The sequence below is a fragment of the Vulpes vulpes genome, chromosome 14 (genome assembly GCF_048418805.1).
Source record: "Vulpes vulpes isolate BD-2025 chromosome 14, VulVul3, whole genome shotgun sequence".
NCBI classification, from domain to species: domain Eukaryota; kingdom Metazoa; phylum Chordata; class Mammalia; order Carnivora; family Canidae; genus Vulpes; species Vulpes vulpes.
This window is the reverse complement of record NC_132793.1, coordinates 118,931,675-119,504,088: the sequence shown is the minus strand read 5'-3', so window position 1 is coordinate 119,504,088 and position 572,414 is coordinate 118,931,675. Positions and strand designations below refer to the sequence as shown.

Below are 572,414 nucleotides of genomic sequence, written 5' to 3'. Positions count from 1 at the left end.
GGCGGGGGGGGGCAGGGTTAAGCCGAGGAATGAGCTCACATGATTTCCATATAACTTCTGTAATCCTAACAAAGGTGGCAACCCCTCCTCTTTACCACGGGGTTGGGACTCGGAATCAAAATCATTTAATGGGAGTCAGCACCTTCGCCCATCACAGCGAGCATTTGCAGCTGGGTGGCTACCCTACTGCTGCAAGCCGGGCTCGGCCAGGCAGGAAGGGGTATATCTCCTTCATACAGTAACAGCAGAGGCTATATTGTTCCAAAACAGGCAGGACTGACATCTACCATTTGTCTGCCAGACTCACTGCTGCAAACTAGAGTACAGGGCCCTGTATTTATACCGAGATTTCCAGCACCAAGGATTATGCCTGGAGCTTAGAAGATATGCGAGAAATGGTTTTTTTTCTTAATTTTTGAAAAGGATTTTATTTATTTATTCATAGACACAGAGAGAGGCAGAGACATAGGCAGAGGGAGAAGCAGGCTTCCTGCGGGGAGCCCATGTGGGACTTGACCCCAGGATCCAGGATCATGCCCCGCTCAACCACTGAGCCACCCAGGTCAGGTGTACCTTGAAAAAAAATTTAAAGGGGAGGTGGAAAGGCCAGAGGCCTATTAATGGCAGAAACACAGATGAGAGTGCATCCTCTAGGTGAGAGGGTGTCACATGGCCTGTGTCATGGCGAGGTATGCTCACTTGTTAGGTGCCTGTGAGGAATCATCTATACCTCTCTCTGGTGGAAAGGCTGGATGGAATATCTGTATCCATCCTGGTGAGACTTGAAGCATCTGAGCCCCAACCCCAGCCAGACCTGATGCTGAGAATAAGACCCTCAGGATCCTCAGCATATAGTAGATGCTCAGTAAACATTTATTTGCTGACTGAGCAGAGTCCTAAGGAACATCTGGTTGAAGCCAAAGCATTGTTCAGGTTTGCAAAATGCAGGTAGAGACCAAGAGCCTGAAACTCCTTTTCCTGAGCAGAGGGATTGAGTTTTCTGACTGGGGCTACCAGGCTGAGGGGTTTGAGATATGGCTCAGGCAGTATAAAGCAGCTTTGGGAAAGGAGAAAGTATTCCTGGGAGACTTCTCCGGGGGGAAGAGGCAGTAAAAGGGAAGGAAAAAAAATTCCAACATTTTTCCTCTCACACTTGACTGACGTTCTGGGGCCCAAGAATCTGTTCATTGAAGGCCTTTGGCTGGGTAGAAGGCTGGTGCTGGTGTAATGGTGTTCATTTAGGAAGGTAGTCTGGGGGGAAGATGGGCCTCATTCTCCACCACTGTCTTGGGGAGTGTCTGCTGGGAAGGCACTGGAAGGGACAAGTGAGTGTCTTGTAACTGTGTTTTGGCTGAGCTGCCATGTGTGACAGTGGCCTCTTTGGGCTAGAGAGTTCCTAAAGCTCAAGAACTCTCAAGGACCATATTTCAAGACCTTATTGTAAAATGTGCTCTATTACTATTCTGAATGTACAGTGAGAGGCAGTGTAAGTCGGTAAGAACTTTGGGTTCAGGGGTGCCTGGGTGGCTCAGGGGTTGAGTGTCTGCCTTTGGCTCAGGTCGTGATCCTGGGAATTGAGTTCCACATCAGGATCCTCACAGGGAGCCTGCTTTTCCCTCTGCCTCTAAAATCTTAAAAAGAGGGGATCCTGGGTGGCTCAGCGGTTTAGCGCCTGCCTTCAGCCCAGGGCATGATACTGGAGACCCGGATGGAATTCCACATCGGGCTCCCTGCATGGGGCCTGCTTCTCTCTCTGCCTGTGTCTCTGCCTCTCTCTCTCTCTCTCTCTCTGTCTCTCTGCCTCTTATGAATAAATAAATAAAAATTTTTAAAAAATCTTAAAAAGAAAAGAACTTTTGGTTTAGAACACCAGGATTTGAATCTTGGTTTTCTTTTTTTTTTTTTTTTTTTTTATTTATGATAGGCACACAGTGAGAGAGAGAGAGAGAGAGGCAGAGACACAGGCAGAGGGAGAAGCAGGCTCCATGCACCGGGAGCCCGACGTGGGATTCGATCCCGGATCTCCAGGATCGCGCCCTGGGCCAAAGGCAGGCGCCAAACCGCTGCGCCACCCAGGGATCCCGAATCTTGGTTTTCTAATTAACTATTTATATCTCCTTGGGCAAGCTGCATAAATGTCTCATGATCATCATTAAAGTAGGAATAGAATACCTAGTAGTGCTGTCATAAGGATTGAAAGAAAGTGCTTGGGTTTTTTTTTTTTTTAAAGATTTTATTTATTCATTCATGAGAGACACAGAGAGAGAGCAGAGACATAGGCAGAGGGAGAAGAAGGCTCCCTGCAGGGATCCCAATGGGGGACTCAATCCCATGACCCCAGGATCATGACCTGAGCCAAAGGTAGATGCTCAACCACTGAGCCACCCAGGCATCCTGAGAGAATGCTGGTAATGCACTTTTAAAACTTGGAATGAATATACTTTATTGTTTAAATTGTTTTTATTATATAAGATGAACATATAGAGAAAGACCATATGGGATAATCATTCAACTTAATGAATTTTTGTAAGGCAAACACCCTTGGAGCCCCCACCCAGATGAAGAAATAGAACTTCACTAGCCATCCGAGTCCTCTGTGTACACCATCTCTGTCACAACTCCCTGCCTCCCCATCAAAAGTAACCTTCATCTCGACTTAAGATCATCATTTTATTGCTTGTCATCATTCAATGGTGTGTCCCTAGATGCTGTTCTTCACAAAATCTATCTTTTAAATCTCTTTCAATCTACAGAGCTTTTTAAAAAACCTGCTTTTTGAGAAATCGGCTTTAGTTTTTAGAGCAGTTCTAGGTTCATAGTAAAATCGAGGTGAGGGGAAGTACAGAGATTCCCCATTTACCCCTGCTTCCACTCATGCCTCCCACCAGAGTGGTTCAATGGTTGCAATTGATAAACCTACAATGTCACGTCGTCACCACCCAAAGACCAAAGTTTACATGAGGGTTCCCTTAGTGCTGTACACTCGATGGGTTTGGACAAACGGAGCATGACCCGTATCCATCGTGACGGGATCCTACAGAGTAGTTTCACTGCCCTAAACATCCCTGTGCTCCCACCTACTCATCCCCACACCCCTGTAATGCAGCTTTTCATACAGTGCCTCCAACTGCCTACTGACATATTCTGGGAATGAATTCTAACACAGATGGCTAATCAGGATCTCAAACGTAGCAAGTCCAAAAGAGTGCAGCCACATTGGCCTTTTTAATCTTTTTCCTGTTCTAAAACCTACTGAGACCACCCTTGCCTCGTGGCTTTTGTGTGTGAGGTTGCCTCTCTCTGAAATACTCTTCCTCCACATATTTGAAAGACAGGCTCCATCTCATTATTTAGGGAGCAACTCAGTTATCACCTTGTCAGAGGTGTCACCCTCCCCGGCACGTCACTCTCTTTGATTTCGCTCATACCTCTTTTGCTCACTGATACTGTCTTGGAAGTTGCCTGGACATCCCCCCGCCCCCCACCCCCGATTAAAATCTTCCTGAGGCCAGGGACTCTGCCCATCTTTCCTCCCCTTACCCCAATGCCTAAGACAGTGCTGGAAGGATTGCAGGACTTTTTTTTTTTTTTTTTTTTAAGATTGCAGGACTTAATAAACATTTGTTTTTGTTCAGAATTTCCTTTCTCAAGTTTCTTTTTGTGAGCTATTCCATAATTTTTCTTTTATTCAACTCTATGTACTCAACCACCTTCTAGGCATTTCAAAATTCATGGAAACTAAAAATCCTAATCAGTTTTCTTGGAGGATCTCCTATCAGAGCTTCTAAGGAATCCGTAAATTCTAGAATAAAGGATTCCTGGACGCAGGTTGGAAGATTTATGGCAGATCTTTACTGGCCTCCATTTTGTCATCTTTTGTAGGGTGTGGATAAAACTATGCGTCCTTTCTAGCTCACTTGCCTCCCAAGAGTGACACCTGGAGTCCCTCCCTCATCTCCATACCCGCTCTTTAATTACTTTCCTCCCAGATGTATTCAGAATTTATCTCTTCCCCTCTATCTCCACTGCCACTGCCACTGCCTAAATTCAAACTCAGCATTTCTTATGTGGATTACACCAACAACCTTTAAAAAATATCTAACCGTGGAAAGATATGTAACATACAAATTTACTATCTTAACCATTTTGAAGAGTTTGGCTCAGTGGCACTAAGTACATGTACACTGGTGGGCAATCATCACCACCACCCATCTTCACAACTCTTCATCTTGCAAAGCTGATGCTCTGTACCCATTAAATAATATCTTCCCATGTGCTCTTCCCCCAACTCCTGGAACCATTCTTTCTGTCTCTGTGGATTTGGATTCTAGGTACCTTTTAAAAATGGAATCATGCAGTATTTGTCCTTTTGTGACTTATTTTACTTAGCATAATGTCCTCAAGGTGTATCTGTATTGTAGCTCATTGTCAGAATTTCCTTCCTTTGAAAGGTTGAATGCTATTCCATTGTATGTATGTATATCTGCTCATCAGTGGATACTTGAATTGCCTCCATGTTTTGATTATAAATAATGCCGCTATGAACATGGGGGTACAAATATCTCTTCCAGACCCTGCTCTCAACTCTTTTGGGTATATACCCAGGAGTAGAATTTCTGTAGCATATGGTAATTTTATTTTTAGTTTTTTTTTTTTTTTGAGGAACTGCCATACTGTTTTCCATGTAGCTGCACCATTTCATATTCCAGCCAGCAGTGCCCAAGGGTTCCATCTTCTCCCCATTCTCAACAACCTTGTTATTTTCTGTTTTGTTTGTTTGTTGGTATGAGATGGTAGCTCAGAGTAGTTTTGATCTGCATTTCCCTAATTATTAGTGATGTTGAATATCTTAGATGTACTTACTCATCATTTGCATATCTTTTTTGGAGAGATGTCTACTCAAGTCCTTTGCCCATTTTAAAAGTCAGGTTGTTTGGACAGTCCAGGTGGCTCAGTGGTTTAGCACTGCCTTCAGTCCAGGGCATGATCCTGGAGACCTGGGATCGAGTCCCACATTGGGCTCCCTGTATGGAGCCTACTTCTCCAACTGTCTGTGTCTCTGCTTCTCTCTCTCTCTCTCTCTCTCTCTCTCTCTCTCTCCCTCCCTGCCTCTCTCTCTGTGTCTCTCATGAGTAAATAAATAAAATCTTAAAAAAAAATCAGGTTGTTTCTTTTTGTTGTTGAGTTGTAGGATGTCTTTATATAGTCTGGATATTAACCCTTCATCAAATATATGGTTTGCAAATACTTTCTTCCTTTGCATAGATGGCCTTTTTATCCTGTTGATTGTGATATTTTAATATAAAATTAATATTTGTGATGTTGCCCAATTTATGTTTTTTCTTTTGCTATCTGTGATTTTGGTGTCATATCTAAGAAATCATTGCCAAATCCAATGTCATGAAGTTTTTCCCCTATGTTTTCTTGTTTGGGTTTTTAAAAATATATATATTTGCTTATTTATTTATTTATTTTAGTGAGAGAAGAAGAGAGAGTGCCATGTGTCCACAAGCAGAGGGAGGGGCAGAGGGACAAAGAATCTCAGGCAGACTCCATATGGAGCCAGATACGAGGCTCAAACCTATGACCCTGAGATCATAACCTGATCCAAAATCATGAGTCAGATGCTTAACTGACTGAGCCCCCTGGGCACCCCTGCCCGATGTTTTCTTCTAAGAGTTTTAGCTCTTACTTTTAGGTTTCTGGTCCATTTTGAGTTAATTTTTATATATGGTGTTAGGTAAGGGTCCAACTTTATTCTTTTGCATGTGAATATCCAGTTTTCCTAACACACAACAACCTTTTAACAAATAGGCTTGCCTTACCTTGACCTACCCAATCCATCATTGTTCACTGGCCAGGGAAACTTTTCAAAAACGTTGAAAACCTTGTTTATTGCTTCAGTATACAATTTACACATAGCCCTAATGATCTGGCTCCTGCTTTCTCAAGGCTCATCCCTTCCCACTTCTTCACTAGACTCCCAGGCGCTTTAGCCATAATGAATTGAAAATCTAGCATGACATTCTCTCTCTACCCGGAATCTTTCACCTCCATCTTTGCTAATAAATTTCCAAGAGTGTTTTGACTCTTTTGGTATGATTTCCCTGAAAAACTGTCTTCCCTTTCCAGTATGTTTTAGAAAAGGAGATGGCATACATTAGCTCTCAAGACAAATGCAGTCCACCATTTTTTTATAGATCAAGTTTTATTGGGACATTGCCATCTCCATTTGTATATGGATTGTCTGTGGCTGGTTTGGTACCACAATGGCTGGGGCAGAGTTGAGTAAGTGTAACAGTTGCATATATCCCACACAGGCGAAGAAGACCTGCTCTCTGGTTCTTTACAAAAAGTTTGTGAAACTCGTTTGGATGCCTCTCTTTATGTATTCCCACTCTCATCCTGCTTTATATATGTCACCTTATAGGCTATCTTGTCGTATATTTATCTTCCTTCTTGATTCCCATAATCAGACTAGGGCCCATGCTAACACAATGCTTGGCACATAATTGGTGCTCCATCTATGTTTATTGAATTAGGTAAAACATTGCTTCCTAAAATATCATTATAAAGTTACTCTAAATAAACTCATTCAACTAAATGAGCACATTTGGGAGCATAACTATGACTACACTCATGGAAGATGTACAAAAGCCATAGGAAACTCAGTCACCATTTCTGAGAAGGGTGTAAGAATTTAAGGGTCCTTGAATCAAATTGAGCAGCACCTAAAAAAAAAAGGCAAAGAGCAAAGTGCTGGTGTACTTAGGGAATGTAGAGTAGCAGCATGAGAAACTCTGGTGGGATTCATTAACGAAGGCTTTCTGGAGCATAAGCATCCTGAGTCTTCTGAACTTACCTGCAGATAGGAATCACCTGGAATGCTTTAAAGAGTCGTGATGTGTGAATCCCACCCATGGGATTCTTGTTTATTTGGTTGGGGTAGAGACTAGGCATTTGGATACTTTAAAAATCCCCAGATAAATGCTGGAAATATTCTGGAGCTAGATAGTAGTGATTATTTCCCAACATCGTGAAGGTACTAAATGTCATAATATGACACTTATGTGTAAACTTTATGTTTGAATATTGTAACACAGAGTGAGAGAGTTCCCAGATAATTCTAATGAGAAGTCAAAGTTGAGAATAAATGAGCCTTTATTACCATTTCCCAGATAATAATAATCAAGTAGAGGTCTGTATTAAATCAACAGACTGCCAGATCTCTGAGCCAGAAATTGTGATTCTGTTGTTCTGGATGGGGGCAAAGGAATTTACTTTCCAACTAGAGGTGATTCTTATCACAAGAGAAGTTTGGGAAATCCAGCCTAGTTCAGTGCTTCCCAAGCTTGCTCAATCCTAAAACTCACTGAGGACTCTCTTAAACATTCAGAATCTGGGGCCCCACCCCAGACCTATTACATAAGGATCTCCAGAAGAGAGGGAGAGCTCAGTTGGTTTAACAAGCTATCCAGCTTATACTTCGTGTTTTCTTTTTAAATTTTATTTATTTATTCATAAGAGACACACACAGAGAGAGAGAGAGAGAGAGAGGCAGAGACACAGGCAGAGGGAGAGGCAGGCTCCATGCAGGGAGCCCGATGTGGGACTTGATCCCGGGTCTCCAGGATCAGGTCCTGGGCTGAAGGCGGCACTAAACCGCTGAGCCACCTTGGCCACCCTATAATCCATTTTAAAGTGTACAATGTAGTGATCCGATATGTGTATATAAGATATATGGATTATGAAAGGAGTCCCCCATTGGGTTAAATACATATATCGCCTTAGTCATTTTATTTTATTGTGTATGGAAACATTTAAGTTCTACTTTCTTACCAAATTTCAATTATACAACACAGTTATCAAATAAGTCACCATGTTATACATTAGATCCTTAGACCTTGTTTATCTTGCATCTGAAAATTTCTGCCATTTTTTTCTAACCTTTTTCCTATTTTCCTCACCCTTTAGCCCCTGATAACCACTTTTCTCTGTTTCTATGAGTTCGACTTTTTGATTTTATTCTACACATAAGGGATACCATGTGGTTTTTGTCTTTGGCTTATTTCACTTAGCATAACACCCTCCAGGTCTATCCACGTTGTCCCAAAGGACAGGATTTCCTTTTTTTTTTAAGGCTGAATAATATTTCATTGTATATAAATATATACCACATTTTCTCTATGTGTTCATCTATGGAGGCACACTTAGGTGGTTTCCATACCGAAGCTAGAGTGAATAATGCTGCTATAAACACAGGGTTACAGTTAACTCTTTGAGATACCAATTTTATTTCCTTTGGATCTATACCCAGAAGTCGAATTGCTGGATAGTTCTATGTTTAATTTCTTGAGAAATCTCCATACTGCTTTCCCAGCAATGGTGCACACATTTCCCTTCTCTCCACAGCCTCACCAGCATTTGTCAGCACTTGTCATTTTAATAATAGACATCTTGACATGTATAAGATGATATCTCATTGTGGTTTTGATTTGCATCTTTTTGACAATTAGTAATGTTGGGCACCTCTCTATGTACCTGTTTGTCATTTGTATTGTACGTATGTATGTCATTTGTATGTATTTTTGGGAAAATGTCCTTTACCCTTAGAAAAAAAATTTTTTTTCTGCTATTTAGATGTATTTTTTGCCCCTTTTATTTTTTTAATTTTTATTTATTTATGATAGTCACACACACACAGGCAGAGGGAGAAGCAGGCTCCAGGCACCGGGAGCCCGACGTGGGATTCGATCCCGGGTCTCCAGGATCATGCCCTGGGCCAAAGGCAGGCGCCAAACTGCTGCGCCACCCAGGGATCCCATTTTTGCCCCTTTTAAAATGGGGTTATTTGTTTTGTTGCTACTGAATTGTATGATGAGCTTCTTGAATATTTTGGATATTAACCCCCTATTGGATGTAGGAGCCATTTGTTACGAAAACAAATTTTCCTCATGCTCCATGGTTACACACTGAGTCATTGATCACACACAGTTCTACAGGGCACTACAACCAAAAGCTGGGAATTAACGAGGTAAGGGACCTGGACCTGCCTGCCTGAGAAACTGAGAAGACAATCACAGAAGGAGAGGGATTAAGATGTACCCAAACTGAAGAAATAGAACCCCCCTCCCCCACCATGATCACTTGGCGTTGGGGGTAGGGAGAGGAAGTAGAGATCCTAGGTGAGCTTTGACATCTCCATGGGGCATGGTTGGAAGAGTCTGGACAAAGCTGGATCTTAGCAAATGGCTCTGCAGGCTGCTATGTCCATCTTCTGGCCTGGTACCTCCTAATTAAGAAGTTAGATAGCTCAATGATTACTGCTGACCAGGACAAACTTCTATTTGGGGCAGAAAACCCACAAGAAGATGATTCTTTTCTAGTATCTTTTGGCTTGATAAGAATAACATGACTGTGATAGTCAATTAGAATGAACTGAAATTCATTTACTTCGGCAATCTTCTTTTTTAAGCAAGCTCTATGCCCAATGTGGGACTTGAACTCACCACCCTGAGATCAAGACTCACCTGCTTTGCTGCTTGAGCCAGCCAGGCACCCCATATTTCAGTAATCTTTCTATCTACACAAGGAAATCTATTTTACTCTCTGTCCAGGTTAGGAGTTTTAAATAGTCTTCCACAGTCATCATAAATCCTATCTCTGTCTTGCCAGCATCCAAATACTCTTTTCTTAGGCTGAGAGTATTGGGGGAAATAGACACAGGCAAGGCCTATTGTGCCACAGCACCTTGAACAGTCACCTGTTAGATCAAATGCATTACAAATCCAGAGGGAAGTCCAGCCAAAGCCATGACTCAGAAGGATGGTGCTTATGTAGCTTTGCCTGTTGTGGCACCTAGAAACTTGACAGTCATGGTCAGGAAGAGTTCAACAATCCAGTGCTTATTCCAGATGTGAAGGAGACACATTATAAGTATAATGCACACTCATTCTGAATTACTTATTTACATGTCTGTCTCCTGGCTGGATGGAGAACTTCTTGAGAAGAGGAGCCTGACTTTATTTATTGTATATCTCCAGCAACTATTTCAGGGCCTGGCACAGAATGGAGAGTTGTAATTATAGGTGAAATTAATGAATGAGATAGACTCTGTCTCTTTGGAAATAACAAAATGATGGCAAGTTTAAATTTAGGAGAGGAATATAAAGAGTTGCATAGATAATAAATCCACGCACTTTGATCCATACATACTTGTACTCTGCAGGTAACATCTCTGTGGTCAAGTATTCCTTAACCTTCTCCTTGGAGTTCTGTTGTTACTGACATCTGCTTCGCATGGCTTAATGTACCTTTTATTTTTTGTTCTACACTCAACTGTGCAATTTGAAGAAAATGTTCACGCTTTTGTCCTGTGCTTTGTCAGTTGCCATTTCCCCCCTACATTTTCAGGGGTCAACTTACATTCATTCATGGCTTGATTTCTTATCAGATCAACTCATTTGGAACTCCTCTCCTCGCTGGATTTTCCACCTTCGACAATAATGGAGCATGAAGGTGGAGCACACTGAAAAGTAAACATTAAATTTCAGCCTAAAAAAACAAAACAGAAAAACTCTAGAAATCTTCACCTGAATGATTGCCGTATACAAAGGAAAACTGCCACAATTATGGCGGCAAATGTTAGTGTCCAGTGGAATCAGCATCGGTGACCTAGCTTGGCAGGGGCATACCATTGTGTGACCACATCCCCCCCATAGCAGCTGAGTCAGCAGTTTGAGAAAAACCACTCATTTTCAAAATAAGCTCGAACTTGGACAACTTGTGTTTCATTTCCGCTTGTTTAACAGGAGTACAACAGTCTTTGCTACCGTTTAATCTTATTTCTGAAGAATCTATGTCCCTAGGCTTTCATCTAAACTAAAACTGACATGATTGTGCTTAAAATGCCAAACATTCAGAAATAAGAGCGTAAAAAGAATGGGCTGATTTTCATATACATCTAAAAGACAATAGAACCCTCAGAAGTGGGTGGGGGGATGGGGTAACTGGGTGATGGGCATTAAGGAGGGCACTTAAAGCAAGAGCACCGGGTGTTGTACGAGACTGATGAATCACTAAATTCTACCTCTGCAACTTATAATACAGTATAGGTCAACTAAATTGAATTTAAATTAAAAAAAAAAAAAGAATGGAGAGCATCGATTGTCAATTTATTTGTGACTCTGCCTCACATGCTAGAATTTTTCAACACAAAAAAACTCAGGCTTACCTTAGCCAAAGGCAGAAGAAATAGTTGATTCCTAACTTAGGGTCAACGTGAAGATAGAATAGAAAAATCTCCTGCAAAGATCTAGAAGAGCCACGATGATGTCCATGAGAACACCACCTGCTAGTGAGTTGGGTCTAATAGAGGTCTTCTGCCTTGCATCTCATAACCCCTCATTCGATGGTGCAGTTAGAGAAGTGCCAAGTTGTAACATCCTATTGGTAGTTTGAAGTACTTCTCAAGTATATCCCAAACTCCAGGCTGGTCATTCCTCTTGGCTGGAGGCTTCAGCTTCTTTCCAGTGACCTGTTGGCTTCACTGTTATTACATTGTTTAGTACAGAAGGTGTGGGAGGATATTTACTTTAGGGGGATCTAGCATTCTCAACCTTAGGTAGGTTTTCTTTCTTTCTTTCTTTTTTTTAAAGATTTTACTTATTTATTCATAAGAGAGAGATAGAGAGAGAGAGAAGCAGAGGGAGAAGCAGGCTCCATGCAGAGAGCCGGACATGGGACTTGATCCAGGGACTCCAGGATCATGTCCTGGGCTGAAGGCAGGTGCTAAACCGCTGAGCCACCCAGGGATCCCCCTTATGTAGGTTTTCACTGGTGTGAAACATCAGTGGCTGACATCTCTAATTTCCACTCCCATGAGATGCATGCCCTTCCTCAGCCATATGGCCACTGTGGGAGATGCCATTTTCTTATGTGACCCCATACCCCCTGTTTCGCTGGCTGAGTCTCTTCCTCGAATTTATTGTAATATGGAAACAGCCAGAGCACAGAGAGACAGATAATAGTGCCAAAATGGTGTGAGAGGCTGAGAAGAGTGATCCAAAGGGAAGCACTGGCTGGGTTTAGAAGCCTGGTTCCCGTCATTCCTAGCCACCACCCCGCTGGGTTTAGTTCTATTCTATTCCTTTTGGGTTCTGCAAACCAATAAATTCTGCTTTCTGTCTAGCTTCTCCAAAAAGAGTTTCTGTCATTTGAAACGAAACAAACACAATATTAAGAGCAGTAAACAGTCACCTCCTGGCTAAGTTCTTTTTAGGGAATTTACTTGAATGATTTGTATTTCTAGACTCTATTTGTTGCTCGATACAGTGTTACCTGAGTTGCTTTCTTCTTTTTTTTTTTTTTTTAATTTTTATTTATTTATGATAGTCACAGAGAGAGAGAGAGAGAGAGGCAGAGAGAGAAGCAGGCTCCATGCACTGGGAGCCTGATGTGGGATTCGATCCTGGGTCTCCAGGATCGTGCCCTGGGCCAAAGGCAGGGGCCAAACCGCTGCGCCACCCAGGGATCCCGAGTTGCTTTCTTCATTTGAATTTACTGGAGGAGATAAAATGAAGGAACTAAGCTCCATAATGTTTTGGTTTTTTCCTTAATACAAAAAAAATGTTATTGTGGGTATATGATAGAATGCCTTTTGGAGAACTTTTCATTTTTTTAAAATTTTTGTTAAGACTTTATTTATTCGTGAGAGACACACACACACACAGAGAGGCAGAGACACAGGCAGAGGGAGAAGCAGGCTCCATGCAATGAGCCCGATGCGGGACCCAATCCCCTGTCCCCAGGATCACACCCTGGGCTGCAGGCGGTGCCAAACCACTACACCACCGGGGCTGCCCCTGGAGAACTTTTTAACAGTGAGATTAACACTGATGCAGTTCAATTAAAAAAGCATACATTGAACACCCATGTATGGAGGCCCTGAGCCTACAGAGAAGAAAGGCCAGTTCCTTTTCTACAATAAAGTTTCTGGTCTAGGGCCTGATGCTTAAAGTGGTTTTTCAACTGGCAGCCTCAGCATCACCCGGGAACTTTGCTAGAAATGCAAATGAGTCCGAGAATTTGGAGGTGAGCCCAGTAATCTTGTTTCAAAAGCACCCCTTTCCCCCATGATTTAGGTGTAGCTAAAGTTTGAGAATTTAGTACATATGCCTGCTCACCCAGTCTTCCTTTTCACTAGTGGCACAATTTGTGACTCACCTGAACTATATCGCAAACCTGTGCCTCGCCCCTCCTCCTCATTTTAATAATTGAAAATGGAAATCATTTTGAGCTTCCTGAACAATAAAATCAAGCGTAAAAATGCTGGGAAAATCTCTCATCTCTTTGCCCCAGGGCCGACAAGAAAGGAAGGTGTATGCTCCAGGCCTTTCTGAAGTGCCTCCAGTTTATCTCAGCAGATAAGACAGCATATGGAAATGACTGGAAGGGTTAGTCCTTGCAGGCCTGGGCTCCATCTTGGCACCACGTCACCCGAACCCAATCTATGAGCAGAGAGCCTGTGCCAGGGCTTTTGTGGGAAGGTGTCTGAGAAAAGCTAGTGATATGAGCCCTCAAACCACATCAGAGCCCCCTTCTTCCTCTATTAAAACTTACCGCCTGTTGCAAAAAGAGAGGTAGAGGGCTAAATTGAGAACTAAGTGAAATCAAAGTGTTTAGCGAAGGTAGGGATTCTTCTGCCCTGAGGACTTCTAATTGGCATTGTCATTCTGAAGACTGTCTCCTGGCTACCTTCTCTCTACTTTTTCTGTCCTTTTGCTTCATTTCTTAACTTTCTATTTTGCATCACTTTGAATTTACCAATTCAATTAAATATTCAGTGAGTACCTATCACGTGTCAGCCTCCAAAACAAGTGCAATGGGATGAAAAAGATTTAGGGTTGCTCTCAAGAAGCATGTGGTTTGCAATACCTCAGTCAGCCATCACTTGATGGGTAAGTTATGTGTCAGGCATTGAGCTAGGTTCTGGGGCTTCAACAATGAACGTAACATGGCCCCTATACTTCAGGAGTTTGTTGTCTGTAGGATGAGACTGGCACAAGCTATATATTATAAGGGCTGTAATGGAGGTGAGAAGGTGGAAAGAGACCAGAGTGATTGACTCTGATTGACTCCACTTGTAGGGGCTGAGAAACGCTGGAAGGAGAATCTGCCCTTGGAGTTGGGTTGGCCATGTGAAGAGTGGTGTGAACAGGGGATGGCGTGTGACTATAAGGTGTGTCTAGGGAATGAGGAGAAGCTCATGGTGGCTAGAGTTCAGGTTTCATGGTTAAAGACTAGGTTGAAAAAGTAAGCTAGGGCTAGGTTGTGAAGGATGGCATATGCCAGATAAAGGAGTTGAGAGCTGATTTGGTAATGAGTAGAGGTCCATCAGAGTGTTCTTGAGCAGGGAGGAGATATGGCCGGATTCAGGCTTTTGAGAGAACTAGGAAGGAGTATGGAGGATGGATTTTTGGGGATAAAAGCAAGAAGTGAGTGTTTTAGTTTTCAATCACTGTGTACAAATGACCCCAAACTTGATGACTTAAAACAATAACAGGGTATTATTTCTCATAATTTTATGAATCTTTTGGGTGGCTCTTCTACTGGTCTCACCTGGGCTCATTGACACAGTAGCATTCAGAGGCCTCACCTGCACTCTTTATCCATATGGTCTCTCTCCATGGTTGCTCATCACTCAGGGTCTATCCAGGCCATGTTTTCTTACATCGTGATGGCAGCATTCCAGGAAGGCAAAAGCTGGTGCTTCAAGTCTTCTGAAGACCTCCTTTGAAGGTTGCAAGTTTATTTCTGCTGCAGCTTACTGGTCAAAGCCATGCAGGAGGGAAGACACAAAGATAGGAAGCCTGGTACACATTATGTGGGGGCACACAATTAGGAGGTTATTTCTAGAGGATAGGCAGTAGACAATGAGGGGCTGAACTATATTAGCAGTCATGTGTCAGTGAAGAGGAGCCGTTTTTTAGGAAATGCAAGAATTAGCAATACTATAGGACATTGTACTAGAGCTCAAGTGAAGTTACAAGCAAAGTACAAGTGAGTAACAGCTTGCAGGTATAGATGCTATTGGTACTCTCTCCCTCATCTCCTTTATCTGCCAATCCCCACCCACATGCTGCTGTGAGTGTTGGCTGATAACAACCCACAGCTTTCCCTTTCTCTGGAAAATTGCTGGAGAGGGGCTGTCTGCCCAGGGGAGGAGGGTGATGTATCCCATCCCAATGATTGACTGGAAATGCATGCAAAAGGCCGGCCCCCTGCCTCTGGGTGTGATTTCCTCTAGGATCAGTCTTCAGGTGGAATGGTGTTTTGCCTTGCTGCACCATTGCCCTAAGCTGCTCCCTTCACTCCTTGACACCTTTCCTCGGCTCTGCTGGTAGGGACCCCAACCTAAGAATGGAGGAGAGAAAATATTCAAATAGGTGCTGGAATTTCCGATGGCTTTGCTCCTCTGCTTTCTTAGTTATACCCTTTACTCCACCTATTTTTAGTTCATTTTTCTCTTTCTACCGTCTTCTTCACTATAACTTAGTTTCCTTTCTTAGCTATAGATTTTTTCTGCACCATTGGGCAGATTTACTTAAGATCACTTAGATGGGGGTGTCTGTGGCTCATTCGGGTAAGTGGCTACCTTCAGCTCAGGTCCTGATCTCAGGGTCTTGGGATCAAGCCTCGCATTGGGCTCCCTACTCTGCTGGGAGACTGCTTCTCCCTCTCCCTCTGCCTGCCGCTCCCTGCTTGTGCTCTCTGTCAAATAAATAAATAAAATTGTAAAAAAATGCTTAAATGATTCTTTCTGTGAGCCTGAATAGATTGGCAAAACATAAGGCCTTTACAGAAGTGAAGCCAACAAGATAGAGTTCAAAAAAAATCTTAATCTTATATAAAGTACTAGTGGTCCTTTGGACAAAGAACATGGTCTATGGGTTTGAAGTCCTGGCACAGTAGACATCTGCTGTTTTTGTTCTTGACATCTATTCACCCTCTGACATAGAGCCTGTTGCCTCCCCCAGGGGACCAATCCTCTCCTTAACCCTGAGCCCATGTTTTTCAGATGGGGCTGCATTTCCGATTCAGGGGAGAGCAGGTAACCCAGATTTAAAGCAATCAAAACATATTACCCTGGAGTTGACAGAGGTATACCTCAAGTCAGGTCAATTAGGGGCACTCAGATACAATTTGTGACTCTTCCTTGAGTTCTCAGAGGAGTTTCCTGCTTTTTTCCTGTGGTTGTGAACCAGGAAGTAACTCCAGGAGCGCCTGGCAGCCAATGTGTGTTGGTGAGGGGAGACTCTAAGCCGATGGAAGTCGACACAGAGGAAACAGAAGTAAGGCGTAGACAAGTTGGTCCTGATTAATTCTTAGGACCTTCTCTATGTTATCCTTGGACTCTGCAGCTACATGAGCCACTAAATGCTTTTCTGGGTTTGTTTTCGATTAAGCTGGTTTGATCTGGGTCCTGACACTTGCAACCAAAAAAGACCCAACTAAAACACATGGAATTTTTTCTTTAACGAAGCATTTGGTCCATCACACTCAGCCATCCACTTTCTGTTTGTCAAACATATGCAGTGGATTTGAAGGGTTTATAGGGATGTTCAAACAGGGCTGCCGCTTCTTAATTAGGAAGACCATAAATAAAAAAGAGACAAGTGTTGGCTGAAATGAAGGAAGATTGGCTAGGGGAGGAAAACATGGATTCTAATCCTGATCCTGCCACAAATCACCCTACGACTCCTGATTCAGCATCTGTTTTGTCACATGGCCACTCAGTTCTGAAGTGCCTCTCCGCTTCCGCTCCACTTTCTTTCTTATTTCTATTGAGTTTTTGGATATTTTTCTTTCCCTCCTTTCCTTTTAATCTCTATTGAGGGGATGGGGCTACAAAGTTGAGGGATCCCTGTGAACGATTAGAGCCCTTTGCAAATATAAAACCCTTGGCTCCTGTGTCCCTGGTCTTGTTTCAGCTACTTAAACTCAAAGTGCTCCCCAGACTTTACCAGAACACAGCCATGCACACAGACCACCTCACCATTAGTTTTGGAATGCTTACATAAGTGACCATTAATCCGCATACGTTAATTAATTATAATTAATAATGTTAATAGAAGCTTTCACTTCTCAGAGGAACCTTGCAGAGTAGGTATTCCTGTATCTGTCTTATAGGTGAGAATATTTAAGTTCAGAGTAAGGAATTTGCCCAGAAAAAAATAAAAACCTAAATGTTTATAGGTGAGAAGATGGAAAGAGTTCTGACTCTATATGCCATGTTCTCTCCACTCCCCTGCAGGAGAATACAAGGCTTCTACAATTCTATCAGGGAGACAGATACTTTTGCACACCCCTTCCCTGACCCTGAAACTACTTGGAAGGCTCTCTGTGGGATTAAAGCTGCGTATTCATTCATTTGGTAATTTAGGAGAAAATTACTGAGTGCCTATCAGGTGTCAGGCATGTTCCAAATGCCAAGAATACAACAGTGAACAAAGGAGAGAACGTTCCTGGTCCTCAGACAGCACAGCACTTATGTCCTAGTGGAAAGGGTAGATAATAAGCATACAAAACAGATGATATATATATAATTTCAGGTGGTAATAAGTTCCATGAAGAAATAATGAAGCAGGGTAAGGGTGTTAGTAATGATGTGCTGAGATGGAGTGGTTGGGGAAGACATCTTTGATGAAGGACATTTGAACAGACACCTAAATGGAGCTACAAAGTGAGGTATGCAGTTTTCTGGAAGAGGAGTGTTTTGTGCAGAAAGCTTTTCCCCATCGTAGAATATCATCAGCCATAATTTCTTCTCTGCCCCACCATCCCTGTGCTAGACAAACCCCCTGAATGTGGGGAAGCCCTTTCAGGAGAAGACCAGAAACTTCGCTGGTACTGGGAGTGACCAGAAGTGAAGCCACTCCCAACAAGCAGATGCTGACAGGAACTCACCTCTTAAAAATTGCTAGCCACCTATAAAGCTATTGGTAACCTGAATTAGATCCTGGAATAGAAAAAGAATATTAGTGGGATACCTGGTAGGAATCTGAGTATAGTCTATAGTTTAAGTTAAAAATATTCACCAATGTTAATTTTCTTAATTTTGAGAAATGGACCACGATGTTGACATTAGGCAAAAGTGAGTGCTGGATATTTGGGAGCTCTGTACTATAATTCTTTTGTAAATATAAAATTATATTTAAAATAAAAAGTAAAAAAAATACTGTAAGCTATAAAATATTACTAAAATGAATTAAACAAGACCAAAATAAATACAGAAATATACCATGTTCATGAATTGATGGACTTCATATCATCAGTTTTTCCCAGAATGACCTATGGATTTGGCATAACCCCCCCTAAAATTGCCGTAGTTTTTGTGTGTGTATGGAAATTGATGATTCTAATTTATATGAAAGTGCAAAGGACTAAGATAGCCAAGGCAATCTTGAAGAACATACTAGATATCAAGAATTACCATAAGTAAGACAATGATGATGCAAAGATAGACAAACTGGAAAAGAATAGGCAGTCTGGAAACAGACCACATATAGGAACTCGACTTATGACAAAGTTCAAGGGAAGGAACTGTTTTAAATAAATAACACTGAATCAATTGGATATCCACATAGGAAAAAATGAATTATGACCTCCGTCTCCCACAATTCACAAAAATCAATTTCTTATGTATTGTAGGAAAACAAAATCAAGCTTCTAAAAGAAAATAAGGAGAATATTGTCATGACCTTGGTGTAGGCAGTTATTTCTCAAGACACAAAAAAACATAACAAAGAAAATAATAAATTGGACTACCTAAAACTAAGAACTTTCTTCATTAAAAGATCTCATTAAGAAACTTAAAAAACCATAATGGGAGAGAAGATATTTGAAGTTGATGTATCTGAAAAAGGATTTGTGTCTAGAATATGTAACTAACTCTTACAGATCAATAAGAGAACTTGACAGATACTTTCAATACACAAACAATAAGGATGCCTCTCACCAACGTGGTGAGTTCAAAAAGCCAGACACAAAAGGATATATATTATATGAGTCCATTTATACAAGTTCAAAGGCAGACCATTCATATCAAGTCCTATGACTGTTGGTTGCCTTTAGGAAGAAGGTGGTTATGTAATTGTTAAGGAACATAAGGAGTCCCGGTAATATTTTGTTTCCTGGTCTGGGTGCTCTACAGAGCAATGTATTCTTTAGGAGTTTGTACACTTCTCTATATTTGTTATATTTCAATAAAATTTATTCAAATGCTTTATGACTTAGGAAAGTCTAGGTTAGGATTTATATAAATAATTTTTGGACGAGCTGGTAAACTTATTAACATGACTTAGAAAAGTCTAGGTTAGGATTTATATATATGATTTTTGATGAGCTGGTAAACTTGTTATTGTGTTATTTACTGCTGCATACCAGTTTTTCCAAATGTTAGTAGCTTGAAACAACAAATATTATCTCCCCTGGTTTCTGAGGGTCAGGAATCTGGGAGTGGAATAGCTGGGTAGTGTAGGCTCAGAGTTTCTCATGAGGCTGCAGTCGTCTGAAGCTTGAAGAGGATCCACTTCCCAGCCCACTCACCTGGTTGACAGGCCTCTATTCCTTGACAGCTGTTGCTGGGTCCTCAGCTCTTCATTCTATGGTCTTTTCCATAGGCTGCCTGAGTGTCCTATCAACATGACAGCTAGCTTCCCCTGGAGCGAGAGAGCCGAGGGAGAAGATATTCTCTGATGAAGACCACAGGGTTTCCTATAACCTAATTAATTATGGAAATGACATGCCATCACTGCTGCTGTATGCTATTGACCATACAGACCAATCCTAGGACAGTGAAAGGAGACTACCCAAGGGCATAAATATCAGGAAGTAGGCTTTGGGAGCCATCTTGTTGGCTGGTTCCCATACCCATCTTTCTCACCACGCTTTACTAGGATATTTGTAGAAATTCTAAGATTCCCAAACTTCCCCCCTCCCTTTTTTTTGGTACAGTTTCATCAATATTCACAAAGATTTCCAGCTGCTTATAAACTGGTGACTCTGCTTATAAACTGAAGAACTTGCTAGTAGGAAGGAGGAGAAACTTGGGAAGAAGAATAAATCCTCCCATTGCTGTCTCACAGGATATCTGTTCCATGGAGATGGCCATTTAGGCCTGTGATCACAGAAATTCCAACAGGCTTCCTGTTCCTATTACCTCAACCTAATTTCTTCTTTTGATCTCTGATGCCTGAAATACCACCAGTTGAAACCCTACCATTAGTAAAAGCTTTTTTTTTTCTGGTCACATGCAAGCACATTACTCAGAATACTACAACAGTGGATCTCCTCCCCGGGCTGCTCACTGGAAGCTCTTGGGGAGGCATTAAAAGTGCCAATTCCCTAACTCTGGGAAACGAACAAGGGGTAGTGGAAAGGGAGGTGGGCCAGGGGGTTGGGTGACTGGGGGATGGGCACTGAGGGGGGCATTTGGTGGGATGAACACTGGGTGTTATGCTAAATGTTGGCAAATTGAACTCCAATAAAAAAAAAAAGTGCCAATTCCCAAGTCCACCTAGAACTTCTGAGGTGGGCTTCCAGAATCCATATTTTGAGAAACCTCCCAACAGGTTCTGAGAGACTTGGCCAAACACCTCGCAGATGATCCTGCCGTGGTATTTGGAAACCACTGACATTTTACATATATATATATATATATATATATATATATATATATACACACACACATATATATATATAATGCATGTAGATTTAATATTTAATGTATGTAGCTTTCAGAACCTTTCTGGAGAGTGAGTTTGAACAAGGGCAAACCATTTGTTCACAAAGGGCTGATTTTCCTTTCCAACTCCATCTCCTCAATGTGCTGAGTGAGAAAATGCTTCCTGGCCTCTTCAACCACCCTATTATTCCTCTGCCACACTTTGGTTCCCATCACATCAGCCTTGAGGTAGAGAGGCCTGTCAGCACTGCGGGCTTCTGACTGGAGCCACAGAATCAACTTTCTCTTCTCAGCCGCTGTGTAAACCTGTGCCAGGAGGGGTCCAGGGACTTAGGGTTAAGAGAACGCATGGGGATCTCTCGACACAGCTGGAAGAGGTTTCCTTTTTGTCAGTAAAAGGAGGTGAGGCCTCCTGGAGTCACTACCTAACATACATGAGATTAGTTTGTGGACTGGCTGCAGCTATAGACTCTTTTCTCACCTATGGGAAAACAGATGGGTCATGTGAAAATCCTTTAAAGTGAATTTTAAAAAAAGGATTTATTTGTTTTTTTCATTCATTCCCTTGACAGATTTTTTTTTTCTTTTAAGAGAGTGAGAGGGCACACATGTGCTGAGGAGGGGGGCGGAGAGGGAGCATCAGAGGGAGAGGGAGAAGCAGGCTCTTTGAGCAGGGAGCCCAATGAGGGGCTCAATCTTAGGACCCCGGGATCATGACCTGAGCTGAAGGTAGACACTCAACTGACTGAGCCACTTGGGCGCCCCTCCCTAGACAAATACTGATTAAGCATTTCTGACCTATCTTCTGCTGTCTTGCTTACCCCACTCCAGGCACACTGACCCTGTTGCTCTTCCTTGAACAAACCACACTCTCCTGACTCAAAGAGTCTGTTCCAGTTGCTCCCTTAGCCCAGAACACTCTTACCAAGTATCTGGCTAATTTCCTTACCTTTTCCAAGTCTTTGTTCAAAACCTACCTTCTCGTCGAAGCTTAACCTGATCACCCTGTTTAACACTGAAACCAGCATCCTTTTCTAACCTGGCTCTACCTTTTCTCCCCACCCCCCCGCCCCACCCCACGGTAGTTTTCAACTTTCAACATGCCATATATTTTATTTGGTTGATTGCTTATTTTTTGAGTTCTTGCTCAGGGCAGGAATCTTATTTTTGTTCACTGTACATCCCAAGTACCTAACGCAATGCCCGGCACAAGGTAGACATTTGTTTTTTGTTTTTGTTTTTTTTTTGTTGTTGTTGTTGGCTTTAGATTTTATTTATTTATTCATGAGAGACAGAGAGAGAGAGAGAGACAGGCAGAGACACAGGCAGAGTTCTCCCTTTTCCCTGCGCAGGTTCCATGCGGGGAGCCCGATGTGGGACTCTATCCCGGGTCTCCAGGATCATGCCCTGGACTGAAGGCAGTGCTAAACCGCTGAGCCACCCGGGCTACCCAAGGTAGACATTTGTTAATGCAAGCATACCTCAGAGATACTATTTGGTTCCAGACCACTGCAATAAAGCAAATATCACAGTAAGTGAGTCAAAGAAATTTTTGGTTTCCTAGTGCAAATAAAAGTTATAGTTACGCTATACTGTAGTCTATTAAGTGTGCTGTTGCATTATGTCTAAAAAACCAAAGCACATATCTTAATTTAAAAAATACATTAGGGATCCCTGGGTGGTGCAGTGGTTTGGCGCCTGCCTTTGGCCCAGGGCGCGATCCTGGAGACCCGGGATCGAATCCCACGTCGGGCTCCCGGTGCATGGAGCCTGCTTCTCCCTCTGCCTGTGTCTCTGCCTCTCTCTCTCTCTCTCTCTCTGTGTGACTATCATAAATAAAAAAATAAAAAAATACATTATTACTAAATGATGCCAACCATCATTTGAACTTTCAGTGAATTGTAATCACTGATCAAAGATCACCAAACAAATATAATAATAATAATAATAATAATAATAATAATTACAATAAAATGGAAATATTGCAAGAGTTACCAAAATGTGATTCAGACACAAGTGAACAAATGTAAGAAAAACAGCACTGGCCAACTTGAGGCGGGATTGCCACAAACTTTCAATTTGTAAAAAAATGCAATCTCTGTGAAGTGCCATAAAATTAGTTTGTCTGCATTGGTTGAATCGATAAATTGGGGCTGGAGTAGTGGCAATAATACATGTTATGATCATTGTTGTCACGGAGCTTATGATTTATTGGAGGAGATCATTAACAGAAATAATGACAAAAATGGGTATTTAGTGATCACTGTCGTTGCTAGGATGGAAATATATGAAATTCTATTAGAGAGGGTATGAGGGACCCTACTGGTCAGGGTATTAAGGATGGTTTGCTGAGAGAGTATAATTTATCATGAAGCTGGGAGGTTGGGTGGAGTAGCCCAGCTAAAGGGAGAAAAGGCAGAAGAAATAATCTCCTACACTTTGAATAGTTTACACTAGTCCAGCCACTTATAGCAATTGAGTATGCATACAGCCTCATCGGGAGGCCTCTCTTTTCTCTCAAAGTATTATTAAAATTAAGTTTCTAAAACTCTGTAGACCATTTACTCCATTTCTTGTGAATATTAATATCTATCAATTTCAGAAATTTCTCTTGCTATAGGGATATTCTTTGATGATATTCCTTATCTTTTGGACTTCTTAATCAGATGGAAACACAATAAATAAATAAATAAATAAATAAATAAATAAATAAATAAATTTTCAAGCCTCATGGATCTGTCCATTGAATAAGTAAAGTTTAAATATGCTTGGCAAAGAATCAAAAGTTTTAGAGATGTTGTCTCAGAAACAAAACCAAATAAAGGCTGAGGTAAAAGTGCTTTATACTCAAATAAAAGCCTTCGTTGATGAGAAGAGTAATTCTCCAGGTAGTCTTCCAAGAATCTGACATAAAGTACTTTGCAAAAGGCAACTAAAGAATATGTCTGTGGGGATTTGAAGGTCGAAATTATAATAGTTAATCACCGGCTAGAGATCACCTGACTGCATTAGGCAGCTTCTTTCTTTTCATTTCTTAGATGAACAAACACATTTGTAAGAAAACACACAGGTATGGAATAATGAGCAAGTGCTCAATGCCGTGAAAAAGATTAGAAAAGCTCATAAGCACTAACAGAACTTAAAAATTCACTTGCTGGCCAGGATGCGAAGAAAAGAGAACACTAGTGCGACGTTGGTAGGAAATGTAAATCAGCACAGCCACTGTAGAAAACAGTATGGAGGTTCCTTAAAATATTAAAAATAGAGGGGCACCTGGGTGGCTCAGTTTGTTAAGCATCTGCCTTTGGTTCAGGTCTTGATCCTGGGATCCTGGGATTAAGCCCTGTATCAGGCTCCCTATTCAATGGGCGTCTGCCTCTCTCTTTCCCTGTGCCCCTCCCCACTGCTTGTGCTTTCTCTCTTTCTCTCAAATAAGTAAATAAAATCTTTTAAAAATATTAAAAATAGAACTATCATATGATCCAGCAATTCTACTTCTAGGTATTTATCTGAAGAAAATGAAAATATTAACTAAAAATTTATCTGCACCCTCATATTCATTGCAGCAGTATTTACAGTAATCAAGACATGGAAACAACTTATGTGTCTGTTGATGAAAGGATGAAGAAGATGTGACACCACACACACACACACACACACACACACACACACACACACGGAAACATTACTTAGCCATAAGAAAAAGAAGGAAAATTCTGCCATTTGCAACAAAATGGGTGGACCTTATTATGCTAAGTGAGATAAGTCAGAGAGAAAAAGATAAAATACAATTTGGTCTCACATGTGGAATCAAAGAAAACAAAACAAAAACAAAAATAACCAAACTCATAGATACAGAGAACAATTGGTGTCTTCTAGAAGCAAGGGATGGGAAGTGGGCACAATGGGTGAAGATGATCAAAAGATATAAACTTCTAGTTATAAAATCATAAGCAATAGGGATATAATATACAGCAAGGTGACTATAATCAACAATATTGTATTTTTGAAAGTTGCTAAGAGAGGACATCTTAAAATTTTTCATTGCAAGAAAAAAATGTAACTGTGTGTTAAAAGATGTTAACTAGACTTACATATATTATATATAATATTTCAGGTGTATAATATATATGTATTATATATAACTAGACTTATTATATATATTATTATATATTATGTATCATATATTATATATTATACACCTGAAACTAGTATGATGTTATAGGTCAATGATATCCCAATCAAAAATAAGAAATACTCACTGGTCAACTAACCTGTGGGAACCCATTCTTGGAACTAGAAGCAGGAGGAGAAACAGTATCCTTTCTTGAGCTTCATGTTCCCAGTTTCAGAGATACCCCTGAGGTTAAGCCACACATAGTACCTGAAAACTGACTCAATGCTTATAGAAGGAGCATGTGGGCTCCTTCATCAGGGGACTAGGGCTCTATTAATAAGGCCTTTGGGGACTGAATGTGCTTTTTGTTTTATTTTGTTTTGGTCAAGTTATGGAGAGGAATGGTGTAACTTCGTTTGTGGGTTGTGCTCACTTGAAGGGAATCAGTAGCTTTATCTCAGGATTTCCCTCTGTATCAGTCAGGAAAGGCTAAGCTATGCTGCTGTAACAAAGAAACCTACCATCTCAGTGGCTTAACACAGGGAGGTTTCTTTTTCACATAACACTGTATGTCCATTTTTGGTTGGGCAGGAGGGATTGGCTCATCATAACTAGGAACTCCTGCTGATGGAGCAGCTACCATCTCTAACTCTGTGGGTCACTAGACCAGAGGAGAAAGACTCTGGAAGTTTTCCCACTGGCAATTAATTGGTCATAAATCATCACCCAGAACTAGTTACATGGCTCCATCCAACCCCAAGATGAATAGGAAGTACAATCTTACCATATTCTTGGAAAGGAGGAAAATAAGAAATATTTGGTGAACAACTTTAATAACTGTCATGCCAATCCATGACTGGCCTTTATCAGTAGGTGCACAACTCTCTCTGAAAGAGATGGGAGTGCTTCTTTGCAAGGATCAAAAAGAAGCTAGAAATTGCTGTGCTTGTCTTCAATGAGAATGACAGAATAAGTCTCTGCTAAGTCATGGAGGGAGTAACTGAAAGCAAATCAACAATCCATACCCTGTTATTTACTTATTACTTTTTATTCTTTTTTTTTCTTTTAAAGATTTAAAAAAATTTATTCAAATGAGAGAGTGGGAGGAGGAGCAGAGGGAGAGGGACAAGCAGACTCCCTGCTGGGTGCAGATTCCAATATGGGGCTCTATCTCAGGACCCTGAGATCATGACCTGAGCTGAAATCAAGAGCCAGACACTTAATCAACTGAGCCACCCAGGTGCCCCTATTACTTTTATTCTTAATGAAAACTTGTTCTCACCCATCCTTTCCATTTACCACATGGATTTTAGACAACTTATCTGTCAGGCTGAACTTATTTTTGTTGTGGTTGCAAATAATCCCCAAATCTCAGTTACCACTTACTATAAGAAAAATTTGCTTCTCATTCATGCTACAAGTCCACTGTAGGTAGATTCTGCTCACCTTAGTTGCTTAGAGATCCAGGGTTTCTGAGGCTCCATCATTATACATTTCCACAATCACTCTAGAGTTGTGAAGGGATATGGAGACTCTCAAAATGCTCTTTAAGTTTCTTCTTGGAAATGACACATTTATCATTTGTGCTCTAAATTCATCAGACAGAGCAAATCATATAACCATATCTAATTTCAAAAAATAGGAAAATGCATTCCTACCGTGTGCCCAGAAAAGGAGAAAAAAACAAGAAAAATTGGGAAACAACCCCAAAGACTACTCTCCCACGCAAAAAGGGAATAGAGGGAAGACACTCTCTTGGATCGAATCACATTAATCTTTAGGCAGGCCCAAGATCAGTAACGGATACACAGAGTTGAGGAGTTGAGGAAGAACTTGACTTTCCCAAAGCATTTTAAAGTTTGAAACCATTTTAATACTCCTTCTATTTCTTTTTTTTTTGTCTTTACAAGAATGCTGTGAGAGAAACCATGCATGAGTTATCCCCATTTTAAAGAAAAGAGGGGCCCCAAGAAATGACGTTTTCCTAGATTCCTCACTGCACCAAGTGACAAAGTCAGCATAACCACCAGAGCTCTGATTCAGAATCATCTCCCATCTCTATGTGCCAGCCATCACCCTGGGGGCTTTCTTGGGCATTATTACAGAGTTCTGGACACTAAACTGTGTGCCAAGGTAAGGAGCAAGGTGAGAGTTTGGAGTGAATAGTTAGAAAGCAATAATTTTGGCAATTAGTTTGACGCTTTATGTGAAAACATGCTTAGTTCATCAAAACCAAAATGCTTTTAGAATAGGTTTCTGGATCATATAAACAATATGTGGTCATTATGAAGACTTTTAAAATACAAAAATATTCAGAAGAAAATAAAAATCACCCACCTGCACATAAACACTGTTTTTTTTTTTAAAGATTTTATTTATTTATTCATGAGGGACACAGAGAGAGAGAGAGAGAGAGAGGGAGAGAGAGAGAGAGAGAGAGAGAGAGAGAGGCAGAGACACAGGCAGAGGGAGAAGCAGGCTCCATGCAGGGAGCCCGACATGGGACTCGATCCTGGGTCTCCAGGATCACGCCCTGGGCTGAAGGTGGCGCTAAACCGCCAAGCCACCCGGGCTGCCCATAAACACTGTTTTTAAAACATTTCTTGTTCAAATGAAAAATTTAGCATGTGTGATAATGTGATTTGTAGTAAGAAATATGTATTTGGTTCTTATCCCTCTTTCTGGCACAGAGCTCCTAAACATTTGGAATTTCCTAAGTGATGAAAGTAATAAAGGTGTCTTAATTTTCATAACAAACCCCTTTCAACCACACCTGAGTTCACATTAATGAGGTTACTTTTGGAAAGGACCTAAAGATGAGGGCTAGTTTCCCTGTGATCAGAGGGTTAGAGTTCTCAGTTCCACCCCCACTAAACTCAGGGGGAGGTGGGAGGAGCTGGAGGTTGAATCAATTGCCAATGGCCAACAATGTAATCAATTATGTCCATGTAACGAGACCTCCATAAGACCCTAAAGGACAGGGTTTGGATAGCTTCCAGATGGGAGATTCTGGGAAAGCTATGTGTTGGAAAAGAGCACGGAAGCCCTACCTCTTTCTCCATATCTTGCCCTTATGTATCTCTTCCATCTGGCTATCTGAGTTATAATCTGGTAAGTAAAATGTTTTTCTGAGTTCTGTGAGCCACTCTAGCAAATTGGTTGGGTCAAAGGAGGAGTTTGTGGTAACCTCTGATTTATAGCTGATTGGTCAGAAGCACAGGTGACAACTTGGACTTGCAATTGGCATCTGAAGTACAGGGCAGTCTTGTGGGGTTGAGCCTTTAATTTATAGGACCTGATGCTGTCTCAGGGTGAATAGTATCAGAATTGAGCTGAATTGTAGGTCTCCTAGCTGTTATTAGCAAATTGCTTGGTGGTGAAAACATCCCCACTACTCTTGCTCCCTGGCCCATGTTAAAAAAGAAAAAAGAAACGGGCCTGAAATGGAGTCACTTGTGCTAAGCCCATGTCAGCAAACCAAGACTTAATACCTAACCTAAATGTAATTTCACTCTCTCCCAGGAATGTGATGTTCAACCAGTCAATCTGGAATCACCTGGTCAGCGCTAGTAAAGTAATCTGCCTGATAGACCCCTGCCTTCCCCTAAAGGAAGGTGACCTTGCCTGAAATAATCAACACTTTGCAAGAATATCTTCCTGGCCCCATATCCTTCTGCTTATAAAAGTCCTCCATCTGTACAGATCCTTTGAGCTTCTTTCTATCTGCTGAGATAGGACACTACCCAATTCATGAATCATTAAATAAAGCCAATTAGATCTTCAAATTTACTCTGTTGAATTTTATTTTTTAACACCCTTCCCCCTACGCACATCATAATTGGGTACCAGAATCATTAGCATGTAAAAATTAATGAAAGAAACACAAGTGTAATTGTCCTGCAGCTTCAGAAAAAATAATCATTATAATTGCAGTTGAAGCCTCTCTATAGCTTCCTAATCCTCTCCCTGTCTCTCCAAAGATAACTAGCATCCAGAAATTGGCATTTATACAATTCCCTAGGAAACAATAATATAAAATGGCAAGACCTTACCTGAAAGGGGGTACATGCAAAACATACGCTCAACAAAACATTAGAATCCTGAAAATATGAAGAATCCCTTGAAAAGCAGTAAGAAAAAGCCACCCCCCCCAAACAAAATAGGCAGGATACATGAAAAGGCATGATGTTCATGGGGAGAAAGTATGAAAAGCCCAAAACAGACAAAGAGCCTCTGCCGGTGAAATTCACAATTAAATTGTTCTGAGACACCAGTTCACTCTCCCTGGGTGGGAATAACTTACCATCCAGCTAAGGCTACAGGTTGGCAAAGATATTGAGGATCTGGATTTCTTACAGACTGTTGGTTGGACAATGCATTGACACAAATATTTTGGACAACTCTTTGGTAGTGTCTTGTAGCGTTGGAGACGTCCATGCCCCCATTCCCTCACACTTCCAGCCCTATGGTGTAAACTCTAGAACAGTGGTTCTTAACCAGGGGCAGTTTTGCCCTCTTGGGAGATATCTGGCACTATCTGGAGATGTTTTATTGCCACGTCTAGGAGGAGGGTGCTCATGACATCTATCAGGTGGAGACCGGGGATAGCCCCCTCTACAAAGAACAATCCTAGTTCTGCTGTTGAGAAGCCCAGATGGAGAAACTTCTCATCTATGTGCATCAGAAGATATGGATGTAAATGTCTGTGGCTGTGCTATTTAAATAAAAAAAAAATCGCCAGGATGTCTATTCACAGTTCAGCCATGTGTATCAAAATGGATGAATTTTTAAAAGTCAGTGTGAAGTAACAAGTAAATGTGGGGAATATATATATATATATAGGCTACCTTGCAGAGGAAATTAGGAAAACGATAACAAACAGCAAAATCTTGAAGTAATGAATCTGATGGCAATGCAAATTCCTATTTTAACAATTACTGATGGAATTCTGTCCTCTGTCTAGCCTCCTGACCCTGTTTTCAAAAAGGTGTGAGGGAGCTACAATCAGCTGGAGCTCTCTCAGATCCCTATGGGGCTTTTGTGCAGGTATAATTTCACTGTCTTTGTGTGTGTGTGTGTGTGTGTGTGTGTGTATGTCTTTTTCTTTTTCTTTTTCTTTTTCTTTTCTTTTTTTTTTTTTTTTTTGAGGCAGCATAGAAACGCAGCTGACATTTTTGGAAACCCCTTTTCCTGGGCTTTGGAAAATACATATGTTATATACATTACTTGGCATTCTTGAAATATTTTATACTAAAAATATTTTTCAATAATTGGAAATTTCTCTATTTAAACGTATTTTATAAGGTCACATTTGCTAGCCAGATCACATTCTTGTTTTTTGAACTGTGAATAAACATACATAACGGTTGTCCGAGTTTTCCTGTCCTTGTAGGAAAATTTAGGCTACATGTACTGTCTAGGTGCCATGGAGACCGTCTAACCAAGAAGGAAACTCAGAAGCTATATTAAAAAGAAAAAGAAAGTGACGGATCTATCTACATATTTGACTATTCAAGGAAGTTGCTATGTAGCCAAAGATGCCACGAGCAAAATCAAGAGGTGAATGCAAGATCTGGAAAAAGTGCTCGAACCCTGAGAACCAGCAGAGGAGTGTCTGCTTTGCTGAGAATACATAAAAATGGACAAAAGAGAGCGGCCTGGGTGGCTCAGTTGGTTAAGCACTTGCCTTCTGGACAGGTGGTGATCCCAGGATCTTGGGATCCAGCCTGGCCTTGGGCTCCCCGCTCCCACATAGGGCTCCCTGCCCAGCAGGGAGCCTGCTTCTCCCTCTCCTCCTTGCTCCTGCTCTCTCTCACTCTATCTGTCTCTCTCTCTCTCAAATAAAAAATAAAATCATAAAAATAGACAAAAGAAAGCAGACTCATAAATATGGAGAACAATCCTGACAATAAACAGGGTTTTATAAATACAGTTTGCAGAGGGGAGGGAGTGATGGAAGAAGCAGGTGAAGAGGACTAAGAGGTGCAAGCTTCCAGTTATAAAATAAATAAGTTGCAAGGATGGAAAGTACAGAGCACAGGGAACATAGTAATCCTGTGACAATGTTGCGGGGTGCCAGATGGAGACTACACTCATGGTGGGGAGCACTGACTAATGTATAGAATTGCCGGATTGCTAGGTTATACACCTGACACTTAGAGGACATTGTATGTCAACTATACTTCAATAAAAAAAAAACAAAAAAAAAAACAAACAACCTGGAACTCTTCCCAACAAATGGACAAAAGAAAAATCCCCAGCTAAAAATGGATGAGGGGTATGAAGACAATTCTTAAAAGAGCACATCAAAAAGCACCTATATATTCAAGTTCTCCTCAGTTCCCCAGAAGGCAGGGAAATGCATACTAAAATCACAAGGACATATCACTTCACACCCATCAGGGCGGCAACATCCCCAGTGCCGTGGCATCGGCTGATGATGGGAAATTTGTGCATTGAGGCAGAAGGGTGACGTGTCACAGAGTCCTGGGAAGGTAAGCTGTCAGCATTGATTAAAATAAAAGTTTATGCCTTCAAATCAGCAATTCCACACCCCCCCTCCACCCCCCGCCCCGAGAATCCATCTGCGGAAATAAAAATACTGCTACTGGCCAGGATATTTACTGCCCATTGTTCTCAGCTGGTGAGGGCAAAGAGGATGCCACATCGTGGGGTGTCATCAGCCCTTCAAAAGAATGAAGCTAGTTCCCTCTAAATGCTGGCAGATATTCTAGAAGGTGTTGGGGAGCGTGAAGAGTAAGAAGCAGATAAATGTGATTAGGATGGATTCCTTTTGTAAAACAATGGCCCCCAACCCCCTGTATGGGGTGTGTGTAGAGTACATACTTACATATGTCTGCAGAGGAAAATGTGAAACAAAACAAGCGAGCTTGTTATCATGGGCTACCTGATTGGGGTGGGGTGATATGGGAATGGGGAGGGGGAGGCATCCCTGGTGAAAACATCATGCTGTGATTGTGCCCATTCGTGTAGATGAAGAGAGCCTTGGAGGCCTGGTCACCCCAGTGCACGTGGGGGTCACCCTGGTGTGGCGAGATTCAAGGTCACCTTCTTTCTATCTGCCTGTCTGAATTCTTTACAATAAGCATGTATTATTCATAGAACCAGAAATAGCCCACAGAAAGCTGTTTTCATTGAAAGGTGGAGGGGAGAGGAAGGAACGTGTCCCGCATGGGGACCCTGTGTCCCAGGAGGCCAGACTCTCCTGCAGGGACAGTTCTCCTGGAGAACTTGGGCGCTCTGCCTGCCTCCTACCCCTCATGGCTGCTCCACCTTGCTTCTGGGGGAAAGTCTGTAGGCCCTCGGTGACCGCCCCCGCCAGTGCCCTGGGAAGAGCCCTGTCCAGTGCAGGAGCCTGGGGCAGCTAGCCACCTTCACGGTCACCACTGTCTTTAAAAACTTTTTGTACTGAGGTAATTGGACACTCACATGCAGTTGTAAGTAACAATAGACAGAGAGCCAGTGTACCCTTCACCTGGTTTCCCCCAAGGGTAACACCTTGCAAATCGATAGTCCAATGTCACAACCCGGGCAGCTAACACACATAAGATCCACCCACCTTTTTCAGGTTTTCGTGGCTTTACCTGAACTCATGGCATGTGTGTGCACATGTGTAGACCACTGTGTGCACCACCACAGGTAGGACACAGACTGGTTCCCCCCGAGGACCCCTCCTGCTATCCCTTTGCAGCCACAGCCGCCTCCCTCCTTCTCCCCCACTCCTGGTACCATGAATCAGTCCTCTCTTCCTATAATTCTGTCATTTTGATACAGCTCTATAAATGGAATCATACAGCTGTTTAACTCAGCACAATTCCCATCCTCCTCCTTTGGGATCTAAAAGTAAACTGTGGGGCAGCACAGGCATGGGGTTGGAGACCCGGCTGGAGTTTCCAGATCCTTTTGTCTGAGTCTCCGTTGTCTCATCCAGAACAGGAGACAGACAATGCTTGCAGGGGTGGAGGGAGGTAAGCTCTCCCTTACGAATGCCAGCAGTGTTCACCCGGGGCACGCACTAACAGCCCAGCTGCTTTAGGTGGGCCCCATCTCAACAGCCTAGCCAGCCTGTGAAGCAGGTTCCATTCTTCCCATCGCTCAGATGGTGACACTGGGAGCAAATGGTGGAACCAGGACTCACATCCCAGAGCATCCAGCAGGTGTGAGGTGTGGCACCATTTCTGTTTGGCAGGGAGGAGACCGGAGACCAAGGCTCAGAGTAGTGATGGGACTTGTCCCAGGGACACAACTAATTTGTGGCTGAGCCCGCTGCAGAGCCTGGTACTCCCCACCCCTTGCCCAGCACTTGGTTTGCCTGTCCCCCTGGGCCTCAGGGGGATGCCCAGAGCTTTCCCGTGCACCTCACCAGCAGCAGGCTGGTTTTCTGCTACTTAGGAGATGCCCAGTACCATAGTGGCATCTGCCACTGTGGGATCCCAGATGGCTGGTGTCAGTCCCAACTCAGCCACTGACCAGCAGGTGACCTTAGGTAAGTTGTTGAACTTCTACATTTCTCAGTTTCTAAGGAGAAGGAGGGATTGTTTTTTAAAAGATTTTATTTATTCATGAGAGACACAGAGAGAGGCAGAGACACTGGCAGAGACAGAAGCAAGCTCCACGCAGGGAGCCCGATGCAGGACTCGATCCTGGGACTCCAGGATCATGCCCTGAGCCAAAGGCAGATACTCAACCACTGAGCCACTCAGGTGTCCCTAGAAGGAGGGGTTTTAAATATGAAGCTCAGATAGTGCCAGGCTGCCAGGCTCTGCATTCTGGCTCTGTTGGCTGTGTGATCTTGGGCAAGGTGCCTAACCTCTCTCTACCGAGGCCGGCTGATGAAATAGGCTAACGCTCACAGAATGCCCGCATCAGTATCTGTTTAGAGCAAGCATGGCCAGCTCGTTATTATTACTACCCTCCCCCAGCACAGCACAGCACCCAGAAGGCAAGTCTTATAAGTTGGGTCAGTTTTAACCACCCAGTCGGGGGTGGAGGTGCTACTCAGACAGTCCTGACCTGTCCTCCTGGGACCATAGCACAAACTGCCTTGGTTCTGACCTTCAACCTCCCTCATCTCAACCAACTCAATAGTCTCTCTCCTCTACCTTCCTACTCAGCCTCCATGCAAATGCAAGAGTCTACCAGCCAACTCCAGCGGCATCATGGCCTGTCCCAAATACCTTAATGACCGGAAGTCCTTGTGATCGGGTCTTGCCAGCCTCTTAATCTCATGTGCTCCCCATATGGCAGCAGGCCTGAAATCCATGTCTCAGTTTTCAGGCATCCAGGGCTCCTCTGTATCTGCTGTTCCGGTTGCCTGGAAGGCCTGCTTCCTCCCTGCCTTCTCCAACCTCAGTAAACATGTCTCCTCCTCCAGGAAGCCTCTCCTGACTCCCTGAAGTGGCCCTAGGAGTTCCTTCCCCATTCTGCTATTACCTGGACTACCTCATCATAATGATCCACTCTGGTCTCTCCCACTGATCCATGAGCCACTAGGCAGAGACGAGTGGTTTCCTGGCCATGTCCCTGCTGCCTGGCAAAGCACCAGTGCACAATGGATGCCCATGTATGTCTGTGGAATCACTGATGGTGCTGGTGGGGCCAGCCTGCCCTTCTGCACGTGCCTCCTCAAATCTTGTCACTCATGCCCTTCCTCAAGAAGCCTTCATGGCTCCCTTCCCACTGGAAGGTTAAGCCCTAACTCAGTGTCTTCGTGCTACTGCTTGCTCTCTCTGAAATATTCTCTCTTCTTCATCTAGGTAGCTGATACTTAAGGTTGACTTCCTCAGGGAAAACTCTCAGGCCCTCAGACCAAGCCGAATTCCACATGATGTGATCTCCTAGTATCCTTTTACCCTCCTTAGGAACGCTCATGATTGTAGTTCTATAATTCTATAATTTACAATAACATCCTGGAACCTGAAAATGTGGTCTTATTTGGAAAAAGCGTCTTTGTGGATGTGATTAAGTTAAGGATCTTGAGGTGAGATAATCCTGGGTTAGCTCAATGGGTCCTATATCCAATGACCTGCCTCTTTATAAAAGAGGAGGTGTAGGAGAGCCTGGGTGGCTCAGTCGGTTTAGTGTCTGACTCGATTTCGGCTCAGGTCATGATTTCAGGGTTGTGAGATCGAGCCCCATGTCGGGCTCCATGCTGGGTGTGGAGGCTGCTTGGGATTCTCTTTCTCCCTCTCTGCCCCATCCTCCACTCACACTCTCTCTCAAAAATAATCAGGGACGCCTGCGTGGCTCAGTGGTTGAACATCTGCCTTTGGCTCAGGTTGTGATCCCCAGGTCCTGGGATCGAGTCCTGCACTGGGCTCTCCGCAGGGAGCCTGCTTCTCCCTCTGCCTCTCTCTGTGTGTCTCTCATGAATAAAAGAGAACCTTAAAAATAAACAAACAAACAAATAAATAAAAGAGGAGGCATAGACAGAGGAGAAGGCCATGTGAAGGCAGAGGCAGAGATTTAAGTGATGTGGTCATAAGCCCAGAAACACCTGGAGCCCCCTAGTGCTGAGAGAAACAGGAAGGAATTTCCCCTGAGAGCTTCTAGAGGGAATATGCCCCTGCTAATCGCTGGACTTGGGACTTTCACCCTACAATATCATGAGAGCACACATTTCTGTTGTTTTAAGCCTTCGGGTCTGTGGTAATTTATGATGGCGGCCTTCAGAAAGTAAACAGATCCTTACATATCAACTCATTTAATCCCCACCCAAACCCATGAGATCATTACTATTTTAAGGTCCATTTTACAGATAAGGACACTGATGCAAGCAAAAGTCAGTAATTTGCCTGAGGCCACCAGCTAGTAAGTGGCCAAACTGGGATCCCCCACTCCCTGCCCCAGAGAGCCTGGCCCCAGCAGAGGCAGGTTAGTGGGCAGTACCTGCTGCTCTGCTCCCCATCTGGAAAGCCACAGGAGCTCCTTCCCCAAGACCCTCACACGTGGACGGCTTGTCAAGGGGATGGGAGCTCACAACTTCTCAGGGAACAGCATTTCTCATAAGAATGCTTGTCCTCATGCTGGGCTGAAACATGCCTCCCGGGGACTTTGAGGCCTCGGGCTCACCATACCGCAAGTCCCAGGATACCTGAAAGCTGCTCCGGGGACAGCCAGACTCTTTGTTCCCACATTACTGCCTGCTGTGTGTCCTGGGCCCCGGGGCCTCCTCATCCCTAGCGGGGACAAAGTGGTGGTACCTGTGTCTTGGCTGGGTAGTGTCCACGCTGTGGCAAGTAGGGGTGCATTCACTGCAGAGCTGAGAGGCGGGGCAGCAGACCAGGACGTGTGTAATATGCAAATCTCACAGTGGTCCCACAGACCCCCCTCCCTGGTGAGACAGCCTCAGGGTCAATCCCAAAGTCTTTCCCACAGCCTACAGATCTTACGCCCTGGCCTCTGCCCACCTGCCCATCCTCATCCCACCATTCTCCTACTCACCTCTCTGTAGCCCAGAGGTGCCCCTCCTTCTTTAGATTCTCAAATATGTCGCATTTTCTTCCAAATCAAGCTGCTTAGCCATGCTTAATGCGAATGCTCTCCCCTTTTCTTTGCTGGAATCTAAGCTCCAGGAGGGCAGGGGCCTTCCTTCTGTTCACTGCCCTCTATCTAGATCTTAACGGCTCCCTGGTACGTAGTGGGTGTCCAAAAATATTTGCGGAACGGGACTGAATGGATGGACCTTTGCCTCGTTAAATCTTACCCTCCCGTCCAGCCTCGACCGACCATCTATCACATCCTTCCACTATTTTATGGTGATGGTGATTTTTTGCCTAGTGGTGAGGCTCTGGGCTCAGGCCTAAAGACTCCTGGCTCTGCCACTTGCTAGCTGTGTCACTTACAATATTGCCTTTCACCTGTGACCCTGAGATCTCCATCGGCACAAAGGGGGAAATCCGGGACGGTGGGCAGTGGGGTCTCCCCGCCCACCGATGGCCTAGGATGGCCTCAGTCCCAGGTGAAGGCGAGGATGAGCCTCCGGGGCCTTCAGCCCTTACCGGAGCCCGCAAGCAATCCCCAGGGCAGCTCCGACCCAGCGGGCGCCGCGCCCCCGCCGACCCGGGGCGCTCCGCCGCGAGACCCCAGCCTTCCCCCGCGCGGGCCGCGGGGCCAAGTGCGCACGCTCGGGCCTCCCCGCACCTCCTCTGGCGGCCGCCGAACCGCTCCCGGCCTCGGCCCGGGGCGGGGGCGGGGCGAGCGCAGCGCCTTCCCCCTGACTGGCAGGGGCACGGGCCAATCGGAGGGGCGGCCCGGGGAGGGGCGGGGCCGCGCCGGGAACCGGGCGCCGGGCGATCGCAGGAGCTGCAGCCGGGAGCGTGCGGCACGCGCCTGCCGGCTGCCCCGAGCGCGGTCCCCGGTGCCGCCGCACCTCGACCCCCGCCCCGCCGAGCCGCGCGCGCATCTGCCCATCTTCCTCGTTGGCTTCTTACGATTTTTTTTCTTTTTTTCTTTCTTTATTTTTTTGCACGCAACCTTTTTCTGTTCCGTTTTGTCCTTTTTAAGGCGGGGGCGGTGGCAGCGTAAGCTCGGGGCGGGGAGTGGGCGGCCGGAGGATGCGGCGCGGGGCTGCGCTCGCTACGTTCGCAGCTGCTGCCCGGCTCGGGCCCGAGCGCCGAGCAGGTGGGTACAGGTGCGCCGTGGGGGGAGGGGGGGCGCGCCCTGGCCGGAGGGGACCCGTGCACCGGCTGATGGGCGGACCCCGCGGCAGGGGACGCGGGGACCGGCGCCGTCCCGCCCCATCGCCCACCCACCCTCCCCAGCCTTCGCGCCCCTCCAGATGCCCTGCCACTCTCGGGTCTCACCTCCGTGGTCCTCCACCCTTCCGCTCCCATCCCCCATTCCCTCCAAATCCCCCCTCGGCGGCTCCCAGCAGGAGGACTCTGCGTCGCCTCCCTCCGTAGGCCCCTTCCCCGTTCCGCCCCCCAGCCCCCTCTCTCCCTCACGCCACCCCCATTTCCACTCCTCTCCCCATTCCGCCCCAGATCCGAGGAGGGGGAGGGGACCCACCGGCAGCCCCAGGGAGTGGCGCGGGGGGCGTGGCCGACCGGTGCCCTCCGAGTCCAGCCCACTGAGTAAGTCAGGGTCCCCCCAGGTCCCGGGCGAGGTGGCACAGAGGCGGGAGCCGCGGGCCGCTGCGGGGCGGCGGGGGGCCTGGAGGGCGAGGCCGCCCCGCCCGCACCCCCGCACCCCCGCCCCGCGCACCGCACCCGCCGCGGCGGCCCCTGCCCCGCACCCCCCCGCGCGGCTCCGCCCACGTGGGCGCGGGGAGGAGGCTGAAGCGCTGGGAAGAAAGGCTGGTACCCACCCTGCTGCCCCGCCGGCGCGCCCTGGGCGCACGCAGCCTCGGGGATGGCGCGCAGGGATTGGCTCCGCGGGCCGGGCACCTTGCGGGGCGCCCTGCGTTCAGGCCCGGGCTGTGGGCCTGCGTTAGCGCGCTGTGCCCTCATCCTCATCCCCAGCCGGCTGCCCCCTCACCCCCTCACCCCCTCACCCCCCCTCCCTGCTGCGGGCTCGTGAGGATCTGGCCTCACCCTCCCTATGGAGGCCAATTGCCGGGCTTGAGTCTTTCGCCATCGAAGCCGCCCCCGCCCCGACCCCCCCCCCCCACCCCGTCCCCACACACCCTAGTCTGCCTTTTACTGATGGCTTGGCCGGCCTGGGCTCTCTGCCAGCCTCTGCCCGGCTCTTCAGACGCCAGAGATACGGTATCTAACGGCTGGTCCTCCGCCGCCCCCACCCCTTTCGCGCACACGGGGAGGCGCACTGTCCTTGGCCTCTGCTGTGCTGTTCCCTCTCTGGGAACGCCCTTCCTTCAACTGGCCAGCTCCTTCTCCAGCAAGGTCAAGGAGAACCCCTGCCCCGCCGGAGCTTCCCTGGATGGTGGGGTGGGACACGCTGTCGTGTCTGATGCCTCAGCCTCCCAGGCCAGACTAGGAGATGTAGAAGGGCGAGTGGAGCCTCAGCCCCTCACACAGGGCTCTGCTCACAGTAAACATCCCACGTGAGGGGGGCCCTTCCCCACTGAGTGACCCCCTGGCCTAGGGTGAGTCTGTGGAGGAGCTGGTTTCTCCTCCAGACCTCGGGTGGGTGGGTGGCACTGCCATGAGCCCAGGTGGGCAAGGAGGTTTGGGATGGCATATGGGATGGTCAGGACCCCTGTCATTTGCTTGCCCAGCAGGGCAACTCCCAGATCCGCTGCTCTCAGAAAGGTCTTCTTGACCGTGGATGATGGCTGTTGGGACTCTTGCACGAGGTCTGTAATGCCGAGCATGTCTCCGGAGCTGGGGGTAACTCCCACCTTGAGGAGACTTTTCCCAGTGAGGAATCCCTCAAAGGGTCTGAGTGTGGCCCCAACAAATGTGAACGTTGCCGCTGTCCTTCAGAATCCATCCTTAGCTCCTGCTGCCTCTGTGACCTCCCATGTTCCCCACATCCTGGCTTCCCTGGCCCAACTCTGTCCCTGCCACATGTGCCACCTCTGTGTTCCCTGGACATGTCTTCACACGCAGGCTTCTCCCCACATACCGTGCTTCTGTTTGGTTTGGGTTTTGGGTTTTGGTTTCTTTGGGCAATGTCCTCCTCTCTCGTCTGCCTGGAGAACTCCTATTCATACATGAAGGCCCAGGTCTCCTGTTTCAGTTTGCTGGTGTTTCTTCACTTTGCTGTACAGATTGTGGGTTCTCTCACCTGTGCCCTTTTAGAACATATTTCCATATACAGTTGAAGATGTGTGACATTTTTCCTTAAGCAAACCTTGCGCACCAGAGAGTGGGGACACGATGAGGTCTGAGGGGCAGCCCTGCTTGGATGGGGGCTCCACCTTCCTGGAGAGCTAGTTACGCTGGCACCCATCATGTCAGCGCTGTGAGAGGGACGTGCATAGCGGGGGACAGAGCTTGATGGTCTCTCCGCAGGTCTGACTGGCAGGTTTCATGCTGAGGAAGCAGGATGGAGGTCCCCGCTCTCTTAGCGTAGACGGTAGGTTGGGGCCAGGAGAGGAGTGGCATAAGCAACCGTGGCTAAGCCAGACACATGCCAGCAGCCATTGCCACTTGTGCTGGAGCTGTTTGCTGAAGTCCCTGGGAATGGGACCTGCCTCCCTGCAGGCTCTGGAGCCAGACTGCCTGGTTTCCATTGGGGCCCTGCCCTTCACTCAGCTGTGACTTTGTAACTAACACGGGGTGCCTCCCTCAGAAAGACTGGGGACGACTGCACTGGGTTCTGGTTCTCCTCGCTTGGTCTCTTGGGGGGATTTGAGTCGCCTTGTAGGGCTTCTGAAATCGATTCACCTTTGTCCTGGTCCTTAAGGCTGTGTGATGTCAGACAACAGGATTAACTTTTCTGAGCCTCCATTTCCTGTACAAAATTGGGGCAGGGGTCCCTCTGGCTGGGCTGGTATGGGGACCAAAGTGTGGTCTCTGGGCACGGGCATCACTTCCTAAGTGGTGATGGTGAGGGAGCTTATGGTTAAAAAATTCATCCTTTGGTTTTGTCCCAGAGCACCCACCCCATTTAGAGGCCCTCCGAGCGCCTCCTTCCCTAGCTAACAACATCAGGCCAATAAGCTAAATATTCAATCAATGGGAGTGAAAGATGAAGGGAGTGGGTACCTGTTGGCTGATGGGAGTGAGTGCACACCCGTGTGAGGAGATGTCGAGGGCGCGGGCAGGAGTCCTGAGTTTATAGTATGCACAGTCAAGGCCACCCACTCGGCCTGAGCAGCTCCTTTGATGCTTCTGTCATCTGGGCTGCTTTCCTGCTCAGTGTTTACAGTGATTTCCGCTCAGTTCCTAGGAAGACTCTTACACCCCTAAAAGAACAAATCATCAGCACCAGCTAGGTGAGCAGAGCTGGGACAGGACAGGGCCAGGTCAGAGGAGGGGGTGCATCAAGGACCAGCTGGGACCCTCCTGGCTGTGCCACCCTGGGCAAATCTCTTAACCGTCTGTAGCCCGGTTCCTTTTCTTGTGATGCTCATGGGAGGAGTATAGCTATCGTTGCTTAAACTCCCCCTCCTGCTGTGAATTATCTCACGGAAGCTGCACAGCACCTCTCTAGGGAAAGATTATGTGAGCACCTGACAGGCAGGGGCTGAGCCTGGAGGTGGAGGTGGAGGCGGAACTCACCAGCGGGGGTCCCACGCTCCAGATCCTAGGGGTTGCTCCATGGAACACGCTGATCCCTGTAAAGCAGCGTCGACCTTCTTACAGGACCCATGTGAGGAATCAATCAGAGGAGGCTTCTCGGGGCTTTACATCGAAATAGGTTACCTTGAAGCCAGAAGCCATTAGTGTTGCTGTGATCTGAGGCTCAGGAAAGGACTCCAGGGCAGGCCAGCAGTGGGACCTTGCTTGTCATTGTCACTCTAGCCCAGAATACTGTCAGCAAATGTTTTCTTTGCTCTGGCCTTTCTAAGGCCAGGTGGGCAGCCCAGGGACTATGGGCCAGCTGCGGGGAGGGCACGAGCAAGGAGAGGGCCTGAGAGCCTGAGGCTGTGAGGCAGGGGCTAGAAGCCACTCCTGTGCGAGGTGGGAGGCTGGTCCAGAATGGCCCGAAAGTAGCAGAGTGAGGGTGAGGCCCCCTCCCCAGCAGGGACTGAGGCTCTCCTTTCGCCTTCGGTATTACTATTTATTTTTGGAACTGCGACAGGAAATATTTTACCTCTCATTCATCTTTAGAAATTAATTGAGATAAATGCCATTTTTTTTTTCTTAATTGTAACAGTTAATACTTGTTAAGCACCCACCAGGGGCTGGGGTGCATGCCGTCGTTGGCAAGCTGTGGCCCTATTAGCCCCGTCTGCTTCTGTAAATAAAGTTTTATTAGCACTGAGCCACGCCCATTTGTGCACCTGTTGTCTGTGTCTGCTTCCCTGCTCTGTTGACAGAGTTGCGCAGCTGTTGCCATCACCTGTAAAGCCAGAAGCACTACCTGGCCCTTTGCAGCTTGAGTTTGCTGTCTCCTGGTCTGTGCTGTCCCTGATTTGAGTTCATTCGGTTTTGGACACAAGCTCAGAGGGAGGTGCCTTGTGTTTCTCACTTTATAGATGGGTACAGACAGCCTCTGAAGCCTGCCACAGGGCCACAGAGCTGGTACGTGGGGGAGCAGGGTCTGCACCCAAGCAGGCTACATTATAATTTTTTGGGGGGGACATATTTTTTATTAGCTCCTAATTGAATTTTACCATGTTTAGAGAATATAGTCTGTATGTTATCTATTTTTAAAAACTTATTTACAATTTCTTTCTTTAAAGATTTATTTTATTTCATTTTTAAAAATATTTTATTTATTTATTTGTTCATGAGGGACACAGAGAGAGGCAGAGACATAGGCAGAGGGAGAAGCAGGCTCCCTGCAGTGAGCCCGATGTGGGACTCGATCCCAGGACCCTGGAATCACGCCCTGAGCCAAAGGCAGACACTCAACCACTGAGCCACCCTGGTGCTCCTATAGCTGTTTTTCTTTTTCAAAATTTATTTAAGTAATCTCTACACCCATCAAGGGGCTCCATCCCACGACTTTGAGATCATGACCTGAGCCAAAATCAAGAGTTGGATGCCTAACCAAACTAAGCCACCCAGGTGCCCCTATGGACAATTCCTTAATGACCTGATTCCTGATAATTTCTTAAAATATCTTTGTGTTAAATATATATGTACTATTTAATAATGATGATCACATTAATTATATTTAAGTGTACGAGTCAGTGGTGGTATGTTCATATTGTTGTGCAGCCGTCCCCATCAAGTCCAGAATGTTCCCATCATCCCAGACTGGCAGTCCATGATCTTACCATGACCCCATACTGCCTTGTATGAGTTTTGTAGGAAAAAAGCAAATGGTGGTGGCATCATCATTTGGCATGGGAGGCTTTGACGGCAGCTTTGGGTTTGAATGCTGGCTCTGCCATTTGCCAGCTGATGGTGGACGAGCCTGTGTACTTCTCTGAACCCCTTACAAGTCAGTGTCCTCATTTGTAAAACGGACAGCCCCAGTCCCTGTCCCTGCAGGTCACATGGGCATGGGGATAAACTAAACAGAGGTGAAGGCCCAGCCTCCTGTGGTGGGCAGTAGCTATGACTGTGTTCCCTCGAGCAGCCAGACCCTAATGGGGTGTTAGGTCTGTTTCTCTGTGAGGCCTATGGTGTCCCCTTGATCCTTTCCAGGCCCTGGAAGTATCCTCAGGACCTAGCACATGCCCTGAAGTCCCTGCCTGGACCTGAGAGGACCCAGATGCTGTGTGGATGCGGCCTCCTGCTGTCCTTTCTACCCAATGGCCCAGACTTGGCTGCAGGGCCATGCTAGGGAATGAAAGGAGGTCCTGTATGCCATCCTGAGACTGCCAAGGGCTGCCCATGTGGCAGTAATGCCCTTGTGTGTGCCAGGTCAGGGAACGCGCTGGCTCAGCCTGCTGGCCCCAGTGCCTCCACCTTGGCTGCATTCTGATTTGGGGGCCTTGGACTAGCCCCTGGTCCCTTCCTCAGTTCGAGGGGTGGGACATACCTCCGAGGGGTGCCAGCAGCCTGCGAGGCTCACAAACTATGGGAGTGGAGGCGAGGAGTGATCTGGTGAAGTGGCTTTCTACTTCTCCTAGCCTTGGGAGCCCCTGTCCCCCCACCCCCATTCCCATTGTATCCTGTTGCTTCTGGATGCGGGTCAGTCCTTTCTGCTTGCTGAGACATGGGGTTTTATTCAACGGGGTCACAGCCTAGATTCTCTGGTGAAACAGTTCCCTCCCTCTCTGCCCCTCTACCCTTGCTTTTTAAAAATTGAGGTGCAATTCACATAAGACAAACTATTTTCAAGTGTACCATTCAGTGGCATTTAGTACATTTGCAAAGTTATGTAACTGCTGTCTGTCTCTAGTTCCAAAACATTTTCATCTCTTGCAATGAAAGGCCTGTATCCATTAAGCACTTACTCCCCATCCTCCCCTCCATCAGCCCCTGGCAACCACTGGTCTGCATTGCATCTCTAAGGATTTGCCCATTCTGGACATTTCGTGTTGATAGAATCCTATTACGTGTGGCCTTTTGCGACAGCATAATGCCCTGAAGGTTCATCCAGGTTGTAATGGGTGTCAGTGCCTCGGTCCTTTTTTATGGGTGAGTAATATTTCGTCGTGTGGATAGATCGCTTTATATTATCTATTCATCTGTTGATGGATGTTTGGGTGGCTTCCACTTTTTGGCTAGTGTACCTAGGGTTTGAAGCAAGGCTTACGGAGTTAAAATGTTGTTCCTGGGATCTGTCCTGCCTAGGTTCTGTTCTGGCACTTCCACTCTTGTCTTCTCACTGCCAGTCCATCATTCAGCCACTCAGCCCATGCTCCTGGATTGCACTTCATGCCAGGCACTGTGCTGGGAGCCTCCAGCCTGGACTTGTTCTTGACATCTGGAGAATGATTTCTTGGCTTCTCGTTTTCCAAGCCGGGGCATGGGAGTGCCCTGAGGCAGGAGGAATGGCATGGGGGCCAACCTGGTTGCTCCAGAGAGGCTGCTGGCATGGGAGCCCGGCTGCCTTTCTGTTGGCTCCTGGAACACGCTGGACTCTTCCTGCACCAAGGTTTGTGTTTGCTGCTTGATGTCTGGCACACTCTTCCCTGTCCTCACCCGAACCATGGTCTTCTCATGCTTCACATCTCGGCTTGAATTTCCCGTCCCCCCAGAGGTCTTCCCTGTCCACTGTAGGTAGATACCTGTTATCTACCTTCTGCTGTTATTCTTTTCTACTGCATTCTTTTTTCTTCTGAAATCATCACCATCTGAAGGGGTTTTTCCCGTTTATCATCATTCCTCCATCCCCATAAGCCAGGGCAAAAGCACCAGGAGGGCAGGGACCTTGCCTGGCATGTTTGTGCTCATCTTTCAACACAGGGTATTGGCACACAGTAGGTGCTCAATAAATAATCGCTGCTGTTGCTTGGAGTCAGATGTAACTTAACTACCTGATTGCACCTTGTTAGCTCCGTGACCTAGAGCACATCTCCTAATCATTCTGAGCCTCACTCCCTTTTTCGGTCAATAGGAAGGCCATCCAGTGTCCCTAGCCCTGGTGCGCAGGTCAGAATAACCTGTGCAGACCGCCCAGAGCCGTGTTGGTGTGCAGTAGGTGTTTGTAACTGGTGCTGCTGCTGGTGGTAGTTGGAGATGTGGTCATAGCGATTGTGGATGAGTCTCCATGTGCTGGGTGATGTATATACTTGCTCGCCCGGAGGTGGGTAGGGACTCCTAAAGCTGAGCTCCTGGCACTCGCCATTGCTCAGTGCCTTTGAGCCCTGAAATGTGGCTCTTCTGAATTGACCTGGGGTGGTGAGTAAAAAAAATACACACTCGATTTCTAAGACTGTGTCATCAGGAGAGTGAAAAAGATCTCAGGAAAAATGTTAACATTGATTACACATTGAAATGCTATTTTGGATCTGTTGGGCCAAATGAAATGTATTATTAAAATTCATTTCACTTGTTTCTTTTTGTTTTTAATGTGGCAACTAGAGAATTAAACATTGCGGGTGGGGCTCACATTGTCTTTCTTTTGGGCAGTGCTGCTTTAGAGGTTCACGTCCTTGGGAGCAGGGGCCAGGTTCTGGGGGGCTGCAGCTCTGCCTTCTATGAAGTGCGTGGCCCTAGGCAGGTTAATTAAATTCCATTGTGCTTCCGTTTCCTCCTTTGTAAACAAGAAGCTCAGTCTGATGACAAGCAATGACAGTGCATATTTGAGGGCTTCCTGTGTGTCCCTGGAAGGAACGAGGGCCCCATGAAGAGGAGGTGTGGCAAGGTCTCAGCCCACATCAGCTTTCATTCTGGGGAAGGAGGGACCCACACAATCTAAATTAATCACAAACCCTGTCACTAAGACTGTGATGCTTTCCTGAAGAATCTAAGGAAGGAGGCGCCGTGGACATCATACCTGCCAGGAGAGCTGGTCTCGAGGTGGGAGCCAGCAGGGATGGCTCTCCATCCAGCCCGGTGCATAGCAGGTTCTCTGTAACTGGCAGCAGAGATGACTACTTGGGAATGGCTCAAGAGCGCTGGGTCACTCTACCCAGCAAACCTCCACATGATGGCTCTAGCCTTTTTAATCCCAGCACATGTAATAACCACATCAGGGTTTTGCTGCTGTCCTCTGAAGAATTTGCAACCTCATGTGCAGTGCATTTCCCGTGGCTACCGAATGCAGGAGTCTATCCTAGAAGCTTCCCTATGGCCAGCTCTGATTGGAGGAGGGCAGCTGATGGCCAGGTTTGATTTTTCAAAGGCAGCTTCTCCGGGTGTGGCACGACCTCCCTGGTATTGTGTGCATCTTCTCTACTCTGTACCCATCTCCACTGCTTCCTATCAGGCCTGGGAGGGAATCTGAATTTCATCCCCAATCCAGCCTGGAACCACTAGGGAGACAAGTCGCTTCACCCCTGGGAGCTCTGGCATCCTGGGAGGTACCCACCATGTCCCTATCACAAGCTGCTTGTGCTCCCTCCACATGGAGAGATGCCCGGGAAGGGCTTTGTTTCGGTTTTGCAGGGGTCACCTGGCATTGTCCCTGTTTTCCACATGCACGCCGGCCTTCAGGTGCCTGGCATGGTACTGCCTGCTGGGGTGGGAGGTGGAGAGTGGGACATGCTCATGAAGCAGCAGAAATGAGCCTCAGGTGGGTTATGGAGGGTGGGAGCATCTTCCTTTCCTGCCCTTCTCAGCCCGCACCACCTCAGTGTTGTGGAGTGAATGAGTTACCTGAGGTTGCACAGGTAGAAATGGCAGTGGTGGGGCTGCTCTGGCTACTTGTATGGTTACTAATTGCATATGAAAAGTGTGCAGACCTTAGCTGGGCATTCAAAGGTCCCATGGTGTGCTCCCAGCTCTGTTGCCATCATTTACTCCAGTGAGCTGTACCTCCCTGCTCAGCACTGCTCTTTCTTCCAGATCCTTGTATGCCATCTCCCTCTGCCTGTGACATCCTGCTTGCTCCATGGCCCAGCTTGGATGTCACTTCCTCCATTCTCGCTGGGCCCCCAGGAGAGACCTGTTTGCTTACCCTACAAGTTCGAATTGAGTGAATGAAGTCACTGGGATTGGATAAAGACAGGAATAGCCAGGAAGCAGAAGAATGCACCAAAGGAGCTGCTTCTGCTCATCTCAATTTTGCTAGCATGGCGTGGCCTGCTCCTGCCTCTCTCATCCCACGCCTTCAGTAGGGCATGTGTCCAGCTACACCATCTGTCCACTGTTTCTGACTGAGCCAGGCTTTTTGCACATGCTGTTCCCTCTGATAGATTTGCCTGTTCGCTTTTCCTGTCCTCATCCAGCCAGTGAACACCCTCCACTTGTGCTTAGAATCCATCACTAGCTTTATTTCCTCCAGAAAACCTTCCCTGTTGTCCCCCTTCTCGTTCCCCTTCCTCAGGCCAGGTCAGGCATGTCCCCAGGGCTCCTGCTGCCCTAAGAATCCCCCGCTTACTGTCCTGGACATGGTATTGCAGCTGTCTGTGACTTGTCTGACTCTCCCACTAGGCAGAAGGTTCCAGAAGGTTTTAGGAAGCTTGAGATGCCATCTGATTTGCAGTAGGATTCCCAGAGCCTGGCACAGGGTGGGTCAATAGATTTTTGGCCTTTGGTCTCACAGATCATGATAATGTCAGTGCTAAGAGGGGCCCCAGTGGGGGAGGTGGTCCGTTGTCTCTGTTGCTCATGTAGGATCCGCCCTGTCCTTAACTAGTGTCACCCCACTCTCTGCAGCAGCCACCTCATGACTACCCTGCAAACCTTAGATAACCCAGTACTTGGGGCAGAGACACCCTGGTGGCCGTGTTAGCCCAGAGGGACCATTGTGGAGCTTCTGTAGCTTCTTCATAAAGGATCCCCCGCACATGGATTTCACCATCTTGCATTGCAGTCTGCTTTCAGTTCAGGACTACAGATATGCTAAAGAGCTGTCTTCAGAATCCAAAACATCTCATGTTGACTGAAGGTTGTAGTTCTTTTTTTTTTTAAAGTTTATTTATTTATTTATTCATGAGAGACACAGAGAGAGACAGAGACACAGGCAGAGGGAGAAGCAGGCTCCCTGTAGGGGGAGCCCGATGTGGGACTTGATCCCAGGACCCTGGGATCATGTCCTGAGCTGAAGGCAGATGCTCATCCACTGAGCCACCCAGGCGTCCAGGTTGTAGTTCTTGTTAAATTGTCCTACTTTTTCCCTTTCCCCCATTGCACCTCCGAATGCAGCTTTGGAAGACGTGGCTTCTTTCGGGAAGTTGGCAGGATTGCTCCCTGGGCCAGAGCAACTGGACCAGTGAGCTCATTAAGCCAGGTAGTAATTGGATTCCTGCAGCAAGTCTGGGTCCTTCCAGACTGGGGAGTAGGTGATCTCTTTGCCAACCAGATACTTTATGGTGAACAAGGGCCAGGATGCCTACAGATTGTGCCTGTTCTGTTTTAACCTTCAGGCAGATGGGTTCTTCACTGACATGAATGTCTCCCTGGATTAGTCACCCAGGACGAACCCAGTTGATGACAGCCTGGGCATTTGAGATCCCGTGAGTCCTCTACAGGGGTGACTAAAAACAAATACAAGACAGTTCAGGCCAGGGACACAGGCAAGTCCTATTGCTGGGTAGGCTATTGGAAATTGGGGGTGCTCCAGCCAGAAGATGGGGGAGGGGTGCCAGGTGCCCCAACCCTCAGGTGTTGACAATATAGATTGTGAATTTGGGATGTCACAGTTCACAAACTCCTGGTTTGTAGCTTCCCTTCGTGTTTGTTGATGAGCAGAGGGCTTGGTAGGGAAACTAAGAGGTCAAGTAACTGGGATGTTGGAGGCATAAGTCACTCAGGCAGGGATGTGGGCTGATCGGTTTGGGATGGGGTTTTAACTGTCCATTGGGACAGGTACACAAGGGACCTCTGTTCACCAGAGCTTCATTAACATCTGTGCCAGGTCTGCAGGAGCAATGCCATGACATTTGAAAATACCCATACTGTGGACTTTGTTGTGAATTCCAACCATCCCTTCCTACTTTGGTTTAAAGCACTGAGCTGTTGCTCCACGTCATGAAGGAGATTCCCAAAACATGGCAAGTGGCCCCATCCCTCCTTGTGGGCATGTCAAGTTGTAGCTCCAAATCCTCTAGCCCAGTAAACTGGTAGTAGATATTTCTTTAGATGGTGTTCCATGGCTGTTGGACAAATAATTGAAGTGCTCCTGTTTGCTGGAACCAGAGAGAAAAAAAAAATCATGAAAGATTTGAAAACCACCTGGGAGCATCTAGCTGGCTCAGTCAGTTAAGTGTTCAACTCTTGACTTTAGCTCAGGTCATGATCTCAGGGTCATGAGATCAAGTCTTGCTTTGGGCTCCATGCTGGACATGGAGTCTGCTTAAGATTCTCTTTCTCCCTCCCTTTTCCCCCTCCTGCTCATCTTCTCTCACTCTCTTAAAAAAGGAAAAGAAAAGAAAAGCCATTTAAGAAACGGAAAAATTGTCAGAGAGGTAATTTTGCTATCTGGATTAAAAATAATTAGCCTTTTGAAGTTGTCACTCTACCTTTTATTCCAAACCCAGTGTCTTATTCACTTAGTGCAAAAGAATGCAGTCAAGGAGGAGCAGAGGAACCAAAAAGACACGAGACATGTAGAAAACAATCAGTAAAGTGGCAGAGTTGAACTCAGCTCTACAAATATTAACATTAAATGTGAATGGGTTAAACAATCCAATCAAAAGGCAAAGATTATCAGAACATAAAAATGATCTAACTATATGCTGTCTATAGGAGATACATATCTTTGGATTCAAATATAGATTGAAAGTAAAAGGATGGAAAAATATATATCATGCAAAGAGCAAAGCCACAAGAAAGCTAGAGTGGCTGTATTGGTATTCTATAAGATACACAAAATAAAAAACAGAGATGGGGTGCCTGGGTGGCTCAGTTGGTTAAGCATCTGCCTTTGGCTCAGGTCATGATTCTAGGGTCTTGATATCAAACCTTGCATTGGGCTCCCTGCTTGGAAGGGAGTCTGCTTCTCCCTCTCCTTCTGACCCTCTCTCCTGCTCATGGTCTCTCTCTCTCTCTCTCAAATAAATAAATAAAATAAAAAAAAAACATAAAGAGGGACATTTTATGATGATAAATGGGTCAATCTATCAGGAAGGTATAAACAACCATAAACACATATGCACCTAACAACAGAGTGTCAAATCCATGAAAACAAAACTGACTGAAATGAAGGGAGAGATAGATAATTCAGTCCATCGTTGGATACTTAAATACTCCATTTTAGGTAATGGATAGTACAACTGAATAGAGGCTCAAGAAGGAAATAGAAAACTTGAACTACACTGTAAACCAACTAGAGCTAACAGAAACATCAGAATATGTATTCTCAAATGTACATGGATTTTTCTTTAGGACAGACCATATGCTCAGCCATAAAACAAACTCAGTACATTTAAAAGAATAGAAATAATGCAAAATATGCTTTGTGACCACAAGGCAATGACATTCAGGAGGCAATACCAGCAAACAGTGCCTGGCCTGTAGCTGATGCTCAACTCTCATCTTGTCAGTCCTGCGTCTAAGACCTCCACTTGTCCTTCTGATTTCATCCTCCATCACTCTCACTCATACCTTACTTCCTGGCCTGACTGAGCTACTGACTTTCCCACCCACTGTTTCCAGCTTCCTTGCATTTGCTTATGCTGCCTCACTTCCTGAAATGTCTGTTCCTTTGCCTTCCCCACCCCCATCCTGTCTCCTAAGTTTGCATCCTGTCCTTCCTACCTTCCATGAACATCTGCCTTAGTGAGCTACAATGAGGAGAGTGTGTAAGCAACTGATCAGAGCAGTGGTTCTCCAAATGGGGTCCTGGACCAGCAGCACGAGCATCACTGGGGGCATTTTAGAAATGCACATTCTTAGGCTCCTCCCTGAGCTACTGGATCAGAAACTGGTTTGGGACCTGGCAGCCTGGCTTTTAACAAATTCTGTGGGAAATTCTGATACTCCCTCCAGTCTGAGAACCAGAGCAGGAAGTAGTTACACAGTCGGTCTATTTGGTCATCACTAAGTTGACAGCGTGATTGGTTCCCCCCAGTAGGCAGGAATCACCCATGCTGTCCTGCTATATCTACAACTGAGTACAGAGACCCTTGCTTCCTAACAGCAGTTCCTAGAAGGCAGTTCTCTGTCCAATAAGCACAAGCATGTTTCCACTGGTGCTTAGAGTGAAGGGAGCTCGGGTTCCAGTGGTTTCCTGTGGAAGAAGGAAGATGTCCTGGCCTTCTTGTGCTGTACTCCCTCCCTCTTTGTCATGGATGTGGGCTATAATCTCATTTCTAGGAAAGAGGGAAAGTGGCAGAGTGTGAAAACCACCCCTGAGCCTGGAGTCCCAAGGCTCAGGTTTGTATCCTGCCCACCTACTTCTGTAGCCTTGCAGTGGTCCTTTTTCTCCCAGGGTGTGTGTGGAGCACCTGCTGTGTGCTGGGCACTTGGTCCCTGCCCTCTTGAAGTGCAGTGAGCAAGGATGATGATCATAGACAATTGCAGAACAACACTATACCCTTACCTCTCTCTGGATTTGCTTCCCCCAACAGTAAGATGATCTTTATACCATAATCTACCCTAATATACAAAACAGGGAAATGATGGTTTATTCTTGGATATATTTTATGACCTTAAACTTATGACATTTATAATGTCAGTGCATGAGAATAGTGAGGTTGCTTTGATGATTAGAGCTTTTGAAATGAAAAATTTGGGGTGATAGTTGTGGTCTTAACAGCTGTGGTATCTTCAGTGTTGCCAGGCTTTTGTTGTGGTTGTGGGAATAGTTTGTGTTTTGAGAGTCCTTATGTACCACACTTGCTGTTGGTAAGGGTTACAGTTTGATCGGCAGCTTGGCTTGTGATCTCAGGATGCCCTGTACTGGAGGTGGTAGAGTTTGTGCAAACAGCCGCACAAAGCTGGGTGTTCACCTGGTACCTCAGGTCCATGCAATGGGATCTGCAAAGGGTTAACGTTTGATGTCCAGGTCATTTGAATTTGCATGCTGTCTGTTTTGTTTAAAATGATTATACCTGAGGGATGCCTGGGTGACTCAGTGGTTGAGTGTCTGCCTTTGGCTCAGGGTGTGATCCTGATTGAGTCCTGTATCAATCTCTGTGTGTCTCTCATGAATAAATAACATCTTTTAAAAAGTTGATTATGCCTGAAAAGATGGAATCAAACTTGTTGCTCTAGATCCCTGACCCCCAAGCATCTTCATGGAATGGAGTGTGCAATCCAGGCCCTCATCACCTCCCAGCCCTGCAAAGTGCTGATGGTTCTGCTCCGATTTAGACATTGGCCATTGTTCCTTTGCAGGCTGTCATCTGCCCTTTAGTACCATGTTTGGTCTCAAACTCCTAAGTGTCCCACGCTGCTCAGTCTGGGACCTGGGAAGGCAGAGTCTCCAGGGCCATCACTGATGGAGCTGAGCTGTGTGGGAGGAAGAGCTGTGTGAGGGCCAGCCCTTGCCTCATCTTATCTCTGTGAGCAGATCCTTAGGGTCCAGGGTCCTCCTAGGAGGGCTGCAGGTCCCGTCTGCCCGCTCCTTCTGCATAATGGCTCTAGAGTTATTGGGTGTTTGGAGAGAACAGCAGTCAGACTAGGAAGGGGGGATCTCTTCCTGAAATTACACCTGGCTATGCCACTCCTCTGCCTAATGGGTTCCCCGTTAGGTGGCCAGGGATGAAGCATACACTCTGTCATTATATCTATGACCTATCCTGATCCTCTGGCTTTTACTGTCTTAGTTCAGGCTGCCATAATAAAAATACCATAGACTGGGGGGCTGAAACATGCGAATTGTATTTCTCATTGTTCTGTAGGCTGGGAAGTCCAAGATCAGGCTGCTGGTCGATTTTGGCATGATCTGTCTTCCTGCATTCTTACTGTGTGCTCATGAGGAGGCAGGAGAGGGTGAAAGCAGGCTCTCATGTGTCTCTTCTTTTTAATTTTAAAGATTTTATTTATTTAATCATGAGAGACAGAAAAAGAGAGGCAGAGACACAGACAGAGGGAGAAGCAGGGTCCCTATGGGGAGCTCCGTGGGGGACTTGATCCTAGGACCCTGGGATCAGGACCTAAGCTGAAGGCAGACAACCATTGTGCCACCCAAGTGTCCATCTCTTGTGTCTCTACTTATAAGGGCACTAATCCCATCTTGAGGACCGTACACTCATGACCTCGTCTTAACCCTTATTACTCCCCAAAAGCCCCAACTCCAAATACCATCCCACTGGGGATTCGGGTTTCAACATAGGGATTTGGGTGACCCTGACCCCTCCCTGATGAGCCCCATGAGGGGTTCTTTGAACTTACTGGGCCCCCTTCCTTCCTCCTGACTCTGTACTTCTGTATCTTCTTGCTAGCACTGCCTTTCTGCTGCCTCTAGAGATGGCTCAGGCTCATCTTGGGTGCTTCCCTGCGCACCCTGGGTCCTTAACATCTTTTCGTCACAGCCCTCACCACACTCTGGGGCTGTCATCTTTCATAGTCCTTTTTGTGCACTGGCTGCAGCTGAGGACCCACGTGGGATGCATGTTTGTGGTTTCTGTGCCCAACCTGGGGCCAACAAGTGTCTATACCTGATGAAGTCATTGTTAACTATCTTCCCTACTCAGCTGGTAGTAACCTGGCAGGGAGCACATCTTGGTCCAGGCACCCCAGCTCTGTAATTAGTGTCTCTCTCTCTGAGGCCCTGGTCTCACCCTACCTATCTCAGCCCCACCCTGCCCTCGTCATTTCTAGAGTCACCTTCTTGGGAGAAGCTAGGACATAGGCTCTGTGTCCCCTCCCCTCCAGCTTTGTGCACACAGCAGGCACTTGGTAGGTGTCTGCTGAAGAGTGTGCCCTAGGCATAGCACGCCAGGTTGAGTGGCTGGTGTAGAAAGGATGTGGAAACCACAAACGAAGTTTGCTTGAAAGTCATTGGTTGCCCTGCTTGTTCTTGGCGGTGTGATTAATTCTCAGCCTGGTGACTCATTTCAGCAGAGGCGGGACAGAAATGGGCTGACAGCTGGGGCCTTTTCTGGGACTTCTTAAGGGGACTATGCACATCAATAAAGAGGATGTTCTAATATGGAGCAGGGAGTTTGCCAGGAGCCAGCAAGTAGCAGCTGAAAGAGCAAAGGTAGGGACTTGAGTGAATCTTTTACTCACTTTAAGCTAAAATTTTGTTCCTGTGAGATGAGAATAACACGTCTCTCTAGGACCTTATGAGCACTGGGATTGTGTGTGTAAAGCACCTGATGCCTGGCGGCTGCCCAGGAAGTAGCAACCTTCTCCCCCCAGGTGTGCACAATAGCTGAGGCTTAGCTAGGTGCTCAATAAATGTAGTTACTTTGGCCTTCCTTTGGATGAGGCAGTGTCCAGATTACCTTGTGGCTCTGTGCTCAGGTCCTGGTGTAACACCTGGAGCAGGTAAGAGCAGGTAAGAGCATGGATGCTGGAGCCAGACCACCTGTTCATCGTTGCACCCCTATTTGCTAGCTGGGTCGCCTTGGCCAAGTTACCTACCTCTTCCTGCTGGAACACTAAAATGGGATGCTAATAATACCCATGTTAGGGCTGTGGAGTAACAGATGATTGGGAAAGTTTGGAACAGTGTGTAGCACACAGGGATGGCAGTGTGAGCAGGGACTACTGTGATTATTATTACTTGGTGCATGTTGGTTGAGTTATATTGTATTGTGTCTGATGGGAGAGGATGTGGGTATTGCCAGGATGCTTTACTTTTCTTGCAGGCCAGGCCTCATTTCACATTGCTCATCCTCACCTCAGATTTTCCCTCCTGTCCAGCATCTGTAAGATTTTACAGTGAAAAGCTAAAGAAAAGAAAACCCCGCAGGCACTGAATGTTCTGGAGGAACTTTCCTCATGTTCTTGTGTCTGTTGATAACGACTTTCAATCCTCTGTTTGGGGGGGATTTTGTGATGTGGGTTTTGAATGGGAGTAGCAGTTTTATCAGAAATTGTTTATTTGTGGGAGTGTTTGGTGGGAAATTGAAGTAGGTGGCTTTTGTTGTTGTTGTCGTTGATATTGGAAGCTTTTCATGACCTGGAATATTTTGAAACTATAGCTTCATGTAAGTGTCGTGGCTAATTCAGTGGTATTTAATTTGCTATCAATATGCTTTGTTTTGGGAGGGTGATGGCACGGTGAGCCTGGCTGTTCCTCCCTAAAAATGTGCTTGGGCGCCTCCTGGGAGCATGTCTGGTCTGCTGCTAAGTCCTGAGGATAGGAAACAAACTGTTACCTTGTTTGCCCAGTTCCTTGGGCAAGCTGGGAAGTGGCCTTAGAGCCAGACAGACCTGCGTTCGAGTCCTGACTCTGCCGCTTACAAGCTGTGGACATCGGGCGAGTGACTTCAGCTCTTTCAAAGGTGTCAAGTGGGAAAGACACTGCTCTGTGTTTTAGAGGTTTTGGGGATGGGTGGAGATGGGTATGCCCCGCACATTGCCTGGCACAGAGTAGGCTCTTAGAAATGGCAGCTCTTGGTTTGGCTGCTGCTTTTGGGTCGAGGGAGGGTCTCTGGGAAGAAGGAGCAGGGGGTGGTGGATGGGGCAGGGCCCGCGTTGGCCTGGGCTTCCTGTCCGGTGCAGTCATCTCAGCTGTTGCGCATACCGGGTGCCCCCCCCCCCCGGGATGCTTCATGCTCCCCTTGCTCTCCAGCACCCCTGCGGGAGGGTGGGAGGGCACCGGGCCCTGGGAGGTGACGCCATTCAGCGGCCAGAGGGGGGGCGCCGTGGGCCTTCGGGCGAGCGCTTGCCCTCCCCAGGCACAGCACAGCGGGGCGGCGCAGGTGGGACGGGGAGGTGGGACCCGGGGGGTGGGACCGGGCAGGGCGGCTCGGACGCTAGGTCGGCAGCTCCGTGTGGGCCCCTCAGCAGGACTTCATTGCGCGAGAAACGCAAAACGTGTTTCAGAAGCACGGTCCGGCCTTCTTAAGTTCCCGCGCATTTTACCAGGGTCGCACTGTACCAACCTGGCCGCCGGGCCTGCTTTTTAACGACACCGAGTCGGTGCTGAAGCTTCCCCAGTCGCCCCCGTAGCGGGGAGGGGGCGGGGCCGGCGGCCGGAAGGGGCGGAGTCAGCGTGCCCGGCCCAGCGGGCAGCCGGAAGTGGGTGGGGCCGGAAGGGGCGGGGCCGGGCCTTGAGGGGTCAGTTCGGCACCCTGGGGTGCAGACTGGCCTCGGCTTGGGGGTGTGCTGGCAGGGGTGGGGCCGCTGGCGGGGGTTGGGGGAGGCCTGGCAGGGGCGTGGGGAAGGGGGGCCTGGCAGGGGGAGGGGGAGGGGGGCGTGGCAGGGGGAGGGGGAGGGGGGGCGTGGCAGGGGTGGGGAGGGGGGCCTGGCAGGGGTGGAGGGGGAGGAGGCCTGGCAGGGGTAGGGAAAGAGGCCTACAGAGGTGGAGGAGCCTGGCAGGGTTGGGGGTGGGGGTCTGGCATGGGCATGGGGGAGGAGGCCTGGCAGGGGTGGAGGGGGAGGAGGCCTGGCAGGGGTGGACGGGGAGGCCTGGTAGGAGTAGGGAAAGAGGCCTGCAGAAGTGGAGGAGCCTGGCAGGGGTGGGGGGTGGCCTGGTAGGGGAAGAGGCCTGCAGAGGTGGGGGAGGCTGTCAGGGGTGGGGAGGGGGATGCCTGGCAGAGGTGTGGGGGAGGAGGCCTGGCAGGAGTTGGGGAGAGGCCTGGCAGGGGGAGAGGGAGAGGAAGAGGCCTGCAGAGGTGGGGGAGCCTGGCAGGGGTGGGGAGGGGGGGCCTGGCAGGGTGGAGGGGAAGGCATGGCAGGGGGAGGGGAAGAGGCCTGCAGAGGTGGGGGAGCCTGGCAGGGGTGGGGAGGGGGCGCCTGGCAGGGGCATGGGGGAGGAGGCCTGGCAGGGGGAGGGGAAGAGGCCTGCAGAAGTGGGGGAGCCTGGCGGGGGGGGGGGGGGGGAGGCATGGCAGGGGGAGGGGAAGAGGCCTGCAGAGGTGGGGGAGCCTGGCAGGGGTGGAGGGGGAGGCATGGCAGGGGGAGGGGAAGAGGCCTGCAGAAGTGGGGGAAACTGGCGGGGGGGGGGGGGGCGGGGGAGGGGAGGGGAGAGGAGAGGAGAGGAGAGGAGAGGGCCGCCCCCCAGCACAAGAGGGTCAGAGGCACGGTGGAGTCAGGTGCTTCCCAGGGCGTCATGGGGATGGTGGCCCCAAGGCGGGTGGCAGTGCTGGTGTCAGAGGGATGCAGCCATTAGTTGTCTGGGTCGGTCGGCGGGCCAGGCCAGGGAAGGGGCTGCCTTAATTCACTTAATCTGTGCCACTGCCAGGAGGCAGGACAGCCTGGGCTCGGGTCGCAGGCAGGGAGGGATAGAGCTGGGGCTCCACTCTGGATCTGACTGACAGGCTTTCTGGGGAGGCCCGGGCCTTCGGGGGAGGGATCTTGGTGATCATGGAGGGCTTCCTGGAGCAGGTGGGTATGATGCCAGGGCCCAGTGCTGCCGCCCTATGCACATTTGGATTAGACACACCCCCCCTAGGCTCTCTGGCTCATCTGTGCACTGGGGAAATGGGACCAGGGGGCCCTCTAAAGTGTCCCTCCCAAGTCTGGAGCTCACTTCTTCTGTACATCAATGTTTGCTAAGTATTTTTCCCTTTAGGGAGCCTGAGGTCTGACTGCTGACACCTTCTCCCCCAAACTCCCTTTGTAGTTTCAGGATGCCAGTGGGTGTCCAGGTCACTTCATGTCTGCAAAGACTGTGCCCCGCCCACCGTTTTGAAAAGCTCTGACTCCTTCTGGCCACCCAGGCTGTGGATGCTGCTAGGAGGTCCACCCTGTAGGGGACACCACGAAACAAGCCCTGGGACCTGACAGATCTGTGTTCAAATCCCTGGTCTTGCTGCGGGTTCACTGGAAGTTTAGGCCTATCCATCCGCCTCTGAGAGCCTCCGTTTCCCCATTTGTAGATGTAGAGTGATTATCTCGCAGCCCTTCATCTCCTCGGCCCCACTGCCCCGTTCCGAGTGGGTCAGGGTGACGTGGTGCTTTTCCTTCCTGCAGTGAAACAGCTCAGCAGCCAGGACTGATAAGGAGCTTGGTAAATGTTTGGAGAGATTCGAAAATAGATAAAAATGTACAACACAGTGTAACTTGAGCTTTAGGCCTTCTTCCCTGTCCCCTGCACTGGGGCTGTAAGTCCTCTGTGGTTCTATCTCCTAAAATGTTCTTACTCATGGCTTGCTTCTGGCCTCTTCTCCCCTCAGCAGATGGGGACACGCTGTCTCCATCTCCAGGGAGCCCCCTCCAGGCAGCCTTCCGTGTGGAGCCTGAGCAACTAATCTGAAATGCATGTGTCCAACCTTGTAGAAACCTCTCTATGGCTCCCTGCTGGGCTCAAGGTCAAGTTCAAGCCCTTTAGGGATTTATATTCCTTCCGCTAGACCTCCATTCATCCCAGGGCAGAACTGCCTTGTTCTTCTCTGTATCTTTATTTTTTAAGATAATTTTTATTTTTTAAAGATTTTATTTATTTATTCATGAGAGACATGGAGAGAGGCAGAGACCGGGGAAGCCGGCTCCATGCAAGGGGCCTGATATGGCCCCGGGATCACCAAAAGCAGACGCTCAACCACTGAGTCACCCAGGCGTCCCTGCATCTTTAGTGCCTGGGAAAGTAACTGGGCCTTAATAGGTTCTCAAGAAATGGTAGTGGTGCCGTTTATTGTTTGTACAGCAGGGTACCTCATCCACTGGGAGGAATGTCAGTATTACCATCCCTTATGTGGATGAGGGAACAGGTTCAGAGAAGACCGGGGTCTTGGTGGGAGTCAGAATGATCATTGAGTAAATACATGCTTACCCTTTTAACCTCTTCATAGGGAGTTGTGAAGCATCTCTTACTTTATGGGAGAGAAAAAGGCTGAGCCCTGAATCCAAAGTCTTTTCCAGGTTCAGAGGCAGCGGAGGATTGGCCAGCATGGGGCAGGTGTGGGCAGGTGGTGGTCCAGGGCAGTGTCCGTCTGCCTGGGCAGAGCTGCGTGGGACATCCCACCTGGTGCCAGCCATGCTGGGTGAGTCCTCAGCCGAAATCGGGCCCCCAACTTTATCACCTGTACGGAGTGCATCCGTGATGCAGTGATAGCGAGTTGCATTTGGGACTCTTTATCACAGATATCTGCTAGTCATTAATAGTTTCCCACCGTGAACATAAAAACTATACGAAAGGGATGAAAGTCTTGCAAAAAGAACAAGAAAACAGTCTCCATTTGCATCCCCACCATCCTTTGAACCACTGTTTTCTCAGCCTTGTCCCAAGGCAGCGTGAATAGAGAAAGTTGCAAGTCCATGAAACGGTTTGCTTTTTTATGGAGAACGAGGGATCTCACTTATTTGTGACCTGGGTCTGTCACTCCTGAGCTGAGTGACGTCGGGCAAGTTCCTCAACCTCTCTGAACCCCCATGGCCTCAGAGGTCCCCTAGAGAATTCACCCACCTGCTGGGGTTGCTGCTGAGTTGGTTTGGTGGGTCCGGAGAGTTGGCGTGGATCTGTGGCAAGCCGAGGCAGGGGAACAGATGAGGAGGGGCCTCATTCGGGCCCAGGAGTGTGGTTTTCACCCCGGGGGCAGTGGAGAGCAGCCAGTCTGTGAATATATTTTACTGTTTTCTGATTCTTAGAGAAGTGGTAATGGCCAGGGTCAAGGGACCCTGATTCAGAACTCTGCGTGGCTCAGGGTGACCATGGGTAAGCGGGTGGGTGGGGCAGAGGGTGAGAGGGTGGCCAGTGGGGAACACATTGTGGAGGGGGGTCAGAAGAAACCAGTCCTCAGCCGGGATATGGGGGTCGTGGTTGAGCCGGGAATGCTGAGGGATCAGAATGGAGACAAAGGTTTGGGCCAGGAGGGGATGGGGCGTTGCGTTCCCAGGAGCCCGTGCTCAAGAGAGCCTGTGGGTAGGCTGGGCACCCATCGTAATTGCTCCAGGGGCCCTCGGGGATGGGAACTGAGGCCCAGGGCAGCTGTGTGACTTCTCCAAAGTGACTCAGCAGGTTGAGAGGTGGGAGGCCAGGTGTTTTTCTGCACCGTGGCCTGACTGGTCCAGGTGCCAGCTCCCAAGGACAGAGGGAACTCTGCAGTCAGGCTTGGGGGATGTGGCTTATGTTTTCTTAGACAAGGAGCCAAAGACCAGGGCTGGCATAAGCTGAAGACTTGTAATGCTCTCTCTCTCTCTGCCCAGAATCCCTTCCAGCTGCTGTGCCCTGTTGTCAAAGATTATCCTTTACCTGATGATGCTTGTTATTCATGATCATCAGGTTTTACTTTTCTACTTGACTAATTCGGGGAAGTTTGTGGTCTAGAATACTTCTGACAGAGACATGACTGCATCCTGCAGTTTCTCTGTCTTTTTAAAATTTATTTATTCATGAGAGAGAGACAGAGACATAGGCAGAGGGAGAAGGAGGCTCCCTCCAGGGAGCCCAATGTGGGACTTGATTCCAGGACCCTGGGATCACGACCTGAGCCCAAAGCAGATGCTCAACCACTCAGCCACCCAGGTGCCCCATAAACATTTTCTTTTAATGAGTGCTCTGAGGCTTGGGTCAAGACCAATCATCGTTTTGCTGCATCAGCATTATTGTGACAACTGCTGACAACTGAATATGAAACGTATCCATGATAAAACTTCCTGGGTTTGCTTACTGTGTTGAGATTTCATAATGTCCTTGGTCTGAAGAGATAAAAGCCACAGCATTTAAAAGGGTGAATTGCTCTGATGTCTGCAGTTTACTTTCATATTGTTCACAAAAACAGAAACGTATCCTTTATTGGTGGACAAAGTAGATGTGGAAAATTGAATAATCAGTGAGTCTAGATGAAGAAAGTATAAGGAGTTCATTCTACTATTCTTGGAACTTTCCTGTAGTTTTCCAGCTTTGTAGAAGAAAACCTTTGAAAAAGGGCTGCTAGGTATGCTAGGTAGGGAGGTGTCTTGAGGATCTTGGGGCCCACCTGTCGGCTCCGTGCTCACCTCTCCATCCTTGTCTTAGTTTGAGGCAGAGAGGACTCCTTTGCCCCAGGGCTCAATTCTGAGCAGACTCTTGGGTCCAGTTTTGAAATAGTGGCAGAGGGTTTTGAGAAAATGTATTCATTCCTCCCTCTATAGAGATATCATATTTTTAGAATCTTTGTTTTGGGACCAACTTTCCTTCAAATTTTCTATTCTCCCTTAAGTTTTTCTTAAATTTGTATTGCCTTCTAAAATGGCTGGGGTATATGAATACTATTTGTTGTGGTAATTATTCAGAGAATACGGAAGTTAAGAGATCCTCATTTTCTCCATCCCCTAAGGGGTAGCCAGTGGTAGGTTGGAACCTCCTAGACTTTTCCCTGTGCTTGTGGAAACACATAAGAACGTGTGTGGATATCCTGCAGGGCTTGATGTTTTATGGTTTTTATCCTTTGTTCACCTGGTGACCCAGCTTTCTACCTCTCCTCAAAGATGCAGTGTGGGGATCATCTCCTCTAGGAAGCCCCTGGGGCGGCTCTCTGTGCTGACCTCATCCTTTGCAATCCTCTGAATCCGCACCACCTCCCCTGCCAAGTCTTGGGTAACACGAGGGCAGCTATGACTGTTTCACAGTCTGCACTTGAGTGGGGAGCCCAGGAGATGCACAGTGTTTGTGGAGTGCACAGATGGGCACGGGAGGCATCCTGAGTGAGGAAGCCTCATGAGCATGAGCAGATCCTTGCAGGTAGGAGAAGCTTTCTCATTCAAAATGTGCCTCCTGGCCCCGGGGGAAGAGAATGCCAGGGTCCTGGCTGTCTGGTGACAGAAGGTCACTTTAGGGAATGTGGACACTGCCCGATGTGAGCTACCCGAGGGCTGGGCCAGGGCTGGGCCCTCCCTTGTCCCTAGGACTCAGTCAGGCCTGGTTTGCCAGGGGTCTTAGGGGTGACAGGAAGCAGCACAGGATTTAGATGTGAGGCTGGCCTAGGTCTCTTTATCTTTCATGATCCTGACTCCTTCCTCATTAGAGGCGGTTTTCCGCAGCTGGGATCTATTAATGTCATCTGCAGCTTGTATGATTGATGCCAAGGATGGGGTCCCTGCCAGCTTGAGGAAGTTGAAAGTTAAGTGGGGATGGAGAAATGAGTGGCGAGATCCTCAGGCATGTGCTCAGGCAGGTGTAGAGGAAAGCATCCCTTGCTCTGAGCAGCTCTCCCGAGCTCATCCCCCATCTCAGGTCAGAGGGGCCCACTGGTCTGAGGGTGGGATTGCAGACATTCGAGCATTGTCCGTTGTTTCAAAGGAGTTATATTACAGGAAGCGAGTAGAGCTGGGATTCCTGTATGGTGCTGTATGGGATGTGTTCTGGGAATGGTCAGTGTCATTTGGGGAAATTGTGGAGAAGTGAGAAATTCTGTGTTTCCATTAATTGTTGATATTAACATAAATATCAGTAATGCTTAGCTGTTGCATATCTACATAGCTTTGCAAAAATATCCACTTCACCAGTTTTGAATCCAGCACTTTCCCTGTTGAATGGAGGCATAAGCTGAGTGGGAAAGTGGCTTTGGAACATCAGGGCTTGTTGACTCCCCTGATTCTGTGCCAGACCCTGTGTAAGGAGGTGGAATTTGGAGATGAGAAGTACATGTCATGCCCTCAGAGCACACCTGCGCTAGGTAATTGTTGAGGTTGAACTATGGGTATCCAGGACACGCAAAGATTCCTCTTCCATCTTCCCACACCAGTCACTATTTTGCACTTATGCCTTTGGCATTAGGTCTTGAACAAATGCTGAAGCAAATGGAAGCAGTTTATATGACAGCCGGCTCTCTGTCCTTCTCTCTGTCAATTTCTTTCTGTCTTTCCATCTAAACCAGCATTCTTTGCTGTTGGGACTGTATTGTGAATATCTGGTGATGGTGGTGGTGATGATGATGATATGGTGGTAGTAGTGAAGGTGATAGTGGTAGAGATAGTGGTGGTGATGATGGTGGTGGTGATGGTGATATTGGTGGGGAGGGTGGAGATGGTGATCATGGTGATGGTGGTGGATATAGGGGTGATGGTGAGGGTGGTGATGATATGTTGGTAGTAATGAAGGTGATGGTGGTCAAAGTGGTAATAGTAGAAATTGTGGTGGTGAAGGTGGTGATGATGGTGGTGATGATGTTGGTGCACATGGTAGAGATGGTGATGGTGGTAAAGGTGGTAGTAGTAGAGATGGTGGTGATGATGGTGCTATTAGTGGGGAGGGTGGAGATGGTGATGGTAATGGTGGTGGTGGTGGAAGTGATGGTGGCAGTGACTATGGGCACAGGGGTAGGAGTGGCAGTGGCAGTAAAACTGGAAATTCCAGCATGTCACAGGCATTATTATAATCACCTTAGCTCTCCAAATCTGCTGCCTCACAACAACCTGTAATTCGTGACCACCACGGCCCATTTTCCAGGTGAGATGCCTGAGGCTCAGGGCCATACAGTGCCTGTTAGAAGAGGATTCAAAGCCTGGTAGACTTTTTAATATTAAACCAGGTGTCACCCTGGAACTTGGTGGAAATGCCCATTCAGGGCCCCCACGCCATTCGGTCCATGTTGCTGAGCAGGGGCCAATGAAGGGGAATTGAAGGTGCTCGGAGGGTGGTTGTCAGGCACATCTGGGTTGAGGACCACTGCCCTGAGCTGCCACCAGTCCTGTCCTCAGTGGCTGAGTCACCTGAGACCCAGGCTTATGTGACTCTGGTCTTGTTGCTGAGACATGCCTGTCAGCAGTGTGGCACTCCCTTTACCTGGAACATGGGCCTCACCCCTGCTGAGATGAGGGGTTCTAATTTAAGGGTGGAGGTGGAGAGAGGGGAGAAAGAGTGGGTGCTATTCACTCCCTGGTGTGTGCCTGAATCCCCTGGGGACCTTGTTTAACTTGCAAGTGCTGGTTCAGTGGGTTTGGGTGGGGCCTGAGACTGTAGGTTTCACAAAAGCCCGGGGGTGATGGGGGTGATGGTGGCTGGCCTGTGGCCCTACTTCCAGTAGCCAGGCCCTCCGAGAGAGGTTATCACGCTGGAGGTGGCATCAGCATCACGTGGAAGGCTGGCTAACGTAGACTGCTGTGTCCCGCCCCAGAGTGTTGGGGTCAGTAGGCCTAGGGTAGACCTCAAATCTTGCAATTCTAGCAAGTTTGCGGGGGATGCTGGCACTCCTGACCTGGGGACCTCACTGGAGCACGTAGAGCCCCCTGCCAGAGGTTTCTACTTTGGCTGCACACTGGAATCAATTTAAAAACCACTGAGGCCTGGACCCAACATTGGTGTCCTGAGTCGGTGGGACTGAGCAGAGCCCAGGCCTTGGGAATTGTTGGTTTCCAGAGATGCTCACTTGCAGCCCAGGTTGAGACCCACTGCTCCAGAGCTGGGCTTTGTACCCTGGTTGCCTAGGTGCCCAGAGAGGTAACAGGATGCTAAGTCAGGCCTGCCTGCAGAGGGTTCTGGTTCAGTGGTCAGGTGGAACCAGGCAGTGGTATGAAGAATAGATTCTCTTGGTGTTTCCAGTGGGCAGTGGGGCTGAGAGCAGCTCTCCCTTGAACCAGGGGTGGGCCCCCTCACTGTTCCCTGGGCTGCTGGACCCTGGGGAGTGGCCTCTTGTCCAGAGCCTCCCCTTCCTGCCTGTGGCGGGAGAGGTGCCTCGGAGTCAGAGACCTACAGGGAGACTCTGCTTCTGCTGCTCCCCTGCTGGGCCGTGGGACTTTGTTCTCCTCTCGCGAGCTCTTTCTTCTCTGTAAAGTGGGAGAAATAAACAGTGCCTGACATCCAGGAGTCCCTCTTAGGTTAGTAGGTGAGTCTGTCCTGCTAGTGTGGATTGTCATGTGCAGCAGCTCTTAAACACGGGCGGCGGTGGGAGAATGGCCTGGGCCTCCAAGAGGTGAGCCTCGTGAGCTCCCCTAGGGGGTTCTGATACATGCACTTGGAGAACCACTGATGTGATTCTCATAACCTGATGGCTGGGGAATCTGATACATGATGGTTATTATTAGCCAGTGGCTAAGAAGGACACCCAGATTTCGTATACACACACACGTATAAATTAGTGTTTTTGTTTTTCTTTGGGGAAATACCCAGTAGTGCAGTTGCTGGATCATATGGTAGCTCTATTTTTAATTTTTCAAGGAGCCTCCATGCTGTTTCCCAGAGTGGCTGCACCAGGTTGCATTCCCATCAATAGTGCACAAGGGTTCCCCCTCTCTCCGCAGCCTCACAAACACCTGTTGTTTCTTGTGTTTTTGATTTTAGCCATTTTGGCGGGTGTGAGGCGATACCTTATTGTGGTTTTGATTTGCATTTTCCTGATGAGTGATGTTGAGCATCTTTTCAAGTGTCTGTTGGCCATCTGGATGTCTTCCTTTGCCGATTTTTAAAATGAAATTGTCTTTTTATTGTTGAATTATGAGTTCTTTATGGTGGATATGGGCCTTTTATTGGACGCATTTCTCCCATCCTGTGGGTTGTATTTCCATCATCTTTACACTGTATTCATTTCCTACCCGCCATAACAACTATAAATTTGGGGACTGTTGCCCTTAGCCACCATCAGAGTCTTATCAGCTCTGATGAAATAGGATTTGGTGGAGGGTGAGAAGGTGGGTATGGGAGGTAAGTGAGGAGACAGGGCTGTTCCAGGAGTACAGCGGGGACAGAGAGACGAAGGAGCTAGTCCTGGCAGGACTTGGGGCCTGCAAGTTGTAAGAGGGAGGGAGGGGGGTCATGTAGGAGGACTCATAGGGCTCAGGTCTAGATAATTGACTGGAGGGTGGCTCTTTTTTTTTTTTTATTTTATTTATTTATCTATGAGAGAATGAGAATGAAGAGACCACAGAGGGAGAGGAAGAGAGAGAAGCAGACTCCTCACTGGGGAGCCTGATGCAGGGCTCAGTCCCAGGACCCTGAGATCATGACCCCAGTCAAAGGCAAATGCTTAACCACCTGAGCCACCCAGATGGCTCAAGGGTGGCTTTTTGCAGAACCAGGGAGGAGGAGCAGGTTTGGAGTAAGATGGATTTCGAGAATTCTAAAAACAGCAGCTGTCACTGAGTGCATCTGGTGTGCCAGGCACTGTCCAAAGTACTGGAGGTGGATTGTTGCATGCAATGCTTGCCAGACCCTGAGTGATAGAGACTACCAATATAGTTGAGGAAACTGAGGCACAGAGAGGTTAAGAAACTTGTCCGAGGCCCACAGTTAGAGCGGTGAGCCCAGAGCCTATGCTTTGTGCATCTAGGATATTGGACTGCAGCCTGCCTCTGTGGCTGCTAACAGACCTTGCCTGTTGGCTAGTTTCCGCATATGGTATCTGTTGTGGCTGAATGGTGGCCCCCCCAAAGAAATGTGCACGTCCTAATTCCTGGAACCTGTGAATGCTACCTTATATGCTAAGAGTGAATATTACCTTACATGGCAAAAGATGCCAATAAGAATTTTTGAAGGGAGGAACTTACCCTGAATTATGTAGGTGGGCCCTAAATCCAATGATACATGTCCTTATAAGGGTGAGACAGGCAATGTGACACACAGATGAGAAGGCAGCATGAAGTTGGGGTAGGGGCTCCACCAGCTGAGTCACGTGCAGCCACCGGAAGCTGGAAGAGGCAAGGAGGGGTTCTTCCCTAGAACCTCTCGAGCGTGAGGCCCTGCTGACACCATGACTTCTGCTCTGTGATCTGGATTTGGGCTTCTGGCCTCCAGAGCCATGGGAGATTACCTTGTATTGTTTTAAGCCACCACGTCTGTGCGTGTTTGTGATAGCAGCCCCAGGAAGTGAATGGCAGTCTGCATCCCAGGAACCCCAGCGTCTGAACCCTGCAGAGCACAGGCCACCAGCTCTCAGGAGCACAGCCGTTTCTTTCCATTGAAAGTCCTGCAGAGCCTGAGGCTGGATTTGAACAGGAGGCAGCAGAGCTGGATGTTCCAGCATCTCTCATGCCCCAGGCCGTGGCCTCACATGGTCACGGTGGGGGCCCTGGCTGGGACCGATATGTGTGCTTTGCTGGTGGTGGGAGAGCGCAGCAGTGAGCGGCTTTGCAGGTGCTAAGGCATGGGCTTGCATTTGCAAGGCTGTCCATCAGTCCTCCCAGCCGTCCCACAGTCTTTCCGCAGTCCCGGACCCCCTCCTTAAACTCATCCTGGACCGTGTCTGCTGGCCTGTTGGGTTGTGAGTAGTGCTGCTGGCTAAGGACACAGGCTTTGGAAGCAGACACCCTTGGCTCCTATACCCAGCTCCTGGCTGGGTGATCTTGGTCAAGTCGCTCAACCCCTCTGAGCCAGTTTCCTCCCCTTTAAGATGGGGATGCTGATGACACGGTAATGCTGCATCCTCTGCAGGTGGCCTTGACGGTGGGACAGCTGATGAATGGGATGGGATGGTCACCTCCCCGTTGCCATACTGCCTTGTGCAAGTCAGCCTGTTACATAAAGTACGATCACATCTGCATTTTGGGAATTAAAACAATGTAAAACCTTACCGAGATTGTGTAGAAGAGCAAAGACCTCTGTTTTTACCCACCCCTGCCACTCAGCTCCCCAGGGACCTCATCGGCAGAGGCCAGGGTCAGGCTCGCATGGGTGCAGGGTTTCCCAGGCCCCGGCTGACCTGACTGTGCGGGAGCTGGCTCAGCTGTGGTGCTGGGCTGTGTCCAGGCCCCTGGTGGCCTGAGCTGGCCACCACCTTGGCAGACTTTCCTACAGCTGAGTCACATCACTGGTTGGAGCAGCGGCCTGCACTGGTTTCCACTGTCCTCCAGTAAGACGAAGTTGGAGTTCAGTAGTGTGTCCCCCACAAGCCCCCTGCTGCCACCCCCCTTCGCCCCCTCCCCATCCTGCTGAGCTCTCAGCCACCCGTCTGGTCCCAGCCTGCTCCATCCCAGATATGGCTGAGCCAGCACTCACAATCTGCCCGTGCAAACCCTCCTCTTCCTGGCTGCTCCATTGTATCAGTGGGGTACATGTTGCAAACATGACACGAGGGGTGCTCCAGCATGACCCGTGTGGCCTGTGCATCCCCAGCTCCTCCCAATGATCCTTCCTGACCGTCTCCCCAACACCTGGGCTCCTTGCTTTCCCCTGGTGCACCAGCTCCCCTGCCTGGAATGTGCCATTCCTTTTCACTGCTCAGCTTTCCTGCCTCCTTCAGAAGCCTGCTTGGCATCACTGCTTGCTCGAAGTCTCTGGGAAGGGGCGCCTGGGTGGCTCTGTTGGTTGAGTGGCTTACTCTTGATTTCGGCTCAGGTCAGGATCTCATGGTCCTGGGACCAAGCCCCATGACGGGCTCTTTTCTTGGGGGCGGGGGGGGGGTGTCTGCTTGAGGATTCTCTTTCCTTCTCCCAACTCACATGCTCTGTCTCTAAAATAAATCTTAAGAAAAAGAAGTCTGGGGACCTCTCTGTCCAGGACCATTTGAGCCTCCCACTGGCCAGTTTCCTTTCAGAGCACCTGTCTGGGGCTAATCTGCTCAGTTTACGTGTGTTTGATGTGTGTCTGCTCCTCCCACTCGAGGGTGTCATGTGCACGTTCCTTCTGGACACTAGCTTCCCAGTACCTGGGCGCTGTGCATGGAGGAGGTGCTCAGTGGTCCCCACTGAATGGCTGGAGAAATCTGGAGGAAATCAGGTGGTTCTTCCAAAGAGCCCCCTTTTCTTTATCCTCTGGGCTTTAAACCTGTGCTCTGATCGAAGCCCCTCCTCTACCAGGGTCCAACCCCCATCCCGGCTGGCCCTTGCTGGTGCTGATGCTCAGGTGGCTCAGGGCCACTGTCTCCAGGACCTTCCCTGAATCTTGGGCCCCCACAGGATTGTGGGGTTCCCTGTCAGAGCTCTGACATCCTCTCTGTCCTAGTGATCTTCCTCACTGGACCGACAACTTCACAGAGGCAGGGAGGGACCCGCCACATGGGTGGCACTCAGAATAGATGCTCACTAGGCATGTGGGATGTGAATGAGTTGAACCCAGTAGGTGCTAATCATGACCCTGAGCATCCACTACATGCCATGAGCTGTGCTAGGCCCTGGGGTGTACAGTGGTGAGCACGACAGACTACGTCTCTGTCCTCCTAGAGCTCATCTGACAGCAGGGGAGATGGAGCACCCACACAGACAAATGTATGAGATTGGGGGTGTGCTGAGACCTAGAACTATGGAGAGGCCTGAGGGGAGTGAGGAAGTCATGCAAGTGTTTGGGGGAAAAATGGTCCAGGGAGAGAAGTAGGAAGTGCAAAGAGCCCATGGTTGGAGCACGCTTAGTGGGTTGAGTGGCAGCAGGAGACCAATATGGCTGGGAGCAGTGACCAAGGAAGTGAGGATGTGAGGTCTGAGGGCTGTTGGGGGGTATGTTGGAGGACCTCACCAGTGTTCTATGGCAATGATGCTGTCTAACCAGAGCCCACGCCTTTCCTTCCCAGGACCCTGCATCATCAGCTGGCCAGTCTGGGTGTGCGTCCTCTTGCCTGGATGGCAGGCCTCCGTGCTTCCACTCTTATGTCTCAAAATGAGTCCACCGGGTAGCCAGAGGGAGCTTTTTAATGGAAACTAGACTTTTATGTCTTGTTGCTGAAAGCCTTTGCCTTTGTGCATTCAACAGTAAAAGGCTATGTATAGTCACTGGAGAGAGTTCCACACCCAGGTGACTCCTAACCTTGGGGAGGCTGCATCTGCCTCCAGTAGGGGCTTCACTCGTCTGTGATGACTTCTGTTTCCATAGAGCCCTCCCACACCCCATGTGGTGGCATTGCATTGTGGAAAGAGAACAGGGCAGGATTGGACAACGGGCCTTAAACCCTCAGTGCCTTGGGGCTCCCTGTTTACAAAGTGACAGCGGTAGCAATCTCCCCTCAGAGGGTGGACTAAGATGATGGGGCTGTCATGCTCCAGCATGGTACCTGCATGTGGGGAGGATTCAGTGATCTTGAGCAATGAGGATCATCACGTCATGGACTAAATATGACAATGATCATCAGGGAAGAGCGTATCTGGGCAGGAAGGCTGGGGTCAGTGGGGTCAAAGCCCACGTAATGGTCAAATAAGATTACAAAATATGGGCTTGGTCTGGCAACAGGGAGGTCAAGGGAAGTGAGTAGAGGCCAGTGGACGTCCGAGTAGGTAAGTGGTGGTCAGGGGAGGTGAGTGGGGCTAGTGGAGATCTGAGTAGGGGAGGGGGAGGTCCGTGGAGGTGCGTGAATGTCTGAAGAGCGCAAGGATGGTAAGCGGAGGCCGGGGGAGGTAAGTGGAGGCTGATGGAGCTAGTGGAGGCCAGCAGAGCTGCAGAGACTGAAGCCATGCTGTGCAGACACCAGATGGAGACAGCCTTGAATGACTGGACAAGCAGAGAGAGGCAGAGGTTGGGGGGATTGGGCACAAGGCATGGTGGGGGGGGGCTCTGTTTTGTTTTAATGGGAGTGACCTGAGTGTGACAAGCTAATGGTGAGGCACTCCTGGAGAGAGGACAGGGTGGGGAGGTTTTGGGGAAAGGTGGGGAGGAAGGGGGTCCAGGGCCAGAGAGAAGAAGGGGATGTTGATTTGGGGGTTTGGGCTCAGTTCAGTTTTCCTTCTGTGTCCTTAATAAATATCATTTCCCCCTCTCTCCTGAATATTCTATGCTATGAATATTTTTCATAGCCTCTTTTGATTTGGTTATAAATGGAATCACCTTCCAGTTTTCTGCACAGATTGCTTATTGCTGGTATATAGGAAAGAGAGCAATTGTGTTTTGTTTTTGTTTTTAGCATCTAGCCACTGTTCATTGCTTCAGGGGACCCTGACAACCCCATCAGGGTATTTCAGAACAGATGTGTGCCTTACACTCTTCCCCGTCTTCATTTCTTCCCCTGTTTTCTTGGCCCAAAGCTACCCTCTTCCGTCTCCCTTGCCCTTGGTAGAAGCAGGCCACCTTCTCTTTCCAAGAATTCTCTTTGTTCACACAGCCTCCTCTGCCTGCCCCCAAATGGAAATAGCTTCCTTGGTTCACCCTGTTTGTTAGGGCTATGATGTCAGCAGGTGTCTGTCCGTGTGGGTTTTTCCCTGAGAAAGGAGATCTCCCTGCTTGTGACTGGCTTTTCACATGCAGCGGGTGTGCCCGAGATCTTCCCACAGCCTCCATGGTTTGGGCTCACTGTGCTTTATTTAACCAGTTCTGTGCATTCCCATTATGCCCTTGTCAGATCAGTCCCTCAGGGTAGATTCTAGAAGCAAAGCTAGTGAGCAAAAGCAATCCATATTTAAATTCTTCACAGAAATTGTCAAACAGCACTCCAGAAAAAGTCATGCCAATTTGTACCCACCGAGAGTGAGTGAGAATAGCAGTTTCCCAGAACCTTGCCAACAATGAATATTGAACATCTCTGCTAATGGGATAAGTGAGAATTCTCCTTCTGGTCCTCATTCCGTCGGTTAGCGACGAGGCCACACGCCTTGATGGCCACGTGCTTTCTCTTCCTTGGGGAATCACTTCTTCAGAATTCATCCTAATTTTTCTATTGTCATGTTGCTTAAGGCAATTCTGATTTGTAAAGCATCTTAGTTCATTAAGGATATTAGCCTGTGGTCTGTGATATGGGACAAATATCTTCTCCCAGCCTATGGTCTGATGTTCTTGTCTGCGATGCCTTCCGTCCGCAGAGCCTCAACATTGGTGCCTTCTGTGGCTGTTTAGACTTTTTACCTCCTTTACTATATCCTTTTTTTTTTGGGGGGGGGGGTCTTTGTTTTGTGGTTCCTTTGTGTTTATTTCAGGTTGTAATCCACCTGCAGGTTGTTTCGCTGTAGGGATCTAAGGGGATATCCGGTTTTATTTGCTCCCAAAGCAGCTAGTCCTTTACCCAGTGTGGTAGTTGTGCATTAGCTGGTGTCTGTCTCCACTTATGTGTGTTAAATTCCTGTCTGCCCTTGAATCTGGTTTTGGCCTTTCTCTTCTGTCCCATTGATCTGTTGAGCAGCCTAGTTTTCCTCCCTGTGGAGAGAGGCACAAACTTCCAGCTTGAAGTTTTCAAACCAGATTTCATTTCAAGCTAAAAAAGATGGACTTCCTGTCAGAGGAGGACAGCTATTGTCTAGAGTGGGGGTGGGCGGAGCCCAGAAGACCCTGTGGGGGGTGATCGCCTTCTGCTCCAGCTTTTCTAGGGTATCTTCATTCCTAGTTTCCATTTGGTCGTTGCAGAACCGTGGCCCCAAACCCGAGTCTTTATTTAACTTACAGGTATTGGCTCGCCACCTCCCCTGCTGAGCCTGCGCCAGGGTAGCCAGATGAGCAACCCCAGAGCTTCCGAAGGCACAGTCCCTGATGCTTTTTTTCCCCACACCATGAGCCTTCATAGCGCTGTGCTCATTGGCAGCATCTCCGAGATCCCCACCATCCCGGCTCGTTGCACTGCTCCCTGGGGCTGTAGCCTTGGGAGTACTGCCCAGAGAACTCTTCTCGAGTTGTACAGGCCTGGTTAGCTTTGTTGTTTGGGGAGAATGAAAGGATCCCTAGAAGGGAAGCCGAGGCAGCCCGCCACTGTTGATATAAACAAAAACTTCACTGGGAATACCTCCCTCTGCACCATGCAAGACTCTGGCCTGTGGCTTTGCAGGGACGCAGGTCTATGCACTGGGAGTGTGAAGAGATACTCAGTTAATTCCAGTTCACAGAGCTCGGGGGCCGTGTCCAAGGTAGCTTGGTGTGGGGAAGGGTGGGGGACACGGGTGGTGGCCGGGCCGGGATTCTGACTTGAGCTCTCCCCGCTTCACTGCTGTGATGGCCTGCGCCACAGGGGAAGCATGGAAACATTAAGACAGGAATGGGTTTTAGTCAAAAAGGGGAGCATTATGATGGAAAGTACATGCTACATGCTGAGGTTTTTATCAGAAAGTCTGAGGATTTCTGTATGTACATGTTGTAGCTTTCTAAATGTCACTAATTACCTCGTGTAGAACTTGCTGCTCATTATAGAGAATTTTCAAATGAATCTCCCTTGGTTCTCAGAACAGCCCTGGGTGGTGGGCCAGATTCCCATCTCCAAACCCCTTTTTCAGATAGATGCCTTTGCACTGGGCATTCGACTCTCTTACCAGCTGTAGGACCAGTTAGAAGACACGTGGGGCTGTTGAGCGTCAGCCCATAGGTGCAGGTCCTCAGGGTACCATGAAGTCAGCGCAGGACCCACAGCTGTCTTGGGCAGACCACACGCCCTGCTGGACATCCAGGGCTAGGGGATTTGGCTGCAACCCAGTTCCGACCCAACACTGGCCTCTGGTACATCCTATGCCTCGAAGGAAAATGTTGTAGGAAAAGCCTCCAGCTGATGCTATCAGGAGCATCCAGGTGAAGACCGATGAACCTGCCATTTGTGTAAGATCTTGAATTTATATCTCAGGAGCTAAGAGTTGGATGGCCAGGACTACTGAGGGCTGAAGCCAAAAGCTTACAACAGATGGCATTGGATTAATTTTTGCAAATTGTAAGAAAGGGAGTGCACAACAATCTGTTAGCTGTGTCGGCATCTGATTTTAATTTTTTAAATCAGCGTCACGGACTCTGTTAGTTACCGGATTCTATTAAATCTAAGATGCCATCAATTGAGTGATGCATCGTTATTTTTGTACCACTAGGGGAAGGGACAAAAAGCAACAGTGACAGCATTAGGCTGTAAGACACATTCTAATTTCAGAAATGTTCAAAAGAGCAAAAGCGGGTCCCACAGGACGGATACAGTGCAGCAGTGCCCCTTTGTTCAGTTGCTGGCAGACCACGTCCCAGGGCTGGCGTTGTGTGGGCACCGAGGGATGAAGAGATGCTCACAGTCCCTGCTCCCCAAAAGCTCAGAGACGTAGACCTGCTACACAGACTCGTTTCAGAAGTTTACTGATTGATGGGTTCATTCAGTCACACACTATTTCTCGAGCACCTGGTATGTGCCAGGCACTCTTGTGGGCACTGAGGGCCCCCACAGTGAACCAAATTTCTCATGGAGCCCAATCCTTTCCATGGCAACCGATATGCACCCCCAGCAGCCATACCACACACTGCTGTGCAGAAATATTCATGCGTAAAAAATTTATGTTCTGACTGCCAGGCCCTCCTTCCAGGCTTTGCCATTCATCAGGTCTGGGGTGAGACTCCGGAACCTACATTTTCACCAGCACGCCAGGAGGTCCCAGGACAGGAGGACTCCAAACCGGAATGTGACAAAGAGGGCTTCAGTGTTAATGACTTCGTAGTATTCCATTGTACAGATGTTCTAGAATACACTTAGTTGTTGGGTATTTAGCAAATATGTAGTTGGTTTTGTACTTTCCTATTGTAAACAGCACATCCACGAGTGTCCCTGCAGCTATATAGTTGCATACCTCCTCCGTGGCTTCTGTAAGGTGAGTTGGGCAGAGATCCTTGGGCTGAGTTTTTAAGGTATGGTAGGAGTTCATTGTGGTTCTCTGAACCACTACATCTGGCCCCAGAGCCTAACTGCCTGTCTTTCCTTCCCACTCATCAGCTGGGCATTTTTGAACAAGTTCCTTGCCTTGCTACACGGTCTTCCTCATCCCTGAATGGGACAATAATAGTATCTACCTTGTAGGACTATTGTAAGGAGGAAATGAGCAGAGCCAGTGGCAAGAGCTGTGCACGTATTGGCTGTGGTGGTGGGGTGAGTCCTGATGCTGCATTGCAGGTGGAGCGGGGACTGTTTGCTCTGTATGCCGCCTGCGTTCACAGCTTGGGCAGAGCAGCGGCTCTGTGGACGGAAGCTCTGGTTGTGCGTAGCCAAGCATATAATGACTTGATGCTGGAGGATGGACCTCATGTCACGAATCCAGTCTCAGCCTGACTGCCAAGCTGCCCCTGGAAACATCCACCCACCACGCTGGTCTGGATGTGTTTCTCTGTTTGTTTCTTTCCTCCCTGACATCCTGCTGCCCAAAGTGGGCACAAACTGTTAACTCCTTTACACACTGGACAAGGAGGGAAGGTCCTTTAGAACTTGGTTTTAACCTTGCCCCCACCCCTGTGGGCTCTGTGTTGTGTGTGACCAGAGGCTTCTTGTAGGAGGTGATGACCATCATCCCTCGGCCTTTAAGGGATGAATAGGAGTTTTCCAGATGGAGAAGGAAGGAAGGGCTGTTCCAGCTGATGAGCTGGTGTTGGTACAGGTGTGGCAGTGTGTTTGGGGTGATGTCAGTAGGTCATGGCTGGGTGTGGGGTGTTGGAGTAGGGCTGGATAATGAGTACATTGAAAGGAGGGTGGCCTGCCGAGGTGGGCCCTGGTTCCTGCACATGGTGAGCCTAGCATTGTAGGGCTCTTGACAGTCTTCCTAAATTTCCTCGTGTCTACCTCTTTGGTTGTGCCTCTTTCCAGGGCTGAAATGCGCTCACACTCATTTCCTATCTTTTTAAAGGACTATAGCCATCTGACAAATTCCTTGCCTAATTGCTAAGGGCACAGAAGGCTTCCCCTTCAATTATTTAGCTTGTCTTGAAACTGGGGCTTGGAAGGCGACCAGTCTTTCTTTACACGCTTTGTGGTAAATCCCTTCTGGGAAAGCAGATGCGACATCTCGGAAGGCTTTTCTTGCAAAAAGTTTGATGTGAAAGCGACCAAGTTATTAAAATAACTTAGTGGGCTAAGATGCGGCTCCCAGAATACGGGCTCGGTGCCTCCATCCCTCTGCTTCTCTTCTGCGTCCGCCTGGTGTCCTGTTCAGTCTGCCTCCTCCTCCTCGGCCCCCAGAGCTGATCCAAGTGCGGTATTTATCAGCCCTGCAGGCAATCAGCTAGCTGCCTCCGGCCAGGGGTGGTGGGTCTAGGGCGGTGAGAGATGGAAAACTGGGCCTTGAATCATCACTGTTTTTTAGCAGACAGTAAGCCCCTGCTGTATGCAGGCGTCCGGCTAGACTCTGAATCAGCCGTGGAATCCAGGCTTCCTAAGCTGGAGGGGGCCTCAGGGAGTGGTCATTTCTCCATGGAATGTGTGTCTCTGTTGGTACAGGAGAAGGTTTTAGGTGGCACATGGCCAGGCGTGTTTTATTTTAATAGTATTTAGCTCAGTGTGTGTTACAGAAAATATAACAAATGAAACATGTTTTTGTTTTGTTTTTGGTGGATGCTATATCACTTAGACCAAGGTTGAAAGTGTTTATACATTTTTAAAAGTCAGTAATTGTAAAGAAAAATATTAAGCGGGATCCCTGGGTGGCGCAGCGGTTTGGCGCCTGCCTTTGGCCCAGGGCGCGATCCTGGAGACCCGGGATCGAATCCCACGTCAGGCTCCCGGTGCATGAAGCCTGCTTCTCCCTCTGCCTATGTCTCTGCCTCTCTCTCTCTCTCTCTCTCTCTGTATGACTACATAAATAAATAATAAAAAAAAAAGAAAAATATTAAGCAAATCAAGGTAAGTTGCAAAGGGGTGTGCTGGAACTTTTTTTGGGTTCCCCCCAAAATATTCTTAATCACGGCTGCTAGAATTCTTTGACCTATAACTTCAAGTGTAGACAAAACTGCGGTAAAATTGATTTTTTTAAAAAAGTGAGCATACATTGTACGTATTTTATACAGAAGTCACAGCGGCCACACCCGGATGACTGACGTCTGGAGACCCAGCCTAGGCCCAACGCTACAGAGGGGCGGGTGCCGGCAGGTGCCACACAGGTGCTGTGCCAGAGGCAGGACATCGGGCGGGGCTTGGTGTGGAGGGACCGGCTGCCCTGGCCTGCTCACCTGTCAAGGAGGTGGCCGTGCATGGGTGTGGTCCTCAGCTGGGCAGGCAGGTGGCGAGGCTCTGTTGGAATTGCCAAGGAGCACCTGCTTCTATGAGGAGGCTCTGTAGGAGGGGACTTTGCTAAGTTTCAGGATCAGAGAACCAGAGTTTGCACTGGAGGGTCAAGGATTCGTCTCTGCACTCCCAGATACCGGCTCCAAATGCCCCATTTTCTCTTTTAGAGACGGCCAGTGTCTTTGAGGGCTAATGCCAGCTCTCCCTGGGCCAGGCCTTGTCTCCCTTCAGCAGCAGGTGGGCGGCTGTGCCTGTGGGGCACCCAGTTCAGGGGCTGTGGGCTCAGACAGGGCATCTGGACCCCAGGCAGCTTCCTCCAGGGGCCTGGATGGGTCGGGGCAGTTCACCAGCTCCGCCACCGTGGGGCGCTGTGGCCAGAAGTCAAAGAAGTCTGCTTTTTGGCTCCCATTTAGGGACTGTTGGGTAGGCTGTTGTATTCCTGGTAGATTCTGCGCCCTTTCCTCCGTCCCTCTCTCCCTGTCCCTCCCTCTCCCTCTCCCACTCCCTCCCTCCTTGTGGTTCCAGGGCATCAGGCCCAGTGGTGTGGACCACAGTGGTTACCAAGTGAAGTGATCCTATGGACCCGAGCTAATGTTTGGTGAGCGTGCATCCTGTGCCTAGCACTGGGCCAACTGTTTTTCCTTCTATCATCTTAGGACACTTACGAGGAGTTAAGGAATCTCAGGACAACACGAGGAGTTAGGAATCTCACGTTAAGAACCGACGACGTTGCCGCCACCTTCCCCTTCCAGCTCCCTAAAGGCTGACCTGCTCCAGCATGGAGCAGCATCTTTTGTCTGGAGAAACCATGAGTATCTTGCTGGGTAGGAGGCCCCTAGCGCCCAAGTGTGGATGAACATGTTCTCTGCTTCCCGTCCTGGTCTAGGCAGCTGATTTTAGAGGCCCGTACCCACAAAGGTGCTTTTTTTTTTAAAAAAAAAAAAAAAAAAAAAAAAGATTTTGCTTCCCTACTAGCAGAGCATCAAGGCAATTTTCTGGGGCCCAGATGGAGTCTGTTGGGTTTCACGGAGGAAGCCAGACAGACGCTGATGCAGCCGCTGCCAGCACTGTGGGCTATTCATCAAGATCGGGAGGCCGCGGAGGGCCGGCAATGCCACGTCAAAGCCGGGAGCATAAGCGGGTGTCTATTCCTGGATGCAGAAACCACTCTGTTCAGCAAGCAGGGCTGTGTCCCTGCTGCGTCAGGGCCCTGCGTAGGGCCCTGGGGACGCCGACGTGGATGAGCCGGAGACACTGACCTTGAAGTTCACAGCACAATAGGCAGGGTTCAGGTAGATAGGACTCTGAGGGGTGGGCGCCACTTCCAGGTTCACGATTTTGTGTGGGTCACTTAGTTTTGGGGGGTTCCCTTGTCCCCTTCTCTGAAATGGGAGTGGGATGGGAAGAATAAAGGCCATCTATTTCAAAGCCTTATGAAGGCCCCTGGGCTGAAACACACAGAGCTCAGAGCCTAGGGCCTAACCCAGGAGCTGCCCAGTCCTCTGTCTCTCTGACCTGGTAGGATGTTCTGTGCTGGAGGGAAGCCAGGGCGCAGGGGTACTACCTGTCTCCCTCCCCTTTCCTCCCATAGCTGGGCGTATAGCAGGTGCTCGCAAACTTTGTGTGTGTTTGTTGAATGAATGAACATGATATTGGCCTTGGACGACTTGGGCCTTAGGTGGGGTGGAGACTTAGGAAGAAGGGTGGTGCTGTGGGCAGACGGGGAGGGAAGGAGCAGGGGTGCAGAGGAGGGCAGGCTGGAGGCCCCAGGCAGGGAGTGAGGGGGATGGATTTCTATGGGAAGGGCTGGGCGCTGGCAGGGAGGCTCAGCTCGGCTGTGCTACACATCCTGACCGCCAGCTGGATGAGGTTGTGGAGGTCCTGAGGCCAGCTTTTGAGCCCAGGTAGGTTTTTATTTATTTATTCATGAGAGATACAAAGAGAGAGGCAGAAGGAGAAGCAGGCTCCTCGCAGGGAGCCCGATGTGGGACTTGATCCCAGGACCCCAGGATCACACGCTGAGCCAAAGGCAGACATTCAACCACTGAGCCACCCAGGCATCCTTTGCCCAGATAAGAAGGGTTCAGTCTCGTCTTCTCGAGCCTGGTGGCCGATAAGGACCTGCTCTATGTCTGTGGGGAGGCAAGTGTGGGCCGTGGCCTCATTCTTACAGAGCTTATAGCCCGGTTGGGAGAAAGACGCCACAGGTAAGATGAGGACTTGATATAACTTGGGCTTTGGGAGCAGATGTAAATATTGAATTTAAGTTAGACAATTTTTTTGGTCAATTTTATAATCCTTGGAAGGCCGATGAAATGGACCTCCCTTCATCTTGGGCACGTGTGGGACATTCTGTGATTTAGAGTCCGGCCTTAGCTTCAGGTCCTGGACTCAGTACTTCTTACCAGGGCGGCCCAGGGCCCCGACACCTGATTTCACTGAAACTCTGCATTCCCGTCTGTAAAGTGTGAGCATAATTCTTCATTGGTAAGACTTGAGGGTCGAGTGTGATGGTCTGCACAGAGCTGGCCGGGACCGAGTGCCCGCTCACTGCAGTCATTTCCTTCTGGGGAAAGAAGGCTGCCAGGATGTTGTGTGTATTCGGGGGGGGGGGGGGGGGGGGTGTTGTAAATTACTTTTGTCTTCTTTTTCGCACCCCTCACAGTTTTTCCTTGATAAGCTTTTTTTTTTTTTCCTTGAAGAACATAACTTATAAAGAATAGGCCTGACAAAGCAATCTGCTTGGTTGAGTCTGTGTTTCTGTAGATTGGCCCTGTGCCCACAGAGGCAAGACGTCACATGCTGTCTTAAAGACTTGAAATTCCTGGGCAGCCAGGAAGAAGGGAGACACTTGGGCACTGGTACTTTTGCAAAGCCCTTTGCTCCATAAACATGAGCCTCAGGCTCTCAGGCCCTCAGGCCTGACCAGCCCTCCAGCCCCAGGACCTTGGATGACATCAGGCCAGGGTGCAAACCACCAGTCTCCTGTTTCTTAGGTGCATGTTCTTGGCCTGCTCTGCAGCCTCTTGCAAGCTCCCCCTGCCTTCTGCAAACCTAAAAGCATCCCGTGACACCACTAGGTTACCCATACCAGAAACCTGGGTGTCTGTCTGCCATCTCCCCTTGTCTTCTTATCCAGGCCCTGGCCCTGGCTGGGAACTCCCCTGTCGTTTTCTGTGTCTGGGAATTCACTCACAAAAGAAGAGTGAGTGCTTATTATAAGCCAGGCCTGAGGATGGATGTTCCGAGGAATTTTCAAATAAGGTCCCAGTGTCCTGGACTTTATATTTGGTGTGTATTGTGGGGCCGTGTGGGTGGGTGTGGGAGAGAAGCAGTGAACAAGTGGAAAATAAATGAAAAATGCAAGTCCGCATTTGCTGCAGCTCCTGGAAGGACAACTACAAGCTCACTCTCTGTTCCAGTTTTCCCAGCACGTGGTTGGCCCCCAGGAAATGCTGGCGAACGGAGCTGGGTGGAAGAGGGGAAGAAATTGGCTCCGCCATCTTGAAAAGGTGGACCTGCCCTTCATGGAGCCAAGCCCATAGGAAGCATTCGGATTCTGGGTGGGGTCCAGCTGATTGCAAAGGGCTGTGGAGAAAAGGGATGTTTGCGTGCATTTCCTGGAGTACAGAAGCTGGGGCTTGAAATCCTTATTTGCTTAGCAAGAAACAAATGCAAAATGGCAGCACTCCTGCTTAGGGAAAATCTGCTGGGTGTGAGCCAGCATTTGGGAGTGCAAGTCAGTTGTCTGCATGGAGTCTGTCACCAGGAAAGACAGTTGCCCTACTCTTCATCTGAAATAGATGCACCATTGCCATCAAATCATTGCATGCTAGCTGGCATTCAACTTGGGATATCTTAGTGTTTACTTAGCAGCGTACGTGTCACCCAACCCACAGCTTTTCCAGAAAGCTGTCCTACAATGGAAATCATGCCTAATTTTCATTTGGTCACTCACTATTCTCTGGGTACCTACTCAGTACCGGGTTCTGAGGTAGATCGGGTCCAGGAGCACGAAGTTAACTAGCTCGGGTCCTTGCTTCTAAGGAATGAATGTTCAGAGAAGGTAAACTCTGGGTGGGCAGGAACTTGTATGATGTTCCCAGTGCTGAGAACAGTGTCCAGGAGAGCGGAGGTATGACGAATCCTTCAATGAATAAATGATTGGGTGAAATGAATGAGTGATTGGTGAGAACAAGTAGAAGGTGATGCCAGCGCAGGGTGGCTAGTTGAGGGGGGAGCGTGGGAGCCATGCGTGCCCTGACGCAGATTACAGATGCTTCTTGGGGAGGCTTGTTAGCTGAGGAGGAAGGTATCCACAGGGCGTCCAGGCCCTCTGGTAGAGGGAGGCATAGGGGCAGAACCCATGCCTAGGAGTAGGGGGAGTGAAGGTTCAGTGGGCTGAGTAAGGGTGGCATTGGGGGGCTTCAGAGGAAGCAGAGGCAGGTGGGTAGCATGCTGTAGGCCTGGCTGGCAGGCTTGGGCTGGACCCCAAGGTGGGGAGACCACCTGAAGCCATCTACGTGGAGGAGTGATATGATGGGGTGCCCTAAAAGACCCCATGGATGATGGGGCCATCAGGGCCTGGGATACAGGTGAGGCAGTCCTTCAGAGCCAGTTTTCGTAAGCTCTTAACTCACCTGGTGCTGCCGGAACATACTCTATGGATGGCCAGTTACTTACTGATACACATTTTTTGAAATAAGCATCTTTTTGTTAGCCTCCTTAAATGGCTTAAAGGTCCTTTAAGTGACTGAATTTTAAGAGTTGGTCCTTTCAAACTTCTCATGCCATTAATGTGAATGAGGCAGAGAAGTTTCTTGTGTCATTTCCTCACGTCATGTCAAGTGCATGTTGGGAAGAATCCAGACCCGTGTTCTAGGCCTGCTCCATTATATACTGGCTATGTGACCCAGGGGCAGTGGTAGTAGGGATGTGGAAGGTAAAGGAAATAATGCATGTGGCACACCCAGCATGATTTAATTCCCATCCTGTTGGAGATGGTGGCATCTGGCCCTAGAGTGACAGTGCCCAGTGTTGTCTTGATTGACTGAACTTGCTAATTAAAGTTGGGTCCATGAATGAAGCTCATTTCCTTCATGCTCATTGGGATTTAATGGGCACAGGAGGGCACTGATTTGTGGAGTGAGCTGTGTGACCTTGCTCAGCTCACTGTTAAGGCTCTCTGAGCCTCAGTTTCTAGTTTCTTAGCCTATGAGCTGAAGACCATAATCATTCCCATCTCATTGGGTGTTGGGACAGACATGAGAAGTCCAAAGCTAAGAACTGAACCAGAGTTTTCTGATTCCTGGTTTTGCAACCTCAACCTAATTTATCTGAAGTTGTGTTTTTGAGATAACACCTTATGTATCCTTTTAGGGACTCTATGTAGGGTAATCCTTAAAAACAAATGAGGAATAATGTGCACACCTTTCTTTGGCAAGTCTTGAAAACTTAAAATATGTCATAATTGGGGATGAGTTCAGCTTGGCTGGCTTCCCTACATGAGTTGCAGGGTTGTATCTGGAAGGAATCATAGCCTGGGGCAGCCTATGTCTTTCAGGCAGGGTAAAGCGGGAGAAGACGCTGGAGAAGCTTCCACTTCTGCTATTCAGAGCAGATGTTCTTGACCCTGGCACCCAGGCTGCATGTTGGAATCCCCTTGGCTGCTTTGGAAATCTATCAGTGTCTGTGGCCCACCCCAGATCAGTGTCATCTGGACTATATCTGGGCATTCTCTCAATTTTGTTTTTGATTATTGATTGCACTCTATAGAAACACACTTAATTTTTGTATACTAATCTTGTATCCTGCCACCTTGCCAACTTCATCTACTCTAATAATTTTGTGTTTTGGGTTTTTTCCTTCGTTTTTGTTTTGTTTTTGTAGATTCCTTAGGATTTTCTATACATAAGATCTTGTCATTTGCAAATAGAGATAGTTTTATTTTTTCCTTTCTAATCTGGGTGCTTTTTGTTATTTTTGTTATTTTTTTTTCCTCTGGATAAACCTGTAGTACAGTGTTGAATAGAAGTAGTGAGAATAGACATCCTCACCTAGTTCCTATTTCCACGGGGAAAGCTTTCAGGCTTTCACCATTGAGTAAGATGTCAGCTGTGAACATTCTGTAGATGCCCTTTACTGGGTTGAGGAAGTTTCCTTCTATTCTTAGTTTGTTGAGTGTTTTTATCACCCCCGGGTGATTTCATCACGTGCCTTTACACATCTATTGAGATGATCGTGAAGTTTTGTCTTTTATCCTATTATTATATTCATTCATTCCATGGATTAGGTTCGGGTGTTAAACCAGCTTTGCATCCTAGGATCAATCCCACCTAGTCGTGGTGTATGGTTCTCTAGTATTTTGTTGTGTTTTGGCTTATAGACACCCCAATCTCTGCCTCCATCTTGACGTGGTATTGTCCCTTGTGCTTGTCAGTCCCCAGATTTTTCGTCTTATAAGGACACTGGTCATTTTGGATTAGGGCTACCTTAATGACCTCACTTTAACTTGACTGTATTGCTAAAGGCCTTATCTCCAAATAAGGCCACATTGTGAGATATTGGGGTTAAGACTTCAATATATGAATTCCTGATATGCGTATATCAGGAACATTTTCCAGTATCCTTCTTCTGACATTAATTTTCAAATGTATTTTTAGCTGGGGTGGAACATTTTTAACGAATGAAATCTTATCCTGAAGCCCATATAGAACCCTCAAAAGCAAATTAAAGTTGGGGGGCAGCGTGCCCAGACTTCAGACAAGTCCAGAGCTGAGTAGAGTTGGCCATTGCTGTTGTTTTTGTGTGCGTGTGTGCATGGGTATATGTAGGTATGGGTTAATCAGTATTGCTAATTAGTAACATTAACTAATGAAGTGATTAATAGTTAATAGTCAGTTGTCCCAGATATTCCCAGTTTCCAGGAGTCTGAGCCCTTCTATAAATGTTGAAGGAACCATGCACTCACCGGAAATAAGTGATTTTTAATCTCATCTTTATCTTCTCCAAGCTTTTAACAATGAACACATAATACTTAATCATTATACTCACCAATATTATCAATAATCAAATTATTAATTAATGAGCCAGTGCAACTCATGCTGTACTCACAATAACTCAACCTCATGAGGTAGGTACTATTTTCCTCATTTTTTCCAGGTAAGGAAACAAGCTCAGAGAGGACAAGTAACCTGCCCAGGGGAACACAGCCAACAAGGGGTAGGGTCTTGATTCTAACTCAGTCTGATACTGAGCCAGCCCTTGAGAACACTCTACTCCACTGCCGTTTGGAGGTTCTAGAACATGAAGTTCCATCAGTGGAGCATAGGTGTGGATAGGGTCTATTTGTAGTGAGCATCAGCAAAGTATGAAGTTTTCTGCTGTGTTATTTAAAGTTGTTTAGTGTGTCCCTCTTTAATTTCTTTTAAGATACTTTTTTATTTTGAAAGAGCAGGGTGGGGAGGGGCAGAGGGAGAGGGAGAAGCAGACTCCCCACTGAGCAGGGAGCCCGACATGGGGCTCCATCCCAGGACCCCAGGATCATGATGCTAAAGGTGGATGCTTAACCCACTGAGCCACCCAAGTACCCCTCCTTCTTTAATTTTAACTCTGGTTTCTGGGGCACCCTGGCCTCCATCTGTGTTCATCTGTTGGGCTACTTTAAACAGAGGGGTGTAATACAGGGAAGCAGGAGTGGTTAGAAGGTGGAGGAGCAGGGGTCTCAGCTAAGTCTCAGGTTTGACCCCAGAGTCACACCCCAGAGTTGCCCTCTGGGGAGCTGGGGGGTCAGAAGCCATTGTGTCCAGGGTGACTCCAGCCACGGCTGTAACCAGGGATGATGACCAGACACCATATGCACCAAGGCACCCCCTGTCTGCCAGGCTTATACCAACAAATGGGCACCCTGCTGTGCCACTTGAGTCCCCATTTTTCCTAGAGTGAAATCTTGTGTGAATGAATGAATGAATGAATGAATGAATGAATGAAAGAAAGAAATGTATGATGGATCTAAAGTCACATGCAGAGCTATAGCTCCAAGGGAGTCTGGGAAATGTTTCTGGCTTTCTGGCCTCTTGCAGTTCAGGATGGCACATTTGGTCCCCCTTTGGGGTCATTTTGTCAGGGTGATGTGAGTGTGGATAGGCTGAGTAGTGCTGCCATCTCAAATCTTCAAGCTCCTCACAGTGAGTTCCCTGATTCCTGGGTTTCTCCTGGGCTTGCAGCAGTACTGTCTCCAGGGTATGAGGCGACTTCAGGAGCTGGGTTACATGGGATGCAGGCAGGAAACGCAGCCTGAATCTGATCCTGCTCCTAGTAGGACAACATGCCTTCTTCCAGTCTCATTGCTCAGTCAACCTGAGTGAGCCCTGACCTGGGTGAGCCCTGACCTGGGTGACCCTGGCTCAGAGGCCCTGGGAGCACAGGGCCTTTGCAAGCACATGTCCAGTGACGTGGAGGAGACAGCGCTGCACGTGGCTCTCTTCTGGGGCAGGAAGTAGGAAGTCCCTGAAGCAAAGCAGCAGGCAGCTTCTTAGCCTGAAAACGAGGGGGTGAGGGTGGGGAAGAAGTGGTGGTCCTATGCCAGGGGAAATCTGGTGGGGGCCACCCAGTGGGAGTTTGAGTCATGGAACAGAGGAGGACCACACCTGGCAGGCTGCAGAGTCAGGCCGGGTAGAATCTTAGCCCCTCATTTCACCTCCTTGAGCCTCAGTGTCTTCCCCTGTAAAATGGGGTTGTTGATTATATCCCATGAGCTTGTTGAGGTTCAGGACAAAACTCTGTTTAAATGGCTGGTGGAAGATGAGCTGCTGCATCTCCCATCACTTGTTCAATCCCCGAGTGCCCTCTGCCAGAGCTGTCTGAGTGCAGTCAGGACTCGCTGCCAGAGGTTATGGCCAGCTGGCCAGCGTGGAGGGGGATGAGGACCTGAGCAGTGGCTTGGCCTCTCTGCCTCTATTATTTCTTGTACAAGGTGTGGGAAATGAAATCTCTCTCTCAGGAGCTCGGTAGGGTTAGAGGGATGACTCTTGGCTGACACTTAGCATTTCAAATAGTTTCCTATGGTGCTTCCCTCATGCCTGCTCCAGAGGAAGGTATTATCACTGGGATGCTGAAATAGGATTTCCAAAAGTGCTTAAATATTCTTCTGGTTATTTGGGTTTCAACAAACCAAAATACAGGTTTTTAAATGTCTGTTGGGAGTCTGAGCTCTTCTGTAAATGTTGAAGGAGTTGTATACTCAGCGTGAAATTTTTCCCATATCCACCATTTCTCGATTCCCATGATACCAGTCTGCCATGATGTTGGGTGATAACTTGAAAATGTGTGTAAGAATGTCCATGAGAGCTGGAAGTGCTCTTGGGAAGTGGTTTGGGGGAGGAGCCGGTACATTGGGCTTTCAAAGGTTTGGGTTCAAATGCAGGCTGGCTGCGGCTCTCCACACCTGTTTTCTCCATTGTAAAATGGGCCTTAAGATGCCTCCTCAGGCGAGCTGTGGTGGGTGATGTGATGATATCTGGGGCCTAGATTACGTCACTCTGCAAAGTGCTATGTACATGATGGCATTTTTATTCAGGTGGGGCCAGGCTGGGCCAGGGAAGTGCCCATCCCTGGAGTGGGCTGGGTCAGCTCTGATGACATCCCATAGCTTGAGAATAGGAGAGAAGTGGTCCCCGAGGAGACGAAGCAGCCCTGCCCCAGCCCCCACCAGGCTCCAAACAGATGGACCATCTGTCTTTCTTCTGTGCCTCTCTGGGTTCTGATGGTCCTGCTGGGCCAGCTCATATGTTTCCTCTTTCATGGAAGGTGTCTCTCTTGCCTCTGGGCATCCACAGTGGGCTATCCCTCCTCTTCTGTTTCAGGTTGTGACCACTTGTGGGTACCTCACCCCTGCCTTGCTGGACTTGAAGACCTGATGGGAGAGGTTGGGGCATGATCTGGATCTGGTCACCTCTCTATCCCTGGGCCTGGGCAGTGTGTGCTAGTGTTTGCATATGCAAAGGAGGGCATCACAGTGTTTCTTGCTTGTGCATGTGGACCTCCATCTCCTGGGCAGAGAACACCCCCATTGGCCTGAGCGTGGGATGTGATATCAGGGCCAGCTGTCCAAGGATGTAATGCCCATGGTGAGGTTTGAAGAAGATGGATGGGTGGGAAAAGGGGGAAGGAAGGACATTCTAGGAAGAGAGCATCAGCTAGGTTTGGTGGGGCAGTGCTGCATAACAAAAGAGCCCTGAAAGATCAGTTCTAGGTCATGCATGCTCTGGTGCAGGTACCCTAGGCTCTCCTCTAGTGGGTGATTTCAGGGTCCAGCACTCCTGTCTGCTCACACCATCATCTCAACACATGGCTTCTAAGGTCCCTACAACCAGAGAGAGAGAAGAAGAGTCACTTGGGCTCTTCTGTGCCTCAGCCCTATAGTGACACAAGTCACTGCTGCTTGCACACCGCTGGCCAGGGCTGGTCATGTGACCCCGCCTACTGCAAAGGAATCTGGGAAGTGGAGGGAAACAGGTGGGGGATTTGCTGAGCACACAGGGAACCCACCTAACAGAGGTACCCGGGCCCCAGAGAATGGAGCATCGATGGGAATTACAGTCCTAGGACTCCAGCTCTGCCAGAACTCAATGAAACACTGACTCCCCCCCCAACCCCAACTATGGGGCATCAAAATAATGGCTGGAAAAGGGATTTTTTTTTTTTTTAGGATTTTATTTATTCATGAGAGACACAGAGTGTGAGAGAGAGAGGCAGCGACACAGGCAGAGGGAGAAGCAGGCTCTGTGCAGGGAACCTGGTGTGGGACTCGATCCCAGGACCCTGGGATCACAACCTGAGCTGAAGGCAGATTCTCAACTGCTGAGCCACCCAGGCGTCCCTGGAAAAGAGATTCTTGGAAGGATAAGAGCTCAGGGGGTAAAGGGAATCTGGTTATAATAGGTCGGGAAGGATTAGGTGACTTCTGTTTTTAAGGAATTGGGTGTAACATTGGTCCTATCTCCTTCATCTCCTTCCATCCCTCTCAGAGTATAAATAACGTGGAGTACGTATGGTAGGCTTTTTCATATGAAAGTGAACCCTTTCTGTTTATGAATCTTCTAAGCCTTTGAAAGAGGTTGTGCACAGAGGTACCTTCCCGTTACTTCAGGAGATGCTGGCAGCGGTGGGGAAGTGGGACGGAGGCCTGCTCATGAAAACATCCAGAGAATTCATGCTCAGCCAACCTCCCCATTCTTACCAGCAAGGGCTTTGCCTCTGCTTGTGATTTTAATTTAGATTCCTCATTACGATTTTTGGTGTTCTTTTGGGCCACATTACTTCCTAATGAGCTTCTTGAGCATCATTTGTATAATGCAGATTTATCTTACTGAATTTATTACAAAGATCTTTCTTCAATTCAAAAGAGGTGGGGTTTGCTGTCTTGGATTTTATAGGTTAGTAGATTGTCAGCACTGAGAGATGAACAGTGGTTGGGAGTTCATTTGAGCTTTGTTTCCTTTAGCTATGAACGTGCAGTGGTTGGCTGGCTCCTTGGCAGCCTCTTGGGTCTTGAAGTTCAGCGCTGTCTTGTAGACGACACCCACTCTGACAGTTCCCATCTTTTCATTGGTGCAGCTAGACCACCGATGGTAGAGTGATTATCGATATAGCTGGAGTCATATCTACCACATTTGTTACTTTTTTATTTGTCTACTTTTCTGCCTTCTGTGTTTTTTTTTTTAAGATTTTATTTATTCATGAGAGATGCAGAGAGAGGCAGAGACATAGGCAGAGGGAGAAGCAGGTTCCCTGTGGGGAGCCGATGGGGGACTCAATCCTAGGACCCCCGGGATCACAACCTGAGCCAGTGGCAGATGCTCAACCACTGAGCTTCTCAGGTGTTCCTCCTTTTGTGGTTTTATTTTTTTATTTTTATTTTTTTAAAAGATTTTATTTATTCATGAAAGACAGAGAGGCAGAGACACAGGCAGAGGGAGAAGCAGGCTTCATGCAGGGAGCCCGATGTGGGACTCGATCCTAGGTCTCCAGTATCACACCCTGGACTGAAGACCGCACTAAACCTCTGAGCCACCTGGGCTGCCCCTTTTGTGGATTTAACTGAGCATCTATGTGTTCCCATTTTCTCTGCTTCCGCAGCATATGGGTTGTGCAGGCACACCTCATTTTATTTAGCTGTGCTTTATCATGCTTTGCAGATACTGCATTTTTTTTTTCCAAATGGAAGGTTTGTGGCAATCCTAAATCAAGCAAGTCTATTGGCACCTTTTCCCAACAGCGTCTGTTGACTTTGTGTCTCTGTGTCACATGTTGGTAATTCTCAAAATATTTCAAACTCCTTCATTATTATTACATTTGTTAGGGTGATCGGTGATCTGTGATTATGACCTGCTGAAAGCTCTGATGATGGTTAGGATTTTTTAGTTATAACATATTTTAAAATTAAGGCACATACATTGTCCTTTTAGACATATGCTATTGCACACATAACAGACTAGAGTGTAGCGTGAACATAACTTTTATATGGATTGGGAAACCAAAGGGAGTCATTTGACTCCCTTTATTGAGATGCTGACTTTATTGCACTGGTTTGGAACCAGACCTGCGATATCTCCAAGGCATGCCTCTACTTCTTTTTTTTTTTTTTTAGCTTTTTTTTTTTTTTTTTAAGTGGTGGCCTTAGAATGTGCAACAGACATGTGTGGCCAGTCCAAGTCCCTTTTCACATAACACCATGTGACTCCACGTGTAGTGGAGGCACCTTTGACAAAGTCTTCCTGTGTCCTTTCTCCCATCCCACATCACGCCGCTGTCATTCATGTCACTCTTCTAGATGCTGTCAACACATAATACATTGTTGCTGTTATTATTTCGGACACTGTTATCTGTTAGATCAATTAAGAATAAGAAAAGTAAAAGTTTTTATTTTTCCTTCATTTATTCTTTGTCTAGCTCTCTTCTTTCTCCTCTGTAGATCTGTATTTCTTTAAAAAAAATAAATTTTTTTTTTTGTTTTAGATCTGTATTTCTGACCTACATCATCTTTCTTCTCTCAGAACTTCTTGTAACTTTTTCTTTTTGCAAGGAAGATCTACTGGTGACAGATCTCTTCAAATTTTGTCAGAGAAAGTCTTCACTTTGAAAGGTAATTTCACAAGGTATAGAATTTTAGGTTGGTGGGATTTTCTCTCAGCTGATTGCACTCCATTCTTTGCTCGTTTGCATGGTTTCTGAGAAGTCTGACATAATCTTTACTTTTGTTCCTCTGTAGGTAAGGTGTTTCCTGCCCCCTGGCATATTTCAAGATTTTTTATTTGTCTTTGATTTTCCTCAGTTTGAATATGATATGCGTAAGCGTCAGTTTCTTGGTATTGATCTTGTTTGGTGTTCTGTGAGCTTCTTGCATCTTTGGTTTGGTATCCAACATTAGTTTTTGGAAATTCTCTGACATTACTGGTGCAAATATTTATTCTCCTTTCTCTCTCTCTCTCCCCTTTCTGGTATTCCCATTACACATTTGTAATTATCCCACAGTTCTGGGGGTATTCTGTTCTGTTTCAGTCATTGTTTTCTTTGCCATTGGGTTTGGAATGGTTTTATGGACTTCAGACTCACTGAGTATTTTCCCCAGCTGGGTCCAATCTACAGTTCCTTGGAGATGTTCTTCATTTCTATTATAGTGGTTTTTTTTTTTTTTTAAATCTTTAAGAGCATTTCTTTTCAGTCCTTTCTTAGAACTTCCATGTCTGCTTACATTAGCCATCTATTCTTGCATATTGTCTACTTCTTCCGTTAGAGCCCTTAGCATGTTAATTATAGTTATTTTGAAGTCCTGGTCTGATAATTCCAGCATCACCACCATATCTTAGCCTGGTTCCGATGTTTGCTATGTTTCTTCAAACTGGGTTTTGAATGCTTTGTATATATGCCTTGTAATTTTGTTGTTGTTGTTGAGAGCTGGACAGGAGGTATTTAATAAAAGGAACCGGACTAATTCCCATGGAGGTTTCTGCTCTGGTAGGGTTGTTATTCTCAGTATCCATCTGTCTGCCTCTCCAAATTTTGCCGTGTGATCTCAGTTCTCAGATGGATATAAGAAAAGTTACTGATTTTCAGTTTGTTCAGTCTTCTTGTTGTGTGGATGGGAGTGATGACTTCCAAGCTCCTTATGTGCCAGACCAGAAACTGGAAGTTGGATTCAGTTATTTCTATGTTCTCCCTGCCTCCCTCCTTCCTTCCCTCCACCTCTTCCTCTCCTGTTCTTTCATTTCTTTTCCCCATCCTTCCTTCCTCCTGTGTATGCCCCTACCCCCTTCTCACTGGGCAGGACTTCGCCAAAGTGGCCGCAGATTAGGTGACTGCACAGTGTTGCCCTGATTGGAGGTTTCTCTGTTTTTTTTTTTTTTTTTGATGGCATCATGAGTTCAGACCTGAGCTCTGTGCAAGCTGCAGAGCCCTGGTGTTTTGAGAGGCCTCACTTCCCTGAACTTGGCTACACTTTACTCCCTTGAGACATATCAAGATGGACATGCTAGGGCCAGGTGACAGAGGTTATCCAAAGATTCCTGGGCCCTCTGGCCCTTGATGAAGGCTGTATCCTCACAGTGTCCAGCTGTTGCTGTGTCAGCTGCAGCCCTCCACCTGGCCCTGAGCTTCACAGGTGACCATGCTTGTTCTGTGACTGGGGTGAGGATGACAAACAACAGTGGCTGGTGATGCTACCACCAAAAGGAAGGTATGTCTGACTAGAGACAGGTGCAGTGGCCCATAGAAGAGTCCCATTTGTGCCCTTCTGTGGCTGTATTTAGGACACAGAGGTGGCTTCCTCCTGATTGATGTGTGGAGATATTGAAAGGAACAGACAGGCAAAGGTCTGTAATGAGGGGGCTTTGGACAGGAGAGGCTGTGAGCATCATAGGGCAGGGCAAGGTGTGGCTTGCTCATTATTGTGGCACCATTGTACCTGTGGGTAGGACCCAGGCAGTAATCTCATGCTGGACATACTCAACCGGCTGAGCTCCTCTGCTTACAGCTCTTTTTCCCCAAGAGCGAGACCCAAGATCCTTGATGCTCAGTGTCTGGTCTTTGAGCTATGGTCATGTTTAAATACCAAGGGAGCCTGGCTGGCAGGGGGAGGGGCCAACTTGCAAGTGAGCTGAGCTCACCATCGGGTGTCCCCGCCTCTACCCACATGCATGCCAGTGTTTTTTTTTTTTTTTAAGACTTTATTTATTTATTCATGAGAGACACACATAGAGAGGCAAAGACATAGAGGGAGAAGCGGGTTCCTCTCAGGGAACCCGATGCGGGACTCGATCCCCTGACCCGGGATCACACCCTGAGCCAAAGGCAGACACTCAACTGCTGAGCCACCCAGGGGTCCCTACATGCCAGTTCTTGTGTGATTATGCTTGGCTTTGTGGAATAGGGTGTGTTTTTACCAAGGACTCAGGAAACCTGTCTCTTGAAGGCTCTCTTGTGTCCTTCTGCCTAAACACTGTAACTGAACCATGGGGGTGGGTATGAAAGGAGTACATGACGCTGTCACATCCAGAGGACATCCAAGGAGGGGTCCTGATGTTTTGGGCGCCTGCTTAGAGCTGGCACTTTGCTTGGCACTGGAGACTGTAAATCAGGTGGTTTATAAACGGAGGAGCGGAGAATCCAGGGAGCAAGGTGGAGCAAACAAGTAGGCTAGGCAGTGGGGGGCCAGTAGCGGGTGCCTTGTCAGCCAGACTTCCCACTGCAAGATCCTGGTGGTGGCCTCCCCCAAGGCAATGAGGCCTGGGAAGTTTGGTGGTTATTACTGCCATTGTCACTGGTATTGTTAATTTTCTACCCTGGGGTGGGATGTGGGGATTTCCACTTCAGAAGGTAGCTGGGAGGTGAGGCAGAGAGACTGTTGAAGGCTTTTGAGGTCCAGAGGTCTGCAGGTGGCCAGACAAAGGGACCCTGGAGGGCTCTGAAAGGCATCTGGTGGGTAGCTCTGTGGGGCTTGGGTGACACCTGAGAGGGCATCAGAGGGACTCTGGTGGGTAGCACTGTGGGGCTTAGGTGGGGCCTGTGGGGGCGGCAGGTGGCTATTCTTTTGTCCCTACTAGAGACACACAGGCACCACCAGCCAGTCTCCTATGGTGGGATGAACTCCCAGGGCACCACACCTGGAACCTGGTGTCAGTGAAGGCTCCCCTCACTCCCACCTCCCAGCGTGTCCTGAGCTCTCTGCAGCGCACACTACCTGCGGTGCCCTGTCTCCACTGCAAGCACCTACCGCCTAGGCGGTAAAGATCTCCACTTCACAGATGAAGAAACTGAGCCCCAGAGAACTCAGGCGACTTACCCCACATCAGAGGGACCCGCTTGGGATTTAGATCCACATCTCCCAGGCTCTTTCCCAACCATGCGTAACTTACTGTGTTCAGGCCTCAGTTTCTCCATCCATGAGATGGGGGTAATAGTAGGACCTACGTCCCAGTCATTAGAGGTTTGCTTGAGCAGCCTTGTCCTGCACGAGCCTGGTTGTAGTGTCTGATGTAAGCGTGTGCTCCAAAAACACTTGTCATTCTTATGTTACCCAGAGAAGAGAAGGCTCTGGGAGTAGGGCTCGGTCTCCAGATTACTGATGGGTCGCTCTCTGGGGAAGGGAGAGGCAATCATTCTGGGTGGCTTCTGAGTCTTGTAAGGGGCCCGGGGAGAAGTCACAAGGGGCCCTTTTTTTGGTTTGTTTCTTTTAGGCTTGAAATCAGAGGTGATTTCCAGGGCCATAGGGGCTGCCCTAGGGCAGCAGGTGTCCCCACCGTGGGGAGTGGGCTTTCTGTCACTGGGAGAATGTGGAGGAGGGACCGAGGAGGGGATTTCCGTGGGGCCTAGAAGGCCACGAGGTGACAGGTGGGCCTTGGAGTCCCAACTTCTTGTGCTGAGAGTCCTGCATCTGGTGGCTGATCTGGTCTTTGTGTGTGTGATTTGTTCCTCACAGTGAAGAGCCCGTTTCGGGGATACTTTGTGGCTTCCAAGTACATGTGGTCCTTACCTACGTGCCAGTGAGGGCACCGCACTGACTCATGGCACCTGAGGCTGGCCACTGATGCTCCCGCCGGGCATGCTGCACACACACACTTGAGGTGCAGCCCGTGCCCTTTTACTCCTCCACTCACTCCCTTTCCTTCCAGAACAACCAACTTTTCAGCAAACCCAGCTATGTGGTTTCCTGGTGTGTGTGTCTCTAAGGCTCCATTGCCTCATCTCTAAATCGGGAGAACCTCTATGCTGCCTCCCCCTGGAGAGGCTCCGTGGCTCAGCTGAGGTGTGGTGGGCCAGGGTGGGCAGCTGGTGGGTGAGTCTGAGAGGTCACCTGCCCATGCTGGGCAAGCTGCAGAGCCCTCTGAGCCTGGTGCCCCCGGGGGAGAACAGGGCCGAGGGCCTGACAGTCCCCCTGCTCCCAGCCTGCCACTGTGTGCTTCCCGGTATTGGTGTGGCAATATCATGCAGCAGCCGGGCCTTCCAACACTGGAGACCCATGGTCTTCACAAGATGCCTGGGACCCCTCTGTGAGAATTCCCTACGCAGGCTGGGGAGACTGGTCTGCACATCCCAGAAACGCTTCTCCTGCACATCTGGGATTTTCCCATCCTGCGTGGAACTGCTGGGCTAGTGTGTGTGTGTGTGTGTGTGTGTGTGTGAAGTGTGTGGTGTGTGTGTGTGGGGTGTGTGTAGTATATGTATGTATGTGGTGTGTACTGTGTGGGTAGTGTGTGTGGTATGGGTGGTTGTGTGTGCATATGTGTGCTGTGTGGTGTATTTGCGTATGTAGTGTATGCACATATGTGTATATAGTATATGCACGTGCATATGGTGTGTGCAGTATGTGTAGTGTGCGTGTGTGGGAAGTAATGTGTGCATTTATGTATACTGTGTATGCTGTGTGCATGTATGTAAAGTGCATGTAGTATGTGCATAGTGTATATATGTCTGTAGTGTGGGTATAATGTATACATAGCATGTGTGTGTATAGTGGGTGTGGCATGTAGTGTATTTGTGTATGTGTATAGTGTGCATATTGTGTGTTGTGTGTGCATATATGTGCATATGTGTGGTGTGTGTAGCATGAGTATTTGTGTGCAGTGTGTCTGCATGTGTATGTAATGTGTGCATATATGTGCGTGTGTGTGGTGTGTAGTACATGTGTAGTGTGTGTGGTGTGTAGTGTGTGGGTGGTGTGCGTGTGGTGTATAGTACATGTGTAGTGTGTGCCATATGTGTAGTGTGTGTGGTGTGGAGTGTATATGTAGTGTGTGTGTGTGTGTATCCATGTGACTTAGACAACACGGCTGCTGTACCAGAATTCTGCATACTGCCCACCTAAAGTCATGGGTCCTGGGTCCCCGCGGGGCTGGAGGCTGGGAGCCCGGGTGCAGGCACGGGTCCAGGGTCCCTGCGGGGCTAGAGGCTGGGAGACGGGGTGTGGGCATGGGTCCTGGGTCCCCGCGGGGCTGGAGGCTGGGAGCCCGGGTGCAGGCACGGGTCCTGGGTCCCTGCGGGCCCTTAGGCTGGGAGCTGGGGTGCTGGCACGGGTTCTGGGTGACGACCCTGCAGGTCATCAGCAGGAAATGGCAGAAAGGTCACTCCTGCTGCCCCTGGAGCCTGGATGGAGCCGGATGCAGGCCCAGGAGAGCAGGGGAGGCCACTGCTCCAGGCAGGAAGGGGTGAGGGCTGGCTGGAGGCAGAAGGGAGTGCCTCTCAGAACTGGTGAGTGGGGACAGGCTTGGTGGCTGCATATTTAGGTTTGGGAGCCCTGAGGCCAATGTGAGGATTGAACTGGGCTCAGAACAGGGCCTGGGTAGCCAAGCACTCCCAAATGTGCTGGGACAGGTGGCTCTTCTGTCATTTCCAGGACCCACCAGCTCTGAGCCGCTGGGGTCTGTGACAGGACACGAGGGCCTCAGAACCCTGGCTGCGGGCAGCTTACTCTGGCCTTCCCTGAGCTTAGCAATGCTCAGCAGCCCTGCTTGCACACAGTGCCGTGTGCACAGCCCATTCCACTTCACAGACGGGAAGTGCTGGCTGAGGAAGACAGAGCTGGGGCCTGGCCACACACAGGTCGGTGGCAGGGCTGGGATGAGTGACTGAGCCTCCGCTCCTCACTCTGGGTTCTCTCTGCAGCACTTTACCCCTGAGCTAGAGTAGGTGTTGGAAAACCTAACTCATTTGACTTCATTTATAATTCTTTACGGAAGTTTTTTTTTTTTAAACCCCCACCGACTACTTTGCACTAATATAAAGAGAGTCTGGACAGCAAGGGCCTTATTAGTTTGTTGTACGTGGAGAATGACATCTCCTTGAAAAGTTCATGTGTAGGCCTCTCAGGCTTTTTCTTGTAAGTATTAAAAAAAAAGTTATTTTTTTTCTCTCTCTCTCTTTTTATTTATTTATTTTTTTGGTGTGGGTATGGTGGAAAATCTGTCTTTTTACTCCCTGTCTGTGTTTGTCTTTTGCAAAACACTGTCTTCCTGTTCCCCTTCTGCTCTGGGCCGGGAGAACAGACAGCTCAGCTTGCTAGCACTGTATGTAAAACACGAGATAATGGGCTCTGAGTGAGGGACTGGAGATTTGCCTACTGCGTGGTGTGCACTGGCTTTGGGAGGATGTTTGCTGAGCCTCTGTGGGGTTCCTTTGCTGGTACTGGGCTTTGCCATCTGCTCAGTGGGCCGTCATGGACTTGAAGTGGAAAGCCCCTGGCACAGAGTGGGTACCGACCGCATCTCAGGGGAGTGACCTGCTATTGCTTCCATGGGTGAGGCCCTCATGGAGGTCAGCAGCTGTGGGCTGATTGTAGGGATACTCAGTGGCACTCTGAGCCTCAGGCTGGACCAGCCATGGGTGCGTTCCTGGCACGGAGGCCAGCCGTGTGGGGCCCACCGAGAGCTCTGAGATGGACTTAGCCCATAACTTTGGGCACTGTCTCCTGTATCCCCTCATCTCAACATTTACTGAGGCCCTGGCCCGGCAAATGTTGAGAGTGAGCGTTGGTGTTTGCTCGCTGTAGGCTTGGTGTTTGCTCATTGGAATGTATTCCTCCTGGAAACACAGAGCTTGGACTTTGGGCTGAGCCCGGGGTGAGGCCTACAAAGATGGAATCAGGCTCAAGGGGCTGACAGATGGGCAAACACACAGGGCGGCCCTCGGCCACCCTGGGAGCTCAGAGGAGGCACCTGATGATGGGCTCCTTAGAGGAGGCTTCCTGGAGGAGGCGAGATGGGAGGTGGCCAAGAGAGGGGGCGGGGGCGTGCCTTTCTCCATCAGGGAACTGAACGCCCTGGGCCTACCAGGGAGCGTGCTGGGCATGGAGCGTGGGGCAGGTGGCAGGGCTGGAGCGCTGGTGTGAGTCAGACCCTGCAGGACCTGCACGCTTCACGGGCCAGGCTTTCTCTGAAGGTAGCCTGAGCCTCCCGTGGCTTCGAAGCAGCAGAGGCACAGCTCTGTGTCTGCAGACGTCGATCTGTTTTCTCATCTGTAAGGCGGGCAGTACGTGCCGACGCTCTGCTGAGTGATGGTGTCAACGCGCCTTTCCAGGGGCTGCTGCAGCTGGGGAAGCGCTGGGCTGTCCCCAGGCATGGGCCCCCCTTCCGGGTGTCTGGCTTGTCCTGCCACTGTCTGTCCCTGCCCTTTGGCCCTTCTGTTCTTGGGGCCTTGAGAGCTGGGCCGGGAGACTAGGAGGCCTTGGGGTCCAGCTGGCCAGGGGTTTGAGAAAAAGTGGAGACTGTGACTGGCCCTGAGGCTCCACCCGCACTGTTCTCATGGTCCCTCAGACATTCCTGGGGTGCTGTCTCCCCATGGCCTGGGTCTCCTCTCCCCCATCCCCTCCCGACTGCAGCCAGTTTGCTGTCGTAGGGCCTTGCTGAGGAGTGGACCAGGTTCACGGTCTGCAGCCAGTGTGCTGTGCTGCCTTGGGTGGGCACTTGACCTCCCTGAGGCCCGGAAGCCTCATCTGCTACCCCTTCCTCCCTGGCATCTTCAGTGACCCTTGGAGCGGCTGCTGGGGGAGGGAATGGACCTTCAGATTGTACTAGGGTTGCTGAGAAGCGGTGGCAGCAGGACCCCAGATGGGCCACAGTTCAATGTGGTGGCTTCCTGAGGTGCCTTGTCTTAGCACCTGTTATCTTGATCTTCGTGGAGGTTACTGGAAGGCTGGCACTGCTCCTCCTAATAAATTCAGCTTCGTTTTGTTTGGGGAGTGTCTTCACAGGGCTGAGCACCTCACTGAGCATGGCTATGGATCCTGGCAATCCCCACACATCCCTGTGAGGTCTGTGCCACGGATCCCATTAAACAGGTGGGAATACTGAGTTATAGAGAAGTTCTGTGACTTTCCCAGAACCACCCAGTCAGGCACGTGTGAGCCAAGAGGACATACTTACTGAGAAGGGTGCCTTTGGTGGGGGACGAGGCCACCCTACAGAATGGTCAGCTGTGCCCCGGGGAGTGTGGCCTGTGTCTTGTCTTGTCAGGTACACCTTTACCTTGCAGGTAGCCCCTAAGGACTCAGGCGGAGCTGGAGCTGCATCTGGCTGTGCCCGGAGAGTCAGTCAGCCTCCAGACCACGCTGTCACTGCACTGGGGACAGGGCCCACAGGCTTTTCCTTCAGCTTCTTTCTTACCTCTTTCCCAGCTCGATCCAGATGGTTTTCTGAAACTTGCTTTCCTTTGAAAAATGGCATCATTTTTTCTGTAAAGCAGGAACAGAAAGCGAAAATCTGACTTATCAGAAAGAGTATATAGAGGAAGGTAAATGTCACCTGTCGCTCAGGCAGTCACTGCTAACGTTTGGGAGCCCTGGCCATGTGGTCCTCACCGCTGTGTCCCTGGGGTGCAGGACCTGGTGCCCAGCAGGTGCGCAAAAACTATTTGTGACCAAATGGAAACAGCGAACAACTGTGTCTGAAAAACTGAGATCACAAACCTCATTTGTTCTTTGACCCTGTGACATTCACTTTTCTCTTTACGGTTCTGTGTCACAACTTTGCTGTCCTTTACTTAACCGTCCCTTTGGCTGAGCGCTGGGTTGCTGGGAAGAACAGCCGTGTGTATACAGAGGCCATCTCTCTGGTTAATCCTTACCCTAGGTGTTCCACAGGGTGGACTAGAAGGGAGGGAAGTCTCCCCCGCTCTGGGTGCCGGATCTGACGAGTGCTTCCCGCCCACTCTGCAGGGTCCGGGCCGCTTCTGGGTGCTGCCGTGCCGGTAGAGGCAGGCCGGCCAGAGCAGCGAGCAATGAATTATGGGTTGTGCTCTCATAAGTCACGGCAGAGCAAATGGAGTTCAGACTCACTGGAGACAGAATGTACCTTTCTGGAATCAATCAGTGGGGATGCTCATTACCCCTGAATAATCCCTCAAGGCGTGGTGTTGAGAAACGCCGCACCCTCCTGTTCAGCAGGGGTCAAACTGGCTTCTACCTCTGCCTTCCCAAATGGGACATCCTGGTGCCCCAGGGCATCCCAGGCATTGAGCCTCTGCCACTTTCCCGAAGTGCCGGCGTCCGTGAGACCCCACTCCAGCTCCCTGATGTCTGCCTGCCTCCCGACTCCCACCTCACAAAGAAGCTCCTGCTGAGGCCACTGGCTGCATATTCCTGAATTTGGTGGCCAATTTCCCATCCCCATCCTCATCCTCATCCTGACCACCTCCTAGAACTCCTTCTTCCCTTAGCCTCCCTGGTCCTCCTTGTTCCCCTCTATCTCCAGGCTTCTTGTTTACGGTATTCCTTGCTGATTTCATCCCTTCTGTTCCACCTGCAAATCCTGGCATTCCTCCGTGCTGGAAAGTTCTCTTTTCACTGTGCATTCTTTCCCAAGGCAGTTTAACCCCAGGGCCACCACTTAACAGCTTTGTGGCCTTAGGTAGCATACTAAACTCTCTGTGCCTGGATTTTTTTCTCATCTCTAAGATGGGCCTAATATCTGTACCTACCTCTCCAGGTGCTGCAAGGACAATACACTCCCAAGCTCCTGTCACAGGACCTGATACATAGTAGGTGCTTCACTCATTTGTTCGTTCATTCGTTCACTGATTCATTCATTCTCTCATTCAACAAATGCTGCTGGAGTGCCTCCTGCATGCTGAGCTCTGAGGCCAGGCACAGAGAATATAGACCCAGGCCCTGCTTGCTTGGAGTGCACATCCTGGTGTAGGAGAAACAGACGAGAAATAAGTACATACACGGTTTGTCATATGGAAAACAGCAAGAAGGCAGAGCAAGGGGCCTGGGGGACTCTAGGTGTGCTGTCAGAGACAGGGCAGCTTGGGGTCAGGCTAACACAGGGCTCAGGCCTCGGCATCTGGGTTTGGACTCACCCGTCCAGTCTGGCTGTGGAGCTTGACCGGTTTAATGTTGTTGCCTCATCGTGACTGTGTGACTGTTGCTAGCACTCAGCCTCTCTGGGCCTCAGTCCTTCATCTGCAACCCTGGGCAACATCACCCCCCTCGCAGGGCAGGTGCATGGATTGATAAGCTGTGATCTAGGTGTCACACCCAGGACACAGTGGTACCAGCTATCACTCCAGACCTTATTTTAAGGACTTGGGCTTTGCCACTGTATGGGCTGGGAGGGCAGCCCTCCCAAATGAAGGCCTAGGCCTCTCCAGGAGGAATGTGAGTGCTGGCAGGGCTGTTAGCTCATCATGACACCCCTGTCCACCAGAGAGCCAGCTCGGGCCTGGCCAGGCAGACATAGAGGCCTGGAGGGACCACAGGCACTGCCACTGGGTACAGAGCCAGTGGCTCAGGGTGACCGGTTCTGTGCTGGTCTGGGGGCCATGTAGGGGGAACCACCAAACTTTATGAATTCTAAAAGGACACTTTTCAGGGTGTAGTCCTCAGACCCTAGTCCAGACTCACCTGGGAGTGTCGATGGAGCATCTGGATTCCTCAGTCCCACCACGCACCTCATGCTCTGAGCTCTGGGCTACCCAGGGACCCGCCTTTTGAAGCAAGCATCCTTGGGAACCAGAGCTCACTGACAGCTGCAGCTGGCAGCCTACAGGTTGCTCGGGGGGTGTGGTCTCCTCTTGAGAAGGGCAGAGATACACCAGAACTACTCAAGCTCTGGCAGCTGGGGAGCATCACCTGGGTGCTTATGAGGGACGCAGATCAGCTTCTCTGGGGGGTGGGCCCAGACTGTCTACCTTGACGAGCTTCTGAGAGATTGTGTGGCAGCCAGTGTGAGTGAGAGGTGCTTGGTCGGTGTTGTGAATCGTGGGGCCTCCCTGGGACAAGCAGGTGCCAGGCCCAGGCAGGGAGGCCTCAGGCAGCGTTGGCTGCTGTTGTGTTTGAGTGCTCAGGCCATGAGGCCAGCCTCTCTCTCTCTCTCTCTCTCTCTCTCTCTCTCTCTCTCTCTCCTAACCTGGCCTCCCTCTTCTCCAGGGTCCCAAGTGATGGTGGTTGACGCAGAGGACGAACTAAGCCCTGCACGACTGGTTAGCGTGGCGGAGCCTGGAGCGGCACCTGCTGGCCAGTGGGCGTGAACCTCGGGATCTCAGTGTCTCAACCCCAGAGGAAGTATGTCTAAAAAGAGCCGGAACAAGGGCGAGAAGCCCGAGATGGAGGCTGACGCCGTACAAATGGCTAATGAGGAGCTTCGGGCCAAGTTGACGAGCATCCAGATCGAGTTCCAGCAAGAAAAGAGCAAGGTGGGAGGGGTGCAGGCGCTCTGGCTCCATAGAGGGGGTGCTGCAGGGTCCCTGGTGAGGGCCTTCCCAAGCTAGGGGTGCGGGTGGGCACTTGACCTCTGAGCCTCAGCTTGCCCCTTGGTAAAATGGCTATAACAGCAGTGGTGGGACCACCTGGGTCCTGATCCTGGCCCCATCCCATCTCACTGTGACCTCAGAGCAGCTATGCCACTATCCGGGCCATAACCTCCCTCACCTGCAACATGGGGTTGTGATGTGCCACCTGATGGGCCTGTGGGTGGGAGTTAGGAGGTAAGGCTGCTAAAGAGCTTCAGTAGAGTCTGGGTCTGGGATGGGGCAGGTGAGCTCTCTCGGGGGTGAGAATGAGCTTTGGGGCAGGTCAGTGCAGCGCCTGGTTGGGAGCCAGGCAGACTATAGCATCCAGTCAAAGTGCAGCTGCAATAGGCGGCCTGGCACAGTGGAGGAATCCTAACTGGTCAAAGTCCTAAAGATTCAATGTCACAGATACAACACAAAGACCCATTGGTGTTGTCACTTGGGTGGCTTGAAGGCCAAGCTGTGGGGGGCATCGTGGTGTCCATGGGAGAGGAGAAGGAGGTGGAGCTTGCTCCGGGGCAGCCTCAATGGCCAAGGGTCTAGCCTGTGCTGGGCGGGGTTGTGGAGGTTATCCCTGGGCCCTGAGCATCTGGAACCCTCCAGCATCTGGAACCTCAAGAGGGACTGCTGGGGAATTGCTATAGGTTCCCGTCTTGTTGAGTGCTGGGGCTTCACAGCAGTGAGGGGCCAGGCTGTGTTCAGCTCCCAGCCCCCTGCTCAGGTCAGCACCATGGAGAGCAGAGGCAGAGTCCAGGACCTGGGGGGCATGAAGGCCAGGCTCCTGGAGCTTGGGGACAGACATGCCCCCAACTTCCCCAGACACTCAGGACTCCAGACCTGGAGCAGTCACCCCCTGCCAGCACGGCTGTCCGAGGTGCCAGCCTGTCCATGCATTGTGTGGCTCAGGAGGGACTCCCCTGCTGGCATCCCTTGGGGCTAGAGATCCCATTCAGAAGTAGCAACAGCCCCATGGTTTTGGGGAAGCCATAAGGCCAGGGTCGTGCTGCTGGGGCTCCATCCCACCTCCACCACCTCACTCACTTTGAGGTCTCTGGGCAAGCCATGTAACCACCCCGTGCCTCAATTTTCCCGTTTGTTAAATGAGGTCCTCTGATGTGCCTGCCTCCCTGGGTTGTTTGAAGGAGACAGTCACACACACGCACTGCCTGTCACAGTCACTCGACAGTTAGCTGACATTTATTATGCGTCTAGTATGCAGGCCAAACCAGGTGCCTTAGAGAGCCTCCTGACCCTGGCAGTGACCCCTGTGAAGTCACGGGTGGCTTTCTCCAGTTTATGGGTGAGCAGTCTGAAGGTCAGAGAGGAGAGGTGACTTGCCCAGGTGTGCTAGCTCGCTGGGGCCACTATCACAAAGCACCACAGACTTGGTGGCTTAAACAACAAGAAATTTATTCTGGAGGTTGGAAGTGGTGGATAAAGATGTGGGCAGGTTGGTTTCTTCTGGGGCCTCCCTCCTGGGCGTGTAGATGCCCATCTTCTGCCTGTTGTCCTCACAGGGCCGTCTCCCTATGTGTCTGTGTCCTGATCTCTTAAGGACACCGGTCATCATGGATCAGGGCTCACACAGGTGACCTCATGTGACTTAATTACATCTTTTAAGATTTTATCTCCAAATACAGTCACATTCTTAGGTCCTGTGGGTTGGGACCTCCACATGGGGATTTTGGGGACACACCTCAGCCCCTAACGGTGGGTCAGCACAGGTGTAGGTGGTGGCACTGGGTTGGGAGCCAGGCCTGCGGGGACTGTGCTTCCCAGTCACCAGGCTGCCTCCCTACAGGGCACGCCCTGGCTGCTTGATGTCTCAGCCCAGCCACCCCTGTGGCCCCTCGGGAGGGCTTTCCGTGTGTCACTGCTGGGGGACCTTCTGTTCTCAGAGAATTCAGCAATATGCTTACGGCTGGCAGGAAAAACATAGATATAAACTTTATAGTTGCCTTTAAATGACATTTTTATATGATCGCATAACATTATTGCTGATGCCACAGTTAAAGTGCCATCGTTTTCCCAGAGGATCCCTGTTGAACTGTAGGTTGAAGGCAGGTGCTGAATGTATCTCTTGATTCATTTATTCAACAACCCATGTGCCATTGCTCCATGTTGTATGGGAAATGTTAGGACACGGTGCAGGGGCAAGAGGGCCTGGGAAGGCTTTGCAGAGGCTGTTTGGAGCCAACTCCTAAGGCTCTTGTTGGCTAGTGAGCAAGGGAATGGTTCTTACACCGTTCCAAGTGTCCAGAAACACCCATGAGGGTGCCATGGCCCATGGGGCACAGTCCCTGACTTGCCGAGACCTGGGTCTGGGGTAGGCAGGGGCAAAGCTAGGACATTATTGGTTGGGGGGTGGCTGCCACAGTCTGGTGGCAGGATCAGGATGGTGGCAGGGAGTGGGACAAGCGGCCAGGCCTGGACATGGGGAGCTAGTGCTGATAGATCAGATGAGGAGTGGGGTGGAAGGAGACAAGGGGAGGCCGATTTCCCCCATCCAGCTGGAGCTGCAGGTGGCGCTGGCTCAGATGTTCCCTGCGTTGGCTGCCCTCCCCACCTCTAGCTGGGCGCGGTCCCTCCCAGTCACTTTGCTCTTGCCTCATCTGGAGCCCAGTGCTGAGGAGCAGCTGGCATGGGCTCCTGTCTCCTGCCTCTGGACCTGGGGAGTAGCTCAGAGGCATCTGGCAGGTGAAGTGCGGGCAGCTTTTTAGACTTGCTTAGTTCAGTGGAGTAAGGAGCAGGTGCTCTGTCCACACCAGTCCAAGCCAGCCTTGCTCTGCTACACTTGGGTCGTGGCCCCTGGGCTCAGCCCTCAGCTCCTCAGGGCAGAGCTGGTGGGACCCAGGAAGGCTTTGTCCCTTCATCCCATCTTTTCTGTCAGCATCCCTGTCCTGTACACCGGTGTGGCCTGGCCTGTCTCAGCAGGCCCGACCTCTCCCAGGCTGCCCTGCACACACCTCCGCTCCCTTCCGCATTCTTTCCTCCTTGTCAACCTGTGAGAAAACTTCCCTTTACCCACTCATCCACTTTTGGTTTTCCTCCACCTGAGTCCTCATGGGCAGCTGTTCTGTTTCAGAGTGCATAGTCCAGGTTTTTTTCAGGGAAGCACAGAACCAGTAGGAAATGTGTGCGTGCGTGTGTATGTGGGTGGGGAGGGAGAGGGAGACATATTTTTTTAAGAAGTTGGCTCACATGATCACAGAGGCTGACAAATCTGAACTTCCAGAGCAGGCAGCTGGAAATTTCAGCAAGAGCTGATGTTGCTGCCTAGAATCTGAAGCAGTCTGGAGGCTGAATTCCTTTCTCATCCAGGAGCTCGGCTTTTTCTGGAGGCCATCAGCTGATTGGGTGAGGCCCACCCATATTATGAAGGGTCACCTCCTTTACTCAAGTTCTGCTAACTTAAATGTGAATCACATCTCCCCCTCCCCCCCCCCCCCCAAAAAAAAATGCCTTCACAGCAACATCTTACACTGGTGTTTGGCCAAATGGCCTGATACCCTGGCCCTGCCAAGTTGACACCTAACATTAACTGTCTCGAGGCTCAGTATCACCTGTCAGTGCAGGCTGGGGATGTGACCAGTCTCCTTCTTCTGACTCTGATCCCTGTCAGCAGTAGCCTGGGAAATCAGGACAGTGTAGCCTCCTAGAAAGGGCAATGCTAAAAGCATTTAGTCCCTTGCAAGGACACTCATGTTAAATATTTAAAATTCTAGCTCCTTGGCATTCAATCCATTAGGAAAAGACTCCCAGTTCCACCCCTGGGAGAGGGGTGGGTCTAGGACCAAAGGTTCCCCATTTTATTTCTGTGGTTGCAAGTATTTGATGCAAGGAGGTGCTGATCTTCTGTCTTTGCCTGGGCTGCTTTTGCTTCTTTATCCGCTGCTGTAAATAAGGGTTGATCAATACCCAGGGACGTTGTAAAATTCCTCACCTGAAATTAATTTTAGCGCATCAGTATACCGTCAACAGCACGGTCTGGGAAAACTGTTGCCACCTTCCACGGAAGCACTTATCTTCCCTGAGATACAATTGGTTTCCATTCTTTGGAGACTGGTATGATTTAGAGAGTTAATGGATTGCAAAGGGTTCCTGCTGTGTGTGTGTGTGTTTTGTGTGATACTTGCAAAGATCGAATAATGCATTTTGGAGTGTTTTAAGAAAATATCCCCTTGGCACATGTTATAAGTCATGTTTTAAATTTTGTTGATTAGAAAAATATGCTCAGGTGGGGTTGGCAGCCTGGCACCTGAGGAGCCAGGATCTGGGGCCAGGTGCCTGGGGGGGTGAGCCTGGTTCTGTCCCCTAGCAGGTCCTCCCCCCACCCCCAGGCAGGTCATGGATCCATCTCTAAGCTGTTGCTATCAACCTCAAAACCGTTATCTCGGTCTCAAGGCTCCTAGGAGTTAATGTGGGGGATCTGTTGGAGCCCCCAGCCTGTGAGGGGGCAGCTCAATGAGAGTGGTTGCCTCTCTCTCTATCTTTCCTAAGCCCACAATCCGACGCCTGGGCACTGGAAAGGTATTTCTGGCGTGAAATATGCTCATCTTTGGTGAGAGATGATTTCTGCCTGTGTGTCTTGTGTTTTATCACTGAGAAATTGTCCTCTCTTGTGAAGCTCCAAATTGGAAGAGATGTCAAAGGCTTGACTGCCCTCTCCAGCATCTTCAGATGTTTTTCCACCTCTAGAGAAATTCTCAAGAAAATAGTAGGAAATATAGTAGGAAGTAAAACAATAGGTGGGATGGATGAGAGTCATGACAGTGGGGGTGGCAGGATATTGGGGCATGGGGGCCTGGGGAGGGTCTTGGGCCTTCTAGCACCAAGGGGCATGGGGAGGTGGTGGCTGGGTCTGGCTGGCTCCCCCAGCTCTAACCCTGACCACCTCTCCCGTGGCTCGCGCCGCAGGTAGGCAAACTGCGGGAGCGGCTGCAGGAGGCCAAGCTGGAGCGCGAGCAGGAGCAGCGGCGGCACACGGCCTACATCTCGGAGCTCAGGGCCAAGCTGCACGAGGAGAAGACCAAGGAGCTGCAGGCGCTGCGCGAGGTGCTCATCCGGCAGCACGAGCAGGAGGCGGCGCGCACGGCCAAGATCAAGGAGGGCGAGCTGCAGCGGCTGCAGGCCACGCTCAATGTGCTGCGGGACGGCGCGGCCGACAAGGTCAAGACCGCGCTGCTGGCCGAGGCGCGAGAGGAGGCGCGCAGGACCTTTGACGGCGAGCGCCTGCGGCTGCAACAGGAAATCCTGGAGCTCAAGGCTGCGCGCAAACAAGCAGAGGAGGCGCTCAGCAACTGCATGCAGGCTGACAAGACCAAGGCGGCGGATCTTCGCGCTGCCTACCAGGCGCACCAGGACGAGGTGCACCGCATCAAGCGCGAGTGCGAGCGGGACATCCGCAGGCTGGTACGTGCTGCCTGCACCCCTTCCCAGCTGGCGTGCATGCACCTTTTTCTTCCCGCCCACGTGCATCCTGTCCTCCATGCATTCTTTCCTCCCCCGCTTGCATGTATCCTTTCCTTCCCATAGGTGTGCAGTAAACAGAGTTCTGAGGACCCACTGTGTAGTGAGCAAAGACGTGGTTCTAGACGCTGGGCTTCTACAAAGTCCCTGCCCATTCTCGTGGTGGCAAAGAGGCTTTGGGTGCTTAGAACTCTTCTTGCTAGGTGTGGGATCCTTGGTACTGCGTGGAACAGCTCAGATGCACAAGTTCCTCACCTGTAAGATAAGGTTAATAGATAAGGGGCAGGGGTATTGGAAGAAAGGACGGTGAAAGCTTAGTGAAGTGCTGGGCCTTTATTTATTCATTTAATTAATGAACCAGAGCACATTTATACCTCCAGGTAAGATGAGTTTATAGGGACAGGCCAGCCATTCTGTTGCAACAGCCGGGGAAAACCATAAATTGCAAACCTATGTTTAAGGACTGGAGAGCTATGGAGTTCTGAGGTCTAGAATAGTTAAAATTTCAAAGGGAGGAGAGAGAGCTGTTCAGATGAACTGACAGTTACTAGCCACTTTCTTCCCTTGGGGGCATTTGCTCATCCTGGGTGTGGGCTAGGGATTGGGCTTCCCCCAGCAAAGAGACTCAGGCAGGGCTGAGTGAGGTGATCAGGGCTTTTTTGCCATCTTTCAGGGTCAGCATGACAAATAGGAGACTAGAGGATCCCACACAATGGGTCAGTTTTTACCCTAAAATATTCATGGAGTTCTGGGGTGATGAGGGAGGCCAAGTAAGGCCGGGCAAAAAGGCAGAATGAACTCTCCCAGAGCCATACCATACTTAGGAAACAGCCGGCCAGACAGAGGGGCTGCAACAGGCACATCACCAGTCTGCCCCTTGGGACAACTGTCAGACTTCGAACCTGTACACTTCAGAAGGTTGAAAAGGCAAGTAAGCTAAGCTGCTCAGAGTAGCGTTGACAGCAACAATAGTGATATTTTACAAGAGGCACATCTTGATTATGAGGACATGATTAGACTGAAAATTATAAGGATAGAAATAATAGGTACAATGTCCACACACGAACCAAAGGAAAGCTGGTCTATCTGTATTCATGTCAAAGATCTTAAGGCCAGGAGTGAAACTAAAGAAAAGGAGGGATCATTCTTAATAATAAAGGGGTCAATTCTTTTTTTTTTTTAAAGGGGTCAATTCTTAATGGCACTTGATAACAAAACTTCAAATCATGCAAAAGAAAAACATCAAAACTGAAAGGAGAAACAAATCCACAGTTATATTTGGAGAGTAGCACTGTGTCTCAGCAAGTGATAGAGCACAGAGATAATAGATGAACGAAGATACGCAAAATTTAAACAGTACAGTGAACTGACTGGACCTAAACCAACAAAACAGTATTCTAGCAGCTGCAGATAACATTCTTTTCAAGGGGACATACACATTTTCTTGTATGTACTGTTTAGATTTAAAATGTAGTCTTTAGAGTAAAACAGATTTTAGACAAAAAGGAAGAAACAGTGAAAATAAAAAATCTGAGCTTCCATCCCAAGAAGAAAGAAAAAGAACAGCAAACCAGTCTCTGAGAAGTCCTTAAAGAGCAGGAATCACTGAAATAAATCAGTAAAGAAAATCAACACATCAAAAGTTCATTAAAGTAGGTAAACTGATAATTCCTGAGGAATACCAATGAAGGGACAAAGAGACAAGTCCTTAGTATACGGAATATAAAAGGGGCACTACCACAGGCCCTACAGAAGTTAAAGAGACAGTACAAGGACTTTATGAACCGCATATATCAGTGAACTTCAAACTTGGGTAAAGTGGGCAGATTCCTTGAACAAATATGACTTAACCAAACGGACACTATAAGAAATAGAAAATGTGAGTAGTCCTGTGGCTCTTCAAGAAATTAAATCTGTAATTAATAGTTTTCCCAGGATGAAAAGGTCAAGCCCAGAAGCTTCTCAGGTAAATTCTTCTAAGTATTTAAGGAAGAAATAAAACTAATGACAGACTCTTCCAGAAAAGAGAAATTGGGAACATATTCGAATTCATTTTATAAAGCCAGCATAACTGATCCCCGAACCAGTGATACTACAAGAAAAGGTTTAAAGTATCCTTTATAAACCTAGCCACCAGAGTACTAAATAAAATATTGACAAATACAATCCAACAATATTTAGAAGGGCTGATAAGCTATGGCCAAGTTGGGTTTATTCTAGGAATTACAAAGATTGGTTTAATATTCAGAAATCAGTGAGTGTAATTTAACTGGTAATAGAATAAAGGAGAAAAAAAACCCATATGATCATTTTAATACAGAATAAGCACTTCATAAAATTCAACTTCACAATATAAACTCTCAGTAAACTATGAATAGAGTAGAATTTCCTGAATCTGGTAAGGAGTTCTATTAAAAAAATATTAACATTGTGTATAGTGATAAAATATAGAACACTTCCTAATTCAAAGACAGAATAAGATATCTACTGTCATCACATCTGTTCAACATTGCGCTGGCTAGGACCTCAAATACAAAAGACAATAAAAAGAAAAGTTCTAAAGATTGAAAAAAAAGTATTCATAGTTGTTATGATTGTGTTGGAGAAAATCCAAGAGATTCTACAAACTATTAGAATCAGTAAGTGAATTTATCAAAATCTCTATGTGAAAAGAAAATATGAAAAATAAACTATGCTTCTATTTACTAGCAACGAATAATGGGAAAATAGAACTTTAAAAAAGACCATTTATAATAGAGCATCATGACCTAGGAATAAAGTTTAATGGAAGTTGTATAAGATTTCCATCCTGAAAACTAGAAGACATGACTGAGAAAAAAAATAAAGGAGTTCTAATGTATGGAGAAGCCATTTTCCTTGTATCAATATCATTTCTTTCATAATCTATAGATTCAGGACAATCCCTATCATAACCCCAGCAGACTTTTTTTGGTAGACATTGGCAAGTAGTTTCTAAATTTGATATAAAAAATTAAAAGACCTAAAGTCACAACCTTGAAGGCAAGCAAAAACTAGAAACCTCATACTCCCATATAACCAAGCTTACTATCAACACAGGCTGAAGGATATGTGGGTAAATCACTGGAACCAGACCTATGCACATGTGGCTACCTGGTTTAGGAAACAGATAACACCTCAGTCCAGTAAGGAAAGGATGGTCTTTCAATAAACAGTGTTGAAAGTAGTCAGACGTCTGTAAGAAAAACAACATAAAACAGGAATAGTGATCCTCATATCATGCTATCTGTAGATTAATTCAAGGCGGACCATAGACCTAGATGTTAGAAAGTGAACAGTGAAGCAGCTAGGACAACACAGAGCAATATTTTCATGATCTTGGGGTAGGTAAATATTTCTCAGACAAGAGACAAACACACTATTCATATAATTGCACTATTCAGAGAAGGTTGTACACCAAAGATTTAAAAAATAAATTTTGTTCATCCAAAGGCATCAATAAAAGACAAGATACAGCACAGATCAGAAGATATTTTCAACACATGTATCACTGACAACTTCTATTGGATTATAAAAACAACTTTGAAGCAATAAGAAAAATAATTAAAATGGGCAAAGATTCAAAAAGATATTTTGAAAAAGATGTACTTAAATGACAGATAAGTGTATGAAAAGATGCCCAACCCCACTGATCATCAGGGAAACACAAATCATAACTAGATACTGCTTCACACCCACTAGAATGGCTGTAATTAAACAAAACAAAAACAACAGACAATAACATACTCGGGAAGATGTGGGAATGCTCCGACGCTGCTGTTGGGATCATAAAATGCTCTGAGCACTTCGGAAAATGATTTGGCAGTTTCTTAAAATAGCAGTTTACCTGCTGCCCCAGCACTTCCACCCCCAGGTGGAGACCCAAGGGAAATGAAAACACATGTTTACGTAAAGTCGCAAATGTGATCACAGCAACACTTTGTAATGGTAAAAAAGTGGAAGCAACCTAAATGTCCATCAGTTGGGGAATGGATAAAATGTGGTATGTTCATATAATGGACAGCTGTTTGGCAGTAAGAAAGAGGGCAATATTGAGGGTGTAAACAGCACCCACCATGATGAAATACTCCATCAGGATGACCCTGGAGAAAGTAGAGTTGTCATTCCTTCCATTGAATATTTATTTGCCTGAGTTCCAGCACTAACCTAGGCACCAGAGCTGCAAAGAATAAGTTGTGAACCTAGACGGCAAAGAGCTGACAGTCACCCAGGTGATGAAGTATGAACAGATTATCACAGTGTGAGGAGATCAGTGGTAGGACCAGGCCAGCTCAGAAGGCAGCAATAAAGAGCAAGTGGTGACTATGATATGTGAACCCAGGAGTAATTTCACAGAGGAAGTGACATGGGTTTTGAAGGATGAATAGGAGTTTGTCAAATGACGAGAGACCATTGCATGCAGAGGGAAAGACACTGGAAGTAGGAGCACAGTGTGATCATTTTTATTGTAAATTTAAAATGGCCATAGTGATGTTTGTTACATGAATTCCCAATAAAATATTAAATGAAAATACAGTTGTACCTGCCATTGTTAAATGCTAGAGACTTTATTTTCTTCCCTTTAATAAAAGTTTTAAAATTATGAAAGGTTTCAGGCACCTGGGTGACTCAGTTAAGCATCCCCCTCTTGATTTCAGCTAAGGTCACGATCTCAGGGTCGTGAGATTGAGCCCCATGTGGGGCTCCATGCTGGGTGTGGAGCCTGCTGGAGGGTCTCTCTCTCCCTTTCCCTCTGGTTCTCTCTCTGTAAAAATAATTATGAAATGTTTCTGGCAAACAGTATAGGTGAGATAATAAACCCTTCCGTACCCATCACACAGAAGTATCCAGGCACGATTGAACCCCCCTGCCCGTGCCCAGGCCCCTGCCCCTGAATTTGGAGTGCATGATTGCACTTCCCATGCACATGCAGCTATAAAGGGCACGCTGCCTTCCGATGACTTGTAGTCAATGACACATTTCAGAAGGGGGTGTCTTGCCCTGGAGGATGTCCTCTGGCAGACCTCATCGTAGCACGCATGCATGCAGGGCTCGGGTGGCAGGATAATGATGGAAAGCATTTTGCTTGCATCCTGTCTTATATCCTGATGGACACTCACGGGTGGGCACAACACAAAATGCCCTCACTTTGGTTTTAAAACTGCACCGCAGGGCGTAGGGCCAGGGCTCTGGCTGTAGTGCTGGGGAGGATGGACGGCTGAGCAGCGGGTGATATTGCCCAGGAACGTGTCCCGTTCTCCCTGTCGGGTTTCTGTAGACAGACTCATTGCAGGAAGTGGTTCTTTACCTGCTGTCTCACTCTGTGGAACAGGAAGGCGGTCCAGGGAAGGGGACTTCAGAGGTCATATCCAGCTCCTTTTCTCTTCCTGTGTGTGTAGATAGTGGAGGAGGCATTATGTCAGGGGAAGGGAAGCCTTTGGAGAAAGTATGCTTTTTTTTTTCTCCCAGATTTTATTCATGAGAGAGACACAGGCAGAGGGAAAAGCAGGCTCCCTGTGGGGAGCCCATCGCAGGACTCGATCCCAGGACCCTGGGATCACGCCCTGAGCCGAAGGCAGATGCTCAACTGCTAAGCTATCCAGGAATCCCTGGAGAAAGTCTGCTCTGGGTGTGAATCCAGTCTTGCTCACTGGGTGAGCCCGATTGAGTCGCTTACTATTTCTGAGCCTGTGGCGCCTCACCTCCGAAATGGGAGTAATCCCATACCTGCCCCAGTTTATCATTTCCATAACAGGAGACCTGTGAACTCACATTCCTCTCTTGCAGGAGAAGTTTATATTTAAGGCAAATAAAATGAGGAAGGAACACGTATTTGCATCAGGGACTGCTCGAGCTTGATTCAAAATTCACCAAAGGATTTGGTGCCGGTTTCCGTTTCAGTGCTAAACAGGAGTATCCTCAATTCAGGTGTCCTCGGTGTGTGTGTGATTTTCTCTTAAAAGGGCCACTTGGAGAATTGAGTGACAAGATCAGGTGTCCATTTCTCCTGTTATCCGCCAGTTTGGAAAATGTAAATCCTCAGGCAAGCCTGTTGCTCATGGCAATGTGTTTGGAGGGTGGCCTGTGCTTCATTTCTTCGTCTGCTGGATCAGATTAGGAAAGCAGGAAGGCCTTTGGGCCCTGCTCACACATCAACATGCCCCTTAAGAGAGGCAAACCAGAAAAGGCGGTTATGGTCCACATGGGGCAGTAACACTAGTTTCTGGACTCATTTCCTAGACCAGTTAGGCTTTGGCCAGGTTGCACATAATAGACAACTCCTCCAGGACACTGGGGTTTAAAAACTGGACATTTCTCATGTACAGAGTCTGGAAAGGGCTGCCACAGGCCTCCACAGAATAGTGAGGGATACACGTACCTCCCAGGTTTGCCCTCAGAATGGGCTTTGGGTGTGGCTCTGGTCCTCATGGCCCCTCATCCCCGTGGAGTGCCAGCCCTCACATCATCATCCTGGGTTGACAGTAGGAGGGTAGAGGAAGAAGGACGTGGTCTTCCCTGAAGTTCCATACACTTCCCCTTCCAGCTCTTTGGCCAGCACTTACTCAGCCTCACCTAGTTGCAAGGGGCCTGGGAAATGTCCTTTTACTGAGTGCACAGCAGCTGCTAATAAATCCCAGCCCGGTCCTCTGTTAGTTTTCCAGGGCTTCCATAACAAATTACTGCAAGGTCAGTAGCTTAAAACCAGAATTTATTCTCTCACGGTTGTGGAGAATTTATTCCCTCACGGCTGGAAGTCTGAAATCAGGGGTCAGCGGGACCATGCTCCCTCTGCAGCTTTCAAGGAAGCGTCCCTTCTTACCTCTTCCAGCTTCTGGTGGTGGCCAAGAATCCTTGGTGTTCCCGGGCTGTGGCCGTGCCATCGTGGGCTCTGCTGCCAGTTGAAGGCCACTTCAACTCCCCTGTGCATCTGTGTCTGGTCCCCTTCTGGCAGGGACACCGGGAGTGGATCCAGGGCCCACCCTAATCTGCTCTGACCTCATCTTCACTTACATCATCCTCACATCTGTGGAGACACCCCCTGTTTCCAAATAAGATCTCATTCTGACTTTTAGGGTGGATGTGAAGTTTGGGTGAATGCCCCTACTAGTCACTGGCCACAGGCACCAAAGGAGGAGGGTGAGAACCGGTATGGGGGGAGAAGCTTCAGCTTCATTCCTTGTTCCCCAAATCCTGGGGTGAAGTGGAGCTAACAGAGTAACTCACACATTGGTGGGCATCTCGGGAGCGGGCCGCAGGAAGATTTTCACCAGGACGAATGTCCTGCTGGGTGTGGGGCACATGGGATGGCGCGGGCTCTGCAGAGGCTGACCGTTTGCATCATGGCTCTGCTGCTAACTGGAGCCTGGGTGCATCCGTCGCCCGGGGCCTCACCTGGCTGTAAGATGGGGTAAATGCCATCTGCTGTGAGGGTCTTGGGAAGACTTCAAGAGAGCATGGCCCGTCAGTTTGCATGTAGTACTGAGCTCACACTGGCACACGAGAAGGAAGGAACAGCCATCGCCCAGGTGGTGTGCTTCCCCTAACTCTGGGTCAGGCTCTTTTGGTTGCAAGTCGCAGAAATTCTGCCTCGAACCAGCTTGAACCGTCCTCTGTCAGCTGTTGTAGATGAAGAAGTGGGATCCTGGTTTGTCAGGCTCTGCCCTGCCTCCTGCTGCGTCATTCTCAGCCTGTGGCGGCTCACACTGGGCTGGTGAGATGCCACCGCGGTGCTAGGCCCCCATCCTCACAGGCACAGCCCAGAGAAGGCTCTATTTTGTCTCCTAATGAGGAGCAGAGCGGGGGTCCTAGCTGTGTTGCCTCCAGGCCGTTGGCTCTGACTGGCTCATGTATCCATCCAGGGCCAGTTACCACCAGAGGGCAGGACATGTGGCTGGTGTGAGCCAATCAGGGCCTTCCCTGGGAGCTGCAATGGCTTCGGCCCCACCCCTCTCCTAAAGCATACCCTGAGACCAGAAGCTGGGAGAAGGAATGGTTTCACACGCAGGTGTTGCAGGTTAGGGATTCTCAACATGAGGAATTCGTGGCCTCGTCAGGGTCCTGGGGGCAGGGGGCAGGATGGTGAAGAGCTCAGCCTGGGAGCCAGACACAAAGTCAGCAAATGGAGTGCCTGCCCTTGGCTGTGTGAGCTTGGCAAGACCTCAGGGGACCTCAGGGTGCCGGCTGGGGAACTAGAGCAACCTAGCCGAGGTCGACTCCAGAAGACATTCTGCATTGACCATTTGTTCCTGGATGTCATCTCTGCTGCTGGGGACTATTTCCTAGGAACCTTTGCCAGAGTGATGGGTGTAAGCCCTCTCTCTGCTCATTGCCTGGGCTAAGTGGGAGAATTGGCACTTATCTTGGTGCAGAATTTGGGATTCCAGAAGTGTCTGGCTTGCAATGCTGCTGCTTTGTGTGGGAGGAGCTGGTGTAATGCATGGTGGGGGCTCCAATTCTAGGCTCCAGTGCAAAGCAAGAAGCATGTGGCCTGGGTGCTATGGGGGACCCTACACATAAATGTGCAACATCGCTGCCGCCTCCACCCCCAGCACTATTGATTCCTGCACTTTATTTTTTTCTGCTGGCACTGAGCACTCTCTCTGATCTACTGCAGGTTGATTTGTTTATTATGTTTATTGGCTACCTCCCCCTCTAGAATGGAAGCTCTGAGGGCAGGGAACCAGGTCTGTTTTTCTCATAGAGGCTTCCCAGTACCCATTGATGGCACCGGGCTCAGTATTTGTTGCATTAATGAAAGCAGGTGAGTGGTTTAATTAATGAACTCCTTTCACATACTTCTTACTGCTTCTGGACTGGCATCGGGAGTGGCAACAAGTCTTTTGCATCCTCAAGGGTTCTTTTTTTGTTTTGTTTTTTGATTCTTCCCTACTTGGGGGAGGGAGACCTTCAGAGGGGGTTCTGCTGAGGTGGGGAGCTGCCGGTGGATCACCACCAGGGGGAGCCTCGGGCACATCGGCAGGTGCTTCAGGAGCCCCACCTGGCTGGCCCTGGGCTGGCCTGGGAGATGGTCACACAGGGCTGGGGATGTGGAGGTGGGCAGCACACGTTTTACTCTCAAAGGTGACTCAGAGAATTTTCCAGAACTGTAGGATTTTGCATGAAAACCTGGTATTTGGGGTGGATTGGTACCATTTCTCCTTTCTATAATCTCATTATTTGATTAGTTTTTAATGGTCTGCTGCTTAAACAAGATAGCCTTATGTTTACCAGGAGCTAACTCAGATGAGTGGTGGCAGCCAACGTTGGTCGCAGCTTGTCATATGCCAGGCTCTGCCCTGCAATCTAAATCTCCACAACTGGACCGAGTAGGTTCTAGAGAGGTCTCCGGGTCCCCACCTTACAGAAGGCTGAGGTTGGGTCTGACAGGCGGCCCCGCCTGTGTGCCGGGACATCACACAGTGTATGGGGGAGGGGAGGCTTTTGAGCCCACTTTGGTCTGCTGCCAGGGCAGGGCTCTGACCAGCATTGCTTGCCGTGGTGGTGTGTGGGTGGGCTCGAGGTGTCCGAGTCACAGGAAGAGGTACAGATCACAGTCGGCTTTAATTATTCACGCTGACTGTGCTGAGTGAGAAGGGCATTGGTCTTCTTCCCCTGTGGCTTTCTTAACAAATGGCCACAAGCTTAGTGGCTGAAAACAACAGAAGTGTGTTCCAGCACAGTCTGGAGGCCAGCAGTCAGATGTGTCGGTAGGGTTGTGCCCCTCTGGGGGTCCAGGGGAGGGTCCTTCCCGCCCTTCCCTGCTGCCGGGGCTCCTGGCCCTGCGTCCCTCTCTCCTCCATCTCCACGTGGCCTCCTCCCTGTGGCTTCTCCTTTATCTCCCTGTCCTCTCTTCTTACAAGGATGCTCATAATAATAATAATAATAATAATAATAATAATATAATTATAATAGGTATTAATATAATATAAATAATATATTAATAATATATTCATATAATTATATTATTTATTATTATTAGGGCCCACCCCAGTTAATCCAGGATGATCTCCTCATTTTACTATCTTTAACCTAACTACGTCTGCAAAGACCCCCTTCCCAAATGAGGTCATGGTCCCAGGAATCCAAAGTGAGGGCACGGGCATATCTTTTGAAGGACCACAATTCAAACATCTACTGTATTCATTTATTTCCGCAATATCCAAATACCCAAAGGAGACAGTCTAGGAAGGACAGGTACTACTGTTTGTGGAGACCTACTATGTGCCGCTGGACAACTTTCACTAGAGCTAGCGTCTGCTGAATGCCTGCTCCATGCCGGGTGCTTTCTGCATGTGAGCATGTTTCATTTGCAAAATATCCCTCCCTATTGGTCATGTGCTTTTTTTTTTTTTTTAACATTTTGTTTATTTATGAGAGACACACACAGAGAGAGGCAGAGACACAGGCAGAGGGAGAAGCAGGCTCCCCGCAGGGAGCCTGATGCAGGTCTTGGTCCCAGGACCCCAGGGTCACGTCCTGAGCTGAAGGCAGATGCTCAACCACTGAGTCCCCCAGGCAGCCCAGTCGTGTGCTGTTCTTATCCCATTTCACAGGTGAGAACACAGAGGTGCAGGAGGAAATCAGGGAACACGACCGAGGTGACGGAGCCGGGAAGCAGTAGGGTCAAGGCTCTAAGGCAGGCGGCCTGGGCCCGGTGGCCTGGTTCCCCACCAGCCTGCTTGTCTCTGCTCCCCTTTTGGGTGGCTATTCCTATGTCCCCTTTTCTATGTGAAGAGGCTGAGGTGTAGAGCAGTTATGTGGCTTGGCCAAGGTCACACAGCTTGCCTGTGGGAGCCGTGTGCCCATCCTAACGTCTTGCCCCAGACGCTGTGCTTTCTCCACTCCACAAAGTCGTTGATCTCAACTGGCTATCACTTTTCGGTTGGCTGATCAAGGCAGTATTGTGTTGCGCTGCTTCCACACCGGCCCGTGCGTGGGGGGCCCTCCCAGATACGTATTAAATAACACCGCAGATATTCCATCCTAAGGGCTTTATCCATAGGGGATTGTGTCGAAACCACCCTTAGTAAAGCACTGGTGTTCTTTTCAGAGCTGGCTGTGTGCCTTAGATCAGACCGCATTTATTTCTAAATCCCGAGATGATAGAGGAATCACTGTAGCCGAACCTCTTGTAGTCTTTGTCCATTAACAAAACCTCAGTGTTGGGGGGCATTCCCCTTTAAAAGCCTGCCTCAGTTTCCCAGGGCTGCTGTAATGAAGGACCACAGACTGGGTGGCTAAAGCAATCAGGAATTCATTGGCTTATATTTTTGGAGGTGGGAGGTCTGAGATCCAGGGGTCAGTCTGGAGGCGCATGGGGAGGAGTATAGGGAGGAGCCGTGCTTGCTCCTTCTGGGCCCTCATGGCTGTATACAGTCCACGACATTCCTGAGCTCCTGGGTTCTTCCCTGCAGCCTCTGCCCTCCATCGCCACCCAGCCTTCTCTCTGTGTGTCCATGCTACTCCTCCTCTCTTCTTCGTCGTCGTCGTCTTCTTCTTCTTCTTCTTCTCCTTCCCCTCCTCCTCCTCCTCCTCCTCCTCCTCCTCCTCCACCTTCCTTTTTTAAAAGATTTTATTTATTTATTCATGAGAGACACACACAGAGAGAGGCAGAGACACAGGCAGAGGGAGAAGCACACTCCTTGCAGGGAGCCCAATGCAGGACTTGATCCTGTGACCCCGGGATCACACCCTGAGCTGAAGGCAGAAGCCCAACCACTGAAACACCCAGGTGACCCTCTTCCTCTCTTCTAAGGATGCTGTCAGGAGGGCCACCCTGCTCCTGTGTGACCTCCTCCTACTGATTATATCAGCAACACTTTTCCAAATGACATTATATTCTCAGGTTCTAGGAAGGACATGGATTTGGTGGGGTGGGGGTGGGGGGGTGACACCCTAGGACAGCACCCTTACTGAGGCAGTTTCCCAGCTGTTGGCTTTGTGTCTGGAATCAGATGAAGCGTATGGCCTAGGGCCAAAGCTTGCTCTTCTGTAAGCTTCTTTGTGCTTGGTTTCCTCTGGGGAATGCTGGGCAAACTGGGGACGACTTTGAGGTTTGCATGTAGAGAGGCTAAGGTCCTGTAGAGACTCCAGCAGAGACATCAAGTAACCTGTTCTATGATTCTGGTGCTCCAAGATAAGTCAGGACCTGGGGAATAGGTTGGGGTGTCAGCTGTGTATGGGGAAGTTAATGTCATGGGTGAGGAGATGGCTGCCTGGGACAAGGGTACGACTGGGGAGAGGGCCAAGCCTTGGAAACTCCAGACTTTAATGGTGGCCAGAGCAAGGTGAGTCAGTAAGATAGAAACCAAGAAGTCACTGCAGAGGGTTGGAGGGGTGGGAGAGGCTCACGGGCCAGGGAATGGGTGGCAGGGTCAGATGCTGGTGAGGAGGATGGAGGACAGAAAAAAAGTTGTCCTGTGGGTTTGGGGTCCCAGGGAGCATTGAAAACCTTAGCAAGAGATATTTTGGTAGAGAAGTAGGGGCTGTGACCAGACAGGAGAGGCTTGGGGAGTGAGTAGGAGATGAGACCCACCAATTCTGTGAAGAAGCTCAGCTGTGGAGGTGAGGCGGCTGGGGGGGCCTGGAGGTCAGGGTTTTATTTCCTTTCATTCAGGTGAGAGAGACGTGAGCATAGATATATCTCACCAGTAAGTGTCTAGTTGGCCATATAAGTCACTGAACCCATAATTTTGCTGCTCCTCTGTGCTCAGGGCAGCAGGACCTGGGCTGTGCTCTGTGATCTCCCTCTGTCCCGAGTTTTCTGGGCTCCGCTGACCCAGGTCTGTGGTCCTGCTTCATCCTTTTCCTGGGCCTCAGGCCAACGAGGGAGAGATCTTCCTGGTCGCGAATCCCTAGATTGATTGCTTTTTCTTTCTCTTTTGCAGATGGACGAGATCAGAGGGAAAGACCGTGTGATTCTGGCCTTGGAGAAGGAACTTGGCGTACAGACTGGTCAGACCCAGAAGCTACTCCTTCAGAAGGAGGCTTTGGATGAGCAGTTGGTTCAGGTCAAGGAGGCAGAACGGTACCACAGCAGCCCAAAGAGAGAGCTCCCCCCCGGGATAGGGGACATGGCTGAGCTCATGGGCGTCCAGGTGAGGGGGATGGTGGCAGGTGCAAGCCACCGGAGCCTCATGGCTGACCACCACCTGTTCTTCTTTCTATCTGTTGGTCATCCTTCTGGTCACCTTGCCTGCCTGCCTCCTCTCACCCTCCCTGCCTTCCATCCGTCCATCTGTCCATCCCTCTCCAAACTGGCTGGCATTCACTATGTGCAAGGCCCAGTGTTAGGCCTGGGGATAAGAGGTGAGCATCTGGCTGCTTTTGCCTCCAGTGGTCTTGAGCTCAGTGGACAAGAAAAAAATGAAGACAGTGTCAGGTGTGCAGTAGGAGTGAGGAAAGGGGCCCAGTCTTGAAGTCAGAGTCCTGAAAAATGGATAGGGGCCTAGCCAGCCGGAAGGGGCTTTGGGGGCAACAGCTTGGTGCTTAACCTGCACAGTCGAGGCTGAAGCAGCATGTACTCATTCATTCATACATTCACTCATTCACCAAAGGGTTGAAAGTCTGTCGTGTATGCTCTGTTCAGACATCAGTATGAGGTGCTGGCATTTCAGTGACCAGCAAGATTGGGCCCAGTGGGTCTTGAAGAATGTCCTAGCACATCCATGATGTGCCTTTGTAAGAGAGGCACAGTGGACAAGGGTTCAGACATGAAGGTCCCCAGAGACTACATTTGGCTGTTGAGGAGCCATTGGAGGGTCTTGAAGTCTTGTCACTTTGAGGTGAAGTCTTCCCACAAGTCCCTGTCATGGCCTGGGGTGTCATCTATGTGGCTGAACTTCAGGGAGCCCCGTGTGGTGTCGGGCCTCCCGATGAGGAGCTCGCTGTCACGTCCTGTGGGTTCTCTGGGAGTGCTTGGAGTCATTTAAGCTTCTTCAAAGCACATTTGTATCTTGCCTTTTTTTTAGGATCAACATATGGACGAGCGAGATGTGCGGCGATTCCAGCTAAAAATTGCTGAGCTGAACTCGGTGATACGGAAGCTGGAGGACAGAAATACCCTCCTGGCAGATGAGAGGAATGAACTGGTAATCAGCAGCCAAGAGGCAGATGGTGCCTTATAGGGTGTGAGGAAGCTGCCCCAGGGCTGCAAAGCCCACCTTGAGCACATAGCTAGTGTGGAGGCCTTCTGGTTTTCTTCACTTTTTTTCTCATTAATTTCTGGTTAAAAATCTGATACACGCTCAGTGAAGAAAGCTGCTCCTGCCCTGTGTTTCTATAGGAATTTGCCCTGAGCAAACAGGCAGAGATGTGGGGTGTGTGGGGAGGATGTTCACTCCAGTGTTGTTTATGCGAGCGACCAAAACTGACCCAAAATGAAACAAAAGCCCAATTGTTCAACATTCAAGTATTGGGCAACATAGTTATGGGCCACTTATGCAGTACAATGTGTGCCACCATTAAGAATGACAAAAACGATCCTACTTACTTGCCATGGAAATTGGCTCGCAGTAAATTAATTGACAAGCAGTTTACAGAGCAAAGATACATTGTCATCGTGCTGGATATGGGACGTTGCTTTACGTAGTGTGATTACGGATCATTTTTATTCTTTGTATCTCTGATAACTTCCTTTTGCATAAAAGTTGATGTATTTCTAATTTTAAAGATAATGAACAGGTACTTTAGGTTAAAAAAGTAAACCTATAGTAAAAAGAGAGGTTTCTTGAATATGTGTAAATTTGCCAGATAAAGAGCTAAATGAATTTTTATGTAATGGGAGCCAGTACATAAACTTCTTGACAAACACCTCATCATATTCCTGTTGATTCTAAATTTTATTAGGAAAGTAAATGCCTCTCTCATATTTGAAAAACACAGGAGATGAACAGTGTTACTGAGTGTCACCTTTTCAGTTTTAATAGGATTAAATAAATCTATTTCCTTCAAGTATTTTTAGGGGCATATTTGTAAATGGCTTCAATCAGACTGTACATCTAATAGTAGATATACACTTTATATTTAAATATTCAGTAGCTAAAAAAAAGTCCCTCATGTGCTATATAATAGCTTACTAATAAGATTAGAAATACATGTAGCTTGCTGGAAACAATTCCAAGTACACTGAAGTATTTAAAGCAAAAATTGACCTGCTAGCCAGTGGGTCTTAAAATCTTGAATTAAGCAGGTCTTGAAATCTTGCTCTTAAAATCATGAAATAACCACTCTTAGCGGTTTGAGGTGGTTCTTACATGGTTTTAATGCTTGTACAAACATGTTCGGGTTCCTTTGCAGTTACAAACATGCCACCCAGAAGATACATTTCCATCTTTATCACCTGACCCTTTATTTTTGTGGGGTAGAGTTCCAGAAGTAGAATGTATGGGTCAAAGGTCCATTTTATATTTGAATGGATGCCACCCGATTATTTTATCTTAACTTTACAGCCTGGTCACCAAAATCCGGGATCTGTGGTCAGTCCCTATGTTTGAGTCATAGCACCAGCACTTTCTGCATGCCCCCCCCCCCTACCCCCAGCACAGCGCTCCACCTCTTTGTGGTCAGTTTCTTTGTCTATGAAATGGGGATGGGGCTCCCTCCTTGGGTTGTGCTGAGGGTTGAACAAGCCTGGCGGGGCTTCCAGCAGTTTGTTCTAGAAGGCAAACGGGACCACAGAGTGCTCCTGCTTTGAAGCTCTCGAGGACCAGGGGTAGAAATTAAATGATAGACCTCTCCAGCTCCCTAGACCAGGCCCCACCATGCCCCCCCTTCCTCTGCCCATCACCCCACATTCTCTGTTCCCTCTGAGAATACTGAACAAGCTGTGTTCTTGTCTGCTCTGAACCTCTGAGCATGTGGTTTCCCTGCCTGCAATGTCTGCCTGCACTTGTCTCACTGTGTTCGTACCTCTTTTACTGCCTCTGCCCTGTTCTTCCGTCTGTTGGAAGGGAACCCTGTTGTGCCATCCCTTTGACTCAGCTCCAGTCCCAAGAGGGGCTCCCTGGACACCCCACCAGTTGTCAGGACTCAGGGAGCACCTCCAGGGCTAATGCCTACCCTACTTATCTTTGTACCCCCAGCACTGAGTCTGGCACAGAGTGGGGGCCAGTGCCCACTTGTCGTCCGAAGAAGACAGTTTTCTGCTAGGTCTGCACTTGGAGAGGAATGGTGGCCAGGAGCAGCTGGGTCAGGGGACTGAGTTTCATGCCTGTGACTCCTGACCTCTGGGGGTTATGCCCAGAGGTGAAGGGAGTGCACCCTACAGGACAGGGTGCCCTGAGGCAGGTCTGCGGGCCTCCCCGGTTGGACTGTAGCCTCCTCCTCTTGCCTTCCCCAGGGCCCTCTGAGCCTCAGGTAGGACACTGTGTTTGGGAGCCAGGTGTCTGTGGGATCTTTTGGGGGTTTGTACCATCCAGGAAATGTGGTCCCAATGATGGCAGCTCCAGTCCCAAGGAAGGCCCAGAATGGATGTGTGACATCAGCAGTTCACTGGGTCTGAAAACCACCGGCCTCCTGTATCTTTTTGATCACAGCTGAAACGCTCCCGTGAGACCGAGGTCCAGCTGAAGCCCCTTGTGGAGAAGAACAAGCGAATGAACAAGAAGAATGAGGATTTGCTGCAGAGTATCCAGAGGATGGAGGAGAAAATTAAGAACCTCACGAGGGAAAATGTGGAAATGGTGAGTCACAGGCCACCTGGGACCAGACTTGTGTTCTTATGTCTGGCTGGGGTTCTCCAGCCCCTGACCCTCACGGTCCACATTCTGCCCCCAGCCCCTGCCTCCCCTGGGAAGCTCGTGAGGGGTCTCAGCCCATCCCCACTGCTCCTGCTTCTCTGAGACCCACAGTGCTCTGGGCTCTGTGCCTGGAGGGAGGACTCCAGGCAGCACCCCGCCGCTGGGGCTGCACCTCCACCCTGCTGACTGCCACACCCCTGTCCTTAGACACGCCCCTCATTCCCTCTGCATCTCAGTGCCCTCATCCAGAAAGTGGGCATGGAAATATCAGCATTGCGGGGTTGTCTGGAGGATGGAGTGGTGCCAGAGAAAGGCCTCGCAGAATACCTGGCTCTTGTGCAAGCTCAGGAGGTGAAAGCAATGGCCATCTTTGCATAAGGCATTTGCATTTGCTCCAACAGAGTGGTTCACCTTTGTGGTCAGGGTGGTGTCTTGTATTTGATGGTCTGTGGAAGAGGCCGAGGTTGATTGTGCAAGGCAGCGTTGGTCACCCCACTTACGATGACAAGCCTGAGGCTCTATGGGGTGTGGTGTCCTCCTCCCAGGACCCCCTCGCAGGCCCTGGTGAGAAGGCATGTGATTGCTGGTGGCCTGCTTGCCTGTCCAGCTTCCCTGCCCAGCCGTGTGCCCGCCCAGCCCTTTCTGTCAGCAGTGGGCACTGCTGGCCCTGCCCCGGGCTTGCTTCTGGTCCGTATCTGTCGCTTCCTCCAGCCTGGGGACAGGGTGGCCATCATCCCTCCTTCCATCCCATATCCCTGAGCTCATAGCCGTGCCCTGTGGTGAAGCTGCCGGCCAGGCATCCCTGCGATGCTCTCTCCCTCTGGCTGTAGAAAGAAAAGCTGTCGGCCCAGGCATCTCTGAAGCGGCACACTTCCTTGAATGACCTCAGCCTGACCAGGGACGAGCAGGAGATTGAGTTCCTGCGGCTGCAGGTGCTGGAGCAGCAGCACGTCATTGATGACCTCTCGCTGGTACGTTCATGCTTGGCGACACCCCTGGATGTGGCGCCAAGTGACAGCGTGTCGGGAATGCGTTGAGGCTCCAGGGTGTGGCTGTTGCAGCGAGCAGGGTCTCATGGAGCTGGTCCTGGGCACCTTCTGCTTTGTTCCTCCAGAAAGCAGCCTCGACTTCATGTAAAGGACACCACGGGTGCCTGGAAGCAGTTGCCATGACTACTCTTTTTCTTGAAACTTCTCCCTGATTTGCTGTCATTAAAAGGCAGCATCAGTTTTGAGAATGAGTCTTCTGGCCTCTGCAGAGTGGGCACAATTTGTCCCTGAGAAGTCTGGTTTTTTTTTTTTGTTTTTGTTTTTGTTTTTAGCTCCGTTGTTGCAGACCATGGACTTGAAAGCCCGAACCTTATAATCAGATGAGAATTTGAAGAGCTGGCTAAGCCTGTGTGTGTGTGTAAGATTAAGGGGAGATGACTATGTCCTAGTAGGTGGAGTATTCTATCCAGAGAGTTCTCCAGGCGTCAGTGAAAGGAGCTTAGGCACCATAAGGGAGCATTTGTAGTAAGCTGCAGTTGGATCTCAGAAGCAAACTGTGATCTGATTGCCCAAGAGGGAATGTGGTGGTTCCATTCATGGGTCTTCCAAGAATAGAAAAGCCAGTGATTAAATTCTAGAAAAAGCTTTGGCCGTAATTATCAAGGTCACTCTGCTGGCCTATCTTCCTCTCTCTTTAACTCCTTCCCTCCTTACTTCTACTCACTAATCCTTTCTCCCTCCTATCCTTTCATCCATCTTCTTATCCACCCATACTCCCGTGTTCCCATCCTCCTTCATCCCTTCTTCCTTTCTTGCATCTATCCATCCATCTATCCATCCGTCCATCCATTCATCCATCCCCTCATCTTTCTTCATTACACAAAGACTTGATACAGCATAAGATGAAAACACACCTTCGATAAAGATACAGTTCAAAGAGGAGTAATAAACCAATGAGACTAGAGGAAATAAAGATAGCCACATCCATTGAGATGAGGAGGGACAAATGGGTGGACCATATGGGCTATAACCAAGCACCAGATTTGTCTCTGGGTTTCCTGGCAGCCAAGGGGAAGAGCAGGGCTTGGTTAGAAGGGAGCTTTTGCCTGCTTTTGCCTAGGGCAGAAGGTTGCCACTCCTTCTACTGCTCTGCAGACACCATTCCTACAGACAGCAGCCACCATGTGGCCACAGGCTCCTGTTTCTTTCTTAGGGCCACACTGCATAGTAGGTTCTATCCCCATAGAGCAAAGGAGGAACCTGAAGTCAGAGAAATTAAGTGTGTCACCTGGTCTGGAGGAGGCCCATTGGGATCTGGTCTCAGCTCAGGCTGAGCTAAAAGCCACAAGCTATTTCATTCTGGGCTCTGTCATTGACAGTGCGATTATCACTAGTCGACACTGCCTAGTGCTGTACAGCTTCCAGCCCTCAAAGCAGACAGGCTGGGGCTTTCAGGATTGGCAAATTTTTTTTTTTTCAAGATAGTCCCAGTCTTGTTAAGGGCTTGAATAGACAGGGTGGCTCTGTAGCTTGCAGTTTGGGGAAATGGCTGTCACTCAAGTGCTCAGAACTTGGACTGACCCGATGTGCCAGGTAGTGTTGGTTGGTATGACATGAGGCTGGCAGCAAACGTCAATGGTTGTGTCTCCTTCTAGGAGAGGGAACGGCTATTGCGCTCCAAAAGACATCGCGGGAAAAGTCTGAAGCCCCCCAAGGTAAGCCCACAATGGTACAGCTGCCTCGCTCTATGGCCCTGCCAGGGTCTACAGGGCAGATGGCCCAGGAGTGGGGAACCATGAGCAATCTGTAGGAGCCCTCAAGGCAGAGACACTCACATCTCTGCATGTCTGATGGTGAGAAAGCTGTCATAGCGTCTCTCCAAGTGACATCAGTCATGGCCATGGACAGTGCTTGTAGTTTACTCATGGAAACCCTACTGGTGAATTCAGTATATAGGCCTCAGGGGCACTCACCAAAATTAAAAGCATAAATACTTAGACCTTTTGAAGGATTTAAAGGACACTCAGGCTTGGTTTGTAACATCATAGATCCTGTTCTGAAAAAGTCAGGAGCTCTGGGCTTTCTTGGAATAACACAGAACTGTGTTCTCTTTGGAAAATATGGTTCTGTAGAGACAGTGCCCAAATGTCCTGGTAGAGAGAGCACAGCTGGACTGGGAAAATTCAGGTGCTGTGACTGGAATAAAAAGAGCAAATTGGAACAGGTGTAAAAAAAAATTAAAGAAGAAAAAAAAACCAGTTTGCTTTTAAACCTGTGAACATTTTTTCACTGCCACAAAGATATGGGCCTTCTCTTCTTTCTGTTGGACTGGAAGCTCCTCCAAGTTTATCTTTTGATAGAGATATGGTTGTGGAGAAAGCTTTCTCTAAAGAAAATAGCAGTGCAGATGTGCAACCACATAGCCACAGATGCAAGGCTTTCGTGGCAGTGTGGCAGTAGGGAGTGCCGGGCCTGTGGCAACTTGAGCCCCCAGCAGCAGGAGTTGTCACATGTTCCAGTTGTTTGAGAGAAGTGGGGACCCTTCTGCCTTAGTTTCCTGGGGCAGCTGTAACAAAGAACCCCGATCTAGGTGGCCTAGAACAATACAAACATATCATCTCATAGTTTTGGAATCTGGAGATCCAAAGTCAAGGTGGTGGTGGGGCTGTGCCCCCTCTGAGACCCGGAGGGGAATCCTTCCTAGGCTCTTTTAGCTTCTGGTGATTTCCCAGCACTCTTTAGCATTCCTTGTCTTGCAGCTGCATGACTCCAGCCTCTGCTCCTGTTGTCAGAGGCTGTTTTCCCTGTCTGTCCCATGGCTGTCATCTTATAAGGACACCAGTCATATCGGATCAGGGGCCTACGCTGCTCCACTATGACCTCCTGTTAACTGAGTGCTGGGGGTAGGGCTTCAACATGTCTTTCTTGGGGGACCCAATTCGCCCCCAAGACACCTTATTTTATATAAAATCAAGGATTTTATTTATTTATTTATGATTTTATTTATTTACTAGAGAGAGAGGGAGGATGAGCAGGAGTAGGGACAGAAGGAGAGGGAGAGCAGACTCCCCACTAAGCAGGGAACCCCACACGGGGCTCCATCCCAGGACCCTGAAATCATGACCTGAGCCGAAGACAGACGCTTAACTGACTGAGCCACCCAGGTGCCCCAAAATACAAGAATTTTAAATGTTGGCACGATGGTTTATAGTTCACTCTGTGGCCCAAATAAAATGTCTGTGGCCGAACTTGGACACTTGATAAGTGGTTATGTCTACCGCCTCATCTCATCCTCATGGCAACCCCAGAGGGTGGTATTGTTTGTCCCATTTGATGGCTATAGGAAGCACGTGGGCATAAAATATAGAAATAGCTCCAAGAGACAAAGTAAACTGACAAGGTGGAGGTTCAAAGTCAAGTCTTCACGGCCACATCAAGTTGGACGAGCTGTGTGTCTCTATGCACTGACATCAGAAACTCAGAAACGAGGGGTGCTTAGGTGGCTTGGTTGGTTAAGCATCTGGCTCTTGATTTTGACTTGGGTCGTGATCTCAGGGTTGTGGGATCCAGCCTCGCGCTCAGCAAGGAGCCTGCTGGAGATTCTCTCTCTCCCTCTGTGCCTCCCCGTTTGCTCTCTCTTTCTAAAATAAATAAATATTTAATAGTTTTCCTTTTTTTAAGATTTTATTTATTTATTCATGAGAGACACACACACACAGAGAGAGAGAGAGAGAGAGAGGGAGAGAGAGAGAGGCAGAGACACAGGCAGAGGGAGAAGCAGGGTCCAAGCAGGGAATCCGACATGGGACTCGATCCTGGGACTCCAGGATCAAGCCCAGGGCTGAAGGTGGCACTAAACCGCTGAGCCACCCGGGCTGCCCATAAAATAAATAAATATGTTTTTAAAAAAGAAATTCAGAAATGGGAAGTTGCAGGGCAGAACTTGTGTATTTTAAAATATTCACTTTTATTACGGAAGCAACATGACAGCACCAGGGCCTACCTGACAATTACAAGTGGAGCATCACCCACGGTGCCTCCCCATGGTGATCTGTGCCAACATTTTAATGCAACACCCCCAGTCCTTGTTCTGTCCCGTTTTTTTCTTAACAATGTAACTGTAACTGTAGATTATACTTTGCTTTCTGTTTTTCCCCCCTAACGTTGTACTACAAAGCATTTATCCATGTTAGGACCCTGACATCATAAATACAAAATTTTATGGCTACCTAATCCGTTGAGTGGATGGGTCATAAATTTGTTTACCGTTGCGTGTATGGCATGTTTGCTTTCAGCTCCTGCGGCTCTAAATACTGCTGCAGTAAGTAAGTGTGTTGATGCCTATGTAGACGGCTCTTTCTGGGCCAGGTCTACGGTAATCCCTGAGTGTCGAGCGTTCTATGAAGGGACTGGACTTTCTGCTTCTGCAAATGCCACCACAGTGCCCTGCCTTTGTCTAGGAAGCTGCGTCCAGGGTCTGGATTATTCCCATGGGTAGAGACCCCCAAGTTGGAATACGGATCACAGTGTGTGAAAGCTTTGGTGGGGACTGTGGGACACCCCCGTGCTGCCCGGCTGCCAGTAATGTGCATGGAAGCCCTTGTCCCCACTGGGCATGTTGATAAAGCAACAGTCTAGAAGAGCGGCTGATCGCATTCGGGAGGTGAGGCCAACTCTGAGGTGGCACATTATGGCTCACATGCAAAACCTGGTGGAAAGATTGGAGAAGGTGGTGGGCTGCCTGGAGGCCGTGTCCAATGCCTCTGACATGCACTGTGGGTATGGAGACAGCGCCCCAAAAGCAGGAGCAGCTCCATACGTGCAAGCGTTTGACTCACTCCTTGCTGGTTCTGCAGCAGAGTACCTGGCTCAGTAAAGAGACTGGGGGAGATGGGCAGGAACGTGCGGAGATGGCCCACACAGGTCTGAAGTTGGAGCAGGCTCTCTCGGTTACAGCCTCTCAGTGTCAGCAGCCGGCAGGCAATACGCTTTCTGACTTGTTGGCACCCGTCTCAGAGCAGATCCGAGAAGTGATAGCCTTCCAGGAGAAGTGCCGAGGCAGCAAGTTGTTCAATCACTTGTCAGCTGTCAGCCAAAGTATCCAGGCCCTGGGTTGGGGCGCTATGGCTCCCAAGCCTGGTCCGTATGTGAAAGAAATGAATGATGCTGCCATGTTTCACACAAACCGAGTCCTCAAGGAGTACAAAGATGTCAATAAGAAGCATGTGGATTGGGTCAAAGCTCACTTGAGTATATGGACAGAGCTACAGGCTTACACTAAGGAGTTCCATACCACCGGACTGGCCTGGAGCAAAACGGGGCCTTGGCACAAGAACTGAGTGGATTGCCATCCGGACCCTCTGCTAGACCAGGTCCTTCTCCTCCCTCACCAGGCCCACCTCCCCCACAAGTCCCCCCCAGTTCAGGCTCAGATGAGTCTGCTTCCTGGTCAGCACTGTTTGCTCAGATGAATCAGGGGGAGAGCATCACACATGCCCTGAAACATGTATCTGATGACATGAAGACTCACAAGAACCCCGCCATGAAGGCCCAGATTGGTCCAGTACGAAGTGGCCCCAAACCAGGAGTCAGCCCATCCCCCAAGCCAACCACAAAGAAGGAGCCAGCTGTACTTGAACTGGAGGGGAAGAAGTGGAGGGTGGAAAATGAGGAAAATGTTTCCAACCTGGTGATTGATGACACAGAGCTGAAACAGGTGGCTTACATATACTAATGTGTCAACACAACATTGCGAATCGAGGGCAAAATAAACTCCATTACAGTAGATAACTGTAAGAAACTCGGTCTGGTGTTTGATGACGTGGTGGGCATTGTGGAGACAATCAATAGTAGGGATGTCAAAGTTCAGGTAATGGGTAAAGTGCCAAGCATTTCCATCAACAAAACAGATGGCTGCCGTGTTTGCCTGAGCGAGAATCCCCTGGATTGCGAGATAGTCGGTGCCAAATCGTCTGAGATGAGTGTCCTCATTCCTACCGAAGGCGGTGGCTATAATGAATCCCCAGTCCCTGAGCAGTTCAAGACCCTGTGGAATGGGGAGGAGTTGGTCACCACAGTGACAGAAATTGCTGGATAAGCCAAGTGCCTCTGCCTCACACCATGGGGTAAATCTGTATCAGGACGGTTCTTTTCTAGATTTCCTTTACCTTTCTGCTCTTAAACTGCTGCTCTGCTCCGAGAAGCACAGCTGCCTGCCCTCCCTGAAATATACCTCAGGCTGAGATTTGGGGCCGGAGAGCAGGTCAGCTGAGCTTCTGTAGGAAGGTATGGCTTTTCCCTATCGCCCCAACCACACCGCCAGGCCGTTCTTAGGGAACGCACACCAGGACTGTGTGGTTTAGCTTTCAGCCTTTGAGGGTTATTTGACCAACAGTCTTTTCCAGAAGAATAAAGCAGTCCCTAAGGATGAACAGATCAGAATGTTCACACAAGTTCATCTTTTTCTAACAATGAGCGTGAAGGTAGCAGAGGCTGGTGTGATTCTAGCTGGTTCTTCTAACCAAACTAATTTCTCACTGCTGACCAGTGAGGCAGGGGTTGCCCTAGACCAAAGGCTGAATGAAGCTTGGCCATCTAGCAGCGTTCCAAGCAACGTTGTTTCCTATAAGCTTTCCTTTTATTCTGCATTCCATCCTGGGTGGGCCTGAACCTGGGTGCAGGTTCTCCTGCATCAGCTGCTGGCAGTGCCCTGCACCCAGGCCAGTTAAAGGAGCCTTGGCCCCTTCCTTTCACTGGGGTCCCTGACCAGCACCTTCCTATAGAGACAACTTAGACAAAGAAAGAAAAAAAAAAAAAAAAGAGGAAAACACACCATTCCAAGGAATCTGGAATTCCTTCCTCCTTCTGTGCTAGGTGCCTGTCCGCCTTCATTGCCTCTTTGCCCTGTCATGCTCACCTTCTTTTGGTTTCTGTCCGGCCACCTGATCAAAGGACTAAAGTCTCCACTGCAGCCTGGTTTTAGGTTTTATGTAAGAATCTTGCACAGTACTGCTAATGTAAAATACAGTTTTTCTCTCTGGGACACTTACCAAAATATGTAACTTTTAGACATTGTCCTGTTGACTTCTACCCATTTCCTGAGGCCTGTGGAAATGAACCTTTATGTACTTAAAGTTATACAGAAAATAGAATAAAATTAATACCAAAAAAAAAAAAAAAAAAAGAAGAAGAAGAAGGAAAAAGCAAGTCTGAAAGCGTTCAGCTTGACTGAAGAGCTGGGTGTACCTGGCGTTATACACCCCATGAAGCTTCTAAGTAGGGTTTTCGGGAAACCCACTGCTGAGCTGTGATTCTGTTTTTCAAACCTGTATCAGAATTCAGGGAGTAAGGAAGGATTCTGTGTTTCCTTTTCCTGACTTCTGAATGTGTTTGTGGGAAGAGAACGTTACAAAGGCCTACTATGGATTTGTGGTTCGCTAGGCTTGCGTGGACAGCCGGTGAGGAGGGCAGGAGCTGGTCCTGCTCTCTGTTCGCACCCCGTTCACTGCCTCGGCACAGAGTAGGTGTCTCTGAATAAGCAAATTGCTTTTGCTGGCAAAGTGCATTTGCATGATGCAGGATCGTCTCAAAAGATGGGGATGTTCGGTCACTAATTGAAATTGTTCAATACCCCTAGAAGGCAGAGTTCAGGGGTCTCCGTGGGAATATTTCTGAGCTGGTTCAGGGTCTTTTCCACTTGCTGTTTCTATGATCCACAAGCCTATTTTCTTTTTCTCAAGATTCAAGGTAGAGCGGCTTCCCACACATGCACCTACTTAGTCCTGGCATTGTCCGGGGCCAGATGGGGAGCTGAGCAGGTTTTTAATCTCCCAGCGCTGTCTCAGGCCTGAGCAGCTTCCCTGTCTTCCCCCCACAGGCTGCTGGGATTCAGTAGTTCATTGCTCCCCTTAAATACCTCCATCATGCTCTGTCCGTTGGATATCTGTGTACTTTACTGCTTTGCCCGGGGCCTTTGTTTGGCACAATTTTTTGTGCCAGAATTTTCTGGAAGTCTGACAGCCCATCCTTGCTCTCCAGCTATTGCAAGCTTCCCTGGACTCTTCATTTCCCCTAGGAGGGGCTTCTCCAGTTCCACACACACACCCCAGATGCTGTGATGGCAGAGTGGTGGTGGGAGCCCTCATCCCAGGGCGGCCTGCACACCCTGAGAGCTGCCAATTCTGTCTCACTGTGCTCCTGGGGCCCGGACTGCTGTGGGAGTCTCTGCCCTAGGGCCCTGCTGGTTCAGCTCCCCTTCCCTGCCAACGGGAGGTTGCAGGAGAACCCCGAGCAGTTCTTCAGGCCCTCTCTGGGGAGGGCAGGCTTGCTCTGCAGAAGGTCCGGCATCATGGGTGAGCCCTAAATGCAGCCCGTGCTTTGGGGTGGGCAGCAGATTTGCTGTCTGCAAACTTGCTCTCTAGCAACAAGAGCTGTGTCTCCGTAGAGAGCCGAGCGTGGGAAGATGGCTAACATCAGCAGTTTGCTCCCGAGCCTTGGTGAAAGTGGGGTTGGGACCTGGGGAGAGGCAGAGACACTAGCCTGGCAGCCACGTGAGAGTCAGCTCTGGCTCCTGGCCTTGTGACATTGACCTCGGCAGCCTGTTTCCTGGTTCTTACCATGACCGTCACATCGAGGAGATTCAACAGAGCATCTGCCTCTGTGCCTGGCATGTAGTCAAGGCTCCATAAATTATGATTTCTCCTTCTCCCTTCCCCTTCAATCAGTAGCTTTCCTTTGGAGGGCCTGTTGAGTGCAGATTCCCAGGCCCTGCTCTCTTTCCCTAGGGCTAATTCATGTCCCCCTTTTCAAAAGAGAGACCATCTCAGGTAACAGTGAGGTGAGCTTCTGATGCCCTTTAGACAGTGGCCATCCTTTGTGAGACGCTGGGAAGATTGCTGAGAAGCATCAGAACACCCCGGGAAGGATGGTTCTTCCTTGGGCCCCAGTGTCCCCTCCTCTCCGAATGGCCCCTGGGGCTGCTGTCACCAGGAAGCAGCTGACACCTGAGGGACTTCTGGGGTGTCACCCATGGTCAGTGTCTGCTGCACCCATTCTCATCAGACACTTGGGTCCTGTCTAAACTTGACCTTGTGCCCCCTAAGGCCAAGCCTGCTGCTTCATGGTGGGAAGGACAGGTCACTAGCAGCTGCCCTGGAAGAGAAGCCAGTACATGCTACCTTCCCTGGCTGGGCCTCCCACCCCGGGGCATTTGTCGTCATGTGCCATTCTTTCCACTGCGAAGTAGCCAAAGGAGTCTTGTTTGCCCTGTAGGGTTGTTTCCACTCAACTTTGTTCCTGGGCCATCCTTTGTCACAGCTCTGTCACCAGCCAGCCTCTGAGCGAGGTGTGCTGGATGGCGCATGTCTCATTTACAGGGCTGCATGTGGCACCCAGCATGGCTCCCCACACCCCACCCCTGCAGCAGACCCAGTAACATGAATTGAATGAAATGTTAGTCATTTCAGGTCCCCTGCCTGCCTGCCTGCCTGGCTCCCCACGCTTGGCTGGCGTGCAGCTGAGGTTGCGTGCAGCGTGTGCTATTCCCTGCAGGGGACGAGGGCTTGTTCCCTCCAGGATGGGCAGTGACCCTGTCACCTCATTCCCTCCTCCACGGCCTGGCCAGGCCTCACATCAGAAGCCCTGGGCGCTGCTCCCATGTGTGCTGCCTGCTGGGAGTGTGGGCCCTTTAGTGCAGGACTCAGAAAGACTTGAGTCCTGTGGGTAGAACATGGGGACAGTTGTACAGACACAGAGCCTGTGTCCTGGGCCACACGAGGGCAGCTGAGCACCACAGCCATGTACGCTGTCCGTGTGTCCCAACCTGGGGCAGCATCACAGGTTTCCAGGCAGCAGGAGGAGGATAGAGAGCAGAGCGGGGTGGGGGGGGTGGGGGAGGACAGGTAGGGCAGGGAGGACTGCCCGGGCCACCTCATCTGGCCCAGCAGTGACCACAGCCATTGAGGCCACACCTGAAGACTTTGGAAGAGACAGAAAGTTAGGGTGGTTCCAGGTATTCTAATGGGCTGGAGACCCGAACCCTGGGCATGAGTGTGAGGGTGAGTCTCAGCCCTCAGGAGAAAAGCTGGCTGGGGGCAGGTGTATGCCCCCAGGCCCCCTGCCTGGTGTCAGGAGGGGACCCCAGAGCTGGGGGATGATGAGGGGGTTCGAGGCTGAGGCTCTGTGGTTCCAGGCTCTGATTTGCTTGTCCTGGGGTCATGGCAACACTTTCCTGGTTGCCCCCTCTGCTTCCAGCATCTTCCTCCCTCCAGAGCTATCAGAACTATCTTATGAAGACACAAGTCTGGCCTTGCCACCTCCCTCCTACAAACCCTGTGCTGGCTTCCTATTTCCTGGGGGGATGAAGTTGGGGCTCCTTGGCTGACCCGCTGGGCCTTGGGGATCTGCCCCTGCTCACCTCCTGCTATACCCTTGTCTACACAGCCTGGCTCCTCTCCCCTGGATTTGCTGTGCTGACTCATCTCCAGACCCCTAGCTCGGGCCAGTGCCCCTCACCTCCTCTGTTCACTGCCTCCTGCCCCCTCAAGATCTGACCTAACTGTCCCCATTTCCTACAAGCCTGCACCCTCCATGGGCAGGCCATTCCTCTGGGCTTCCTCGGCCCTCTCTTCCTCCTGCCCTGGCACATGGCTTAGTGTCTGTTTTTTCAGTCTCTGCATCTGTTTCTCCTGAGGCTCGGTGCCCAGAGGCCTCAGAGGATGCTGGTGGTTGAATGGGGTTGGTGGCAGCGTGGAAAGCAGGCAGCAGTGCTGCTCACCCCCTCCCATCACACATCCCTCTGGCCATCATCATCGGCACTGAAGAAGGTCAGGTGACAGGGCGCAGGGGAGTGTCTCCACTCTTAGTAGGTCCAGGAGCCAACAGGATGGGCAGGACACGTTTCTTGGTTGCTAGAGCCAGGAATACATTTGCCAGGCAAAGGTGGTCTCTGTTTTCTCTTGAGAGTCCAGGTGCAGAGCAGCTTGGAGAGAAAGTACCCCAGGCTTCTCCTAGAGCGCCACAGCTCACAGATAGCATGGTTTCTAGGATCATCTCCCCCTCGCCCATTAGCCAAGGTTCTTTCTATTGTGAATATCAAAAACTGAAAGTCATTTAAGAAGAGAAGGGAATTTACATAACTGAGAAGTCTAAGGGGGCTGGTTTCAGGCACAGCTGGATCCAGATCCTTACACAATATGGCCTGGAACCTGTCTCTCTTCACCTTCCTACTCTGCTTTCCTCATGGGCTGGCCTCTTTCTCAGGCGGGCTCTCCCCATGGGGTGGCCCAGTGGGCTTCAGCAGCTATAAGCTGGTGTGACACCTGCCTAGCGACTTCTGTGGCAGGAGGGCATCTCTCCTCAGTGGTTCCAGCAAAAGCCCCAGGGTGGGTGCTGCTTGGCTCAGTGTGGTCACAGGCTTATCCTTGAACCAGTCCCCACTCTGCCTGGGGAGCAGCTCATTTGGAAACATGAGTGAAAGGCTTAGTGGGGTACTATGATGTGGTTACATAGCACACATCGTGGATACTTTGGAAGGAGCATTATTGAAATTGAAATCTATACATGAACTTGATTGTGTATATTTTTCTTTTTGTGATTGTCCTTTGCCTTTTCATCTTGCTCGAATACTTTTCAAAGTATAACCCATTTTCCTTTTTAATGGTATTACCTATCCATTTTTTCCAACGTGGGATTTTAAATTTTGATGTTATGCCGAGAGAAGCTTCTCCAAGAAACGCAGGCTCCTGTGGCCTGCCCCGCTGCAGTCTTCATGTGGATCGTGTTTGGTCAGTCTGCTTAAATGGCCAAACCAATGCTGAAGGAAAGATTGCTGAGAAACTCATGAGTTTAGCTAGTCTGGGGCACACGTAGGGTGGCTGTGGGATGGACAGAGAAATAGCCCAAGCACGCGAGGCAGGAGGCGCCTCCTCGGTGTTGGCTCTGGTCCTAAAGAAAGCTCCCTCCGTGTCACGGTTGCTAGTGCGGCTCCCAGGGGCCTGGTGATCACCTGGGGACCCAGGGCCTGTGGCAGAGCATTGACGCAGGGCAACCCCCAGAGAATGAGCCAGCACAGCAGCGGTCCTGTGTGGCTACTGTGCCAGCCCGGCCCTTGGAAACCAGCTGCTCTCAGCCCTTGGGTCCGCCCGGGAGCCTGAGCTCAGAGCTCCGTGGCACAGGAGTCTGCAGGAAGCCTTGGACACTGCAGGCCAGGTGTAGTGGAGGGCAGGAGAATGTTCTGGGGGAGAAGTGGTGCTTCCCCCTAGGACTGGAGAGAGGCCTGGAAGCAGGTGCCAGTGAGGCTGCCTGGCCCCCCCCCCCCCCCCCCCCCCCGGCACACACGGGCCAGCGGCCGGGCTCTGCCTCCATGCCCGGCGATGGAGTACATCCTCTTCGTGCTGTACTTCTCCTTCTTTCTCTGCCTCTGTGCCCTGGTGTGCCTGTACTTTTCCGGCTGCCAGGAGATGACCTACAAGCATGAAGGTAAGCGGCTGGCTCTGGGCGACTGTTGGTGGTCCTGAGAAAGGATGCACCGTCCCAGACTGGAAAGCCTCTTCTTGCACCAGCAGCTGTCAGGAGGGACACGACACGAGGGGGACAGGAAGCGAGGGGCCTTGGAGGCTGGAGTCCATGGGGGGCGGCTTATTTTGGAGGCACCTCTTTTCCTCTCAGCTGAGAAGGAGCACCTCTGCATATTCAAGGTGTAAACGAAGCAGACACATTTGTTTTTCATTTTTGCTCAAATTGCATCTTGAAAATTTGGGTTGGTTCATAAAAAGGAGTGGGCAAGGCAAGACCCTGGGGGTGAGCAACATGAAAGTCAGGAGGAACGAGCCTCCAGAAGGTGTGCTGCGCTGAGCCGAGTCTTTTCCTGGGGAAAAAATGCCCAGGGAATCTGAGAGAGGTGGACGGAAAACCTGACAGCTGCCCCAGCCCTTGACTCTTTCTTAAAGAGCCAAGCGTTAGAGGAAACTGTTTTCTGGGTGATTCCATCATTCTTCCGAGGCTGGTGCTGTTTCACATAGAGTTTGAAAAGGCGGCGTAGGGCAGCCGTCGCCATGTCGTCAAAGAAGCCATCCCCAGATCTTCACTTGAGGCATGAAAATGGCTTTTTGTGTCTTGTTTTTATTAACAAAGGCATAAATATATGTGGTGCATCTTGGCTTCCCATATAATACAATCACTTAAAAAAAAAACAAAAACAAAACAAGACTAACCCAACCCATATTGTAGACAAGGTTGGGGACTTCTTAGGCCACTCGCTGCTGCCGCTTGGGGATGTTGTGTCTGCTGGGGGGGGAGAGGTCCTTGGGATTCGCCTCCTGCTGTGAGAGGGACATAATGGGAATGCCCTTTTGGGTTTGACGCCCTGTCAGAGCCACATCCTGCCTCCCTCACCGCAACATGCTTCCCTGGAGTCTAGGTCTCCAGGGCCACATTGGACTTCAGAGGGCCCCACTTGGGCCGGGGCGCTAGGCTGTCGACAAAGGCATCGCTACCTTAAATGCACATCTGCAGCATCTGTAGTGAATGCCCTGTTTGGGGCCCGGTGAGTGAGGACCTAAGTCGCCATCCCGCAAGGTTTCAAGAAGCCCATCATCCTGGGTAACGAACACTGAGTTGTGAGCCCCCAGAATGGTCTGTGATGCTGACCATCCTGCTCATGTCCTGATGGTTTGGGGAGAGTGTGGCGGGATGGTTCCTGGCGCTTTGTCAGTGTGCGTCCCTGCTGGCTGCCAGTGACACGGTGGCTGATGCAGTCCTGTCCCCAGAGGCCTCGCATTTAGCAGTGTTTACAAGAAATAAGGTTGGGTGAATGGCTGCCCAGAAAAATGTGGAGCCTGGAGCTCGGGGAGGTAAGCCGCGTGTGTGCACAGAGGAGCTTTGAGTGTCACATACCTGTCACTCCTACAGGTGCCATTGTCACCATTGGGATGTCATGGTCACTCACTGCTCCCTGGAAATCATCTAGAGCGTTTTTGATGCCTGAATTCAAGCGAAGTGTCTCCCCTGGAGAGGGGACTGGAGCATAGGACTGTCTCCAACCTCTACTTAGGATAAGAAGTCATTTGAAATCGATGGAGCCTAATAGGTCCCCATAGTTCTACCTGCTAAACTCACCTGGGCTGTGGGACCAGGTGGTTGCCCTAACTGGTGCTGGCTAAGAGAATGAAGGGAAGGGCTGTCATGTGCCAGCCTAAATCTGTGGGCAAACACGTTAGTTTAGCTTTGAGCTCATTAATGAAGACATGTTCGTGAATACGCATTTAGCAACCAGCATTTATTGAGTGCGCTGGGCTCTGGCCCACAGCGGAGAATAAAAAAGCCCATGGAGCCCACCGCTCATGGAGCAAAATCCCCATCCTCATGGATGCCTCCAGCAAAACCTCTCAAGAAACTCTACTTCTACCAGAGGACAGAACGAGCCACTCTGTCTCCTTTTCCCTTCCTGTTGGCGGAATTATTCCTTAATGATGTTACTAATCATGTTACCAGCCACATTTTTCTTACATGTGGGCGCCTGAGGTTGTAGACACATGCCGGCTTAAACAAGCAGAGCGGGGGGTGCCCTCACTGTGCACTGTGCCGTCCTGATCCCTTGTGGGATGAGGCTTGGGGAGGGGGCTCTGGGAGAAGCCGGGTTCTGGATGAATCAGCGGGAGCCTGGGGCTTGGCTCCGGATTGGGTTATGGTTCTTTCCTTGTGGTCGTGAAAGGTATTCATCGGTTGTGAAAACAAATAAAAATCCTTCCTAGGGGCTATTTTGGAGGGAAAAAAAGCCGATGTCCCTAAAACATAGGGAGTTGATCTGGTGATTGTGGGTTGCTGTTTGCAGCCCCCAGGGGCCTGCAGCTCCTTGTGGAGGGGAGCATGCCTGGTTTTAATCCTGTCGTGTTTTCCCCGGGCCCCACCCAGTGTCTGACCCATAGAAGGTGCTCCGTCGAGTGTTTGTTGAACAAATATATGTGTAAATGCTTGAACGAGGCCCCATATATCATGGTATTTGGGGTGGGAGAAGTGCTGGGTGGGGTGACCAGGAAGCCGGCACACAGAGTGCTAAAATTGCCTCTGACTGAGTGGGGCACGAGGGTCCCTTACACTCTTCCTTCTAATTTTTTAAGTATTCCAAGCTTTCTGTAATAAAAAGTTAAACAAAAGTTGCCTCTTAGTGCAGGTCCGGTGAGGACCTGGAGCACAGGCTCACCCAGCCAATCAGAGCCAGGGTCCACCTGGGGACTCTCTGTCCCTTGTCCCTTTTCCCATGTCTGGCACGTGGAATGAGACATTTCACATGGCCCTGCTGCCCCTCTGTGGTGGGACACACACGCTGCTGGTTGAGGATCAGAGCCCCGGGCACAGGACACGTGTGATGCTGCTCTCGGGTGAGGTGGGGGTTCCACGTCCGTCTGATAGGGAAGGAGGCTGGCGCTCAGAGGGGCTAGGTGACCGCAGAAGGAACCGGGGTCAGGCCAGCATGCTCTGCTCAGTCAGGCATGGTGGACTCATACCCGTCCACCGTCCTCGGCCACCTCTTCTCCCACCCAGTCCATCACGAGCCCCACCACCTGCCGCTTGGGATGCCCGTGGGGCCCAGGTGTGTGTAGTTGTCCCTGTGCCTGGAGTGATGGGTAGGAGGGTGGGGGGGCACTCAGCAATTCTGAATCCTATCCTGATGTCATGTGCATTGTCTCAAATTTATAGAAGCATGTTGTGGAGACATTTTTTGGATTTGATGAGGAGTCCGTGGACTCGGAAACATTGTCAGAAACATCCTGCAACACAGATAGGACGGACAGGGCTCCAGCCACGCCCGAGGAAGATTTGGAAGATGTAAGCACCCCCACATCAGAGGTGACTCGGGGGCGCTTTCCGGCCTCTGACGGCCACCACGGTTACTCCCTCACCTAAAGATCTAAGCCTGGAGGGCCTGTGTCATCACAGCCTGTAGCCTCGAGGGCAGGTGGCCCCCACTGGGCTGGGCTCTGAGAATGGCAAGGGGAGTGCTGGCGGCATGTGGCGGTCCCTTCCTTTTCCCAGTGCTGCTCTCACAAAGGAAATCTGTGGCCACCTTGCTGTTATCTTTGCAATTAAACTTGCTGCGTGGTGGCCCGTCCCTGGTCCCCCCTTGTGCATGCACGCACACACACGGACACACACAGGCACACACACATGCACACGCACGCACAAATTCACACACAGGCACATACACGTGCACAAATGCACACACATGCACATACACGTGCACACACCCAGGCACACCACCTAGTGGAAAGAGCATGAACTGCTTTTTCATTACGAAGATGGCAGGGCACGCAGGAGAGAAAGCCAGGATGCTGGCAAGCGCGGAGGGCGGTGAACACCGCCAGAAGCCCTCCCACGCAGAGTCACCTCCCCGACATTTCCCAATCATCACGCACATCCAGGTTCACGACGGTGGCACCCAGTGAGCTGGACTCACAAAGGTGCGAAGGGAGGCGTGGCCTTTGCCCACCTGCCCACCTGCCCAGCTAAATTCTCTTAGGAAACCCAAGTAAAATATGGTCGTACCAGACACATGTCACCAACAGTATGTAGCAGGCAGCTTTCAGCATGTTCCACGTCCCCATCTCTCACGAGCTGCGGGACTTCTCACGTGCATTTAATGTGACAGGTCCCCCACGACGGCTGGTGCCCGTCCAGTACTTGTAGCCCTGCATTCCTAGGGGGTTGTCACCTTTGGGGAAACTCCCAGAGTGGGGCGCCCTGGTGGGAGGGGCCGGCTCGGGGGCACTCTTGCCCTCTCTCCCTCGCATGGGGCTCAAGGCTTCCCGGGAAGGGTGCTGTCGAGCAGGACGGCGGCTCCTCCCGCAGCCTGTCACTCCAGGGTCCCAGTGACCATCCTGGCAGTGACTGGTTCCCTAAGGAGTCGTTGGCAGCAGCCGTGAGGGCTGGACGTGTCTCAGTGGACCCCAGCATTAGAAGGCACACCGAGTCACGTGCTTTGTTATGTCTTTCTTCTCCATGATGCTAAGACGACAACCAGGGAGGAGGCCGACCTGAGGTTCTGTCAACTGACCAGGGAGTACCAGGCCCTGCAGCGGGCCTATGCCCTGCTTCAGGAGCAGGTCGGGGGGACGCTGGATGCCGAGAGGGAGGCCCGGGTAAGTGCAACGGGCCCCAAGGGGCTGCGCAGACCGCTGGCCCTGCCTGTGACACATGGGGAGGGGATTCTGGGGCATTGGGGGGCACCTAACAAGGCCTTGGCGACCCCCACAGGTGCTATCCCTCCATCCTCAGTGTGACGGCAGGAGTTGCCAAGAGAAATGATAAAGTCGTCTGGCACACAGGAATGCATTCAGACGTTAAGACTCAGCGATGAAATCCCAGATGTGGAGGCCTTGTAGACTTTACCCACCTCCCCCTCCTAGGCTGAGAAAGCCCTGTGAACACCCCCACAGAGCCCATGCAGGGACTGTCGAGGGGTGTGCCCTCAAGGCACTCCGGTCCCTGCTGGCCACCCAGGTCGGGGCCATGCCTGCCATTTTCCTGGGCTGAGCTCTGCCTTCCAGTAACTTCCACTCACTGGCCCTGATCTGGCCTGCGGGAGTCACATGGATCAGCAGCTCCCTTCCCCTTCCTCTGAAAGCGAGGGGACTCCCAGAGAGCACCCCACTGGTGCCAGTGCTTTACCTCGACACATTCCCCATTTCATTCCAATAGCAGCCCCATGAGGTAGGAGGTGGTGGATGAGGCTGGTGGGGAGGGAAGCTGCTAGTGCCACAGTGAAGGGTTTGGCCTATAACCTACAGGTCAGAGGAGGTAGAGGTCCAGGCTCGGTTTGGGCTGAATTATATGGTTTTCATGGAAAGTTACATTCAGTTGCCAACATTTAAAAGTTAAGAGATTTCACATAGAAATCCAGGTTCCTAACCTCTCTCGGCAGCTCAAAACATGCTCAGTCTGGCAACCACAGGCTTCCTGTTTCATGTGGGAGCAGCTTTGGCTGCAGCCAGGTGGTGATTTCCCCTGAGATGGAATATGTGCCACAGTCCTCACCGCCCTCTATTACCCTGCACGCAGATGGCTTCCCTTAATCACAAACCGGCCTGGTTCTTGAGGGATTTTGGCTTTTCAGCCCTTACTGTAGGTGATAAAAGGTCCACAAAACATGCCTGGTAGTGTTGGTAAAGGCAGCCACTGAACTTGACCAGAAAGCCATGGCGGGGAGCCCTGACATGTCTGGCTTCTGGTTCACTCACTCCCTTAAAGACGCTAACCCCTACTCTAGGCTTCCATGTCATTATCTAGAAAACTAGGGGGGTTAGAGCCAACGACATCTCAAGACCTTTCCATTCTTAAAAATCATATATGTGTAGGCAACAGTACCTACATGCAGCTGGGGAGGCCGCCTTCAGACCTCTTCTCCTATACACAGACGCACTTCCAAGGCCCAGACTGTAGCACTGTCCTTGCCGCTCCCATCGCCCATCACGGTGACCTGCTCACTTTCTGATCCTTTTTGTTTCAGACTCGGGAACAGCTACAAGCTGACTTGCTGAGGTGTCAGGCCAAAATTGAAGACTTGGAGAAGCTACTGGTTGAAAAGGGACAGGTGAGCAGAAATGAGTGTATGGTAATTGCATGTTTGTCCCCTCGTGCCGTCCCTGTGGCCTTGGTGCCAAGGGGGGCCCTCAATGGATCTATGTGGTTTGCTCCAGAGTCGTTAGAGAAAAAATAGTAGCAGAACCCAGGTGAGAATATCCTACCTGAGGTACCTATTTGCAGGGTTTTTAAAAAACCAAAATGTGCTATGAAATTCTCACTTGACTTGCTCTTTGTTGGCCAAATGTGCAAAAGTGGGAGACCCTTCCAAAAGCAAAATGGTGACCAACATCATTTTTGACATGAATCTGAAAAGCTGCCATCATTTATCAAAGATTTTTTAAAATAAATTTATTTTTTATTGGTGTTCAATTTACCAACATACAGAATAACATCCAGTGCTCATCCCGTCAAGTGCCCCCCTCAGTGCCCGTCACCCATTCACCCCCAACCCCCGCCCTCCTCCCCTTCCATCACCCCTAGTTCATTTCCCAGAGTTAGGAGTCTTTATGTTCTGTCTTCCTTTCTGATATTTCCCACACATTTCTTCTCCCTTCCCTTATATTCCCTTTCACTATTATTTATATTCCCCAAATGAATGAGAACATATAACGTTTGTCCTTCTCCGATTTGACTTACTTCACTCAGCATAATACCCTCCAGTTCCATCCACATTGAAGCAAATGGTGGGTATTTGTCGTTTCTAATGGCTGAGTAATATTCCATTGTATACATAGACCACATCTTCTTTATCCATTCATCTTTCGATGGACACCGAGGCTCCTTCCACAGTTTGGCTATTGTGGACATCGCTGCTAGAAACATCGGGGTGCAGGTGTCCCGATGTTTCATTGCATCTGCATCTTTGGGGTAAATCCCCAACAGTGCAATTGCTGGGTCGTAGGGCAGGTCTATTTTTAACTCTTTGAGGAACCTCCACACAGTTTTCCAGAGTGGCTGCACCAGTTCACATTCCCAGCAACAGTGTAAGAGGGTTCCCTTTTCTCCGCATCCTCTCCAACATTTGTGGTTTCCTGCCTTGTTAATTTTCCCCATCCTCACTGGTGTGAGGTGGTATCTCATTGTGGTTTTGATTTGTATTTCCCTGATGGCAAGTGATGCAGAGCATTTTCTCATGTGCATGTTGGCCATGTCCATGTCTTCCTCTGTGAGATTTCTCTTCATGTCTTTTGCCCATTTCATGATTGGATTGTTTGTTTCTTTGGTGTTGAGGTTTTTTTTTTAAATTTTTTAAAATTTATTTATGATAGTCACAGAGAGAGAGAGAGAGAGGCAGAGACACAGGCAGAGGGAGAAGCGGGCTCCATGCACCGGGAGCCCGACATGGGATTCGATCCCGGGTCTCCAGGATCGTGCCCTGGGCTAAAGGCAGGCGCTAAACCGCTGCGCCACCCAGGGATCCCTTTGGTGTTGAGTTTAATAAGTTCTTTATAGATCTTGGAAACTAGCCCTTTATCTGATACGTCATTTGCAAATATCTTCTCCCATTCTGTAGGTTGTCTTTGAGTTTTGTTGACTGTATCCTTTGCTGTGCAAAAGCCTCTTATCTTGATGAAGTCCCAATAGTTCATTTTTGCTTTTGTTTCTTTTGCCTTCGTGGATGTATCTTGCAAGAAGTTACTGTGGCTGAGTTCAAAAAGGGTGTTGCCTGTGTTCTCCTCTAGGATTTTGATGGAATCTTGTCTTACATTTAGATCTTTCATCCATTTTGAGTTTATCTTTGTGTATGGTGCAGGAGAGTGGTCCAGTTTCATTCTTCTGCATGTGGATGTCCAATTTTCCCAACACCATTTATTGAAGAGACTGTCTTTCTTCCAGTGGATAGTCTTTCCTCCTTTATCAAATATTAGTTGACCATAAAGTTCAGGGTCCACTTCTGGGTTCTCTATTCTGTTCCATTGATCTATGTGTCTGTTTTTGTGCCAGTACCACACTGTCTTGATGACCACAGCTTTGTAGTACAACCTGAAATCTGGCATTGTGATGCCCCCAGATACGGTTTTCTTTTTTAAAATTCCCCTGGCTATTCTGGGTCTTTTCTGATTCCACACAAATCTTAAAATAATTTGTTCTAACTCTCTGAAGAAAGTCCATGGTATTTTGCATTTATCAAAGATTTAAATGGGAAACTGAGCTGGCCCTTGCAGCTCATGCTTAGGGATTCCATGCTGTGACTCCCGGCCCTTGGGTTTCTCCGTGTGTCCATTCTCTGAGTGTGACAGGACCTGGTGGACAGCAGGGCATAGTTGGGAGGCACAGCCCAGACCCAGACCTGTGCCCTCGGTTGGGGGACAACCATGGAGGGAGGACTCTGGGTGGAGGGCCACCCTCTCAGAAGATCACACTAAGGTCAGCCATTCTTTCCGGGGTAAGAGATAACCAGAATTTGTAAATGGCACACCACAGTGAGTTTCCTGCTCAGTAGGCAGGGGATCGCCCACTCCATGCGGTTACTTAGGGATCCTGCATGGGAGGAGGAGGGCAGAAGGCGGTTTGCTGCCTCCACACGTTTCACCAGAACGGTCACGTGGCCCCACCTAACTGGGAGGGTGGCAAGTGCTGTGTGGGGCTGGGTGGAGTGTCTCGTGGCACCACTGCCCCAGCACACAGGCAGGCCGTGGGGACTGAGGATGTCTGGTGAGGGCTCCCCGAGGTCCTGGGCTGGCACCTGGGGGCTTGGAGGGGTGTTCAGGGAAGGGGCTCTATGAGATTCTCAACAGGTGCCTTAGAACTCACTCTGCCTGGGGTCTGGTTAGTGGGACGAGGGCTCTGGTGGTGACCAGGATTCAAATTAAGGCAGGCTGCCAGTAAGCAGACCTCAAGAGGCCCAGGAAGCCACTCGCTGCAGCATGGCTGTGTGCACAAGCGGTTAGGCGAGCGGCCAGCCCTTGGGTGCTGCTTCCGTCACTGTGGCCTAGAATGCTCCACCAAGGCAGGGGAGTGGCAAACAGCACACACCCTACGACAGGCTTGCCTGCGTGTCACATGACCTGTGCAGCTGACATTGTGTCTTTTCCTCATCTTTGAAACGGGGTGATCATAGTACTCTACACACTGAGGAAGCAGAAATGGGGAGAAGTAGCAGCCAGGGAAGAGCCCAGGTGGGAGACCAGGCTGTTCTCAAACTCCTATTTTACCTGCCACTGACCTCGGCACTGCTTCGAGGCTGAGCTCATGTGTCACCTGACCACTGTCTTCAACTCAGTTTCGCTCCTACCCAAGGATGCCGGCCCTGTGTTTGTGGGGCTGTTTGGCCCTCAGCACCTGCTGCATGGAAGGGCCAGTTTGGGTCAAAACAAGTGGGAGTTTGTTCAAGGAGCACCCACTAGAGCCCTTGCTCCACCCCAGGTTTTGTGCTAGGTGTGCAGGGAAAATGTGTCAGTTAGCCATCACTGTGTAACAAACCTCCCCAAACCTTATTTAAAATGATAAACTTTTTATTTGCTCCCAACCCCATGGGTCAGCAGCTTGGACTAGGCTCAGCTGTGTGGTTCTTCTGCTGGTCTCACCGGAAGTCATTCTAGAGGCTGCTTTGCCAACACATCAGCTGGGGCTAGGTGGCCTGCAATGGTCTCTCTGTCCTGTCTGGGCATTGGTGCCAGTGGACAGGACAGATCACAGTCGTGGTCTCTTATTCTCAAGGAAGCTAACCTGGCTTCTTTGCCTAGTGGTCTGGGGACAGGAAGAAACGGCAGGGCTCACTGCATGTGCACATTTCAAGACTCTGTTTGAGTCCCATTTGCTAACATCCGAGAAGCCAAAGCACACCACAGCCAAGTGCAGCTTCAGGGTCAGAGAAACAGCTGTCATTGCTCACTGGGTGGAGCTCCAAAGTCACGTTGCGAAGGGCTGTGTGCATGCAGATGGAAGGGACAGCTGCTCCAGATAAAAATATGAGTGGAATAAGGCTCTGTCCTCACAGGGACTCACAGCCTCGTGGGTCCTACATGTCAACCCAGTGACAACACAGGGTGATACATATTGGGTGGAAGGAAGCACAGGAGGCCATCAGAGCTGAGAAAAGGGAGGAAGGAAGTTCTTTGACCTATTCATTGATCCATTTATCCATCCTCCAGTATTTATTGAGTGCCAGCTGTGTGCCAGGCCCTGTGCTAGGTGCTGGGGATGCCACAGTGGAAACAGACCTAGTGCCCTGTGCTCACAGGACTTCCCAGGATAGGGCCTGACCAGGCAAAGAAATGTGCTTAGGGCATCATGGACAGAGGGACCAGAATGCACAAAAGCATGTCCTTGTGATGATGCCAAGTCCGTGGTTGTGGGGCAGACCCTCAGGGTGTGCCCTGGGTGCCAGTCCAGGGGCCGTGGTGAGCAAGCCAGCATGGGTCTGCAGGGCCGATTCGGCCCCTCTGTGGTGGCTCCTGTCAAGGATGCTCATGGCATGAACTCTGTGCGCTCTTGGGGAGCATGAGCCATGGGGAAGGGATGCCCCACAAACCTGCCAGCTCTTGTTTTGGGGTGTAAAGGTTTAGAGGGACGATGGAGTCTTTCTAGCCACATCCCTTTCTCTGACCTTTGCACTGAGAGCTCTGCATTGCTTTTTGGTCGCTGACACTGCCTGTGCTCTTTGGCTGTCTGTTTGCTTCAAGGACTGTGAACATACTTAGTGCTTTCTCTTAGGATTCCAAGTGGGTGGAAGAGAAGCAGCTGCTCATCAGAACAAACCAGGACTTGCTGGAAAAGGTATGTGGGCAGAGATCCAGTCACCGCCCCTCAGAGCATCACCGAGCCCAGACTGTCGGGGACCTCTGAGGTCCACAGAGCTGTGCAGGGTCTGCCGCAGTGCCTCTGGGGCAGCCCTCCAGGTCCTGAACAACTCTCAGAGGAGAGACCTGTCCCTCACCTTGAGTCAGAGCCCGATTCCTCAGGCTTCCCAGCCATTGGTCCCAATGCTGTCCTCTGGGGGGAGGCCTCAGAGCTGGTGTAGACCAAAAAGCTGGGCAGGCCCTCCGGCTGTCAGAGTCTCGTTTGTGGACCGGAGGCCATGGCGATGGCAAAGCTGAGCCTGTCTTCCTTCTGTGGTCATGGAACTTTCCAGACTCTTCTTGAGAGAGAGCATGGGGAGGAGATTAAATGCTTTGGAACCAGACCGTAGCTTTATTTTTTTCTTATTTGTGTACAATTCGGACTTGTTTTGTTTTACTAAATTTACTGAGTTGAGCAGCCATTACTACAGCACAATTTTTTAGAACATTTTCAGGCTCCCGTTAAAGGTCCCTTCTGTCCCTCCCTGTCTCCCACCCCTCAGCCCCTGGCAATTGCTGTTGTGCATTTTGTCCATATAGGTTTGCTTTTTCTGGAACCTTCCATACTAGTGGAACCAGACAGACCTAGGTTGGGCTTTAGTCTTTGAGCATCCTAGAATGCCTGCCCTGGATGAACCAGGCCTTGCACTCTTGGGAGGGGGTCTTAGTCCAGCCCCAGCCCTATCACTGGCCAGCTGTGTGGCCGCTCACTGCCCTGTGTCTCCCTATAGCATTTGGAGCACTGAGACAGGACCTGACACTGCCCCACAGGCTGGGCTTGTGCCTTGGGAGGCACTTCATACCCTTGGTCTGGCTCACTAAATTCCAAGAGCCCTGGGGAAAACAGGCTGTTTCTAAATGTCCCCTGGGGTGCAGCCCCCATCAGTGGAGAACCCCCTGTGGTTCTCCAGGCAGGAGGAGGGAGAGGCAAAGGCAGCTGTGCCGCCTGGAAGCCCTCGATAAGGTGGCATGCCTTCTCTTGGACCCGGCTGCAGCCAGGGGAGTGGGGGCAGCTTTATGCTCCTTGGACAGAAACTGAGGCACAGAGCCATTAGGGTGCTTTTCCAGGGTCTCGTGGCGGGTGCCGGATTGGGCAGCCCACCTTCCCAGATGGACTTGTACCTTCAGGAGAGCTGCTTCCACTCAGCCTTCTCCTGAGCCCTCCGGCAGCATGACAGCAGCGTGTGCCTTCCTGCCATGGTTTGTCCCACTCTGTCTGGGAGGGCTCGCCCTGGGGGCCTGGAGAGCATGCAATGCAAAAAGAACCCCGCAGGCTTTGGAATCAGAAGCTCTCATGATGCACCCCTGCCTCCCTCACACTTGACCTTAGGAAGGGACTCCATGGCTCTGTGCCTCAGTTTCCCCATCAGACATTTATTCAGCAAGTCTCTGAGGCGCCCCTCTTCCAGGCCAGGCTCTGGGGCTGCAGGGACAGAATGGGCACCGCCCCCCCCACCCCCGCCTCCACCCCAGCCCGGGCCCCGGTGCACTGAGTAGGCCGCGTCTCCCACGGTGCCCATGGAGACGGTGGTCCTCCCGCCTGCTAACCCCCAGGTGCATCTGCTCTAGATTTACAGACTGGAAATGGAAGAGAGCCAGCTGAAGAATGAAATGCAAGATGCGAAGGACCAGAACGAGCTGCTAGAGTTCCGAGTGCTGGAGCTCGAAGTAAGAGACTCTATCTGTTGTGCGCTCTCAAACGGAGCAGACCTTCTCTTTGAACCCAAACTGAAATTCATGTAAAGCTCCCAGATGTCCTCCAGCATGTGTAAAGGGACGTGGTAGAGTTGTTTTTTCTTTTTTTTCTTTCCTTTCCCCCTCCCTCCGCCCTCCTTTTTTTTTTTTTTTTAAATCTGTATGTTCAGAATAATTTCACTGCCTTAATATGTTCTGGAGAGAATGCTCACCGAAGTCTTTGGACATGTACCAGAGCTAATCTATTTATTGCCTACGGCTTGTTTTGCACTTAATAAAATAATTTGTTTTTGCAATATTTTGCCTTTTTTATTTGTGTTTCATTTCCATAACTACTTCTTTCCTGCATGCATAGTCACCTGGTATGCATTCTGCAAACCCGGACAGAAGCACTGTTGCAATTAATAACACACCTTTTTAAGTGACCTTGCATGCAAGGAATCTCTCCTTTTGAAAGAGCAGGGTCCCACCTGGCCCACAGCCGACTCTGTAGTGTGTTTACTGCTAGGTGGGCCCATTTTCTGTTTGCCCAGATAAACACAGGTAAGTAAGGAAGCAGGGGGACGGGAGCTATTTGCATAGGTGTCTGAGAAAACCCGTACGGTCGCTCCAGCTCCCTGTCCAGCGAATGCAGGCCTGGGTGTCACAGCAGGGTTGCGCTGAAAACTTGCTATTTGTAACTCGACCTGCAACTCAAAACCGCTCTTTAGCCCAGAGGGAGACCGAACGGTGTTCGCGGGTAGCAATCACGTTCCACACCTTTGGTGACATTCCCAGTACAGAGCTGGATCCAGCGTTACGAGTAGTGGTGGTTTTCCTGCTTCCCACTGAGACCTTGCCTCGGGTGTGTTACTGCCTTGCGTTGCTACCACGTTACTTCATACTCTTTTTGTTTGTTTGTTGCCATTTAAAAACCATCCACATTTGAAACATCAGCTACGTTTGTGACCCGTTTCTCTGAGCACCTGTCACGGCCCCGCTGTCCCTCTGCTGAAGCCTTTGCATGCACGGATCCCGCAGGAAAAAGCAAGCACCCTTGCAACACCAGTGTCCCTCTGGGTCTGTTTCCTCCTCCTGGCTTCCGTTATTCTTATTTACACTAGAACTTACCATCCTGTCCTTTGTTGTGTTGGCATGGCCTATGGCCTGAATGTCTCCAAACCAAGTATTACCCTGCTACTCAACTCTTGCTTGGGCGCGAACGGGCTCTTCCGTTCACGCAGCAGGAGTCGGAAGCCAAGCGAGGTCACTGTGCCCACCTGGGCCAGCGAGGAAGCCTTTCACAGGACTTTGTCACGTGTCTTTCTCATGAGATTTCCATGAGTATTGCTCAGTGTGCTAGAGTTTTCTTTGTCTCCACCATCTTTCAGAGCCATGAGAAACCAATTTTCTGACTTTTGTTCGTACCAAATATGAGCTTTCCATTGTCACCTTTTCTATGAAGACTCCATCTAAGGATTGTAGGTAGAAAGGCATCCACGGAAGGAAGCCACGGTGAATTTTGGTCTTTTTGGCTAATAAGAGGAATAAACTATTCCCCCTGAGTAGCTTCAAACCAGGTTAGCCAGGTGGGGCTTTGGGGGAGTTAACTGAGTGACTGGCTCCCCTTCCTCTCTCTGTTAGCCTTATCAAGAGCTAGGTCCCACCATCCAAGCTAGTGCTCATTTGGTTACATTTCTTAGTGGAGTGACTAAAGAGACCCATGGAAGCTGTCACTAGGTTTTGCAGGAATGGTCCAAAGCATGCTTACTTGTCTTACTGTCATTTTGAGAAAATAAAAGCAATTTGATCTGAAGGTATAATGTGGAAAGCTCTTCTCTGCTGGCCTTGCCATAAAGCTAGCCTGTCTGTCGCTCAAGTTTTAAAGGCAGATCTATGTAATATATCCCTATAATTCACTGGGCTTCTCCTGTCCTTTTTTTTCCTTTTTTTAAACGTGTCGCTTTATGTATGATTAATAAGCACCTCTTCTGGGAAAATTCTTGCTTTTTCCTTCCTCAGGAGTGGAAATCTGACTATCAGCCTCAGGAAGGGATAGAATGATCACTGATGTATTCGTACGTTTCAAAAAAAAATTGTTAACAAAGTCAGCAGATTCTATTGAAAAAAAAAAAGACAAAGTGGATCCAGGGTTTGTGTCCTGGTCCTGCCGCCCAGTAGTGAGGGACCAGGACGGACCCCCCTCGAGCCTCCCTGTCTACGAAATGAAAGCGATAATGCCTATGTCGGATTGTGTAAGGATTCAATGAGAGAGTGATGTGCCACACGGGACACATGGTAGCTGGTACCTGTGTTGTCTGTTGAGATTTCACGCGCTTGTTCTAATGGAGAACTGAATGATGATCTGTGGTTCCGTGGGCTTCCATCTCGCAGCAGGTGAACACCAGACACCTTTTTAACCATTTCTTCCTAGCTGAGTAGGTAAGAAGTAGACACATTTCTACAGGAGATCCAGTGTGTGGCAGAGGCCGGGACCACGGCGTGGGCCTTCGCAGACCAGGAGATGGGAGTCTGAATTGTGCGCCTTTTAGTAACAACTTTGCCAACTGGAATGCCTTGGTTTTTGCTGCGTAACGTGGGAAAAAATGGCAAGTGGTAAATAATCCAATAAAGTTCTGTTTTTAAACCAAATCTTTTCTCCAGGAGAGAGAGCGGAGGTCGCCAGCATTTAACCTCCAAATCACCACCTTCCCCGAGAACAACAGCAGCGCTCTCCAACTGTTCTGTCACCAGGAAGGAGTGAAGGTAGCGTGCTTGGGGGGTGCTTCCACTTAACCCACCGCCAGGGGCCCACTCCAATGCCAGGCTCGGCCTTTAGTAAAGGGGGATTGTGCCTTTGTGCCAGACATAGAACCGATGGTCAGGAGACAGCCCAACCCACCCACCCCCACCATATTTTGAAAGCCAGAGTTCATTTTTCAGAGGGTCACCAAATGTCACTCCATTTGTGCCCGTGCTAAAAGGGCAGAGCCGTGGGACGCAGCTCTGAGGGCGCACCCCAGCTCAGCCACTTCCCAGCTCCGGGCTGTGAGCTCTCGGAGCCGCGGTCTCACGCGTGTGAGGTCTGAATGGCAGCACCCACCCCGAGACGTGACCTGGCGTGACATGGGGGTGACATCAGAACCGCAATGAGCACAGCAGCCTGGCGCAGTGAGTGAGGGGGTGGGAGACGCGGCTGTGGGCTGGGGTCCTCCTGACCCCGCAAGTCCTCGGGCCTTTCTGGAAAGCTCGGCGGATGAGTGGCAGTCACTGCCTTCTCTCCCTCGACCCCCGAAGGAGCTGCCAGGAGTGCTTGGCCCCCGCGGTGCGGGGCGAGAGGGACGGACGAGGCCGCGGCGCTTAGAGACCGGTCTGCACGGGCTTGGCAGCTCCCGCAAAATGAACGTTGGCAATCTTTTCCAGGATGTGAATGTTTCTGAACTTATGAAGAAGCTAGATATCCTTGGCGATAACGGGGTAACTATGCCGGCCGGCTTCTGCTCGCGCTCTTGTCTCCACCTGGGTGTGCTGTGTGTGCCTTTCCTTCCCTTTTGGTTTGGTTTCTTCCTAACTGAAGAGATCTGACATATGCAGTGTAAGGCTTCTGTGTGGCCGTGCCCCCTGCGGGGCTGGGCGGGCCACGCTGTCACGGGGTGGTGGTGGGGGGTTCGCGCTGCCATGTGTGGATCACACAGTCACGAGTGGCTCGCGCTGTCACGGGTGGATCACGCTGTCACTGGTGGATGGTGCTGTCACAGGCGGGTGGCGCTGTCAGGGGCAGGGGTGGGTCACGCTGGCACAGGGGGGTCGCGGTGTCTCGGGGCGGGATGGGAGGGGGGGTCTTCCAGACTTAGCTTCTGGATTTAGCTCCTCCCTTGCTCCTGCAAGGGCGCACAAACAAGCACCCAGAGAGAGACCGGGATCCCTCAAGATTCCCGACATCAGATCGTGGTCTTTTTGCCCTCATTTAAAGATTGGCTCAGACTGGCCCTTCTCTCCAAAAGGCCTGGCCCCAGGTAGGACACGGCTGCGTTTCAAGGCCAGCGCCTTCAGAGAGTGGAGGCCGGGCCCGGGGTCGCCTCCCCGCCGGGCATCAGAGCCGGTCAGCGCAGCCTGCGCGTGGATGTGGGGTCCAGTGTAAAACGCCCTTCCCCCATTTTTGTGTTGTAGAATTTGAGAAACGAAGAACAGGTTGCAATAATCCAGGCTGGAACTGTGCTTGCCCTGTGTGAAAAGGTAGAGAGCCCCGCGGCACTGCTGTCCGTGCACCGTGTGCGAGCTTCCCGGCGCCCCGCAGGAACCTGCACGCGGGTGTCTCTCTTGGCTCCGGGGCCTGGCCCCTCATCCGTGTCTGCATGTGCACGCGCATGCTCTTCCTTTCCCGCCCGGAGCGCACCTGCTTACCCTGGAGAGCTTAGCTCCCGAGCAAAGGAAAGCCCCGTCCAGGAAAGCATCTGCCTCGCTGGGGTGCATTTCCTACCAGGTTTTCTATTTTTTAGACTTAGTTGAAATGGTACCTGGCTTCCAATTTTTCACCCTGCCTCCTAGGCTCCCCCCCCCCCCCCCATCCTTCTACCCTGCGGTTAAACCGTAAGCTAATTAGTCCTCAGCTATTAGATATTTAGGTCCTTTCCATCCCCACCCCCACCCCCATTTATCCTTACGCAGAGGTGAATGTCTTTACCGTAGATTCCTGCTTGTCTTTGAAAACAGTTCTTCAGGATAAATTCTAGGTGTGGAATCACTGGGCCAACTGGTAGGGAGGCTTCTCAGAGATTGAATGTTGTCAAAATTCGAGAAAAGCGGTACCAGTTCCTCTGGTACCAATACCACCTGAGTGTGACCACATTGCTGGTTCCACGTTCACCCCGGCATGTCACCACTAAAGACCCCTGCCAGTTCCATAGGCTAAAATTACATGATGGTCATGTTTCCTTTTGCATTGATTTGAGTGCTAGTGATATTGGGGTCTTATTGTGTATTATCTGTTTTCTTCCTTCTTTGTGAATTGTAATTACATTTCTTTTGACGATTTCCATTTGGTTTGTTTGTTCTTCGTCCGTTCATTAATTCATTAATTCATTCGTATATTCATACATTTATTCAATACGTGTTTGTCATGAGTACGGTGTTTCTTCCTGACTTCTCTGTGTGCTTTACATATAAAAAGCTTAATAGCTTTTTGTTGTGCTTGTTAAAAATACATTCCTGGTTTGTTTACCTTTTCCTTTTGTTTAGGATATTTTAGGTACACATAAATTTTATGCGGTCCCATCTGGAGAGCTTTTCCTTTCAAAGCACAGGAGTTAAACTTTAAAATACTAGTTTAGTTCCAATGAAGTCTTTAGTGATCATAATCAAGATTCTTTCCAGAATTTTTGGAAGGATGTTGAAAATAGAAAGAGTTTTCTTCCCTGGACTACTGTCCTTCCTCCCTAGTCATGCGAAGGATACTAGGTTTTGGGAACAGACTTAGGCAAAGCCTTGCCCGAGGTCACACAGGAGGTAAGTTACTTCCCAAGTCACTTCACCTGGCTGAGCCTACGTCCCCAGGTGGACAGGGGGTGATGCTGACTCACACTGGCTGGCTGCTGGCCCATTAGCGGCAGGTGACTGCACAGCATTAGGCACATGGTTCACATTCAGTAAACCTCCCTCTCACCAACGTATCCAAACGTGACGGCCTAGCCTCCGCTAGCAGTGCTCTGGGGAGTGTTACATCAAGTCCCTAGTAAACACTCATGACTCAGTTTAGCACTGAGCATTCCCTGGAGGATATGGTGATGTCAGGCCCAGCAATTCCTTCTTCATCCCCTGGGAGGCCCCTCCTGGGTGGACTCCTGGCCCACCACTTGCCAACTGCAGGGGCCTTCGCAGATTGGTCTCTGGATCACTCAGAGCCACGAAACTGAGTCTACAGACCTTGCAGGGCTAGAGTTGGGACTCCAGGACATGGCATTTTTAAGCAGAACCAAATATTGCTACTAAGTATCCAGGGCAAAGGGGTTTAGCCAACAATGGAAGATGGTGAATCAAGAGCAGGAATCATCTGTGACTTGAGTGGCTGGTTTGGGGTGGGGTTGGGCAGCAGGCCTGGGGGCCTCCCTCTCTTCAACCCCCAATGTATGGGAGTTTGTTCTTCGGGAGGCCATACACTGTAGGGAGTTCACAGCCTTGCTGAGAGTAGCCCCCACTTCCTTCTCCCACCCAGACCCTCCCTGATACATTCTGCTCCACAGCCTGGCAAATAGTGGGTGTCCAGACCTGCAGCCTCAGGTCCCCCACCTCAGATCTGTTCCTTTTCCTCTCAGCAACTGTGCGAGATTAGCGATGCAACCCCTTTGAGTCCCTGTGTGGCCCACAGCAACTGTCTTCTTTGACCCATCACCCCACCCCCAGCTTCACCAGCCAACTGGGTGCAGATGAGAGGGGCCCACTCCCCAGCTGGGACAGTCCTTGAGCACTGGCTCACACCAGAATTTTCCCATTTTCTCAAATTGGGTCTAGGAGATGCCAGCCCTGCCACAGGTTTGTGTCTAAAGATCTTGTAGGTTTGGGAGTGCTAGATGTCCCCCTACAGGGAATGTTGGTGCTGAGAGTGGCCCCAAGAGGAAAGGTGGGACCAGCTGCAGGGCCAGCTGAGAGCCCTGACAGGACCCCCTCCCCAGCCAAAATAGACTGCCCAGTTTGCCTGGTCCTAGGGTTCCTGGGATGTGGAGATATCAGCGCTGGAATGGGGACAGTCTTGAGCAAGCATGCATGAGTTGGAGCTCTTGAGCTGACGGTGGGATTGGAGCCCCACCCCCCACGCACACACCAAATGCATGATTTTTTTTTAAAGATTTTATTTATTTATTCATGAGAGACACAGAAAGAGAGGCAGAGACACAGGCAGAGGGAGAAGCGGGCTCCCTCTGGGGACCCTGATGCAGGACTCAATCCAGGACTCCAAGATTACAACTTGTGCCGAAGGCAGGCGCCCAATCACTGAGCCACCCAGGCATCCACCAAATGCATGTTGTTTTAAAAATTGTCACTCAGTGTCAGTATCTGACTAAACTGAGGTATTATTTGGAGGCACAGTGCTGTTTTTGTAGCATATACGTGAGGTGCAACTCTAATTAGGAGTGTCACACAGTGCTCCTGGATGACTTTGCCAGGGCACCTTACTCTGGGGGCTTATCTTGCTCCTATCCTTGCCTGGGGAGCCCCATTCCCTCTTGATGGTTAGCAGAGTCCAAGGTCAGAGCCACATCTGTCCTTACCCTATGTCCTCTGCCCACAGCACATGCCCAGCAAAGGAACTTGAACCTAGGACATCTGAGGGTTTACAGGTGGTCATGAATCACACTGCTTTTTTTTTTTTAATTTTATTTATTTATTTTTAGAGATGTAGAGAGAGAAGTGATGGGAGGGGCAGAGGGATAGGGAGAGAGAGGATCCCAAGAATCCCAAGGTTCCACCCCTAGTGCAGATCCCAACATGGGGCCCAATCCCACAACCCTGAGATCATGACCTGAGCTGAAATCAAGAGTCCGATGCCTAACCAACTGAGCCAGCCAGGAGCCCGAGTCACACTTCTTTATGAAGCTCCTTCAAGTTCAAAACTAGTTGAGAAATAGTAAAAACCAATCAGACAGATGGAAGATTTTTTTTTTTTAAATTGTGTTCTCACTGGTTGCAATGGGTGAGTGAATTCAGCGTAGGCCTGTGGCCACAGTCAAGCTTTCCAATAGTTGGCCTGGGATTAAGGTCTCAGGACTGTCTCCAAGGGAGAGTTGGGTCTTAGAGGAGAGAGCCCTCAGCTCTGGGGCCCTGCACCTGTGGGCAAAGAGTTGGCTTCCTACAGAATGTCCTCTCTGTACCCCTGTAGGCTGTCTCACTTCTCCCCAGAGGGCTTGGGGGGACAGGTGTCCCCACACCTCTCCCTCCTGGAGGATGGTGCAAACCATTTGTATTTGGGTGCTTACTCTCTGGGCGTGGCCCGGGGTCTACCTGGTGGACTCTCCTCCATACAAAATTCATGACGTCACAAGCGCAGGATGCTCATGGCCAGTGTTTTCTGCCCTCATTTTACTCTTTCAATTGCCAAGAAGCACTTGTCAATTTTTTTCTTTCTATGCATAAGATGCATGTCAATCTTTTTTTTTTTAACAGTAAGAAGAAAATGGACACCATATTCTAAACCTATTCTAAGAGCAGCTTGTTGTAATGATTCAAAACTGAGTTTTGATTTCTTTTCCACTTAAGTTTTAATCATTTTAGGACTGCTTGTCTTAGGATATTAAAAATGAAACATTTTTCATTTCCCGCCAAAAATATGCTTATCTATTTGTAAGGCATTGTGCATCCTCAACAACATCTAGCAAAATGCTCTATTTTGGGCACATGCTTCTGCTGCTGGCTCAGGGGGTCCACTCTTGGAGCCAAGCTCACTCTGATGTTGGGGGAAGCCGTGTGATCACAGCTTTATCTAGTCTCGTTCCCTCCATGGAACCAGCATCCACCCCGTCCCTCCCGCCAGACCTCCACACTCTTATGTTCTGCCCTCATTCAGCAAACGTTTGCTGGGCACATGCTTCATTCCAGGCCCGTGCTGGGTAAGGAGGTGTAACAACATGTCAGATATGGTCCCTGCCTTCGGGCTTCTGTGGGAGGGAAACAGACAACAGTAATTGGTCAGGTGAGTGCTTGTGAGAGCCATTGGTAGGATGCTGGAGGGATGCTGAGGGCACCTGACCCCACGGACACTCAGGAAGCAGGGCGGGCTTCTTGGAGGAGGCGACAGCCAACTCAGGCCTGAAGGCTGAATAGCTGTTAGCTCAGAGAAGGCCTGGGGCCGAGGCCAGCGGTGGGAGAGGTAGTGGCATTCCAGGTAGGGACAGTAGCATGTGCAGAGGCCCTGAGGCGAAGCTGGCTTGGCTGGGGTCCAGCAGTGTCAGGAGTGATGGGGTGTCCCTGAGGGCTTTCAGCACAATTGGGGTTTTGAGAGGACCTGTGCTTGAAAGCAGAGAGGGCTTTTGTCCAGACAGCAGTGTGGAGGGGTGGTGGCCGTGGTGTGCAGCAGGTGGGTGTTTGAAGCAGGAGCAGGTGGGACCAACGTGTGGAAGGGAGAAGGGAAAGGGGAGGGGATGGAGAAATCAAGGCTGCTCCCTGCGTCCTGGTTTGGGTGAAAGTGGCCTCTTCCCCATCAGAGGGACCAGGGAGGCTCGGGAGGCATCAAGGGAGACGTGGGGGCTGTCTGGGCTGCAGGGAGATACTGCAGAGAGCTGAGGGAGCACAGAGGCACGCAGAACCCATGGGGCGGGGGAGGAGCGAGGGGGGAAGCCAAGGGCAGGGCTGCAAGGGGAGGGGGAGCCTCAGGCAGGGGAGGAGAAGAAAAGCCAGGAGGATCATGGGGCTGCTAAGCGGGGCTGGGAGGCTAGGAAAGGGGGGCGCAGTCCCCAGGCTGGAGGCAAGGAGGCTGTGTACTGTGCTGAATGCACACATTCACACACACTGTCAAGCATGGACACACCCCTGCCCTCGGACACCCCCTCCAACCCCCTCACAGGTCCACCCACCAGCCCATCTCTTGGGTGGGCTCCTCATAAAGACACACCTACATACCTCCGTCCTGAGAAACAGCTGCCCGCCTCCTGCTCACCACCAGCCCAGACCCAGGAAGAGGCAGACTGTCCCTGTCACCTGCCCTTGGCGGATGCTCGCTGGCCTACTTCAGCACCCTCGTGCCCTGGGACTCAGCACACCCCTCACTCCACAGTGCACCTGGCCGATCGGGGGTGCCACTGCAGGGGTTGCAGTTTTGCAGGCTGGGTTAGAAATCCCCATGGCCCACCTGTGTGACCTTGGACAAGTGATTTAACTAGGCATCCATGTCTTCACCTATAAAACGGGTGATGCTGCTTATGCCATGGGGCGGGAGTGAAGGGCTGGATGAGGTCCCCAGCATGAAGCCACCATCACAGCACTCAGCAGTAGACCTCAGTGACACTCAGCCACCCAGCCGCAGAGCCCCCAGATGCACCCAGGGGCCCACTGTGTGCTGAGTCAGGCTCCCACGGCATGCACACCAACTCCCTCCTGGACACTCAGATGCAATGGGACACACATACTGACACTCATGCACAGGTACACGCACGCACACACGCACACATGCATGTATATCCAAGACCTGATTGATCCCTGAGCAAACATCTGTCAAAGCTGAACACGTGTACAGACAATGGCCCTGTTTCATGGCCCTGAAGGCCATGCTGAGATGGGCCGGGGAGGCCAGGAGCCTCGTTGAGGAGGAGGCCCCTGTGCACTCAGCTTTGGTGGGAGGCCCCCGGCCGGCATGGGTTCTCATGCCCTGGCCCTCTGTCCCTGCTGTTTTCCAGTGGCTGAAGCAAATAGAGGGAACTGAGGCGGCCCTGACTCAGAAGATGCTGGACCTGGAGAGGGAAAAGGTAAAAGACAGCCCTCTGGGAGGCAGGAGGGTGGAAAGGGTGCACTTTCCTTCCCAGGGGGGTCTTGCATGTATTATTTTTTTTAAGATTTTATTTTTTTATTTATTTGAGAGAGAGAGAGAGAGAGAGAGAGAGAGAATGAGCAGGGGGAGGGGCAGAGGGAGAGGGAGAGAGAGAGAATCTCAAGCAGACTCCACGCCCAGCACACTTGATCTCCCGACTCTGAGATCATGACCTGAGCCAAAATCAAGGGTCGGATGCTCAGCCAACTGAGCCACCCAGGTGCCTTCTTGCGTGTACTGTTGTATGCATTTATTTGCTTGCATTTTGAAATTTTGCTTTTTCTGTAATGACTGTTCCAGGTAATTGTCATCCATTCACTTACTCTAACACTCACTCACTCATTCACTTAATATGTATTTTTGGAACCTCTGTTATCCCAGTGCCATGCCAGGGTTACTGGTCTGGTGATGAATATGCAGGCTCCCTGCCTTGAGGAGCTATACCTGCCCACAAGGCTGTGGGAATGTGTGCTCATGAGCCAACAGCCCCATGTAGCCTGAGGACGTTAGAGTAACATGTGGGCAATGCTGAGGCACTTGGCCCAGTGGCTCCAGAGACACCCAGATGGTCCTCCCAGCTTTGCTGGCCTCCTTAATGGCCATGAGAGTTTGGGAAGATACATTGGCCCTTCATTTCCTCATTGCTAAGTGGGGGATTCCAAGTTCCACCTGCTGGGCTGTAGGGATGAGTGAGTGAATGAGTAAGTGAGTAAGTGAGTAAGCAAATGGATGAGAGATGTGAGATGCACAATTTTGCACAGTGCTTGGTGCGTCCAGGTACCTGATAAATGGCGGCGGTGGTGGTTATTCACCAGGGGGCTATGGCATAGAGGGGGTCTCTTTCACCCAGCCTGAGGATGTCAGAGAGGGTTTCCCAGAAGAAATCGTTCTTGAGTCTTCAAAGACCAATTCAAGTTTTGCAAATAGAAGTGGGAGGTGAAAACAGAAGGGAGAAGGAATCGCTTACAGCCTGGAAGCATGAGGGTGTGAGAGAGCCCTGGCTTGGAATCTAGTCCCTCCTCTGCCACCAGGACACTGTGGCATCTAGGGCAAGGCACTGATCTTCTCCGGTCCTGTTTCCTCATCTGTGAAGCCAAGGGCCTGCAGTAGATGAGCTCCTGCCTTGGGATCCTTCCAATCAGTAATAGAGATTTGTATTCTGGATGGACCATGCTTGCAGGGACTGGAGGAGTGACCGGGCGTGGGAAGGAGGCACACAGCAGTGAGACTAGTCAAGAGGTGGGGGATGCCGTCCATGTGAGGAGGAAGAGCCACATCTGAGAACTCTTGAGATGGGTCTTCAGGGCCCATCAGGATGAGACAAGAGGAACTGAAAAGGATTCCTGCTTGGGCACTGGGTTGGAGGGGTGTCGCTTTGGTGCAGTCAGGCACCCAGGAGGAAGGGAAGCCAAGAGGAGGTGGGACAGGCTTGATCATGTCTCCCTGGGTCTGCAAGTCTCCTGCAGGAAGACTCATGCGAGGGGCGGGGAGGACAGACCATCACTTCCTTCCCACTTGAGCACCTGGTGGGTCCTCAGCTTGGTGGGACTGTCACTCTCTGGCAGAGGTGAGTAGGTGGGCTCTGAAGAGCCTCGCTGGGACAGCTTCTCATGCTGATCTTGGTCTTGGGGGGGGGCTCCTCTTTTTCAGGACCTGTTCAGCAGGCAGAAGGGCTACCTGGAGGAGGAGCTGGACTACAGGAAGGAAGCCCTCGACCAGGCTTACCTGGTAGGACCAGAAGTGGGTTGGTCACTTTGGCTTGTTAGACTCGACCTCAGAGGCTATGTTTCCCTTTGGGGCTCATGCCATGTTTATGGGCCCCACTGGTGCCATGTGGGTGCCATCAAAATGCCCTGTCTCTGTTCTGCCCGGAATGACTGTACTTCATTTCAAGGGAAATTGTCACTTTTGTCCAAATCAATCATGATTTTCCAAAAAATCACTTAGCTGTATGGTTTCTTTAGGCATGCTTATTCAACTCTAGTAATTGTTTGAGACAAGTGAGAAGAAGCTGTCTTTCTTAGGTGTTTGTTATACATAAATGCTTGTTTGTGCATAAAACTCCAAAGCAAGTTTTCCTGTGAACAAGAACGAGGGTAAGTCGCCAAGGAACAGGGAGGCAAAACATTGAAAGCAGGGGCCGGTGGTCATCAGAATAAAACTGACTTGTTGTGAGGTCCTATGCCATACTGTGTTTGGGTCAGAAATTTGTCCCGGGCTTCCTGGTGATGAGCTAAAACTGAGATCCCATCCTAGTTCACATGTCATATGACTTTGAGGACTCTCTGGCCACCGAGTGAGACAGGGAGATAATACAGGCCCCACCAGGTGTCCCCCAGCACAGAGAATGGAGAGTTCAGCGTCCCTTCTTGCAGGAAGAAGCAGCACAGTCCACAAAGTCTCTAGCAATTCTTTGTCCTGGTCATCTGTAGTTAAAAATCATTTTATGGAATAGTTTGTACCTAAATCATGCAGAGTCAACAACTGAAAAAAAAGATCGCAAACCCTCGTTTTCCGTGAGCATGTCTGGGAAGACGGAGAGCCAGTAGCCTGGGCACGGGGGCTGGCCCACCTCCCCAAGACCATCGGCATCTGGGTTCTGAGCCCTGGGCCAGAGAAGTAACAGGTCCCGGGAACCGAGCCTCACCGGGACCACACATTTAACCTCCTAGCGCTTCCTTTTGGGCACAAGATGTTCTAATGGTGCAGAGGGCAATTTAAAGATAGAAATGTCTCCTCCTTCTCTGGGAGGATTGCTCACACTCAACTGTTCCCTCACTGGTTTTGCCTTGACTCTATCCTTTTGTGAACACCTTTCTCACACTACGCCTCATCTGTCTCCCTAGCATTTCCCAGAAAGTTATGAGGAACGTGATTTAAGGAGATCCATAGGCATCGAAGGCAATGGGCCAAGTTTGGAAAACTCTGAAGGGTTTCTTGGGCCCTTAATCTGATGAAGGTTGAAGGATGGGCCGGGGCTCTGAGAGGGATGTAAGCAAGTACTTGGCCAAGCTCACTGGGTCGTGGGCTGTCTTTTCAAGGGACATTTGGCAGGACTGGTGATTTTCAACACATTTTGGAAAAGCTTGGTGTCCACCCTTTGCTGTTGGAGTACAGTCTGCAGGAAGGCCCTGGTGGGGAGGGGCCCTCCGAGTCCTGGTTCTGCAGAGGAGGCCCCTGGGAGAGCTGATCGTGCCACCATGTAGAAACTGCATTCCTTCCAAAGCCTCAGGGGGGTTGGAGGCCCGAGGTGTGATTGCATTCTGATGCCGTGCTGGATGGGCATGAACGGTCAGGGAATAACACGGTGATGGTGCCCTGTGCCCGGGCAGGAGTGAGGATGGCAGGTGCCGCATGCAAGCTGGCGTTCCTTCATCATTGCACTGAGTGAGATGGGGCAGGTCCACAGTGGGTCTTCTGGAATTGAGTGGCAGGGTCCTTGCTGGAAGCTGGTGGCCTGAGGTGTCCTGGAAGCTCAGCCGCTGAATGGGGAGGGGGTGAGCCAGTGGGTGCTGGCAGGCTCTGGCTCTGTGTGGAGCCCACATGGGGACCCCTGGGCTGTGCCAGGGGACAGAATTCCACCCTCTCATTTCCCAAGGGGGTCCTTTGGGGTCAGGAGAGGTGCGGTGATGATGCCTGTAGGTCAAGACTGGCTCTGGCCTGATGGGTCTAGAGGCAGGGCAGGGTGGGGGTGGTGCCAGATGGCAGCAGAAGCTTGCCAGAGTAACATCCCCCTCACCCCCCACTCCTGCCTCAAGCCACCTCTCACCTCTTCTTGGCAGTTTCCATCCAAACTGAACATTGGTCAAATGGTCTTAGGAAGACAGGGATCCATTCCCTAGTTCCTAGATCTTTCAGCTGGAAGCCCTGTAGTGCGGAGGTTGCTGGTGTAGGACTGGCTGCGGAGGGTGGAGACCAAGAATTTGCAGTGACAACGACCAGAGGGACAGTTAGCCTGGCCCAGGATGGGGTTTGTGTTTGAGGACGATGTGGGTGGGGACTTAGGGAAGCAGAAAAGGAGATAATTTTCTCTTTTGTCCCTAGATATTCCCATGAGGTAACTATATTTAAGTGTCTTGGGGGTGAAGTAGAAAAGAAATAACTTCCTCTAACGATTAAAACTCTCGCCTTTCACAAGGAGCCTTCGGTTGGCCACTAATCTCTCATCTGCTTTGCTAACAAAGGGAGGGCACGGTTAGAACATTGTCACCACTCGCTCTAGATTACAGTGGCATTCCGAACCAGCTGGCTGAAAACCACGTGTGTGTGCGATTTGAGACATATTTTCCCACTGATGCCCACGATAAAAGGGGAGATCTGTTCCCAAGGTGGGGGTGGGTGGAATAAATGGGGACTGAAAACTGGCGGAGCCAAACCTCTCTTTGAATCGCACGTTTCAAGGGGCAGTTCTGATGATTTCTTCTTATAGCCCTTGTCCTGTCCTGCACAGAGTAGGGCATCTTGATTGAATAGAGTTAGACATGTTCTCAAAAGAGCGTGCACGGGGCTGCAAGGGCTCCCCCGCTCCCCCCACCCTCCCCCGCCCGTGCCTGCTGGCTGCTCTGCTAGGCCCCTGCACGCTCCCCTCCCTGCCTGAGATGGCCAGCTCTGCCCCCCGCAGCTGCAGTGTCCTGGCCGCTACCGTCCACCCATTTGTGATCTTCCACTGTCTGTGATTTGGGCCACTCAGAAAATCCAGGAGCTGGAGGCCACGCTGTACAACGCGCTGCAGCAAGAGCCAGGGCGGAGGGCCAGCGAGGCGCTGAGCGAGGGCCAGCGGGAGGACCTGCAGGCCGCCGTGGAGAAGGTGCGCAGGCAGATCCTGAGGCAGAGCCGGGAGTTCGACAGCCAGGTCCTGCGGGAGCGCATGGAGCTGCTGCAGCAGGCCCAGCAGGTGAGGGGCGGGTGGCGGGCACAAGGTGCCTCTTGCCCTCTCCCCAGCCTCTGACCCCTCTGACGGGCACCTGGGTGTTCCAGGCATGTTTGATGGCCAGCTGGCAGCAGAGCGCGGTTCCCGTGAAGCAGGGCATGTCCTCTCGTGGGTGTCCTCACAACGCAGCAGGTGCATTCTCGGCAGAGGGGCGCGGCATATGCAAACCAGTTTTCTGGTACACATTTCAGCGATAGGGCCCACCCCCTGCTGAGTGGTTGCTCAAGCCAGGGCCCGTGTCCCCTGGCCCTCTCCTTCCAGCATCTGTGTTCTATTTGAACATCAGGTTCATCAAACCAGGAGGTGTAGCTGAACAGGTTTGCTTTCTTTTGCTGTATTTTGTGATGACGGCCAATGCGAAGACTGGACCTGGTAGCCGTGTTAGTTGTTAACTCTGAAAACCTAAACATATTCCAAGGTTTGGGGCCCCGTGTGAGTGTCACGTGCTGCCCGGCACGCAGGGAACCAGGCTGCCAGGACTCCAGGGTGATAATGGGCATGACGAGGCAGCAGCAGATGCTCCAACACTTGCTGGGTGCTCACCATCAGAGACCTTGCGGCCGTGGGAGGTGTCCCCCTGCAGGGTGGGGATCGTGATGTCTGTTCTGATGAGAACACTGGAGCTCAAGAAGGTTAAGGCACGTGCCTGAAGGTCACACAGCTGGTAGGGAGTCCCACTGGTGAGGAAGGACCGGGGTGAGCAGCGGGGAGGCGACATCAGGAAGGGGCAGGGGAGAGTCTTGTCTGAAGACAGCACAGCCCCCCCCCCCCCCCCCCCCCCCCCCCCCCGTGGATTGGAGGAAAGCACGCAGGGGGGTGGGGCACAGCCAGACGTCATGCGGTGCTGGAGTGAAAAGAGATGGTGAAGGGGAGGGGGCACCATCAGACTGGGAGGGCTCCTCATTCAAGGCTTGGTTTGGTTGACAAGACAGGCAGGCAGCCCCCGTGACCCCAGCCTGGCTGTCCCCTCCGTCCCCGCGCTGCCCTCTCTGTGCTGGTGGCATCTGCTCATCTGCTCCCCAGCACCCGGGCTCTGAAGCAATGTGTGCACAGCCAGAGGGCACAGGTGTGCGCACACACACCCCGTGTAGAGGGAGGGAGAGCTTCCATTACTGGGGAGATTCCTGAGCAGATTGGAACAGCGAGGGTGAAGGGGGGTGAGAGGTTAGAGAGAGGTGAAGGGACAGGCATCAATCCATTGATTGAGGAGGTCTGATGTGCAGAAGGGATGAGTGAGGCCAGTGGGGAGGTGAGGCTGAGGCTCAGGCTTCTGAGCAGAGGGGGAGGAGGTGGGGATGGGAGAGGGGAAGGAGGTGACAGTGGTGAAGCTGCAGCTTTGTGCCCACTCCCAGGGCCACCTCGAGATCTGAGGGAGCTCAGGCCACACTGTTCATGAGGAGGCACAGCAGGGGGCCGGGGGTGATAAAAGGGAGAGGGGAGGTCTTGGAATCCTTGTGGCAGGTGGGTGGGCAAGTTGCTGGCTCAGGGCAAGCCACTGAGGATGCAGCCCAAGAATCTGCAGTGACAGTGACCAGAGTCATGGTCAGCCTTGACGGGAGGGGCATTGCAGGATGGAGCAGGGAGGGAAGGGGGGAAGAGGGGCTTCTGACGGGTACCATCAAGATCTTGGCACAGGGATATAGGCGTGGGCATTTGCCTTCAAGGACACTGCCTCTCAGCCACCTCTGTGACGGTCACATGGTACCGTGAAGAGCGGCCTGGGGACACCCCCAGCCTGGTGGGGAGCCCAAACACAGCACAGATCTGGACCAACCCATGTGGCTGAGGCTCTCGTGCTAGAATGTGCTAGAATGCACCTGCAAAGACATGCAGGGGAGGGTCTCCTTCCCGGAGGCTGGGAAGGTGCCCAGTGGAGGGCCCAGCTGAACCAGGTTTTGAAGATAAATAGGAAGATGCCAGGTGGCCGCCAAAGGGGACTAGCATTTCAGACAGCAGTGCAGCGTGGTGTGGCCAGTTTGGGGTGGCAGAGGGGTTGCAAAACACAAACACTGAGATCAGATGGTGTGGCTTTGAACCCTATTCTCCTGGTTGTTAGCTGTGTGGACTTGGCCAAGTGATTTGGCCAAGGCCTAACCGCTCTGGGCCTCGGTTTCCTTGTGAGGATGGAAATAATGCCTACTTACTCGGATGTTGTAGGTTTACATGAACTCTTACATGTGAAGTGCTCCCAGCAAGTGTAGACAGCTATTTGTATTGCCGAGTGTAGACCATGACTAGGTAGGTGTAGCAGCAGTAAGACCAGACAGGGAAGCTGGGTGCTGACCTGTATCTGATGGCCAGCACTGTGCCTCCTTTGTGGGGTTTGCTGGCTGAATGTGCAGGGGATGGAGGGATTGTTCAGAAAATCCAGCTCCAAGTAGAACGAAATTTGTGTGTTTAAAACCAAAAAGCCATTACCCGACTCAAGAGTTCAAATCTCATGCACGAAGGTGCTTCTTATGGTCTAAGTCTGGAATATATGATAAGGCAGGGAGCACACCTCAAAGACACAGGGCAATGCGGCTTTCGGCCGTGACTCCTAGGAAAGCACCGTGTTCCAAGTGCTAAGAAAGGAAGGGAGTGGAGTGATTTAAAAAAGAAGAAAGAGAGAAAGAAAGAAAATGGAAAGAAAGAGAGACAAAAAAAAGCTGCAAGCCAAGCTGCCTGTGTGGGGAGATTGGGGACAAGGACCTCTTAAAGAGAGAAAAATCACTTAAAATACGAAGGTTTTGGAGTGTTAGTGAAGATCACGTGGACCAGTCACTTCCTTTTACATTTGCTCACGTACCTAAGCGTGGGAAGAGTTAATGGCTTGACCCAAGGCTGGAAATCGCTTCTCCTGTATCTCTGGATCATTTTCAAATTAGTTGAAAGTTCTGCTGAAGGTCCACGGTGGGCACCCTTCCCCTCCGAATGTGAAAACTGTCCTCACGTCTGTTAAAATAGAGGGAGATGCGCGCATGAGCCAACGCTGACGAGTCACTGAATGACGTGCCCTCCGAGGCTTTGCTGAGACAAGACATACAAGTTGATTAGCTTGTGCCCGGAGCACGGTGGGCGGTCAATGAAAGGAGGACTCTCCTTATATGACAAGCCCGATGGATGTCCGCTCCTGCTGCTCCAAGTGTGGCAGCGGCATCACCTGGGACCTGCTGGAAACGCGGACTCTCGGGCCCCACCCCAGACCTACAGAATCGGATTCTGCACGTAACAGGGTCCAGTTTACAGTTGCTCCGTTTTGGGGAGTTGTAAATGGAGATCCGTGGCTGTGGGTTCCGGAGGGCAGGAAGGGCCTGTCTCCATCTGCTCAGGCACCGTAACAAAATGCCACATTTGGGGGTTTCAACAACAGACATCTGTGGGTCACGGCTCTAGTGGCTGGAAGCCCAAGAGCAAGGGACTGGCCGATCTGGGATCTGGTTGCTGGGGAGGGCTCTTCCTGGCTTGCAGACGGTCTCCTGTCTGTGCCCTCAAATGGCCAGGGGGGTGCGGGGGGAGAAGGGAAAGGGAAGGATGGGGGGAGAGGGCGGGTGGAGATTGTTCTCCACAGCAGGGTCTCCTTGCCTTTTTGGTTCTGGAAGGGAATGAGCTCTCATTCCTCCTTGCCCTCCTTCCCTCACCCCGTTGCCCTGACTCAGACCAGATGAGCCTCTCCTCTGTCGCACCGTGCCAAAGAATTCTGAGGACGGGCCCCCCCCCCCATGCCTCCTTGCTCTGGACTCGGTGCTTCTTCATCTGTACTCTGGGCGGTGTGGAGCAGCTCCACCTCCGGGCTGTGCCTCGAGGGTCCCATGCCCCCTGCAGGTGGAAGTGCTTGGCCAGACTCTCCCAACGTGGCACAGGGTTATCTGGACACCACGGCGCTCGCTGCTGGCTGCTCCCGGTCCCTGCCGAGCGCCACACGTGTGACAGCAGCAGGCGTGGGAGCCCCAGTTGGCATCTCGGGGCTCCGAGATTTACAAAAATGTAGAGGACACTCAGACTTCAGAGCACATCTGTTCCCTGTAACAGGATTTTCTGGAGTTGGTCATTTGGGTTTGATGCCCAGGCAGAGGGGAGAGTTTCCTGCCCGCAAGCCCAGAAACAACCATGTGTTGGCAAAAGCGAGGTTTTGTGGCTTCCTGCTTTCCTTCGATGGTTATTTACCAGTCGAGTACCTCTCATGTGCCAGGCACCGGTCTGGCCCCTGGAACTGGGGCAGTGAGCCAAGTCCCTGCTTTCCTGGAGAGCAGGGTCTTAGAAGCCAGTGAGGAGACTCACAACACATATAAGCACCTCGGATGTCAGAAAGGGTAAGAGGGCGTGAAATGATGTGAGGGGGTAAATCGTTGGGGTCTGCGCAAAAAGCAGCAAGTACAAAGGCCCTATGGCAGTAATGGGTTGACTGCGCTTGTCTGTAAGCTGTAATTTTCAAAAGTAGTAGCCGCTGAATATAGGATTTTTTTTAAGATTTATTTTTTATTTATTTGTGATAGACACAGAGAGAGAGGCAGAGACACAGGAGGAAGGAGAAGCAGGCTCCATGCCAGGAGCCTGATGTGGGACTCGATCCTGGGACTCCAGGATTGCGCCCTGGGCCAAAGGCAGGCGCCAAACCGCTGAGCCACCTAGGGATCCCCCTGAATATAGGATTTTTAAGAACCTGACACAGTAGTTGTCACGGGCATCATTCAAACACCAGCTAGTAGATTATGCCACGGTTTGTAAAGCCCTCAACTATTTAATTAAGTCTTTGACCTGGTTTAGGAGATGGGGAGACAGAGGCACAGAGGCCACAAGAGCTGAGGAACAGCCAGCCAGCCGCCCAGGAAGCAGTGGCTCTTCCCATCGTGGCCAGCTGAGTTCACAGCCAGTGTCCCGGCCTCCACATTGGATTAATTCCCTGAGGTTTCCTCTTTGCCCTTTGCAATCATCTCTTCTGTTCGCATTCGATAGAATCCTCAGAAATTTGGCATTTAAAAAAGGGATATTGAAAAAAAAAACACATTTCCCCCCTTCAACGGGAATAGAAGCTCAAGGACCCAAGAATGTCAAACACACATCACAGTGATTTTTTTTTTCCCTTCCGGGACCATAAAAAGCAGCATTTTGGTTATAGACGGAAAGCTATGGGGTGGCATTAGGGACACAGGTTTTTGGGTCAGGTAAGTTTGGATTCGAATCTCGCCCTGACTTATAGTGTATCCCGAGCCTCAGTTTCCTGACCTGTAGAATGGGGTCAGTCATAGCCGCATCTCCATCTGGGGTTGGTGGAGAATTTATATAAAATGCTGGGAGGGCACCTGCCACAAAGTAAGCCCTGAACACACGTGAGTTAATATTTGCCCCCTTGACTTTCCCACCAGGCACGACCTTTACTCTGTATTCTGTCACTTTGTCACAATAATCCCTGCCAGGCACTCATGCACACGTGCTGACCGGGCAGGTGTCAGGTGCCAGGCCCTGTTCAAGAATGTGGAGAGGAGAGAACCTTGTGGAGTCACACCTGGCCATGATCAACAGGGAGACGTGACAGTGGGCAGCCGGGGACCTGGGCGAGCTCTGCTGGGGAGGGGACGCTGCCCCCCCGCCCCTTGAAAAGCAGAAAGGAGCCATTCCCTACTTGAAACCCTCCAGTCATCCCTTCACCCTTGGAATAGAATCCAAGGCTGTGTGTGGTCTGGCCCTGGTTACCGTGTCCCCTCCCTGCCCTGACCCAACCTGCCTGGGACTGGCTCCTCTGTCCTACAGCTTCCATGTAGATGCAGCCTGGAGAGCCGCCTGCCCCCCAGCCCTATGGAACTGGGCTCCCCCCCTTCCCCCAGGTAGAAGCTCTGTCTTGTTCCTGGGGAATTCTCACAAGTCCTCTGAAGGCTGTAAAGCATCACCCTCCCCTCCACGTGACCCTGTAGTGTACAAGAGCCTCCCCCCTGCATCCCCAGGGCCCCCATTTCACCTCGGAGCATGGGGTCCCTGTGCAGATGTTACAGAAGAGGGGTTCAGGTATAAGCGATTATGTGACTCCCCAGCACTCACCAGCTGGAAACCCAGCCCAGGGTCCAGCCGAGTTCTGTGCTCATTCTCGGGTGCTCTCTGCCTCCTCACCTTACAAGGGGGGCCTTGGGGGATGATCACAGCCTCACTGAGGTACGCACAGCTTCCCTCAAGTGGAAGAGAATTAGAGAGGTAGGGGCTCCTGATCCTTTATAGGGTGCGCGCTCTATGCCGACTCTGCTCTGAGCCCTTCGTGCAGACTCACCTGTTAGATCCTCAGATGTGGGCAACACGATTACCCACAATCCACAGACAAGGAAACCAGGGCCCGGATGGGCTGAATCACTTGCCCAACACCTCACATCTGAGGATAAGTATTTTCCTTGTGTCCTCCGTGCCAATCTGTTCTGTTTCTGCCAGTGTGATCTTTCCAAAACCAAACTCCTCATCATTTCCCTGCTTAAAACCCTTCACAGGCTCCCCATGACACCCCCAAATCTGCGAGCTCCTCATCAGGACATTCCAGGCCCTCTGAGCTCTGCCCCCGTTCCCCCCATCCCTGCGTCTCCGCATACTCTGTTCCCCTGCTTGGAATTCCCTTCCCCATCCTGAGTCTGGCAAAGCACTGTGGGTGCTGGGCTGGGCTCTGACTCCTCTGGCTCCCCAGCCCTTGGCTCGATGCCCCACCTTTTTCCCCTCTGGGGTCCAGCGCCACCTGCCCGGAGCACCCACGTAAAACAGCATCCCGCCCCCATCCCTACTCCTGCTTGATTTTCTCTGTGTTTGTATTCACCCAGGGCACCATCTGGGTTCCCGTGTAAATGCTTTTGTCTGAAACTTGGCTGGACCACAAAACCCTTAGGGTCCCAGGCATATTGACCCACATTTGTTAAACGGGTGAGGGTGTCCATAGAGGTGGTTCTCAAAGTCCCAAGACAAGCAGCCACTGCGTCACTCAGGAACTTGCTGGAAGTGCAACTGCTCAGGCCCAAGCCCCCAAAACCAAGTCAAAAACTCTAGTGGGGGGCCCAGTGATCTGCAAGCCCAAGTGACACTGACCCGGATACGAGAACACTGTCCTACAGAATGCACAAAAGGCTTCTCCAGCCTAAGGGTCCACGTGCTAATGCGGCCTGCCCTGGATCACCGCCCTGCAGCCTGAGCACCCTCGCCAAGAGTGAGCTCTCCCTCTACATTCAGGCCTGGCAAGGCTGCAGCCGGCTGAGCAGCGGTCAGCACTCTGAGGGGTGACCCTTGGGCATGTGACAATCTGTGAAAGTGTCCCCCTGGGTGAGACACTGCGTGGAGCTGGAAGGAATGGGCTGGTAAACCACGGAGGGAGGGTGAGCACCCCAGGAGGCATCAGGCAGGGTGACCAGCTGTTCCTGGTTCCCAGGACTCGGCAGGGGCAGGCGGGGGTTGGGGGGCAGTCTCCTGGGATCTCTGACTTTCAGTTGCAAAACCAGAAATGTCATGAGCAAACCGGGACGCTTGGCCATCCTAGCACCTGTGCTCATTGGGCTTCTAAGGGGCTGGGGTGCATGTGGCAGCGGAGGCACTGCCCAGACTCGCTTCCTCTGCCCCAGCTCCCCGGGTCCAGCTAGGTGGGTCTTGCACAAGTGCATCTCCTGGTGCCACTTCAAACCCATGATCTTCACTAGCCTGCACCGGGCGCCTCTGTATCTTGGTCCAGGCGCGATGCTTCTGTTTTAAAGAGATCCTGTCTCAAGAGTCCACACCGTGATTCCATGTCCATGCACCGCAAGAACAGGCAAAACCGGCCTTCAGTGGCAGCGGTCGGGGGCCCAAGGAGCCTCCCGGTGCTGGTCCTCTATCTGGATTCGGGCGGTGGGGGTACAGCCCTGCACACGCACAAAGCCAGGCACGCTGCCCGCTCGTACTCGCATGCTTCCCTGCTTGTATGCTACACCACGATAAAGCGTAAAGAAGTTTTGAACCTGGAGGTTTTACCTTTTCTGATGCAAGAGGTCATGTGTTTCAGAGAATCCGAGAATTGGAGGCTAAGCTGGAGATCCAGAAGAGACATCTGAAGGAGCTTGAAGAAAAGGTAGGTGGGGTGCCCCGCCCCTGGGGCTTCTTTCTGTGACGGGTCATCACGGGGCTGTTCCCTTCTGCACTGCCATTTCTGTAGTGCAAGAACAGGCTCTGCCTCCTGCCGCCCTTCTCTGCCCCGTCCCCCCAAGGTGGGCACATCTATGCAATAAGTAGCTCCTTCCAATGCTTTTCCAGGGAAGAAAAGTTCAGTTTGGGGCCCACTTTGTGTGTGTGTGGAATGGGGGTGGGGTGCCTTTATTTTTTTCCACCGAAGACCTTCCTCTAAACCTGACCTAGGAAGGACAAGGTGACCCTCTCTGGAATGATAAGTGAGGTTGGGCCTACTAGGTTGGTGATGTCACCAGCAAGGACCTTGGTTGGTCCCCCGGACCTCTTCATCTTAGATGACTCCTCTGCGCTCTGTGCCAAAACCAGTTACGTGTTCTTGGGCGTCTTTCTCCTCTCCCAGTGGGAAGCAAGGTTGGCCTGCCACATGCTGACACCTGGCCCGTTTGTCTCTTTGTGTTAGTATCACTTTATGGGTGGAGAGGCTGGGCCTGAGATAGATTCAGACACTGGACCCTGATCCTGTAGCTGGGAAGGGGTAGCTGGTCTCCTGGGTGCCGCAGCCACCCACTCAGCCCCTCCGGAACGTCTCCTTGGTCCAGGCAGACAAACGAGTGCCACTCAGAACCACGCGTGTGGCATCTCTGTCGGGCCCTGCCCCCCTGCTGCGCATTCACCCTGTGACCATGGAGTCCTTGAGCTCAGGGACCAGCATCAATGTATCCAAGACAGTTCCCACCATGGAATAGGGCACTTCACGTGTTTGCCAAACGAGTATAGACGAGTAGAGCAAAACCTGTAATTGCACATTCTGTGTCACAGGGGTAAGCTCACAGTGGGAGCCACACGAAGGCTCCAGCCCTGGCCGGGGGTCGGCGGGGACAGTGTGACCCAGGAGGGGATCCCTGCCTGAACCTTGGTCACCCCAGGAGGAGGAAGAGGAAGAGGAAGAAAGGGCATCTGTGGGTTTCAGTTGCCTGAGACGGGTCTTGGGAGAGAGGAAGCCAACTCCTCCCCTCCCCCCACCTCCACAAAGTCGGGCCAGAGTCACAGAAGTCCCCAGAGGGCAGATCTCAGGGCAGATATCTAAAAATGGGGAAACAGCCCCTCCCCGGCCTGGAGGGGATCAGACACAGTGGCCCAAAGAGACAGGCAGCTCTTCAGATGATGCCAATTTAGAAGCTTCTTCTGCTTTGTCTCCCAAGAGGATGAGAGGAAGCAGGAGTCACCCTCCCGCATCATCCCTTCTCCATGTAGAGTCTCCTTGCCTCTGGCCGCACAACCGGCATGTCCCCCCAGGGGCAGCAGAGGGTCACGGCCATAGGCTTCGCCCAGACATTGGGGCCGGTTCTCATGCCAGAGAACCTGGGAACCCCTGGGGGATTCTGGTTTAAGCAGATTTCTAGTGTCTCTGTCTGCCAGATGCCCACCCTGCAACCTTATGGGGTTATTTTGAGGTCCCGAAGGAATCCCAAGTATAATTCCATCCAAGAGTCTCCAGGGATAACCTGACTTTGCAGGCAGGTGTGTCTGGGCTTTGCTCCAGGGGGGCCCTGGGACCCTGGGGGATTTACCCCTCTGCCTGGGCCTGGGGGCTCGCATCTCTCCCCTCTTCTGGGATGGTTGTGAGGATTCCATGAGCGTCGGGGTGTGACGTTCTGAACCCCTGGCCCAGAAGAGGTCCATGGACCACCAGGCTGGTTCTGCTTCTTAGACCCCCAACTGGGTTTTAGGGCCTGAGTTGGCACAGTGGGTCTCAGAGCAAGAAAGGGCAGCAAAGAGACTCAAAACACGCCATAGTGGTCTTGCTGATTTAAGGTTTTTAAAGGTGGGAAGGCACCCACAGGAAATAAGGCCGGCGGCATTTTAGTGAGGAAGCATACTGGGCTACGTGTGAAGCCCCTCTCTCCCTCTGTTTGACTCTTTCCTCAAAGCAAGCATGTGTGGGTTGGCCTGGCTCCTTTTGTCCCAAAGGAGTGGCCGAGGCTGGCAAACAGCAGGTGGACTCCTGGTCGGGCCAGTAGGACAAGAAACGACAGATGCACTCGAATCAGCATCGTTTTCCTGCGGCCACTAGTGGGAAGGGGCTGCAGCCACATTACCTGTGGCTCATGTCAGTGGCCAGGACCCCTTCCTTGCTACTCCCCACCGGGTGCTCTTGGCAAGTCCCCACCCCCCACCTGGGCCTCAGTTTCTCCCTGTGAGAAATGAGAGCTCTAGATGACTCCACATAGGCGCCGTCTGGCTCCAACCTCCAGTGATTTTAAAACTTGTATAAAAGTTGGTGGCTGTCTGTTTGGATTTTAATTTTTCAATGAATACATTAGGGGAGTTATTATCTCATTTTGGAGGTAAAGGGGGGAAAGAATGACTTTCAAAAGCCCCAGATGATGCTCCGAGAGGTTCTACTGATGAGCAATAATTCTTGTGGAGCAAAGCAAGTTGTGAATTCAGTTCAGAAAGAGAAGTCTACTTTCAAACTAAGCTGTATAAGTTTTCCTTCCTTTTAAGGCCTTTTTTTTCCTCCCTATTTTTTTTTTCTTTTTAAAGCAGACTAATTGAATGACACCAAAGATTTTAAATAATGGTCTCTTGGGAGAGAGGGCCCTGGCAGGGATGGTGCTGGGGGAGGGCTTCTGCTCCTGGGCAGGTGGTTCTGGGGCATCTGTGGACTGGGGGGACCCCACCTGGTCCCTGTCCACACACCATGCCCAGGCTTTGGTGGGAGCCCCAGGTTGCAACCATCGGAGGGTCCCTGCTCCTGGGCAGGTGGCTCTGGGGCATCTGTGTCCTGGGGGGACCCCACCTGGTCCCTGTCCACACACCATGCCCAGGCTTTGGTGGGAGCCCCAGGTTGCAACCATCGGAGGGTCCTTCCTCTGTAATGTGTCCTACCAAGGTCTACAGGAAAGCCACACCTCAGCAGCGAAAACATCCTGGTTTGTCTGAATCAAGCCAGGGGTTTGGGGAGAGCAGTTGGGGGGTACAGAGGAATTCCTGAGGGTGGGCTCCCCGTGAGGTCCGCTGCCCAGGTCTGCTCACTTTCCGGCCCTCCTTCTGACCCTGAACCGGGTACAGTAGTTCTTGTGAAATGTGTCACTGAATCCCATACTACATATCTTACATCTTCTTTTCTTTTTTTTCTTTTCTTTTCTTTTCTTTTCTCCCCCCCCCCCCCCCCATTTTCTTTTGGTCTTATTTTATAGTTTTTGTTCCTTTTTTTGTTTTTCTCACTAGCATTCATTCTGTGGCCTTGATGACTTCAGTGAGCAAAGAACTCGGGTTGGTATCCTTTTGATTTCACAGATAAAAATGATGGTTGTCTGAAAAGGACAATTTCTCCCATTTCTGGCCATAACATTCCTTGCGTGAGGAGGCTCCGTAGAAGGTGGCCTGTGGCAGGTCACTCAGCCTCGCGGCTCCCTGGGTCGAGGGTGGGGATGGGGACCACCAGGGGTCGCTGGCCAGTCCCACCCCAGGGAGGTAGGTTGGGGGAGCTCTTTGGGAAGAAGAAGGGGCAGTGGGGACCTGGTTGCCACCCTGCTGTAGTTCTTCTTCAAAAGTGGGTGTGTGTGTAGTTTTTTCCAAAGTTTCTTTCAATTTTGGCATTAGTTTCTGGTGCTTTCTACTGCCTGTGGACCAGATCAGAGCAGTTTCTGGGGTCAGGGGTCTTCAGAAGCAGGAGGCTGACATGCAAGCCCATGACCTGCATATAAGATACCCAGAAAGCCTGAGTGAAGAGCCGCCAGCACCCTGCACCCCACCCGCCCCCAGCCCTGAACCTGTGCCTGATTCTGATGCCTGTGCTGTGTTCAGGGACCTTGGACAGAAGCCACCCGGGACAGCTGGTCCTGCTCGGCCCTTTGCACCTCTAGGACCCAGATCTCACCGAGTTCCTGCTTGGGCATCCTGTCCTTCCCCACTCTCTTTGCTCCGAGCACCCACCTTGAGTCTGGGTTGGGAGGGGGACGGTCTGCCAGGGCCCCTAGGAGCTACAGTTCTGCCCCTGAATCCAGCACTGGCTGAGAGCCCTGTGAGCTCAGGGGGTGCCTAGCTGTCCTGACCCCCAGGCCGAGCTCTGCTGATGGTTCTTTCCCTCCCTCGTGTCCTCATGGTAGCCCTGAGCCTGGCCCCTGAATGCAAGGGCTTTGCTTGTATTTTCTGTGTCTTAAGGCTGGGGGCAGTGCCTGGCACGTGGTCCAAATGAGTATTAGTGGAGCAGAGCAGTGTTTGTGTAGTGAGTAAAGGAATGATCCCAGGTCTGATCAGATGGGGAGTGGGGGTAGCCACGGGGGGTCGGGGTAGGTACTGGAGGACAGGCCATCTGAGTCCTGTTTTCTCTTACCCTACATTGTCGGGGAAGGTCCCTCAGTGGGCTCAGTTGGAGAGTTTGGGACAGCCGTGGGGGGTAGGTGGGGCAGGTAAGCCAGGGGCCTCTCCGACCACTTTAACCCTTAATTCTTACAGCATTTCACATTATTTTATAATCTCACAGGATAGAAAAAGAGCTTACGGAATAAATTGAATCCCTACGACAACCCCAACCCCACTCAAACCAAAACCCAACAGCAAAACAAGCTACTTCAAGCCAGAGATTGAAAACGGAATTCACATGTCCTTGATAAGGAGGACTTTTGGGTCTCTGGCTGGGTCCTGGCTGGGCCGAGCTGCAGGAGCCCCAGAGATGGTGGGGGACCTGTCAAGCTCGGGGCCCATCGGAGTCCCCACTCTGGCCTCACAGCCCCAGGGGCAGAGACCTGAACACCAGGAAACTAAGTGCAATTACTAGAAACTGAGTCACTGGAGAGCCACTGTGCTGCCAGGGGCCAGGCCAGAATCCTCGTCCCTGCACTGCATGCCTCCCCTGGCCACGGTGGTGTGTCCGGCTGGGCAGACCTCTGTACATATGTCTCCATGAACTGTGCTCCGTGTATCCCAGAATCTGTCAGCCGGAGTGACTCGCAAATGTCCCTGTGATCTGAACCCAAATCAAGCCCCGATCAACAAAACCCTTCAGATCCCTGTGCAGCTGATTCGGCAGGTGGCGACCAGGGGGAAAGAGTGAGAGAGCAGAACTCTGATGAGGAGCTGACGACTCACCCACTGTGGAGGGCAGATCCAAGGACCTCAGATTTCCGTGAAAGAAGCCACATCTCCATCACTCTGGTGGGTGTGACACAGTGGAAGTCCCAGAGCATGACTGTCCCTGGGTCATGTGGAATGAGGACTGAGAAGGTGGACACGGTCCCCAATTACACCATTCCTGGGCTGTCTTGCATCTTGGCTGTAATTTGCAAGGCACTACCAAGGGAAAATGCTGGAAGGTGGAGGGTTCTGTGGAGCATCCGTGGGGAGTGAGCCTCCCTCTGCAACGCTCTGACACCAGGGCCGCTCTCTCACAGTTGCAGAGGAGGGAGCCCTTCCTGACATCCGGGAGACTGGCCCCTGAATGGGACCTCCTAGAAGACAGAGTAGGGCAGTCAAGGAGGGGGCAGGCAGGAGCTGGTGAGAGTCCACCCTGAAGGAGCCCTTAAGAAGGAAGTGACTTTGGGATGTAGCTGCTGTTCTTATTCTAGGGTGAGTGGGGTCGGCGGGTGAGCGTCTCCAGAAGAAGCCCCTGCCCACGTGACCTTTCTCCACTAAACTTCTAGAAGAAGACATGTGGAATTAGGATGGATAAAGTGAAACCAAAGGTGGTGGATGTGAAGGAGAGGACTACCACCCTAGAAGAGGGACAGGCTGATGCCATGGACGGGAAGGCCTGCTGCTCTGCGTTTGCTGGACGGGGAGAACAATCCTGGGATTTCTAGTAAGAAGAACCTTTGGAGAAAACAAGTGACTGAGACTCAGGCTGCTGAGGGACCCGTGGAGGAGGAGCCCAGCAGAGGAGCTGAATGTTCTCAGAAGGGCAAAGCCAAGGATGGAGAAGGAGGTTGCGGTGGGTGCAGAGAGGAGCCCCAGCCAGCTGGAGAGGGGCACCCAAGCCAAACCGAAGAACTGGGTGGGGGTCTACGCAAACGCACACCAAGACAGCTGGGAAGTGACCATTCTGTTTTGAAATATAAACCCAAAGCACCTGCCACACCAGCCCTTCCGACTTGCCATCATTTGGTATCCAAATGTGAAGGAATTGATGTCTTTGTTTGAAGACAGGCATCTGGGCATCCGGGTGGGGATGAGAGTGTGCAACCACGCAGGGAGTGCACGTGAACGCCCGTCGGCTTTCCCCGGGGCCCAAGCAGGCGCAGAGCCATTGCTTTGCTAACCCAAGAGACAGAAGTCTGGCGGGTACACACGGGTCTCTGGGAAGCATTTCTGTGACACCGAGTGTCTATTGTCTCCCCGTTGCAGGAGCATCCAGGAGTGTGGCCCTCAGGCCCTCCTGGGCCTGTCCTTCTGTTTGCTCAGCTCTCCCACTCAGACAAAAGGACAGGAATAGTGTTGGCTCTGAAGTCAGGCCCATGTGGGTCTGCTCCCAGCCTGGCCCCTCTCCTGCAACGGACACTGGCCAAGGACTTGCTGCTCTGAATCTTGATTTCTTCTCAGTGGGATGGGGGTGATGTTTCCCATGCAACACCTCACTTCGCGTCTCCTTGGGCATAACTAGGCAGTTAGACCTGCAGGACTCCCGGGTACTGGCAGGAGATGGAGCGGACAGCAGCCACGGCTCCCTCGGTGGGACTCGTCGGCAAAGGAGACCATCCAACCCATGGGGGACCAGGAGCCCATTCTCTGAGACAGCTCAGGTGCAAGGGAATGAGACCCACACGGCACGTATGGGAGTGGCCCTGGCTCAGAAACCCAAAGTCTCCAGTATCTGTGAAAGTCCTGGGCATTGCTCCCAAAGTCCCTTCCAGGGACAGGCCGGTTCCAAGAGCCATTGTACTCAGAGGACCACACAACCCTGGTGGCCTACTGGACGCATCCCTGGACTTCATCCACAGCCCTCCGCTCCCAGGAGAGGGTGTATACCCCTCACGGTTGTTGTGGGTGTTGTGGCCTAGTAGCACAGCCGAGGTTCCACGTGGTGCGGTTCCCAAGGCAGCAGAGCTACAAGAACAGCTGAACCTCAGGTCAGTGTCTCAGGCAGGAAGGAGAAGGGTTGGGTCCACCCTTTACCACCACCCTCCTCACAGATCTGCTGGGAGGATGAAGGGAGAGCCCTGTCAAGTTCCTGGCACGTGACACAAGCCCTCACCCTAATTCCTGGCTCCTCTGTGGCCAGTGACAACCCCTGAGGAGCTGGGCAGAGAAGTCCAGGGGTCACGCCTGTGTCCTGTCGCTGCTATTCCGGTGGCGTTGTGGGCCAGGAGGCCAGCCATGCCGGGTGACAAACCATCCTCATTTGTCTGGGATGTGGGATTTCCAGTTTTAAGATGGGACAAGTCCCAGGCAAGTCAGGATGAGTGAGTCTGTCTGCAGCGTGAGGACTTGACTGCCAGCCCTACTTCACTTTGTCTCCCTCTGCTATGTGTCCTGAGATGGACTACTACTTCTTCTTCTTTTTAAGATTATTTATTTATTCATGAGAGACACACAGAGAGAGGCAGAGACACAGGCAGAGGGAGAAGCAGGCTCCATTGCAGGGAGCCCGATGCAGGACTCGATCCCAGGACCCTGGGATCATGACCAGAGCCGAAGGCAGATGCTCAACCACTGAGCCATCCAGGCATCCCCAACCTGGACTTCTGTGAAATGCAAAAGCTGTGAAATGCACAGCTTGTGCTGTGCTGATGCTGCTGGCGTTAGCTCATCAGAAAGGCCCGAGGTTTACTGATGCACCCAGCACTGTTTGAGACCCTGTGCAAGGAGCTAGCTGCAGGTGCAGGTGCCCTGGGCGTGTACACCTGCCCCATGTCAGGGTTACCTTGGAGAGATGCACGCTGTGCTTTAGCATGAGCTCAACACCTATCTGAGCAAACTGATTATCTTTCCTCCCACTGGCCACTCCTCCCCCCTTTTCTTCCCCATCCTTCTGTCCTGTGGCTGAGAGTCTCAAGGTCTCTGGCTCCTGCTTTTCCCTCACCTTCCATAGCCAGTTGGTGACCCGTGGAATCCTGCTTGATGGTCCCAGTACAAACAATGACATGTTTGTTTTTGCCTGTTTTCTCACATTTAACCAGAACCTGCTAGAGGCCTGCCAATTTGGGGTGCTCCTCCCTGAGGTTGTCTGAGAGCTCTGCAGGGCTTCTGCAGACCCCAAACGATGCCCTACCTCACCCTACCCCCCAAGACTACACCCAGCAGTTAAGTAATAGGCCCAGAATTCTATCTGAGAATAGAGATGAGATTCAACCCCGGGCAGTGTGGCCCTGGAGCCTGAGGTCCAGGTTGCCCCACTATATCCCCTTTCAGCCAACACCCCACCCCGCTGCCTCTGGCCACTCTGAGTCTGTTGCAAGCCCTGTGGGTCACCCCAGCATGCTGGCCACTGCTAGAGCAATATAATTAAAAACAAAATCTTGTCCCAACCTGGAAAACCCCTCCATAGAGGTAAACAAGAAAGAAAGCGTGTTAATTCTTGAATGAGCATCAAACCAGAACGTGATGTGCATCACAGGTGCTCTGCTCAGAGATTTGCCGAGACAGAAAGAAATCTCACTCCTTTTCAGCCAAGCAGATACAATCCACTCTGTACATGTCCTCAGGATAATAGTAATCAGTTCTCCAATAAGAGGACTCGACAGCACCAGCTGTTACACGTAGGTCACCCTAAATTCACCTCGCCATTGGGTGACCCTCTGTGTTCATTAATTTGGGGTTTTGTTTTTATTAGTTTCAGAGGTAGAATTTAGTGATTCATCAGTTGCATATAACATCCAGTGCTCATCCCATCATCTGCCCTCCTTCATGCCCATCACCCGGTTACCCCATCCCCTCACCCACCTCCCCTCCGACGACCCTCAGTTTGTTTCCTAGAGTTAAGAGTCTTTTATGGATTGTCTCCCTCTGAATTTTTATCTTATTTATTTATTTTTTCAAGATTTTATTTATTTATTCATGAGAAACACACACACACACACACACACACACAGAGGCAGAGATGTACGTAGAGGGGGAAGCAGGCTCCATGCAGGGAGCCTAATGCTGGACTCGATCCCAGGTCTCCAGGATCACACCCTGGGCCGAAGTCAGATGTTCTACCACTGAGCCACCCAGGCGTCCCTTATTTTATTTTTTTATACAAAGGAGAATGAAACTCTTCTCATCTTTTATGACAGGGTGGCTTTGGGGTGTGGATCCAGACTCCCCTGAAGCTAGGCCCCTCGTGTCCCCCAGGGTCTGGGAGACAGGATTCTGTTTTCCTTGGATGTTTCCATTCCAAAAGATGGTTCCCAGATGGCCCTTCGGAAAGACATCCCTGGGTCAGAGAGCTGGCAAAAGGTTTACCTAGCTTTGAAAAAGTGTTACGTGTGTTTCAAAGAGATGACAAGGAACTTACAAGTTTTCTAAAGTTCTTGCTTTAACAGGGGCCGGTAAGCCTGGTATTTTTAACTTCTACTAACCTTGTGCGGCTCTGCAGCAGACTGAGCACAGTGGCTCCTCCTCCATGGCCAGCGGCCTCCTCGTCACCTCTGTCCTCAAAGCAATGCCTGGCCGGGCCCTCCCTGCCCCCCAAACTCCCAGCACACCCCACCGGCCACAGAGAGATGCCAAAGCCTTTGCCCTGGAGCTCAGGGCCCCAAGCACCTTCTGTTCTCCTTCCTCCTTCCCCCTCTGAGCACCCACAGGCCTGGCCACTCCCTCCATGTGTCCCGACACTTCTGCAGGCCGGGGACTCCAAGGCTGCCCCAGCCTGGGAGCCTCCTGTGCCCGCCTCTGCCAGCTGAAGTCCACCATTCTGCGTCCCTGCAGGCCCTGGCTCCCCCCGCCCGCCCACCCCCAGCAGGACATGTTTTCTCCTGTCGGGGTCCTGGTACATCCATTTGTCACTTCTCTGAGTTTTGGATTTAGACCTGGGTTTGAATCCTGACTCTGGCCCTTCCTATATGTGAGGCCTGGACAAGCTCCTCCACCTTCTGGAACCTCTGTCTCACCAACTACAAAATAGGTACGATAACGTCCATGTCCTAGGGTTACGGCACAGTTGGACGAGCTAGGGTGACGTGGCCGAGATCTCAGGCGATCCGCCCAGGGCAGCACTAGCACGCGTCCCCTCCACCGGGTGAGCTCTCAGTCCCTAATTGTTTGCTGTCCCCAGAGAGGAGGCACAGAGTTTCACTCCTTCATAGAGGAGGTGGAAAGGAGCAGCACCACCAAGAATTTATATTTCTGATGGCTCTGCCTGGAAATCTCATTTTACCTTTCTGTGTGCATCATTATGCATTTAATCCCAGGTGACTTTCCCGCGGCGGCTTCTTGCTCTGGGTGAGTTCTGACGTGCCAGCTTGTAAACCGAGAGGCGTTGGTTCGTATCGTATGACGCGTGTGAACGAAACCCAAGGCCCGCTCACGAATAATTCACCTGTTCTTGCCCTCCTCCAAGGGTATTCGGCACAATCTGAAGGCCCTGCAGCCATCTCGAAATCTCCAGAAAGTCAGTGTTGCAAATCCACTTAATGTTATTAAGGCCTGACCCGTGACCTCCGTACAGGATGGAGCCCACAGCTAAAGGACGGACCGAGAAAAATTTCAGCTACGTTGTCAGAGCTCCCAGCAGTGATGGGTTTGATGTCATGAACGTTGATGTGAAGATCGACACGTCCTGGGTGTTCCAGGACGTAGAAGACAGCGGTGGGGAGCAGGAAGCCCGAAGCCCAGGCGTGGACCCAGGCACGCTCAGGAAGCAGCTGGAATCCTCGGAGCAGAAGCTGCTGGCCGCCGTGGACAAGTACGTGATGTCCGAGTCTGGGCTGAGGAGCAGGTAAGTAGGGCGTGGGGACCTCTTCTTGTGTGTTTAACAAATCCTGGGTCCCGATCGTGCTAGATCGGTGTGTCGGGTGGCTCCTGGGGCTGAGGACTCGGACGCCAGGGGAGGCCCCAGCTCTGGTTCCTCCCCGTCCCACCCTGTGTTCCGAGTGTCAGGGGGCTGAGCCCACACGGCTCCCCAGGCTCCTGCGCTCGGGCTTTCCTAGGGGCCCAGCCACCCAATGGGGGAGACTGGAGGGAGTGGGAAGGGAGAGGCCAGGGTACTTCCCCCTCTCCTACTTTGGGTGACATCCCACAGCGACCCAGCCATGCTTTTGGGTCCCTCCTCTATCCTCCTGACTCCTGGGCCCAGTATCACCACCTCCTCCTCCCCGCGTGTCCCTCCATCCGCAGGGGCAGGAGTGGCTCCTGGCAGTTGCTCATCTCTGGGTTGCCTCTCCTCTCTGCCTGGCCTTTTAGCTCTTCCGTCATCTTCATAGCAGACTCTCTGCACTTGTTTCTCACTGCTGACCTTCCCAGCCGGGGCTCTGTTTTCCTGGTGGAGCCAACGTGGTCCAGAGGTTGGGATGTGAACCCGGGTCCTTCTCAAAGCCCGTGATCTTTCCTGACCGTTATCTAATACCGAGGCCAGCAGAGTGAGGTGGGGCCCTGCGTGCGTATCAGGGGAGAAACCCAGCACGGAAATGCAGGACGGTAGTGGCTGGGGTCCATCCCAACAGGTTTACCACCATCTCAGTAGCCCAGCGTCTTGGATTTATCTGAGACCTCACCATCTTCTTGTATGTTCCTTCATTTTAATAAAGGCAAGTCATTAAATATGTATTTACATGTGCTTTTATCTTCTTTCCTCTTTGTAAAACTTTTTACATGAAGAAATTCACATATCAGAAAAATTGTTTTGTTACTTCTGTGATCATTCATTCATTCACTCATTCATGGCTCTCTCATCCTACACCCTGCACTGGCCCACCCAGAGTCACGGGCTAAGTTGTGTTGGTTTGCTCAGGCTGCTCTAGCAAAGTACCACAGCCTGGGGACTTAATAGAAAGGTACCATCTCATGGTCCTGGAGGCTCACAGTCCAGGATGGTCAAGGACGGGCAGGATTGGTTCCTCCCGAGGCTGCTCTCAGTGGCATGTGGATGGCGTCTTCTCCCGGTGTCCTCACACGGTCTTCCCTCTTTGTGTGTCTGCATCCTGATCCCCTCCTCTTATAAGGACCCCACGCAGATTGGATCCGAGGCAGCCAGATGACCTCACTTTAACTCAACTACCTTTGTAAAGGCCCCGCCTCCAAATAATAGTCACATTCTGAGGTGCTAGAGGTTAGGATTTCAACATAATGAGTTTGAGGGGACACAAATCAGCCCATAACGTAAATCCTGGGGGAGGGAGGGGGTGGTTGAGAACCAGCAAAGATAGGGCCCCAGCACTGGAGAGAGCTTCAGTGTAACCCACACATGGTTGTGGATTCCAGTCTTTCTCCGGAGAGGTTGGCAGTGAAAACCAGAAAGTCCTTGGGGCCCGGGGGAAATGCTGGGAAACCTCTACCAAAGGAGACCCCTCCATGCAAGGAGAGCCCTGGGGATACCGTGAGTGATGGAGGGGAGGGGGCCTCTGTGGCTGGGGCCCCGGGGTGAGGCCACTCTGGAGGGGGCATCCTGGACCCCCCGTGGGGAAATGTGGGCTGTGACCTCTGTTATTGGGAGGTGGGTCACCCCACCTGTGTGAGGTGAAGCTGAGGTGGAGAAGATGAATGATGTGACCCAGGGTCACTAGTAGCTGAACAGGGTTTGGATGCGTGATGGGTTAATTTCACCATGGGTGTCATCTCCCTAGGGTATGGTAAAGGTTGGTAGTGTACAATGGCCTTTGCTTTGATGAAAAAAATTAAAATTTAAAAGTATTTATTACAGGAGTGCCTGGGTGGCTCAGGCGGTTAAATGTCTGACTCTTGGTTTCAGCTCAGGTTGTGATCTCAGGGGTGTGAGATCGAGCCCCACGTGGGGCTCTATGCTCTGCATAGAGTCTGCTTGAGTTTCTCTGTCCCTCTGCTCCTCCTCGCCCCTGCTTTCTCTCTCTGCAAGAAATAAATTAAAATCTTTTTAAAAAGTATTATAAAAATAATAAACAGTGTTGTTAGAAATTTGAGAAAGAAAACCCACTTCCATCCTCATTACCTTATCAATAATGCATATTCACCTGCAACCCGAATGCCACAAAATTATCAGTAGCTATATACTCGATGAGTATTTATTCTGTTCCAGGCACTGCTTACATGTTTGTTTAAATTTTCAGATGTATGATCCTTAAAACAATACCAAAAATCAGGTGGTAGCGTTATCCTCAGTTTACAGATGGGGAAATGAAGGCACAGTACAGTTAAGTGATGTCTCCACAGTCAGCCACACATCCAGCCGTATTGCGGGGGGCTGGAACTTGAACCCAGGTGGCCCACATAGGGGGGTAATGGCAGCCGCCCATATCTCCTGCTGCCCTGGACGGGGGTCTCCAGGTTTCCTAGTACTCTGCAGCACTGCATAGTAGTATTTGTTTAACTGGTCGTTAATCCGTGAACAACGGCACCTCATCGTCTGTTTCCTATTTGTGAGCGTGCTAGTGCTAGCTCCTGAGGGCTGCTAGGACAAAATACTGCAGACTTGGAGCCTTACAGCAACGCATGTACATCGTCTGACGGTGCTGGAGGCCGAAGCCCTAAAGCAACATCCCGGGGCTAAAGCCAAGGCTGTCGGGAGGGCTGTGCCCTCTCCAGAGGCTGTAGGGGAATCTGTTTCCTTGTCTTTTCCAGCAGGGACAGTTGCATTCCTTGGTTCCCCGCCCCTGCCTCCACCTGCAGAGCCAGCAGGGTCACATCTTGCTCCAGGGCTCCCTTGGCCTCCACCTGCTGTCAAATCTCCCTCTGCCTCCCCATCCTAAGGACACCTGTGACAGCAGGCAGGGCCCACCCAGGCGGTCCTGGGCATCTCCCCATCTTCAGGTCTTTAACTAAGCCACATCCACAATCTCTTGCATTTTATGCAACATTCGTGGGTGCCAGGGATTAGAGCCTGGATATATTTGGGGGCCAACATTTGATCTGCCACGACGATTAGTCATTTCTGCTTCAAGTATAAAGATACTGTCAGAATTAAATGTTGTTTCATATTTAGCGCTTGCAGGTTGATCTCAAAAACTGAAAAGAGAGGCTTTCCTTGTCCCTTTCAGATGTCACCATATTTTATAAGCAAGCAGGTGCTCAGCCTGACTCTGACTGATTAACCTGGGGCCCCTCCTCTGTTCAGCTTGAAAGGAACTTGATCATAAGGGGCATACTCCCTCTGTCACCTGCACAAGCCTTCCCCAGGGCCTCAGAAGCAGAGCAGGAGAGGGGACTCTTGATTTAATTATTGGTCCTAATGCAACGTTTCATCCAGTCTCCACATTAACACTTGGAGCAGAGGCACAACTGCATCTGTTTTACAGATAAGGAGACTATGGATCGGGGTGGGGAGCCAATGCAGTTAAGCCTCATGGTGGGTCAGTAGCAGAGTCGGGAAGCAGAGCTGGGTCCTCTCCCAGGGAGGCAGAGGGTGCCTTGAAGGATCAGGACACCCTAGTGGGCTTGGGCAGGGGAGTGAAGGTGTGCAGAGCTTGCCCCTGTAGGCTGTGAATGCATTTTCCATGTGTTTCCTGGTTTTTCATTATAGAGGTAAGACTGGCACATGGAGGGGACTTGGAACCAGGCACAAACAGGAGACAGGCAAGTCTTTGGGGTGGCACCTGTCCCAGTGGGACCAGACTGTTCCTTCAGGCTTCCCTACATTCTTGGGCGAGTCTCCTTTCAATGTAGCTGTGGTCAGGGCTCACTTTGAGCCTCCGTGTTGCTTGCCATGTGATACAAGCTCCTCCACCTTTCCCCAGGATAATAATAAAAGGCTTCACGTGGCTTAGCCGTCCCTAACTAGTAGGCCGTTTCCACCTTTTCTCTTCTGTAAGTAATACAAAGATTAATGATTTCAGTTCCAGAAACATGTTTTCTGAATTTCATTTTCTTAGAAGGGATTGGAAGGAGTGTAGTTCAAATGGGAGGCAATGGACATAGGGTTAAAAGTCTGAGTTTGGGAGTAAGACCACCTGGGCTCTACAATGCTGTGTGACCTTGGACAAGTTGCCTGGCCTCTCTGATCATCAGTTTTCCGGCGTGTGGAGTAGGCATAAGGGAACTCACCTGCAGGCTGGTAATATGAGGATTGATTGAAACGAGACAGATAAAGCTCTTAGGCCACGTGGCTCTGGCTCAGCCCTTCTTTGGTGAATTTGGGATTACTGGCTTAGGGATGAAAACACTCTGAAGATTCCTGATGCATGGTGCATTATTACTGGATAGACATTTCTGAAGTATTCTAAATCATCTTAAATATGTATGAATGTTTCACAAAATGTGATTTGGTCAGAATGTCAATTTGGCCAAATGACCAAAAACAGAAAAGGTTGGTGTTGGTGAAAATCTTAGGCCATGTTTACTACATCCTGAGTAAGCATCTTCCTGCTTCAATGCTGCAGAATCCAGGAGCTGGAGCTGTCGGAGAGACAACTGCTGCACAAGGTGGACCAGCTGAGCGCCCGTGTGAAGCAGGAACAGAGCGCTGCTGTCCGGGCCCAGGAGAAGCTGCAAGCCCTGCAGGGGGAGCTTGCCAGCCAGGTACAACTTTCCCTCTTCTTTCCAGTACTTGTTTCTTGACCTAGCAGGATGGCCCCCTGTGCTGGGAGGAGGCAGCAGGTGCATTGAGCAAAGACAGTGATGGGTGGTGGGGATGCTGGGAGAGCCCAGCCAGGGGACTTAGAGGGGTCTTGATTCCAACGGCGCAGGCAGGGGCTGTGAGGTCCAGGGCAAGGTCACATGGTTTCTCTGGGCCTCAGCTGCCCTGTCCATAAAATGTGATTCCCATTCCGCCCTGCCCTCCTCACCAGGGTTCTGGCTGGGATCTGCTGGAGGGAATGGGGAGCTGGTGAAGCACTGGGTGATCTGCAGGAACCATGTAATCACTGGGAGCTTTGGTCAGAGGTTCATTTCTGTGGCTCTTGGACAAGCTGAGGACTGACGTAGGGTCTCTGCTCTTAGGAGCTGGCATGCAGGTGGAAACACGGATAGGAGACATGTAACTTCCAAATTCGATGCCAGCTGCCAGGGGGAAGGTGCAGGCACAGTGTGTGTCCTTGGAGTCGGTGGGGGGAGGGGGCGCTCCAGACAGCTGAGCCAACTGAGTTGGTCCTTGGAAGAAAAGCACACGAGGTGTGCATAACAGCCTATGTATAGGCACAGGAGTGTGGGGGGACATGTTGGGGCCAGAGCAGAAGGTCTGGGCGCAGAGAGGGCATTAGCGAGGGAGGAAGGCTCCAGAGAGGCCAGGTTGCCAGGACCACAGTGTGGTCCAAATATTGACTGCAATGAGGAGCAAGCTTTAGGGAGCTTTAGCAGGAGAGGCTCAAGATAGGGTTCTGGAGAAATTATTCTAATTGCAGGGGTGGCGGGGGAGACAGAGAGAAAGAGAGAGAGAAAGAGATGGTAGAGGCAGGAGGACAAGTTAGTGCTCTGGACAAGCAGTGGGTGGTTAGGGAGGTGGACTTGGGAGGCAGATACCTGGTGCCAAACCTGGCTCTGCCGCTCTCTGGCTGTGTGACCTGGGGCAAGTGATGTAACCTCTCTGGGTCTCGGTTTCCTCATCTGTGAACTGGGAATGATAACAGTACCAACCGTCTTGGGTTGTTATGTGGGCCAAGCGAGTGAGTGTGTGTAAAACACTCACAGCGGTAACCGTAAACGACACCAGCTGCTTTTGTAAATATTAGCCTTTATTGCAGTATTCCAGGGGCGATGATGAAGGCTGCAGGTAGGGCACACTTCGGGAATACTGCAGAGGCAGAAGTGACAGGCTTCCAGGACAACCGCGTGTGGCTCTCGGAGCCCCCCGCCATGCACCGTACAGCCCAGCAGCGACTGTCAAACTGCAGGTGGACTCCCGCTTGTGGTCCGTGTTGCAACCAGCATGTTTTAAAAACCGGAATGAACTAGGAAATAAGAAAGGGCATTATGTGTACAAGGAGTGCTGTTTGGTGAAGCTTCTGTTTCAGCGGTACCCGGTGCATGCGAGGGGGCACGGGGTGGAAGTGTGTTTCTCAGTGTGGGGAGCAGTCAAAACGGCTCGAAAGCCCTGACTGAGGCATGAACTGAGACAGACACGGAAAGATAAGGAGCTCGTTTAAATTGAAATTCATCTTTGAGGCGCCAGGGAGACATGCAAGTGGCATTTCCCCCTCTGCATGGAACGGCAGGGGCGGGAAGTCCAGTTCCGGTCCTCTGCTCCGCTAGCACGTCCTCGTCAGTGTCCCCGGGGGAGCTGTCACGTGAAATGCAGTGTGGTGTGTGCGATCCCGCCACAAACAATGTGATCTCTCCATGGAAACTACTTCACTCAAGATGTTTTGGGCCATTCCCTGTATCCATGCAGGATTTCCAAAGGGAATTAGCCACAGCCCTACAGTCACCTGTTCCCAGTGCACTGGGGAGACAGAGGATGAGGGTGCGAGCAGGGACAGTGCTGTCAGGGGGCTCAGAGGCACTGCGGGGCCAGCGGTCCTATGGGATACTATGGCCTCTTCTAGACACACGTCCTTATTAGCTTGTCATGTGATCTGTATGCCCTTGGGAAGATCTGTCAGGAAACCCCACTTCCAGATGGGGGGGCAGGAGTTCAGAGCGGTGGGGGTACTTGCTCAGGGTCCCTCCGTGACCACTTGACCCAGCTACAACCCCGAACCTCCCCCCAGTGATGACCGCATTTGGGAGCAAGTTTTGTAGGAGCGCACAGATGAGTTTCACACAGATGAGCGCTTTGTACCTGATATTTGCCGAAGGGCGGTTTTGCCCTGTCGTTGTCACCGTTCCCAGTTAAGCATTTGCATGCAAAATCACCTCATTTCTGTAGTGACCTGTGGTCATTCTGAGGGTTGATAGAGGCTGTCCAACCCAGGGGATGGAGCATTGCTGATTACGGGATGATTGGGAGCAGTTTTCTTCCCAGGGAATCAGAGTCCAGCTTCATCTGTTCCACGTCCCCCCAAAACAAGCTGTCAGCCAAAGCCTGCAGCGCCGCCCCCAGCTTCCCTTGTCCACACGTGCTCTGTGCTGTCTTCGGCAAGCTCTCCTGGCCGACAGCAGTGGCCGGCTGCCAGCAGTCACTGGTGGCTGCCAGAGAGCTTAACACGGAGGCAGTGCCACCCGTGTGCTTCAATTTATCCTGGAAATTGGGCCAGGACTCCCGTTTTCGCAGTGGCCCCGGTCTAGCTCGCAGCTCCAGGGCCGGTGCAGGGAGGGCTAGGCCCAAGAGCAGAGAGTTGTTTCTCCACACCTTGAGTCAGATACACAGAAGTTCGAGTCCTGGCCATGGTGACAAGTAGCACCATGATATTGTGTTAGAGGCTTCTGAGCGTCCCAAGGGGATAGTGACAGTACCTAGTGCTTGGAGGTATTCACAATAAGGAACAGCTGCCGAGCTGTGTCTCACGAGCCAGGAGCCAGGGCAGGCCGACTTCTGCAGGGCCAGGCCTTACCCCTTTAGCATTAGGGACATGGACAGATCGGGGAGGTCCTGGGTGGAAATGGGGAAGCTCAAGTGGGTCCGGGCGGCAGCCCTGTACACACTGGTGTGGAGGTACTCAGTATTGGAACCACTGGCGCCGCCCTCTCTGCCTGCAGCAGCTGATGCCCGAGCCTACCAGCGCAGTTTCCATCCAGGGCCCCAGGGAGCTCCTGGTGTGCGGGGCTCCTACTGGGGTGCAGCGAGGGAGGCACTCCTCCTCTGCAAAAGCTGCAGGGACACCAAAAAACCCTCAGTGATGAAATCAGTAATACTCGATGCAATAGTTTAATTTCTAAAACTAATGCACGAGAAAAGCAAACAACAAAACCCTGATGCCCCCAATGTGGAAGTTTAAAATAAAGACCTGAGAGCGACGGTGGTTGCCCGCGCGCCGCGTCCTGACGCCCTGCTCCACCGCCAACCCGCAGGTCCTGGAGAAGGAGCGCGCGGCCCGGCGGCAGCGGTGGCGGCTGCGGCGGCTGCGGGAGCGGCTGCGGCGCCGGGACGAGGCGCTGGGGCGGCAGGCGGAGGCCCTGGAGCGCTGCCGGCGGACGCAGCGGCGCCAGCTGGGCCTGGCGCGCGAGCAGGAGCGCGGCCTGCGGGAGCAGGTGCGGCGGCTGGAGCGGGACGTGCGGCGCCTGTGCCGGGCGGCTGGCCTCCTGCTGGCCGAGCTGGACGCCCCGGCCCCGGGCAGCCCCTGCCCTCCCGGCCCGGCCGGAGCCCGGGGCGTCTCCGGGGAGGCGGCGGAGCTGCGCGCCCTGCAGGCCGAGCGGGAGCGGGAGCGGGAGCGGGAGCGGGAGCGGGAGCGGGCCGAGGCGGCGCGCAGGCTGCGGGAGCAGCGCGACACCGAGCGCCGGCTCCGCGGGCAGCTGGAGGACCTGCGCTGCTGCATCTACGAGCTCAAGCTGTCGGAGATCGGCCTGCAGGGCCAGGTGGAGGACCTCGCCCAGCAAAACCAGAGCCTTCGCCAGGCGCTGGGGGCCCGGGCCCCGGGGGAGAGCGCGCGCAGCCCCGCCGCTGCTGGTCACTGCAGCCCGGTAAGTGGCCTCAAGCCAGGGCGCCAATGATGTTGCAATTCTCCTCTAACTTTATCCTGCAGCCATGTGTATGAGTCACCAGCTCCCTCATTCCCTAGTCTTCCTCTTCATCTACTCACCAACCCCACCAGCCCCATCCACCCATCCTGGTTCCAACAGTCACCCACCCTCCAAAATGCACAGCCAGTCGTACACCTTCACCCACCCGTCCTTCAGCACGGCCACCCCACTACCCATCGGTCCACCTTCTCATCCACCCATCCGCCTGTCCACCCATGTACCACCCACTTGATTGCGCATCCATCCGTCAACGTGTCTACCTACACTCCATCGTCTCATTCATCCTACCACCTGCTTGTCCATCCTTCCATCCAGCGACTCCACAGGGAGCCAACCAGCTACCCTTTATCCCCCATCATCTGTTCCCCCCTGTCCATCCATCTATCCAGCAGTTCATGAATCTGTGTGCCAGATGAGCCCCTTTGGGTGTGCACTATTATGTAACTGCCGTGTGCCCGTGAAGTCTTCCCAATCCATCCCTTCCTTCCAAAGGTGATGATGCTCTCCCACCTCCTGCACACCTCCTGCACAGCCTCTCCCACCTCCTGCACAGCTCCTGCACCACCTGCTAGTGGTATGAGGTGTGCATCTTCATTTCTCCTCCATTAGACTGTGAGCTCCTTGAGGGCAGGGTCTGGGTCTGATGTAGCCTCAGTCCCGCAGCAGCACACAGAAGGTCCCCGGGACTAGCAGTGGAAAACACAGGATTGGGTCCCTTTCTGGTTCTCTTATTTAGTAGCTGTGTGATCCTGGGCAAGTTTCTTAAGAACTGCAAACAAGGGCAGATTGCACATTTATTTATTCATTTGACTGACAGAAGAGTAAAAACTTAGTTTAGTATATTCCTGTCCTGTGCTCAGCACCCTCCTGAGAGTTTCCAAAGGCATGGTTTCATTTAATGCTCAGGAAGGCTGTGGGGTGGGTACGATTGGTATCCCCACCCCATGTATAGGGAAACTGAGGCTCAGAGAGGTAATGCATTGATCGATGGTCACACAGCTAGTAGGGAGCAGAACTGGAACTTGATCCAGATTTGATGGGAGTCCAAAGGGCTCTGTGTCTCCTGCACCAGCCCTGCCTCCCTGGAAAGAGTTAACTCAGCTCTTTTCAAAAGATGGAGATCCTGCTTCTCTCCACCAGGTCAATTTACATTTAAGGAAAAATCAGTGAGCCTCCTTACTCGAAGAAGACTACTTGTTAAACTAACAACAACAACAAACCCAAAGTTTTCTTTGGATAAATCTACTTCAAATTAACTAAAACTTTAAATGCTCTATATTTTCTCTCTGCTTAGATCATTTTAATAATGAGTTTCCCTGTGGCCATTTAAAACAAATTACTACTTTATGCTCTCGTCTCTTTTCTACATGTTCTGTTCATCCTTCCTCTGTTATATCCATCAGATAAAAGGAAACCAGTGTACATTTAATATTGGCACCTTATTGTAATTCTGAAAAATAAATCATCTATAGATGGAAATTGTCATTTATTGGGGCTGCCATAACGAAGGACCGTGAGCCGAGTGGTTTAAACAGGAGTTCTGGAACTTGGAAGTCCCAGGTCGAGGTGTGGGCAGGGTTGGTTCCCTCTGAGGCTGTGGGGAGGGTCTGTTGCAGCCCGTCTCCTGGGCCTTCTCGCTGTGTCTTCCCAGCACCTTCCCTGTCTGCATGTCTATCTCGGCACCCAAACATCCCCTTTTTATAAGGTCACGGATCACCCTAATGGACCTCATCGTAACTAAGTGCTTCCCGATTTCCAAATCAGGTCACATTCTGAGATACTGGAGATTAAGGCTTTAACTTACAAATTCGGGGGGACACCGTTCAGCCCATGACATGCGTTCCCCCTGGAGGAACAGTGGTGAAGACCTGTGAGGTGTGAGACTGCTGGTTCCTCTTCCTCGATGGCAGGAAGCTTTGCCAGCTTTGTGCGGGTGGATGTCGATGATCCCCAGCACCTACTAGAGCATCTTCGTGCTGGGCTCTGTTTCCCGTGCTCTCTATCACTCGTGTCGTGCACACACGATCTTCGGAGGGAGGCACTATTTTATCCTCATTTCACAGATGAGGAAGTGGAGGCACAGAGGGGCTCATGACCTGCCCCGGGTTGCATAGGTACTCAGTGGTGGGACAGGAGTTGTGCCCCCACGAGCTCCTGCATGCCATGCTCCGCTCCTCAGCACGGACTGCTCGGTGGCCTCGTAATCAGTATCTAACGGGCACCCAGTTGGTGCGGACGCTTGGCTTGGGCCTTAGCTCAGTACAGGGGATGCAAAGTGTCCAAGACAGACCCCCACCTGTGCAGGATGACAAATCATCTGAGTGAGGACCGTGGGGCTGAGGCAGGGGCCTGACAGTCTGTGGGGCACTGCTGGCGGTCCTGGCATTTAGGCCGGGGCCTGGACCCAGGGCCGCGGGGTGTGACAGTCTGCCAGGCTCTGTCTTACTCTCCAAGGGCAATGGCAACCCCAAAGTGGAGCATATAGGAGTCACAAAGGGCCATCTTGAGAGGAAGAAGTGCTCCTGAGAGGGCCCGCTGGGGAGATGTAAAGTGCCAGCCAGTTACCAGCTCGCAGGGGAGTGTAGCTAAGACCTAACATTTAAGTGCTGGAGCCTATTGATAACAAAACCGCCAGCCCCTCAGGGTCTTGGTGTAGAGTTGTATCAACTTCAGCGGACTGTGGTGGCGCATCTATGAAATTGTAGGCAGAGTTCTGGGGACATTGCATGGGGATGTGACTTCCCAAAGCCAGTGACGGTGTGTTTCCAAAGGGGCTGGGACCTGGAGGGCTGAAGAGCTACAGGCAGGTGTTCAGCGCCTTTCTCTGGATAACTGTGGTGACCCCCAAGTGATCTCCTTTTGTAAACCTCCCATCTGCTATTACCCTGGGATCAAGTTCAACCTCCTATGCGTGGCATTCAAGGCCTCTGCTGCTCTAGGCTGGGCTCCCTCCGCTGACCCTGCCCTGGCTACATTGAGCTCCCGCAAGCCCCCAAATACTCCAGACTTTTCTGTCCTGCAGCCTTCCCTGTGTCTAGAAACTTCTATTGCCTGCTCCCCTCAGCTACTTAATACACCCCTGCTACTCTCTCTCCATTGAGTGGGAATCCCATTGAGTGGGAATGCCGCTTCCTTTAAGACTTTCCTGATCTCATGCCAGCTTGTCCCCTCCTTGTGCCCCTGTGGTGGTATGCCCCGCCTCTGGAGGCCCTAATTCTTACTGTGCAGGGCCTGGCTGGTGTTTGTTCCTTGTCTGAGTCAACCCTAGGCTTTGGCCACATCCAGAAGCTCTGGGTAAGCTAGTGGCTCATTGGATAAGATACCTGGGAAGATATTTACTCCACTCTCCATGGCAAATGGAAACTTCTAGCAGGAGAGACAGCCTCACAATGGCAGTGCCAGGAGGGAGGCATAGAAATTGGGAAAGTAGGAGCAGTGTCTGGCCCCGCGAAAGCACACATCAGATAGAAAACCATTACAAGTCATCAGGGAGCCCCGCCCCCAACAACCCACTGTTACCCCTGATGTGCTCTGGGCGTCAAAGTGCGAGTTATGGTGATGTTAATCATCTAGGGAAGATGTTTTACTCACTTTGTATTTACTTCTCCAAACAGGATCTCCTCAGCTCTGGGAGGTAGCCAGGCAGGGATCCGCAGCCTTATACCCAACCCCACAGTCCAGAGGATGCACATGACCAGCCTGGGATCTCACACTTGCCAGTTTCCAGAGCAAATCACTTGGGACCCAGGTCCCAAGCAACGGGCCATAGCAAGGACAAACCCTGGCCTGGGGAGGTTTTTGGGGAGGAGGTTTCTGTTCAGGGCGTGGGTGAAAGAAAATTTAAAAGGACTGTGGTTTGCAAGACAAGAAAGGCCTATCCGCAGCTGCGTCTGCTTTTTAGGGAGTGTGCCCTGAGTACCTGCCATGCCCCAGGCACTGTGCGGGCACCGGGTCTGGAAAGACGACCCTGCTCCTTGAAAATTTAGAGGGGAGACAGACACAGGTGCAGACAGTGGAGACGGGGTCTGTAGACTGTGACAGCTGGGGACAGCACAGAGGCTGCAGCCTGGCCTAGAGGGAGGCTTGTGCAGGGAGGTGGCAAGTCACACAATTAAAAATGTCAGTGTCAGGCTGTCATGCCCCAGCAGAGATGGAGCTTGAGGCGACACCAGCCTCAGGAATGCTGGACCCTCCTCTCCTGGAGCCTCTCTGCGCTGGCAGTGCGTGTAGAGCGACCCCTGGTGACGGTTACAAGAATCGTTTCCTCGTTCCACAGTCCTAGGCGGCGCCCACCTTGCTCACTGCCCACATTCACCTGCGTGCAAAAGTGCCGATTGCACATTTGGTGCCCTGGCAGCAGCAAGCGAGGGCTTTCAAACACAGGTCTGGAATGCAAATTAATAATAATAATAATAATAATAATAATAATAATAAATAAAGCATAGCAAAGCCACGAACACATGAGTAATGTAAAAGGAAATAGGAATGGTGAGTGGTCTTGCACAAAGATATCAAATCTGTTGTTTACATAATAAGACAAATATCCGAGGCTTGAGATTCCATTCTATTCTGAAGAGTTGTCAGATATTACAAGCACCTCAGCACTGTGGATAGTTGGTGAAAATTGGAAACAATCTTAATGTTCAATAAGAAGGAGCTGCCTTGGTAAGTGAAGGCTTTCCTCATGTCAGAGGTTCTTAGGCGGCTGTGAAACGTAAACCGTTATAGAAGAATTTGTGGGGGGATAATCCTTTGATACCATCAGAGGAGAAATGCACAGAGCAAAAATGGACATTCTGTAGAAACAGACTTTTGGAAGGATTTAAATGTCTCTGTGTAGAAGAAAGCCCAGAAGGATATATTCTAACACATGGATCATGTTTGTGTCTGGATAGCTCTGTTTTCTTTCTTTCTTTCTTTCTTTCTTTCTTTCTTTCTTTCTTTCTTCTTTTTTTTTTGCTTGTTTTTTTCAAAATAGTTGCACATGAAAGCTAAAGTCCCGTCCAATTGGGGTTCCCTGCTCCCGTGAGTACCGAGGAGCAGGAAGGATTGACCAGACTGAGCAGAGAGGGGCGGGGAGGGGGAGAGAAAGTCAGATCGGGTTCAAGACCTGAGCTCTGGTTCTATGCTCTCATCCCGTGTGCTGTGTGGTCTTGGACAAGTCACTCTCCCACTCTGAGCAGTGATTTTGTCACTTGTGGAATGAAGCTGTGGCGGGGGTGGGTGGTGGTTAGGGGACAGCATCATCTTCTAGGAGGCCCCCTCCTCGCCCTCAAGTCACCTCCTGGAGGCAGGGGTGTGTGAGTTTGATCCATGGCGGTGTCCCCAGCCCCAGAGCAGGGCCTGGCACTCAGCTGATGCCCAGGAAGTATTTGTGGGGCCGCCCTGAAGTCAGCTCGGGTGTGGGAAGGAAATCCAAGCAGAATGGAATGTGCAGCAGCGCTGGCGTTCGGCGCTGGCCTCCCGGCTCTGCTTGGCCGGTTCCTTTCTCCTCCTTTCTGCCGCTCTCCTGCTGGCTCCCCCTGGAGTTCCTGTCTGTCTGTCTGTCTGTGTCTCTCTGTCTCTCTGTCTCTCTCTCTCTCTCTGTCTCTCTCACCTCTTTCCAGCCGTGACCTTCAGCCCCCCTGCTCAGGCGGGAGGCAGGTGGAGAAAGGCAAGAGGCGGCTGGGTGGCTGGGTGGCCCGGCACCCATGGTGCGATGCTGGTGCCCAGGCGCCCCTGGCTTCCGTTGCTTTGAGCTGAGGTCCTGCATCATGACTGTTAAAAGCCTCTGGGTGGTTCTAAGGTGCAGCCAGGGGTGGGAATCCTGGTCTGTGAGGATGCTGGATGTGCCATGAACCAGCCCACAGACAGCGGGAGGTCCCAAACTCAGAGTATGAGGGGGAGATGCTTGAGGAGGGAATGGACTTAACGTGGGGGCGGCCAGGGAAGGCCTTGCTGAGGCTGAGCCCAGAGGGGAGCAGGTCGGCTGGGCAGAGGAGCAGAAGGAGAGGCCGGCAGCAGGCTCTGGGGGTGTGGGGCTCTGACACAGGGCAGGAGCCGGGTGCCCTTAAGGAGCAGAATGAGGGGCGGTGGCGCTGGGCAGGGGTTTTCTCTTTCTGCACAGTGGGAAACAAGGAAAGTTGGAGACAAGACAATAGTCTGTTCCTATTTCTGTTTCAGGGGGATTGCTCTCATGCTGGGGGGGTGGTGGAAGGGAGGGGGCAGAGAGAGGTGCAGGCCACCCATACCCTTCCTAGGAAGACGTGGCAGCCAGGCAGAAGGAAGAGCATATGCGGAGGTGCAGAGGCAGGCGAGAACCAGGGTCAGGACGGGCAGGGAGGCTGCTGCTATGAGCAGAAACCAGAGTGAGGAGCATCGGGGGCACCCCTGACAGCTGGTGGATGGTCCTACTGCACCTGACCGCAACCCTGAACTCATCCTTACAAGGGAGACCCTGTAGGTGGGAGAGTGGGTGCCGGAGGAGGGGGGGCTCCCTGGCACTGTGAGCAGGATGTGGGGGGGCGAAGAGGGAGGCCCAGCTGGGAGTCCATGCAGGGCTCTGCTGAGAGCAGGTGAGGACCTGGGGGGCAGTGACAAAGGGACCGGCGTTATCTGTTCACTCGTGCTTCCCCTTCACCTAGAATAGCATCTGACACAGTCGGAGCCTAATAAGTGCTTGCTGAATAGGTGCTGAGCACCCATCTTTCTGCCAGTTCTGCCTATATGTATCTATCAAACATTTATTACACACCTACGGTGTGGCAGACTCAGGTGGGGGTGCAGACCAGGTGAAGCCAAGTTGACGGCTCAAAGGACTCGTGGTCTAGTGGGGGAGGCAGCGGGGGAAGCAAAAAGCATCCATCTGAACCTGGCTAGAAGTAGCGGGGGGACAGTGGAAAGCTGGAGGGGACTTATCCCCCCCCTTGTGGACGGGGCGGGCGGTGGGGGGTCAGAGCTGGGCTCTCTCTAAATACTGCCCTGCAGGGTGGGTGCTGGCTCGGGAAGCTCCTCCCTGCACACTCGGCTTGCCTTTTGGGAGAGGCTGAGGGGTGAGGGTGCTGCCCAGGGACACCTAGTTGCAGCATCTGGGACTTGTTGACAATTGAAGGACGGGTCCGCCCAGAGCCCCTGGGCAGGTGCCTGCCCCTGCTGTGTGGGACGCAGAGAAACCTTTTGCACGGGAAGGAGAGGGGCCTGGGAGACTTTGGTGCTGCTCGGGGAGTGGGGGGACAGAGGCATCTTGGCTGGCCAGACAAGCTCCTCTGCCGCACCTGGCTGTCTGCTAGCAGGAGGGGGTTTGGTCCGCGGGACCCGGAGCACAAGGCCAGGGGGGTGGGCCACGTGCCCTCTGCTCTCCTCAGCAGGGGCAGGGACCTGGCTCCCTGCTGGAGTCCCTGGGATGGCCTTGGAGGGACCCCTCCCACTGTGGGGACACTCACGGCTCTCCTCCTGTGTCTTCCTCAAGGTCACTCTGAGCCAAATCCAGGATGAACCACTGTCCCTGCCCAGGGAGGACGCACCGGATGCTCCCAAAAGGCAAGATCTGCAGGCCACCCTGGGCTCCACCGGCGCCCCTGGACCGAGAGGCTCAGCAGGTATGTGGGGTGCCTGTAGGATCGCCCGCTGATGGGCCAGCTCCCCTTGGATGTGCCAGTGTGTCCGGGGTTGGGGGGTTACTGCTCTACAGACAGGAAGCTGAAGCTCAGAGAGGTAGTGTTGCTTGCTTGATGTCACACAGCCAGAAGAGGTGGGATTAGAGTCTGCGATGTCCAGGACAACGTCCTTGACTTGGGCTCAACCAGACATTTAGGCTCACTCCTTCAGCCTTCAGGAGGGGGCCGGCTAGGCGACGCTGGTGCCAGCACCGGGCAGCAGGTGTCTCAGGAGGAGGGGTCTCAGGAGGAGGAGTCTTTGCAGGAGACCATGAAATGACTCTCCTATCGCCAGCCGACCACTTGACAGCTCAGATGTGAAATAGGTGCAAGGTCTGGGAGCTGCTAGGCTAAGGAGCCCCTTGTCCCTAATGGGGACCAATGTCTCTAATCACAGTCTCAGACTGGGCTTCTAAATGCCCTGCTGCAAAGCCACTGCACTTGGGGAGCCTCAAAGCCACCATGTCCCACTGTGGTTATTTGCAGTCTTCCAAGGCCAGATGGGGTTACAGATGAGGGGTTATTTATACCCAGGGGTGCTACTGACCCACACAGCTGCCATCCCCTTCATTCCTATTTCTGGGGAGCAGAGCTGGCAAATCAATGGTCAAATTTGTCCTCAGAGAAGAAGGAGGGGCCTGTCTGGTGGTGAAGCCGAGGCCCAGCTCCTTTATCTGCATGCCAGCCTTGTGGGGTTGGGAGCAGGGGATTATGACCCTGTGTGACCATGAGGGTGCCCGGGTTGATGGAGGTATCATGGGTTTTGTCACCTGCATGAGCTTCGTGGTCAGCCAAGGTGGCTTCCAGACCCAATCTGCTGCTTGTCAGCAGTCATTCCCATCTCCAAGCCTTGGTTTCCTTCCCCGGCAGGTGGTGGTGATCATCAGGCCACCTTTGGCTCAAAGGACTTGAGTCAGTGAGCAGCGCCAGGTCATCCCAAGAGCAGGTGGCTTAGTCGCTAGCGGCAGTTGTGACAAAACTGCTAGGAGGGTCTCTTTAACTGCTGGGGTCCTCTTGCCTCCCAGGCCAGCCCTCTGAGGGGTGCTGCTCCTGGGGCTGTGTTGGAGCAGGACAAGGCCCTTTGGTTGTGGTGCCAGGCCTGGAGACCAGAGACGGGTCCCTGGAAGACGTCACAGGATCTGACCATGGACGGGTGAGGCCAGAGGCTTTCTGCACGCCCAGGGTGCCAGCCAGGTCTGATCAGCCCTACTGCGTGTGGAAAGTGGGAGAAGGGGCTGCAGAAGTGTTTGGAAGGACATTCTAGAAATAACTGAGAAGGAGACTTGGGAAGACTGAATGTAACACCCTGAGACCTAGATGGGGAGTGGGCAGGTGGGGAGCCCACAACCGCATGTCCAGGCCCAGCTGTCCCATCACATATCTGTGCACACACAGATATGCAGAGGATATGAGAGGAGGGTGGGGGCACAGTAAAGGGGATACAATCAGTGCAGTGACATGGTCAGGGGGCTTCTTGAGGAAGTAATATCTGAGCGGAGATGTGAATGGATGGGGAGTGAGCCATGAAGGGATCTGGGGAAGGATATTCTGGGTAGAGGGAAGAGCAGGTGCAAAGGCCCTGGGGTGGTATCAGGCTCGGCATGTTGGGGAGGCCTATATGGCTGGGTGAGGGAGCATCAGGAGATGAGGTCAGAGAGGTGTGGGGCTAAGTGGAGGAAGGGGCTGCTTCATATCTTCTCTTCTGTTCCCGTCCTTAGCCGACTCCGGCTGAACCCAGCATGGATGAACAGGCTCTCCTCCTCATCTGTGGCTGCCCCTCCGGACAGTACAGGGACAGCTCACTCCTTCCCGTGGAGCTGGCCTGGATTTCAGAGCAGAGGCTAGCAGCCACCCAGGCCCAGGGATCCTTTCTCCTGGTGCAGACGTCCACACTCCCTCCCTGGGGGCCAGCCGGGGACCCGCATTCCCTGCTGCTGCCACTGCTGCTCCAAGAGACTTCGCCACAAGAATCCCAAATGGAGCAGGTGCTGGATGCCAGGCCGTCGCCTGCTCCCAGAGCCTTAGGACAACCCGGTCGAGATCGTCACTGGGAAAAGAGCCACAAAGCCTCACTCTGCCAGGAGTCCCCACAGACTTCAAGTCAGCGATTTCCCAGGAGAGGGCCCAGAGATCTAAAAGACCCTTGGAAGGAGGGAGGAGGACCAGAATGGAGAACCGAGGAGCAGGGGGTGAGGAAGGCTGCGGGCAGGAAGGAGGAAGACCTTGGTGGCAAGAGTAAGCTAAGTCAGGAAAGCGGAGAAAACCCGAGCTTGTGGGCTGGCGTTGGAGCCCCAGAGGGCGTGCTGATCGAGAACGGGGCTTTAGAAACCCAGGCCTCTGCCTCCTGCCCCGGGCCCGGGCCACAGTCCCCACTGCCTCTTCTGCAGGAGGAGGCCTCAATGTCAACTGAGGGACCCACAGCCCTGAGTGGGAGGGGGAGGGAGGGAGGGCTTTCATCAGAGGAGAAGGAGAAGGAGAAAGAGCACCCCACAGCCAGGGCCCTCGGTGCCCAGAGGCCGTCTCCAGCAGGTGCTCAGCTCCTTGCAGGGCCGGCCAAGGAAGAAACTCTTGTGTGGTCTGGAAATGCTCTGCATCTGCAAGAGGAAAGCCCTGGGGATGAAGGCCAAGAAGAGAAGGAGGAGGAGGCATGGCCTCTAGAAGGGTACAGTCTGGGCCACAGTGACATCCCGGAGGAGCCTGCTCCCATGGAATGTGCAGGCCGCGATACACTCTTCCCAGCAGCAGAGGGAGGTCTGACACTGTCCCCCAGATTGGCCTTTTCACCCAAGGGGACCGAGCCCATCAGTAGCCCCTGGGTGCTGAGCAAAGGATCTGGCGGTTCTGAGCTCAGAATAGATGAATTTGAAAAGGAGATGGAAGCTTGTTTCCAGCAACTCTCCATCCTGGAGCTTGGGGGCGGGGGACCGTGGCAGCAAGCCTCCAGGCTGGCGGGAGAGAGCAGGAGCGTGGCTCTGAAATGGCACGGCTGCCAGGGGAACGCTTACTCCCTGCAGGGTTTGGACAACCAGGGCTTGGAGATGTGTTTGGCCAGGGAAGTCAAACCCGGGGAGACTAGAGCAGGGGGTAGACCAGGAGAGATGGAGGCCGTGGGAGCCAGCGCGGGCCTTCCAGGGATGGTGACCGATTTGGATCACGTGAGTCCAGGCCCAGAGTGGCCCTCGGAGCTGGGCCGGAACCAGGCACCGAGAGCCTTTGAGAGACAGAGGAGGAGGTTTCATCAGCTCATTTCTGGACTGAAGAAAGAGAGAAGCCAATTTTTACATGACAACGCTGAGCTTCGGGCGGACCGAGAGAGATGCCATAGAAAACTGTGCGTCCTCGAAGAAGAGAGGGACAGGAATGTGACAAGGATAGCCACACTCGAACGGGAAAACAGCATGCTGTTAGGGGACATCACTGACTTTAAGGGGGAGCTCGACCAAAGTTGGCGGGTCATCTCTGACCTGGAAGACTGCAATGTGAAAAGTTACGGCAAGATTTCTGAGCTCGAAGAGGAGAACGAGAAGCTGAAAGGGCACCTGGCCCAGCTCCAGAAAGCCGCACTGGAGAGCGTCAGAAAATCCAAAGGTGTGATGGAGCACGTCACGCTGGAAAACCGGGAGCTCAAGGCGCTGATCTCGGAGCTCGGGGTCAGCCAGGAAGAGCTGATGAAGGGCGTGGTGCTGGGGATAGAAGACTCGGTCCGGGCCTTCAGGGGGGAACATGCCCACCTTCTGCGCAGGGTCTGTGTCCTGGAGACGGAGGTCGCGTTGGGGGTGAGCACAGCCGTGGGGCACTCGGTAGGAGCAGAGGAGGGTCTGCAGGGGGAAGGCAAGATGCTCGGGGACAAGGGGAACGCTGTGGAGAGGGGGGTGCAGGTGACTCCACTTTCCGGGCAATTGACTGCAAGAGCCCACGGGCCGCCCTTGGTGGCGAAATCAGGTGTGGCCGGCCGGTGGATGGGGCCTGCCTTAGGCACGGAGAATTCCAGATACGATGCCAACTGTGCAGCTCCATCCTTGGTCTGGGGAAGTGCCGAAGTGTCCTGTGCCCCGCACGGAAGCATCAGTGGAGCAGGAGCAAAGGAAGCACATTTGGGAGAGGAGGAGAAGAGACCACGGTGCCCTACAGACCCAGGGCGAGCTCCGAGGGCCCTGAGCCATGGCCCCCAGGTAGGCTCATCACACAGAGCGGCTTACTCGGCATCTCGCTAGCTTTCTAGAGTGCTGACCACCCGCTTTCCTCCTTCCTCCGGCAGCCCTTGGAGGAGGTCCCTCATCATCCCCACTAAGTAAGAGGCAGTCATGTGGCAGGAGGGAGGGGGCTGGCACGGCCACCTGGGCCGTCCCTTCCTGCCCACAACCTGAGATGCAAACCTGCCCCTCCTCTTAGCCTGTTCCCATGGGTATCAGGTGGGACTACGGTCCGGGTGGTGTTGATGCTGCAAGATCAGAGCTCGTGTTTTCAGATCCAGGGGTTTATCAAGCAGTCCAGGTCCTAATTCTGCGCATTGCATCTCTCTCTCTCTCTCTCTCTCACTCTCTCCGCCCCCTTTGAAAGATATTACTGACATGTAACATTGTATAAGCCTAAGGTGTACCACGTGTTGACTTGGCACATTTATGTATTTCAATATGATGACACCGTAGGTTGGCCAACACCTCAATTAAACTCCACATTGGGTCTCGAAAGGGACAATGGAAAGAGCAAGGACCTTAGGATGTAATGGGAGGTCGAAGCCAGCTCTGCACTTAGCACATCTGTGATTTGGCCAAGACACGGGGTTTCCTGCGTCACTGTCACACGTGTGGAGGGTACCCGATGTTCAGGAATCCCAGGATGAAATGTTCGTGATATTCTCACGGGGTCTTGCATGTCTGAAAGACATTTAGAGTCCTTTGTATCCACTCATGTTTATTCTTTCCCTCTCCCAGGTAGCAATTTTATCAATCGCTTCAGAGGATCTCTTTGGGTTTTGTCAATTTTCCTCATTGTATGTCTGTATTTTATTTCCCTGGATTCTGTTTATACCTTCATTGTTCGCTTTCTTTCACTCACTTTTTGGTTGGCTGTCCTTTTTTCTTGCTTCTCGTGTTGGAAGCTTAAATCATTGATGTTGAGCTGTTCTTCTTTTGTGATCTGTGCACTCCCATCTACGCATTTCTCTCTGAGCAGTTTCAACTACGTCCCGCACATTTTGATGTGTTGTGCTTTTATGTCCGTTCACTTCAAAGGACTTTCCAGTTTCCATTTGTGTGTCTCTCCTTGCCCATGGGTTACGTGGAAGTGTGTTGCTGAATTTCCAAGCACCTGCCAAATTTTGTAGTTCTAGTTTTGTTTCTGATTTGTAGTTTTATTTCACTGTTGTCAGAAAACGTATACTATGCTATTTTAATTTTTTTTAAATGTGAGATTTGTTCTATTGACCAGGTTATGGTCTATTTGGGTAAATATCCTGCAGGTCCTTGTAAAGAATAAATAGTTGGCCGTTGTTGAGTATGGGGATTGGGCCAAGCTGGTTAATTGTGCCGATCAGATCTTCTGTATCTTTACCAACAGGCCATCTATTCACGTTGTTCTTTACCCAGATATGTTTACAATCTCTGAGTGTGCATTTGTGTATTTCTTCTTTTGGTTATGTTACTTTTGATTCATGTATCTGGAAGTTATTTATGAGACACATGCAGACTTACAATTATGTTTTACTGACTTGACTCTTTGATCGTGATGAAAAGTCCCTCATTACCTCTCACGCTTCTTGCCCAGATTGCACTTTGTCTGATATTGAAGTGATCACACCAGTTTTGTTCCCTTTGTGTTTTCATGGAATCCAACTTCTTTTATACCATCTACCCTTTTGTGTTCAACTTATGGGCATCTTTATATTGAAAGAGTGTTTCTTTGAAACAGCATGTGGTTGGTTTACTTGGCTGAATTTTACAACCTCTGCTTTGCAGTTGAGGTGTTTGGTTCATGTACATTTTGTACGCGTGATGATAGAATAAGTGTTTGTCTCCCTTCTTACTATATGTTTTCTTTGTTCTGTTCTATTTCTCCTTTCTTGCCTTTGTTTTTGGTATTAATAAATATTTTCTATTATTCCTTTTTCTGCTCCATTAGCTCATTCTGCTATACATTTTAGTATCATTCCCTCAGTGCTTACCCTAGAGATTTCAAAATGTACCTATTAATTATTTAAATGTACCTTAAATTAGTGCTTTTACCATGTAATATGGAAATTCCAAATACATTAATAATTATTAATAAATAATGCAAAAATTTTAATAGTTTATCCTCACTCTTTCTTCTTTTCCTCATCTTTGTCATACATATTACATCTATATATGATAAACTTCGTAAGGCGTTGTTACTATTGTTATTCCAAACAAGAATGATCTTCTGCATTTATCCAGATCCCCTCATGCTCCTGAGCTGTGCATTCTTGCTCCCACCCCTGGGGATCTGTTTTCCTTCTGCCTAAAGAGCTTTGCCATTTCTCATAGTAAGGATCTGCTGGTGATGAATTCTCTCATATTTCTTTTTATGAAAACAAACTTCAACTTCTATTTTTAAGAGATTTTTTTCCCCGGCTAGATTCAGAATTTTAGGTAGGCAGGTATTTCCCCCTCTTTTGGCACTTTGCAGATCTCATTGCGTTTACCTTCTGGCTCCCATAGTTTCTGTTCAAAATTGGTTGTTTTTATCATGATTTTTTTGTTTGGTTTTGTTTTCATGAAATAAGTATGTTATTTTATCTCTGACTGCTTTCAAGATTTCCTTCTTATCTTTGGTTTTTGGCAATTTGACTGTGATGTGCCTGGTGTGATTTTATGTGTATTGATCCTGCTTGGATTTTTCTGAGCTTCTTAAAATTGTATATTCAAGTCTTGTATCATATTTGGAGAATTTTTTGTCATTATTTATTCAGATATTTTGTTCTGTCCTATTTTTCTCTTGTTTCCTAGAATCTAGACTTTTTGATTATATCCCAAAAGTTTCTTTTGAAACTTTTTTCTCCTTTTTTTCATCTTTGTGCATTAGTTTGAATTGTCTATCAACCTGTTGTTTAGTTCACTTCTGTTCTGTTGTCTTATCTGCTGATAATTCCATCCAATGAGTTCTGAATTTCATTTGTTATCTTTTGTGACTCTAGAATATCCATTTTATCCTTTCTAAGAGATTCAGATTCTTTATTGAAATACTCTGTCTTTTCACTCACTTTGTCGATCTTTCCTATATTTTTAAAAATATATAATCAGTGTTATTTTGAAGGTCTTGTCTGCTAATGCCAATATCTGTATTATCCCTGGGTCTGTTTTTATTGGCTGTTTTATTTCTTGGTTAAGTCCCATTTTCCAGCTTCTTCACATGTCCAGTAATTTAAAAAAAAAATTCTATGTTGGACATCATGTAGATATGTTGCAGAGACTCCTGGTTATTATCTCCACCAGAGAATGCTGAGTGCCTTTTGTTCTGGCAGGTGGTGGAATAATCAGCAGATGGTGTCATTCCTGTGCAGGGATATGTTAGTTTTGGCCTAGTCCTAGAGTCTGATTTTCCTCCTAAAGTGTGGACCTTGCTTCCAGGGCATGGCCTTTCCATGACAGCGGTTGACTCCCCTGAGCATTCACTGAGGATACCCAATTTGGGCTCAGCCAGAAATCTGCCATCTTGGCAGCAGTGGGTGACCTCTGAAGTCTCTTCAGCAATAGGCAGGCCAGCTTCTCTTCGCTTAGGACTCCGAGTCCTGCACTGTGCTGCCCAGCTTAGGACTCAGCCAAGGACCCAAGGGGGCATTTCTAGGGCAGTACCTGGCTCTCTCCTTTCTGTTATTTTGTTCCACAGACCCAGATATCAGAGCACCTCTGAATTCCAGCCTTTGAGTACCCCATCTAGCAGGAACACCACTCTCAGCTTGGGTTCCACTTCTGACCCATGGTTTGGTAAAATGCTCCAGAGAGAAAACAAGGAAGAATGTGGAGCTCAACTTGATGTGCATTCTTTTCCTCAAGGACTGTGGCCCTGCCTTGGCTGCCATTCAGTGTTTGCAAAGAATTGTGCATTTCTCCATATTTTATTGTTGTCCAATCTCAGCTAGTCAGACCTAGTAGAAACTGGACTCTGAGGAGAGGAATACTGAGCTGAGCATTTCAAGGTGGGAAGGGGGTGGTGGATGAAGAGCTTTTCAGGCAGAGAGGGAAGCACATGGCCAGGTCCTGAGCCTGGTTTGTTGGAAAGATAGAAAGTAGCCAGTGTGTTGGGATCACATGGGCAAGGGTAGGGTATGTTGTGAGATGAGGTAGGGCTCAGATGGCCTGTAAGTCCCAGTTATGACCCCATCTAAATGCAGCAAGGGGGCTTTTAAATAGGAGAACAACATGGTTCAATTTCTTTTGTAAAAAGATCACTGTCTCCTGTGAGGAAAAGGGCTGGAGCGGGGTGCAGAGGAACAGTCAAAACAACTTTACAGTCAAGGGATGATGCCAAGGTATGAAGCCAGAGTGGAGGAATTTGGAACTAAAAGAAGGGAGGATTCCAGATAAAAACCAGGGTTCAAAGAAATGAGGTTTGTTGATGACAGGAGGCAGAAACAAGAAAGCTTCCCCTTTCCATCATCCCAAGTCACAAACTTGATCATGTTGCTATTTTACTTAAAATCCTTCTGTCTCTTCCTCTTGTACATGATGTGAAATCCATCCCAATTCCGTCTGGTGAATTCTAATCCAGGCCTAGGGAGCCTTAGCTATTGCTGTTTATGTCCCACCCTCCTCCACCCATCGGCATCCTTGCTCTGCTCCCCCTCTACCCCAGTGTTCTCCTGGGAACTGCAGCTCATCCTTGTGGTCTCCTTTTGCAGGGCAGCTCCTCCCAGTCTTGCTGGATGGGCTCAGTGCGGAGATGTGACGCCATTTCCATAGCTTGTCATTGATCATGGTGGGAACATTTACACCGTGGGAATCAGCAAATGGTACAGATTCCGGTGCCCATCCACCAGCCCAGAGAGCAGTTGTGATACATTTGCCACCCACCACCCCCATGGCCATGGATGCCTGGTTTAGTGCCTTCCAGCTTCCCCTCACTATGCTGTGCCGAGCTGCCTATTTCTCTGTCAATGTTCCCCACCAGATAGAATTCCCTGAGGTCCATATGCACCATGTCTCTCAGCCCAGGTGGAGCGTGTGGCCAGAGCCTGTGCCAATCATGCGTGTTTGGGAGCAAGTGGATTATAGGGCCGTTCACAAGACCATTGGGTGGTCCCATGAGGCAGGCAGGGCTGGCCCTCATCCCATATGTTCATTCTCTTTAGAAATGTACTGGGGGTACTCTTTTAGGATCTTTGGGGCGAACTCTTCATCTAAGTCACTGGGGAGGGGATGCAGTGAAGACACCAAACTTCCCAGAAAGGCCAACTTGTTTTGCAAGTCTTAGAGCTGGATTTCATGAAACCATCCGGAGCACCCATCTGTTCTTGACAGCGCCCGGCCTGTGTATCTCAGGCCCACGCTCTGTGAATTTCTATTAATTAGAAGAAAGCCACATTCTGCTCTTGGATTTCTTTACTAACGAGGAGGAGGCCTCTTCAGCCGCGAAGCACGTTGATTCTGTCCTTACACCATCCTCTCTCTCCTCTCCCAGCAGAATGGCTCAGGCCCTGCCTCCCGGCTCACACCCAGGCCAAGAGCACAAGCAGAGATGACCTTCACAGGCCTCAAATTCCCAAGCAGCTGCTTTAAATGAAGGGTGGTTTGCCATAGCAGAGAAAGGGAATCTGAGAAGCCTCTGAGCCTCTGAGCTTCTGGGCAAACCAGAGCCCAGTACTGCTCCTTTGTAGGCCACCTTAGCATATGAATTGGTTGTTTAAAGATTCTCAGGCCCTGGCTGCAGAAACTCCCCCTCTGCTAAACTCAGAGGTCTGTCTCAGAGGTCTGTCCCAGAGTTCTGTGGGTGTTTATGACAGCCCCAATTACAGCAGCAAAGTTTTAGAATGACCTGAGCATTCAGCATGCCACAGAATGCTCCATGTATGCTAACAACGGTGTTTTCAACATTATTTTGCAATATGGAAAAATGTTCCTGACATGGTATTGAGGGATAAAAACTGGATACCAAAGATATAAACTATATGTTAAATGTTATATAGAGAAAATACATGTGCGTATGTATGTGTATATATGCACGCCTGTGTGCAAGTGTGTATAGAAGTTATTAAAAAATAGAACTTTAGAATACAGAACCACTGGGGGCAGTAACATCACTCCTATTTAACCACCCCTCCCAAAGTGCCAAATCACTTCTCTTTCCCATTTTTCTGCCTCCCAGAAATTCCCCATGACATCCATATGAAACCCACTCATGTCTGACCCAAAAAGAGTGAGTGACTATTTTTAACTGATTTAAGAAAAATGCTCAGGGAAAAATGCAATATCTTCTGTTTTATATAAACAGATCATGCTTTAATGTAATAAGCATCTCATAATTGGATTTGAACCTTAAGTTCCATTCATTATACTTTTTTTTAGCAGAGTGGTGACCGAAATCTATTGAAACAGATTCTAGAATGCCATGCCATTTTGCATATTTTTGAAAATATGTGCCAAAGATATATATATATATATCTGAATATATATATACATTTTATATATATATATATGAAAATCACATTCTAGACTGTTATTCTATGATTCTCCAGACCCTCCCCAACACCAACACACTCAAAAAGCCAACATGGGCCACATGCTCACACGTGCCCATACATAAGGGCATAGCAAAGAACTGGAAAAAATATACGGATAATAACAACAGTTATTCTGGTTACTAGGATTTGGGGTGACTTATTTCTGTGACTTCATTTTCTAGAATTTTTGACTTGAGAAAAAAAATGTAAGGTGAAAAAAATTAAGAAGGAAAATGGGTCCTCTGGTTTGCTAAGGCAAATTACTTGCAAAATAAGGTAACCTAAGCGTTTCATTTCGATCTGGTGATTTCCACAGCTGCAGGACCTGGAGGCGGACACCCCCAGGGAGGACCTGAGTCTGCAAGTCCAGCAGCTCCGGCACCAGGGGCTGACCCTGCAATGTCAGCTCAGAGACCTGACGTCAGCCTACCGGGAAGCCACCTGCCTCCGGGACCAGCTCAAGAGCGAGGTAGGCTGGAGCCACACTTCCTTTCCCGCCTAATGAAATGTTCCCACGCTCCAGGGAGTTGTGGGAATGGAAAAAAGAATCAGGCAAGCTCTCACCATTCCCTGCGATTTGGTAGTATTTATTAGATTTCCAAAGTAAAGAGCAGTATGGGGAAAGAAGGGAGGCTTGTAATCCCTCCCCTCAGCTAAATTCTCTTCCATCTGAAGCTAGGAATACATGTGGTTTTCTAGAAAGTCTAACTAGTTTTCAAATGTTACATAAATAAAAGTCCTTCCTCTGTAGGAGTGAAGTGAGTGTGATTTTATCAAAGGGCAGAAAGATCCTTGTGGATTTGAGAAAGTGTCCATTACCTTATCTGTGATGATGGAGACGTGAACTTTCGGGGGTGATAAAATGGCACAGAACATAGTGAACACAGTAAGAGTAGAACTAGAGATATCTGAGTAAGGTTGGTAGATTGTATCAATAAAATTGATATTATAGAGTTGTAATATACTATAGTTTTGCAAAATGTTCCCCTTGGGGGAAACAGGGCAAAGGATACAAGGGATTTCTTTGTGTCTTTCTTACAACTACATGTAGATCTATAATTATCTCATTTTTTAAAATGCAAAAAAAAAAAAAGAATAATAATCCCTTCTCCCTTTGACTCCAACCCCTTCTGAGCTCCAGCATTTTTTTCAACCCTATCTACTCGGATTCAGTGTATCTGTGGATGTGTATGCATATTTGAAGTTATACCATACAAAAATATTCTGCATCTTGATTTTCTCATTTAAAAAGATTTTTTTTTTAAAAGATTTTATTTATTCAGGACACCTGAGTGGCTCAGTGGTTGAGCATCTGCCTTTGACTCAGGTCTTGATCCTGGGGTCCTGGGATCAAGTTCCTCACTGGGCTCCCTGCAGGGAGCCTGCCTGTGTCTCTGCCTATGTCTCTGCCTCTCTCTCTGTGTCTCTCATGAACATAAAAAACCCAAAGATTTTATTTATTCATTTAAGAGAGAATGAGCTAAAGAGAACATAAGTGGAGAGAGGGAGAAACAGGTTCTCTGCAAGCAGGGAACTGCATGCGGGGCTCAATCCCAAGTCCCCGGGATCATGACCTGAGCCAAAGGCAACTGAGCCACTGAAGGACCCCGCTGATTTTCTCATTTAACAGAAAATCTTGATGTTTCCATATCAACACATACAAACTGACCTCATTTTTAAAAAATCTTCCTATTATTTTTTCATAAGGCCAAAACATAACTTACTTAATCAATTTTTTGTGAAAATCCAAATTGTTTCTGTTTCTTTCTCTCTCTCTTTTTAAAAGATTTTATTTACTTATTTATTTATGAGAGAGAGAGAGAGAGAGAGAGGCAGAGACCTAGGCAGAGGGAGAAGCAGGCTTCATGCAGGGAGCCTGATGTGGGACTCAATCCGGGATCCTGGGATCACACCCTAAGCCAAAGGCAGATGCTCAATGGCTAAGCCACCCAGACATCCCTTTTATTTATTTATTTTTTAAAGATTATTGCTTCTGTTTCTTTGCTTTATAAACAAAGCTTAGTGAACATTTCTATGTCTCTGTATTGGGATATGTTTCTGCTACATAGTCAAAGGGTAAAATTCTAGAAAATAATTACTGGGTCAAAGGATATGTGTGTAATTAACTTTGATACATAACGGCAAATAACCCTCCAGAGTGGCTGCATCATTTAGGCTTCCTCCGGGAATAAATGAGTGTACATGTTTGCCTGTGCTTGTTACCCTGAATGTTATCACATTTTACATGTTTTTGACAAGCTGATGGATGAAAACTACACCACCAACATTGTGATGTAATCTCTGGCTCCTTTCCCGTGCATTCTTTGTATAATCAGATGCACTATACTTAAGAGTTTCATGTCTGTGTTGCTTTCTAGACTTTGTGCCCAATATTTTTTTTGCCTATATGGTAATCTTTTAAGTGGATATGATTTTCATTCACCTGTTGTTGGATCTGGGGTCATTTCCATTAATTTATATATTATTTTTTTATGGGATTACTGATCCAGAGTGGGGGTAGTGTTGATTCTGAATACATATTGCAGAGTGCCTTCCCAGTGCTGGCACCCACTTCCAAAGCCCAGGCAGTGAACAGGGAATATTCCTCACCATGCCCTCAGCCAGCAAGGGGGCTGTTAGGACTTTTTTCTCCTGTCTCTCACTGATTTGTGAAAAATATAACTCCAGTTGCACATGTTAGGGCTTTTTACCATACCCAATATCTTCTGAAATCTGTTTTTCGTTATTTTCAATGTTTTTTCTTTCTTTCTGTTCTTCAGTTTGGATATTTCTTTCTAACCCATCTTCCAGTTAATACTCTCCAGCGGAGTCAGATTTACTTATAAACTCATTGTTTTTGTTCTTGGTTTCAGGTGATGTATTTTGCAGTCCTAGAATTTCCACTTGGCTCTTTTTTAAAGAGATTTTGTTTACTTATTAGAGAGAGAGAGAGAGCAAGAGAAAGAGAAAGAACACACACACAAGTAGGGGCAGGGACAAAGGGAGAGGGAGAAGCAGGCTCCCTGCTGAACAGAGAGCCCCATGCAGGGCCTTATCCCAGGACCCCCAGATCACGACCTGAGCCAAAGGTAGATCCTTCACTGACTGAGCCATGAGCCACCCAGGCATCCCTCCATTTGGTTCTTTTTTCATTTTCATTTTATTTTACCTTTTCTTTTTTTTTTTTTTTTTTTTTTTTTAGATTGAGAGCAAGTGAGAACATAAGTGGGGGAGGAGTGAAGCAGAGGGAGAGAGAGAGAATCTCAAGCAGACTCCTTGCTGACATGGAGCCCAACGTGGGGGTCAGTCTCACAACCCTGAGATCATGACCTGAGCCAAAATCAAGAGTCAGACACTTAACCAACTGAGCCAGCGAGGCAATTCCCACTGCTTGCCATTTGGTTCTTTTTTTTATAGGTTTCCATTCTCTGATGAAATTCTTGTAATATAATGAGGGAGCATATCAACCATAGTTACATGAAGGCTGGTCTCCGATAGCTCCATTCTCCATTCCCACTGGCTTAGACAGAGGCCCCAACCTCTCCATGAGCTTGCCAACATCCACTACTGACTAGAGATAACCATCTCAGTGAACATGAAGTTGGGAGCTCTGTGGGGTTTGGTTTGCTTTTCCCTGGTGGCTGATGGTATTGAGCATCTTTTCATGTGCTTACTGGCCATTTATCTATCTTCCTTCGGAGAAATGACCATTCATTTCTTTGTCCATTTGCAACTGGGTGGTTTATTTCTTTGTTTTCAAGAGGGAAGAGTCTATATGCATTCTAGATACGAATCCCATATTAGGTATGTGGTTGCCAAATATTTTCTCCCATCTGTTGTCTTTTCACGTTCTCCTCATTCACTTTTTCATTGCAAATGCCCCGGCACTCAGGGCGCAGCAACACATTCGTGCTGTTTCCTAAACCGAAGCAGAGAGAAGTTTGAATCCAAGCCTGCAAATATTATTGAGTGCCTTTTGAATAGAAGACAGTCTGCTTGGAGCTGGCATTTTACACTTTGAATACATTCAGAAAGGTGAATCCTATACATGCCAAAATAGCTGTATAGGAACGTGCGTCCAAGCCTTGTTCGGAAAGCAAAGAAACAATATACATTTTCGTAAAGAATCGGTGAAACATTATATTTCAGCCTCCTGCTGAAATATATAAGATTTTAAAAGGACGTGATCGGTTTATATGTATTGGCACAGAAACAACACCACGATTGTAAATTTAATGACAAAACCAAGATGTAAAAACATTCAAATAGTGCAGTTTCGTCTGTGTGTATACATGTGTAGGCTTTCGATTGTGAAGATGTAGGGTGAAACCTGTGTTAGAGATCAGAAGAGATGGGGAGGAGGAAGGAGGATTTTTGTTGGTGTAGCTTTCTTGTACTGATGACAGAGGAAATGAGAGTGAAGGAGAAGTATTCCTAGAACGGCCGTCTTATTCTAGGGTCAGCAATTCAGGCAGGACTGGGCTGGGGAGCCGTGCTCCACAAAGCATCAACGGGGATGACTCGCTGGTGGTTGAGCTGCGTGTGGGGCTCGGCTGGAAGGTCCAGGGTGGCTTTACTCACGTGCACATGCCTGGTGCCTCTGCCAGATAGCAACAAGGGTTCACATTCGAGGAGCGTTAACTGACCTTCCGAGCACTTTATAGGAAAACAATTCACAGAGTCCTCGCTATAATCCTCTGCTAACTGGGTGGACACTAATATTACCCCCACTTTGCAGATGAGAAGACTGAGGCAGAAAGAGAAGTGATTTGCACAGGTCAAGTTCTAGTGAGTGGCTGAGCCAGGGTTAGGAGCCAGGGTTAGGAGGATTAGGTGTCTGGCTCAGATTCCCCAGAGGTTTAACACAGCACTTAAAAAAACTCCGCAGGAAAAAAACAAAAAACTCTGCGGGGGGGGGGGGGGGGGGCACAGCTGCAGTCCGGCAGCTCATTCTTTGTGCTCAGAGCATCCTTCCTCCCCTGGTGTTGCTCAGCCAGTGATGGGGAAGGCCCCTGTTCCCCCCTGAGCACCCCTGTGGGAAAAGGGCCCTGGAGCCAACCCCTCCGAGCCCACTCGCCTGGGGAGGCGCTGGCTGTGACCGGGGCTGTGACCGGGGGCCCAGCTTTGTCAGACACATTGGTTTTCTTTCAGCTGCATGAACTTCGGAAAAAGCAACACGAGGCAAATTTCGCTGTGGCTCCTTTGAAGGTAATGTGTCCGTGAGATCAATGTGAAATGTCTCTTTCGAACAACTAGAGCTCGCGTTTTCCCTATTCTACACGTAGTCCATCTTTATTATTTAAAAAAAACAAAAACAAAACAAAACAAAACAAAAAAAAACAACCTGGGAAGAAGAGCAATTGCATCCCAAATTCCCATTTGAATCTAGCGTTTTCATGTATTTTCTTCCAGAGTATTTCGCGTGTGTCTGAGATCCCACCACCCCTACATGTCCATGTCCTGCTTTTCCTCCCCAAGAATAGCCCAGAAGTGCCCTTGCTCGGTCAGGTCGGCTGCCCATCCTGCCCCCTCCTTCCATCTTTTGCATCTTGTATATGAACGCCCTGATGGGGATGCCTGGGTGGCTCAGTGGTTGAGCATCTGCCTTCAGCTCAGGGCATGAGCCTGGGGTCCTGGGATCGAGTCCCGCTTCGGGCTCCCCACTGGGAGCCTGCTTCTCCCTCTGCCTGTGTCTCTGCCTCTCTCTGGGTCTCTCATAAATAAATAGATAAAATCTTTTAAAAAAAACAAACAAAACAAAGCAAAAAACAACAACAACAAAAAACACTGTGATGCTCATTTTTTATTAGAAAGCTTTCCCCCACATAGCCAGAGATCTCTTTAGGCCAGACTCCCAGAAGTGGCATTACAGGCCCAAATATCCTTTGCCATTCAGACGTGTACTTTCTTTGAGACGACACATGGCACCTCAGACATGGCACCTGGATTTGGGAAGTGGACCTAGAGGGCCTGCCCTTCCTGTCCAGTCCCCAGGCAGGGTGTAGAGGGGGCCATGGGCCCCACTAACTCACTGACCTTACCCGCTCTGGGGCCTTGGTTTCCATTGGTTTTGTTTTTTTTGTTGTTGTTGTTGTTGTTGTTGTTGTTTTAAAAAAAAATTATTTATTTATTTGAGAGAGAGTGAGTAAGAGAGAGCACAAGCCGGGTGAGGGGTGAGGGGCTCCCCGCTGAGCAGGGAGCCCAATGCTGATTCTGGGCTCAATCCTGGGACTCTGGGATCATGACCTGAGGTGAAGGCAGGTGTTTAACGACTGAGCCACTCAGGTACCCTGAGGGGCCTCAGTTTCCTTAGATGTTAAGTTAGAAGCATGAGCCCTGCAATCCCTCTCCCACCCAGAGTTCCCATGTCTGTCGGAGGTTCAGGTGTCCAAGGCTGTGACTTGAAGCGTCAGTCATTCCCATCACAGCTTGTTCCGACACTGCATGGACATCGGCGGTGGAAACATAAACTGTAACGTCCTATGAAAACGTGAAGCTTCCAAGCTCCGCACTCTTGTTTTTGTCAATTCCTTGTACTTTTACTTAAAGGAGGACAGGACCATAATCTCCTGTAAACTACAAAGCCTGCCATATGCCAGATCCTCCACACAAATTTTGTTCTAAGGTCCACAAGCAACATGTCAGGAAGGGGGAGCATGAGCCCCACTTGACAGATGGGGAAGCTGAGGCTCACGGAGGAAGTGACCTACCCATGGTCACACAGAGCTACTCGGTAGCAGAGCCATGACTTGAACCCAGCTCTGTCTGATGCCAAAGGCTCCCCTCAGCCACACTGTCCTCCAGGAGATCAGGTGCATGAAGAGCCCGGTAGAGTCACCGTCACCATCAACAAGGCCTCCTTCTCTGTGGGGAGAGAACTCCCCCTCCGTGGGGAACTGCACATACGATGGTCAACTGATGCTGGCTGAATGCATGAGGCCCTGATGTTTTGGGGTGGTGTGATCCAGGGGACCTGGAGAGCCCCACCTAAGTGCGCTGAGAGCCCAGCCTCCGAGTCAGACCGCCCTCCTGCCCTGCCTGCCTGCCAGGACTGGGCACCCAAGCACCACTGCCTAGGGGATGCTCCCCCGCCTCTGGGTTGGGCTGGGCAGGAAGCCCTGGCAGGAAGGGATCCTCACCTCCTCCTCTGGTGGAGCAGAAGGGCACAAAGGGAGGGAAGGAGACTCACCCGGGGCCACCCTTGAATGATGAGAGTCTGTCACCTCCTCCCGACATACACAGACGTGGGAGGTCATTACATGGTGGGAGGGTTGCTCACTCATACCATTCAGGTAACAAATCCCTCCCCAGGGTCATGCTGTGCCCAGTGGTGGCACAGTGATGGTACAGGGGTCCAGGGCAGTGTCAGCTTTGACCTGAGGAGTTCTCAGGCTGTACAGGAGACAGACCCACAAATATAAAAATGATCCATCAGGATAGAAGGAAACTGGGAGCCGGGCACAGAGGGACACCAGAGCCTTTTACCCTGGTGCCCCTAACAACGTCCACTGGGCAGATGAGCAAGTGGAGGTGTAGAGGGGAGCTTGGTCACAGAGCTGGTCAGTGGTGGAGTCCACACTCTTGACCTCTGATCCTGGGCCCCGTATCCAGAGTCCTTGGGGACGCAGGGAAGCAGGGGAAGCAGTGTGGCTACTTGTTTTCTTTTCTTTTCTTTTCTTTTCTTTTCTTTTCTTTTCTTTTCTTTTCTTTTCTTTTCTTTCTTTCTTTCTTTCTTTCTTTCTTTTCTTTCTTCCTTTCTTTGATTTTATTTATTCATTCACGAGAAACACAGAGAGGCAGAGACACAGGCTAGGGGAGAAGCAGGTTCCCTGAGAAAAGCCTGATGCGGGACTCGATCCCAGGACCCGGGATCATGACCTGAGCCAAAGGCAGATGCTCAACCACTGAGCCACCCAGGGGCCCCAGCTACTTGTTTTCAAACCTGGTTCTGGCTTCTGGGTGCAGGGAGAGGGCTGAGTGAAGGCAGTGCTGGGGGACGCAGAGCAGGAACCCACTGCCCAGAGCCCGGTTCAGCCGTCCAGCCCCCGAGGGTGCCCTCCATCCATGGACTCACCTGCTGTGTCTCCGCTCCCGCCCTGTCAGGCCAAGCTGGCTTCCCTGGTTCAGAAGTGCCGGGAGAGGAACCACCTGATCACACACCTACTGCAGGAGCTGCGTAGACACGGGCTGGCGAATCACCTGCTCTCTGAGACGGCGCAGAGCATGGTCGACGATGTGGCACTGGCCGAGTACGCGGCCACCTTCCTGGCTCCGGGGCTCCCACAGGTAGTTTCCACGGGCTTGCGCTGTCCCTCTTCCTGGGGGAGCCGTGGGCACACGGGCTTCCTGTCCCCCTGCCTGACCTGAACTGTCCCTCCGTCCCTCTGTCCGCTGACCCCACTCAGGACATGCCCAAGACCCCTGCTCTGTGCTGGCAACGTGTCCTGGCTGGTGCAGGAAGGCGATCCGGGCGGGCATCCTTACCCTCCAAGTGTTCACAACACAGTGCAGGACACACACACACACACACACACACACACACACATTCACACACCGTTAGTTCCGGGTCCTACAAGCACCGAGACATTTGTTTCACCAGATGGTTCTTTCACATGTGCCTCAGGGCCTTAGCACGCACCGCTTCCTCTGGCAGGATTCTTGCCTGTCCCGTAGCCTCCTACCCATACTTCTGGACACTGTTCCCGTGTGACCTCATCCAGGCAGCGTTCCCTGACTCCCAGGGACCACAGAGTTAGCACATCCTCTGTCCTCCGTGGCACATCGGAGGGATCCTCCCCTGCTGCTGTGGGAGCCTTGTGGGCACCTCTCTGTTGGGGCCAGAGCAGCTCCGTAACCATCTCTGTCTCCCTAGTGCCGGGCACGGAGAAGCTGTTCAGGGAATATTTGTTGAATGAATGGCATCGGGAACTAATGGCATGAGGATCTCCTCTCCTCACTGTCATCCAAAGAGGAAACAGGCCCAGAGAGGTTGGGAGGCTCACTCGAGGTCACACAGCCCCCAGGCAGTGTGGAAGGTCTTGGGTGCATGTTCTCACCCCCGGTCTGGCTGTGAACAGCAGCGCCAGGGTCTATGCTCGTGGTATGAGGGTGCCCAGCTGAGGCTGCCCCCAGCCCCACACACGGGGGACAAGCCAGCAATACCCCCACCAAACGCAGCTCCTGAGGGTGTGAGGGCGAGATGCAGCTCCTGTTGTGGACGCAGCAGGCTCTGTTTTCCACATGCTCACTTGGCAGCTTAGGGCCAGCTCTGTTCCTCCGCTCCTCGGCCCTTCCCAGCCCAGCTCTGCAAGGCCGGCCTTCTGTGTCCCTTCTGTTCCCCCACAACTGTCAGAGGTCCCCTGGTCCCAGGAGGTGGAGACCTGGAGGCCAGAGGGTCTGCTCAGGGCCACATGGTGACTTGGTTCAGAGCCAGAATTTGAATCCAGAGTTCCAGACTCCCAGTCCAGTGCTCATCTCTTTGTGTGAATGGTTCACGCCTCTTCAGAGCCAGCATAGGGCTGAAGAAAGAGGTCAGCAGCTTGTTGAGGTGCTTGGCACCATGTCTGCATATCCAGGGTGTGCGATGCAGTAGGTGTCACAGGGAAGGGCCGGCGGGCTGTGTGCTGAGCGGGCATCACAGCAGGGAGAGCCCCCGCCTCCAAGGGCTGCTCTGAAACTAGAGCTGAAATGTTGGCTGGTGTCGGAGAGGCTGACTTACAATGACCAAATGCACAGAGACGGATGTATAAACCGGAACGTGACTTTATCAATTTCTTATGAGAACTAGAACCATGTGTGGGCTGACATATGGGATGGATGGATGAAAAACATGTCAGCCTATCCTTCCCCGAAGGGTGGAGTTGTCTGGAAAGTCAAGTTCATTCATTCATGCCTTTGTTCATTTGTGAATCACTAAACATTTATGATCAGATCCTTTTGGAGGCCGAGATGAGAACAGGGAGAATTAATGGAGCCTGATTCATTCATTTCCTGTAAGGATTGCTCCTGGGCCTGGATATGCCTCCCGCTGGGCCAGTTATAAGCTTCTACTGTTTTCAGGTGGCTTTGAACCTGCCCTGACTCTTTTTTTTTTTTTTTTTAAGATTTTATTTATTTATTCATGAGAGACACAAAGACCTAGGCAGAGGGAAAAGCAGGCTCCATGCAGGGAGCCCAATGCGGGACTCGATCCTGGGACTACAGGATCACGCCCTGGGCCGAAGGCAGGTACTCAACTGCTGAGCCATACAGGCGTCCCTGCCCTGACTCATTTTGCATTACTTTATAATTCCACTCTCCAGGAACACCCCCATGTTCATGATGGGGGGGGGAATGCCTTACTGTTCCCTGTACAGACCACAAAATCTCAGCTCTCCCATTGCATGCTACGTACTTATTGAGCACCTACGGCCATGACCCAGGCCTGGTGCCGAGCGCTGGGCAAAAAGGGTGAAGGGGACAGACCAAATGTGCAAGCCCCCACAGAGTGGATAATCACAAGTCATAGTGAGTGTCGTGAAAGAAGCAGAAACAGGAGGGAGACTGACTATGTGCATGTCTTTGGGCAAGAAGACTCTGACGTGCTCTGAGCCTCATCTGTAAAATGGGAACAGTACAGCCTACATAGCAGAGTTGACGTGAAGACGGATAATCCGCTAAGCACGCCGTATAGGGGGTCCTACCGGGTAGGAACTTGGTCCTCTTGTGGGCAGTTTTCAAGAGGGTGCGCCCTGGCATCGGGGAGCTCCACCAGTGCGTAGCTCTGTGGCCTCAGGAGGGGACACTTCCATGTACCCCTTAGAGCGCACGGGGGCTTTCCCACGTGCTTTACGGAGCTCACTCCAGAGGTCCTCTCTCGGGGAAGGTGCATCATCATCTCTTCCCCAGTAGAGAAGCCCGAGGCTCAGAGGCTACAAGTCTTGCTCGAAGACATATCCGTAGCTTTCGTAATGTCTGTAGCTTTCCAGCTCGGCCTTCTCTGCGTGAAGCTGCTTGCCTGAGCCGAGCTGGGGTTTGATCCTGGCGGGGTGGCTTCTGTGCCCAGCCATTGCCATCACGGGCCTGTGGGAAGGGGGGCGTAGTGGGTGCATGTGGCCTGTTGGGAATCAGAGCAGCAGCATGGGGTCTGGCGCATCCCAGGTCCTCATTGAATTGGGCCCTCTTGCTGCCAGAAGGCCAGCCCCCAGTGGGCAGCTATAAGGCAGTGACGTGTCTAAGAAACCAAGGGAGCTCCAGGCTGGCTGGAGGGCCGGTGCTGAAGGGAGCAGTGGTGGGAGACTGCAGCAGGTGGGAGGTCACTTGTAGTGAGTGGGGACTAGAGGTGGTGTGGGAGAGGGCATCCCTGGGCTTCGGGAAGGCAGATCCAGCAGGTGTGAGAGCCAGGCCGGGCTGTGCATAGCAGCTCTGTTAGTTCAACAGCGGATGACTTGGGCTGTGGGACCAAGGGCCAGGCGGCCAAGCAGAGCACTGGGGGCCAGTGTGAGGGTGGTGGCAGCTCCTCCTGCTGGCAGCTGGGCAGGAGGTGGGTTTTATGGGCTCTGACTCTCATTTCAGAGGACACAGATGGAATTCCCGATGGATGCTTTGGACTCTGGCTTGCAGCCTGGGAGTGCTGCCCAGCTGGCTGGGGAGATACTGGTGAGCTCGGGGTGGCATGTGCCAGAGCAGAGGATACACTGTGGCCGGGCATCGGGGGTGCTGTATGTACCAGGTGACGCCTTGCAGAAACATCTCTGGGAGGGCCTGGACCCTGGGGGCTCCGGTTGTCTGGCCCCTGCCCTTGGGAGGAGACCCACACTGACCACAGGCATCCAAGGGGTACGAGGTGTGGACGGGGCTGGGATCCAATCAGATAGTCCACCGTTTGTATATTCACTGGAAGTGGTGATGATGGTCAAGGCTCAGCCCTTCCCCTGGGCCAGCATTCTCCATGGATTAGCTCACTTCATCCCCCCAAAGCCCAAAGTGAGGCTTGGAGCAGTCAAAGGGCTGGTCAGGGTCACACCTGGGGTTGGCAGGCTGGGGTGCAGGGCTACGACCATCTACACTCCCGCCCTTGGAGAGGGTGCTCACGCCTAGAACAGGTTACTCGGGTCAGTAGGTACCTTCAGGAGCCCTCTCCTGGCTGCAGATGACTGCCTTCTCTCTGTGTCCTCATGTGGTGGAGAGAGTGGCCAGGTGTCTCTTGTTATAAGGGCACTAATCCCATCCTGAGGGCTCCCTCCTCATGACCTGATGCCCTGTGAATACCATCACATGGGGGTTAGGATTGCGGGATATGAATTCTGGGGAAGCCCAGACATTCAGTGCATGGCACTGAGGGACCAAGACAGACACGGGGATGGGGTGGGGACCTCCCATCTGCTGTGCTGGCATCCACAGACTGGCCATCCTGCCCTTGACATCTTAGGCCTTGGACAGACCCCGGTGTCTTTCCTGCAGCTCTGCTAGTTCTCTGCAGCTCAGGCATCGGTTCTAAAGCAGGAGGAATTCCTGGTGGCCAGCTTTCCCATGATCTTATAGTAGGGAACACTGGGGTCTTGGCACCTCCCTGTCTTTATCTGGAGATGGGAGCAAGGGGAGGTCTCCTTGCAAAAAAAGGCTTCCCTTCTTTGGATTCCTAAAATCTCTCAGGGGACTCTCAATTCCACACACACACTCGGTTTAAGTGGGTGGGGCTCAAAACACCCTCTCAGGGACCTCTCACTACCCCCACACCCCCAGTCCCAGGACACCTATTTTTTCTGGCTTCTACCAGGACCTAGGCTGTTGACATTCTGAAGCCAAGAATGAGACACCTTTCTTTGTCGTTTATACTCAGGAATTATCTCCTCCTCGGAGGCAGATGCCCAGGTACCAAAGAAGAGGTAGAGAAGGGGTGCCAGGGCTCACCTGGGAGATGGCCTTGGTTAGGGTCGTGCCATGCCCTCCCACCCAAGCCTGAACCACCTCCCCCAGGTTCTGGCCCAAGGTCAGCTCAACAAATAGAAAGTCCCATCAGAGAATTGACGAGTTGGCCCTGCCTGGCGCCCTGCAGTTCCTGGGACTCTAAGCACATGTTTACTTGGCAGATGAAGACACCCAAGACCCTGAGGGATTGCCATCCTAAGACCATAACACTCACCATTCACCTCCCTGTGCTCTAGGGCCAGGGACCTTGCAGACCCTCTGTAGGGCTCTAAGTTCGAGCAAGACCTCTTCAAATGTCCAGCACAGAACTGTCACCTGCAGATGCTCACAGAGCAATGTGGTCCCTTTAAGCAGAATCCCAGTTCTGCGGTCCCAGGGGGAGGCTAGGGCTTGAGGTGCCAGCAGTGGAGAGTCCCCTGGACCGCAGCCTTGGGAAGATGCAGGCACCCCAGCAAGGGAGCTGCTAATTTCTCTTCCTCTTGCCTTGCTTTTTTCCTCTTCTCTCCACCTCCTGAAAAAGGCTTGCTTTCCTCTGGGTATTGTCAACGATGTCTATATATGGGCCTTCAGAAATAGAATCTCATCTTAAAAAGAAGCAGAGAGACTGACTCGGAGCCCTAAACTCCCCTAATTCATTAAAATCAACGACCCCAAGCCTGGGCCTCCAAGGATCCAGGCAATTATTTTCTATTTAGCTTTTGCCTTTTACAAAGTTTAGAATATTCTCCCACCCAAAAGTTTACATGAAGAGAGAAGTGGGGTGGGAGTGGCGGTGTGGGCAGAGCATGTAGGGCGAATCTTTGTCTGCTACCCTGTGTGGAGCGTCCAGTAGGCATCCATTCTCATTGTATCCCGCCCGACAAAACCGTGCAAGGAACAGACTAGTATGCCCATTCTACAGATGGACAGGACAGGGCTCAGGGAGTTCCACTAACTTGGCCACGACCTTGGAATCAGGAAGTGGCAGGATTCAGCTTGCAAGCGCCTGGCTCTGAGCCCCTCCAGGCTGGTATGATAAATGATGAGCAGAAAGCAGAGGAGGGTCTCTAGAACCTCGATCATGTGCTGAATGCAGTGCCACCTGGAAGCCAGTCGAATGGATCCGAGGCTGCTCTGGTTAGGAAGGTCAAGGAAACCTTGTTCTCATGTTGAAGGAGTCTGCATTGAATGAGACTAACTCTAAGCCGGGTGCATTTGGAGCACTGGCAGGGAGCAGAGAGGAGAGATTTGATGGGGACTAGGCTTCCTGCAGGAGGAGGCATACACATCAGGCCTGGAAGGATATAGAGGGGTAGTAATAGCTGGAAGGATGGAGCGAAGGTGCCCTAGGCCTGGAGACCTTCAGGATGGAGGACATGGGGGTGTGAATGGTGACGGTACTAGAATACACTCGTCCGGGGGGATATAAGCGCAGCAGGCTAAGAGCTTGGTGGAGAAGAGGCAGTGTGCCTAGTGCCAAAGGCTCCAGTAAGAGTGGTGTGGATTGCGGTCAGGCCATAATCGGTGCCCCTGTGCATTAGCTCTGGACTCGTCAATCCATTTTAGAGGGGACAAATGGCCCAGATGTCACAGCACAGCATGTAGGGGCTATGTGAGAGGCAGGTGGCTGAACTCTCCCCGGAGAAGTCAGGAAGACCTCATCCAGGAGGGGACATCTGAATTAGGTCATGACATACACCTGGAAGTTCATCAAAGAAAGAGAGAGCGGGTGTCGGGCCCTTCAGGCAGGGGGCCAGCTGATGCCAATACTTGTGCACACGGTGCTGGGGGAGGGAGGTATCCCAGCGATACTGCACACAGAGCCCCTGCCCCACCGGAATCTTCCACGAGGAAGTGAGGTCTGGGCTGCTGGGCTGGAATCTGACCTGCTTTGAAGGTCAGCACTGCTCTTATTGAACCGATCGGGGGCTGCCAGTCTGAGCAGCTGAGGTGCCATTGCCTCACCACCGCTTGCAGACCCTGTGCAGTCATGGGATCCAGCAGAATACCCACCCAGCAGATGGGGTGGTGCGGGGGACTCGGCTCCCAGCATGACCCAAATTACCGGGTGACTGAGCCAGGGACCCCAGGCACAGCTCAGCAATTGGCTCTTGCAAGGTGTCAGCAGGACCTCCGTGGAGAAAGACTATTCCCCCTGGAAACCCTGCCATCCAGCTGCCCTCAATTTTTCCACTTTTAACAGCAGTTTCTAAAACACATTAATCACAAGCTCAGTTTGGAGATTTAATTTGGGTAAAGGAAATGCAATCGTTTTCCTGCACCTGTATTCCCTAAGAGCAAAGCCTCCTTGGTGGGTCGTGGGCAGAGGAGGGATGGGTGGATTGACCAGAGAATGTGCTTTCTGCAGGGAGGGGCGGGGGGCCTGCTTCATTCCGATCCCAGCCACCTGCGTGAGGCTTTTACTCCTGGGCCATGCAGAATAACTGCTGAGGTGTCTTTTCTTCCAGACCAGCCACCATCTGGATGTCGAGTCTGAGAAGGCAGGAGTCGTAGGAGGTCAGTGCAATATTCAATTAGGAATATCTGTGTATGGCAGCCCTGGTGGCTCAGCAGTTTAGCGCCACCTTCAGCCCAGGGCCTAATCCTGGAGACCCGGGATTGAGTCCCACGTCAGGCTCCCTGCACGGAGCCTGCTTCTCCCTCCACCTGTGTCTCTACCTCTCTCTCTCTCTCTCTCTCTCTCTCTCTCTCTGTGTGTGTGTGTCTTTCATGAATAAATAAATAAAATATTTTTAAAAATAGGAATATTTTTATAGGAATAAAATAAAATAAAAATAGGAATAATAAACAATAGGAATAATAAAATAGGAATAATAAAAAAAGGAATATCTGTGTGCTCAGACACTGTCCAAACCAGCAGGACGACCTGACAGGTGGGCCAGGGTCAAGCGCAGGCTGTGAGGAATGGGACCCCGCTTTCTCCCCCTCTCACTTCTGTGAGAAGTGCCTTCTCACTTCCCAGCATAAGCAGAACACAGTAGGAAAACTACTGTCTCTGCAGAAGCAGCTGAACTCCTCAGCCCTGTGGTTTTACTCCTGGAAATTCATCCTAAGTAAATAATTCCCTGTGTGGAGAAGTTCAGTGGACTTGCCAGGGCATTTCTAATAATGAAAAACTGGTGGTGGGGGCTGAAAGTGGGGGTGCATACCTCCAACATTGTTAAATAACCCATAGACTCGATGAGATGTTGGTCACTAGAATCATGCTGCTAAGCACCATGTGAAACCATAGGAATGATGATATTCTCTTAAATTCTGAAAAGATAGGGAATGGGATGTGTGGGCTGATTATAGTGATAAAGCTATATATAAGCACATCTGGGTTATTGACAGCTCACACTAGCAGGTAAACTCAGGTTCTTCCAGTGGTTACTTAGAAAGATGGTAATAGGGGTGATGGCTTTTGCTCTGTTATTTTTATTATAAAAAAGGAAATGAAGATGCACCCAGGTGGGCAGAATTTTCCCAGTTAAAGTGCAGCAGGCTCTCAGTGTGGGGGAGGGGAGGCTTCTAAGGATCGTTTAGGGCTCTGTTCATATCAGGGGCTCAATAGAAACATGGAGAATGCATGGGGGTGTTGCTTTTAGGTGACCGAACTGCTCTTGAGATCTGCTCATCCAGCAATTCTTTTTTTTTTTAAGAAGATTTTATTTATTATTCATGAGAAACACAGGGGCAGAGACATAGGCAGAGGGAGAAGCAGGCTCCCCTCGGGGAGCCCGATGCGGGACTTGATCCCCAGACCCTGGGATCATGCCCTGAGCCAAAGGCAGACGCTCCACTGCTGAGCCACCCAGGGGTCCCTCATCTAGCAATCCTTATTACAGGATTCTGTACTTACCAGCTGTGTAATCTTGGATGAGTTAATTAACCTCTCTGAGCCCCAGAGTCTTATCTTCTAAAGGAGGCTGAGAACCTTTCTCAGGAGTGTCTAGTGCCTGACCCCAAAAGAGAAATCTTTCCTCTGTCTTTATCTGGTCAGGCTGGGCCTGTCCTCCTGTACCTTCCTCTCCTCTCCTTGCAGTCTGAGTTGGCATCTGCTTTCACGGTTGGAAGGTTATAAATTCCATTTGGTCCTGCATATGCCACTGATTTGTACAAGTGTCCTTCCTTCTCTGGGCTCAGCTTCCTCACCTTTAAAGGAAGGAAATGCTAGACTGATTGAGTTGCTTGTTCAGTCAACATTTCTGGAAGGCTGCCATGTAGCAGAGCAGAGGTAGGTGTTGCAGGGTTTGCAAAAATGGGTCGGATTTTGCAGATGTGGTGGTCCCCGTGTTGAATGACCTGGCAGCTGGTGAGGGAAAGCTAAGGCAGACAGGCAGTTTCCTAGGATACTCATGACAATGATGGGACCATCACGGGGTATAGATGAAGCACTCAAGGATTTGAGGGCACCTGAGAGGGACTCCATCAGGAGACATGGGGATCTTGGAATGGCAGAGACTGGTAAAGGTTATTCTAAGGCTCTGATGATTTTTAGAATAGATTTCTGGGTTGAGGCCTGACTGAGAATACTCTTTTCTAGCTCAGAAATCCCTCCTGAATCTCAAAACGGACAGTGTCAGCATCCAAAGACCTTTGCATTCAGAATCCCGGCCTGCTCCTAGGGCTGAGTGGCCAGCACAGATGGCTCGACTGGATTCTCCAAAGGTGAGAAGACATCAGTCATCTAATTTCTTAGATGTTTTTTTTCATTAAAAGTATGACACACATGTGGGAAAAGACACCACTTGTAAGTGTACAGATCAATGAATTATCATGGAATGATACCCAAAAAGTTGTCACCAGGTTGAGAACTGGAAAATACCCAGCCCTACAGAAACCTCTCCTAGTCTCTGTCTATTATCTATTTTTTAATTTGTATATTTGGTCAAGTCCTGTGTTCTGTGTCTGGTTATTTTTCATTGAGTGCTGGACATCACGTGTGAAAACTTACAGACATAATTTGAGGTTCTTCATCCAGAGAGGGCTTCCTTTTGCTTATGACAGACAGCAGGGCCAGGGCAGACCATTCCTTACATCATACCTGGTTCAGAGATGAGTTTCAGTATTTGTGAGGTCTACTTTCTTTCCTGTTTGCTCTGTTTTATAAAAATATTTTGTTTATTTTTGAGAGAGAGAGAGCAAGCGAGCATGATGCAGGGGAGGGGCAGAGGGAGAGGGAGAAGCAGACTCCCCGCTGAGCAGGGAGCCTGATGCAGGACTTGATCCCAGGACCATTGGATCATAACCTGAGCTGAAGGCAGTTGCTTAACCAACTGAGCCACTCAGGCATCCCTTCCTGTTCACTCTTACTCACGGGCATAGCCTTTAGGGGTCCCGACCAGAAGCCTATAGTGTTTATCAGTGTCTTCCGTACTTGGCCCTTGTCAATCCATGAGTCTCTCAAAAGCTCTGCTTGTCCTTCCACCTCTCCACTGCCACCTGCCCTGCCCTCCCCTCACCTGGAGGGAAATACAGCTTCCATGGCTGTGCCAACTACTCCCGGCATGTCTCCTGTGTCCAGTTTTAGTACCTCAGATCCTGACCATCTTGGAGGCTCTTGGATGGTTTAAATAGACACTGTGTTATATTCCGTCCTGCTTTTCTAGTACTTACTGGAGGTTTGGTCCAAAATGTCCTAATCAGTTGGAGCCAGAGCAGCCCTTTCTTTTCCCAGAGAAAACCCATTAGACCCAGGAGAAGTAGAGCCTGAGAGGCCTAAGTTCAAGTTCCAGCTGTGATTCTGTGTGATGTTTGGCAGATTATTTAACGTGTCTATGTCTCCACCTCTTCATCTGTAACATAGGATAATAGCGCCTGCGGCTAGTAGGAGCGCAAAACCAGGGAAGCCGGGTTTTGGGCAAGAGGGATGTGTCTGGACAAGAGGGATGCTCAGGAGGCAACTGATCTTATTCTTAGCATTTTATCTCAGCCTGTAGTTGGTTTCTTTCTACCTATTATTCCTGTGGCTTCTCTCCTGTCTCCATGGTTATATAAAATTTTTAATCTAAAGCCTGGAGACAGGGGCGCCTAGGTGGCTCAGTCAGTTAAACATTTGCCTTCAGCTCAGGTCGTGATCCTGGGGTCCTGGGATCAAGTCCTCATCAGGCTCCCTGCTCAGCTGGGAGTCTGCTTCTTCCTCTCCCTCTGCTCCTCCCCCACCTCACTTGTGCTTTCTCTCTCCCTCAAATAAATAAATAAAATCTTTTAAAAATATATAAATAAAACCCGGAGATAATATTTCCCTCTTGGAATTGTTGGGACTGTTTCACAAAATCATACACGTAAGGTACTTGCTATTCTACTGAGTACAAGAGAGGTGTTCAATAAATGCTAGCTGTTGCTACTGACCTTCTTAAACCCTTTTTTTTTTTTTTTTTTTTTGTCTTAACTGATGACTTTCATTTTACATTCCTCGTCTACAGGTTTATTCCCTAGCAAGGAGAACTTTCTTCCAGCTCTGGTCTTTATCTAGTAAAATTCCCTCTGACTTTTGATCTTTGGCCTGGCTTATCACAAGCAGGCGGGAGGCATCCTAGACAAAGAGGGTGATGCCTGTAGAGACAGAGGGGTGAGTGCTCCCCTGGGGTTGGGAAACCACAGGCAGTTGAACGTGACTGTGGCACAAAGTTAGAAGGTATAGAGTGGAGTCTAGGGGATCCCAGTGATGATGTGGATGAGAACAATGGGAAAAGAAAACCCCCACTCCCGCTTCTTCGATGCTTGCTTGCTATGTGCAATACACTGACTTTCCCATTCTCACAAGGGGCCTTCAAAGTAGGTATCAGCATTAGCCCCTTTCCTATGAGAAAAGGTGAGGAGCAGAGGAGGTAAACCACCAGCCCTAGGTCACACAGTTAGTAAGCGGCAGAGCTAGGGTCCACCCCAGGCAGCCTGGCTCTGGAGCTGCGGCGGTGGCAGCTCAGCGGCCAGATCATGCAAGGCCTTCACCGGAGGAATGGGAGCAGTCCCTCCTGCCTCCTGTGCAGCCCAGTCTGGAGCTCAGTGTGAGGAAAAACCCCTCAGAGGTGTCATGTAGGTGGTGCTGGCCAGAAACTGAGAGTAACCCTCTTGAGGGGGTGGTTAGAACAGAAATGGAATGAATGAATGAACTAAAAGAGCACCTTCACACTCGTAGGGCTCTGAATTTCTCGATTGTTCTTTAACTTTCCAAGTCATGGCCATACATGTAGAATGCCACTGGATCAAAACCCTTCCTCAAGTGGATGTAATTTCAAGTCCACAGGATGTCTTTGCACCTCTGCAGCAAGTTGATAGAATGTCACCGGCGATATCTCTGTTCCCAGGCTTTACCCAGAACCTGGCGGAGGGAGGCCTTCATGAATAATTGGGGGGGGGGGGCTGGTGAGCTCTTTCTCTAGAGGGTCACACGGCACCTCGTTCCCAGCCCCCAGCACTGCACCATCACACCCCTGCCCAGTCTTGGTCCTGCTCTGTTGTAAAGGACATCAAGGAACAGAGCCCTCTGCCTTGCGGAAAAACAGATTGCAAGCCGTCGATCCTGGCTGGCTCAGGGTAAGGGATTCCTGGGGTGAAATGAGTTTGTTTGATAACTGCTCCAGGGGATCAGTGACCTATCAGCAAAATGAGGTCCTTTTTGAAGGATAGTAACAAAATTTGTCATATGTTACAATTCTATTATTTTATGGTTGAGCTTAGAGAGAAAACAAGGGAGGGGGAAGCCTAAAAATACACAAAAATATCCTGAGAAGGCTGGTAAATTTTCGGTGATTGAAGAAATATTTGTCCCTATGTCACATCACCTTGATCATGTCACTCTGTCACAGAAGACCCTTCATCTGTCCTGTTGAAACAGCCCACTGTAGTAGTGAACAGGGCAGGCTCAAGGGTCATGTGGCCTGGGCTTGAATCTTGACTTTGCTTCCTATTAGCTGTGTGGCCATCAGCAAGTCACTTAACCTCTCTGAGCCTCCTTCTTCATCTGTGTAATGAGATAATAATATTGTTGCCTCTTTGGGTTACAGACTGAATGAATCAATGTGTATAAATTGCTTAGCATGATACCTGGCACAGCACAGGAGCTCAATAAATGTCCACTGTCGCTGTAGGTTGAACCGTATGAAATATTCTACTCCCCCTTCCTACAAAGTCTGTGCTTTCATAAGGTTTAAACTATTATTGTCAATATGACAAGTCCAGATTCCTTAAGTCGCAGTTTGCATTCTATGTGTGAATTTCTCTACCTTCAGCTTTTAACGCCGCAGAATCCTGCTCCTTCCCAAAAAGTCTGGCTCAGACACTGCCTCCCCCAGGAAGCCTTCCTGCTCATGAGTGTGCTGTGGGTGCTTCCCTCTTGGGTGCTCCCCTGGCAGCTCTGTGGGCCTCTCTTCCAGCTCTATCTCTGCGGTGGGACCTGCATGTGTGTCTGCCTGCCTGTGCTGCTGGGTGGGGAGCACCCCGGGGGAGGGGCTGGTCTAGGCGGGGCACACAGGGCAGTGCTCAGTGACCGTCCCCCCCTTTCCTGTCTTGCTCTGCCTTTCTCAGCCATCCTCCTTGGGTGGTGCTGAGAGGGCAGCGAGCGTGCATCATTGCCCCTGGGGTCACTGGAGAAGCTTGCTCCACCTGACTCTGTCTGACTGGTGAAGCACAGACCCACTACTCACCCTCCCAGAGGACTGAGCAGGGATGTAAGTGGGACTCACACTGCTGAGCACAATGGTCCTCCCTCCCTGTCATTTGTAGGGAAGGTGCATGCTAAATGCGGGATGCTGGGCAAGGAGGGCTGGCACCATACAGTAGCCCCTGGTGGAGCTCCAGAAAGGGGTTTTGAGGTCAGGTGGGCTTGGGTTTGGGCATCGAGCTGGTCGCTTCAGAGCTACATAGATTTAAGTAAGCTGTTTAGAGTCTGTAAAACAGGCTCCGGGTTGCTCATCCATCGTGCGGGCCTGATGACCACCTGGTGGGAGGATTCCGTGGAGACAGGTGAACCAGCTCGTTGACAAGAGCCGTGGGCAGTGCTGGGCATGAGGTCGGCGTCCAGTTAACACCGATTTCCTTTTGATGGGATGGTCAGCATCTCTCAACCCTGCGAACAAGAAACTGTCGAGCGGACACTTGCTCTATAGGGACACCCATCAGCGATTATCTTGGCAGACACTTACTGGATGACGTGGTGGGAGCCGCCCCCCATCCCCAGCTCCCCACCTGTGGCACCATGATGACGTTGTACACCTCATTGAAGTGTAATAGAAGGAACTGAGCAATGAAGGAGGAGCCCTGGCGTGGGGTACGGGAAGTGCTCAATAAGTGTTCCTTATCATTGCCGTCTCCTCCCTGGATAAATGTGGGATCGGGGGGCTTTTATGAACAAATAGAAGCAAAGACCATTTGATTCTGCTCTTGCCTCCAGCTTCCCCTGCCCTCAGGGCTGACGCCTGCTCCTGGAGCGTGCCCGGCTACCGCCACCGTGGAGACAGCACTCTCTGCACAATCCTGGCGAGAAGAAGGCGGACCATCCTGTCCCATCCTCCTCCGAGCCGATGGCCTCCCGCCACCCCCTGAGCTCCTGAGTCCTGCGAGGATCCTGGCTCTCCACAAAGAGCTTAGACAAAGCATTTGCAGCAATTCGCAGGTCAATAAATCACCGCTGGAGTTATAAATTTAATGCAACCACTCATGCTCTGGGGCCATTTCATAGACTCCATAAATATTTGAAGCAGAACCTTCAGACACTGCTTTAAGAAATTGGTAGCAATCAAAGCCCTCATTCAGTGGCAAGTGGTTTTGCCTCTGGCTCAGAGCTCTGTGTTGGTTGTCAGAGCTTGGGAGAAATACTGGACTCTGCTTGCACATTCTGAGGGCTTTGGCTTTGGCTAATGTCAAGGCAGCAAAGAGAATACTTGCTGTACCAAAACCTATTGAGTGATGGGTCCAGTGTTTCTCAGCTGGGCATGATTTTTCCTAACCAGGGAGAAATTTGGCAATGTCCAGAGACATTTTTGTCATCACAATGAGGTAGTGCTCCTGGCTTCTAATGGGTAGGGGCCAGGGATGCTGTTAAACATCTCACAATGCACAAGACAGCATCCTACAACAAAGATTATCCAGCCTCAAATGCCAACAGTGCCGGGGTTGGGGAAGCTCCGCACTGGTCTGATAGCTCCTAACATGGTCAGCCACAGAGACTTGTTTTGTTATGCTCCTGGCCTCAGGGCTCTTCCCCATGTTTTAAAAGATTTTTGTCTACTACATGAAATGCTTGACTTAAGTAATTATATATTTTACATTTTAAAACATTACAACCAATCAGAATTTTCTAATAAGCCCATTCCTTCAACTTACACTTGCTGACATGCAATAAATGCCAGGAAATACAATGTGAGGGTGAGGGAGGTGAGCCAGCTTTGGTTCTCGCCCCAGGAGCTCACATGGCAACGGGGGACACACGGATGAACTGAGCACTGTGCAGCCCATGGTTAAGTGTGCCATGAGATGCAAGATGAAGGGAAGGGCTCCTTCTGGAGAATGGAGGTCATTCAGGAGGGAAGGGCTGAGCAGAGCCCCTAAACCCAGTGAAGTGTACACCTGGATGAAGTGGGTAAGGCTGTTACAGTCAATGGGAACAGCAGGTGCAAGTCTTTAAGGCATGAAACTGAACTTTGGATGTGTCACCGAAGGAGAAGTGTGCAAAGCAGCTCCTTGCCAAGCCAGCTGCAAGGGGTTACCACCTCATCCTGTCCAGCACCTCTCCCTTTCCCCTGAGAACAGGACTCATGCCCTGACCTGGGCATAGGACTGAGGGGTAGAAGGAAAATGCATCCATCCTGAGGGCAGTTTACCCAACAAGAGAATCAAGGGAGCTTGAAATACATATGCCCAGATCGTGTCCCCAGGTTCACCAGTCAGAGACTTCGTTTCTGTCTTTAGAAAGAGCTGGTGAGAGTTTGAGGGAAAGGTCCGGATTACCTTTCCAGGGATGGAGCTGGAGCTTTACCTTTCTAGGGCTGGAGCTGGAGCTTCCTGGAAGCTCTTGTCACTTAAGGACAAGGAAGTTCCAGGGCAAGAAACCTAGGGCACCCGGGGCAGCAGTCAAAGCCCGCAGATTTGATTTTAATGTAGTTTAACTCTGATGTTGAAAGTGCAGAGAGTTCCCATACACCCTTTCACCTAGCTTCCCATAATGTGGACATCTTATATACCTAATCACATTGCAGTGACAGAAACAAATGGATTTATTTTGAGGGACAGCTGGAGGTGTGGGCACTGATTTGTAAGAAGAGCAGGGCTATCAGGCAAGTGTTGGCACACTGAGCTGCTACCATCTTGATTAGCCCAAGGGGCTGTGGGATGGGTCATCACACCATCCATTTGTTCAGTTAGCATCCAGTGGTAACAGTCCCGTGAGGGCCAGGTCCTCGGCGAGGCGCTGGGAAGCAGGAACAGAGAACATGTGGTCAGTGTCTAACCTCCGGGACCTCCTGGCAGCTCTGTGGCCCCAACATCAGCGCTCAAGAAACCCCAGTGTTGGAAAACACTATTGTAAGATCACTGCGAGTCAACCCCCCTCCCACACCCCCTGGGGATCTCCAGCAGCACGGCGTCCTGCAGAGCTGGTCGCTAACATTAGTGTGTCACCTCCTCCGTTGGCACTTTTCCCACGTTTATTTTGGGCCAAGGCCACCATCAGCTCGGAGCTTTGGGACTATGATGAAGAGAGTTTACACCCAGGGGAAGCCGGGACACAGCCAGCTGCACCGCACTGCCCAGCCGCCGGATGCCTGGAGCCGTGCCTGGTCTCCAGGATGCTCCCACCAGGTCCGGGTGCTCTGCATTCTATCACTGGAGTGCTCCCCTTCCTCCCCCACCTTCTGCTCATATTCGGGGCCTCAGTGGAAGAGCTAGCTGGGGAAGTCCGTTACGGGAAGCCAAGGCAACCTTTGCAGCATAACATGGTGATTCCCTCATAAATCATGTTCCGAAGCCAGAAACCACTTCTTAACCCAGCCACGAGTTCCTGCCTGGGGCTGGCACTTCTGGGCACCTCAAGCTTAGTCGTTGCTTTGTGCTGTGATTCCCTGATGGCGCTTTTGCGTTGGCAGATGGAGGACTCTGGCATTTTCTTCACCTCAACCATAGACCCCAGCCCTTGGGCAGGGCCGCCCCCCTATTCCAGGTGGCCCCAATGTGTCCAGGGCCCAGTCTGGTCAGTCCCCCTGGGCGTGGAGGCTGTACCTGCTCGGGTGGCTGAGTGGGGTCAGACAGGAACTCGGCATGCAGGAACTGGTGTCATCCCGGGAACACCACTGTGAGTGGCCTGAGGCCTCTGGGGATCAGCCGGATGGACCAGCCCAGGCTGCCAAGACAGAAAACCATTTGTCAGATGGGCTGTCAGCAAGCAACAATGGTGGCCTTCTATGGATCGCCTGGCCAGGCTCTGCAGAGGGGAAGCCCCGAACCCAAGCAAGGTAATGCACACCCCCCACCCCTCACTACTGCAAAAGGGCCCCACCTGGGGCTTTTAAGCAAATCAGATGAGACAGTTGGCCTGGCCCATGGCCAAGCAGCAGGAAATGTTAAGTGCAGTGTGTCTCCTTGCTGCCTGATTCATTGTCCTGCTCTCCTGGGAGGCATTTTGCTCGAGTGGCAGAGGTTCTGCTCAGCAGATACTTCCCTGGGCAACTGCTGGGGCAGGAGGTCTCATTCCAGGTTCCCTTGCTCCAGGCTTCTGGTGGACAGATGTGCATGATGGCATGGACCAGGTGCCGCGTGGGGAACACAGGGTCCTGGGGCACAAAGCTGTGGCTAACCAGCCAACAGTCAGTGAGGACTTCCTGGAGGGAGTGTCAACTACGATGGGTCCTGGAGATGAGCAGCCATCAGCCAGGGAGGAAGGACAGGCAGACCTGGACAACCACTTGTGCAAAGGTCTGGGGTGGGATCAGGGATGGGAAACGGGGTGGGCGTACTTGTGTTTCTGTAATCCTGGGCTGGAAGGTGCTGGAAAGAAGGTGCTGCCTTTTTTGCTATCCTATTGTGACTTCTTCTTGTTTACTTATACTTGTTAGTATGAATAAGACGTTTTCATTCTTCAAAATTTGGAAGACACAGAAGTGTGTGCACAGTGCAAGTTTCTTCCTTTTCCCCAGTTCCCTTCCGCACAAATAGGCCCCAGTTTTTTCTGAATGCTTCCAGAGATGCTGATGGATTGTCCGCGGTAGCACACAGGCGGCCGCATAGATGCCCTGACAGAGGCACGCCGCACTGTTCTGCACCCTGGCTTTTTCATTTAATAGATCTTGGTGATCATCCTGCATCAGAGCATGTATTTCTCATTCATTTTTTTAAAAGAGTTGAGTTTCTGTTGGAGTTGCTTTCTGCTGTCTGGATCCTACCAGTCCTCTTGATGGGCATTTGAATTGTTTCTGATCTTTTGTTTCATGACCCGTGTAGTCATGAAAATGCTCATACATGTACCTCTTTGCACATGTGTGAGTATATCTGAGGGTAAATTCCTGGAGGAGGAGTTGCTGCCTCGAAGCAGAGAAGGATCGGTCCCTTTGAGAGTCCCGGCCAGCCCTACTCCCCGCCTTACCTGGAGGCCCCACTTGCAATGCTGGGGCATCCTGGTTGCACACAGCCCTGTGATCACTCTGAGATGTGTCCTTTCAACTCGGCATCTACCTTGGAGCCCCAGATGTGCCAAGCGATATGTTGGGGATGGTGAACCAGACCAAGGGGGGGACCCTGCCTTCCCTGGGGAACTCTGGAGTGGGGAGATGGGAGTTTGTAAGCAGGTGCTTGCTTCCCAACCCCAATGAGGGACTGGTCCAGGTTTCGATCTCACAGACGCCCACAGCCTGGCTGGGATGTGACGTGTGGCATGAGTGACCTCAGTGCAGGGGAGCTGGGGTCTGGCCACCAGGGACAGATGGCAATATGGCCCTGGGGACTTGGAGCAGAGAAGATGGCATTTGGGCTGAGCCACAGAGGGTGTTAGAGTCTCCAGGGCAAAGGTGGAGGCCCAGGTGAGACTAGCAGGAAGAGACCTAGGGCCTCTGAGCTATGCTCTGTGCTTGGCACCATGCTTGGTGGCTGACACCCCAGCTCCCAGGGTAGAAGCCCCTGGCTGGAGCCTAGGAAACGAGAGGTGGCCGGAGGAGCTGGGGCAGATGATCCCGTGTAGCAGCTGCTGCAGACACCTGCGGTCACTACCCAGCTCCACTGCTCCCAGCCCCACAGAGGCTTGGTTTCCTCCTGTAAAAAGGAGGTGATGTCACCTAACATTGTTTCACCTCATCAGAGCCTTGCCAGGTGTCTGGTGTCTGTGACAAGTGCCCTGTCTGCGTTGCTCAGCCCCTGGGTATCCCTCCTTCCCTCCTTCTAATGCTGGCAGGCGGGAGGCCCAGCAACCTGGAAAATACCCTGCCTCAGCTCAATTCTATGTGCCTCAGTTTTCTGACCTGTCAGATGGGGGCCCCTACCTCCCAGGGAGGGCTTGAGGGGCAAGTGCAGCCATGTCCCAGGAGCACTAAAAATGGGCCCTGGAGCATGGTGGGGGCTACGGAAATGCTGCTACTGCTTTATCTCTGCGCGTGTGATTTTTGAAAACCAGAATGAAAATCCATTCGGGCAGGGTGATAGGGAGACAAGAGCAGGAGAAAGGGTGGCCCTGGGACATGGATCAGCTGTGGCTCAGGACCTAAAGCTGATCAAGGGGGGCAGGTGGCAAGAGAGACTGGGACAGAGTCACCAGGTGGGTCCTACATGTGCTGGTGCAGCCCATGCAAACCGGCTGGTGAATCTAGTCCCGAAAGCAGCAGCCTGCCCATTTTGTGGCTGAGAAAACTGAGGCTCCCGGAGGTCCAGCCTGCTAGAGCCAGGATTTGAGTCCCAGTGTGTAGGGCTCTGAACCAGACTTCCTCCTGGCACACAGGTCCTCACGTCTGTACCCTTGTAATCCACCCCCACCCCGTGCATGCCAGGAAGGAGCTAGAGACACCTGGAGTAAAAGACATGGAGACAATAAAAAGAATCTATATCCCAGAAGAGGAAAAAGAGGGCCAAAGAAGAGCTGAAGAGTTATTTGTATTAAGAGGATAACCACACCAGGTCCTGAGGCTCCGGGCAACAACAACAACAACAACAACAAAAAGAAAAGAATGGAAAACTGAATGGAAAAGTGAGTTCTGAGCTCCCTGGTAGTCCAGGTGAAAAGGGGAATAGCACGGGGTTCACGGTGCTGACTTTCCGATACAAGGAAACAGGTCTGAAGAAGGTTCCTTCCAGCTCTGAGCTCTGCAGGAGGTCATCCTGAGGGTCTGTATTCCATGAACAGGACAAGTGGTGACTCGCGTCCCTGGCAACAAACCTCCACATCTCAGGTGAGGGAAGGCGCATCTGGTTGATGCTGTGCTCCCCCTCTCCCTTTGCCAGGGGCTCACACCAGGCTTTGTGGGGCTCAATGGCTCCTGGGGCTGAGCAGCGTCCCTTGCCCTTTATGGATGAGGCCTGTGGAGAAGCCTGGGCTCTGTCCTGAGTCTACTGTGCCCGTGGGGTGGGGAGCCCCCAGCACCAGCGCAGGCCTGCCGGGCGCCAAAGCCCTGCCCCTCTGCTGCACTGCTCCACTCAGGGGGGTCCGTGGTGGATGTCCTGCTGGGAGCTAATCCCTCCCTCCCTCTCCCCCTCCTCCCAGTCTCTTCCTTCCCCTCCTCCCTCTCCCCTCCGTGTGTGCACACACGCACAACAACTCTCCCGTCAGCTATAAATCTCAGCTAAGTGCTCCCCTGGGCTCCCAAGCCCTCCGGAGCCCAGCTCCAGGCCTGGCAGCTCCGCCTGCTGGGGCTGGGATGCAGGTGTGAGGTGGGGGATGGGGGGAGTGGTGTGTGGAGTGGGGCGCCGGGCTCGGGCTGCTCCAGATGCCGCTGCGTCCCTCATCCCCATCGCAGTCCTGGGGCGCCCTGCAGTTTGCCTCACCCTGGACCAGACCCAAGAATCAATCTCCTCTGCCCCCACGCACGCAAGGGGAAGCTGATGGGTTGTGTCCCGGGGCCTTAGGGAACCAGCTGCCTGTTGTTAACCACGGTTCACTATTGTGTACACGCCTTGAGGTGCCATCTGTGCTGTTAGTCTGTTGTGTTGGTGCTGTCCCGGATTCGGGGTGGACAGAGCTGGATCAGACAGTGCCCATGGGGGTTGGATTCGGGGTTCACTGCCCAGTGGCAGGAATCAGCCAGCCAGCCACCCTCCCCACTCTTCCAGGGCTGCTGCGTCTGGTTGTTCAGGTTGGATGCTGAACAAAGCATCTGGCCCAGCCCTACTCTCCTTGCCCAAAGGCTGTGCCTGTCTGGAGGGAGTGGTGGTGCCCTCTGCCCTCTACAAGTTCACACAGAGGCCTGTAGGCTGCGACCCCCTGGGAGGGGTATCTTTGAGTCCACACAAAGGGTCCATGTAGCCCACGTGCCATGATTTGCAGACCCAGACCCAGAGGTGCCAAGTCAGCAGGCAGAGGCCAGTGGGTCGTGGAGGAGACAAGATGCCTCCCCACACCGGTGCAGCCCTCCAGCCTGGGAAGCACTACAGGGCCGTGTTCTGGCCCCGCACACCTTTGGGCCTGGCCTGGGAGTGGTCCTGAGACAGGACGGTGCTTTCTGCCCACAGGCATCACAGGACACTGCTGCCCCCCAGAGCCACTGATTCCTTCCTTTTACCCCCAAGTGGTCTGGGCCCTGGCATCCTCATCCTATGTTGGGAACTTGCTGCTCCTCCCAGCACCAAGCTGAGGGGAGAGAAGGAGCCCCGGAACAGGAGCCAATGGACCTGGGCCTGCTCACGGGGCTGCTCTTAATACCTGTGTGTCCCTAGGTGAGTCACCTGACCTCTCTGTGTTAATTTGCCGTATCTTCAACGTGACCTCCTACCAAACCAGCCCAGACCCAGCCACCTCAACCATCTGGGCTCCCACACTCGGGGCTGGAGGTTGACTAGGGTTCGGCCAACCGGGCTGGCTTTGGGCTGAGGGCCGGGGTTCAGGCCGGCTCTGCCTGTCACCATGTTCACCTTGGACATCTTGGAATCCTGTGTCCTGGGTCCTGGATGGGTGTCAGCCGGGCCTGTGTCCCCCTCCACCTCCTGCTGTCAGAGGGGATCCCGGTGGTCTGGGCCATCGCCAGCTTTGCCAGGGTTCTGTGGAGTGAGTTCGGGGCTTCCTGTGGGAATTCAGGAGGGCAAAGCAAGCTGAAAAGCTCCACTTACCCCGTTTCTCACTCCTCCTGTGTGTGAGTGTGAGGATCCCCAGATATTCAGAATGTGTCCGGGAGCCAACCACATGTGACCACCCCCAGCACTGGTTGTCCTGTGGACATAGTCCCAGAGCCTAGAACCCTGGCTCCATGTTTGTTGAATGAATGCATGAACTAGTTGCTCAATCTTCTTTCAATGCCCCCCTCCAACCCCCAGCCCAAGCACATATTTTACTGCATCTGGTTATCTGTAGAGCAAATCCTGTCGGATGAGAAAGCATTAATTTTGTTTTCCTTTTTGCTTTAAGGGGAGGGATAGGAAGGAAAGGACTCAGGGAAGAAAGAGCCAGAGTAGGAGCTGGAGTCTCACCCGCGCCCCCTCCCCACCCCCCATGCCTCCTACACCCAGGCCCTCTGCACTCAGCTTCCCATTCCTGTTTGCTTATCTTACTTCCCTCCACCTCCCCTCTCCATCAGAGTGGTCACTTCTCAGTGCAGGTGGCTTTGCTGTCCTGTGACTGGGACAGTCATCTGGTATAACTATTTCACACTATGCGGTGAATGGCCGATAGTTTCTAGGGATATTTGTATTTTGTGAAGCAGATGCTCATCTGCACAGAGAAATTCATTGGCATCATTTTGGAAGATATATATATGTTTTTTCACGAGAAAATACAAACATTTACAAAAGCAGACAGAAATAATAAAAGGAGCCCCACGTAGATGTCACTCAGCGTCAACGCTGGTTCATTCAAGAGCAAGCTCGTTTCCTCTGTACACCGCCCACACTCCCCACATGTAGTCTTTTGAAGTAAAACTAGGCAATTTATCACTGAATTCATAAATATTTTAAAGAGCCATCATTCCTCAAATAATCCCTTGATTTTGTCAAACCTCCGCTCTTCAAGTTTCTAATTGTCTTATGAATTAATAGTTAACTTTTTTTTTTTGTAGTTTCTTTGGATCAGGTCTTTCCACTGTGGTTGACTGGTATGTCTCTCTTTGTGGTACAATTTAGCATTTGAGCCTGTAAGTCTCCGTATTGTCGTGCAACCTTCCCCGCGCCACCTCCAGAACTTTCTCATCTTCCCGAACTGAAGTTCCGTCCCCCTGAAACACCCAACCCCCAGGCCCTGCCTGCCCCTGGCCCCCTGTCCGTGACTACCCCGGGGACCCCATATGCACGGGATCATACAGTGTTTGTGCTTTAGTGACCGTGTCCACAGGTTCATCCGTGTGGTGCGTGAATGCCCTTCCCGTGGAAGGCTGAGTCATGGTCCACTGCGTGGGCACATTTCTTTTGTCCGTTTGTCCATCAGTGGGCACTTGCGGTATGTCTTTTGGACTCACCTTGTCTTTCTTTTCTGGGACCAATCTGTTGGCGGAGCGGGCTGCTCGTCCTGTAGTTTCCCACAGGGACTCTTACTGGCCATGTCCCCACGGTGCTGTTGTTCATGTGGCTCTGTCCTCCGCGTCCATGACTGGGCCTAAATTAAAGACCCTAGAGGTTTGGTACGATCCAGGCTCAGCTGGGTTTTCTCGTAGACAATTCAGGGGGGTGTTACGTTCTTCATGGGGGCGTGTGTCTGCTGCCTCGCCTTTCGGGGCATCGGCATCTGCTGCTGCCCAGGACTCAGATTCATGGATTCATTACCATGCAAACTGACAGGTCCCTCCTTCCTGTGTGAGTGGCGACCCTTGTACCAAGGGGGGTTCCCCTGCAGGCGAGCTATTCCGGTTATTTGCTTTTTATCTGCCTCCAAAGTTTACAAGCTGGAGGAGTGCTCATTCACTCCTCATTAATTTACTCAATCATTCATTCACTTGTTCCACTCTTTCATTCATTCATGCATTCACTCATTCATTCATTCCCACACCCACTCATTTCTCACTCTCTCATTCACTATCCATTCACTCATCCATTTACTCATTTATCCACTCACTAACTTATTTACTCACTAACTTATTCACTCACTTATTCATTCATTTACTTACTCCTTCATTCATTTGCTCACTCATTGACTCATGCATCCACTTATTGACTCATTCACATACTCATCAACACACTTAATTCACACACTCATTTCTCACTCTCTCATTCATTAACTTATTCACACACCCATTCACTCACTCATTTACTCACTGACTCATTAATTCATTCATTCACTCACACACTCATTTCTCAGTCTCATAGTAATTCATTCACACACCCATTCACTCATTCACTCACTCATCCATCTACTAACTTGCTCACTCATCCACACACCTATTTACTGACTTTTACTGACTGCCTGGTCTGGGTGCTCACTGAGGTTAGAAAGATGAAATATTGGGAAGTCACACACCTAAAGGGGAGATGAGTGACCAGGATAATAGAAGAATTAAGGTCCCAAGGGTGCACAGAGGTGAGGGAGCCTGGAAGAAATACTTTAATGGCAACACCTGGATGCACATCATCTTGTGCTAGGATTAGCAGATGGTGGAGGTCAGCTGGCAGATGTGTGTCCCTGCTGGCTTGGGCGACAACTAAAACTTTTAGACTTTCTAAATTGGGTTTTTAAAGCTAGAATGCCTATAAAGCAGTCCTGGCACTATTGGGTTTCCAGAAGGACAGATCCAGCTGGCATTCCTCTGGTGTGTTTCCCATCTGGAATCAGAGGCGTGTTAGTTAGAGTCTGGACACAGCTGCATGCAAGGGCACCAGTGGGAGTGACCAGGACCTCAGAGGACATAGGAGGAACCTGCTTTGCTGCAGGAGCCAGTAGCTGTCAGATAGGGGATGCCCCAGGGATGGGCTGTGGGAGGGCTTGGCCTCCATAGACTCAGCTGCCCCTGACTCTCTGCAGTCACATGACTCCTTAGGTCTTGTCCTTCAGAGAACTGCTGTTCCATCCATGTTTCTCCCTTAGCTGTACTCACCTACTCCAAGGAGCTGAAGGCGATGGGCATTGAGTTCCTCCCTCTATCTCTGCACCCCCAAAAGGGGCCTGACCACAAAACTCTCTGGCTGGTTGAACTTGGATCAAGAGGAAAAGAAGAGCAAGTCTTGGACGTTACATAGTGCAGCTTCTTCATCTCATACTCCTGTTCTGGCAGGAAAGTGGTGACATCCCCAAGTGGGTGATTGAAGGGGGTGTATTTGTTGTGTGGGGTGAGTGGAGAGAGGAGGGCAAGAGCAGGAAGCCATTACCATCCAAGGGCTGCAGAACAAGGAGAGGGTGGTGCTACCCCCAGAAGCTAGTGAGAGCCAGGTGGAGGAGCCCTCCCTGCCCTTGCCCAACCTTTTGATTGGACAGAGAATAAACCCTCTTTCTTCCCTCTCTCCAGACTCCTGCCTGCATCTCTCATTGGCAGGAAGCCAGAGACCAAGGGAAAAATTATTCTTGAATCAACCTTTAGGATCATCCTTAAGCCTGGACCTCTCAAGCTCATCCAAGCTCTCTGGAGCCCAGAGAATGTGACTAGGAAGGCAGAATAACCAGCGGAGCACATGAAAACACAGACAGGAGATTCAACTGACCAAGGTCAATCACAGCCAAGGCACATAGTAGATGCTCAACAAAAATTTAAATTTCCCTCCATGATTAAGAAGAGCCACTGAGGGATCCCTGGGTGGCGCAGCGGTTTGGCGCCTGCCTTTGGCCCAGGGCGCGATCCTGGAGACCCGGGATCGAATCCCACATCAGGCTCCCGGTGCATGGAGCCTGCTTCTCCCTCCGCCTGTGTCTCTGCCTCTCTCTCTCTCTCTGTGACTATCATAAATAAATAAAAATTAAAAAAAAAAAAAAAGAAGAGCCACTGAGATGGAGAAGAAGAGGCTGGTAAGGAGTCGGGAGGCCTGGGCAAAGCTGGACTGTGCCTCCTTGGGCAGGCTGCTCCAGAACATTCCAGGGCTCATTTTGCTCATTGGGCCACTCTGTGAGTCACTGAGTATACAGATGCTCAGCCCTCATAGCCATGAAGCACATCTGTGAATGCACTGTAGGGTTTTCCTTTCCTTCGGGGCTCTGTCTGGAGGCTGATCAAATGCTGGGGAAAAGGAAGTGGAGAAAGGTGATATGAGTCTTTAGGGTTTGGCCTTAGCTGGGACCTGGGGACCAGCAGCTGGCTCGGCCCCTGGGGAATCCGTGTGATGAGCTGAATCACAAATGGCACTGGAAGGAAAATTAAGATGTTATGCCATTGCCAGGCTGTCTCACCAGAGTGCTGCTTACTAAGGGAACTTTCTGCTCTCTCCTTTGGCTCCCTTATGCAGAGGGGGCTGGGTGCTCCAACGACTCAGGAAGATCCTTCTGTTTCATCAGAAGGGCTTCAGAATTCTCAGCCCTGAGCCCTGAGCCCCTCGTCATACAGACTGAGGTGATGGAGCCACTAGTCTTTTATCAAGATTTATCTTACAAATCTGAGAACAGGTTATGGGGCCAGATATGCCTGAGTGTGAATTCTAGCCACCACCATTTACAAGCTGTGGGGCCTTGGGCAGGTGTCTCAGGTCCCCTCCTGGCAAACTAGGTTTTCATAAGGAGTAAGTGAATTAGGGAGAAGTCTTCCCAGACCCTGCCACCCCATGCACTCAGCTTCCCAGCCTCTGTTTCCCACTGCATTGATGAGCCTTGCCCCAGCCACCTTGCTCTGCTGCTTGTCACCAGTCCATTTCCCTGCCAGGCCATGTGCTCTTCAAGAGCGTGGATCCACCCTGCTCATCTCTTCGTCCTCCACCCCTGCATGCCTGAGGAGGGTGGAGGTCCTTCTTCCACTGGAGGCTTCCAGGAGATTTTCCCAGGTATTAACTAGGCTGTGGCTTTTACTCACCAGTCAGAGTAGAGGGTGTACCAAGCTGGTCTGTGTCACATGTTCTGTGTCGAAGTTCACTCCATCTGTTACTCTTGTTTGTTCAGTCCCTTGTTCATTCCCCAAACTTTTACCCAGTGCCTCCAAGGTGCCAGGGAACAGAGAAGAGGAAGAGAGGAGCCCTGGGGGAGAAATGGCCCTATAAGCAGGCCAGCCCCCTGCTATGGCTATGGGGACAACAGGAGGGACCTGGACAGTCAGAGAACCTAGAACTTAGATGCTGCCCACTGTGATTGTCTAGTGAACAGATGAGGGAATTGGAAATCAGGGGCATGTGGTGACTGCAGCGTAGTAGGGCTTGTGACTTCCTGTCCAAGGCTTTGGGACACAGAGCTTTCTGCAGGAGGGATACAGGAGCTCCAGGGTTGCTTGAGTGGCCTCCTGAAGGCACAGCTGGCCTGTTAGGCACCCCTCCCAGGACGCGGGGGCACTTTGACCCCTCAGGGTCTGACCTCACCCTCCTAGAACCCATCCTCACATCCAGGCATCTAGAGTGGTCTGCCCTTCTCTCAAAAGGAAGTTGCTGTTTGAGAAATAAAATGAACTTCGTATGAGTATATTATATAGGAAAGTGATTCCTAATGAAATATACCTTCCTGACTCAAAAAGGAATTGATGCCAGGTTCTCAATTTCCTGCCCATCTTCCAAACCCTGTGTTGTCTGAGTCCATGGGGGCCGCTCTAACAGAATTTCATGGGTTGGGGGCTTATAAACAAGAGAGGTGTATTTCTCATCATTCTGGAATCTGAGATCAGGGTGCCAACATAGTTAGGCTCTGAGGGGGTTGCTAACTTCTGGCTGTGTCTGCACACAGTGGAAGTGGTGAGGAAGCTCTGTGTCATCATTTTACAAGGGTATGAATCCCATCATGGGGCACCACCCTCATGGCCCAAGCACTTCATGGAGGTCCCACCTCCGAATACCATCACATTGGGCATTAGGATTTCAACATGTGAATTTGGGAGGCCACAAACATTCAGACAAATAGTAGGTGTCTTAGTGCTTGCATGCTTGAGGTCCTCAAAAGTATTTCCCACCACTAGTTCCTGGATGGGACTCTTTACAGGTTGTAAAGTGCTTCTCCGCATGTGCTTTTTTGTTTCCCAGGATTATCGACCAACTCCACAGAGCTGGACACTGAAGCTCGGGGTGGGGGGTTGTTATGTCTGCCCAAGACCACACAGTACAGCTGAGAGGCAGAGGTCCACTTTACTCTGACTCTCCACAAGGGATCTGGAAAGGATGGCACATACCTCTGTGTTATCCTGGGTGGACACCTGCTGGTGCTTAGACAGCCACCCAAAAGGGCACCCTCTAGTAAAATTCAAAAATTAACTGAAGGGACCCAAAAATAAGAATCCCAGGGGAAACTTAACCTTCAGAGTGAATGTAAAGAAATAAAATAATTAAGATGTTGTTAGGTTCTACTGTGTTCAGAACGGTTTTGGGGAGGATGTGACCACTTGAAGAAGACATCTACTGTAAAGTGCCGTGTGGGGCCCAGAGGGCACAGAATAGCTTTTGCTGCTGTGGGGACAGATGCTAAATATTACTGAGCATCTATTCTGGGTCAGGCTAGAAGCCTTCCAGATATTGCCTGAAAAACCAGGACAATATCATAGCCTTTAATATATGCCTGGTGCCTAACTAAGCCTGGCAGAGCAGATACTAAGAAACATATTTATTTTATTATTTTTTGGAGGAGGGAGGGAAGAGGGAGAGGGAGAGAGAGAATCTTAAGCAGGCTCCACACTCAGTGTGGATCCCGACGTAGGGCTTAGTCTCAAGACCCTGATATCATGACCTGAGCTGAAATCAAGGTTCAGATGCTTAACCAACTGAGCCATCCTGGTACCTTAAGAAACATATTTTAAATAACATTTTCCCCTGCTTATAAAAAATTAATATATGTTTATTTGAGTAGGTTTGGGAAATACAAAAAATAAAAACACATGGAATCCCACCATTAAGAGATGTTTGCTTTCAACATTTTGACATTTATCCTTATTCAGCCAGACTTTCCACAACCTGGGATCATACTGTGTATAGTGGTATTTAGTAGTATTTCCCATTCAACAATGCATTCTTGTCATGTGATTTCAGAGGGGCAGGAAAGCCTGCTGGTTAAGGTAATGGATTCCGGAGCAAGTCTCAGCCGTTTGCTAGCTGTGACAACTTTACTTAATTCCCTTGGGTCTTCATTTCCAAATAAAATAGAGATAAGCACAGAACCTATCTCACCTGCTCGTGGGAGCCATTAATTAAATATGTAATGTATTTAGAACCAGCCTGGCATAGAGCGAGCTCTAAGTATTTGATAGTGTTCTTATTCTCAATAAAATTAGTTAAGACACTCCAGCTGCTTACTTTATTCATTTATTCAACGACATTTCCTCACACCTGCTGTGTGCCCAACACTCTTCTAAACATGAAGGATCTCTATGTCTAAGACACAGGAGATAAGACATCTGTTTTTAAGGATCTACGCATGTGTCCAGCACACACAACCACTCTGAGCATATTCTCTGTATTACTGTATAAGTGCTGGGCATTTTCCAGAGCCTTCTCACACAGGATGCTACATTTTGTTCTTTATTTTTTTTCTCCCAAGTGTTTATTTAAATTCCAGTTAGTGTAATATTAGTTTCAGGTGTAGAATTTAGTGATTCAACACTTCCATACATCAACAGGTGCTCATCACAATAGGTGCTCTCTTTATTTTTTTAAATTTTATTTATTTATGAGAGACACACACAGAGAGAGGCAGAGACACAGGCAGAGGGAGAAACAGGCTCCATGTAGGGAGCCTAACATGGGACTTGATCCCAGGTCTCCAGGATCATGCCCTGGGCTGAAGGCAGCGCTAAACCGCTGAGCCACCGGGGCTGCCCAATAGGTGCTCTCTTTAATCCCCATCACCTGTTTTCTCCATTCTCCATCCACCTCCCCTCTGGTAAGATAAGTATGGTCTCTAGAATTCAGAATCTGTTTCTTGGTTTGCCATTCTCCCTCTTTTTTCCTCTTTGCTCATTTATTCTGTTTCTTAAAGTTCACATATGAATGAAACCCTATGGCATTTGTTTTTCTCTGACTCATTTCACCTAGTGTAGTACTCTCTAGTTCTATCTACGTTGTTGCAAATGGCAAGATTTCATTCTCACTGATGGCTGAGTAATATTCCATTATATATATTTTTTCTTTATCCATTCATCAGCTGAAGGACCCTTGGACTGCTTCTATAATTTGGCTATTGTTGATAATGCTGCTATAAACATCAGGGTGCATGTGTCCCTTCAAATTAGTATTTTTGTATCCTTTGGGTAAATACCTAGTAGTGCAATTGCTGGGTCATAGGGTAGTTCTATTTTTCACTCTTTGAGGAAACTCCCATACTGTTTTCCAAAGTGGCTGCACCAGTTTGCGTTCCCACCAACAGCGTGGGAAGGTTTCTCCCCTCCGCATCTTTGCCCATATCTGTCGTTGCCTGTGTTATTGATTTTAGCCATTCTGACAGGTGTGAGGTGATGTTTTATTGTGGATTTGATCTGCATCTCCCTGATGATGAGTGATATTGAACATACTTTCATGTGTCTGTTATTCATCTGGATGTCTTCTTTGGAAACATACCTATTCATGTCTTCTGCCCATTTTTTTAACTGGATTATTTGTTTTGAGGGTGTTGAGTTTTATAAGTTCTTTATATATTTTGAATACTGACCCTTTATCAGATATGTCATTTGCAAATGTCTTCTCCCATTCTATTTTTTTAAGATTTTATTTATTTATTCATGAGAAACACAGAGAGAGCGAGAGAGGCAGAGACACAGGCAGAGGGAGAAGCAGGCTTCACGCAGGGAGCCTGATGTGGAACTCGATCCCAGGTCCCCAGGATCACTCCCTGAGCTGAAGGTGGCACTAAACTGCTGAGCCACCCGGGCTGCCCTCCCATTCTATTTTTAAAAGATTTTATTTATTTACTCATGAAAGACAGAGAGAGAGAGAGAGAGAGAGAGAGAGAGAGAGAGAGAGAGGCAGAGACACAGGCAGAAGGAGAAGCAGACTCCCTGCGGGGAGTCTGATGCGGTACTAGATCCCAGACCCTGGGATCACACCCTGAACAGAAGGCAGATGCTCAACCACTGAGCTACCAGTCATCCCATCTTCTCCCATTCTATAGGCTGCCTTTAGTTTTGTTGATCATGTTGCTGCATTTAGTTTCTGTAATGATGCTAAGAAATTGGTATTGTCTCCCATTTCACAGATGTTAACACTTAGAGCAGGCAAGTGACTTGCCATGTCACATAGTGATGAGTACAGTCTGACCCACAAGCCCCTGGTCCATTTACAGACCACCCTGCTGTCTATCTTAGCTCTGAGCAAACCAGATTGGCATTGTAGATGCTACTATTGATTTGTCCAGCATTGATGATTGCTGCTTCCCAGGGCAGTACGTGCACAAAGGGAGGCCTTTACATCCTATTTCTCACCCACCCCTTTTCCCCTGTGATTTCAAGCCAGCTGCCACTTCTCTCTGCACTTTTCTTAGGCAGCTGGGACTGGGACTCCCCCTGAGAGCCAGTCCTTTCCCCCAGGGCCTGGCAGATGCCAGTGCTCCGAAATGTGCACACAATCTAGTTGGAAGCCACTCTTTAAACATGAACATTGACAAGCGAAAGGTCTTGGGACTAAAGACCTAAGAAGGATAAAGAAAGGAAATGGGGCCTTTAGTTTGGAGAAGACTCAGGACAACCATACCCAATGAGCTGTGGGGTAAAAGGGGGGCATCCAGTGGTAAATTGGGGAAAGCTTAGGTCTGGGGTCAGGCCAACCTGGGTTCCACCCCTGAGTGACCTTGAGCAAGTGTTCTCATTTCCCTTGGCCCCATCTGTAAGATGGGGCTGATGCTCCTAGAAAGGAGGACCATGTGAGTGAATGTGCTCAGAGTGGCTCTGTGTGCTGGGCATGTGCTTAGACCCTTAAGAGCAGAGATCTTATCTGCTTTGCTCTAGAAATGAACATTTTTTTATTTTTTATTTTTTTGAAAGCTTTTATTTATTTATTCATGAGAGAGAGAGAGAGAGAGAGAGAGAGGAAGAAGCAGGCTCCATGCAGGGAGCCCAATGCGGGACTTGATCCTGGAACTCCTGGATCACACCCCCGGCCGAAGGCAGGCGCCAAACCGCTGAGCCACTCAGGGATCCCCCTAGAAATGAATATTTTTAGTTAAAAAAATGTGTGAGGATATGTTATTGCATAAATGAATACTCATTCTGAATGAGTCCCAGGGGGATGTTACAGGGAGGTGGGGTGAGGGGTGGGGGGAGTGGGGAAGAGGATGGCCAGATGAGAGAGAAGCATGAGAGCAGAGGCAAGGGGCCAGAACTGGGGCCAGCGCACCTGCGTTCCAGTGCCTGCTCTGCCTCCTGCTGGCTGTGGAGCTTTAGGCAAAGTGCCTCATTGGGTCCACGGTCTCCTCATTAACAATAATGGTCCTTAACTCATAGGGTTACTGTAAGAAGTATATAAAGCCTGGCACAAAGGAAGCACCTACTTAATGGAAAATCATCATCATCATAACAGTCTATTAATTGGCAGAAAGAGGGTGTGTTAGCTATTTTTGGGCAATAAACCACCCCAAAGCTTACTGGCTTAAAACCACCACTATTTTATGTATCCATTCATCTGGGTTAGCAGGTTGGATTGGCTCCACAGGGTGGTTTTTTGCTGGTCTCACCTGGGTCATTCATGTGGCCATGCTCAACTGAGACCGGGTTATCAGATGGCCTCACGTCCTGTAGTTGGTGCCAGCCCTTAGGTGGCTGGTCTGTTCTGAGGATACTCCATTCTGCTTCATGTGGATTCTCATTCTACATCTTCTGGTCTACAGGCAGTGTTCAAAGAGAGCAGAACCTTGAAGGCCCCTGTGGTCCAGGCTCAGAATGCCCATAATGTCACATCTGCTCTCTTTCTACTGATCTAAGTCTGTTTCAGGGCCAACCCAAGGAGTGGGGAGCCAGACTCCCTTGGTAGGAGGAGTAGGGGAGTCATTTTGCAAATGCATGTGTACACAGAGATAGGACAGATTCTTGTGACCAGCTTTGCAAATAGTCCTCTACAGAGGGCGCTAACATTTTTTGGCGGGGGGGTGGGGGTGAAGAGCTAACATTTTTGAGGCACTGCTGACCTTCTAGGCACATCAACATCCATAACCATTATCTCCCTGGTGATGGAAAGATCCCACTGTACTAGGATTATTCAAGTCAAGTCTGAAGCAATGTTAAAATGACAGAGATGGTGGCTCTAGGCTGCAGACTAGGGACTGGGAGAGGGGCACTAAGGCTCTTTCTGTTAGCAAGTGTTTGAAGGGTTTGAAGAAAATGCACACTATCAAACTGAATTATGGATGAGAGGTAGGATTTCTATTGAACAGTAGGATTGCAAAGTCCTGTTGATTTTGCTGAGAAGAATTGTAAATATCAGCAGAGGTGTGTGGTTCTCCCAGGGCATTAAGGAAGAGAGAGGTACATGATTTTTGAAGGGCTTTAGTTGATAAAGGAATTATCAGTTGATAATTTAGTTGATAGAATTATCTAGTCAGTCTTATAGGAACTCTGGTGGGGTCACTTTAATGTCCTGACCACATAAAGCAAGATGGGTGTGGACACATCACTTCTTCATCCGCATGCTTATTGCTCTTGCCTTGGTCTTTTAAAGCTAGTGAATTTTTTTTTTTTTACTAGAAAGTGAGATATAATTCTGGATAGGATGGTTTCTTGGCAGGAGACAACCACTCTTGCCAAGAACAATGAGAAAGTCTATGTTGTATAAAATATAAAAATTATGCATTTAAATCCCCAGGGAACAGCCAAAGTGGTAAGAGCTGGAGGAGCCTGTTTCTGGGGAGGGGAGAACCTTAGAGCCAACTGTGGCTCTTTTCTGGGGTCTTTTGTGACCTGGGGGTAGGTTGTGAGTCCAAGCTGGTCCAGTAGATGACACTGCTGGGGACAGAAAGATATTTTTCTCCTGGGGCCAAAGAGACAAAATTAGAGACTGGGGTGTTTGGGGTGGGGGCTCTTCAAACATCTGGTTAATTTCCTCCTCTAGATATTTGCCAGATTCTAAAGCTTGCTGGATAGGGTGTAGATAGACCAACACGAAAACCTCTGAATAGCAAAGCAGAGTTTTCCTAATCTAGATTCTGAGAAGCAGAGGATCCATGTTTAGGCTCTACTATGGACAGGACCTAGTGAGCTAGCTGGACTCCCATCTGGCTGCTAGAGGTGTTTGAGCTCGGGGCCCCTTCCGGCCCCAGTGATGATTCCAGCAGGGGAATGGCTGTGTACTTTGGGAAGACCATTCTGGACTCAGTGTGGAGCAGGGATGGGAGGAGACAGCAGAGGGGTGTGAGAAGATGCTGCCTGGTGGACAATAACTGAGGAGCTGCATGATGATTGATTTGCTCCATTTCTTTCATAAATCAAGGGAGCAGATAAACATGAGCAGACAGAGGAAGGCAAGCCACTTGATGAATGGACCATCTGTCTTAGCAGCAAACTTGGGAAGATGAGGGTGAAGCCAAGGCAAAAAAGAGGCATCATTTGTCTTAAGTGATAAGAAAGAAAAGAAAACTGACATTATATTATGACAGGGGTTTGACAGGTTTTTACAACGCAAGAGAAGAATTTGTCCTCATCCTTGTGATATTAAGCAGAATTGAAACTAGGGATGGATCAAAATTACGTCGGAAAAAAACCCAATAAAGCAGTTCTCTGAGACATGCAGATGAATCAGCTCAATTACTTCATTTGAGAAAGCCAAGGCCCAGGCAAGAAAATGGCACCATTTTGTTCAAGGAACCCAGTAAGCTGATTATAACCCACAAGTTTGTTTTTTTTGTTTTGTTTTGTTTTGTTTTGTTTTTACTTTGTGTGGGCTTGATCTATTTCCCAGATGGTGATCAATTCTTACAAATGTCCCATATATGTTTGAAGATAATGCATATTTAGTTATCATTGGTTTCGAACTTCTATAGGTATGTCATTATATCAAGCTTGTTAGTTATGTTCTTCAAAGTTTTATTTGTCCAGACTGGCGTGTTTATATGCTCAATCTGTTGAGTTCTGAAGAAGATGAATTTAATCCCCCAACTATGGTGGCAGATAGAGCACCTTCTCTTTCTAATTTTCTTAAATTTGTTTTATGTATTTTGAGGCTATATTATTCAGTACATGCAAGTCTAGTATTCTTCTATTATGCTATGAATTTTTGTTTTACAAAGAGGTAGTGACCTTCTTTCTACTTTTGAGTCTATTTTGTTTAATGTTAATATAGCAATGTTGAGTTTGTTTCGGTTAGTGTTTGCTTGGTACAACTTTTCCTATTCTTTTAAAGTCCATCTTTTTCTGCCCTTATATTTTAGGGATGTCTCTGGTAATAGCATGAGGCTGAGGCTGTATTTTGGAAATCCACTAGGAAGATCCCTATCTTTTTAATGGAGAGTTTAGTCCATTTATAATTATTATGATAACTGATATATATATGTTTATTTCCATCATCTTATTTTGTGCCTATTGTCTACCCTGCCTTTGCTATACTTCTTGTTTTTCTCTTTTCCACCTCTCTATAGAACGGCTTAAGTTTTCTTATTACTCCTTTCATCCTAAGCACATTTCCATTCTTTTAGTGGCAACTCTTTGTAAAAAATGCCAGAGTTTCAGTGTAATTCTAAGTTTAAGATCTCTACTACCCTCCTCTACATAAGATCCTCTACATAAGATGGCTTTAATTCTGAATTAAAACTCCTTTTGTGTCATTCATATTGCCCAGAAGTATATTTCTACTCTGTACCTTTATACTTTTCAAATTAGTCATTATCATATATTTTACCAATTTCTTTGCTTATGATTCCATCTTACATATCAGGGGGTAAGAGGAGCAGTTTAATTTAGCTCTCCCTGGAACACATTCTTTACTAGTATTTTATTAGCAAGGCATTTTATCAGTAAGCTTCTTACTCTTTGCCTGAAAATATGTTTATCTTATTTTCATTACTGAGTGATTGTTTAGGTAGACACAGAATTCTAGATCCCCAGTTACTTCTTCTTGGTAAGGTGACAATGTTATTTCACTATCTTCTGGTTTCCATCAAGATGCCTTGCTATTGGTGTAATTACCATATATTTTTAGGTAATCTGTCTTTCTTTCTGGTTGCTTTTAGGATCTTCTTTTTGTCTTTGGGATTCCAGAACTCTGCTACAAGACATGTTTATTTTTATTTATCCTACTTGGAACTTGTGATTCCTGAATCTGAGTAGTTACATCTTTCAGCATTTCTGGAACATTCTGTAATTATTTATTTTAATATTACCTTCCCCCCTTCTTCTCTCTTTCCTTCTGGAAGTCATAGTAACATTGTTGGAGTGCCCCATGCTTTTCCTCAGGGGCTCATAATCACTGTCATGTTTTCTAATGGTCTCTCCAAGTAACACACCATGCTATCTCCTCAAATCAATCTTCAAGTTCACTGTTTGTATGTATGTATGTATGTATTGCAGCGTGAAGACTCTGTAGCTAGACTTTTAGGGTTCCGATTTAGACAATAAGACCTTTCTGTGCCCAGTTTTGTCATCTTTAAAGGGAGAGTTATAGTAATACCTACTCATCTAAAATTCTTTTGGGGTTAAATGAGTCAATATATATCAAACTCTTAGAACAGAACCTGGGCCTTAATAAGGCCTGTATACAGGGATGCCTGGGTGGCTCTGTGTTTTAGCACCTGCCTTCGGCCCAGGGTGTGATCCCGGAGTCCTGGGATCGAGTCCCACATCGGGCTCCCTGCATGGAGTCTGCTTTTCCCTCTGGCTCTGTCTCTGCCTCTCTCTCTCTGTCTCTCATGAATAAATATATAAAATCTTTAAAAAAATAAGTCCTGTATACAGGTTAGAACTTGTTTTAATTTTTTTTTTTTAGAACTTGTTTTAATTATTTTAAGAATCTACTTTATGGTCTTTATTCAATAGTTCCGTTATTTGGTATTCTTGGGAAACTTAACCCTCCTGATTATATGTCTTATGTCTTCATTCATGAAATACTATTCTCTTGAGTGTTCTGTAGCATTTGACGCCCGGGGCTTTGTCTGTAGGAATCCTGTGTGTCTCAGCTCTAGCCCCTACGGTATTACAGGCTCAAGGATATCAGGGATATTATAGCCCAGGAGAATCAGGAGTATCCCTGGTCTGGGATATCAAGGATATTGGGGTATCACTGGCTCAGGGCACCTTTTTCCATTCATTAACTGACTGGAAGTTTGTGGGCCATTTGAATAACAGAAATTCAACCCCAAATTCCCATAGGGTATATAGGCTAGTAGTCACACATTCTCAAGGGAGAATTTTTCCCCCCACCCAGGGCTCAGGCTAAGAAAGACAGCCTCTTCATGATCTCTTGTGCTCAAGTGGAGTTTTTCCACCCAACCTACTCTATGGAGGAAATCGCCCTTCCAGGATGCTGGCTTTTTGTGGTGGTCTCAGTTCCAGGTCACTGACTCTCTCTGCATATGTGTCAAATCCCATTTCCCTCATTTGCAGAGACCAGCATGGCCTTCCAGGAGCAGCTGTGACATTGTCTCTCATGCAGATCTTCCTTACTGGCTTGTGAGTTCAACCTTTCCTGTAGAAGACACTTTCTCCAGCAATGCAGAAGTGGTTCTATCCATCATATTGCAGGAAGCTGAAGCTTTCCTTGCTCTTCATAACCGCACACCTTGCATGGAGCCCAGCTTAAGGTTGGTCTCAGGAAATATTTGTTGAAGGATAAACTGGAAGGCAGGACATATAAGGGCTTAGGTCTTCAGTTCAGAGTGTTGAGCAGCACTCAGAGCCCTATCTCCACCTTGTCAGGAGTCCTGTCCTAAGCACAGAAGACTATGCCTGAAAGAAAGACAACAAGGATTTAATTGGAGACTGTGGTATTCCCTCCCAAAGTCAGCTAACGGTGTTTCTTATACACTTCCTATGTGCCCAATGCTGTCTGAACCCTGAGCACAGCAATGACAATGGCAGACTGGGGCCCAGCCCTTCCCAGAGCTGACACAGTCATGAGTGGGGCAGTGCTTCTCAAAGGTCAAAGCATGTAGGATCACCTGGGGATCTTGTCAATGGGCAGATAGAGCAGGAGGTCTGGGCCTGTGATTCCGTGTTTCCTATGATTCCACACTAACTCTGAGAAAATGCCAGAACTAGAATCCGGTCAGTGCTGGCAGTGTGGAGTAGAGAGGACAAGCTTTGACCTTGAGCAACTGGGGCTAGTCCTGCAGGGTGCCTCTCCCACCTGGGGCCTCCATCAATTCTCTCACCCCTGAGCCTTCGTTCCCTTGTATGTAAGATGTGAGGAATCCATGGGACAGGCTTCAGTAATAGCAACACACATCTAGAGCTTCCTGTGTGCCAACCACCCTTCCCAGCATTTGCAGCTACTCAGAGCCCTCTTAGCAGCCATATGTGCACACAACGGCCAACCCTGTCTGCAGGTGGGAAAATGAGGCACAGGGCTATTACATAACTGGCAGGGGATCACCCAACCAGAAAGTGGAAGCTGGGATTTGAACCCAGGCAGTTTACGTCCAGATCCATGCCAAGCCAACACAGTGCTGCCCTCCAGGTTATGGGAAGACACTTTGCGTGGTCTCTGGCCCATAAAAAGGAGTACATGATATTAGCCATTAGCATTATTATAGTAAAGATCATATTGTTATTCATTCTATGACGACTACTGCTATTATTTACAAGTAAATCCTGTTCCCAGACCTCGGGAGCTCATGGCTCAGGAGATCTAGAGGAGGAAGTGCCGCAAAGATCTGCCTTAGAGGACCCCGCAGAGCTAGGAGGCAGGGCCTTGGGTTGGAGGCAGGTGATGTTGAAGCTGAGGCGTGGCAAGCAAGTGCCAGAGGTCAGTGTGGCTGGGAGGAGGAGGCGGAGGGGCAGCAGGACACCAAGAAAGGGCAGCTGGGTCCAGATAATGTGGGTGCTGGAGGCCAGGCCAAGGAGTGTGGAATTCCTCCTGCAGAGAATGAGGAGCTATGAGGCATCCATGTGAAAGCATGGCAATCAATTTGTTTAAAAAGCTGAGTTCTGTGTTGTTTTCCCATAAAAGGAAACATGTAGAGAAATGTATTGGTGATATTTTAGCAGAAAGATAATGGAGGCAGGGAGACATGGGAAGGATCCATGTGCTTGACAATGCTGCTGCTGGAGGTTCATGGAGGTTAAAACCAGCTGACACCTTGGGGTGCAGGTGCTGTTCCCGGCACTCACGACATGGAGTCATCTCATGGTCATACCATCCAGTGGGCACTTCACCTTGATTATCCCTTTCTACTGATGAGGAAACTGAGGCACAGAGGGGCTATGAAAATTGTCTGGGGGCTTGGTTCTGGAGAGCATTCTCAACCCCTATGCCAGGTGCCTCCCTAGTTTTAGAGGGAGAAGCAAGGAGGTGGTCTCAGTCTTGGAGTCATCCCTCTTCCCTCCTCTCCTCCTCTTTCTTTCCTCCTCTCACTTCCCCACCCCTCCCCACTGCAGGCTTGTCGCCAGCATCCCAGTGTTTTGGCTGTTTTCTGGCTAAAGGGGGGCTCCCTCCGCCCCTGCCTCTGGCTCACTTCCAGGCCTCCTAGGGCTGCCTGAGCGCCAGCCTCGAGAATGGTGTCCTCGGAGTGGGTCCAGCCCCGAGAGGATGTCGTTGTTGCCCCAGCCCACTTCCCACGAATGCCTGAGCCCACCGGGAAGAGCCAGTTTGGACAGGACAGGAACAGCTCTGCCTGAGACAGCTCCGCCCCCCGCCCCCCCAATTCATTCTTGCACCAGACACTGAGCGAGTCTGGGCTGGCCGAGTGCTGGCGCTGGGGACACAGGGATGAGCGCGGCAGTGCCAGCCCTCGGGGACTCCAGGCACATAAGCAAGTCACTGGAGTGTAGCCTGATGTGATGGATGCGTGTTGGGAGAAGTGCCCCCCTCCTTCCTGCACATGGAGAACGTGGGGGTTGGGTGGGAGGTGGCAGGCGTTCAAGGAGGCTGGGGAAGCAGAAAGAAGCCTCATCACACAAAGTTCTGTGAACAGTGCCCTGGGAATTTGGATCTTCTCCCAGAATCAGTAGGGAGCCATCCGGAGACTTTAAGCAGAGCAGTAACAACATGTATTTTTATTCTGCGAGGCGTATTTTTTTCAAAGGCGTTTTCATGCGCATCACTGCATCTGTGGGAGCGGAGGGCAGGTAGGACAGTCCCCATGTTACAGATGAGAATACTGAGCTGCAGAAGCACAGAGGGACTTGCTGGGTCGCTTACAATCGATGCCGCAGAACCAAGCTTCTGCGTGGGGCTCCTGGCCCCAGGGCTCCCCTGCCTTGTTTTGAGGGTAGCTCTTCTAAACGGAGACTTAGTTACAAAAGCTGTAGAGCAGAGATCATGATGAGAACATGTAACAAGGGCAGCCCCCGTGGCTCAGCGGTTTAGCACCTGCTTTCGACCCAGGGCGTGATCCTGGAGTCTACGGATCGAGTCCCGTGTCGGGCTCTCTGCATGGAGCCTGCTTCTCCCACTGCCTGTGTCTCTGCCTCTCTCTCTCTCTCTCTCTCTCTGTCTCTCTCTCTTTGTGTGTGTCTCTCTCTGTGTTTCTCATGAATAAATAAATAAAATCAAAAAAAAAAAAAAAGAACATGTAACAATAGTGAGGATAATATTTGGGCTATTGATTGAGTGCCGGCTGCAGGCCAGGAGCGGTGCTCCATGTCCTAAGTGCACATATAAGGACCTACGAACTGGTAATACTCTGACGTCACAGCTGGGGAAACTGAGGCTCCAGAGAGTTAAACTACTTTCTCTTTGGTGGCATATCTGGCAGTTCAGTGCCCCCTCTTGGATGGCTGGGTTCTCAAAAGGAGCCCAGCCTACTTGTTCATGTGGGTGCTCCGTAAACAGACCAACGAAGGAAGGTGCTAGAGTGGAAATGTTATATTATTCTGCTCTTGGGGGCAGTCAGCCAAGAACTGTGGTGCATCTGCCTGGGAAGACAGGTGGCTGCTGGGCTCGTACCTGGCAGGCTACTGAGTTACACCTGCCATCCTGACCCTGATGGGCAGAGGTCCAAACACTGTGCACAAGTGAGCCCCCAGAAGGAGGGGCATTGGAAAGAGCTTAACTTTTGGGGGTCCTGTGGCAACTCTCTCTAAATAGTCACTGAGCGAATATGTTGGTACCGGGCTTCTAATCTAGCTTTCTGTGTGGCGTCGCACAATTTGACCCACTTCCCAGACTCTGTCTCCCCTTCTCGAGGTGCTCAATAAATTGTCTAGAATAAATTAACTTAAGGGGGAAATGACATTGAGGAGACGGTGACCACGTGGGGTGGTGAATTCTGCATTAAAGTCCACAGGAGAGGCGTGGATCCAGCCGGGATGGGTGTGATGGAGGCAATGTGAGTGATCTGAGAAGACTTCCTGGAGGAAGTGGCATGGGGATTCCTCCTGCAGAGTGAGTGGAGCAGGGTCCTCCCACAGCAGGAGAGGGCTTCTGTGTTAGAAGGATGGAGCGCATCACAGCCAAGCCAGAGCATGGTGTTTGGAGGGGAGAGCCCTGGGGAACTCTGAGAGGCAGGCGTTTAATTGTGTGTGTGTGTGTGTGTGGCCTCACAAGAGCTGTACAACCTCTGGGGAAATGGCTCTTTGTTTCGAAACCTTTTGTTTCTTCTGTGAAATGAGATAATGATAAATTATTTCATCTTGCCCAAAGGGAGATCCACAGAGAAAAGTCTGGCCGGGTGAGGATGTATTTCTCTAGGCAGGAAACCGAGCACCGTTCCTTGTAGGATGGTGCAGGCCCCTGAAGAGAGACCCCTGCCCTGGCGTTCGGAGGCTGCCTCTGTGTCTCCTGCCTTTGCCCTGGAAACAAACTGAGGTCATGGGAATAGATCAGCCACGCGGCCAGGACGGTGAGGCCCCGGGGGCTTGTTCCCTGGCAGTTTGCAGCTCAGTCCGGCAGTGTCTTTGCAGCCGGACTGACGGAGATGGATTCCAGCCACCTTGGGACCTGGGGATGGCGCTTTAACTCTGGGCTCGTTGGGAGAGAGCCAGGCACTGTTGCGCTCATTGCCAGGGTGCCAGGCGGGCCTGAATCGTTTACTCTCTTACGCATAGGGCATCGATTCATTCTGTCCGGGGCTGTCGCTCCCTCCTTCCTTTCCATGTCCCCTTGCCACCTCTCTCCTTCCATTTATGCCCTTTTAAAAAAGATTTTATTTAGTTATTTATGAGAGACACACAAAAAAGCAGAGAAATAGGCAGAGGGAGAAGCAGGCTCCCTGTGGGGAGCCCAATGCAGGACTCCATCCCAGGACCCTGGGATCACAACCTGAGCCAAAGGCAGACACTCAACCACTGAGTCACCCAGGTGCCCCCCTTTATGCCTTTCAGCATTGTTTTGAGCAACTATGAGTCTCAGGGCCAGGCATGATGGATAGCAGAATTGAATCTAAACGTGGTCCCTGCCCCCAGGGGTTCCCTAGCTCCCAGGAGAGAGGCACGGGAGTTGGTTGCAGCCTGTTAAACTGTGGACACGCTTGCACCCCTTATGGGAGAGTGACTCAGCTTCTGGAGGGGGCTATCAGACCTTCCCACATGGGTTGGGTGTTCGGGGGGGTCTTGCTCTGTGCACCCAGTATACCAAGCTGCTGCACCTGTCTCCAAAGTGTGATGCTGGGTGGGGGTGGGAGGTGCCCAGATATGTCAATTAAAATTGTTAAAATGGTCTAATATTTTAATTAGATTTAATTTATTTAATATTTAAAGTTCACAAAAAGCTCAACAGCGAGGTGGCCAACAGCAAAAAAAATTCAGAAAAGTTTGATGAGGATTTCAACCAAGACTTGAAGTTCAGTCTGAAGCCCAGGGCAGGATCGAAGTATCGAGGGTTGTCCCCATAGAGCTTTTGAAACAGCATCTGGTACATAATTTACAGCCAATAATGTTGGCCCCTCATGCTAGTCAAAATGGAAGGTGCACAGAGACCATCCAATCTAATGTCCTCACTTAAAGGAGGTGAGTCTGAGACTCAGAGAGAGGCAGTGCCTTGAATGGGGTTTGGAAGCCACCACAGAGCCCAGCTCCCCAATTCTCAGTCTTGCCTTCACAACAGAGGACAGTCTCTGCTGGGGGCCCAGTGATTTCCATATCAACACTGGTCACCATCATGCCCGGAGGTGTCATCAGAGTCCTAGGAACACAGGAGCAAAATTTAGAGACTGTAGACAGTCATGAGGCTATAAACCTCTCGTGTAAAAGCCACCTGAAACTTCCCTTCTCTGGCATGGCCCAATCAAGCTTGCTCTCTGTGGGGTGGCTCGTATTTAAGCTGCTTGTTGTCACAATGGTCCTTAATGATCTAGCATCTTCAAGACTTAATTACACTTTATTAGATGATAGCAGAATTAGGTAATTGGATCAAGCACTTGAACTCTTAGCTCTCTCCCATTTATATGGGGGTATATACAGACTGAGAATTTCTTAAGTACCTTTGGGGTTGATGCCCGCAGAGCTGTGGGCAGTGGATAGCTCACTGCCACTGTATTTACTCAAGAAACGCTTAATGTACGGGAGCTTCATTTCCCAGAGTTTCTCAATTTCATTTTTCTGTGTTTAAGTAGTAAACTGTGAACTTCCTCCCCTCTCCTTCCCTTCTGTGCTTTTGTTTCCAATATGAGTCACTGCTATTCAAATACACTTCACGTCAGAGTCGGTTCTCTTGGGCCGCTCAAAGGTGTATATTTCATATTGTGCATAAATGTCAAGATTTAATGTCATTCCTAAAGGAGAATGCACTCACTTTTGCAAACAAAATGTAAAGTCTAGCTGCTTTGGCTATTGGGTTTGGGATAAAGGAATATTTATATAACCTCCAGCTTTTAGAATAATGCAGATACTAGCTTAAACAAACAAACAAACAAACAAACCACTCCTGCTAGCAGAGGAGCCGGGAGCCTGAAAAATGTTCACACCCTTTGACTGAGTAACAGCCCCTTTTGGGGATTCTCTACTTGCTTGATCACTGAGACGCAGATATAACTAATTGCACAATTTATCACAGTATGATTTATAATAGCTGGCTATTAGCAACAACCTACAGGTCCAACTGCAGGAAATGGTCAAGTAGATAATGATATATCCTCTCCGTGAAATACTGGCTGTTTAACATTCATGCAACACCCATTTTACTGAGCACCCACTGTGTCCCAAGGACAGTGCCCGGAGGTGGGGATACAATGAAGCTGCAAATCATGCAGCTGTTAGCACTGGCCGCTATGAACACGGTGCTTTGAGGAAATCTTATAATGCTCAGTAAAAACCCCTGTGAAATGTTATGATCTCAATTCTGTTAAAAACACACACAGATCTGTGGTGTCTGGGAAACTGACTTATTTTTTTTATTTACCCATTTCTCCAAATATCTTTAAGATGCACATAAAACTTCAATAATGGGGAGACCATATTTTTAAAAAACATTTTTTGTTTTTTTGTTCTTTTGTTTTTTAAAAAACTATTTTATTTATTTATTCATGAGAGACACAGAGAGAGACACACACAAAGAGAGAGAGAGAGAGAGAGAGGCAGAGACAGAAGCAGGCTCCATGCAGGGAGCCCGACACAGGACTCGATCCTGGGTCTCCAGGATCACACCCTGGTCTGAAGGCGGCGCTAAACCGTTGAGCCACCCGGGGTTCCCTTAAAAAGCATTTTGATGTGGATTTGGAGGTGCCGCTATTAGCAATTGTGTCTGTATGTTGGGAGTCGCTGCCCCTTTGGAAGTGACACGAGAAGGTGTCCTCCCCGGTAAGAATGGCTCCCAGGCCTGGGGGAGATGTTATGTCCCTGGGAGGCATGCAGGGCATCTGCGCCCCCACCTCGTGCTTGCACCCACCCCCTTCCTCCAGCACCTCCAGGGAGTCTTGCCTTCTCCCACCCTGTCCATCAGCATGCAGACCAGCCTGCTGGCTTCAGCTTCTGCACAGCACTTGGTCAGAGCAAACAAAGGTACTTCATCATCTGCTCCACACGCTGCCTGGTGACCAACACTCCCGGAGGCTGTCTGAGGTAGCCGCATGCCTCCTTGTGCATGTGTGCGTGTCTGTGTGTGTGTGTGTGTGTGCACGAAGGAGAGAAAGAGCCAGCCCACCAAAGGGCTTTGTTTACTGATTTCGCCTTTGACCTTGTATAATTAAGTACCTCACAGTATGTGTTCCGGGGCCCTGCATATGGTAGGCAGTCCCTGAATATGAAACGAACTAAAACATATTATTCAGGAGACTTTCGTGAAAGACTTCTATTTCTATCTTTGACTTAATGAGTTTTACCTCAATTAAATTATCAGGTGTATTATGAACGTTTAACATTTATGGAAGACGATAAACTTTATGTTCCTTAATATTACCAGTTCCACGTGTTAATTTCAGCTCCTCATTTGAGACCCTCGAGTGAGCCGTAGCTGGGACTCAGAGCTGACCGAGGCGGTGTCCTGTCCTGATGGCTCAGGGCGCACTGGGACCGCATACCTGACTCAGACCCTGGCGACGTTGTGCGGTTAGTGCTGGGATGCCCAGAGGAGGCAGCTGGTCCCGCAGAGGCTGGCAGGGATCCGCAGTGTAGTTGAGGAGGAGTTTCTGGAGAAAGCCACAGGGAAGCTGAAACCTGGAGACTGGGTAGGAGTTATCAGGCAACGGGCAGGGGTAGAGAGTGAGAAAGCTCCAGGCAGAGGGGACACAATGGACAAGGGCCAGAGGCTAGAAAGCCTGGATGGGTAGAAGGTGGTTGGAGGGAGAGTGGCCAGTGGTCAGCGATGGGCTGGGGAAAGGGCAGGGTCTGGAGGACTGCTCTCAAGCCATCAGGGTCTCAGTGGTGGCCCTAGACACATGCAGACATCACATCTGCAGCCATATGACATCTCATCCCGGGCCCCAATTGGTGAGCCATCCCCGGGTTGACCAGTCCTTTGGTTCCCAGACACAGCTGGCTTCAGGGGGAGAATACACAGCCAAATCGTCTCTACCTTCCCTCATCCTACTCTTTTTACAGCACTGTGGCCATCTGGCAAATGTGCATCTGCTCCTTATCCTCCTTCCCCTTTCAGAGTGGAGAGCCGTGAGAGCAGGACCTGCACGCCTTTCACCATTTCTGGTGAATATGAAAATACTGAATGAATGAGTGAGTGAGTGAATGGTGTGATATGAATGGGCTATGGGGACACTATGGTTCTCCCTAAGGCCAGAGAGCAGGTGTCCTTGTTGCTAGAAGAATGGGCGGGGTGGGAAGGTGGGGGTGTTTTTTTCTAATTATAAACTGGTTTATTTCGACCAGCTTATTTTGCTCTTCCTCTGGCTCAGAATTGAGGTCTACAGGTCAGAGGGCACAAGTGCTCAGCTGACTCATCCATTTTTGTAAAAATTGAGGTAAAATTCACATAATATAAAATTCACCATTCTACCCATTTTAAAGTTTACAATTCCATGGCTTTTCGTACCTTTATCACCGCTAGTTAGTTTCAGAACATTTTCATCATCCTAAAAGGAAACCCTAGTACCCATTAAGCATCAGGAGCCACTCCCTCCCTCCTCCTGCAGCTCCTAGACGCCACTAATCTTCTTTCTGTCTCTATGGATTTGCCTCTTCTGGACATTTCATATAAATGGAATCATACAGCATGTGGCCTTTTGTGTCTGGCTTCTTTCACTTAGTATGAGGTTTCAAGGGTCAGCAACATGGCAGTAGTCCATTCCCTTTTATGGTCGAATAATTGTCCTTTGTATGGATAGGACACATTTTGTTTATCCATCCATCCATTGATGGACATTTGAGTTGTTTCTGTTATCTGGCTATTGCAAAAATGTAAGTTACCAAATTAATAGTGTTTGTGATATAAATTTAAACCTTACAGAAATACACACACCCAGTGGAGGGAAGATTCCCTGGAGCCCCACCTCATAGCGGTCACCACCAGTGACCTGTGAGCAGCTCTGCTTTGCAATTTTCCCAGCCGCCCTAGGTTTTTTCTCTCTGTTACTGACAACACCCTGGAGGCTGCAGCTCTTCCCAGCCTCTGGGTCAGCTCCCAGTGGTGCTGCCATCCCAGAAATCATCCCTGCTTCCCACAGATGAGTCCTGAGTGGCCTAGCCCCATCCTCACCCCAAACCCTGGTGTGAGTATGTCTCCCTTCTGTCTCCCCTACAAGATCATGGACTCCCTCCCCGGGGCCAGAGCCATGCAGGGCCTGGTGCTCAGAAAGTGCTTTTCTGAAGCAGAACATTTGTGGGATATGCAGGTCAGAGGCAGGTTGCCATAGAAACTCAATTTTTGGATGTCTAGGACTGGGACCCGTCTGTTTGATGCAGCCACCCTTCTCTCCACGTCTCCTGTGACAGACTGGTTGCCCATGGCATCGTGCATGCCAGAACCTTCCACAAAGCAGCCTTCCCCTAGGGGCTGCCACTGGCCAGCCTGACCCTGTGGCCTTGGGCCAAGTGTGTCCTAGATCTCAGGCCTTGGAGGGAACCCTCAGTTTGTTTCCTGTGATTAAGAGTCTCTTATGGCTTATCTCCCTCTCTGATTTGTTTTATTTTTCCCTCCCTTTCCCTATGAGCCTCTGTTTTGTTTCTTAAATTCCACATGAGTGAAATCATATGATAATTGTCTTTCTCTGATTGACCTATTTCGCTTAGCATAATACCCTCTAGTTCCATCTATGTCCTTACAAATGGTAAGATTTCATCCTTTCTGATGGCTGAGTAATATTCCATTGTGTGTATATATATATCACATCTTCTCTTATCAATTCATCTGTCGATGGGTATCCGGGATCTTTCCACAGTTTGGCTATTGTGGACATTGCCATTGTTAACGTTGGGGTGCAGGTGCCCCTTTGGATCATTACACTTGTATCTTAGTAGTGTAATTTCTGGGTGGTAGTAGCTCTATTTTCAACTTCTTGAGGAACCTCCATACTATTTTCCAGAGTGACTGTACCAGCTTGCATTTGCCAGGTTAATATTAAATGAGTATTGAATTAACAAAGTTCAGAGCGCCAGGCTCAGTGCATGGCCCAAAGTTAGCACTCAACGGTTGCCTACCACCACCACCATCGTCGTCACTGGCTTTGTTGTCATGATTAACTAGCTTGGGAGTGAGACAGATTGTGATTTGAATCCCACCTCGCTAGCTGTATATCCTTGGGCAAGATGCTCGACCTCTCAGAATATCAATTTGTCACATGAAACAGGAATGGTAATAATTACCTGGCATTGTTGCTGAGATAATTTAATAAATTTCATGTAAAAATGAACAAAATAACAGCATGTGTAAGACAACCAGCACATGGGGTCAGTCCCCCTCCCTCCTATAACAGGGAAAATCATGAACACCCGCAGTAAAGTTGATCATCTGTCCCTCCTCATGGAGTCATATGAGATCCCAGGGAGATAATGTGTGCAAAGAGATCTGTAAATGCTTAAGTGCTATAAACATGTTTATAATGATTATGACTAATTAAAATTTAGGGCAGCCAGGAGAGAAGCCTAGTGTGAGATAAAGCTCTATCCTCCTGCCTTCAGAGGGTCTTTTAGAGACACAGAGTGAGAAAACATAACTAATGAAGAGGCCGTGGGTTGTGTGTCACTTAGAGTGTGGGGGGTGCAGTCCTGCAAACTCCCTGGGTCCTTCCACAGCTTCAGCTCATTTGCACCTATCCTTGGAACATGTGTCAAGTGTTTGTTCTGTGCCCGCCCTGCTGAAGACTGACAGTCCTCGGGCAAGACAGTTAGAAAAGCAATTTGTAAGAAACCTTCCCCGAAAGACCTCTTCTACTCTACAGATTCACCCATCACGTGCAGTGCCAGCCCCTTTTGGGGGGCTCATTCCTCACTGGGACCCCCAGAGCACCAGTTCCCTCAGGCTAAGGACTCTGTCTTGCTCCTGACACTTGGCATAGGGGCTGGCACTTGGATGGTGTGGATAGATGGGCATGGAGCGGAACTGAGTTAATGAAAGCTGGTGTCTGAGCCACCAGGGACCACGCATGCACGCCCCAGCCCACAGGTTATTCATTTGTCTTCCATCTGAGCTGGGTCTGAGCGGGACAGCCATACTGAGATCTTTCAAGTTTGCTTTTTCTCTGGGTTCCCATCATTTCTCCATTTTGTCTGAAGACCAACTTGCTGGGGGCAAATTGCTGGGCTGTTGTTGCTTCCAGTTATTTGGCTCCAGTGGGGACTTTCCAAGTGGCATCAGAGAGCTGTTCAGTTGCCTTTGTGTCTGATGCAGGAGCTCAGACCCTCTTTCTGATGGAGGAGCTGAACCTTCCCCACGCCCACCCTGTGTGCATACTCTCAGACCAGCTCTCCTGTCTGCATTTTCTCACCTCCCAGCACCGGCCATCAGACTAATTGTTCTTTAGAAGAGCAGTGCTTTCTATATCACTCCTGTGCAAAAATACTTCTGGAATCTGCCTCCCTATTATCTCAAGGAAAAGTCCTGACTCAAAAAAAAAAAAAAAAAAAAAAAGGTCCTGACTCCCTAACTTGGCATTCAAAGCTTCTCTCTAGTTGTCCTTCCTCCTCTTCCATCTCCAGCCCCATTTGCCAACACAGCCAACTCAGTGGCTCTTCCCAACATGCGCTTCCCCATGGCTAAGCCCTCCTGCCCTATGATGCTGCCTCAAGAGCTGCTTCTTCCATAGTTTCCAGCGGTTTCCATCAGCTGAAAGCAGTTTCTAACTCTGCATTCCCTTGCCTTCCCTGGCCTGTCTTATAGCATGCATCCCATTCTCCATGTGTGCCCAGAAAAACGTGTCATCATGTAATACACAGACACACATGTATGTACACGACCCACCTGTCATTTGTCCCAGGGCCTTAGGTTCCCGTGACCTGAATCATATCTATTTTCTCCAACTGCCATCCAGAAATGCAGCCTTTGGCTTCTCTTTGAGCTCCCAAAAGAATACACTCACCCAACTCTATACTGAGCAAGGGAGTATTGCCTGAAGACTCGTGGAGACTGGGAACCACAACCAGCCCCAGAATCCACATGTTGAAGCCCCAATCCCCAATGTGATGGTGTTAGCAGGTGGGACCCCTGCAATCACCTATCTGTTCTCTGTAACTGTGAGTTCATTTTGTAAAATTATTCTTATTTTTTCAGATTCCACATATAAGTGAGGTCATACAGTATTTGTTTTTCTCTGACTGACTTATTTCATTTAGAATAATGCCCTTAAGTTCCATTCATGTTGTTGCAAATGGTAAGATTTCATTCTTTTTTTACGGCTGAGTAATATTCCATGGTATATTCATACCACATCTTGTTTGTCCACTTATCCATCAATGGACACTTAGGTTATTTCTATGTCTGGACTGTTGTGAATAGTGCTGCAATGACTACAGTAGGACACATTTCCTTTCAAGTAAATGTTTTCATTTTCTTCAAAAATATCCGAGAGTAGAATTGCTGGATCATATAGTAATTCTATTTTTTTAATTTTAAAACTCTTTTAAAGATTTTATTTATTATTCATGAGAGACACAGAGAGAGGCAGAGACACAGGCAGGGGAAGAAGCAGGAACCTGAAGTGAAACTCGATCCTAGGAGTCCAGGATCACACCCTGAGCTGAGGGCAGACACTCAACAACTGAGCCACCCAGGCATCCCCAGTTATTCTATTTTTAATATTTTGAGGAGCTTCCATACTGTTTCCCAGAGTGGCCGTCCCACTAGGTTACATTCCCACCAGCAGTGCACAAGGGTTCCCCTTTCTCCGCATCCTCAACAACAACTGTTGGTGGGACTTTTTGATAATAGTCTTTTTGAGAATAGTCAGTCTGAGAGGTATGAGGTGACATCTCAGTATGGTTTTGATTTGCATCATCACTCACTGATGATGAGTGATGTTGAACATCTTTTCGTGTGTCTGCTGGCCATCTGGGTATCTTCTTTGGAAAAACATCTATTCAGATCGTCTGCCCACTTTTTAATTGGATCCTTTGGTTTTTTGCCATTGGGTTGTGTGAGTTCGTTATATATTTTGGATATTAGCTCCTTAACGGATACATGATTTGCAAATATTTTCTCCCGTTTGGTAGTTTGCTTTTTCATTTTGTCGATGGTGTCCTTTGCTGTGCAGAAGCTTTTTAGCTTGATATAGTCCCTCTTGTTTATTTTTGCTTTTGTTGCCTTACATTTCTGTTGTTTCTGAACCACTGAGTCTATAGTGTTTTGTTATAACAGCTGGAATGGACTATATAACATCTGGCATATACTAAGAGCTTATCATGTTCCAGGCCCTGTATTAAGCACACATCGATCCACTTGATCATTATGACTAACACTATTAAGTAGATATTACTATCTACCTCTTTATAGATGTGGAAACAGAGAGGTTAATTAACCTGTCCGAGATCACACAGCTAATGAATGGCAGAGGTAGGATTTGAACCCTGGCAGTCTGATGCCAGGGCCCAAGTTCATGATTGCTATGCAATAAATAATAATGATCCCGTCATAAGAAATCCTGAATCCAGAGTTGATTTGGGTAAAGCGTCCTACAGCTTGTGCTTTGGTGAAGCTCAGTGAGTGGGCATTTTCTTCACTACCCACTTCCACTCCACCAGCAATTTTATTGGCTTGGTGCTCCCAGGGCGTGCTGGGTGCAAGCCTGTGTCGCCCTTGCTTGTAGTGCTGGACCTTGCAAGGGCAATCCCGGTCAGCGTGGTGTTTGCTGATCCTGGTTTCATGACAGGACCCTGTCAGGGTGGTGACATTAGAAAGGAGGCTCTTAGAGACAGAGCAATGCTCCTTGTCATTCATGGTTCTGTTGCTGGGTGCTCTGAGAAGCCCTCCAGGGGCATCCTCAGCCCAGCCTCCCTACAGGGGCTGAGAAGGAAGGGTTCCTTCAGGCACTAAGGTACCGGAGAAAGTGTGTGGCCCCTGCTATCACGCCTACCTGTACCTGCCTCAGCCCACTGCTTCTGTGGATTAAGGGAGGCACACGTGATGTGTCACCCCAGGTTAGCCCTCCAGACTTCCAGAACCTTCCTGAACTACAGTATCCATGGGGACTGGGACTGGATCTGCCAGCTTGCAAAGCTGGAGCTTTCTCTGAGCTGGAAACAGGTCCCTGAGTCAGGAGCAGCACATCTAGCTCTGGAAATGAGACAGCTGAGATACAGTGAATGAAGAGGAGGGGTCCTAAAATCTGATGTCAGCACCCACCCTGCCACTCATGGGCAGTGTTGTCATCTGGGAGAGAGATAGTAATATCTGTAGTGACTAGCGGTTGTATCAGCAAACTCTCTGAAACTCACCAAGCCCCGTGGGACCTCGAGTGAAGTTTCTGCATCTCTAGTCTCAGATTCTACCCCTGATTGGAGAGGAACATGCTCTGGACCCATGACCTTCAACCCCAGGCTGCACATTAGAACCATGTGTGTGTGTGGGGGGGGGGGGGCTTTAAACTCTGTGATGCCTCAGCCACAGGCCCAAAGACTCTACCTGCTCGGCCCAGGGATGTGTAGGGATTCACACTTTTGAAAGGTCCCCAAGTGGTCTTAACAGAAACCCAGGCCCAGGTGACCTCCCCCAGGGTGGGGGCCTACTTGGCTAATGGGGAACCCTAGCTGCTTCTTGCAGGAGACTTGAATGCAGAAGGGCCATAGACACTATGCAGTTTCCTCATGAGCTTTTGAGATGTGGAGGCAGTGAAAGTCAATTTACCAGCAACTGGCTAAGGCGTAATTTGCTCTATCCTTCCCCCTTAGAGCTTCCTTCTGGAATCACATGGCACAGCCCGAGTGCCTCTCCTCTCTGTGGCACCAGCCTGTGGGGCCCAACACAGTTCATTACCCATGAGCTGAAGCCTGCTTGAACCATTTGCAAAGACCTCACTGTGGGAAGAGATGGGCTGTTATCATTTTTCCTCCCAAAGTTAGCAGTGTGAGCCAATTACGAGTGTGGCTCAGGAGCAAAATGACCCAGATTTGAACTCTGGCAACACCATGTTCTGGATGGGTAACCTCAGGCAAGGCATTCAGCACCCTATTACTCCAGGTCCTCATCTGTGGGGGAGGCCCTACCTCCTAGGTGGTCATAAAGAATAACTAGGTATAGCGCCCCACACAGCACGCTATAAATACCAGCGATCATTACATGCTTACAACTTTAAGATTCTTATGTCGTTTCTTAAAAGAGAGATAAACATGGGTGTTTATTGTCAGTGAAAAGTGCAAAATTCTTTGGTTTATTTTGTTTTTGGTTGGTTGTTTCTTTGAAAAGATGGTTATACGTTAAAATCCAAAAATGAGTGAAGAATGGAGAATTCGTTTGAAGGAATTTTAACCAGGGTGGCATCAGTTCAGGATAGGTGCCATTCATTTCTCTTTTTTCCTTTTTTAAAAAAAGATATTATTTATTTATTCATGAGACACACACAGAGAACGGCAGAGACATAGGCAGAGGGAGAAGCAGCCTCCCTGCGGGGAGCCTGATGTGGGACTCGATCCCAGAACTCTGGGATCAAGACCTGAGCCAAAGGCAGATGCTCAACTACTGAGCCACCCAGGTGCCCCAGCAAGTATTTATCATATATTTCTTGTTTGCCAGGCACTGGGCTCAGTTCAGAGCCCCAGCAATGAGTGACAGAGATACAACCATCCTGTCCACATAGAGGTAACAGTCATCTCAGATGGTTCATAGATATGTACATAAGCAATAAATCACTTCCAGTAATTGTAATTGCTATGAAGAGGAACGTGAGAGTCTGTAATGGGGGGGGGGGGTCTGGAAGGGGAAATTTCCAGAGGAAGTGACAAGTAAGCTAAGATCTAAAGGTTGAGTAGAAGCTCTCTGAGTGTTGAGGCGAAGAGAATTCCAGTAGAAGGAAGACCACATGCAAGTCTCCGAGGCAGGAAAGAACCTGGCTACTCAGGAGACAGTGAAGGGGCCCAAATCCTGGAAGGGCAGTGAGCATGGGAGGGAGTGTTGGGAGATGTGATCAGAGGCAGACATGAGCTGGTCATTCACGTCCTGTGGGCCAGGGTGGGAGTTTGCATTAGGAGCTGCAGTAGGAAGCTATTAGAGATTTTTAAAGCAGAGATGCGAAATACCCCACTGTTCGGAGATTGTTAGCAAGGTCACAAGTGGATGGGAGAAAGGGAAGGACCAGTTAGGAAGCCCCATGGTGCTGTGAATGTCACCAAGAAGCTCAGAAGGCCAAATGACAAAGTCATCACATTCCGGTAGAATTGGGGCCAGGGGTGATGGTTGGGGAAGGAGGGAGGAGAAAGCAGCCCATACCATTGTACACAAGTTGTGTGTCATGGTCACGTGCATTGCTTCGTCTGAATTTTCACGTCAGTCATGAAGGGGCTTTAACCCAGAGCCAAGCACCCTTTCTGTTACTGATGCTTGACATCCTTGCTGCAGGGGAGGTGGTCATGCCAGGGAACCTCTCCTCTTTTGCTTCTTGCAGTTGAGTTTTGGGGGTCTCCTGTCTTTGTGGAGCTTCTCGGAGTTTTGTGGTGACAGAAATGACAGTGTGGTTTCTTTCTCAAATGTTGCCCTTTCATTAAATGCCTCTTGCTCTGGGCCCTGGAATTATTCTTCTCAGTCACCATTTGCGTCTGTCTGGTCCCTGGGCTCTCTGATGAATGACTGGCCACATGTCATTGTACTGTGAGCTGATCATGCCACCTTGCCCTGGGCCCCTGCTTGGCCTGCAATGATTTACGGATGTCATCAGCTGGATGTCTCCAGATGACCTATGCAAACAGAGACCTGCAATACTCAGTAATGAAATGTCTTCTGGGCTTGGGGTGTGCCTGAAGACTCAAGGAGGAGATGTGCCAAAGCTTTCAGTAGAAATCAAGGAATAGAAGCCCTCCAAGTCCCCTGCATAACTGGCCCAATGCTATTGTTATTTTTTAAAGAAAGTTCACAGATATGTTTAGGTTATACTTTCCTGCTTGTTTTATTTTATTTTAGGTAAATGTTAAAAATGTCTAGCTTTTGCAATCTCAGGCTGGCTGATCAGCGCTTTGTGAACAAGGCCACATTCTCAGAGGCTCTCAGGAATTGGCTCTCATCCAGCTTTCCCTTTATGTTGAAATTCTGGGGGCAGTGGGGTGCTCTGTGGGAGTCCCACCGACCTGACAGTGAGGCAGATATGGATTCCAGCTGGGTGATTTTGCTCACTTTCCATCTGGGTGACTTTGGGCAAGTTACTTGGCATCTCTGAGCCACCTGTAATAAGGGGATGAATACAGTAGTTACAGGATTAGAGAATTACATCGAAAAAATGTTGGGGTTATCTGGTGGGGAGATTTCATGCAGGTGATCTAGAGGTCCTGGGTTCACTCTGTTCAGCCACACCCTTTAGGTCAGGCTAGTTTCTTTCTTTCTTTCTTTCTTTCTTTCTTTCTTTCTTTCTTTCTTTCTTTCTTTCTTTTTCTTTTTTTAAAATTTATTTTGAGAGAGAGAGAGATAGAATGTGTTGAGGGGAGATAGAGGGAGAAAGAGAATCTCAAACAGACTTCCCGGTGAGTGCAGAGCCCCACTGGGGGCTCAATCCCTCAACCCTGAGATCATGATCTGGGCTGAAATCAAGAGTGCTTAACCAACTGAGCCACCCAGGAACCTCTAGGTCAGGCCGATTTCATAAGGAACCAAGGTCCTTCCAACTTCCAAGAAAAGGAAGCTCTAGGCCACACCCTTCTTGGTCTGTGCAGTAGACCCGTTTAGGGCATGATGCCACCTCTCCCGAGCCTGCCTCTGCTCTCTGCAGCAGTGACTGGTTCCCAGAGAGCTTAGACCACCCTGTGCCCATCTCAGGCATGGGTTCCCATCCTCTAGGTAGAAAAGGGCCTTCTGTGAACTTCTTGTATCTCAGGCTCTGATTTTAGGGGAACACAAACCAAGACAGTTTTCATGAACCTGCAGAGTAATGGCTTTTGCCCTTGAGAGTCACACTGCTCGAGGCGCGACTGGATTGTGTGTACTCAGGAGGGAGACCAACAAGCCCTGGGGGTCCAGCTAGGCATAGACCTCTCTCCATACCTGTTCTGTAGGGGCTGAACTCCCGGGGCTCTGCTCCACCATAGCTGGCCACCTGACACAAGCCAGCCAATCAGAATTCTAGGATTTTTCCACTCTGAAATTGTGAAGGATTCTTTCTGATTAGGGTTGCCCTGTCATTTAAGGAGCTGTCAATGTGTCTGTTCCCTGTCACAGTGAAGGAAACCTGTGTAGAGTAAGAAAGAAACAAATACCAGCTAAGGAGAAACCGAAAGGTGATGAGAGCTTCCTAGTAGTGCTTGGGTCATTGGTCATAGCTGTGTGTTGAGCTCATTTACCCCTCAGGATGGCTGCTCATCCTTCCTTTTATGGGAGATATCCTTGCCATAAAGTCTCATTTTTGCCTAAACCACTTCAGTTTGGTTGCTGTCACAGTCAAAGTGTAAACCAAATTGTATACCAGACAACCTGGTATATCTCAGTAAAATACATAGTTCTGGGTATAGTGCAGTCCCAGCAGGTGAGTACGTTTGGCCCAAAAGAGAGTGCTTAGGAAGAGAAGGAAAAGGAACTAACATGGATTGAACATCTGGAATGTTCCAGCCACTGAACTCACTGTTTTGTGTACATTGCCTAATATGAGGGAACAAGTGAGTCCAGTATAAGACATGTAGCTGCTAGCAATAGAACACATCACCTTACTTATTAAGGAGATGGAGCTGCATGGCCTCAAGGCTGGTCTGTCATTTCACTGATAACCATCAACCTCTCAGTGACTTTCCATTTGCCAGATTCACTGTCTTCAGCTTGTTTTTATTCCTAGTGATTGATTACTGCCTCATGGTCACAAGGGGGCTGCTGTAACCTCAGACTTCACATCTATGTCCCAAGAGTAAAGGAAGAGGAAAACTTTCCCAGATGCCTCTAGCCACCTTTGTTTTGTGTCATATTGGACAGATTTGCCCCAAAGTATGCCACATGACCATTTCTAATTGAAAACCAATTTTCACGTTCTCAAACTCTAGGTTGGTTGGTGACAAGGGATAAAGGATTGGGAATGGCTGTGGATTGGGCAACAACTTGTGTCTTTCCATAGCTGAGCACACATAATAGTATGAAGAGCATGCTGTGTCTGGGAATGGTAGGAACCGAATATAAGTAGATGTTTGAGTACATAGGCTGGGTGGGGAAAAATGATGTAAAGATGAAAGAGGGTCTGATGTGATGGGTGGGAGCCACTGAAGCCTCTTAAGCCTGGTGGGAGACTGTCAGGATGAAATTTGCACCCTAGAAAGACCACTCTGGCTATTTCCTAGAGACTGGTTTGGAGTGAAATCAGACTGGAAGGAGGTAAGAAGCATTTGCAGTGCCCATCTTATGAATTCAAGATATTATATGCAGGCGCAGAATTTAGAATAACTCAGCACCTTTCTGAGCTGCATCTTGGATCAAGGAATTGACCAGACAAATAAATAAGTCTAGATTAATGTTTATGAGAGATATAGGAGAATGCATCCTCATGGGGAAATAGACCATGATATGGCACCTACATCCTATGTTTGATCTGATGGAAGTGACTTTTCTCTGCATTTCTGTGTAAATGGAAACTTCTAGGCCACGTTGAATTACTGACTCAGCCGTGTAAAGCAAGCTCAAGGTTACATCCAAAGGAGAGTGAGTGCAAATTATTTTAACACTATAGAATAGGACATTAGACTCCCTAAGTATGTCTAACAAGTGAAAAATGAAGAGCGCCGTAATACACATTCTTTCATATAGATGTACTGGCTTTGTAGGAGAGGCCATCGTATGCTTATATACCTACTGTAAAGTTCAAGTTACGAAAATTAACCACAGTTAAGAAGAAAATATTAAAAACCATAGAAACCAAATCACTGTTAATATCTCACCACATGTCCCTTTTTATCCCTCTGGGTAGGTTTCCCTTACAATATTCATAATCATAATCAATGTATAATCTTATATGTTGCTTTTTCATCTGATCTCATCTTGTAGACATTTCCCCCCTGGTAGCAGTCTTCATAAACTTCACTTTTCATGGTTTATATAACACAAAACTCTCTTGACTCCTGTTATGGAACATTTGAGTGGCTTTCTTTTTTTCTGTAATTAATAACGTGGTGATTATCACTGTGTGCAAGTTTTAGTCTTCATAGAAGACTATTTCCTGGAGACGGATTCTCAGAAGTGGCATTACTGTCTCAGAGGGAACAAGCATTTTTAAAGCCATTGGTACCTATCACCGATTCAGAAATCCACACTTGGAATAAAAGTTAAAGACAGTGTGTGAGAAAGCCCTGCTTTCTGGACTCTCTCCCTCAGCAGCCTTTGGGTTTGGTCATTATGTCTGTGGACGATTTATTGCCTTATTTCTAAATAGGATCGATACACCCAGGAGCCCCAGTGTAATGAGATTCAGAGGGGTCTCCATTCATGAACACATCCGTCAATTAGACCAGAATGTTAAGAACAGTGAAAGTGAAAATGGCCCCAGTGAATCTTAATATTGAAACACAGATTAGGGCATTTGGGGGGGGGGAAAGCATGTTATCTTTATCCATATTTTCTGTATTCCAGGCGATTAGGAAGCTCATGGAAACTGAATAGAGGCTCATCTGTTTCCTGGTATGTGCTCTTTCTGCATTACCCACGAGCACACTGACCCCCACTATCCTTACTCAAACTTATTTTCAAGAATAACCGTTGCATGTCTGCCATGCTCCAGGAATTGTGCCAGGCACTGGGGATGTGGTCATCCTCAAGGAGCTGCAGTCTGGCGTCTCCATTATTTGCCAAAGCTCAGATACTAGCTCTGCCGTTTGCCAAGGCCTCTGAGCACTGCCCTCTTCACACTAGTGAAGTGGATGTTATCACCTTCATGTTACCAATGAGGAAAGAGAGAGAGAGATTAAGTAATGTGTCCCAGGGTCTCAAAGGTAGGAAGGCAGTTATAAAGCCATGTCCTTTGTCATCATTCCTCTTTATAAAAACACAGAGGCAGGACTCTGAAAACAATTTGAAGAAGCTGCCTAAAACACTTTTTACACTGATTCTGGCCTGTTTTACTTGTGAAGTTGCATCTACTGCAGTTATAAACACATTCTGCTCATTCTACTTCTCTCCTATTGCTTTTACAAAATTGCAATCCCTCTCTCATTCATTCACGGTGTGTCCTGTCTTCCCAAATACACACACACACACACACACACACACACACACACACACACACACTGGTGTGCTGGAGATGGCTCCTTCTGGCTCATGAGAGCTGATAATGAGCATCTCCTATCAACTATTCAGTGACATCTCGCTAGCAGCTTGAAATCAGCCATGGTTGGGACATTTGTGCCACAGATATTGGCAAAAGCCAAACAGTCAGGTCTTTTTCTCCCCCTGAGTCCCAGTTATTAATATTTACCAGCTCAGCACTGTGGTTGTCTCTCTCTGTACTCGCCAGGGCCTGAGAGCAGCAAGTCACTCCTTGTCTTCTCACCATGTAGCAGACAGCCTGGATCAGGCTCCTCTGGGCAGGTGAAGCAGGCAGAGTTGGGCCTTTCTTCATATTTTTCTACCACTCTGAGGAAACATGACATATCCAGGGGTCACCTGAAACCAGGCTCCATGTGTCTGAAGAGAGGCCCATCTCTGTGAGTGGACCCTGTGCTGTGTTTACATGTGCATGAAACACACCTTTGGTGGCTTCATGCACTTCTAGTAAGTCTCATTTTAACTCCATTCATGGACAAATTTCTATGATACTGTGATTTATCTTATTCCTGTTCCTGGCACATACCTCCTTAAACTTTTGGAATTTCCTAAGTGTTATGAGTGATAAAGATGGCTTTGGTTATGTGAGGTTGATGACTTTCTGGAAGCCCCTGAATAACCTGAGGGTAGATGCTTATTGTCAGGGGAACCAACCCTGGGATTAGAGATTGGACTTTCAGTCCCTCCCCAGAGCTACAGGATAGGGCAGAGGGCTGGAGACAGATCAACTGCCAATGGCCAATGATTTCATCAATCATACCTATGCAATGAAGCCTCCATAAAACTCCAAGAGGATGGGGTACAGAGAGTTTCCAAGTTGACGAACCAGAATACATCCATCTACTGAAGGGCAGCCCATCCCAAAAGCTCCCATGCTCAGGATGCTTCTGGACCTCCATCACTGTTCCTCTTCATCTCTCTGATGATTATAAAACTCTTTATGACACACTGGTAAATGTGAGTAACCATTTCTCTGAGTTCCATGATCCCCTCTTGCAAGTTAATGGAACCTGAGGAAAGGATCCTAAGTACCTCCAATTTATAGCTGGCCATCAGAAGCACAGGTGACAACCTGGATGGACCTCGGATTGGCATCCAAAGAGGGGGCAGTCTTGTGGGACTGAGCCCTTACCCTGTGGGGTCTGATGCTATCTCCAGGTACAGAGTTGAGTTAAATTGTAAGACACCTGGCTAGTGTCCTCTGAGAGTCGGAGAATTGCTTGGTGCTGTTGGAAAATCACACACTGGAGTCTCCCACCAGTCAGAGCTGCCCAATGGAACCAGGTTCCTGGCACAGAGAGTGAGCTTCCCATGAGAGGATGCATCCAAGAAGAATTTGAGCAAAATCTATCCTAGATGCTTGAGGCAGGGGCATGGTTCTGGCTTTGAGAAGGGCCGGAGAAGCCCACATGTTCAGAAGGCATGGAAGGGGGGTGGGGAAGAAACCCATTAGCTCTGGTGAAATGTCTGTAATGGAAGTAGGGACATGGTACCACTTTCAAGTTCATGAGGGAGTCACACTCCACCCCAAAAATGTGGGCAGCTTGGGGACACGGACTTCATCCCTATTTCACCTAAACACCAAACCAGCTTCTTGCCCAGCGCTGGAGGAGGCTGGGTTCTTGAATGCTGGTGGGGGTGAGGCCGAGAGGGCATTGGTTGGAAGACTGGGAAGCTATTCCAAGCTCAGCCTTTATCAAGCTGGGTGATTACTGGGGGGCCACTTTCTCTCTGGGGATCAGTTTTCTCAACTAATTCTATGAGGACTTATTTTAGATGGCTTCTTTGGAATAACTAATATTCTAATTAAAACACCGTGATTCACACCAAACCTGTTTATAGCATCATGTGGATCACAAACACACATCATTTAAAACATAAAAATTAGTGGCCAGATGGAGCCAACTGAATAGATTCTCAAATGTTGACGGCTTTTGTTTGAAACACACACACACACAATCATGAATTTTGCATTTGATTCCCTTTACCTGCGAGAAAATGCCGAATATTCCCTGAGGAAATATGTTGGAACGGGGTTGCTTTCAATAAGAATCACATTAAATTGATCGAGGTTTAATCTGTCCTTTGTCAGCATCCCCCTTCAGAGGCTGTTTCTCTCTCCTCTGCTTGGAGCCATTTTCACTTGCATTTCACTGTGGGTCCTGGAGTCTGATGGGTCTCCTTTAAGAATCCCAGCTGCACCACTCACTGGTTGTGGGACCTTGGGGAAATTTCTTGCCAAGCCTCACTGTCCTCCTCTGTAAACCAGGAAAATGATAAACACACATCATGGAGAGTCATGAGGATTCAGCGTCGCAAAACCTGTCAAGGGCTCAGGGCAGTGGCTGATGCATAGCAGGTGTAGTCCAGGGTTGCTATCCCTGTAATTCTTGGATTATCAGATTTTGTTCCTGCTGATCCTCCCACTCAGAGCACTAGGTCTCCCAGGATAAGTGCTCCCAGGTAACCCTCCTCACCCCCATTTACACAGGTTCTCCTACTTAGGGTCCTGATCACCCCATGGAGACTGCTGGTCCTTCTGTCCTGTCCTGCAAGCTCTCAGCAGCACAAATCTTGCATTTGTGCAAATCCTGAGTGCTCAGCCCAGTCCAGTGTGCAGGGAGCCTCTTTACTAACTGAGCTGGACTTCACATTCAGGTGAGGGACACATGAAAAGGGAAACTATTTCTGGCTCAGGAACTGCTCCTGACAAGGTGTTAACAGAGAAAGAAAGTAATAATCCCTAAGCACCAAGAAGAGAATAAAGTGAAGAGAGAATGCACTGAATGTGCCCCTCAGTACCAGGAGCACTTGCCGTCAAGCACTGCTCATTCCACCCCAGACACCTAGCACTGCTTTATGACCATGGTAAGCATGCTCAGTACGCAAGGAGTTCAAGTGGCCACTGTGTAAGGTGGAAGGGCTTAAATTTCAAGTGATGAGATAAGAGAGGTGGGTGGGGCTAGACATTGCAGGGTCCTGGAAGTCTTGCTAAGGAACTTGTCTTTATTCTAAGGGCAGAGAGAGATGGAGAGTGGTAGCAAGGGAGTGATACACTCACTTGTGTCACTTGTATAGCTTTCCAGCAATTCTGACTGCTGTGTGGAGCATGGATTGGGGTGGGGCCCACCTGGAAGCAGGGAGCCTGGTTAGGAAGCTATCCTGGGTGTCCAGGTAATAGACAGTGGTGGTCTGGCTGGGACTACGGCAGTGCAGAGTAAGGAGGAAACGGAGCAGAGAATATGGGTTCTGTACTTTCTGGGCATTTATAGTCTATGAAGTAGGTCAGGTCGGTGGCACTGCTTTGAATTACACATCAGAGTGAGAGCAAGGGCACTGATGAAGTGTTTCCCAAGTCTGACCTTCTCATCTCCATTCTGCGTCCTCACCGAAGGCTGCCTGACCTTCGGGGTTAAGTGAATGGTGTCAAGGACAGTCACATCTGTGTGGGCCCCTCCTGTCAGAGCGCCTTTTCTCATAGAGGAGATCTTGTCTTCACAAAGGTCTGAAACTAAATAGGACATGGACTAGTGTCCCCATTTTTGCCCTCATTTTCTGATACCCAAGGGCTTCCCCCTCCCCATCATGTGGTTATCTCCCTGCCTGCAATCTCCACTGTTACCTCATGCATTTGCTTCCCCCATTGGACCAGGAAGGGAGGCTGGAGCTTAGACCTCTCCAGCTCCCTGGGGCTTGTAAACACCTGCCATGGTTATATAAAAACATTGAGTCACATGGTGAGAAGGGATCTTACTGGCCACTGGTGAAATTTTCCTCCAAATGCAGGAGTCCTGTTCAATATTCCCAATATCTTCCCATATGTCTGACATATAGGAGGTACATGATAATGAGTAAATGAGTGATGAATGAAAAAAACGAATGAGTGAATGAATGTCTGAATGAATTAATGAATGTATGAGTGAGTAAATGAGTGAGTGAATGAATGACTGAGTGAATGAATGAGTCAATGAATGAATAAGTGAGTGAATGAATGAGTTAATGAATGTGTCAATGAATGTATGGAGTTAATGAGTTAATGAATGAAAGAATGAATGAGTAAGTATGTGAGTAAGAGAGTGAGTGAGGGAGTGTGTGAGTGAATGTTAGCTCTCATTGTTAGGAGGTTTTTTACCCTTCCTAAAACTTGCCTCCTGCTAACCACAACTTTCTGAGAAGTCCACTTAGTCACTGGGCAAGGCTTCACAAGATCACACTCTCCTCCTCCCTATGGGGGCAGCTCACAAAGTGGAGCCATGTTTTCAAACATGCCAACCTGGTCCTGCCAGGTTTGTTCCCATCTTAAGCCTTTTGCATGCCTGGCCCTTCTGCCCCGGACACCTGACTCACATTTCTTTTCATGGCTGGATGTCCCTTGTCATTTAAGTCTTAGCTCATATATCACCTCCTCAGAAAAGCTGTTTCTAGCCACTTAGAGTAACCTCTGTCCCCACCCCCTTTTTATCTCTCTGTGCCAGATCCTGGGTCATTTCTTCAGATCTGTCTTCTAGTTCACAGAATCTTTCTTTATCTGTGTCTAGTCTGGTGTTTACCCTGCCTGTTGAGGTCTGATATCAGTTATTCTATTTTTTTTATTTATAGAATATATTTGTGCATATTGTAAACATTCTTATTTTAAAGTTCTTTTTAAAAAATAAAATTCTTTTTAGAGTTCCCATTACATGTGATTCCCCCACAGTGATTTATCCTCTTTATGGCATCTTCCAGCCATCTCTCAGGAGTTGATTATATTTGTATTGTTATAATGTTTTAAATGTAACTTTATCAGGAATTATCATCTATAAGTGACCCACATGAGTTATGGGGATGACCCTAGCATGTTTATTAATCCTAAAAGAGTTGTCACATTAATTTCTTGTTGAATGCAAGATTAATACAAGGATTTGGGCACCAGCCTCATGCATGATGTAGGCAAGAGATGATGATTTCTTATGTTTGGTTTCACTCACCTGATTCCAGTAAAGAAGACTACACTGAGAGACTCGAGTACACAGAAGCATCACCCAGTGCAGCAGTGCCCAGATGCTTGGTACTTCAAGCATGTGCTTAATGCATAAAAATCACCCAGCTTAATGCATGAGCATGGAACTCACTGGAAACAGATTTCTGAGATTGCCTACTGGATACTGATTCCTTAAGTCTGGGGTTGAGCCCAGGAATCTGAATTCCTATAAAATTCTGCAAGTGATTCTGGTATATATAGTGAAGTTTGAGTACCATTGATCCTATAAGCTTTGAGGATTGGAATTGCAATTATTTTTTTTCTCTTATTTCCTTCAAATGAAAAGATTTAAAGCAGCTTATAAGTTATATGCAAATCCATTTTGAAAGGCAGACAGAGGGGTGCCTGCCTGACTCAACGGTTGAGCGGCTGCCTTTGGCTCAAGGTGTGATCCTGGCAGCTTGGGATCGAGTCCCACATCGGGTTCCCTGCGTGGAGCCTGCTTCTCCCTCTGCCTGTGTCTCTGCCTCTTTCTGCACCTCTCATGAATAAATAAATAAAATATTTAAAAAAAAAAGAAAGGCAGACAAAAAACACCTACACAAACAGATCACCTAAGTGGGTGAGATCTGACTTTATTTGCTCCAGTGCTGGGGGCACACCAGGGGTGCTGTGGTTGTCATGCTCATCAACCATGGATGGTATCATGGATGTGGCTGTGAGCTGTGCATGACCCATCCTATTCATCTCTGGAGACCCTGGACATTGCTCCGAAGCCAACCTCAGATAATCAGTTATGGGGTAATTGTGGAACTGCAAAGCAGTCCTGCTCTCTGATAGGGCTTTGCTGTATCCAGGGTCCCTTTCTGCAAACCTTCAGGTTGCCCGAATGAATTTATTGACTGGCAGCCCCCTTTGTTTCCTAGATTACCTTCTGTCTGGGCAATGAAGCCTCCTCTTGGCAAACTGATATGCCTTGCTGAGCTGTGTTCTCTTGCATGCACCTCTAGGCTTCTGCCCAAGCTGTTTCCTCTGCCCAGAAAACGCTTGTGCATCTCTAAGACTCCATTCAATTATCACTATCTCAAGGCAGTCTTTCTCCTCCATCTCCTTCATTTCCTCCCTTACTTTCATCCCTTTTTAACTGAGCCCATAACATGTCCCAGCATTACATTGGAGCTCCCTAACTTCCCTCCATCCCAGCATCTGCTGCACTGCAGGCCTTCCCAGCCTCATCCACTGCCATGCTACCCCTCCCTTCTCTGCTATCCCACTCTGGCTTCTTGTGCTCTGCCCCCCCCCCCCCCCCCGCAGGGCCTTTGCACAGGCTATACCCTTCTCTGCCTGGTAAGTTCCTTCCCCCACACTCCTGCTATCCCCATCTTGATTGTTATTTCCTGGCCCCCTGCAGTTTTTCACTCTGCCTTTCTTCTTCATTTCTGCCCTTTTGTGATTCCTAGATTACCCTTTGTCTCCTTGGCCACACTGTAAACTCAAAAGGGCAGAGTGTAACCTCAGTGCCTAGCATCAAGCCTGACATCTAACAGGTACCAAATGTTGAACCGAGGGATGAAGACAGCCTCAAGAACCTCAGTCCCTCTCCTCTTTTGGATCAATTTTTAACCTTCTTTTTAAAAAATATTTTATTTATTTATTCATGAGAGACACACACAGAGAGAGAGAGAGAGAGGCAGAGACACAGGCAGAGGGAGAAGCAGGCTCCATGTAGGGAGCCTGATATGGGACTTGATCCCGGGTCTCCAGGTCTCCAGGATCACGCCCTGGGCTGAAGGCAGCGCTAAACTGCTGGGCCATCAGGGCTGCCCAATTTTTAACCTTCTTTTGGCCATTGGCCCCTTTGAGAGTCGAAGGCTAGAAACTCTCTGCACAAATACACATGAACGCTTCTTCCATATTATTTTGCAACTGAAAACCACCCCAAATAAAGAGGCCATTGTCTATTAATTACAAGCTAAGATTCTTTTCTTGAGAGAGCAGCTGGTGAATTGCATATTGATATCATGATTTAAACCCACCACATTTAGAGATGAAAATGGGCCTCCCAGCATCTTGAAGGCTTGTGCATTCAGACAGCTTCATGCAGGTGCCACACTGGCTGCTATGTCCCCTTTAAGAGCTCATCTCTGTGCTTTTGTTGTTGCAGGAAAGAAGATAGCACAGAGGCAAGCTGGAAAATATTTATATTCCCCCACCCCGACTGACCAACACAGCAGTGGTGGTGCCAGGATTTGCAGTCCGTTCGAGGGAGCTGAGATACAAGCCAAAGGACTGTCTTCCTACTCCAAGTCATTCAGGCGAATCTCTCCTTTTTGTACAATACCAACCAGGGGACCAAAGGATGGCTCTTGACTGTCAGAAGCCCGTATGTATTGGCACAGGGTGGTAAGGAACCAAGGGTCTGGAGTCCCAAGGTGTTGGCTGGCTTTGTCACTCCTAAGCTGTGTCATCTTGCACAGATTTCTTTGAACTTCAATTTCTTTATCTGTTTGAGGATCTTAACACTTACTCGACAGATTTTTTCTGATGACCAAATGATCTAATGGCCACGAAAGTTCTGAATACTGTAAGATGCTTCCCATATGTCAGGGGTCATTGTTGTCTGTAAATGTGATTCTATTTTCTCTTATTCATGACACTAATGGCTACTGCCTAAGATGGGAGATGTGGTACCATGACAGTATAATAGTCTTTTAAAAATCTTAGTAGTCATCTTGATATTATAGCGCTCCTGCAGAAGCTTGGGCTAAGGTAGAGGTTCTAACCTGTGTGAAAAATTATATGCACCTGAGCACTTCCCTAAAAAGAGGGGCCACGGATTTCAGCAGATTCTCAAATGAAACTGGAACCCCTAAGGTCAAGCACCCCTAGTCTGGGAGGAAAGGGCTCCAATAGGGAACCCAGAAGCCCAGCTGTGCCTCTAATCAGCTGATGACTTTGAGGTCTCTGTTCCTGATCTGTAAAGTGGGTGCAGCCACATGCCTCTCAGCTTGACAGTGGGTGAGTCTGTAGCCCCTCCCTACATGCATCCCCCATCAGAGAGGAGACTCTTCCTGCTATAGAAAATACTTGCTGGGCCCCTATCGTGTAGCAAACTCTGGCTGGCAGGAAGATCGTGCATCTAGTCTTCTTGCTTTCTGAGTAAGTAGGGAGTTCTTGTCTAGCCATATGTCACTTCAGGCAACTATATCCACGGATTGTCCCCCAAATAACCACAGCACCCCAAAATGTTCAAACGACTGCAGTCCCGCTCAGCTCATTTTGCCAGGCAGTTAATTAAAGAGCATTATGGCCTAGCCACTGTGTGCAGACTGAGGAGTTTGCTCCCTCTGCAAAAAATTCCCTGTAAATCGCAGGACTGTGGGGCTGACTTCCTTGGGCAGGCAGGCAGATAACAGGGACAAGGAAATCATTCCCCAGGAAGGCAGAGAGAAAAGCAGGCTGCAGCATGGTACAACCTCTGTGAGCCAGATTCTTTCTTGCCCTGCTGCTGGTGGAGGTTGACAGCAGGGAGACAGGCTGGTGGACAGGATCTGCCCCCAAAATCTTTGGCTTCAGCAGAACCTGGGCCAGCTCAGTGAGGAGTAAGCCACAAGTAGGCCCCACGACCCACGGGGCAGATCTCCGAGAGCTCTCAGTCTGCAGCAGGCAATCAGGTGGCCCTTGAGTCAGATCTGGCTCACAAACACATCTCATTTGGCTTAGATTTGTTTTAAAAAATGGTGGTAAAATACATACAATGGAAAATTTACCATCTTAACCATTTTTAAATGCCCAGTTTAGTACATTCACATGTTGGGCAACCATAACCACCATCCATTTCCAGAACTTTTCCACCTTCCCAAACTGAAACTCTGTCCTCATTAAACACTAGCCCCCTAATCTCCCCTGCCTCAGCCCTCAGCCCCCAGCCCCTGGCGACCACCACTGTATTTTCCATTTTGATGACTATGACTGCCCTGGAAACTTCATGTAAGTGGAGTCAGACAAGATTTGTCCCTTTGGGACTGGCTTATTTCACTCAGTATAATATCCTCAAGGTTCATCCATATTGTAGCAGGTATCAGAACTCCCTTCCTTTCTAAGGCCGAATAATATTCCAGAGATCTTATTTTGATTACCCATCCACCTGTTCACAGACACTTGGATTGCCTCCGCCTTTTGGCTAGGGTGAATAATACTGCTATAAACACAGGGCTACAAATACCTGTGTTGTATATGTTCATCTTGGAATTAGCAGATGACATTTACAAACAAGACTTCTTATCAAAATCTGAATTTCTGGGTTCTCTTGGAAGAGCAGTGGATCTGCAAACTCAAGGCTTCTATCTTCACGGCCACACTCAGAGTTGGATGAAGCCGACACACTCCATCCCCAGGCTGACAGGCACACCCAGCTTGGTGGGCTGCAGGCACCCGCTCCCTCCTACAGTGTCTTCTGCTGACCACTTAACCTACCTGGTCTGCCCAACACTTTCAGAGGATGGCTGGAAATACAGAGACCCAGAGAGGCACAGCAAGCTGGGCTGTGTTCTCACAGGTGGGATAGTGAGTAACTTGCTGTAAAGAAGCAAGGTGGGTGGTGACTGGATCATGCAGGCGGTGTTATTAACAGCATAGCCTGAGTCTGGCAACCTAAAGTTTGGGGGTTCATTTCCTTGTCTGCAAAATTAGAAAAGGGCCCATGCCTCCCCATAGGATTATTCTGAGAACTGAGACAGGGAAGGTAAAGCATCCAGCAGAGGGCTTGACACACAGCAGGTGCATGATATGTTACTTTGTAACAAGAGAGGGTATGTTGGAGGGCTCTAGATCCCTCTTGGCAGCAAAGCACAATCCAGCAAGAGACTTGATGTACTGATGTTGTGGAAAAGCCTGGCCGCAGAATCTATCAACCTGATCTCAGTGTCTACCCTCTGCCTTTTACTTCTGGTGCTGGAGCAAGCCAGCTGCCTTCCTGAGCTGCAGACTCTCCACTGTTGGACAGGGTTGAATCACTGTCTTTGACAGCACAAGGGGAAATGACGAGCATCAGGTGCCTGGCACCCACTAGATGCTCAATGAAGTTTAATTCCTCTCCTCCCCCTTCCCAAGCAGAAGTCTGCCTCTGAGGTTGAAATGATGGCATATTTTCAAAATGAATATTAGAAGAAGGAGGAGGAAGAGAGGGAGAGAAGAAGAGGTAGAAGGAGGAGGAGGAGGAGGAGGAGGAGGAGGAGGAGGAGGAGGAGATGGAGGAGGAGGGGGGGAAGGAGGAAGACAAAGAGGGGAAGGAAAAATGTGGTTTCTAGCCTCCCACTGGAGTGCTTCAGGGCTCACATGTTCTTAGGGCTAAGGTATGTTGCTCACTGGGATTCATTCATTCATCCAACCAGGAAGCATTTATTGAGCACCACTAAATGCCAAGCACCATTACAAGCCTACCTGGGGTTACAGAAAAGAACAAAACAGACCAAATCCCTGCTATTTGGGGTCAGTTCATATCCGTCAATTGGCCAGTTGATGGATAAATGCTCAGTAAGTGCGTCCTCCGAGCGGGCTTTATGTGGGACTCTGGCTTCACCTTCAAGGCTCATCTCTGCTGCTGGCTGTGGGCTACCTCCATATCTGGGCCCTGCCTGCTTCTCTGGCAGCCCCAGGTGGCACGCTTGTCCTGGGCCCCTGGTCACCTACCACTGGTCTTTCTGCCCACTTGTGGGGTTTCATTGCCTTTGTCCCTTCCAGATCCCAGAAGTTTCTGAGCCACGTTGGGACCAGTGAGGCATCCCTGGGGGAGCAGACCATCCCACTGCCCACAGGAGATCCGTAGAGGCCAGGTATGGACCCTAGTAGAGCCCTGCCTCATTACCTTTAGTCTTTGAGTGAAATGGAAACGTGACCAGAGAAAGAACTTTGTGAAGTCTCAAGTTCTGCATATATCTAAGGATTTGACTTTCATAAGCTAGAGGGATAAGAGACCACCTGGTGTAGGAGAGAGAAATGAGGGCTTAAACCAGAATCACTGGGCTGGAGTCCAGGTTCTGCAACTTCTTAGCTCCAAGACCATGGGAAAGGCACTTCTCCTCCTCAGTTTACTTACCTGTCAAATGAAATAATAAGATACCTGCCTCAGCATTTGCTGTGAGCATTGACAGGTAAACGAGATGGGAGAGCACTTTGCAGACTCAGTGTGGTGCAGACATTTGTTCATGTCATTAATTCAATGCATATCTATTAGGCACCTACTGTGTGCCATTATGAACAAGGTGGTCTGTCTTATGACAATTTGGAGAAGGTCTCCAGGCTAAAGAAGAAAAGAATTGCTTGTCAGATGGTTGTACTGTGCATTCATAGATTATGATTAGCAACAGCCAGGGAGTTGGCATGGCAACGTTTCCCCACAAACTGCTAGGCAGTGTTCTTAAAATAGGTTCGCCAGAGGTGTGGCAGCAGTGGAGACACGCAGAGGCGGTGTGGTCTGATGGCTCTGCAGACCACTATAGGCTGCACTGCTACCTGTGTGCTCAGAGTGGCCAGGCCACTCCCCTTCCCAAACAGACCAGTGGCACAGTAATTAAATCTGGAGGCATCCACTGTGGGAACTAGAGACTTGATTTGGTATTAAATACCACTGGCTTTCCCCATTTTACAGGTGAGGTGAAACTGGAGCCCAGAGGGGTGCAATGGCATACCCATGGTCACACAGTCACTTGATTGCTGATGTGACTGAATCTGGTTCTGACATCTTTATGGAGGATTCTCCAATCATGCTATGATGTATGCTCTTCTGATTTGGAATTCTAGATGTGAGCCTGATGCAATTCATTTCCTAATGGATTACAATCCATATGGCATCACTTAGCAACATGTATTAGGTCAAGGCATTCTTTCCTTTTGTGTAGAATCCATGCCTGTGTTTCTCCCCGGGGAAGCCTTGAATCCCAAGATGTCACGGAAGCTCATCTACTTCTTGGTCAGGCTGAGATGACTGTGGTTTAAGTCCCTCCCTCTACAGCCTTCCCTACCCTAGTTTCCCAATGTGAAAATCAAGCAGCGATGCTGATCAAAAGTTTATAAGCTGCTTTGCGAGGAGATTATTGTATGAGTTTGTGACCTCTCACTGCAGAGGAGGATGAAGAAGCCAAAGTCTTTAAAAGATTAGTTCCTTTTTTCCATTTGTGTTAGTCAGTAATTTATCTAGCAAACTTTATAAACTTGAGAAGATTTTTTTTCCCCTTTCAGGATGGTGAGTTGCTTTTAAGAGATTCACAACTTTTGTTTAATTCCAGGGTGAAATTCCAGGACTGGAATGTGAAACTTTTTGAGCACTGTCAACTTCTGAGAATAGGGTGCTAGACATTTGTGACATATTTTAGGTACTCCACCTTTCTTCATGCAGACAGTGCCTTGCAGTGGAAAGGGCTCCTGGGCTGGGAGCAGGGAGGTGGTGGGGGAGGCTGTAGCATGAGTTCTTTGTAGGCCATAAAGATTGTACTAGGTAATGGTAATTCTTTACCATGGTTGCATGTTAGACTCACCTGCAGAACTCTTTAAATGCTCAATGCACAAGCCTCTCTCCAGGTCATGAAATCAGCTTGTCTTGGGTGGGACCCAGGCAGGGATCTTTAGCAAGGCCTCTGGTGATTCTAATGGGTGGCCTGAATGGAGATGGGGCGAAGTATCAGACCCTCCCTTTCAGTTCTCCCATGTTCCTGGGTTAATTAAATTCCGACATGCCCCTGGGGATGTCTTTTATGTTAGATATATATTTATTTTTGCTCCTCGCTAGGAAAGAAATGTGTACTCCAGAGTTGATAGGAGGAAACTTCTCATCTTTGGAATATTTCTGACCATGAGTTGGCTTTGTAAGTTCACCTTTAGAGGGCCTCTTAAGCAGCTAATGATCCTTTTGAAAATGAAATGTGTGGTGTTACAGCATTCAGCTCCACTGTAGCAGAACCTAATGCTGAGCTCTTGGTGGCTGATCACAGCACACTGACATGGAAGCTCAGAGAACACAGTCGGGTGATGCAATAGGCACTGAAAATGAACCTCGCGCACATAGTTGCTTACATCCCAAAATCTTCCAAAAATAGATATTTCAAATCCACCACTATATATAGATTTATCAGTTGCGTAAGCAAATAGAAGCTGATTTCTATTCAGCATTTGTGCCCATGGCCAACTGTGTTCCTACCTGGCTTTGAAATAAATTCTTTGGGAATTCTTGATGCCTTAAGGAGGTAGAAAAGGAAGACTCCTGGGAGGTGGTCATATATTTAGTCCTCTTCCCTGTTTGAGAAGAATTTCTAGAAAAAGATAGTGCGTGTCTTGGACCAAAACCTGTTTTTAAGAAGTTGGTAGGCTTAGAATGGAAGGATTGAGTTTTCTTTTTCTTTATCCCATTTGATCTTCCCCAAATCCTACTCTGGTTTCAGCCAGCATAGCTCCCATCCAAACCTGACTTTTGCACCATGGTACAAATGTATTACAGAGTCATAGAAAGACTAACAGGAGAATCAATAGGATCAAAATAGTTTTGCTCCAACACAATTTTTTTTGTCTTTGAAAAATATCATCAGGCTATGTCCAAAGGTAGATTGATAATACCTCTATATGATGGTACAACAAAGGAAGAGAAACATAAATTAATGGGATTGTTAAGGATGCCTGAAATTTTGATATCAACTTTGTATTAATGTTTTCTTGTGTAAGGTAAAGTAAATAATACAATGTTTGTGAATATGACATTGAACGTGATGGGGGGACAAATGTGTATTCAGTGATGTTAGAACCACTAACTTAGACTTTTCACTGGGGTGAAGACAAGTCTGCCTCTAAAAGAGATCACAGAATGAGTTATGGGCCAGACACACTGGATTTGGACTGTAACTCTGCCTACAACTGGTTGTACAAGCGTACTTACGTAAGTACAAGTGTACTTACCTTTGTAAATCTCAATGTCTTCCATGGAAATTACAGAGAAGCTGTGAGCCTTGATGAGATAGCAGGTCTTCTGTAAAGCACCTGCACATGTTAGTGCTCTGTAGGTATTGAGGACCTTTCTTTGCCTGTCTGGATATGCCCAGATGCATTGCAGTGTAATGGTTGGGCATGTGCCACCGATCTGAGTTGGGTGACTCCGTTGGATCCCAAAGTTCAGGTTTGCACAACCAACTTTTGATGATGAGGTAGGGAAGGAACCTGGGTGTCCCTGGCAAAGGTGATGAACAAGGCTTGTGAATTGATTTTGGCCGAACCCCTCCTGGTCTCCTCAGTCTTTCAGGTTGACTCCTGGGAGGGTAGGGTATCATGTGAAAGCCGTGAAGCCCAGACGGTAGTTTGGAAATTGCACACTTTCCCACTGGGTCTCAAATGTATAATACTTCTACACCTTGCTGTTGCTTGAACATTAAAGGAATTTTATATTATATATGGCCATTAATGAACAGAAGGGTCAGAATTTTGGCAGTCAGAGTTCTGTCCCTCCCCTCAGTTAGAAGCAGAGGTTCACATGGGAGCGATGTGGCAACAGGAGCAGAGCCCCCTTCCCTTTGGATGCTCTTCAGCAGGACTCTCCCTTGCACCCAGGAGCAGTGGCTCTCCCCCAGCTCCGGTCTTCAGTGAGTGAACAGAGTGTGCTCAGTCCCTGGAAATGCTCATCGGATTCCCGAACAGTTGCAAATCAGGCTCAAAACTCCCTTCTTGGGTTTTCAAGATTTGTAATGATTGTTCAATCTTGTGTAAACTAGGCTGGCATTTTCTCTTGTTACCAAGATGTATTTTTCTATGTTAGTTAAATGTATAATTTGTGTAATTTTGTACATTAAAATGTATGCTTTTTCACAATTAAAGTTTTTTTTCTCCCTTTTGAATGTCTAACTTACTGATGGTTTATTACAAAACGTTGCAGACCTTGACACAATATGAAAGGGCAATGAATCCAAGAATCTTGATTTTAGGTGAGCAGTAGTGAAGTCAAATCCACTTTGCACAAATAATGAAGTGACTTCCTTTATGGCCCTTTATATGCCTGTATTAGTTTACTGTTGTTGCTGTAACAAGGTACCACCAACCTAGTGGCTCAAAACAATATTAAAGCTCTGGAGATTAGAAGTTTGAATTGAGCTTCAGACTGAAAGGTCTTGTCAGGGCCGTATTCCTTCAGGAGGCTCCCAGGAGAATTCACTTCCTTGCCTTTTCCAGCTCCTAGAAGCTTCCTGCATTCTTATGCTCTCGTCCTCTATCATGAAAGCCAACATTGTAGCATCTTCAAATCTCTCTCTGACTCTGACACCTGCTTCTGTTGTCACATCTTCTCTAACTCTGATTCTCCTGCCTCCCTCTTTTCACTTATAAGGATGCTTGTGATTATATTAAGCCAAACTGGATGATCCAGGATACTTTCCCCCTTCACAAGATCCCAAACTTTACCACATCTGCAAATTCCCTTTTCCTTTTTGCCACGTAAGATAACATATACACACATCCCAGTGATTAGGAGATGGTCACTGAGACTGGGCTATTAGTCTGCCTACCAGAATCACCTATGAACTGCTTTGGCAACTGCTGGGGGAAAAGCAGACATTTCAGAATCAAATAGGCCTGAAGTCGAACCATTTTTCTGCTACTTTATGGCCACATAACTTTAGGCAGCTTGTTTAACTTCTTGGAACCTCGTTTCTTATACACAAACCGATTGCAATAACCCATTACTTGCCTTACAGATTCAGACCTAACAATAAACTACGATTCCCTTTACCTTATTTTTTGGAAGACATTCTTTTTATAACTGATGCTTTTAAAAAATATCTTTTTGTTTGTTTGTTTGCCCAAAAAAGGGCCCTGATGCAGAACGTGCATTGGAACCAAGTGGCCTCTCCTGTTCGCTCCCTGCTGCCATGTGACATGGCCCTCTCTGTTCTCTGCCATTACCCTGGAAGGCTTCATGGCCTGACAGCATGAGCTCCTGGCTTGTCCTTCACCAAATGTCATGGTTTAATTCACTTGTGAGCACTCCTTCCCTGGAGGACTGAAAGCAATCAGAGGACAGGATGGAGAAGGTCATAGCCATCCTCTGGCCCGAATGCAGTTTGCTCAGGTTTTCTGGGCTTTCTTCTGCTGGCCTCTGCCAAATCCTGCTCCCTTGGGCTCCCTGCAGGCTGGTGGGCGCATATCCTGACTTAAGCCCCCAGCTTTGTTTCTGGCTTCCCTTTCTTTTCTACCCTTGGGTTATGACCTTGAACGAGGGGATGCTGTAGGAAGTACTCAGACAAACCTGAGCTGAGCTCCAGCATGATCACCTCCTGGCAGATAACTGGAGCTGTAAGTTTAAAGTATGTACCCCTCAGCAGTGAAGACTGAATATGGAGATGGTGTTGTCTTCCACATGGGACTGCTGAGAGAAACCGTGGCATATAAAGTGACACGTAAAGCAGAGTGTAGTATGTAGAGATGGATAGCGTGTGCAAAGACCCTTATGTACACATGGCAGGAATTCCATAAAAATCAGAACCCCCTCCCTTGTCTTTAGGGAAACAGAGGAGTCCTGAGAAGTAACATAAAGCCTGTGACATACAGTAGGTGCACAGATGTATATTGGATGAAGTCTGAATGATTAGTTACCCCAGGTTGCAGGGAAGACAGGATTCTAAGTAAAAAATCTGGACTCTTCTGACAATCACAGACCTTTTCCTTTATCTCTCCTCTTCCAAAGGGACTTCTTCAGCCACACTTCTTGAGTGTAGAGTATAGATTAATATGTAGACTCTGGGACAAGACTACTGTGTTTAAATCATCAGCAGCATCACTTACCAGCTGTGACCCTGGGCAATTACCTAGCTCTGTGAGCCTTAGTTTTCTCATCTGTAAAATGAAGCTAAAATGGTATCTATGTCAAAGGTTGCTGTGACGCCTAAAAAGAGTTACTATAGGTACAGTGCCCACAGTGGTCCTTAGCACGTAGTAAATCTCTGTAAATGGCAACTCTGCTTTTCCTTTCTTGCTTCTGCACAAAGGTGACTCTTTCCCTCCTTCTTCCCCATGATACTCCCTCCTAGTCTTGACAATTGTCTAGCCCTTTCTCACAGCAGAAAAGGATTTCTTGGAAAGCAGTGGGATTTCCATCACCAGTGGTATTTAAGCAAAGCCGGGGAGATGAGCTCCTAAAAATGTGGAAAGCAGATTCAGTCATAGAGGATTGACCTCAAGAGTTCTAACTCAGATTCTTGGATTCTCTGCTGTTTCTATGGGTTTAGTTACTATGAATATTTGTGGAGCTTTTGAAGTCTAGGTGGTCTTAAACATGAAATTTCCTATCCTGAGATATCCTTGGAATAGTATTTCCCAGAACAGATAGAAGTTTTCATTGAAAACACTTGCAATGAAGCCTAGAGTTCTCCAGAGCACAAGAGGAGTATTTGTGACAGAAATCTGTGCAGGATGTTCAAGGACAAAGGAGTAGGGAGGCCAGGATGGAGGATGGGGTGGATAGAAGAGAGAGAGAGAGTTTGTGTGTGTGTGTGTGGGGGGGGGGGTTCTTATGTTCTTTATGGCCAGTACTCTCTCCCCTACTATGATATATGCTTCTTGAAGGAAGGAGCTTTATAAATATTCATCACTATATTCCCAGCACAGGAAAGGGACCTGTTAAATGCCCACTAAGCTCCAAGCCTGGCCAAGCAGCAATAAGGTCTGAAGCACTAGGTATCTGTTTCATTGCTCCTCTCTTGTTTCCTCATCTGCTCAGTGGGTGGTTTGTTCTAGGGTTGCAAGACAGAAATACAGAGATGTATCAGCTACTCTGAAGTCAGTATCCCTGGAGTTATCAGCCTATGTGTTCTAGCAGTCACAAGAACAAAAATGTGAATCTGGCTGTCTGGGACCCCAGAACTGGGGAAAGGCCTGGTGCTGAAGGGACAGCTCCCGGGATGGGAAGGGGTGAGGGTGAGGGTGCAAGGCCAGGCACTCAGGCTCCCTTCTGCGGTCCCCACCGAGTCCCAGGTGCCGCCTGTCTGGACTCTCTGGCAGAGAAGGTCGGCAGCTGGTGATTCCATCCATCCAGAAAGAGCAGCTGGAGTTGCCATATCCCTGGAGACTCTTAGGACCCTCTGCCTGGTAATAATCATGGAGAAATGAGGGATGGTGTCTAGAGGAGGCACATGGAGCCTGGCCTTGAAAGAAGGATTGAGGCAGAGGTCACACAGGTTAATGACCAGGAAAGAGCCCCAGAAGAATGACCCCAGGCACCCATGTCTTTCACCTGGCCCAAGTCAGAGGAAGCCTGAGACCCTCGAGGGGTCCAAGCTGCCAGCACATCAAGGTATGCTGTACCAGGGGTCGTGTGAGGTGACCCTAGAAAGAGAAAGAGAAATATTCCTGTCTGGGTGACTGACAAGTGTGTACCTATGTGTTCATCTATCTCTGTGTGTTTTTCTCTGGAGTGTTCCTATTTAAGCTTCAGACTCTCCTGATTTCCGGTGTGCATTTCCACGTGGGTATCCTGACTGGGTTTGCCAGTGCATCTGCGTGGAGTCACCCTGTGAGTTTGCCTTTGATAGGAGTGTGTGACAATCTCTTTGTTGCGTGAGTGTTGTAGGAGCGAGCACGGTGTGTGTGTGTGTGTGTGTGTGTGTGAGTCATTCGTTGGCGTGCAGGGGTGTATTTCTCTTGTCTGCCTGAGTGACTGTGGTCCTGGCACGTCCCTCTCGCCTTGCTGTCTCATCTTTCCCAGCACTCAGCACGCCGGGTACATCATACATGTGTTCGTTTCCTCCCCCCTCAGAATGTCAGCTCCCAGAGGGCAGGACTTGGTGTGATCGTGTTCACAGCACTGTCCCCAGTACCCACAGCGTGCTGGGCACCAGCGGGCGCTCAGTATAACACTGTTCACTGAATGGTCGCTGCGTGCCGTGTGTGTGCGTGTTTCTCCGGTTGTGCGATGGATTTCGGTGTGATGCTGGATCGGTGGGGTTGGGGGGACTGTGAGAACTTCTGGCGTGGGTGTGCGCAATTGGCTCATAACACATACAAGCTTGTACGTGTGCGCAAAAGTGTCTCCTGTGTGACTGCAGGAGCCTGCGTGTGCCTGGGAAGCCTGAGTGTAATCGGCCCCCGTGTGTGCGCGCGCGCTAGCGTGTTGGTGCATTTCTCACGTGTGTCGAGGCGCACTCGTCGGGGGTGCTGGCGCGAACCCGTGCGTGCCCGGGGGGGTGCGTGTGCACACTCGAGGCCCGCGCTCCGCGCCCTCCGCGCGCCCCGCGCTCGGCCTGGGGGCGGGGAGCGGGGGTGTGGCGAGGGCACTGCGGCTCGGCTGCCCGCCCCCGGCGCTGCGGCTCCGGCGCGTCACCGGCCCGCCCCGCCCCCCGGGCCTTTGTAGCCGCCCGGAGGCCCCGCCCCGGCCCGGCCCGGCCCGCCCCGCCCCGCCGCGCGCCCCGCCCCGCCCCGCCCCGCCCCTCCCCGGGCCGCAGTCGCGCCTGGGCCGCCGCGGGCCCGCAGCGAGCGCGGAGCGCGGAGCGCGGCGCACGGCGGGGCCAGGGCCAGGGCCAGGGCGGCGGGCGGGCGGCGGGCGGCGGGCATGGCGGACCGGCGGCGCGCGTGGAACACGGAGGACGACCTGCCCGTGTACCTGGCGCGGCCGGGCAGCGCGGCGCAGACGCCGCGCCAGAAGTACGGCGGCATGTTCGCGGCGGTGGAGGGAGCCTACGAGAACAAGACCATCGACTTCGACGCCTACAGCGTGGGCCGCCGCGGCTCGGCGCGCACGCCTCGCAGCGCGGGCCGGCCCGACGCCGTGGGGCTGCCGGGGCCCGGCGGCAGCGAAGACACCGCCAGCGACGTGAGCGAGCTCTCGGGCTCGGCGGTCAGCTCGCCGGGCGAGCGCGAGGAGCGGCCGCCCGCGCTGCGCATCCGCTGCCCCGCGCCCCGCGACCTGCCGCTCGGCCGGGACAATGGCCAGGTACCCTCAGGGCGCGCGCCGACCGGACGGGGGGGCGGGACCCCGGGGCAGCGGGGCGCGGAGCCGCCGGAGCCCAGCGCCCGGCCGCTGCCCTGGGCTCGAGAGGGCCGCGGAGGGCCCCTCCCCCACTGCATCCCCCACTGCATCCCCCACTGCATCCCCCTGGAGGGCCGGCGCGGTGCTCCCATCTGGTCGGGGCTGGTCAGCCCAGCCCGGGAGACTCCAAAGGGCCCTTCGCGATCCGGCCCCCCTGCTGCTCCTCTGCAGAAAGGGGGAGCAAGGCTCTGAGCAGGAAAGTAACTTGGCTACAGCTGCCACATGGAGCCTTCAAAGCGAGGGCACCTCTGGGGTGAAGTTTAATCCAAGGATCCCCGCTCTTTGCCCTTCGAAAAGAAGGGGAACTGCTTTCCGCGTTAGTCCATTCATTTATTCACTCACTCATTAGTGATTATAGAGCCCCTACGGTGTACCAGGCTCTGGAAAAGGTTCAGTGAACCGCCTGTGGTCACACAGGCTGATGCCCAAAGAAGCCTTTCCTGTGTGCTCCCTCTGTGCTTTCTGGGGGAAAGATTTGCTTAAAGATTTGGATGGGTCGGGCACATAGAACTAGAAACTGCTCTCCCCAGGCACCGACATTTTCAGGGGATGCTGCTGAGTCGCACAGCACGACGCCAGTGGGCTCCCTTCACAGAGCAAGTTGGAGGCAGAGCGGAGACTTGAACCCGGCTCTCCAGCTTCCTAGACTTGGAGGTTTTTACCCTCCGAAAGTGAAGGGGCGTCAGAGAGAGGGAATGCCAGGCCGTGGGCCCTATGGCTCTTCTCCCTTAAGCTGGAGGTCGCCAGGGAATTGGACGAAGATGGATGGGTAGACAGCACAGCTTTGGGATGTGTGCGTAAGGGTCGGGGCCAGATGCTAGGACAACGGAAGTTGGAGCACTTGAGGACCAGCGAGCTGTCAGCTTAGCCCAGAACTCGAAGTCTGAGCACTGCTCAGGTCCCAGCCCTCCTCCTCCCTCCCCCCCCCCCCAGTACACGCTGGGGTCCCGACTCAGCACGCTGGCCCCACCCCAGGCCAGGGTGGGCGATAGATTCATGGTGAGAATCAAATCAGTTAATGCCGGTACGCAGTGAGCAATAAATGTTCGTTGTTGGATTTTACTATCATTTTTTTATTACCCCCTCTCCCCTTAAATACTATGAGAGGCATAAAGTGAGCGGGAGGAAGCAGAGCTCGATCCAGACGGAAATCTGGGAGGGCTTCCTGGAGGAGTGGGGGCTGGGCCGGCCTGCGGCGGCTTGGACGCAGTACGGGATCTCCTGCTCCCATCCTCGGGCTCTCGGCCTTCCGCCCCCGGGAGCTCGGGAACTCTCCGTGGTCCTGAAGTCGGCGCCCTGAGAGGGGGAGGTCTACACTGATGGCGGTGGGGGTGGGGGGAGGCCAAGGGAGGGGGCTATCGGGAGTCATCTCCTTGTCCCTACCCCTTCTTATTCTCCCTTGGCCACTTGCTTCCCTCGTGGTTGACCCTGTTTGGGGTTCAGGCTTCTGAGCCCGAGCGGGAGACTTCAGGGCTGCGGATCCAGATGCCGGGGTCGGTACCGGTAACCCCTGTTTCCAGCCGAGGCCCTTTGCCCTCTTAAACCTCAGCTTCTCCACCTGTGAAATGGGGATGGCATTTTCCTCCCAGCCACCCACAAGGCGTGGTGGGGGATCAGGGAGGCGAGAGCGCTTTGTGCACGTCGGGAAGCTGTCTGGAAGTGCGTCCCTGACGGAGCTACGGCCAGCGGCCCCCGAGCCAGCATCGCCCCCCGGCTCTGCCTGCGACGGCTCCGCAGCCGCGCCTAGGCACTTGCGGGCGGTGGTCGCTTCACCTCTTCCACTCTTCCCTCTCCCCTTCTGGCCCTCTCTTCCCTTTCTCCATGGCTTCCCGGGGACTGGACAAAAGGCGGCGCCTGCGGCGCGCCTAGGGCTCCGGAAGCCCTGGAGGTTTGGGACTGCGGACACGAGGGGCTCACGGTCTCCCAAGGGGAAGCCTTTTACTTTCTGCGGACCAAGCGGCCACGGGGCTCGGGTTCCGGGGCGGGCTTCGCGGCTCCAGAGCTTTGCAGAGGGCACGGGGCGGGGGGTGGGGTGGGGGCGGGAGCGGGGGTCCTCCCCCCGCCCAGAGAGCTCTCTCCCGGTGAGGGAGGAGGAGTTTCTGCGGCGCAGGCGCAGCCTTTGCTGAGGCCGGAGGCCCAGCGACTGCGGCGCTTTGTACCCGGGAAGTCTGCATGGGAGCAGCGATCTGTGTGGCCAATCGCGGGCCGGTGCCCCTCCCCCGATACGCACGTGGTCTCGTCCCCAGCTCTGGAGCTTTCCTGCCCGGACTGACCCCCGGGGACGTCCTGGTGCGGAACCCAGGACTTAACCACGCTGAGGAAGGGAATGGGGGCGGCATGGGACGCGAGACTTGCAAATTCCGGTCATCAACGAGGATTTAAGACCCAGCTCAGCCCCCAGAGGCCAGGTTGAATGAACGAGTGCAGGAGAATGAGCTCTAGATAAGGGGTGCGGGAGGGAACCTGGCTTCCAGGAACTGTTCTGATTGTAGCTAACATACTTTGCACCCGAGATACCATTTTATTTCTGTAAGCCCCAACCAGTATACCCACCAGTATAAAGGAGGATATTATGGCCTCTAGGGCCCCCGGAATCCTAAATTGCTTCTCTTTTGCGAACCTACAAACCTATTTCAAGCCCAAAGCATCTCTGGCCTCCCGTCCTGGTCAGGGTGACTGGCCTCTAGGTGGCTGTGGAGTTAAGGACTTCAGGCCTCAGTTTGCAGAGTGGGGTTCCTCACCACCCCTAGGACACCCTCCCCCTGGGTGGCAACTTGAAAGTAAAGAAGATGGATCTTTTAAAAGATACTGTGAGTTTGTATTTTGCAGGCAGAAAGTGAATGGCAGAGAAGGTTAACATGTTATTCTGTCTGGAGGTTTGGGGCGCCTTCCAGGATTGGGGGGATTGCTAGGACTCCCCCTTCCCCCATACCCTCTTTTCTCCTTTCCTGTCTAGAAGTTTATCAAGCTATGCCCTGGCCTCCTGACCCCTCTCCCTAGAGCAACATATGGGTGGGGGTGCTGGGGCTGTGGTCCACTATACACTGGGAGGCAGGGCATCCTATTCTGTTGTCCCCCAGCCTGTCCTGGGGTCTGTGGGGACCTTAGTGCCAGTAGTCTGGCCCTCCAAACCATCACTGGTGGGGAAGACTGTGGGGGTGACTTGGTCCCCCTGTCCTCCCCCCCACCAGCCAGGCTGTTGTGTGATGAGACCCTGCAGCAGGGGGTAGAGCGGGTCAGCCATTCATTAGGTTAGGGCCTTGTCTCTCCCATCCCTGCACTCTCCTCCCTAACTGCCTGGCAGTAAGACTGCCGAGCCCTCGCGGAAGCTGGTTCAACGATGGCAGTGGGGAGGTGGCGGGAAAGGCTTTTTGGAGAGGCCGCTGACGAGGGGTCGGGGAGATGGGTAACCTTTTGTTTGGGGTTAGATGTTAAGGAAGACGGTACAGCTTGAATAAAGGCTCGGAGTCCTCGGAGATGGAAAAGCGCTTGATGCGTTCAGGGCGTGTGCACAGCGGACGGACAAGCGGACGAACGGAGGCCGCGGCGAGAGCGGTCGGAGGGGCCGGCCCTGCGCCCCCCTGCGCCCGCCTGCGCCCGCCCTGCGCCCCCCTGCGCCCGCCTGCGCCCCCCTGCGCCCCGCGCCGCGCAGCTGTGGCGGGGAGGCCCGCGATGCGGTGCTGCGCACCTGTGGCGCTGCGGCGGGCCCTGCTGCGCCGCGCAAGGCCGCCTCCCGCACTTCAAGGCACCCTGCGAACCGGACCTTCCCAGTCGCCAGAGCGCGGCCGGGGCGCAGCGCAGGGCGTGCGCGCGGGGCGGGGGTCGGCGGGGCTGGGCGGCTCGGGGGGCGGGGGGCGGAGTGGGGGGATCGGAAGGGAAGAGCTTCCTGGTTCGAGCCGAGAGGGGCGAATCGGGCTCGGCTCCGCGCCGCCGGGAGGAGCTGTCTGTAGCCCCCTCCTCCCGCCCTCGCCGCTCCCTCCTCCTCCCGCCCTCCGCGCCGAGCCGGGAGGTGCTGCAGCCGGAGCGGCGGCGGCGGGCGTGCGGGCAGCCGGGGCGCCGAGCCTGCGTCCCTCTCCGCTGTCCTCCCGGGCCTTTGCCACCGCGCCCGCGGGGAGCGGGGCCGGCGGAGCGTCGCGCCGAGCGAACCACCGCCCCACGGGCCGGCCGGCCGGGCCGAGGGCGCCAGCGGGGCCATGTCTTACCAAGGCAAGAAGAGCATTCCGCACATCACGGTGAGCCGGGCCCCCGCCGCCGCCCCCGCCCCGCCCCGCCCCGCCGGTCTTCGTGGGTGGGGGTGGTCGCCGCCGGGGTCGGGATCCGCGGGGGGACGGCGGGGGCGGCCCCGAGGCTTCCTGCGTGGCGGCGGGTGGGGCGGGGCTGGTCTCGGCTCCGCGGCCCCCTCCCCCCAGCCTCTGGGGACAATGGTGGCGATGGGGGGAGCCCCGCATGGCTAGGCGGGGCCGGAGCCTCGGGCCGCTCTCCCCGCGGGCTCGCCGCCCCACCCCGCCCCACCCCACCCCCACCCCACGGGAAGTGCAGGAGGCTGGCGTGGACCGGGAGGATGCGGAGCTGAACAAAAGAGGGAGGGGCGCGGGGGGCCGGACCCCCCCCTCGGGCCCGGGAGCGGGGATGGGGCGGGGAGTGCCGAGCGTCCTGCGCCTGGCCCCCGCCCCGGCCGGCCCGGCACCTCGCAGCCGAGTTCCTCCCCTGCGGGAGGAAGGGAAAATACGGTCCTCCGCCTCCCGCTCCCGCCCATACCGACGGAGTGGAAGTCTGGACCTAGGGACTGCGCCATCATGGAGCGCCCCTCCCATCTCTCACCGCAGCTAAAAATAAACCTACTGGGGTGGCCTTGGCAGCTGTGGCCCCAGAAGGGTTAACGCTGGGGGGCAGGAGGGTGGTGGGGGCTGAGCCGTCCGTCGTCCCTGGGTGTGGCCGGAAACAAAGGATCCCTGCTTTGTCTCGGTGGGGAGCTGAGGGCTGAGGGCGCAGCGATGGGGAGACCTGGCCTCCACCCCATTCCCGCCCTGGCACCCGAGTTGAGCCAAACCCATCCTGAAGGATGTGGCTCACAGGCGCTAGGGAAGCCGCTGGGCCTTTGGTGGCCGTTCCTGGAGTGGGCAGGTGCTGGGAGGTGGGATTCTGGGTGTGCCCTAATTCTCCAGCATGACACCTGAGGTTTGAGGACAGGAGACCCAGCATACTTATTTATCCAGAATCCTGGCTTTGGGAGCCCCGAGGGAGCCCCATGCCTTCCCATGGGAAGGCAGCCCTGGGTGGGGGAGGGAGCTGACATTTCCCAGTTGCCTGCCCAGTCTATGGTAAATCCTCTTTTGAGTCTTCATAGTAAATCCTTTGAAGGAAGCATTGTCTACCTCCCAGAGGCTGGAGCACTGGCTGGGGCGTAAGTGAGAGGCAGGTTGAGACAGAGCTCCCCTACCCCCCACCCATGTGCCTCCTTTCCAACTGTGGGCTGAGTCTTCCCTTGGGAAACCCCTCCTGGGCCCAGCTTCAGGTCTTGCCAGCAGACCTTTGGTGAGGTCCTGTCTCGAGGTGTGACCCCTGAGGGTAGAGACCATCTCTAACCCATCCATAACCCCTGCCTTCTGAGATGTGAGGGTATGAGTGACCAGTCCTAGAACACTCTGGTTGCCTAAGAATCAACAGAAGAGGTGTGGTTGCCCCAGGCAAGGCAGTGCAGGAGGAAAGTGGGTTTTGTTTGAGCAGGTCCCTGCCTTGTGACTCTCTAACCTTGCCCCCTCAGGGGAACCAGGGCAAGTGATGGGAGTGGGGGTGATGCAGTGACTGATGAGTCTGGAGCCTTGGGTCCCATTGTGGCTGTGGCCCATGGCACCTGTGTCCCCCTCTCAGGACCCCAGTTTCCAAGAAGGCGATTTGGCCCAGTGGTTTTTGAGGCAGGTGTGTAAGAATGGTGTCCCAGACTTGAACAGCTGTCAGTGTCAACAGACATAGCAGCCACCCTGCCCTCCTGCTGTGACCCTCTGGAACCGAGATGGCTGCCCAGGCTTTTGCACCAAACGGATCTGGGTGCTCATCCTCCCTCTGCCACCTCCTAGCCTCTGCGCTCTGATATCCCCAGTGGGCCAACACTGGCCGATTCCCAGGACCAACGAACATCCAAGAGGACTCTGGCAAAGCACTTAGTGTGTGTTAGGTGCGTAATAAGGGCAGTAGAACTGGTGGCTGACTCTGCTGCTTTAGTCTTTGTGCGAAGCCAGTAGTCAACCTGTGTGTAAAAGAGAACCAAATGGAGTGGTTGTAGCAGCTTCAATAGCGTGGACAAGTGGGGATGAGATGCTGAAAAGTATACTTAATTCCTGGGAAGGAGGCTCTTGAGCATTTGTGTTTCATTTGGTCCACATAAACCCACTCTACCCAGAAAGATTTGTGGTTTAAAGAAACAGCAAAACAGAAAGGATGGACTTGGATTAAGCTCCTTTATAGGACCCTCAGCTTCCGGGGGGATCTTTTGCTGATAATGTACATGTCGTGACAAGAACCAGAGTGCCATTACATGCGTGGAAAGGTGCTGTGGCTTTCCAAATGCTGCATCCTTCATTTGTGTGACAGTGCTCATTTGGTAAGGTCATAATAAGCACTGCTCTGTGCTGGGCACTGTGCTGGCTGCTAGGGAAAGTTGGAATGAAGTGGGTTTGTGCGTTCCTTCCCAGAGTTTGACAAAGATCAACATTTATGCCTGAAGTTGCATCCAAGTGTGGGAGGTATCCTAAGAGGACACATAGGAGGCTGGTGGAAAGTAGAGCAGGGACACCCACCCCAGTCCTGGAGGGAGGTTGGGGAGGAGGGGAGATTCTGTGTGAGTGGAGCGGCCCAGAGGCAAATGAGTGTGGGGTGGTGGAGAAACTGAAGGCAAGTCAGCATTATGGGAACCCAACCTCTGCTTCCAAATGTAGCTGCTCTGTGCAATGAGAGCAATCCTGGATGGTTTTGGTAGCCATGGTGTGCTTGGCCTGTAGAGAGACTTTGGGGGTTGAAAAGAACCAAGATACAACTCTCAGCGCATCTCCACCTGCTCAGTGCTGGGTCACTCTGTGCCCCTGTGAGCCTCAGCGTTGTCAGAACAATCAGGATAAGGTCCCAGATCAGCCAGAGCATCCGGAGATAGGGCAGACGGTACTTGAGCAGAAGAGAAGGGACATTCCAGGCGGGGCACGGCTGAGTTAGGAAAATACCCCACCCGTGTTGACTGTGATGGGGCACCTTTCCTTCCATTTTCCACCTCGGCCTTTTTGTGAGATAAGAGAGTACCCGACAGAGAGGAGCGAAAAAGCAGAAGCACTTAGCTTCAGCCCCTGAGGATTGTTTAAAATATTTACAAAGCTCTGTTTCATGTGTGGCTTTTTAAAAAATTAATGGCACAGCCAGGGATTAACTTAGCTAAAGCTGTTTCTGGAGCCCACTGCAGTGGTAAAGTGTTAGAACATCCTGGGCGTGGCTCTGAGCAAACAAAGGCACATGGCTTCCTGGCCCTGCAGAAGCTCTAGGCTCCCAGCAGAGCCACCGGAGGGGGAGGTCTGCTCAGTTGTGGGAGGAGACCAGAGCGTCCACCACAATGGCGAAGCAATATTACTATTAAAAGTAGGACCTCACAAGTACTGATCATTTGTGGGTTTGCAGGCTGTTACAGCATTTGACATGACCTCTGTGATCTCTCACTTGGTTTTCAGAGCAGTCCTATGAGGGAGACAGGCTAGTGACATCATGCCTGTTCCCCAAAGTGAAGGTTCACAGAGACTTCAGTAGCATGTAAAAGTTCTTGCAGTGGCCTGTGAAGGAAGGAAGAGCCAGATGCAAGCAGAGCGGGTAGGAGGGCTGGTCTGCCTGTGATGAAAATTACTATCTGATTGAAATCTGTGTGCATCTGTGTGCGAGCATGTGTTCCATCAAACAGTGAAGCTGAGCAGGGAAGAAAGATCCGTAAGTGAAACTCATATCAGACTCACGTAGTCTCTAATGTGTAAATACACAAAACACATGTGAGGCCTGTTACACTTCTTCCCGAGGATGACATTCAGTTTATTTACCAGCCTTCGCCCCGTTTTTTACACAAAGGGTTTGAGATGCCCACAGTAATTTGTCACGCACATAGTGAAATCATATGGTATACCAGAGCTGAGGATTGAGGAAGAGCTGGGAATAGACCTGCCAGTGTTTCAGGTCACCAGAGGTGTGCAGCTGGATGTCTGCTACTGATTCAGAGCTTCTGTCATCCAGGGCAGAGAAGCAAACACCCTCAGTTATGTCAAGTTTATGACCAGAGACGGGGAAGTGGGCCATATTCCTAGGGGAAAAATTATTTTGTTAAAATTCTTTTTTTAAAAATTTTAAAAATATTTTATTTATTTATTCATGAGAGATACAGAGAGAGGCAGAGACACAGGCAGAGGGAGAAGCAGGCTCCCTATTGGGAGCCTGATGCAGGACTTGATCCCAGGACCCCGGGATCAGGCCCTGAGCTGAAGGCAGATGCTCAACCACTGAGCCACCCAGGTGCCCCTAAATTAAATTCTTAAAAAACATTTCAGAGAGGGTAATCATGATAATTATTAGGACTTCTTCTAAAACCTAGCTATGCTAACTTAGCCCTGCATGTCTCTTTCTCGTGGTGAACTTGGCCAAGACTGAATATATGGAACACACGTGACAGGACATATGTGAATGTGCCTGGCACATTGCAGTGGCTGACAGATGATCGTTTCTTTCTCCAAACCAGGCTCCCTCTTTGAGGATACGAAAACTCAGAATGGCAGGTGAACAGGCACGTGTTCACCACGTCTCCGTTCTGTTCTTGGAACAGTGCAAGGTGTGATGGCAGCTAAAAATACATATTTCATGATCCATGACCTTAACAAGCTTACTGCCTAAGGGACAAAGTATACACACAGCAATTAAGAATGACAGAGCACAGGTGTTAGAGGGGCTTGGGGAGGGGACTCAGTGTTGGTGGATGCTCTAGGAGGTGGCTTCCTGGGACTTAGGGGGGGCAGCACGAGCTAGATATTGAAGGATTTGATTGGTGGAAACATGGGAAGAGCTTGCAAAGCAGGTAGAACAGCCTATACAAGACTTGGGCTGGGGGATGAATATGGTCAGAATATGAATATAGTTAGAAGGAGATGGATCAAGGGGTAAGGAACGTGAAATAAATGGGAAGGGGTGCAGGTATGGGGGGATTCTGTAACACTTTGGAAGCTGGGTAGAATGTACCCAATGTGATGGAAATAGTATATGGTTCTAAGTCCGGCTCAAATGCGAGTAGGATATTTGATCTTAGGCAAGTCACTTCCTTTCCCTGGGCTTCAGATTCCTTTTCTTTTCTTTTTTAAAGATTGTATTTATTTGAGGGGAGGGGGAGAGAGCACAGAGAGAGAGAGCACGCACAAGCAGGTGGAGGAGCAGACTGCCCTGAGAACGGAGTCCAACATGGGGCTCAACCTCATGACCCTCCTGAGATCATGACCTGAACTGAAACTGAGATTCAAAAAAAAAAAAAAAAAAGAAAAGAAAAGAAAAGAAAGAAAAGAAACTGAGATTCAGATGCTAAACCAGCTACCAGGCGCCCCTGGATTCCTTTTCTTTATAGAGTTGCAGTAGGTGATGAATTCCAAGTTTAGGACCCTCTGAGTTTATTCTGGGTGGGCAATAGGAAGCCACTGGAAGTTTGTGAGCTAGGAGGCTGGTATGATAAAGGCAGCATGCAAGAGTGTGGATTCTGAAACCAGATTATTTGGGTTTGGGTTCTAGCTGTTCCACTGACTAGCTGTGTAATTCGGGCAAGTGTCTTATTCTGTCTACGCACCAATTTTCCCTGGTAAAATGGGATTAATAATATTGCATAGGATTTTTTAAATTGAGAATTAAATAACTTACTGTGTGTAAGATGCTTAGACTAGTGCCTGCACATGGTATATCCTCTATAGGTTAGTTACTATTATTCTTATTGTGGGAAGACGTATTAGTCAGCTTTGTTCTGTAGCAAACAACCACCAAGTCTGGTTTTCAACACATTGAATTCTTGTTCACGCTATATGAGGGCTTTGGATTGGCTGTAGCTTTACCCCTCGGTGCTGGTGAATAATGGGTCTGTTCTTTGTATTTCTTCACTTTGAGACTCAGGCAGAAGGAGTAGAAGAGGGAGGCACAAGAGATTGGTAGCAACCTGAAATGCCTTTAAGAACTTGTGCTCAATTATGGCTTATAGTCACATGGCCAAAGCAAGTCACAGGATCCAGACCTAAATCAATGAAAAGAAGCCTGATGATGAACTTTCTTAAGGAGATGTGAAGATTAAGTGTGAAAGTTATGAAAAAAAATTATGCCATGTAAGAGTTACTAATACCTGTTAGGGCTAAGATGAGGTATTCAGGAAGTGTATGAGGTGAGTTTGGAATAAAAGACTTGCACTGGTTCATAGGTTGAATTAAGTTGGGAATGAGCACCAAGCTGAGCTGTCTCAGTGGGCAGTTGGAACTCCAGATTGGTACAGGGGTGGGGGTTGACAGCCAAGGGCCAGATACAGAGATTAGGAAGCACTAGTAGAAGATATGAAATGTGAGATATTCAAGGAACCAGTGGTTCTCAGCCCATGTGCTGTGAGCAGACTGGTGTATTAAAAAAAATCCTCTGCAGATGTGCTGCTAAATTTTGATCAGCATTTAAAGTTTATATTTTTTTGCAACTGAATCTACAAATTGTCCTAGTAACATGTATCAAGTGGAATCCTAGGCACTCACAACAAGCAGGGAGGTATTGAATGAGTCTAATTTGTGTGTGTGTGTGAATCAAAGGAGGTTCCTGCCCTTGGAAGAAAGCATCAAGAGGACTTTGCCCTTGAGCATATAAAAGGACACGGTCAGGGCAGTGGACAGTTCCCTGGTGCTGAAGTGTAAGCAGGGGAGCTATTGAAGCCCTCCTGGGATAGGCAATCACGCCCTAGTAGGGATGGTATGTGAATGAATGCTGACTGTCTTAGTGTTGTGTAGGTCTTTACTTTAAGAACGGTGCAGTTTTTTATACTGTTTGAACATGTGTTCTGAACACAGGTTGAGATCCCTGACCCTGGAGAGATGCAATGATGAAATCCTAACTTTGCTCTGAGAAAAGACAACTCTGAATTGGTGTTGGTGGCTTTAGGAGGAGTGGGATCCAGGGTGTTTCATAGAAACACTGGTCTACAAAACTAAAGCAAGCAAGTAAAAGGTAGAAAGTTATGGCTGTGGACATATGAAGCTGCTCCTCCTCACTTCCTTGGGCCTGTGCCGGGCACCTGGAACATTCTCCCTGACCAGGCTTACCCTCTCTGGCCCTTTGCTCTTGTATAAGCTGTGCCCATTCTCCATGGAGGATCTTCCCCCCAGGAGCTGGGGAATGTGAACACTCCCACGTCAGTGACTTTGGTTTGTCTATTTGATTAAACCCTGGAAGGCTGGAACAGCATCTCATTCTCTTTGGCATCTCAGGAGTGCACTTGCACACTGGTGACTCACGGAGAGGCTTCATACTGCGTGGGCAGATGAATGAAACCAGGTTGCAAATGGTGTTGCTTTGCTGAGTGAGGTTTTAGCCACTCCTGCTTTTGGCTTTCCTTAACAAATATCCTATCTGTGTATTGAGTATTTAGGTAGTTACCATCCAGAAGATGATGAGGGAGGCATGAAGGGTTTTTGGAGCTCAAAAAAAACAAAGGGCCTCCTAAGTGGTACTTTGTCAGCGGGGAGAGAACAGAGCTGATCTATTAATGGGATTCATTGCATTTCCCACTGAAAAGCAAGATTTTACAGTAAGGGCCATCTGTATCAGTTGGAGCATTATAGCACACATATCCCCTAGGCCTTGACTGAATAATGACTTGGGGTCAGTTCCATGCCTCAGTGGGTCTGATACAGAATTGTATAGAACAAACAGGTAGCTGTTTTAGATTTTGTACCTGTTCCCAAATTATGCTGCCCTGTATTTTGTACCATACCATAACCCTTAGGGCTGAAGTCCTAATAATATCTCAGCAAATATTTGATTTATACAACCTTAAAGTCAAAAGGAACCTTTGAAGTTACGCAAAATGTTCAGTGTTTGTATAGTTAAGAACGCAGGAAGTAGTGTCTGTTGCTTCTCCCTGACACCCCCATCTCTAGTGTAGGAATTCAAATTCTCCTTGCATACCTCTAATGACAGGGCGATCACTACTTTATTCAGCAGCTTGCTATATTCTTGGGTGTTGTTGGAAACCTCTTGTGTGTGTGGACTGACAGTCTGTCTCTTGCTCTACTTGCCCCCAGAGTTTTCAAAGGTCTCCTTTTCTTCCACATGGACATTCTTGGAGGCTCCAGAAGGCATTTCTCAGGCATTTCTCATTACCCAAGACGCTTTCTTTCCCAGAATGGCCCCAGTGCTCTATTTGTCATGGAGCACACCTTCCAGGTGTAATGTTACGATTTTTTGTTCCTTGTTCTTCCTTTCATTTTCTTCTTTTCTCTTTTGCTGTCCTTTATTTCCGGGCATGCAGAACAACATAGATTCAAAATAGAACTTTAATCATTGGGCACTTTTCAAACTGGCTTAAAAACTTTTTAGGGTAATAGACATCTTTGAGAAGATATTGAAAGCAATGGAACTTTTTCCTGCTTCCTCAATGCTTGGACACAGGACATTTGGCATAAAATATTGGACTACATAGATACACATTCAGCATATGAAATGTACAGAGGGCTTTTACACATTATCTCTAGTAATCCTGTGAGTTGGTACTTTGATTAATTGTTTACAGATGAGGAGATGGAAGCAGAGAGGTTAAGTATCTTGTCCCAGGTCACTCAGCCAAGAAGCAGTGTAGGAATAAGCTGTAGTCTCTGTGAAGGATCTCACAGTCTCATGGGAGAAATAGACAAAAATGAGCTGGAAGATGAAACATCATGAAGCAATACTAACCATGCAGTGTGTGCCTCATGTTGTGGGAACTGCAAGGGGTGACCACATGTTCCTGGGGTTAGGAAACTGGGCTCACAGGGTGAGTTGGAAATCAATGTGTAGAGCAGGTTTGGCAGGAAGGTCATAGGAAGGCATGGGGGTGTGAAGTTGCAGTTAGGGAGCCAGTGTGTGGTGAGTAGCAGAATGTGGGAACACAAGGCTGGGGGAGGGGAAGGGTCAGAAAAGAAATTACCCAGGAGTGTGTCCTTTGTCCTGTGCATGAGGACAGGCTGATGAAAGGTTTAAAGGGGAGGTGTGACATGGTTGCATTTGTGTTTCAGAAAGGTCACTGGCTGTCATGTGGAAGGAACGAGACAAGCAGTAGGGAGACAGGTGGCGAGGGCTGAATTGGGACAGGTGCAGTGGGAGGTGGAATTAGCAGGTGTATGTGAGGACTTTCTGGACCAGATACAACAAGATCAAGGAAAGGGTTGGGTCTGAAGTGAGAATTTAAAGAAGAGTGGAAGATAAAACTGAACATCTCCATGAGATCTAACTCTCCATGTTGCAGAGGTTAAAAAACAAAAACAAAAACAGGCACAGGTCTAAGTGCTTGTCCACATGTTAATTCATTTGTCTTTCAAAAGAGCTCTTTACATTACTGGTGGGAAAGTGACACAGGCTGAGGAGAACTTGCCTGAGGCACAGGCTTTGTAAGGGTGGGGCAGGTCAGAGCTCAGGCTGTCTGCTTGGCACCCAGCAGGCCACTCTGCCTCTTTGTCAAATGAGATAATGGGTGTGAAAGCATCTGGCTTACAGGAGACAAGTAGGTCTCTGCATTTAACGTCTACCCACCAGAGAGCTCTTAACAACTTTTAGAGCCCTTTAATCTGCCTTACTCCCTTCTGGCTACAATGGCCAATCCTATCAGGAGGACAGGTGAGCATATGGCATCAGGTTTGTGCTTAATAAATAGCTGAATGGGTATATGTGGTTGGTTCTTGCTTGTTCCCATTTTGTAGAGGTGGGAACTAAGGCTCAGACATGTTAACCAGGTATAGTGAAGAGAACACAGGATAACCACTTGGGAGCAATGTGGCTGTCATTTTGTAAGTACTGGGAAGAACTAGGTTCAAATCTGGCAGCACCGACTCCTGGCTGTGTAACCTCCAGAGATTACTTCACTTCTCTGAGCTTCCTTGCTTGTAGCATTCATACCCACTTCTTTTTTTATTTCTATTTTATTTGCCTTTTTTTTTTTTTTTTGAGAAAGAGAGAGTGTGGGTGGGGGGGGCACAGAAGGAGAGGGAGAGAGACAATCTTAAGCTGGCTCCATATCCAGCGAAGGGCCCGGAGATCACGACCTGAACCACGATCTAGGGTCAAATACTCAACCAACTGAGCCACCCAGGCACCCCAATCCTACCCACTTCTTCAGGTGACTTAATTAAAAATGAAAACCCATGTAATACAGAAACAATACTTAGTATGCACTTAGGAATGTGATTTCCTTAAAGGTAAAGGATTTCTGTTCAGATTGCTTTGTATGAGGTAAAAAGCAGATACAAGGCAGCACAGAAATGGGTTTCAACATAGAAACAGATGTAGCTAGCGTCATCCTCCTATGGGCAGCCCGAAGCCCCTGTCCACTCCTGGGATCATCATACAGCTGTGTTATTTTAAACCCAGATTTTTTTGTCCACAAGGGATTATTTCCTGAATGCTGGTATCCTGGGACCTGAGATCTTACTGTTAAAACTGCAGTTGTCATGGAAACGGGGCTGAGCTTCCAGAGAAGCTGTGTAATCCATGGGGACTACTGGTATTTCTAATTCATGAAGGAGGAAGATGCTGCTGTGCTCTCTGCCCATGCAAGGGGAGAACAAATGTGTGTTAATTAGATTTGGTCTCAGGCCTGTTGCCACTTCCAGGGCTGGCTTCCTGGAAAGTGTGGCAGAAGGCTGCAGGTTGACAGGCTGTCCCCTGAGGCAAAAGCAAAGGCAGATGTGCTGGTTTTCTGTGAATAAATAGGATGTACAGCTGCACTGTATGGCAGTACTTGCTGCTGCAGGGAGGTCGAATGGGAAATCTACAAGGGGAGCCTGAGAGGAAGGGGATTCTGGTTATTAAAGGTAGGAGAACTGAGTCATGGAATTCTGAAGTATTTGAGCTAGGAAATCCCTCAGATGGCTCTCAACACAGAATCTTGATGGTGTTATCAGTTCACTTTGATACACTAATGCCACATCACAAACAACCTTGTAATTCTGACTTATAGCCCCAAATACTTATTTATTGCTTATAGGTCTGTGGGTGGCAGAGGCTTAGCAGAACTCAGCTAGATTTGTCTTCAGGCTTCTTCATGTGTTCTCCTCATGTCACCTCTTTCTGAGACTCAGAATGAAGGCAGCTCCATCTTGGGTCATGTGGTTTTCATGGTGGAGGGTGGACTGTCAAAATCGAGTTGAGTCCCACCTGCTTCTTAAAGCTTGTGCTCAAACTGGTGTGCTCACATTCACTCTAATTCTGTTGGTCAAAGCAAGTCATATGGGTGTCCCCTCAGCTGGTGGGGCAGGAGAGCACTGCACCTACATTGGAGCATGGCAAGAGTGGGGCAGCAGGAAGAATTGTAAAACAAATAGCACAACCCACCACATAGGGTCTACATCAAGATTATCTGGAAATGTTTGTTAGTAACATAAATTCTTGGCCCTAGCTACATTGGGGTTAAGTGAAAATCTTGACAAAAGTACATGGATTGGAATTTTTAGCAGGAAGTCCCAGTGGATTTTGAGGATCATCTAGGCTCAGGTGCCATATTATAAATTGTACATGCATGAATGAGGTATGCCTACCTGTCCTGTTGAATGTTTGAGTTGTAGACAATATTAGTGATTTGTAGAGTCTGAAGGACTGGTAACTTTCAAAATTTACCTTGACGTTTCTTTTGTCTTAAGAGAGTGCAGTTCGATGCATGGTCAAGCACATCAAAATGAGGATTCCCTGATCTTTTTTGAGACTCATTTCCATGCTAACCCTTTGGAGGAAGGTATTCTTCGTTTTCCCAGGGAGTGACTGGTCATTTAGTTACTCTGATTTAGAATATTAGTGAAGGATTGTGCATTAGTGAAGCATTAAAGGAGAGGGACCAACCTCCAGCTTCCTGGAGTGGAGGAATTAAAGTAAAGGGTGGTACTAAGCCTTAGTACTAAGGTAACCAATTTACATACATTGTGAAACATAGGTCCTCTGTTTTTGTTCTCTAGGAATGTAAAGATTACAAAATGTAAAGATTACAGAATAACAGTGAGCCAGGAAAGAAGCGCAGTAAAACTACAAAGCTCAATGAGGGAGAGGGATCTTTAGCATCCCGGGGTTTGGAGAAACCTTGCTGTCCTAATGCGCAGTGATGTTTCAGGACCACGGACAGCACACCACTTTCACTCTCCATTCCTTATTTGATGCCTAAAACCTGGAACTTTGAAATCACTATGTATGTGTATACTATTTATTTTGCTAATGCTCTGCTTCTTCCCCTTTCTTTGGCTTCTTGAACTTCTCATATTACAGAACCCAGCTCAAATGTCCCCTCCTTGATGACATAGGCACTGTCTTTCCCTGTCACTGTAATAACAGCTTTGGTTTTCTGCTGTTTTCCAGATAGTCTAGGTTTTTGGGTAAGTGTTGATTTGATTAGAACTGCACCTCTCTTTTCTTCCAAATCTCCCTAGTCCTTAATGGGTTTTCCATCCTCCTGACTTCGCGGTGGAGACGACAGATATTATTCCCACCAACCAGGAGGGAGAATGCAGAATGCAGGGAGGCTTAATGCTTCACTCAGGGATAGACAATGATGCAAAAATTTCACTGTGACCCAGACCTCCCCTCTGAGCAGAGGCTGACTGTTGTTTACTCTGCTGCTATATGGATAAGGATGTCTGAAGCTTTAAGGGCTAATTTTTGTAAGCAGCACTCAACATAGTACTTAGTGTTTGTGAAGAGGATGAAGGCGTCCTGCCAGCACCAGCTCTCTCCCAGTTGGGGCTGGATGGAAGATGATAGCGGGTTTGCAGACAAGCCTTCCCTGGGCTTCTCCTCTGACTCACAGGACCTTTGGTAGGGGCATAATTATTGCCCAGAACCAAGGTTTAGGTGGGCCCCTCGTGAGGAGCTTTCAGCATCATCCATGTTGTGCTGGCTTTGCATTAAGTCAGCTTCTCTTCTGCAGGCAGCAGGCTTAGGCTTTCAGAGAATTTTTAAAGGCAGGAAAGAGATTTCTGATGTGTCCATCTGCTCTTTTCTCCAGTTCCCTGTCTCTGCATCCTCCCTTCCATCCTTTCCTCTTGTCCATTTCTCTCCATCTTTATTTCCTACTCCTATCTTCTCCTTCTCCCTTCCTCCCTTTTTTAAAGCATTCTTTTCTTTTTCCTCCCCTTCTCCTTGCCTCCTGTATGTCATTCCCTCTCCTGCAGCTTTCAGCACACATTTACTGAACATCCCTGACTGGTTCCTTGGGATCTAGAGATGACTTACCCCAGGCACTACTGGCCACAAAAGGATGTTCAGCCCTGCAGGAGATGGACACGTGAACAATGATCTTGACTGTGCTCAGTGTTATGGCAAAGGGGTATTCAAGGGGCAGTGAGATATGGGTGCTCCCCACAGTCTCTGCTGGGAGGAGTCAGTTACTACCAGAAGGATGTACTACCCCCACCCCCGAAATTACTACCATATAAAGAGTTGGGTATTTTGCTTTTTCACCTAATGTTTTATTTTCCAGAACTTTTCATCTGTCCATAAAAGTTTCTGAGAAATATTTTAGTTGATGAGTGATGCTTCATTAGTGGTGTAGTTATATGATTGTAATTAATACTGGATCACACCTTTGTGCATATTCTGTAGCCTTGTTTGGGGATTTTTTTTTTCCTGAGGACAGATTGCTAGCTATAAGTTTTTAGATCAAAGGTCATGAACGGCTTTAAGGCCCTTGCTATATTTTGCAAAATTGTCTGGTTCTCGATCTTATTGAGAAACACCAGCTCTGAAGAAAATATAAATATTATCAGTTTCCTGTTTTATACATCTGCCTAGTATTGTGTTTGATGTCTTGGCTCAGAAGCTTTTGTATGTTGGAATTCTTATTTGATGAAAGCCCTTTCATTATCATGGTGACAAGCCTGGACTCCCTTCCACACATGGTGTTAGAGTTCCCATGAGCTGGCACCTGCATACCTCTCCAGATCCCCACTCTGAGGTCATAATTCAGCCATATAAAACCACATACAGATCCCCAAGCACACCAGCTGCCTTTTTCTGTAGTGTCTTTTTTCTTTTGCCATGTGGCTAATTCCTACTCATTTTTCCAGCTCAGATAAGCATTTCTCCCCCTGGAAAGATCTGGAAGGTCTGTGTGTAGGGGTGCTCTGTGCTCCTCCCCCAATCTCTGCTCTTCTCTCTGCCTCAGCCCTTCCCAGTCTCCCCCACTGGCCTGAGAAATCCTTAAAGGCATACACTGTTTCTTTTAGCTACACACATTCCTTCCTTAAATATTTATTGAGTGCAGTTCCTGCTATAGAAGATAGCAAAGAATGAACAATGCATAACTCCACTGAGTATTTACATGTGCCAGGCCTGTGCTAAGCACTTTATGTATATATGCCCCTTGCACTTCTCCCAACAGCCTTATGAGGCAGGAACATTTGTCCCCATTTGCAGATGGAGAAACTAAATCTAGAAGAGGTTAAATCACATGGAGAATAAGCGGGTAGAGATTGGAACTTGTATCTGAGTCTGGACATTCTGTTCTTACGTATCACTGATCCAAGGATATGAGCCATGCGGAGCATAATACACTTTAGATCACCGCTATTACCACAGAATGAGTGGCAGTCTCTGGCATAACCTGCTGTTAGACTTTTGTTGAATTTTTGATTAGATATTTCATTTTCTTCCAAGTGTTTAAACAGTGGTTGTTATATAGAGCTTGTCATTATTCATATCTGCTACTTGTGAGAAGCAGGGTATCATTAATTTTCTTACAAATGTGTGATTTTTACTTTGTTAAATTCTTAAAAATTATAGACCATCAAATTCACTCTTCTTGGTGTGAGATCTTACACAGATTTCCTGCATGAAGAAAGGGAGCCCTGGAATGCTAGGTCCTTGGGTCACAGACCTCTGGTTCTTTCTAAATTGCATCTGATCATGGGTGTTCATGGACTCTAGAATGTGGAAATGTTTTAAGATGTGACAGAAGGATGTTTGATGGAGCCAATGCTAGGCCGGAAGTTAGGGAACCTTGGGTCTACCCTACACCCCTGTTAGTTATGTGAACATAGGAGGCCACCCCATTTCCGTATGGGGTCAGATCAGACCTATCATTCCACAAGAGTCACTCCATGCCAACAGGTCTGCAGGGCATAACTCTCATAAAGCGCAATTCTAAACGGGTTGTCTGGGCAAAGTATCCTTGTCAAGTTTTCCATACTAAAAAGGATCAATGTTTGGAAAAGATGGAAATTCAGTTCCCCTCTTGCATATTCACATTACATATCCATAAAGTGAAGAACCTGGGAGTTCCTGTTATATAAATAATCTTTTCTGCTTAATCCAGAATTTTCTAAACTCCCTACACGTGGGAATCCCCTTTGGGAGTAGTATCTACTTAAACCTCTGAGCTAGAGTTCCAGAGAACGTGATTCTGAAAGTGCCAGTTAAAAGGCAAAGGCACTGCTAATTTTAAGGAGAAAAGGAAAAAGTCACATCAGCCCTTGCCTTATTATTGACATGTTGTTTTAGAAATATACTTGCCCGTGAGAACACCAGAAGGGACCCCTTGCAGTAGCTACACACGCTGTCTGCTGGTAGTTGGGGAGGAGGTGGATTTGAACACAGGCTGCACCATCTGATTCTAGGAAGAGCAGGGTGGGGCTGATCTTCTGGTGCACAGTACATTAAATACCACCTTTCAAGCTGAGCCTGAAAAACCCTCTATTAAATGTGACAGGGCAGACAGCTGCCTGAGGGAGGTCATGTTCTGGAAGCTGTGCACCAACAGCTGCTGATGACTCACATTTTCTTGCTTCTTGGTGCCCAGGAAAACCTGTGCACCAGCTTGTCTCTGCTTTGGATATGTAGAGCCCGCACCTCTTCTTTCCCTTGGTCCTGGAGTATCCTCCCTGGGAATGGCAAATTGTGCAGGGCTTCTATCTTAGGGCTAAGAGGCAGGTTGTAGAGCCTGGGAGTGGTTAAGCTTGAAGCAAGAGACCTTCTGCTGGGGAGCAGAATGTGCTGGTTCATACTTGTCTTCCTTGATTCATGGCTTATAGTTTCTTGTCTCATGGCTGTGATAACTTTGCTCTGCATCTTAAGCTATTCATCCGTCAAGAATCAGTCTAGGGATCCACCTGTCTGTTCATTCTTCCATGCATTCATGTATGCATCCATCCATCCCTCTGTCTGTTCATCCATCCATCCATCCATCCGTCCATCCGTCCAGCCAGCCAGCCAGCCAGGCTGTGTCCAAGTATTGGAGATATAGCACTGAAGAAAATAGATGGAATCTTTACCTCCATGAAGCTTACGGTCTTGTAAGGACAGTTGCAGGGCATAATTGCAGTTGGCACCATTATCCACATCGATGTGTATGCTGGTGTCCCCCGTGAGTCATGTCTGACACAGTCAGTGGGGGAGTACCATAACTCTGATGTCAGTGGGCAAGTCACCTTTTAGACACCTTTTAGTCAGTGGGCAAGTCACTATATATAGTGTGTGGGATGTACTGTAGTCAGTACTGTGAAACAAAGTGGGTAGAGGTGTGGGGTTTGCTGATAGGACAGAGGCGTACAGTATTCTAGACAGGGCAGCCAGTGGGGGTGGGAGGGGATCTGAGTTAAGTGATGCTGAATAGAGACCTGAAGCAAATGAGAAAGTGAACTTTTCCTTGGTAGTGGGATTCCAAATAACAGGGTCTCACTGACCTTGACTCTTACTCTGAAGGAAATACGGTGCTGATGCATGATGCCAACAGAGGGTCCTGAGCAAGCTCATGCCCTGTTTCTGCTCAGCAAGCTTTCCCTGATTCTTTAGTTTGGGTTGACGCTTTTTTTCTAGGCTTGTACAGTATCCTCTGCCTTCCTCTCATGGCTGATGCCATGGACCATTGTGGGGGCTCTGGGGTGCATTTCCTCAGAGGATCCTGGTGGGATCAAGCCTCAGTTAACCTTAGTGAGCACTCTGTATGGGATTTGCATGCCTGCCTGCCTGGCTGCCTGCCTCTCCCTCCTTCTTCACTCCGGTTTATGCAGTTGATTCCCATATACACTATCTGCCTTCAGTCCTTGTCTCAGGTTCTACTTTCAGGGAAACCCATGGAAGACACTCCCTTGGAAGTGGCTACCCTGAATTGTTATTGTCTGTTTACTGTCTCTTTCCCTACCCAACAGCTGGGGCTTAAGGAAGAGGCTGTGTTTTATTCATCACTGCATCTCCAGCTAGGAGATAGTACAAGTATAAATAAACACAGGGAAAAACACTTTTCAGCCTCTAAGAAATGCAAATTAACAAATATTCATGACAACCAAGGATGCTTGGTGATTTATACATGGCAATTGGGGCAATACTTTTGGGAAGCTATCTGGTCAGATTTATCAAGGGCCATAAACAAGGTTCATACAGTTTGACCCAGTTATTAGGCTTCTGAGAATTAGCCTAACAATTCAAGCCGAGGGAAAAGCCTTGTGTGCTGAGACGTTCATTGCAGCAATTAAGTACCATTGTGAAAAATTGAAAGTAACTTGGTGTCCAACAGTAGGGGGATAATTAAACAATTTATTGTGTATCTGTAAGATGGAATATTTTATAGCCACTTACTGATGCTCATGGAGAACAAACATGTCATAACTTGGGGGCACCCTTATGGTACAAGGCAAAAAAGTTGTGTTCTTTTTGGCTCCTAGAATTTGCTGGTTTTTTTGCTGCCTCTGGGCCCTGGCTACCAGACCTCTCTGTCCAGAAGACACTGAATGTTCACCTTCCCTGGCCTTCTTCCCCACCACTTGTTTGGAACAACTCATCTCGACTTATTTTCTAGGTGTGAGCTGGCTTTGCCTGGCCGCCAGTAAGGGCGGCAGGCCTTTACTTTGCTCCCATGACGGGCACCCTCCCCTTCTCCTCTGGTAACCCTGTAAGCCTATGGCTTGGTAAGCCTCTGCCACTTCCTCCATCAGCTCCAGGAGAGCACATTCCACTCTGTCCCTGGTTCCTCCTGGCTCATCAGGGCCTGGCCTTGGGCTGGGAGCCGAGGCAGTGAGGCAGCATGTGATGGGAGCACAGAGGAGTGGATGGATATGTGCACAGTGATCATAACCACAGGGAATCAAGGAAAGCAGAAAAAGGTGGAGAGAAACCTCAGCATTTTGCCTGGAGGTCGTTCTGGGGGAGTTGCGTTTACCCTATAGTCTTTCTGCTAACTTTTAAAATGTCTCTAAATTAAGGTTTGTTACAAATAATAATAATTCCTTAATAAACTCCTGTTCTATGAATGGCCTAGTTTCTTCAACAAATGAATGGGATCAGAGAGGGAGGAAGGCTGGTAGAGATCCCAGGAAACTGCAGAGAGCCAGTTGCAGAGTGGAGACCAGGGATGGATTCCCCATCGACCCACCCACTGTAAAACCAAACAAAATTGAACATGGTCTGATTATTAACTCGTATGAAGGACTTACTGTTAACTGGGTCCATTAAGATGATGAGTTGTGGTTACATTTATTTAAAAGCCCCTTAATGGTTGGAGATATATACTGAAGTGATGTGTATGGGGAACAGTGTTTGGGATTTATTTTAAAATACCTCAGCAAAAACAAAACAGAAGTGTTGGTGGGGGGAGTAGGACGGGTGCAATGTGAATGGCTGGGTATTGAAGATTTTTGAATCTGGGTGATGGACCCGAGTGGGCTTTTTTATGCCATTTCTTTACTTTTGAATATATTTGGATATTTTTATATTAAAAGTTTAAAAAATTTTTTGGCTTTTCCCCAGTGACACTTAAACACTTTGCTTGGCTTTTCAGAGTGACCGACTCCTCATCAAAGGCGGACGAATCATCAATGATGACCAGTCCTTCTATGCTGACGTCTACCTGGAAGATGGACTTATAAAGTGGGTTGACCAAAACGCACTTTTTTTTTTCTTCTTTTTAAAGATTTTAATTTTAAAGTAATCTCTACACCCAATATGGGGCTCAGATTACAACCTTGAGATCAAGAGTCACATGCTCCACTGACTTGAACCTGCCAGGCTTCCCCAGAACACGCCTATTAAGAAGCTAGTCTCGTGGCACCTGGGTGGCTCAGTTGGTTGAGTGTCCAACTCTTCATTTTGGCTCAGGTCACCATCTCGGGGAACTGGAATCCAGCCCCACATCGGGCTCCCTGCTCATCAAGGAGTCTCCATCTGCTCGCTCTCTCTAATAATAAATAAAACTTGAAAACAAAAAAAGAAGCCAGTCTTCCTAGGCTGCCAGACCCTTAGAGTTCTGTCCCAGGATGACTGTGCTGTGAATATCAGGGATGGAGGGGCACCTGGCTGGCTCAGTCGGTTCAGCGGCCACTGTTGGCTCAGCTCACGATCCCAGCGTCCTAGGATTGAGCTCCGCATCAGGCTCCCTCCTGGATGGGCAGCCTGCTTCTCCCTCTCCAATGCTTGTGCTCTCCTGGTCTCTCTCTCTCCGTCTCTCTCTCTCTCTCTCTCTCTCTCTCTCTCAAAGAAATAAAATCTTTAAAAATAACATCAGGGATGGAGAGATTCAGGGAGGTCCAAACTACAGGTGGAGAGGGGGTCAGTGGTTCTGGAGTGCCCCTGCCCTGCCAGCCTCATGCAGGCCATCAGATGCACAGGAGGCAGTGACATGCACACGGCCGGCCCCTGCTCTGTTGCAGGAAGTGGAGGGCCAGGGAGATAAAACAGCTGCTGCATGTTGTCAGCTAGGGACAGGCGCAGATGTCCACCTAGTATGTAGAACTGAATTCACAGCTCTTTCTTCTACCTGCCCACAATTTTTGGATTAAGTGTTGGGAGCCAGGAGAGAAAGGAAGAATGTTAGGACAGAGCCATGGCGCTTAAGTAAAAGACACTCACTTTGTGCCTATTGGCTTTTTCTCTAGCTGTAACATCCCAAGTGCTCATCCGCTCAGTCACTGCATTAAAAAAGCCCAGACTGGGCAACTGAAACCATAGAAACGTACTTCTCCCAGGCTGGAGGCTGCAAGTCCTGGATCAAGGTGCTGGCAGAGATGGTTGCTTCTAAGATCTCTCTCCTTGGCTTGCGGAGGGCGTCCTCTTACTGTGTGCTCACGTGGTTGTCCCTCTGCACACATGTGCACAGGACACCAGTCCTGTTGGATCAGGGGCCCCATCCTAATGGCCTTATTTTAACTTAGTCACTTCTTTAAAAACCCAATCTCCAAATACAGTTGCATTCTGAGATGCTGGGGGTCAGGGCTTCAACGTAGAAGTTTGGGAAGCACAGCTCAGTCCATGGTGGCTTTGATGTGGCCTCCACATTTTATCAGCTAGCGATGGAGAGGTTCAACTCTCTTTCGTATAACCAGTGCCCTGGATTCGCTGGCTGCTCAGCATCTTCCCCTGGAGTCTGGGAGAGTAGGAGCCAGAGACTGTGTCGGTCTCCAGCCCAGAGGCAGAGGGGAATGTGAGCAAGGTGAAGGTCAAACAGGAATGGGGTGTATTAGCAGGACCGTCTGGTGCCCATGTAGGCTTTGATGAGGAGGAAGAGGAGGGGGAGGAGGAGGGGAGGGAAGAGGAGGGGAGAGAAGGGCCGTAGATGGCTGTGAGCATTGAGAGACCATGCCTGCCAAGTGCCCATCAAAGAGCTCAGGGAGTGTGGAGCCCTTCCCTGTCTCCCTCTGCCTGCCCCACCTCCAGTCCCAGACTCCGACCATTTCAAGTGCAGCCCAGGCCTCGCTTCCTCCGGTGGATTCCCTCCTCTCACTTCTTCCCAGCCACACTGAAAACATGGTACCCACAGAGCTAGCCCAGCAGCTCTCACCCAGAACCTTGCATCCATAAATCCTCTGCCTGGAATGCCTTGCCCCTCTGCTCATTCTCATTCTGACCCCTGTTTCCCCAACTACTCTTTGTCCTGTGGGTCCAGCTCGTGTGGCTCCTCCTTCAGGAAGCCTTCCCTGACCCCCGTGCTGGCAGTTTTCCTCTGCTGGCCGGCCTGTTGCCAGTCCCCACACTCCTCATGCTGCTCTTGCCCCTGACTAGGGACGTTGCCTTAGGGCCTCCCCGCCTGGGGCCTGGCACAGTGCCGGATGCAGAGACGTACCAGGAGTATTGACCACAAGTGTAGCAGAGGAACCCCGACCTGTCAGGTGGCAGGACCTTGGTCTTAGCCACAGTACAGCCTGGAACCAGAGGAAGAAAGGCAGAGGTGATGGTGGTGGGGAGTGAGCTTTCTAGGTCAGTCCCCTGCTTGGATAAGGAGACAAGCATTCCGGGATGAACTCTGGTTTGTGGGCCTCAGGGTTCTGGGGCAGGAGGGGTAAAGGATGCTGACACTTTTCCGGGACTACCTATCCACCAATCGCAGGAGACTGAGGTTAGCTCCCCAAGAGCCTTGCATTCCAGGATGTGTATACATGGAACAAGAGCTCATGGGTCAAGCTGCACTTATTAAGTACTTGCTGTATGAGTGTGAACACCTAGAGTCATGGAACGGTGGCGGGCCATGTCCAGGAAATATGCGGTGTCCACAGATTCACGATTTGTCAGCTCCTCTTAGTCAGAAACCCCTTTTTTATTGGACTCTCTTATTTCTCCATGTCACCCCACTAAGCAGAGCGAGTCTCCAGGTGGTCCTTTGGAGCATGAGTCCCTGGCTGGCTGGGAAGTAGGTGCAGGAGGACTGGGACCCAGAGGGGGGCCACCTGCACTGACCCCAGGCAGCACTTCCTAGCATGGGGAGGCCCAGTTGTGTTCCTTCACTTTGAACCCCAAGAATTTCTTTCTCTTGTGGCCATTTTGCCAAGTGTTCCTAGAAGCTCTTCAGCTGTGTTATGATTCATTGAGGATTTTGTCCGATTTGCAAGCGCTGGTGACTCAGACGTTGGCCGCCGAGTGCGTGTGAGTGGGGTGAGGGTGGTGTTGGGGGTGCGGGAAGGGAGGTGCCTGGCCAACTCACAGAGCCTCCTGTTCCCTCGCTCCTTTTCCACACACGCTCCCATTGAGAACCATTTGGGTTCTTCCTAATGCGCTGGGGGTTCCATCCGGTTTAATCCAAGTTTGGGAAGAATCTGCTCCTTCTATGTAAGGGAAGCAGGAAGACAGTTCAGGCTGGTGGGCAGAGCCTATATTAGGCCTGGAGGGACCTGGCTTGAGTCCAGACCACCACTGATTTTCTGTGTGGCCTTGGACAAGTCACCGTACCTCTTTGAATTCTGTTTTCTCTTTTGCAGACTGTGAATACTTCCTATAAAGAGAGGTGACTGTCAGGCCTTTCAAATGGACTCAGAACAGTAGTACTTGTTGGCACTGCAGCATGGTGACTGTGTCACACACCCAGTCAGACCCCAGGTACCCACAAGTAGGGCTGTGCTGGTGTGTACAGCTCGTGCCCACTCTGGGTCATGCCCAGGCCTTTGCCGGCATCAAATGTTTGAACATTAGCCTGTTGTCTTTAAAAGCCAATTGAAGAATTAAATGAGATGGTCTGAGAAGTGCTTAGAAGAGCCAGTGGTCAGGAGTGATCTTCTGCTGTAGGGTGTGGGGCATCTCCTCCTGGACCCCCTGCCCTTCAGCTCCTGACATGTTGCCGTGTGTTTGGAGCTGGACAGTGGGAGGATGGGGCAAGGCAGGAGTCTGCAAATTGAGATGGAAATGATGGAGGGAAGGACATTGGCCTCAGAAGCAGCAGTGCCTTGGTTGTGGGAGGGGTCACGGTAGTGGTTCCTGGCACTGTGCTTTTGCTAGACGTATTCCCGGTTTCAGGACAGAGTGCAATGCCCTGATTCTGTGGAAGAGCCCCATGGGGATCCCTCTGTACCCCAACCCCACTTGCCTAGACCAGTCCTGCCCAGCGGGCCAGAGGAGCCAGGAGCATCTGCTTCTGCCACTTGAGTGTGGGTTCTGTTTGGGGCTTCACGTTATGTTCCCAAAGCGACACTGCCTTGTATCTTCATTACTGGTGTTTTTATGTGACTTAGAATATTGTTGCCTAAGATGACGAGTTCAGAACAACTATATGTTTTTTTAAAATAAAAATTGCTCATATTCAGATCTAGTGGTCTTCATCAGGAACCGACCTTGGAGGCCGATGTATCTGCCCTGGTTCTGGCTGAGCCTCCCCTCCACCCCCTGTATGTCTCCTGATTCTGGTTCCAACAGAAGAAACACAGCCGCCGCCACGCGGGGCAAGACGTGATGGTCATTTTGTTCAGAAAAAGTCTGCTATCTCCAGCATGATCCTCTCTAGGGAGGTGTTACGATGTTAGTGGCTTTTTCTCGTGGGTACTGAGAAGTTAGGCAGCTTTCCTAAGGTCAGTGCTCAGGAGACCTAAAAGGAGAATCCTGGTTGCCTGTCTATGTTAGCTTGCGTGGCTGGCGTGACAGAGCACCCCACACCGGGCAGTCTAAGCAACAGACATTGATTCTCTCATGGGTCTGGAGGCTGAAAGTCTGACATGAGGATGTCAGCAGGGTTGGTTTCTTCGAGGCCTCTCTCCTTGGTGTGTAGACGGCTGTCTTCTCCCCATGTCCTCACATGATCAACTCTCCTTGCGGGTCTGTGTTCTTGTTTTCTCTTCTTATAAAGACACCAATCCTATTGGATTGGGGCCCACCCTAACACCCTTATTTTACCTTAATTGTCTCTGTAAAGGCCCCATCCTCAAATAAGTCACATTCTGAGTCTTTGGGGTTAGGGCTTCAACATAGAGCGTTTGGGAGGGTTGCACTTCAGCCTATAGCACTACCTCTCACAGTTTGCAGAGCTAAGGGGACTTTAGACTCTGTCTCCTATAGTCACTGTCCTCAAGTGGTTGACAAAAGTGTGCGAGTTACTCTGGAATGACAGGCTATTCTGAGAACCCTTTGCCACCACCTCCCCCTGGAAGTCTTCCCAGATTCCTGGGCTGGTGAAGCAGCCCCATATACTCCCCCCACCCCTCAGCTGTACTGCACTGTGATCATCTGCCCACATGCCTCTCCTCCTTATTTACCGTGAGCACCACAAGGCCAGGAGCCCTCCCTGAGCATTCTCTGTCTACCCAGTGTCCTACATAGGATCTGGCTCAGAAATGTTTACCTAATGGAACTGAAGCCACACAGTTGACTGCCATCTTGTTTGCCTTTTAAGACCCAAAGGCCATTTCTGTTGTTTGTTTCCAGACAAATAGGAGAGAACTTAATAGTTCCTGGTGGAGTGAAGACCATTGAGGCCAATGGGCGGATGGTGATTCCCGGAGGTATCGATGTCAACACGTACCTGCAGAAGCCCTCCCAGGGGATGACTGCTGCTGATGACTTCTTCCAAGGCACCAGGGCAGCACTGGCAGGCGGGACCACAATGATCAGTGAGTTGCACCCCTGCCTTGGGCACATGGACAGTGACTTTGGCTCATCATCGCTGGCAGCAGCAGCAGCAGCAGCATAATGCCCAAGCTACACCAGGCACTTTGCTTAGAGGACCAATTAATGTAATTCTTACCACAACCTCCCATAGAGGCTGTGCCACTGGTGGTACACAGAAAATTTTATAGGCAATACAGACATTTGAAAGTTTGAATTATTTTAATGGATTTGAAGTTAAATAACTAGCACATCATGGGTATTATTGCTTAGGGTGAGATTGAAATTCACATTTACATTTTTAGAAACTATGAGCTCATTTAAAGAAAAGTATTAAGGAAAGAATGATATGGGTCGTAGGGAGATAAATAAAAAAATTCTTGCATCTGGTGTGCACATGGCTAAAGTTCTGAAACCAGTGCTATAGGTGTTATGGTGAAAGATAGGGAAGTAGAGGCTGAGACAAGTTGCTGAAGGTTATGTAGTGGGGAAGTGGTTGTACTAGTTGGCTTTGATGCTGCAATGCTGTTATAATGCTGCATAATGAACAATCCCCAAACTTCAAGCATCACTTGTTTTTCTTGGTCAAATGTCTGAGGGACTAGGAACAGGACTGGAGTGAGTCTGCTTCAGGATGTGGGCTGGGTTTGGACAGGCACCATGGATTTCCCACCCTGGAGCCAACAATCAGCTCAACCATGCCCTTCTCCTGGCAGATGGCAGAAGTACAAGAAGGGTCTGGAAGAAACTTGCCACCCCTCTTGCCACCTTTTGTCTTCACTTACATGCTGAAGTTCTGTTGGCCAAAGCAAGTGCATGGCCAAGGCCAAAGTTCCTGGGATTGTACTCTGCCCACCATGAACCATGGTGAACATGGAGAGGAGAGGAAGCATTGTATACAAACGTACAAGCCATTACCACAGGGGCTTCTTGGGATGCTGGATTCTTCTTCTACAGCATTTTGTACTCTCCTGTATTTTTTGAAGTAGTTTGTCTTTCTTGGATTCCATTTTTATTTTAAGTTTTGAATTTTATTATTTTTTTTTTTAGATTTTATTTACTTATTAATGAGAGACACACAAAGAGAGGCAGAGACATAGGCAGAGGGAGAAGCAGGCTCCCCGTGATGAGCTTGATGCAGGACTTGATCCCAGGACCCTGGGATCATGCCCTGAGACAAAGGCAGATGCTCAACCACTGAGCCACCCAGGTGGCTTTAATTTTCTTAAAGATTGTATTTATTTATTTGACAGAGAGAGAGAGCGCGCATGAGCAGAGATAGGGACAGAAAGAGAGGGAGATGGAGAAGCAGACTCCCTGCTGAGGGCAGAGCCTGACATGGGGCTCTGTCCCGGGACCCCAAAATCATGACCTGAGCTGAAGTCAGATGCTTAACCTACTTAGCCACCCAGGTGCCCTTCTTGGATTCCATTTTAATAAATGATTTTATTTAAATAAGCAACAATTGATTTTTAGTATTCTTTCAACTGATAAGCTCTTTGGGTCCAAGTGGCTCATCCCTGAGCTGGCTACAACCCAGCCCATCTCTCTCCCTCCCCTTTGGAAGTACACTGGGCTGGAGCTGGCTAGTGTGGGTGGAGCTCATGTGTCAGAGCTGCCTCGTCCTCCTGAACCAGGAAGGGATGGCCCAGCTCATGAGACAAGCATGGTCCTCATCCCTTCTCCACAAAGCAGCCTTTGTATCTGCTCATTGGGAAAGTGAGAGAAGCCCAGATGTTGGACCTGGATGGTTTTGGACTTGGATCTTAGCTGTCCAGGTTTATTTATTTATTTTTAAAGATTTTATTTATTTATTTATTTATTCATGAGAGAGAGAGAGAGAGAGAGAGAGAGAGAGAGAGAGGCAGAGACACAGGCAGAGGGAGAAGCAGGCTCCATGCAGGGAGCGCAACGTGGGACTCGATCCCGGGTCTCCAGATCACGCCCAGGGCTGAAGGTGGCACTAAACCGCTGAGCCACCTGGGCTGCCCAAGCTGTCTAGGTTTAATCCTGATCGTTGCCACTCAGCGCTGCATGATTATGGGCAGTATTTAGGCTCTCTGTACCTCAGCTTCCTCATCTGTAGGATGGGCTTTATTATATGAGCCTCCCCCAACCATGGTGTTGCTGAAAGACATACATACATGAGGTTCCTAAGTGTAGTACATGGCATGTGGCAAGTACTTGGATATAGGAGCTTGGATGGTTCTGAGAGGTAGAGATGGAAGTTGCAGGCTCCAGTGACTTGTGTGGAGTGAGTATAGGACAGAGCCCTGGATGAGGAGTCAGGACCTCTAGGATCCTTGTTTGTTTTTTTTTTTCCCATCATCAGCTTTGAGACTCTTAGGGGAGGCCCCCCACCCATCCTTGGGCCTCATCCACCCACCCCATCTGGAAAAGAGTGGCTTTCACAATGTGTTTCATGGAACACCAAAAACCTATGAAAGCACCAGGAGGACCATAGTGAGGGGCAGGGAGGTTCTGAGTCCCCACCCCATGTTTTCATTCAACAGGTGTTTACTGAGGGTGGGTTGCTCTGTGCCAGACACTATGCTGAGTGTTGTGGGAGGGAATAAATAAAGCAGACATGGTGCTGATCCTCCAGTGGTTACAGTTATGGGGAGTGGGGAGTTATGAATCCTATACGATTGTACACACGTGTCTATAATCTGTGACTAAGGCTACAACAGAAAGCTGTGCACGGAGCTTTGAACTGAGGGACGAAGTGCTCAGGGAAGGTGTCCCTGGAGAAGCAGCATTCATGCAGGGATCTAAAAGATGAGTGTGAATTAGCTGAGTGAAGAGGGTGGAGGAGAGCAGCTCCAGGGAGAGGGAGCACCCTGTGATAGGAGAACACTGCTTGCATTTAAGAGACGATAAAGGCCCATGAGGCATGAGTGTAGAGACTTATGGATGAGATCATGTGAGATGAGACAGGGAGGTGAGGATGGTACCAGTGGTACTCAGTGACTGAGACAGGAAGTTTGGACTTTTCCAAATGGATGATAGGCAGCCATTGAAGGATTTTAAGCAAGGAATGATGTGATCTGCTTTGGGTTTTAAAGAGACCAGAATAGAGTGGCCTAGGTTGGATGTGGCTGGACCTGAGGCGAGGGATCGCTGTAGCTGAGCTGACACAAGAGGGTGACTAGGCCTAGGAGTGTGGCCATGGAAGTGGACAGAGGCAGACAGCTCCAGGGAAATGTGGGATGGAAATCTAAGTACTTGGTGATGGGTCAGACATGGGAATACCTGAGAGAAAGGAAGTGTCAGGAATGATCCTTTGGATCCCAGCTGTGGAACTAAGGTGGTATCTTCACAGCTGAGGAAGTGGCAGGGATCAGATTTGCAAGGGAGGACAATGTTGCATGAGGTTTGGGACATTTTATTCTCGAAGAGCTTTTGAGTCATCCTGATGGAGAGGTCAGGGAAACAGCTGGTTTCAGAGTTCTGCAGCTAAGAGGGAGTGGTACATTTTAATGAGCAGCTGTATTGAAGGATATTCCAGGACCAATCTGTAAGGAATTTGACCATTTAATGGCCAAGTAGAGGCAGAAGAGTCTATAAAGAGACAGGAAAAATGGCCACAGTAGTAGAATAAAAGCCAGAAATCCATGTTGTCACAGAAGCCAAGAAGAGGGATTGATTCACTGTGCCCTGAGAGGTCCCGTGGAGTCAGGACTGGAGACATAGAGATTGAATTAGCAGAGGCCGATGCTTTAGATGGGTGGAGGGGTGAGTGGGTGGAGAATAAGGACTACTCTTGATAGGGAAACAGGGCTGTAGCTGGAGGGATATGCAAAGTCAAGTGAGGTTTAAAAGTCAGGTGTCTCCCCTTTTGTTTGGTTTATATTTTTTAAGATCTTATTTTTAAAAAGGGGTGATGAAGTTAACATTCTTTTAGCCTATAAGGTCTTGTTCACCTTTTTAGCTACATCAGTATGGAGTAGTGGGAAAGGGTTCAGTGCAGCTGATGGAACTCTTTGGATCTTCCTCCCAGCACTTACCTAGTTGTGGTGACTTTATTTTTTTTTAATTATTTATTTATTTATGATAGTCACACACACAGAGAGAGAGAGAGGCAGAGACACGGGCAGAGGGAGAAGCAGGCTCCAGGCACCGGGAGCCCGATGTGGGATTCGATCCCGGGTCTCCAGGATCGCGCCCTGGGCCAAAGGCAGGCGCCAAACCGCTGTGCCACCCAGGGATCCCGTTGTGGTGACTTTAGACAAGTTCCGTACCCTCTTTGAGCCTCAGTTTCTTCTTCTGCTAAGGGAGATATTAATAGTCACTTCACAGGATGGTTGGGAGGATTTAATGAGATAATTTATAGAAAGCCTTGTGGCAGTGTCTGAAGCATAGTTAGCATTCAGTAAATAACGGTGATGCTGCTGCTGCTGAAGATGACAATGACAATGGTGATGATGTCACTGTTGATGGTTATGGTAATGATAGTCACAGTGATGGCAGTATTGACAGTGATGATGAAGAGGGTGGCGATGATGATGATGATGATGGTGGTGGTGGTGCTGATGATTGTAATGATGGTGGTGGTGATGGTGTTGATGGTGTCATGATGGGGTGATAGTCGTGATTAAGGTGGTGGTGATGCTGATGGTGATAGTGATGATAATGATGGTGATGATGATGATGGTGATGATTATAGTGATCATGATATTTAAGGTGGTGATGATGATGATGGTGATGGTGATGATGGAGATGATGATGATGTGATGGTGATGGGATGAAGAAGCTACTTGAGGCTACCATTGGAACAGCTTGAGTCCTGTTTTACAATATTGATACATATTTTTCTTTCATAGTTGACCATGTTGTCCCTGAACCTGGGTCTAGCCTGCTGACCTCTTTCGAGAAATGGCATGAAGCAGCTGACACCAAATCCTGCTGCGACTATTCCCTCCATGTGGACATCACAAGCTGGTACGATGGTGTTCGGGAGGAGTTGGAGGTGCTGGTGCAGGACAAAGGTCAGTTAAAGCCTCAGAATGGGGGTACAGTTCTGGAATCCCCGGTTCTTTGTTGCGTCTCATTATGTAAGAGTTAAAAAATCCCTTTATCTGCATTTGCTGTGAGCCCAGCTATGAGCTACACACTGCCACATAAACAATGGAAAAACAGGATCCTCCTTAAGGAATCTGTCCTCTTCTTTTTCAAGCCCTTTGGTGGTATCCCTGGGTTCACAGAAGAAAGCCTGATTTCATGTTAGCTTAACATGCAAGGCTCTTGCTGATCTAGGCTCATTTCTCTTTCTCTACCTAAACACATCTGGGGTACTTGTTATCCTGGGTGCCATCCCCTGAAACCTGCTTCACTGCTGGGCCTGTGCTCAGGCTGTACCCCCCTGCCAGGAATGCCCTTTCTTCTACCCTGCTGCCCAACATCAACTAGCACATTCTTCAATTTCCCCAATCAGAATTGCTCATCCCTTAAATATCCATATCAAGCTACTCTGGCCTTTTGAGGGGGCACCTTCTCCATTGTTCTTGGATTATGGGACACTGGTTCTCTGTCTGGCTCTTCTGTTAAACCCTGAGCTCTATGGGGAGGGAGTCTATCTATCTCTATCCCACTGCAGCTCACTTCTGTTTGGGCTCATACTGGGCATCCCTGCACAGTGTGGACACTACAGTGTGCATCGTGTTGAGGTGACTTGAACTGAAGGTACATGAAGCAAAGAATACGAGAACAGGATGAACCAGGGCAGGAGTGCTCAGTCTGGGAGAGGAGCAGTTTTGGAGGCTCTCTGAAGAGGCAGCCTCGGATGAAGGAAATGCTTCAAGGAGAGCTCAGGGGTGTTTTCAATTTGTAAGATACTCTGTTTTCTCATTATAAAAGTATATTTGCCACAATATAAGAAAGTCAGAAAATCAAGAGAAGGAAAAAAAAATGTTTCTCTTCTGGCCCTACCCCCAGTTACCACTTACATTCATGTTAAGGATTATTGCTTTCCATTCTCTATTTAGATGATTTTCTCCTTATATAGTTAGACGAAAGTAGTTATTTGGAATCTTTCTGTTTTCACTTAACATTTTATGAGTAATCATTACTTTTCATTAATAACTTCTTAATGACTTGTAATGTACAATGCAATGGTTAACTTGCTTAGCTATTTTCTTTTTATTGGGCACTTAGGTGCTGTTTGCTTTATTGTAAATAGTGTTATGGTGAACATCTTCATATATAAACATTTGTTTGTATCTCTAATTGTTTCCTTAGATTTCCAGAACTGGAAGTATAGGGTCAAGGTTTTAACATTTTACAAGATCATGACACTTTTAGCCAAATTGCTTTCCTGAAAGGTGCACACACTTTCATGCCCATAATCCCCCGGTCTTTGGCTCTTTGCATGTTTGCACCTTTGGGTGTTCTTTCCTCTATAAAATGCTTGCAAATTCGATGAGCCAAATTCAATCTACCACTATACACTGTAGTTCTTTTATCATTAATTATGGTAGACATTTTGCATACCTTTATGTCAATGTCCAGTTATGTTCTTTGCCCACTTATGAGTTTGGGTTTTGTATGTCTGAGTTCTCCATATCGAGAAGGCAATGTCTGTTCATTGCAGTTGTTGTGAATCACACTCTTGTATAGAATCATAATCCAAGGGAATTTACCATGTTGTGTCTTGCCTTTCTTACCTAGTGTTAAATCCTGAGTAGTTTCCCACTTTACACCGTGGGCTGCATCACATCATTATTAGCAGCCTGATTACATGTGGGGATGTGGAGGAGGGTCAGATGGAACACCCGGTCACAGGAGAGTGCCACAGCTCTGTCAGGAGGGGGACTTTGTGGGGTAGTATTTATTGCATTGTCTTAGAAGAAGACAGAGGATTTTCTTCTCTTGGCCAGATACCTGCACAGAAGTGATTTGGGGAAGTTTTTAGGAGCATTCATGGTTTTAAGTGTCCAACTCCTAATATAGAATTTTTTTTATTGATTTAAGTTTCAGAATTAGTGCGTGTTTATTGAGAAACAACAATTTGGAAGTGTCTAAAGTAAAAAGTGATAATTTGGTGTTCATCTTCCCAGGCAATTTTCCTATTTGTGTAAGTGTATACACACTTACACATACATCACCCTTATATGCATGCAACTGTAATGTGCATCATCTTGCACCATGCTTTTTTTCACTCAATAAAATGCTGTAGATCACCAGGCCCTTCCACTTAGCAACATGTGACCTTGAGCCAGTCATTCAATATCTGTATATCTCAGTTTCCCTATCTGGAAAATAGAGGTCATAAAAAGGTTGTTTTGAAGATCAAGTGAGAGGAAATACATATAAAGTACTTAGAATACCGCTGGCCCCTGGTAAGGCTTCTGTGTTTTTATTTTATTTATTTTTTAATTACATTTTTTTTAAATTGTAGTTCAATTTGCCAACATATAGCATAACATCCAGTGGCTTCTGTGTTTTTAGTTATTTCTTTTATCATCATTCCATCATTTCTGATAAGACCTCCAGAGTATTCAATTTTATGGAGGTACTGGGTTGATCTACTTCCTATTGGAAAATATTTAAAATTGTGTTGTCAGGGCTCCCAGGGAGCAAACTCTAGAGATTAGTCTGCAGGAAATGAGTGTGGATTAGTTTCCTATTGCTACTATAATAAGCACCCCCAGCTTGTGGTGTAAAACAACCCAAATGGCAGTTCTGGAGGCAGGAAGTCTGAAGTGGGCCTGGGCCTTAGGGGTCAACTCAAGGTGCTGGTGGGGCGGGTTCTTCCTGGGGGCCCTGGGGAAAACCCTTCCTTGCCTTTTCTGCCCCCAACAGGCTGCCCATATGCCTTGGCTCATGACCTCTGATCCTTCTAGCCACTGCCTCCCCCAACATTGACTCTGACTTCTCCCCTGCTTCTTTCACTAAAAAGGACTCTGGTGATCACACTAGGCCCTTTCAGGTAATACAGGATGATCTTTTCTCTCAGGCTCCTTAATTTAATCCCATCTGCAGGTTCCCTTTGTTGTGGGGGCACCATATTCAAAGGTTCTGAGGATTAGGGTGGGGACATCTTGGGTTGGGGGGGGGCTGTTATTTTGCCTCTCCCAGAGTGATCATTGGATCAGCACCTGTGAGTGAAGCCCAGGAAATAAGATTGGCTGCAAGGAGCTCTGAGACCTGGACACCCTGCCAAGGGATCCTGAGGAAGCCAAGGGGGCTGGGGACTTCATAGCTCCCATCAGCCAGGCACTGGGTATGGCCCCGCTGGGATGGGGCATGGCCTTGAGCTGAGCTACTCTGTACATGGAGGATGGTTCAAACAGGGCTGACAGCTGAGGGTCATCTGCCTGCAGCTCTCCCAGCAGCTGGGGGAGGGGGAGAAGTCCTTCATTCTGAAGGGGCTCATGACAGCATCCACTTCAGCCTATTTCCAATTGCTATTTCAAATAGTGTTATGGGAAAACATTTTTGTAAAGATATTCATGCTTGTCTGTGCAAAGATTTCATAGGGCGAATAGCTCTGCAAGTGGACATTGGGTGCTGTCCACCCTCCATCTGTGTGGGCCTATTGGTGTTGGGCTGGGGAGCCAACACCAATGAAGGGGGAGTGGGTGAAGGGGGCGTGGTTTCCAGGAGCAAGTTTGGCAGCTCCATTGACCAGAGCCCAGTGAGAAAGCTGCTGGGTCTGTCTCTAACTTGGCTTCGTTTCTACAATTGGGCAGCATTACTGTTTTCTCTCAGACAAGTCCCATTGGAATGACTTATGTCACGTACCTTACAGGAATCAGCAGGGTGTAGGATGATCCCAGCAGTCGGCTGCCTGGGTTCAAACCCTACCCTTCCACTTCCTGGCCATGTGATGCTGGGCGAGTCCCCTAGCTGACTCTCTCTGAGGTTGCACAGTGGCCCCTCATCCATAGCACTAGGGCTCTGTTACTGGGTGCAAAACCCACAGTCTGAGCTCAGTGTTAATTCTCCACCTGGATGCCAGGTGTTTGTTGTCACAGCAACCCCAGAGGTACATAGTACATGGTGGGGATTGCTTTACTTGAGGTACTATGGATGGTGAGCTACTAAGCCCAACTGGAACCCAGGCATTGGGGACCTCATGCAGAGCTTGCTGCTCCATATGTCCCTTGATACTCCACATGGAGTGAAATAAAAGGGGTGCCCTCTGTGGAGAGAGGTCCTACCCTGACCTGCCTTGGTGATGCAGGAGGAAGTAGTGCTGCCAGGGCCAGGGGCCCGCGTCCACACTTGATGGGCTCTGGCAGGACAGCAGACTGCAGTGAGAAGGGCTGGTGTCTATACAGCCACCCACAGAGGCAGTGCCCTCAATAGTAGAGCTTTGGTCAGGAAGCAGCATGTCATCTCTGGGGCCTCACACCCACCGCCTGTCTCCCCCTCCCAGGAACCTGAGGCAGTGTGGTCCCTTAGGCAGGATCCTCAACACTTACCCCCTCTCCTGCCAGGGACTTCAGCCTTGTTCATTGTTTGATGGCCCCTGGGATACTTAATAGTGGTGCCTCTGAGACATGGAGGGAGGCCCTAAACCAGTCCAATGTTGGACGTTCATCCTTGTAGATGGGCTCAAGCAACCACACCTCCTGGAAGCCTTTCCTGCTTGCTCTGTGCTCCAGGCTGGTGTCCCCCTGGAGCTCTCACAGCCCCAGAGGGGGCTTCTCCAGCAGGGTTGTGGGGCTCAGGGCTCTCGCTGCCCTCATCTGCAGAAAGTACTCCGGTAGGAGTGGGTTTTTCTCCTCTCTGTTCCTGGCACACAGTGGCTTCCTGCTTAGTTGTCTCATTGGGAGAAGGAGGCGCTTGGATTAGATCGCTAGTTCTGCCAGGCCAAGGAGCTCGTGGAAGCTGAACAGAGCCTGGCCCCCAGACAGCTGAACCCAAATTCCCAGAGGGATGTGTTTGCAAAGCTCAGGTGTTCTGATGCAAAGCAGAGTCAGGATCACTGGCCAGATGGCTGCTCAGGGCCTGCCCTGTGTCCACCCCTGTGTCAGGGTTTTAGCAGTGACCCAAAGGAACATCAGCCTCCTATGACCCCCTGGCCCAAGGATGGGTCACAGGCTCTACCTCACATTCCCTGAAGGAGACGACCTGAACCCTCTGCTCTAGGGTGGATGGGCCAGCAAAGTGCCCTCCTCTGGCACCCAGAGGGTTAACGCAGATGGACTATAGGTGTTGCTAGGACCAGAGGGTCTGGAGGGGAAACAAGATAAGAAATTCGAGGCTCCTCAGTAGAGGCTGGCCCCTGTCCAGAACAATTGTTCTTGCCTTTTCCTTCCTGTTGGCCAGTCTTGTGTCTGAAGTTGGGTGGATGGTTATAAAGGATGTTGTTATCAGGGCTCCCAAGTGCATGGATTCCTTCTCATCCTCAAGGCAAGCAGCACTGTCATGAGCCTTGGCTGAAGCCACTTACCCTCCTCGATACACCCGTCGCTCCATCAAAACACAGGTGGGATCATTTACAAGCCCCACCCAGCCCTGCCTGGTCTTCTTTCTCCTTCCCAAGGTCTCAGTGAATGGTGGTGACCTCAGGGCTCCAGTCCAGGCTCACCTTCCTGAGGGGCCTTCAGTTTCCATAGTATCCTCACCATCCATCCCCCTGTGACCCTGGCCCCAGCTCACGTAGGATATGGCTTTCAGGATGCCCCCTGGGGGCTCAGACTTACCAGGTTCTCCCAAACCCATTACCCTTTCCAGTAAACTCTGCTGTCACACTGGGTCCCCGTCTCTGTGAGGGGAACCCCTGTCTAGCCATTCACTCAAGGCATGGGAACCATGTCAGTGGTCATTCTCCATGTGCCTTTCCCACTCTCTCCCCTCCCCATCCGTCACTGGATCCTTTACTTTGTGTCTGCAGTAGCTCAGCTCTGACTATGGGTCTCCACCCAAGTCCCTTTCCTGGTAGGGGGGCTCACTGTGTCTTGTCCAGATTCCTCCTTGGCCTCATCCCTGGTCTCCGCACCTAGTCTTACTCCTCCAGTGCATTATTCTCCCAGCCATAGATATGGGATATAAAAAAGCAATTAGTGTGAACACCTGCAGTGACTCCACAGTATCCCCACGGTCAGTGTCAAGTTGCTTATGTGGCTTTCAAGGGTTTTTCCTCAGATTCTTACACCTAGGAGAGGTACAGCAAATATTGGAGAGCTAAGTTCCTGAAAGATGCTCTTACCGACTCCTGTACCCCAAGTGTTTTTTTTTAGCACACGTCTTGCATAGAGTAAGCTCTCAGTAAATACTTAATGCATGAATGAGTAAGTTAGGGAAGGAAGAGAGGGAGGGAGGAACACACCTGGTCTCCTTTCCTAAAGCATTTTTAGCACAGCCCTCTCTAAGTCAGAGGGCTGGCTCAGGAATCTGGATGGCCATCATCATTGGACTGTAAAAATAAGGGCAGGAAATTTTCAGGACAAGAAATCAAGGTAGAGCTCATATAGTTCCGTCTGCCTGTTTTAGAAATGGAAATGGAAACCCAGAGAGGTGCAGTCACTTCCCCAGTGTCACACAGCAGCTAGCATCTGGACTCGGCTCCCTGACCAAGCTACTGCTAGCACTTTGGTGTCTTTGTGAGAATTTCAAAAAGTTACCCTCTTGGTGCCTTGGAAGAACGTGCCTTTCTCTCAGGGCACAGGCTTGGCAGCTGGGGCTCAGGCTGGATTTAGCTCCCTTGGGTGCTCCCTTTGCTGGGAGCCCTTATCCAGGGCACAGATTGCAGCTCCTTAAAGCTGCTGCCAGCCTCCGACCTCCTTCTTGCCAGGTGCTCTTCACACTGCATTCAGACTGCCAAAAGAACAGGCCCACAGTGCCTCTCCTAAGTACAGGCTCAGCCTGTGTGGCATGAGAGCCATCGCTCAGCACTTGGATCCATCTTTAGATCAAGCAGTTTATGGCTTATTTTAGAAATCTCAAAATACAAGAGGAAGTTATTCTGGAAAACGGTGGTGCCAGCAAGTGTGTGGACTTGGCAGGGGAGAATGACTAGGATGGGATTTTTTATAAACCACCGACAGGGGAGTCCTGCCTGTGTTTTCTAAGCCACAGACCCCAGACACTATTAATAGTACTTATTAGTTTTGATGGATGCCAGCAGTGTTTCACTCTCAAAATAGAAACTTTAATTTAGAAATCATTGAAAAGAAGAGAGAGGAAAAAAAAAAAAAAAAACCAAGCCCCGTAAAGAGGAGAAGAACTCACATTGGCTCATTGCTGGGCTGTGTCACTTGGGTCAAATATTTAGCCTGTGTCACTTGGCTATGTTCTAAAAATAGCAATGCAAGGACAATTGTGTCATTCCACCATTGGTATGAACCTTCTGGATCTTTCTGCAGGAACTTCCACAGTCTTTCTATCACATTGCCCTGTGTATCAGCTAGCTTTAGCCGTGTAACAAACCACTCCAAAACTGGGACTTAAAACAATAATCATTAATTACCTTGTGACACTATTGGGTGACAATTGCATCTGGGCTCAGTTGAGCAGTTTCTCTACTGATCTCACATGGGCTCACTCAGACATTTGGGCCTCAACTGGGATGGCTGGGGGATGTTCTGCACATGATCCTTCATCCTCTAATGGGCTCTCTGGACCTCTTTGCTTGGTGATAGCATTCTAAGAGGTGAGTGTAAAAGCTGAAAGGCCTAGAGGATTAAGCTTTGAACTTATACATCAGCATTTCAATTACGTCCTGTTGGTCAAGTCAAGTCACAAGAGTATCCCAGATTTGAGGAATGGGGAAAAAGATTCCACCTCTGATGGAAGGAACCTGGAAGAATTTGTGGCCACTTTAATCTAAATTGTGTCTCATCTGGCCACAATTAGTATAGTTCTCTTTCATTCAGAATATTCTCACTCACCCCCCTCAGCCACTCCAAAATGCCATCTGGTTTTGGCATCAGGTTCAGAGTCCAGGATCTCATTATGAGCATCTATGTAGGATCTAGATGAGGTTCCTTGGGTGTGGCTTCTCTTGATCCAAGGAACCTAAGAGATGAGTTGTGTGCCTCCCCACCCCATGCACCCCACATTACGGTGGTGGTGCTTGGACAGGACAACCACAACAAACACTCCCATTTGAAAAGAGAGAAAACTAGTGGTGCACAGTCATAACTTCATAGAAATTCTGGAATCCAGTTGGATACATACTGCTGGGAAGATCTTCTCTGGGAGTAGAGAATAGTTCTTCATTGGGGCCAGTCCTTCTTGGGAGTAGTACCCAAGTTCAAGGCTTGGCAAACCCCAATCTGTGGCCTAATATAGCTCCATTGCCTGTTTCTATGTAGCCTGTCACCCAAGAATGATTTTACATTTTTAAGTTTGTTTTTTTTTTTTAAACAAAACAACCACCAAAAAACAAAGAGTATGTGACAGAAACTACATGTATGTGACCCACAAAGTCTATAAGATTTACTCTCTGGCCCTTTATAGGAAAGCTTCCTGTCCCCTGCCCTAGGCCATTGTTTGCATAGCTCAGGCTCTGTCCTTTGGACTCTTGGTTTGACCCTTGGAGATATAGTTCTCTTTCCATAAAAATGGCCCATGTTTGCAGCAAAGTGCCTTTCTTAGCCCTTTTCCTACCCATAGAAAGTTGGTGGCCAGAGACCCCATTCATTTTGAACAGGCTGTCTCTTTTCATCAAAGAGCGTATGTTTTTTTTTTTTTTTTAAAAAAAAAACATTGTGGGTTTTTTGATGGATCACATTATAGCTCAGTCCACCGGACAAATATTTTTTTGAGATGAGCTTCCCTCTACATTAGGTGGCTGTTGGTGTGTGCCATGTGATGATGCCTTTAAGATTCTTGGAAGCTCTTTTGTCTGCTCAGGGAAGTTTTCTAGGCACCACCTTGAGTTTTTAGGAGGTCTTAACAAAGAGTTCTGGGCACATCATTGATTTAATCTTTACCCCGAGGTCCATTTTTTCCTTTAACTATTTGTAGGTTGGAAGGAATAGAGACGAGAAGCAGCCCTGTGTGTCCACTGAATCCTGCTTGCAAACTGAACCATTCCTTGTCTCTCTGGTCCTATTTGATGTCTACCTTCTGGCACTTCATCATACTTGGCTTAAAGAAACCAACTGGCCTTTAAGCATGTAACTGCGCTCTTCACGGAAATCACTTCAGGCAGATATGCAGATTCTTGGGGGTACATTTTTCTCCATGTTACCCCAAGTGGCAGTTTTTTCCTTTTGTGTTGCTGCTGCCTAATATGAGTGGCCCCTTTCCCACCTTCCACTATCAGTTTGTTGGCGATTTTTCCCTAGCCTCTGGTGTACAGTTTCCACGGGACTGTTCTGACCTCCACCCTCTACACAGTCCCAAGGCCAGTGCCACAAATGTTAGGTTTTGGCCACTATGGCCCCTGACCTCTAGGCATTGATTTCTAGATCAGTTAGCCTTTGTTTTGTGACAAACCACTCCAAAACCCAGTGGTTGAAAATAGCCACTTTTAAAACCACAATGAGATACCACCTCATCCCCATTAGAAGGGCTGTAATTGAAAAAACTGAAAATAAATAGCGTTGACAAGGATGTGGGGAGATGGCAGCCTTGGGGCCCCATTGGGGGGAATGTACACTGGTGTGGCTGCTGTGGGAAACAATATGGAGGGTCTTCAAAAAATTAAAAATAGAGCTACCCTATGATCCAGCAATTCCACTTCTGGGTATTTATCCAGAAGACTTGAAGGCAGGGATTTGAAGAGAGATTTCCATGTTCATAGCAGCGCTAGGCACAACAGCCATAAGGAGGAGGCAACCCAAATGTCCGCTGGTGGGTGAATGGATAAACAAAACGTACATCTCCATGACCTGTCTTCCAGAAGGTTCTCCTGAACCTCTTCACATGGGGCTCCAAGGTGAACATGAAGTCCCAAGGCACAGCTAGAGCCAATATGGCACCACTTCTGCTTCATGCCCTTGCTCAGGGAGAGTCTCCAGACCAGCCAGCGATCAAGGAGTGGAGAAATAGATCTGCCTCTTGGGAGAGATAGAGTCACTGTAAAACTTTTGTGAAACTTTAAAAAATTTTACCATCCTGTTTAATTTGTTCCTAGCTCCCCTCTCTGCATGAAATTACCTTACTTACTTGTTTGCTTATGGCTTATTCCTAGTAGAATGTAGACAGGCATTCTTCCTTCCTTATTCACAGCTGTATCTCTAACTTCTAGAATGATGCTCATGCATAGTAAGTACTTAGTAAATATTTGATGAGTGAGGAAATAAATATTTCATGAAAAAGGGCATCTGAGGTCCAATAAGTTTGGGAAATGCTCTCTGTTTATTCTGTTCTTGAATATTCTTAATGCACATGATCATGTTAAAATCTGTGAGAAGCCCTATGGTAAAAACAAAACAAAACAAAACAAAACAAAAAAACCTGTTCACTGTTGATGAATCCATTTTTCTTCACCAATCTAGATACTAGCATCTCCAGGTTTGATTGCAAACAACAGAATCCCCCTAGAGCTTGGCTTAAGTTTAATGAAGCAGATTTGCCTTAGTGTATCCAAGGATTCCACGCCAGGGAGCCTTGCCCCGTGCTCATCTGTGCTTTTGTCTTTGAGCCAACCCTGTTCTCCCCTCACCCTTGACCTGCATTCTCTGCTTCTGTAGCCACCAGGCTGGAAGTCAGCAGCCTGCCATGTATCTGTACATCTGTTTTGGAGACCAGCCAGTTTCTGGGTGTTAGGTGGACTCTGTCCCTCCTCCTGGCTCAGCTCAACATCTGCCAGGTGCCCAGCCCTGCACTAACCTCTGTGGTCTGGGGTCACCTGGTATGGACATGGCTGCTTCCAAGGGCATGGGGTAGATAGAGTAAGGGGTTTCTGAGAACTGGCGTGTATCATCAATGGGTGGACAGTCCAGTAAGGGCTCAGCACAATCTTTGAGAATTGGTGTTCCATGCCGCTTCCTTGGAGAAAAACTATGATGATGGCATATGTGAATTTGGGAGGTTTGGGGAGTTCCAGAGCTCACTGTGTTTCCAAGGCTCTGTTGCTAGGAGTGGAGTTATCAGGCCAAACATATGAGAACATTTGCTACTCTTGATATGCATTGCTTAATTGGTTTTTTAAGCAGGTGCAAATTGGTATATAGGAGGGACTCATTTTGATGCACTTTGACTAGCACTGGGCAACATATTTTAAAATGTGGTAGAGTCCTGAGGTTTTAATTTGAATTACTTTGATTATAAATAGGAGCAAATATTTTTATCTTTATTAGCCACTTTTTTTTTTCTTAAATTATCTGAAAGTACTGTTTACCTTTGGGGTTTTTGGCTTCTTTGTTTTTATTTTAATATTTTAGCATAAAGCAGGAGCAGAAAAACCACACAAATTAAAAACTGTGGCTTTATGAATTATTACAAGGCTATCCCACTCAGGCAAACAGTAGGACTTTGCCAGATACCCCCCAGTGGAATCGCCATGGGCCCCTCATAACACCCTCCTCCCTCCAAAATAACTGCTGTCTGGTGTTTTCTAAATCAGAGGATCTTTTTTAAAACCTCTGTTAAATTTGTTGCATATATATTTACCGTGTTGGTTGTTTGCTTTCTGTTTTGAGGTTTTAAGAATTACCCTACAGAAGATTTCCACTGATAACAATTCAAATCTGTCATGATTTTTTTGAGACAGCTTTCAAATTTTTTTTTTTTATTTTTCTTTATTTATGATAGTCACACAGAGAGAGAGGGAGAGAGGCAGAGACACAGGCAGAGGGAGAAGCAGGCTCCATGCACCGGGAACCCGACGTGGGATTCGATCCCGGGTCTCCAGGATCGCGCCCTGGGCCAAAGGCAGGCGCCAAACCACTGCGCCACCCAGGGATCCCTGAGACAGCTTTCAATATGAGATGACTTGACTCAGTCCACTCACCCCCAAGATGGAGTTCTAGGGTGTATTTATTAATCTTACCATGTTTGTTAATTCATTATTTCTGTTTTTATTTGTCATTTACTTCTAATTTCTGGTGAATTGTCCTTTTCTTAAAAATTTCTTAGCATGAAAAAAAATTCTTATCATGGGAGCTTACTAGGTCAATATTTGCTTCCCTTTATGTTAAAGAAGTAAGGAAGCATTTAAGGTTATGAACTTATCTCTCACTGTAGTTTTACCTGTTTTCTCACTGATAATTGATCTGTGTGTCTGCATATATGAGGTTTTGTTTTTATATTTAAAAAGGACTTGTCTTTACAAGGAATGCACTACCAAGTAATTGCCTATTTTTATTTAAGTATACTTGATGAATTCAAAACTGATACTTTTAATGTTAATTTCTGAATGTTATTTTTCTCTTTAAATTTTTTTCTGATAATTTGGATGGGGAATTTTTGTGGCTAGGGTTTTCTGCACAAGAAAAGACTTTAGGATTGTCTTCACTATTGTTTTAGTATAAAGTATCAATTCCACTTAATACTTTGCCCTAAATTCGTATTCCTACCCAAACATTTCTGGATTCCATGAGCAAACATTAATGGCACAGCACATATAGTGGGTGTGCAAATTGAAAGAGTGTATAAGACATGGTCCCTGTCCTCAAGCAACTGGAAGGTGTGTTAGGAAGGAATCTCCTACGTCCCCTGCTCCCTCCTGGCCTGTCCACACAGCCCATGAAGTCCTGCCATTTCAACCTTCTTGAATCCCCCACCCCACCTCACCCCTGCAGCTCCTGCCCTTACTCAGAGCCTCAGCACACCTGTCCTGTTGGCCTTCTGCATCCTCTTACCATCTGCCATTTCCCTATGATGCTCTGTAGACCATCCTCCACACTCCTTCCAAAATAGTCTTCCTGAGACGAAAAATTCTGATCATGTCACTCCTTGCTTTAAAAACACATGCTCGGGATCCCTGGGTGGCGCAGTGGTTTAGCGCCTGCCTTTGGCCCAGGGCGCGATCCTGGGGACTGGGGATCGAATCCCACGTCGGGCTCCCGGTGCATGGAGCCTGCTTCTCCCTCTGCCTGTGTCTCTGCCTCTCTCTCTCTCTCTCTCTCTCTGTGTGACTATCATAAATAAATAAATAAAATTTAAAAAAATATTCAAATAAGATTTAAAAAAAAAAACACATGCTCGAGTAGATCGTGGTGATGGTTGCACAACATTTTGAATGCACTAAATGCCACTGAATTGTACACTTCAGAATGGCTATGATGGTGAATTTTGTTATATGTATTTTACCATAATAAAAAAAAGTAGAGGATTAAAAAAAAAAAAAGCACATGGTCCCTTGAATCCAGCCAAGGCACACTTCTAGTACCTTCACACTCTGTCTTTTCGTCTACCTTACCATCCATGTTCACCCTCCTCTTGGTCCAGTTTCCTCCCTCCTCTTCCGCCTCCCCCTCTTCCTCTTCTTCCTCCCTTCTTTTCCTTCAGATCCAGCTTGTTTGACTTCTCTGGAAGCCTCCTTTGACCCCCCTCACCCACAAGCCCAGGCTGGTTTTGATGCCCCCTCTGTGAGTTCTAGTGACACCTATCTTTGTGGTTACCACTCTGTACTATGATCATTGATTTACTGGAAAGGAACGCTTTTTTTTTTCTTAAATGCATTTTTCTGTTTTCTTTTTTTATCTTGAAACAGGTGTCAATTCCTTCCAAGTCTACATGGCATATAAGGATCTCTATCAAATGTCTGATAGCCAGGTAGGTCCTCCTGCACACCTCCTTTCTGGGACAGGAATAGGCCACTCTGTTGCATAAGGCAGCACAGGGCAAAGGAGCTGTCAGAACAGGCGGGAGAGAGCTCTGGGTTCAAGTCCTGGTTCTGACACTAAATTGCTGTGTGACCTATGGTGGTCCCCACCTCTGCTGGGCCTGCATTCCTTTCTGGCTACTAGTGTGAGGTCAAGTCGGTTGCTTGGTGGTTCCCAAACCCATCTCATCCTTAGTAACATCTAAAAAGTTCCTTAAAAAGACAGACGTTTAGGGGTGTCTGGGTGGCTCAATTGGTGAAGCATCTGACTCTTTAGCTCAGGTCATGAAATCATGGTTGTGGGATCAAGTCCCATGTCAGGCTCTGTGTTCTGTTTCAGATTCTTGCTCCCTTTCCCTCTTCCTCCCTCTCTCTCTCTCTCAAATAAGTAAATAAAATAATAATAAAAAAAGACAGACTCCTAGATCCTGTGACAGATGCTCATTGGTAGGGCTCTGTACAGGAAACTGTACTTTTCCAAAATCTCAGCAGTTCATTCTGGAGATATAGCAAATTCAGGCACCAAGTCATTAGCTCTGACCCAGGGGGGAGCCCTGGCTGTCTCTCCAGCTAGTTGAATGGCTGAGGTTACTCCCTCAGTGTGGTCACCTCTGGCTGTGCCAGCTTCAAACAATTGTCATGTGGGCGAGAGGAGCTTGAGAAGGTGATGCTGTAGTGATGTGGGTGTCGGGGTTACTGTCTGCGGGCACCTGGCCTCCTCACACCACTGGGACTCCTGGTTTGTGTTTATTATCACTGCCCTGCCCTCTGCTGGTTAAAATGGTGGGGGCAGTGTGGTGGCAAAGGGCGTGGGTGCTCTAGCCAGACTGGCTGCAATCCTCAACTTGCTGTGCCCCCTGAGGCAGCTTTCCCAACCTCTCTGTGCCTTAGGACTCGTTAGAGCACCTGCCTCCTACAGGGTATCAGAGGACTCAATGAGCTAATACAAGACTCTAGGACAGTGCCAGGCACACATATGGGCATTGATAAGCTGTTATTCCATATCACCTACACTTTGATATCAGTGGGAGACATATCTAGGTCTTGCCTCTCAAAATAAATGCTTGGAGTTACAGAGACTAACTTACGCTAAGATGCCCTGGAGGACTTTGATTTGACACCAAAAGGCTAAAGTTGGTTCAGTCTCATGACAAAGTAGCTCTCTGTCTGTCTAGGGTAATTGAGGTCTTCACCTGTTTCATTCTAACGACCAAAGCCCCAGGGATAGATGGAGTTGAGCCAGGGGGGATCCTGGAAGGTGTTTCCTGCCCCCAAAGCGCCCCCCATCACCACCTGCTGTCCACGTCTAAAAGCACACGTCCCGAGGGTGGGGTGCTGTCTCGCATGCATACAGAACCAGGGTGAAATGCAAGAGGCCCAGGAGAAGGAACGTGGTGGCTTTGGTCCTCACCTCGGGCACCTGTCTGAGTGCAGATCCTCTGCAGATGGGAAGAGGGCACGGGCAGCAGGCAGGGCCTGCGTTGCCTAAATAAGCTGATGGCTGGCAGGGTGTGTATTATCTGAGTGTTAGAGCTATTACAGAACTCCGCCCACAGCACAGGCTGAGCACGCTCAGTTACCCAGTGTCGGCGGAGCTGAAGCCAGCTTCCCAGCACACTGTCCCCAGCGGTAATGCAGGCACTTCAGTGGGGCAGAGCCACCACCAAAGCAAAAGGCACAACGCACACCAAGGCTGAGGGCATTTCGGCCTGGTTCTGCTCTACCCCCAGCCTCCTGCTTTGGGATCCAGAGCGCATCAGGATCAAGGGGAGAGCCTTTCCCAGGCTTACCTGGTTGAGCAGGCATTCCATCGGTATGAACGGAGCAGCCGTGCTGCCTCTGCAGGGGCCGGTGGGCCGGTGACACTATGAGCAGAAGAGCTGTCTTTGCAAATGCTCAGCCTATGATATTTTTACCACTCCCCCCACCCCGTTTCTTCTCCCTCAGCTCTATGAAGCCTTCACCTTCCTGAAGGGTCTGGGAGCTGTGATCTTGGTCCACGCCGAAAATGGAGACTTGATAGCTCAGGTGAGTGGCATGGCTGTCCACCGTTGCCATTCTGGCCCAGTCCCCGGTGCTGTCACTGTGTGATCAGAGGGGTGGGGGCGTCGGTCAGCGAGGTGGCTAGGCCGTGAAGGGTCCAGCCGAGAACTGAATGGCACATCAGACACTCCGAGGGTGAGTCACACTCATACCATCCACGGGGGGCTTTCTGCAGGCCGTGTTGCCTATTGGCTCAGCTTCCTCACGTGTGTGGTAGGGTTGGTGTAACTGCCCTGTGACCCTCTTGGGGCTTGCATGAGGGACAGAAAAGGATTAGATGGAGACGCTTTGCAAACCTGGGGAGGCTGGAGGTGAAGCATCTGGAAGCTGGTATTGCTCATTATCTCATAGGCCTGGGGAGCGGGTATAATGGCCAGAGCCCAGGCCCCTTCGCCTCCCAGCCCTCTGACCTCAGGCAGGGAACTTTACCCTGTGAGGGCTCCTGCTCTTCACCCAGAAGCACCTGCCTCATGAAAATGAAATGATATCATGTATGTGAAATCCAGTGTCTGATACACAGTAGGCTGTAGCCATACAAAATTTTGGTGAGGGAGAGACATGACCCCATTTTGATCAGTCTGGCTGCAGGATGGAGAATTTGATGGGAAAAGAAATAGACTCAGGGTGACCAGCTAGGTTGTGCTCCTGCAATTCTTAGAAGAAATGGAGACGGGAGATAGAGGAGGTGGAAGGAGTGAAGTGTGTGAGGGAAGGAGCACAGTCCACAGGTCTCATTAATTGACTGGATGGAGAAGAAGAGGGGGAGGTCAGGGACGGCCACTTGGCCTCTGGTCCAGGGGTCATGATGTCACAAAGCAAGATCAGGCAAGATACAGGAGAACATTTGGATGCATCTAATTAGAGTAGTGAATACGAGGCATGATGCTATGGACTTTATATAGTGATGTTCACAACTACTCCATGACACAGACATCCCCATTTTATAGATAGGGAAACCGGGGCTCAGATGTGAAAAGTTTGTTCACTATAACATGGGGCACAGAGCCGGGATGAAAGGCCTTTCTGGAGCACAGCAGGGCTGCGCCACGATGGCTAAGCTTGAGCTCTAATGCTTCACTATGAACGTTAGCTACTTGCTTAACTTCTTAGTTGGGATTATACAAGGGTGTGAATGCCAGGAAGTGAGGATCACTGGGGGCCCTCTCAGAGGCTGTCTGCCAGTCTGTCCTCTGACCAGTGATTGGTGTCCCACTCACATGCAGAGCACATCCATCCCCTTCCAGAGTCCTCCAGAGCCATCACAGCCCCAAAGTCTGGAAGTGTCTAAGTCAGATCTAGGTGTATGTAGATGAGGCTCCTTGGGTTCCTACAATCTGGAGGTCTCCGGAGACAAAGAGGCTAGTTATCTGCCTCCCCTCAACATACACTCAACATACAGCATACAGCAATGGGTGGACATTCCTTTTCAAGAGGGGAAACAGAAGGCTTCAGGATTGGCCCAAAGCTGTTCTGAAATCCTGTTGGGTACATGTTGGCAAGTCCCCGATTAGGTCTTGGAGCCTGAGAATAGTTCTGCATGGCTCTTGGCTCCACCTTCTGGACTCTTGGTTCTGTCCACCCACTTCCATCATCCATCCTTTCCGTGAAAGATAGCACATGCTTGTCACCGAACCTGCTTCCTGCCCAGTGGAGTTTGGAGGTCTCACTGCCTCCTTTCATACCATTCAGCCCAGGCTGACAGTGTTTTCCTAAGGTGGTCCTCCCAGCTTTTATTTGCTCCTTGGGAATCCATCAGATAAGAGACACCCACAGATTTCTTCCAGGTAAGCCCACTCACTCCTACCCTGCTCACGCCCTGAGCTCTTGTTAGAGAGGCTCTTGGGGGTTCTCTGTCAGCCTCTCTAAAGGGCCTTTCTGTGACTGATTCACCTTGGAGGCACTAGCCTCTCTTTCCAGTTCTTCACCAATGTTGGGCCACACCCCAGCTTTGTCTCTGGACTACTATCTGCGGCTTATGTCCTAGATTTGATATTTTCTCAGAAGACATTTATTTTAGATTTTTAAAAAAGATTTATTTATTTATTGGAGAGAAAGAGAGAATGAGAGAGAGAGAGAGAGAGAGAGAGAATGAGTGGGTTGGGGAACAGATGGAAAGGGAGAGAGAGACTCTCAAGCAAATTCCATGCTGAGCCTGACACGAGGTTTGATCCCAGGACTGAGATCATGAGCTGAGCCAGTCAAGAGTTGGACGCTCAACGGACTGAGCCACCCATGTGCCCCGTGAAGGCATGTCTTAATTGCATTATCTTTTGCTCTTTGGAGAACCAGATAATTTTCAAGGCCATCATGACCTAGTTCCTTCTTTTTTTTTTTTTTTTTTAAAGTAGACTCCATGCCCAGTGTGGAGCCCAGTGTGGGGCTTGAACTCATGACCCTGAGATCAAGACTCAAACTGACATCAAGAATTGGACGTTTAACCTACTGAGTTACCAGGCACCCCTGTCCTGATTCCTTTTTAATATCCCTTGCTTCCATTACTCTTCCTCTCACATTTTATTCCAAGCAGCAGCAAGGAACCAGCCAGAACCCCCAACAGCTCACTGGGCTGTCCTCCTGGCTCAGTAGGCCCGTTTCTGCTCCCACATCACTGCAGAGGGCAGCGCCGCTGAGCCTTCTGCTCTGACACAGCAAGCTCCAGCTTCAGTAACATCCTAGCTCCCTTTTGAGCTCTTACTGCCAAGCTGCTCAAAGTCCGACTTTCTACTGACAGTTCATTCCAGGCTACTTTGGGGACTGTTTTCTCCAACACACACCTTGAAATTCTTCCAGTCTCCATTCACTGCCTGGCCCCAGGGCCACTCCCACAGCTCCAGGTGGTTGTTATGGTAACACCTACTTCTGGGTACCACCATCTACATTGGTTCTCTGTATAACAACGTACCCCAAAACTTAACATCTGAAAGCAATAACCATTTATTATCTTATGGTTCCATGAGTCTGGAGTCCAGATGTGGCTTAGTGGGGTCTATTACAGGCTGCAGTGAAGATGTCAGGCAGGACTTCCAGTCCCACTCAAGTGCTGGTCCTCAGGATTCAGTTCTTTGCAAGCTCTCAGACTGATAGCCTCTGCTCTTGGTGGCTAACCATTACCCAACAGTTTGCTTGGTTCCTTGTCGTGTGGGCAGCTCCAGTGGGGCAACTGGCTTCCTTCCAAGTGAGCAAGTGGGAGAACAAGGGGAGGATGAGCAAGGTGGAGGTGAGAGTCCTTTGTGACCTCCTCTCGATAGTGATACCATCTCTTTAGTCCATGTTCTGTTCATCAGAACCAAGGTGCTAGATCCAGCCCACCTGCAAGGGGTCACACAGGGTATGGGAGCCAGGAAGTGGGCCCGTTGGGGGCCTCTTAGAAATCACCCACCATATGCATCTGTTTTGCCTAGTTTTGAACTTCATAAAAATGGAACAATATGGTATTTGTTCTTTCATGTCTGGCTTCTTTTGCTCAAAACAGGGTCTGTGAGATTCCTCCCTGTTGACCACAAAACAACAATTTTTTTCTTTTTTCATCCCTGTAGAATTCCAGTGCAGGAATACATCATAGTGTATTCTCTAATTGATGGATATTGGGATAGTTTCAACTTTGGGACTATTAGTATAAAAAGCTTCTGTGAGGGACACCTAGGTGGCTCAGCGATTGAGCATCTGCCTTTGGCGAAGGACGTGATCCTAGGGTTCTGGGATCGAGTCCAACATCGGGCTCTTTGCGTGCAGCCTGCTTCTCTCTCTGCCTGTGTCTCTGCCTCTCTTTCTCTCTCTCTCTCTGTCTCTCATGAATAAATAACTAAAATCTTAAAAAAAAAAAACTTTTGTGAACATTCTTGTTCAGTCTTTTGTTAAACCTGTGTTGGCATTGTGTGTGTCTACCCAGGAGTGGAATTGCTGGCTGGCGGGTACACGTATATTCAACTTCGGTTGTAACTGCTAAACCATTCTCTAGAATGAACCAACCCTACATGCCCATGAGCAGCGTGTGAGACGTCCAGCCAGGAGCCCCCAGCTCCTGGGCTCTACATCAGGGTGTCTCAGCATTCCTTACTGCCCACGTAGGATTTAGCTTTCTCAGCTCCAATAAATCTGTTACCTTTTGCTCATCTGCTTTCCAGTTTCCAAAATTTTGTTCTTACTGTCTTCTCTGCATTCTTGTGGCTTTTGCAGACCTTTCCTGTCATTTCTGTGGAGTTTTCAGAAGGGAGCAAAAAGAACGCATGTGCTCAGTCCGCCATCCCTAACTGGAAACCCGGCTCCAGTCTTTTCTGTGATCTGTGCATTTCTCCATGATAGCATCTTGTGTCCTTCCTCCCTCCTCCCTTCTTTGTTTCCTGCCTTGTTTCCAACAGAAATAGTAACAGACGGTTAAACAATCTTGCAGAGGGATCTCTCTCCATATTGTGAAGTCATGGTGTAAACAGTGTGCAGAAATGCTCTGTAAACAGCATCTTCTGTAGCTGAAATCCAGCCCAGCTCTTAGACCTTGATGTTGCTTCCAGTTTACATTCTTACAATTCACTCAAACTTAATAACCAGAGGTGCAGTTGAAATCATGTGGGTTTTTTTTTCATGGCTGATAGGGCTGGGGGCTCATGTTGGAGATGTGCCCAAGAACGCTACAGAAACTGCACCAGTGACAATTAGCACAGCTGACATCTGGGCAATATAAAAAAATTTTTTTGAGAAATTATAGTATTCCTTTGGCAAGGAAAGCATGAAGCAAGTGGGTTTGAATCTGGGGCATTAGCACAGGGAACAATTTCCAGGCTATATGACAAGCTTGAGGGAGAGGCTTCCTGCTAGAATGACAGGCGCCAGGAAGAGGGGTAATGAGAGCCCGCTGCCGGTTAGCAAGCTCTGCTGTACACAGGTCCTGTGCGGGCATCTTACACATGCGCCCTCAATGCCTCATTGTAGAAGCTGTAACATGCAGGCACTCTTGTCCCCAGCATGAAGAAGAGGAGGCTGAGGCTAGAGAGTGTAACCAACCTGCCCAAAGTCCCAGAGATGGCCAGTTCTGTGGCTGGACTCCAGTTTAGGAATTTTGATTTCAACATTCTTGCAATACCCAAACACTACCTTTCTTCCCCCAGGAGAGGCCTGCAGCAGATTCAGAGACTGGCAAGGCAGTAGGTGGTCTTTAGAGCTCATCTCTTTCCGCCCCCACCTGTCACTGGTGTTGGGGCACCGAATAGAGAGCAGGTGTAGGTGTAGATATCCAGAGTTGCAAGGGCGGAATGGGGCAGGTGTAGTGGAGGAGTCGAGAAGCGCTGGATCACCCCGCAGCCCAAGTTGGACTCCTGCAGACCACTCACCCTCCTGGGACTCAGCTGCCCATCTGCCTAACCAGGGGGCTGGAAGACTGGCCTCTCCCGGCTGACATTCTACAGTCTCTGACTCAGCGCTCTTGTCTTACAGGAACAGAAGCGGATCTTGGAGATGGGCATCACGGGTCCTGAGGGCCATGCTCTGAGCAGACCTGAGGAGGTAACAGAGCCTCCCCTGGGGTGTGACTGACCTCTCTGAAGGCCCCCCAGATGCTGTTCCAGCTGGAACAGCCGGGCCAGAGCCCTCGTCTCCTTCCCCATTCCCCTGACATGAACATCCCAGCACACATGGCCTTTCCTGGGGTCTGCCCTCTTGACTTGGGAGCCCTGGGGCCTGGGGATCAATCAGAGAAGCCAGGGAAAGGCTTATCCCAGGGCCCAGGAGCTTCACCTCAAGGCCCCACAAACAGTTCAGTGTCATAACTGGATAGAAGGATCCTCACCAAGGACCTTGTATATTTGGTGATGGGAAAATGAAGCTGTATGGTCAAGACTTAGAACTGACAAAGCAACTTCCCCTGCAAGTTGCCCACTGTGTTCTAAGACCAGAGCATGGATGAATATCCCTGGGAGTGATGGGCAGAGAGTGTGCCTGTGTGTGTCTGTGTGTCTTCTGTGGGTCTGGCCTTGTGCTGGATGCTGAGGACACAACACATGAGTTGATAGACTCTTTACCCTGATCTGGTGCATTGCTCTGCATGGGAGCTCCACGACCCCTGAGGGGTGTTCCTGGTCCCTTGTGAGATCAGGACAGACCTGAGACAGCGTTTACAAACCCTTCTAGCACGTGGACATTGCCCTGTCTCCAGGCGTGTGACCAGTGTGTCCACCTGGGAGGGGTGGGGACCCCCTTGGCTGCCCTCAGACTCAGTGCCAGTCCCCAGCAGTGGGACCATCACCAGACTGGAAATTAAAAACAAAGCAATACAAAACATGTATCTGCTCCTTTTGTTTGAGAAGCACAGGTCTAGAGGGAGCAGAGACCAAGCCAAACAGCAAGCGGTTTCTCGTGGCTGTTGAATGCACGAAGGAACGTATGTTGGACACATGCGTTCACTTACCACATGTGTTCACTTACCTCAGGCATTTATAAGTAATGGGCGATTTAAAAAAATTTTTTTTTTTTTAATTTATGATAGTCATACAGAGAGAGAGAGGCAGAGACACAGGCAGAGGGAGAAGCAGGCTCCATGCACCGGGAGCCTGACATGGGATTCGATCCGGGGTCTCCAGGATTGCGCCCTGGGCCAAAGGCAGGCGCCAAACCGCTGCGCCACCCAGAGATCCCAGTAATGGGGGATTTTATGGGCCTTTTGATGCTTTATCCTGCCTGGCCTGTCCCCTTCTAATAGAACATGCAGCATACTCCCAAGCAAGCATAATATAACTGCCTTCCAGCCCTCTAACCAGATTAATATTTTTTTTAGAAATTAATATTTTTTAGAAATTAATATTTTTCTCCTTTGATGCAATAGATTTGCCTCTGGCCATACTTAATTAAAGAAAACTGAAGGACCTTGATTTAGGGAGAGCCCTGGGGACCTCGGGGGGTGGTACTGCCTCTGCCCCTGCCTTCTGTGACCCATGTATTGCTGTGTCCCCAGCTAGAGGCTGAGGCCGTGTTTCGGGCCATCACCATCGCTGGCCGGATCAACTGCCCGGTGTACATCACGAAGGTGATGAGCAAGAGCGCAGCGGATATTATCACCCTGGCCAGGAAGAAAGGTAGGCAGCCCAGCGCCTGGGCTTCCTTTGGGGCAGCTGGGCCATAAGGAAGGGAATTATCTGTTGTCCAGCAGGGTCAAGTTCACTGGTGGGGTCCCTGCCCAGGGCAGAGACACCCTGCTGGACACTAGCATTCTGAGCTCCATAGGTGAATTATCCCACCTTGTGGGATCAGATGAGACCATGTATTTTATTTTATTATTTATTTTATTTCTTTTTATTTTATTTTAATTAATTTACTGAGACAGAATCTTAAGCAGGCTCCACACCCAGCATGGAGCCTGATGCAGGGCTTGATCTAAAGACCCAGATATGACCTGAGCCGAAATCAAGAGTTGGATGCTCAATCAACTAAGCCACCCACATACCCCTGAGACCATGTATTTTAAAGAGCTCTGCATTGTTCCAGTTCTGTTCTGGGTGTCACTTCAAGTCAGTGATGGGGCTGGGCTGTGTCAGCTCTGGGATCCTTCCCACGCTTTTTCTGGTCCCCTCTGGGTACTTATTTCATCCTGGGTCCCTTGTCCAGGGCTCCATGGTTGGTGCCTGCATCCAGGGCCAACTGTGGGGTCTGCACAGTCTTGGCTGTGTGTTGGGAAGGAAGAAGGTTTTTGAGAGCCAGAGGGTCTGGGCACAGCCCCGTGCTGGACATCAGGTGAGTGTGGGCCAGGAAGCCAGCCATCCAGCTCAAAGATGGATGCAATACTTAACCGCTTGAGCGTCTGCTGCTTTGTCTCTGAATGGACCTCATGGGCTCATAGCTGTAAAGTCCTTGGGGAAACCCCAGGGCTCCGTGAGTGTTGGCTGATACCCTTCTCAGCTCCAGGTTGGCCATTCATGTCCTACCTTGGTACCCTCTCCTCCCTAGTGGGGCCCCAGTACCAGGCTGCCTGCTGTGCTGAGGACTGTTGTGAAGGCCTCAGTGGGTGTGTTCTATCTGCAGGAGGCTCAGAGCAGGGGCCCGAGTGCAGGCCTCAGGACTTCTCGACAGGTGCACAGTCCCCAAACAGTCACCAGACCAAGAATGAAGAAGGTCCCCAGAGCAGCTTCCTTCCCAAAGTCAAGGGGAGAGAGAGAGAATGACAGACAGAAGAGGGGTAGAGCATGTTATACAAAGACAGTGGCTGGAGTCCTTAATCTGGTGGACATTCGCCAAGGACGTTCACGACCTGGACGAGGCCGGACTGTTCCCTCTCTGTGTCATGGGAGGCTGACCAGGGAGTTATGGGTCAGTGCAGAGGGCCAGACAGAAGTCAGCAACAACACAACAACCATAATTGAGCATCCACTGCATACGTCATGCTTCTTATTTCTCCCGGGAGCCCTATATGCAAAGTATTACTAACTGTATTTTAAAAAATATCTTAAATACTATATTTTAACGTAATATATATACAAACTGTTATTTCAACATGTAATTATATATAAATATCAGATATTTTGTGTTATTTTCTGTGTGCTGTCTTTGAAATCCAGTGTGTCTGCCACTGTTAGAGCACGTCTCAATTCAGACCAACCCCAGTGTCCGGTGCCTGACAGCCACATGTGGCTCCTGGTGACCGTGTTGGACAGAGCAGCTTTGACCCTTGTTCTGGTGTTTTTAAGGGAAAACTGACAAACAGAGGCATTAAAAGAGAGTGCTCTCGTTTAACGCAGCTTGCTTAGGACTGGCTCCTTTTTAAGGATAAGGAAACGGAGGCTCAGAGCAGTGACAGGAAGCTTGAAGTAGTCGTGAGCACGCAGGGGGCTGAGCATGCAGGTCCCAGCTACACGGAGGGATATGGGGAACACCAGTCACATGTGGCTGTTTCGATTTAAATATTTTTAAGAAGAATTTATTTATTTGTTTATTTATTTACGAGAGAGAGAGAGGGAGAGAGAGAGAGAGGGAGAACACAAGCCAGGGGGTTGGGAGGGGCAGAGGGAGAGGGAAAAGCAGACTCCCTGCCATGAGGGAGCCCGAGGGGGACTTGATCCCAGGACCCAGGGATCATGACCTGAGCTGAAAGCAGACGCTTAACCCACTGAGCCACCCAGGTGCCCTGTTTCAATTTGAATTAAGTAAAATTAAATACAATTTTAAACGCCTTCCTTGGTTGTGCTAGCAACATTGCACATCTCGAGAGGCACGGAAGGCTAGTGGCCGCCGTCCTGGGCAGCACGGGTACAGAACATGCCCATCGCTGCAGGACGTGCTCCCGGACAGCCAGATCGCCGGAGCTCAAATCTGCCGCAGCAAGGTGGCCTTGCGCAGCTGTGGCAATGCTCCTGGCCTGTGTCGGGCAGCATCTGTCCGCAGGCGGATCTGAGGCTCTGCCTGTGGGCTTTGTTCTGACCTGCTCCCCGGAAGGCAGCCTGGGATTCCGAGAGTGAATGCTCTGGCGGCAGCCCTCCCGCGGTGGGTTGGTGGATGCACCGCCCGGCTCCCTCGCCCTGCGGGTGGCACGGTCCCGAGGTGCGGTCAGCAGTCTCCCCGAGGCCCCAGTGGCCCCGACCCCGACCTGCAGGTGCCCATGGCCGTGACTTGGTCATAACTCACCTGTTCTTGACGTCTTTCTCTGTCACCTCCTCAATCCCCCTCCAGTGCTGCCTGGAATCACCTCCCAAGTAAGACACTTGAACTTGACTCCTGAATTTGAAGATCTGCTTCTGGTAGACTCCACACTGAGACAGCACATCCCACCCTGTGCCTGGACTGACAGATCTGCCAAAGGGCGTAATGGTCCTTTCCAAATCCCAAAAGCATTACCAGTTCGGGAGGTTGCTGGGGTCAGCTGGTGCCCAGCGCCTGGCAGCAGGGGGTCACTGGGCTGTGTGGTGATGCAGGGAAGAAGGGCAGAGAACCTATTGCTCCTCAGAGCATCGTTCTCCTGTCTCTGATCCTCTGACTTTCATGCCCCCAGACCGTCCTCAAAAGACCATCACCTTTGACTGTGTGTTTGCCCCTGCAGGCCCCCTCGTGTTCGGTGAGCCCATCGCTGCCAGCCTGGGGACTGATGGCACCCACTACTGGAGCAAGAACTGGGCCAAGGCAGCAGCCTTCGTGACCTCCCCTCCCCTGAGCCCAGACCCTACCACACCTGACTACTTGACCTCCCTGTTGGCCTGGTGAGAGCCGAGGGGGTGGCTAAGCGATACTAGGTATAGTGTAGAATATTGGGAAGCATCCAGGATTAGAAACGAGAATCCAGATTCACCCTGTATTTGTCACATAACCCAGAATGGCTTTTTGCTTTGGTTTACTCATTGGCAAAATGGAGGAGAACATAGTACCTACTGTGGAGCTGATTATGTGTGACATTGGAAGAAAATGGCCTAGAATCTAGGGTTCGGTAAATGCCTACTGTTACTTGCAAAGCACCTCCTGGGTACCTGCACACAGTAGGAGCACAGCCACCTTGGTCCCTTCCCTTCTATTGGCCACCATGAGGGAAGAACACTTAAGCCATAAGAGAAGGTTAAGTGGTGAGGTGTGCAGGCCGCCCTGGAAGCAGAGGTACATGCTCAGAACCAGGAAACTTGTAGAAGGCTTCATGGGGGAGGCAACATCAGGCCAGGAGCTAGAGGACTAGTAGGAATTCGCTGGATTGGGGATAAGTCCAGGCTTCTGGTCTTAGCTTTGGAGGAGCCCCACGGGGGTGAGGATGTGAACCTACCATGGAGATTTCTTTCTTCCAAATGGTGCAGAAACCCTTGACTTGACTATCCACAGGCTTACTCATCGTCTGCAAACTGATGTCTGGTGGGCAGATCCAAGTCCAGACAGACTCCCCATCTCCTCCACAAAGCTGCTGCTCCCACAGTCTTGCCCATATCTGAAGATGGCAGGAAACAGGCCAAAGGCCCCAGGATCTGACCACATTTTGCCCCCTTGGCGATGACCGTCATGGCTCATCTCCAATAGGCCTGTTTCTGTGCTCTTCCTTCCATGCCCCTAACATGATACAGTCTATACCCAACAAGCACCCAGATTTTAAAACCCAAATCAGACCAAGCCACTCCTCTGCCTGGAGATTCCCAGGATCCTCTTCTCTTAGCATTGAACACAAGTCTTCACAACATCCCCCAAGGCCAAGCCTGATATGGCCTCACCCCCCATTGAACCTCACTTGGCACCTTGTCTGGGTGGATGCCCACTCTTCCAGGTGAGGAAGAGGAGGCCCACCTGGGGAGTCTTATTCAGAGAGCCCAGAGCCCACACTGACAGAGCCTTTTCCCAATAAGACACAGGCTCCCAAAGGGCCTTCCAGTGTCACTCACTGATACCCATGAAGTGCCCCAAATCCCTTCCCCAGAATCTCTTGGGGTTTTCATTTCACAGCATACATTGGGTGCCTGAAATTCAACCTGAAACTCAAGTCTGATCCCCACCTTGTTTTCATCCTTGCAGTGGAGACCTGCAGGTCACAGGTAGCGGCCACTGTCCCTACAGCACTGCCCAGAAAGCAGTGGGCAAGGATAACTTCACTCTGATCCCAGAGGGGGTCAATGGGATAGAAGAGCGGATGACTGTTGTCTGGGACAAAGCAGTGGTAAGGTGTTCCTTGTTTTTCTATCCCCAGGAACATTCTAGAAGCTCCCTGCCTGGCCCCTCAAAAGCTAGCACTTTGCGCATTGCTGGTTGTCTTTTATTTTAAGATTTATCTATTTGAGAGAGTGAGAAGAGTGAGAAGAGTGAGTAGAGGGAGGGGCAGAGGGAGAGAATCTTGAAGCAGACTTCCCTCTGAGCATGGAGCCCAGTGTGGGGCCCAGTCCCACCACCTGTGAGATCATGACCTGAGCTGAAACCAAGAATCAGACGCTCAACCAACTGAGCCACCCAGGTGCCTCTGCACTGCTGATTCTTAAAGCTCCTCCCTTCCTTGCTTTGATGCAGGTGCAGAACACACCAGGAGGGCATGCGAGGAGGAAACGTGTCTCTTAACAAAGCAGCACAGACATGACAGCTCCCCTTTATTCTTTAAGGATGCAAAATATTTTCTTTAGCTTTGTTTTGACCACATCTCAGTTCCTGTAAAGATGACTTTGTAAACCGTGTGTGTGTTTGGGGTTGAATACAGAGGGTGCTTGTCGCGTCACAATAGGAAGCCCCAGGTCACACTCTGGCCCCTGACTTGAACCTAAGATTTTTATTTTCTATTAAACTTGGACCCAGTGGGACTGACAAGATGGCACAGTGGTTATTGAGCAGATGTCAATATACCTCTGAGCGGTCAATTGCACTTCTGTTCTGATGGGGCCAGGCCTTTGTGCCCTTTCATGATGGCCTATTTGCAGTGGGGGAGGAGAAAAATCCAGACTTCTCTCAAGGACTCCTGTTGGCAGGTCTAGATTCGTGCCTGTCTGCTCTTCCCCCAGCCCTGTTATGGGACATTCTCCTCATCTGTGGATTTTGCCTTTAGGCTACTGGCAAAATGGACGAGAACCAGTTTGTTGCTATCACCAGCACCAACGCAGCCAAGATCTTTAACCTGTACCCCAGGAAAGGGCGGATTGCGGTGGGCTCAGATGCTGATGTGGTCATCTGGGACCCTGATAAGGTGAAGACCATAACAGCCAAGAGTCACAAGTCGGTAAGTCCTGGCTTGTCCAAGATGCTCCTGATTTGGATATGCGACCTTTGCTTTGTAACCACCTTAGAAGCCTCTAGTTAGAGATGATTTATGAAGTTTCCAACCAGAATGTGATCTGATATCTGACATGACTCAGTCATTCACATTGCTCTGCCAGTTGGAGGGACTGGCTTCCAGCAGATGCAGCTAAGCTGCTGATGTGCAACTGCATGTGTTCTCTCTCTCCCTCTCTCTGCCTCAGTTTCTCTCTCTCAGTGGGTCTGCCCTAGATGCATGCAGTCACAGGCTCAGAGGAGAAGTATTAGGTCCAGGATTATCTCTTCATGGATATTAACACGTTCTCCATTTGTCAGTGTCAGTCTGTCTCTTCCAGGATACAAAAGAACTGAAGAATAATAACTGCCTTCTGGGGTGGGGACTAGGGACCTGGGGCTCCCAGGTGGGGGCAGCAGTTTTGTTTAATTGTTGTCCTTTGTACTGTTTGAATTATTACATCGTTCACATATTACATATCAGAAATGAAAGTTTTTAAATCTCCATGTAGCTGTGAGACATCGAATGTAGCATCTGTAGGGGATAAGCCTGAGCCACATAAGAACTCTCCATTTAGGAGCGCCACATGGCACACGCCAGCATGAGGAGTTGCGGGCCGTGCAGGACTGAGTAAGCTGAGCTGGGAGGTTGGCCAGTTTCAACTGGTAGGGCCTGCTTCCTCACCACCTTTTGGGCATCACATACCCCATATTTGGGCTTTGGGCTGTAAGTCACCACGCAGTGGGTCACTTTAGGGTGATACTGGAAGCATTAGATTAGGAAATGTTATAACTGAGAGCACACCATATGCCTGGATCCTGGGAGGCAGCTACAAACCAAGAGTGTGGCTCAGTATTAGCAGCTGTGTGTGGATCTAATTATTTCCTGAAACCCCAAGGATACTCCTAAAACCCATCAGAAGTGGTAAGAGAACCCATTGGCTGATTACAAATCAATGTAAAGAATCAATAGCTTTTCTATGAAGTAATTAAAAAACACTTTGAAAAAATAGAATGGAAATCAATATCTTGTTTCTAGTAACAATAAAAACTAAAGACATATAAACACAAGTTCTTTTATGCTAACATGATTCAGTAGAGTGAACATAGCAATTCTTGCTAATTTAATCTACAAGTTTGAAGTTTTCCCATCAGAAAACTCAATGGAATTGTTGTTTAGCTAGAAAACAGAGGTCCTAGGTGCTAAATGTGAGGATAGTCAAACATTTCTAGAAAGCTAAGGGGTAAGCCCTGCTCATCCCAGTTCTAAAAACTGGTTGTAGAGCTACAACTGTTAGGGCAGTTTGTTGTTGGCATGGCAGGGGGATAGCCAGGCAGTAGCCTGACCACACGTAAGAATTTGGTTTACAATGTGGAGACCATTCAGATTAGCTGGACAGAGGTGGTTATCAGCCGGTGGGTCCCAACATCTGGCCCCGATGGCCTGACCTCTGCTGTGCTGTTTACCTCAGAATGGATCAAAGGTTGAAATGAAAGTTACCAAAGGCCTAGAATAAAGGATGTTTTTAGAAATGATAGTTTTGAAGGGGAGAAGATCTTTCTAAGCTAGACACAAAACTTAAGAAAGTGTAAAGGGGAAGATTGGCCTGTGTGGGCACCGTGTACAAATTAAAAACCCCTCTGTATGGCATAAAATAATATGCCATAATAATAATTATTATTATTATCTTATATGAGATCACAAGGCAGAGGACAGACAGCCAGATGATACTCAGGACAAACATAAATTCCTTAACATCAAACGTCTAAGAAACCAGTAAGAAAAATACCAAGTGCCTAATAAATAGTGTACAAAGACACAGTTACACAAGAAGAAGTATACAAACAACTTATATACCTTTAAAAACAGACCCAGTCTCACTTATAATTAACCAAATCCAAATCTCAAGAGTATGGTGCTATTTCTCACCCATGCAGCGATTGAGATGCTGGTGGTTAATGGGATGCAGGTGGGGTCAGGTCACGGGGCACAGGCAAGGGAGGACAAGTCTATCAAAGTTAAAATCCATTTACTCTTTAGCGCCAAACTCTACATCTAGAAAGATGTTAACACATGCCAGTGTGGACACACAGAAGCATAGTTCAATATGGGTTTTAGCAAAAGCAAGGAAACAATCCAGTTATCAATCTCTGTGAATGATACTACACTGCCATAGGAGGTAATATGGCTCCGTGGTTTAGAGTGTTAAGATTTTTAATCCAGGTACCTGTGCCCATATGGAACAGTCTCTGAGCTCAGGAGAAAAAATTCAGGTGAAAGCCATCAGTACAGAGCTTCTGCAATGTTGAGACAGTTATTCATGCTCAGAAAATATCTGGGGGCTCAGAAGAATGTCTTTAAGGCAGATATTTCAGTCTAAGGTAGAAGAGAGACCTACTTTTTAAAATCAAAAATCGTTTGTGCTTTTTTATTTTTCTTCTATCGTGTAGATGACCTACTTCTTAAATAATAAGAAACAGCTGGCTAGTGGTAGTTACATTCCCTTTAGGGATTATGAAGGGAATGTGTGTTTTTAAGAACGTGTTTTGTCATTCAAATTAGCAAAAAGAGAGTAAGGGAGGTGGGAAAGAAGGGAGAGAGGAAGGGAGGGTGGGAAGGAGTGAGAGAAGGGAGGGAAGGAGGGAGGAAAGAAGGAAGGAAGGAAAGAAGGAAGGAAGGAAGGAAGGAAGGAAGGAAGGAAGGAAGGAAGGAAGGAAGGATAAAAGTGACCACACTCAGAGCTGGAAGGGAATCCATGGAACATGAAATCAATGAGGTATCGCTCTGCCCCATTGCCGACATAATTTCAGTTGGTCTGATGCCTTTGGGAAGTCACTTGGCAATATGCAACAAGTACCCTGAAAAAGCTCATGACCCAGTAACTTAATTATAGAAAACTACCCTAAAGAAGATATATTTTTTTAAGATTTTATTTATTCATTCATGAGACACATCACACACACACAGGGAGAGAGAGAGGCAGAGACACAGGCTCCATGCAGGGAGCCCGATGTGGGACCCAATCCCAGGTCTCCAGGATCACGCCCTGGGCTGAAGGCGGTGCTAAACCGCTAAGCCATCTGGACTGCCCAAGAAGATAGTTTTTTTTAAGACACAAAAATGCCCATTGTAGTCAGAGCAGCCACATTGCCAGACAACAGGGGGCACCTGTTCATGTTTGTGATGCCTCAGACATTAATTGGGTCTATGAAACCACCCTTAGCCTAATGCCCAAGGGCGAGGGTCAGTTATGCTAATGAAGACACGGAGAACGGACTATTGCATTGCCCCAAAGGAGAGGTTTGCAAGGGGCAAGTGCTGCAAGTGCCCCGGGAAGCCGTTGGGGAGCCTCAGGGCCCATGCAGAAAGCGGCAAGGGCACAGCTGTGCTTCTTGCCATGCAGGCGGTGGAGTACAACATCTTCGAGGGCATGGAGTGCCACGGCTCCCCGCTGGTGGTCATCAGCCAGGGCAAGATCGTCTTTGAGGACGGCAACATTAATGTCAACAAGGGCATGGGCCGTTTCATCCCCCGGAAGCCTTTCCCCGAGTATCTCTACCAGCGTGTCAGGATCAGGAGCAAGGTGAGCGGGTCCAGCGTCCGGTGTGTGCAGAGTTCACGAGTCACGGCCACGTCAGCATCCCTTTCCTCTTGTGTCGGGTGAGCCGTGACACTGCCCTGCCCGTGTCTCGGCGCTGGAGTGCAGGTGCCAGGATTTTGCAGGCTGTAAAGGGGTGTGCACGTGAGGGATGGGAGGGTGGTGGGGGTAACACTGACTGAGCTGCTCTGGGGTGCACATCCCACATCATCTCAGGGGCCTCACCTCCTGATCTTTGAGTGTCAGGACCTTCCTGCGGATCAGGAAGAAGTGCCTGCAGTGCTTGGAGCAGTGGACTGGCCAGCATCACACAGCTGGGAAAGCCAGAACCTATTAGGCTTTGTCCTTCTGGTAAAAACAAACAACCCCCAGCACACCAGAGGGATGGCAAAACTGCATCTCATGCCCTTCAAACCTTCCCTCTTCTCTCCCTGCCCTCCCTACCCTTCCGTTCTGCATCTCTTTCCCTGAAGAGTCTTGGCAGGGACGTGGGAGGCCCAGGCAGGCGTCTAGCAGGCGCCAGCCCTTCTCCAGCCCAGCTCAGAGGGAGCTTGCTCACGCTTTAGATAAACTCCCACCTCTGGGCCCATCGTCTTCCCTCATTGGGTCCCTCCTGTCACCATGACCAGCTGCTTCCCACACTAAATGGCTGATGTTTGCTGGAAAGGCCAGCAAGTGTGTGTATGTGTGTGTGTGTGCATAGATGTATGTGTACATGTCTGCATGCCATGTCTGTAGGTGTGTGTATATGCCTGCATGTGTGTGCCCATGAGTGTGTACATGTGTGTGTGCATAGATGTATGTGTGCATGACTACATGTGTGCGTGTACATAGATGTGTGCATGTCATGTGTGCATATGCCTTTGTGTGCACACATAGATGTGTGTGTACATGTGTGCACACTGTGTAGGTGTGTGTACATGCCTGTGTGCATGTGCACATGTGTGTGCATAGATGTATGTGTACATATGTATGCATGCCGTGTGTGTATATGCCTGCATGTGTATGCAGAGGTGTGTGCATAGATGCATGTGTACATGTGTGTGCATGCAGTGTGTCGGTGTTGTATTTGCCATGTGTGTGCACATGCGTGTACATAGATGTATGTGCATATGTGTGTGCATGCAGTGTGTAGCTGTGTATATGCCTGCATGTGTGCACATGTGTGCATGCATAGGTGTATGTGTACATGTTATGCATAGTGTGTGTATATGCCTGCGTGTACGTGCACATGTGTGTGTATGGATGTGTGTGTACACATGTACATGTGCCCACCTGCTGTGTATGGTCCCACTCTTCCTGTGCTTCTTAAATGCCGCCGCCACCACCAATTTTGATGGAAGAGCCCAGAAACCTCCTGGCACCCCCAGACTCTCTCAGGCTCACATTGTAATGCTTAATGTCTTTCCATGTCCTATAAGGTGTAGCACCCCGGGTCAGACATTCCAAATTGTTCAGACGTTGCACGTCAGATGGGGAAAGGACGGACACGAAGAATAAGCAAGTCAGATCTGAGAGATGGCCGTGGAAAGCCGAGGGGGCCGAGAGACCACAGCGGCTGCTAGAGACAGGAGACTTGTGTAAACTCCCAGCTGGACACCTGCTAAGGGGCGCAAACACATGTTGGCCAGCTTCATTTCCTTTACATGGGTTTGGACCTGAGGCCTGTAGTTAGCAGCCATGTCTGTGAGAGCAGGTACCTGGTACCTGTGTGAGGCCGTCACCTGCAGTAGCCAGAAGGCCGGGTCCCCACCCAGGGCTCTCCTTCCCCACATGCCCGGGGGCAGAGGATAGGAGCCACACCATGTGAGGGACAGGATATGCCCCAGACCTAGCTGAGTTGAGCTGAGCTTGGAGTAGGTCCCTGAAGGGTGTGGGGAGGTGGGGAGGCAAGCTTTGAACCAGCCGGCACTGAGGGAAGCCCCAGAGGTGCAGTAAGCAGGTATTATGAAAAATAGACCAGAAAGGTGGCCAGACACAGTAGTCTGGGATGGAGGGCTCCCCTGTGGCAATGCTCAACCCGTGGGATAGAGACCCTGGTCCATGCCCTGTCCCCCAGAGGGTCAATGCAGATGTGCATTTCCAAGTTCCCCTGAGCTGGCCGCCCTCAGAGGTGGCCCCGTCACCCCACCATGTGCCCAATTTTCTTCCTTCTTCTCCCCCTCCTCCTTTCTGAAACCACCTCCCAAATAAACTAGCTGTCTCCAGATCCTTGTCTTGGGCTCACCTTCTGCAAGACCATAGACAATTCAGTGGTTCTTGAGAGGGATAGTGGGGCATGTCAGGGAAAGTGTTCTCCTCTTGAAAATGGGTTTAGGGTCCACCTGTATGAAGCTCTGAGTGTGTGTGCGTATATGCATGTATGTGCATGTCTTTATATGTGTGTTGGGTTATATACATGGAGGATATGTGTGAATTACGTGTGTACAGATGTATATGTGGAGCAAGTGGGTAGATGCATACAGGGTGTGTGTGCACATGTGTATGCACATGTGTGCATGCATTACGTGGAGTGAATGCACGTATGTGGTATGCATACGCATGTGAATGCATGTGTGTCTGTACATGTATGTGGAGTAAGTGGGTGCATGCACGCAGGGTGTGTGCACATGTGTATGCATGTGTCTATGTACGTGTGTGTATGTGGAGTAAGTGGGTGCATGCAGGGTGTGCACATGTGTACACATATGTTTGTACATGTGTGTATATGGAGTAAGGGTGCGTGCATGCAGGGCATGTGTGCACACATGTATAGACGTGTGTGTGTGTATGTGGAGTAAGTGGGTGCACACATGTTGGGTGTGTGTGTGCATGTGTGTGTGTAGTAAATGGGTGCATGCATGAGGGGTATGTGTGCATACATATGTATGCATGTGTCTGGGTGAATGCACCCGTGTGTCCCCGAGCTGACCTCGGGTCACTGGCTGCAGGGCTCCAGCCTGCCTGAATGGGAAGGCACAGGTGCATCTTGCCCATTGGTCCCCCTCCCCCCCGTAGGTTTCAGGGTTGCAAGGTGTTCCCAGGGGCATGTACGACGGTCCTGTGTACGAGGTGCCAGCCACACCCAAATATGCAACTCCTGCTCCCTCTGCCAAGTCCTCGCCTTCCAAACACCAGCCCCCGCCCATCAGAAACCTCCACCAGTCCAACTTCAGTTTATCAGGTAAGAGGCTCCCCACGCCCACGGCGCTTCCCAGCGGACCCCGCAGGCACTAGCTGAGAAAGCAAGGGGAGGGTGGGGAGCCCCATCACCTCTCCTCCTGGAGCGGCAGAGCGGGCAGGGGAGGTCAGGAAACGGAGGGAGCCCACAGGGGCTACACAGAGATACCTGACCCTGGCTATGAAGTCTGCACAAAAATTGGCTCATCCTTAAGCACACCTTCCCTGTGAAGCTGCCCGTGGTCCCTCGGCCCCAGGGACGCTGCAGTTTCATCAGCTCGTCACAGGAGGGCAGACACGCACACGCCGGGGAGGCTGAACTGGAATTCTGTCCCCCAGAGTATTCGAGGCATGTTTATATACCCTGGGCTAGGAACTAGGAGTACGGTGATGAATGAGACACAGCTGGGCCGCCCCCACTTTTGCTCCGGGGTCAGCAAATGTCTTAAAGGACCTGATCATAAATAGTCTAGGTTTTGTCAGCCAAGAGGCAAAATTTAGGGTATTAAGTAGCCATTTCAAAAGCAGCATTGAAAAATATTTTTAAAAAACGTAAAAAACTATTCTTAGCTCATGGACTATACAAAAACAGGTGATGGCCAAGCTTTGTCAATCGTCCATGGTTTGCAGACTCTGATCTAACAGGAGTGAGAGCCATTTAAACAAAAGCTGGTATGTTTGGCAAAAGAGAGTGGAGGGGCAGAGAGAGATGAATATCCATTTAAATTGTGGGAGCATATATCGGATGAGTGTCTGTCTCAGCGATTATGCAGTGGGGGGACATAAGCTGTGGTGGGGCATGGGTCCCCAATGCAGCTCATTTTACTTTCCATGAGCCTACATGCAAGACTTCCTCACACACTGAGTGTGATTCCAGTCTTTAAAGATAACTAGTAATTTTTCCACAAATGGACCCACAACACAACTCAAGTATCTCATCTTATGCTCAGTCGACAGAAGAGGGACTGGACACAGTCCCAGGACAAGGCCCCTGGGTGGGGTTGCATGGAGTTTGCAGACTAGGCCTCTCTTCTTAAGTCGTGCGATTCACCATTGCTATTAAATACAGAGGGCAAGCCCCCTCTCTCGTAGAACTACAGAAACACTGAATAGAAAGTCTGCTGGAAGGGTCCCACCACTGCCACCCAATGCCCTGGTTGGTGCTCCGTCTCTCCCAGACCCACCGCACCTCCCCGGCCAGCTTCAGGGCAAGTTAACAGGTGCCTTTGTTCGCTACCAGCACCGTAGGCTTTCTGACATCAGGAATGATTTCACAGATGCCTTTTAAATATCCGCATGATGTCCCTTTATAGAGGTGCAGCGTGATTTACTGCACTAGTGTCCTTTTGCCCGACAGGTGTTTGCGAAGTAGCTGACCTGTAACCAGCAAGATGGGGAGGATTATGAGAGAAATGGGCATTAAGCACTAGGCCTGACTTCTGGTTCTGGAACTTAAGGAAGTTCCTGGTTTACCAGAAAGACCTGATATCTTCCAAGGGGACCATGAGAAAATCAGCACACCACGCCACGTCCATAGTGGCTTTCAGGGATCAGACAGTGGCAGAGATGGAAGGTACTCCACCTACGCTGCTCCCACTTTACAGAAAAGGAAGTGAAGGCCACGGGAAGGGTGGGTCTGATTCCAGATCACCCGGATTCCAGACGTGACTTGTACTGGAACCTATCTCAGGACTGGACCCCGGAGCCCTCTCACGCTAGCTCTCCTTTTTGCCTTTGTCCATCAGTCACTAGTTATTCACCAAAGACATATTTTATTGAGCACCAGGCCCTGGGCTTGGTGCTGGAGCTTTAAATCTTTAACTGCAAAAGAATGTGTAAGATTGGAACAAATGGTTGGCTTTGCAGATTTAAAACAAAAAAAAAGTGATGTTTCTCCTCCACGCAGATCTGGCCATTGCAAACCAGGTGGGTAGTTCTGAGCTCTGAGTAGTTCATACGCACACACACACACACACACACATGCACACGCACACATACGTGCCCTCCCATGCATACTGTACATAAACACCTTTGGAGCATCAGGCTCTGCTGTGTGTTGTTCTGACTCCTGGAGAAGCAGGGGCTATGGAGACAAACCAGTTGGGGCTGGAATCCTGGCTCACCCATCCTCCAGCTCTGTCCCCCAGGGTGCATGACCTGAGTATCCGATTCCTTGTCTGTAAATTTGGGGTAAAAGCACCCCCTTCATAGTACTGCTGTATACCCTAAACTCAACCATGTATGGTAAAGCATCAACTCTGTGCCTGCACACAGTAGGCACTCTGTTCACCGGTCTCAAGAACATGGAGCCAGGCAAGAAATAGTGCAGGGTAGTCAGGGCTGCAAGAGGGTGACCCCAGGGCCTGAGAGCAGTGAACCCATGGATGCTGGGGAGCTGTCCCAGAGGTGAGCCTGGGTGGAGAGGCTGGAGGGCGTGTCTGGACAAGGGCTCGGCATCCCTGCCCTCTGGGGCAGCAGGTGGAACCTGTCAGAAGTGAAGGGCTCCGTCTCTTTCAGGTGCCCAGATAGATGACAACAATCCCAGACGCACTGGCCACCGCATCGTGGCACCCCCCGGCGGCCGCTCCAACATCACCAGCCTCGGCTGAAGGCGGACGAGTGGATGGATGAGCTAGGAATAATGTCCATTCCTTTCCCTGTCAGGGTTTGGGAAACCCACAGTTTAATTTGGTACTGATGGGGGGAAAATTGAATGATGTTCTTTCCTCTTTTGTTTAGGAAGAAGTGGTACTAGTGTGGTGTGTTTGCTTGGAAACTCCTTGCCCCACAGTTGTGTGTTCATGCCGACTCCACCTCAGAGCATGGGGTCTCCATTTCCCTCCTTAGTGAACACAGGTTCTAGCATCGTCTTGTACTGTCCCCTCCACTTCTGACTCCACAGGCTCCATGATTCTCGGGGTGGTTCCTTTGCACCCTTGTAGCTGTTCTAGGATAGTTGATGCATGTTACTGAATTATGTATGCAAGTCTGTGAGTGCATCTGACGGAACATCGCCGAGGACCAATGTAGACACAATGCCGAGACCTCAAGCCCTCAGGGGCAACTCCAAAACTCAATGCGAAGATGTTTACTCATTGCCCCCACCCCAAGTCCATGCTTAGAAGGCAGCCTGCCCCACCCCTCCCCACCCCACTCCCATTGAGAGAACCTTCTGTGAATTCTCAGAGAGGCAGGGGAGCCTTCCAGTGCTTGCAGAGAAGCATCATCCACGTCCTGTGTCAGAAACCCTGGTCTCCGTGGCACTTGTGACTTGCCATGACGTCTTCTGGTCTGTGTGTCCTTCCAGCCAGCTCCGACTTCGGGCCTAGCCAGGTTCACACTCAGAAAGGGGTCTCCCCACCCCCATCAGGGCTGACAACAGTGGGGCGACAGCTGCTCCCTGTTGCCCCACTCCTGGTCCCTTCGAGGTGGTTGACGGGGCAGTCAGATTTTTAAAGTTTTGTACAAAGTTTTCCTTTGTAATCACCCCCATTTTTACTTAACAACTGACTTATTGTGGCTCTTATTTCTGAATTCAAAGCTTGTGAAAAAATAAAGAAAATAAACAGCCTGCTGGTCCAACTTGAGTGCTTTCATTTAAGGGTGGCTGCTTGGTGAGGTGCAAATGCTCAGCACTCTTCCTCATAATGATTGGAGTTGCTTCCCAGGACTCACTCTCGGTAGACACTGGGGGAAGCAGGGGAGAAAGGAGAGGGAGCCAGTCATGAGGTGTGGAGTGTTGATCTCAGACCCAGAAGTCATGGTGGGAAAAGTAGGTGGCTTCTATTTTTTATTTATTTTATTTTATTTTTTATTTTTTAAATTTTTTAAATATTTTAATTTTATTTATTATTTTATTTTATTTTATTATTTTTTCAATTTATTTTATTTTAATTTTTAAATTTTTTAATTTATTTTATTTTATTTTGTTTTGTTTTATTTTTCTTATTTAAGTAGGTGGCATCTATAACATGGTTTGAAAGCACACGTCCATTCCCTCCTGCCTGGCCCATCCTTGGTGTACTGTCTTCTTGTAGGTTACAGTCTACCTCAGACTGAGAACTCTAACCTTCGAAACATCACATTTCTTCCCTCTGGTTCCAGGAACAGATGCACATCATGAGGAGTAAAAACTCAAAGTTGCTTGTCCCAATTTGCCACTAGTAGTAGTGATAGTGGTGATGATGGTGATGTTGGTGGTCATGATGGTGGTGGATAGTAATGGTGGTGATGGTGATGCTGACGATCTTGATGATGGTGGTGGAGGTGGTGATGATGGTGAGAATGATGGTGATGCTGGTGGTGGTGATGATGATGATGGTGATGATGGTGGTGGTGGAGGTGGTGGTGATGGCGGTGATGATGATGATAATGATGATAGTGGTGGTGATGAGGCAGGCAGTATCTGTGTGGTAGGGCTGCATGTTAGGTGCTCTGTGATGTGGGCTCTATTACTATGCCCCTTTTAGAGATGAATCCTAGAGAGTTCAGTGACTTGTCCAAGATCACACAGTGAGGAAGAGGCCAATCCAGTATTTGAATCCAGGACTCTTGAAATTGGCTCAAAGTCCAAAGTTCCTTTCTCCTGATGACTAAGTTTTCCTGTCACTCAAGGCAGGATGGCTGTGGATGGTTCTACATCTACTTAATTGTTTTAGTGTATTCTCCACCTGCCTGGTTTGGCTAAGACACCTTAAGGTCCAACATGGTGTTGGCTCACAGTCTGTCATGGACTTTCCTGAAACAAGGCTAAATACAGGGAAAGGTCAGGAATGAACGATAAGGCCTTTAGATGTTTGGCTGTGGCTCATTCAGATTATTAAAGGGCAACACAGAAACTTCCAGAAGAGCAAAGCTGGCAGCAGTGTTACCCCACTCTCCAGAAAGCATTCCTCTTCTGCATCATCCCCTAACCCATCCGGGGTGCAAGCAGAAGCAACCCTAACACCCTCTCTCTAAGACTGACTGGTGGAGCTACTGCCCAGCTGCATAACTGACTGAGGTCACCAGCCCCCACTGTCCCACGTGAGGTTCCCCAGCACTTCCAAGAATCACAGTCACCGGCCCTGGTGGTGCAAGAAAGACAAATCTTAAGTTTTGGAAGCTGTGCCACAACATTCTTTGTAAGGCACATGCTTCTCTTTTGTGTCCTGAGATGGTAGCAAGAGGTAGGGAGTGTTTCTCGGAAAGCTTTAGCGGAAAGCTACCTCTTCTCACATTCATCTATCTACACCTGTGATTATCCTTTACCACGTCATAGTCTAGTCCCAGGTTCCAGGAATTAGGATGTAGACATCTTGGGTGGAGGGGCATTATTCTATCCACAAGTCTTCTAAGTCGCCTTACAGAAACTTTTTATCTTGCCACATTGAGGTATATGATCCATATTTCCCTAATATTTGTGTATAAGGAAAGGGAAGGCTCAAGACTCACTTCTTCTTATATAATATCCAGATGACCCAGCACCATTTATTGAAAACACCATCATTTCCTCATTAGGGCTGCGTGATGGCTTTATTGTAAATCAGGTGATCATAGCATATGAGTCTTTGGTCCTAAGGTACCGTGCAAAATGAATACTAAACCCTGGGCTGGGCTGGGCTGAGTGTAGCCAGCTTCAAACTACCACCATGAAGCTAGTGAGCTTATAACTCATAGTTTAAATGGGCTCTGGTGTCCCAGTAAGGGCTGGCCTGACCCCGCTATATCCGTTGGCCTATTTTTGCACCAGTATCTCATTTTGACTCTAAAACATAAGACAACAGCCAAGGTCTCCCCATGCATGTAAAGCCCCAGCCATTTTCTGCTACCCTCTGCACTGCCTGGCATATTCTGGCCCCAGAGTCCGTGTGGCCACTTGGTTAAGGTGAGTGGACCAGAGAAGGCTGCTCCCAAGGCCTGTCAGACCTCTGCACACCCGGGGGTTGTTCTTTGGATCAAAGTGCATGTGGTCATGACTCTGCAGCACAAGGCGTGAGTCCTGATGATGCACATTTGCAGTGTCACTGGCCCTGCGTTTCTCTCCCATGATATCAATTTCTGGAGCAGAGGCGCAAGAAGAGTATTTCTGAACTAAAAGGACTTTTACCAAATTGAAGTTTCCTTCCCCATTCCCCTCTTCCTTTCTTTTCCTTCCCACCAAGTGACTGGATTGCCAGACACTGTGCTCATCAGAGGGGATGCGAGGGAAATGCATTCCGGGGGAAGGTCAGGTATGAAATTATTACCCCAAACATCTAACTGCGCCCTTTGCCCACTCCCAGGAAGAGTAGCAGAAGCGTATCGCCAGCTCCTGGTGTTCCCACACAGGGAGTGGCATCCACTCTCTTGGGGAGAGGAAGGTACAGGTGCTCTCCTGGCCTTTCTCACTCCTTCCCCAGGGAAGGAGGTGCACCTGCTTGCTCTGGGAAGAAGGAAATGAGTGTGCCAAGTGGTGCCTTTTGCTGTCTCCAAGGAGATGATGGACCTCAGGACACACACTTCTCCTTGGACGCGGTTTACCATGAAGTCAGTGATGTATGCACAGACCCCTCCCCAGCCCCGGGGGTGGGCTTAGTGATATCTCCAGTCATAGTTTTTGTACAGTTTCCACAGCCAGAGGTTTGAACTGCACCATCCCTGAGGATCAGGTGACAGTGGGGAGGCTGTGGGCATTTCCAGGGTCAGGTGAGGGCAGGTTGACTGGGGTTCGGTGGGCCTGTTTCTGTGTGCAGCTGAGGTAACGCTGGCTGGCCTGGCACAAACGGCCGGTGCTGTGCCACCTCTCCTGCATCACGACAGAGCCCGGAGTCCCGTGGCACCCGGCACCAGAAGCTGTGTGGCACAAGGGGAGGGACGGAGGTCCACAATCTCCCAGCTGTCACATGTGTTGAATTTCGAGAAGGGGGGAAACATTAGAACGAAGTGGACTGCAGAGGTGGATTAGGCCATCCGCTGATTTACAAAATTATTTTATTTTCGGATTTGTGATTTTGTGGAATTCATCAGGCTTTTAAAAAATGTATCACTCATCCTCATCTCCTTCCTCATTCTGAATATTCACTCTCATCCCCCCTGTAGTTTCATTTGCTTTTCATGCTCTTCTCCCCCAAATGTACAGATTCCAGCAGCCCCGCCCCAGATCTGGGTCTCGCTGCTCCTCTGATCTTGCCATGTTTCGGGGTTGTCCCCATGGCAGAGGCTTGTGTCTGGAGCCATGTGTGTGGCCAGGTAGGAAGAGAACGAGCCTTTGTGGCCTCAGGGCCAATCGCAGCCCTCCAACGTGGCTCCATTAGTTACCAAGCCCGGGTGCCCATCTCCCCGACTGCTCTGCCAATGTCCCAACTGGTTCCAAATGTGCATGGGAAATAAAGGCATGTTAATCCCCCCCCCCCCATCCCAGCGGCAAAATACACGGTGCTAAGAGCCTAAGGGGAGGCTCTGATCTTGTCTGAGGGCCGCAGGGAAGGCTCCTGACAGGAGTCCTGCTGCTGAGGTGTGGGTGATGATTATGGACTTGTGAAGCAGCGACGAGGGGTGGGGGTAGGGTGGTTCCAGGGGGGCAGCGGGAATGTCTTATGCAAAAGCCCAGTGGCAGGCGGGGACGGGCACACAGGAGGCCGCGAGTGGAGACTGGCTGGGTGAGGGCGAGGGCATTGGCGGGCCCAGGCTCTGGGACCCCTGGGGCAGGTTCGCAAGCATAGCACGCCCAGCGCAGGGGTGTGGACACATCGCGGCCCACCTCCTCCATCCATCCCATCTGGGTGGTGGGTAGTCACGGAGGTGGACCGGGAGGGGACGGCGGTCCATGTAATTTTGCTTTTTCTCCAGAGAGCAAAGAATACCGCTGAAGCGCCCCAGCCAGAGTGTTCTGGGCCGTGTGGGCCGGCAGGGGAGGTGGGGCGGGGCAGCAGGCTCGGGCTGGGTGGTCAGGAGGGTCCTGCAGCAGCAGCAGCCTCTAGATCAGCACCGAGGGAGGGTCAGGACAGACCCCCGGCGGCCAGAGGGGGCCGCAGAGTCTACGGCCTTCCTCCTTGCTGAGCTCAGGCTGCACGGGCGGTGCCTGTGACAGAATGAATTCGTGAATTCATCCGCCGTCCCCTCCCGGTCCACCTCCCTCCACCTCTGTGACACCCCATAACACAGCCTGTAACACGGCCGGGACAGGAATGGATGGGGGGGCGGTGGGCCGCGATGCGTCCACCTGCCCTCCGCTGGGCGTGCTATGCTTGCCAACCCCGCCCGGGCGTCCCAGAGCCTGGGCCAGACGCCGCAGAGTGTCCCGTGGCTTCTGGCATCCACGTTGGCTTCCAACCGGGAGGCAGTTGTATGATGGGAGGCAGTTGCATGATGGAATGCACCTCCACGCTCCTGCCGGGAGCCCCAAGGGTCCATGGCAGACAGTTCACTGTGCCCAGATTGTGCCGAGCACACGGCTGCGCAGCAGGGCTGAAGGAGGGCCCGGCGTGTGACACAGTCCCTTGGGCTAGGAGGCCACGCTCCAGGAGCAAAACCGTCTTCACGCAAGAGCTGCGGAAGCTGAGCTGCTTCTATCCCGCAGAGAGGCTGGTACCGCCAGGGGTCTGCATTTCCCAAGTTCAAGTCACCGGCTCAGACACTCCCGGCTCCAGGATGCCCCTGTGAGGGGACCCATGGGACAAAAGTGGTTTCTATGTCAACCAGGTTCTCAAAATATGGCAAGAAGGAACCCACAGCTGGTCAGCAGACCCGGCACAGTGACGGAATGCTTTATTTAGCCACGAGAGGGGGCTGCTGGCCAACTCTGGAAATTCCGCAGCTGCTGGGTCAGGACCTGATGCTCTGACAGGAAGCATCCTTAACACGCCAGGTAACCGTCGCGGATGACTTCTTCCATCCCAGAGCCACGCTCTCCTAATAGTCTTATTTAGATTTTAAGAAATAAAAATTCAGGCCACAGACGGGCCAGGAAATCCCCATGACAGGGGTTCCTGGAGCCCGGCGCCCACTGCATTCTGGAAATCTGTGGAATCACAGAGCCCTCTGTCCAGACTTGCTGGGAGCCGACACACTTTGACTCAGGTCAGTGAGTGATGCCCCCAGGGGGACCTCTGGCCACATCTGGAGACACCTTTGGTTGCCACGCCTTGCGGGGGGTGCTCCTGGAATCTGCTGGTTCGGGGGTGCTGCTAAACATCCCACAAGGCACAGAACAGCCCCTGCCCCCAAACGAGGAATGATCTCACCCAAAGTGTCCACAGTGCAGAGGGTGAGAATCTCTGATTTCAATGGAAATAATAATTTTCTTTCCAGGTGGGAAAGGCCTCTCCTAGCTGTGGTTTAAATATGGCCAGTCTGGAAGGTTCTGGATTCTCTCCCTGACCAGGCAAGCAGCAGAGCCCCCTGGGGAACAGGTCTCCTGGTGGTGAACTGCTGTCCCCTCCCAGGGGAAGACCCCGCTGCAGGTGTCACTATGCATCCGTGGGGCCGCAGGACCCCAGCGGGGGTGATGTAGGCCTGCAGGCCAGTGATTCCATGGTCTGTGTCAGGGTCACAGGGCCCTGAGACTCACCCCCCAAAGTGACCAGGAGTTAGCTGCTGGCTGAGCCAAGGGGGAATGGATCCAGATGAGTGGCCAGGTGCATGGGACATGGCACACAGGACAGAGAGCACGAGGTGACAGAAATAAATGGTGAAGAGGCTTCAGGCTGGAAGACCCCAGCCCTCCAGAGACCCCTGCACTCCCAGCAGAACTCCTCGGAGTGTATGGGGAGCAGGGGGGCCCTCCCTGGGCTGGTGTGAATCAGCCTCGCGCTGGGCAGGCAGCTTCGGGGGCAGGAGGACACGGTGGGGTGGACGGCTTAGACAGCCAGAGGAAGAAGTTGCTGAGGAAGGGAGCCACGTCTGGAAGCCAGAGAGGGAGAGAAGCACACACAGGTGTTCCACAGGGGCTTCTAATTCACAGGCGGTTAGGGTCCACCTTTCTCATTGAGGCTTTGTCAGGTACTGTCCAGCCGTCTCCATCCAGCCGCCTCACAGCGAGCCTGGGAGGCAGAGGGGGACCCCCGTCCCCCCGGTGGCCCTCACCATCTCACCCGGGTGGGGCGGGCAGGCGGCCTGCAGGCCAGGTCCTCTGCTTCGGCCCCAATCCCTGAAAACTACAAATTGGTTTTCTCCCTTAGCAGCTTCTTGGGGCTCTCGCCATCACCAGCTTCATTTTCTTGCTGGTTCAGCCTTCTGCTGTTTAAGACATGGAAGCAAAGCAAGCAGCGGTCAGAACTCTGATTCCAGATCTGTCGGAGGCAAAACTCACCCAGTCACATCAGAGGAAGAGGCAGTGACAGGTGATCTAAACCAGTTTCCTTCGACCGGGGTTGTGAGAAGACAAGCACAGCTCCCAGCTTCCCTCTGCTTGGTGGGGGGGTCACCTGAGGGCCACAGGGAAAGGAAGATCCGCCCCCACTCAGATGACTGGGTGCCCAGGGCACATTTACCGTACAGCAAATCCGAAGGCAACTGTGGCCAGTGAGGGCCTGGCGTGGGGGGGGGGGGGGGGTGACTGCCAAGCCATACAGGCTGGGTGCTGGTGGGACGTGGAGCTAGGCTGTGGCCTGACCCAGCCAAATCGGACACGAATAGTGACAAGGGTACCAACACCTCCCACCTTCGCCTATCATTTCTGGGACCCTCTGGCTAACACCTCTGAGAAAGGAGCCCGTTTTCCTGCTTTGGGTGGTCAGTAAGCATCCACAGGCAGTACGCCGGGGCCCCCGCTGTACCTGAGTGATCCCGAGGGGTGGGCCCCCGAGGCAGGGTCATCGTCGGTGGGCTCCCCGGAGTCCCCTTTCTCCCGGGGTGGGGGCTTCTTTCTTCTCGTCCTTACGGGCTTCTCTGCGGAAGATGCATAAAGCCAGGCATTGGCTCTGTGACCCCAGCACATGACTGCACCCCAGCCAGGCACTCTCTGGGTACCTCTGTGGCCAAGTATGCTCTTATACCCATTGAACTTGTAGGGAAACTGAGGCCGGGAGTGAGGCGCTTTCCCAAGGCCCCACAGCCATTAAACGGCAGAGCTGGGACAGGAGCCCAGGGCTGTCAGGCTCCCGCTGTTTCAGCCACACTGAGCTGACCTGAACATTGGATAACACAGCACCTGTACGGTAGCCTTTGTTTTAGGACACCCCTGTGTTCTTAGGCACCTCCCCGCTCCTCCCTGTGAGCACGCTACACCTGTGAAATCCCTGAAGTTGCTATGGGCAACCAGATAATTCGTGGAGGGGGAATTATTCCCATCTTATGGACGGGGACACAGAGACTCGGCTGGTGAGCTGCAGACCTAAGAATCGAAAGTGCTGGATGGTGGGGAGCCGGGGGCCCAAGCACCACCCTAACTGAGCCGCTCATTCAGACAAGCGCAACACAGACACACGCATGGTGAGTGGCAGACACGGGACTAGAATCCACATTCCCAGCCTGGAGAGCCTCCCGCCGCGCTCACACCCCCCATGACTTACCCGACACTCCACGCTTACTTGGCAACGGTCTGCTTTGGGCAAGGGGCACCCGGGCCAGTGCTGCCAGCTCAGAGATGAAGCTCTGCTCGGCCTCCTGAAGGCAAGGAGGCAGGGTCATCGGGGTGCGCTCAGCCCAGTCCTGCCTCCCCGCCGCAGTGAGGCTGGCGCTCCCAAGGGTGGCTGACGGGGCTGTGTCCCGGGGTGCAAACAGGTCCCCCAGCAGCACCCCAGAGGCGGCAGGAGTGAGGCAATGCATGTGCAAGGGAGGGAGCTGGCGTGTTCCAGCTCCTGCCAGAGAACCGTCCATCCTCACTCACACCAGCCAGGTACCGCCCCCCCCCCCCCTTTTACAGATGAGAACATTGAGGTGAGGGCCCAGTGAGGGCCGGGTGAGGGCCACAGAGGGGGAGCAGCAGAGCCGGGGTCGAACCTGCTTCTGCCCGCTTCCAGAGCCTGAGTTCTTAGCTGCCGACACTGTGGTTTAACCACAGACCTGGCTTCCATGATTTATTAACTGTGATGCTAGATGGTGACCTAACCTCTCAGAGCCTCAGTGTCCCCATCTGTAACTGGAACACAGCAGTGACCCCATCCTCTATTGGAGGATGACATCAGATGGTGTATGTACCAGTCCCGGCTCAGTGACAGGTCCTCAGTTACTAGGGGTTAACCACCATTGCTGTCGCCTTTTGCGTGACGCACTGGGGGTAAATACCCTGAAGGACCCAACGCTGTTAAGTGCTTCCATTCTGGAATTTTTTTTTTTTTTTTTTTGAGAGAGGGAGAGATAGTGAGCGAGCACATGCCTGCACATGCATGCGAGTGAGGGAGGGGCAGAGGGAGAGAGAGGATCTTAAGCTGGCTCCACGCTCAGTTTGGAGCCCGACACCAGGCTCCATCCCACCACCCTGAGATCATGACCTGAGCCAAAACCAGGTGTTGGATGCCTAACTGACTGAGCCACCCAGGCGCCCTAATATTTGATTTTTTTAAAAAAAAGGCAGCCACTTTGCTTTATTGCCACACTTTATAATCTCACATTGATGAGACTTCCCTGTGATGAAGCAACCATTTATTTCGAGAGGGCTGAGCCCTCTGCATGTCCTAGATAAAGAGCATCACCGCCTACGTGACACTGACAGGCCCACGTGGTGGCCATCCACGCACACAGAGGAGCTCACTTCTCCAGCGCCACAGACTTGAGCCAATGAGTGCTCCGGGCCTGGCTCCGCGCTGGGCGCTGCAGACACTCTGGGGAGACAACGTGGCCCTGCCGACCCCCAGGCTCACGGTCAAGCCATCCGCCCATGATGACCTCACTGAGCCAGGGCTGAGGTCTCTCTGCTGACTTGCGATCATGAGAGTGGCCTCTTGCTATTCCCATTCCTCTTTAAACCTCTGCCAACGTGGTGAAGGCACTTTTCTGATACTTGTACCTGCAGTTGGGTCTCAAGCTGGGCTTCCAGGTTATCCATAGCCCTCGCCTTCTGCTTCCAAGCATCCAGGCGGATCTGCTGGTGCGCGGTGAACTGGGCCAGAAACTTCTTCTGCTGTGCCACCATCCTGGCAGAAGGAACAAAGGCTATCAGCTGCCCTTGGCGGCCGGTTAATCAGAGGCCCAGCACAACGGTTTCCCAGGGGCCTGCTGAGTCATGGGAGTTGGTGGCCAGCAGCTGCCCTTGGGCCCTCAGAGCCATGAGACAAGAGTGGCCTTTGCTGGCACGATTTATGGGAGCAGCTCAGAGGGGTGGGGGCATCCCTGGGGTCCCGCGGCTGCCAAGTGACTGGACAGCAAGTGGCATCTTCATATGAGAAAATAATCTGAACCCAGGGGCAGGGGGACAGGCTCCTGAGGACCAGAGGTCCCCCCAGCTACCCATCCATCCTGAAAACCTAAAACAGAAGGTTCATGTCCAAGCAGGCATCTGACAAATCCCAAATATGGGAGCACCCCCTCCCCTGGTCCCCCCACCCGAGGCTTCTGTGTGGCAGTGCTCTGAGCTGAGGCAGCAGCCGGGTCCCTGACGCCCAGGCAGCCCCCTGGCTTTCAGGGGCAGAGACCCCTCCCCTCCTGCTCTGAATCACTCCCTTCCTGGGCTGACCTTCCTCTGACCCTCAGCAAACAGGAACATTCCACCCCACCCTCCTGGTTTGCATAACGGCTCTCTGCTTTTTGCTTTCTGACCTTTTTTGTTTTGTTTTTAAAGTAGATTCCACGCCCAGTGGAGAACCCAACACAGGGCTTGGAACTCTCTACCCTAGATCAAGAGCCCGATGCTTAATGGACCGAGCCACCCAGGCTTTTATTCTTTCAGACCTTTTTTTTTTTTTTTTTTAAGTATTTTCTTCCTTCCTTCCTTCCTTCCTTCCTTCCTTCCTTCCTTCCTTCCTTCCTTCCTTTCTTCCTTCCCTTTCTTCCCTTTCTTTCTTTCTTTCTTTCTTGCTTGCTTTCCTTTCTTTCTTTTCTTTCTTTCTGTAATAATAAATTTATTTTTTATTGGTGTTTAATTTGCCAACATACAGAAACACCCAGTGCTCATCCCGTCAAGTGCCCCCCTCAGTGCCCGCCACCCAGTCACCCCCACCCCCCACCCTCCTCCCCTTCCACCACCTCTAGTTCGTTTCCCAGAGTTAGGAGTCTTCCATGTTCTGTCTCGCTTTCTGATATTTCCTACCCATTTCTTCTCCCTTCCCCTCTATTCCCTTTTTATTTATATTCCCCAAATGAATGAGAACATATAATGTTTGTCCTTCTCCGATTGACTTACTTCACTCAGCATAATACCCTCCAGTTCCATCCACGTTGAAGCAAATGGTGGGTATTTGTCATTTCTAATGGCTGAGTAATATTCCATTGTATACATAGACCACATCTTCTTTATCCATTCATCTTTCGATGGACACCGAGGATCCTTCCACAGTTTGGCTATTGTGGACATTGCTGCTAGAAACATCGGGGTGCAGGTGTCCCGGCGTTTCATTGCATCTGTATCTTTGGGGTAAATCCCCAGCAGTACAATTGCTGGGTCGTAGGGCAGATCTATTTTTAACTCTTTGAGGAACCTCCACACAGTTTTCCAGAGTGGCTGCACCATTTCTTTCAGACCTTTTGTGACTGCTTTTCTCAAAGGGCTAACTGTCTGGACCTGAAGACAGAAGTGGTCTCTGGCCTCGGCAGGTAGGCAGGTAGCTGTTCGGGGAGTTTGCCCAAAGGCACAACATTGCACCTGGCTTTTGCTTCATGCTCTTCTGTCCCCCAGTAATCTCTTTCCCCTCTTCTTTGTATTGGCCTGGTGAGCTCCTACTCATCCTACCAGACCCCATCATTAATCCACCCATCCACTTCTTCACTTATACAGAGAGACACCTCTGGCCTGCCAGGTAGATACAGGTGCCAATATGAGACTCACGGTCCCTGAGCGCACAAAGCTGCATGGTGTGAGCTGGGGCTGGGGGGAAATGTCGTTGGAAGAGCAGAGGTTGGTGCCCTGCGGGACAGCCTCTCCCCTCTCCCACACCCTCAAGGGAGCTGCATTAATTTCCCAGGGGCTGCTCTGACACATGGCCACAAGCTGAAGCGGGCGACCTAACACAAGTGAAGTCTATTCTCTCACGGCAATGGTGGCCAGAAGGGCTCCCTCCAAAGGTTCTAGAGGGGAGCCCCTTCCCTGCCTCTCCCCTCTTCCTCTCCCGGTGGCTGCTGGGGCATCCCAATCTCCGCCTCCGTCTTCACATGGTCCTCTCTGTGAGTGGTCGAGTCTCCCGCTATCCCACCTGCCATTGGATTCAGGGCCCGCTGGGACAATCCAGGATGATCTTGTCTCGAGATCTTTCACTTAATGGCATCTGCAAAGATCTTCCTTCCAAATAGGTCGCATGCACAGGCTCCATGGATTAGGACACGGACCCTCTCTTGAGGGCCCCCATGCAGAGTCTAGGTAGCTTTTTGCTGGGAGCAGCCCGCCCTGTGCCCGTCTGCCAACAGCCTGCGGATTGGGCTAACGGGAATGGCCGGCGGTGACAGTACTACACAGGGAGGGGTCGGGGTGGGGCTTCACCCTGCGAGGCCCAGGGAGCCATGGAAGGGCCCAGGAGAGACCCAGGCTCAGCTGCCTCATGGTTATGGGGTGCCCGGGCTGTGGAGCAGACAGCAGGATGAGACAGGAGGCCAGAGGCCACAGCTCTCAGCCAGGAGGGGAGTGGCAGGGACGTGAGACAAGACAGTGGCCGAGAGAGGAGCCATGCTCTGGACAATCCTGTCTGAAAGGGGACAGCATGTACCCTGGCTCCAGAGCATGAGCTGATCCTCCAGCACCTTCTGGAAGAAGGGAATGCCCTGGCTGTAGGCCTGGCGGAGGGTCTGAGGCACCTAGACAGGCATGCGAGCTCCTAAACCTCTTACACTCATACTTGATTATGGAAATGGATACTGAAAAGACATCCCTTCTGAAAGAGTTCTGGTCGCAGAGCTGTTTCGATCTCTAGTGGCACCGTGCACAGTGCAGAAGGCACAGCTTTGACGACTCTGCCGGTGGTGAGGGACTTCAGGGCACGGGCCCTATGCCCCCCTCGCCGTGGACACCGCTCGCTCTACGCGTGTTCTCTGACCATAACACGTCTGTGAGGCAGGAGCTACCTCAACCCCACGTCACAGACGGGGAGCCTGAGGTTCAGGGCAGGAGGGGACCCGGCCAGCATGTGGCTATTGGAAGGGGCCATCCCACCAGTGTCGCTGGCACCGGAGACAGGCTCTCCCACAATCCTATGGCTCGCCAGAGATGCCATTTGGAATTTGCCTGTGGACTGACAATTGCTTCATGGGCTTATTCTTGTTGCTGCTCCTTTTAATCAATTATCTGTTGCCACGACACAGCTCGGTCCCTGGGTGTTCTGGCTGACTTTCTCGAGGAACTGTGAGTTCGGGAAAGACGGGAAGGGCACCAATGGCCACAGATGAGCCTCTAAGTCACAGTGAGATTCGGTCACCCGCATCCCCACTGGGCCCTGCTTCCATCTTCCACAAACCTGGTGGAGGTTGGGCTGGGGGTGGCTGGGTCACTGGGGTCAAAGTACGGCCCTTGGACTACATCCATCAGAATCCCTGGAGAGGAGTGTGTTAACAACTGAGGTTCCTGGGTACCCTTCAAAGCCTCTGAGTCTGAGTGTCCAGGTGTGGGGCCAGGGATCTGCATGTTCTCCAGTGGGAGACCCAAGTGAGCTGATGTTCCCTGCACCTGAGAACTGCCGGCCTATAGTTCAATGGAGATACAACTATTGATCATGCCTTGCAAACCCATAGCAGGACCACAGCTAATGGTCGGTCGGAGGATTTATGGAGAAGGGATGGAGGATGCAGTCTGACCGAGGGGATGGCCCTGTGGTTCTTGTTTCCTTAACAGTTGTCAGATGTGGGGCTGGGATTTCCTGTGGGGCATGGCACAGAGCCCACACTGCCATCGTGCAGGGCTGTGGTCGTCCGACTGCTGCTCTGTCAAGACAAGGGACCTGCATCCCCGCCCCGTCATCCTGCAGGGCCTCTCCCCTCCCCCAGCAGAGCACCTGCGCCCATTTCTTGCTGTTTACCTGCCTGTCTCCCCCTTCAGACTGTGAGCTCGGGGGTGACAGGTGTTGTCCCCAGGGGCTAGCTCAGGGCGTAGGAAGAGTAGATGCTTACAGGGGCATGTGGGTACAGCACCCACACCCCTAGATCACCGAGTGCTTGTCTGCCCTTTGGCTTCTTACATCGAGCACCTGGGTATATGCCTCATGGCTTTCTCTGGCCCCAGGAGTGTGTTTGGCCAGCTCAGGGGTGGGCTGGAGGGCTGGTGGTCTAACACCTCCAGGTAGGACCTTCAACCAATGTGGAGCAGGGGTTGGTAGACACGTCCTTATTTTCTGCATCCCTTGCTGGCATAATTGGAAGTAGAATTGTACACAGTCTCTCAGAAGGTCCAGGGTGGGATTGGGCTTCAGGTGCTGTGGAAACACCTCATTGCCCTGGGGTTTGTTTGCTTTTTTCCTGTTGTGGTAGACCACAGAGTGCCGAGAGGCATCCCTCATGCCTGGAACCCATGAAGATGTTACATTCCATGGCAATCAGGTCTTTGCAGGCTGGGTCAGAGTCACCAACTTTAAGACTTGGAGATTGTCCTGGATTATTTGGGTGGGTCTTAATCACAGGAATGCTACAAGCAGAGCAGTTTCTCTAACTGGAGCCAGAGAGATGTGGCAGGAGAGGAAGGCAGAGGATTCCAAGCACCACAGAGGCTGTGAGCAAGGACCAGAGACAGGCCTCTAGGAGGAAGGGGCGGCCACCACCACGCAGCGGGACCTCAGTTCTACCAAGAACTAGACAGAACCGACAGCCTGAGAAAGCCTGGAAAGATTCTTCCCAGATCCTGGACAAGAGCCCAGCCAGCTGGCACCCTGATTTAGGCTGTATGAGGCCCAGAAAACCTAGCAGCACCTGCCAGGACCTCTGAGCTGCAGAACCGTGTGGTTCGTAGCTGGCTGTGGTTACACCGCGGTGCGAGACACCCATGGGCCTCGCATCCCTTGCCCTCACTGTGCTTCCTGGGGTCACCTCCAGAGTAAACAGCCTGCCCCCCATTGTCGAGGGACCCCACCACCATCTGAACTCACTCATTCCCTCGTGCCAGGCCCCTTCTAGGGGCTGTGTGTCCAGCAGGGAGCCAGACAGAGACACATGCCATCAGATGCTGAGTGTGCAGCAGGGACGTCAGAAGAGGAGAGCTCACCTCTGGTGGACAGCCTCGCAGGCTTTGCCAGCTCCACCTGCCATCTGGCTCCCGGATGAAGGCTCCCCGAGTCCCTGCTTTGTCCGCAGCTTGTAATTCTCTGCTCTCTCACCTAAACCATTCAGCACACAAGATATCAGGGGGACGCCTGGGGATAGCCTCTGTGCCAGGTTTGGAGAGGGGCTGGGGCTCAGAGGTCAGTGGGGCACCTGACCTCAGAGTGTGTGGTTTACCCAGCACCCATGCTTCCCCTGGGAGAGGCTCCATGTGCATGAGAAAGCTCAGCTTCCATCATAGACCTTGTGCCCAAGAAGAATATGACCCCTGCTCTCCCTGCAACTGCTCAGCCCCTGCTTTCTTTTAAGCACCAGGAGCTAGGGTGGCAAATACGGAAGACTTAGCATGAAGGGGCCACCACAAATAAAATGCACACTGAAAAGGAGAAAGGATTCGATGGACAGAGCTGCTGGTGTGCAGCCAGCCTCACACATGTGAGTGCTCTCTGAGGGCCGAGGCAGTCTGGCCTCTGAGTCCGAAGTGCGTGGACTGCATATCAGGTCATACTTCCACTGACCCAGCTGTGAGATGGCCAGCAGGCCACCAACCCCGCTGGACCTGAGCCTTCTAGAACACAGAGAGAGGTTTAAATGGATGGTCTCTAACCTGGATGATCTCTAGGGATGTCACATTCTCTAGCTCTTCAATTACTGAGCAAGGCAAAAGTTGCTCAATTAAGTTCTATCATTTCAATGCATTTACTGAAAAAGTCCTCCCATTAGAGCTGGGGTATCAGGGAAGCAGGAAATCAGAGCTGAGACGATGTGTAGAGGGTGAACCCTACCCCACAGATGGGGAAACAAAGACCTACAGGGGAAATGAACACCCTGGCTTCTGGACACTCTGCAGTGACCATCTCGTCTGTCTCCTCCTGGCCTCACCCAACCCTTCCTTTGGAAAACGATGATGTATCTGTCACTGCCGAGCTGATTTCCAGGCAGATGCCCAGATTTTACTTGAGTCTAGGAACCAGATTCCTCACAACAAGGGGAAGACATGTGGCTGAGCCCACAGAGGGAGTGAATATTCCCAGAAGACCACTCCCAGGACCTGCTGCCCATCATTGGTCTAGGGGTCGATCCCAACACTGATTCCTGGGCAACTGAGGCAAAACCCATCTGAGACAGTGGGTTTCTACCCTGAAGCCAGGATGAGGAGGGACATTACAAGCAGAGGCCCTGAGGAAACTGGCTTTTGTCTATTATTCTAGGCATATTACTGTTGGCCTTGGGGATACCATCCATTTCGTCACCCGGGTGGCCTCTTATGAGAGCCCATGGGGGAATCCTCTGGGTCTCAGGAACACTGTAGGGGCCACTGGCCTGTTGTCACTTGCTGTCACTACACAGCTCTGATGGATGAGGTTCCCATCTCTCTGGCCACCAGTAAGCCCAGCACCAAAATCTTGTCATGCTAGGGAAGGATCTGATGGCCTATGTCCTAGATCATGACCTCACTGGGACTCCCTCCCACCGTCCCGTCGTCCCGGTTCATCTGCTTTTGAATAATCCTATTGTACCACGTGTATAGCTCTTTAACTAGCTTTTTAAAAAGCCCCTTTTAGGGGGCAAAGTAGGAAAGAAAGAAAATGAAATGAAATGAAATTCCCTTAAATAGCATTTGAAAAAGATGACATGCCATCGTGTGTCCCAAACTCAGTGCGTGTGTGGCCCGCAGCCTGCAAGCTTCCCTGAGGAGGGGGCCGTACCCTGCAGGGCCTTCAGATGCTCCAGTTTCCTCTCCTCGTGGTCCTGCATGACCCTCCCGATCTGCTGGGAATACGCTTGCACGAGCCTGCTGACTCCGGCGCTGGTCACGTAGACGCTCTCCACAGCCGCCTCCATCAGTGTCCTCTGTGGCAGGAGGAGAAAGACTCAGCACAGAAGTCACAGGGGGTCCCCTGCCTCCCCTCGTCCTGCTTTTTAGCTTCCACCACTCCCAACCTTGACTGGCCGGGTAGCAGACAGAGCGTGTGCTTGGCTTACACAGTCTCAGTGATCTTATTTCCATGGTCAGGGGTGGCGTGAGCCTGGCTGTATGACCCAGTTCCGGCCAATGAGACCCAGTGTTAGGAAAAGACCACGGGGGGACCTTCCCTTCACGAACATTAAGGCAAAGCTTAGTGTAGGGGGAAGGTTTTGCTGTTTTCTTCTTCCTGCCTGGAACGCAGATCTGATGTCTGGAGGGGCAGTGGCCCCATTTTGAGACTATGAGGCAGAGAACTAACACCAAGAACGGTGGATTGGAAAGATAGAGCTGGTCCTTGGTCAGTCACGTTGCAGAGCCTCTGTGCCAGTCTGGAACCACCGACCTCCACATTACTTGTTACGTGGGATGAAGAACTTCTATTTACTTGCCATTTTGGCACGTCTTTGTTCCCAGCAGGAGTATGCATTCTTAAGTGATATGCCTTCAGCCCAAAGTGGAGAGGAAATGCCGAGACACCCCATCATCGGGGACGTGTTGGCTATGTACTGGCAAAGTCACCCACCTTTACTTTAAGATGATGGGCAAAAGTCAGAAAAAGTCAGACTCAAGAGTCCTCATTTCAACAAATGTTTTTCAAATGGTTCCAGACTTTGGACAAGGAAAAAAAACAACCCATTTATTATTGGGCAGTTCCTACCTGCTGCGTGGTTGGTTATGTTATACAGTTTCTAGAGCTGCGCTGTCCACATCTTGTTACAGCACCTCCTGAGAGACTCTGCAGGTGTGCAGAGAGGCTGTGGAGGTGAAGAGGGTCGGGGAGCCTCACCGAGGGACTCTGACTCCACTCCTCCAAGGACCCTGGACCTGACCTTGCGTTTTCTGCCACTGAGGCTGTGGCCTGCCTGCACTTTCATTTAGGACACAGCTAGAACCAGGAGACAGGAAGTCCCTCTTCTCCCTCCCACGTCAGCCAGAGGACCCACCTGCAGCACCAGGCCTTCTGCTGCCTGCCTTCCTGCCACAGGGAGGCGCTGTCTGCCCCCCTCTGTGACCTGCCCCCTCTCCTGGTAGCCAGTAGATCCCATGGAGGGGAGATGTCGCCCGCCTGCATCACTGGCCCAGGGTCTGCCACAGGGCTTGGGGCCAAGAAGCTCCATGACTGGAGCTTGAATAAATGAACCTTTTTCCAGAAACTGAACACCTGTTCTTTCCTGTAGGGGTGTGTGTGTGGGGGGCGGGGGTATGGGGCACACTCCCACCCTATCCTGACTCAGAGTCCCTCTGGGAAGGGACCCCAGGTTTACACTTCATTCCATTTTCATGCTGTGAGCACTTATCAGGTAAAAGCTGTAGAATTTTAGGGAAAGGAAGTGACTCTCCCAATGTCACCAACTTGACACAGCCCTGAGGTCTGGATGACATGCTGCAGATGTGCGATATTTGGAACAAGATGGGGCATCCCGGCAATGTGTGTCCAACCTCTTGGCCGTGTGTATAAGTGATTTTATTTGAATGAACAGGGTTGGGAAAGAAGCCCCGCAGCGTCCGGTGCACGGCAACGCCAGTCGCAGCTAGCTTCAGCTCTGCCTCACCTACGCGCGAGCTGGCCACGCACACTCTCTGCAGACTTCTGCAAAAGCGGAGGCGTCTCGCCTTTCTTTTGATTGGAGGCGAGAGGCAGCCATGGGGAAGCAGAGCATGTGCTGGCCTTGGGGGCAAGACCGGGTTCCAGTTCCAGCTCTGCCCCTTCTTAAATCTGAAAGGCTATAGGCTTCAGCTCTCTCCACCGAACAAAGGAAAGAAAGCTAACCTTTCTGTGCAAGGTTTCAGGGTGAGCCTGATGAGAAGGGTGGCAGGTGGACTTAGAAGTACAGTGCTTATTACTCCTCACCATTGTTATTTTTATTCCTATGGCTTCTCGTCATCATCGTCGGTACGAGGAGGAAACCACTGCCCGCTCAGGGCAAACTGATCTGATTTTCGCTGCACTGCTCAGCTGCCAGGGTCAACTCTGCAAGAGGTCTACCTCTTGTGTCTGCAGAGCCAGTCAGGGGCAGGAGAGGCCCTCGTCTCTCTCTGAGGGAGGCTGACTTAGGATCTTGCGTCTGCCACTGCCCGGCTGGGTGGCTCTGGGTGAGCCCACGCCCCTGTCAGAGCTGCTGTAAGGGCTGAGCCAGGGCCCGGGAACAGAGAGAAAACCTCACCATTCTATGAGGGTGGTGATTCCCTCTCACAGTTGAGGAAAAGGAGGCTCAGAGAAGCCAGGTCATCTCGGCGAGGACAAGAAGCTCCTGGGCAGGACATGGCAGGACCAGTGCCTATGCCACTGCTCTGCCCAAATCCTTCTCCTTGCCTTCCCTGCTCACCCACCCCATCCCAATCCCTCTTGTCCCTCGGGTTCCCTGGGCTCACACCTTGAAGTCATCCCTGTCCTTGGTCCGGCTCTTGGTTGCGGCGTTCCGAGCATGCCCCAGGAGTGCCTGCCCAATGGCTCGCTCTGTGTGCTGCTGCAGGAGCCGCCCAACCTCCTGGGCCTCGGCCAGGAGCTGCTGCTGAAGCTGCAGCCGGGTCTGCTGCGCCTCCTCCTCCAGCCTGCTGGCCTCCTCGGTGACTCGTGCTTCCTAGAAAGGACAGGATAGAGAGGAGCCCACACTGCTGCCCCACACAGAAGCTCCGGCCAGGTCCAGGACCAGCCCAGGGCCCCAGGAAAGGACTGAGAAGGGGCAGAAAGTGGGCACTTCTGGGCTTGCAAAATCAACAATGAATGGGGTGTCTGTTGGGGAACTCTGCAACCATTTATTGAGCACCGGCTGTGTGTCCAGTGTCATCTGTGGCCTCTCACACATGCAAGAACTTCCTGGTTCTTCCCAAATACCATGAGGCCTGAACACTAGGAGTGATAAGGACATAGAGGCTCAGAGACACTAAGTAACTTTGTAAAAGTCACACAGCAGAGGTAGGTTTCAAAGCCAGACCTGAGTCTGAGCATATTCTGGAGCATCATGGAAGCCAAGGCAGGGCATATGGGGCCTTAGGGACTGCCCTTTCTTATGGAAAAGGAGAAGGAGGTGAACCAGAGCTAGAAGGGCTAGTCCTGCCTGCTTCGCACTGAGCTCTCCTGGGCAGAAGAAAAGTGACCATGAGCTTGTCCTTCACTAATGGGTCAAAGCACCAGCTGCTCCAATAGCTCAGCAGCTCCATAAGACCTGCAGTCAGCCTGCTTGGGATTAAATCTCAGTCCCACAATTTACAAATCCTTTCTTTCAACTTGTTAAAACCTTAAGATAGATTCAGGGCCCCTTCCTCCCAGCACTCTGATGACAATGACGGATCTGTTTTCTGATTACATATGCACATTAGCATAATTCTCAATACAGCCCTAAAGCCCTCCCGCACACTGGGTGCCTCCCAAAAGGCTGCCATAGTCGCACCCTGCAACAACAGGGGTGGTGAGATTTGGGCTTTGGCAAGCGTGACTGAATCTGGAACCTGATGGAATGGCACTGCCTGGCTGGGCTGGGTAGGGGGCCTGACAAACTGATCTTACCAAGGCTCTGAGCAGCTGCCACTGATGCTCATCCAGACACTGGGAGGAGCTCTGCTCAAGGGCGTGCTGCTCACGCAGTTCCTGGAGAAGGCTCTTCTTGCCAGAAAGTCTCATGTGGGTCAGGGTGGTGATAGTGCTGCCCCGGAGAGCCAGCCTCCGGAGCGCGGAGCGTAGTAGCAGGCCATGGCCCTGAAGGATGCACCACGTGGACCTTTGAGGAAAGTGGGCAGGCAGGGGGCTACAAGTCAGTGCTCTTGGCTTTACTGAATGTGACAGTTAACTTTGTCAGCCAGAATGTCTACGAGGTGCCCAAACATCTGATCAAACATTATTCTGAGTGTTTCTGTGAAGGTGCTTCTGGATGAGATTAACATGAGTCAGTAAGCTTCCTAATGCAGGTGGGCCTCATCTAGTGGGTAGAAGTCCTGAAGATAAGAAAAGGCTGACTCTCCCATGGGTTTCTTTGGCCTGGAATATGGGTTATTTTTTTCCCTGCCTTTGGACTTAAACTGAGATTATCAGCTCTTCCTGGGTGTCAAGCCTTCAGACTCAGGACTGGAAATACACCATTGTCTTTCCTTGATCTCCAGCTTGCCAACTCCAGGTCTTGGGACCTCATGGCCTAAATATACATCTCCTGTTTGTTCTGTGTCTCTAATATATTGAACTACCAAGAAATGCCTCAAGTAGCCAAGTTCCCCAGGGATCCTTTCCAGAAGGCAGTAGGTTCAAATTATCCCATCTCAGGACATCTGGGTGGCTCAGTTGGTTAAGCATCTGCCTTTGGGTCAGGCAACAATCCCAGAGTCCTGGGATCAAGCCCCATTGGGCTCTCTGCTCAGTGGGGAGCCTGCTTCTTCCTCTTCCTCTGCCTGCTGCTCCCCTTGCTTGTGCTCATGTTTGTGCTCTCTCTCTGTGAAATAGATGAATAAAATCTTTTTTTTTTAAAGGAATCATCCCATCTCCTGCTACCTGTTCTCTTAGACACAATTGCTCACTTGTATTCAGCCATTTGTTCTTTCATTCATCTTTTCAACTTTATCATATCCTGCCCCAAGTTTCTGATACATATGCGCAGCTCTCTTCAGGACATATCCACTTGAATTTCTTACATAACTTTCAAAATCAAGTTTCAAAATCAATCTTACATAACTTTCCAAAACTGGAATTGTGGGCTATTTTTGAGTTCCCATCTCAATGACTCAAGTGAAAAACCTTGGTATACCAGAGAGGCCCAGTATTTGGTATTTTCTGACAGCTTGAAAAGCTGAACAGAGTGTTGGCAGTCAACCTACCAAGGAGGAGAGACCTGACAAGCACTCTAGGCTTTCATCTGGGAGCTTTTGTCCTAAGAATAAGGAATCATCCTATACAGAGGCTTAATTTTGAATCAGCTGCATTCACAAATGGAGTAGCAGATCTGCCACTATGTGAAATCCCTGCTAGAAGTAATATAAATCCTCTCTGGACGAAGATCCCATTATTCAAAATCTTAAATTATCTCTGCAATGTTCAGCAACAGTGTCCAGCATTCAACAAAAATCACCAGACTTGCAAACAGATTTGTTTCCCTAAAACAAAGGGAAAAAACAGATAATAGAAATATACCAAAAGATATTTGAGATAATCAGACAAAGCCTTTACAATAGTTATGATGAATATGTTTAATAAATTAAATGATAAGATGAAAAATTTCAGGAGACAACTGAAAATCTCTATGAAAAGAATCAAATGGAAATTCTAGAACTGAAAATTCAGTACCAACATTAAGAACAGTAGAGGGATTTAACAGCAGATGAGAACTTGCCTAAGAGAGCGTGAACTGGAAGATAACTCAAAATAAGTGTCTAGTCTGAACCACAAAGAACAAAAGAATGAAAAATACAGGATAGCATATAAGATGTATGTGGTATAGGGTGAAAAATTCTAATAATTGTGTGATTGGAGCCCCAGAAAAGTAGGGAAAGAACAGGCAAAAGGAATTTTAAAGAGATAATGGCTGAGAATTTTCAAAAACTGATGAAAGACAGCAAACTATTGGAGATTCAAGAAACACATGTTGGCAAACTGAATTTAAACAAAATTTTTTAAAAAAGAAAAAAAAAGAAATACTATAGATTTATTACACAAACAAACAAGAAATGCCCACAAAAACCACATACATGGTTAGGCATATCATAATAAACTGATGAAAACCAAAGAACAAAAGAAAATCTTAAAAGCAGTCAGAACTAATTGAAATAAGAAAACAAAAGATTATCCTTAAAAGCATTTAAAAAATAGTAACCGAACTAGGATTCTATACCCAATGAAAACATTCCCCCAAAATGAAAATGAGATAGACCTTTTCAGACAAACAAAAAGCTAAGAGAATTTCTCACTAGCAGATCTGAAATCCAGAGAACATTAATACAAAGGAATATAACCCCAGATACAGAAAGAATCATAAAGATACAGAAAAGAATCCAGAGCAACAGAAAAGGTACATATGTGAGCAAATATAAATAAGTATTGACTGCATAAAATATAAGAATAAAATAAGAATGATAATAAAAATAAAGAATGATATATCTTTTTATCTTTTTATGATATATCATAAAAAATAAAGAATGATATATCTTAATATATGATATACGATTTATCTTAAAATATATCTATATTTTAAGATATATCATAAAAATAAAGAATGATATATCTTTTTTATCTTTTTATGATATATCATAAAAATAAGAATGATAATATCTCATGGGGTTGAAAACAGAGAAGCAAAATACCCACCAAGAAAAGGATACTCTCTCTATGAGAGAAGAATAAACGGAGTTAAGGTGTTCTAAGGTGTCCACATTGCCTGGAGGAAGGAATATATTAGTGTATATCAGATTTGGACACATTAAAGATGCAAGTTAAAATCTGTGAACCATTAAAAGCACAGTAAAAGAATACATGCCAAAAAAGATAAATTAAAATTAAAAAAACACCTAATCCAAAAGAAGGTAAGAAAGGAGAGAGAAAGGAACACAGAGCAGCAGAGCAAACATAAAACAAACAGTAAGATGATAGATTAAAAATCCAAATATGCTAACATTAAGATTTACATTAAATATAAATGGACTAAATATTAGTACAATTAAAAGACACAGGTTTTCGGGCTGTACAAATCTTCCAATCACCCTCTATTGTCTTACTGGCTCACAAAGTTTTCCTACTTGTTGTCATTTCCTTCCCCTATAGTATCCAATATAGCTATCCACCTACTTCTTGACGTATACACACTAGTGCTCTGGAAAAGGCTTGCAACTAGAAAAAGTGCTTTATCAAAATAATTTTTATCATGTAAAACAAGGAAAAAGAGTATTCTAGAGTAAGTTGAAAATATGGTACTAGGGACGCCTGGGTGGCTCAGTGGTTGAGTGTTTGCCTTCGGCGTAGGATGTGATCCCAGACTCCCGGGACCAAGTCCCATATCCGGCTCCCTGCATGCAGCCTGCTTCTCCCTCTGCCTGTGTCTCTGCCCCTCTGTGTGTGTGTGTGTGTGTCTCTCATGAATAAATAAATTATTTTAAAAAGAGGAAATATAGTACTACACCAACAGGTATTAAAGTAGAAAAGAAGGGTGCCTGGGTGGCTCCATTAAGCATCTGCCTTTGGCTCAGGTCATGATCTCATGGTCCTGGGATTGGACCCCTCATCGGGTTCCCTGCTAAATGGGGAGTCTGCTTCTCCCTCCCCTTCTGCCCCCGACTCTCTCAAACAAATAAATAAAATCTTTAAAAAAGGAAAAAACAGAAAAGAATACAGATTTATTAATAAATTGGGAATGATTGAAAATGAGCACAAAGAGTCTTTTTAAGTGATAGAAATGATCATGGCTATAGGTGAAGAACTCTGTAAATTTACCAAAAATCATTGAATTATACACTCAATATACATAAATACTTTCCCAAAAAAAGTGTTTTAAAAGGTTCCTATGCAAGACAGCTCTATGAAGTAGGTATTATGAGCCCATTTTATGGGTGAGGAAATTGAGGACAATAAATGGTAAGTCATTTGCCCAGATCAATTCTGACTCCAAGCCTTTACCTGTAGCACTCTGCTACCATTCTTCTCCACATGTACATTTACAGTTCGGTTGGACTCAAAACCATACCATAAGAATGGCAGGGGACAGTTAATGTGTCCACTTAACAGATGAGAACACTGAAGTTAGCATGGAGATCACACAGGACACAGACCTCCACCCTTCAGAAAGCTGTACTTACTCTTCAGTGAGACCACCAAGTCGGCCCAAGACTTGGTGGACGAGGCTCTCATGGTCATCTTGCAGGTGTGTCTGCAGCACGGAGGACAGGGCATGCTCCTCCATCCACACCTAAATCCGCACAGAGGAACAGGGGTCAACTCAAGTTCACTGTACCCATCACTGCTTTGTTGGAACATGCCTTTTGTTTCTTGTTTAAGAGATCCTTTTCTGGGATCCCTGGGTGGCGCAGCGGTTTAGCGCCTGCCTTTGGCCCAGGGCACGATCCTGGAGACCCGGGATCGAATCCCACGTCGTGCTCCCAGTGCATGGAGCCTGTTTCTCCCTCTGCCTGTGTCTGTGCCTCTCTCTCTCTCTGTGACTATCATAAAAAAAAAAAAAAAAAAAAAAAAAAAAAAGAGATCCTTTTCTCCCCTGATTTAATTAAAAATTTCTCTTATGGTTCCTTCTAAGGACTTTTAAAATTTCTAATTTGTATCTAAATCTTAAAACATTTAACACTCAGTGGGGAGTCTGTTTGAGATTCTCCCCCTCTTCCTCCACCCCTCCCCCAACTTGTGCTCTCTCTCTTCTCAAAAGAAAAAAAAAAGAAAATTCTGCACAGCCTCGCTTCTCTAAATGGTAAGTGTATGTAGTTACTAAAGTATATGGGGATCTTTGGTGGGCACTTCAGGATGTAGGTAAAGCCAGCATCAGACTCAAACATAGCTGAGGGGACCAAGGCATCAGACTACATGGTGCCTGCAGGTGTCCCACCAACTGCTCCAAAGCTATCAAACACTGGCTCATGAATGCTTAAATCCAGAGCGACAAGTTGCTTCGGTGGGCTAGAGTGCTGACCCTGGTCACTGCTACCTGGTAATTTTGTGGCTTTGGACAAGTTTACTGTTTGTTTCAAGTGCAGAATTACCATGGAGAGAAAGGGGGAAGGAACTAGCAGTCAGGGATGCCTGGAACATGCTAAGAGTCTCGAAGTGTTCTCCCATAAATGGGGTGGGCTTACAGGTGGGTAGGTTCTAAAGCCCAACACCTCAGGCAAATGTTGTAGTGCTGAAGGAGGGGGCACTGCCATTTTAGAAAGCACAGTCAGGGCAGGCCTCATTGTGAGGGTGGCCTCGTGTGAGGGTACCGTGGGAGCAAAGACCTGCAGCAGACAAGAGCAAGGCAGGAGCACAGCCAGTGAGCTGGAGAACGCAAGGCAGCCAGCATGGCTGGAGTGGAACGAGCTGGGGAGGGAAGGACGAGGTTAGAGGGAAGCCCAGGCCCTGAAGTGGAATGCTCATAGGGCACAATGAGGATGCTGGCTTTATGATGCATGAAAAGAGAAGCCACTGGGAGTTGGGAGCAAAGAAGTGACATGACATGGCAGTGTCTTTTAGCAAACCTGATGTGCTGGAAATTATAAGATGCACAATTATTTTAAGTATCACTAAGGGAGACAAATCACTGCCAATTAAATTATTATGCATCTCAGCATCTAGGCTGTTAAAATATTTTTTTAAATGCACATCTTAAAAGTTAGTGTCATGTGGTAGGTTTTTAAAGTGTCTCTCTGGCTGGGAGTTGAGAATAGACCATAGTGGGGGGGGGGGAGGCGGATTCCGGGAGCCCAGGGGGCTGGCTGTCATGGTGACCTGCTGAGAGGTGGGGCAGCTGTGACCAGGTGTAAGAACAGACATGATGGAGTGGCTCCATTCTGGACCAGACAGAAGGCAGAGCCTGTGCGACCTCCTGTCAGTTAGATGTTGGGGGTGAAAGAAAGACGAGTCAAGAGAACTCCAAGGATTTTGGCCCACTTGATGGGAAGATGGAGGAACAGTGTGGATGGAGCAGGTTGGGCAGGAAGACCGGCAGTTGTTTTGGGCACACGACACATCCATGCCTACTCATCACATCCAGGGAGTGCACAGGCAGAGGACAGAGTCTGGAACACATTCTGTGCTGCACACATAAACGAGGCAGTTGTCAGCCTCAGTCCAAAACCTGAGGGACAGAATCTTGCCAAGAACCGTGTAAGTGAGCTTGGAAGTGATTCTCTTCCAGCTGAGTCTCCGGATGAGACCTCAGCCACAGGCTGCATTGCATCCACGAGACCCAAGACTTTCTCACACCAGCCACATCATGCTGACTCTCCTGCACCACCTCTTTCACTATTTATAAGGACCCCGGTAATTACATTGGGTCCACCTGAGTAGTCCAGGAGACTCTCCCTGTCTCAAGATCCTGAACTGAATCACGTTTGCAAAGTCCCTTGTGCCATGTGAGGTCCCATGTTCAGAGCTATTAGGATGGGGAGAATTAGGATGGGGACATCTGTGGGCAGACCTAACGCAGTGGACTGGGGTAAAACCTAGAAAGCAACATTAGAACAGATCACGTTTTGAGAACTACCATTCTACAACCTGTTCCAACTGGGCAGTCAACAGATTCCACAATATTTAACCACTTCCATGAGTAATAGGACACAAAATTATCAAGGGCCTTTGGGTAGAAGACCATGTGGAAAATGCATTTCAAAATCTGGGTTGTGTTTCATTTTCCACGAATAGTTTTGTTGGTGCTTTCCTCTTATGACTAAATATTCATCTGAATTATAGAAAGCTCATCACTCATTTTTATCATCAAGGAAAAAATATGGTAAGCGGGAGTGCGACATGGACCTCTAAATATCTTATGGCAATTTAAGGCAATTAAACAATCAATCAGTAAATTAATTATGACATATATGCGTTGAGAAAACAGCCTTGAGTCATACTTACTTAATCAGCTGATAAGGTCATTAACCACCCTGCTTGCTTCTTGCATGCAAAACTCCTCTTGAAACCCTTCCACAAAAGCCACAGAAAATTCATATGCATGTATATAGAAAGTAAATAAATGGGACATAAAAAGCGGAACCTATGCTTTGTCTAATATTTGCTTAAAATAACTCAAGACTCATAACCAGAGGGTTTCAGATGCATCATGGGTGTTGGCCTAATAATTTATCAGAAATGAAGTTCTGGATTTTTTTTTTGATGTCAATATTATTACCTAAGGAGACAGACACTGTGTGAAAGGTCTTATCTTGTATTATCTCACAGCAACCCTGTTGGGTATTTTGATCCCTACTTTTCACTCAGAAGCAGAGATCCTGAGACATTTATCAAGTTGGGCAAAACCCCAGAGCTGTGGGGCATCCGCTAACCACATGAGGTCACCCAGCTGTTGGTGGCGCTGCACTGGCTTCAACCCACATATCCAGCTTCCAAGGTTAGGGACCCATCTGCGCTACAGCTGCCTCTCAGAGGCCTTCCCTCCCATTTGGGGAGCTTTCACCAGAGGCACAATTAGACTCATGTGGCCAGCCTGTCCTCCTCCCTCCCCAGAGATCGTAAATTAAGTGGTCTGGGCCCAGCACTGGTGTGAATCCGATGGATCCAGCTATATCTACATCCCCTGGAATAATAGTAAGGTGACCCTGTGATAATTTCCAAAGCTGCACTATCCTTGTTGGTAATGCAGTCAAGTTTTCCTGAGGCCACGCTGTGTCCCAGGCCCTGGACCTTGCATAAGGGGGGGATAAAGAAATAAAAAAGCAGAAATGTTGTCCTGCAGGAACTTAGAGCCTAGTGCAAGAGACAGTTACTGATGAGAGGAAACCATCTCTCATCAGTACGAGATGCAGCTGACGGAGGAGTGAACTAAATATAAAGGAGGTTTAACAGAAAGCTAGGCCCTGTGCTGCCCTGTGGCTCTGAGTGGACACGTGCTTGCACGACACCCCGCTTTCCTTACTTGGTACACTGGATAGCTCCAGGTAGTTGATTTGGAAAACCTCTCTTCCATGCATCAGCCAAATGCTCTTCTGTAACTAATAGGACACCCATGGTAAAGAGACAAGCTGATTCTTATAACAGGGCAGACCAGGGCTGGGACAGTGGTGTTCACTCTCTGCTCCACCATCCTGAGGACATCTGCCTCCATTCTCCTGCAACCTGCCTGTAAGTCAAGAGAAGGCTGGTGTGCCCCAGGCCTCCTGCACATGCTCTGGGAAGGAAGAACAGGGAGTGCCAAAGCAGGGGATTTCTCCTAGCCGCACTTGGCTTTTGTATTAGAAGGGAAGCTCTTTGCTGGGGCCACACTTTGTCTCATAGGCCAGGACTCTGTCACCTGGTCACTGCTAGATACTGGGATATTGACACATTAGTGTTACAGCCTACAGTGTGCAAGAAGGCAAGAGAGAAAGGAAATGCAAGTGTTCCAGTGCCTGGCCCATTTGGAAATGCCTCCTTTATTTGACATATTTCATTTTTAAAAAAATAAAATCAATGTAATATTAAATAAAAATTATTTGTATTAAACAAAATTAATGTATATAGTTTCCTATTGCTGCCATAACACATTACTACAAATTCTGTGGCTTACAGCCACACAAATTCATTATCTTACAATTCTGGAGGTCAGAAGTCCAAAATGGGTCTTATCAGCTAAAATCAGGTGCTGACAGAGTTATGATCCCTTTGGAGGCCCCAGGGGGGAATCTGCACCCTGCCCTCTCCTGCTTCCTGAGGCACCTGCATGCCTTGGCTCATGGCCACATCATGCTATCCGCTGCTCAGGTCATCACTGTTCCTTCTCTGACCCTGACTCTCCCCCTTCCCTTTGAGAAGGACCCTGTGACTGCACTGGGGCCACCTGGATCCTTCAGGACAACCCCTCCATTTCCATGTTCTTAATATAATCACTTCAGCAAGGTCCCTTCTGCCATGTTAGGTGATGATTCACAGGTTCAGGGAATTAGGATGTGGACAGCTTTGGGGCCACTGCCCCATCGACCACATGTAGACCTGGTTTTCATAATGCAACAGACTCTCACTGGAAAGTAGGAGTTCCAGGTGTGCAGCTCAGCCCCCCACCAAGTCCACCCCCCTAGGAGCTACCTTCTGTCATTCTAAAGAACAGGCACTGCTGCTCTTTCTGGACAGACCAGCCATATGCATTATCTAGCAACTTCCCACCCTCTGCTCTCTTCTCCAGCCCATCCTGGCTGGGAATGGCCGGCAGGCACCGGGTCGGTAAGGTGCCCAGCGCTGGCACTAGGGGATGCTCCCTGAATGAGATCTCTCTATATTCTTCCTAAATGTAAACAGAGGTAGACCTCAGACCTGGTTTTCCAAAATGCCCACCTGCCTGTCTTGCTCCAGGAGATCTTGGAAGAGTTTCCACTGCTGTTTGCGGAAGCGATCCGACTTCCCCAGCTGCTGGGCTGCGTTCTCCTGGACCTCCTGCCTCAAGTACTCACACTCTGCCCGGGAGAGGCCGGTCACACCTGGGAGCGTCTGAAGGAACAGGACCTCCACAAATTTCTGGAATGTTTCCATGGTGCTGCAGTACAGGTCCTGAAGACGAGAGCACGTGATGGAGCTATAAGTCATGTTCTCATCTGGGCCAGGGCTGTGGGCTTTCCACAAACCACAGAGGAAACCCAGTGAAGGGAGCTCTCCAGTCACACACACACACACACACACACACACACACACACACAGACACACACGCGTACACACATACCCCACACACATATGGAAAACACTCACTGCCTTCTGGTCCTTTCCCTGCCACCCTGTCCTGCCCTCTGACCCACAAGCTCTTAATCTCTGGTGACCCCTCAAAACCTCCCTCCAGATTATTTTCATCACCCCTGGGCTCTCTGCTTCCCTCAACCCTCCAAGCTTAGGCCAGTTATCAGCATAAAGCACAGATCTTACTGTATTTTCAGCTGGAAGAACCTGGAAGGCCTCTCTTCCCCTCACTCTCAAGGTTACCTGGCAGGGTTGCTGGGAGGTCCTGCCTCAGTTTCCACTGTTCTGTTCCCTTCAGCCGACCTCACCCACTCCAGTCTTCCTGAACATGTACTTTTTTAAATTGAGGAAAACAAAAAACCCACATACAGTAATATATTAGGGATGCCTGGGTAGCTCAGTGGTTGAGCATCTGCCTTTGGCTCAGGGCATGATCCCGAAGTCCCGAGATCGAGTGCCACATCGGGCTCCCTGCACGGAGCCTGCATGGAGCCTGCTTCTCCCTCTGCCTATGTCTCTGCTTCTCTCTCTGTGTGTCTCTCATGAATAAATAAATAAATAAAATCTTTTAAAAAATAAATGCTTGTGATTCCACCACTCAGATCCTCTTTTTAGATTAAAAACACTAAAATTGACAGGTGATACTGGAATTCCTTACGCTCTTCCTACAGTTCTCTTCTGCTCCCTCCCAGCATCCTCAGAGACGGCCATCACCATGAACTTGGCATCTCTCTTTGAGCTTAGACTTCTATACTTTCACTGTATATTATATCCACAGATGTGCCTTTTGGTGACTGTGTTAGCCACATAAATGGTGTCTTGTTGCATGTTTCTTTACACAGAGGCTTTTTCAAGCCACTCCCCCTCATCCCAAATTCAGACACTTTCATACCTGGAGTGAACTTCTATTCATCCTTCAACACCCCTGCAAAATAATCCCTTTTCTGTGAAGGCTTCCCCTGAGGCTCAGACCAACATGGGTATCTGACCCTGGGTTCCCACAGCTCTTTGGTCAGCCACACCAGGTCACTGAAACTACAATTTATTTGTCACCTCTCCCCTGAACCACAGCTTGCTGAGAGCAGAGGCTACACAATACTCAGATCTGTGCCCACATCTTACATCCTCCTGGACCAAGCCCTCAGGTTCAGTCCGTTCAGTCCCAATACATGACTCACAGACATGATGTAGAATGTCCATTCTCCCTTTTCTGTCTAGGAACTCCCCATACATGTTTCAAAACTCAAGTCAGGGTCTCCTCTTCTGGGAAGACCTGGCTGCGGGGTCTGATTGGACACAGTATAGTTTAGACTAATTACCTGGCTTCCTTCTAGGAGTCTGAAACCTTGGTGCATGCCAGGCCAGGAGTGCCCATGGGACTGACTCCCAGCAAAATCTTTGGACTCCTAAGCTCAGGGGAGTTTTCCACTTTACACAAGTTGTTGCACTCATTGCAGGGGTGGGATTACACACAGCCCCACTGCGAGAGGACTCTGGAAGCTTGCTCTTGGTTTCTCCTGGACTTTGCCTTACATGTCTTTTCCCTTCATGGATTCTGCTTAGATTCCTTTCAGTGCCGTAAGTCTTGGCATTGGTGGGGGCTATCTGTGAAGTCCTTAGAGTCCACTGAGGTGCTCATCCTTTCCTACTACCTGCCCCCCCCCCCCAGCACTCACCTTCGTGGTCATTGGCTGTGTCTTGGTCCTCAAGGATGAGACCAGGAGGTTTCTTAACAACAAAGTCTTATCTTACTACCCAACCATCTGCAGGGCCTCACACAGCATCTGGCAAATATCTGGTAATGATGGTGTGTGATTGGTAATAATTATGGATTCTTACCATATAGGAGAGGGTGCCACAAACACCTTTCCTGTATAATCTCATTCAATCCTTAGAGTAGTCCAATGATGATGCTCTATTATAACTACTATCATTTCACTGGTAAGGAAACTAAGGCACAGATCAGATAAGTAACGGCACAGGATTTGTGGAGGGTGGGTCCTGGCCATCAGATTACTGAACTCATACTCATAACCAGTATGCTACGTGGATAGTTGGGGTTTTGATAGAAAAATAAACATATTTACAGCACCTGACATGGTGCACCTAGGTCACGCTTGCTGTGCTTCATGAAGAGAAGTGAAATTTAATTCAAGTCAATGTTAATTAAACCAGTGAGTGTCCTGCTTTAAGAAGCTCATGGCCGAGCTGGACTTTGTTCAGAATAAGCAATCATGACAGGGGCATACGTGACCCACATCCTTTTCAAAGATTTAGAGAGCCTAAGGATAACAGCCAACCAGGTCATCTGGGCCAACTCTCCCTCTGAGGACAAATGATAAACAAAGCTGGACAAAATGCTTATTATGTGATCATGAAAATCCCAAGTGAGCCAGCAAGTTAGCTCGAGCTGAGGTCAGGGAGAAGGCAGTCAGGGATGCATGCCCAGCTCCTGGGGATGCACTTACGCACAGGGAGTGGGCCAATCCAGAGGTGGTGGCTGAACAGCTGATGGGACGTCTGATGGCTACTAGTGCCAAAGAGACTGAAGATGGAGCTCATGGCTCCCCGGGGCTGAGGCCTGCTAAGCCATTCCGCGCATAGCGCCGGAAGCCAGAAAGCTACACTGCAATGTAGTAGAAGGAAACGGACTTCAAACTGGTTCAAACAGCTACAACCCAGAGTCAGCTCATGGGGAGGGCCTGCAATGTTTCAGGTCCTGACCTTGAATGAAGGTCACCCTGGGCCCCAGAGCCCCAGTCATCTGCCAGAAGCGAAGGAAAATCCTCTTTGAAGGACATGACTGTCTGAACACACTTTCACAAGTAAACATAAAAATTTGGAATAAGGCATATAATAAAGAGTAAACAGGCTCACCAGGAGACAAGACAACATTAGCAGAGGCCCACACAAGCAACAGACATGAAACAAGCCCTGGACTTTGAACTTCCGATGCTCACTAAGGCATGACGTTCAAAGCCACTCAGAAGCTTTAAGACAAAGAGCTGGCCATGTGGTGTCGGCTCATCCTCCAGTGGGGCCGGGGCTTGGGGTCAGGGATCCTGGAAGTCAGCCCGGTCTCTGAGGCTGAGCCCCAGGAAATATCGTGGACCACAGCTTGGGCGAGGTTCCGTGGCTGGCCCTGTCTGGTGTGCCATGTCACGTGTCACGGCTGGGAGGAGCGGGGAAAGGACACTTGGAATCTGCGGGATGGAGCCCTGGGCTCCGCCCCTCATTCTTTTTTTTTTTAAGATTTTTTTTTTTTTTTTATTCACGAGAAACACACACACACACACAGAGAGAGAGAGAGAGAGAGAGAGAGAGAGGCAGAGACACAGGCAGAGGGAGGAGCAGGCTGCATGCAGGGAGCCCGAGGTGGGACTCGATCCCGGGTCTCCAGGATCACGCCCTGGGCTGAAGGCGGCGCTAAACTGCTGAGCCACGAGGGCTGCCCCTCTGCCCCTCATTCTAACTGTCATCTGTACGGCTTGTGCTGGAACCCACAGCGCTTTCAGGGTGAGTCCTTCTGGAGAATTAAAGGACCTGAGGGTCATCTTGGGGACCCTCAAGCTTACACTTGGTGTCAGGAGTGAGGGTGTCCAGGATTACTCCCCAGTGCTTCCTGGGCACTGATAATTATTAGTGCTGTGATCTCTGAGGCCAGTTTCACTTCTGTTTCAGTCCCAATTCACTGTGAGAATCAGGAGCCGAGAAGGTTCAGGCTGGGTGGGCTGCTACCCCACTGCACTCTGCTATGGGCCCTTAGGCAGACACAGCATGGGTAGGACCAGAGTGAGGTCTGCACAAGCCAGTGGGCCTATGTGGTACCCTGGACACAATGGGGTGACTCAGCTGTGCATCCACCATCACCAGGATGGCTCTGTGCTCATTTCAGGAATCTCTCTACGAAGCACTGAGATGTGTGATGTAGCAGCATCTGTCCCAACACGCTGAGAATTTACTGTTTGTTTAAAGGCCCAGAGATGGTGCAAATTTAGAAAAATGCACTTTTCTCTGCAGCCTGAGAACCCTTAGATGGCCATCAAACTTCTCTCACAGGCTCCATGCCCACAACACCGTGATCGGCGTCTCACCCAAAGAGGGGGGATGACAGTTCTAGGTGCCTGGCTCTGCGAAAGAGCCAGCCAGGCTGCGAGACGAGTTATCTTGAGTGCATTTCTCTGCATATACACCCTGCCAGACGGGGTGATGATGACAGTGATCGTGACGGCGTATTCTGAATGCTCACCAGGTGCCTGATGCAACTCTAGCTGCTTCGCATGCGTCAACGCAGGTATGCCTCTGGACAGCCCCACGAGGAAGGCTTAGTATCTCCATTTTAACAAAGGAGATGAGGTGTCAACCATGAAAAGAGACCCTGGCCCCACACTTCTCACACCCTGCTCAGTGCTTTATCTGTTTGGTCAGGGGCTGACCATAGGTTGCACAAAGGAGAGTTAAAAATTATTGAATGAAAGAATGAACGAATGGACTCCTCCTAGCCTCCAGCTAGTCAGTGAGGAGGTCAGATGTCCAGAGCTGTGCTCGTCACCCCCAGGGCTCAGGACCTTTGGGGCAATGTGCTCAGCAGCAGGGCCACCAGGGAGGGATTTAGTGAGCACCTACTGTGTGCTGGGCCCTGGGTGCCAGCCCTGATCTCCTGTACTCCACACACTGCCATGATGGTCAGGAAGGTTCTTGGGCTCCATCGTGCAGAGAAGCAAACGAGCTCAGAGAAGTTAAGGCTTGTCCGAGGTCGCCTAGCCAGGCGTGGCACCACCAGCTTTCCAATCACCTCCCCTCTCCTACACTAGAGGATTTCGACCACCTCCTGCTGTTCATACCCGTAAAGCAGTCCCCAATAACCAAAGGCAATGATTTCCATAGTTGAAAGACATAAAAGAAACCAAAGTCACCTGGAACCAAAGGGTTCTATGTGAAACAGTAAAATAAATCTAAGGAAATGCCTCTGGACTGATTCTGGGAGACGAGCGGGCACCAGCCTTTGGTTCTCTGCTTCAGAAGCACCTATGCAGGTGCACAGAATCACAAGCACACCTTCACCTCACCCCTCACACCATCTCATGCAGTGCATTTCCGAGCCTCTCCTCCTAAGATACACACTCCAGCAGGTGTCACTCCTCATTCACACCTGACAGCCTCTCTTCATGTTAGGGAAAACAGGGTCTTTCCCCTTGTGGCCCAAGCTCTCACAGGCCCGGCAACTAGACCCAGGCACAGGAATCCAAATGCATAACTTCCTAAGGACATCACAGGAGGGACGAGGCTGTAGTCACTTCAGTGTCACCACAATCCTTTACTAAAACTGATGTATTTACTGTCACCCAATGAGACTGGCCTGGCACTTTCACATGCGCCACTCATTCCTCTTGTGACAATACCTGATGGGCTGTTTCAGCCTTGCTTTGCAGAGGAGAACAGTGGACTGCTGGAGGTGGGCTCTGGAGGGCTCAGGGGTCATGGGGCAGGGCAACCAGAGCATCTGCCCCATGAGTATGAGCTCACTTGACCTACCCCATGCCCTCCAAGACAGTGGTTCTCAAACTCAGTGGTGCATCAGAATGCTCAGATGGGGACACTGAAGCCCAAGTCAGCTAAGCCGCTCCTGAGCCCGTAACTGGTAAATGGCCTGGCTGGGATTGGAACCCAGACGTCTGACTTCAGAGCCAGGATGTCACTGCTCTGCCACACAGCCCACACTAAGCAGCCTCTAGTCTTCTTTTCTTTCTTTCTTTCTTTTTTTTTTTTTAAGATTTTTAAAAAATGTATTTGTTCATGAGAGACACAGGGAGAGAGGCAGAGACACAGGCAGAGGGAGAAACAGGCTCCCTGCAGGGAGACTGATGTGGGACTTGATCCCAGGACCTGGGATCACTACCTGAGCCAATGGCAGATGCTCAACCATTGAGCCACTCTGGCATCCCCAGCCTCTGGTCTTCTTATGCGGATGTCAGTCATTGGACTTAGGGCCTCTCCTAATTCAGTATGACCTCACTTTAACCAATTTCATCTTTAAAGACCTGACTTCCAAGTAAGGTCACATTCTGAGGTTCCAGGGGACATCTTGAGGGGTACTGCTATGAACGGAATTGTGCCTCCAAATTCAAATTCTGAAGTCTTTAGCCCCAATATGACAGTATTTGGGGATGGGGCCTTCATGGAGATGGCTGGGGGCAAGTGAGGTCATATGGTAGAGCCTGAAGCTGACAGGGCTGGTGTCCTAATAAGAGGAAGATCCCAGAGCTCTTTCTCTCCATGAGCCCATGGGAAAGGCCAAGTGAAGACAGTGAGGAGGTGGACATCTACAAGCCAGGAAGAGGGTGGATCCTCAGGAGAACCTAACCCTGCCCGCATCCCAGCCTTAGGCTTCTGGTCTCCAGAACAGCAAGAGATGATAAATGTCTCTGTTTAAGCCCCCTGTCTAGGGCACTTTGTTACTGCAGGTGAGCTGACCGATACAGATAGCATTTAACCAGTACAGTGGCTACAGCACTGAGGGTTTGCACTTCCCACCTTCACATGGTTTTCTGGGCCTGGGAATGCCCCTGGCTCCTTGTCCACAGGGCCCATCTCCCCCTTCAAAGCTTGGCTCAGGCATCACTTCCCGCTGACAGCTGTCTCTGACCTGGTCTTAACCCCAGGATATCCCTCACGCCTCTCCTCTGTACCCAGAAACAGGGATGTTAAAATGGGAAGGCCCATCATTGTCTCCATTTCACAGATAGGGAAACTGAGGTCCAGTACAATCTGGATGCTGCACAGTGAGGAAGGGGCAGAGCCAGGACACTGACCCTCAGGTCCTCGGAGTCTGGGGTGGACTCTGCACCTGCTGCCCATCACAACAGCACGTCAGCTTCCCTTGCATGGAGATGTCTGCATTTCTGCTTCGCAACAGCTCTGGGTGCCACCAGAGGCAAGGGCTCTATGTCTCGGTTATTGTCACTTCCTGGGAGGGCCCTGCCACTCTGTGGGGCACGGGTGGTCTCCTCTATTCTCTCCAAGCCAGTCCTCAAGGCCAGCATGGAGTCTTCCTCTCCATTCTGGACTTGAACAAGGTTTGCCCAGGGAGAAAGCGGTGATGCTGGCACTCAGACCCAGGCCTACCTATTTCAGGGCCAGCACTCCCTCCTCATCACTGCCCTGCTGACTCCTACAGATCCATCCTGGGTGAACTCACTTCCAAAAGCCTTGGCCTCTGGGGACATTTGGAGGTTAGAGGACTGAGCACCCCAAAAATGGAAGATGCTTCAGGCAGGACCCTGGTGTGTGACACGGGACAGGACTCATGGAGGGTGTGTGGCTTGCCGGCTGCCCAGCTAGAGGGCCAGGGTCAGATCTGGACCTGCATCTTTGGGGTCCCAGCCCTGAGGTGAGATACCCACACACGCGCAGATCCTGAGGTTCTCTGCAGGTCCCACTAGGAGGCCACATACCTGGCAAAGCACAGCCATGGCCTGGGTGGTTCTGACACTGTCCTCCTCCTCCAGGTGACTCCGGACCAACCTCTGCCTCTCTAGGACCGCATGAAAAGCCTGTGAGTTAAAACAGGAGCTGAATCTCGTGCAAATATGCCCATTTTTCACTAGAAGAATTCTGCCAAAGGGCCACTCTCAGATCTGAAGGATGTCTGTCCCTGATTTATATATGAAGAAACTGAGGCACAGGGATATTATGTGGCTGCAAACTGCACACCTGACCTCCTGGCCACAAGCCACCCAGACATCATTCAGTGACTGAATTGCTGGGGACCACCGCCCAGGCCCCAGAGACCACCCAGGGGAGGCCACCACCTAGTGAGTCAGTGCGGTCGGTGAACCAGCCAGGCCACCCTGACCATGTGGCTGCACCCTGCCCTGAGGAGCCCAGGGAGTGGAGGGGAGATGGAGCAGACCCAGAGGCACGGCGGGTCACAGGACAGAGGGACGGACTCTTCTTAGGGAGCATGCATAGGGGGTGGGGGTGGGGGACTCTCCCTGTAAGTAGAGGCTTTATCAACAAGGAAGGTTCCCTGGAGGGAAGATGGGGAGCCCATGCAGCTGGGGTTCAAGGAGCCACAGCAGCAGAGACCAGGCAGTAAGGATCCGTTGCCCCCAGGGGGAGGTGGAGGGAGAGGTAGTCTGAGAAGGAACTGCAGGGCCAGAGGGAGGGCTCTGGGTCATTCACTCATCACTCATTCATCATCCCTTTGTTCATTTATTTATTCATTTGCTCATCGTCCATTCTTGCATGCATCTGCTCAACCGTTCTTCCTTTGTCCAAGTCTCCTGGGCACCAGCGTGTGCCCAGCCTGTGCTGAGTCTCCCTGAAGCCTCACAACCCATAAGTTAGGTTCCTATATTCCCATTGTGCAGATGAACAAAGGCCCGGTCAGGGGTGGGGTGAGGCCTGGGGTGGGGTGGGGTGTGCTGTGAGCAATGCACCTGAGATCACCCAGCTCCTTAGCAGCAAAGTCCACATTCCATCATGCTTCCAGGGGGCCCCAGTGCCCAAATGCTTGACCATGTGCAGGACAGACAAGCAGAACCCCTGCCCCGTCGTTAGCAGGGAAATATGGGGGCAAAGGCAGGGTTCTCTCTCTCTCTGAGAACCGCAAGCCTGGCCATTCCAGCCTGTGCTGGCACCACCTCATTTCTTTGCCCTCAAGGAGGGTGGCCTCTTGTCTCCTTGTCCCCCTTCCAGGTCAAGACAAAGTCATATTCTGGCTCCGTTGCCTCCCTGGTCCTGCCCACTGAGCCTCCCATGCCCAGCCCTCCCTTCCCCTGGACCAGCTAAGGTCACTGCACTGACACATGGAGGTGAGCAGTTGACCTCAAGTCTGGCAGGTGCCAAAGCCTCTGGCTTTCCCTGCACAGTGACGAGGACTAAGCCATAGCACTCAGCCTGCGTGGCTGCTCCTGGCACAGAGCAGCCATGGACATGGGGGTGAGTCAGGAGCAGGGTCACCTGGAGGAATGTGCCCGGGTCAGTGGTCGGCTGTGCCTCGGCCAGGAAGCTCCTCTGTTCCTCTTCCTGGGCCAGCGTGAGCCTTGCCATCTCCTCTGCTTGGTGAGCCAGTGACGCCTTCACCAGGTCCTTGCCTCGCTGGACGAACTCTGAAATTAAAGTGAGTCACAGCACGTCGCAGATGACTCCCCTGACCTTCACCAGCTCCTGCCCACACTAAGGATGAGAAACATGGCTTTATCTTTCAGGCATGTGTGCTTCCAGAAAGCCAGCGTCAGGAGCCCACAGCCACACATTATCTGAAGGCGCCCCCACTGCCCCTTGAGCCCAGGGCTCAGGACACCACAAGGGGCTTCATCTAGGAGTTGTGCAGGGCAGCTGGCCAACCTGACCAGGAGATAAAGAGGCACTTTTAGGGGGAAAAATGAGAGAGGTGTGGTGACACAGGGAAGGACGGGTGGTGGGACAGGACAGAGGAGCCTGGTCTGCAGGAAGGAGGGGAGCCCAAGGGCAATGCCCTCTGCCTGTTGGCGAGGGTGGAGGCGAGGAGAAAGGCTGGGGTCTAAACCCACCCCTCACCCTGCCTGTGTCACCAGGCCAGCAGTGTGCCAAGGTCAGCACTGGGCACTGGGGCCTGGCTGTGAGAAGGACTCAGCCTTGCTCCCGGTCTGCTCCTGGTCCAGGGAATTCAAGAGAAGGGGAAAGGAGAGTCAATGCCACACCAGATGAGGGACGGGGTGGTGGGATGAGAAGGATGAGGGGTCATGGGCAGTGTGGGACCCCAGAGAAGGCTTCTGGGAGAGGAGACCAAGAAGTTAGCCAGATCCTTGTCCCCTGGGTTTGAGAGGAAATGTTGAGTGAGAGGCTGGAGAAGTCAATGAGGGCCAGACTGCCAGGGGTCTGCAGGTCTGGAGATGTTTGTTTCAGCACTTCACACACACACACACACACACACACACACACACACACACATGTGCAATCCACATTTGTAACACAAGCACACTTCCTTGGGTTTTGTCTGAGAATCTGTTTAGCCCCTGGCAACAAAGAAAAGAGTGTGACCAGGAGGCACCTGGGGGGCTCAGTCAGTTAAGTGTCTGCCTTAGGCTCAGGTCATGGTCTCAGGGTCCTGGGATGGAGCCCCACATCAGGCTCCCTGCTCAGCAGGGGGTCTGCTTCTCTCTTTCCACCCCGTCCCCCGCTCCTGCTCTCCTTCCCCCCCCACTCTCTAATAAATAAAATCTTAAAAAAAAATCAAAACCAAAAGAAAAGAGTATGACCAGGTATCCATCGAGACCTGAGTCCTCCCTCCACCCCCTGACTGTCTCCTTGCTTCCTCTGTCTTGTCCAAGTTCAACAGAGCCTGATCCCTGATCCGTGGGGGCTGCCTAGGCATCCTATCCCCGCCTCTGTCTGCTGTGGGGGCCCCTTCCCTCAGGCCCTGGTGTGATGACCCCCAGGTAAGATGTGCTCAGGTTCTACATGGGCCGGAGTGCCAGCCAACAGCAGGCTCCCACCGGTCACAGAAGCCGTGACGCCAAGTGACAAGGGCCTCCTGGAATGGCCTGACTGGAGTCCTGAGGTCCTAGCTCCGAGTGCCTGCCCTCTGACCCCATCTCTGAAAGGCAGCGGGCAGGTCTGGTGGAGGGGCCGTGAGCCACTGCAGACGCAGCACCAGGCCACTGGCTGCAACGAACACCTGGTGCTGTGGATTGGACCCCGTCTGCCCAAACTGAAACACTAAAGCCCTAACCCCCGCGGGACTACATTTGGAAGCTAAATGAATTTGTGAGGCTGGGATCCTCATCCCATAAGGCTGGTGCCTTATAAGAAGAGGAAGAGGTGTAAGAAAGCTCATGCTCTGCCACATGAGTACACACACACACAGAAGGTGGCTGTCTGAAAGCAGGTTTCCTGCCAGGAACCGAATCAGCTTGGTGCTCTGATCTTGGACTTTACTGCCTTCAGAACTGGGAGAAAAGAGAAGCCTGTTGTGTAAGCCCCCCGGTCTGTGCTATCTTCATACGGTGGCTCGAGCTGACAAGACACCTGGAGACTCCCTGGTCCTACAGTGTCTACACCCGTGTGGGCATCAGGAGCCACTGGGGAAACTGAAGCACATAGACTCCGTGCCCTGCAGATGTTCTGAGACCTGGAGGGGCCTCCTGCTCCCCACCTCTGTGCCTCCACTCATGGCCCCAGGCAAACATGTGGCCTTGGACCAACACGGGGACCCCCGATGAGCTCTCCTCCCAAGGGCCCGGGGCAGCCAGTGCTGGTGGCAGAAGTGGCACCTGCCCTGCAGTTGAAAGATGTGGGTTTCTTCTTTCTAATGATGTGACCTGGACTAAGTCTCAGATGCCCTCAGAGTCTTGAACATTGAGCTGCCCACCTCTCAGGGTCCGCCCCAGGAGCTGGGGTATGGAAAATACCCACATGGGGTTCCCTCTCCTGCCCCATATGGTCAGTCATTGTATACTTGCTGCTAAGCAGGCCCCTGTGACTTAGGTAGGGCCATGCACTGCAGCTGAGTGATATGTGTCTTATCTGGGCATTTCGGCCCTTCTGTCCTCTGCAGAATTCAGGTGCTTTTGCTGCAGGACACTAGAGCCTCCATTAGCCCAGATCACTGACAGCTAAATCCAGTGGGCCATCCCCCAGCCTAGGGACAGCCTTATGGGGAAGCAAGCAAAGCTTGGAGAAGCTAAGTGACACGGTCCCCAAGGGCAGAGAAGGGGTCACAACAGCCGGAGCTTGTTTCCCATGCACTGATCCATGTCTCTGACTGCCCCCAGGGTCCCCCACCCCCAGCACAGGAGGGCTATTCACCCCAGATCAGGCCCCAGCTCACTCACCCCTGCCGAAGCGCTCTGCCTCCCCCCAGAAGGCCTTGTGCTGCTGGGTGAGCAGCTCCTCCTTCTGCCGCCCAGAGAGCTTCCCCTCCACGGTCAGCAGCTCCAGGCTGCGGGACAGGGCAGCCAGCCGGCATTTGGTCTCCTCCTGGATTTGCAGCTTCAGTGATTCGATCATTTTGGCCATGTGCGCCCGCCCCATTGTTCTCTCCAGGGCGTCCTGGGAAGGGAAACACCTTGGTCAGCTCCCAGCAGCAAGGGTCTGCCCAGGGCAGTGGGCTCCCTCCTGGTGCCCCGACTCCCTGCGAGCAGAGTGCAGACCAACAGGCTCTGCCCCTTGGCTACGGACAAAATTGCCCCTTGTGGGGAGGGGGCGAGCCTGACACAGGATAACGGATATAAAGCACTTAGTATACAGTGAGCACTCCTCAGGGGCCTGATCTTCCAGGAAGGGATTCAGTACCAGCACATGGCCAAGGAGGGAAAGCCACTGTTCTACAGTCATCCCTCCCCAGCCGCTGGGGCCTTTGGCCTCCACAGCCCTGGAAGAGAAAGGCAAACAACAACAAAAGTTATAGGAGCTCTTGGCTTTTGAGCTTCAGAAAGCCTGGGACACGGGGTTTGAAAAGATTTTCCAAGGTGAGACTGATTTTATGAGTGGTTCCCTGGAGGTCAGACTTTAGAACATGCTCCCTCCCTGCCCCACCAAGGCATCAACACTTAGGACAAGACTCCTGGAAAAGACACCTCCCTGGGGCAGGAAATGCCGACCAGAGGCAGACAGGGCCCTGTGGGTCCGGAAGCCTTAGCAGGCAGCTGCTCGTCCTGCAGAATGAGTGTGAGGAACATGGAACGAGGGGAGCGCTGCTGTGTCCAGGAGGCCCCTCGTCCAAGAGGAAAGATGCCACTCCCAGCTGGGCCCGGCACCAGCAGAGGGCCAAAGTCAGCCTCAGCCCCCTTCTCGTCCCCTAGCCCCCTTCTCATCCTCTACGCCTGTAATCCTGCATCTTCAGAGCCTCCCTTTTCCCTCCTGCCGGGCCCAGTCATAGGGGCACAGGCCCTGCTCACTCCTGCCCTGCTGTCCCAGCCTTCCCCCTGCCCCCACATGGCAGACAGGGGCCTCTCTCAGAGGCAGACACGTGGCTGTCCTAACAGCACAAACCCTCCAGTCACTGCCTTCAAACCAAGTCTGAACCCTAGGGCATGGCGCTCAAGGCCCTGAGGACCCGGCCTGGCTTTGCCCCAGCCTTGTCCACACACCTTCGTGCTCAGGGCCGCCCAGCATGCCTGGCTCTCAGCTCTGCTGGGCCCTTGCACACTCGGAGTCCTCCACCTGGAGCATTCTCCTATTCCTCTTGTTCCTCTGCCTGCTAGTCCTACTCATCCTTGTCCTGCTGGGCTGTGGGGTGCGGTGCCTTCCCTGCTCGTCCTCACCCCCAGCGGGCCCCATGTGCTTCTGTCTTTAAGGAGCTAATCACGAGGGACCATCCCAGGTGGGTCACCCACTGCCCAGCCTGGGTCTCGCTGTTTGCTGAGCTGCACTGGTTTGTGTTCCGACAAGGTGTGAGCAGGGCAAGGATCAGGACCCCCCAGTTACAGACAAGAATGCTGAGGTTTGTTCTGGAAGGCCACATGACCAGCCCAAGGACCACGGCTTCGAATCTTCTTCAGTTAGACTCCGGACCACGGTCAGCAGGCTCACAACCACTAGGGGGTGCAAGAGGATAAGCGCTGGGGGGCCCTGCAACCTCGGTGAAAGTCTGCTCACAAGGGACCCAGATCAGGCCTCACTGGGGAGAAGCTCTCCCAAACCGTCCGCTGGCCCCACCTCTCAGGTAGCATAGGGAGGCGTTCCTGGCTCAGGGGTGACCGCACAACCTCCAGATTTACATTCAAAGGCAGACAGGAGTGGAAAGAGGTGAGAATAGGCAGAGGGATATCAGATGGGAGGTGAGGCACCCTTGCTCTGAGTGCAGAAGGTCCTCAGCAGCGCCTGGGCTAGAACCTGGCTCCACCTGTCAGAGCTGCAGACTTTGGGTACGGTGTCCTCCTCGGACATCAAACTTACAGAGTTGCAAAGTTAAAATGCATAAAGCACTTAAAATAGCAGCCAGAACATAGTCATCACTCATGAATGCAAACTGCTGTCACAATTATCTACAAGCCCCTGGCATCGCTCTTGGGATGGCTTTTTGTCAAACATCCCAGGAGAATGATTCTCACAGCCTCTGGGGCCCTTTCCAGAACCTTGCCAGTTTGATATTCAGTGATGTCATGTGAACATTATGGGTCCAACGGCCCAGGCCAGAATGCTCAGACACCCACCCAAAACTTACAGCCTTCTGGAGTTTATCAGCAACATGTTACTATATATGAAAAAATATATATATATGGGTACCTAGGATGCAGGCACAGCATCCTTCTTCTATACAAACACAGATTACAGCGCTTTGCCTGTATCACCGTGATGATTTGTTAATGTCTGATTTGCCTGGACACATGGCCCACATGTGTCTAGTCACTAACACACTGATTGCTTCCCATGTGCCAGGATCTCTTCCAAAGGCCTTACATATTGTCCATTCTCTAATATTCTCAGAGCAGGTGCTATTCTGATCCCCACTTAGATGATGAAACTGAGGCACAGAGAGGTTAAGTAAAACGCTAAAGGTCATCCAGCTAATAAGCAGCAAGACTGTGGGTTTGAACTCAGGTCTCTGTCTCGAGTCTGTAATACTGTTTCTATAACAGAACGTGGCCCATAAGTAGGTACTCATCAAATGCTGGTTAAGAGAAGGGCATAATGATAACCTGGATAATTCTTTCCCTTCATTCTATTTGGAAGTTACTGGCTACTACTTGGAATGAAGTCAGCTAAGGATACTTTTTTTTTTTTTCCTGCATCAATATCCTGCTGTCAGAATAATAATGAAATACAAAGAAAAAAAAAGGGAAAAAATCTTTCTCTTTTGATAAGCATTAATATCAGCAGCCTTATCAAATTAAAGTCCCATTCACAGGGTTTGGACGGTGAATCTGGGCCCAGCAGTGTTATTAGACAGCACACGAATTCTAGGTGAGTCACTTAGTTGTTTCTCACTCTGCTCATCAGGAATAAAATATCTGCCATGCCTACCTTCTAGCAGTGCCAAGGAGGAAAAGGAGATTGTATGTTTACACAATGAGCAAACATCAAGTTCACAAACAGCTGTTGCACCCAGGGAGTTTGTTAAAATGCATATCCTGATTCTGGTAGGGAGGTTCTGCATTTCTAACAAACTCTTGGGGGCTACTGATGCCACTGCTCCACGGACCACAGTGGTTGTGGTGAAGCAGCATGAACTGCTTCCTGGATCTAAGCCACCAAGGCTCTGAGCCAAAGGCAGGGCAGCCACTGCAGGTCTCTGAGCTGGGTATAACCCAGGTGGGTGCAGAGTTTCAGAAACTCTGAAATGGAGTTTCATGAGTTTCCAAGGTCAGAAGGGGAAATGGGTTCATAGTGAGCCCTGGGCCTTGTGCAAGGCAGGTCAAGGCCAAAAGCACTGCTGAGAAACCCTGTGGTGACTAGGGCTATGGGTCACAGAGCACTTCCCCAGGCCCTGTCTGCAGAAATTCCTTGGACCACTCTTTTACAAAGAGTAACAGAAGCTCTGGGGGGTTAACTGGTTCAAGATTACACATCTTCGAGTGGCTGAGCCTAGGTTCCAAGTCAGATTTGTGGATTCCTCTGTATCAGTGGGTTGCATCTCCAATAATATATCAGAAATGTTTGGGGAGCTTTAAAACCAGCAATACCAGGGCTTCACTTTAGATCAGTGAGGTTGGATCTCTGGGCATAAGGTCTGGGCACAGGCAATTTCTGAGAGCTCCTCAGGTGATTCATGGAGCCATCAGGAGAGCAAATGAAGATCCATCCACATAAGTGGGTGTCAACTATGACTACTCATTGTGGTCGCTGGGAGCTCCAAAAAATCCAGACTTATTAGTCAGAATCTCTGGGGTGGGGTCCCATCTAGCATCGGTACTTTTTAAAGCTTCCAGATAATTTAAGTGTGCATTCAGGATTGGGAGCCAGTGCTCTATGCTGTCACATCACAAAGCTGGCCAGCATCCCCACTTAAGGAATTGATGGATGGCTGCACAGATGGATGGAAAGATGGATGGACAGATGGATAAATGGATGCATAGAAAGACAGATGGATACATGGGTGAATGGATAGATGGACAGACAGATAGATGGCTGGCTGTTTGGCTTGCTTCACTGCCTTTCTCTGGGCTATATATCCTCATCTCTGGCCTCTATGTCTCCATCTCGGGGCTCTATATCCCCATCAAGTTCGACTGGATGTCTATGGCATATCAAGCTTATGGATTCCACATCTCTAGTGTGAGTATCTTCAGATTCCCTCCCTGCCCCCTCCAGCATACCAGAGCCTGCAAATCCTGAGAATCACGCAATAACCCTTCGGCTGTAATCATTCTTTCCGTGAGCGTCATCATGAGCTGTCGGGCTTTGGAGCTGGAACACTTAAATTGGTCCACAAGAAAGTGCTGGATGTTTTCCATCTGTTTCCAGAAAGCTTCCATCTGTGAAATGAGAATGAAAAGCAAGAGGTAGGTGCAGAAAACGTATTTAAGAAAGCCATAAAGCTAGGTGGTTCATTCTTGAGAATTACAATTCATTCCTCATCACACACTGACGTTCTAAATACTTCTGCAATTCGGAGCGAGTTTATCTTGGCAATAACCAAGTTCTACAGAGAGGTTCCTCCTTGGCATATTGTAGGTGCCAGTCGGCTTCAAGGTGGCTTTTCAGCAAACACCAGTGCTCTGCTGATAAAGAAGTCAAGCACAATGAGATCACCCAGAGTAAACAGCTTAAAGACCCTTAAACAGGCCAGGATTGCTGCCTGAGGAGTGCGTGAAATTCAACAGTGTGCTCCTGGAGGCTCCGTATCTCTAAGAGGGATTAAACATGTTCTGGAAATAAAAGCACAAATGGCTGTTTAAATTTTAGTTATTGCCCTAAAAGTACAAAAGAGCAATATGGCAGAGACAATGCTGACCATGAAAACAATCTACAAAAGAGCAATATGGCAGAGACAATGCTGACCATGAAAACAATCTGCTTTAAAATCTTTTTTCTCCCCCCTCATCTTATCAGGAGGAGACGTGGAAATCATTGAGTGGCTTGGAACGTTGGGGCTCATCCAGCCTCCCGGAGCACTGAGAACGAGGATACCAGTGGTCGTGACAGCCTCCCCTTGCGGCATGCAGGTAGGGACCAGGCTCACGCGTTTTATATCCGGGTAAAATGTGTATTGGCGGCTGCAGCAACAGGCTGAGAAAGTTAGGTCACTGCTGAAAGGTCACAGGGCTGGGAGGCAGGGGCAGAGGTGGTGCAGGCTCACTGAACTCCCCCAGCTGTGGTTTTCTCCACCATGGCTCCGCCTCTCCAACTCTGAATTCATCTGGCCACCTCTTGCTGCACAGGGCGTAGGAGGGCTCGGGTTTTAGTGGCACCAGAAGCCCACCCTGACCTTGTGGCACTGGCAAAAGGTGGAGACAAACGCACCCTGAAACATTGAGTCATTCTGACCAGCCACCACACAGGGGCTGCATATGGATGAGAGGAAGTCCATGCCGGTGTGGACCTCATGCCCTCAGGACTTGCTATGTGTCCTGGTGGGCAACAGCCCATCCATTAAACCTCCGGCCTCCCTCTTGCTTTCCCACCAGATGACCTCCTTCCAGACTGCACTAAGAAAATGTGACTATCACCCATGGCACCCTGCACACCTCCAAACAGAGTCCGATTCCAGTTGTCTTTGCCACTTCTGCTCCAGCCCCAGAGAGCCAGGACACCCACTCGGTTCTTAAAAACTCTTGATTCCCTTGGAGTCTGTGACATGATTTCATCCTGGTCCCTCAAAGTCCATATTCTCCCTTCTTGTCTCAGTTCTCCTTGGCTACTCCTCCTTAAATGCTGGCAGGATCCAAGACTGGGCACCAGGCTCCTTTCCCTATCCATTCTACACACAGCCTAGGCTGGGGCATCTCCACTATGGGAGGTCACCATACGTCAGAGAATCATGGGCTTACTATGAATCATCTGCCTGAAATATACAGACAGATATTTCAGCAGATATTCCTGCTCTGGGGAGCCCATGGACCCAGGAATCCAGGCTGAGCACCCTCTCTCTGTTCACGCCATGAACATCCTCGCTTCCTATGTCCTTTGGCACAAGCTTAGTGGAGACTCTTAGTGGAGACTCTCCATCCTCTGGCATCTCCATCTTAAGATGTCAAGCTAGGACTCACCAGCTCCCCTCCCAACTTGCTTCTTGTTCTGGGATCCTTATTTCCACAGAACTAATCTTTAACATCCTCTTCTCCTCAACCTCATTATCTGCTACCCTATCAGCTCTCCCACTCTTTCTTACCTCTCTGCTCCTACTGCAATTGTCTTCATGAGATTTCCCTACTGCCCTAGCCAGAGAGCACACACCTATCCTTCACTGAGTAGCTGGAGCGGTCCTTCTAAAACAGAAATGGATCCAGGCACCCTCTGCTACCAACCTGCAGTGACTCCCATCTCCTTGGCACGAGATGAAAATCCTTGGGCCAGATCTCTGGTTTTATCTTGCTCTGCTTGATCCTTAGTTCTCCCTGGCTCCCTTCTTTGCCTGCCCACTGGCCAGCATGCACCCACACTTCTCCCAAAAGGCCTTTCAATGTATCCTTTATTCTATGAAGACTTTCCTAACCTTAGGATAAAACAGACTCCTCCTCTCACCACTGTGCCTCTGCCTTCCAGTGTTTTCGTCTATCAGGACACTTGTGAGCTATAAAGTCTTCATCTGGGCATTCCGGGTGGCTCAGCAGTTTAGCGCCACCTTCAGCCCAGGGCCTGATCCTGGAGACCCGGGATTGAGTCCCACGTCGGGCTACCTGCATGGAGCCTGGTTCTCCCTCTGCCTGTGTCTCTGCCTCTCTCTCTCTCTCTCTGTGTGTGTGTCTCTCATTAATAAATAAATAAAATCTTTAAAAAATAAAGTCTTTATGCTCACCTGTGGGTCCCCCTACTATGCTAGCCTATGCATCTCCCCAGCAGGGTCAGATCTAAGGTAGTTCTTAATTTCCAGTGTGCAGCCCAGTGCTTGAGTGCCAAACAAAACAAAACAAAACAAAACAAAACAAAACAAAACAAAACACCCTCTTCGTTTCATACCTAATATAGGACCGGGGGTAATGGAACTGAAAAGCAAAAAGGGATATTTGAGGAAAGCCACCCTCTCTGATATTTAAAGTAGGCTTTTATGAGTGATGATGTCTGGGGTTGGAGAAGTTAGAAACTAGCATCTGCTCTAATCCATGGGGTTACCATGGATTAGATATACAGGGTGAGAACAATCTTTGCTCTGAATGACAAAAAAATCAATCTAAAATTTTAAAAAGGAGAATTCATTTTAAAAGAAAAAAAACCTCTGTAAATCTTGGCCCTTTGATTATACTTTCTCTATTACGTAATTTCCAACCCTGGATCCCGAGCTCTGGGGTAGAACACGTTAGGGATTTCAAACATGCTTCCAGGTGCCATCTCTTTAATCTCACCAATTTAACTGTCCCAGAAACCATGGTTTTTATATGGAAAAAGGAGAAAAAAACATCACGTACATTATCTATTAGCTGCTCAGAGTATTCTCGCTCCTTCTTTTCCACATCTGCCAGAGTGATGTATTCAGAATCACCAGCTCCTAACATTGCTGTGTTTGACAGTTTGACCTGAAGTCCCTTTTCCAATTCCGCCAAATCCTGGGGGAAACAGAGGGGAAAGAAAAAAAAAGGCAAATAAACAAAGGAAAAATCCAACATATCTTAAATTCTAGAAGAGAGACCCTTTTATCTTTCACCACATTATCACAAAACATTTCTTAACCATGATTAACTGCTCTAGGCATGGTCCTACTTAAGGCTTGATGATAGAAAGGTATTTTCCTCCTTAAACATAGAATCTTAAGAGTACCAGATTCTTCTATAGTTTTCCCTCCCTGCTAAAAAAAAACAAAACAAAGCAAAGCAAAACAAAACAAAACAAAACAAAAAACACACACACACAAACAAAAACAACAAAACAAAACCAAACAAACCAGAACATGCTTTTAAACATGGTAAATTAACATCAGTCTCCCTGCCAGGAGCCTGCTTCTCCCTCTGCCTATGTCTCTCCTCTCTGTGTGTCTCATGAATGAGTGAATGAATGAATGAATGAATGAATAGAATCTTTAAAAAACAAAACAAAACATGGTGCATTGGTGTCCTTTATTTCTTAGGAAGTCCTGGAAAATGCCATGACCTGGATGGGGGTGACGGAATGCTTCTCCTCCACTCCTCTGGTTTCCGTGGGGGGAAGGATTACTCCCTACGCCCCAGGGAGGGTGGGATGCGACGTGATTGGTGGGTTCGGCAGCAGGAAGTGCGTCCCCGTAGCTTGTCCCGCCTCTTCCTCTTCCGCGTGGAGCGCTCCTGGGGAGGTCATGGCTGCCGCGCGGCCTCCTCCCGGGTGCGCTGGGCGGCGTAGGGCCCGCCTCCGGGGTGGCCGGCCTGGCCCGGGACCCTGTGCACGGGGTCCCTGAGCCCCGCCGCCCGCGACGCGCCCCCCTCCGAGCGTGCCACCCCTCCTCGAGCCTTCTCAGGAAGCCCTGATCCCCCTGCGGCCCCGCCTCGTCCGTAGGTGCAGAACCACCAGGACGATCATCCTTATTCATTCGTTGGGGAGTCACTGGGACTCAGCTTCCTCAGCTGTAAACAGGAACAACGACAGCCACTCCCTGAGCTGCCATGAAGATGGAATAAAAGCAGGTGTGAAGCGCACCGTGTGCACTGCCTGCTGGAGGCGGCCCTGATGGGGACGGTGGCCGAGCCCAGCACCACCTCCTCCCTTGTGCGCGGGGATTCCTTCTTGCATGGGATCCGGAGGGTGGGGGACAAACACCCCCCACCCCCCACCTCACGGCGGTGGGGAAGGTGGCAGCGGTGCTGGCGAGGAGGCTGATGACGGAGATGATGAAGATGATGGCCGTGGGGATGAGGAGAAGATGGCCGTGGCTCTCGGGATGTGCGCCGCGACCACGATTCACAGTCTGACCGTCCCTCTGCTACGCGTCTCTTGCACATTTCTCTTGCCCCCCCCCCCCCCCCCACGGTCCTGCAGGATGGGAGTCACGATCCCCTGGCGCAGGAGGAACTGGGATTCTGAGCGTTTGAGAAATGAAGGACCAGGGTATCAACCTCTCCCAGTCGGATGGCAAGACCTGGCTTGTTTCACTGCACAGAAAGCAACGTCAGCTCCGTATAGAAGACCGGAGAGGAGGAGAACGTACAGTAGCATAATTAAAACCAATAAACCAATTAGGTATTTAGAAACACCCAACTTAGGGCGCCAAAGTGGCGTGGTTGGTTGGTATCTGAATCTTGATTTTGGCTCAGGTCATGATCCCAGGGTTCTGGGATCGAGCCCCATGTTGGACACCCTGCTCAGCAGGGAGGTTTCAGAGGTCTCCCTCCGCCTGCCCCCACGCCCCTCCCCCACTTGTGGGCTCTCTCTCTCTCTCTTAAATCAATAAATAAAATATTTAAGAAAAAAAAAACAACCTAGGGGTGCCTGGTTGGCACAGTCGGGTGGGTGTCTGACTCTTGATTTCGGCTCAGGTCATGATCTCAGGGTCCTGGGATCCAGCCCCAAGTCAGGCTCTGCGCTCAGCATGGAGTCTGCTTGAGATTCTCTTTCCCTCTCATTCAGCCCCTCCCCACACTCTCGCTTTCTCTAATAAATCTTTAAAGATGAATAAGTAAAAATATCCAACCTTGTGGAGAAGATAATGGTTACTTGTTCTCTGTGAGTAGCAGGTGTGATCAACATTCTTCTCTTTTTCCTTGCTTTCAATATTTTTCCAAAATTATTAATACCTATGGTCATTTTTATACATGTACACATATTTCTACATAGTTACATTTGTTCAAAAGCATGTATTGCAATAATTTTCACACATGAAAGCAAAAATAGTTTCTTATACTACTATGTTTTATATGTTGTGATAAACTATTTTTAAGTAACTTTGAAATATAGGTTGAAGACTTACATTCTCTTGTTTCGAAAGAATCCTCTGGTATAATTCATCATCCGACTTCTTTTTAGGAAGAAGATCCAGGAGGCACATTTTAAAAATCTGAATAAACATCTGCCACAGAAGGAGACATAACAAAGAGAAAGGCTTAGAAATGGTATCTCCCCTTCCCTCCTTCCCTCCCTCCCTCCCTGTGAACAACATGCACATACATTTTCGCTATAGGAAAATATATCGTTATAAATCATGACAATAGTCTATAATGGACTGTATTTTCATGAAGCCTCTAAGGAAAAATGCTTCACTTCTTTTGCTTTTTGTCTATTTATTCAAGAAATCTTCATTAAGTGCCTACTGTGCCATTCCTTCTGTGTTCCCTACAGGAGTCAAGGAAACCTAAAAGGCAAAGGGGTGATGCTTCTTCAAGGGAAGAATCAGAGGGAGGGTTGTTGGGAACTGAGGTGTATAAAGTTGTCCATTCCAGCCTACTGTCTCGATGGATGGCATCATCCTCTGAACCAGAAAGGGTCCTCCCATGAGCCAGGACACCCAAGAACGTCCAAGGGTGCTGTCTCCACACCTACCATTCACCTACTGCAGGACATCTAGGTGTTTCCAGTTAGGGGGCTATTATGAATAAAACTGCTAAGAATAGGGATCCCTGGGTGGCTCAGCAGTTTAGCACCTGCCTTTGGCCCAGGGCGTGATCCTGGAGTCCCGGGATCGAGTCCTGCGTCGGGCTCCCGGCATGGAACCTGCTTCTCCCTCTGCCTGTGTCTCTGCCTCATTCTCTCTCTCTCTCTATATCTATCATAAATAAATAAATAAATAAATAAATAAATAAATAAATAAATAAATAAATAAATCTTTAAAAAAAAACTTCTAAGAATATCCACATACAAGTTTCTGTGTGAACATAAGTTTCTCTAAGGTAGATGCACAAGAGAGCAACTGCCGGGTTTTGTGAGAAATGGACTGTTTTTCAGTGTGGCATGCTACATTCCCGCCAGCAATGCATGCAGGATCCAGTTTCTTCCCATCCTCACCAGCATCTGGCGGTGTCACCATTTGTTATTTTGGCCACTCCGATAGGTGTGTAGTCATATCTCATTTTTTTTAAACATACCTCATTGTTTTAATTTGCATTTCCCTGATGGCTAATGCTGTGGAACATTTTTGATCTGATTTTGTGTGTGCATTTTCCTCCCGACTGTATATCCTTTTTGGTGAAATGACTGTTCATGGCTTTTGCCATTTTTCTGATTGGATTGTTTACTTCTTTGTGAGGTTTGAGCGTTCTTTATATGTTCTAGGTGGGAGTCCTCTGTTGATACATGGCTTGCAAACCCCCTCTTTCTCGCCATCCTCTTAACAGGGTCTTTTGTAGACCAGAAGTTTTATATTTTGATGGCTATATTACATAATTATATATGCTATATATAATATATAACTGCATGTATTATATTATATATTATAATAATTATATATTATTTTTTTAGTATATATTATAATAATTATATATTATTAAAAAACTATATTTTATTAGTTTTCCCTTGTGTGGGTCACCCCCTCAGTGTTAAGTCGAAGAAAGAACGCTTTGCCTAGTTCGAGATCCTGAAGATTTTCTCTTTTTTTTCTAGAAGATGTATAGTCTTGCATCTAACATTTAAGTCTGTGATGCATTTTGAGTTCATTTTTGCATGACGCAGAGGTTCAGCTTAAGGTTCGTCTGTGTCTGCTTCTGGACATCTAATTGCTGCAGTACCATTTCCCGAAAAGCATATCACTCCTCCATTGAACTGCTTCAGAGGTCAGACACATTTGTGTGGTAAGGCACTTTAGTACAGGGCTCAGTAGATGTTCTCCTGTAGATGGCCACATCATAACAGTTCCTGGGTTTGCAGGCCATACTATCACTTTTGCAACCATTGGATTTTGCTGTTACAGCCTGGAGGCAGCCGTGGACAAGAGTCAAGAACAGGCACGGCTGGATTTACATATATATATGTATATATATAAAGTCTCATTTGGGGGACACCTGGGTGGCTCAGTGGTTGAGTGCTGCTGGCTCAGGGTGTGATCCCAGGGCCCTGGGATCAAGCCCCGCATTGGCCTCCCCATGGGGGAGCCTGCTTCTCCCTCTGCCTGTGTCTCTGCCTCTCTCCCTTTGTCTCTCATGAATAAATAAAATCCTTTTAAAAAATCTCATTTGGTTTTTACAGCACACAGGACATTGGTACAATCTTCCCCACTTTACAGACAAGGAACTCTTTAGCTGAGAAATCTGGGTAACTGGCCCACGAGGGACAGAACCCAGAACTTTCCTTATGCTTGTCAGTGCTAATGAGCTCTAGGAACACAATGACATCCTGGCTTTCTACTCACTGAAGTTGAGACCACGTAAGGTAACATTCGTATCTCGAGATGTTGGTCTCAAGCCCATTTTCTTTTTGACCCCAGACTGAATCAGTGATGTGCACAGGTCTTGTCTCATTCTTCAATTTAAAAAATTTTTCATTTGGAAAAATGATAAGCTCAGGAAAGTATCAAACCAGTAGAGTCCCATGTGTTCTTTCCCTGGGTGACTTGGGACATTACTTTAGTATAATATCAAATCCCCAAAACGTCACTGACATTGGGCTGATGCAGTTTACTACAGACTTCACTCAGTTCCACTGATTGTCACATGTACTGGTGTGCATGTGCATGTGCATTTCTGTGCAACTTTACCCCAAGTACGGATTCATGGAATCACTGCCACAATCAAGATGGAGAATGTCCCAGCACCAAGAGAATCCCCTAGGCCTAATGATCCTTCTCTTGGCACCTCCCTCAACACACACATCCCCTAATCTGTTCTCATCTCTGTCATTCTGTTTCTAATGCTGTCAAATGCAGCTTCTCTCCACCTCCTGACAAGCCCAGTGCCAGCTTCTCCCTCCAAGGCCACCAGGGAGCTCTGAGCTCCTGGGCTGCATGACGGTCACATCTGGTCTGAGTCACTTTTATTTTTTAATTTGTTATTGACGTATAGTGGACACACAGTATTAGGGTAGTTTCGGCTGTACAGCACAGCAATCCCACAGGTCTGCGTGTGATGCCATCTGCAATCTGAGTTACATCTGAACTGACCTGTGGTGACAGAGGTCTACCAGAGAAATGGATCTTGAGGTCTCCATGAGACCTTGTGTGTCCTGCGTAGTGAAGATACACCCCGCAGGGAGGGAAAGGCCACCCATGGAGAGCAGGCCCCACGGTGCGTCAGTAGGCAGGGGGCACATGTCTATGGAGTGCCTGCTGTATGTTCAGGCACACAGACCTTGCACTCGGACAGACCTCACTCGGGTTCTGTGTCTGCCATTCACCAGCTGTGCAATTTTGGACAACTGACTCAACCTCTCTCAGTCTCTGGTATTTTGTGATTGAAAAATAGCTGTAAGGCTTAATTGAGATCAGTTAGTTAGAGTCTTAGCCTCGGAGAGTATGTGTGCTTAACAAGTGGTGCTGTGATGATGCTGGTCACACAGCGCAGCCCAGCAGAGCCTGGAGCTCTGCCTATGGAGACCTTTCGAAGTAGGACAATTTCACTTCCTAGTAATTCTATGGGATAAAAGCTGAAAAACATTATCTTTATTCCTTTTGGAAAGTGGCCCAGAGAGGGGAAGTGACTTACCTAAGGTCACACAGCTCATACGTGTGGGAGGCTGGACTAGAACCCAAGTCTCTGACTCCTAGTCTAGAGCTCCTTCCCCAGGTTCCAGCTTATGTGTCTCCCTCCAGGGAAGCCTGGTCATCTCCCCACCTCTCACTCGGTCCCCCCTTACACATGCTTATGGCATCGAATTGTTTGCTAGGTCCTGCTGTCTGTCGTGGTGCATTTGTGCCATCTCTCCCGTCCCCCTACCCCCAGAGAGTGGGCTCCAGACAGGTGGGGGCCGTCCCTGGTATTGCCTGCTAGGGAGGAGAGGCTGCCACAGACCAGATGGGCAGATGAGGGATGGTGGACGCTTTCTCCATGACAGCAGGCTGCTTCCCCGCGGGCATCTGCTGGCTGCTCTGGGGGCGAGGCAGCCAGCACTATGTCACTCGCCAGCTGGATGGGGCTTTGAGCACAGAAACAATCGACCCTCGGGAGCGCAGAGCCTCTGAGAGGATTGCCAGGTCCACCTGCCTGCAAGCGGGTCGGGATGGGGCCGAAAGGAAGCGGGCTGTAGCCGCAGGTGGTACGCTGGGGCCCCCGGATCAGGCTCTGTTTCTGGAGTCCTGCTGTGACTTCTGGTTTCCAGCACTGGCCCCTGTTTAGGAGGGGCCCCTGCTCTCACAGGGCCCCAATTTCTCTTTACTGCATCTGCAACTGGATGTTTATGTTTCCAGTTCATAACGAAGCACCTGGTGGGCATGTCTGTCTGTGTCTGTCACTGTCCAGTGGCCCTTCTCCCTTGCTCTTTCCAACCGTCCTCCCCTCTATAGGTCTCATCTCTTTTCCAATAATCCGGAAGAAATGATGCCCAGCTGGCCCTGCCGGGGGTTCCGCAGCTGTGCTGAGATGCATCTCTCAGGCTGCCCCCCTCACCACGTCAATCCAGTGACGATTCACCCGGAGACCACATGCATCTGGCGGAGACCAGTCTTGTTCTGCTGCCATCTTCGGTTTCAACTGCTCCTTCATCCACTCAGAGAACGCACACCCATAAAAAGGTACCAGGATGCCTACCTCGCTCCCACCTAGGGCCTTATGACTCTGGGCGAGTCCTCTCTGTGCCTATTTCCTCGTCTGTAATGTGGAAGGATGGCGACTCCTGCCTCTCCAGAGTGTGGTGAGGTTCAAAGCTAGCCACATGTGGGACACTCCCAGGCCCTGTACCCAGGAAGCAATCAACAAAGTTAGTGCTCATAAATATTGTTGTCGCTGTTATCATTCCTTTAAAAATGTTGGCAAGGGGCGCCTGGGTGGCTCAGTCAATGAAGCATCTGCCTTTGACTCAGGTCTCAATCCCGGGGTCCTGGGATCGAGTCCCACGTTAGGCTCCCTGCTCATTGGGGAGCCTACTTCTCCCTCTCCTTCCCACTTGTGCCCTTTCTCACTATCTCTGTGGCTATCTCTGTCTCTCTCAAATAAATAAAATCTTTAAAAATAAAAATGTTGGTGAGGATGCTGAGAAAGGGGAACCCTCCTATACTGTTGGTGGGAATGCAAGCTGGTGTAGACCCTCTGGGAAACAGTACAGAGGTTCCTCAAGAAGTTAAAACTAGAGCTACCCTACAACCCAGCAATTGCACTACTAGGTATTTACCCCAAAGATACAAATGTAGTGATTCAAAGTAGCACCTGCACCCCAATGTTAATAATGGCAATGTCCACAATAGCCAAACTGTGGAAAGAGCCCAGATTTCCATCCACAGATGAATGTGAATATATATAACATATATTATTAATATATACTACGTAATATATGATGTAAATATACAATGGAATATTAGTCATCAGAAAGAATAAAATCTTGCTCTTTGCAATGACATGGATGGAACTAGAGAGTATTATGCTAAGCAAAATGAGTCAGTCAGAGAAAGAAAATTATATGATCTTACTCACAAGTGAAATTTAAGAAACAAAACACATGAACATAGGGGAAGGGAAGAAAAAATAAAATAGATACATCAGAGAGGGAGACAAACTGTAAGAGATGCTGGACTCTAGGAAGCAAACTGAGGGTCGCTGGAGGGGAGGTGGGTGGGAGGACGGGGTAACTGGGTGATGGGCATGAAGGAGGGTACATAATGTGATGAGCACTGAGTGTTCTATGCAACTGATAAATCACTAAATTCTACCTCTGAAACTAATAATATGCTATATGTTAATTAAACTGAATTTAAACAAAAAAATAATAAAAATGCTGTCTTTTTTTCACAGTACCTTCCACCTGTCTCCATCAGGAGGTGAACCCTGGAAGGAGGCTCTCATTTTTCTGCCTAAGCCCACAGCTTTCAGTAAAGTAGAGCCTGTGCCCCATCCACAGGCACAAATTGCTTCTCTGTTTTGCTTCCTGATACCTAATGCCCTGACCGTTCCTGTCACATTGGCTCCAATGTCATTGGCACCCATTCCCTGAGGGCACGCAGGACTCAGCGCCCACAGAGGGCAGCGTTTGGAACCCAGGGAAGGGAGAGCCAGACACCTTGACCACCTACCATGTGCTTCTCCTGCCTCAGTGCCGTGTCCAGATGCAGCAGATCTTTTAAGTGAAGGTTGTAGATACATAAGTCAAGGTCCACACTGAAAAGTCGAAAGAGAAACAGAAAGCCATTGAGAGTCCTCGAGGCAGGGAGTGGGGTTGCAAAGTCTTCTCAGTACAGATATCAGTGCACCCTGACTCCAGATGTGCAGAGATGCCCAACAGCCGCCCCAGGTTCATATGAAGGAATCAAGGCAACTATTTGAAACTCACTTGTGACCAGGAGGGAGCAGCTGCCCGAGACATGAAGGGCAGGGGGCAGCAAGAGTCGGAGGTGGGAGAAAAGAGAGTTAACACCCCTTCCCAGCATTGTTGTGTCTGTGTCACGTGTCATGCCCATTTCACAGATGCAGAAACTGACTTAGGAAGTCAAGAAGTGGTGGCACGGTCACAGGGCAGGTAAGTGGCAGGGCGGACTTGACCATTTGTCCTGTGTGGGCAAATGCACTTTGAATGGCTTCGCTCCCACCCAAACTGTGACAAGTTCACTAAGTTCCAAAGCTCATTGACAGCCCTTCCCAGTCAGCAGGCTGAGCCACCATCAGGGCCAGCACTGAGCTTAGTGCCCTCTCCTTCCATAGCCCTGAGCTGAGGCAGGGCCACTTGGACTCACCAAACTCCACTGAGCAGAGGTCTGAGGACTGACGCACAGATGTGCGGACTCAGTTTCTCGGGCCTCTCCAGTGTGCTGAGTGGTACAGTGCTTTAGAGAATGGGCTTTGGAGATAAGGTCAGACAGCCTCCATCATTCATCTGCTCTGTGACCTTGGGCAAGTTACTCAGCCTCTCTGTCTCTTTTCACTCTTTGTAAGATGAGGGCAATAATAGACCTACTGCATAGGGTCGATAAATGGAATTAATTCATTGATCGATTAATTTTTATGCCTCTGTCACTGCACTTGTCTCAGGCTCCTACTGTGCAATGAGGACACAGCAGGCAACAACACAGACCCTGTCATACTCAGGAGATAATTAATCCCTGCAAAGTGCTCAGTACTCTCCCCAGTACACAGAAGGCACTTAATCAGTACAAGCTACTCCTATGCAGTGCCTAGGCTACATCAGTGATTCAAGAAGGCCCCCTAATGGGTCTCTCCCCAGGGCTCAAGCCTGACTCCAAAACCCTCACATTGGTCAAAATGACTTGGTAGCTGGCGAGCTCCAGCTCGGATGCCCTGTGGCTGTGTGTCCATGGCTGACTCACTTAGGCTCTCTGGGCCTCCATTCCCAGCATGGACAGTGCCGTGGACCACTGGTCGGCTTCCCCGTCTCTCCCCCTCCTCACCTCTCACAGATCAGCACCTCGGGGAAGCTGTTGGCCTGGACGAAGGTGCGGCTCAAGAACCTGTCGTAGCTGGTGGCCGAGTGGATGCTGGATGAGGAGCTGCAGTCCTCCTTCTCCGCCTGGCTCAGGCTCCCCAGGCTGCTGGAGGGGGAAGCCTCCACTGGCTGGTTTGGCAAGACAGCCTGCTTTAAGTTCTCGTGCAGAGAAGGGTTGGAGGAACCATCGGCCAGCGGCTGAGCGGCAGGAGAGAAAACCCACTCAGTCTGTGTGACCTACTGTGTGACTTTGCTTCAGTGATTCCACCAGTGATCTGGGACAGTGGTCCCAGGGCGGCCCAGGCAGGGGCAGACTGGGTGGGGCAGGTGAACAGATAGAGTTTCTGTCCCAGGGTCCCACCCATGCCCCAGGGTCCCATATCATGGCCCCTGTCCCCAGGAGGCCAGGCCCTGTGCAACAGGTACCTACCTCTTAGCTGATCACCATGGCCTGTTCCTTGCAGGTCTACCTGCTCCCCACAGTCCACCTGCCTCCCCACCTCTCCCCCCACCATCTCAGACCCCTGCATGTGCTTCTCTGCCCACCTGCTGACCACTACACTGACCCCACATCACCCTCCTGACCCCAGGCCTGCCAGCTGGCTCCCCACTGCCCTAGCACAGGCCCCAAGCTCCTTATCAAGGAGCTCAAGCCCCATGCGCTACCGTGCCCATGCGAGGTCACAGCCTAGCGCCTGCCATATCTGGAAGGCTCAAGAAACATCAGCTGCCACCTCCATCCAGCCTGTCCTGCCGTTCCAGGATACGCCTGCCCAAGTAGTACTCAGCTGGCTGCCAGCTCTAAGCCTCCCCTGGCATTTCAAACTTCTGGGCCTTTTGAGACTATGGTCTCCTTGCCTGGAACAGCCCTCACTCACTGTCCACCGGGCTAAAGTGTCTCTCCCTCCAGACAGACCCAGAGCCTTCCCTCCCTTGTAGCTGGGCCCAGCCCACTGGCGGCTCCACGGGCCTCTGGTTATTTCTATCTTGCCCGTTCTCACACATCATCCCACAATCTCTGCCCAGACCATGAGGGCATCCAGGGTGAGGATGATGCTGTCCTGACCACTGGATAATCTCCAGTGCCCACCAGGAGCCTGCCTGGCAAGGGGTGTGGATAAGGAATAATATACCGAGTCTAGTGGTTTTGTCCCTTCAACCACCCACCAGATCGCTAAGTGAATGGAGCGGTCCCCAGTACATGTTCCCAGGAACTGTTCCAGTTACTGCTCCCCATAATTAGGGTTCCACAGAAAAATTCATTTGGGAAAGTCTGTGTTAAACAAGCTGAAATAATTTCTTTGGTGCAGGAATTTGCAGAGCCTGGCTCCGGTGCCTTCAGAAGCAAATGATAATTGAAAAAACTGAATGAACACTGAGTGCTCGGATGTCACACACCATTCTAAACCCTATGTCTATTATCCCCTTTGACCCTCAAAGACCTGGGGGAGGCAGGAGGGCCCATCACCTCCATTTCCAAATGAAGCAATAGAGGCCGAATCAGGAAATGGCCCACAGAATATGGTGGAGATGGGAATTAGGACAGAGTCTGTGTGACTCTAGAGCTTGTCCTCTTGATGGCCAGGAGGAGTGGACAGCACATCCCTCAAGTACCAGACCAGGGACTCTTTCCTTCATGAAGAGTCTCACAGGCGAACGGCTCCTCAAAGCACCATGGGATCTACTGCTGTCTGCAGAACTCCTGATCATAGGAATGAATTCCCAGCTTCAGGGGGAAGACCCACAGCCAGGTGACCTCTGGCAGGTCATTAGCCTCCCTGGGCCTCAATTTCCTTATGTGTAGCGAGGCAATGACAGGGTGATTTACCTGATATAAAATGCCCAACACCCGAGAAATGCCTAGCACTGTGCCAGCCTCGCAGGATGTGTTCAATAAGGTGGATGGAGGATTGGTGAATGAAGAGCAATGCTAATAACTGTATCAGTGCTGGTATTTGTATTCGTCTAGAACAGAAGGACACAGCCCAACTGTGCTGTCACCTGGGGTTCTGGGAATACCTTGCTATACCCTGTCCCATAAAATACCTTTTATGACAATGCTGTCATAAAGTGGATTCATGCTAAAGTCTTGCTCCATCAGGAAGCCTCAAAGTTATCCCTATTAAAATGACTTGCCGTAAAACCCTCAGGCAGAACCAAAAATCACACACTTAATCTGCCCACTCATACCCCAATCTCTAGTAACAGTATTGAATGATTGTATTTCTAAGTTGGAGCTGAGGACTCTTACCCGGAACTTCTGATTGATGGGATAGATGACTTTTGCCTTCAGTGCAAATGCTGTGATGTTACTGTTGAAAGATGGCTCATATTCCTGGGAAGAAAGAACAAATGGCATGGGTGCTTTCTGTAAAATGAAGGGTACACCACTAAGAGTTACCAAAATGCCACATCCATTTGTAACAGTGGCCTCAGGAAGGGACCTTAACAGGCACATTTAGGTCCAAGATACTCACCTGCTAGATGGATGGGTGAATGAGTAGAGGGATGTAGGGTGGGATGGGTGGATGGATGGATGGAGAGGAAAATGGATGGATAGATGAGTGGATAGGTAGATGGAGAGGTGGATGTATGATAGATGGACAGATGGACAAATGGGTAGATGGATGGATGGATGAATGAATGGATGGATGGATGGGAGGATGATGGAAAGGTGGATGAATGAATGGATGGGTGGATGGTTGGATAGCACATTATTTAATTCCAAGTCTCCAGCTTTGGAAGAAATAAGTAATTAAATAGCATGACAATAATTAATGAGTTCTCCTAAAAATTGCGAACCACTTTAGTGGAAAAAAGGAAACACAGAATAGTTTTAGCATTGCCAAAGGCGTGAACACTTCCACAAGGCAATACTCATTCACACAAGACCCTGGATCAGACCCTTAAAGGAAAAGCAGTTGGGCAAGTCTTTTCACTTCTCTGAGCCTCAGTCTTCCCAGACAGAAAACAGGCACCATATCTGCCCCCAGACCGCGTAGAGCACCCAGCAGAGTAGCTGGAACAGAAGAGAAGCAAAACAATGGGCAGCTCAAAGGAATGGTAGGAAGGAGCCTCCTCTGGCCACAGCTGGACAGACTTATTCACAACTGCTCTACATCCCATCCTTCCTCTATCTCTCTCTTGCCACGGCCACCCCTGCACTTTGCCAGGTGGGTGTTGAATGAATGTTCTGGGAACAACCTGCAAGTGATGATGGCAAACAGGCAGACAAGTCAGGAACCTGGCACTCCAGACCACAGGAAATCCCTCATCGGTTCTGAGCAAACTGATGGGTGAAAACTGTACCCACATATACTTCAACACTTTTCAACCACACCTTTCTGAAGAAAGAGCTCCACCACAAATGGCTATTTCCAGTTGCCAACTTGGCATAAGATAACCCATCATGGGGGACTACAGAAGGATTTATCGCTTCCTCCTCATGCAGGCATTGAAGCAGCACATGACAGAGCCAGCGTGTGGCCCAGGGACATCTCCAGAGCGGGTTTCACCATGATGCCCTTCTGAACAGGACATGGACACCACATGGCAAAGGCTGGGTCTTGTCATTTCCTTCTGTACTTTATGACTCACAAAAACAGACCTAGATGTCAAGAATGGGGCAGACCACCAACATGTGCCACCTCCTTCCACTTCTGAGGGCTCCATCACAGAGGCTACTGTCTCCATTTCCCAAGAGGGGACAGGTGACACAGAGCAGTTAAGCCATGAGCCCAAGGTCACACAGCTCACAAATGCCAGAACTGGGATTTGAGCTCAGATTCCCAGCCTCCAGAGTCCCTCCTCTTTAGCTGACACCTTTCTGTCTCCTTCAAGATTGTGCAAATAAGAACGGGGGTGAGAGCAAGGAAGTTAAACAGGGAGTGGGTGTTTGGTTGAGAAGACTCCTGGACTGGCCATACCATGCTCCTGAGAACACAGGTCAGATCCAGTGTCATTCCCATACCCCAACCTTCCATGTAAAGCCAACCACAAATCCCACCAGCTTCAATTCCTAAATGTCACTCACACCCATCGTGCTGGACTAAGCCACTACCCAGGGCTGCAGAGCCCCCAAGCTGGCTTCCATCTGTGCACTGAGTGCCTACTATATGCTGGGCTCTTTCTGCACTCTTGTTCATGTAATCATCACACAACAGCCAGCTCAGGGAGATCCATATGATTTCCATCCTATTTCAGGGATCAAGGCTCAGAAGTTAACATCTTCCAATTTGTTCTCTATATGGCAACTGGATGGTCTTTGAAACATGAAATCCCGATAACGGCCAGCTTCAAACCCTTCTTGGTTTTGCTGTGACCCAAGGGAGCAGAACATGGCCTGTCCCAACCCCCAGCACCTAGTTCTTATCTCTGCTTGAAGCTGTGTGGGTACAAAAAGCAAAGGGTGGTGGTAAGACAAAAAGGTTGCCTTCAGAACAGGTTATATAATTTGTGAGACCCAATACAAAATGAAAAGGGGGGGGTTGCATCTGATTAAAATATGATTAAGAATTTTGGGACATGGGGCACCTAGGTGGCTCAGTGGTTGAGTGCCTGCCTTTGGTTCAAGTTGTGATTCTGGGATTGAGTCCCCCATCAGGCTCCCCCTGGGAGCTTGCTTCTCCCTCTGCCTTAGTTTCTGACTCTCTCTCTGTGTCTCTCATGAATAAATAAGTTAAAAAAAGAAGATTTTCAGGACAGCAGAGTCCAGAAACCAGAGGTGGGGCCCCGACTGAGATCCTGTGCGGCTGTGCAGGTGGGACGCCTGGGATGCCAGCTCTGGTTGCTTTCCAGTGGAGACTCACCTGCTCGAGCAAAGCTAGGAAAGCAGAGGGCAATGTGTCTTGCTAAACTTACAGAGGTGAAGAGAGAGCATAGCATGGAAGGAGCAGAAAATGAGAGGAAGATGTGGTCTCTACCCTCTAGGGGAGATAGAAAACAAAAACTGCACTTCACATGGAAAACATAATTAGAAGAACAGGATGTAGATGCTGGGTCCACCTGGGATGTGTGGAAGCAGAACCCAGCCATGCACATCAAAGCATGAGCCCAGCTGACACGGTACCGCAGTGTTATGAGGAGCCTGTGGGCGCATATGCATTTCCAGCCCATCCACCTGCAGACTACAAGCCAGTGAAGGACTGAGGACTGACACTATGATGGTCATGGTGTTTGTCAGGAAGAAGGACCTGGAAGCACTTGGCACATAGAATCTGCGAATGAATAGACTTCTGCTGTTCTTAGGTTTTTTTTTTTTTTTCCAGCTTTTCTTATTAAGTTCAGATGCCTTCCAAATTCTGATAATCTTCTCAACCGTAGCAATACAATTATACAGAAAATTGGTTGTAGTGCAAGCCTACAATGTAGAACTTCTTCAGCTGACTTGATGCATTTATTCAGAAAATTAGTGAAAGCATAATTGCAGGAAAAGAAAAGGCCTGTCACTAGCTGACACAGAGGTGTTCTTTCAGTGAGCGCACAGATGCATCCACAGAGGAACCATCCCTCTCCAACCGCCAGATGCCAGAGCAAAAGGACAGGGATGAAGAGAGCCAAGGCTGTGTCGTGGCACGCTGAAGAGCCTTCTGGAACATTCTGTGTGCTTTCGACTGATGTGAGCTGTTTATCAAGATAAAGTTCATGCAAGGAGCGGTGTGAACCACGAATGCCTCAGTTTTCCATGCATTTTGGGGCATCAGAGTTGGAGCTCAGCTCACCCTGTCCGAATCGGGCCTGGCCAACATTCCTTGACAAGCTGGGTGTGCAGAAGGCAGGGCATTTTGGCAAGGAAGTCACTGGAACAGGCAGATCTTTAACTTAACTCTTGGCAATCATTAGCTTGGTCAGGGGCATCAGTTGGCATAGCTAAACGGTTAACAGGTAAAACATTACTAGGTAAACACACGAGTGGGGCTGCTGGGGAAGCAGGACTCGGCTCTCCTGTGAGCACTGACGAACACTTGTCCTGTAGTTGGCCAACCTGTGGGGGACCCTGGGGACAGCATCACTACTGTCACCGTGAAGCCGAGAAGCCAGAGGCTCAGATAGGTTGTGTCTCACCCAGCATCACACAGCAAACAGGTGACAGGGCTGGGTTCCTGGGATCCAGGGGACAGCCGTGCCCCCCACCCCAAGCCAGTGTCTTTTCACCATCGCCAGGGGCGCCCTCTGTGTGAGCGGGGTTGTGTCCATGCTTTACCATGTAAAGTATGCAATTTAGTAATTTCCGGTCTATTCCCAGATAAGTGGAGCTATTCCCGCAATCAATTGTAGAATACTTCTATCGTCTCAGAAAGAAGCCCCACACCTGCTAGCTGTCCCCTCTAGCTCTCCTCTATCACCCCTGCCCAAGCAAGCCCCAGTCTACTCCGTCTCTGTAAATGCACCTGTTGCAAACATTCCACATGAATGTGATTCTATAATACGTGGCCTTTTGTAATTGGCTTCTTTGAGTTTGTGTGAGATGTTCAGGGTCCCTTCATGTGGTAGCATGTTTCAGGACTTCTTTCCCTTTTATGGTCAAAGAGTATTCGGTCAAATGGATAGAGCACGTTATGTTTAGCCACTCATCAGCTGATGGACATTTGAGTTTCCATGTTTTGGCTGAAGAGGGCTATTAGGAACACAGTGTGCATGTTTATGTTTTTCTGTAGCTGTATGTTTCCGATGCTGTGAGCAGGGTTTTGATAACACAGGATAAAAGGGACAGAAGGAGACAGATGAGAGAAAGAGAGACATCACACACCCACCTGCCACATGGACACACAGAGATGCCCGTGGAGAGAGACACAAGAGAGAGAGAAAGAGATACACAGAGCCGCCCCAACACACACACATGCAGACACATAGCGGGAGACAGGCACTTAGGGACAGAGGCAGGGAGCACGAGCTGGATACATAACACCTCCGTGCCAGGGGCTTGCTCCTGCTTCAGCTCCAGCTCCCACGAGGGCAGCCAATCTTTCCACCAGGCTGCATAAAGGAAGCCTGCCTCCAGAATCTTCAAGAAGAGGATATAAATAAGATCTACCTCTTGGGGCTGCTGGGAGAGATGCAGGGGGTAATTCACATGAGTGTGCACATCACTCAAAAGTGACACATGTGAAAATGCCTGGCACTCAGTAAGTGCTAAAAAAATAAAACCTTTCCCAATTTCTCAGGAACCCTCTAGTGGTCTCTCTCTCTCTCTCTACCTGCCTAAATATCTATATTTACCTTTAGATAATTGAGGCTACATGACCAGGATCCACGGTACTTTCTGGGGACCAGCAAGTGTCTACAAATAGCACACTTTTGGAAGAAATGCCCTTTCTCTCTCCATAGAGCTCACACACAGAGTGATGCCCTATGGGTGGGCTCAGGCTGGACAAGGTAGGGGCCAGTGAGGAAGGGACAAGGAGAATCCCACCTTTAACATGTCCATCAAGAGGCTCACAGCCCGCACTCCTGCATATTTACGTAACATTAATTTAGAATAAATAAAACGAAACAGAAACAAGTAAACTTATACACAAACATTCTCAGAAGCCCTACTCAGCATAGCCAGACATGGGAAAGAACCTCCACTGTAATACCACAGTGGGCTGAGCAATTAAAAGGGATGGATTACTGATGAGTGCAACAACATGAGCAGTCTCAAAAGCAGTTTGTTGAGGCAAGGTCGGCACAAGAAAGTACACGTGAAATTCTAGAACAGTAAAACCACCATGGTGATGGGAATCACAGCAGTGGCTACTTCTGGAAGACGCAAGGTGTGGGACCAGGGAGATGAGGGGAGGGTAAACCAGAAAGAGGCACTGGGAACTTTCTGGGGTGATGGAACATTCCAGATCAGGGTATTGGCTACCGGAGTGTATATGCTCATCAAACTATAAACTTAAAATTTGTATATTTTGCCATATGCAAATGATACTGCAGAAAAGCAGCCTCTTGGGACAGGACATCTGTCAGAGGCTCATCTGGATGGCATCTGTGCTGCTAGGTGCGGCATATGACCCCCAACATGTGACACAGCAAAGAAACCCAAACGTGCAGCTTACGTCCACAGCCTCCTCCTTTGACATCTGTGCTTCTCTCCTCCTCCTCCTGGATGGGGAGCCGGTTTCCGACGGGTCCTGTATGTGAGACTCTAAATTCTTGAGCAGACTCTGAGTATCGTCTTTCTAAAATCCAAAGGTGGAGGTGGGGAAAACACAGGAAAGCCGGTCAGCCTTGCACCCCATGACTTGAGCCATCCACCCCCGACCCGACCCGTGCTCATCTCTGTGCCTCCACCTGGCCCTCCCTCTGTGTGCGGCCTCTTGCCTCCCACCCCCCTGGGGCCAGCTACACAGCCCTCGAGACCATCCAGAAGTCAGCTTCCTGAGAAGCCCCCCTGGCTCCCCGCCTTGGGATGTCCTCAGGACCTGGAGGTCACACTTGGATTAAAGGTCACTCCATTGTTTCTTCTGGGCTGGTGGCCCCCGGGTAGCCTGATCTCTGGGGGGGGGGGGGTGTTACAGCTGAACACAAGAAATGGTACATAAATCTTAATTTTCTTGCTCTTTCCCATAACGCCATTGGATGACTTTAAGAAAATATTTTAGGTAGCCTTAAATTATAGAATGGTTTGTATCAGGAACCCTGATCTTTGTTATCGGTAGACTCTGTGTTTGTAAATTTGCTCACTTGCTGAAATGTATTTGTAACCCCAAAATCTACACTTGTGGTACTTTTGGGGTCACTCCTGAGCATGTGCAGAGTGGCGAAAATTTGAGCTGCTTGACGTGCCATGTCCAACGGAGAGTGAGCAAGGGCACGCCCTACCTTAATATGTCAGGTCTCCCATCGCAGACAAGTGTCCCTTCCATGTTCTGTTAATGCCATTATTTCCCCACATTTCTGTGCTTTCTGTTGCTAATGTGGTTATTTAAAACGAGCCCAAGGCATAGTGCTAAGTGATGTGTGGTGTTCCTAGGGCCAAAAAGGCTGGCGTGCGCCTCATGGAAAAATGTGTGTGTGTGATAAGCTTCATTCAGACACAAGGTAGGGCACTGTTGGCTGTGCATTCACTGTTAGTGCATCAACAATATGTATTACACGGGGTGTCTATAAACAGAAACACACACAAAACAAGGTTACGTATTGGCCAGCTGTGTTTCCCCTAGGAGCAATGATTTGGCATTTGCGAATTCTCTGTTTTCCATGACTTTGTAGATCATAATGATACCAGAGACCCTGATGAAGCCCCTCTTATGGCTGCTCATGGATATAATCTTTACACTGATGAAATACCCCCTTTTGTCATCCAGTTAGTCAGCAACTGTTACAAGGTTTATTCCAGTCACTGGGAAGGGAATAACAAACAAAATAAACAAAGCCCCCACCTTCATGGAGTTTACATTCCACTGACAGAAGAGAGATGTAAGAAAACATGTAGTAAGTCATGGGTGGTAAGTGCTATAGAAAAAAAAAAAAGATGTAGGACAGGAGAATAGATGGCAATGGGAGGGTAAGGCCTCTCGGGCAAGATGGTATTTGAGAAGAAATGTGAAGGAAGTGAGAGAGCAAGCCTCTCAGATATGTCAGGGGCAAGCTTTCCAAGAGAGGGCACAGCAAGTGCAAAGGCCCTGTGGCAGGAGCACACACAGCATGTCCAGGGAAGAAGCCTTTGTGGCTGTACCAGTCTGGGGTGCAGTGGAGAGGGGCAGATGATGATATTAAGGGTTTAAGCATTGTTTGTTTAGCAGTTATACCTGGTCAGTATAAGAGTTCTGCAGGGAAGGACCCAATCAGATCATCCTATAAGAAAGACTCCAAGAGATAAACCTCATCCACTTCACAGGGGAGCATCATTATTTCAGGACCCTTCTACTCTCTGAGGACACAGTGAGAAGTCTGCAGCCTGGAAGTGGGCCCTCACCAGAATCCAGCCGTACTAACACCTTTTTTTGGCTTACAGAACTGTGAGAAGAAGTTTCTGTTGTTTCTATGTCACACAGCTTATGGTATTTTTCTTATAGGGGTCTGAACAGACCAAGACGGATACCACCATCTACCTCACCAGGTGGCAGCTGACTAAATGCTATGATTCAGGCATTCCGACACACTGGGGTTGAAATCCAGGCCCTCTGTTTATTCATCACGTGACCCTGGACCAAGAACAATGTTGGGGAGCTTTGACCTCCGTACCTGGAAAGTGAGGATAACGACGGCTCCCACCACTCACAGATTTGTAGTGGGAATACAGAACCAAAAGCCCACAAACCCTCAGTGCACCCAAGAAAGGTCTTGCACGTATTACTTCCCTCTTCACACAAGAAGCCAGTGTCTCACCATGTCCTTCAATCATCAGTGGGATGGGACAACCTCACACGGACCTGCAAGCATCTTGCACTATACTACTTTCATGCAACCTTCATCACACCTTTCCAGCAAAACACTCCTCCGAAATCAGCGGCAATAAAAAAGACCCCTGCTGGACTTGCCTCCTTCTTGCATGGGCCAGGAATCCAGGGAAAAAAGACCAAACACCTCATCTCAGATCCTACCAGACTTTATCCCTCAGCAAGATCAAAGGAGCAAAGACCCAAGAAAGTGACCACACCACGACTGCTGTATGCCTGCCATCTCCACACAGCATCCAATTCCGTCACAAGGGTCACGGGAAGCATCCGCGAATCACCCCCTTCTGTGACCACTGACACCCATGGAGAATGCAGTGACTCTGGGCTGAGCCATACATCTGTCACTTTGGCAAGTCACTGAACCGCACTGTGCCTCAGTTTCCTCAAATGCAAGACGGGGTCATCAACAGAACAAACTCACAAAGCTGTTCTGGGGATTAATGAGACAATTCAGGTAGAGGGTCCAGCTCAATGAGCTGCACACAGTCAGCAACCCCCAAGTGCTAGCATTATGGGCGCTATTCTTTCCCGTCACCCAACTCACCAGGTTGTGCTACGATTACAAGTTCACTTGAGAGCCACCATTTTCTGGAGGCTGTGAACCTCCGGCAGCAAGAGCAGGCCCGAGGTGTCTCAGGCCCGAGGACCCTGTGCCACTGGCACACTGGTCGCACTTTCACCGCAGGGATGGATGAGCCAATGAAGGCATGAGTGCACGCCAGTGTGGCAGCTGGGGCTGGAGAGCCTAGCGAGGTAGCTCCCGGGGCAGGCAAGCAGCAGGTGGACAGGGGTGGGGATCCCAGCCCTCCTGTCCACCTCGCCCGGCCGGGCCCTGGGCCAGCTGCGAGTCCAGGCCCTTCAGGCTGCAGATGATGAGCCCGGGGCCTCGCAGGGCTTTCGAGGCTTCTGTGACCGCGCACAGCGGAGTCGCACGGAGCGGCCACTTCCCGGGGACCCCAGGCCGGTGCGCTCCTGTCGCTGCGCAGCTCCCCCTCTGCACGGGGTCTGCAGCCCCTTCCTGGGCCAGCAGGGAAGCGGGGCGGGAGCCGGTGCGCCGAGCCCCAGCGAGGTCGCTGCAGCGCCCACGGGGCGCTGGAGACCCGCGCGCGCGCCCCTGTCGCCCGCCCCCCGCGCGCCCCGGCCCGGACCCACCTGGCGCCGCGAGCGCGGGCGGGGGGCGCGGCGGCCCAGCCAGAGCCCGAGGCCCAGGCCGAGCGCGGCGCCCAGCAGCACGGCGGGGGCCAGCAGCGCGGGCGGCGGCCACCCCGCGTCCCGGCCCAGCGGCAGCCGCGCGTCGCTCTCGCAGGCCGCCGCGCCCCGGGCCATCGGGGGCGCTCAGGCGGCGGCCCGGCCGCATCGTCCCCGCCGCCGCGCGCCGCCCCGGCCCGCCGTCCGGGCCGCCGTCCCCGCCAGCTCGGCGCCAGCGGGCCCGCGGCCACGAGCAAACGAGACGGCGGAGGAGCAGCACGGCCGTGGGCCCGCCAGCGCGCTCCGCTTCCTCCCGCCCCGCCCCGCCCCGCCCCGCCCCGCCGCGGGGAGGAGCCTGCACCGTCCGCCCGAAGCTTGGAGGCGCCCCCGCCCGGGCGGGCCCTCGCACTGGGCAAGCCTGGAGTGGAGAGGCGCGCTCCCCGCCCGCGGGACCTCCCGAGGAGGCTCCTGGCCTCCAGGCTTCCCCGGAGGGAAGGGGGCGCCCAGCCACTGGGAGGTCCCTAGGGTACGTGCACTGAGCGTTTAGCATGTGCTACGCATGTAGCCTGCTGAGGCCACTAACTTTCTCAACAGCCCTCTTAGACGGGTTCTGATCTCTGCCCACCCTCCGGGTCAGGAAGCTCTGGGTCCGAGCGGCCAAGTGACCTCCTGAGGGTCCGACTCCTGCACCACACAGTCCGCCACCACCTCTGAACTTGTTAGCCTGAACTTTTAATCCCATTCTTCCATGGAGAGTCAACCCTTTCTTCTATGATGCTACGTAGAGAGATGGTTGCACGCAGGCCCCGCTAGGAAGGAGGCATTGCGTGGTTCAGCCCCGTCCGCTCAGCCTTTACAGAGGACCTGCTGGTGGAACAAGCACGGGCCAGCAACCAGCCAGACAAGGTCCTGATATTGAGGATCTCGTGGCTGTGCGGGGAGATAAGCAACCAGGTGAATTCAGCATCTGTTCTCTCCGTGAGCAAACATTACTGAGCAGCTACGGGATGCTAGCTCTGGTCCTGCGGGTCCTGGGGATATGGCAGTGAACACACACACACTCATACACACACACACACCTTTGGGGCTTACTTCCCCATGACTGCCAAGGCAGGAGTGCCACAGGGATCCACTTCAACGGAAAAGGGCCTTTTGTATCTTTAATCTGGATGTTCGCTTAAGTTTCTAGTTTTTAAATCATCACCTCATCAACCTTCTGGGTGGGCAAGACAGGGCCTATTATCCAGACTTAATTTTTATAGAAGAAGAAATGGACAGCGAGAGAAGAGAAGTTGCTCATTCAAGGTCTGGCAACTAGGAATGAGACAGGTGTATGAACAGCTGTGTCTGGTTGGCTACAGGGCTCACACCCTCTGCTACACAGGGCTGTTTAATGCTTCCTTCAAAGCATCTCCAAGGCTTCTGGGAATGTGTATGGGATAATAGCCTGAAGCTCTTGCTTTTTATGCTATTTCTTTGGATACTCAGAATGTAGTGTTCTTTGCATTTTACTTCATTATAAAGTTGTTTGTATATTAAAATCATCCTTTGAATGACCCATGTCAAATAGAACTGACGCTCCAGCAATATGCTAGCATCTAGCCTTTGACCTTGTCTCACTCCTGGCATTCTGCCAGGTACCCCCAGGGCAGTGTACCTCTTGTGGGAAGCCTGGCTAATACATTTTCAGAGTCTCAAACCTCACTGCCTTGTCCATGTTGAGGGAGGGAGGGCCTGTCCTTGGAGGGGTTGGGGGTGAAGGAACTCACAGATGCCAGGCTTCCTGGCCTGAGCCTGCGTGACCAGGTGCCCTGCAGAAGAGGAGCCTTCTCCTCAAGGAGAGGCCCCTGACGACTCAGGGGACGCAGGGGGAAGCAGAGAAACTGCTCTCCCTGGTCCTCTCCCAGGATCTGTCTCCCCACCTCCTTGCCTCCCTTGGCAAGGCACAACCCTATCCCCATGAGAGTCCAAGGAGTTTGCTCAGCTGCTGAGCCCTGGCTCCAGACGCCAAATCCCCTCTGGTTCCCCGGAGTCGTCCCAGAGTGGCTGGCCTGACAATCTGCCTGCCCTGGAAGTTGGTGGGTACCTGGCCAGGTGCAGGGGCTGATCCACAGCAAGCGCTCAGGCAGCAGGAGGCGAATGCGGCTGAACTAAATCCAATGGGAAGTGAGAGTGGCCTTTCCCTCTGGCTCCTGATCGGCCAGGCTCCCTCCCAGCCCACCCGTGCTGTCCTGTCCCCTCCGGGCTCTCCAGCACACAAGGCTCTCTGCCTCTCCGAACGCTTCTCGGTTCTCTAATAAGGGTCTGGAGCAGCCTCCGGGTTCAGCCCGGTGTGTGCGTGCGTCAGGGAAGGCTTCCTGGAGGAGGTGGTTCTGAGCTGAGAACTCGGGCAGGCATCCGTGGAGGAGCGCTTGGAATCCCTGAGCTCTTTGGAGCAAAGGAGTGACGCGATCCGCTTCGGATCTGGGTGGAGCTGAGGCTCCTGGGCGGGGCGCGAGCAAAGCCCAGTGGCCCGGCCGCGCTCCCTCCCTCTCACGCCCGTCCCCTCCCCGCCGCCTCCCCGCCCTCCGGCCGCGGATGCCCGAGTCCGCTCCAGAAAACTTTCCGGGGCGGCTCGCACTGAGCATGCTCCGCGGCGGGGCGGGCCTGGGGTCCGGAAGCTCCGGAGGCTCCGGCGCGCCCGCCGCTGCGGGGTCCCAGGTGCCGAGGGGCGATGGGCTCGCGGGGCGCCGCGGGGCGGGCCACCTGGGTGCTGGCCGGGGGCCTCCTGGCGGCCGCCCTGGCGCTGCCCGCAGGGCCCGGGGCCCCAGGAGGCGGGTTCCCCGCGGGCCCGGGGCTCCTCGAGCGCCCCCTGGGCGGGCAGCGCCCCCCGGACCCCCCAGCGGCTGCCGGTGCGGGGCCCCAGCGGACGGCGCAGGTAAGGAAGGCCGCCCACCTCCTCCTGTGGCACTGGAGTCGCTGCTTCGTCTACACCCGCGGCGGCGGGGGGGCCCCTTCGAGTTAGGGAGATTAGGGGGGGTGGGCAGGGTCGGAGCGGGATGCTCGGGTGTACCTTAGTGCGTGGCGCGCAGGCCCGCAGCGCCCCAGGGAAGGTGGGCCCCACGCGGGGCTGTGACCTGTGCAGGGCGAGTCGGTTCTCTTCTTGTGCCTCCGATTCCTGGGCCCTAAGCCTTTGCAGCTTCTACCTTGCAGGTGGGTGCGTCTACCCCGCAGGTGGGTGCGTGTACCCCGCAGGTGGGTGGAGGCCCGGAGCCTTCCTGGAGGCACCGAGCCTGCAGAGGCACATCCCCGAGTGTAAGTGGTTTGTTGGAAGAACAGTTGGGATTATTGGCTGGAGTTTTACTGACAGCCCCATCTTGGTCGCTGAATTTATCCACTTCCCATCAGCCCCTCCCTCTGTGGCCCTAATTTTGGGGAGGCACAGAGCCCTGGCTGTCTCCCTAGATTCCTCCAAAGCTGGCCACCAGTTTTCTGGATGCTCCGGGATGCCTGCAACCCCCATCTCAGCCCCGAAATTCATCCTCACCCCTTAGCCTCTGGCATTTGGTGACCGCTTCTTCTGGTTCTCCTCCACCCTCTAATTTGTGTTCTCCATCACCCATTTCCCCCCATGGCTGGTGTCCTGGATGGGTGATCTGCCCATGGTGTACCGGTGACCACTTCCCTTCCCAGTCCGCACCCTCTCCCACTGACCCCTGGCAGAGCTAGGATTCTGTTCTTAGGCCTGCCCTGTTCAGTGGCCTCTCTCCTCATTCACTGCCTTGGGGTCCTCCTTGTCCTTCCCCAGGGCCCAGCTCCTCTGATCCTGTTGGGTTCTCTACCTGCAGGCCCCAAGGTGCTTGCTACACTTGCTACACGTTTTAAAGCTGTACATCTCTTAAAGGAGATTCTTTTCATTTTTATTATTAGGTTTTCACTGAAGAAGACCAAGTAATAACTCTATGTCAATTTACTGAGCTTTAAATTTAAATTACACATTTCAAGAGCTTGATGGCCACATGTGTTAGAGGCTGCTATACTGGACAGTCCAGACTATGGAACATCCTCACCATGGTGGAAAGTTCTATCAGAAGTTTGTTGGAAGGAGAGAAGGCCCGTGATGGGTTGAGTGGACAAGAGGTTCTGAGTCATCCATTCACTTCCAGTGCTCATGGATGGCTTTCCAGGTGCCAGGCTCAGGTCTGGGTGCTCGGGATATAAGAGAACAAGACAGCCTCTCTTCTTAAGACATCAGCATTCTTAGGGCAGGAGAAGGAAACTAGACAGTGGTGCCAGTCTATAATGTAGCCAGTGGTGATTTAGGGTGCAGAGAGACATAGAGTGGACTGGGAGAGATGGGGATGCGCGCTCTCTAGTCGAGTGGCCAGGGAGGCTCCTCTGAGGAGGTGATGGGTGAGCCGAGCCCTGAGTGGAATGAGAAGGGCAAGGTCATGTCCAGGAGAAGCACTTTCCTAAGTGCTGTGATAGTGAGGCCAGAGCTCAAGTGTGCTTGGTGTCGTCCAGGACCAGCAAGGAGGCCTGGGGGCCGCCAGAGCAAGGACGGGTGGAAGAGGTGAGGCCAGAAGGGTGAGGAGGGGCCAGATCAGGAAAGGCCCTGTGGCTTTTGCTCAGGATCCCGGCTGTTATTCTGAGTAAGATGGAAGCCTTGTGGGTTTTGAGCCAGAAAGCAGCATACTGTGGCTCATCTTTTTAAAGCACCCCGGTGGCAGGGGTGAGGATAAAGGACAAGGGCAGAAGTGTCAGCAAGAGAGGAGGCGGGTGGGAGACCAGGCCAAGACGGAGGAGTACTGGACCAGGGTGGTTGTTAACGGTGGGCTGCTAGCTGTGGGGTTTCTGATGTATTTTGAAGGTGAAGCCAGTGGGATTTGCTGGGATTGGCTATGAATTGACAGAGAAAGAGAGGAGTCAAGGGGAAGCCAAGGCTTTCAGCCTGAGCAAGTGGAAGAATAGGGACACCAGTGGCTAATACGCTGAAGCCTCACAGGGCCATTGAGATTTCTGCTCTGGTCTTGCTGAGTTTGACCAGGTGGCCGTGTACAGTAGAGCGTGGGGCGAGCAAGCCTGGATTTGGGTGAGGGATCCGAGCTGGAGCTTTACACCGGGTGGCAGTCAGCGCAGGAGTGGCTGAGCTCACCTGGGGAGTGAGTATGGCTCAGGGAGACGGAAGCCTGAGGGCAGAGCCCAGAGCCCATGGCCAGGGAGGAGGAGATGAGAACAAGCAGCAGGTATGACAGGAAGGGAACCCAGACTGTGACCCAGAGGCCTGGGGAGGAGAAGGCCCAGCGTGGGCAGACTAATGCCCCCCGAAGCCATCTGCATCCCAATCCCCAGAACCAGTGAATGTGTCAGGTTACCTGGCCAAGGGGAATTAACATCCAAGGTGGAATTCCAGTTGCTAGTCGGCGGACCTTAAAGGAGTGAGTTTTTCATGGATTATCTGGGTGGTCCCGATGTAATCACAAGGGCCAGGAGCGTGGAAGAGAGGGTGGAAGAAGGTCACAGTGATGTGGGGTGAGGATGCTGCTCTTGACGTTGTGTGCAGGGAGGATGGAGACTTGGCCATTGAACAGGGCCTTGCAGAGGTCATGGTGACCTTGACAGGGGGCTGCTATTTTGGAGAGAGGGATAACCAGGGAGGGGAAGGCCCGGCATTGAAAGGGGCCATGGACTGACACCTGAGCATGGTCTCTGTGAGAGCAGGCTGCTTCACGTGGCCGAGGGGCCCCCAGAGAGGCCCCCCCGGGCTGGCGACACCCAGAAACCAGAGAGACCTCTGAGAGTATGGCAAAGAGCCCCTGGCACCTGGGGCTACCGAAGGCCTTCGTGGATTGTTTGCTCCCTTGGAACCTGCCCCTGCCTCTCACGTGTAGAAATGTTTGTTGGGAAGGAGACCACCAGCCCTCGGCGAGGTCAGGGACCACATCTGCTTTGCTCACCTGGTGGTGTGGAGCCTGCCATACAGCAAATGCAGGTTGAAAGGGTGGCTGGGAAATTCCAGAGGGCAGGCCGTGTACAGACATGCAGTTGTGTGGGTGTGGGGTGCACCTTGGAGCCCCCGAGCACTCCAGAGACCTCACAAGTATATATTGTGTGAGTTAACCGGCTTTCTTTTTTAGAAGAGTTTTGGATTTTAGAAAAATTGAGCACATGGGACAGAAGGTTCCCTTGCATCTGCCTCAGTTCCCACATACAGTTTTCCCTCTTACTGACTTTTTTTTTTTTTTTTTAGATTTTATTTATTTATTTATTTATTTATTTATTTATTTATTTATTTGACAGAGAGAGAAAGAGAATGAGCTCACAAAGGAGGGGGAGCAGCAGGCGGAGGGAGAGGGACAAGCAGACTCCCCGCTGAGCAGGGAGCCCGAAGCAGGACTCAATCCCAGGACCCTGGGATCATGACCTGAGCCCAAGGCAGAAGCTGAACTGACCAAGCCACCCAGGCGGCCCCCTTCCCTGCCCCCCCTTACTAACTTCTTACACTAGGATGGTACATTTGTGTCAGTTAATCACTCAGATTGATAGATTATTGTTAAAGATCATAGTGTATTCAGACTTCTTAGCTTGTTTTTGTTTTTGTTTTTAACCTAATGCTCTTTATCTGTTCTAGGAGTGCATCCAGGGCACACAGTTACTTTTGGTCTTCATACCTCGTACCTCACACCCTTTAGGCTCCTCTTGGAGCTTCAGACTTTCTTTATTTCTGATGAGCTTTGTAGTTTTGCAGAGCCTGTCGGGTGCTTCTTTGGCTGCCGCATCCCAGGGTTTGCCTGGGTGCATCCTCTCATCATGGTTCATTGCTGTTGGCCTTGACCATGGCCTCCTGGCTGGAGTGGTGGTAGCCGGGTTTCTCCACTGGGAAATGCCCCCTTTTCCCCGTTTCTGTGCTATGCTTCTTAGGAGGAGGACACAGCCTGGCTCTGTGCTGTTATCATGAGATTTTTCTCCTGCCAGATGGCAGCAGAGACTACTCTTGAGAAAGAGGTACCTCTTTCTGCCTTGTGGAAGGCACTTTCTGGACGTGGTGGCCCTGCTGGCCACACGCTGCTGTGTAAGAAGACTTGGGTCCCCCCACATTAGGTATGAGGGGCTGGGAAGACCTGCAAAGCAGCTCCGAGGCATGGCTCCTGCTGCCCGGTCTCTGTTACTTTGGTGTGATGCAGAGATGTGTGCTTATGCTTGGAAGAGATGAAAGAGCACAGGTGGCATGGAGAGACCGGAGACTGTCCCTGCCCTGCCTGTGGGGACACCACTCCCCTCCCCAAGGCCACCAAGGCTGACACTTCAGTACATCTTTCTAGATTTTTCAACATAATATATGGTCATGGCATATTAAGTCGTGTGCTGTTAATCATATAATTATTCATTAAATATATAATTAATATGAAATGCGTTATTAAACATCACGTATACTTTGTTAAACATAGAAATAAATATGTGTAAATAGGCATACAAGTAAAAATTACCATATATAAATAAATATATCTTTAAATGAATATGTAAACACAATTAGATACACAATAGACTTAAAGGATAAAAATCCATTTTTATTAAGTAGGATCATATAGTTTTGCAACCTAGTGATTTCACTTGAATCTTAATGTTTTTACTAGGTCAACATAGATCTTTATTTATTGGTTCCATTTATTCATGTTTGTAATGCTGATAAAACACACATCACCTAAAATTGACCATTTTAAACATCGTTCAGTATATGGTTCAGTACATTAAGTGCATTCACGCTGTTGTGCAGCCACCACGAACCTCCGTCTCCAGAACTCTTTGTCTCAGCACAGCTAGAACTCTGTGCTGGTGAAACACTACCTCCCCGAGGCCCCCTCCCGCGGCCCCCCTCCCACGGTCCCCTCCCCTAGCAGCACCACCACCCTTCTTTCTGTCTCTGTGGATCTGACTGCCTCAGGGACCTCCTATAAGGGGAATCCTACATCATTTGTCTTTTTGTGCTGGCTTATTTCACCGAGCACGGTGTCGTCAGGGTTCGTCCATGTGGTAGCAGGTGTCAGAATGTCCTTCCTTTGAGGCTGAATAACTTTCCTTCGTCTGGATGAACTGTATTTTGCTTCTCCACTGTTCTGTCCATCTGTGGACACTTGGGCTGCTTCCACATCTTGACTCCTGTGACTCATGGTGCTGTGATACCTCATTGTGATCCCACTTCCAGCCCTTTAGGGTGTGCCCCTATGTGTTGTGTTGCTTAAAATGGGTTTTTTTGGTGACGAGTCTGGTGTGGACATGGAATAGGAAAAGCATGGGAAAGAGGAGGGGGCTGCTTGCATAGGTTCTGGAGGAGGGAAGCACGCTGCTCGGGGGCCACATGGGCAGAGGGAGAGAGGATCCTTGGGCAAGTTTCTCTGCGGGGATCCAGGGAAGAAGGGGTTTCACTGGTGATTTGAGTACCATGAGGTCACGGGATGGCAGGAGGGAGGCAGGAAGAGCTCAGGGCTGGGTCTCACGCAAGGCTGGCCAGGTCTGGCTTCTTCTCTGCCTTCTCTGCCTGTGTCCTCACCTGTCCCTGCATTTCCCATCACTCCCTCTTTGTCCCTCCATGAGTGGATGTCATATTCCAGCCCTGTGGACCGGCCTCTTCCTTGTAGCTGGGAAAGCTGGTGTATGTCATCCCAGGAGAGCTGCTTCAGCCTGGGGTCTCTACAGAGTGAGTCTGAAACACACGGCTCTCAGTGGCCAAGGGCCCGGGCTTGTGTGACCACAAGCAAAGGATATAGGGAAAGCCTTCCAAGTGGGCAGAGACAGTGGCCGCACAGTTTCCTCTCAACCCCATGCTCTCCTGCCCAAGTGAGGGCTCTCCCAGCCATAGGAACTAGCTGGGGCCAGAATGTCCCACTCAGCTCTTGTAGTCTTCACTGCCCGCACATATCCTTTCTCACTCCATTATGTGCAAACCAGCACATCCAGAGCTGGGCTGTGTGCGTTCAACGCTGGTTGTGGGACCTGCAGGGAGTTATCTAGTTATCTGTGTGTGGGGATCTTACTGTAAAGAGAGAATGATATTTCCCTGGCTTCTCATAAAGACTATTCATATATTAGAGTGTGCAGCAGGGGACCCAGCTCATTTAGAGGGCTCCAGCCAGGGCAGTTTTTTTTTTTTTAAATAATTATTATTATTGTATCATTTTCTAGTAGAAAGATCTGAGCCTTTCTGGAAGCTGCTATTTTACAAAGGTGGGCTGGGAGAGTTGGCCCAGCCCCGTTTGGACATGTGTCATCACTGAGCAAGGTGAAGCAAGCTGGGAGGAGGCTTTGGGGTCTTTACTTTTTTAGATTAGGGTCTGAGACACAGGCTGAGAGACTTGGCCAAGGACACACAGCAAGGGAATGGTTCCATCCGCAACCTAGTTCTCTGGACTCCTTATCTGGTATTTTATGAGTCACTCCATAGGAACTTGCAAGGTCTGGGGAATTCAGAGGCTGGGGGTTCAACCAGTGTCACAGGGTTAGAAAGAAGCTGAGCTGGGATTCGAACTCAGGTCTGAGAACATGAAATTTTGACCACACAGTGCTGCCTTCCCGGACAGCTTCCCAAATGCAGTTACGACCAAGTTGCTGGCCATTGTGGGAAAGAGGAGGTAATCCTATATTCCTGGTGGGGATGGTCCACCTAGAAAAACTAATTTCAGATTCCTGGATAAAAGCGCAACTCATCTCTGTGTGAGCCATTTACGAGAAGACTTTCAATCACTTCTTAGGAGCATTTCTTCATTAGTGACTTTTGCCTTCTGAATTTTTTAGGACTTACCCCGTTTGATTTGGCACAGCGTGGAAAGCTCTCGCTTTAAAACTGAAGGTAAGTTTTTCTTCTGCTTGGTTTTTCATTGCTTTGACTGCAAAGGAAAATTGGACCCTAAAGCCAAAACCCTCCTGCCTCCACCTCCTTCACACTCCACTGCTCTGCCTCCCTTGGGCAAATATGGCTTATCATCCCGGGACCCTATAGAGCAAGGGCAGTGTGTTGCCCCTCCAGCAGCTGGCTGGAGCTGTAGTGTATGGAACAGGATTCCCAGTAAGGTGGCCTGTCCCTATTCTCCCCCGAAGGAGTCTGATGAATACAGAATGTGCAAAGACTACAGAATGAGTTTCCTGCGGCTGTTTTCACAAATCACAAACTTTGTGGCTTAAAACAATGCAGACTTAACTCTCTTAGTGTTCTGCAGGGCAGAAGTGTGGAACCCGTATAGCTGGGCTAAAGTCAAGGTGTGGGCAAGGCCACACTCGCTCCGAGGCTCTGGGGAGAATGTTTGCTGCTTTTCCAGCATCCGTGGCTGCGCTCCTCACCTTCCTTGGATCCCGGCCCCTTCCTCCATCCTGGAGCCAGCAGGCCAGAGTCTTGCCTCAGTGGTCAGGTGGCCGCCTTCTCTTCTGCCTGTCGGTCCTCCCTCTGCCTCCGTCTCATAGGGACACCTGGGATTACATTTCCCACCCCCCTAGATAATCCAGGCGATTTCCTCCGATCAACAGCCTTAGTGTAATCATGTTTGGGAAGCCCCTGTTGCCTACAAGGTGACATATTTACTGGTTCCCTGGACTGGCGTCTGGGATCACTCAGCCAACCAGCCAGGTGATGGAAATTGAGCTGAAACTCACCTACGGAAAACAGAACTTGCTCATCTTACACCTGAGCCACTAGGCGTGGGCACTGCTCGCTCCAGGGGCTCGGCCTGCCGGGGCTACGTCTTTCTCTTTCCATCTCTCCTGTGGTCTCCTGTGGTTCCCTCATTCCTGGGAGCCTTTGGGAGCAGTACAGAGGAAGACTTCCCAGTAGCTTGGCAGGAGTTCTAGGGAAGACCGGTGGGCTCGGCCTGAGGCCTCTCCCTGTCCCCAAGCCTGTCACTGGGGTTGGGGGGAGGAGTATTCTGGGTTCTGTGCCTCATTCTGCCTCTTGGGGACCGGGATGGGTTGGGGTCCAGGCTGGCCCGCAGGATACTTATTGAGTAGAGGAGGCGCCGCAAAACCATCTTTCCACCCAGAGTCTGCTTGGCACAGATTGTGAATACACCTTCCTCAAAGATCCTGATTTATACCAGGGATAGACAGATCTCACTTACTTGGAGAATTAAAAAGTGTTTCCTTTGTCTTTTGTTACTCTCTGCACACTTTACATTTTACAAAATCCAGTATTTTCTTTTGAGTAAAATAGATTGAGGTGATCTTACTGCATTCATAGAGACCTTTTATTCATTCAGTAGCCAAACTCGTTGGTGAAAGGGAACCCAATGTGCTACTCTGTGACTGCATTAAGAGCAGGGGACGGGCATTAGGGCCACTAGGAGGGGCTTCAGGCAGGGCTTCCTGGAGGAGGTACTCCTCACAGAGTCCTGAGAACTGAGTTTAGCAGGGCAAAGGGGATGGAAGGAGAGGCTTCCAGGCACATGGCAACCAGAGGCAGGAGAGTGAGGGTGTAGCCAAAGAACTGCACAGATGGTACACATGGGCCCTTGTGCTGATGGCAGGAATGGACGGACCGATGATATGCTGCGTGGTTATAGTCGCTTCGTAGCATGAATTTCTTCTGTACTGTCAACACCTGCCCTCATTTGAGTCTTCCTTAGAGCCCGTGGCCAGGCCTTTTGAGGACCAGGGGCCATAAACAGGTCACCAGAGATAAAACCCGGTGTGGCCTTATGGTTTTATGTCCAGCAAGTCTACTGAGAAAGCACATGTCACATAGGCTGAGGGGCCAGGCAAGGGTCCAGAGATGGGCGTCCTGTCTCCTTGGCACCCATGTAATTTACTCAATATGTTCTTGAGTTAGCAGCCAGCCTGGGAAGGCGCCCACTTGCTTCCATGGAGAGTCCCGGTGTGCTCACCTTTATTCCCAGTCCAACGTCATGACCTGGCTCAACCACAGACACTAATTCAAAGACAGGATACTAATTTTATCCAGTTCTACATCTTTTTTTCTTTTTTTTCCCCCAAGTTTTTGTTTCTTCCAACCTTGATTTTAAAATTATAAGAGTTTTCAAAAGCACTTCTGGTATATGTTATGGTATCAATACACCATAACAAAGACTGAAAAATGAAGTCGTTCTTTTTTTTTTTTTTAAGATTTTATTTATTTATAAGTCAGTCGGAGAAGGACAAACATATGGTCTCATTCATTTGGGGAATATAAAAAATAATGAAAGGGAATAAAGGGGAAAGGAGAGAAAATGAGTGGGAAATATCAGAGAGGGAGACAGAACATGAGAGACTCCTAACTCTGGGAAACGAACAAGGGGTGGTGGAAGGGGAGGTGGGCGGGGGGTGGGGGTGACTGGGTGACGGGCACTGAGGGGGGCACTTGATGGGATGAGCGCTGGGTGTTATGCTATATGTTGGCAAATTGAATTCCAAAAAAAAAAAATATATATATATATATATATATATATATATAAAATTAACAGCTGATGGAACGCTTGTGCTTAAAAACAAAAATGATTTTATTTATTTATTCATGAGAGACACATAGAGATAGGCAGAGACATAGGTAGAGGGAGAAGTAGGCTCCCTGTGGGGAGCCCGATGCGGGACTCGATCCCAGGACCCCGGGATCATGCCCTGTAGCCAATAAAGTCATTCTTAATTAAATTACGGTTTGTGTCTGGATGGAAGGTAAATGTTGAAAAACATACAACAGTACAATCCAAGTCATTTGAAACATTTGAATTTCTGGCTGCGAGCACTGAGAACTCTGCAGCATGTTCACGTGTGGCCTGACATCTCCTTTACTCCTGCGGCAGCCCCGTCTCAGGGATATTTTAACCACATTCCCGAGTGAGGGAACCTGAGGCTCAAAATGTCTGGGGCTACATAGACCGTCAGCACCCACTCCTGACAGCCCTGCCAGTACCGTTTCTGTGTTACCCACGGTGCTCATGATTTTTTGACATACATTGACATAGAGCAAATTCTAGAGGGAGCCGTTCCCGTTGGGTGGCTCTACAGGCACTGTGTCTGGCAGTGGACCCATCCTCCTCATAGGAGCCATCAGGACACTCACCCAGGGCCCATTCTGCTTGAGACGGTTCATCAGAAGGACCCAGTGGAGGGAGACCTATTTTTCTGTCCTGTTGGGTTAGGGAAACTGAGGCACAGGGAGATTACATGACTTGCCCAAGGACCCACCTAGTGGCAGCGTCAGGATTTGAACCCAGCACCATCTGATGCCCTGTGTGTAGGAATCACCCAGGTGGTCTGACTTAGTATATCTGAGGGGGGGTCCAGTAAAGTACCTTTTAGCCCACACCCACAAAGAGCAGCGCACACTTTGAGAAGCCCTCTCCTTAAGGCTCCCTAGCCTCCCACCACATGAGCATGTCACATCTTCCTGGCAAAGAGATGATAGGTCCTTCGTTCATTTATTCCTTCACTTGGTTATTTTCAGCAAACACCTCGTGGGGGCCTTCTGCGTACATGCAACCTGCCTCCTGCGTTCACCCCGATGTCTTACTGCCTTCCTGCAACATGTTTTTGCTGTTTTGTAGGGGGAGCACCCCTTGGAAGGAAATTCAGCAGGAAAAGTGGAGTCTTTAGCCCACTCCCAACTTCTGTAGCGTCCAGTGGGCCAGAGACTCAATCCATGGTTGCTTTTACTCCCTCATGGCCCAAGAAGACTTTGTTTAAAAGAGAGTCTCCTATAACATACCACCTGGTAAGTGACACGTATGGTACTTTAACAGGATTCTCAGAAGTTGGAAAGAAACCGGTGTGGGGCCAACTGTGTATACCATGCCACAGGCTTTGATTCAGAAGAGCCTGTTCCTTCTCTTGGGCAAAGTACAGCTACTATTCCAAAGAGCTTTCTCTTCTGTATGACATCTAGTATTTAAGATGGACGGGAGGTGTGAACCTGAGCAGTGGGCTGCTGGTTCTGAAGCAGGGCTCTGGGTTCTTTTTATTATTATTTTTTAAGATTTTATTTATTTATTCATGAGAGACATACACACACACACACACACACACACAGAGAGAGAGAGAGAGAGAGAGAGAGAGAGAGAGAGAGAGAGACAGCCAGAGGGAGAAGCAGGCTCCCTGCAGGGAGCCCGAAGTGAGGTACCATCCCAGGACCTTGGGATCACGACCTGAGCCAAAGGCAGATGCTCAACCACTGAGCCACCCAGGCGTCCCAGGGCTCTGGGTTCTGGTCCACCTGGCCCCATGTGCTGCCAGCGGTCGTAAACACGCTGCGGCCGACAGCAACAGGGAGCGCTGACCAAGTATTTCCCCTGAGCCAGGCGCTGGGCTTAACACTTGATTTGCACAATCTCGGGAGGCCTCAATACAGATTCCCGCAACAGGTATGATTTTTATTCCCATTTTGCAGACAGGGACCAGGTTAGAGAGATGGCCAAATGTGTTGAGAGTCCTGCAGGTGAAGCAGCAGAGCCAGGATGCCAAGCCCCTGCCCTTTGCTGTGGCTCGACGTCCTGCTCTTGTGTTCCGTTCTGTTTTATGTGTTGGCATCATGTAGAGCTGGCTTTCACTTACAATTTCATGACCTAAGATGGCGTGAGAGCCACTGAGCGCGGCCAGCAGGCTGCCGTGGCCATGAGCCCCTGCTTGACTGCCTGCTGGGTGGTTGAATTAGTTTCTTAGAGCTGCTATAACAAGGAACCACCAACTTGGTGGCTTAAAAGAGTGAGATCATTTTATCACGGGTCTGGAGGCTAGGAGTACAAAATTAGGGTGTTAGCAGAGCCATGCACCCTCCAAAGACTCTCTCCAAAGGGGAGGATTTTTTCTTGTGTCTTCTACCTTCTGGTAACTTCCTTAGCTTGTGGTCACATCATTTCAATCTCTGCATTGGGACTCTCCAGAGAAACAGACCCAATCAGAGTTATGTGTGTGTAGACAGAGAGGGAGGGAAAGATTTATTTTAGGGAATTGGCTCATGTGGTTGTGGGGCTGGCAAGTTCAAAATCTGCAGGACCAGCTGGAAACCCTGGGATGAGCTGATGCTACAGAATTCCTCTTCATCTCAGAAGGTTAGTCTTTTTTGGTTAAGGCCTCAGCTGATTGGGGGAGGCCCACCCACATCATGCAGGCTCATCTGCTTCACTCACAGTCCTTGGGTCTCAATGCTAATCTCATCCAACAAATGCCCTCACATTAGCATCCAGGTGTGTTTGGTTAAATATCTTGGTGTCTCAGCCAAACCTGCACATGAAGTTTACTATCACGCTCTATCTTCACATGGGCTTCTTGTGTGTTTGTCTTTTCCTTTTCCATCACTCATATGGACATGTGTCATTGGATCCAGGGGTGGCTGAAATCTAGAATGACCTCATCTTGAGATCCTTAGCTTAGGTATGTCTTCAGAGACCCCTTTTCCAAGTAAGATCACATTTGCTGGGTCCAGGGGTCAGGATGGGGACCTCTCTTTTTTGGGACCCACCATGCAGCTCTCCCTCTCCACCCCCCACTCCCCCACCCCGTGATCACTCTTGGTCTTTACAGTCCCCTGTGGCAAGGACAGGTGACTTGTGGCCTTTCCTATCACACTTGATGCTCTGTCACCCGTCCTGTGTGTATTTGCTCAAAAGCTGTGTTTAGTAATGCTCAGAAGAACAGAAAGCCAGTTGCCTGCCCAAGGGCTCTTGGACTCAGGGTGCTGGCATGTCAAAGGCATTGGGGAGGTGGTGGCTGGAGAGCACACTGGGGTCCAGGGCCTGGGCACCAGGCTAATGCTGGCATGATGCTGCATGCACATTGTCTACATTGTCCTAGGAACATGGCTTCCCTTCTCTGCTGCCTTATTTCTGTGCAATAAGAGGGTCATGCTCTGGAGAGGGGATGTGTGGAAGAATCATAGTACATGGAGTCACACAGCCAGAGTAGAGTCCTAGCTTCCTGCCCATGTGACTTTGGGCAAGTGAGTTAACCTTCCTGAGCCTTAAGTTTCCTTTTTTTTTTTTTTTTAGCCTTAAGTTTCCTTATCTGTAAAATGGGAGCAATAGAACCCACGTATGTAAAGGGATGGACATATGGCTGGATTTGGGAAGTAACAGCCACTGTTATGATGATTGTATCACTAAGGGCTGCCTTTGTTGGCACATAATGTCCCACTGAGGGAACTAGGTGGGCAGGGCAGAGGGCGGGAGGTGTGGCTAAGGACAGCTTCCCTGGTGTGAGGGGTCAGAGTCCGATTCAGTTTAAAGGATACGTTAGTAGCATGAGGACCATGCCCTGGGGTCGGGGGGTGGGGGACAAGGGGTGGAGGTGGCAAGGGAGAGACCAGCAGATATGGGTTGTGATTATGAGGGGCAGTGGGAGCTGGCATCCGGTGAGTGGGCCCTGGCTATCCTCTGGGATGTTACAGGGAAGTACACCAGAGATGGAGGAGGCCAGACCTAGGGGTTCCCCTGCGCGGATGGTGTATCAGCGGCTCCAGTGCACCGTGATCCGAACTGGCTTGGCCACTGCTCTGTGTGGCAAGTGGACCCCATTAGCCGGTGCCCCAGGGCCACGCAGGGCACATGAGCCATTGCTGTGGGATTTTCCCATGCCCTTGCTCACATTCCTTTTGTCAAAGCATCATCTCCAGCATGCTGGGTCCCCATGCATCCCCCAGACTAGGAGAGACCTCCGGTATGCCCACATGCCCACATCCTTTGTTCCTCATGGGCTTTATGTTCTGATCCTTTCAGTAGGCTCTTAAAACATTCAAGATTACTTAAGGCAGTTATTAAACTAGAAGAAGTAAATCTGTATCCTTCCTTTAAAAGTTCGTGTGTATTTATGTATCTTTTACTTTTTTTTAGATCAAATGCTTTTATGAAACATGGGTAGCGTGCATTTCATTTTTAATCATTTAATCATTTCTGTATTTTTTGTAGTATGGCGACATCTCAAGAGATGTGCAAGGAACTGCTGAGGATGGAGTGATTTTTCAGAAATGTGCAGTGGTAGGTATTCATAGGCAGCTTATAGTTGGAGAGAAAATAGTTGGATTTTGACCAAATCATGTCTTGGTAGAGTTATATATTTAGGACTGATAAGTCATGGAGTTATCCACCCATGTCCAGACATACGAGGGATGAAGTGATGTACAAGGGATTTCCTGTTTCATATCATGGCACCAGGGCCAAGAGTTTTGGTAGCAATTAAACTCCCATTTGTGAAAATGCACTGTGATCATTTTGAACAGGAAAGAAAGAATGATGCATTTTCTTTCATTATTGATACGGTGCTTCACAGTTTAAAAATTTTATTCTCGTCTTTAAAGCCTCTGATCCTTACTCATCCTGTGAGATGGCATTTCACATTATCATTGTGTTGGGGGTCCTGGAGACCGCCCTCGGGTTCCATGATTCGCTGGCAGGACTCACACGACTCAGGAAAGCTGGTGGTCTCACAGTTACGATTTATTACAGCAGAGGGTGCATATTAAGGTCAGCGAAGTAAAAGGCACCTAGGATGGAGTTGTGAGACCAGGCGCAAGCTTCCCCTTGTCCTGCCCTGGCAGAGTAGTGAGGCTGGTGTTTCATTTTCTGGAGCACTGACGTGTAACTTCACGTACCAAGTATTGTCCACCAGGGATGCGTACTCAAACCTTGATGTCTGGGGGTTTTGGTGCAGCCCATCATGGAGGCATGCTGTGTCCATGCAGCTGGCCTCAGTAACTGGTCTCCAGCTCAAGGTCTCCAGAGGTCACCTTGACACAGCTTGGCTCACGGCCCCCACCTCTAAGCATCCTGTTAGCACAGACGGCCTGTTGGGGCCCAAGGCCACAGGTGTATAAGGTGCTCTTCTCACACAAGATAGTCTAAGGGCTTTACCTCCCAGGAGTTGGCCAAGGGTCAGTCCTTTCTTTGAGGTGTGCAGGGTCTGGGCAGTGCACACCTGCAGAGTTAACCCTCTGCTGTACAGCCCTCGATTTATCTCAGGCCTTCAGCCGTCCTGTTCCCCTCCCTAGATACAGTGCCGGAAACTGGTGCTACCAGTTTCTCCTACGTCCTCCTAGGGATGTTTCTGCCACATGTGTGAGAGTGTGTGCATGTGTACCTGCATATATAGACATTGTTTCCCTCTTTCCCCAGCTCCTGCATCCCTTCTGGCAGGGCTGGATGAAGGTGGGGCAGGGATAGTGGGAAAAGCTTATCAGAGAGTGGGAACAGGGCACGGTTGCAGAGGCCAGGCGGAGAGCTGAGCTGCTTGGGCCACCAGACCACTTGCAGCAGCCGAGCCGTTCAAACCCACGACCAAGCAGAGCCCACCTGAGGGAGGCTGGCCTGGAGGCTGGACACTGACTTGCTCAATCCTCGAGGTCACATGGCAGGCAGATGCCCTGGGCAGGGCACTGGGGCCGGGCTTAACCTACAAAATGACAGCACAAGGAGCCTTTGTCTGCATTTCTTGGTGACACCAATCGCCACAGTCTCCGCAGCCTGACTGTGGTTCTGTGCTTCAATATTTTTTCTTCTGTTTCTCTGTAGGAATAATCTCACTGCATTTCAGGGTCCCAGTTACTTTGAAACTGTCACCAAGCAACAGCTTAGTGAGAATGAGTCAAAACAGTCCTGGGGCCTTTGAAATCCCATCGGATAAATTCTCAGGCACTCCTTCTGCCTGAAGCTGAGCTGGGGGTCACGTTAGGAGGTTGGACTTAGCAGCAAATGACAGCCCTCCTGTCATCTCCTGTCCTAGGTGTCCAGGCAGAGCGAATTGCAGACAGCTCAGGTGAGACTGCTCGTGGACAACACCAGGACCCCTGCGGCCACCAACCTCTCAGACCTGCTCCTGCTCGACAACATCACTGGCCTCTCCATTAGGGGGTCGACCGGAAACAAGACCTCGGCAGGATTCCAGGCTTTCAGAAAGAAGTTTCTGCAAGGTAATAGCAGTGATAGCAGTGTATCAAGTCAAGGAGGGAAAACGAACATAGATACTGACAGAGCGTGTGATGCACAGCAGACGTGTTCTTAAAACACGTGACGTGTGTTCGCTCACAACGGACTTTATGATCAGGTATTGAAAGAGGAGACACCACTCAATACCAGCACCCAAAAAGCTGGATTTATAATTTAGGTTAGAGAGAGAGGTGGGATTTAGGGGAAGAGTTTTTAAGAAGTAGGTATTTTTATTATATATTAATTTTTATTATGAAAAATTTCAGACGTAACCAAAGATAGAGTTCAAGTCTATCCCTTGCCAGATGATGAGAGTTATCCCTCAGGGAAATGCACAGCTTCTGTTGGGGTGTGCTGGGTCCAGGTGGGAGTGGTTTGACACCAGCCCTGGAAGCATGTGTACGAAACCTTCCTGCAAGTTCTAGTGTGTCCACCGGAGTACCTCCCCGCTGATGGGCTGGCTTTCAGAGCACCGTCACTGGATGGCTTTAGAGGTGTGTTTCCTGAGGAACATTATCATTGGTTTATTAAGCAGATTTAAGTGAATTCTGGGATTGGTTGTTACCATGACTTCAGGACTGTCCATTTTCTTGGGAGGGTGAAATATCTTTGACTCTGGGTACCCATCTCATTTACAGAGGAAAAGACTGTGCACCCTGTACCCATTACGCTGTAGTGCCTGTCATGTGCTCAGGACTCATCTCTCCGCTTCCCTGTGATGGCCCATATTGCTCACCAATCATGCCACACGCTCTCACTGAGCCTAGACAGGGCCTCAGAGCCCTTCTTGACCTTGACTGTTGACAGAAGCTGCCAACAGAGTTGGCCCACAAGCAGCCACCTCTTTGCTGGCCGTGGTTTCAGCAGTGTCATAAAAACTGTTAGGATGTGTCCCAACCAAGTGATCCTCTGTGCCTTCCCTCTAAGATATACAAATAAATCCCACCAGTCCTTAAGCTAATGTTGAGAGACCAGGACATGGGGCCATGAGCAGAGTCAGAGCAGAGACCAAGTGAGGTGATGTGCCCTGGCTCTGCCTGGGTCCCTCCCCTCACCCTCCCAGCCCCTGGTCCAGCAGGCCTGCCTCTCTCCTCTCAGTTCCCCAGTGGCTTCCAGCATCTGTGCTCCTGCCAGACAGACCACACTCGTCACTTTCCCCCGCCTGTTAGCTCAGCATCCCCTGTGCCCCTGTGTCTGCTCGGGTGGCCCCCTCCCCTCCCCTGCACATCACTTACCTGCCCTCCTGTGCTTTGCCCAGCTTGGGGCCGCGTGCCTGTCCACACTGCATTCTGAACCCCACCAACCCTGACTTTTGCCTGCCACATGTCCCCGACACCAGCCTCCTCTCCGTGACTTGGGACAGTGACAATGCCTGCTTCAGGATACGGCTGTAAGGAGGAGGGGGTTAATGCACGGAAAGCCTGACCTACAGAAGCATTCCCCATGCCAGTAGCGATTTTGTGGTGATTGTTTTTATTCTGCATGTGTGTGTGTGTTTGGGGGGGTGTCATGTGGAGCACAGGTGATGGCCCCAGCGGAAGTGGCATCCTGTTCATTCCCCGGGGGAGTGGGTGCAAGGCACCCCCTCATCCTCAGCCTCCTGCTCTGGGCATCGCAGGCCATGAAGTCTCCTCTGTCTGCCTCGGGGCACCCTGTGGGGTCCATAGGGCTGGCACACAGCGGCACACTGTGCAGGCAATAAGCCACTGCGCCAGGGTGAGGGACCTTCACTGTGGTATCATCTCAGTCATTTCGGTCACGCTGCCTTTGTGAGTCTCACGATTTACCATTGCGTAAAAATAAAATGAAGGTGTTGAGGATTTTTAAAATAAAAATCCGGGTGGTTCCATAGGCTCAGCACTCATTATTCCTCTGCCTTTACGTTTTGTTTGTTTGCTTGAAGTCTCAGCACGTTGAGCAATGAAGCACCTGATAGCCTATGAGGGGCTAACCCTGAGCCCTGTGGCAGGTGTAGGCAGAGCTGGAGCACAGGCTTAGGGCAGTCAGGTGGCCCTGCTCATAGGCTGGCAGAGCAGGGTGGGCGTTGTCACCCACTGGCCACTGCAGGCGGGCACTCTTAGCCAGCAGCCCACTCCCAAGGTCAGATGGGCTGACCTGCAGTGCCCACCCAGACCTCCCAGCGGGTGGGGTGCCCTGCCGGGTGAGGAAGGGGCGCCCTATGTCAAGAGTTTTGCAGTGACCTCAGGGGACAACCCTGACTTCATCTGCAGGAAGATCCTCCAGCAGTGACCTGCCAACACCTCCCTTTTGCAGATTCTCAGGGAAAAGTGAAAGGTCTTAGGAACGAATCCCCTACAAATTGAAACCTAAATATATTTGAGGCTATAAGGAATTAAAATCTGAGATCAAAATATTTGCTTTTGTAAGTTTGAAGTCCAATATTTTCAAATTAAATTAAAATTCCCCATACTCTCTCTTCCCAATATTTTATCCTATCCACCCCCCTCCCCAACACACACACACATATACCACCCCCCGCCACTGCCCAGAGGTTTGTAGCTGTCAGGAAGGGGTTGTGGTTCCTGCAGCAGCAGAGTGGTGTAGCTCCTTTGTCTTGGGAGCTGAATAAATTGAACACCACGTTTCTCATGTGCCTTACTTCTTCTTTTTTTTTTTTTTTTAAGATTTTATTTATTTGTGAGAGACACAGAGAGAGAGAGAGGCAGAGTCACAGGCAGAGGGAGAAGCAGGCCCCACACAGGGAGCCCGATGTGGGACTCAATCCTGGGACTCCAGGATCATGCCCTGGGCTGAAGGCAGGTGCTCAACCACTGAGCCACCCAGACATCCCTGTGCCTGTTTTTTTTTTTAATAATAAATTTATATTTTATTGGTGTTCAATTTGCCAACATACAGAATAACACCCAGTGCTCATCCGTCAAGTGCCCCCCTCAGGGCCCGTCACCCAGTCACCCCCACCCCCGCCCTCCTCCCCTTCCACCACCCCTAGTTCGTTTCCCAGATTTAGGAGTCTTTATGTTCTGTCTCCCTTTCTGATATTTCCTACCTATTTTTTCTCCCTTCTCTTCTATTCCCTTTCACTATTATTTATATTCCCCAAATGAATGAGAACATATAATGTTTGTCCTTCTCCGATTGACTCACAGGAGAGCATCCTGTGTCTGTCCCCACAATGGACTAGGACTCACAGTAAGAAGGAAAGAAATACTGATTCATGTACGACATAGATGAACCTTAAAAAAAATCTGCTCGGTGAAATAACTTGAACATGAACAACATGTATTATACGGTTCCATTTCTAGGAGATGTCCTGAAAGACAAATCATGACTCCCCTTACCCCCAAACCAGATTAGTGGTTGCCTAGGCCTTAGGGTGGCTGTGGAAAGTGACTGCCTTTGGGCATGAGGTTTCCTGTTAGGGTGACGGGGATGTTCTGAAATCAGATTGTGGTGATGGTTGCACAACTTTGAATACACGAAATTCCTTGAATTGCACACTTAAAACAGATGAACTGGGTGATACATAAATTTTATCTCAAAGCTGTTAAAAAAAAAAACAAAAGTATCATTCATAGCCTCAGCCCCATCACCACCCCTTCCAGACAAGAAGCCGGTGTCAGCTCTGGCAGGGCACAGCCGTGTCCCTAGGCCCAGCACTCCGCACTTCCATGCGCCGTGGCTGAGGTTTGGAGGCGTCTGTCAGAACCGGGACAGAGATGTGCCTTTGGGTGGGAGTTTATGAAGTGGCTTCGGGCTCAGCCAGGTGCCTGGAGCCCACCTGGGAAGGTCAACTCAACAGGAGGTGGGCAGGATGTCTCCAACATCAGATGGGAGGGTCTCTCCAGGAGGCGGGGCTGAGAGCGCGCTGCCTCTTGCAAAACAAGAAACCTATAGTGGTGACCTCTCTGTCCCGGCCACCCTCGCCTGGGGTTCCTCTCTTTCCCAGCTCTTTGTTCACCTTGGGCCCTGAGTGCAGCCTGTGTCTGGGAGCAGAGCTGCCTTCTCTGGAGAGCCGGGGTTTTCGGAGAGCTTAGAGCTGCAAACCCTGTGTCCCAGGGAAGCTTCCCCTTAAATACAAAGTTACATTTTGTAGTGAAGCAATCCAGGGCCAGCTAGATAGAGACCACGGAGCTGGAGGGGGCCCCACGTGAGCCCACAGTGCCACATCCCACCTCCTGGAGCCCCTTGCTGTGCTCACAGAACCCGCTGCCCGGAGGGGTCAGAGTAGTATAGTACTTGGTGTCCATCTGCCCACCGAGGCCCAAAAGTCCCATGAAGACACTTTTCTTTAGTTGTGTGAACAGGAATTTGGGGGAATAAATAGATTCCTGCCTTGATACTGGATTTCCCAAATGTGGGAGTTAAATGTGCCCGGGTTAGGAAGACTGAGCCACCCAGTCCCAGGCAGTGCTGGATGGGGCAGGGGGTCCCCAGGTGAGACAGCACAGGGGCAGAAGGGGGCCACCCTGGCTCCTCGCACCCGCTGACAGCCTCTTCAGCTGAAAACGAGGGGCCCTGTGAGCGGGCACGCACACTTCACCGTCCCCACCGCTGGCCCCTGAGCCCCGAGCGGCGCCCCTGCTGTCCACGGCGGCTGTGAGAGTGGTTGAGAGTGGTTGGCAGCCTCCATTGACGTGGGGCTCCTCTGGGGCACGGCGGACCCATGGGCCCCTCTCCACTCACGCCTGCTTTCTCTCTGAGCAGTGGGAGACTCCTTCTCCGTCAGCTACACAGCCTCCATCAAGGCCGGGGAAGTGGGCGGCGGAGAGGTCCTCCTGCTTCCTGCCCAGCTCACCTTTCAGAGCTCCGCACAGGTATGTCCTCCTCCCTTTGCTTTCTGTGTCCTCACTGTTGTTTTAGAAGCTTTGACACTTAGAGCACGGTGTCTGGTAGCTCCTCCCTCCCTCCCTCCCTCCCCTCCTTCCTTCCTTCCTTCCTTCCTTCCTTCCTTCCTTCCTTCCTTCCTTCCTTTTCTCCTTCCCTTCTTCCTTCCCTCTCTCCTTCCTCCTTCCTCCCTTCCTTCCCTGCTTCCTTCCTCCTTCCTTCCTCCCCCTCTTCCCCTCCTTCCCTCCTTCCTTCTCTCTCTCCTTCCTCCTTCCTTCCTCCCCTGCTTCCTTCCTCCTTCCTTCCTTCTTCCTCTTCCTCTCCTTCCCTCTTTCCCTCCTTCCTTCCCTCTCTCCTTCCTTCCTCTCCTGCTTCCTTCCTTCCTCCCCTCTCCCTTCCTTCCTTCCCTCTCCCTTCCCTCCTCCCCTCCTTCCTTCCCTCCTTCCTTCCTTCCTCCCCTCTCCCTTCCTTCCCTCCTCCCCTCCTTCCTTCCTTCCCTGCTTCCTTCCTCCTTCCTTCTATCCTTCCTTCCTTCCTCTCCCTCCTACCTTCCTTCCTTCCTTCTTCCTTCTTTCCCTCTCTCCTTCCTTCCTTCCTCCCCTCCTTCCTTCCCTCTCTCCTTCCTTCCTTCCTTCCTTCCTCCCTCCCTCCCTCCCTCCCTCCCTCCTTCCTTCCTCCCTTCCTCCCCTGTTTCCTTCCTTCCTCCTTGTCTCCCTCTGTGATACTGAATTCCAGATGAGTGTGTAGGCCCGGAATCTCACACGCTCTGCTGTGAACCAGGCTCCCTTAGCATATCATTGGGACCTCTAGTAATTACTTAACTTCTGTGGGTCTGACATAGGGTTATTATAAAGATAAGCAATCAGTAGATTTAAGTTATTTTCACTGTGTCTTGCGTATAGTAAGCATTCAACCAGTATGAGTTCATACAAATTCAAACTATTTGTATGAGTTTGCAATGAGCTGCCTTAACAAAGCTTCACAAGCTAGATAGCTTTAACAGCAAAAAAAGTCAGTTTTTCATGATCCCGGAGGCTGGAATTCTGAGATCAAGGTGTGAGCAGGGTCGGTTTCTCCCGAGGCCTCCCTACACAGTGCATAGACAGCCTCTCCTCCCCATGTCCTCACGCAGGTGTCCCTCAGTGTGTCCTAATGCCCTCTTATTCCAAGGACACCAGTCAGATGGGATCAGGGCCACCATAATGACCTTATTTCAGGTTACTCTCCTCTGTAAAGTCATAAGGGAAGAGAGAAAAAAATCAAACAAGATGAAATTAGAGAGGGAGACAAATCATGAGTGACTCTTCACTGTAGGAAATAAACAGAGGGGCCCTGGAGGGGAGGGGTGGTGGGTGGGGTAGCTGAGTGATAGGATGAGCACGGAGTGTTGTATGCAACAGATGAATTACTGACCTTTATCTCTGAAACCAATAATATGTTATATGTTAATTAATTGAATTTAAATAAAATTTTAAAAACTTATTAAAAACATTAATAAGTAACAACAACAGAGTCCCCACCTCCAAATACACGTGAAGTGCTTAGGTGGCCAGGGCTTCAGCATATGGATTCTGAGGGGACATGATTCAGCCTGTGACACCATTACTGTTAGTATCTTCATGGTTCCTTCACCTTTTAATCTGTGTAGGCAGCGAACATGGTTGGTTGTATGCCGTGCTGGGTGCTGTGCTGGGTGCCGTGCTGGGTGCCATGTGCATCCTGGAGATGCAAGAATAGGAGATGGCGTCCTTGCCATCAAGGAGCTCATGCTCTAGTTACTTTGGTCATTCGGTTCTGACTTCAGCCTCTGGAGAAAGGACCTTTGACTAGATGGGGAGGGTGAGGCTCTGAGTGTGACAGCCCAGGTCACAGGACAGAATCCGAATTGGCCCACACAGCTGTGGCCCCTTCCACGCGAGGCTCAAGGACCTGTGTGTAGCTTTGCTGCTGCAATAAGAAAAAAAAAATCTGAGACAAAATGAGATAAAAAGGAAGACTCCAAAAAGGTAAAGACCAGCTACAAGGAAACTATTAAATCAAACTGTCAGAAGAGACAAATGTCTCAGAAAATAATTAGGTACAAAGTCAGGAACAGAGGACAAAGAAAGATACAAAAATAGAGATAAAATCGCCCAGAAGAAATACCGCCCCAATTTCAGAGTACAGGAAACCAAGTAAGTTAAAATCAGAATTGAAGAAGGTGACAGAAACCAGCAGTGGAAATTCAGAACCTCAACAAAACTGAAAGTCTCCACCTCCTCCTGCCAGAGCTTTAGGACCTCAAGCCCCTGGAAGCACCTGGGGAAGGGGGTGGGGGTGAGGATGGAAGAGTGGAGTGGGAGGGGATGGAGGGGGGAATGGAGGGGATGGAGGAGGAAGATTGGGGGGAGGGATGGAGGGGGAGGATGGGAGGGAGGGAATGGAGGGGAGGATGAGATGGAAGGATGTAGGGGAGGATGGAGGGGAAGGACGGGGAGGTAGGGGAAGGATGGGAGGGGGAGGGGAATGATGGGATTGTGGAATGGAGGGGCTCCTCACTCACTCCAGGGCCACCCATCTGTTCCCTTGCTTGGTGCCTTGTCTGTCCATCATACTGACTTTATTTCCGTAGGAAACCCCCACCCCTACTCACTCTGTGAGACCAGGGACCTTGTCTTTCCTATTGACACCTGTGTTCTCTGTGCCAAAAATAGAGCCATGCACAGTAAATGTGCAGTAAATGTTAAATAAATGAATGAGCAGTAAACTAATGAATCTTGGGCAAGTTTTATTTCTTAACTTCTCTGAAGCTCAGTTTCCTTGTCTACAAAAACGCAATGATCATACCAGTGTCTCCATTCTTATGTGGGGACAAGTGAGATGTGTCAGTCTACAGTAGCCTGTAATTTTCTATTCCCTCCAAACTGTCTGGGGCTCTCTGGGCCATTCTGCAAGTGGAGAGTGAAGCATGCACCTGCCCTCCTAAAGATTCCAGAGTTCTGAGCTTCACTGGTCTGTGTGCTGGGCCTCTGCCTTGCTGGCCCTCGTCGACCAACAGCATCGCCACGACATAGATCCTGCCATAGAGAAGAGTCCTGGGAGACCAGTGTTTGCTGAGGGAATATGTGCTGGAAGTTGACAAGGAGCTTCTGTACCTTGTTTTCAAGTTACTTCACCTGGTTGGAATTGCCTGACCCTCTGGTGACTGCAAGGCTTTTGTCCATGACCATCCATAGACCATCCATGACCATCCATAGAAGGTCAAGTGTATTTGGGGCTCAGTGAGACTTTTATCAGCTGCACGTGAGAGCAGTGGTTTGCTCTGCTGGTCAGTCATTCCCAAGATGTTTTCTAAGACAAAGGGAAAAACAGTAACAGTTATTTATTTAAACAGGCAGGTGCCCAACAGGATGGAATCCTCCAGTGGAGAGGAGGTGACCTCTGACACAGCTGCGCCTGAGAACCATTGCTCAGCTGTGTTTCACAAGTCGTGCTGCTTCTCTGGGGCTCAGAGTCCCCTCCCCAACAACGAGAGGAGCAGGAAGCTTCTACCCTGGCTCTGTTCTCCTGTTCACTTGTTAGAATTGCATGAGGGTAATAGCGGCGATGGTGAGAGCAGGCGGTTTCACATCATCACAAACAGAAGGGCGAGTGGGTACAGGACAAAAGGCATTTTGAGAGAGAGAGAGCCCACGTTCACATAGCTCTTACCATGGTGCATTGTAGTAATTGTTCTATTTCTAGTTATTGTTGTCAGGTTCTTACTGTGCCCAATTTATCAATTAAATTGGATGCGTGTGTAAGAAAAAACAGCGTATCTAAGGTTCACTACTGTCTGGGAGTTCAGGCATCCACTGGGCTTCCTGGAATGCATCCCCGGCAGGTAAGGGGAGCCAGCTGTCATTCCCACTCACGAATTCTCCAGCAGGAGGTGGTATTGACAGAGGTGCATTGTGTTTGGAGCTGGAAGCTGCTTTCTCAAACACGCACACGTCCTCTAGCATCAGAAAGAGTTAGATGAAACAGGCCCTACGTGGTACGTGGTGGAGAGGGGAGGACCTAGAGCAATCATGTCAAGCCTCTTATAAGGGATTATGTAAACATCCTGCCCGCTTACACAGTCACCCCCATACTCTGCTTGGCCTGTGTTTTCTGACTTCGTGCTGTGATCTAAAACAGGTTTCGCAAGCTTTGAAGTTTCTGTAGTAAGCACAGAGGTTAGGATTTACGTTTTGCAAAGAGATGAGGTCAAGCTTCATAGCACACTTGAAGCTTCTCTCTGCTTAGACCTTGGGTGTCAGAAAACACAGGGTGGAGGGGCCACAAGTGGGAAGAGGATAAAAAACTCTGATTTTGAGTGTGGGCTTCTGAATGCAGTTTCAGGTGTCCAGGGCCAGACCCCGAAACTCACAGGGCATCAGGATATTCACGAAGCAGGACGTTGGGATATTCCCCAAACGGAGGCAATTCAAACAGCCATGATGGAATGACACCAGGGCTGCCTTGCTCCCTGGTCTTCAAGCTCCAAGCCTCAAGGCCAGGTTATCCACACCAATTATCACCACCACCAACTCTAGCCAATGGCTAGAATACTTTTGGTGGTCACTCTGTGTGCCAGGCACACTCCTAGACTCTCTATTAGCTAATTTAATTCCCACAGCAACTGTATGAGTTGAATGGGATTCCCATTTTGCAGGTGGCACAAATGGGACACAGAGAAGTCAGTGTCTTGCCTGAAGTCAGTCTGCTGTGAGCGATGGAGCCAGGTGTGAGCCCAGGCAGGCTGGCATGAACCACTCACCACCCTGAACTGCCTTTCGGCGGTGCCTGTGTCCCCAGGAGGAAGCATGTTCTCATGGCACATCTCCTGAGATACCACGGGCTCGGACAGATGGCTGGCCTGACACCCTTCAGTTTTCCCCTAGCTGCCAACCAGAGATGGTTCGAAGGCAGGAGGAACAGACCCCATGGAGCCTTGGGGGTGGGGCACATCACATTGGCAGGTGGCCTCAGCAGAGCAGGACCCCTCACTATTGTCTGCACCTTTCCTGCAAGAAGCATGCTGGAGAGGACGAGGGGCTGCTGTGTTGGGGGCTGCTGAACTTTGGAGTCCATCCTCAGCTCCCATCCGGCCTGACTCCAACCCTGGTGTTTCACCAGAGCGCACACTGCCTGAGCTTTCTCCCCAGTTAGCGGAGGCTCTGCTCTTCCCCCTGAAGGGACTTTAAGACCCCCACAGGACCCAGTCCCCCACAGTCAGGGAGGGGCCTGCTGCAGCTCCAGGCAGGGCAGGTTGCAAATAATACCAAATGATACCCCATATGTCACATTCCAAAACCTGTTGACGGAAGTGTTTTCTTCTCTTTTCTTTTTCTAGAACAAGACCCAACTAAAAGCCCTTTTCACCATAACAGCAGAAGAAAAGATAAAGGTAAGAGAAAATAATTGAGCTGGACAGCCACCTGACACCCCAGTGTGTCTTCTCATGCCTCTGATGTCTTGGTGTCTGGCTGTCCTCAGAGCCAAAGGGAGGGGGCGGCTGCTGGCCCAGACACACCGCGCAGTGTGGGGTCCCCAAGTGTGGCTGGAGGCTGTCAGTCTGGTTTCCTGGATGGCCCCTCCATCTGGGCAATATAGTGTTTGCTCACCGTATAACCACACTTTGCATCGGTTCAGCACCTGCTGGGGGCTGAAGACATTCTGAGCAATTTACATATGATGAATTGTGTGGGCAATCCTGGGAGATAGATTCTATTTTAAAATTACCCTCATTTCATAGATGGGGAAACCGAGGCACATATAGGTCAAGTAATTTGCCCAGGGTCACCCAGCTAGTGTACCAGGGTTCCCAGGATCACTCCCAGGCTCAGTGATTCACAAAGAGGGCACAGGACTCCACATAGTCATACTTGCGGCTGATTTATTACCAAGAAGGATGCAAAGTAAAATCAGCAAAGGGCAGAGGTGCACAGGGTGAAATCTGGAGGACACTGGGCACCAGCTTCCAGAATCCTCCTCCAGAAGAGTCACACAGGATGCAGTGTTCACCAGAAAACAGTGTGACTGTTTTGTGACATGTTGTCACCAGGAAAGCTTATCAGAGACCCACACCAGGGTTTTTACTGGGGCCTGGGCACACAGATACCCTTGGGCTGGCATATACCATGGTTCCAGACTCCCAGGAGAAATGTGTTCAGTGTGTAAGCCACGTTGTTTGCTTGACAGCTTAGGCGCAGTGAGCCACTCTTATCAGAGCATGGTGGGAACTCTCCCCAAATCCAAGTTTCTAGATACCAGCCACGGCCCCTCTGAGGGCAGCAGTCTTGGGGGTGCTGTGTGTGTGCTTTTCTCATAGAGGTTGGAACTGGGATTTGAACACAGGCACTTTGTCTCCAGAGCCCTGTTATTGGGCACTGGGCCACACTGCCTCCTAAGGAGCTGAATCCCTGCCCCAAAGAGAGGGAGACAAAATCCAAGTCGGCTATGGCAAAGGAAGGGTCTTTGGGGGATGGGGGCAGGCAGGAGAGAGGGGAGTCCAGAAGACAAGTGCCAACAGTCTTCCTGGCTGGTCTGGGAGCTCCTGGAGGGTGGGGCCATGTCTGCTTCATCCTTGTGCCCTACCCTGTACCTTACATTCTGCAGGGCACTCAATAGGTAAATAGCCTTGATTGAGCAAATTGCTGATTGTCATCAATGCTGGTGATTGCCACTCGGTGGAGTGGGTGTCTGGTCCCTGCATGATTGTAATAGAAGTCAGAGAACGTTCACTTAATTGATGTTTATGAGCCGTTGCTCCACACCCCAGGCCCTCTCATGTGGATGGAAATGAGCCATACCCACGTCTTTGGGACAGCCTCCAGCCCACACATTACCTTTAAGGGCAACAGGAGTAGGTGCTTGTTCTGGAGTGCAGGCCCCTAGATGCACAGTTTGGCAGCAGAGCACTGGGTTGGATTTCCACCCTTTGCCCTGGTCCAGGTGACTGACTCTACACTGTGGACCACGTTCAGGGAGAGGACCATTGAGTGGGAAGATGAGGTATACAAATGTGGCAGCCCTACAGCGTTGTGGAGACACCAGGTTCTTGGGCCAAGGGTCCAGTTTTGAGTCCCTATCTGTCTACTGATTGTATATGTCTGCGGGTGTGTTAGTTACCTCCCTATTCCCAGTTTCCTAGCTGTGAAATGGGTGATGATAGTCACCCACTTCATTGGGTGGTCATCAGAGTAAATGGATTGATGTGTGTAAAGCACTCGGCACAGTGCCTGGCGTTTTTATAAGTGCTCAGTTAACACCAGCCACTGTCTTTGGAATTATTATTATTTATTATTATTATTTTAAAGATTTTATTTATTCATGAGAGAGAGACAGAGATACACAGAGAGAGACAGAGACATAGGCAGAGGGAGAAGCAGGCTTCCCATGGGGAGCCCAATGCAGGACTCAGTCCCAGAATCCCGGGATCACACCCTGAGCCAAAGGCAGGTGTCTCTGGTATTATTATTATATGTACAAGCAGACACCACCCCCTGCAGGTGTCCTGTGATAATCATGAATGGACCTCAAGTATCAGGGTCTTGTGCCCAGATGCCCACGGGGATCATACAGATGTGTGTGAGTCAGGCCCAGTGCAAATTTCAGGGTGTAGAGATGTCTGGGGCAGCCTGGAGACTCAGATCACTCACCTCCCACTTTCCCCCCTGCCCTCACCGAGACATTAAATGAGAAAAACAAACAAAAAATGGTCAAGCAACACACAAATACCATGATTGAATTGCGAAGTTATGAAAATCCAGGCCACACATGCTGCGGATAGTGACAGTAAAGAGTGGTGGGTAGATGGCAGGCTTCATGGAGGAGGTAAGAATTCAGCTGGATGTAGTTAAAGGAAAGACAGTTAAAGATAGAGGAAGTGTGTTCTAAAATATGCCACTGAGGATCTGACATTGAAGTTGAACCAGTTGGACTGTTGGTTGGATGTGAACCCAGGTCTCCTGGGTGCAAACCCAGTGCCTGGCACCAATGGATACACGTATGTGGATGAGGCAAGGCCCTTGCCAGTTACCTTGTGTTCTAGCAGGCCTACTCAGGCACCTGCGAGGTGACATCATTATACTAGGAAAGTGCCAGAGTGAGTAGGAAGAGCAGGGCAGTGGGGGTAGAGGCTCCCCTGGCACTCCATCATGTGGCTAAAACATAAAATAAAGGCATTAAGAGTATCTGTCATGTAGGTTGGGAGACTCTGCAACCCTAGGAGACCCCATCGGCTCATTTATTTTCTGTTACGTTCCTGAGGGTGAAACTAGCAGGTGTCAGCCAAGGAAAGTAAGGCCCCAGGAAATTGCTTCTCATTTTGTATCATGAGATCCTCTTGCCCCTTCTGTCTGCTGCCTGACGAGTGTCTGGGAGGAAAAAGAAAAATCACACTGAACGTGCTGGACATTGGTGTTCAGATTGTGCTGGATCTCCCTACAGCTTCTTGTGTTGATTCCATGTGTCCTCAAAAGGGCTGGGTGCCAGGGCCGGGACCCAGAGAATGAGGATCTCAGATCTAATCAAGAGAGAGCCATTTAAAACAACTGTTGTATCACCCCAAATTCATGTAAAATGCAGTTCCAATAATAATTTCAATAGGCTTTGGGGGGAGATATGTGATCAAATTCATCAGTTTCACCTGAAAATATAAATTTGTGAAACTAGATGAGAACATTGTGACAATGAAGTGATGTGGGAGGATTTGCCCACATTAAAAAATTATGAAGCTACATTAATGTAGTATGCCACTCTTCCAGAAAAGCCAGACCAATGGAACAGAATAAAGTATGTACACAGACATACTTATAGTAAGAAGGGTATTTCAAATCAATGGGAAAAGAATATCTTTCCTAAATTTGTGGGCAACTGGTTGGATCTTTTGGACAAAAAATAAAGATGAATTCCTGCATCAGATTAAAATCTCAGTAAAACAATTTGTAAAAGGTAAATATAGTTACTATTATATGATATGAAGAGAACCATGAAGGAAGACCATAAATTTAAGTGCCCAAATAGTTGAAAATTTTACATTTATTTATTTATTTTTAAAGATTTTATTTATTCATGAGTGACACAGAGAGAGAGGCAGAGGCACAGGCGAAGGGAGAAGCAGGCTCCCCTGTGGGGATCCTGATGTGGGATTCCAGGATCCAGGATCACACCCTGAGTCAAAGGCAGACATTCAGCCTCTGAGCCACCCAGGCATCCCCAAAATTATACATTTAAAAACAGCATTAAGAGGGGGCACCTGGGGTGGCTCAGTTGGTTAAGTATTTGCCTTCAGCTCAGGTCATGATCTCTAGGTCTTAGGATTGAGCCCCTTATCTGGCTCCCTGCTCAGTGGGGAGCCTGCTCCTCCCTCTCCCTCTGCCTGCCGCTCCCCCTCCTCATGCTTTCCCTCTCAAATAAATAAGTAAATAAATAAGTAAATAAATAAATAAATAAATATCTTAAAAAAACAGCATTAAGAAAGGTTAAGTGACAAATTTGGGAAAATGCTTGTCACAGACATGAAAAAGGATTAACCCTTTGATACATAAAGAGTTTCTATTAATAAGAAAAAGAAGGTGTCTTTGGATAGCTATATGCAACATGAGAATTTCTCAAATAGAGGAATTTACAGTGAGTGCCCTTGATCAACCACAGTGGGTGGAGCTTGTGACTGTTAGCAGAGTCACATGGCGTTGAGTTGCACTTAGAGGATGAGGTTGTGCAGTCACACATCATCATGTCTACCTTCTCTGTGTCATCTCTTGGGTGGATTACCAACCAGCCTACTCCCACTGTCCAATCCTACTCACCTCCAGCCCATCTTCCTCACTATAGTGATGTTTCTAAAAAACAAACCTGCTTGCTTTTCTCTTTCTGGAGGGACTCCCTATTCCCTGCTGGATTAAGCCCAGTTAGTTCAGGTTAATATTCAGGAGCCATCAGAAAAGCTGGCCTCTGCCATCACCTGGTGCTGCTGGGACCCTGGGTTTTCCACGCTGCTCCAGTTTTGCATATGCTGTTCTTTCCTTACCTGTGCTTTGGACAACTCATAAACATCCTGCAGGAGCCTGACCAATTCTGCACCTCTGTGATTTCTAAACCTTCCCCCAGGCATGCTGGTATAGCACCCTTGGCTGGGATCCCATGACACCAGGACATCTGATAAACCTTGTCATTCTGTGACATTGAGATTATTCTTGAGATTATTCTCCTGGTTGGCATTTAATACATTTTTGTGACATGAGAATAGAATTTTTGCCCTGGAAGAGCAAATGATTTACAGATGATTTAGTTTCACTTTCTCGTTTAAGATTTAAAAAAAAAAAAAAAAAAAAAATCAGGTGTGGAGAGGCTGTGGGAACTGGCCGAGGTCCTGAAGGTTGAAGCCTATGTTAAGGAACAGAGACCAGCTGTGCAATCTGTTCTCAAATCCACTTCTTCACTAGACGGGTACCTTAGCAAAGCTCCATTTTTTTTTTATTTATGATAGTCACAGAGAGAGAGAGAGAGAGAGAGAGAGAGCGAGAGAGAGAGAGAGAGAAGCAGGCTCCATGCACCGGGAGCCTGACGTGGGATTCGATCCCGGGTCTCCAGGATCGCGCCCTGGGCCAAAGGCAGGCACTAAACCGGTGCGCCACCCAGGGATCCCAATTTTTAAGTATTATTCCCTCTACCAGTGATGACTCCTAAACTCTCACTCTTCAGAATTGTCAGCTGGGAACCCCAGAGACTCTTTGCCCTCAGAGCTGTTCTTCAAGGGCTGTGGGGCAAAGTTCCCCAAGTCACTGAATCCCCTCTGCTTCTTGGATCTTTAGCTCAAAGTGAAGGATTCCAGATAAGTTACCCCTAAAATCTCTTCCAGAGAAATTCTGTATGATCTTCTCTTTTCTCCAAACTTTTTCTGTCTTTTGGGGGGTAGGTGGGTAGGATTTAATATGTGTCCATTGGGACATTTAGAGGAAATGCCCCCTCTCTATCACATAGACACACACAGAGAAAGTTGGAAGCATAAAATAATATTACCTCATAATCCCATAGTCAGAGGACTAACTATTGCTAACATGTCGGTTTCTTCTATAATCTGTGGATTTATTACATGATTGAAGTCAAACTCTATAAACAATTCCTCCTCATGCTTTTGTAACTTCTGTTAGATTAGAAGCATTTAAAGCATTCCTTTTGAAAGGCTTTTGTGTGTGTGTGTGTGTGTGTGTGTGTGCAGCATTGCTCTTCATAAATGCGGCGGTGGAACTCATCAAAGGAATCTGCTCTCAGCTAATACATGATTAAAGAGATGGTAATAGCACATGAGTTTTGTCAGACAAGTGAGAAAGTTAGGGCCTGGGGATGAGGAGGCTGGGATCACTGAGCTGGCTTCTCTTTCCCTATTCTTCTTTAATGAAGTTTATGGTAAATAGGCTCTTTGAAATCTGTACTTGCTAATGATTATCAGTGGAATTTGGCTGCAAGATTTCTGGAGGAAATCTCAAAAGTATGATTAACTTGGGGCTGATTTCTAGTGCTCTGAGTGCTTAAATTTCTGCACCTGTCACTGCGGTAGTGGGTCCCACCAGCACCCAGTCTCCCAAGAGAGATATCCAGGGATATTTTTGACTCTATCTCTGGCATCCCACACATTTGTTCTGTGCTCACTCACTGTATCCCGTGGACTCTGTCTCCTAAATATTCCCCTAATTTTTGCCCTCTCCAGGCTGCTGGAAGTAGTAGTACTAGCAGTTCAGATTTACTGACTGACCTCTGTGTGCTGCATCCCTAGCCAGTAGTGTGTGTAAAGTACACATTTTGTGTGTGTAGTATTTTGTGTGTGTAGTAAAGTACACATACATAAAATCTACCGTTATTGATATTTAGTATGTTCAGTGTTGAGCAGACAACAGCACTATCTGGGTCTGGAATATTTCCATCACCCCAAAAGGGAACTCTGTTCCCATTGAGCAGTTGCTCTTCAATCTCCCCTCCACCCCCAGCCCCTGGCAACCCCCAGCAGAAACCAATCTGCTTTCTGTCTCTATAGATTTGTCTGGTCCAGCCATTTCATATAATGAAATGTGGCCTTTTGTGTCCAGCTTCTTAGCATAATATTTTCAAGTTCCATCCATGTTGTAGCTACTTCATTCCTTTTTATGGCTGAATCCTATTCCATGTGTGGCTGGACCACATTTTGTTTATCTCTTCTTCAAGTGGTGGACGTCTGGGATTTACCCATCTTTTTTGGCTATTGTAAATAGTGCCACCGTGAATATTCAGGTACAGAGTTTTGTTTGAGCACCTGTTTTCAGTTCTTTGGGGTATACATCCAGGAGCAGAATTGCTGGGTTGTATGGCAATTCTGCATTTAACTTAGCGAGGAACCATAGGCACTGTTTTAATACTCATTTTACAGTTGGGGAAATTGTAGCTTACAGAAGGGGAGGCCCAGGGTCCGACAGTGCAGTAGGGTGTAGAGCTGAGAGCAGAACTCCTGACTAGGGCCGTGGTCTTTACTAGCATATACTACTGCTTCCTGCAGCCTTGTTTCATGTCTTCATCCTCACTCCCTTGGCTGTCATGTCCAGTTTGTGCTCCTCCAGCCTGATGTCATGCAGTGGCCAGATTTATCTTTCTGAAACACTAATCTGACCATGTTACTTCCTGGCCTAAAACCCTGTATTGATTCCCTCACAAGCCCTTAGAATGATGTCGTGAATCACTAACCTGCTCTTGAAGGCCCTTTGGGACCTGAGCTGCATCTCTTCCATCTGCACATCCTGCTCATACTGTTCTCTCTGCCTGGCTTGATCTCCTACTGGTTCATTCTCCCCTGCCCATGGGTCCCCTCATGGAAAGCCTCCTTTGTCTTTTGAGCTAGGTTAAGGGCTGCCCCTCCTCCCAGCCCCACTCCTCCAGGCGTCTCTAGCTTCAACCTAGTCACACCGTGTCACTTCAGCCTGCTTGCTTGTGTGTTTTTCTGCAGGATTGTGAGGGCCTCAGAGCAGGGCCTGGATCTGTTTCTCCCTTGTCCTTCCAGCACGCAGCCTGGGCCCACTGAATAAGCTAGATGTCAAGAAAGTTTATCACCACATCCAAACACTGAGTCACCCCTGGTAGCCCACTTAAATAGAGAGCTTCAGCAAACACAGGTATAGCAAAGCTTGGTTTCAGCACATATGAAGTGGATGTAAGAATTCTGAGTTTAAAGTATGGTTTCAAAGACTAGAAAAAAAAGGCCAGGAGTAAGCCCTGGCCACTGGCAAACAGTTCAATAAAGATACTAATGGTTAAGTGTAGTTTTGAAGAATTATGACAGCTTTTGGTCAGCTACTGGGAGATTTTGAAAATCCTGCCCTACCAGTCAGTCCAGAAGAGTGAGCTGTATACTCATAGTAAGAATCTCAACATTCACAGTGACCCAAGATCCTCATGACCCAATTCAGGGCTCCTGGTAAAAGGCCAGGCTGGAGCCTGAGCCCTGGAGAGGCCACTGTGTATGAAGGCCACTAGCCCTGACTGCTGGATGTGAATCCCAGGTTCACTCACTATTGACTAGTTCTGTGATCTTGGGTGACTTATTTAACTTACTATTACTTTTGTACTAGTACTTTTGTATTCTAATTTGTAAAATACAGACTAAAACAGTGTCCATTTTATGGTATTATTGTAAGAATGCATGTAAAGCACTTGGAACCATCTCTGGAGTAGTGTCTGCTCAGTACATGTCAGCTATGATGATGGTGTTACTGATGATGGTTCTGACAATGGTAGTGACGGTGATGATGATGGTAGTGGCATGGTTGATGATGGATGATAGTGATGATGGTGATAGTGATGGTGATGATGATAGTAATGATGATGATAAAGTGATGATGATGATGATGATAGTGACAGTGCTGCTGCTGCTGATGGTGATAGTGATGATAGTGATGTGATGGTGAGAATGTTGGTGATAATCATAAGGGCAATCATGGTGAGTATAATGATGTTGATAAATGTGGTAGGTAGTAATTATGTGGAGCCTATCTCTTCCCATAAAGCTACATCTTGAGATCTTAGTCTTCTTTAGTTATTTACATGGAGGAGGAAAGTTGAAGAGCAGAGGCATTTTGGGTAGATCAGGGGAGCAAGACCTAGCTTAATTTAGCAACACTGAGAAATGAAGGATGAAAGAAGAAAGTGAGTTGTGAGTGGGCCTGTCCCAAGCAGACAGTCTCTACCTATATGCGCTTATCACTTGGTATCTGAAAGTAGGAATTGCAAGAGAGAAGAGAGAAAGATGGTAGGATCTGTAGAGCTTACCTTATCCCTTGCCTTCTTCCTAGATACAGGCATTCATTCCTGCATTGGTATTAGGTCCTGCTCCCATGCCCTGCAATGCTGCCTCGACTCTTCTTGGCCATGTGAATGGCCAAAGGAGGGCAAGACATCAGGTGGATATTCAGAGAAGGTAGAGGTGGGAAGAGGAAGAAAAGCATGGTGGCCTGATCCAGTTGACCAGTTTTACTTCATGAAGTAGGAAAGGAGAAGACAGATCTGTTGCTGCCTTTTGCAATACAGTGACCCTGCCTGCGTGTAATTCTGTCCTAGTCTTTGTTTCTGGTTTTCATTAAGCAGGCAGGTTAACTTCTACCATGGTGTGGGAAGTTGGAACTAAAAATGCTTTTAGAAAACCACACAAATCCGTGGACAAAAGCAGTTTGATCTATTAGGGGGAACACGCACTTTGGAGCCAAGCAGGGTTAGGACTGTTTTTCAGCTGTGGACTTTGATTATTTAATCTCTTTCCATCTACATTTACCAATTATAAATAGAATGGGGATAATACATCCCCAATAGAATTGCTGAAGATTGAATAATATAAACCATATATCACACCTTATTAGTTTCCTGGGGATACCATAGCAGTTATCACAAACTGGGGAGCTTAGAATAACAGAATCTTATTCTGTCACAGTTCTGAAGGCTAGAAGTCTGAAATTAAGGTGTTGGCAGAGCTGTGCTCCCTTTGATGGCTGTAGGGAAGAATCCTTCTCTCTTTTTAGCTTCTGGTGGCTCCTGAAAATCTATGGTTGTATCTATCACTCTAATCTCTGCCTCCATGGTCACATGGCCCTCTCTGTGTGAATCTGTCTTTGCATTTCTCTGTCCTTATAAGGAATGTTCATTAGATTTAGGACCACCCTAACCCAGTATCCAACTCAACATGATTATGTTTGCAAAGACCTTATTTCCAAATATGATCACATTTATAGGTACCGGGCATTAAGACTTTGGTATATCCTTTTGGAAGACACTATTGAACCTATTACATGCATCCAAACTAGGGACTGGCAGTTGATGGTGATCAGATACCATTAATTCCCTATCTCCCCATTCTTCCTAAAACTGAAAGAAAAAAAGCATTTGCCTTCTATGAAAGAAGAATCTTGCAAACAAATTACTAATCAATATCCCCTCTGTCCTCTTTAGACACAGATTTTTTTGTTTCCTTTCCATTAGTATTTAATGTAACCTCTGTGCAATGCTGTTCATGTTTATACAGTGTATTGATTTTTTTTCTTATCCAGTAAGCATACATATCAGAGCACAGAGGACTATTTCCAGCACAAATAGACAACTTGCATGTCATTTTCGTGTTAATTAAAATGTAAGATTTAGAGTCAGGAGGATATTCAAATACGGAAACAGAACTGGTTCCCTGACTGTCTCTGATAACAGCATCTTTGGATTGAGGTTGATTGATCAGTAGCCAAAAAAGTCATATGTGGCATTGCTCTTTGATTTAGGTTCCAATAAATGTCTTGGACCGAAGCCCCTGTTTCTGCCCTACCTTGACATTAGCTGTCTTGAAGGTCAAGTTGGCCTTGTTGGTCTGTGAGAAAAATTTAACTTGACTACAGCCTACATTGTTACCACAGGACCAAGGACTGGCTTTATTGTGTTTTTAGCCCCTGAGTAATACATTCAATGTTCTCATAATCTGCAGCCATTCCTGATTAAACTGGTCACAGACTGGCTTCTCCAGTGATGGTGATGATGATAGTCATAGAATTTGGGGTGTAATAGGTTTACCAGCATGCAGAAAAGAGTTCTAATGGTGGGACGCCTGGGTGGTTCAGCAGTTGAGCATCTATCTGCCTTTGGCTCAGGGCATGATCCCAGAATCTGGGATCGAGTCCCACATCTTGGGCTCCTTAAGAGGAGCCTGCTCCTCCCTCTGCCTATATCTCTGCCTCTCTGTGTATCTCTCATGAATAAATAAATAAAATCTAAAACAAAAATTTAATGGTTAAATAATCAGAACTCTGAGGGAAAGGGAAAACTTAAAATTCCTAAAAAGCAAAAACAGATCCTTATAAGAAGTCATCAGACACTTTTATGCCAGAAGACAGTGAGATGGTACCTCCAGTGCTGAAGAAAAATGATTTTGGACCTTGAGTTATAGATTTAGCCAGATTATCAATCAAATGAGGACAAAGTAACAACACTTTTAAGACTTATAAAATAAAATAAAAAAATTTCTAAACAGATTAACTTGAGAATAAATAAATACTGAAAATACTCCATGGAACTTAAAAAAAAAAAGCATCCAAGAAATAGAAAGAAATGGGATCTAAGAAACATAGTTTTGCTTTAAGGAATAATGTATAACAATACTGAAAGCTGTAAAGAGAGGGCTCCAAATGACAGCAGTGCAGCAAGCCTGGAAAGTAACCAGTCCTGATTAGAGCAGAGTGTCAAAGCATTCTGGGAATGACAACTTTAAGAAGAAAGAAACCACTCCCTGCAACAGATACTATCATTAAGGAAATGGTATATGACAGGAAGAAAAAAAGAAGGGCAATGAGAAACTTTAGGGAAAAAAAGTTGCACAAAAAAGAATGCTAGTCCAAATTGAAGCAAGTAAAAATATGGCATGATTTTGAATAATTGATAAACTATAAGAAAAGGGACTGAATTAGAAACATACTGCTTTGAGGAGCAGATGGATAGTGATGTAGGATTATATTTTTTACTTTATTCTTCAGAGAATAACATTTTCCTAATCAGCATTATAATAAAGTCTTTTAATTTTTTTTACTTTTAGTTTCTGGAATTAACTTATAAACAACCACAAAGAATTGTGGTTGCAGAACAAAATATATATGTTATAAGTCTAACAATTTCTGGAAGAAAGAAGTAGGAAAGGCAAGTGTAGGACACTAATTTCATTATCTTTTTTAGTAAGAAGACATAAAACAAAAAATAGTCTCTAAGTGCTGTGAAAGTTGAAGTTTAATTTTTTAATTTGAAGTTACAAAGATAGCTAATTGAAAAACTAAAAATAGTCATTAAAATTGGAAGTGTGGAGAGAGAGAGATTTATAGGTTGCAAATCCTATAAATTTGTAAGGTAAAAATTCATGACCTAAATCCACATCTGTCAAAGCAGGAATTCAGTTAATAGTATGTAATTTGATGAATCAAGAAATAAAGATACATGTTTAATTTTTAGAGTATTTAAGTTAACTAACCATTTTGGTTAACGAAGCCATAAAAACTAAAAACAGTATCTGTTTAAACATTTGCCTCAGGGAAGCTGGGTTAGAGTGGGTAGGGGAAGGTAACAGGAAATTTGCTTTTCTTTTTAAACAGACTTCTGTTAAGAACCCTTTTCCCTAGTACACATACATTACTGTGCTTTTGAAGAGTAACAAAATGGCTACATTATTGCTCATTATATGGATTGAATAATTTATAGAAACTTAAAATATAATCATTCTTTGTTTTGGGAACATTTAGGATCCATACACAGTTGTGTTACTTTATACGGTGCTCTGCAAAAACAGTCATATATAAATAAATAAATCTTTGTGTATATTTCTAGGCCAAACCAACCTTGTATATAAGCTTTTATGCATATTTTTGAATTATTTCCTAAGGAGAGAATCCTAGGCATGAAATTGCTGAGTTAAAGGGCTGACCATTATAAAGCCTCATATGGACACACACATTTTGTCCCTCTTATTTTTGAGTATAGACATTGTGGTGAAAACACTCCAAGGGATGAAACTATTACCAGAATGTGAGGCTCTCAGACCAGGTTTGTTTTTGGGTCCATCTTGTGATAAAATGACTCATTAATGGCCACCATATAGCTTCTCTATTACTATACTAAAGGCGTTTACCTTTATTTTACACAGCCCACAAAGGAAGATACAGCAAGAATCACTGGTGTTTAGTAAGCACATATTAAAGCCAGGCACTCTTTTAATGACTACATTCACCTTCATTCATATTCTTGTGTAATCCTTAGTATGACCCTTGGAGGGCTACTGTCTTAATTTATAAGGGAAGGAGCAGAGGCAGAGAGATGAACTCATCTGCCCAATACTACATGGCCAGTAAGGTCGAGATGGTGCCACACCAGGTGTCTGAGTCCTGAGCCCAAGCTTCACCTACTCTGCTGTTTACAGGTCTGCCTTACCTGTGAATAGGAGGCAGACCTGGGTCAGACCCACTCAGTGCCCACACAAAGAGTATAACCACACAAAGAACCCCAGCTTACAGCCTGGTACACAGTAAATACTCAATAAATAATTGCTGATTGATAAATGAGCCAAACTTTGTACTAATCTCCATATTACTACTTTATTTAATCTTCATTCTATGAGGAAATTTTACCCCATTTTACAGATGAGAGAAGTGAGGTTGCCGGAAGTCAAGTTGCTCATCCAGGGTATCACAGCTGTTTTGACAGAGGTGACATTTCCATCCAGATCTGTAGGATTAAAAATCCAGAGCTCTGTATCTTGTTCAAAGTGTCTTTAGGAGAATTCAAGGAGTTAAGTCTTGTGAAACCCTTAGCCCAGCAGTTCTCAAAGGGTGTTTTTCAAACCAATAGCACAGCAGCAGCCCCTGGGAACTTGGAAAGGCTCTCCTGAGGCCTTGTCCCCAGATCTTGTGAATTGGAAGCTCGGGGTGGGGCACAGTGATGCATGTTTCCACAGGCTGTCCTGGTTCTGATGCATGCATACGTGTGCGAGCAGCCTCAGCCCATTGTGAGTGCTTGTCAGATGCCAGCTGCTGCTGTGGTCTAGGACCTAGGGAACGGGTGGAGGGAGGGGCTCCTCAGGGTGGAGTGTCTAGGACCTACTAGCTTCTCCCAGTTGTTTGATGCCAGCCACTCCTGGCCTGTCACGGATGCATATTTGTCCCAGGTTCTCACTGGCTGGAGTCCAGAGAAAGCCTCTGAGGAGAGAGAGGGCTGGGCATGTTAAGCCAGGTCTTTGGATTGCTTGGCAGCCAGCCACCTCCTGCTGTGCGGTGCTTCCCTGCCCTGTGCATCCTCTAGCCTGGTCCTAAAGTCCAGAGAGGGCTGGGGGGGGGGTGCCTTTCTGATGTTTTTGGGAAGAGGGGTGCAGACAGCATGGGGAGAAGGGAAGGGCACTACAGATTCTTCCTCTGGCCTCTGCAGAAATCTGCCCCCGACTCAAAACAACTCACGGGTCCCTAGTGCTGCCTTAGGTTTCTTACGTGTGGGTTTGGGAATTTAATGTTCTTGAGTGCCTGTGGTACGCCAGGCTCGGCAGGGGTGTGGCCCTACTGCGTGCAAGCCACCATGCTGACTTCCTGGCAGTGTTCATCCTGCTCAGGGCTTCCGACGCACTGTGTGGAAGCCACGCTGTGAGGAAACAGGCTCAGAGAGGTCCGGCAATGGTCTCAGGCCACCAGCCAGTGGGGACAGTTGGGTCCAAACCCAGGTCATTCTTGCTGACTCCATGCTTATTCTGCTGTAACTCTTAGTTATGACCTGACTGAAAGATATGAAGTGTGACCATGGACAAGCCCCTCTCTTCCTCTCGTCCTGTAGGTTGTCCCAAATCACGGCCTCCATGCAGCAGGATTCTTCACAGCCTCTGTCATCTCCTTTGTGCTGACCTGGGTCACACTTTTCTTCATGGCTCGATACCAGTGTTTAAAGGGAGGCCCATTTGCCAGGCATCAGGTGAGTCTCCATGTGTGTTTTGTACCTGGAGGGGGATCGGTTGGCAGGAGATGTGAGGTTGAAGTTTATCCTCCAGCTAGGTGAGTCTCTGCCCTGGATGAATGTCCCCATCCCCAGGGAGATGACGGACACATGCCCATGTCCAGGCTCAGCTGTGGAGACTCTAACAACCATGCCAGGATGTGTCCTTGTCATTCATTGTTTTTATTTATCTTTTTTAAAGATTTATTTATTTATTCATGATAGACACAGACTGAGAGAGAGAGGCAGAAACATAGGCAGAGGGAGAAGCAGGCTCCCTGCAGGGAGTCCGATGTGGGACTTGATCCTACATCCTGGGATCAGACCTGAATTGAAGGCAGGCATCCAACCTCTGAGCCACCCAGGCGTCCCTCATTCATCGTTTTTAAAGCTTTCCGGATGATTCCAGCAAGTGGCCAGGGCTGAGGTCCCCTTGCGATCTGACTGAATAACGGAGCCCCCATCTGGGTGGCCGGCTCTGTGTTCCTGCCACACTGACTCAGGTCCTGGTCCACACTCCTCAATGATCCACACTAACTTCCTCCTCAGGGAGAGAGTGGATCTGTCAGCCCGGCTTGGGAAGCCCCCCCAGGGCCAGCTTCTGCCCACCTCTGCTGCCATTTTCTACTTCACTCCTCAGCCCCAGTCGAGGCAGTAACTCAGCGTTCCCTGAGATCATCAGCTCACCATACTCACCCCGGATGCTTTCCCATCCTCTCTGCCCTTCGTGAGTGTAGTGCTGGCTGGGGTGGGGGCCCTCTCTCCGGGTTCCGGCACTAGTTTCTGTAGACCCCACCCAGCACACCTCCTAATCTGTTGGGCCCACCTGTGAACGTCTTATTCTCTCTATTCCTGCCTTGGTCTGGATTCCCACAGAAGCACACCCCGGGGCCAGGACCCAAACACAAGTAGCCTGTATGGGAAGTGATGCCAGGAGGTAGTGGTGTGGGGTTGGGAAGTGAGGCAGGAAGGAAAGCCGCTGGTCAGGTTACTTCTGTGGGTCCCTGGAGCTTCACCCTGCCTGGGACCTCTGGGGACTGTATGTAACTCATCTCAGAATCATTCCACCCAAGGAGGGAAGGAGCTGGAGTATATACTACACCCCGCTAATCATCAGTCAAGGACATGGGGGCATAGGGGCCATTAGAAGGTAGGGGAGGAAGGCCTGTCCTTCCCACTGAGAAGGCACTTTGAGACCAGAGAACAGAGCAGGCCACTGCATACTATTTACACAGAGTTTTATTCAGGGTAACTTAATTGGTAGGTGATCAGGTGAGGGGCGATCCAGGGGCTGAGCAGCTATTCTTACAGAGTCCAGACCTTACTCCACAGATTTTATAGAGTGAGGGGACATGCAGAGGGCACTGTAGTGAGATCAAAGGGTCCACTGACACCTTCATGGGTTCGAGAGCACCTCACTGACAGCTGCCCTTTCATTAGATCTCGTGGCACCATCTGTGCATCAGGAGGGGGAAAGACTATGTTATCTTTAAAAAATTTATGGAAGGCCTAAACAAACCTCTCACTTCTGGCCTTCCTGGGCATTTCTAAGGAATGTATATTAATCTCCAAGGGGCCAGAACACATAGCCCCAAGAGAGGACATGAATGAGATGGAGGGCCACAGATAGAGTCAGTATTGCCAGTGCTCCTGCAGGGGCCGGACACAGGGGGACCTTATTTCCCTGGCATGGGCCCTGAGGGCCAGCAAAAGCCTTTAGGAAAAGAAGTGTGGGTATTGGCTGAGAGATCTTGGGCTAGTGGACACTGGAGCAGTAAGGGCGAGGGGACATGGGTAGATAACAGGTGGTATCTGCCACCATCCCCACTACTTGGTACGGAACCTGGTGCTTGGAAGGCCCTGAATAAATGTGTGGGAATGAACGAGCCTTCAGCCCATCAGTGGTTGGACAGACAGGAAGGAAATCAGAGCCGCAGTTCATAGAGTGCAATGAGCTCCATGAGAAGACGCTTGAGGCAGTAAGTGTCATGGCATGTTGTTGGTCCCTCCAGGACCATGGAGGGCTGGAGCTGCTGTGACCCAGTGTCACCCAGGGGCCCAGCACCTTGAAGGGAACATCAGCCATCCCTCCCCTTCACTCTATATTGAGGAACCTGAGGCCCATGAAGTTGAAACACTTGGGTCAAGTGGCCACATGTAGGCTGGACTTGGCTTCTGGGGGCCATTTCTGGAGGCTGGAGGGCCTGTCTCATTGCTCTCTTGGTGTCTGCTTCCCAGAGGAGAGGTCGGTCATTTCAAAGTGATATGGGCCCACAGTGTCTGTGGCAGGCGAAAGGGAGGAGGAGACAAAGGGCCCCTCTTAACAGACCTTCAGCTTGTCTCCCAGAGCCACTATCAATCACAGAACAAAACTTCCCTGCTGCTATGATGAAGGAGCAGGAATCATTTCCTGGAGATGAAAGGCTGATCATTACACCTGCAGAGAGGAAAGCAAAGTGTTGATTTAAGGCCTGAAGACCCTTGAAGTTCACAGAATGAACTCTTTTCACATTTTTCTTTATTTTTGCCAGCCCAAGGCCACCAGTGAGACAGTGTGCTATAAAACACAAGACAGTCTTCTTCACCTTTTCTAGCACTTCGCTCCGTCTATCTTATGAGTTAGATCGACTTGGGACCAGATGCCAACCCTGACTCTTCATGGACTATGTGAATGCAGATAACCCCTCTGAGCTGTGGTTTCTTGTATGTAATGTGGGGGCAATAGCACTTATTTTGCGGTGACAGTTTCATGATGATAACATATCCAAGGCACAGGGAGAGGAATTCTTAAATATTTGCTATAGTTATCACCTCTTTGAAGAATTAATAATAAGGACAAAATGATCCAATCATTGGGTTGGGCTTAATTATCTCCCATGTCACTTCCATCTGACAATTCTATATTCTAATTAGAAACCAGCCAGATGCATGTCGAAGTCTGTCTGCCAACTGGAAATTCCCTCTGTACGATGATGATTATGGTGATGGTGATGATGGTGACGATGATGGTTTTGATGATGGTGATGGTGGTGATGATGATGGTGATGATGGTGATAGTGATTGTGAGGATGGTTGTGGTGCTGGTGGTGTTGATGATGATGGTACTGGTGGTGATGATGGTGATAACGATGATTATGAGGATGGTGGTGGTGATGGTAATCATGGTGAAATATTTTTATTTTTATTTTTATTTTTTTATTTTTTGTTGAGTGAAATATTTTTATAGGTCTTTACAAGTTGCAGAGGCCTTTCCATACATTGTTTTGCTTATATGCACAGTAACCCTATGCAGGGCTACTGGGATTATGATCCCATTTCTTTGATGAGAAAATGGAGGCCCAGGGCAATGCAGTGTCTTGTCTGAGTTTACCCTCCTCACAGGTGATGGGGCCACCAAGTTTCTCTGACTGCAGGTCCCTGCTTTTCCCCCATGATTTTCTCAGCACAGGACATTCATAAGAAGGCCTACTCCATTGTTCTTGAAATTTCCCTGCAGGTTCAGCATCACGAGAGCAAGCTGGAGCACTCCCAGTTTACCTCAGCTGATGGTGTCAATGAGGACCTTGCGCTGAATGACCAAATGATTGACATTCTGTCTTCAGAGGACCCTGGGAGCATGCTTCAAGCCTTAGAAGAGTAAGAATTCTCAATCACATTATACTTGCTTGGATATGATGACTGCTTAACTGCACTGGCCTGAGAGCAAACACTGAGTATGTTGCATTCATTCACTCATTCATTCATTCAGTTAATCATTCATGTGTTACTCAGTAGTCATTGTGGAACTACAGCTATGCTTAGTATTTGGGAAAAGGGATGAATAAGACGTAGTTTGTGCTATGATCTAATGGGAAAGACAGTCACATAAACGAAAGTGACCATAAAAGTTTGATGAACACCATGCTGCTAAAAGGAGGCTTTCCAGGTGGACTAAGAGAAGGAAGACTTCAGGCAGAGGGAAGAAAGGGCAGATGAAAGGATAGGAAATGAGCAAGATGCATTTGGTGAAGCACAGTAACTCGGTTCAACTGATGTGTGGATTGAGGTATTGAGTACAGAGAAATAAAGGAAGAGGCTGGAGAGAGGGGCCAGGCCAGGCAGTGTGTTTGCCGAACTGAATTCCATTCTTTTTATTTATTTAACGAATACGTAACAATGTACCTCCTGTGTACAGTAGAACCTAGAGCCAGACCCAGTTCCAAACACTTCGTGAATACTAACTTGTAATCCTCTTAGCCACCCTATGGAGCAGGTATTGCTGCTCTTACCATCTCATGGATGAGGATTTGAGAGAGGCTGTGGAGCTTGCCCCAGGGCACACACTTGAAAACAGAGAGCCAGGCTCAAGCCCAGGCAGTCTGGCTGCAGGGCGCATGCTTGCGATCAGGATGCTGCTGCACTGGCCACAGTGTCTCACTCGATGAGGCTCATCAGCGTGGCCTTTCCTCCTGTCCCTTTTGCAAATATTTGCAGAGGGCTTCTTTATATGTGTCCTTTCTCCAGTTGTCTTCTAAAATGCTGTCTCATCTTTTACTTCTTCAAACATATGAAGCATAATTATCTTAAAGTTTCTGAAACTTTATTATCTCCCATTACCTGTGCCTGCTCTCTATTGTTGCTCCTAGGTTGTGGTCCTAGCTCCTGGTCTTGTCCTGTGCCTGGGTCATTTTGTTTTTTAGTTTTTAGTTTAGTTTAGTTTAGTTTTGTTTTATTGGAGTTCAATTTGCCAACATGTAGTATAACACCCAGTGCTCATCCTGTCAAGTGCCCCCCTCAGTGCCCGTCACCCAGTCACCCCACCCCACCCCCGCCCACCTCCCTTTTCACCACTCCATCACTCCTTGTTCATTTCCCAGAGTTAGGTGTCTCTCATGTTTTGTCACCCTCACTGATATTTTCACTCATTTTCTCTCCTTTCCTTTTATTCCCTTTCACTAATTTTTATATTCCCCAAATGAATGAGACCGTATAATGTTTGTCCTCCGATTGACTTATTTCACTCAGCATAATACCCTCCAGTTCCATCGACATCGAAGCAAATGGTGAGTATTTGTCATTTCTAATGGCTGAGTAATATTCCATTGTATACATAGACCACAGCTTCTTTATCCATTCATCTTTCGATGGACACCGAGGCTCATTCCACAGTTTGGCTTTTGTGGACATTGCTGCTAGAAACATTGGGGTGCAGGTGTCTTGGCATTTCACTGCATCTGCATCTTTGGGGTAAATCCTCAATAGTGCAATCCTGGGTCGTAGGGCAGATCTATTTTTAACTCTTTGAGGAACCTCCACACAGTTTTCCAGAGTGGCCACACCAGTTCACATTCCCACCAACAGTGCAGGAGGGTTCCCCTTTCTCCACGCCCTCTCCAACATTTTCTGTTTCCTGTCTTGTTAATTTTCCCCATTCTCACTGGTGTGAGGTGGTATCTCATTGTGGTTTTGATTTGTATTTCCCTGATGGCCAATGGTGCGGAGCATTTTCTCACGTGCTTGTTGGCCATGTCTATGTCTTCCTCTGTGAGATTTCTCTTCATGTCTTCTGCCCATTTCATGATTGGATTGTTTTATTCTTTGCTGTTGAGTTTGATAAGTTCTTTATAGATCTTGGATACTAGCCCTTTACTAGTCATTTGCAGATATCTTCTCCCATCCTGTAGGGTGTCTTTTAGTTTTGTTGACTGTTTCTTTTGCTGTGCAGAAGCTTTTTATCTTGATGAGGTATGCCTGGGTCATTTTGATTGTGTGCCTTTGGTCCCCATACTAATGCTCTTCAGTAAGGCATCCTCTTTTTCCTATTTGCTAGTTGAAGGATCTGATGCTCTTCTAAGTGAAGAGGTATGGAACAGCCACACATTTAGTAAGTGACAGGACAGGACTGGAGCTTTCTCTGTAGAATCTCAGCCATGTTATGTTTCACAAATATTCTCTGAGTCCTGGTTTCTTCATCTCCGGGTGGGGGAAACCAGAAGTGCTGTAAAGTTTCATGATGGGAAAGGGACTTGGTGGCAGAGTCTTCCCTGGAGTTTTGCATCTCTGAGTTGGGGCCTGACTTAACAGGAGATGAGCAGATGGTAAAGAGAAGCACTCAAGATGCTCATCCCTTCTAGGAGTCTTAAGAGCGGTGCAAACAGCAACTGGTAGTGGGAGAGCCTGGGAGCAAGATCTAACAGCTCTGGTCCTGTCTCCCTGGGGCCTGGAAACTGTCCCGTGGCGGGCAGAGACGGACTCAAGAGAGCACAAGAAATGGAGAGAACTGTCTCTACTTCCTTAGGAGTGACTGGTCACTGGTCTGAGAGAAGTGCTCTCTCGTGTCCAACTCTTGGCACTTTGTGAGCTATGGGGGTTCTGAGCACAGAGGGACTTCCATCCTGCTGGAGGGTTGTCCCTTCCCAGCCGAGTGCCATCCTCCAGTGTCAGACCTTCAGGCCCATACCTGCTGGGCTGTCCTTGCACCCAGCTGGGCATTGGGCCTTGTTCATCTGTTTCTGGGTCTAGGCTCATGTGGCGTGGCTAACTGCGTTTTGCACAGCCATTCAGGTGTGATCCTTCTTTTTAGCTTAATTCCCTAATCAGAATGCCAAGGGCAACAAATCAGAATTTGCCACGCTACCCAAGAGGAAAGAGGGAGGGGAAGAGTGGATGGGTAGTGGAGTGGCTGGCCACTGGCAGAGATTCATGAATGTCTCTCATTACATTAAATGGTAGGCGCTGGTGATTATAAAAGTGTTGCCTAGCTAAAAGTGTGTTGTCTTCCAAAACATGGAAAGGAAAAGTAGAGTGAGATGACTTGGCTTGTGTGATCAGCACCTAGAAATTAATTTGCAGGTAGGTCGTACTCTGCAACCTCTGGCCAAAGGAATTAGGGTTATAATTAGCATATGTATATATGTAATACGTATGTATTACATACACACACAGTACATGTGTACTAATACGCAACAGTACATGTAGTAACATATCATAGTAACAGCGTATAATGTGAACGGTATTAGTATCATATGGAAGGTATCAATCATCCTGTCTTTGTTGTTAGTTCAAGAAGTGATGGTGTATAAGGAGCACGGGCTTGGGATCCCTGGGTGGCACAGCGGTTTGGCGCCTGCCTTTGGCCCAGGGCGCGATCCTGGAGACCCGGGATCGAATCCCACGTCGGGCTCCCGGTGCTTGGAGCCTGCTTCTCCCTCTGCCTATGTCTCTGCCTCTCTCTCTCTCTCTGTGTGACTATCATAAATAAAAAAAAAAAAAAAAAAAAAAAAAGGAGCACGGGCTTCCTTGAGCCCCACATTCTATGAAGTGAACAGGCTGCAATGTGCTGGTCCTGGTGTGTAGAGTGCTCGGAGGACATTGAGGTTACCAAGATTTTATTCTTGTAAATCCCTCGGAGCTCTGGACTTTTCTATTTATTTCTCCTTGGGAGCCCCTCTTGTTTTGCCTGAAGAGTGTTTAACATTGATTGTGGAGCATGACCTGAGAGTGCTCAGCTGGAGAGCTGCATTTGTCCTGGTCTCCTCCCTTACCCCTCTCTTCCCCCTCCCTCTCCCCCACCGCCCCCATCCCAACATTCATTATTTATTGAGCACTTGCTGTGTTTCAGACTCCGTGGTTGAATGCTCGTTTTAGGGACCTGGTGTTTGTTTGGTTTTTTTTCGATCATAGCATTGTCAGTTACTTTTAATCTTTCCATCTTGACTTAAAGTTGGGCTTTGGAGCTTCCAGAAAGAAAATGTCACTCAGAATGTCAGGGGCTTAGTATGCATGGAAGTCTGTGATTGTCTTTCCACCAAAAAAAAAAAAAAAAAAAAAGCTTTTTTTCCCTCTAACAAATAATTTATCCCATTTGTAATTCTTATGTGAAATTTAGCTGGGCTTCTAAATATGTCATTATGTGACTTGATTGCTGCCTCGTTTCTCAGACCCATCAGAGCCCTGACCTTGGTCTCTTTTGCTGATTTACCTTTGATAAAGAGCATCTCCTTGGTTTGCGTGGTGGTTTATCTTTTACATCATTTCTTCATGGGCTGTCTCACCGAGAGTATCTGAGGGAGAGGGGTTGCCTTGGATTTGTGTCAGGCTCTTAGACAGTTGTCATAATGGAGGCAGCTTAGCTCTGGACAGGCAGAGGCAAGAGGGAGGAGAAACTGGGAGAACTGGGTACCTCTGTCTGCTCCTGGAAGTTTCTAGAAGCACAGAGAGCCCCACAGTATCTTAGCTCTAGCATTGTTCTGGCCCAGATCACCGCCAGGCACCTCTTGCCTGTGACCTTAGGTAATTCTCACAATGGCTCTGGAAGGGAAGCTGATGTTTAAAAAGTTTGATTGGTTTTGCCTAAGGTCACACAAGTGACTGGTGATGGGTTTGCCCCCAGGCCCATATCCTTTCAGATCCACTGTTCTATTGACAAAACAGTGTTTAAAAAAGATGACACTTAGAATTTTCCAGAAACACAAAGGGAAAGAAGAAAGTAAGTCCTGGCCAGTGTTTATTTCCTGTTATTTAAAGGAAGCTCATAGCTATCTTTTTTTTTTTTAATATTTTATTTATTTATTCATGAGACACAGAGAGAGACAGAGACACAGGCAGAGGGAGAAACAGGCTCTTCACTGAGAGCCTGATGTGGGACTCGATTCCGGGACTCCAGGATCACGCCCTGGGCCAAAGGCAGACGCTAACCGCTGAGCCACCCAGGGATCCCCAACACATTGCTATCTTTTGATGTTGCCAGCATCCTGTTCTAGACTCTCTAAATTGTGGTTTCTAGGCGAACAGAATAGGCATTCGGTGAGTATTGGTTGAATTGAGGCTTTTAGATCCATGCCTTGAGTGGTTTCCTGCACCCGCCATGTAGTAGGATTTTTTTACAACTGCACCATTTTTATTCTATATTAATGCTGCTGAGATGTGATTTTGTTTCTCATTTCCGGAACTCAGGGTAATGGAGCAGCTCACCCCAAATTCTGGTAGTTCGTTTGTTCTTTCTGGGTAATTTGCTCCTGTGTGCAATCATTTTTAAAACACAGGAGGCCCTGGCTCGACACTGGCAAATCGTCTGGGTGGTGGTCCTCGTGGGATGCACACAAGCAGAATATGAAGGCCCGTGTGGATAACCCTGCAGTTCTATGGTGTAGAGGGGCTATAAAGCAGCAAAATGCTCTGTTGCAGAATAGCAGGGGCTCGCTTTCCCCTGGGGGTACCGGGAGGCCCTCTAGGGGAGGCTCAGGAGAGCTGAGACTTGAGTGGTGAGCACCCCGTGGGGGCTGCATGGATGGAGCTCAGGGAGGGACATACGTGGGCACTTAGGGTCTAGAAGGGGATGAGGCCAGCGTGGCCGTAGCACACGGTAGTGGGCTGGAGGGTCACGCAGAGCCAGTGTGAGCATGACCTGGAGCAGCTTCCATTATTCATCCTGACTTCCCTGCCCTTGACTTTCTTCCTGTCACTCAAGGCTGTCAGAAGCCACCTTAGGTGTCTTGTCTGTGTCTTGTCTTGTCTTTAATGTTGGACTCTGTCTTCCCAGCTAGGCAGGAAGTTCACAAAGGTGGGGACTTTCTGTCTTGTGTGCTGATTTATTCTGAGTGCTTCAAGCACTGCCTAGCACACAGTAGGTGCTTGTGGAGGTGGGGCCATACAACAGTGGCAAACTTGATGGAGAGTCACCAGCAGGTAGAATGGGGCCTCTCTGGTTAATTGGACAGGAAAGATGGTGAGAAGGGGCAGGGTTACTCCAAACAGAAGTTAGTGCTGTAGGTTCAGGTTTGACATGGCCTCGCAGGCTGCCCAGAGTTGGCACCAGGGGGTTGGGCTGTGGCGGGACACCCTTGCAGAGCAACACTCGGTTGGCAGCCACTAGTCCCTTGGCTGGGCTGCACCCAGCCTCTCACTCAGGGCTGATGTCCCAGGAGGACCTCCACGGGGTAGGTCTGTGTGATGTCCCTCCCACAGGCTCCACAGAGGTCTGCAGAATCAAGGAATGGATGAGGGAGGAGGAGCAGCAGCACCCACTGATGGCTTGGGAGTGGGGTCTGTGGGAGAAGAGCTGTCAGCACCCAGGGGGAAGGTGCTGCTGCTTCCTAAGATGAGGAAAGAGGGAGACTGAGTTTTGAGGAAAAGATCTAGAGGCCTTTCTGAGCTGGGTGAGTTGGAGATACCTACAGACACCAGATGGATGTGTCAGGAGGAGCCCGAAGGTCTGTTCAGATGCAGGTGGGGTAGGAGTGGGGACTGCAGGTGGCAGGACAGGGAAGGAGGGGGAAACCCCCAGAAAGTGGAGAGAGGTGTGGAGGGGAATGGGAAGGCGCCTCAGGAACCATAGCCTTTACACCCTCAGCAAAGTGACAGGAAACCAGGGGAATGAGAGCAGGAGAGAAAAGGAGTCCTAGAAGAGGGGGCGGCCAGCCTGCTGTGCAGGGAAGCATCAGAGTAAAGAGAACCCGGGGCCATGAGAAGGACAGTTACGGTGATGTCAGAGGCTCTGAATGCTCTGCTGGGGATGGTCCTCCACAGACAGGGGAGGCTCAGGGACAATTGCAGGAAATGGTACTGAGAGGCTGGGAGCCAGAGCTCTGGTGTCAGCACCAGAGAGAGGCCGGGGCCATCGTCCTGGGAAGGGAAGTCCAGAGCATGCAGAGATGCCTGCAGGTGCGTGATGGGTGGTGTGAACATGGCACGTCCCTATATGATACTTCCCAATGAAGTGCGAGGTGATGACATGAGGAAGAAGAGGGGAGGACTGTAGGAAGGTATGGGATAGTCCTGCCAGAGTGGGGGTGGTGGCTTCTAGCAGAACCCCAAAGAATTAGCGGGTAGGGAGAGTGCCCACTTTCCAAAAGGAAAATCAGCCTTAATACATTAGAGCAACATATTCACATATAGAGACATATAAATGCAATCCCAGGAGCCAATGTAGCTAGGAACATTATAGTATATATGGCTTTTTATTCTCTAATTTTTTTATATAACTCCTTATTTGCTTAGAATCTATATTTCCAAAAGAGTATACCTTGATTAGCAAAAAGAGGTAGTATTCTGAAAGAGGAAAACTCACTGATTCTACAGGTAGAGGTTTAAGATAAAGATAATAAATAAACAAGTACAACATATTATAATAAACTAGGACACCTATTATGGTATTCTGATACTGAATTAGCTTTTAAAATCAAGGCTATTTTGTCACTTTAGCTATGTTATTATATGTTACTATAGGTCTTTCAAATAGTTTTCCTTTGGTATTAGAAAGTTTTCTTCTTTTTAAATAGCAATAACATTTCAAACAGGCAATTTTTATTTAGAGATGGTAAACGCTGGAGGTCTGGCGGCCTGGATGCAGGACTCGTTTCTGCAGGTGCTCTGGTGGGAGGTAGAGGCTGCTGGAGGTCAAGTGGTAGAGCCCAGAGGTTAAGAGATGGGGTTGAGACACATGACTACCTGGATTGGGTCCCAGCAGTGCCACTGACTAGCAGGTGACTCTAGGTGCCATATCTATCGCGTACGGATAACTGTGGCTGCCTCGTAGGGTGCTAGGACAGAAGCTGGCCGCACGCGGCGTTGTAGGTGAGCTGGAGGAGTATTTCCTGTGGCCGCTCTAATAACTCACTACACACTTGGGAGGCCCAAGGAACAGAGTTATTCTCTCATGGGGCTGGAGGCCAGAGGCCCAGAGTTGGTTTCACTGGGCTAAAGACAAGTGTTGGCAGGGCCGCCTCCCTTCAGACACTCCAGGGTGGAGTCCTTCCCTCTTCTTCCAGCTTCTGGGGCTGCTAGCAGCAGTCCTCAACTTGTGGCCATGTCCCTCCGGTCTCCACCTCCAGGTGGACTCCTCTCCATCTGTGCGTATCTAGTCTCCTCTGCCTCTGCCTTAGGGAGACATTTGTGATCGGGTTTAGGGCCCACAGATAAGCCAAGGTGATCTCCACACCTCATGATCTTTCACTTAATTACACTTCCAAAGGTCCTTTGTTTTTATAAGACCACATTTCCAGATTCCAGGGATTTGGACCTCGTATCCCTGGGTGGCCATTATTTAAGGAAATGATCAGAAAAATCTGAAAAGATGGGGCACCTGGGTGGCTCAGTCGGTTTAGTGTCTGCCTTTGGCTCAAGTCATGATCCCAGGGCCCTGGGATCGAGCCTCATGTCAGGCTCCCTGCTTAGGGGGGAGTCTCCTTCTCCCTCTCTTCCCTGCTTGTGCTCCTATCTCTTTCTCTCTCAAAAAAAAAAAAAAAAAAAAAAAAAAAAAAAAAAAAAAAAAAAACAACACACAGTCTTTTATAAAAAGCATTTAAAAAAAAAAAAAGAAAAATCTCTAAAGAATGAGAGAGAAGGAGAGATTTGAGGGGGTCTGTGGACTGGGTAAGTCATACAGTTGTTTCTGGAGCATTCCTGAGGGTTGTCTTCAGACCAGGGCCATTAGAAATGGTCACTTCTCTCCATTCAGAAGTGGTTGGTGCAGAGCTCAAAGCTGGGTCTTCTGAGCAAGGCTGGGCCCTCTGGTGCTTCCTCGCTGTCTAAGCCCATGGATGGAGATCTGTCTTGGATTGTAAGAGGAGGCTCACCAGGAGGGAGAGGGCGCATAGTCCAGGTGGGGCAGCTCTTTCTGTGACTAGTTCCATACTCCCTCATCTCTCCATGGGGCTCCTTGCACATAGTATGGTCTCGAATAATTGCACTCATGACATATTGCCAGATATTCCACTGAAGTTCTCATGGGGGTGGACGTGGGTTTTAGGAAGCTGATGATAATGTTCTCAGATTCTAAACAACCCCCTCCCCTGCCCTCTCATGCACCTGCCCCGCTACCTGCTTCTTTTACTTCCTGTTGGATCAAGCACCAAAGCATCTCGTAGATGCCAAGCACTGGGCATTTACACAGTAAAGACACAAACCAGACTCGGGTAAGCTCTCTGCCCTTGGGCCTCTGTCAGGTCCCTCACTGAGTGGTTTTGTAATGCTCCATGTGTGTGTTGCCCACATTAGACTCCCAAGCCCTTGTTTGGACCGAGTCCAGCAGCACTAAGCTAAGTGTTAGCAATGCCTTGTGAGTGAATCTGTGGGTGACATTTGCACTGGGTATTGAGGGGTCTTTAGGACACCGATGGGAAAGGAATGGGGGCATTCTTGGCAAGGGGACCCCATGTGTATGGGGCTTGGGGGCCTTATAGGGCCTCCTGATGTACTCAAAAAGTGCAGAGGTTTCAGAAACCTGGACACGTGGAAAGGTGTCTGGAAAAGGCCTTAGTGTCCAAAAAGAGGGGACTCCTAGCCCCCCTGACTCCCTCTCACCCCAACCCACTGTACAGGTGACCCATGTCTAGACCAGTCCTGGACTTCCGGAAGGATGATGTCAGGGTTCATTCACCTAGAGCCTCACTCGACTGGCAAGCACCCCAGGCCAGCTGAGGCGAAGCCCCGCCCACACACCTGTGCCCTGCTGCCCCATTCCCCTGAGGTACTGGGTGCTTGCCAGCGGCTGACAAGCCAGAGTGGGATTTTTATGGAGGACCAAACAGGAGCTGCGGTAGAGCAGCGCAGCAGTCATGCTCCATCTGGTTTCCATGGCAACCCTCGCTGTCCTCTTCCCAGCAAGGTGAGGGTTTCTTGGAGGAGACGCTTTCCTTCTTCCAGCAGGTGTTTTCTGAGTTCCTGCTGAGCGCCTGGCACTCTGCTAGGTGAGGTGCTGGAGAGGAAGCCAAGAAAAGCAAGCACCCCCAAGATGCCCACCGTCTATGAGGGAAAGAACTCACACGCGAATAAATACAGCACAGTGAGATTGTGCAAGCTGGAATAATCATGAAAGCACCTCTGCTGGGTGCAAGTGGTTTACACCTGATCCGGGAAACCTTTGCAGGGTATGATGTGATATTATCCCTGACTTAGCATCTCTCCTAATCCACACCACCCCATCCAGGCCATGAGGTTCATGCATCCTCTTGGGGGTTTCTTGGAGATGAAAGGAATCCCCTCAACTGTTGGAGAATCTGAGGGGGTCGATAAAGAGCTCCTTATCTCCTTTAAACATTGAATCCTGAGCCAGTTGGGAAATAAGACCTATATCAGGCATGTTCTCCAACCTGGCCAAAAAAATAAATCGCCCATCACTTTCATTACATCGAAAAGCTAGGTCGGAGGATGTGGCTCTCTGTGCGGCATAAGGAGCCCCACAGTGAGACTCTGCATTCCTGCTCAATAAAGCCAATTTCAGAGACTTCCTGCTCCCAGTCACCAGGTGCTGTGGCTGCTTGTGCCGAGTGCCAACCCCTGGACCCCATCAATTCCCTCACAGAGCTCCTCCACCAGAAGGGGCCCTGAGGAGAGGGAGATATGCATGGGCCCTTGCCAGCACTGGCCAGTTTGATTAGCCAGTCCAACCACATGGAAAGGAGTCACAAACAGGAAGTCCATGCATGCAGGCAGGACTAGATCCAGCTTTTCTGGGGATGGCGGTTCTTCTAGCAGACTTTTGGGGTCCTGTCCTGGACCACTACCCTGACTCTGCTATTATACATGGTAGGTCTAGCACCAGCCACAGATAGGCCTGGAGACAGGTTGTCAAAAGCAACCAAGAAACTCCCTGTGTCCCAGGGAAGAGCACACGCATAGTCCCCGACTCTGATTAATGCCCACATTTTGTTGTGTTTTGTTTTCTGTCTCTTAGCCAATTTTTTTGAATACTAAATAGTGAATGTGGCAAAGAATTAGAGTGGCATAAAAGGCTGTACTGTGAAAATCAAATTGTCTTCTCATGCCTGCACCTGAAGGCATCGCATCCATTCCTCATGCCACATATCTTTGGAGATTGTTTATGGACATATGCATATACACATATTCTCCTGTTTTAAAACATAAAATAATAGCATACCTTACACATTGTTTTGCTTCTTTTTCCCCACTTTTCAGCAGTCTTGGAGATTGTTCAACATCTATAACAATAGAACAGCCTGTTCTTAACTTTAAGTGGCTGCATAATATCCTAATAATAGTAATGATTACTGAATTTACTGAGAGTTCAATATAAGTGAGAGACAGCTCTGTCTTATTTATTATTTATTTAAACTGTTTATTTTTAAATATTTTATTTATTTATGCATGAGAGACACAGAGAGAGGCAGAGACATAGCAGGCTCCCTGTGGGGAGCCTCAGTGAAGGACTCAATCCCAAGATGCAGGATCACGACCTGAGCCAAAGGCAGATGCTAACCACTGAGCCACCCAAGTGCCATTAAATCCAATTTAGTTAACATATAGTGTATTATTAGTTTCAGAGGTAGAGTTCAGTGATTCATCAGTTGCATAGAACACTCAGGACTCATCCCATCCCATCACATGCCCTCCTTAATGCCCATCACCCAGTTACCCTATCCCCCCACTCACCTCCCCGCCAGCAACCCTCAGTTTGTTTCCTAGAGTTCAGCATCTCTTCTGGTTTGTCTCCCTCTCTGATTTCATCTTTATTTTTCCTTCCCTTCCCCTATGTTCATGTTTTGTTTCTTAAATTCCACTTACAGTGAAATCAATCAGTCTTTGCTGACTGGCTTATTTCACTTAGCATACAACACTCTAGTTCCATCCACATCATTGCAAATGGCAAGATGTCGTTCTTTTTGATGGCTGAGTAATATTCCATTGCATGTATACACCACGTCTTCTTTATCCATTCATCTGCCGATGGACATCTGGGCTCTTTCCACAGTTTGGCTATTGTGCTATCAAGACTGGGGTGCGGGTGCCTCCTCAAATCACTATGTTTGTAACCTTCAAATAAATACCTGGAAGGGCAACTGCTGGATCATAGGGTAGCTCTATATTAACTTTTTGAGGAATCTCCATACTGTTTTTCAGAGGGGCTGCACCACTTTGCATTCCCACCAACAGTGTTCTCCTTTCTTTGCATCCTTGCCAACATCTCTTGTTTCCTAAGTTGTTTATTTTAGCCATTCTGACTGATGTGAGGTGATACCTTATTGTGGTTTTGATTTGTATACCCCTGATGCCCAGTAATATTGAGCATTTCTTTATGTCTTTTAGACATTTGTATGTCTTCTTTGGAGAAATGTCTTTTCACATCTCCTGCTCATTTCTTGACTGGATTCTTTGTTTTTTGGAGGTTGAGTTGGTAAAGTCTTTATAGATTTTGGATACTAGCCTTTTTGGATACTACCCCCTTCTGATAGGTCACTTGCAAATATCTTCTCCCTTCTGTAGGTTTTCTTTTAGTTTTATTGACTGTTTGCTTTGCTGTGCAAAAGCTTTTTACCTGAGTGAAGTCCTAATAGTTCATTTTTGCCTATGTTTCCCTTGCCTTTGGAGATGTGTCTAGCAAGAAGTTACCATGGCCAAAGTCACAGAGGTTTCTGCCTGTGTTCTCCTCTAGGATTTTGATGGGTCCCTGTCTCACATTTAGGTCTTTCATCCATTTTTAATTTATCTTTGTGTATGGTCTAAGAAAGTGGTCCAGTTTCATTCTTCTGCACGTGGCTGTCCAATTTTCCCAACGTCATTTGTTGAAGAGACTGTCGTTTTTCCATTGGCTATTCTTTCCTGCTTTGTCAAAAATTAGTTGACCATAGAGTTGAGGGTCCATTTCTGAGTTCTCTATTTTGTCCCATTGTTCTATGTGTCTGTTTTTGTGCCAGTACCATACTGTCTTGATGATTACAGCTTTGTAATACAGTTTGAAGTCTGAAATTGTGATGCCTCCAGCTTTGGTTTTCTTTTTCAACATTCTTCTGGCTGCTTGGGGTCTTTGGTTCCATACAAATTTAAAATTGTTCCAATTCTCAAAAATGCTGATGATATTTTGATAGGGACTGCATTGAATGTGTAGATTGCTTTGGATAGCATAGACATTTTCACAATATTTGTTCTTCTAATCCATGAGCATGGGATGTTTTTCCATTTCTTTGTGTCTTCCTCAGTTTCATAAGTGTTCGATAGTTTTCAGAGTACAGATCTTTTACCTTCTTGGTTAGGTTTATTCCTAGGTTTCTTATGGAGTTTTGATGCAATTGTAAATGGGATTGATTCCTTGATTCCTCCTTATTCTATCTCATTATCACTTTATAGAAATGCAACTGACTTCTCTGCATTGTTTTTGTATCCTGCGACTTTGCTGAATTCCTGTATGAGTTCTAGCAATTTTTTGGTAAAATCTGGGTTTTCTACAGAGTATTTCTTGTCTGAGAAGAGTGAAAGTTTGACTTGTTTGCTGATTTGAATGCCTTTTATTTCTTTTTGTTGTCTGATTGCTGAGGCTAGGACTTCCAGTACTATGTTGAACAATAGTGGTGAGAGTGGACATCCCTGTCATGTTCCTGACCTTTGGGGAAAGCTCTCAGTTTTTCCCTATTGAGGATATTCACTGTGGTTCTTTTGAATATAACTTTTACGATATTGAGGTATGTTCCTTTTATCCCTACACTGTGGAGAGTTTTAATCGATAAAGGATGCTGTATTCTATCAAATGCTTTTTCTGCACCTATCAAAAGGATCCTATGGCTCTTGTCTTTTCTTTTATTAATGTGATCTATCATGTGATTAATTTGTGGAAGTTGAAGCACCCCTGCAGCCCAGGGATAAATCCCACCTGGTTGTGGTGAATAATCCTTTTCCCGTACTGTTGGATCTTATCAGCTAGTACATTTCTGACTGTTTTATGTGCATTAACCTGTCTACTCCTCAGAGCGGCCTCTATGCTAAGGACTGTTTACAGATGAGGAGACTAAAGCTCGGAGTGTGAGTCACTTGCTTAGAGGCCCACGGCAAGTAGGAAGATGTGAGCCCAGGTGGTCTGAGTGCAGAGCCCACGTGGTCACCCCATGCTCCACAGCCCCCAATGGTTATAGGGCAGTTAACCAAGGGCTCTGTGCATGCATGCAAAGTTAACTGCAGCTTGAATTCTTTGAAGTGGAATTGCCTTATTGTATACTTCTCATAGTTGCTGTCGGATTGGCCCCATAGAGGGCAGGCCAGTTTACCATCCAGCATAGGAGAATCCCTTTGTCACATACCCTGGTCACAGCCACCCCAGGATCATTCTGCCCATGCCAGTCTGATAGGAAATCAAGGCACTTTCCTGTAGCTCTGATCCCTTCTAATGCATGAGGTTGGCCATCTTTGGCCCATGGAAGAGGTGTTTGCATCCCATGTCTGGTACACAGAGCTAGTGGCCTGGGCTAGGCTGGACCACGTGAGTGGCAGTGCTAGCCCTCCACTCCTGATCTGTCATTTAATCATCAGATGACCTTGAGCACAGTCTGTTGCCTCCAGGGCCTCATCTGAACACAGGGTGGTGATGATATGTGCCCCGCGGGAGGTGAGGGTTTAATGAGCTCGTGTCTGTCCAGGGCTGAGAATAAGCACTCTGGCCAGGCTCGCAGTAAGTGATTCACCTGTTTCCAGACCCTTTAGTTCTTGCCTCTGTTCTGCACATTGGACTCCGTGGCTTCTTTCTGTGACTCAGCCTCAGAGATATTGCAGAAATGGGCTACAGTGACTCAGTGACTCCCAGCGTCTAATTCCTTGCTCTACCCGAGCATGTCATGCACTTGTTCAGTCCATGGGGTGTGGAGGGGGGAGGCTGGAAATGCTACTGTGAGTCCAACAGGCAGGGTCCTGGCCCCCTGGAGCTCATAGTGTAGTGTGGGGTAGGGGGACAGGCCTTCATGAGAGAATCATATGGGAAAATACATGATTACACACTATGCTGGGCATCATGAAGGTGATCCTGGGGCTCTGACAACCTCGTGTAGAGCCCTTCTTGTGAAGAGAGGCTTGTGGGCTGGAGGTTTGGTGTGTGGTCAGTCACTAGGGAGGCTGCCTGGGGACACAGCAGTGACTCAGGCAGGGGCATGAGCTTCAGAAACGCCGGGCCATCAGATTATCCCAGGTTGTTGACCTGTGGCTGGGTGGCATGCTGGGGACGTTTGGATGGAGAAGGAGGCTGGACAGGTTGTAGAGACTGGACTGGGGCGTGGGCTTCAAGGTTGGATTTGGATTGGGGTCCATTGGCCTTTGAGAAGGTCAACACTGACACCAGAATTACGTCCTGCCCCCTTGCCAGTTCAATTTCAGTGGGAATTACAAAGTGCCTTTCTTTCCAAGCATTCATCGATTTGGTGTCGTGCTGCTTACCCAGGGATTTAATTCAGACTTGACTTTGAAAATCTTTGCTTTGTTGTTTTTGCTATTTTTGTCTATTTTTTCACAAACACATGAAAATACCCAAAACACTCAGTTGACACTCATGTACACAGATCTCTTAGGGAGGATATTCCCTCCTGATCGCTGTGGTCTGTGCGGGGGGTGTTGGAGGGGAGCATTGGCCTGAGATTCCTAAATGTCTTGAGTATTTCGGTGCTGGGGGATGTCAGCTGTCTAGGAGATGGGTTGTCACCTAAGATTCTGGATTAGCAGTGATCACAGTATGCAGTTTAGAAGACCAGCTGGCAGGTTAGCCCTTCACAGCCCTCGATCCTGCTTTTGCTCACTTACTCCCTCATGGAACCAGTTTCCCAAGCACTTTCTCACTCAGAGCCATTTTCTGGGCACCATGGATGCTGAGATGGGTCAGGAGTGCTCCACACCCTCCAGAAACTCACAGTTCACAGAGAAGACAGACTCAGACAGTCCTGGCAAGATGGTATGGGGTACAGGTGGCATGGGATGGGGCCCTGCACAGGGTGAGGGGCGGACTCTGGCTCTTAAATGGGAGATAAGAAACTTCACCAGGAAGGCGTAGGCTTGGGCAGGCAGAGGGGCTAGAGGAATCGGGAGGGAGTCAGGCTCCCAGATAGATGTGGCTCTGTGAATTTAGGATTTCAGTTTTATCCATCCAGGAGACATTTGAGGAGCAATTCCTTTTGCTAGGTTCTCTCTAGATATTGCAGGGACCATAGTAGAGTCTTTGTGTTTACACGCTATCCATGGTTGGGGGACATAAAATAAATAAATATGAAATATAAGGAGGTGATGGATTGATGCAAAATAACCAAGTAGGGAGCAGGGAATTCTGTGTTAAGTCAGTATGTTGGGAGCAGCCTTCCCGACAAGGTGGCATTGGAGCAGGATGCTCTGGAAGGAGCCATGAGGATGGTCCCTTCCTCCCTGGGAGGAGAGTGACAACATCAAAGGCTTGATGCTACAAAGAATCCTGGAGGTCATTTGGTCTAAATTATTGGTCAGAGCAGAAATATTCTCTCTAGCACACCTTATAGGTGGCTAGTCCGTTTCTACTTGGATATCCCCTTAATCATGAGGGACCGCCATCCCTTGAAGGTTGTTATGGGTTAAATTGTGTCCTCCCAAAAAGATACATTGAAGTTTTAAGCCCCAATTACCAGTGAATATGGCCTTATTTGGAAGTAGCATCTTTGCAGATGTGATCAAGCTGAGGTGAGGTCATTCAGGCAGGCCCTAATCCAGTGTGACCCTGACTAGGACATTTGCTGGAAACCCCTTGCTGGCATGATCTTGGTAAAACCTCACCACAGCCTGAAAGGCTCTGGGTCCTCTGCCCAAGGTGGTAAGGCTGGATTGGAGATATTTTGTGTGCATGTGATCACAATTCCCAGATTTCTGTGAGGTGGTCATGAAGAAGACAGAGGCACTAGGACAATGATGGGGGCCGTATGGAGACAGATATCCGGTGAGTAAGAGGAAGATCTTTCTGTCCGAGCTCTCTGATGATGGAAGCCTGCCTGGAGAAGTGGTTAGGTCCCCATCACTGTGTGTATATGCAAAGCAAAAGCTGGGGGACTCTGGTGGGAAGCTGTTGAGGAGATCTGAGCATTGGTTGGAAAGATGACTTAGCTGACATCCAGGGTTTATTTCATATTTAAATGTTTCACCCTATAGTTTCTTTCAGTTCCTCTTCAGGTAGAACAAAATCTATCTTTCCAAATAAGAGTTTCAAGAGTTATCGGTCTATCTAACCATCTGTCCACTCATCCATTGATCCATCCATCTGTCCAGCCATCCATCCTTTTATTTATACACACACACACACACACCCTTCGTCTACCTGCATATCCATCCATCCACCCACCCATCCACCTCTCTACCCATCCATCCATTCATCCATACATATGTCCTTCCATCCACCTACTCTCTCATCCATCCACCCATCATCCATCCATTCACCCATTTCTATGTTATGTGTCCTTCACATCTTCTTTTCTCTGCCATAAAGAATGATATCAAGGAAGACCATTACAGATGTATCCACAGCAACAGCAATGTGAAATAGCATTTTCTAACATCTCTTTAGCGCTGGGCACTAGCTAAGTGCTTTGAGCATGTTGGTGTGCCTAAGGCAGTAAACAGAGGGTAGAGGGAAGACTCTGGAGCCACATGTCATGGCTTCCAATCCCTACTCTGCCACTTAATAGCTGTGCTGCTTTCAACAAGGTATTTAAAATTTTCTGTGCCTCAGTTTCTTCACCTGTAAAAATAAAAAAGGTTAATCACCTATCTAACAAGATTGTCATGAGGATTAGCTGGGTTGATATTTGTAAAGCTATTGAAACGAAGTTTGTATAAAAGAGGCACTGCTATTAATCCTCTTAATGACTTTCATTGGACACGGATGACTCATTAACCAACCTGGAAAGTAGGCTCAGAGATGTCAGGTAACTCACCTGAGTCACCCAGCTGTGAAGGGGGGTGATGAGATTGGGAGCTGCTTTGCTGTGTCTCCCAAGTTCATTGGGCTTTCAGACACGATGAAACACCTTCTGTGCCTGAAGGGGAGCTGGGAGGAACGTTCCAGGAAGATTAGAAGTGAGCAAAAGGATCCTCACTTCTTCTGTCTTTTGCAGATGATTAGTGTGTGTGTCATCTGCTCTTGATGGATGGCCATCAAGTGGGCGGGGAGCAGGCAATGATGAGGAGCTGGTGGCCTCAGTTGTCTACCACCCCGCCCTCAGCATGAGGCCAGGAGAGGGCAGCTCCCACCAACTTCTGAACAAAGGGATCTATAGGAGGAAGAATGTCATAGAGGAAGGTTGGAGACTGCTTTCAGGCCTCTTGTATCATACAGTGTGTTTGAGTTTATACCAAACCAGAAGTGTATGGTTTAGCATAACTTTTACTAAAGTCTCATTCACAGACGGTGATTACTTTCACTCTGATCTAAGCTCTCACTACAGTTTTGACGGTAAAGATATTCAGAAAGTATCTTCCCCACTAAATGTGCATTGCCTAGGCCCTGAAATCCACGTACAAGTATGATTTACAGTCCTGGCATGGAATCCCCCAGCAGTCCATGGACAGTGGCTCCTCGGAGGAAAATCTCAGTTTCCCTACTACTGATTTTTTTGTGGGTCTGTTATGCTTACCCCAGCTAATTGGAAGATGCCAGACTTCTGTTGTGAAAAACGGATGGGGAGACTTCTTATTCCTTCTGAATTAATTATTCTCCATGCTAATGAAGTTTTTTTCACATTCAAGGGAACATTTTCTGCCTTGTGTGTCAAACCCTCTCCTAATTTTGTTCTGACACCTTACTTGCCATCTGATGAGAACCCGATTAGTTTTTACACGAAATAAATAAGGAAAATGACACTAATGTCATTCCTTCTTCTTTATCATCAGTAGCTAATCAAAGTACAAATCAGATCTGGTCTGGTCTTAAGCTGTGCAGTTTCTTTTATTTATTTTTAAAGATTTTATTTATTTATTCATGAGAGATATATATAGAGAGGTAGAGACATAGGCAGAGGGGGCTCTCTGCATGGAGCCCCATGTAGCACTGGATCCTGGGACTCTGGGATCACAACCTGAGCCAAAGGCAGACGCTCAACCACTGAGCCACCCAGGCTTCCCTGTGCACTTTCTTTTAGAAAGGTGTTATCATAAGCAAGTCTGTTACTAAACTTGAATGCTTCTGTTTATTAAATGCTTCCTATGTGCTGGACATCATTCTGCACTCCTGTGTGAAGGCCCTCATTTACAAGAGGCATATGGTTGGTTCTGTGCCACAGAACTGGCCTGAGAAAATACACTCATCTCACAGTGTGATGACAAGAGGACATTCCTGTGACCTGAAAAAAAGTAGATAGCCCCTAGGAAAGCAGTGTTTGAATCCTGCCAACTCTGCCAACTTGCAGTAAGAGTCTCAGCCCAGTGTGTGTGACTCACAGCGGCCCTGTCTGTCTCATGGAGCCATTAGAGCCTTGGGGGGCGGGGGGGTGCAGGTGGAAAATACGTGCATTTCATTATAAACAATTTAAAATGCCATAGGAGATGGTGGGAGTTACTGCCATAGCCACGGACCCCGACGTGTGGGTTGACAATGAATTCCTAACACTTATTTTCCTCTCCTGTGGTCATTTGGGAAATTAATAGATGAGAGTTAGCCTCATTAACTGCATGATATTTTAATTGGTTTAAAGGGACATTTTTCTTTCTTTTGTGGCTTTGGGATGCCCTGGCAGTTTTCATTGTTGTGGCTTCTGACAGTTTATCCCTGGTGATTAACATTAAAACTGTTTAAACAGAAAGTGCTTATGAGATTGTCTTCCCAGGCAGTTGGGAAGGGCAAGCCGTGCAAGATACTGTAGTCTGCAGCCGGTCTCCTAGGACGAGGATAGCCTAGAAACTGGGCTATCCTCAGGGAAACAGGGAAACTGGGATGACTTAGAACAGATAAAATTTGAGACACTATGCTGTGTGTTTTAAACATTTATTTATTTATCTGAGAGAGAGCGAGAGCGTGCATGGCAAGGAGGGGCACAGGGAGAGAGAGAATCCCAAGCGGACTTCGCACCAACACGGAACCCAACACAGAGTTTAATCTCATGACCCCGAGATCACGACCTGCCTGAGGCAAAACCAAGAGTCAGATGCTCAACCAACTAAGCCATCCAGGCTCGTCTACACTGTGCATTTTATATTTTTTATCTCTTTTAACCATGAACATTACCCTGTGAGGGTGGTTCCCCTTTATGCTGCTGGGGACCTAAGTCCTTTCCCCAGGGCCCTTAGCTAGTAGGTGGTTTGACAACAGAGATCTCTGGAGATGTCCCTCTTTTCATTCCAATCCCTGTGCACCTGGTGAAGCACTTGCAGTTTTCCTAACAGGCAGCCACAAGAGTTTCTTGTGCAAGTCAATCAATGAATCAATTAATGGATGAAGGAGGGAGGTGGGAGGGCAAGGTGTATGAGTCTCATATTCAGCAGTCACACATAACCACAAACTTGGTGGCTTAAAACAACCCAAATGCATCATCTTACAGTTGTAGAGGTCATAGTCCAAGACGGGCCTCACCAAGAAAAATCAGGATGTCAGCTCTAGGGGACAGTCCGTTTCCTTGCCTCTTCCAGCTTCTGGGGACTGCTCCCCTCCACACCCGGCTCCTGGCCCTGCCTCCCTCTCAGAAGCTGATGATCCCATCCCTCTCACCCCTGCTTCCTCCCTCAGTTCTTCCCATCCCACGTGTCTTCTGCTCCCTCTTCCCACTTTTAAAGACCCTTGTTACTCATTACTGTGTGGTTAGGTTAAGGTCAGCTGACCAGCAACCTTGTTTCTCCTTTGCTGTGTTACTCAGCATAGTCATAGGTTCTGGGGATTAGGATGTGGACATAGGAGACCATTATTTTGCCTGCCCCCAGAAGCATCATTAAAGATGTGAAATCTACTTTGTCAGTTTCAGCAGAGAAGTCATTTTTCCCCCCAAGCTCAAGGAACATGGGCTCGTTTGGTTCATTAGATAGTTTTAACCACACACGCTCTGCCCAGAGCATCTCTTGTGCTTCTTTCTTGCTTTGTGACCGAGGATGCTCTGCACACGCAGTGTTCAGTAAGTACTTGCTGAGAAAATGAAAGACAAAATGCATGAGCTGTTACTTAAAAGTAGACTAATTGGGTTGTATCTAAAGGACACACTAGCTCATCTGACCTAAGATGGAAAAATTTGGGTATTGAAAAGAATAATGACTGAATTTGATTGAAACCCACCAAATACATAAAAATCTGTAATTTCATAGTGATATTGTGCAGTGGCAGGGAATGTTCCTAGGTCCAGCTTAACACTTGGACTTGGAAGACTCCCATGAGCCCCACTTGACTCCGTGTATGCACATGGCTGAAGGGCAGGAACACAGTTTGCTGTGAGGACATCAGGCATTCTTCCATAAGGGTGTCCTTGCCCCAGGTCACATGTTTTTCCCCCAGGTGACACAACTCAGGTGCAAGGAGATGTGATCCCCATCAGGCAGGTGTGGGAGGCTTCCTGTCTTAAAAGCTCCCTACCCCACAGGTGACAGATTGTTCTGTAACAACTCACAGGCAGAGCATCCAGGGTCCCCAGAAGGGACATGCCCAGTTCCCAGAGTCACCTCATTCGAGGAACTTCCCCATGGTTTTTGTTGTTGTTGTTTTTAAGATTTGATTCATTTGAGAGAGAGAGAGAGAGCATGAGCAAGGAGAGGGGGAGAGGAAGAGGGAGAAGCAGACTCCATGCTATGCAGGGAGCCTGATGCGGGGCTCGATCCCAGGGCCCTGAGATCATGACCTGAGCTGAAGGCAGACACTTAACAGACTGAGCCACCAGGCACCCCAGATATCCATGGTTTGTTTACAGGTCCTCCCATCCAGCTGTGATCTACCAATCAGGTATCATTTTCCCCCTAAACCATGTTTCCTGGTAACATATTTGATGTTTGTCCCCTTATGCATTTTCCAGGTATCCAGAGCTCAGACTCTCAGGGATTTGGCAAGTTTTATCAACGTTTTGCTCTCATACCAAAACAAAATAAAACAAAACAATAAATAACAACAAAATAATAGCCCCACACTCATTTATCATCACTGGAAGTTGCTATGACAACCAACGGTAATTAGCATAGAGTCAAACATCCATTCCGTCTGCAGACTTTATGTCAAAGTAACTGGATTGTTGAAGAATCTCTTTAAGCTTTAAGGATGTGGAAGTGATAGAAAATGTACATTTTCTAACTCCTAATGAAATCATGGATCTAGGTGATAGTTACACATGGATGCTAAAACCATTAGGTGAGAGTTAATAGATTTTACTGATGCAGGGATCATGTTGGTACCACGTGAGCCTACTGATCCGTCCTAGCAGTGACCCATTGTCTGACCTTTTAGGAAGCACATGGTACCACTTATGGGGTATTTTGGAAAGCAAATTAAGTCTGATTCTAATCAAGACACAATCTTACTAGTACTTTACAGGAAATACAGAGGCTAGAGGGGCAGTGACACCCCATAGAAAGAATCTGCCAAATCCAGAATGTGAGGCATTCTGCATGATAAATAACCTGGCTTCCCCAACAGATCAATGACATAAAAGAAAAATGGAGGGGGAGCAGGATAAAATGAACTTAACTGACATTGGGGCATTTCATTTGGTTCTTTTTTTTTTTTTTTAAATATATGTTTATTTTTTTTAATTTTTATTTATTTATTTTAGTCACACAGCGAGAGAGAGAGAGAGAGAGAGAGAGGCAGAGACATAGGCAGAGGGAGAAGCAGGCTCCATGCACCGGGAGCCCGATGTGGGATTCGATCCCGGGTCTCCAGGATCGCGCCCTGGGCCAAAGGCAGGCGCTAAACCGCTGCGCCACCCAGGGATCCCCTTCATTTGGTTCTTGAATGAAACTTCCAATTGTAAAAATCATTTGACATACTTGAAATAGTCTATTGACTGATGACTAATATTAATTATTGGAATTATTGTTAATATTTTAAATATGATAATGACATCAAGGTTAGGTAAAATAGACATATACAGACATAGATATGCATGTGCACATACATATATAGGCATATATCCTTGACAGTTAAAGATGCACACTGAGTAGTTTACAAGTAAAATGAAAAACATGGGATTTGCTTTTTAAAATGCTCAAGCCCGGGCGCCTGGGTGACTGAGTCTGTTAAGTGTCTTCCTTTGGCTTAGATCATGATCCCAGAGTCCTGGAATCGAGCCCAGAGTCAGGCTCCCTGCTCAGTGGGGAATCTACTTCTCCCTCTGGCCTTTCTCCTGTGCTCACTCACTCTCTGTTTTTTCAAACAAACAAATAAATAATCTTTTAAAAAATACATAAAATGCTCAAGCAAACATTAAGAGAGTAAAACAAGTTTGCTAACTAGTGACAGTTTTTGAGGTTGAGTACCAAGTACATTGGGAGTCATATTCTCTCATTTTTAAAAAGTTCTATTTAAAGTCAATTAACATGTCGGTGGGTGGGGAGATGGGGTAACTGGGTGATGGGCTTTAAGGAGGGCATGTGATGTAATGAGCGCTGGATGTTACATGCTATTGATGCATCACTGACCTCTACGTCTGAGACTTCTCTTTACTTTTTTTTCTCTCTACTTTTATTTTTTATTTTTTTAAATATTTTATTTATTTATTAGAGACAGACAGAGAGAGAGAGGCAAAGGGAGAAGCAGGCTCCATGCAGGGAGCCCGACGTGGGACTCAATTCCGGGTCTCCAGGATCACGCCCTGGGCCGAAGGCGGCACTAAACCGCTGAGCCACCGGGGCTGCCCATCTATCTACTTTTAAATAGTTGACAATCTCTATAATGTTTTCTTAATATCCGTATATTTTTTCAATTAGATGCCACTTTCTCCTATCAAATTATCAAAGATTTTTAAGCATGGCAGAGGGAGGGGTGATATAAGGATCCTACTGCTTTGCTGGGGGAGTTTTCCTGGAAAGCAGTTTGGCAGGCTGTTCTAGAAGGCCTAGAAATGTTGCTAACATTTGATCCAGTGACTTCATTTGTGGATATTGTACTGAGCATATCATTGTGAATATCAGAAACTCTTTACAAAGATACTGCAGAATTATTTTAGGTTTTGAGTTTTGCAAGTAACCCAAATATGCAACACTAGAAAAATGGTTTAAATGAATCATGATACATCACAAGGCAAACCATTTTGCAACCACTGTAAAGGAAACCTTTACAGGGTTTTTTGGAAATTATTTATTTATTTATTTGAGAGAGAAAGAGTGCGTGCACACAAGCAGAGGGGAGGGACAGAGGGAGAGGGAGAAGCAGACTCCCCGCTGAGCAGGGAACCCAACATGGGGCTCGATCTCATAACCCTGAGATCATAACCTGAGCTGACGGCAGATGCTTAACCAACTGAGCCAGCCAGGAGCCCGACCTTTACAGTTTTTAAACACTCCCTGAAGATGCCTGTCACCCTGCTAATTGAAAAGAAAAGGACAAAATTGTCCTTGCATCTGTGTAAGTGGTGTGCATCTGTGGAAAAGTAGAGACATAGAGAAACAAGACGGAAGCAAATACAACCAAATGCCTTCATTGGTTCTGTTGAAATGTTGGCCTTACAATGAATGAAATCTTGTTCTCTTTGTCTTTATTTTCTAGATTAAAAAAAAAACCATGAACATAAATTAATTTTTTCTGTACCTCATTTTATAGCTATATAGAGGTGTAATTAGCATACTATAAAATTCACTCATCTGAAGAGTATATATAGTCTGGTACATTATTGTAAGTGTATAGGTGTGCAACCACCATCACAATCAAGTTCTGGAACCTGGTACCCTATAAAGCATCTCATTGATATTTCTTGAGTACATTTTATTTTTAGAGCAGTTTCAGATTTACAGAAAAACTGAGAAGCTAGTGTGGAGAGGTCTCATGTGCCCTGTACTCAGTTTCCCCTGTTGTTCACGCTATATAACGATGGCACACTTATTACAATCAGTGAACCAGTGTTGGTACATAATGATTAATCAAACCCCATCCTTCATTCAGATTTTCCTGGTTTTTCTAATGTCCTTTTTGTGTTCCAGGATCCCATCCAGGATACCATATTATGTTTAGTTGTTATATCGACAAGTTACTTTTTAACCAGAAAGAAGTAAAAATAAATTTTAGTTTAAAATCCTCCAAATATACTAACTATCCATTTTCCCTTGGCCTCCTCATCATCACTGTTACTTGTTGACAAAGACCAGGCCTTATATTAGTTAAATTTCTTACAGTTTCCAGCATGACACTCTGCAAATGGACTGATGAAGAATCTTCTGATTTAGTTGCTGGTTGTCAATAACTGGCTGGAGCAGGAGGGAGGGAAGAAGAGGAGGAGGGAAGAGGGAAAAAGAAAGCCTTTACCTACAAATAATGTAAAACCACAGATCTCTGAGTGACCTTCAGTTTCTGCTGTGACTTCATGTAGAGGAATACTCTTGGCTTTTGTGTCTCCCAGGCTGGAGATTGCAACCCTGAATCGGGCAGACTCAGACTTGGAGGCTTGTCGAACCCAAATCAGCAGAGACATCATTGCCCTTCTGCTGAAGAACCTGTCCAGCTCTGGCCACCTCTCCCCTCAGGTAGAGAGGAAGATGAGTGCTGTTTTCAAAAAGCAGTTTCTCTTGCTGGAGAAAGAAATACAAGAGGAGTATGATCGGAAGATGGTGGCCTTGACGGCTGAATGTGACCTGGAAATGAGAAAGAAGACAGAAAGCCAGTATCAGAGGGAGATGGTGGCAATGGAGGAAGCAGAAGAGTTGCTGAAACGTGTCAGTGAGAGGGTAAGGCAGCTTCAAAAGGAGGGCTTGCCTCTCTGCTTTCTCTCAGGGATTCATCATTTATCTATCCAGCTCCCCATCCTTCCACCCATCATCACCACCGATCTATCCATCTACCCACAGACGACCCTTCCATCCACCTGTCCCTCTATCCATCCATCCATCCATCCATCCATCCACCCATCCACCCATCTACCTATACTCTTTCATCTACTTTTCCATCTACAGTCACCCACCCACCACCCTTCCATCCACCTGTCCATCCATCCATCCATCCATCCACCCATCTACCAACACTCTTCCATCTACTTGTCCATCTACAGTCCATCCATTTCCCACCCACCACCTTTCCATTATCTGTCCATCTATACATCTATCCATCCGTCTACCACTCTTCCACCCACCTGCCTATCTAGCCATCCACCTGTCCATTCACCCACCCGTTCACCCATCTACCTAGCCATCCACTCACCCACCACTCTTCCATCTACATCTATCCATCCATCTACCTACCACTCTTCCATCCACCCATCTATCTATTCATTCACCTGTCCACTCACCCACACATCTAACCATCCACTCATCCACCACTCTTCCATCCACCTGTCCATCTACACATCCATCATCCATGTACCACTCCTCTATCCATTCACTCATCCATCTGCCTACCCACCACTCTTCTGTCCATCATACATCCACCCATCTATCTATCCATCCATCCATCCATCCACATACCACCCTTCCATATACTTGTCCATCCATCTACAGTCCATCCATCCATCCATCCATCCAGAATTTACTTAGAAAGCATTTATTTATCACTTATTGTCTCTAGGTCACTGGGCTAGGCAGTGAAGCACAGAGGAAATGAGACATGGTTCTTGGGTTCAAGAAGTTTTTAATCAAGGATCTTCACATATAGAAGATGTGACCTCATTCAACTATTTTAGAATAAAGATATGTTCACAGTGCTGTGGGACATCATGGGAAGAGTAGAAAAGGCTTCATTCGTGGAAGAGTGCACCCACAGAGAGCCTGGCTCAGGGAGGTTGTGATATCAATGTGTGTGTGTGTGTGTGTGTGTGTGTGTGTGTGTGTGTGTGTCCATCCATCTGGGCTGCACTGTGGTAGATTGAGGAGCCCTCCAGCACCAGCTCCCATCAAACAAACCTGGGCTCCCAGTCCAGTATATTCCAGTTCTTCTGAAAGCTGTGATTAGCCCGACTGACCCACAAGGCTGAGGGTGCCCCCTTTCAGCTGGCTAGGAGAGGTAGTGCAAGAAAAGCAGCCGTGGGACGTGGGCTGCACCAGGCTCAGCGTACAGTGCTCGGCTCTGAGAGTTCTGATCCCACAGCCTTCCCAGAGCTGACCTCTGTTTACCAGAGATCAATTCTCAGTTTTCTAAGAGATGTGTCAGTTTCTGTCTTGAGGGAATTGCGCCAGAGTGTTTTCCTGAGTATTTCAAATCAAGCCTGATTTCTGTCTTCCTCTGTGAGCGAGCTGGCTTGTCCAGTCCCTCTCGCTTGAGCCCACATTTTCTGGTCTGGAAATCTGTCATCCTGGGGAGCTTAATACCTGTTCAGGAACATCCATTCCCCAGATTACTGACCACACGCAGAGTTCTCCTGGCAGTGGACACACAGGGCTGACAGCTCGGGGCTCTTGGGTGGTCATCTGCCATCAGCCCACATGCACACTGGGCAGTGACAAAAAGAGGCAAGATTCATGCTGTCTCGGCCCCATCTGCTCCCTTGCATCTGGTCCCCCTCACCTTAACATGCATCTCTCATGTTGGAGGAGGCTAGTGTTCTTGACTCCCATGTGCATTTCTGTGGCTGTTGTAACAAATGACCACAGATTTAGTGGCTTAAAGCAACAGATTTTTATTCTTTTATAATTCTGGGGGCCAGAAGTCCTAAATCAAGGTGTCAACTGGGCATACCCCCTCCAAAGTCTCTAGGGGAGGGCCCTTTCTTGTCTTTTCCAGCTCCTGCTGGCTTCAGGCATTCCTTGGCCTGTGGCTGCATCACTCTGGTCTTGACTTCTTGTCTTCACATGGCCATCCTCCATTCTAGGACCATCATCTCTTTTGTCTCTTATAAGGACACTTATCTTTAGAGTTAGGGCCCACCCAAATAATCCAGGGTGATCTCATAAGATCTTTAACTAATTACATCCACCAGGATCCTCATTCTAAAAAGAGGCATGTTGGCAGGCTCTGGGTTAGGATGTGGTTATGTCTCTCGAGGTGGGGGGCACTCTTCCCCCACCAGAGTTCTGCCGTCCAATGCCACTCTCTGGTCTCCATCTGTGACTATCCTGGTCTACACAGAGTCTCCCTGAGCCAGCACTTCAGAAACTGTGCTGAGTTCACTGTGCAGTGATTCAGCCCCTAAACCATCTCATGCTCTTTCTTTCCCTTCTCCTTAATTTGTTATATGTTTGGTTCCTATGAACACAGTGCATGCTTGGAAAGCACTAGAAAATAGGAGTCAGCAACCTAGACCTATGAACCTGAACTGATCCATGGGTCCAGAATGGTTTTTAGATTTTTAAAGGATTGTAAAAAATAAAAACAAAAACTAAAAAAGTAGAAAAATATGTGACAGCAAACCTTAGGTGGCCTGCAAACCTTAAAATATTTATCTGTCCCTCTGCAGAAAAAATTGTCAGCTCTAGCTCCAAAGCATAGAAAGAAAAATATTGAAAAAATAATCAGTGGAAAAAAAAATAATCAGTGGAACCAGTCACCAACCAAGGCAGACAGACATTCATCTGGTCTGTTTTTTGAGTTCCTACTATGCACCTGCCTCTGGAGATACAGTGATGCTGAGTGGCTCCCACTTTTGTCCTTGGGTTTCAGCACACATTTTGACCTTTTGCTTTATACATGTTTTAAAAACAAAGTCAAGTGTGTGTATGCGGTTCAGAGAATTGGATATCTTGCTCGTTCTCACTTAATATCATAGTATAAATATTCTGATTGTATTGAGGACTCTCACGCATCACACACATACAGGCGTTGTTCTAAGCACATCACGCAGACCTTCTCATCCAACCTTCACACCACCTTGGTGAGGTGGGAATTGATAGGATCCCACTTTTATAGCTGAGGAAGCAGATTCTCAGTGGGTCCCCTGCCCAAAGACACAGGGGGTCCAAAACGTGGACCCAGACAGCACGCACTGACCCCACACCTCCCTACCCACGTGGTGCAATGACATGTCATACACCCTTGCTGCTGTGGGCCAGGTTAACCCATCCTGCCGAGCTTCTACCTTTAGCTACTGAAAGGCTGCCCAGAACAATATAGTTTTAAGTATTTCCTCAGTGTTGGCACAGGTAGTTAGGGCCTTGAGAAGGGATGCTGGGATACAGTGCTCCTGCTTCCTTCTGTACCTGCCCACACTCCCCAGTCTGCTAGCTTGCAGACTATTGAAGCCACTATCGCTCTGGGGCCCATGGGTCCCCCTGATCAGAGATCAGTCACCTACTTTGAGTCAATGTGCTTCCAAAAATAGCATCTGAACGGCAAAAGTCAATAGAGCTATATCTCTTCCAGCCCATGCAAGCCACTCCATCTTACAGAACTACCGATGACCTCATAACTTATCTGTATGTGTATCACTGTCATCTTTAAAATCCATGACAATATTTTGGACTCTTACTCTGCAAAGCATTGGTTTTTTTTAAAAAAAGAAAACTGAACAGAGTTGGGTTTTTTGAGTAGAAGTTAGGAATTCCAGTAATTAGAGACAAAATCCATTCACGTTTAAACATCTGTGTAGGGGATCCCTGGGTGGCTCAGCGGTTTAATGCCTGCTTTTGGCTCAGGGCGTGATCCTGGAGTCCTGGGAACGAGTCCCACATCAGGCTCCCTGCATGGAGCCTGCTTCTTCCTCTGCCTGTGTCTCTGCCTCTCTATCTCATGAATAAATAAGTAAAATCTTGAAAAAAACCAAAAACATCTGTGTAATCTCTTACTTTTTTTTTTTTTTTTTTTTTTAAGATTTTGGATATTTATTCATGAGAGACACACAGAGAGGCAGAGACACAGGCAGAGGAGAAGCAGGCTCCCTGTGAGGATCCCAATGCGGGACTCCACCCCAGGACCCCAGGATCACGCCCTGAGCCAAAGGCAGATGCTCAACCACTGAGCCACCCAGGCGCCCCTCACATCAGCATCTTAAAGGCAAAGATTCCCTAAGTGCATTGTACCCATCTCTGATGGATTTGTTTCCGTAAAACATTTTTACAATTTGCCCATCTTGCTAAACCAAGTGCGGGCAGGGAGTATAATTTAATACAGACATGATTTTCTGTCACGATTTCACATTTTTGATGGTGCAGAGTCAACATTATGAATGGCACTTGCTCTGGAGCCTGGCCCAGACCTGCAATTCTCAAACCAGAATTGAAGTGCTGTCTTCCATGGGTCCATGTTCCGCACCCCCCAGTTTTCTCCACAGGGCAAGTTCCTTTTTAGGGGGTGCTTAAAACCATGGGATAAACATACCTCATTTCCCTTGCAGAGTAAGTCCATTGTGGTGGAAAGTTCAGTGTGAAGTTGGAGTGGGTGACCATGACTCTAACATACCTTTAAAAGTGCACATTTGTTGCCAATGAATAAAATACAAAACTTCATATAAAAATGTAGACTTCCAGCTTCTCATGAAACATGGGGAGATGTGCTGCACTATGTTTATGTTCCTGCAGAACACCCCCCTTTGGTGGCTGAGTGGTGGCTGGCCCTATAGGCAGGCCTTCTTCTCCATTTCACCCCACTCCCCACCACTCCCTAGTGCCTCTCATACCAGGGCACTTCACTCACTTCCATCCCTGAGCTGCCCTGCCCAGCGGGCCCTTGGTAGGGAACACCCCTGCTCTACGGTGTAGCCTTCTCATCTGTGCCCCTGGAGGATTGAACTAAGCCAGGAGGATTGAACATGTTTCTGCAGGTCTCTGGACCCCTCAAGAGGCCAGTGTAGATGGAAGTGTGGGGGGATCCCATCATAGATTCATTTTAGGGAGTGTTTCACTATGACACAAGTATTTCATTGCCTCATGCCTTATTCTTCAGAAATGTAATTCTGAACAAGGACAGATAACTTTATTTTGGGAGTTCCCTGTGTGCGCATGAGCTTTTTGTCCCGGCTATGAGAATCTATATGGATTTCATCCCATCTTTTATTTCTATTAATTAAAATAGATGGAGGTTTGAGGCTTGTCAAATTCCATACTGTCAGAAAGAAGGTCACTTAGATGAATGAATCAGCCTAACTGGGCACCAGCTCCACCCCCGGCAGCCGAACATTCCTGCGGTCCCCAAGTCAGGGGCCCGGAACCCACCTGGCTGCGAGTGAACTGCATTCAGTAATTTCAGATAAAAGCTGTGAGCAACCACTTCTCTCCAGAAGAGTGACTCACAAGTCTGGTCCAGGCCTTTTTATAAAATCAGCTTTTAAAAAACACTGTGTTGTTTTCTGGTGACTGAGGTAATCCATAGATGTTGAGGGGTGGCCCCTGGGGATGTGACCAGGAGGAAATCCTTGTCTTGGGTGCTGTGGCCGCTGCTCTCCCCAAATGTGAGGCTGCGCTGCACCCCAAGGGCAGGGACTGTGATGTGTTGGCTGCTGGGCTTTTGCCGGGCGGGGGGGCTATAAAAGTAACAGTCTTTTTTCTGGGCCAGAATCTGGACAAATTGAAATGTAAAACAAAGGAGCCGGAAAGTTGGAAATTCATATGTCGCCTTTCTAGAGCTTTTGCGAGTGATTGGAGGTGGAGGTGGTAGGTTGCACTTGGCGATCTGGGGCACTGACAACACTGAGCATCAGTGGGTGTGTGGTGCTCTGGTCCCTCATTAGCTGGAGGAGGTACAGCCCTCTCCTTTGCCTTTCCTGGGTCCCCACTTAGCCTACACAGCCACCAGCCTATGCCTTCCTGCCACCAAGACCTCAGCTTCTATAGGCATCCCTTCTCTGTAGACTCTTCACAGGAGGAGGCTCATTTTTTCAAGGCTGGCAGGAGAGGGTGTCTGTGGTCAGGAAGGAAGGTCCAGGTCCTCCTTGAGTCAGACCCGCCCAGGATCATTTCCCCTCCAGTTAACAAAGTTAACTGATTAGGTACCTCAATTCCATCATCAAGACCTCTTCACGGTTGCTGTGAAATAACCAGATCATGGGCAACAGACCTGTCACATTCAGACTTTATGGCCACACTCAAGGAGGGAAGATTTATATGATGTGTGGATCACAGGCCAGGAATCTAGGGGCAGTCTTGGAATTAATTCTGCCTCCCCAGGTGGAAGTAATTACACTCCCCTCCTGGGTCACGAGAAGAGTCTTCTGCGCCAATGGGAACTCGGTGCACGTGTCTCCTCCTTCCTGCCTTCATGCTGAGCGCATGAAGTGCAGGCACCCAGTAGCCATTTCTTAACTACTCTGTGTCCTTTCTTACTCAAATCATCTCAACTTTGGCCTGATTGCTGGTATTTTTCTCTTCAACTAAGTTAAGAGCAAAAGATGTTGGAAATAAGCAGGAGAGTGTAACAGCACAATCCATTATTGTTTCCATTTTGCAGGCTATTTTCAGGCAGTTTGATTTGCAAATTTCCATCCCTGTGAATTTTCTGGTTTGAGACTGCTCTGGAAAACATTAACAGGGAAGGACAGGTTGCAACAGTATCTCCCAGAGTTTAGCAGCTTTATTATTGCCAGCTTGGGACATGTGTGTGCCTGTGTGCATGTGTGTGTGTTCCATGTGAGTACACATCAATATGCTTGCATGTTCTGTGTGTGGTGTTATGCATATGTGTATACACTGTGCAATGCGTATATTACTGTGTGTATATGTGTGTGCACATGTGTGCATGCATGTGTATGCACTGTTGCTGTGTGCATGTGTATTTGCTGTGTGCACGTGGTGTATGCACTGTTGTGTTGCTGTGTGCATGTGTGTGTATGTACTGTTGTATGCATATGTGCACATGTTCATGCATGAGTGTGCATGTGCATATGTGTGCATGCACCATGTTGCTGTGTGCTTTTGTATTTGCTGTGTGTATTACATGTATATATATGCACATGTGTGCATGTATACAGTGTGCATGTATATATGCACTGTGTTGCTGTGTGCATTGAGCGTATGTGTGTGCATGTATGTGTATGCACTGTGGTGGTGCTATGTGCATGTGCATCTGTGCACATGCATATGTGTGCATGTACACATGTGCATGTGTATATGCTCTGTGTTGCTCTGTGTGGGTATGTGGATGTTCATTTGTGTGCATGTGCACATGGATGTATATGCATGTGCACATGTGTGCATGCACTATGTTGCTGTGTGCATGTGCAAGTGTGTGCATGCACATGTGCATGTATGCCTGTGCACACGTGTGTATGCACTGTGTTGCTGTGTGCATGTATGCATGTGTGTGCACATGTATGCGTGTGTGTGCACTTGCATATGCCCTGGGTGTACCATCTCTCATGTACCACCTCCTCTTCCTGCAGTCTGCTGTGGAGTGTAGTGGCCTCCTGAGGACCCTCCACGGCCTGGAGCAGGTGCATTTGAGGCGATCTCTGGCTCTGCAACAGGAAGAAGACTTTGCCAAGGCACACAGGCAGCTGGCCATCTTCCAGAGAAATGAACTGCACAATATCTTCTTTACCCAGATAAAAAGTGCTGTTTGCCAAGGGGAACTGAAGCCAGAAGCTGCTAAAGTGCTGCTGCAGGATTACTCTGACATCCAGGTGAGGCCTCAGATCAGGCCGGCGGCAGCGGGAACCTAACTTTCCTGGGTGGTGCCAGTGAGTTCTCCTCTCCTGGAGTCAGTTCTCTCTTCCTCTCGTTGTGGACCTGTGAGCTAAACACCTTTTCCTTCTGCCCTTGAAGTATGAAGTGTGAAGCACAGTCCTGGGATTCAAGCCCACTTGGATTTGAGTTCCAGTTCCCCCAGATGTCAGCTCTGTGAATGTAGGCAAACTGCCTGCCTTCCTGCAGCCCCAGGTTCCTCTCCTGTAGAATGGGTATAATAGAGCTGAGGCAAGGAAAGCCTGTGTTTGGCACGATATACCTTTAATACACATAGCAATGAAAAATACGTATGTGTGTGTGTGTGTGTGTGTGTGCATCAGCATATCCCTGGGGTGGGCATCTGCATATGGATATGCCCCGGTGACTCTGTGTATGTTCTTGTGTGTCAGCCCAAGTGTGAAGATTATCAATCCAAATGGAATAAATGTCATTAATGACAGCCAAAAGTTTATCCAAGGCCATCACCATTGCTGTGGGATTTCTCAGCCCTGCATGGGGTACTTTATACGCACATGTGCACACCCAGAGTGAAATTGCTGGTGTGCAGACCTGCAGCAGACCTCTGATCCTGGCACAGGCCTGGTGGGTGAGGGCTGTGAGGAGCAGGGCGGTGCCAGAGGAGACAAAGCAACCATCCCCAAAAGCCTCTTGCACATGAGCCTTCCAGGGTGAGAGCGCAACTCTCGGGGCACCCCGAGCATGAAGAGGACAAGCCAGCCTTTCCCTTTTGCTCTAGGTTTTTCCTACTCAAACCTCAGTGAGAGTGAATAGAGTAAGAATCCTAATCTATCCCTAGTTAGGCATCCACACCTCAAGGTATCACGTAGGTATTGATGGATTTTGCAGTCAGTTTTTTCTCCTCATGATGGGCAGTGGCTGGCTCTCAACACCAGGCATGCGAGCTAGGAAGAACGCGGATTGTTAGTAATAATGGAGTCAAGAATGAGACTTCCGTGGGTGATAATGGTAGCCCGGCACAGGTGTCTTGGACTCTAGCTGCTGGAGTATTAGAAGATGTCAGCTGTGAGTCTCCTTATGTCATGGGCGCCAAGTCGGCCAGCAGTTCACATGGACTGTTTCGTGGAGAATACAAGTATTGCCTCAGTGTTCCTGTTTTATGGTTTCTGTTGCCAGTGAGTCAGGGACACACCATCATTCAGCCACATCTGACTGACCATTCCGCCTTTCACTGTCTAGACAGGGCACATTCCCAGGTGTCAAGAACTGGAGGTATCACAGCTTTGGAGAGAAAACTCTCTGTGGCATCACCTGTATCTTGTTGAACAGAGCATTGATCTGCTTTGTGACCCATTGCAGGGTCGGTATTCTCATGGATGAGAGAAGACAGCAGAGCCAGTTAGTGGGATAATGCCACTTGGGCTAATGTTTTATTTACTGCTGCTCTAATTATTATGCCCCTGGTTACAGCTGCACTTTGGAGCAGCTTACTATGATGTTAGCCACAGGTCCTGGAATTAGATTACTGATTTCAAATCCCTGCTCGGCCATCTACCAGCAGTGCAATGTGGACTCAGTTTCCTCATCTGTGAAATGGGGATAACAGTACTGTCTCTCTAGATTAAGTTAAATAAGGTGAGAAACACTCTGAGCCCAGTGCCAGGCCCAGAGAATACACCCAGGGTAAGGTAAGTTATTACTGTCTTGTGTTTGGTTGGGTTTTGTCATCTTGTCGTCTGTCCCTTCCACAAGTGTGAAAGTTCTGGGGGTCAGGGCTGATGGCTGATTTATCCCAGAATGTCACCACCTGTGCTGGTGCTATGTTTTAAGAACCCCATGGGCAAAGGCTGAGCAGCTGCGTGAGGTTTGCATCCCCTTTCCTAGGGCAGTAAAGTTGTTTGAACAACTCCTCACTCTCTAGGTCTAGAATCCACTTTTCCAAGCTCTCATTTCTTATTAGTATATAATTTTCTTCTAAGCTTTTGTTAAGGGTAGGCCTGTTTGGGTGCTAATCCTCGTGCTTCTGTGCCTATGTGTTTTCTTTAGGAAGGAAATGTATTATTTTATATGTCTAAAAAGAATATTCTCTAAATTTTAATTAGGCATATTTTCTTGATTTTTTTTAAACAGGAGAAATTAGAAGAGCTGATGGATTTTTTCCAGGCTAGTAAGAGATACCATCTAAGTAAAAGGTTTGGCCACAGGGAGTACTTGGTTCAGAACATGCAATCATCAGAGATCCGTGTACAAGGCCTTCTGAGTGCCGCTGATGCTCAGCTGACCCTGTTCATCCAGAAACATGAGAGGTAAGACCCAAAAGCCATCCCCGATGGTGTACATGAACCACCTTGCCCCACTGTCCTCATCAGAGACCATCTATTACCATTCTGTCAGTGAGTGCCTGGTCACTCCTTACTTTCTCCTTAAGAAGAATTCTCTAGGGGCGCCTGGGTGGCTCAGTTAGTTAAGCGTCTGCCTTCAGCTCAGGTCATGATCAGGGGGGAGTCTGCTTCTCCCTCTCCCTCTGCTGCTCCCCCTGCTTTTGCTCGCTCACTCTCTCTCTCTGTCAAATAAGTAAAATCTTTCCTAAAAAAAGAAGAATTCTCTAGTTGTAAGCACCCTTTGCGTTTGCAGAATCTTAAAAACATACGTAATAGTTGAGACAGCCATCCATTGAACCTTCCATGTGTCCATCATTCAACCTCAGTGGCCAATCCTGATGTCACTCGACATGCTCACCCGGAGTTATTTTAAAGCAAATAGCCAGCGTTTCACTGAGAGATCAGTGGTGAGGCTTAGGTGAGCTGTGTAATGAGAGAGCCCGCTTCTCCTTGAGCTTGGCCACTCTGCTGGCTCTTGCATTCACCTTGGGAGTGAAGCCTAAATACACCGACTCTTGACTTGCATTGTCCATGGTTTTTCTCTGCAGCCCCAGGGTACCACGTGGGTGGTGGTGATGCAGGTTGGCATCAGGGCAGCCTCCGCCCCTCTAAGACATTTCTTCCCAGATTGTCTTGGAGGCACTTAATAGCAGACAATGACATTTATTCTTTTCAGTTATGAGAAGCTCTTAAATAAATAGATGCATGACTCCAACGTTGTCTTTCCCAGGACAGTCTGTGGTTTTGTGAGTTGATTGTGCTACCTTGGTAATTTTATTAGGACTCTGCGGCTCTCTTGCCCTATTTAATGAGGATTCTATGAGGTGCAAATTATGTGAACGCTTGCTACCCAAAGATGCTAATGAATTTGTCACTGCAGTTGCTTTGACATTCCTGATTAATTTTCACTCAAGTGAAAGAAACAGTTCCTTGACTTGAATTGAAGCACCCGACAGCTGGTTGTACTGTTGTGAGCAGTTACCAGGGATGTGTGGTTTACTTCTCATTTTTAAATTCTATTTTTAAAAGTTAGTACAGGGATACCTGGGGGCTCAGTCGGTTAAGCATCCGACTCTTGATTTTGGCCCAAATTGTGATCTTGGGGCTGTGAGATCAAGCCCTATGTCAGGCTCTGTGCTCAGCTCAGAATCTGCTTGAGATTCTCTCCCTTTCCCCCTCAGACCCCCCCCCCCGCCCCTCTACCCACCCATGTGCTCGCTCTCTCTCAAATAAATACTTTAAAAAATCAAATAAATTAGGAGTTGGCACAGACTTATATTTCTAAAGCGCATATCCACCATTCATTCATTTACTTATTCATTCCTTCAAGAAGCTTCCGCGGACATTTACTCTGTGCCGAGCAGGGAGCCCACCCAGCCCCTCAATGCAGACAGACTGGGAATAGCAGTGGTAATCGTGGTAATACCAGACTGTGTCAGTCAGGATTGTCCAGAAAAACAACCAAAAAGGTAGAGAGGAGGGATTGGCACAGGTAATTACAGAGGCTGAGGACTCCCACCACCTGCCATGTGCATAATAGAGACTCTGGGAAGCCAGCAGTATTGTTCGGTCTCAGGCCAAAGGCTTGAGAACCAGGGGATCCCAGTCCGAGAGCAGGAGAAGGTGAGATGAGACAAGAAAAAGGAAAACCTTTTGTTCTATTTGGGCCCCTACTGGATTGTCTGGTGCCTGGTCCCCACTGAGGAGGATGGTCTGCTTTACCGAATTCCCCTGATTCAAGTGCTCACCTCTCCTGGAAATACCCTCTCAGGCACACACACCAGACACAGTGTTTAATGTGGGTACCCTGTGGCTAGCCAGCTTAACGTGAGGGATGAACCCCACACAGTATTTCCTGCACTTACTTCTTGGATTTTGACGGATTTTGACAAGCCCGTCACCAGGAATTCCAAACCCATCTCCTCTTGGCAAGCCACACCTGGAGCGCCACTTTTTCCCAAAACTCTTGCCCAGTCTGCCCAAACAGGCAGCTTCGGACAGTCTTTCTGTGCATGTCTGGAGTGGCGCCGACACCCCCACTTACTGTGTTCTGGGAACGTCTTAGCTGCCCGTTCTGCTCCTGCTCCTTCAGGGGAAAGACTTTCTGACCAGACCAAAGGAATAGAGAGCTGAATGTCCAGCCACAGCAGCCATCAGGCTGAGGGAGGGTTTGGAGAGTGTGTCAACACCCCCATGTCTCTCCTAGAGCAGGGTACCTGGATGAAGAGCAGATGGAGGCGCTGCTGGAGCGCGCTCAGACGGAAGTTTTTTCCATCAAACAGAAGCTGGACAATGACTTAAAGCAGGAGAAGAAGAAGCTGCACCAAAAATTAATCCTTAAGAGAAGACGAGAGATGCTGCAAAAAGTATGTAAGCCATTGTACCATCAATGCTTTGGGTGATCATCCTGAGCTGCCACCAGGCGCCTGGCACCACTGGGACTCTCCCTGGGAGAGCTGGGATCCAGAGCGGTGCTGGGCAGGGTCACCCCAAGCCACATACGGAGAGTGACAGAGGTTGCTAGAACACACCCTCCAGAAGGTTCTGTGGGTCCTGTCTGGCCTCGGCAAAGCAGCAAGTGGTGGTGCGCTGGTCCTGTCTGTCTGCACTGGGAGCGAGGGGGAGGTGGGAGTGTAGAATGACCACAGGGGGAACCCTGATGCCCACAGAGGGCCTACTCATCCCTGTAGCCAGTGTCTCATTTATCCTTACGTTAACCTCATGAGGTCACTATTACTGTTTTCTCCTTTCTTTTTTTTGTTTTGTTGAAGACACTGAAGTTTAGAGAGATTATGTGTGTCAGTTCGAGTTGACTGGGGGCTTCCGAAGAACAGATTTATCTGCCATAGCTCAGGAAGCTGGAAGCCAGAGGTCAGGGTGCCAGCATGGTGGGCTCCGTGAGGACCCTCTTCTGGGCTGCAGACGGCCGGCTCCCTGCCATGTCCACACATGGTAGAAGGGGTGGGGGAGCTCTGTGGGGCCTCCTTTGTAAGGGCACTAATCCCATCTACAAGGGCTCCACTCTTATAACCCAGACACCCCCCCAAAGGCCCCACCTCCTGATGCCATCACATCAGGTGTTAGGTTTCAAGGTGTGAACCCTGGGAGGGATGCCAATATTCATATTGTGGTGTTAAGCAGTATGGCCATTGGCCAAATATCTAGGAAGTGGTAGACATGGGGTTGAGCCCAAGCCCATGTGACTTCAATCCCTAACCCCCTCTGCTATTTGCCCACCTTGGGAGAGGCTAGACCAACAGGGAGATATGAACATGCATGCTCATGGGCTCACTTCACCCATAAACTGAGTCCTGAAGAACCGATCTGCTCTGATGTGTAGGAGGCTGGGATGGGTGTCACAGGTGGTAGAGAGGCATCTTGTTTAAAGGGAAGTGCTCTTGTAAGAGTCTACTGCTGTGCTGGGTGACACCGAGGCCTTGACCAACTAGAACGGATGAGGGGGGCGGGGGCTGGAGGGAGCTGGTCCGAGGGGGCCCATCATGCCAGGCTGAAGGTTCAGTGGGGGACAGTAAAGGGTCTTCAGGAAGAGAGGGACACAATCAAATGTGGGATGTAGGAAGCCCATTTAGGAGCAGCCTGTGGGGTAGAGATGGAGGAGCCTGGAGGTGCAAACCCATGGGAGGCCCTAGTGCTTGGGGTGTGGGACCTGATCAGAGCGTCAACATGGCAGGACAGGTCCAGAGGATTTCTGAGGTGTATGCACTAATACTTCGTATTGTCTGGCCCCATTCCAGATGGAGGGAAAGGGATGCAGATTCACATTTTAATTTGATCCCTAGAAACTCTGCTTTTTATGATTAAGTTTTGATCCCAACATAAAGCCAGGATTCTCACCACCCAATCCTTGACCATCACCTTGTCCATCTCCCCCGGCTAAAGGATGACATCAGTGGGGCCCAAGGCCACCTTTCTCTCATGATCTGGCCTGATTCAAGGTTAGGATCTAGAAGGATGGGTGAACGGCAGAGACTCTAGCAGTCCTCTGTGAGTATCGTTTCTTGCTCCTGCTTCTGATCAGTCTGTGAGTAGCACAGATGTAGGATGTAGCTCCACAGAGGCGGAGGTTTCCGCCGTCTCCCTGGCACGGAGGACAACTGGTAGGTGCCTGATGAATGGTGCTAGAATGGTGACACTCTTTGGCCACCTGGACCATCCCATGTCCTCACAGAACAGAACAGAGACTGTCTGAAAATGCTATGATAAATACCAGCGCTATGGACATCTTTATGTGTGTCCGCATTTCCTCCTCTGCCTGTGTTCTCTCCCTATATCTTAACCTGCCTAGCCTGAGGTGTGACCTCCCTCTTGGGTCTCACGGGATCTCCTTCCTGAAAGGCCTCCTCTGACCTCCTCATTTAAATTGTCTGTCACAGATCTCAGGATGTTTTTTCCCCTTATAAGCTCATAAGCCCCAGGTCCTTGGTGCCCAGGACACAGAATGATTGCAGACATTCATTGACATGAACGCTGTACTGGGCCCTCCTCTCACAGCTACACACATGCTAAATGACTCATGCAATCCTCACAGCTCCTCTGTGGGGTAGATCCTATCATTGGCCCCGTTTTATGGATGAGGGTTAGATGTTCCTCATCTTGTCCACGGAGGAGCCAGGGCTGGAACCCAGTGGTCTGTTCTTGGGTTTTTCCTGCCCAATAAATGTGTGTTCAATACACATTCAACAAATGGAGCCCTCACTATATTTTGGGTTATTTTCTTTCTTTCTTTCTTTCTTTCTTTCTTTCTTTCTTTCTTTCTTTCTTTCTTTCTTTCGAGAGAAAGCAAGTGTGAGCAGACGGGGTGGGCAGAGGGAGAGAGAGCATCCCAAGCAGACTCCTCACTAAGCAGGAAGCCCAACATGGGACTGGAGCTCACGACCCTGAGATCATGACCTGAACCGAAATCAAGAGATGGTGCGCGCTCCACTGGCTGAGCCCCCCAGCAGCCCTATTTTGGGCTGCTTTCTTAAGGATAGTTTTCTAAGTGTGAGGTGGTTGGGAGAAGACCGCTAGCACTCTGCCTCCACCGCAGGTTTCCATGGGGTTTCCCAGAGGCCTGTGCATGCAGGGGCTGTCCCCACTGACATGTCCTCTCTGAAACCCCTCAGCACAAGGAACAGAGGAAGGAGCAGCTGTCCCTGGGGGAGGCCCTCCGAGCCGCCGAGGACGCCAGCCAGTACCTGGGCCAGTGGGGGCACCTGTTAGCGGAGCATGGCGCCGCACTGGAGGAGCTGCAGGAGCGTCTGGACCAGGCCGCCCTGGACGACCTCAGGACCCTGACCCTCTCACTGTCCGAGAAGGCCACGGAGGAGCTGCGGCGCCTGCAGAACTCGGGGATGACCCAGGAGTTGCTCAAGCGCAGTGTGCCCTGGCTCTTCCTGCAGCAGATCCTGGAAGAGCACAGCCGGGAGCTGGCAGCCCGGGCCCGGCAGCTAGAGGCTGAGGAGAGGGACAGGGACCAGGAAGGCGTCCAGAGCGTGCGGCAGAGACTGAAGGACGATGCTCTGGAGGTCTCCACAGAGGAGCAGGCCGAGCTGAGACGCTGGGAGCACCTGATCTTCACGTGAGCACCCTGCGTGTGCCCTAACTCTCCCCTACCTGCCCCGAGGGAGGGTCCTGGCCTTGCCTGTGGGGACAGCGGGAACTGCACCAGCGGAGGTTGATGTCAGTTCCTGAGCCCCATGAACTCGCAGCCCAGGGGAGGGGGCCACCTAGGGTCACTGTGAGCAGCCAGGGTGGGTGGGAGGCAGGCTTTGTAGCAAGAAGACAGGGAGGGGCCCTGGGTCCCACGGGAGGATGTGACTGGTGGGGAGCTGGGACCTGCTGCTCCTGTATCAGCAGAAACTGCATCTGGTCCCCACCAGCAGAAGTTCGGCTGATGAGGGGCCTTATCCCTGGGAGCAGAGTGGGGAGGAGAACTAGCAGTGAGGCCATTCCGAGCCCACGCAGCTGTCAGCACCGTGTGATGTTGGGCCATAGTGTGAGGCCTTACCCTTGCCCTCTCTTCACTGGCCCCTTCCCTCATTTACTGATCTGGTGCTTGGGTTCATTGTTTCTTTTTTGATTAGAGAACCATATAATGACATCTGTCTCTGAGCAGCATGTAGGGGCCACAGCTGGCTAACTGTCCTGGTGTTGTGACAAGAAAACATTGGATAAGTGGTACAGCTACTGTTTTTAATGACAGAGGGGTGGGGCATCTGGGTGGCTCAGTGGTTGAGCATCTGCCTTTGGCTCAGGACGTGATCCCAGGATCCTGGGATCAAGTCCCACATCAGGTTCCCTGAAGGGAGCCTGCTTCTCCCTCTGCCTGTGTCTCTCTGACTCTCTTTCTGTGTCTATCATGAATATACATAAATAAAATCTTAAAGAAAAAACGATAGAAGGGTGCTGTGGAAGCAGTGAGGCGCAGCTGAAGTCACATGCCAGAGCTCCACAGCCCTGCCCTTCCTGGCAGCATTCGTCAGCTCTTGTGTGGATGAGATTGGTGTGGCCCAAATGGGACACCTTTTGTGGTGTAACAGAGACCGACAAAGCTTTTGGCAGTCAGTTGAGGCTGGCTGATCAGATTGGAAGCTGAAGGAGCTCCAAACAGGGCTAGTATGGGGGCTCTAGGGAGGAGTGAGATGTGGCCAGTATTGACCAGAACGCCTAGATTTGAATCCCAGTGTCACTGCCAAGTGTCCGAGTATAGGAGAGTTACTTAACTTTTGAGCCTCATGTGTCTTGCTTTAAATGGCAGAACTAAATCATTTAGGGTGCTTCTAGCATCACGCCATACTATCAGGTTGGTGACAGGTGAATAAAATATTTTATAAGAAGGGGTCAGGGGGTAAGTGCTTCTAGTCTTGATTCAGTGGCTTGGTGATTCCATCAAGGAACCAGTCCTGACGGTCTTTCTGCTTCAGTATCCTCAGTGTGCCCCCTTGGTGTTTGGGCTCATCCCCTCATGGTTTTAGGATGGCTGCTGTGGCTCCAGGTATCACACTCATCATCTCTTTTTAACATCTGAGGCATCACCTCATCTGATACCATTGGTTGGGACTAAACCACAGGCCCCTGCATAAACTATTCACCAGCAAGGAGAATGAAGGACCATGACTGTCCAGACCAGAGGGCTGTACACTTTGTAAATGAAGTGCAGATAAGTGTAATCTCTGAGGGCTACAGGGTTTCTCTTGAAACTACTCAGCTCTGCCATGGTAGTGAGAAAGCAGCTATAGACGGTCTATAAACTAATGAACTTGACTGTGTTCCAATAAAACTTTATTAACAAAAACAGGCCGGGGACTGGATTTGGTCTGTAGGCCATAGTTTGCCAATTCCTGCCTTATACCAGTTGTGGCATCCCCCGGGACTGTGAGGGATGGTCCTGTCCCCAACATTGTCGGAGGGCAACCCTTCTACACAAGCACTGAGCTACTAGGAGTAAGGAAGTAGCTCTGGGTTAGGTCGTCGGTCATGTCTAACAAGATGCCACCTTCGCAGCATCGATGAGGGAGTGTATGAGTTAATATATTTAAATCTTTTAACATGACCCTTGATGTGGTTCGTAAGTAGTAGCTGCTGCCATCATTCCTGTGCTGGAGAGCTCAGATGATCAGAAGGAGAGCAGACACCTAAGGAGGTGATCATGACAAAGGAAGCATGGGCAGGTCACCGTACCGGGTACAGCGGAGGGTCCGGATCATTGCCGGGCTCCCAGGGACATACACTGTGTGTGTGCCAGCCACCGACCTGGTACTGGGAGCCAGAGATGAGCGGGCACAGGGCATTGGTGCTCTGCTGAAAGGGGGCAAGACCCAGGGAGGAGCAGCCTTGATAGGAGGTCCTGGTCCTTATCTGGGTGTGACATGGGGAGACCAGTGTGACTGGTGTGAAGGAATAAAGTTGAGAGCCATTGCCAGTAACGCAGGGGAAGTAACCAATAACCACCATCTACTCAGTCTGTTTATTTAGAGCAGCTAAGTCACTGTGTCCTTCTAAGGACACGGTTGTACCCCTTTGGCAATGGCAGAAAGCCTCTGCTCCCTTTCCCAAACAGACCTTCCAATCAGTATCCCTTAAAATTGCTTTTCCCTTCAACAAACCAACCAGCCAGCCAACCCAGAAATGTAAGCAAACAGACAGACCTGAACAAACCGTTCAAGCAAAGAAGCAAACAAAACAGAAGCCCATTTAGTATCCTGTTCTGAGTATAGACACCTTCACAGTTTAAGCTGAACCTTCGGCACAGCGTAATCCTGAACCAACCCAGAGCCCTGTTTCTTGGCACAGGTTGCATGGACAGGAGTGTGCAGGGGATGCTGTGGGACGGGGCAGGGGCAGCAGGAGGAGAGTGAGTCCTTTCCAGCCTATCCACCCAGCCGGTCCACCTCCCCTCTCTGCTGGGCCAGCACGCTGGGTGCCGGGCATCAGTGGTCCCTCCCACCTGCCCCCTTTGGGGACACCGGTGCCAGAGCCTCTTCCTGCCACACGCACCCTTCCTTGGCAGTGACCTCTGGTGGAATAGGAGCTGCCTGGCTTCAACCATTTCCTCTCCTCCTGCACAGGGCTCTTCCCCAGGATTGAGCTGGCCACCGGGGAGAACAGGTCCCCCTCTTTTTGCAGAGAAGGTGCCACCTCTGGGCTCTTTCTCATCTCTGTCTCTATGGCTCTGTCCTCGTTCACTTCCTGGTCTTTGTTACTGTTCGGTTTTCTTGAGCGCACAGGATGCATCTTCTCTCCGTAAAAATCAGATCCTTCATCACCACTTCTTATTCCCACGAATTGTTCTCAGCAGTAATGACTCGGCGCAACCCACATTGCACCAAAGTCTCTCTTTACACACTTTGGATTGCTTTGAAGCATGTGAATTAGACTTGACATTCCCATTACCAGATGGTCATTTTCTGCAACTCCATTTGGATCCGTTTTGCAAAGAATATTACCAGAGCTGCCGCTGATTTAGTCATTCACCGAGAAAAGAGAGCTCTCATCTTGCTATCAGAAAACTCTTTATGATTTTTCTAAGGGTTAAAGAGGCTCAGGCAACGATGCCCACGATGTGCATCTGCTCGTATACTTTGCTGATTTGAGATTCCAAAAGGTTGCAGCCTTTATTTTTGAGGCATTAGGTAAAAATGGCTTTTGCACAATAGTTTTGAAACACATTTTTAGAAGCTTTCCGACTTCAGGCAGGATGGAGTTGCTGTAAACCTGGTTGGGTAAAGTAGGAATTAATAAGGATGCATGTTTTTTGCTAGGGAAAGCATGTCTTTGAGATTCTTTCCTGAACTCCTGCCTAGATTTTAAACTCCTTGGGGGCTAAGACCCTGCCCATCTCCTGTGTTTCTGGCTTATCTGGTTGCCTGCCCAGCAGAAGATTGAGGCCAGACCACACAGGGCCCATCGGCTTGAAGATGGGCAGGAAGGATGACTCAGTCATTTCAGAGTGGCTCTCATGGGATTCCCCGTACCCGCAAACACAGGGGCAGTGGTTCTCCAAGAGGTCAAGTACAAAGGAGCAGCTGCTGTTTGCTGAGGTTCTTTTAAAAAATATTGGTGGACCCCACATAGTGAGAAACCCAAGATGGGGTGTCAGGACATGGGCCTGGGGCCTTCAGACCATGTCTAGCTGGAGGTCCGAGTCAGCTGGAAGGTTCTATTCTATTTCCAGGGAAGAACATTCTAGCTCAGCTCCAGTCCCACACTCCCATGTTGAGATTTGGGCATGGCAGGGCTGGCCATGGTCTCCCATGGTCTTCCTGCAGGTATGTCTGCATTTAAAGCAGCCACAGGACATATTTTATGCTGTTATTCTGGACATTGCCAGAATAACCAAGCAAATCTGTGTCTGTCTACAGAGAGTATTTGTCAGACGAACAAGTGAACAGACACGTGTGACCCAAAGCAGGAGGGGGAGAGGAGGCTTCTCCCTGACTTGCTCTGCTCCTGGCTCTGGGCGGAACTTCTGTGCAGGGATCCCCAGCAGACGTCCCCTTACATCTCTCTGGACAGGTGGGACAGTGAGCCTGTGCCAGCCGCCCCCGTAGAGTGGGCTGTGGACCTTGTCAGAAAGGAAGAGTGGGAGGATCCTTCAGTCTCATCTGTAAACTGAGGACCGAGTTGCAGAAAAGATTGGCAATGATGTAGGTAAATGCAATCTGTTTCCTGGGGCTGCCACCACAAAGTAGCACGAACAGGGAGGCTTCACACGACAGGAAAGTATTCTCGTGATGTTCTGGAGGCCCGAACTCTGAAATCAAGGCGTCCACAGGGCCAGGCTCCCTCTGAAGACACTCAGACAGGATCTGTTCCTTGTCCCTCTTTTAGCTTCTGGGGCTGCCCCCAGCCTTGGCATCCATCAACTCCCTCACCCCACACTGTGCCTCTCTGGTCCAGAGCCCTTCCCCTGTGTCTGGGTCTGTCTTTGCTCCTGGTGAGTTGGATTAAGGGCTCATCCTACTCCATTATGATCTCATCTTATCTTACTTTCACATCAGCAAAGACCCTGTTTCCAAATAGGATCACATTCCATAGGTACTCGGTATTAGGACTTGATGGTTCTCGGGGGACACAGGTCATCCTTTACCGATAAATCGTTTGGCTCATGCCCAGGGTGGAATGGGTTTTCTCTGAGCAATGCCTGTCAGTCATGATCCGTTAAGACCCAGTGCCAGGCCCCTCTGGCTCCTTGTCCTCCTGAGCTGAGTCAGGCATCTCTCCTCCAGGCCACTGGCCCTTACATAGTGTGCTGCTGGGCAGGCTAGGTAGATGATGCTTTGTTTGCATGTCTGTGTCTAAAGCGAACGCGGGCTCTCTCCCAGGTCAGGGCAGCTGGGAGGCCTCTTGCCTACCCACAGACCCCCTCACAGCCCTGCTTCATCCAGCTGCAACTTTTTTTTTTTAAAGACTTTATTTATTTATTCATGAGAGACACAGAGAAAGAGGCAGAAACATAGGCAGAGGGAGAAGAAGGCTCCATGCAGGGAGCTCAATGTGGGACTCGATCCTGGGAGTCCAGGATCACGCCCTGAGCCGAAGGCAGACACTTAACTGCTGAGCCACCCAGGTGTCCCTCCAGCTGCAACTTTGCTCCAGCATGGTGGTGCGTCCCTTGCAGGATACGTTAGGTGCTCAGGGGATTCCTGTGGAATCATGGTTAAAGACATGATGGGTTTTTCCAAATGTAGATTTAATGAATGGAGTTTGCTCTTTGAATTCCCAGTTTCTCCACCCCCGGCACCCCCTGCCCACCACCCGTTTCCTCTTTTTATTTTTCATCTTAATTATTTATTATTTTTTAAAGATTTTTATTTATTTACTCATGAGAGACACAGAAGGCAGAGACATAGGCAGAGGCAGAGCGGGCTCCTTGCAGGGAGCCTGATGTGGGACTCGATCCCAGAATTCTGGGATCACACCCTGAGCCCAAGGCAGACGCTCAACTGCTGAGCCACCCAGGTGTCCCATCATTTTCATTTTTTAATTTTATTTATTTGAGAGAGAGAGAGAGAGTAAGTATGAGTTGGGGGAAGGGGCAAAGGGAGAGGGAGAAGCAGACTCCCTGCTGACCTGGAAGCCCAATGTGGGGCTTGGTCCCAGGATCCCAGGATCATGATTTGAGCTGAAAGCAGATGCTTAACCTACTGAGCCACCTAGGCACCCCTTTTTAAATTAAAAAAATTTTTTTTAATTTAAATTCAATTTAGTTAACATAGTACGTTATTAGTTTCAGAAGTAGAAGTCAAGGATTCATCAATTGCATATAACACCCAGTGCTCATCACATCACATGCCCTCCTTCATGCCCATCACCCCGTTATCCCATCCCCTGCCCACCTCCCCTCCAGGGACTCTTAGTGTGTTCCCAGAGTTAAGAGTCTCTTATAGTTTGTCTCCCTCTCTTTCTTGTTTGTCCAGGAAGCTCTGCTCCTCGGCCTTCTCCCTGTCTGAAGAGGAGCTGCTCAGGATGAGGCAGGAAGTTCATGGCTGCTTTGCTCAGATGGACAGGAGCTTGGCTCTGCCCAAAATCCGGGCCCGAGTCCTGCTGCAACAGTTTCAGACTGCCTGGCGAGAAGCAGAGTTCCTGAGGCTGGACCAGGCCCTGGCTGCCCCTGGGCTGCAGGTAAGAAGGGTGTCCTGGCTGCTACTGATTGTAGACATGGGCATTTCCCCGCCCCTGACGCTGTGGGCTCTGGCCCTGCTGCCCACCCTGGGCTCCTCTCTTCTCACTCTGCTCTGCAGCCAGCTACTCTTGGAACTGCCAAGCTTGTCCTAACCAGCCAGACCCCCCTACCCAGGCCCTGCACTTCAGTCGCTCCCAGCTCACACCTGCACCCTCCTCCTGGGCCTGGCCCCAGGCAGATGAGCACCACCTGGCATGAGAGGTCTCTTTCCCTCCTGCTCCCTCAGCCACGCCCAGTGACCGAGTCTGGATACAGAAGCCTGGGCCCTTCTATAAGTAGTATGAGGAGGATGCTCACCTCAACTCAGGTAGGTCAGGAAAGGGAACCTCTCACACTGGGCCTTGTAGCATGAGGATGGACAGCTGTTTTTTTTTTTTTTTTTTTTTTTTGAGTACCTGTCAGGTGCCTGAGAGGCAGACCTTTCTTGGGTGCCGTATTTGCTCTGGAGCTGCCCATGGAGCAGTCAAGGCTAGACTTACCTGAGCACCCCCTCCCCAGCCCTGCATGGCCTTTTTCCTTTCCTCACCTGGTTCCCTCACTCCCCACATGTTGCTCCGAGCTCCTCTCTTAGGAGACCATGTGCACCCCATCCCCATCTCTGCTTCTGCCTCTGGGGCACCCAACCTAAGACAAGGCCTTTGGAACTTGCCATTTCTTCTACCAGGAACACGCTTCCCCTAGAACATCCAGGGCCATCTTTGTGGCCTATTCGAGGCTCCACTTAACTGACCCCTGCAGAGGTCTGCCCTGAGCACCCGTCCAGAAGACCCCCCTCTGCAGTCTTTCATCACGAGGCTGTGGTCCATGTCTTCACGTGATTGGTCACTGAAATGTCCTGGTTGCTTCGCCTGCTTACACTCTGTGTCCCCACTGCAGACAAGCTCCCTGACCCCAGCACCTAGAAAGTACCTGGCACATAGTAGGTGGGCAGTATGCTTGACAGAGCCAGCCAGCCACCAAATGCCAAATGTATGCAAAGTGTCGGGCTTCTCTGGAGGTGATGTTCTGTTACGCATCCGAAGCACGTAAGCTGGCGTGATCTCGTGCACGTTCACAGCAGTGTCAGGAGCGAGGTTTCTGTACTAGTTTTACAGAAGAGAAACCAACCAGCACAGGAAAAGCAAACCAATGAGACAGGCAGGGGACAGGAGAATTGGGCTTGGGGCTGGCTTTCAACCACTGCTTTTCCGTTAGAGGAAGAAAAAAAATTCAGACGTCTTCTTACTGAATAAAAAACAGTGTGATGCAGAAACAACTTAGAAGCTTTTATATTTTTTCACATTAAAAAAAGTGTTTTTTTTTTTTTTTCTATTTCTGTTCTTAGAAAAGTGCAGGATTTATAAGATGATGGTAGTTAGAGAGTAAGGGACAAAGTAGCAAAGTTTTTGTTTTTTGTTTTTTTAAGTTTTGGAACATGAATAAAGACATTTCCGTCAAAGTGAACTGAGGTGTGTTTCCCCTGCTTTTGAGCTGACTGAGGGCCAATCCTGGCAGGCATTAAGTTTCCAGTTCCAGGAGCACCTGGTTGAGTGTCTGCCTTCAGCTAAGGTCATAATATTGGAGTCCTGGGATCGAATCCTGCATGGGGCTGCCTGGGTAGTGGGGAGCCTACTTCTCCCTCTCCCTCTCCCTCTGCCACTTTCCTGCTTGCATTTGTGCATGTGCTCTCTCTCTCTCTCTCTATCAGATAAATACAATTTTTTTTAAAAAAAGTATCTGATTCTAACATTGTTCAAGGTGCTCTGTTTGGAAATAGACTTGGCCCTGCACTCTGCCTCAGAGGGGCAGATACACCTGCCTCCAGCATGAAATGTACTCGCTTGATACCCTGCAGAAGAGGGGTGCATGGGTGGCTCGGGGGTGATCTTAGGGTCCTGGGATCAATCTCTGCATTGGGCTCCCTGCTCAGTGGGGAGTGTCTGCTTCTGCCTCTCCCTCTGCCTGTCCCCTGCTCAGTCTCTCTCTCTCTCTCTCTCTCTCTCTCTCTCTCAACACACACAAATAAAAACAAAATACCCCTGCAGAAGAAACACATGGCTAGGCGGACAGGGGTTGGTATCTGTGGTTGGCTGAGCCTGGCTCCCTTCCCGGGGACCATCCCAGGAAAGCAGAGGTGCAGGTGGTGGTGGAGCCTGCTGGCGCCAGCAGGGAGCCGCTCCATGTAGCTTCATTAGGAGGGGGCCCTCTTCTGTCAAGTCCCGGCTCCAAGAGGCTGACGGGTGGAAGCCCCACAGCTGGGAGGAGGATTGGAGCTGGCCGTGCTGTCTGACTGCAAAGCTTTGGCTCTGCCAGCGGAGTCCTCCTTCTGCCTTTGGTGGACTGAAGGTCCATGACCTGAGCTTGCTCAGAAAAGCAGACCCCTAACCCTCTCTGTCCACCTAAGACCACCGTGCAGCTCTGGGGGCTGCGGGATGTCCTCTTGGCTCTGGGAGACATGGGGCTGTGCAAACCTGCCCTGTTCTCTTGCCCCTCTAGCAACAGTCCAAGGCGAGAAAGCCGCGCTCCAAGAGTAAAAGCAAGATAGACCTTTTGAGGAAGTGCATCGAAGATAAAATTCAGCTCTTTGAGGAACAGGCCCCCGAAGACCTGGTTGAAAAGGTCAGTCCCTCTGCTTCATTTGTTCTCATTGCCCACACAGCAGTGACGCCACCCCATTCCCAGGGTGCATAGTCCCCGGGGACCGTGACTGCCCATCTCCATCGGGGATCCTGCAGCCTGAACCCACTGTGCCCCTCAGGGCTCTCCACCGGATCCTGCCTGCAACCCTCCCCACCCCCGCACTTCCCCTCCGGAGCTGGGGATCCTCCTGCAGGACCCACATCCTGCCCCACCTGTGCTGCCCTGGGGGCCACCACCTCCGTGCCTGGCTCTGCGCTGCAGCGCTCACACTCACTGCACTTCACATTGCTGCGGGCACCACGCGTGAACACAGTGTCATCCGTGTTCTTCCCCCTTGACACCGTGTTACTGCTGCCTGGGTGCCTGCTGTGTAGAAGAGAGAGATGCAGAGGAGGGTGGCCACCTGGGGGCCAGGTGGGGTGTTTTCTCCCACATGTGCCGGTTTGTGATCCAAATCCCTCAGACTTTAGGGGGATCTTGGGATTGGTGTTAGCAGAGATAATGGGCATCCCAAGCCACAGCCAGGGACACGGTGTAGGTTCAGGGGGAGCCCAGAGAGGGACACCTAGGTGGCTCAGCCTTTGGCTCAGGTCATGATCCCAGGTTCCTGGGATCGAGTCCCGCATCAGGCTCCCAGTGGGGAGCCTGCTTGTCCCTCTGCCTATGTCTCTGCCTTTCTCTCTGTCTCTCTTATGAATAAATAAATGAAATCTTTATAAAAAAGAAAAAAAAAAGGAGCCCAGAGAATTGGCAGCCCCGTGAAAAGGCTGCTTCACTGCAATGCAGGGTGTCCCAAGGGAGGAACAGCCATCTGTGGTGGAAGGGGCTCACATGCCAGGCTGAGAAGGCCAGCTGAGTCTCGCGGGTCCCATCAATGAAGGAGTGGGACAGGCTGAATGGCTGGGTGACAGTGAGTGGTGACAGATGACATCCTGTCCCCACGGCTCCCTGAGCCATGCTCAGCAGCCCCTCCTGCCCCGAGTTCACCTCTGTCATTTCCGTGGGAGGCGTGCATTTGTCCTGAGCACGAGCTGGACCCTTCACAAGGGTGGAAGGCCAGCCCTCTGCTCAGCTCTGGAGGAAACACTGGCATTTTCAGGGGCGATGTACGTTTCATTGTTGTGCTGTGCACTGATTTAAGAACGTCACTCCCCTCTTAAGATGTAGCAGCACTTTATTAAGAATAGTGCTCATTTATTTTGTTTGCTTTTGAGTCAGCCTGTGGCTTCAGGCACCTGGTTCAGTACTTTATACACACATATATATTACATACGTGTAACAGGCACTTGGCACATATATCACATATATATTTTATAGTTGGATAACTAAGAGCTGAAGCAGTCTGAGAGTCAGGTTCCTCACACATGTTCATGCTCTTTGTCATCACATATCCTGTAAAAGGTATCTTACTCCTGTCCCTATGTTAGAGAAAGAGTCTGAAACACAAAGAAGTAGCTCTGGAGTCACACCCAGGCGGTCAGTCTCTCCTGCAATCCAGGTGCTCAGACCCTCCCAATTGCCCTAGAAAGTAGGAGCGACCAACGTCCCTAATTTTACAGATGTGGAAACTGAGCCTTGAGAGCTTAATAAATGTCCCCAGGCTCCTGCAGCCAGGCGGCCATGGCTCCAGCACCTGAACCTGAAGGCTCTCCCTCTGCTCCTCGTCGCCAGGCTGCCTCTGCATCTCCAGTGCCCTGGTTGGGAGTGAGGGAATGTTCTCCCTGAATGTGGTTATCTCTCGTGATCGTGCCATGTGGGACACACAGGTGTTGGCTCCCACATTGATAAAATGAGGATTGTGACAATGATAACCCACTGGTGTCAGGGTTTTTGAGCTTTGAATGGGCTACCATGCTAGCGGCTCCGTGTGTCTGCGCCAGAACCCAGAGAAAGGCAGACAAGAGGCATTTGTCAGCTCTAACCTTTTAATAACAGGCCATCCTCACAACTGGCTATCTCACCGTGGCAAGTGCCGATAGAATACACACTCTCAAGTCAACGGCTTTGATGTGCCTCCCCAAATTGATCCATGCGTCTCTTAGCATCTGAGCTGCAGTTGTTCAGATTTTTCATTTGCAGGGTAATTGCAGAGAGAAATGACAGTCCTGGGTTTGTGTGCCAGTGGCTGAGAATGATGTGATCACGTTCCAGGATTTGGAAGTCCCTCGAGGCTCGTGTAGCTGGAGAGAGGGACTGGATCAGAGACCCACGGCAGAGCCTCCATCTCGCTGGCAGTGTGGTGTCCCCAGAGGGACTCTGGCTCCAGTGCTGGGGCTGCCAGGCATACTGGAGGCACCTAGGGGTGCCTCCTTTCTTAACTAGAAGGCACCAGTGATCCCTGCCACCCTCAACTCTGGATTGATATGTGCCTCAGGTGGACTGTTCCATCTGAAGAGGTCGGGAAAATTTCCCAAAGTCACACCGTCCGTATATACTAGAGCCTGGGATGGAAAGAGGCATGTCTGCCTCCATCACCCATGTCCTTCTGCCACGACGTTGTGATCCAGCAAGCTGGGACAGTGAGAAGGCTCAGCCTCCCGAGGTGGCTCTCTGGTGCCCTTCCCACATCCCGTCGCCTTTCTTTGACTTATTCCCTTGCCTTTATTGTCCTTCTCCTGTCTTCCTGTCTCCTTCCACTTCCTCCTTTAAGGAATGGGTTTTTTTTGGACTGTCTTCTCTGAGCCAGGCCCTGGTCTCTGTTTCTGCTCGTGAGATGATCACAGTTTCAGATGAGCAGCCACTTTGCACATCAGCCATTTGGAAGTTCGCCTCCTGCTTTCAGATGGAAAATCCACCTGGCTGATCCGAGCTCCACCTTGGATGAACGACTCTGTGACTTCCTCACAGAGTCGTGTGACTGATTCAGGGAGACCGACAGACGAGGGTGGGCTACCTGCCTGACCTCTTTCTCTGTAGAGCTGAGAGGTGAATGGAGTGAGGCATCTGCTCTGGTCTCTGGCAGCTGCCTGAGGGGCTGGGGTGTGCCGGTGATCAGAAATAGGACACTCAGCCAGGGACAGCCAGGCCTTCTGATGGGCTCACTGTAAGCTCTCAGAAGCATCGTTTTACTCCTGGGAGACTCTGGAGGGCATCCACATTTAGAAGTTAAATTCCTAAACAAATTTCTGTTGTGACTGCTTGAAATTTACAGATTCAATTGAAAATTATCATTCCATCCCCCCAAAAGCAGAATGTCTCTTTATTTGGAACAGCTGTTTCCTTAAGTAGGGTGACCATAGATCTCAATTCGCTTGGGATGGTCCTAGCATCTCTCCCATTAGCTCCTTTTCACTCTAGACTTGGTGATAAACCATAGGGTTTATGGTTATACCTTATACATAAGATATTTCTCTCTCTGGTGATTCCTAGATACACTGCAGGTTTTCTTGCAGTTGTGAATGGTAACCTATTTTCAATTATGTTTTTGACTTGCTACTGGTGTAAAGCAATGTTATGAGTTTTTATTTATAAGTCTTTCCAGACTGTCTTATTCTATCCCTGGAGCCAGACATCTGGGTCCAAGTCCTAATTGTGCCTTTTGCCAGCTGTGTGACATTGACCAAGCTTCTTAACTGTTTTGTGCCCTGGTGTGGGCATCCTTCAAATGTGGATAATAGAAGCACCCGACATTTAGGATTGTTGTGAGGATTCGTCTGTTGGGTTTTTTTCTTTTCTACATAGTCATCATATCCACAGACAATTGTTTTGTTCTCTTCCAAGCCACTGCCTCATTTCTGTTTCTTAGCACTGTTTCCATGTCTTTATCTGCTGGATCCATCATCTCTCTCATTTCCACAGATGGATTGCTCTCTGGGCTGTGGACCCTATTTTCCTACTTCTTTGTGTGCATGGTAATTTTTGATCAGGTGCTGGGCATTGAAGGATTTATATCCTGGGTACTGGATTTTGTGTTTTCTTTAATAGGATAGGAGTTTGGACAGGAGGTTAAATTGTCTGGGATTAACTTTACCCTTTTGAGATATGCCTTTAAGTTTTGTTAGGTTAGATCAAGAGCTGCCTTTAGTTGAGGACTAATGTATCCCTATTGCTGAGGCCTATGTACTTTGTTCACTCTGGCTAATGAGAACACTGACACTTCCCAGCTCTGTGTGAGCTCCAAGAATCTTTCTGCCTATGATTTTTGGTGGTTCTTGTCCTGGTCTGGCATAGTTTCTTTTTTTTAAATCCAAGCATGCCTGGCACTTAGCCAAATCCATGAGGACACCCCATAGCCCTTTGAAATGCTGTCTCTGTCTCTGCAGCTCCCTCCTCCTTGGAGCCCTGCCCCACACATTCTAGACACAGTGGCCTCCCAAACTGACTTAACCTTTTGCACCTGCTGGGCTTCCCCTGGGTCCTCTTCCAATGTCACATCGTAAGAGCTGCATTCAAGCAGAAAACTGGGGCAGCTGTGGGGTCACCTTGTCTATTTCCTTTTTCAGGTAGCCCAGTCCTACGCTGCCTCTTGGTTGAAGAGTAAATCTGCTCCTAGTTCTTCCATCATGGCCAGAAGTAGAAATTTTTTATCTATTTTTTTTGTCATGGATTTTGAATTTTAACTTATCCTTTTAGAAAACTTTTTTGGTTACTGGTTTCTAATTTTGTTATATTTTAGTTAGAGAATAAAGTAAGTGTATATGATAATGATGTTTGGGAATTTATTGTGGCTTACCTGTTGTTTTTATACCAGGTCTGTTTTGAAAGATATTTCATCTGTCCTCAGAAGGGCTATTTTTGTTAGGTATAGAGAAGAGAGCCCTAGGAGGCAGCTAGGAGCCAGGGGATGGGAGGCCTGGAGGCTGCACTGAGGAGCTCAGCTATTGGGGAAAGATTGGTAAGATTTAGGAACTTTATCGAGAATGTTTTGGGGGATGTATTCATTTTTCGTTCTATAAGGAAGTCTCTGTTGGCTGCTCTTCCTTCCCTGATGTCTGCTCTCTGTAGCTGTAGGGGATGTGGGCTTTGTCTTAGTCTGATCTGTTCTTTTCCTTCTGCCTGTGAGGGTGAGGTAGAAGCTAAGGTTGTAGTCCTCACCCCTAAGAAATGGCTTGATTTCTGTGAACTGGAGGGCCCTGAGGCTAGACAACTCAGCAAGCAAAGGGTCCAGCATTGGCTTGACAGCCAGAGTTGCCTTACAAGGGTCAGTTATGTCAAGGAGGGCTGCTCAGAGGTGGTGCCTGTTTGGTGAAGGGACATTTGGGCTTCTTCCCTGACCTCCAGGCGACTCTCACCAGCTTGCGGCAGTTGATCAGATCTGTAGGACTGGAGGGCTGCCACTCAACATGGTGTTTGGCTGAGGTCTTACCTGCTGAATGCCTTGACCAGGACTGATAATGTGTCTGTTCCTCCTGCCCCAGTGCTTAGGCCAATCCACAAAGCACAAATTATGGGACTCACTTTTTTATTTTCCAACTAGTAGAGATAGGTCTGTCTGTCTGTCTACCTACCTATATATCTATTCCCCTGTCTCACCTGTATCTGTATCTATCTATCTATCATACCTGTCTCTGTTTTTTACCTAACATTGAAACTTGAAGACCTTCCATATTGGTACATAAGAGTTTCCTCATGGCTTTTTACAGCAGCATAACATTTATGGTATGTGTGACCCTTAAATGATGTACCCAGCCCTCAACTAATAGACATGTAGGTTCTTTTCAATCCCTTGATATTTCAAACAACCTTGGATCCTCTTCATATATCCTACTCCACTCTGTAGTGAGACAGATGGAGCAATAATTATGATCCCTATTTCACAGATGAGAATATTGAGACTGAAAAGTTGAGAGACTTGTCCAAGGTCATACTGCCGGCATGTGGTAGAGTGGAGCCTCAAGCACAGGCTTCTTGATTGCCATCCCTGTGTCACGGTAGCAGATCTGTTTGATGTATCCAGAAATGAAGGTAATGTTTCAGCTAATCTTTGATGTGCTCTGCTGCTGTTTTGGCACACAGTATATAATAAATTTCTCATAAATATTCTGTAGGAACATTTAAATATGAATGAAAGTGACATGATCCTATTTCCTGCTTACCCATTATTTCTGGTGTTATTTTAATGATGTTATCCTCTGTCTGGGTGGCATGTCTACCACATATATCCATTCACCCATTTATTATTTATTCACTGCTTCCAGGTTTCCTGCCATGCCATGCACACACGGTTCATTAGCAGTCCCTTCATTCAGGAGTGGAACTCCCACACTGCAATCAACCATGCATCCTATTATGTTTCTGCAGCAGCAGTTATGCAGAGGTGGCTGGCACTTCTGTCAGAAATAGCTCTCCACACTCTGTCATTTCAGAAGTGACTAGAGTATAAGTAGGAGAATAATGTGCCCGTTTTCTGATGACCTGAAAAGAGAGAATACTGATGGCACAGGTTCTTATAAAGCTTAGAAGAGAAGGTGCATTGACAAGGAAGGCATTTTAGGAAGGGGAGAGAAAATCTATCCACCCACAAAGACTGAGAAGATGGTACTCTTTATGTCTACTCTTGCCCCTGTTTTATCCCTTGAGGCAGTCTCTATCAAAGTCATCTCCCGAAGCACTATACTAAGGGAAGTTTCATAGCTTCCCACCATCCCCAAAGAGGGATCCAGATTCCTGGATATGGCATTCAAGGCCTCACAATTAGTCTCCAACTTACCTTTCTAATCTATTCCACTTCTGCTTTTCACACACCAAAGGCTTACCACAGTTGTCTTTGGATGGTTTGAATGTACTAACTTTTGTTGACATTGTCCATTTTTTTTAAATTGTACTCTTCATTTTTATAAAATGCATATTCTTTTAGAGTCAAATAATTCTACAATGCTTGTGCTAAGAAAGAGCAACTCTGGGCAGCCTGGGTGGCTCAATGGTTTAGCGCCGCCTGCAGCCCGGGGTGTGATCCTGGAGACCTGGGATTGAGTCCCATGTCGGGCTCCCTGCATGGAGCCTGCTTCTCCCTCTGCCTGTGTCTCTGCCTCTCTCTGTGTGTGTCTCTCACGAATAAATAAATAAAATCTTAAAAAAAAAAAAAAGAGTAACTCCCTATAATCACACATATATATATTTTCAAATCTCCAGAGGTAAAAACTTCTAATTTTTTTAGCTAGATCTTTTGACATTTGCCTCCATATTTCCAAATAACATGCTTGTCTTGCTATTTCTTGATTTCTTTACTTTGGGTATCATCTATTCACCTTTCTTTATGGAAGATATGATTTAGCTGTCTTTCTTCTTTCAATCTGCAACACACATGAGCCTTCTCTATTTTCCTCAATATATTAGATCTATTTTTGCAATTTCTGTTATTATGATTATTTACATGTTATTCACATCTGAGCCATATAAAACAGACTTCATTTTTCTTTTCTGTATAACTATTTGTTTTTCCAGGAGTTAATGCTACCCTTTGGTTTATTTTTTGGTTACTTTTCTAAGTACTTACCACTAATTCAACACACTTTTTGACAGTTGACCAACTATTCTGTGAGGACCACCACACAAGTCATGTCTTCTATTAATTTCATAATCTTTAGGATGTCCCTCTCTGTACATCTCCTGTGCCCCAATCTGGACGTTGTACTTTACATCTTATGTACAGCTGCCATCTTAGGATCATGCTATGAATTTCTTTCACGCTTCCCTTGCCTGATCTGTTCCTTGTTTTAATAAAACACATCTTCTCGTTTCTTAGGAAAGGGCACATAGATTTAGTATTTTAAAATTTTGTAAGACTGAAAATGTTTTCATTCTGCTCCCACAGTTGATAGGTAGTTTGACCAATTTTGGCATTTTGGAAAATTTTCTTGAGTTATATTGATTATGAACACCCTTTCTCGTCTCTAATCACTTTTTCTAGTCTCTAATTATTCAGAAATTAGACCTCTTATCTATTAGTTTTCTTGTTTTCATTATTTATTTTTTAAATTTGTTTTGTTTTGTTTTGTTTTGTTTTTTGAGTTGTTTGTTTTTGTTTTTGCTTTTTGTTTGTTTGTTTTACTTTATGGGGTGTATCCTAGGTTTTATCTTCCAAACCATTAATTGAATTTTCATTTAAGTTTTTTAACTTCTAATTTATCAAGAGCTTCCTTTCCTCTCTGAATGCTCTCTTCTTAAAGAAATTATATATATATTTTAAGGCTACTATAACTTTTTGTATCTCTGAGAACATTGTTTTTTAAAGTTTTTTTTTTTAATTCTGCATATTTACTGTTACCTCTATATTCCTTAGAGGCTTTCCCCAGTGTGTGGTCATCCTTGGTCTGCTCGTATTTAAGAGTGAAGTACTCAAAAGCTCCTCGGAGGCTCTGAGCCTATAAGTGGGGCCTGTGGATGGTGACTTTCACCCTGCTGTGATGAGGCTAGACTGTTTACTTGGGGAGCCCCAATGTTAGGACCTTTATTTAAGGTTGATTGGCATCCCCAGAGAAGACCATTCTCCTGCCTATTTGGTAAAGGCCTGGTTGCCCACTATATGAGGGACCAAACAGAGAAAGAAAACTGAGATATTTGTAGTCTGGATGTAAAGTTTCACTTGAGTCCTCTGTCTTCTGTATAGAGCCTGGTTTCTCCAAGTTCATAGACTCTTCTGGAGAATATATCTCCAGCTGTTGCTGGGGCAAGTTGGGTGTATAGAGTTCTAGAGGCTCCACCTCTCCTCTTGTTTACCTTCAGCTTTTACCTCTAACTTCTAGAGGTGTCTATGTTCTGTGATACTTAGTGGGAACTTGCAGCACAAATTATGTTGCTTCTTGGCCAGCCCCATTTCTGGCTTAGAATTCAGCCTTTGGGGGTCTGTTGAGTCCTTTGCTACTCAGTCATCTCCTTTCCAGCTTTCTGGAATTTTATTGCTATTGTCTCCTCTCATTTTCCCCACCTTTCAGTTCTACCTCAAGGAAAACAGTAGATGCATGCTACAAATCTACCATCTTTTGCCAGGAAGCTTATTACTAATATTTTTCTACCTTGTGCATTTTTTTTTCAGAGAGAGCATGTGAACTTGTGGGGGCAGAGGGAGAAGCAGACTCCCCACTTAGTGCAGAGCCCAATGCGGGCCTTGATCCCAGAACCCTGAGATCATGATCTGAGCTAAAATCAAGAGTTGGATGCTTAACCAACTGAGCCACCCTGGGGGCTGGGGGGCATCTAGATGAATAGATATCTTATCTCTTTTCACAGACAAAACTAAGACTCAGAGAGGTTAAGCAACCTGTCTAGGTCACACAGCTAGTTAAATGAAAAATTTATATGTAAGAGATAACAGATTAACCATAAACAAAACTGTGCTGACTAGTTTAAGGCAGTACCCTTGATATATTTGAGATTTTTGCACTGTGATTATCTAGCTGATATGATGGGTGGTAGTGTCTTTACCATCATAGAAATCAATTTTCCTGTGTCAAAATGTAAGCACTAATAATGTTTATCTAGCAGTGTTGTATTTCATTTAGTAAATAATAACACCCCTTTGCTGAGTCTACTCCCTTTCTGCTGCAAGATGAAGGAGAGAGTCGTCAGTTTTGAACCCATCCTGCAAAGCATTGGTGAAACTGATCTGGGTTTCCCAGGGCCAGCCACTAGGATGCAAGGGCATGCTTTTATGTAAAGAGCATTTCATTAGCCCTCTCTCCCAGCCTTTGGACATGAGGTTTTTTTATTTTTTATTTTTTATTTTTTAATTTAAATTCAGTTAGCCAACGCATATTATATACTTAGTCTCTGATGTAGTGTTCCATAATTCATCAGTTGCATATATCACCCAGTGCTCATCCCATCACAGGCATTAAGGTGGTGAGGTTCTTGATGTAACCACTGTCTCTCCCTGTGCTCTTGGCTAGCCACCTCCTGGCTGTTCTCCATGCCTTGCTCGCTTTTCTCCAAGGAGGACGTTTCTGACTGGTAGGATTAAAGAGGGCGTTGGGCGTGCTCAGTGAGCCTCCCTCAGCTCTCTTCCAAAGCCAGGCAGCCTGCAAGAGGCCCCCATTCTCCATCGGTGGAGAGACCCGCTGCCTGGGGGAGTGTGTATTCATCTGGATGTCCCCCACTCCTCCCACCCCTGGCTGCGTTCTCTAGCATAGATTTCATCACTGTTAAAGCTAATGTTGGCCTCTGTCTCGTGTTTCTAGTTGTTTGTTTCCAAACCTAGGCAGGAAGGCTGCGGTGTCTTGAACTGCTTCAGCGCCAGTAATTCTTGCTGGCTGACAGAGGTTGATTTTAATTTGTATTTAAAGGACATCACCGAACCTAGAAGAAACTTTTTTTTAAAAATGTACTGGGAAGCAAGTCAGAAATTAGTAAGGCAGTGGTTTGAATTTCCCATTTAAAATAAGAGTGTTTAACAGCATATTATTTTGAAAGTGAATTTTTATTACTTTAGATAACTTGAATATTTAATGACGCCTGTCACAAAAATGCTAATCTGTACCCTTTCCCAGGGCTCTTTTTAGACAAGGACGGAAACCCTCGCCAGAGGCATATTCTTACTGTGCTGAAATTAACAAATCAAACTTTCCAAAGAAGAAAAGGATTTTGGAGAAACTTTCTTTTCTTAATTTCACTGGCCACGTGATTCTTACAGGACATAGGAAAGGCTGCACGCTTGCCCCCATGTTTTAGATGTGAATTTGCAGAAATGACACTTGAGATCTGCCCCACACTCTGCAGGGGGCTCAGCTTTACAGGGTATTTGGGCCACCACCCATCCAGCCCTGGGGAGGTGATGTGGAAATCTGAGCTTGTGGCAGGTGCATGATAAGGGGACCATGCATCCTTTTCTTGGCCACCTGCCTGTACTCCTGTTTTTCCTTGAGGGTTTGCCTAGGTTTGCCATGGCTGTTCCCATTGCCTCAGGGTCTGTGAATATGTCACAGTCATCAGATGGTAGCCTTGAAATATGTGCAGGTTATTGTATGGCAATTAAACCCCAAAAGGCTTTCTTAAAAAATCCCGTGTGTTAGGAAGCATTATTACTCCCATTTTACAGATGAGAAAATATAGTTCTAGGTAGCACATTGAACTTGCCCAAGGTCCTCAGTGATGAGCTCCTTCAGGGTCAGGTCTGTGTCTCATCCATCTTTGCCTCTTCTTTACACCCCCCATCCCCTAGGTGCATCACATATTCCTGTATATTATACATATTTGGTGCTCATTAATTATTTTTTGGGTGGATGAATGCAGCATAAATATACTTTTTGTTTGTAAACTTGGGGTGAGAGAGCAACTGAGGGAAAACAGCTAAGATCCCGGAAATACTTTAGAGACTTGCGTCCCTGCATCCCCAGGAGGAAGCCATCAGACACCGCTTTTGGGGTCCCACTCTCATGAGGCTCTGCTGAGTCTTGGAAGGACATGGGACCACTGTTGGAGTGGTGCAGATGCCTCAGCCTGAATGTGACTGGCCGGAGGCCCAGGTGTGATCCACAGTTACCATGGAAACCCATCCGTGGGCAGGTGGCTATCACCTGGTTCTGCAAGCTGGGAAAAAACTGGGGTCTAATAGCATCCTTTTGAGAATAAGGCTTCTTTTTCCCATTCTAGCAGGGAAATGAACCTATGTCTTCCAGAGTATCTGTGTTCCTCACCACAGTTCTGTGCATTGTGGCCTCTGGCCCTGAGGTTTATGAGCTTTCCTGTGAACCAAACATAGGTACCCATATGTTATATTTTTGCAGACCCTACATTCCATTTGGCTCTCTTCTTTGTTCTCCAAAGCTTGTTGAAGGCACCACCTCTCCAAAAAGCGCTAGTAGGTCTGCCCCCCACCTTGCCCTAGACCAAATTTTCTTCCCCAGCCAACAAGCCATCTGTTTCTTTGGGGTACTTCTGTCTTCCCGCCATCAGAGTTTTTCCTGAAGGTTAAGTTGTAGAGAAGAAATCAGAGCTTTTCAAACTGGGACTCGCAATTCTTCCAAGGGACACATGGCCAGACACAGGAAGGCAGTGCCACCAGGGGAGAAACAGGGTCATCATCCTCTGCCAGCCTCCTATTCATTTAAATATTCTTTCTTATGTCAATCATTTCAAAACCTCTGAATACAAACAGGATTAAAAATAGGTTACATTGGGCAGTCCGGGTGGCTCAGCGGTTTAGTGCTGCTTTCAGCCCAGGGCGTGATCCTGGAGACCCGGGATCTAGTCCCACATCAGGCTCCCTGCATGGAGCCTGCTTCTCCCTCTGCCTGTGTCTCTGCCTCTGTGTGTGTGTGTGTGTGTGTGTGTGTGTGTGTGTGTGTGTCTTTCATGAATAAATAAATAAAATCTTTTAAAAAATGGTTACATGGCAGAAAACAAAATTCCACAACCTTTTTCAATATTTATCTATTGTGGTGAAATATATATAACATGACATTTACCATCTTAAGCACTCGTGTGTACAGTAGTACAGTGGTGTGAAGGACAGTGATGCTGTTGGGCAACCATCCCCACCCCATCTCCAGATCTTTTATCTTTCCAAGCTGGAGCTCTGTCCCCATGAAGCACTCACCCTCCAGGTCTGTGGCCCCCATCCCCTCAGTACCCACCATGGCTTTCCGTCTGTGTGAATTCAGCTGCGCCAAGTACCTCATATAAGTAGAATGCCACAATGTCTGTCCTTTTGGGACTGGCTTATTTCCCTTTTAGCAGAGTGTTCTCAAGATTCATCCATCTGGTAGCAGGTGTCATAACCTCCTCCTGTTTTAAGGCTGTGTAATATTCCGCTATCTGGGCAGACCACATTGTGTTTATTCATTCGTCTGTCAATGGTTATTTAGGTTGCTCTTACCTTTGGTTTTGTGAGTGAGATTCCACACACATCTAAAGATTGAACGAAAAGCTTTCCCAAGATGTATGCTTGAGCAGGCTTGTGGTTTCTGGAGCTCTCTGTGAAGGGAGGATGTACTCATTTACAAGGACCTGCCTTCAAGGGCTCAGGTAGGGGGTGGCACCTGAGAAGCTTTAGACCCCATTGTTCACATGACAGCATTTCTTTCTTTTTTTTTTTTAATAAATTAATTTTTATTGGTGTTCAATTTACCAATATACAGAATAACACCCAGTGCTCATCCCGTCAAGTGTCCCCCTCAGTGCCCGTCACCCATTCACCCCCACCCCCTACCCACCTCCCCTTCCACCACCCCTAGTTTGTTTCCCAGAGTTAGGAGTCTTTATGTTCTATCTCCCTTCCTGATATTTCCCGCACATTTCTTCTCCCTTCCTTTATATTCCCTTTCACTATTATTTATATTCCCCAAATGAATGAGAACATACACTGTTTGTCCTTCTCTGATTGACTTACTTCACTCAACATAATACCCTCCAGTTCCATCCACGTTGAAGCAAATGGTGGGTATTTGTCATTTCTAATGGCTGAGTAATATTCCATTGTACGCATAGACCACATCTTCTTTATCCATTCATCTTTTGATGGACACCGAGGCTCCTTCCACAGTTTGGCTATTGTGGCCATTGCTGCTAGAAACATCGGGGTGCAGGTGTCCCGGCGTTTCATTGCATCTGAATCTTTGGGGTAAATCCCCAACAGTGCAATTGCTGGGTCGTAGGGCAGGTCTATTTTTAACTCTTTGAGGAACCTCCACACAGTTTTCCAGAGTGGCTGTACCAGTTCACATTCCCACCAACAGTGCAAGAGGGTTCCCTTTTCTCCGCATCCTCTCCAACATTTGTGGTTTCCTGCCTTGTTAATTTTCCCCATTCTCACTGGTGTGAGGTGGGATCTCATTGTGGTTTTGATTTGTATTTCCCTGATGGCAAGTGATGCAGAGCATTTTCTCATGTGCATGTTGGCCATGTCCATGTCTTCCTCTGTGAGATTTCTCTTCGTCTTTTGCCCATTTCATGATTGGATTGTTTGTTTCTTTGGTGTTGAGTTTAATAAGTTCTTTATAGATCTTGGAAACTAGCCCTTTATCTGATATGTCATTTGCAAATATCTTCTCCCATTCAGTAGGTTGTCTTTTAGTTTTGTTGACTGTATCCTTTGCTATGCAAAAGCTTCTTATCTTGATGAAGTCCCAATAGTTCATTTTTGCTTTTGTTTCTTTTGCCTTTGTGGATGTATCTTGCAAGAAGTTACTGTGGCCGAGTTCAAAAAGGGTGTTGCCTGTGTTCTCCTCTAGGATTTTGATGGAATCTTGTCTCACATTTAGATCTCTCATCCATTTTGAGTTTATATTTGTGTATGGTGCAAGAGAGTGGTCTAGTTTCATTCTTCTGCATGTGGATGTCCAATTTTTTTTAAAAAGATTCTATTTATTTATGATGGACGTAGAGAGAGAGAGAGGCAGAGACACAGGCAGAGGGAGAGGCAGGCTCCATGGTGGGAGCCCGACGTGGGACTCAATCCTGGGACTCCAGGATTGCGCCCTGGGCCAAAGGCAGGCGCTAAACCGCTGAGCCACCCGGGGATCCCCACATGACAGCATTTTTGGAGAAAGTATAAGAGGTAGTGGTTGTAGAGCAGATGCACAGATGACAGAATGAACAGCTTGGGCATGTGACTGAGTGAAGTGGATGGATTCCCTCCTGTGGAATATTCAGAGCTCCTTGGGTGCCTGGGCCTTCCCTCCCCTGGAAGGGCTCATGTCCTTGCGGGGTCCACAGTGTGGCAAAGGCCAGCATAGGAGAAGAGCATTGAACAAAGGACAGAGGAGTAAGTGACAAACAAATGCCCCATAGGGACACTTCAAAGACAGTAGTGAGGACCAGGGACCCGAAGGACAAACAGGAGACCTTCAGGAAGACAAGGGTGCCAGGGAATGCCAGTCACAGGGGGACCCTGACAGTAGGCTCAGGAGCATGCCCAGAGTGGCCAGGAGGGGTGGAGGGGGAAGGAAGTTGGTGGCAGAGGATCAGATGGGACCTTCCAGGCACACTTCAGCTGGGATCACCGTGGGAAGGGCTCAGAGCCCGTGTTAGAAACTTTGAACTTTCATCCTCCCGATGGGATACCTTGAAGGATTTCTCCCCCCAGGTAGGAACACAGTCCCCTGTACCTTCGAGAGTGGTCAGTGTGGAGTGAACGGCCAGAGTCCAGAAGCCCCAGAGGGTCTTAATAAGCAGAGCTGCCCTGTGATCCTAAATTGCACCCCGTAGGTTCCAGGGCTGCTTCTCTGCGAGTATTTGAGACCTTCCCAATACTCCCAGTTTGAGTGAATGACCGAGCACTGCCAAGCAGGGTGCTGCTGGGACATCCTCTCTGCCCCCCGTTGCTGTCCTCCCCAGTGGCCCCAACCGTGCTCCACTCACCTTCCTGGCTTCTGGCCTGCCCCTGCTCCCCAGGCCCGTGGAGAGCTCCTCCGGGAACGTGTACAGCGGCTTGAGGAGCAGGAGGCCCGCTTCGCAGAGTCCCTGGTCTCCCTGCAGTTCCAGAAGGCAGCCAGGATGGCCAAGACCCTGTGGGCATACACCGCCCTCCTGAGCACTCAGGACCTGCTCCTGGAGGAGCTGCGCGAGTCTGAGACCCTGACAAAGTTGGCCTGTGAGCAGATCCTGGGGTCCCACAGCCTGGTGAGTGCGGGGCTCGCCAAGGAAGGGGGTTGGAGCCTGCGCCACATCCACAGGCTCATGGGTTCATCTCCGTGCCCTCCCCTGGCTCCCTCTCTGTCCAGTAGGTGGTTGCCTACCCTGTCTACACTGCAGGGTTGCAGAGAGAACTAAGTGAGGTGACCTAAAGGCCTCAAGCCTACTGGATTGCATTGCCCCCTCGGGGAGCAAACGTTTTGAATCTTAACATTTTTAACATTTCTGAAACGGGGATGCACTTTGCATCACCATCAAGAGCAGGGTTGTGGTATCATTACTTCTAGAGCTGTGGAAACAGCATAGCTTCCAGTTAACGGGCCTTAGACGTGATGAAATCCTGGATTGTTGTTTATTTTTATAATTACATTTATTACCATTATGCCTATGTGCTGCCTTTTTGTCAAGGTGTGGGAGGTATATTCATAAAATGGAAGTAATGGAATTAACCGTTTTGTGGACTGATTTTAGGTCCTTTATGAGAAGATTTTAGAACTTCATATGTTATTATAATACCGCTAGAGAGGAAAAGGAACCCTGCTCACTGGGTGCCAGGTATGTGCAGGCAAGCACGAACAGGCTGTGAATGGACACACTCTGGTGTAAGCATTAATCATTCTTAATCACACATCTCAAAATGCCCCTTTAAGCACGACTGATTATAAGTTACAATCTTATGCTGCTCCACCTTTATGCCCTCTATCACACATTATATTACTTAACTATTGAGCTGTGTTGTGAAGTGGGCACTGCTATTATGTTCAGTTCTCAGGGAGAAATTGAGATTCGGGCAGGTGGCAGGTCTCCATGTGGCTGATAAATGCCAGGAGTGGAACGCAGTCTGTTTTTGACTTCAACCCACCAGGTCACGTTCATGGACTTCCTCGTTGATCTTGCCAGTGGGGGTTCCCATCATTCCTTTTTTAAAGTCGTAAATGACATTAGATTCTGAAGAGTGCTGAGCTGTTTCTCCCATAAACATCATGCAGCCTGCATTATGTCAGATGTTTTTCAGGATAGAAAAAAGTGGAAATGTTGGTATTCCAGCACAAAACATTCAGATGGTGGATAAGTAAAAATAAACATACATCCTAATGCTTTGTTAGTGCACAAAAGAATGTGGAAAATTACCAGAGGCCAAGGATATCCCAGGGAAGGCCAATCCAGAGGCTCCAATCCCAGGGCAAGAACTGAGATCTGCAACCCAGGGATTTGGGGTTCATTTGGGGGGATAGGATATGAGGCTGGGGTGTCCTGAGGAGGTAAAACCCCCAGTGAGGGGGTGGGAGGAGAAAGCCACCTGCTGTCAAAGGAGTCACCCTTCATGGGAAGACCTGTCCATTCCCCAGGGCTGGGGGTAGGGGGAGGGGAAAGGGGAGGGGACTCTCCCCTGTGAATTTGTTTGAAGGAATCCAAAAGTACTTCAGCTCTCCAGTCAGGAAATCTCCCAAAGCAATAAATTAAATTACAATGGTTCTGGGATGGCTGACTACTCTAGTGCTTGGCCAGAACAAAAACAAATCCTCTCCAGAGGGAAATATTCTCCATCTGGGCATCTCCAGATTTTCACAGATTAATTCCAGCCAAATATAAGTTCTCAGTTAAAATTAGAAGTCCCCAAACACATAAGCAAGACAAAATGATATACATATACAATGTGGGAGAAACCAAAAAATAAATAAATAAAGACCCAACAGATTGAAATCTCTAAAGATGTTAGATGCTCAGATGATCAGCATAGAATATAAAATAATGATTTATGAAATTATTTTAAAAATTAAAGGTAATACCGAAATGACTTTAGAGTTTTCATTCATGAGCACAGCAGAGTGATTCTAAACTTGCATGTATGTGATAAAAGACTCAAAATAACAAAAAGCAATTGACAAAACAGCAGGGAGAAGTTGGTAAATCTGTCACTGTAGTGGGAGATTGCAGCACACCCCTTTTCTGTGGTTGATCAGATAAGACATGTGAAGATACCAATGAGTTGATTAACCAGTCAGTCAACCTGTATTTAATGTATGTCCACAGAATCTTACAGCCAGCAATTAACAAATACATATTATTCTTGTGCACACATTGGAACAGTTACAATTAAGTTATACAATATTATTTGACCACCTTTTTGAAAAAGAAACTTAAGTTTAAATCCTTTTAAGAAAAGATTATTACTCACAGTCCATGCTTGGAAAGTTTTAAAACTTACTTCTGAATAATTCATTGGTCAAAGAAATGATAATGGAAATTTTTTTTAATGTAGAACAGAAAAATAATATAAATACAACATATTAAAATTTGTGGAATTTTGCCAAAGTAGTTTTTTAGCTCTAAGGGAAATTAATGCCCTAAACTTATATTTAAAAAGAAAGGCTTATGATTAAGATCATATGAAAAACTAGAGGGGAATGATGAGAAATAAATCTGGAAAGAAGGAAGGAAGATCACATAAGTAAAATAAGAAAAAAACCTACCCAAAACCAACCAAACTATGACAGAAAGGATCAGTAATGTGAAAATTTGAATTTTCTGAAAAAAGGCTAATAAAATACACAAAGCTCTGATACGAGTGACCATTTGAAAAGGAGATATGGGGCTAATAAATAATAAAAAGCATCATTAACTATACATGCAATAGAGTTTTAGAAAACAAAACTCTGTGAACAATTTCGTGTAGATGAATTTGAAAACTGAAAGGAAATGGAAAATTTCCTAGAAAATTTGTCAAAATGGACTCAAGTAGAAAGTCTTATTACCATAAAAGAAATTGATTCAGTAGTCAGGAAATCTGACACAAAAAGGCACCAACCCTGATAGTTTTATAGGTGAGCTCCAACAAATTTTTCCAATCTCATATACAAATTATTCCTGATGTTAGAAAAATAGGGAATATTCCTCATTTTATGAAGCTTAGACAACCCTGACATGAAAACCAGACAAGAGTAGTATAAGAACAATTCTAGTTCACCCTTACTTGTGAGCATAGACATACAACTTGTAAACAAAATGCCACTAACATAATCCAGCCATCCATAAAATAATTAGCACAGCATGGCCAGGTTGAGTTTTTCCCAGAAATATAAGGTTGGTTGAACTTTAAAATATCCATTTACAAAGTTTGCCAGGTTAACGGATTAAAGGAGAAAAGAAAAACTTATATGATCATTTCAGTATAACAGAACAAGTATTTTGTCAAATTCAACACCCACCTAAGATAAAAATTTCGTAGCAAATTCATGTCAGGAGGAAACCAACACTGGGTATTTACCCAAAATCCGCAGCAAGAATGAGAGAGATGATGGGTGCAGGGGTATGTGTGGCCCCGTATTACAGGTGAAGGGTGTGAGGCCTACAGAGGAGGGACAAGTCAAGGTCATGTATTGATTAGGGGCAGAGTAGACATTAGGAGCCTGTGGCCTTCAGCTCACATTTCACCTGCTGCCCCCCGAGTGCCCTGGGCAACCGCTCAGCTCAGCCCTGAGACACCTTGAGACTGCCCTGACTTCTGTAGTCATTGGGTAGTATGACGCTTACATTTTCAGTTTCATCTCACAGCCTTTTTGCGTAACATCAAAGTTTCCATCTTCTCGAATGTGTTTGGAAGAGTTATGTGTCCTGAAAGGGAAGCAACTGCTCATAAGTCACATGATGTATTATCCAGCTGGTGGAAAGGCAGTGGATGTGAAGATGCCAGTGTTTTCTTGATTTGCATTTGAAGGGAAGACAAACCTGTTGTTTTGCTCCAGATACTAGACTTTCATTCCACAATTTGATCATTCCGTGAAAACCGCTTTCCCATTGTGAATGGGCTCTTAAGCTGTTAAACATTCAGAGGAATTAAAAAACCATGAAATGAAATGCTTTGGAAGGAAGGACTTGGAAGAGAACTATATCAAGTGCACCACCTTGGATGAAAGATTCCAACACATCTTGTGAGATGGGAACATAGGCAAGGCACAGTTGAATCACGGGGCCATGCAGCATGATGGGCAAATCTACAGAAGTTGGACTTCCCCCTAACAGATCCTGGGACCCCAGACCAACCATACCCACTATATCTGCACCATAGTTCAATTGCTCTGGATCCACTGTTCCAAGCCTGAACCCGGTGTCTTCCTTTGTTCTTCCTCTGGCTTACTGCCCACTTGCTGCTAATCGCCCAGTCTGTTGATTCTGCGAGAACTTTTTTCCTCATTCCTGACTTTGGTGCCCAGCTTCACTGCTGGGACAAATCTAGACATGAAAAAGAAAAATAACACTAACAGTAATTTGCTCATGTGAATCGGGCTCTCCATAAGTCCAGAGCATCATGGGAAGTGTTTGAACCTTCTGTCAAGCCCATGATGCTTCTATACCCATTCTACAGATGCAGGAATGAGGCTCAGGAAGGTTACAGCGTTGCCCCAAGCTCCCGCAGCTGGAAAGCAGGGCTTGCACCTTCTCCCGCAAAGCCTGGCTCCTGTCCTCACATGTGTTTCCGCCTGCATCCCTCCGCCTACTCTGGTCCCCTCTACACTGTGGCCTGAGAAGTCTCTGAAAAACAGAAATGATCATTGACAACCTCAGCCTGCCTCTACTCTAGATTTCAAATCTCCGCCTTCACTACTGTCGGAGGGACCCCGCATTTCAACCTGGACCTTTGCTGCTCCGCACACTTGAGCATCCATTCCATTCAGGCTCTCAATTCATTCCTCTGAATTACTCCCATTCCTCTGAATGGGCGTGGCTTCTGTTTGACCCCTTTGCAAGCTCATATCCATAGTCTGAGTCAAGCCAAATGTTGCCTCCTCTGTGAAGCCCTCTATGATTCCCTCGGGCAGAGTTGGTCTCTTTCAGCTTCATGTTTACATCCTGTCCCTCCCAAATCTCTGCGACAGCAGATGGTGGCTGTTACTGTCACTAACTGCACAGCTGTCATCCACACTAGACTGTGAGTTCCCAGAGTCCAGGGGCCATATCTCATTCACCCCTGACCCCTTCTGCCCAATAAAAGGCCTGGAGCTGTCAATCTGTCTTTCATCTCATTGTCTATCTGTCTAACCATTCATTCAACTGATACCTACAGAGTGCTTGCCAGAGACAACAGAGCCGAGGCATGGGGCCCAGAGCCCGAGAAACCTGAAATCCCTCCTCACTCATGGCACTTGAGCTGTTCTGTGACTTCAGGAGATTGACCAATACTCTCTATGCCTTAACCACCTTATCTATATTATTGCATAATAACACATTTGGGTTTTTTAAAAGATTTTATTTATTTATTCATGAGAGACACAGAGAGAGAGGCAGAGACACAGGCAGAGGAAGAAGTAGGCTCCCTGCGGGGAGCCTAATGTGAGACTCAATCCCAGGACTCCAGGATCATGCCCTGGGCCGAAGGCAGATGCTTAATTGCTAAGCCACCCAGGCGTCCCATAATAACACATTTCTCCTTTGTGCTGGATCGAGTCTGACAGTACATGCAGCTGACATTATTATTACTAGGAATAATCGAGATGCTGCTGCTGGCCATGACTGTTCTTTCTTCTGCGAGTCAGGCCCTGTGTTCCCTGCTGGGCAGAAGGGTAAACAGGCCAGCTGCAGTCCCTGGCTCTCCACCCTCAGCAGTTAAACTCTAGGGAGGAGAACAGGTATTAAGGAAGATAGTTCCAGAACCAGGCCTTGGATTCCAGTTGTGCAAAGTGGCAGGTGGTTGTACAGGGTGCGGAAGGAGTCTGAGGAACAGGCTGGCCTCTGGAAGGATGTGCCACCAGCAGCTACAGCCTGCAGGACACATTCCCACTTCACTTTCTGTTCCCAGTCACGGCTCACCAGGTCTTGGAAAACAAGTGTGACACTCTCTGTGCTCTCCTCCTGCTTTGGAGACACTGGCAGCTGTGGGTTCTGGCCTTGGTTCCCCACACCGTGGCTGGGGCTGGCCAGCGCGAGTGTGGGATCAGTGAGAGCCTGGTCCATGAGCAGGCTCCAGGCATGCTGACAGCACATGCTGTCAGAAACTCATTAGCGCTGTTAGAAGCTCTGTGTTTGGTTATGTTTACATTTGGGATGCTGCAAGGAGATGGATGGCCGTAATTGGAAACTTCAGTGTGTTAGATGGCTCCGCTCAGAACGGCAGGCTCTTTTGCACTTATTTTCGGAGGATGATGGACCACCGTCCTCTGTGGAGCCCATCTGAAGCCCCTGGACTGAGTCCCAGCTTCACCCTCCACCCCCACTTAGAGTCCTGGCCTGTGTCTACATTCTCCGAGGCTTGGGACCTTCCAGCCCCCGTCTCTCCTTAAACCTGAGCAGGCTGTGGACAGAATCCTGTAGCCAGATTATCTGACTCTGGTGGCCTAAGAATGCAGCTTTCTTCTCCTTGGCCAACAAGAGGCAGTGTAGTGTGACCTGGCCTGGCCTCAAGCTCTGGCTCTGCCACTTAAGAGCTGCATGAGACAGAAAATTACTTTAACTCTTTCGCCTTAATCTCCTCATCTGTAGTGGGGGAAATAAGAGTATGTATTCCATAGGGTAGTTTCAAGGACTCCATGAGATTAATATATGTGAACACTTAGAAGGGCACCCAGCGTGCTGTGGGTCCCATCCGTGTCCACCCTGGTTGTTGTGCTCTGGCACAGGCTTCCCACCAGGTGGATAAATGTGTGCTGGTGTCCTATACATCAGCGATGACAGGTGCCAGCTGCCAGGCATGGTGCTGAGCGCTGCAGACAGTGAGCTGGAGATCCAGCCCTGCCCCCCAGAGCTCACACTCTAATGGAAAGGTACAGCCACTTCAGGCAGCTACAGAGATGGGGTAGTCTCAGCCTGCTTGGGCTTCCGTAACAAACACCAGAGCCTGGGGGGCTGAAACAACAGACGTTTCTCTCAGAGGTCTGGAGACTGGAAATCCAAGATCAAGGCACCAGCCTTGATCATTCATTGCTGAGAGCTTCCTTCCTGGCTTCAGATGGCCACTTTCCTGTTGAATCCTGTTGAGACGGGGGCTCAGGTGTCTCTTTTCCAGTCTTAACAAGGACGCTGATCCCATCCTGGGGCCCCACCTTTGGCACCTCATCTAAACTCATTTGCCTCCCAAAGCCTCACTCACTCCCCTAAGTACCATCCCATTGTGAGTTAAGGCCCCAATATAGGAATTGTGAGGGACCACAGACATTCAGCCTGTGAGGGGAACAGACAGAGGAAAGTGAGTGGGCACCTTTGGAGTGGGTGTCCGCATTGTCCCAGGGACCTGAGGAACCCCTCACTGAGGATGTCCTTGAGCTAGGGCTTGAAAGGAGACTCAGAACTGCACAGGCAACCAGAGGAGGGCCCTGTAGGTGGCAGGAGCAGTGTGTGCAAAGGCAGGGAGGTGTGAGAGGTCCTCGTGTGGCCTCCTTACGCTGTTCGGCCCGTCTAGAGTGGGGAGGCAAGCAAGAGCAGATCGTGCCAGGCCCAGGAGCTCTGATTTAATCTGTGGACCCCTTGCCCCTCTGTGTGCAGGAGCTCCAGGAGCTGGAGAGGAAGCTGGAAGATAAGTTGGCCCACCAGGAGGCGTCTCAGCTACAGCGGGCTCTGACAAGCCGGCAGGAGTGGGCTGGCGACGGGCCCGGGCTTCTGGGCGAGCCCGAGGACACGGGTTCTGAAAGGCAGATGTCTGCTGTCCTGCAGCAAGCCCTGAGCCAGGGCCGGAAGCTACTGGAGCGCCACCAGCAGAGGTGAGCCCATTGCCCAGTGGTGGCACAGTATGGTATCAGTCCCCTGCAGGCCTGGGGGCACCTGGCCTCTTGGCTCATCTGGACCCGACCCCCCGGCTGTCACCCTGCTGGCTGAGGTGTCCTCCCAGTGCCTAGACACCAGCTGCTGACTTAGGAGCGGATGTTCTTCTTCCCTGACATCACTCCTGCCTTGATTTATTTTCTTTCTGGTATCATTGAGGTTTTTGCTGAACATATTTTTTAAACTTTTTATTTTCAAATAATTGTAGACTCACAAGAAGTTGCAGAAATAGTGCAGGGAAATTCCATGCCCCACCCTCACCCAGCCTTACCCGGTGCCAGCATCGTACATAATCACAGCACTTTATCCAGACAGGAGTGTGATGCAGTGAATACCGGCCTCACTCAGATCTCACCTTGAATGTAACAGTTCATATCCTGCTTTTGTAAAATTAGAAAACAAGACAGAGCCCTTACCTTCTGTTAGGGCTGCTCTTTGCATTCTTCTTAATTAACAATTAGCCTTTGCCCAAGACATTAAGAACTCTTGGCAAATGTACTTTTTAACAGCTTTATGGTGTTCCACTGTGACTATAATGTTGATGTGGGAAGGACGGGGTACTAACTAGAGACATAGTATGATTCCATTTTTTAAAACACATGTGCACAAACTAATTAGCAGCAGAGAGACCCAGTTGTAACAGATGTGACTTCTTGGTGGCGAGATTATGGGTTATTTTAATGTATTTGATTATGCCTTCCTAGAAACACGATATCAAAGTGCAGTTCTGTTCCACTGAACTAATTGTAGGAGAGGCTGAATGTATGTGATCAGAGGGCAAGGCCCAGCCCTTGGAGACGAGGACCTGGTTTACACCAGGATTTTCGGGTATAGGACACCCTCGTCTGCCTCATGCTTTATGGAGGAGATCGCTCATGAAAAAAGCTTCTGACATAAATTTGGGGTTGTGTTAGCTAACAAGAGTGCAGGGTGGATCACCCACAGTGCCACCTCCATCGGCTAAGGGACCAGGTAGGCAGATCCTCTCATGTGGAAGTCAGAGAGCCTGAGGGGAACCCTCATGTGGAAAGGCACCCCAAGCCTCTGTGTCCAGAGCCAGGACCAAGCTGGGAACGTGGTTCCGGGTCTGCTTCCACATGGGGCACATGGTGGGCCAGGACCCCAGATCTTGGTCTTCTTGAGCATGACTACTGATACCAAGTGTTTTCCAACTAGGACCACAGCTGGCCCAGCAAAGGTACAGAAAAGTCTCCATACAGCTGCCACAAAACTTCTTCCTTTGTGATTGTTATTTAAATAACTACATGGTCTTCTAAGGTCATGTTGTAATTAAAGTGGACTCATCTAGATTTTGTCTGCATGCTAGTTGGAAGGAGGAGCGAGACCATGGCATTGTGCTCGAAGATTTGCTGGAGAACATGGAGTTCGACACCTTTGCGACCCTGTACAGCCAGGTGAGGACCCGTTAGCCATGTTGTGGGCCAGCCCTCGTCAGCACATGTCATGTCACCTGTTCCTCAGAGTGCACGTGTCCTCACCTGTAGCACGGGCGGGGTGACAACAGGACCTGGGGATGGCTGAGTGGATTTATGACAAGCACCTGGCCCCAGGCCAGCAGGGAGGAGACGTTCCTGTCAGGCACAGCGGTGGCAATGGTGACAGTAGTAGTGACTGCCCTGGTCAGCTTCTTTTCTGAGACTCACCAGGTATCCAGACATGCTTCTCTTCTCTGGTACAAGTTTAACACACAGGAGGTTCCACTACAAACAAAGCTAGCCACTGAAATCAGCTTTTGCTCTATTTAAATGCTGTAGCCATTCCATTTCATGCTACTGCACATTCCTTTTAAAGCAAGAGACTTCCTCATTGCTTCATGACTAAAATGGGAAAGGGGTGCTTAAGAAATGAATGGCACTGACCCAGCGCATCAGGAAGCACCCCCGTGCAGTGGGTGAGCCCGGGACCCCATCCATATTCCTCACTGAACTCCTCTCTTTACCCCGAGAGGTTTCCAGCATGACTGTGGCCGTTTGTAGACAAAGTGGAATACTGTCTTAACCACATAAGGTGTGACTTCGAGTCCCCTTGACTTCAAAGACCCTGACATCCTCTGAAGAGGCTTTGTTCGTGAATAAATACTCACCGTGCTTCAAAGTAAGCAACAGGGGCTGTCTTGGCCACTGGGATTTCAGCAGTAAACACAAGAGATAATGTCATGCCCTCAGGAGCTGTTATTCTAGTGTGGAGAGTAGGCAATCAACAAAATACATAAATAAACTGAATTGTATTTTGTGTGCATTATGATCTCATTTTGTAGTTCTGTCCATCTATCCATCCACTTACCCATCCATTCATCCACTCATACATTCCCCCATCCCCCATCCCCCATGCATCCCCCATTCATCCATCCATCATCCACATATATGTCTAGAAAGATGCTTGGAACAGTGCTTGCCTAATGTTACTAAAAATCACTTCTGGATAATGGCATATGGGATTATTATTTTAACATTAACCTTTGTGCTTTATCACATTGCTTAAATTCCTTAAAATAGGCAACATTTCTTAAAAACAAAGACAAGGGGGCACCTGGGCAGCTCGGTTAGTTAAGCACCTGCCTTCAGCTCAGGTCGTGATTTCAGGGTCCTGGGATCGAGCCCCGTGTCAGGCTCCCTGCTCAGTGGGGAGCCTACTTCTCCCTCTCCCTTTGCCTGCCACTCCCCCTGCTTGTACTCTCTCTTTTCTCTCTGTCAAATAAATAAAATCTGTAAAAAACAAAAAACAAACAAAAAGACTAACAGCAACAACAGCAACAACAAACAGATAAGGATGAAATACGCCAAAAACCCACACAGAGTAGAAATCCACACTTGAAGGAGAAAAAGGGTCCTGGTAAGAGTGAGGCAGCAGCAGGCACAGAAGGGAGGGCCGTGTGACGGTGACAAAAGCAGAAGTTGGAGGGACACACTTTGAAGATGCAGGAAGGGCCATGAGCCAAGGCAGGCAGGTGGCAGCTGAAGCTGAAAGAGACAGGAAGATGCATTGTCCCCTGAGCCTGAGCAGGAACGAGCTCTGTTGACTTGAGCTCGGTGGAAATGACTTCAGACTTTCATCCCCCAGACTGCAGGGGAAGAAAAGCATGTTGCTTGGAGCTGCTGTCTGGATCTCCATGGGGTGCGATGGTTCTCCACATGGCAGGTCCTTCTGACCTCACAGAAACATCTGCTGGAGGGGTTACAGTTACCCCACTTTACAAATAAGGAAACCCGAGCACAAAGAGAAAGAAGGGGGTTGCCCCAGGACACACAGGGTCCGTTCTGTGCAGTGGGGCTGGAGGCCAGCCCAGGGTTTCCCGAGTGCAGAACCTAGACAGTCCCCCGCCTTTAACTTTTTCTTTTGAAACAATTTTAAATTCACCTAAAGTTGAAGCTAGTGTAGAGAGTTCCAGTACCCCACCCCATGTTTCACTCAGTTTCCCCCCGTGGTTACATATTACAAAATGTGTGTATAAGTTCTGTGTCAATTCACGTAATCAGTTCCACAATCGAGATACAGAACCATTCCATCGGCACAGAGACCCGCCTCGTGCCACCCCTTTACAGGTGCACCCACCCCTCTCCCAACCCTCACCCCCGGCAACCACTACACTCTTCTCCATGTCCACATTTTGTCAGTTCTGGAAAGAAAGACACATGAAATCTTATAGGAGGGACTTGTGGATACAGGCTCTTTTCACGTGGCATCCATCCAGATGTGCCCAGCACACAGCTTCTTCAACCATCTGCTGGTTTGGGGACATTCCAGTTCCTTCCTGATCCTGTGCTGTTTGCTCTGAGCCACGCTGCATCAGGGTGCATGAGCAGGAGAGAAGTCACCAGCTCGCCCCGCTGCAGGCCAGAGATGCGGCCATCCTGCATGAGTTGGGAGCAGTTGGGAGGATGGATGAAGGTTTCTGGTGTGTCACGGTTTGCCAGGGTTGCTGACCAAGTAGATTTCTTCTTGACAGTTCTGTGAATTTGGGGACGTGTTTTCAAGACCGAGCTGCTAAGATAGTTCTCTCCGTGGGACAAAACGTCCTAAGACTGTCATCCATTTAAACGGGTTGTTTGGGGATCCCTGGGTGGCGCACCAGTTTAGCGCCTGCCTTTGGCCCATGGTGTGATCCTGGAGACCCGGGATCGAGTCCCACGTCGGGCTCCTGGTGCATGGAGCCTGCTTCTCCCTCTGTCTGTGTCTCTGCCTCTCTCTCTCTCTCTCTGTGTGACTATCATTAAAAAAAAACAAAAACGGGTTGTTCATCAAGGTCAGGGCAGTGAGGTCATGAGCTTCCCTGTCACCCCTCTAGGAGCTGAGACTGGCATCGTACCTGTCCAGGCTGGCGATGGTGCCAGGGGCCACGCTGCGCCGGCTCCTGAGTGTGGCTCTGCCCACCGCCTTGCAGTCTGAGCTCCTGGCGGCCCTCGATCCAGGCACCCAGAAGCATCCTGACCACACGGTGGAGAACGACAGAGGCGGGGAGCAGGCCGACCTGGCCAGGAGGAGGTGAGTGCGGCATCCAGGCTGCGTTGGGAGCACTTGAGTGAGATTCCATGAGGGGAACACATGCAGGGACGAAGCAGGACGCCTGTGGGCCCTGAGCACACACACCTCCCCTGGCCGTCACTTTATGGCTCTGGGAGCAGAGGACGTCCACACTGATAGCCGTGAACCCTTGATACGTCATGGGAGGCCTGAGAATTTTGTCCAATCTTTTATCTTCGTCACCAGTTTATTTTTCAAGTAGCATCTTAAGAAAATGTTTCCCCAGCCATGAATGCTGTACACACACCTTAGAGGAAGTGTAAAAAGTACATACAAAGAAAAAGAAGAAAAAGAAATGTCCTGATTCTGTTACCTGAAGAAAAGGGCTGTGAGCATTTTCTTACAATTCTTTGTCCAGAAGGTGTTTCCTTACTGGGCTTTATGAGTGTGTTCGGTGTGTGCAAGTGTGTGAAATATGTGTGAGTGTCTCTGCGTGTGTAGTAATCCCGGCAGATGCAACCTTGTGTCCTGCTCCTCAGAACTTTACAGCACAGGCTAGTTTGCTTATTTCCTTCTGACTCTTGTTCATGTGCAGATGTCGTCCTATGCAATAATTATCACGCCATTTAGGCCATATTCTCAGCTGTTTAATTAATTTAAAATTCATACTTTTCACCATTATTGAAACCCCTTCATAGGTATTATTGTTAACAACCATGTGACATTCCCCAGAGGTGTGTAGCCTAGTGTATGCAGCTCGTGCCCTCTAACTGGACGTTTGGTTTGGATTCATTTTTTTCCTCAATTATAGATAATGCTGCATAGATACGTTCCTTTGGGAGCAGGTTCCAGGTGTGAATTTGGTCAGCAAAGGCTCTTTATAAGGAGAGGCGGGAAGCAAGGGTGTGGAATGAGCACAGCACAGACAGGACTCTGGGTTCCACACTGTCCTTTACTGAACTGACCTGAGCCCCTGACTCCCTTATGTGACACTGCAGTGTCCTTCCCCAACAACAGAGAATCATGGTCCTTCACGTAGCATTGGGGTTCCCGGCCTAGCCCACCTTCCAAGCTTCTGCTGTGCCATTCCAACTTTCTTAATATATTCATAAAACCCTGCTGAGCTTCTCACATGTCCACTGTTACAGACAGTAGCGTGTGGGAGAGAATGAGAGACAAAGTCCTGCTGCATGGAGCATACACCCGGGGTGGAGGGTGGTGGAAAGTCCATAAGTTAACACACAGGGTGCATTCCACCATACGTGCTCCGGGTCCCCTGCTGTGGGGAGGCAATACTCACCTCAAGTGTCCCCACCTCTAGCAGCCTTCTGCTGCTTGACTGATGTCACCTGTTTCCCGGCTTTGAGCCCTGGACTGGGAACCCGTTGGGGGCAGAGACTGTGTCTTGACCAGAGCAGGTGCTCAGTCAGTGCGCCTCGAGTGAGAGACAGACCATGAAAACGAGTTCTTCCTGTCAGCCCAAGGTCTGTTGAGGGATGGACCGCCATCGTGCTTTTCAGGAAGAGTCTATTCTAGGAAATACAAGAGCCTCCCTTCTTGCCTTCAGGAAGCACCAAGCCTGGTGGCAAGCCCTGGAAAGCCGACTGCGAGGAGAACTGATAAGCAGAGGACTGGAAAAAATGCTCTGGGCCCGAGAGAGGAAGGAGAGGTAATGCTGAGCACCTGCTCAGGTGGTCCGGGCAAGAGGGTCAGCCCGGCTGCCTGGGAGTCGGACGGGAGGCGAGAGGCCCAGGAAACTGGGGGAGGGTGACTGTTGGCATCCCCACATTCCTTCCTGACAGACCGCAATCTTTACTCACAGTGGACTTAGTTTAGGAGCTGAAGATAGGCCTCTTGCTGTCAGTGGGAGAATATTCTTGATCATTTGTTAGCACTTTACTGTATTTATTTTAATTAGTGGCTGTTTTCAAAAGGGATATCCTTAGAGGGAGAGTAAATCTGTATCTCTATTTGGAGTTTATAGTTTACAAAGTCCTTTGCCATCTACTGCCCTGAGTCTCCCAGCCTTTCAGAAAGTAGGGATGCTGACACTCCAGCTCCGGTAGGTCACAGGAAGAGGCACCAAGCCTGCAGCTGGGAAATGGCAGCCATGGGATTTGGTACCATCTGACTAACCCCTTTCTTTCCCTAGACTTCCAGGCCAGTAATCTTTCCACTCCATCAAGCACCTTTCTCTTTTAGCTGTGGTTTTTGCACAGCTGGAGGTCAAAGAGAGCTAAGGCCAGGATGGTTTTAGATTGCTACACATGGTCGACCAAGTGCATCCAGTGTTTCCCACTGGAAAAGCTTTGGAGGAAAAGTGAGGTCAGGTGGGTTCATAACAGGGTAGGAAGTGATAATATCCACTGTGTGCTCTGGAAGCAATCCATGTCCAAGCGAGGCGTGTAACCTGAATCCTGCCCCTTCCATAAATTCTCAGCTAAGATAAAGGTGCTGAGGCCATGCTTCGTGAATTGTCCGTGTTAAAAATCCTGGAGCCACCGATAATAGTCTGGATGTCAGAATTTAGTCCCAAAGAAATTAGATCAGGATTCTGAGCCCAAACCAAGAAAATTAATTTCGAGCTGTATAAATTGTGAAGTCCTTCACGGAGGAGCAGATATCAGTTCCCCCAGGCTGGGGGAGTGAAGCCACTTGCAGGTTGTGAGCGGAGTGAGCAGGTGAGGAGGAGAACTGGCCCCACTCCCCTGGCTCACCCTGCTAGCCTTTGCCCTGCCCGGAGGCACTGTGCAGCGATGCAGGAAGAGGAGACTCTGAATCACACAGAGCTGCATTGGAATCCTTGCTCAGATTCAGACCAGCTGCAAGGGCAGGAGATGGTGGTGCCCCATCTGCCACATCTTGCCCCAGAAGGACCAGTGATCCCGTCGGGACTTCCAGGAGGTGACCCCCACTGACATGACCTCATCATGCCTGAATTGGACACAGAGAACCCTGTGGCTTTTAGGTTGTATATGGCTCTTAGAAGTAGTCCTGGCCATGACCAAGAGCATCTAGCGATTTAGGGCTGGACCACTCATGGACAGGAGTCCAGCAATCCTTTTATGGGACATCCCCCAAGAGTGTTGCTCTTCTGTTTCAGTTTGCCTGACTTCTAACTCTTGCTTTGTAATCAGAGCTCATCAGCCTGCTTTTTTGATATGAGGTTCACAGGCAATGATGTCCTGGTAAATGTTGAGCATTGGTGGATGGGGAGAGAGACAGAAATGGTCTGATTTGTAGCATTTACCGGTTTCCGTGGTGTACCTACTCTGACCAGGGCCAATTTCAAGCTAACAACATGATGACAACAGGTTTGCAAAACTGCACATTTAAGTCACAAGTCAGGAAGAGTGGTCTGTAGACACCACTTGCTGTAGGCTTCAGCTAATTTTAGGGGCAATCTGATGACCACAGGGAAAAAATCTTTCATTAAAATGACATCTGATTGAGGGCTAAGGACCCAAAATGGATTCTCCTGTAAGGCTCCCATTAGGACACTCAGGAGGGTCAGTCGCCAAAAATGTCACATCTGATCTTCTCTTCTTTCTTTAGTATATTAAAGAAGACCTGTCCCCCTCTCAGAGAGAGAGTGATATTGCCTGGAATAGGAAGCTGGCCACACCTGTCCCTGGAGTCCATTGGAGCACCAGCTGCTGTGCCCATTGTAGGGGCAGAAACCATTGATTTATTAAACACAGGCGAAAAGCTCTTCATATTCAGAAATCCAAAGGAACCAGAGATCTCGTTGCATGTTCCTCCCAGGAGAAAGAAGAAGAACTTTCTGAATGCTAAAAAGGCCACTTGGGCCTTGGGCATGGACTAGTCCCAAGGAAAGCTCCAGGGAGTCTGAAGATAGATACTTTTCTCTCGCCCATGTGTGTGTGTGTTTATAGTGTATAATGAGTAGGTATAAGTTGCACATGGAGAAGACGCAGACACCTCCCAACACCTACGACTCTCAAGGACTCAGTTTCATCTGATCTCATGAATTTCCAGGGAGTCCACTCTCCTCAGCATCAGGACCAGCCTTGAACCCTTGTTGCCTTCAGTCTCACCTCTGCGGGTCCGGAGGGCAACCCTAACCCATGGTTCATACTCCTGCAACATCTGGCTGCAGATGGGCTGTGTGTCAAAGTGAGGCCCTTTGTTCTTGCATTTTGTGTTTGTTACGTATCCTATTTTTATCAAGGGAACTTTGGAAAATAAATGCATTTTACACAGAGCTCTTAGGATGGCATTTGGTTTTGCTCTTATGTAGGAACCCTTTATTTTTAATTACTTCTGTTTTGGCTGCACGTTATTGTGTTCAACAGAGATTGACCCTCTCTCATTCCAGTGGCCAGAAACTAGGGTGTTCGATCTCCAACTCAAATTAGAGTTTTTTCCTCCTTTTATAAATGAGGAAATCCAAAGGCTTAAGAAGGTAAGGTGATGGGTGCAAGAACACAAAGCCAGTTAAGTAGCAGAATCGGGTTCGTACTCTTTACGAACCCTCACCCTTTCTCCAAGACTCCACCAGTGGAGACATTTGCCAGCAAACAAACTGCACACAGGTCCTTGTGTTTTGCAGAGTGCTTTTGTCTGCTCCAACCCTTTCCACTTTGATAGCAGTGGTTGAGCCAATGATGTCTCATTGGGGCTGGACTGGGACATCGCATGAGTTTTTCTAAGAGCCAGGCAAAGAATACAATTG

The 572,414-nt window shown here is 49.3% G+C and overlaps 6 protein-coding genes and 1 pseudogene across 21 annotated transcripts; 6 read left to right on the top strand and 1 right to left on the bottom strand.

The window, feature by feature from the left end:
* Window positions 1-37,147: 37,147 nt before the first annotated feature.
* Window positions 37,148-179,308, top strand: JAKMIP1 (janus kinase and microtubule interacting protein 1). 5 transcript variants are annotated; one of them, XM_072737806.1, is made up of 23 exons: window positions 37,159-37,505; window positions 99,630-99,681; window positions 101,075-101,340; window positions 106,354-106,848; window positions 119,811-120,020; window positions 120,894-121,013; window positions 123,459-123,605; window positions 124,493-124,633; window positions 126,307-126,366; window positions 140,348-140,476; window positions 141,658-141,786; window positions 143,154-143,237; window positions 147,887-147,949; window positions 149,581-149,679; window positions 152,350-152,451; window positions 153,109-153,162; window positions 153,856-153,921; window positions 160,068-160,136; window positions 161,849-161,926; window positions 164,889-165,092; window positions 173,104-173,169; window positions 176,429-176,504; window positions 177,718-177,823. In XM_072737806.1, exons 3-22 carry the CDS (start codon window positions 101,212-101,214, stop codon window positions 176,477-176,479), a joined length of 2,496 nt encoding a protein of 831 aa, XP_072593907.1. In that variant the 5' UTR covers window positions 37,159-37,505; window positions 99,630-99,681; window positions 101,075-101,211; the 3' UTR covers window positions 176,480-176,504; window positions 177,718-177,823. The 5 variants fall into 5 exon arrangements, with proteins under 5 accessions (XP_072593908.1, XP_072593906.1, XP_072593910.1 ...); XM_072737805.1 differs by lacking the exon at window positions 99,630-99,681 and having other exon boundaries at window positions 37,158-37,505; window positions 177,718-179,308; XM_072737807.1 differs by lacking the exons at window positions 152,350-152,451; window positions 153,109-153,162; window positions 153,856-153,921; ... (4 more) ...; window positions 176,429-176,504; window positions 177,718-177,823 and having other exon boundaries at window positions 37,148-37,505; window positions 149,581-150,002.
* On the top strand, window positions 129,238-130,845 carry LOC112919675 (adenylyl cyclase-associated protein 1-like; annotated as a pseudogene).
* Window positions 136,987-137,246, top strand: LOC140595506 (uncharacterized). Its single transcript, XM_072737810.1, has one exon. It carries the CDS (start codon window positions 137,023-137,025, stop codon window positions 137,164-137,166), a length of 144 nt encoding a protein of 47 aa, XP_072593911.1. The 5' UTR covers window positions 136,987-137,022; the 3' UTR covers window positions 137,167-137,246.
* Window positions 179,309-179,414: 106 nt separating the features above from the next.
* On the top strand, window positions 179,415-239,165 carry C14H4orf50 (chromosome 14 C4orf50 homolog). Its single transcript, XM_072737804.1, has 14 exons — window positions 179,415-180,295; window positions 183,817-184,086; window positions 188,654-188,792; window positions 192,159-192,767; window positions 200,275-200,404; window positions 201,487-201,614; window positions 202,180-204,633; window positions 211,453-211,605; window positions 216,288-216,344; window positions 219,240-219,422; window positions 226,493-226,541; window positions 228,571-228,695; window positions 233,419-236,473; window positions 238,942-239,165. Exons 1-13 carry the CDS (start codon window positions 179,868-179,870, stop codon window positions 233,665-233,667), a joined length of 4,974 nt encoding a protein of 1,657 aa, XP_072593905.1. The 5' UTR covers window positions 179,415-179,867; the 3' UTR covers window positions 233,668-236,473; window positions 238,942-239,165.
* A 58,804-nt stretch (window positions 239,166-297,969) lies between these two features.
* CRMP1 (collapsin response mediator protein 1) lies at window positions 297,970-370,727 on the top strand. 3 transcript variants are annotated; one of them, XM_025998163.2, is made up of 14 exons: window positions 297,970-298,393; window positions 321,504-321,592; window positions 326,840-327,024; window positions 331,843-332,007; window positions 345,579-345,640; window positions 347,637-347,717; window positions 353,160-353,228; window positions 354,673-354,793; window positions 357,745-357,901; window positions 359,184-359,325; window positions 360,196-360,366; window positions 363,803-363,982; window positions 366,995-367,160; window positions 369,674-370,727. In XM_025998163.2, the coding sequence occupies exons 1-14, from the start codon at window positions 298,013-298,015 to the stop codon at window positions 369,763-369,765; spliced, it is 2,061 nt and encodes a 686-aa protein (XP_025853948.2). In that variant the 5' UTR covers window positions 297,970-298,012; the 3' UTR covers window positions 369,766-370,727. The 3 variants fall into 3 exon arrangements, with proteins under 3 accessions (XP_025853948.2, XP_072593904.1, XP_025853939.2); XM_072737803.1 differs by lacking the exon at window positions 297,970-298,393 and adding an exon at window positions 302,388-302,721; XM_025998154.2 differs by lacking the exon at window positions 297,970-298,393 and adding an exon at window positions 320,336-320,527.
* A 5,134-nt stretch (window positions 370,728-375,861) lies between these two features.
* EVC (EvC ciliary complex subunit 1) lies at window positions 375,862-442,062 on the bottom strand. Of its 6 annotated transcripts, none has more exons than XM_072737798.1 (21): window positions 441,774-442,061; window positions 438,276-438,398; window positions 432,485-432,568; window positions 430,199-430,431; window positions 428,870-428,954; window positions 422,696-422,794; window positions 420,231-420,368; window positions 416,982-417,140; window positions 412,557-412,773; window positions 409,702-409,850; window positions 408,192-408,290; window positions 400,345-400,557; window positions 395,178-395,287; window positions 390,919-391,129; window positions 389,786-389,992; window positions 387,151-387,295; window positions 385,386-385,497; window positions 380,064-380,190; window positions 378,628-378,721; window positions 377,893-378,004; window positions 375,862-377,350 (listed from the first exon to the last, which is right to left on the bottom strand). In XM_072737798.1, exons 1-21 carry the CDS (start codon window positions 441,945-441,947, stop codon window positions 377,272-377,274), a joined length of 2,970 nt encoding a protein of 989 aa, XP_072593899.1. In that variant the 5' UTR covers window positions 441,948-442,061; the 3' UTR covers window positions 375,862-377,271. The 6 variants fall into 6 exon arrangements, with proteins under 6 accessions (XP_072593899.1, XP_072593900.1, XP_072593898.1 ...); XM_072737799.1 differs by having other exon boundaries at window positions 375,862-377,353; window positions 378,646-378,721; XM_072737797.1 differs by having other exon boundaries at window positions 375,862-377,353; window positions 441,774-442,060.
* Window positions 442,063-444,443: 2,381 nt separating this feature from the next.
* Window positions 444,444-571,943, top strand: EVC2 (EvC ciliary complex subunit 2). 5 transcript variants are annotated; one of them, XM_072737793.1, is made up of 22 exons: window positions 444,445-444,726; window positions 451,578-451,632; window positions 455,309-455,475; window positions 458,660-458,728; window positions 460,470-460,656; window positions 465,359-465,468; window positions 470,835-470,888; window positions 485,330-485,464; window positions 488,982-489,121; window positions 514,696-515,020; window positions 522,529-522,768; window positions 524,921-525,096; window positions 527,378-527,537; window positions 530,298-530,752; window positions 537,093-537,297; window positions 539,834-539,956; window positions 555,245-555,472; window positions 562,961-563,175; window positions 564,546-564,651; window positions 567,543-567,739; window positions 569,286-569,387; window positions 571,274-571,943. In XM_072737793.1, exons 1-22 carry the CDS (start codon window positions 444,523-444,525, stop codon window positions 571,542-571,544), a joined length of 3,924 nt encoding a protein of 1,307 aa, XP_072593894.1. In that variant the 5' UTR covers window positions 444,445-444,522; the 3' UTR covers window positions 571,545-571,943. The 5 variants fall into 5 exon arrangements, with proteins under 5 accessions (XP_072593895.1, XP_072593894.1, XP_072593897.1 ...); XM_026002111.2 differs by having other exon boundaries at window positions 444,446-444,726; window positions 564,564-564,651; XM_072737794.1 differs by lacking the exon at window positions 569,286-569,387 and having other exon boundaries at window positions 444,444-444,726.
* Window positions 571,944-572,414: the final 471 nt, after the last annotated feature.

Bases quoted from the DNA above. Each gene is read 5' to 3' on its own strand.
- JAKMIP1 (XM_072737805.1), top strand. From the start codon at position 101,212: ATGTCTAAAAAGAGCCGGAACAAGGGCGAGAAGCCCGAGATGGAGGCT. The intron at 140,477-141,657 runs GTAAGCACCCCC...CATGATGCTAAG, and splicing joins CCGAGGAAGATTTGGAAGAT to ACGACAACCAGGGAGGAGGC. The intron at 147,950-149,580 runs GTATGTGGGCAG...CATCTGCTCTAG, and splicing joins ACCAGGACTTGCTGGAAAAG to ATTTACAGACTGGAAATGGA.
- LOC140595506 (XM_072737810.1), top strand. From the start codon at position 137,023: ATGGAGTACATCCTCTTCGTGCTGTACTTCTCCTTCTTTCTCTGCCTC.
- C14H4orf50 (XM_072737804.1), top strand. From the start codon at position 179,868: ATGGAGCGGACAGCAGCCACGGCTCCCTCGGTGGGACTCGTCGGCAAA. The intron at 211,606-216,287 runs GTAGGCTGGAGC...GTTTTCTTTCAG, and splicing joins GGGACCAGCTCAAGAGCGAG to CTGCATGAACTTCGGAAAAA. The intron at 228,696-233,418 runs GTGAGAAGACAT...TCTTGCCTCCAG, and splicing joins CTCGACTGGATTCTCCAAAG to CTTCCCCTGCCCTCAGGGCT.
- CRMP1 (XM_025998163.2), top strand. From the start codon at position 298,013: ATGGCGGACCGGCGGCGCGCGTGGAACACGGAGGACGACCTGCCCGTG. The intron at 345,641-347,636 runs GTAGGTCCTCCT...CTTCTCCCTCAG, and splicing joins ATCAAATGTCTGATAGCCAG to CTCTATGAAGCCTTCACCTT. The intron at 360,367-363,802 runs GTAAGTCCTGGC...CTTGCCATGCAG, and splicing joins CAGCCAAGAGTCACAAGTCG to GCGGTGGAGTACAACATCTT.
- EVC (XM_072737797.1), bottom strand. From the start codon at position 441,947: ATGGCCCGGGGCGCGGCGGCCTGCGAGAGCGACGCGCGGCTGCCGCTG. The intron at 409,851-412,556 runs GTGAGTGAGCTG...CTTTAATTTCAG, and splicing joins GGCAGAGCGCTTCGGCAGGG to AGTTCGTCCAGCGAGGCAAG. The intron at 380,191-385,385 runs GTGAGCTCTCCT...TCCTTCTGCCAG, and splicing joins TGCGAGGCTGTCCACCAGAG to GATGGTGGCACAGCAGAAGA.
- EVC2 (XM_072737793.1), top strand. From the start codon at position 444,523: ATGGGCTCGCGGGGCGCCGCGGGGCGGGCCACCTGGGTGCTGGCCGGG. The intron at 451,633-455,308 runs GTAAGTTTTTCT...GCTGTTTTGTAG, and splicing joins CTCTCGCTTTAAAACTGAAG to GGGGAGCACCCCTTGGAAGG. The intron at 485,465-488,981 runs GTGAGTCTCCAT...ATTTCCCTGCAG, and splicing joins GCCCATTTGCCAGGCATCAG to GTTCAGCATCACGAGAGCAA.